The 575,443-nt window shown below is 45.9% G+C and overlaps 12 protein-coding genes and 2 long non-coding RNA genes across 41 annotated transcripts in view; 5 read left to right on the top strand and 9 right to left on the bottom strand.

The window, feature by feature from the left end:
* Positions 1–158,981: 158,981 nt before the first annotated feature.
* Positions 158,982–173,256, bottom strand: MRM1 (mitochondrial rRNA methyltransferase 1). 2 transcript variants are annotated; one of them, XM_080983159.1, is made up of 6 exons: positions 173,196–173,256; positions 170,561–171,354; positions 170,037–170,130; positions 165,800–165,920; positions 160,453–160,572; positions 158,982–160,316 (listed from the first exon to the last, which is right to left on the bottom strand). In XM_080983159.1, exons 2-6 carry the CDS (start codon positions 171,322–171,324, stop codon positions 160,270–160,272), a joined length of 1,146 nt encoding a protein of 381 aa, XP_080839285.1. In that variant the 5' UTR covers positions 171,325–171,354; positions 173,196–173,256; the 3' UTR covers positions 158,982–160,269. The 2 variants fall into 2 exon arrangements, with proteins under 2 accessions (XP_080839285.1, XP_080839284.1); XM_080983158.1 differs by lacking the exons at positions 158,982–160,316; positions 160,453–160,572 and adding an exon at positions 163,522–164,019.
* A 330-nt stretch (positions 173,257–173,586) lies between these two features.
* On the bottom strand, positions 173,587–195,485 carry DHRS11 (dehydrogenase/reductase 11). Its single transcript, XM_080983230.1, has 7 exons — positions 195,334–195,485; positions 182,147–182,356; positions 180,819–180,913; positions 179,984–180,113; positions 178,162–178,254; positions 177,217–177,282; positions 173,587–176,025 (listed from the first exon to the last, which is right to left on the bottom strand). Exons 1-7 carry the CDS (start codon positions 195,463–195,465, stop codon positions 175,984–175,986), a joined length of 768 nt encoding a protein of 255 aa, XP_080839356.1. The 5' UTR covers positions 195,466–195,485; the 3' UTR covers positions 173,587–175,983.
* A 4,917-nt stretch (positions 195,486–200,402) lies between these two features.
* Positions 200,403–232,525, bottom strand: GGNBP2 (gametogenetin binding protein 2). 6 transcript variants are annotated; one of them, XM_080982933.1, is made up of 15 exons: positions 232,343–232,525; positions 228,937–229,074; positions 218,128–218,208; positions 216,493–216,746; positions 215,520–215,618; positions 213,738–213,863; positions 213,502–213,615; positions 210,040–210,249; positions 206,365–206,539; positions 205,912–206,106; positions 204,996–205,140; positions 203,299–203,424; positions 202,505–202,650; positions 201,531–201,773; positions 200,403–200,639 (listed from the first exon to the last, which is right to left on the bottom strand). In XM_080982933.1, the coding sequence occupies exons 1-15, from the start codon at positions 232,391–232,393 to the stop codon at positions 200,436–200,438; spliced, it is 2,307 nt and encodes a 768-aa protein (XP_080839059.1). In that variant the 5' UTR covers positions 232,394–232,525; the 3' UTR covers positions 200,403–200,435. The 6 variants fall into 6 exon arrangements, with proteins under 6 accessions (XP_080839059.1, XP_080839061.1, XP_080839060.1 ...); XM_080982935.1 differs by having other exon boundaries at positions 210,046–210,249; XM_080982934.1 differs by lacking the exon at positions 232,343–232,525 and adding an exon at positions 232,162–232,278.
* MYO19 (myosin XIX) lies at positions 228,982–278,340 on the top strand. Of its 9 annotated transcripts, none has more exons than XM_080982860.1 (28): positions 228,982–229,095; positions 233,742–236,572; positions 243,619–243,687; positions 250,068–250,212; positions 250,837–250,981; positions 251,499–251,647; positions 252,165–252,278; positions 255,029–255,161; positions 255,974–256,043; positions 256,264–256,366; positions 257,457–257,553; positions 257,964–258,040; positions 258,384–258,474; positions 258,822–258,993; positions 260,506–260,579; positions 261,535–261,656; positions 261,779–261,892; positions 263,064–263,240; positions 264,144–264,302; positions 265,225–265,332; positions 265,528–265,598; positions 266,146–266,255; positions 267,359–267,534; positions 268,597–268,726; positions 269,738–269,823; positions 269,985–270,293; positions 270,796–272,168; positions 278,268–278,340. In XM_080982860.1, exons 4-27 carry the CDS (start codon positions 250,150–250,152, stop codon positions 270,922–270,924), a joined length of 2,979 nt encoding a protein of 992 aa, XP_080838986.1. In that variant the 5' UTR covers positions 228,982–229,095; positions 233,742–236,572; positions 243,619–243,687; positions 250,068–250,149; the 3' UTR covers positions 270,925–272,168; positions 278,268–278,340. The 9 variants fall into 9 exon arrangements, with proteins under 9 accessions (XP_080838986.1, XP_080838985.1, XP_080838992.1 ...); XM_080982859.1 differs by lacking the exon at positions 228,982–229,095 and adding an exon at positions 232,120–232,230; XM_080982863.1 differs by lacking the exon at positions 228,982–229,095 and having other exon boundaries at positions 233,529–233,997; positions 236,466–236,572.
* Positions 236,730–244,475, bottom strand: PIGW (phosphatidylinositol glycan anchor biosynthesis class W). 2 transcript variants are annotated; one of them, XM_080983107.1, is made up of 3 exons: positions 244,236–244,475; positions 242,966–243,155; positions 236,730–239,548 (listed from the first exon to the last, which is right to left on the bottom strand). In XM_080983107.1, the coding sequence occupies exon 3, from the start codon at positions 239,525–239,527 to the stop codon at positions 238,016–238,018; it is 1,512 nt and encodes a 503-aa protein (XP_080839233.1). In that variant the 5' UTR covers positions 239,528–239,548; positions 242,966–243,155; positions 244,236–244,475; the 3' UTR covers positions 236,730–238,015. The 2 variants fall into 2 exon arrangements, with proteins under 2 accessions (XP_080839233.1, XP_080839232.1); XM_080983106.1 differs by having other exon boundaries at positions 242,966–243,152.
* ZNHIT3 (zinc finger HIT-type containing 3) lies at positions 268,847–341,181 on the bottom strand. Of its 7 annotated transcripts, none has more exons than XM_080983277.1 (10): positions 340,705–340,798; positions 339,719–339,848; positions 339,017–339,112; positions 338,452–338,537; positions 291,087–291,221; positions 281,472–281,503; positions 280,500–280,583; positions 280,167–280,247; positions 278,804–279,014; positions 268,847–269,807 (listed from the first exon to the last, which is right to left on the bottom strand). In XM_080983277.1, exons 5-9 carry the CDS (start codon positions 291,152–291,154, stop codon positions 278,824–278,826), a joined length of 456 nt encoding a protein of 151 aa, XP_080839403.1. In that variant the 5' UTR covers positions 291,155–291,221; positions 338,452–338,537; positions 339,017–339,112; positions 339,719–339,848; positions 340,705–340,798; the 3' UTR covers positions 268,847–269,807; positions 278,804–278,823. The 7 variants fall into 7 exon arrangements, with proteins under 7 accessions (XP_080839403.1, XP_080839405.1, XP_080839406.1 ...); XM_080983279.1 differs by having other exon boundaries at positions 339,071–339,112; XM_080983280.1 differs by having other exon boundaries at positions 339,739–339,848.
* Positions 286,549–291,077, bottom strand: LOC308464064 (lysophosphatidic acid receptor 1-like). The gene has a single exon (XM_080983195.1). The coding sequence runs from the start codon at positions 288,741–288,743 to the stop codon at positions 287,778–287,780; it is 966 nt and encodes a 321-aa protein (XP_080839321.1). The 5' UTR covers positions 288,744–291,077; the 3' UTR covers positions 286,549–287,777.
* On the top strand, positions 305,108–333,723 carry CA4 (carbonic anhydrase 4). The gene is made up of 8 exons (XM_080983197.1): positions 305,108–305,548; positions 324,589–324,642; positions 325,486–325,656; positions 327,500–327,663; positions 328,683–328,772; positions 329,062–329,125; positions 330,699–330,862; positions 331,766–333,723. Exons 1-8 carry the CDS (start codon positions 305,488–305,490, stop codon positions 331,955–331,957), a joined length of 960 nt encoding a protein of 319 aa, XP_080839323.1. The 5' UTR covers positions 305,108–305,487; the 3' UTR covers positions 331,958–333,723.
* Positions 340,856–344,130, top strand: LOC308464183. Its single transcript, XR_013979928.1, has 2 exons — positions 340,856–340,916; positions 343,204–344,130. It is a non-coding gene; the product is annotated as an uncharacterized lncRNA (long non-coding RNA).
* Positions 343,701–461,564, bottom strand: USP32 (ubiquitin specific peptidase 32). Of its 5 annotated transcripts, none has more exons than XM_080982755.1 (34): positions 461,251–461,564; positions 427,064–427,191; positions 411,487–411,592; positions 410,412–410,530; positions 402,223–402,382; positions 385,314–385,445; positions 384,212–384,319; positions 381,484–381,599; positions 381,010–381,072; positions 379,479–379,562; positions 375,712–375,773; positions 375,449–375,551; positions 374,345–374,534; positions 373,138–373,313; positions 371,634–371,774; positions 369,529–369,784; positions 366,532–366,686; positions 365,807–365,888; positions 364,583–364,657; positions 363,559–363,697; positions 363,109–363,214; positions 362,590–362,763; positions 360,818–360,992; positions 359,128–359,279; positions 358,140–358,254; positions 357,846–358,057; positions 356,878–357,062; positions 355,780–355,866; positions 354,878–354,998; positions 351,252–351,443; positions 350,368–350,662; positions 349,115–349,533; positions 348,351–348,443; positions 343,701–347,496 (listed from the first exon to the last, which is right to left on the bottom strand). In XM_080982755.1, the coding sequence occupies exons 1-34, from the start codon at positions 461,306–461,308 to the stop codon at positions 347,323–347,325; spliced, it is 4,953 nt and encodes a 1,650-aa protein (XP_080838881.1). In that variant the 5' UTR covers positions 461,309–461,564; the 3' UTR covers positions 343,701–347,322. The 5 variants fall into 5 exon arrangements, with proteins under 5 accessions (XP_080838881.1, XP_080838884.1, XP_080838882.1 ...); XM_080982758.1 differs by having other exon boundaries at positions 374,489–374,534; XM_080982756.1 differs by having other exon boundaries at positions 369,625–369,784; positions 461,251–461,563.
* An 8,825-nt stretch (positions 461,565–470,389) lies between these two features.
* On the top strand, positions 470,390–488,768 carry CHCT1 (CHD1 helical C-terminal domain containing 1). Of its 2 annotated transcripts, none has more exons than XM_080983216.1 (6): positions 470,390–470,602; positions 471,741–471,872; positions 473,145–473,320; positions 476,297–476,396; positions 479,154–479,332; positions 483,298–488,768. In XM_080983216.1, the coding sequence occupies exons 1-6, from the start codon at positions 470,540–470,542 to the stop codon at positions 483,323–483,325; spliced, it is 678 nt and encodes a 225-aa protein (XP_080839342.1). In that variant the 5' UTR covers positions 470,390–470,539; the 3' UTR covers positions 483,326–488,768. The 2 variants fall into 2 exon arrangements, with proteins under 2 accessions (XP_080839342.1, XP_080839341.1); XM_080983215.1 differs by lacking the exon at positions 483,298–488,768 and adding an exon at positions 479,935–480,239.
* Positions 488,769–490,376: 1,608 nt separating this feature from the next.
* APPBP2 (amyloid beta precursor protein binding protein 2) lies at positions 490,377–534,615 on the bottom strand. The gene is made up of 13 exons (XM_080982998.1): positions 534,254–534,615; positions 506,886–506,974; positions 504,772–504,923; positions 503,998–504,121; positions 500,076–500,244; positions 497,596–497,685; positions 497,185–497,252; positions 497,000–497,105; positions 495,580–495,704; positions 494,162–494,247; positions 493,592–493,782; positions 493,297–493,462; positions 490,377–491,119 (listed from the first exon to the last, which is right to left on the bottom strand). Exons 1-13 carry the CDS (start codon positions 534,392–534,394, stop codon positions 490,866–490,868), a joined length of 1,761 nt encoding a protein of 586 aa, XP_080839124.1. The 5' UTR covers positions 534,395–534,615; the 3' UTR covers positions 490,377–490,865.
* Positions 534,616–542,674: 8,059 nt separating this feature from the next.
* Positions 542,675–575,443, top strand: part of PPM1D (protein phosphatase, Mg2+/Mn2+ dependent 1D) — a 37,483-nt gene continuing 4,714 nt past the window's right edge. Inside the window, exons 1-5 of one of the 2 annotated variants that reach the window (XM_080983026.1) lie at positions 542,675–543,899; positions 551,082–551,310; positions 559,060–559,184; positions 568,346–568,536; positions 569,035–569,277. In XM_080983026.1, coding sequence (XP_080839152.1) covers positions 543,524–543,899; positions 551,082–551,310; positions 559,060–559,184; positions 568,346–568,536; positions 569,035–569,277 — 1,164 coding nt within the window. In that variant the 5' untranslated portion in view covers positions 542,675–543,523. The remainder of the gene's footprint in view (positions 543,900–551,081; positions 551,311–559,059; positions 559,185–568,345; positions 568,537–569,034; positions 569,278–575,443) is intronic. The other variant, XM_080983025.1, reaches the window with a different exon arrangement.
* Positions 569,812–571,836, bottom strand: LOC308464182. The gene is made up of 2 exons (XR_013979927.1): positions 570,411–571,836; positions 569,812–570,371 (listed from the first exon to the last, which is right to left on the bottom strand). It is a non-coding gene; the product is annotated as an uncharacterized lncRNA (long non-coding RNA).

Below are 575,443 nucleotides of genomic sequence, written 5' to 3'. Positions count from 1 at the left end.
GGGGCTATTGGGTTGTTGTTTTAATTTTTATTAGGCCTTTTGTGGTTTTATATCCTGATTTTATTATGTGAACCACCCTGAGACCCCCCGGGTATAGGACGGTATATTATTATTATTATTATTATTAATAATAATAATAATACGCTCCAAACAAGTATTCTGGGCAGAACCTGAGTGATCTGGATCAAAATTTCCCAGGAGACAATCTTCGCAAGGCCAAGCTGCGCAAATCCCTCGCAGAGCAACAGAACGAAAACCAGCATATGGTTAACACAAGCGACTGAGTGACTGTGTGACTTTCAAACAACGCCAACGCTTTCAGCCACCTAGGATGACTTTGGAGCTGCCGGTGTCAGCTTGCTGTTGCCGTCTTGTGTGCCGAGGGGGAAAGGGGAGTGGAGGGGGGAGAAGACCCCTCTCCTCCGTTCCACCCCGATATATTAGTTCACCTTTAAAGGCGTATGGTAACTCTCTCTTGTGGCCAGCATCCGATGAGCTTCCTATAATTACAATTTGAACTGGTCCGCGGGCAGCCGGCTGCCGATAGCGGATCAGTGATTAGAGCTGAAATCACAGGGTAAGTACTTCTCTGACACCAGGAGACACACGACAATCATCAGAAAAGACTCGGCTCTCTGGTGTCTGATGAAGTGGAGATAGCGTGGCGACTCAAGTACAGGGACCAAGGGTGTGTGGGTGTAGGCGCTTAAGCATGGCTGCTCAGGAGAGAAGAAGGGAGAGAGAGAGAGAGAGAGAGAGAGAGAGAGAGAGGATCAAGTTCTTGAGAAAGACACTCAGCGGTGTGGGCTATTGACTCACCCCCAAGCAAATCTTTAACCCGGTGTCTCAGGGAGCACATGACGGCGCATCTCATTGTGTCAGACCCACCTGACAATGGCAGGTGTGTGCAATGAAAGCGTTTTTCTTTCCTTTTTTGCATGTGTCATTCAGCAAGGCTGGGCAATGGTGAGAGGCAGAGACAGTCCCAGGTGTTTTTGGACCCAGGTTGGGGAACCAGTGGCATAGCGTGTTGGGCACAGGGGCGGTTGCCCGGGACGCAAAATTTGTTAGGGGCGCAAAATTTCACCACCCAGTGCTGCCTCAATACTTCTGTGCGCTTCTGTAACTGGGGTGTGTTGAAAACAGCTTCTCCATGCGAACCAGGAAGTGACCTCTCCTTCCTGACTCTTCTTTTCTTGTCTCTGCAGCTGTGATCTTCTGTGTGACACAGACGTCCTTAGGCAGTAGAATGTGCATGTGTCTGTTTTGCTCCCGCCCACCACCCCCTTCACACAGTCCCGGGCACTGGCAACCCACACTATGCCACTGTGCGAAATATAAAGGCTCTCCAGGCACTGTTGGACCACAAATCCCATCAGCTGCAACCAGCAAGACCAAGGGTCATGGAGGGTGGGAGTGGGAGCCCTATGGCATTTGGAGGGAACAGCTACCCCTATGTTAGGCAACAGGCTGTACAAGAGGCAGTGGTGTTTGCCTGTGAAAAGAGTCTCTGTCGCCTTTGCGCTCTTTTTACAATTTACACATTGTCTAAAGATGTACTGTATTTTTTGCTCTATAAGACTCACTTTTTCCCTCCTAAAAAGTAAGGGGAAATGTGTGTGCGTCTTATGGGGCGATTGCAAACTGCGCAGCTATCCCAGAAGCCAGAACAGCAAGAGGGATTGCTGCTTTCACTGCGCAGCGATCCCTCTTGCTGTTCTGGCTTCTGAGATTCAGAATATTTTTTTTCTTGTTTTCCTCCTCCAAAAACTAGGTGCGTCTTGTGGTCTGGTGCATCTTATAGAGCAAAAAATTCGCTAACTCTGCCTAAGCTAAAACCTTTCTTTCCTATTTGTTTGTTGGTTTGTTGCATTTATAGCCTACCCCTTTTCTCCGAGGAGTTCAAGGTGGCACCCGTGGCTCTCCCCTTCCTCATCTAATCCCCACAACAACCCTGCGAGGCAGGTTAGGCTGAGAGGTAGCAACTGGCCTAGGTCACCCAGTGAGCTTCATGGCTGAGCAGGGATTTGAACCCTGGTCTTCCAGTTCCTGGTCCAACATTCTAACCACTATGCTACACTGGCCACTCTTGGGTGTCCTCTGCCTGCATCTGATTTTACAGGCACAATTTGTAAAAGTTCAAGAACATTGCCTTCCTTCCTTTATTTATTTATTTATTTATTTATTTATTTATTTATTTTTCTGTTTATTTGTTTGTTTTGTTCTGGTTTTAACCTACTTCATATTGTTGCTCAAGGAATCACAGAACTGTAGAGCTGGTAGGGTCCCAAGGCTCAGCTAGCCCAACCGCCTGAAACACAAGAACAATGGGTTGCTGTTGATTGATTGAATGAATCACACCTATTGTATATCCTAGGTAAAGCTAAAGTTAAAGGTATCCCTGACCGTTAGGCCCAGTCGCAGACGACTCTGGGGTTGCAGCGCTCATCTGGCTCTATAGGCCGAGGGAGGCAGCGGTCTCCCGCAATGTCATCTAGCGAACTCCAGGGACAGCCCATGATATCATGTGCTGTATTCACCACCCTCTGTAGGGTGCTGGGTACAACCATCCCATTCTTATCCAGGCTGGGGGATTTAGCACCACCAACATACCGTATTTTTCCATCTATAAGGTGCCCCCGTGTATAAGACGCCCCCTATTTTGGGGAACTCCGACTTAAGAAAGAGGGGAAGAAATCTATCCTTGTATTAAGATGCCCCCAAATTTTGGACATTATTTTTTTTGGGGGGGGAACCTAGTCTTATACAGTGGTACCTTGGGTTAAGTACTTAATTCGTTACGGAGGTCTGTTCTTAACCTGAAACTGTTCTTAACCTGAAGCACCACTTTAGCTAATGCGGCCTCCTGCTGCTGCCGTGCCGCTGGAGCACGATTTCAGTTCTTATCCTGAAGCAAAGTTCTTCACCTGAGGTACTATTTCTGAGTTTGCGGAGTCTGTAACCTGAAGTGTATGTAACCCGAAGTGTATGTAACCTGAAGCGTATGTAGCCCGAGGTACCACTGTATACGGAAAAATACGGTAACTAGTCACCACTGTTGTGTTGTTTTTGCAGGACAGTCAGTGTTTTAGATTTCCTTTGGACTCACATTTTGAACCTACCCACAAACAGGCAGGTTCCAGGACACTAGTCCTCAGTAATGTGGCATGCTTCCTTTGTGACGCCATACTCTAGCCCACACGCTGCAAACATCTCAAGAGCCTGTCCACCTTAACTTGCACGTCCAAAGAAGAAGAAGGTGAAAAACATTATCTTATCCCTGAAAGCAGGCAGGAGCAGAGATTTAACACCGGCCCCTTCATCTCGCTGCTTCAGGGAGATTGTATCATCATCACTGCTGGCTCTGTGCCACAGCCGGGCTGGAGCATTAAGAGGGGACAGTGACAAATAGCCTCCCATATTGGCCCAGCTGCTCCAGCCAAGGCTGTGAAATCTCAGGTCCTCTGCCCATAAAAGGGCAAAGCAGAACCTCAAAATGAGATGGACTTAGTGCAGGGAAGACGAGTTGAAGGTGTTGGGGGATGAATCGTACACACCATTTAACCCCTTTGGGCTTGTAAAAAGGCACTTTATTCCTTAGGTATGGGCGTCAAGAAAAACCCCCAATTCTGTCCTTTTTTAAAAAAAAAAAAGAGGTGGGAAATGATGCCAAACGTTAGTTTTGCTTTTAAATGCAAAACTGGTTATACTTAGGGATGGAAGGATTTCGGTTTTCTCGGCTTCTCGTTTTTCCAATCTTCCATTCTCCACATCTCTGCAGTGATTTGCGAATTAATAAATAAATCCTCCTGAATATTTGCCATCCTTTTAGGGCACATTTCCCCCGATAAACACACCTTTGCATGTAGTTTTGACAAACGTCCACGTTTTTGGGGCCAAACAGTTCCTCATAATATGGTCCTTTTTGCAAATATTGTTTGCAGGATAGAATCGCGGATTTGGGGGAAGTGCAAATCCCAAAGGAAGGCTGTGTTTTGGTTCTTGCATTGTATCAGAAAGGGAGATATCGGTAAGTTTATATTTGAATTAGAGCTGAAAATAAGAACCGTGTAACTAGCGACAGGTCAGCTTGACACTGATATCAAGAAAGTTCCTAGAACAGATAATTCAACAGTCAGTCTGTGAGTGCTTACAAAAGGATGCTGTGATTACTAAGACCCAGCATGGGTTCCTCAAAAACAAGTCATGCCACACAAATCTCATTTCTACTTTTGACAGAGTTACAAGCTTGTTGGATCAGGGGAATGCTGTGGACATAGTGTATCTTGACTTCAGTAAGGCTTTTGGACAAAGTCCCCAATGGTATTCTTGCAAGGAAGCTGGTAAAATGTGAGTTGAATGAGGCAACTCGTAGGTGGATCTGTAACTGGTTTACCTGTTCCATAGAAAGCTCCCTCACTAGAGGCATATATGTAATAATAATTTAATAATACTTTATTATTTATACCCCGCCCATCTGGCTGGGTTTCCCCAGCCGCTCTGGGTGGTTTCCAGCAAAATATTAAAATACAATAATTCATCAGATATTAAAAGCTTCCCTAAACAGGGCTGCCTTCAGATGTCTTCAGATGTAGAAAGCAGAGGCATGCGATTGGCCAGATATATGTATCTTATTAAAAATGGCTCCTGCCTTTCTCTTGCCATATTGCAGCACTCATGAAAATTGATTGATTGATTGATTGATTGATTGATTGATAATTAGATATGTATGGAAGTGAGAGCTGGACCATAAAGAAGGCTGATCGCTGAAGAATTGATGCTTTTGAATTATGGTGCTGGAGGAGACTCTTGAGAGTCCCATGGACTGCAAGAAGAGCAAACCGATCCATTCTTAAGGAAATCAGCCCTGAGTGCTGACTGGAAGGATAGATCCTGAAGCTGAGGCTTCAATATCCACCTCATGAGAAGAGAAGACTCCCTGGAAAAGACCCTGATGTTGGGAAAGATGGAGGGCACAAAGAGAAGGGGACGACAGAGGACGAGATGGTTGGACAGTGTTCTTGAAGCTACCAGCATGAGTTTGACCAAACTGCGGGAGGCAGTGGAAGACAGGAGTGCCTGGTGTGCTCTGGTCCATGGGGTCACAAAGAGTCGGACATGACTAAACGACTAAACAATAACAACATACTGCTCTGCATATGAAAATCACAGGGCGGTTCACAACATAAAAATACAAAATGAGAACCCATAATGCATAACAAACAAAAACAAGCCAATAAACCCCCTCGGACAAACACATTTAAAAGGCCATGGATTGTTCAATCACCCAAAGTCCTGGTTAGAGAGGAATGTTTTCACCTGACACCTAAAGTTATGTAATGAAGGTGCCAGGCGAGCCTTCCTGGGGACAGAATACTGGACTAGATGGCCTTTGGTCTGATCCAGCAAGGTTCTGCTTAGGTTCTTCAGTTCTTGCTGCTTAAATCCGTAACTGTGGGGAAACTGCCAGCAGTTGCTCAGTTAGAAGGAGGTAGTAGGAAAGAACTCTGTACATTCTCAAGCATACTTTTCTTAATTAAGGACTAGGGAAGGACATATTTTCCTTCCATGCCAGTTTCGGATGTGCTCTGTCCCATTTCCTGTGGCTTGCTTCAGAAAGTTGTATGAAAAATTGGGTTGTTTCCAATGTTAATTTAACTCAGAGTAGGCTCATTGAAATCAATGGACCTAAGTCAGCCACATCTATCTATTCCAGTGGGTTCATTCTGAGCAGAACTCAGCTCTACCACTGATCTATCTCTTAAAGAGAGAAAGAAACATGGGATGCTATTCTGACATTTTCTGCTGCAACATCCAAGATGCTGTTTTGGTACTGCTGCCAAAAGGTTCCATCGCCCCCACCCCCAGGCAATGAAGGGTTAAGCCAGCTCAAATGGGGGAGAGCTGCCAAGGCCTTTCCCCAAGGCTGCCAAGAATGAGACTGCTATCATTCTAGAGGTGCCCTTTGCCCCAAGATCATTTATGACTTATTCTTTGCCTCCAATGACCACGGTGACAAGCTCTCCATCTCCTTCCTCTCTCTCTCTCTCTCTCTCTCTCTCTCTCTCTCTCTCTCTCTCTCTCCCTTTTCAGGCCTGGAGCTAAACTGCTCACTCAGTCACTTGCTGGCTCATTTTCCCTTTCTGCAAGACAACCCCCAGTCTCACCACCAGCGCAGGGTGTGTGTTTTTGGTTTTTTTTAAATAAATTGCAGCATTTGCCATCAAAAGATACTGTGGTTGCATGGCAGATTTTGAGCAAAGACCTTTCTTTGCTTCCCATCCCTTCCGTAGTCTGACTCAGTATAAGGCAGAGGCCTAAAGGTGGTGGAGGGGAGGGAAAGCCTCACAGAATCGGCACACATCCAGTCCTTACGTCTCTGTTTACAAGGATTGCACTGTCATAGAAACATAGAAGGCTGCCTTTGGTTCAGCCAGCTCAGTATAGCCTACATGGACTATCAGCAGCTCTCCACAGTTTCAGACGGAGGATGCTCCCAGCCCTATGAAGTCCACCATGCAGCTCCATTGGACGGCCCCATCTTCTATAATATGATGAGACAGGAAGGAAGATCATTCTGTTTAGGCCTGCATTCGCTCTACTGGGGAGAAAAGGTTTTAGCGGATGCCTCTGTTTTATCTTACGCACTTTTTAAATGACCATAAAGAAGGCTGATCGTCAAAGAATTGATGCTTTTGAATTATGGTGCTGGAGGAGACTCTTGAGAGTCCCATGGACTGCAAGAAGATCAAACCGCTCCATTCTTAAGGAAATCAGCCCTGAGTGCTCACTGGAAGGACAGATCCTGAGGCTGAGGCTCCAACACTTTGGCCACCTCATGAGAAGAGAAGACTCCCTGGAAAAGACCCTAATGCTGGGAAAGATGGAGGGCACAAGGAGAAGGGGACGACAGAGGACAAGATGGTTGGACAGTGTTCTCGAAGCTCTCAGCATGAGTTTGACCAAACTGCGGGAGGCAGTGGAAGACAGAAGTGCCTGGTGTGCTCTGGTCCATGGCGTCATGAAGAGTCGGACACGACTAAATGACTAAACAACAACAACAACATTATTATATCATGTCTTCCAACATTCAACTTCAATTGGTGCCATGAGGTCTAGTGTCATGAGAGAGAGAGGAAACCTTTCCCCTATCCACTAAGTCCATGCAATACAATAACCTTTTCGGGTTGAGGAAGCCAGAACTGTGCCCAAACTCCTCGGAGGATCAGGAGAATGATATCTGCACACCTCAAAACCCCAAGGCCTAGAAGATATGTCAGCAGCCTCAGAAAAGGCTCAGCCACTAGCCAGAGGCGACATTCAGGGGGTGCTCCCTCTCATCAATGAATACCTAAGTCCAGATTACAGAGATCTCCCAGTTGCTCCAGGACACTGCTGAGACAACTTGTACGTCCTGCCTCAGCTGCAGGGTAGCTAACCATGGTCCTGGAACCCACGCCTAGGTCCCTCTCCATGGTGCTGAACTTATCTTGCTCCACCTCCATTTTGCCTGGGATCACTGGCCTCCCCCCTTGCTTGAGCCATCATCTATCTGTGAAAAAAGGCATCTCCATGGGATCAGGTCAAAGTTAGGTTTTGACAATACAAGTCTTTGGTATACGCAGCTCATAGTTGAACTGTGGAACTCACTCCCACAGGAGGCAGTGATGGCTTTAAAAGAAGATTGGACAAATTCATGGAGGAGAAGGCTGTCGATGACTACTAGCCACAATGGCCAAGCTCTGCTACCACAGCTGGAGACATCAATGCTTCTGAATACCAGTTGCTGGAAACCAACCGAAGGGAGAGTGCTCTTGTGCTGGAATCCTGCTTGCAGGTTTCCTACTGAAATCTATGGTTGGCCACCATGAGATCAGAATGCTGGACTAGGCAAGCACTTCCTAAGTTCTTAAAAGCACCCCCAAGTCCTCAAAAAGAAATTCTCTTCCAAGTTCAGGACTGTCAAGTAACCTGGCCCAGTCATCTTGATAAGTGAAGGGACAGGGGTGCCAATAATTAAGCTCACAATTATCCCATTGCCGCAGCAGTCCTCTACCTTGCTGGCTTCTCCGCTTCCTCCAGCCCCACATGAATCCCTCCCCCCTGGTTCCAGCATCCTCCTGTTCTCCCCTGATCTATTTTCACCTTCCGCGGAGGGGCATTCGCAAAACCCAATTAGCCAGCTCTTGTTTTTTATAATTAGCTCCCCCTAAAAATAATTTGTCGGAGGTGTTAATAACCCCATTTAAAAATCTATTAAAGCTTTTGGGGTGGGGGGTTGGGGAGAAAGTTGGACCGGTGCCTCTGCGCTGGGTTGCCGGTTCCCTTCAGAGATACGGTTAAGGCTCCCGTTTAATTTTTCTCCTTTCAAATTCGCGGTGCGCTAATTAAAAACAGTAGGACTGCGGCTCGGAATAATATGCAGGTGAGGTTGTCATCTGCAAGGCGATGGGAGCTACCCGCCTGACGCTCGGATACATCTGAGGCCTTAAGAGTTTGCTGGCAGGGTTCATTAAAAGGGTGGGCTGTTTGCGCCTGCCGCGTGGGGCCCTTGGCCTTTGCTAACTCCTTGAACCGCTTCCAGGATGAAAGCGGAGGGAAGAGGTAATTGGCACAAAAAGAGTCTGGTTGCTACCGGCTCTTTGGCAGGGCTGCGTTGCAGGAGGGGTACGTAACCTACAGCCAGCAGGCTGCTGACGGCCTCCTGAATCATTATGCTGCAATCTGCATGAACTCACTACAAGGATTCTGTTTTTTCTTCTGTTCAAGGCCAAGCAAAGAGGTGCAGTGTTTTTAGGGAACACTTGCAGCAATGCCCATGAGTGCTGCCCTGTTCTGGTGATTCCTCCCACCTTGCCCTCACTTCCAGTCCTTCCCCGCCCCCAGCTCGGCATCCGTGATGTCATCGCCCATCGCCAAATCAGATTGGCTGCATGGAGTCCCGCCATCATCCCATTCGCTATGTGATCTCTGATTGGCTGGAATCAGCCGTTTGAGAAGGAAAACCATTTCAGAACATACCAAACAACGGCATGAAGAATAGTGCTGTGCTGAACGTTTTCCCCCTGCATTTTGCACCCATGCTGTTCTCCATGGATGGATGAGAAATTGCATTAGAAAATGGTCAAAGGGGAAGAGATAAGTTCAGCAGAATTCTTACGAGTGGCTGGTTTTTTTGTTGAGTTTACCTTACTTTTGTGGTGGGTTTGCAGCAGAAAGTCTTGGGTTCAATCGCCAGCATCTCCAGGTGGGAATGACCCTGGCCTCAAATCCTGGACAGCCACGATGGGTCCAGATTTTGCAATGTAGCACTCAAGTCAAGTAATGTGTACAAATATGCATATACTAAGTGTGTCCATATAATTGAATATATTAGTGAAATAATATATAAAGTTTGTTGCATTAGGGAAAAGAACTTTGCAAAAAAAAATGTGTCTATATCAGGAGAGGTTTGCACAACAATGCAGATGGGTTTTCATGAGGACTGTTAAAAAAACCTGATGTGGAAATATGGAAGACTGAAGTGGAAGACTGGAGAAAGACTGGAAGAATAAGAAACCGAAACTGATAGTTTCTCCCACCCCAAGCTGGCAGGTACTGGTGGGGCTTCTCAGAACACTGAGTGAACACAACAGTGAAAAGGTCCGCCTCTGTGTTTGCCACAAGCTGATAATCACGCTTGGTTGTTCTTGGGCCAAAAGAGACCTCCTCCATTTCTGCAGACGTGAGCCCAGAATCAAGGCAGCCAATGCTCTCCTGATTGGAAGATCCGTCCCTAACCCTGCTGGCTGTGAAACGATAGGTGGATTTCACTTAAGGAATGTCCTTCCATTACTTCTGCAGGAGACCATCATGCCGTGTTTTTCCTTTTTGTAAATTAAATGATGGCCATTAAGGAAACATCAACTCCCCATAATTAACTTTGCTTTGGGGTGGGGAGCCGGCAAAAGAGAGGATGGCGAGAGGCTGCGAGCAATTAATGTAGCATGAAAGCTTCTCAAGAGGTGCAATATTTCCCTCCATTATCCCGCCACTGCCTTTCCTTCCAGAAGCCGACTCTTTTTCAACTCTCCCATTTTTGCAGCTTCACAAGCTGGGTAAGGGAGCTGGTGGGAGCCTCAGCTAGGGATGGGGGAGCTCTCGTTCACCTGCCCATCCCTCTTGGGGGTGTGGTGTGGCTCAGGATAAGGCCCATCAATGGGAACAATGGGACAGGGGCAATGAGGAGGGAGCCCCACCAATGAAGGGAGTCCACAGAGGGAGAGCAATTTCGTGAAGGACCATAGCCTAGTATTACATCAAATGTAATACGGTGGAGACTGATCCATTCAAGCAAATGGGGTGCTGCCCCACCAACCCCAGCAGTGCTGTCGTGCTCAGATCCTGCTTCCCATAGATATCTGGTTGGCCACTGTGAGACCAACCCCAGCATATGAGCTGTTGGCTGGATCTAGCAAGGCTCTTCTTATTTATAGACACGCATGTGCGTTCTGTCATGTGCAAGACTATGGCGTGGTCACACCCACCGCTGGCATGCGGCCCCCAGAGGAGTCTCAATAGGGTGAGCGTGGCCCCTTTGGAAAAGAGGGCTGAATAAAGTTAGCCACACTTTGAATCGAAACGATCACGTAGAATGAGGAGAAGCCGGCCCTGAACCAGATGGGTGATTGGTCTGGCTGGGTGTGAGGCAGCCTCATGCTCACTCCTACGGGCTGAACCGGCAGAAGAAGCAGGAAGGAAGTAAAGCCTGAAAGGAAGTGATCTACATTACCAACAAGTTGTTAGTAATAGAGAAGGAATCGGTGAGGAGGAAGAACAGGTTGCCTTTCTGTCTATCGCCGCCTCCTACAGGTTGAGGGGATTTATTGCAAGTCTTGTTACTTCGCTCTCAACACTCCCAACAGACCTCAGCCAGAATGGCCAATGGTTGAAGATGATGGGAGCTGTAGCCCCAAACTCAGGCCACCCCCTGTTCCTGTGGACACACCAGCCTTACTGTGGACACACCATCCTGGAGTGATTTTGTTGGATGGGAAGTGTCTGTGAATTATGATTGTGCTTCTTGTTTGCCTGGGTGGCAGATGGAGCATAGCTGTCGTTTCCCTTTTTTTAAGGGAAATTCCCTTATTCCTAATAGGATTCCTCACAAGAAAAGGGAAAAGTTGACAGCTATGAGATGGAGGTGTGTGTGTCTGTGAAGAAAATCCTGACTCTTGTGTGGCTGGAATGTAGCCTACTGAGCAAAGGTCAGAGGTGTATCCGTTGCCCCGCCCACCTTAACCTTTGGTCCTGCCCACCTCTGGCATGGGTTGCCTTCAAGCAAACGCAGCCCACCACAGACGGGTGAGCACCGTAAAAATAAAACAAAGTGCGTTAACTACCGTATTTTTCCGTGTATAAGACGATTTTTTTATTTTAAAAAATGTTTAAAATGGGGGTCATCTTACACAGATAGTACAGAGGGGGGACAGGTGATTGGTGGCGGCCGTGGGCAGGAGGTTGCATGTGATTGGTGGCTGCGACAAGGCCTGCTGGCGATTGGCTGCTGCTGTGGCAATTGGGCGGGTGATTGGTGGCTGTGGCAAGGCCTGCTGGCAATTGGCTGCTGCTTTGGTAATTTGGTTTGCGATTGGCGGCTGCTGGCAGTAAGTGGGTAGACGATTGGTGGCTTCGGCAAGGCATGTGATTGGCAGCGGCGTTCAGGCAGCTGAGTGATTGTCAGCAATCCCCCCCCAAAAAAAGCTCAACAAAAAAAGCTCTGGGCAATCTCCCCCCATATCCTTAATTTGGGGTCATCTTATACACGGGGGCGTGTTATACACGGCAAAAAAACGGTATTTCAGCATGATAACAGGAAACAATAATTTTCTGCTCACTGGTGCAAAGTGATGTGTGCCGTTTAACCGGCGATCGACGGTCTTTTAAATATTTGCATGGATAAGGGATGTGGCGTGGGGGGTGGTGCATTCCCTCCCCCAAACAGCAATACTAATCAATTCATGAATATTTGATTTAATACCCATCCTTCCTCCCCACCCCCACCCCGAGACGAAAAGGAGATGCATTTTATTTAATACCGATTGTGGCACTTACTACCTTCCTAAGCCCACCACACCGCTCCGCATTCCAATTACGGCATCACAGCAGTGGTGCTTTAGTTACGGATGAAAAAGCATTTTCATTATAAAGCTACTTCTCTTCTCTCCCCCTCCCTCCCACTCTTCCCCACCGCTCTATCATTCTCCATGTCTGGACAATGCTGCCCCTGGTGGCGAGCCAGTGTACAGCGTGGAAGGAAGAGGGCTGCATTGACCTCACGCTCTTCATGATGGCTCCGCCCCCAGTGGCCAATTGGTTGCCTTTGGACCTATAAGCACTTCCAGGACGGGCTCTGAGTCCTTTGCTTGGGCAAAGAGCTGGATTCTGGCCCAAATAGAATTAAGCGTATCCTTTCGGACTTCTCTTGCGACGAAATTCTCCTTTAGGATGGTGGTGTTGGGTGGGGAGAGAGATTGCAAGGCAATCTATTTTTCAGGCCATGCCACTTCCTCGACTTTTCACACCTAAGTCCACCCATTTATGCACGAATCCTTAACTTTCCTTCGCCCTCCCCAATCTGCAAAGGCCAAAAATCTCATTTAAATACATATTTATGAATGGATTTTATCACAACCCAACCACATTTTCTCTCAAAGGACTCTTTTAAAAATGCATTTGTGATACCTCTGTTGAGCCTGTATCTGCGTTATAGTGTCCAGGGAAAAAGGGAGCTCCATCATATAGCAAAAGATCAAATGCCTCAAGCATCTCTTCTTAATTTTCTACACATCAAAAGCTAGCAGCTCAGGGCAAGGCCATTTCTACCTGACAGCTAGATTTCTATATGCGGGGAATTATTTTTATTCCCCATTGGTCCGGGAAGTGTGGATCATTTACAGTGGTACCTCGGGTTAAGTACTTAATTTGTTCCGGAGGTCCGTTCTTAACCTGAAACCGTTCTTAACCTGAAGCACCACTTTAGCTAATGGGGCCTCCCGCTGCTCACACACCACCGGAGCACAATTTCTGTTCTCATCCTGAAGCAAAGTTCTTAACCCGAGGTACTATTTCTGGGTTAGCGGAGTCTGTAACCTGAAGTGTATGTAACCTGAAGCGTATGTAACCCGAGGTACCACTGTAGTTTACATCAGAATACGCAAACAAATTCCAAAGCATTCCTTCCTAATTTTCCACACAGAAAAAGCTAGCACCTCAAGGTTAGACCCTTTCTACCTTACAGCGAGATTTCTATAGGCAGCGAATTTTGTTTGTTTTTACCTGGCTTTCCCCTTCCACAAAGGAGTTGCTCAAAGTGGCTTACTGTCAGAAAGGAAGCTGTTCATGAAATCCTAAAGAGAACTTTGAAAGAGCAGCTGGTACTGTTTTGATGTCATCTATTTATTTTGTGGTGGAGGAGGAAAATTAAACAGTAGGTGCCTTGTGTGTGCACACACAGTTGTGGGAACCTGGTTTATACAGACCTTTGGTCCATTTAGCTCAATGTTCATAGAGTTGTAGAGTTGGAAGGGACCCCGGGAGTCATCTAGTCTCAACATGGGGGTTAAATTTAGTGAGTTGCGCCCTGAGCAGGGCTTTATTAAGATATAGCTCAAAAGTGAAAATGTGAAAGTGCGTCCCATGTTGTAGGTTGTGAGTCAGTGGTGGGTCTTTGGTCTGGACCAGTTGAGGACCACTGTGCTAGACACACTCGCAGATGCAGTCTAAGGCTCATTCTCCTGCCTCCCAAACCCTCCCCTCTCGAAAAACCATTTATTCACCTTCCTTTCTCAGTGTATATTCATTAGATAAACACACACCGGATGATGTTGTTTATTGCCGGCTCCGCTCACATCATAACCTGGGGAAGACAAGATGAATTTGACAGCTAATGTAAAAATTACAGCAGTCAATACGTCTTAGATTTGGGTGGAATGCCGGGATGAGGGTTAATCAATAAAGCCCTAACTTGGGCATTGTATGAAATGGCACTTCATTCATTACGAGGGCTTCGGATAAAAGACGACTTACCAGCTTGATGTATCGGCCCTTTCACCTCGGGGAGCTGTGCTCAAATCCAGCCGAATCCAAACTGACTAAAGATTGCTCTTGCTGGAGAGGGGAAGGGAAAGGGAAGAGCTTACAAGCAAGATATCAGGGCTCGGATTTGATGTCATCTCGGCTGAAATACGCAGTTCGAGCGAGCCAGGAAATGTCCTGCCAGAGCCGAAGACTTAAGAGCCTTGCTGTCCGATAAAAGATGGCCTTGAATCTCTTTGAGAATTTTACTTGCCTTGGCATTGGGAAAGGGGGAAGAAATCTCTTCCTTTTTCTCTTTCTCCCAAATCAAATCAACATTTGTCGGTCAATCAGGCTATAGCCAAAAAACAAATAAGGGAACAGATTTTAGCAAGAAACTTAAAGCAGCTTAATAAAACTGCTGTGATAAGCACACATAATACAGAAAATAATTAGGGTTGCCATGTTTCGAAGAGCAAAGAAGAGGGTGCTATGATGGCTCTCATTTTAAATAACCTTACTATATGTAGGCTATAGAAGCTGTGATATAGAAGCTGAGAGGGGCAGAAGAAGAGAAGAGGAAAGCAAGTCTTCAACCACCAGTTATGGCTATGTCTCATCTGGAAAGTATATCCAGAGACATTTTGGCAAATTAAAAAAAAACCCAGCCAGATAGAAATTTTACCCCTGAAAAAGAGGACATGTCCTGGAAAAAAAGGACGCATGGCAACCCTAAATGTAGACTCATAGACTTGCAGAGTTGGAAGGAACCCTGAGGATTATCTAGTCCAACAATGCAATGCAGGACTATGTAGTTGTTCCATTGGGGGATCAAACCTGCAACCTTGGCATTATCAGCACCACAGTCTAACCAAATGTGGTTCATATCTCAGGTCATGAGGCTTTATCTCAATTTCTCATTTTTCCGATTCTTCATTTGCACCATTGTGTGACTTACCCAACCCCAACATGCACATATATGTGCAGCCAACTCCCCATTTATGTGGGAGTTTTACTTTCTGAGGTACTGCACGTGTCAGTGAAATCGCGTATATTTGAAACGCCGTTGGAAAAGCCTGCAAACACCTTCTGGAAACCCGTGAAAAACTCTTTTTAAAAAAACAGCAGCACTGGCAGAAACAGTGGCAAACGCAGCCACAATCGCTCCCTCCAAACCTTTCTCAAACTCCAGACTCTCTCCACTGGCCTCAACAGTCAGTGCAAAGGCTCCTGGGATTGCTAGGTGCTGCTTTGACTTCGTTTTGACCTTTCTGGGGTCTTTTAGGACCTTTTTTTTTTGGCCATTTTAAAAGTCATTTTCTGGGTTTGGCGCGATGTGTACGTGCAGCCGCACATCAATTGGACCCGTGTAAATTGGGAGGAAGATGCAGGAATGGGGCTCCGATATAGAGGCAAGCATTTATAAATTGTGATAGCAACCAATTAGCAGGCATGCCCATCCATGAACTGGGAAGTTGGGGAACGGAATTGAAATCCGTTATTTAAATCAGGCTGAGAGATTTTAAAGTCAATGATTTTAAGCTCCCCGATTTCTAAAAATCAATCCACTCGGATTTCACACTCTCTTTTGGCTCGAGCTAGGGAAGCCCAATATTGAGGCAACCTCATTCCACTAGCCAGTGAGTTTATTATGGGCATTAAAACTGAAGGAATAGCAAGAATGAGTGATTGTGTGATGTGTTCTCTTCTAAAGTACTGGGGAGCCCTGCTGGGTTAGGCATGTTCTACATATGCCACTGAGAAAGATCCCTTGCTTGTTTTTATGAGCTGAAAATTGAACACTTTGGCACACCTACCTGAGAGCAAGTCCCATTAAAATCAGGGGGCCTAACTCCAAACCAAACATTTTAAAGTCCTGGCTATAAATTTAAAAAAATTAACCTATACAAATACACACACACACACACACACACTTAGAGGACAAGAATGATACTTGCTCAAAAATGGAAAGAAGCAGAAGTCCCAGCAAAGGAAGAATGGATACAAAAACCTATGGAATATGCAGAAATGGCGAAACTTTCCGGAAGAATAAGAAATCAAGATAACAAACTTTCTTTAAATAAAAGAATGGAAATTGTTTATTGAATATTTACAGATAAATTGCAAACAGATAAAAAACATTGACAGGATTATTGTAATAACCTGCAGTTTCATAAGAGTATAAATTTAAAGCAGATAATTAAACAAGTAAATTAAATGGATTTGGATATGCAGAAGATATTAAAAAAATGAATTTAAGGAACCGCAAAAAGAGGGGGAAGGAAGTCATACTTTGAAATGTTAAAATGATTGTAAAATTAATGAAATGTATAAACTCAAAAAGTATAAATAAAAACTTTTTTTAAAAAAGCAAATTAAGAGGACATCATATGGAAGTCATATAACCCCCTCCCAAATAATAAAGCAAAAATTATAATGGGAATTCCAGTGTAATGGAGGGCGGGGGCAAAAGGGAAGTGCAACAGATTAACAGGCAGCGTGTATCAGTGGAAATTCAAAAGTCAAAAACATAAATTAACATAAATGGAGCTCTGCTGGGTGAAGCCAACGGCCCATCTTGGCCTGCATGCTGTTCTCAGATGCTTTCTGGAAGCCCACAAGCAGGACCTGAGAACAACAGCATCTCTCCCCTCCTGCAGTTCCCAACACCTGGTTTTATTCAGAGGCAGACTACCTCTGGCAATGTAGGTAAGGTAAAGGTAAAGGGATCCCTGACCATTAGGTCCAGTCGTGGCCGACTCTGGGGTTGCTGCACTCATCTCGCTTTACTGGCCGAGGGAGCCGGCATACAGCTTCCGGGTCATGTGGCCAGCATGACTAAGCCGCTTCTGGCGAACCAGAGCAGCGCACGGAAATGCCATTTACCTTCCCGCCGGAGCGGTACCTATTTATCTACTTGCACTTTGATGTGCTTTCGAACTGCTAGGTTGGCAGGAGCAGGGACCGAGCAACGGGAGCTCACCCCTTCATGGGGATTTGAACCGCCGACCTTCTGATCAGCAAGTCCTAGGCTCTGTGGTTTAACCCACAGTGCCACTCGCATCCCTTGGCAATGGAGGTAGAACTGAAGAATTGTGGGTAGCAACTTCCATGAATTTGTCTCCTCCTCTTAATCAGGGTTTCCCAAACATGGGTCACCAGCTATTTTTGAACCACAGTTCCCATCATCCCTGACCACTGGGGTCCTGCAAGCTAGGGATGATGGGAGTTGTAGTCCAACAAGAGCTGGAGACCCAAGACTGGGAACCCATACTCTGAATTAAAGACACCCAAGATGGTGGGCATCCCTGCCTCTTGTGGGAAAGAATTCCAAAGTTCAATTTTCTACCATGTGCTTCTTTGCAAAATGTGGTGTGATGTTTTGCTGCTCATAATTTTTTTAACATTTGTATGAAAGGAGTCGATAGGAAAAATGGAATCCCTTGCACATCAAAAATTAATACTACAAGGTTTGGACCGATCCTTCACCTTGATGTGCTCAATTTCTACATGCAGGGAATTTCCCCTTCCTTCCGATTCCAGGCCTTGTTCCCTGCATGGCTCCTAGCCCCTAATTTCGCTCTGACAGATGCCTGCATCGCGATACCAATAGCGTGAACCAGACCAGAAATCTAGGAGCCGCATTCAAGAACTGTGGCTTGACGGACAACGTGAATTTTTGGCAGGTCCCTGCTCTGATGTGCCATTTTTTTAATTCGAAGGGTAGCAAGGGTGTTTCGATCTGACAAGTGGAATTATTCACATCTGCCGCATGTCGGTGGGTGGGTCATGCCTGCGCTTCCTTAGACAGAAAGCAAAAAAATGCAGGTCATCTGTCAAGCCAGACTGTAAATTCCACCTGCCTTTGGCTGGGTGTCCCCACCGCTAAATTCTCCCTCGAAATGAATTTTCAAGGCAAATGCATGCTTTAAAAAAAGAGCAACTAGGGGAGGCAAGATGCATCAGAGAAAAGGCACAGGGAAATGTTCCCTGTGCACCTGACAAGATATCTCATGGTTCCTTTAAGCAGCCTGAAAAGAAGGAGCGTCAGAGGATTTTGACAAAAACAGAAACAGACGCGGAAATTACTAGTGTTTGCTTATTCTTCCCAGGTCCAGAACGGAAATCAATCCAGCGAATGTGGTTGTTCTTTGCTGCTGCCGTTGCTTTCAGTCCTCCAACGATACGCAATTGATTACACACACACACAATACACATTTGCATTGAGTTTCCTTTGCGTGGAAATGAACAAGGTGGCGCAATGTAACGAGAGCGTAACTTACGTAAAATATAGGGCGGAACAGAAAACGACGCCTTCTCACATCCCACCTCAAAAGGCATCTCAGAGACAAGGCTTTCCCCCCAAATCTCGCCACCACCACCCACCAGAGAGAGTGTGCCAATTCCGTCATGAAATTGCATTTTGCTCTCTGACGGCAGCCCCAGACTCAGTCCTCCTGCGCCAACGGCCCTCTAATTCTTCACGGCTAAAACCTCGCAGCTCCTGCACCGTTCCACCGCTGCCAACGCACCGACATCTCCCACCCCTTTCCAAACTCAGGCTGTGGATTTAGCTCCTTGTTGTCAAAAGGATAAACGGTTTTATTCCATTTGCTCCCAGGCCAGTATCAAAAGCTCCCCATACATGGGTTAACCAGATGATCCTTTAATGCGCAAAAGAACCCCAAACAGCTTAACCTTCACCCATCCATGTTAAAGAGAAAGAGGAGGGAGATTCTACCAGACTGCTAATGCTGTTCTGAATTGTGTTCTCTGTTATTACATCTGAAATCCGTTAAAATTTCACACAATTTCCTTCACAGCAGTGTATATAATAATGCTTGGAGCCAATATGTTTCTATAATTGGTTCTGGAGTGGGGCAGAGTCCAAAGCAATTAATCCGTCCCCTTTTCCCTTATTTGCGCCCGTATAAAGCTTGACAGGGGTGGTGCATAATTGGAAGCAAGCGGCCTCCATCCCCCGACTTTAAATTAATATTTTCCTGTTCTGATTTAATTTCGCCCGGTAACAGTGACACAAAGACACGACGTGTCAAGCACTAAGTAATCTTCCGCAGCCTGCTTAGGAGGGAACTTTCTATTCATCGGTAATATAGTGACCTGTATATCATCCTTCTCCCGACACACAATATTCCTGTCAAACAGGCAGCTGCATTTAACTTGGTATATAATCAACCCGCAGATGTATGAGGGGAGGAGGGAGGGGAGGGGAGCGGGGGAGGGACCCAAATAGTCTGTGATGGACACATGAATTTGATGAATTATAGCTCTGTGGCCAATATCCTTCCCGTTCTGATTTTTCAGGACCGAAACAGTCATTTCAGGGAGCGAATAGATTTCCTAGAAAACATTCGGCTAAATATTTCCCCCGCTCTTTTCATCACGGTTGTTCTCTCTCGTTGATATCGCTTCTGTGCCGTTCTGCCCTAACCTCTGCCCCCTGTGGGTTGTCAGATCTTAGCCTATCAGCAATCACACAGTCAATGAGATGGCGTCACGTTTTCACACAGCCAATGAGGTTTGGGCTACGTGATGATGTCACCGAGAGCAAATTAGATTATTCGAGGGCTGCTCTTCCTTGTTTTTAGTCCCATAGTTGATCCCAGCCAATCAGGAATGATGTGGTGAGTGTGATGTCATCGCAGTAACGCACAGCTTTGGCTGGGTGAGGAAACTGCTGGGGGTGAATGAAGTTAATTGAGAGTGCGGAAGGATCAGAGGTGTAGAGGTCGAGGGTCACAGGATATGTGTGTGTCAAAGAACCGAGCAGGTCCCTGTCTCCAGCATCCTAGAGCTAACCTGTGAGCATGAAAGGGGAGCTTTTGAGCCACTGAAAAGAAATAGTCTCATACATTGTGTTGATTGGAGTCAATCAGAAGGGAAGGAGGTGAGCCAGACAATGAGGATGAGCTTTTAGGGTCACTCTGGAGAAGGTGCTCTGCTAGAAGAACATCAGTAAGGAATTGTTCCGTGCCCTCCAAAGTTAAGCATTTGGGAATCCTGAAACCACAAGGTGCTTCAACAGAATGATGCACAAGTTCTGTTACACACAATAGACCTTCAAGGAAAACACACATCACTCCACAAGAAGGTATCGGAGTACTTCAAATCAATTGCCCATGCGTGTGAACAGAAAATAGTGGCTCTAGCTGAAAGATGAGATCTACTTTTGCAATGCATTCCTAATTACAGTTGTACCTTGGAAGTTGAACGGAATCTGTTCCGGAAGTCCGTTCGACTTCCAAAACGTTCAGAAACCAAATCACGGCTTCTGATTGGCTGCAGGAAGCTACTGCAGCCAATCGGAAGCCGCAGAAGCCCCGTCGGACGTTCGGGTTCCCAAAACAGTTCGCAAACCAGAGCAGTCACTTCTGAGTTTGTGGCATTCGGGAGCCAAAATGTTTGAGAACTAGGCTGCTTGAAAACCAAGGGACGGCTGTATTATTGTTATTATAGAATTATAATATTACTGTATAATCATTGAAGATTGTATAATCTTAGGAGTGGGTGTATCTGTGGAGATCTGTGGCTGGGACTATCGTGAAAGGAACCTGCACATCTGAATTTGCCACTACACCACAGCGACACATGAGTGATCCCAGCCAATCAGGCACAACACAGCGAACAAAATTATATCACCACACCATTGACAACCCCAACCTATCAGGGATCACACAAACTGCATGGCCAGTCAGGGAGGAGATTATTTATTAGCACTGCAGAAAATATTCATTTTTAATTATTTTTTAAAATTACATTAGTCTGGACTCAGCCTACTACATGTGAGTGGGGGGGGGGGAGAGAATCATAGCGAACGGACTTCCGGAACAACCCTCCCTGCAAGGCATGCTAATTAGGGGAGGGAGCATTTGTGTGTACTCGCAAGAATATATGTGTAAATAAACATAAGAGGGACAGGCGAGGCAGCAAGAGAAGAGAAAGGCATTGCCAGCCTAGGCCATTAAATCAAATCACAGTGGAAAATAATGGCTAAACTCTCCCTCTTACTTGTAGCACTCAATTTATGTAGTCAATATGGCAGTGAATGAATGAGCGAAGGTGCTAAGAGCACAAATCTAAATTCAATATACATATCTTGGAAACAAAACAAAAAATCCCCCTAACACACCAGGCTGATAAAGCATATAAAGCGAGCGTTGACAGCGGAGGAACAGGAGGGGAAGGAGGCAGAAACAAACAAGCGTCATTTAGGGTGACGGTTCCCCCGTCTCCAACTGTCTAAACATAGCTAAGGCGGTAGCCACAAATCCAAGCCTGCAGAGGGTTTTAGGGGAAGATGCAGAAAGCACGGGCAGAAAATAGGGTGGAAGAAGAATCGGAAGACAAGGGCTCTCTTTCCTTGGAAACAAAAAGGTGTGAAGCTAAGAACCTCAGAAGGTGGATCAGGGGAAAGGTGGGTCAACATCCAGCTCTCATAATGTACAGCTAGGAAGTCCACAAGCAGGATCCAAGCACGGCAGCACTCTTCCCGCTAGTGACAGCCAGGAACTGGTATTCAGAGCCTCTGATAGTGGAGGCAAAATAAAGCCATCCATGATGGCTAGGAGTTGTTGATGGCCTCCGTCAATGTCATACCCGCCAACATTTCTCTGATGAAAATAGGGAATTCCTAGTCAACGACGACAACAATTTTATTATTTATACACCGCCCATCTGACTGGCTGCCCCAGCCACTCTGGGCAGCTTCAAGCCTATATGGAAACATAATACAGTGGTACCTCGGTTTTCAGACATCTCTGTTGCCGAACGTTTTGGTTTTTGAAGGCCAAAAACACAGAAGTAAATGCTTCCTTTTTCAAATGCACTTCAGAAGTCAAACGCCTTCCACTGTGTGTATCTGTTGTTTTTCACAATTTTCTCTGCTGAATTGGCAGGCCGCCCTTTGCGCCTCGGTTTTCAAACGTTTTGGAAGTCATTCTAAATGTTGTATATTTACTTATCTCCTTGGCTCAGACATCGCATAACTCCATACCCTCCAACATTTCTCTGGTGAAAATAGGGACGTCTAAGGGAAAGTGAGACATTCCGGGATCAAATCAGAAACCAGGACAGCTTCTGTAAATCTGGGGCTGTCCCTTGAAAATAGGGACACGGAGGGTCTGGAATGTGCCCAAGCCTCTTTCGAAGTCATCCAAGTTAGTGGTCATTGCTAAATCCTACAGAAGTGAATGTCATAATATATCCACTTGAAGAAGTGCTACATCTGGGAAGCTGTGGTTCTCCAGATATGGTTGGACAGCAATGTCCATCATCTCTGACTGTTTTGCCCATGGTGGCTGGGAAAAACTGGACACCAACAAAATCTGGATGACCCCATGGACCAGAGCACGCCAGGCACTCCTGTCTTCCACTGCCTCCTGCAGTTTGGTCAAACTCATGTTGGTAGCTTCGAGAAGAAGAAGATGAAGACAAAGATGAAGACGAAGAAGAAGAAGAAGAGGAGGAGGAGGAGGAGGAAGAGTTTGGATTTGATATCCTGCTTTATCACTACCCTAAGGAGTCTCAAAGCGGCTAACATTCTCCTTTCCCTTCCTCCCCCACAACAAACACTCTGTGAGGTGAATGGAGCTGAGAGACTTCAAGAAGTGTGACTGGCCCAAGGTCACCCAGCAGCTGCATGTGGAGGAGCAGGGAATCGAACCCGGTTCACCAGATTACGAGTCCACCGCTCTTAACCACTACACCACACTGGCTGTATAGCACCATCCAAAGCAGAATGTGAACCCAAAGGGGTTCAAATTGCAAGAAAAGTTTGTGGCTAAGCATTAGGAAGGAAGTTTTAATGGTTCGATCTGTTCTAACATTGAATCGGGCTGCCTCGTTAGATGTTAGGAAAAGGTTGGATTCGCCTATCAGGGATGTTGTGGCAGCATCAGAGGCTGCTTGCTGGTTCCCCACAAGCATTTGGTCAGCCTCTGTGAGAGCAGGGTACTGGACTTGATGGGCCATGGGCCTGATCCTGCAGGGCTCTGCTTAGGTTCTTACATGGAGGAAGGGGAGGAAAATGCATGCTAGGACATGGGTGAGTTTTCATAAGAATTATTTAAAGGAGTGAATCACAAGCTGGTGTGTCATAGCCAGGAGACCAAATGCAACTATTGGGCCACTTAGCAATCCAGAGGAGGGTCAGATGACAAGCCCAGAAATCCTACAGCTAGAATTAGCTTTGGCCTTCCAGAAACTCCCTCCCCCTCCCCAAACACACACACACACCATGGACTTCGATTCCGATGTACAGTTTGAAACAAATCAATAGCGGTATAATAATACTGAGCACGCTGTGTAATTTTTATATCATTAGTTTTCATTTTCCGCTCCCTATGCATCAAAAAAAGAAAAAGAAAACCAACCAACCCCCCACACCTTACAACAGTCTCGTAAAGTTTATTTAGTATTCCATGAATTCCTAATCAGTTTCATTTCATAATGATTCAGAGAGGCCGTTGCTGGGGCCCCGGTGTCAAAAAATCGATAAAACCAACACAGTTTTTCCTGATGGCGGCTGCGAAAGGATCTATTGTGGGGGAATTATGATTTATGCCCCAGTCTGCCACAAGGCAGCGGCTAGCAGCAGCAGGGTCCAAAAGCTGAGATGTTCGCCAATAATGATTTATATGCATAGTTCCGATCACTCGCAAGCCCAAGTGCACCCCTTCTCAGCCGGGCCAGCCTGCTGCCTCCTGTCCCCAAATACCACATGTTACTCCTGTACCAGCGTGGATCTGCAAGGCCATATTCTCTTTTTCCACCCTAGGCTTTTCAAGTTGGGAAGGCATCGTGGCCATCTTTGCAGGAAAGATGTGTGTGTGAGAGTGTCTGCATTGTCCCAGAAGTCTTCTCCCTGACACGTTCTCTCCCTCAAGTTCCTTTGCCATTTGGTACATGTCATCATGGTCATTTTTTTCATCTATATTTCACTAGATGAGCAAACTACTTCTCTCTCTCTCTCTCTCTCTCTCTCTCTCTCTGCTTCTGAAGACCAGTTGCTGGAAACCACAGAAAAGGAGAAGGCTCTTGGGCTAAGGTCCTGCTTGCCACAGGCAGCTGGTCACAGACCCCCCAAGTGTCCCTATTTTCCAGGGACAGCCCCGGATTTACAGAAGCCATCCTGGTTTCTGATCTGATTCCAGAATGTCCCACTTTCCCTTAGGACGTCCCTATTTTCATCAGAGAAATGTTGGAAGGTTTGGAGTTATGTGACGCACACACCCCAAACTAAGGAGATAAGTAACTATACAACCTTTAGAAGAAATCTGAAGGCACCTGTACAATGGTACCTCGGGTTAAGTACTTAATTCGTTCCGGAGGTCCATTCTTAACCTGAAACTGTTCTTAACCTGAAGCACCACTTTAGCTAATGGGGCCTCCTGCTGCCGCCGCGCCGCCAGAACACGATTTCTGTTCTCATCCTGAAGCAAAGTTCTTAACCTGAGGTACTATTTCTGGGTTAGCGGAGTCTGTAACCTGAAGCGTATGTAACCCGAGGTACCACTGTATAAGGAAGTTTTTTTAAATGTTTAATGTTTTATTGTGTTTTTATATATGTTGGAAGCTGCCCAGAGTTGCTGGGGCAACCCAGTCAGATGGGTGGGGTACAACAACAACAAGGAAAAGGTAAAGGAACCCTGGACGGTTAAGTCAAGTCAACGGCAACTATGGGGTGCGGCGCTCATCTTGCATCAGGCCAAGGAAGCCAGCATTTGTCCACAGACAGCTTTCTGCATGACTAAACCGCCTCTAGCACAAAGGGACACCATGATGTAAACAAGAATGCACAGAAATGCCATTTACCTTCCCGCCACAGTGGTACCTATTTATCTACTTGGACTGGTATGCTTTTGAACTGCTAGGTTGGCAGGAGCTGGGACAGAGCAACGGGAGCTCACCCTGTTGCAGCGATTCGAACCGCCGACCTTCCAATCGGCAAGCTCAAGAGGCTCAGTGGTTTAGACCACAGCGCCACAACAGAATAGGACATCCCTCTTTTATTGGAGAAATGTTTGAGGGCGTGCGGTCAACCACTGTGAGAGCAGGATGCCGGACTAGATGGGCCTGACCCAGCAGGCTCCTCTTTTGTAATGAAATAGTATTTCTCTACGTATTTATTTATTGTATTTAAATTCCACTTTTTTTCTCCAAGCAGCTCGAAATGGCCTGCAGGGTTCTGTCCCTCCTCATTTCAACTCCACATCAATGTAATGGAGTATGCGGGGGAACAGAAGCGCTTCAATTCCCACCATCCTTGACCATTGGGCATCCCTCATGGGAGTTGCTCAGCCACGGCATACCTGCCCTCTCTCTTTCTTTCAACCTCATTGGATGTCTACAAGTTCTGGCATTATCTGGAGAACCAGACATCTTCCCCCATCCCTGTTTTAGTAGAGTTACTGAAAAGGGATACCTTTCTTATTTCACAAATAGATGCCAGCTGGTCCATCTTATTCTACAAAGAAGGAAGTTGTAGAGTTGGAAGATGTCCTCAAGAGTCACCTAGTCCATCTACCTATCAATGGACTCAGGGTAATCATTGAATCCTAGAACTGTAAAGTTGGAAAGGGAACCCCAAGGATCATCTAGTCCAACCCTCTGCAATGTAGGAATCCCAGCTAAAGAATCCGTGACAGATGGCCACCCAACCCTGTTTAAAAGCTTCCAAGGAAGGAGAGCACACCAGCTTCCGAGGGAGTCCATTCCATTGTTGAACAGCTCTTACAATCAGAAAGTTCTTCCTAAGGTTTAGTCAGAAGCTCCTTTTTTTGTAGCTTGAAGCCATTGGTTTGAGTCCTACCTTCCAGATCAGGAGAAACCAAGTTTGTTCCCTCTTCTATGTCACAGCCCTTGAGATATTTGAAGGCAGCTATCATTCCAACTCTTCAATTCTATGATTCTATATCTCCACTCGGTCTCCTCTTTTCCAGGCTAAACATACCCAACTCCTTCAACCGTTCCTCATCAGGCTTGGTTTTTAATAATAATAATAATAATAATTTATTATTTGTACCCTGCCCATCTGGCTGGGTTTCCCCAGCCACTCTGGCCGGCTTCCAACAAAGATTAAAGATACATTAAAATGTCACACATTAAAAACTTCCCTGAACAGGGCTACCTTCAGATGTCTTCTAAATGTCAGGTAGTTGTTTATCTCGTTGACATCTGATGGGAGGGCGTTCTACAGGGCGGGCGCCACTACTGAGAAGGCCCTCTGCCTGGTTCCCTGTAGCTTTGCTTCTCTCAGTGAGGGAACCACCAGAAGGCCTGTGAGCAAGCCGGATTGACGTAATCCATAGATGGATTTGTGCAATCTCCACACAACACCCTGCCTTAAGTTCTCAAACCCCGGAGGAGGAATCATGTACAGCTCCTCCTGGAGATCTGAGTTAAGGTAGGCAACAAGGCCCTCGGCGCTGGACCTCAGCGTCCGGGCAGAAAGATGGCGGTGGAGATGCTCCTTCGGGTATACTGGACCGAGGCCGTTTAGGGCTTTAAAGGTCAGCACCAACACTTTGAATTGTGCTTGGAAACGTACTGGGAGCCAATGTAGGTCTTTCAAGAGTGGTGTTATGTGGTCTTGGCAGCTGCCCCCAGTCACCAGTCTAGCTGCCGCATTCTGGATTAATTGTAGTTTCTGGGTCACCTTCAAAGGTAGCCCCATGTAGAGCGCATTGCAGTAGTCCAAGCGGGACTAAACCCTTGATCATCTTGCTTGCCCTCATCTACACGCCTCCCAGCTTGTCAACATCCTTCTTAAACTGTGATGCCCAGAACTGGACGCCGGCCGGACTCCAGGTGGGCTCTGACCAAGGCAGAATAGAGCAGCCCTCTTCCTTCCCTTGATCTGATCATCTGTTGATGCAGCCTACAATTGCATTTGGAATTGGATAGCGGTAGCATTATTACGAGGAGGAAGAAAGTGACTTAAGCGTTACGATTGAAAAGGGGGGGGGAGAGGGTTGAGATATCATAACGGCCCGTTTATGTTGCAGGTCCCCCCCCCCACCTCCAGCAGCACCTCCAACTCCCCGAATCTCCTCCGCATATTTCTCCATATCATTGGAAGAGCCGATGGGCGTTTGCCAGAATGGATGGTCCATCATTTCTATAGCGGGGCCGTGTGACATTCATTAAGCGGAGATACAGAGGGAGAGGGTTAACCAGCGTGCCCCTTTTCCTCTGATTTGGTCATACATCAGTAAGCGCTGCAGGTTAAATGCCCACAGTACCGCCGCAGATGAATAGGTAGAAGGGGAACGGGCGATACTTCACCCTGCACTACTTAACCCAAGAAAATGAGTCTCAAAGCCGGTGTCACGGTAAAATATGGATGCTCACTTAGATAATGTGTGCTTGGAAATTCTACACTCCACCCCCACCCCCCCTTTCAGCCTTTACAACTGACTGCACTTTAAGATACTGAGTCGTCGTGCCCATCTCCCCCCACAACCCCTTCTCCATTTCTCCCACAAACAGCCTGCTTAGATTCTGCCAAAGGTAGCTATTCGGATGTGCGATTTATCCTTTATGGCCCTATCCTGGAAGGATTTGCGCAGTTTGACGGAAGCTCCAAGCTCCTTGGGCCTTTGAACGGCAATGTTCCCCACAGGCCTGGCGTTCGGCGAGGACGCTCCAGCCCCAAAGGCGACGCGTATCCACCATTAGTGCCTCCAATGGTTATAGAGATACTTTGATTTTGATGTTGAGCCGAAGATGCGTTGCCTGTTCTGTGTCTACCCCACCCCCAAAAAATTTAATTTTAAACTTCTAAGTAGAACTGAGGATATAAACAGTTGGCTAATTTACAGTGGTACCTCGGTTTTCGAAAGTCTCCGTTTTCGAACATTTCGGTTTTTGAATGGCTCTGTTTGCCCTTAATATAAAGAAATAATCATTTTAAAATGCAGTGCTTATTTGTGAGGGCAGCAGCAAAACAAATAAACAACGGCATTTATTTATTTATTTATTTATTTATTAAAAGCAGTTGCTGGCATCTGTCTGTCTCTGGAGACAATGGAAGATTGCGCCTTTGCGGGTGAGGTCAAACTGTTGGAAGGTTACAGCACCTGCCTGTAGAGACCAATATGGGAGAGACATGTTTTGTTACAGCTGGGGCAGATGAAGGCATCTGGTTGTGTTGCTGCAGATGCACCAGGGTGTTTCTGCACTCCTCCCAGCGGTCATTCCTCCTCTGTCACTGCTATGGATACACGACCTGACTGCCCGTCTCCAGGTCTGGGACAGGTGGGGATGCTCTTGTGAGATCTCACAGGAAGTATTGTCCCTCCAGCTCTCACAAGAGCATCCCTACCATTCCCAGAGCTGCTGTAGTGCTGGCCAAAGGCACCCCATGTCCTGGGCACATCAAGAGAGACTTCCCTGAGGAGAAAAGCCAAGGGCTTAAATGCTCATTTTGCACCAGGTCCGCTTGGGGTTTCCATCTTCTTCCCTCTGATCCTTGCTGTCTGCAAGATGCTGGAGACCAAAGCTTCTGCATGCACAGCAGACGTTCTACCACTGAGCTATGGTCCATCATCCTCGCTGGCTTATCTCCTGCATTAGTCATCAAGTACACTCATTGGGTGGTAGTCAACAAAGCAGTGGCATGCAGTCAATGGACTAGTGCAGGCATGTCCAAAGTCTGTTTTGGAGGCCTAATTTGGCCCTCCGGCCTGTTCAATCCGGCCCCTGTGACAGTTTATTTCTTGGGGTGAAATCCTAAAAAAAAAATAAGCTCAACAACTTAAATCTGGCCCTCTCAGAAAAAGGTTTGGGCACCCCTGAACTAGGGGAACTAGGCTAGTCCCTTAAAAGTTCCCAGTAAATTAGAGCATAGGTAAAGGTAAAGGGACCCCTGACCATTAGATCCAGTCACTGACGACTCTGGGGTTGCGGCGCTCATCTTGCTTTATTGGCCAAGGGAGCCGGCGTACAGCTTCTGGGTCATGTGGCCAGCATGACTAAGCCACTTCTGGCGAACCAGAGCAGCGCAAGGAAACTCCGGAGTGGTACCTATTTATCTACTTGCACTTGACGTGCTTTTGAACTGCTAGGTTGGCAGGAGCAGGGACTGAGCAACGGGAGCCCACCCCATCACGGGGATTCGAACCGCTGACCTTCTGATTGGCAAGTCCTAGGCTCTGTGGTTTAACCCATAGCACCACCCGCGTCCCCAATTAGAGCATAGCTGTCAACTTTTCCCTTTTCTTGCAAGGAATCCTATTCAGAATAAGGGAATTTCCCTTTAAAAAAGGGGAAAGTTGACAGCTATGAATTAGAGTATGAAAGTATGAGTGCATGGTGCCTCCTTCCCTCACCCAGGAAGCTTCTGCCATCTTAGGAAGGGAGGTGCAATGCTCACACACGCGACATTGAGATGCCAGGATATCAGGTGTACAACATTTCCATCACCCTTGCAAGCTGGCACCTCTGGCCCTAACCGTTCCCCTGCGAAAAATTTCACTGCACCCCACTGCAACAAAGTTTTACTCATAGCAGACCTGCCCAAGTTAGCATGGCTGAGTTAGGCACATTGATCTCAACAGGTTCTGGGCTGCATCAATAGGAGTATAGCATCTAGATCAAGGGAAGTAATAGTGCCACTATATTCTGCTCTGGTCAGACCTCACCTGGAGTACTGTGTCCAGTTCTGGGCACCACAGTTCAAGAAGGACACTGACAAACTGGAACGTGTCCAGAGGAGGGCAACCAAAATGGTCAAAGGCCTGGAAACGATGCCTTATGAGGAACGGCTAAGGGAGCTGGGCATGTTTAGCCTGGAGAAGAGGAGGATAAGGGGTGATATGATAGCCATGTTCAAATATGTAAAAGGATGTCACATAGAGGAGGGAGAAAGGTTGTTTTCTGCTGCTCCAGAGAAGCGGACACGGAGCAATGGATCCAAACTACAAGAAAGAAGATTCCACCTAAACATTAGGAAGAACTTCCTGACAGTAAGAGCTGTTCGACAGTGGAATTTGCTGCCAAGGAGTGTGGTGGAGTCTCCTTCTTTGGAGGTCTTTAAGCAGAGGCTTGACAACCATATGTCAGGAGTGCTCTGATGGTGTTTCCTGCTTGGCAGGGGGTTGGACTCGATGGCCCTTGTGGTCTCTTCCAACTCTATGATTCTATGATTCTATGATTCTATGATTCTATGATTCTATGATTCTAGGTCTACCCTGAGTAAAAGTGAGTTGAATATCTCCTGTTGAAATTAATGGATATGGCTAACCTAGATCCTTCCCTTCAACAGTTCCCTTTCAATGGCATCAGGTTGAAATCAGGCATGTTAAATGTGCATGAGACCACTATACATGCGCGGGGCCACTATACTATCAAATACAGAAGGATCTTTGTGTGTAGGCTATCAAAACTTTCATCTTTCATCCGATAGTCATCTTACTTCAACGAAAACCAAAGGAATTAAGAGGCATGTCTAGTTGAGCCCATTCATTCCAGTGGACCTACTTTGAGTGTAAGTAAAGGTAAAGGGACCCCTGACCATTAGGTCCAGTCGTGACCGACTCTGGGGTTGCTGCGCTCATCTCACTTTATTGGCCGAGGGAGCCGGCATACAGCTTCCAGGTCATGTGGCCAGCATGACTAAGCCGCTTCTGGCGAACCACAGCAGCGCATGGAAACGCCGTTTACCTTCCCACCGGAGCGGTACCTATTTATCTACTTGCACTTTGACGTGCTTTCAAACTGCTAGGTTGGCAGGAGCAGGGACCGAGCAACAGGAGCTCACCCCGTTGCAGGGATTTGAACCGCCGACCTTCTGATCGGCAAGGCCTAGGCTCTGTGGTTTAACCCACAGCGCCACCCACGTCCCTTACTCTGGAGTGTAATTTGACACAAATGCTGGAATAAAAACAGGTGTAGATTTTGGTGGACAGGAACCGAATCATTCGGCAGATAGTCAGCTGATGCTCAGAGATTATTTGACCTTAACATTCAATAATTTGGGGGCAGGATCTGCCCTAATCTGCCTCCTTCATCACTGGAAAATGTGTGTGTGTGTGTGTGTGTGTGTGTGTGTGTGTTTAAGGCAGCAAATTAACACAATGCAAATGAGAAAGAAAGGCAATGCTTTGTATTTCACTCACTCCCAACGCCACCTCTTCCTCCCTCCCCCCAAAAAACCAGCCAACTGATGTGACGAACTACAGAAATAAATTATTGACATTGTCACTTTCCCCCCTCCTTTCCCCTTTAATAAGCATCATGGGGGAAGGAGAGAGGGGAAAATCCAAGAGTCCTGTAAATGATTATTGTGGCTTTTTTTTAAAATATCACAGAAATAATTGCTAATCAAAGCATCATGCAGAGAGGCCGGCAGGGATCACCTTGACGTCTTCGCCGCCAAATTTTCATGCGAGGCAAAGGAGTGGGAAGGAGGCAGGACATCTAATTTCCACCTTGCGATGCAGCTTCGCCTGACAAAAAAAGATTACCCAGCGGTCAAAAAGGAAAAAAATCAAAGTCGCGCCATCCTGCAGAGTGCCGTAACAGTGACATGTCCTAGCACGTCAAGAGAACAAGCATGGAAGCAAGTGAAAATTTGGTCTCTGGTAGGTGACAAAAGTCAATGCTTATCTCTTTTTTCTCTTCCCTCTTTTTTCTAAGTTATTTTAACAACTTGGGGTACATGTCGTGTTATTATTTTTTTCATTCCTCCCCCCCCCTTTCATTCTCGCCATGCCATTCTCTTCACCAATCTGCCACACAGTAGAGGGTCTTCTAGTTTATTAACCTTTGCCATTCTCAAGCGTCATATCTTTATTAGTCATGATTATGGCTGGTTATTATTGTTATTAGAGCTTCCCCCCCAAAAAAACTTTCTGCCTTCTGAGAAACAGGCCGGGTATGCAATTTCCTCCCCGGCCCTCATCCGCTACAGAACCATTGTCTGTTGCAAAGGATTCTGGGACATTGTCAAGGAGGAAGGCCTGGTTCGTGCCATAGATTGCTCAGGTGCATTAAACAATTCAGGATGGGGGCAGAAATTCGATTCCGTTTACATTTAAAGGCAAAACCACTTAATTCATACTTCCTGAGACTATATAGTGGACAAAATGCAGCAAACCTTTGAAATTCACATTCCCCTGAATTTTTCAAAGTGGTTCCACAGCCAAGTATTTAAAAAAGTGTTTACTAGGGTAATGCACATATTAGCAAGAAGAACATTAAGGAAAATGGGCTTGCAGATATCTGTACATTGAGAACTAGAGTGGTGTAATGGTTAGAGTGTCGGGGGTTCAAATCCTCACTCATCCATGAGCCCCACTGGGCGACCTTGCGTCAGTCACTCACTCTCAGCCTAACCAACCTCACAAGGTTGTTGTGAAGATGAAATTGGGGAGGAGAAAACCATAAACACCACCTTCAACTCCTTCGAGGAAAAGGCGGGATAGAAATGCAATACATAAGTAAACGGGACGCAGGTGGTGCTGTGGGTTGAACCACAGAGCCTAGGTTGGTGGTTTGAATCCCTGTGATGGGGTGAGCTCCCGTTGCTCGGTCCCTACTCCTGCCAACCTAGCAGTTCAAAAGCATGTCAAAATGCAAGTAGATAAATAGGTACCACTCCAGCGGGAAGGGAAACGGTGTTTCCATGTGCTGTTCTGGTTCGCCAGAAGCGGCTTAGTCATGCTGGCCACATGACCCGGAAGCTGTACACCGGCTCCCTCGGCCAATAAAGCGAGATGAGTGCCGCAACCCCAGAGTTTACGACTGGACCTAATGGTCAGGGGTCCCTTTACCTTTACCATTACATAAGTAAACAGGCAAAGTTGTGTTTGGTTTTTAACTTGTTTCTAACCCTTTTTATCCCTTTACTGTTGTTATTGCTGTAAACCACTTTGATACACCTTTTTTTTAAGGATACAGCAGCATACAAGTATTTTTTTCAATAAAGAAATGGAATGAAATGGGAAAGGGAAAGGGAAAGATTTTCTGGCTGTTTTGATTTTGCCAAATCTCCCTCCCTTTCACTCTCTCATCCTTGCAGAAATCTATTTTGTGCTTTAAAGAGGGGGGGGGAGGCAAATAAAAGATCGAAGGGTGTCCTGCGTTCACAAACTGGGCACGGTTCCTCTTTGCCCGCCCCCACAGCCCAGCAATATATAGAGAGAAAACTCTCAACTTCTGCTTCCACACGGGGAACATGCACTTATCAGAGGATAGAGGGGGGTGTTTGGGGGGAGTGTTATGGCCTGCTGTGGACATCTGTATTGGCAGACCCTAATCAAGGCTCGCCCATAGGGCTGTGCCAAATGCGTTTGAAGATCCTGACAAGAATACAACGTTCCTGTTGGGATAACTACCTTCCCGTAGAGACGCAGATGGGTTGTCTGGATAGGCTGTGAATCTGAGTGACAGGTTTCGTTTGGTGGGTATTTCCCCCCTCCCCCATTTTCCCGAACAGATGCCTTCCCCCGACCTCCCCCCCCCCATGAACAAGTTCATCGCTTTCCCAGGAAGTTATTAGAAATAGGTTTGTTCCCTTTGGCTCCCAAGTAGCTGCCTGATTCGAAACCGTTTGGGAAAACGCAAGCAGGAACTGAATCAAAAACGAAACAGGTGGGTTAGGAGACCTGGGTTCGAGTCCCCACTCAGCCACGAATCTCACTAGGTGACCTTGGGATAGTCACTTGTTGTTGTTGTTTATTCGTTTAGTCGTGTCCGACTCTTCGTGACCCCATGGACCAGAGCACGCCAGGCACTCCTGTCTTCCACTGCCTCCCGCAGTTTGGTCAAACTCATGCTGGTAGCTTCGAGGACACTGTCCCACCATCTCGTCCTCTGCTGTCCCCTTCTCCTTGTGCCCTCCATCTTTCCCAACATCAGGGTCTTTTCCAGGGAGTCTTCTCTTCTCATGAGGTGGCCAAAGTATTTGAGTCTCAGCTTCACGATCTGTCCTTCCAGTGAGCACTCAGGGCTGATTTCCTTCAGAATGGAGAGGTTTTATCTTCTTGCAGTCCATGGGACTCTCAAGAGTCTCCTCCAGCACCATAATTCAAAAGCATCAATCACTTACTCTTGGCCTAACCTACCTCACAGGGTTGTTGTAAGGATAGAACAGGGAGGAGAGGAAAGGTGGGGTACAAATGTAATTATTATGGACCATCATTCTCAGCACCGTCATCAGCATCTCTGTAACGGAAATCAGTCCTGTGACTATGATTGGCACAAACGAATCATCATTGATTACGGTTCCGTTCCTCGCTACATCACTGCCCCCACCCAAGTTGCTGTGTGTTTTCTTCGCATGGGGTGGGATAATATAATGATAATGTGCCTGAGGCTAATTACATAATCATGTAGTTTTGGCACAGTGGAAAGTGAGGCAAATAACAAAGGGGTTTTTTGGTGGAAGGCGGGCTGCAGCAGAAAGGAAACAGTGCTGCATGCGGAAGAATGCATTGGGGAATGAAGAGTGATGCCTTCTTACATTCCTAGCTGCCAGCCATTGCCTGGAAGTTCAATCCAGGAATGCCACAATGAGGATTTTGCAGGCTTCACTCCATCCCCAGGAAGGGAGCTTTCCAGCTTTCAGCGGCGGCTACCAAAGCAGCTAGGACCCAAGTGTGCATGAAAGGGTTGGGGGCAAATAGGCAAGAAATGTTTTTGGTGCGAAAGGCACTGGGCAGAAGAACCAGGAACCAGAAGACTCAGGAGTGTCTCCCGTTTCCATCCGCAGAATTGTCCAATTGAGGGCTCGCTGGGGTGATACCAGCCTGTTAATGGGGCTCAGACATAAGCGGCCTTCTGGAGTTTTCTTGGCTGCCAAGTTGATATCAGCATCATGAGGAGAGCCGACGGGGAAATGAGAAATGGTGTAAGAAATCTCCGCTGAGCCCAGTTTTCTTACCTACCGTCCTCTTTTGGCAAAGTCCCAGCACAAGAAAAAAGCTCGAGGCTGAAATAAGGAGCCATGCAGTTTGGGAGAAATCTCTCTGTCACGTGATTAGATGCAAGAAGCATCCTGGACAGGAGGGCAATATAGACATCAATGCTCATGTAAGACAGTGGCATTCGTAGAAGATGTAATGTAGGAAGGTACTACAAGGGTCATCTAGTCCAACCCCTTGCAATGTGGGAAAATTCATACCTCTTTTATTTGTATTTTTAATGTATGGCTTATGCAGGGCAAGGGTGTGAAGGCCCTGGGGGCAAATGCAGTCCTCCAGGTCTCTCTATTGGGCCCTTGGGACTCACCTTAGGCCACCCCGAGGGGTCCTTAGGCCATGCCCATGCTAGTCTGGCTTGGTCCTCTCCTTGGGTGTGTTTGTGCGGCTGGAACATGTCCCTGAACTCTGAGAATGCTTCTTGCTTGCTCAGCTATACCCCTCTCTATTCTCCCACCAGGCAAGCGATGGGAATTATCAGAGTTTGGGGCACATTCCAGTCAGGCAAAAACGGCCAGGGGGTGTCGTAGGGGCAGTGCGAGGTATGGCCTGGGGGCCAGGGGAGAGAGGACTGGAGACCGCATTTGGCCCCCAGGTGTCTGGTTCCCCATCCTTGGTCTAGTCACTTCACCACATTGGGGAACTCCACAAAATACTCGATACCAAACCCAAGGCAAGAATGTTGGAAGGCTCAGGACAAACAAAAGAAAGTATTCCTTCTTCGCACAGTTGAACTATGGAACTCACTCCCACAAGAGGCCACGAGGGCCACCAACTCAGATGGCTTTAATAATAATAATAATAATAATAATAATAATAATAAAATAAAAATTTATGTATACCCCACCCTCCCCGGCCAGAGCCGGGCTCAGGGCGGCTAACACCAGTAAAATTACAGTAAAAACATAATGGGGGGGGGGGACCAATTTAAGATACAGGTTAAAATTCAATTTAAAATGCAGCCTCATTTTAAAAGTAGCCCATAGATCAAAATCATAAGGGGAGGGAAACATAAGGGTCAGACTGAGTCCAAACCAAAGGCCAGGCGGAACAGCTCTGTCTTGCAGGCCCTACGGAAAGATGTCAAGTCCCACATGGCCCTAGTCTCTTGTGACAGAGCGTTCCACCAAGTCGGGGCCAGTACTGAAAAGGCCCTGGCCCTAGTTGAGACCAATCTAACCACCTTGCGACCTGGGACCTCCAAAATGTTGTCATTTGTGGACCTTAAGGTCCTCCACGGACCTTAAAAGAAGAGAAGGCAAATTCGTGGAGGATGCTATTGATGGTTATGTGGTTATGTTCTACCCCCACTGTCAGAGACAGGATGTGCCCATTGCTTGGAACCACAAGTGAGGAAGGTTGCTGCTGTGCTCTGGTTCTGTTTGTGGGGCCACTGGCCTAATCCAGCAGGCCTCTTCTTATGTCCTTAAGAATACCTAACAGGCAAATATTTGGCAGGGTAACCTTGACATTCCTCCACCGCCAAACCCTGACAACTTTATCCACGGCCTTAAGCGGCCTCTTGTACATCCTGGAATTTTTTCACTCCTTTTCTCCAAGCACACAAAGGGAGAAAGGCCAGAATGGAATGAGCAAATAGGAAAGAGGACTAAAAAAGAAAAAGTAGGCTTGTTTCTGTCTACCAGAACTAATTCCTAGGCCCCAACAATGAGAGCTAGGAAGCAATAAAAGCTGGAAAGGGGAATTATTTTCACCGCCATTCTGATGGAAATGAAGCTTCACCCTTCCCAATTCCCCGCCACCCACCTGGAGCCACGCGGCACCGTCCTTTATAGATCTTGGGATCGATAGCACATCATAGCAACAAAACCGAGGCGGGTGGAGAGAGGAGGGGGAGGGCCGCAGAGCGAACGAGTGTAAATTTTAACTAAATTAGTTCTTTCAGAGTTCTCCTTCCCTGCCTCATCTTTTCTTTTTTTTTTAGGAGGGTATGGAAAAGTCAGGCGATCAATGCAGAGAGAAAAGGAAGGAAACATCTGTCTCCCTCTGAAAGGAAAGGGGGAAAAGGTGGATATTGAAGGCCAGGACGTGTTTCCCCTTTGATCCCCACCACACACATCTTTACGCTGTTTTTTTATTTTATTTCTTCCCCTCTTGTTTATGTGTTGAGAGAGAGAGAGAGAGATGAACCCCTCATATTATTTCTTAACAATCCACCAAATTGCTAACAGTCACGATGGGAAGAAAAGCTTAAATTGGTGCGCGGCTGGAACACCACTGGAATCCCATTCCATCTAAGAAGATAAGCGTCTCCGGAGGTTAAAAAGGAGCATCAGGGTCCGGCACGGCAAAGTAAGGGGTTCTGTACACGGAGGAATGTTCCGCTTGCCCCATGTGGGGATGCTAAGCCGTTCTCTCACCTGCCAAACTGCACCACCTTGAGCGCCAGGCCTACAATTTAGAAGATAATCTCCTCCCCTCCTGCCTCTGCTCTTAATCTCCCCCTAACCTGACGCCCCAGATCTTGTTCTCTCTGCCCTTCCAGCTGCCACTCTCATTTTCTCGGCCAAGCACAGCACTCTGACTATAATAAGTTACTTCATTCTGAGGTGCCCAGCATCCTGGCGCAGCCTTGCGCTTTAAAAAGATGGCCGCTGCCTGTAAGCAAAAATGGCGGCCCCCCTACAGACCAAAGACAGAAGCCATTTTGTAGCGTCTCTCCCGAAGCAATGGTCTTGTTGTTATTGGGGTGTCTCCAAGCGAGTATTACTCACTGAAATTAAGGGAACCAAGTTCGTAATGGTGTCCATTATTTTCAGTTTGTTTACTCTGGGCTAGGATTAGATAATCCTGTTGTTCTTGCTGCTGTTATGTTTGGATCCAAACAGTGCTTTTTTCTGGGGGGTACACAGGGGTACACATACCCCTAAATGTTTTGCGAATCTTTGTACTTTTGTCCATTTACTATATTTATTTTTCCCGATTCGAACTATAAAACGGTGAGTCAAAATGAGAGTACAGTCATACCTCGTGTCACAGATGCTTCAGGTTGCGTTTTTTCTGGTTATGGACATGCCGCAAGCCGGAAATACCGGAATGGGTTACTTCCGGGTTTCGGAGGTCACGCATGCACAGAAGCACTAAATCACGCTTTGTGGATGCGCAGAAGCCCTGAATCGCAACCCAAGCGTGCACACACGCAGTGCTGCAGGTTGCGAACGCTGCGGGTTGCGAACGTGCTTCCCGCACGGATCACGTTCGCAACCTGAGCGTCCACTGTACCCCTAAACATTTTTTTTAGGGGGGGAAAGCACTGAATCCAAATATTAGCCCACATGGCCTGGATCAGGTCCTTTCTTATCAGAAATCCCAAAGACCAAATCTGGCTAGTTTCCTAACCAGTAGTCTCTGACTTATTTCTGGTGTTTGTTTTCCCCAGCCTTACAAGTGTGTGTGTGTGTGTGTGTGTGTGTGTTTTCTCTCCTGCTTTCCTCATCTCATTGAGAGGAAAGGGTGGGCAACCACACGTGGCCAGTTTGCCCCTTGATAGAGTTGCCATTGCTAATGACTTAATCCCTTGTCCCGTTGCCTGCTCTTCTAATTAACTGCCACCCCATAAGAGTTGGCCAGGATGAAAGTCATCCGCTAGATAAGATCTTGCCTGCTTCTCCGTGAGCTCAATTCCGCTGCCGCCCCCACCCCGCTATCCCCTCCACGGCCTCCTCCCGTCAATTAAAGCTGCCAGCTTTAATTTGCCAATCGACGTCGCATCAGATTAACAAAACGGGCACGCGCGAAAAGCAGGCTGAGTTAATACGACGCCGCGCCAGAGGACAACAGGCTGCGAGGGGGTTTTAAAGTACGTAAACATAAGATTGAGCGCAGCCAGAGTCTCCTTGTTTGCACAGAAACCGGAGTAATTGCGTAATAATTCTGTCAAAGCCGGACGGTCCTCGTTTCCAGTCTCCCTGGCACTCGTTCCATGGGAAACAACAATGCAAAATGCCATAGAAAGCACCAGAGCTGCCCCCAAAACAAGGACCTTTCTGAACCCTTGTCATTAGCATAGAATCATAGAATTGTAGAGTTGGGAGGGATCCTGAGGATCATCTAGTCCAGCCCTCTGCAATGCAGGAATATGTAGCTGTCCCATATGGGGATCAAACCTGCAACCTTGGCATTATCAGCAGCGCACCAACTGCTGAGCTATCCAGAAGACAATATACATTGGTACCTCTGGTTAAGAACTTAATTCGTTTTGGAGGTCCGTTCTTAACCTGAAACGGTTCTTAACCTGAAGCACCACTTTAGCTAATGGGGCCTCCTGCTGCTGCCGCACAATTTCTGTTCTCATCCTGAAGCAAAGTTCTTAACCCGAGGTACTATTTCTTGGTTAGCAGAGTCTGTAACCTGAAGCATCTGTAACCCAAGTGTCAGGGAACTGCCATCGGAAGGAAGGGAAGTGAAAGGGCTCACACAGGTTGGGAGAGACTCAGCAGCTGAAGAGGGAACCAGTAGGGGGAGAGGAGCTGAGCTGAGGGAAAGGGAGCTGGAGGGATGGCTCAGAGACACTTCCAGCGAAAACAGTGGGGAGGTTTCAGGACCTCCTGTAGGGACACCCACTCCTCGCCGGAAACTGTCACGCAGAGAGTCCAGAAGACGTGTTTCCGTTAAGGAGCTTTTATGTTGGAAGCGATTCCGAAAGCAACCACTGTCGGAATCTGCCAGCGACTGACGGAGCCATGTTTAAGGGGCTCCGTTACAGACAGAGGTTTGCAAACTTGACCAAACTCTGAGGGACTAGGATTTTACACACAAGCAGCTCATCGTCCCATCACAGCATTCCGACAGTCTTCGTGAGCAGCTTGTGCAGGAGAAGGCATCATGAGCAACCCAGCCGGAACCGGAGAAGCAGGAGCTGGAGCGGGTCCAAGCCTGGAAGAAAGGTACCGGGTGTTGGAGGTCCAGCTAGCGCTGCAGACGGCGAGGCTTGAGGAGAGGAGGGCTCAGGATGCAGACAAAAAGGGGAAAGACACCCAGCTCGTCAGAAAGGTACCAGGATTGGTGCAGAAGTTTGGGGGGGAGCCCAAAGACTATCATGGCTTTCGGACAGAGATGCAATATGCCCTCAATCTGCAGTTTGATGAATTCCCTGACGAGGAATCACGAGTGGCTTTCGTGATTGGGCATCTTGAAAAGGGGGCGAGAGACTGGGTTAGATCCCTGATGGCAGCGAATAGTGACGTCCTAAAGGACACGATGAAGTTCTTTCGCGCCATGGATCTGATGTTTTCCAGCGATATTGAACAGGGAGTGGTCCGCAGACAGTTAATGGCTTGCAAACAGGGGAGCCGATCTGTCCGTGAGTACTGGACTGAGTTCACCATGTTGATCCATAAATTGGGGTGGGATCTATCGGCGGAACCCATTCAAATGCTCTTTGAAGAAGGGCTTTCTTCGGCTGTGAAAGACGAACTTTCCCGGGCGCCCAGGGCGGAGTCTATGGACCAGCTGACCAAATCAGCGCTGACCATAGGAGCGCGCCAGGAGGCGAGAGCATTGGAGAGGCGGGAAGGGAAGGGGGAACGTTGGAAGGAGTTCCGCATTCCAGACATTCCAGAGCCAACTTTCCCGCCGGCAGAGCCGATGGAAATCGGAACAGCGCGCGCGCGCGCAGTTTCAAAGCCCAGTGAGGGGGGAAAGAAGGAGGGAAAAGGCGCCTGGAAATGCTATCTCTGCCAACAGCCAGGTCACTTTGCCAGAGTCTGCCCCCAGAGGAAGGAATGGCAAGGGATGGTAGGAGCTGTGGAGGGAAGAGAGGAAGAAATACCGAAGCAAGTAAAAGCCAACGCCTGGCTGCCACCGTCGGGGCACAGCAGCCAGGCCAAAGAGCAGTGAAAGTGCCCACGCCAGAACCTCCTAAACCCGCCCTAGTGATAGAAGTGGCGCTAGAGCTGCCAAACGGACACCCTCTAAAGATAAAGGCGCTGTTGGACTCAGGCAGCTCCTGCAATTTCATGAGCAAAGAGTTTGCAGCTGAACACCAGATACAGACGATCCCTTTAAGCAACCCCCTGCAGGTGACCACGATCGATGGCAGGGAGCTGTTGGGAGGAGAAGTCAGCTTGCAGACCGTCCCAATGATAATGAAGGTGGCAAGGCACACCGAACTGATAGCGTTTAATGTGGCCACCTTGGGAGGAGCTCCCATTATATTGGGGATGAGCTGGCTAGCGTTACATGATCCGCTGGTGGGCTGGCATCAGAGAGTGGTTTCTTTTGGTTCAGCACATTGCTTAGAACACTGCAAAGAGGGAAAGGGTTTGGCAGGGGCCCAAGCCACCCTAGCAGGGACTGAAGTAACGGAGAACGTGAAGGTACCACGACAATACGCAGATCTCCGCGACGTCTTCAGCGAAAGGGAAGCTGACCAACTACCCCCGCATAGACCCTTTGACTGTCAAATCAATTTACTCCCTGGGGCACAGCTCCCTGTAGGCAAGCTGTACGCCATGTCAGACAGAGAGATGCAGGAGCTAAGAGAGTTCATTGACAAGAACCTGAAGAGAGGGTTCATCAGAGAGTCCAGGGCGGTGGGGGGCAGCCCAGTGTTTTTTGTGGATAAAAAAAACACGAACAAGCCGAGGCTTGTGTGTGACTTCAGGGCCTTAAATGCAGTGTCAGAACCAGTGGCTTTCCCTATGCCCAGGATTGACGACATTTTGACAAGGGTCAGGAAGGGAAAGATTTTTACTAAACTGGACCTAAGGGGGGCGTACAACCTGATACGAATAAGGAAGGGGGATGAATGGAAAACCACCATGTTCACCCCTTTGGGGGCATTTGAATATTTAGTTATGCCCTTCGGCCTACAAGGAGGCTCCGCGTGCTTTCAATCGTTTATGAACCACGTCCTGGGGCCTTTGCTTTACAAGAATTGTGTGGCCTTCTTAGACGACGTGTTGGTGTATTCTGAGAATGAGGAGCAGCATGTGAGAGACGTCAGAGAAGTGTTGAGCAGGCTGCAAGCCAACCAGCTGTGGGTGAAACTGGAGAAGTGTCAGTTTCATACCAAGGAGATGGAATTCCTGGGGTATCGCCTGTCAGACAAGGGATTGGCCATGGATCCCGGCAAGGTCCAGGCGGTGCTGGAATGGAAAAAACCCAAAACAAGGAAGGATGTGCAGAGGTTCCTAGGATTTGGGAACTTCTATCGTAAGTTCATCCGAAACTTTGCCCACCTGACGGCGCCCATTACGGACTGTCTCAGCAGTAAGAAGAAGTTCGTTTGGACTGAGGAGGCGGAGCGAGCATTTGAGGAACTAAAAAGGGCCTTCGCCTCGGAACAACAACTCCTGCATGTGGATTTACAAAAACCGATGAGAGTGGAAACTGACGCATCAGACAGAGCGATTGGGGCGGTGCTTCTGCAGCCAGGGAAGGAGGAGTCAGAGTGGAGACCGTGTGCCTTTTTTTCGCGAAAGCTGAACAAATCCGAGAGGAACTACACGGTGTATGACCGAGAACTACTAGCCATTCATGAGGCGTTCCGGAGATGGAGGCACCTGCTAATTGGCGCACAACATAAGGTGCAAGTGTGCACTGACCACAAGAACCTAGAGTATTGGAGGACGGCACGAGTGCTCAACCAACGGCAAGTGAGATGGGCCCAGGAGTTCTCCAAATTTAACTTTGAGATTTGTTACGTGCCAGGCCCAGAGAACATTAGGGCGGACGCTCTCTCACGCAAACCTGAATATTTGGAGGGGGAGGGAGCACCCGAAGAGAGACATGTCATTCCAGAGGACCGCTGGGTGTGTGGGGCGGCATTGGTGGGACAAAGAGAACTGGTAGAGGAAACAGAGAATGATGAATACGCCCAGAATAAGCTCAGAGGTCTTAGGGGTGAGGGAGAGGAACCAGGGGGTTTCGAGGAAAGAAATGGAGCTTTGTATTACAAAGGGGCACTGTATATCCCTGAAGGAGACTTAAGGGGGAGGGTACTCAAGCAGTTGCACGACAGCCCCACGGCGGGGCATTTTGGACAACACAAAACCATGTGGTTGGTCACCAGGGAATTTTGGTGGCCTAAGGTGAGGGAAGATGTACGGGAGTATGTAAGAGGGTGTGAGCAATGCCAGCGAGCCAAAGGGGAGAGGCGGGCACCGGCGGGGCTATTAGAACCCTTACCAACCCCAGAACGACCTTGGGAGGCAGTGTCGATAGATTTTATGACTGATCTGCCGAAGTCCAAGGGGAAAACAGCCATCATGGTGGTGGTAGACCTACTAACAAAGATGTGCCACTTTGTAGCCTGCTCGCATGCAGTCACGGCGGAAGAGACAGCGAAGTTATTTGTAGAACACATTTTTAGGTTGCACGGGGTGCCATTGAGGGTGGTCTCAGACCGAGGAAAACAATTTACTTCCAGGTTCTGGAGGAAGCTCATGAGCTTACTGCAGGTGGAGGTCAACTTTTCGACTGCCCGGCACCCTGAAACCAACGGGCAGGCGGAAAGAGCAAACGGGGTCCTCCAGCAATACCTGAGGTGTTATGTCAATGACAGAGAGAATGACTGGGTAGAAAAGTTGGCGCTGGCGGAATTTGCCTACAACAATGCCGAGAATGTGTCCACAGGGATGAGCCCCTTCTTGGCTAATTATGGGTGTCATCCCAGGGCTTTCCCAGGGGGAGAAGGGGAGAGATGGGGTGTCCCGGCAGCCGAGCATTTTGTAGAAGAAATGGAAGCAATCCATCGTCAGCTCCAACTCAACTTAGAAAGGGCGAAGGAAGAATACAAGAGGCAGGCAGACAAGAACCGAAGGGAAGGTGAAACCATAAGGGTGGGAGATAGGGTGTGGCTGTCAACCCAAGGGTTGCCGTTCAAAGGAGGTTGTAAGAAATTAAGACCCAGGAGATTGGGTCCCTTTGAGGTCATTCAACAGGTCAACCCAGTGGCTTTCAGGCTCCGGTTACCCAACCACATGAAACTGCACCCAGTATTTCACAGGTCGTTACTGTCACCGTATGAGGGGGGACGAGAAGGGATGGCCACTCGGGGACCGGTCATAGAAGAAAGGGAATGCAGCAGCCATGTGGCAGAAATCCTCGACGCCAGATGGAAGGGGGATCAGGTGGAGTATTTGGTAGCGTGGGAAGGAGAACCGGAGTCAGAAAACACTTGGGTAATGGCAGAAGATATCAATGACGAGGTATTGATAGAAACGTTCCATCAAAGGTTCCCAAGGAAACCTCAGCCTGTGGAGAGGTTCCGGAGGGAATACTTTGGGACCACCGATGAGGAGGAGGAGTTGGAAGGATTCTCGGAATCGGAAGGGGAAGGGGAGATGGACTCTGAGGAGGAGGAGTACTTCGAGACCAGGAACCGCAACAGGTGGAGAGAAGTGTTCGGGACATCGGAAGATGAAGGAAGTTCATTCCGGGGTTTTGCCTCCTCACCGCCCGTAGAGGAGGGGGCGAGAGGGGATGAAGGGGGCCCTGGAGGGGAGGTGGATGTCAGGGAACTGCCATCGGAAGGAAGGGAAGTGAAAGGGCTCACACAGGTTGGGAGAGACTCAGCAGCTGAAGAGGGAACCAGTAGGGGGAGAGGAGCTGAGCTGAGGGAAAGGGAGCTGGAGGGATGGCTCAGAGACACTTCCAGCGAAAACAGTGGGGAGGTTTCAGGACCTCCTGTAGGGACACCCACTCCTCGCCGGAAACTGTCACGCAGAGAGTCCAGAAGACGTGTTTCCGTTAAGGAGCTTTTATGTTGGAAGCGATTCCGAAAGCAACCACTGTCGGAATCTGCCAGCGACTGACGGAGCCATGTTTAAGGGGCTCCGTTACAGACAGAGGTTTGCAAACTTGACCAAACTCTGAGGGACTAGGATTTTACACACAAGCAGCTCATCGTCCCATCACACCAAGGTACCACCGTACTGTTATTTTTCTTTCTCACCCACCTAGAAATACAGTGGTACCTCGGGTTAAGTACTTAATTCGTTCCGGAGGCCTGTTCTTAACCTGAAACGGTTCTTAACCTGAAGCACCACTTTAGCTAATGGGGCGTCCCGCTGCTGCCGCACCGCCGGAGCACTATTTCTGTTCCCAACCTGAAGCAAAGTTCTTAACCTGAGGTACTATTTCTGTGTCAGAGGAGTCTGTAACCTGAAGCGTATGTAACCTGAAACGTATGTAAACCTGAGGTACCACTGTATGCTTTGCCCTTTCTATGCTCCCACCACAACTTGAATTATTTTTTTCTGGTGCAACCACTGTGAAAACCCAAAATAGAGAATTGTCTGTTGTTTGTTTCCTCCCCTCCTCCTCCAAGGAGATCCAGGTGGCATACATGATTCTCCCCCTCTCCTCATTTAATCCCAATAACAAGTCTGTGAGGCAGGTTAGGCTGAGAGGGAGAATGTCTGGCCCAAGGTCACCCAAAGAGTGTTTCATGGCCGAGTGGGGATTAGGACCCTGGTCTCCCAAATTTCTAGTCTGGCATGTGAATTATTCTACTGCCCTGTCTCTGTAGAAAGTCTATTTCCCCCTAAGCCCATCCCCAGATGCCTGCCCTATATCACTCATTTCCTGTCTACTACCCCCCACATCTGATGCTTTACAGCACATTGTTTTCATTCTATGGAGAGATCTTAGCAAGCAGTCGATAGTATGCCCTACTGGAAGGAACCCTGTCAGCAGGATTGGTAGGGCAAACTGTCTACATTTTGTAAGGTTGTAGAATAGAGAATCCACAACAGGAGGACAGAGGCTTCAGTTTTGATTTTACACAAATCCCAAGCATTTTGCAAGGTATTTTCCGGGAGTTTGGTATGAGATCTAAACATTCAACTTCCCTCTTCTCTTCCATGTGCCAAAGAGAATGCTTCATTGGAACTCTTGAACCTTCCACAAATCATCCAATGAACCAACTTCTACATGTGAGGAGAATGTGCACAGTTTTGGATCGAAATTGTGCCAGTCCCCCCCCCCCAAAAAAAAACATTCCATTGCTTTCCACACAGTGGGGAGCCTGCTGCCCTCCAGATGTTAGAATCATAGAATTATAGAGTTGTAGATGATGTAGGAATCCAGTTCCTTGTGATGTAGGTAAAAAAGCCCAAGGATCCCTGACAAACGACTATCCAACCTCTGCTTAAAATGGAGAGTCCACCACCTTCGGAGGTTGTCCATTCCACTGTTGAATAGCTCTTACCATCAGAAAGCTCTTCCTAATGTTTAGCTAAACGGCCTCGGCCCAGTATACCTGAAGGAGCGTCTCCACCCCCATCGTTCTGCCCGGACGCTGAGGTCCAGCGCCTAGGGGCTTCTGGCGGTTCCCTCGCTGCGAGAAGCAAAGCTACAGGGAACCAGGCAGAGGGCCTTCTTGGTGGTGGCACCCACCCTGTGGAACGCCCTCCCATCAGATGTCAAAGAGATATAGAATGACAAATGTCAAAGACATTTAGAAGACATCTGAAGGCAGCCCTGTTTAGGGAAGTTTTTAATGTGTGACATTTTAATGTATTTTTAATCTTTGTTGGAAGCCGCCCAGAGTGCCTGAGGAGACCCAGCCAGATGGGTGGGGTACAAATAATGAATTATTATTATTATTATTATTATTATTATTATTATTAGAAACCAAGCCTGATGAGGAACGGTTGAAGGAGTTGGATATGTTTAGCCTGGAAAAGAGGAGACCGAGTGGAGATATAGAACCATAGAATTGAAGAGTTGGAATGATAGCCGCCTTCAAATATCTCAAGGGCTGTCACACAGAAGAGGGAACAAACTTGGTTTCTCCGGATCTGGAAGGTAGGACTCGAACCAATGGCTTCAAGTTACAAAAAAAGGAGCTTCTGACTAAACCTTAGGAAGAACATCATCATCATCATCATCATCATCATTATTATTATTATTATTATGGCTGCAATCTCCCTTCTTGTCATCTGAATCTGTTGGTTCGGATCCTCCCCTCTGGAGCAGCGTAAAACGAGCTCGCTCCATTCTTCCTTGTGCAGCACTTTAGATATTTGAACTTGTCTATCATATCACCTCTTGGTGGTCTTCTCTTCTCCTGGCTAAGCATATCCAGCTCCCATCAGCCCCAGCCAATGTGGCCTCCAGTCAGGGGTGATGGGAGTCCAGCAACATCTGGAGGGCCAAAGGTCCCCTATGCCCGATAGTCCTTTAAAACCTGTTTGCGGTGATGGGGAGAAGGGAATAGAATCTCAGAGGGGTCCGGAATAAAATTGAAGTGTCCTTGTAGAAATGAGTGAGGTTTCACCCAGCAATGATGCTGTGAGGGGGGTAGGGGGGGGGACATTCAGCGAGGAATTAATGAGATCACAGAGAACAAAGGCAAGTAAGAGAAGGAGGGCGAGGAGATTTTGAAAATCCCTGCTGACCACGGAAATAATAGATTGAGAAAGAAATAGAGTAGATCCCTGTGGTAAAAACTATTAGAGGCGGCGAATTATAAAACTATTAACCAGAATGTAACTCCCAATTAAAAGATGATTTAACACTGGAATCTGATGGATGAATTTTGATTAAATGGAGGGACTATTAGGAGCCCTGGGAGATGGACTTCTCCTCACCACTTTGGAAAGTTAAAAGGCAGTTTGATATAAAAATTTATAAATTAAGGTTAATTACTTTAAATAACATGGCTGGAAGCAATCAGACGGAATTCGCCGTATTCTCTGGAGTTTGGGGAGGGGTGGTGGGGTGGAACACGGATATTCCCACCTTTTAATGGGATATATATATATAATTAGTCATCTCAAGAACAGGTCAGGAAGGACAAAGGTGAAAAAAGGAAGATGATGGTGATGGAGAACAGACGTTGCAGCCTCACAGTAGGTCAAATCCTTTGCCCACCTCGTCCACGATTGTCTTGTCCTGGTTTTCCCAGATGTCATTGGACTCCCATCAGCCCCAGCCAGCATGGCCAGTAATCAGGAATGATGGGAGCTGGAGTCCAGTGATCAGGACTGGCCCACCCATGAGGCAAGGTGAGGCGACTGCCTCAGGTAGCAGGATTCATAGGGGCAGCAGATTCGGCCTCCAAGGAGCTCATGGCCTGCTACTGCCGCAAGGGCAGCAACAGTGGCTGCGGTGGAGCCCTTGGAGACTGTCTCTGCTGCCTCCTCGGCACCCTCCCAGCCCCAGAGAGGAACTGCAGGAGGTCGCCCTCCTGAGTGCAACTTTCTCCCAATATACACAGTGTCACATGCAATTTTGCCTGATACACACATTTTCTGCCAAGCAGCTGTCCCTACTGTAATGCAATTTTGCATGTTATTTTCACTCGTTTGCTGCATTTGGACGCACGCTTTGCCCTAATATAATGCATCTTTGTACACATTGCTTGGCTGGGGAACTGGGTTGCAAAATTCAGAGGAGGGTGAATTTCAAAGGGTGGCCGCATTTCGGTTAAGGGTTCAGTTTCAGAAAGGGCGAATACGGTTCGCCATTAAATGTGAACTGCATCCAGCTCCATCGCTTACAGTGGTACCTTGGGTTACATACGCTTCAAGTTACAGACTCCGCTAACCCAGAAATATTACCTCGGGTTAAGAACTTTGCTTCTGGATGAGAACAGAAATCGTGCTGGCGGCATGGTGGCAGCAGGAGGCCCCATTAGCTAAAGTGGTGCTTCAGGTTAAGAACAGTTTCAGGTTAAGAACGGACCTCCAGAACGAATTAAGTACTTAACCCGAGGTACCACTGTATAAAGGTTACTCCATGCCAGCGTTGCACCAAGTCAAGGGAAAGAGCACAGAGTGTGCCATTGATCCCATTTGTTAAAGCAGGGATGGATAGAAGGTAAATGTGGATCTATCGGTGAAGATCTTGATGGTGGGAAGGAGATCTGCATTGGTTTTTGACTCCCAGCTGCTTAATAATGGCAAGTAATAAATACCCCCCACACCCGCAAATGACACACACACACACACACACACACACACACACACACATTCTAAGCAGATTATAAATGCTCCTAAGTAAATAAAAAAGATACCCAAAAGTGGGTTTTTGTGTGGAAGGATTGTGACCTCAGTTAAGTTCTGCTTCTCAAGCCACATCCCAAGGAAGGTGCAGAAGTCTTTTCTTCCTGGGGGATGTAGGTCTTGGGTTTTCTAGTGAAAAAGAAAACAAAGGAGGCGCCCAGAATCCTGAAGGCAGCCCACCCCTGCTTTTAATTTACTTATTCCATGAATTTTATAATTCACTTGGTTGTAAAACAACAACAACAACAACCTCAAAACTGTTTACAAAAAAAGATAAAGCAATAAAATTATCACTAAAAACAATTAACAACAATAATATAAACCATTTTTTAAAAAAATTAAAAAGCAATGACAACAGCAACAGAAATAAAACATGGATCGGCATTCTAAATATCAGGGTAGGGCTGTCTAAACAAAAATGTTTTTAGCAGGTAGTGGAAAGGGTACAGTGAAGGCGGCCACTGACGAATTTCAAATGGCAGGGAGTTCCAAAGTGGAGATGCTGCCACACTAAAAGTTTGCAGCTTATTCCTGATCTTAATCTTTTCCCAAATATTTTAAATACTTGTTTTTAACCATTTTTACACTGAACATTTTTCTGCTTTATTCTCTTTGCAAACAGCTCTGAGCTTATATTTCTTACAGTCAAGCGGTCCCTAAATTTCAGAAGATCAACACGAAAGGTTTTGCAAAGCGGACACCCCCTCCTCCTTTCAGCTCCCCATTTCTCATTTCATCCCCCAACATTTACATTCCACTCAATTGCATTGAAACCTCAACATCCTTGACAAAAAATGAGCAGCAAAACAATCAATATATGTTTTTAGTTTAGAAATTATTTATTGTAACTGCTGATTGGATTTCTGTTTAACTTTTATATGTTGTTGTTGTTGTCATTATTATTATTTAATACTATTCTAATGATTGTTGAATGTTCCTTTTTTGATATAGGTTACCTATTTTAAAGTTATGTTTTATTATCACATTTTTGTACTGCGTTAGATTGTTATAAGATGTACATTTTTTTGTTACTTCAGCTTGTAAACAGCCTTGAATATTGTAAGATAGAAAGACAATATACAAATTTAAAACGGCGATGATGATTTTAAAAACGCAATGTAAAATACTTAGAATATTCCAAAGATAATAAAAATCAATGCTAAGATATAAAATAAAAATAAGAATCCCAGATCATAACACGTGTCAACATTCTCCATCTCTAGATAGGCTTGCCTAAACAAAAATGCTTTTAGCAAGTGCTGGGAAAAGTCCAGTGAGACTATTGTCACAGCGTAGCTATTGATCGTTTCCTCAAACCTCTGCAACATCCATTTTTTAAAAAATAAATATGGGAATATGCCTGACCAGATCTTGCATATACCACTTTAAGCATGACCACGGGGTGGACTGATAGCTTGACGATTCCGGCTGTGTTGATCCCACCCTGGACCTCCTTTGTCTCCTTCCCATCGGAGCTCCCAGCATAACTGAACCCCCTGGATTCTGCTAAACACACACACACACCCTTTCTGGTGCCGGGAAGCGATAGCTCTCAGCCTTCTCCCTCTGCCCCCCCCATATCAGACATGTCACGGTGAAGAATTTCCAACCTTGACTCCTAGAGATGCCCTAATTACAGGACATATTTTTGGCACTGCGCCTTTATCCCTCTCCGCGCCGGCCCCCTGACCCGGGCGCTTCCTCTGCCGTGCCTGTGCTAACAAGGTTGTCCTCTCCCCAGCTTCCTCTCTCTGATTTGTAACTCAGAATTACCATATCTGGCTCTCACTTGCTGACAACCGTCACTTTAAATAGACCTTTTAAAGTTAATACGATGGCCATTTGAAAGGGCCGTATTACTTTCCAGTGATGTCAAATGAGCTATTTGAGGAGCCAGAGAGAGAGAGCCCTCGAATTGTCCCTTACACACACACAAACCCATGCCCACCCGGAAAAGGTGGGGGAAAATAATTTTATCTCCCGCTTAATTGATGAACAAGAATCGCCCTGAACAAATCTGTCATGAGAAAAGAAGAACCAGATTTTCTTGTGTCTTTTTTAATGAACACATTTGTCAGGCCCCCCCCCCAAAAAAAAACCGCTTGCGGGGGCATTTTTCAGCACTCACTGAAAAGAAAAGTTTGCTTGTTTGTTGATGGCCCTGTCCCCACTAAATATTTAAACCAGTATCATACCACTTTGTGCAGTCATGGTTTCCCACCAAAAAACATGGGGATGGTATAGTTTATTGTTTGGTGTTGAGAGATGTCAGGAAATCCTTATTTCCCTCACAGAAGTGCAATTTTCAGGGTGGTTTAACACTCCATTCCGCCTCTCAGGAACTTGGGGAAGTGTAGTTTTTTTCAGGGGAATCGAGGCCTCCAAACAATTTTCAGCACCCTTAACAAAACTACACTTCCCACGATGCTCTGGGGGCAGCCATGACTGCTTAAAGTGGTATGATAAATCTACTGTAAATCTATAGTGCAGCTGGGCCCCAAAATGGCCTACTAGTGACATCATCACGCAGCCCAACCTGATCACTACCATGACATCATTTCATTTACTACAAGATACCTGATTGGTTGGGATGATGCGACTGATCCTGAAAGGAGGGAGCAGCAGGAGTCGGAGGAAGATTACAAGGAAAGAAACAACAGCCAGGGATAGCAATGGTTCTGAAAAACGGGTGTGGGGAGAAGGTGAATGTAATGGTATCAGGGGGTTGCTCGAGAGCAATGAGGCAAATTCCTCCCTGGTCGGCTGTAAAGCCTTGTTATTGGTGCAAAAAAAACCTTCACCATACAGAGCACCACTCTTCCGTGGCTCGCTCATTCACTGGCAGAATCTGAGAGTGGGCGGTCCTTAAATCTTCCCCAGCAGAGTAGTTTCTTGACACCCAGTCTGCGCTTCCTCTCTCTGCGTGGAAGCCTACTGCACAAGGAGGGCGTGGGTAACGGAGGACCTCTCTCCTCCCCGCTTTGCTCCGGCAAGATGTCCTGGCACCGCCTCGCCTCCCCAGAGCCCTGCAGCTCCTCTCCTCTGGAGGCATGGTTACTCTCCTCCAATGAGGAGGTGCTGCTTCCCACGATCTTTGGGGGCTCTCTGTAATCCATCCGGCTTTTCCCCTCTCGTCCCTGAGCCAATGGCAGTTCCCTGACAGTGTATATTCACAGCTTGGCTTTCTCAAGCTGAGTTTATGGACCAACCAAATGGTCCAAAAAGCTTCCTCCTGCTTGCTTGTTCTCTGCCCTCTCCTTCTGCATGAGGCAGCCATGAAACCTCCTCTCTGCATGTAGACTTAGAATCCAAAGCCATCCTTGTGAATATGAAGCAACTGTAATTAGATGTGTGAATGAGACGGAACCAGTGGTGGGACTGGGTAACTCCAGGCAGCTTCACCTTCCAAACTTTTCACTCTGATACACACACACACACACACACACACACACACACACACAGAAAGTATAATCCAACCAATTTTATTTAGTTGTTTAAAAACCTATCACGGCCTTCACTTATCCCCATAGACCCTTCAGCACACACAAAATATATAATGCGTTATCAAGAGCAGGCATTACCCTGCCTAGTGAGAATTATGGAGACCCTAACCTTCCAAGCTGAATTATAAGGGGATGATTTTCCATCCCAACAACTTCTCGTGTATCTCTTTGCCTCCCATAAATTATAAGCCGCGCACATATTTCTCCAGCGATACATACTCATGCGCATTCATGCAGATTTAACCATCTCTCTCCATCACCTCCTCCAAATCCAACAGTCCCGGTCCAGCTCTTCACCTCAAATCCAAGGTTCTCCTAGATGTTTCTTCAACTAAGCACAAGAACCACAGTTCCAAAAAAAATTACCGGGGGGAGTGGCTTTTTAATTTGTGGCACAATAACCTTCACTGGGGACACAGGTGGCGCTGTGGGTTAAACCACAGAGCCTAGGACTTGCCGATCAGAAGGTCAGAGGTTCGAATCCCCGCGACAAGGTGAGCTCCTGTTGCTCGGTCCCTGCTCCTGCCAACCTAGCAGGTCAAAAGCACGCCAAAGTGCAAGTAGATAAATAGGTACCGCTCCTGCGGGAAGGTAAACGGCGTTTCCGTGCGCTGCTCTGGTTCACCAGAAGCGGCTTAGTCATGCTGGCCACATGACCCGGAAGCTGTACGCTGGCTCCCTTGGCCAATAAAGCAAGATGAGCGCCACAACCCCAGAGTCGGCCACGACTGGACCTAATGGTCAGGGGTCCCCTTTACCTTTACCTAACCTTCATTGAGAGGTGGGGAGATGAAAGTTTGTTTTCACAAAAGGAAGGTTTTTCTGGGAGTCCCACAGAGATCTCTTCCCCCCAAAAAAGGAAGCAAGGAGGTTTACACAGAGGTGGCAGTGCCCTTTGGGACTGGTAGGGTGGCAAGCAGAAGGAGGCCAACTGTAGGTGGCTCCAGAGCCAATGACAATTGGTGCCAACTCATTCTAGGTTTGTCCCTCCTTCCTGCTAAGTTCTACAAGTGTCAACACTGAGACCAAGCAGAAGGAGGCTGAGAGGGAGTGTCATGGCGCCATGCCCTGGACTCATTGTAGGTAGAAAGGTAGGCAGTTGTGGGCTGACCTAGAGCAGACTGAGGTCGCTGGGGCCAGATCCTGTTTGCTGGTTTCCCACAGACATCTGGTTGGCCCCTGTGAGAACAGGATGCTGGACCAGATAGGCCATGGACCTGATCCAGCAGAAGGCTCTGCCATGTTCTCTCCAGTCTATGGGAGACTCTGTCCTGCAAGTTCCAAAGATCTCAGAAGCCCCTTCCACAGTAACTCAGAGCAGGGCCTTTAGTGTGGCTGCCCCATATTGTAGAACAGCATTCCTGTTGAGATAAGATAGGCTGCCACTTACCTGCATTTTCTGAGAACAGTCGGATACTAGGACTAGGTGATATCTGGTTTTCAGTACTGTGATATATCAGCAGCTAAACATGATATACTGATATATCACAATGTCTGAAATAAGGATGGAGCTATGTAGAGGCATTGGCTGGCTTCACAGTTTTTCCTGCATTGTGATTTTTGCATAGCACATACACACACACATCATGATTCGATTGCCAGGTCATAAATTATGAAAACGATGTCATGATATAGACTTCAAACCAGTTTTGAACTATCGTCCAATATGTCGGGTAATCAATATATTGCCCAGCCCTATCGGATACATTTTTGTTGCATCATATTTTCCCAGCTGAATAAATGGGTCTTTCTCACGAGCATCTATTTCAGAGCTTTCTGAACTGTGTGTCATGACACATTAGTGTGTCGGCTGTAGTGTGTAGGTGTGTCGCACAAACACTCCCACGTTCCTCCTGGGGCTGGAAAGGGGCTAGTTTAACCTCTGGTTTGCTAGTAAAACTGAATTGCTGTGCCACAAAATGATGCAAAATGAATTGCAGTCTCACGAAATGATGCATGTCCAAAAAGCATGTCACCAGCTTGAAAAGTCTGGAAAGCTCTGATCTATTTGTTAAGAGTTTAAAGTTTTGTTTTAAATGTATCTGTTGTCTTTGTGTTGGTGTCTGCAAGCATGCCATGAAGTCTGGCAACATTAACCCTGCTACATCGGTATCCCTTGAGCCTGGAGATAGTCAGGTCCTCTATTCAGAGCAATGAACAGAGGAGGAATGGCCATTGGGAGGAGTGCAGAAAGGAAAAAATGTGGTGCATCTGCAGCAACACAACCGGATGCCTTCATCTGCAGGGGCAGAGGAAGGGGGGTGCGGTGGGCGTGGGCCACCCTGGGTGTCACCACTGAGGGAGGTGACAAAATGCCAGGCGGCACTCACTGCGGGGCCTGCAACACGCCCGAGCTACATGTCTCTCCTGGGAGGGTTGCAGTGGCCTGGGCATGCGCAGGCTCCGCGCTGCCCAAATGGTCCGCCTGCTGCCTCCTCCCCAGCTGTAGGGCAGCTGAGTGGGAGGAGGTAGACAGACTCCGGAGGCCCCGCAGTGCACCCCGCCCCTATGGCCTCCTCGTGCCACCCCTGGGCGCACCACCCCAGGTGCCCGAGCGGCTTCCTCCGCCATTGTTCATCTGCCCCAGCTGCAACAAAACATGTATTTCCTATATTGGTCTCTACAGCCACAGCAGGCGCTGTAACTCTCCGACGGCTTGACTTCACCCCCAAAGGCGCAGCCATCCATTGTCTCCAGAGGCAGGCAAATGCCAACGATGACAACAAAAACTGGCTTTAATTATGTGATGCGCACAACGCCTTGAGACGTTTTGTTGTTGTTGTTTAGTCGTTTAGTCGTGTCCGACTCTTCGTGACCCCATGGACCAGAGCACGCCAGGCACTCCTGTCTTCCACTGCCCCCCGCAGTTTGGTCAAACTCATGCTGGCAGCTTCGAGAACACTATCCAACCATCTCGTCCTCTGTCATCCCCTTCTCCTTGTGCCCTCCATCTTTCCCAACATCAGGGTCTTGAGATGTTTTAGAAGGCACTTAAAAGGCCAACCATAACAATACCACTTATAATAAATATGAAAGGATTTTTCAACCATCCAACCCCCCCCCCCCACTTTCCAAAGAATAAGCCTGTGGCCTATAGAATATACAATCACAACCCAACAATCCTGTGTGATTTCCCCTCACTGAGGAGCAGGTGCTCTGTATGATATCAATGTACGAAATAAAGCAGGGGGCAGAACTGTGAGGCCAAAGGAGCGCGAAACAGACTGGCTTGTTTCCACCACACAACTTGTGCCCCCATCCCCAAACCACAACACAGCACATCTCACCCCCATATCACAGCCTTCTTTTTTCCTGATGGATGCAAATGGTTCCTGGGTCTGAAAATGACAAGATGTAACGTGGTGTGTGTGTGTGTGTGTCCTGAAACATGGGGGGGGGAGAGAGAAAGAGAGCGAGAGAGGCAGGGCCAGCCATTCAGTTACATGATCTAAATTCTAATCAAACATCATTTAAAGCATGTTTTATTTCTGCCTCTGGAGAGAGAGTTCCTCCAGAGCCCTCGCCATGGCAACCGGTGTCTCATTTCAGAAGTGTCATGGCACATTATCGTCCTGGTGGCTCAGGCGGGCCCCGGCTGACAAGTCCTCTCCCTGCCCCTCGTGACGAGGAACATTCCGGGCTTCTGCTGTTTATTTTCGGTGTCAGGCGGGCCAGCGGCAGATTGAAAGGGAACCCTCGTGCCCCCCTCGAACGACAAGCCTCGCTCTCTCCCTCGTACACGCACGCACACGTACGCACACCCCTGTTGGGCGATAAGAGATAATTGGAGGAGATATTTGCCTACACGCGCATACGCAATTTGCTAGGTGATGAGGCCTCTGCTTCGGAAAAGGGCCAGACATTCTCCACAACAGGAAAACACAATCCTTGTTTTGTTTTGTTTTTTTAAAAAGAAAGAACAAGGTTTCTCGTTTTTCAACATGGGCTCTAACCAACTCAGTTCTCCAGAAAAAAATAAAAATAAAATTATGTGGGGTGAGCCCAGAAGGGGCAAAGCATAGTTTTAGATGGGTGAATTGCGTTTCCCCCATGTTAAGATCTCCAAAAGAAAATTAATGGTATGTATGTTAATGACAAGAGTCCAACAATGGGGCAGGGCAAGACCCTAGTTTGCGGAAGGTGCTTGCTACCCCTGCTCTCCCTCAGGCACTGCCCATGAAGCTTTGCTCAGAGCAAACCCATTGAAGTGACTGGACCTACGTTCCTCATGTCTGTTCATTGCAGTTGGGTAGGATTCAACCCAACGCTAAGGGGATCATACCCTTGGCCAGGAGTGTTTCCATTCCTTGACTGTAAGCTTCTCCACTCTCCTCACACCACTGCGCCATTCTGAGGAGATCTCCTGACGCTCCAGAATGGCTTTGGGGGAGCCATGGGAGGGCCTGGGGGGAAGCCCCTTTGCACTAGTGGGAGTCCTTACCCTGCCTTCCACTAGCGGAAGGCGGGTACTTGAATGTGGTACTCTAAATAGGAATAATGTTGGCTGCAACCCCTGTTAATGGATAGCCAATGTGATGCCTTCCAGGTGGGGGCCTCACCAAGAATGGATTGTTTGTTTGTTTGTTTGTTTGTTTGTTTGTTTGTTTGTTTTACAACCCGCCCTTCCCAGTTCAGAAAACCGGGCTCAGGGCAGCTAACAACAAATTTAAAACACTTAATTGTAATACAACATAGAAGCAGTATAAAATACAGTATAAAAGCATGAATAACAATAAGATTCAAAGTTCAAAAATCAATTTGGGGGAAATCCATCCAATAAACATTAGATGGTCACCCGGGCTAGCTGGCTGAATTGGTCCTACTCGGGCCAGTGAGGAGGCCAGGGGAGAATTAGCTCTGGGGTCTCAGAGCGGGTAATCTTCATAAAAGGGAAGGGGGAGGGAAGAGAAGGGAAATAAAAGATCAGGATGAATTCAAATTAAAGGCCAGGTGGAATAGCTCTGTCTTACAGGCCCAACGGAAAGAGGTTAAATCCTGAAGGGTCCTAGTCTTATGGGCATTCCACCAGGTCGGAGCCATCACTGAAAAGGCCCAGGCCCTGGAGTAGGATAGTCTGACTTCCTTAGGGCCCAGGACCTCTAAACTATGGTTATTCATGGACCTTAAGGTCCTCTGCAGACCTTAGTGTTAGCAATAGACTTTCCTCTCTTTTTTGACCTCATGTCAGCAGTAATAAGTTTTAAGTCTCTTTATTCTTTCAAACTGCAGTCTTAAGAGACAAATTTATTTCTCCATTCCCCTGCAAAATACACACACACACACACACCCCAAACTCCACCACTAGGAACACAGCAGTGCACACCGATTCATGGTCAAGTGGGGGTGCGCAACAGACAGATCTCTGCTCTCAAAGACATTACAGTTTCAAACTGACAGGGAAGTGTGAAAGGATGGGGAGAGACAGGCAATAATGAACAGAAGCGAGGGAATGGAGTCGCAGGCACTAAATCTTAGTTGCAGTCAGAGACGTGGGTTATGGGGTTAAGCCAAAGGCCTCACAGAATATGCAGAATTTGGGGAGGGAATTAAGGGAAACACCAGGTCTGCACTCAAGGTGGGACCTCGAAGTACAGGAATAGCAAGCGAAAGACCTTTAGATCCTTCAACCAGGGAAGTGAGGTCAGTGGCGTATTAGAGCAGAGCTTTTGTTTAAGAGCCGAAGATCATGGGGAGAACATCTGCACTGCATGCAGGATGTCCCTGGTTCAGTTCCCAATGGCCTCTCCAGGTAAGTTGGGAGATATCCCCAGTCCAGTACCCTGGAGAGCCACTGCCAGTCAATTCTGAGCTTGATGGACCAGTGGTTTGGCTCAGTGAGAGACCGTCTCCTATGACCTTTTGCAATGGTGGCTTCAAATATCTGGTCTAAGTTCTCAGAGGCAGCGTTTTCAATGGAGGTGCATTTTGGGAAACGATGCAAGGCGCATCTGTTTAAACCTACACGTGATCTTCTAATACAACAGTCTTGACTGCCTTGTTGCATTTATTTATTTTGCTCTACTTTGGACCATTGGTTTCTTGTAGGCAGGGGAGAGGTCATTGCAGAGTCAGTGTCAGCACCCAGAATATTAGGGCAACTGCTGGTGTTCCACTCATCCAGCAAGGCCATCTGCTGGATCCCTTGAACCAAGTGGCTGATTCTGGCAGCTACTCGCCATTGGTTAAGGTGGAGGTGCTGCTGTTAATTACCCATCCCTTAATCTAAGGTCCCAGGGCAGGGTACAACAAGGAAAACAAAATGTTACCAACAGTTTCAAACTATGCTCCAAAGCAACCTTCACCAAGCTGTTGCCAGCTCCTGATGTTATTGGACTACATCTATTTATTTATTTTGTAAAAACATTACACACCACTTGACTGTAAAAACAACAACAATAACCCTCAAAAGTTAGTAAAATCAAGAAAAATTTACAGCCCTATTTTAAACACACACAGGAGTTAGAATACTAAAACAGATTAAGATTAACTCAACTTTCTAAGCATCTGGGTAAAGCTAAAGGGACCCCAGACTGTTAGGTCCAGTTGTGACTGACTCTGGGGTTGCGGAGCTCATCTCGCTTTATTGGCCGAGGGAGCCGGCGTACAGCTTCCAGGTCATGTGGCCAGCATGACTAAGCCGCTTCTGGCGTACCAGAGCAGCGCACGGAAACGCCATTTACCTTCCCACCGCAGCGGTACCAATTTATCTAATTGCACTTTGATGTGCTTTCAAACTGCTAGGTTGGCAGGAGCGGGGACTGAGCAATGGGAGCTCACCCCATCGCAGGGATTCGAATCGGCAATGTTTTTAGCAGGCGCCAAAAAGAGTACAGTGAAGCCACCTGCCTGATCTCAATAGGCAGGGAGTTCCAAAGTGTATACGCTGCTGCACTAAACAATTGAGTTCTTACAAATATGGAGCAGGTATTATGTAGCACCTGCAGTAGTGTCAATTCCGACTGGAGCAGTTGAGTGGGCACATGTGGAGTAAGGCGATCTTGCAGGTAAATTGGTCCCAAATTGTCAAGGGCTTTATATGCTAATCGTAACACCATGAACAATCAGCAGCAAGTGCTGATCAATGAGCGCAGATGTTGTATGCTGACAAGACAATATTCCCGTCAGCAATTGTGCTGCAGCATTCTGCACTTCCAAATAAAGCACAAGGGAAGCCCCACATAGAGCACATTGCAGTAATATTGTGCCACTATGTAACTGTTGGCCTATTATTATTATTATTATTATTATTATTATTATTATTATTATTTCTATACTGCTTGATGTACAAAATCTCTAAGTGGTTTACATAAAACACCAGAAGAGCATTAAAAGAAAAAGAAAAAATATTTATAAAACAGTATTAGAATACAAAGAAAGCAGTAAAAAACAAAACAAAAAAACCAGAGTATCAGTCAATAAAACATTCAATTAAACATCAATCAATAATAAAACATTGTGATGTTATCTTGTCCACTGTGTGATCTATTTGTGGACTGATTGCATGGGTGATTCTTTGGGATGGCGCATGCAATCCATCCACAATGGAGGAAGAGGCAGTTTTGAGAGAAGCTGTGGAAGCTACCAGAGCAGGACTACCTAGGGGCAACGATGGATCAATAAAAGGAGAATCTATGTAATTTTGCTGGGGAACTGTCTACCCCACCCAAATTGCTAGTTCCTGCTAACTGGCGGGCGGTTTCTAAAATGTGTTGCCGTTTTAGGCTGCATTCAGACAGCGCTTTCTTCCTGAGTGCCCTAGGAGCCCATCCTCAGTGGCCAACTCTGGTTGTTCTTGTTGTTGTTGTAGTAGTATTTACATCGCACCACAGGGGTGCAGGTGGAGCTGTGGTCTAAACCACTGAGCCTCTTGGGCTTGCCAATCAGAAGGTGGGCAGTTCGAATCCCCGTCACAGAGAGAGCTCCCGTTGCTCTGTCCCAACTCCTGCCAGCCTAGCAGTTCGAAAGCACGCCAGTGCAAGTAGATAAATAGGTACCACCGTGGTGGGAAGGTAAATGGCATTTCCATGTGCTCTGGTTTCTGTCACGGTGTTCTGTTGCACCAGAAGTGGTTTAGTCCTGCTGGCCACAGGACCTGGAAAGCTATCTGTGGGCGAACGCCGGCTCCCTTGGCCTGAAAGCGAGATGATGGCCGCAACCCCATAGTCGTCTTTGACTGGACTTGACCATCCAGGGGTCCTTTACCTTATATCCCACCATTTTCCCTGACAGAGACTCAAGGCAGCTTACAGCTAAAATAGAAACAGCTAAACATGCTGGAGGGGGGAGCATCATTAAAAAACAATTAAACATTTTTATTTATTACTTTAATAACCTTTATCTTCCAAGGAGCTCAAGGTGGTTTAACTGGAAATGCCAGCGATTGAACTTAGGAGAACCTCAACATGCAAATGTGTGCTCTACCAGTGAGCAATGCCTTCTACATTTCCCCATGAATGCCATCACTGCCTACTTGCTTCTAGGAGGAAACAGCAATCTTCTGTCCCATGCTGCTTTGAGCGTCTCTGATGTTGGAAAGTAATGGCACCTGGAAGAATCATGTGACACTTTCCATTTAACACACACACACACACTCTGACCCCAGTAGTCTTTTGGAAACATTTCAGAGAAGAGGCTCCTTTAAAATAAAATAAAAAGTCTAATAACTCATTTGACTTAAACCTATGTGATATTCTTGCAGCCACGCTAAGTCCGTTTATGGGAGTCCATTTATTCTAGCCATTTTCCAGTAACTGCCCTGCTGGAAGGGATGAGATGGATGAGTTGGAGGCACTTGAGAGCCCTTCTGCATTCCTTCCAAGATGCAGTAATTCATCAGATAAGGAAGATCAGCATTCTGGAGGTGATGGGACCAGGAAGCATCGGAAGTCGAAACAGGTAACTCAAGTCCTGTGCCTGTCCTTGGCATCCCTAGGCCTGGGCAGGGCTCCTCAGTGCTGATTCCTTCCCCAACGCAGAGACTGAACACTTTCCACGTAAGACTCGAACATCTCTGTTACGTTAGTCACTGTTGCGTTAGTCACTGTGACGAGGAGACAGATATCGTTACAATGGATTGCACTCCAAACTTAAAATAGACCCATTGGAACCTGTGCTTTCCAGTAAGACGTGGGCATGGATTTCAATGGGTCTTCTCAAGTTTCAGTCGACCCAGAACAGGGGTAGTCCATTTGATGCCTTCCGTGAGGTTACAATTCCCATGATCCCTTGCAAGGATAGCCTATGAACCAAGGAATCATGGGAGCTGTGGTCCAGCAATATCTAGAGGGTGCCTGACTGGCTACTCTTGGCAGGATCTGCCATTTACCATATTTCCCACCCTCTGTACCATTCACTTAGTGGAATATTTTGAGCGGTTGGACTGGCGACATGCCAGCTGGTTGGTCATGAATAGGTCCTTTCCCTACGCAGAGAGAAAATAAAACAGCTCCTTAAATGGAGGCTTCCTGCTCGCGTGGGCCATGCAAACAAGCTCTCCTCTCCTTTTTATATCATCTCGCATATACAACAAGCACCATTGTTCCCTTTGGTGCTTTAAAGCAAAAAGTATATAAAACCAGTAAACGGCATAACTGCCAGCCGTCCTCCTCTGAAATGTCTGATATAAAATAGACAACTGTGTATCGCTGCTCTCCTCTCCCGGGGCCGTACATCCTTGAAGTTAAGCATGTCGTTTAGGGAGCGGGGCTGCTGAATCCGGCCCGAGACCTCAGCGCCAGGGAGGATTATTCCCTGCTTATGGAGAGAGCCACCTTCACACATTCGGAGTCTGCCAGAGTTTTCTTTGCTTGGAATGAGCAAAGCTTTCCCTAGAAAGGAGATAAACAGAAGAAAGGTTTTACAAAGCACCCAGCTGGGTCAGACCAACGTCCTTCCTTCCCACAGAGGCCCATCAGACAGAATAATAAAATTGTAGAGTTGGAATCGACCCCAAGGGTCATCTAGTCCAACCCCCTGCAATGCAGGAATCTTTTGCCCAACATGGAGCTCGAACCCACAACCGTGAGATTAAGAGTCTCCTGTTCTGTTAATGGAGCTATCCAGCTCTGAGATGCCTCAGAGTAGTTCACAAACGGGGCATGAAACCAAGAGCCCCCCCCCCCCTTCTGTTGTTGCACTCCACTAACTGATAATATTTATTTATTTATTTATTTATTTATTTATTTATTTATGCCCCGCCCATCTGGCTGAGTTTCCCCAGCCACTCTGGGCGGCTCCCAATTGAATCTTAAAAACAATACAGCATTAAATATTAAAAACTTCCCTAAACAGGGCTGCCTTCAGATGTCTTTTAAAGATAAGATAGCTGCTTATTTCCTTCACACCTGAAGGGAGGGCATTCCACGGGGCGGGCGCCACCACCGAGAAGGCCCTCTGCCTGGTTCCCTGTAACTCACTTCTCACAATGAGGGAACCGCCAGAAGGCCCTCGGTGCTGGATCTCAGTGTCTGGGCTGAATGATGGGGGTGGAGAAGCTCCTTCAGGTATATAGGACTGAGGCCGTTTAGGGCTTTAAAGGTCAACACCAACACTTTGAATTGTGCTTGGAAATGTACTGGGAGCCAATGCAGATCTCTCAGGACCGGTGTTATGTGGTCCCGGCAACCACTCCCAGTCACCAGTCCAGCTGCCGCATTCTGGATTAATTGCAGTTTCTGGGTCACCTTCAAAGGTAGCCCCACGTAGAGTGGGAGATAACTAGAGCATGCACCACTCTGGCAAGACAGTCCGCGGACAGGTAGGCTCTTAGCCTGCGTACCAGGTGGAGCTGGTATACAGCCACCCTGGACACAGAATTAACCTGCACCTCCATGGACAGCTGTGAGTCCAAAATGACTCCCAGGCTGCGTACCTGGTCCTTCAGGGGCACAGTTACCCCATTCAGGACCAGGGAGTCCCCCACACCCGCCCGCCCCCTGTCCCCCAAAAGCAGTACTTCTGTCTTGTCAGGATTCAACCTCAATCTGTTAGCCGCCATCCATCCTCCAGCCGCCTCCAGGCACTCACACAGGACCTTCACCGCCTTCAATGGTTCTGATTTAAAGGAGAGGTAGAGCCCAAACCCCCTGATGATCTCTCCCAACGGCTTCATATAGATATTAAAAAGCATGGGGGAGAGGGTGGAACCCTGAGGTACCCCACAAGTGAGAGTCCAGGGGTCTGAACACTCATCCCCCATCACCACTTTCTGGACACGGCCCAGGAGGAAGGAGCAGAACCGCCGTATAACAATATAAGAAGAGCCCACCGGATCAGGCCAATGGCCTACCTAGTCCGGCATCCTGTTCTCTCATTGGTCAACAAGGTGCCCCAATGAGAAGTTCATAAGCAGGTTTAGAACGCAAGGGCCCCCTCCAGCACCTGGTATTCAGAAGCACTGCAGCCTCTGTGAAGGCAGAGAATGGTCACCATTCATGAATTTGTCCAGTCCCCTTTCAAAGCTATCAAGGTTGGTGGTCTTCACTGCTACCAACCTGCGGCAGCAAGTTCCCTGGGTTAACTCTGCACTGTGCAAAGAGCAAGTGTGGTGTAGTGGTTAAGAGCGGTAGATTCGTAATCTGGGGAACCGGGTTCGCTTTCCCGCTCCTCCACATGCAGCTGCTGGGTGACCTGGGGCCAGTCACACTTCTCTGAAGTCTCTCAGCCTCACTCACCTCACAGAGTGTTTGTTGTGGGGGAGGAAGGGGAAGGAGAATGTTAGCCGCTTTGAGACTCCTTCGGGTAGTGATAAAGCGGGATATCAAATCCAAAGTCGTCGTCTTCTTCTTCTTCTTCTTCTTCTTCTTCTTCTTCTTCTTCTTCTTCTTCTTCTTCTTCTTCCTTTCTTTCCTCTGTCCCGACTCTTCCAAAAGCAGGGGCTCTGTGACTGAGCCACAGCCCTTCCCCAGCTGAAGGGAAGGATGCTCTGCGAACAGTCTGTGCTCCTCCGTCTCCACCTCTGCCTGCGACTTGTCGCTGCTCAGCCAGCCAGGTGGAAATTGATTGCATCTCACCTTTCGCGAAAACAGAGGCAAGCCGTGCCAACAGCCGCCTGTCTCGAGCTGCTCCTTGCGGTGTAGGCAGCTCTGACGTCTATCAATATGTGTTGGGGCCTCCTTCGCCTGTTGTGCTAGGAAAGGGCCCAGCTTGTCACGAAAGCTCGGACGAACTGCGAGCTGCAGTTTTGCACAAAGTAATGTGCAACTTCGTTCAGGCGTCTTGTTTGCCATCTTCCACCTGACATGCATTGAGCCCTGTGACCAGGAGGCAACATCCTACGAGGTTGATATGGGCAGCTACAGAACATGCTGGCAGTTTCATGGACTTCCTGGGCCTGTCATTAAGCCTCTGCATCCTCAGATAAACAACTACCTGACATTTAGAAGACATCTGAAGGCAGCCCTGTTCAGGGAAGTTTTTAATGTGTGACATTTTAATGTATTTTTAATCTTTGTTGGAAGCCTCACAGAGTGGCTGGGGAAACCCAGCCAGATGGGCGGGGTACAAATAATAAATTATTATTAATATTAATATTAATATTATTATTAGTCTTTGTGGCTTCCTTCAGGTCGAGTCTGGCTGGTAGGCCTGGTCCACTGATGATGCACAGTCCCTGCTGGCTGCTTCCAAGATTGGAGGAGGGGAGTTGGTCCCTCTCCTATGTCTCCCCTATGTTGCTTCCCTGAGCCCTAGTGATTTTGTTGGTGATGGGTGCAAGGAACCAGCAGCAGTGGGTGCCCCCACGAGTGCTGGCACGGAGTCATCACTGTAATTCCCTACAATGCATACTGTCAGGAGGGCTGCACTGAGGAAGAATGGTGGTCCTGAATCTTCCCAGGAGCAGGAGGACAGTATAGATTTGGAACAGAGGTTGGCAGAGGGGCCTAGTTCAGAAGGCAGAAGCTGGGAAACACTGGATGGGGAACAGCTAGCAGAAGAAACACTAGAAGAGAGAGAGTTAACAGATTCACAGTCTCTGGACAGCATCCACCCACCTTCTCCAAAGACACGGAGAGCTCCGAAAGTGTCAAAACAGAAAGCACAGAGGCTACAAACTCAGATAGGGACGCGGGGGGTTTACCTTAATTGGGAGCACCGCCATTCTGGTTAGATGCTTTCTTTTGTCCTTTGCTGTGTTTATTAAAGAAACTGACTGGTAAGAATTCCCTTTTGTTTGATCTGCTCATTTATGGCCACGGGGGAGGATGCTGAATCCCCGAAGCCTGACACATACCCTCCAAGTGCCCCGATTTTCCAGGGACTGTCCCAGAATTATCAAAGCCATCCCAGCTTCTGATTTGATCCTGGAATGTCCCTATTTCCTCTACCAGTCCCGCTGCTGCCAAGCTTGGGGAGAAGGGTAAGCCGGCACCTGTCCTGAGCGATGGTGGTGGCTGCGACCGTGACTGCAGGGGAGCATCCCGCTCCCTCTCCATGACCACTGCTTGCGGCCTCCTCCCTTGGGCAGCTTGTAGCAGCTGCTGGAGAGTGGGCAAGAAAGAGGAGGTGCTGCTGTCGCCACAGCCCAGACCCATGTAACATGCCAGCTCTGGGAGGCAGGCAGAGGGCAGGGCCTCCCTGGGCGAGAAGAAAGGGGGAGCAGAGCAGAGTGCAAGGGATCTTATTTGCTTTTTTTTAATTAAAAATTGCCTTGTGAGTCCCCATATAATTTTGCCCCTTTCTAACATTTATTTACTGGTGTGTGTGTTTCTTTTTGTAAATCTACCAAAGTATAAAGTAAAATAAAATTGGAATTAAGGGCACTCGCCCTCCTTCTGATAGGAATGTTCTGTGGGGTGCAGGTGAGAGAAAAATTGGGGCGAGGGTTGAGGAGGGTCAGTTGAATGGGGGTGAGAAATGTCTCTGTTTTTATCTGAGGTATGTTGTCACGATTTCTGTTCTCATTTTGAAGCAAAGTTCTTAACCTGAGGTACTATTTCTGGGTTAGCGGAGTCTGTAACCTGAAGCATCTGTAATCTGAAGCATCTGTAACCTGACGTGTATGTAACCTGAAGAGTATGTAACCCGAGGTACCACTGTATTGATAAAAAACAACAATTTAAAACATTCAAACAAATCTTAATCAGCAATGACCCCCCCCCAAAAAAAGCCGGATTAAAACACACATCAATGTTCTATATGTCTTGGTTGGCTTGTAGGAGCAAAAATGTTTTTAGCAGGGCACCAAAGAGTACCTTGAAGCCACCTGCCTGGTGTTGAGAGGCAGGGCGTCCCACTGTGCAGATGTTAATAACATTCTGCACTTACTTCTGGCATGTAGAAGGTCCCAGGTTTGTTCCCCGGTGTCTCCAGGTAGGGGCAAATGATGGGGAAGACCTCACCTTGAGGCCCTGCAGAGCCACTGTGAGTCAGAGTGGACACGGCTGGGCTAGCTAAACCAATAGTCTGACCTGTCAGAAGGTCAATTTAGGAGCAGAGGGAGCTCCCTTATACAGAGTCAGACCACTGACCCATCTAGCTCAGTACCGCCTACCCCAACTGGCAGCAGCGTTTCAGACAGAGGACATTCCCAGGCACACCTGGAGATGCCAGGATTGGACCGGGGACCTTCTGCACTGAAAGCAGACCTCCCTACACACACACACCAGCTCTTCCCCTAAGGATAAAACAAGATTGCATCCTCATGGTCCTGAATCAAGGGCTGATTTAACTGAAAGAGGGGGAGCAGCCTTATACGGTGTCTGACCACAGGTCCATCTAGGTCAGTATTGGCTACACTGACTGGCAGCAGCTCTCCAGGGTTTCAGACAGAGAGTGTTTCCAGCACGACTTGGAGATGCTGGGAATTGAACCGCAGGCAAACCAGAGGCTCTAACCACTGAGCTCCAGCCCCTTCCCCCAAGGGCTTCATACAAAGGTTTGAACACACACACACACACACACACACACACACACCGCAGCCCTCAGAGCCAGTGTCTGCTCTCAGCGCCTTTATTAATTGGCCAGTTTGTTTATTTGTTTCATTTAATGAGGTTTATAGCAGCCCCTAGTGGCAGACAGAAGGAAACCCTGATGTTAGGTTGGAAACTTTTTTATATATGTAAAAGATTAATTTTCTGTACTTCCGGACATTCCAAATGGAAGCTATTTTAACATACACGTGTCCCCTTTCCAGCAAGGCTTGCCTCTATGTCTCTCAGTATCTTCGACCCACTCTGGACCATGCTTACTCAAGAGTAAGAGCCACAGAGCACAGCAAGAGCGGACCTCCGAGGCCTCTGCAGAGGCTTTGCACTGCAAGACGGTAATCTTTAAAGGATGCCCTTGATTTAAAACCGTGGTCCCTTATTTCAAAACAAAACCCCATCAAGCCTGCCAGGTGGGATGAGATGAAATAGAACACATTTTTCAAGGGTGATGATTTAAAAAAGAAAGAAAAATAGAGAGGGGGGTGTGAGACATTACGGAGGTTGTGATTTGCCCTTCTGTTTCCGATGTTCAGGGCTGAGTGCTGATAACTTATTTAGCCAAAATTGCACTGCCACCGCCATGCATAAGAGGGAGGTATCAGCAGCCTAGAGGGGACTCTGAAATTTGCCTAAGGGGGCAGGAGATCCCTCAGAAAATACAGTGGTTCCTCAGGTTACATACACTTCAGGTTACATACGCTTCATGTTACATATGCCGCTAACCCAGAAATAGTGCTTCAGGTTAAGAACTTTGCTTCAGGATGAGAACAGAAATCGTGTTCCAGTGCCGCGGTGGCAGCGGGAGGCCCCATTAGCTAAAGTGGTGCTTCAGGTTAAGAACAGACCTCTGGAACGAATTAAGTACTTAACCCGAGGTACCACTGTATAGCCTAAAGATGGAGTCAAAAGCAGCCCAATAAGGGTTGGGCTGGACCCTCAGGATCCAGTTCTACAGTTCTATGATTCTATAAGGATTTAGCATGCTCAGAAGCTACAGAATGCTGACTGGCTGTTGGAGAAGGGAAATGGAAAACCAGGTGGGAGAGGAAGCAAATGGAATCTAGAGAGCTTCCACCCATGCCCTCTTCTGCTCCAGTCCTGGTTTTCCAACCCGCCATACCCCTAATAGTCTGTCCTCACCTTCATTATTTTTCTTACAATCCACCCACCCCTACTTTTGCAAAAGTTCCTCCAAGCCTTCTGTCCACGTGTGGCCACCTAAGGACCTAGTCCTGGAGAACTGAGTTCGTTTTTGGTATATGTGACTGAGCGAGCAATGTTCTGGACATCCTTCCAGGGTCATATTCCAGGGTGGGCGGGGCCAGTGGCAGATGTGGGTGGAGCAATGGTTGCAAATTTCCCCTTTGCACAGACAATTCATTTCTACTCTCCATCCTCCATCCAGACCGGGGAAGAGGCATTATCAGGGTCCAAGGACACAGTCCAGCCAGGCAAAAACAGGGCCAGTGAGGGGTGTGGCTTAAGGAGGGTTCTGAGGGGCCAACAGAGAGGTCTGGAGGGCCACAACTGGCTCCTTGTCTGAAGCTCCTCACCTCGGCTTTATTGCATGCAATATACGTTCCCCGTTTCAGAGAAAGGGTAGCAGCGTTCATTCACATAAATTATATCTTTTGGCCAGCTCCCCCAGTCTTCTTTTTCCTATTTCAGCAGTCTCCTCACAGCTTTCTTCTGTCTGATTTCGTCTCCCTTTCTTGGCATGGCCATTCCTGTATCATTCCCTCCCACCCCTCTCTTAATTAAAACCATAACTTTTTAATTATTTTCTTGCTATAAGAATGATTCACAAGCCCCCATGTCTTCCAAGGCACAGAAATCTCTTTTACACTAAAATGTCCTTTTTTTCAGATGTATGTGTGTGTGTTCACCCCTTCCTCCCATGACCTCTGGCTATGCAATTTTCCCGTTGACTTTCATCTCTCATTTTTAAGGCGATTCCTTCCTTCCTTCCTTCCTCCCTTCCTTCCTTCCTTCCTTCCCTCCTTCCCTCCTTCCTTCCTTCCCTCCTTCCCTTATTTTGCAAGCATTTGCTAGACTAGACGCTCCATTTTCTGGCTCCAAACCCAATAAATGGAGGGCATACAACTTTTTTCCTCACTGACTCCAGCAGGAGGGTCTGCACATCAGCTTATTCAGAAATCCCATTTTTAAGACCCGGGGTTCAAAGCCCTTATGCTCACACATAGGCCTGCACAGGGGTGTGCTAAGTGTGCCCAGGCATATCCTCATATACTTTTTAACTGGGAATTGTGGCAAGGAGGAGAGACTACGGTGCAGCAATCAGATTCCCTCTGGTGCCACAACCCACAGAGAAGTGCAGTGTGGAGACAAAGGCAGAAGGGGTGAGGAAGGGAGCAGAAAGGGAGACACAGACAGAAGAAAAAGGCTGGAGCGGAACTGGAATAGACCGGCAACTTCTGTCTGTATCTGGAAGTGGCACTGGGGTGATTGGCTCTTCCTTTATTGCCACCACTGGAGCCAGTCACTCCACCCCACTTCCAGAGACAGATACAGGCAGAAGCTGCAGATCTATTCCAGCCTTTTTCTTCTGCCTACATCTGTCTCTGCCTTGTGGCTCATTCTCCATCTGAGCTTCGCTCACCACCTTTGTTGCAAAAAGACCGGTGGGGTGAGGGGCTGTTTTTGTCATCCTGCCCTTAGCCCCCCAGATCCGGCCTGCCTCTGGTCAGCTTGGCACAGGTCTTTTTCTCTGCAGGGAAAAATCTCCTGTTTTGGCTTCACAGCCACGCTTGTGGTTGTTTTGTGAGTGTTTGGCCTCTTTACCTCTTCCTTGTCCTTATATATTTATTTTTGTCTTCTTGTTCCCTGCCCCTTCCCTTCTTCTGTTGTTAATTAATGAATTAAATTCCCTGGGTACACACCCTAATGAAACATGCTGCACACATCTGTATACACATAGGTTATCATAGGGTGCCCAGTGCAAGCCATAAACAATAAGGCCAACTTACTTACACACACACACACACACCAAAAAAAAAAAAAAAACCTCACCTGACTACTCTGGTCTTACACTAGCCATGCTGTTTCTTAAAACCATGAATGCAACCTGTACAGATGACCAAGGGTCAAACAGAGAGGGCTGGAGAGGCACATTCAGCCCCTAGGCCAAAGATTCACCATCCTTGATTTAAGGGCTTTAATGCTTAAGAAGAAGAAGAAGAAGAGTTTGGATTTGATATCCCGCCTTTTACTCCCTTTAAGGAGTCTCAAAGCGGCTAACATTCTCCTTTCCCTTCCTCCCCCACAACAAACACTCTGTGAGGTGAGTGGGGCTGAGAGACTTCAAAGAAGTGTGACTGGCCCAAGGTCACCCAGCAGCTGCATGTGGAGGAGCGGAGACGCGAACCCGGTTCCCCAGATTACGAGTCTACCGCTCTTAACCACTACACCACACTGGCTCTAACACTTTGAACTGAGCCTGGAAATGCACTGGTAAACAGCTCAAGTGTTGCAGAATTGGTGCTACGTGCCAGGATCGTCAGCCCCCATCGGCATTTAGGCAGGTGCATTTTGAACCCCTGACAAAGTTCCACTACAAAAGGCATTATGGGGAATTCTGGGGACACGAGTGGTGCTGCGGTCTAAACCACTGAGCCTCTTGGGCTTGCCAATCAGAAGGTCGGCGGTTCGAATCCCCGCGACGGGGTGAGCTCCCGTTGCTCTGTCCCAGCTCCTGGCAACCTAGCAGTTCAAAAGCACGCCAGTGCAAGTAGATAAATAGGTACCACTGCAGCGGGAAGGCAAACGGAGTTTCCGTGGGCTCTGGCTTCCGTCACGGTGTTCCGTTGCACCAGATGCGGCTTAGCCATGCTGGCCACATGACCCAGAAAGCTGTCTGAGGACAAACACCGGCTCCCTCGGCCTGGAAGCGAGATGAAACATGGATGAAACATCGGCTCTGGATCCATTCCAGTCCGGCTTCCGCGCTGGTCATGGGACCAAGACGGCTCTGGTCGCCCTAACAGATGATCTCCGCAGGCAGCTGGATTGAGGCAGGTCGGGGCTGCTGATTCTTCTAGACCTGTCAGCAGCCTTCGACATGGTCGATCACGAACTCCTGGACCACCGCCTTGCCGATGTGGGGATCCAGGGCACAGTCCTTTAATGGCTGCACTCATTTCTCTCTGGTCGGGGACAGAGGGTGGCGCTTGGGGGGGGGATTGTCATCGCGCCACTCCTTGGTGTGTGGAGTGCCTCAGGGTGCGATATTCTCCCCGATGCTTTTTAACATCTTTATGCGCCCCCTCGCCCAGCTTGTCCGGAGTTTTGGGTTGGGTTGCCATCAGTATGCCGATGATACCCAACTCTATCTGTTGATGCATGGCCATCCTGACTCGGCCCCAGACACACTGACCAGATGTCTGGAAGCTGTGGCTGGATGGTTACGTGGGAGCCGGTTGAAGTTAAATCCTTCGAAGACAGAGGTCCTCTGGCTGGGACAGGATGATATGGGATTGAGGGGGCAACTCCCATCTCTTGCGGGGGTGCAATTAGTGCCAGCACCGTCCGTTAAGAGTTTGGGTGTAATCTTCGATACCTCCCTCTCTATGGAGGTGCAGATTACAGCTATAACAAAGGCGGCATTTTTTCATCTCCGCCAAGCTAAGCAGTTGGCCCCTTATCTCTCTCGCCCTGACCTAGCCACTGTGATCCACGCGACGGTCACCTCCAGACTGGATTATTGTAACTCGCTCTACGTGGGGCTGCCCTTGAGACTGACCCAGAAACTCCAGCGGGTGCAGAATGCCGCGGCGAGACTCCTTATGGGGTCTTCGCTTCGAGATCACATTCATCCGGTACTATACCAGCTGCACTGGCTCCCTGTGGAGTACAGGATCAGGTTTAAGGTGCTGGTTTTAACCTTTAAAGCCCTATACGGCCTAGGACCCTCGTACCTACGGGACCGCCTCTCCTGGTATGTCCCACAGAGGAACCTACGGTCTGCAAATAAAAACATCCTGAAGGTCCCAGGCCTCAGAGAAGTTAGGCTGGCCTCAACTAGAGCCAGGGCTTTCTCGGCTGCGGCTCCAATCTGGTGGAACGCTCTGTCACAAGAGACTAGGGCCCTGCGGGACCTGACATCTTTCCGCAGGGCCTGCAAGACAGAGCTGTTCCACCAGGCCTTTGGTCAGGGCGCAGCCTGACTCCCTCCTCTGGCAATCTGCACAGAATTTTGCTTAACTGTTGCCATCAATTTGATTTTAATTAATTTTTATAATGAAATGTTTTTAGAATGTTGGATTATTTGATTGTTGTTAGCTGCCCTGAGCCCGGCTTCGGCTGGGGAGGGCGGGATATAAATACAATTTATTATTATTATTATGAGCGCGCTGCAACCCCATAGTCGCCTTTGACTGGACTTAACAGTCCAGGGGTCCTTTACCTATGGGGAATTCCAAATTACACATGGCAGTCATGAGCAACAAGGAGCTCAGGGGAACACTGGCAAGTTCCTCCACCCAATCCTTGTAGTTCATCTCCCTGAAACGCAAAAGACACCCGCTCCTTATTTTGCAGTGGCCTCCTCCCCATTCAGGCCGAACATTCGACAGTTCAGCCCAGCACCGCCTTATAGCAGACCAACCGAACAGCCTTCCTGCAGTCCAGAATGGGGTCTTCCAAAAGGCAACTACCGTTTCTCTTTGCCTGCCCTGCTTGCCTTTCAAATACGGCCGCACCTCCAGCCCTTCCAATACCATCTCTGCCAGGCCTACTTAAAAGGTGCTGACCCCACCCATGAAAAAGTGTGTTTTGAAAAACTGCGGTCAAGCAGAGTCAAAGCCGGGACGCCGGCTAGATTGGAAAGGGAAGTGATTTAACTGGCGGACGCATCTCTCTATGGTCTGCCCCCACTACTGTTATCAATCAACATTCCTCGTTGGCCCTCCTCATAGATTTTCTTCAGTCCGGCACATTAGAACCCAGTTTTCAGGGGCTCAGCAGGATGCAGGAACGCCTTTTAAAAAATTAAGGGGAGGCATGGAAATGACCATTTTTTAAAGGGGCAGATAAAATATCATCCTGCGAAAATGGATTTGCTGGCACTCGTCACCAAAACTGAGCACCTATTAAATTACAGAGGCCATTATACCTCTTCTGCGGGGTGGGGGGGGAGAAGATATAGATATATATTCTGAAACTCTCCCCCCCCCCCCATAATAAGACAGATCTTATTATTTTAAGTGGATCTTAACACATACTTTTCTTCTTTATGACCAGACTCATCAAAAGACAGTGCTCAGGAACTCAACACTGTGCATTAAGCAAAGTCTGTAAAGTTCAACCAGAACAGCTTGTGGAACAGCTGCCTTGACTAGGCAGGAGCCAGGTTCAACTCCTGCTCATGCACCACGTGCACTGGGTGTCCCTGGAGCAAGCACTCTATGCAAAGCCAAGGAAGGAAAGACAACTTGGAGGGCAAAAGAACTCGAGATAAGGCATCGGCTAAAACAGCTCCTTGAGGGTATCCAGTGTGAGGGTGGGAATACCAGAATGCTGGAGGCTGTAAACTGGGCCACTCTAAAGCCTCTGCAAACAGCACCCGGTGGAAGATCAGTGTTTACATTCAAATGCAAACTGTGTCAAATTTCCCTGCTATCCTTTGCCCCAACCCATCCAAAATTCAGGCTGAGCTTTCAGAAGTTTGCTAGTATGGCCCAAGGCTGCTGAAAAGCAATTGCAGGGGAAGGGTGGAAATTAAGAATATCATCATCACCATCCACATTATCCCACCTTTTCCCCAGACTAGGACTCAAGGCGGCTTACACGAATTAAAACGAAGTGGATAAAATGCAGAAACTTATTAAAACATATTTAAAATATTAGTTAACAAGTAATTAAACGACAACATAATTAAAAGAATATAGAAACAAATCTATTGAAATGCAGATAGCAAAAATAGCACAGAGCTTAAAATAACAGCCCGTCCCTAAAATCCTGTCAGAAAAAAACATTCTTCGCCAGTGGCTGGAAAGCCAAGAAAAAGAAACCAACCCTGGTTCTCTAGGAAGGGAATTCCAAAGTCTGGGAGCAGACACCTGGCACCCTGCATTGCAGGGGGTTGGACTAGATGACCCTCAGGGTCCCTTCGAACCCTACGATTCTATGAGTTGATGATCCAGTGCTAGTCCTATTCAGAGTGGACCTATTGAGGACAAGGGGCATGTCTAACTTGGGGCCGTTCATTTCAGTGCCCTGCAGAAAACATAAAAGGCAAAATCGATATCGCCAGGATTTTTCTCTTCTATCCACCGGCCATTTTGCATTAAAGCACGTGGTGGAAACACCTGCCCACTTTCCCCTTCCGATCACACGGGAAAAGCCTCGGATCCGCCTCCCGCCTTCCTCCCTGCCCCCCTCCACCCCACACTTTTAGCATTAGGAAGCTGCAAAGCACTTGCGGTGGGAAACAAAAGGTTAATTAAAAAGCGTCCCAGTCTCTAAGATGATTGCTGGGACCCCTGCCAACCAGGGAGGTTAAAAACCTTGAGTCTGGCATAGGCTGCCGGGGGGGGGGGGTTGAAAATTTACAGCCAGTTCCTTGGAAAGTCACAGTTCAGCTGTTCTCCTGGAGCAGGTGCTCATGGGAACGGGCCTGTCCCTTACAAAAGCAGAAGATTGATGGAGCCTTCGCTCTCCCCAACTGTAAATATACAACCCGCCTAGTCAGAACAGGTCTGGAACATCACTGGCTGACAGCGCGGGGAGCTGTGTGGGTTCACACACACACACCCAACCATCTAAACACATAGGCACACACACAGAGAGACAGAGAGAAAGACAGACAGATGTTCCTCCAAAAACTGACCAAAATAGATGCTGGAACACTCGAACTGATGAGCACTCAAGGTGATGAAAACTCATGCATGGAACTTACATTGAGCCAGATCCACTCGTCCATCTCACTCAGTACAGTGGTACCTCGGGTTACAGACACTTCAGGTTACAGAAGCTTCAGGTTACAGACTCTGCTAACCCGGAAGTAGTACCTCAGGTTAAGAACTTTGCTTCAGGATGAGAACAGAAATTGCACAGTGGCAGCAGCAGGAGGCCCCATTAGCTAAAGTGGCACCTCAGGTTAAGAACAGTTTCAGGTTAAGAACGGACCTCCGGAATGAATTACGTTCTTAACCCGAGGTACCACTGTATTTCAGTGGTTTTCAACCAGTGTGCCCTGGCCCCCTGAGGTGCCTTGAATGATGGTCAGGGCTGCTGTGGGCAACACTGGCCTCTGTCCCTCTTTCCTTCCTTCCCTCCTCTGATGCCCTCTCGCGCCTCTGCCTCCCAAAGACTTGTGCGGCTGTTTGTTACAAGCTCCCCAGGTGAATGGTGCCTCTGGGGCTGGCCAGGGGAGACCAAAGTTTAGGAAACCCTGATCTACACTGACCAGCAGTGGCTCTCCAGGGTTTCACACTGGGGGCATTTCCAGCCCGACCTGGAGATGCTGGGGATTGAACTGGTGACCTTCTGCATGCAAGTCAGATGCTCTACCAATGAGCTACAGTTGTCCCATTAAGGAAGCTGCCTTATGAGTTCAAAGTATTACTATAGTCGTACTTTGGAAGTTCCGGAAGTCTGTTCAACTTCCAAAATGTTCGGAAACCAAAGTGTGGCTTCTGATTGGCCGCAGGAAGCTCCTGCAGCCAATCGGAAGCCGTGGAAGCCCTGTTGGACTTTCAGCTTCCAAAAATAGTTCACAAACTGGGACACTCACTTCCGGGTTTGCGGTGTTCGGGAGCCAAAACGTTCGAGAACTAAGCAGTTCGAAAACCAAGGTACGACTGTATTGGTATCTAAAGCCCTTAACAGCTTGGGACCAGCTCACCTCAGAGATCACCTTATCCTCAATGTGCTGACTCCATCATTTCAAACCACAGAACTTGCACTTCTACAGAGCCAGTGTGGTGTTAATGGTTGGACTTCAAGCTGGGAGACCAGGGTTCAAATCTCCACTTGGCCATGAAGCTCTCATTCAGTGACCTTGGGCCAGTCACTGCCTCTCAGACTAACCCACCTCACAGGGCTGTTGTGAGAATTAAGTGAGGCAAGGAAGTACATTGTATACCACCTTGAGTTCCTTGGAGAAAAAGATGGGCTATAAATGCTTCTTTTTCTTTGGCAATCACTCATAGTCAAGTAAGATTGTCTTCCATGACAGTCTTCTTAATAGTGAGTCCGTAAGTGACTGTGGAGACCAATTCTGGATCCACACATCCTTTCACAGTGAGGACATGGGTTTCTGGGCGGGAATTGATCATGGTGAGGGTTTGCCAAACGTGCCTTCCTCTTAGCTCGTTTATCCTTTTCACCCTGAGTTTGTGCTTCTTCAAAATCCATGACACCTTTGGTAAAGGCTGTTCTCCAATTGGAGCGCTTGCAGTATTTCCCAATAGTTGGTGTTTATACTACTTTTTTTTAGATTTGCCTTGGGAGACTCTTTGAACCTCTTCTGTTGACCACCAACTTTACGCTTTCCATTTTTAAGTTTAGAATAGAGTAGTTGCTTTGGAAGACGATAATCAGGCATCTACACAACATGACCAGTCCAACGAAGTTGATGTTGAAGAATCATTGCTTCAACACTGGCGATCTTTGCTTCTTCCAGTACACTGGCATTAGTTCACCTGTCTTCCCAAGTTATGTGTACAATTTTTCAGAGACATTGTTGATGGAATCTTTCGAAGAGTTGGAGATGGCATTTATAAGTGGTCCATGTTTCACAAGCATACAGTAAGGTTGGTAGTACAACAGCTTTGTAAACAAGCATTTTGTTTTCCCTGCGAATGTCCTGGTCCTCAAACACTCTGCACTTCAATCAGGAGAAAGCTGCACTTGCAGAGCTCAGGTGATGCTGGATTTCGGCATCAATGTCAGCCCTTGTGGATAGATAACTGCCCAGGTAGGAGAAGTGATCAACATTTTCCAATGTTACATTGTTAAGTTGGATTTGTGGCACTGCAGAGGGGTTGTTTTGTGCTTGTTGGTGCAGCACTTTGATTTTTTGAATGTTGAGCAATAGGCCATGCTTTTCGTAAGTTTCTGCGAAGATATTTAGGATGGTTTGGAGGTCATCCTCTGAGTATGCACACACTATGTTGTCATCAGCATACTGAAGCTCTATGACAGAAGTTACGGTAACGTTACTCTTTGCTTTCAGCCTACTCAGATTAAAGAGCTTTCCATCTGTTCGATATATGATTTCTACTCCGGTGGGGAGTTTCGCTTTGACAAAGTGTAGGATCATGGCGCTGAAAATAATAAATAGAGTTGGAGCGATAACACAACCCTGTTTAACACCTGATCCCACTGTGAATGGTTCACTTTGAGAGCCATTGTTATCTGCGATTGTTGCTGTCATATTATCATGGAGGAGTCGAAGGAAGTTCACAAATTTATCTGGGCAGCCAATTTTCAGAAGGACAGTCCACAGGGCATTACGATTTACAGTGTTGAAGGCCTTAGTCAGGTCAATAAACGCCATATAAAGGAGTTGGTTTTGCTCGCTGCATTTTTCTTGAAGCTGTCGAGTGGTGAGCATCATGTCCACTGTCCCCCTAGAAGGTCAAAAACCATTTTGAGATTCAGGAAAGGTAGCCTCAGATATTGTTAGGAGACGGTTTGCTAAGATCCTTGCAGGAATTTTGCCAGCCGCAGCTAATAAAGAGATGCCTCGATAGTTTCCGCAATTCATTCTATCACCTTTTTTTAAAAGAGATTGGTAATTTTGGCATCCCTAAAATCTGCTGGGATCTCCTCTCTCTCCCAGATTTTTTTGATGAGCTTGTGAAGTTGTTGTGTAAGTTCAATTCCACCCACTTTGAAGACTTTGGCAGGTATCCCATCAGATCCGCTGGCTTTGTTGTTTTTAATTTGGTTAATAGCTGTACACAACTCACCCAGGTTTGGTGATACTGCAAGCTCATCTCTAATTTGTTTTTGCGGAATTTGTGAGAGGACCTCAGCAGCTACGGGGGAATTGTGCTTAAGGAGATGCCGGTAATGTTCTTTCCAGTGCAGTACAATAGCTTCTTTATCTTTTAGAAGTGTGGTACCATCTGTTGAGCATAGGGGGCTTTGAAGAAATTCTGTGCATCGCGAGTGTCAGCTAAGTGCTGGATCTCTTGAGCTTTTTTTTTATCCACCAGGTGTTCTTCAATTCTCTGGCTCTTTAGTTCTCTTAGTTCTCAGCCTTAGCATTGGCATAGGTTTTTTCTTAGTAGCTCAGTTTCTATCTCTTTGCCAGATCTGAAAGGCCTTCCTTTTCTTGTCAATAATGTGTTCAGTCTCACTGTCATTCTCATCAAACCAGTCCTGGTGTTTCTTGGTTTGGTATCCAATAGTTTGTTCACAGGCTGCAATAATGGATGTTTTTAACTTGTTCCTCAGAAAGCAGGTGGCCCTTAAGAGTCTATTGGAAGCAATCCCACTTAATAGGATCTTGAAGGGCTTGAGTGTTCATTTTACGCCTTGGTTTCCTTCCCTGAAGCCAGTGTTGTGGTATAATCCTGATAGCCATCGTGGAACGCATTAATCGGTGATCTGTCCAGCAGTCATCGGCACTCGTCATAGCTCTGCTAAGGAGCACATCACGGCGATCTTCAGCTCGGAGAATTACGTAGTGTAAGAGGTGCCAGTGGTTCGACCGAGGGTGCCTCCATGATGTTTTTAATTTATTTATTTATTTGTCAAAAGAGTGTGTTGGTAATAACAAGGTTGTACACTGCACATATAGTCAAAGAGCCAGTGTGGTGCAGTGGTTAAGAGCGATAGACTCGTAATCTGGGGAACCGGGTTCGCGTCTCCGCTCCTCCACATGCAGCTGCTGGGTGACCTTGGGCTAGTCACACTTCTTTGAAGTCTCTCAGCCCCACTCACCTCACAGAGTGTTTGTTGTGGGGGAGGAAGGGAAAGGAGAATGTTAGCCACTTTGAGACTCTTTCGGGTAGTGATAAAGTGGGATATCAAATCCAAACTCTTCTTCTTCTTCAAAGGTAAGATTCCGTTCTGGTTGCTTTTGCCAATTCTTTATTTCCCAATAGTCCCAGGCCACAAATCGAAATCTCACCTAGCTGTAGCTTTAAAATCACCCAGGAGGATAATTTTATCCTCCTTAGGCATATCTGATAGGAGCTATAAATGCAATGGCTGAATAGATGACTGAATAGGTGGTGTGCAATGTTAATTCTGCGTTCATCAAGAGTCATGTTTCCACTTTGGAACTCCTTGCCTAGTGACATTTGGCAGCACCATCATTCTTTTAGACACTGGCTGAAAACATTTCAGTTTCTGCAGGCCTCTTCAAGCACATGACTGGTGACATGTTTGATTGAGTTTTGCTCTTTTCCAATGCTTCTACCGTATTTGATACATTACATTTTTGCTTCTATGAAATTTGGTTCTCTTCTATCCAATGCCACACACACACACACACCCCACAATATCAAAGCGTTCCCCTCAAAATTTTCACCCAGGGACAATCTGATTTGCGACGTGAGACTTCTTTATCCAATTGCTTGGGATTTTTACAAGCTGTCCTCGTCGCGCTTCCTCGCACCCCCTTTGGAGCAAATCCATTCCAGAGATACACAATTTGGGGTTTCCGTTCATTTGCTCCAAACTGCATACCTTGCAAGAGCTCTTAAGCTGTGTTTTTAATTGAAGACACAGCTCGTAAAAGGTAGAGCTGTGCAGGAACGGCAAGGAAGTTTGTTTATCAAGGGTATTTTTTTAAAAAAAGTAAAAAGTTAGCAGAGCTTTAGATGGGCAGCGATGCCAACTCTTCCCACTTGTCAGGGACTGGACTGAGGGAGATGAGACTGAGGAGCAATGGTGGAGATAGCTGCCCCTCTCCTCCTGAACTTCCCAGAGAAGAGGAAGGCAGTGTGGAATTACAGCAATGATCTGAGGAAGGTCACAGCTCAGAGGCAGGTGAACAGAAAGCGTTGGTGTGCTGGTCCTGGGGGGTTACCGTGCGGCGTGGTCCGAGTCCAGTCTGAGGTCGAGGGTATGGTATGGAGGCTGTCCCTCAAGACTGAAGTGGGGTCCAAGGCAAGGAGTCGGGTGTGGTCAGGAACTCTGGCAGAAGAGCAGGACAGGGTGCCGGCAGGAACAGGTTACCAACAATATTGCTCCCGCCACCTGGGACTGGGCTGGCTGGCTTTTATCTCCTCTGAGGCATAGGGCGGCCGCGGTCCACAGGTGACTCGCCTCTCCTGGCCTGGAGTCAAGCACTCCTCCTGCGAGAACTTAGTCCCCTCCACCTCTCTGCCCTGAGCCTCTGCAGCTCAGGAGAGGCTGGAGGGTTACCGGACCCAGAGGCAACCTCACCTTCCCCTGATGGGGCTGAGAGTGGAGCACCTGCAGGCAATGGGTCCTCGATCACCTCCGGAGCCAGAGCAGATTCAGCTGGTGTCTGCTCTGAGGATCCGGCACAGGTGAGGGCCCTTCAGGTTCAAGCCCCAGCCCCGGCTCAGCTGGTCCTGGAGGCGGGGACTCCTGTGCAGGCTGGGATTCCTCAGGTTCAGCCTCTGAATCCAATTCCCAGGCCATCACAGTTGGGAGGTATTGGGAGAAGAGAAGGGGGAGACAAAGACAGAGACAGAGCAGCCAGCTGACACGTTATCACTGGAGAGCATTTCTAACCCCTCTTCTCCCAGAACTCAGCGTGTGTTGAAAGTGGAAGAGCAAAGGATTCAGAGACAATTGGCCCCTGGCAGCCACCGTAAGGGGAGGATGCTGTTGCTAGGAAGGGAGCGGAGACGATCTCAGCTGGACCAACTCCATTTTTAGGAAGGCTGCATTCCTTCGTTGTTCTCTGTGAATTATTGAATAAATTGCTTGGTAAGATTCTGGGCTGCCCTGTGGGAGGGAGCTGGTTCCCCGAGGCCTAACACCACTTCACATTGAAAAGAAATTATAACCAGAAACAGACTGAACTCCCGTCATCCAATAACATCTGACAAGGACGATGTAAAGAAAGAGGGTTGTACCCAATGCTAGACCTGATGTTTATGGCCCTGACTAACTTAGATTCCTTATATATTCAGCAGGTCTGCTCTGAGGAAGACTAATAATAATAATAATGATTTTTTATTTATACCCCGCCCTTCCCGCTTCAGAAAACCAGGCTCAGAGCGGCTAACAACAAATTAAAAAAAACTTAATTGATGTAACAAAAAACAGCATAAAATACAGTATAAAACGTGAACAACAATAAATTCAGAATTCAAAAATCAATTTAGGGGGGAAATCCATCCAATAAACATTAGATGATCACCAGGGCTAGCTGGCTAAATTAGTCCTATTTGGACCAGTGAAGAGATCAGGGGAGAATTAGCTGTGGGATCCCAGAGCGGGCAATCTTCGTAAAAAGGGAAAGGGGAGGGAAAGAAGGGGAATAAAAGATCAGGCTAAGTTCAAATTGAAAGCCAGGTGGAATAGCTCTGTCTTACAGGCCCTGCGGAAGGAGGTTAAATCCTGCAGAGCCCTGGTCTCATGGGACAGAGCATTCTACCAGGTCAGAGCCATCCCTGGCCCTAACACACGCAATTTCCTTGAGGCATCCGAAAGTGATTTATAACATGATATATAACATGATATAACAAGTGATTTAGAACATATTGGGGACGCGGGTGGCGCTGTGCGTAAAAGCCTCAGCGCCTAGGACTTGCCGATCGAAAGGTCGGCGGTTCGAATCCCCGCGGCGGGGTGAGCTCCCGTCGCTTGGTCCCAGCGCCTGCCAACCTAGCAGTTGGAAAGCACCCTCGGGTGCAAGTAGATAAATAGGGACCGCTTACTAGCGGGAAGGTAAACGGCGTTCCGTGTGCTGCGCTGGCTCGCCAGATGCAGCTTGTCACGCTGGCCACGTGACCCGGAAGTGTCTGCGGACAGCGCTGGCTCCCGGCCTCTAGAGTGAGATGAGCGCACAACCCTAGAGTCTGTCAAGACTGGCCCGTACGGGCAGGGGTACCTTTACCTTTACCTTATTATACATATAATCCTAAAAACTTGAGATGAATGTGCTGGATGAGGCCAGTGTCTCATAATGGCCAATCAGATGCCTCGTTTGGGAAGCCGACCAGTAAAACCCAAGCACAAGAGCACCTGTGATTTCTGGCAGCCGGTCATCAGAGGCAACATGCTGGCTTTATGATGGAGGTGGAACTTAGCCATCATGGCTGGTAGCTGTTTGTAGCCTTCTCTTCCATGAATTTGTCTAATCCTCTTTTAAAAGACATCCACATCCTCTTTTAAAAGACATCCATTGCTGCCTCTTGTGGGAGGCAGTTCCAGAGTTACACACACACACACACACAGAGTTTAACAACAAAACATAGTTTGAGATCAGCCTGTGTTCCTGCTCAGCGGGAACCTCCAGTGATGAAACCTCTTGTGAAAAATTGCAAGCTGATACTCAAAGTCTGCAAGGAGACCGAGCAGAAAGGGGGCACTGAAGAAATGAAGTGATCTTGTACATCTGAAGCTGTTGGCTTTCCTTTTAATGGCTAGAATTCAGAATTTTGAGCATTGGGGAGGGGAGGGAGGGAGGAATCTGCATATTCCCCAATGGGAGCATGCAACCACAACCCCTCATAACAGGGCCTTTTAATTAAGACGTAACAGAGAAGTTATTGTATGTTAAATAAATACTAATTGATTATTTTAAATATATGTGCCAAGAGTTTAACGGCTAAGCAATGAACCTCTCGCCATTAATGGGGCTGTTAAACGTCAATTATTATGGTTTTATAATCAATTGATAGTTAAGAGGCTTTAATTTTCTCCGCTTAGGTTCAACGGGTCAGCATTTGAATGTTAGCCAATACAAATTGTTGGGTGGGTGGGGAGAGGAAGGAAGGAAGCAAAAGGAAAGATTCCGTCTCAAGAGTTCCATGTATATGTCATATACTCAAACTTTTGCAACTGTCCCTGCATCAGCATTCCTGGGTTTCCGGAAGTGGAGTGCAGAGAGGGCCTTGTCCCTGCAAGCAAGACAGAGAGCTTAAAAGCTCATTTTGCACTGGGTTTTCCCTCCCTGGTTCCTTGCTAAGGCAAGGCAACTTCTTTCTTCCCTTCCTACCTTGTCTATACTTCTTCCCTCTTCCTGAGTACAGTGGTACCTTGGTTCTCGAATGGCTTAGTTGTCGAACAAATCAGCTCCCGAACACCGCAAACCTGGAAGTAAGTAGCCGTGTTGGTCTGACACAGTCAAAATAAATAATTTTTTTAAAAAATTGTCCAGTAGCACCTTAGAGACCAAGTAAGTTTGTTCTGGGTATAAGCTTTCGTGTGCATACACACGAAAGCTTATACAGTGGCAGCTCAGGTTAAATACGCTTCAGGTTACATACGCTTCAGGTTACAGACTCTGCTAACCCAGAAATAGTGCTTCAGGTTAAGAACTTTGCTTCAGGATGAGAACAGAAATCATGCTCCGGTAGCACAGCGGCAGCGGGAGGCCCCATTAGCTAAAGTGGTGCTTCAGGTTAAGAACAGTTTCAGTATACCTTCCTGAAGAAACCAGAGGCCTTTCTCCTGGGCATGGTCGGCCAGTTGGTGTCAAAGAAGGATAGAACTTTTTTTATGTATGCAACTACAGCAGCAAGAATACTCATCGCGAAGTATTGGAAGACACAAGATTTACCCACCCGGGAAGAATGGCAGATGAAGTTGATGGACTATATGGAATTGGCGGAAATGACTGGCAGAATCCGAGACCAGGGAGAAGAGTCGGTGGAAGAAGACTGGAAAAAATTTAAAGACTATTTACAGAAATACTGCAAAATTAATGAATGTTAGAAAAATGTTGGAATAAAGTTATATGGCTTTAGTAGAAATGTTATAAGGAATTAAGTATAAATAGATTAATAGAGAATTAAAGGGGAAAAATAAGGTTAAAATGTGTTAAGATAATTATAGGATAGAAAACAGAGGAAGATGGAAAGGAATTGCTGAAACAAGTAACAGAAGTGGAATACAAAAAGGGAGGTGTGAGGAGGTCACTGAAATAAGTGAATGAAAGATAAGATATTGAAACTGTTTGATGGGTTTTAAATTGTTTTTGTTTTGTTTTGTTAGCTTAATGTGTTAGTGTTATGTATTGTTTTTGTATGGTATTGTATTGTTTATTCTTTTTTGTAATGTTTAAATTGTTGGAAAAGTAATAAATATTATTTTTTTAAAAAAAGAACAGTTTCAGGTTAAGTACGGACCTCTGGAACGAATTAAGTACTTAACCCGAGGTACCACTGTAATTTATTATTTATACCCCGCCCTTCTGGCTGAGTTTCCCCAGCCACTCTGGGCGGCTCCCAATCAAGTGTTAAAAACAATACAGCATTAAATATTAAAAACTTCCCTGAACAGGACTGCCTTCAGATGTCTTCTGGATGTCAGGTAGTTGTTTATCTCTTTGACATCTGATGGGAGGGCGTTCCACAGGGCAGGTGCCACCACCGAGAAGGCCCTCTGCCTGGTTCCCTGTAACCTCACGTCTCGCAGGGAGGGAACCGCCAGAAGGCCCTCAGCGCTGGATCTCAGTGTCTGGGCTGAACGATGGGGGTGGAGACGCTCCTTCAGTCCTCTCCCCTCTGGTGACTTCCAGCAACTGGTATTCAGAAGCATTGCTGCTTCCAACCATGGAGGCAGAGTCTAGACAACATGACTGGTAGTCCTAGATAGGCTTGCCCTCCATGATGTTGCCTAAACCTGTTTTAAAGCCATCCAAGTTGGTGGCGATCACTGCCCCCTGTGGGAGGGAGTTCCATAGTTCAACTGTGAACTGTGTGACGAACTACTTCCTGAATCTCCCAACTTTCAACTTCATCAGAGGACCCAAAGTTCTGGAATCATATGAACGGGAGGGCAAACTTCTCCCTGCACATTTTCTCTGCACCATGCATAATGCAGAAGAAAGGAAGTATCACTGCGGTATCGTTTTGGGAATGGGAATTGCACGATGTGCAAAAAAAAAAAAATTACCATATTTTTTGCTCTATAAGACTCACTTTTTCCCTCCTAAAAAGTAAGGGGAAATGTGTGTGCATCTTATGGAGCGAATGCAGGCTGTGCAGCTATCCCAGAAGCCAGAACAGCAAGAGGGATTGCTGCTTTCACTGCGTAGCGATCCCTCTTGCTGTTCTGGCTTCTGAGATTCAGAATATTTTTTTTCTTGTTTTCCTCCTCCAAAAATAGGTGCGTCTTGTGGTCTGGTGCGTCTTATAGAGCAAAAAATACGGTATATGTTTTCAACAAAAGGGACCTTTGATTCCTGAGTATGCTAAATCTATCCAATATCAGAAGCACTGGGGAAGGCAGCAGTATTTAATTTTATTTTTTAATCATAGGTTTTTATGAGCATTTTTTTCCCTGCACATTGTTTTCCTCCCCCTTCATATTCTTGCTCGGAAATCCACATCTGCTGGAAGGCGCCCAAAGAAGCAAAAAAAATGGAGCCACCAACCCAGGAACTAAATCCCGGTACCCAAAAGAAGCCAAAATGGAGCCACTCATCCAGGAATGAAAGCCCCGCATCCTCCATCACGCCCGCTTCAAGCCCAGAGAGCACATGCTGAAGTGTAATGGTTACTAAAAGCATCTTCGCACACAAAAGGAAGAGCCTTTTCTTTCCCTCCACCCACAAGATTGAGGTGGGGGGGAGGAAGAAAGGGTGGAATTGGCTGGTGATTATCGCTGAAAGCCTAGGAGCCACCGGCTAACCTTATAACAATGAAATATGAGAATTTGTCTTCATGGTTCAGTGCTTGCTATTCAGCTGTCTACCGGGGGTCTAAATCAATGGTTCCGCACCCTCCAGTCAAGGTTTCTCTTTCAAACACTGCGGGGACGACCTGAGGGTTCACCCTCCGAATGAAGCGCTTGGCATTTAATTTCATTAACCTAAGATCTCCCATAAAAATGGCAAGAGGGCACCCCTATACCTGCCCAAGTGATTCTGCGAGTATCTGTATCCATCCGAAATCCCATGCATATCAATAAGGGCGTATGGGCAGTTTATTAAAAGGGGGGTGTGCTTTGTCAGACACAGACCTGTTTATCGCTAGTGTTGCAGTGTCCCTTAGCTGAAAAACATGGCCACCGAAATCTTTATCTTACATCTTAAGCGTGAAGTGGGTGGGGGAGCTCTATCCCGTGGCAAAAACAACATAAACCATATCCCAAAGAAGACCAGGTCTATTCTGGATAATTTCAACTGTAAGCAGCTTGAGACAGAGAATTGGTTTTTCCCCCTTCCTTCTGTGAAATGGCATGTGCTTTGACAACATTATATAAAGTCTCTGCCAGCCACACACTTAGAGCACATGGCTCCCCCAAAAAAAATAATAATCCTGAGAGCTGACATTTGTTAAGGGTGAGTTGGAGTTCTTTGAAAGGTAAACTAAAATCCCCAGATTTCTTTGAGAGAACTCATCTACAGTGGTACCTTGGGTTACATACGCTTCAGGTTACATACGCTTCAGGTTACAGACTCCGCTAACCCAGAAATAGTACCTCAGGTTAAGAACTTTGCTTCAGGATGAGAACAGAAATTGTGCTCCAGCGGCACGGCAGCAGCAGGAGGCCCCATTAGCTAAAGTGGTGCTTCAGGTTAAGAACAGTTTCAGGTTAAGAACGGACCTCCAGAACGAATTAAGTACTTAACCCGAGGTACCACTGTGCTTTAGATGTGAGGTGTAGCTGTGACCTCTGTAAGACTGTTTGAGGGGCCTTACCAAAATGCGAGGCTGCCAAACTCCTGCCTACCGCTCCCAGTCGCTTGGTCAATGCAATAGTCTAGGGGACTATTGTATTTGGAGAAAAACATGACTAGCAATGGATGGACTGGTCAATTTCCACTTTGTGTCAATTTTGCACTTCTTCATCCCCAAGCCCCAATGTCCTCGTTCATCTGTGTGTGCTTAAAAAAAGAAAGTATATGACAATATTGTTTAAATGTTGTTTGTTTGCTTGTTTGCTTAATGTTATTTGTTGTTATTTGTATGTACATACTTTTACCTGCTTTTCACTGAAAGGGCAGGTTACACCAATGTTTCTTTTTTAAAAAAAATAGTAATACAATATTGAATTTAATGTTAAAATTCCGATTAGAATAATAGGGTGGTTTCTAAATACAGTGGTACCTCGGGTTAAGTACTTAATTCGTTCCGGAGGTCCGTTCTTAACCTGAAACTGTTCTTAACCAGAAGCACCACTTTAGCTAGTGGGGCCTCCTGCTGCTGCCGCGCGATTTCTGTTCTCATCCTGAAGCAAAGTTCTTAACCCAAGGTACTATTTCTGGGTTAGCGGAGTCTGTAACCTGAAGCGTATGTAACCCGAGGTACCACTGTATATATGGATCTCAGGTGTCAAACAACATTCAAGGTAAAGAGGGGTACCTTCAGCGTATGGTGAAAGTTATACAATAACAGGTTCCAGGTACCCCTCTGCTGGGAGGGAAAACCAGCAGCTTTAGGGGCTGTGGCAAGGAATACCCTCTCCTGGGCCACAGTCATGCCAAGCTTCTGCTGAGCTTCACACCTGTGAGCGTCTGCAAGGAAGAACATGCATTGTATCACAAAACACACACACATAAACCCACATGCACAATTCTAAATCTATTTTATGCTAAATTTAATGCATCTTGGTATTTTATTTTATTTTTTGAGTCAAGGGGCTGTACTACAAGATTCAGAGGGATCTGAGATCCCAGGCTGTGTAATCCAGGAGGCGCAAATTTGGTGAGGTCACTTAAAAATATGGATTGAATGAAATCCTCCATAGTTCATGTCAGCTGCCTTCTTTTCTCTCTCTCTGCTCCTTCCCCCAACCCCCCAATGCACATGCACAGCCGCAAGGAAAAGGACCATCAGCGGCCAGCTGCCCATTCCTCTTTCTCCACTCCCTCCCTTATTTGCATGCTTGAACATTTTTGAACTGCAACTTTCACAGGTTCGCAATTTGGTGAACGTTTCACTAATAAAGGGACTTTGCATTACCAAGGATGGATACTAGGAAATAGGAACTGTCTCTGGTAAATAGTTACCATTGGAGAGTAGTTGGTTCCTTAATTATTTCACTGAAACTTTTTTTTTTCTGTACAGGACTCTCGGGTGTTATTTATTTCATGCAATTTATACACTGCTTGATAGTTTAAAAAACCAAACAAACTTCACAGAGGTTTAGAAAGAGAATAAAACAATAACAGGGTCAGCAAAAACGGTTAAAAGCAATAATTGAAAACATTCCATAAAAAATCACCAATAAACTAAAAACAGATTAAAATATGCATCTGCATTGTACATGTCTGGGTAGGCTTGTCTGAACAAAAAATTTTTGTTGTTGTTTAGTCGTTTAGTCATGTCCGACTCTTTGTGACCCCGTGGACCAGAGCACGCCAGGCACTTCTGTCTTCCACTGCCTCCCGCAGTTTGGTCAAACTCATGCTGGTAGCTTCAAGAACACTGTCCAACCATCTCGTCCTCTGTTGTCCCCTTCTCCTTGTGCCCTCCATCTTTCCCAACATCTTTTCCAGGGAGTCTTCTCTTCTCATGAGGTGGCCAAAGTATTGGAGCCTCAGCTTCAGGTCCTGTCGTTCCAGTGAGCACTCAGGGCTGATTTCCTTAAGAATGGATGGGTTTGATCTTCTTGCAGTCCATGGGACTCTCAAGAGTCTCCTCCAGCACCATAATTCAAAAAAAATGTTTTTAGCATGCACCAAAAAAGAGTACACTGGAGAGCCCTGCCTAATGTCAATAGGCAGGGAGTTCCAATGTCCAGGTGCTGCCACACTGCAAGGTTGATTTATTGCAAATGTGGAACGTGTATTATGTGGCCCATGTAGTGGTGCCAATTCCACCAACTGAAGCAGTCAAGTGGGCATATCTGGGGTAAGGCGATCTCGTGTGGAAACCAGTCCCCAATTGTTAAGGAATGCTAAAGTGTTGCCAGAAAGATCGAGGGAGTCTTGCTTTACCTCTCTGTTTCTGTTGAAGGTGGGCTTTGTAAGCCAGGCGTGGTCAACTAGCAGACCCTGGAAGCCCAGATTTGGAATGTGAAGCAACCTCATTCACTCGCTGGAGCTCCCTTGACGTAAACCATTCCTTCCAAGCTAGAGAAGAACGTAATGGCAACATGTGAGTTGCATTATTTTGCTGCAGCAGACAGTGAGATGAGCAACATGGTTTGGACAGCGGAAAAGAAACTGCAGCGGAATGGAAACGCTGCTGTGTGGGGCAAAGAGAGGGTGGAATCAGAAATGGTGCCTTCTTCCATCCCTGCTTGGGCTGCAGACTTTCCTCTTTGTGCCACCAATTCATCTCCTGGGTAGTGTAAATGAGCCAGAGCCTAAGGCTGGTTCAGGGATTGTTATCCCAGGGTAACTGATTGCCGAAACAGGTCTGTAGAGGCCTGCGGCTCCGTTTCCTCCACAATCCGTACAGCTGTTGACATTGAGACATCGCCGCAGAGATATCGCCGGTGACAAAAGCCTCCGGAGCTGATATTACTTGATGATTTCAACCTTGTCGCCTTCCTGCGTCCTGCCATTATAAGCAAACAAACTCCAAAGGGGGAGGAGGAGATGGATAAGAAGCATTGAGGTGACTCTGTGCCTGCCGTCGTGGCATAACATTACTCTGGAGAAGCAATTACTGGGAGCCAGAGCGAAGGGACCGGGGACAGGTCACCTAAATGAAGTGAAGTAGGGGGCTGGATGTGCGAAGGGGCGGGGACAACAGCAGGTGGAAGGCACAGAGTACATGGGATAACAAGAAAATGTCTTCATCGCTTTTCGGGCTTCAAATTGGAAAAACAGCGATCAATACAGCAGAACTTCATTTAATGGTGTGAGAAACTATCCAGAACGGAGACCCGCAGGAATCGCTTATTGCAAAACAAACAAGCCAATTAGAAACCGACAAGGAAAGAGCAGAGGCAGCGGTTGGGCGGGGGTAGGACTGTCAAACCCAAGATTCATCCCTTGGCAAACAGGGTTCTCGTGTCGCAGTTGTGTAACAGTTGCCGTAGAGCCACAGTAGCAGGCTCCTGAAATTATCTGAGGTAAGCGGATTGATTGTCTGCCTGTTGGTGAGATAATCCAAATGCCATGTTTGGTCCAAAACGAGTTGGGTGCCTTGTGCTGTCATCTGCTGATGACATCATCACTGTGCGCCAGTGTCCTGTGTAGCTTAAAGTCCTGATGTACTGTCCATAAGGGGACATGGGTGGCGCTGTGGTCTAAACCACTGAGCCTAGGGCTTGCCAATCGGAAGGTCGGCGGTTTGAATCCCCACGATGGGGTGAGCTCCCATTGCTCGGTTCCTGCTCCTGCCAACCTGGCAGTTTGAAAGCACGTCAAAGTACAAGTAGATAAATAGGTACCACTCCAGCGGGAAGGTAAACGGCGTTTCCGTGCGCTGCTCTGGTTCACCAGAATTGGCTTAGTCATGCTGGCCACATGACCCAGAAGCTCTCTGAGTACAAACACCGGCTCCCTCGGCCAGTAAAGCGAGATGAGCACCGCAACCCCAGAGTCGTCCACGACTGGACCCAACGGTCAGGCGTACCTTTACCTTTAAGCACAGGGGCAAAATCAGAGTGACTTGGCTTTGCCTGTTGTTGGCTCTGGTGCCACCTACTGTTTGGGCTCCCTGCATTCCACCACTCCTGTCCCAGTTGGGCACCAGCATACATGCAGACAATGTTTGCACATATCGCAGGGGCTCTTCAGATCCTGGTTGTGTGGTGCCCAAAACAACCCCTGCCATTCCACAGGCTGGCATCCATCTGTACTGGAGCACAGGGAAGTGTGTTGGTTGGTTGTCTGTTTGGTTGGTTGGGAGCAGAGAGAAGCCGTAAGAAGCCACCCCATTCCAAGAACGAGCCAGTCTGTCGTGGCAAGGTTTTACAGCTTCTGTGGCCGTGGGCACGATGGCCGCCTGCAGCATATTAAACAGATTAATTGGATTAACCCAGAGGGAGTATAGAAACTGCCAATCTTTAGCCCCGTAGTCATTTCTGAAATGACAGGCAGAGAGCAGGAAACAGGAGGTCAGGAGACGGCATTTGGCAATGTAACATTGTGCTATTAAAGATAAATTCAACAAGGAGGGAGCAAATTATACATCTTCCCTCTCCACCCCACCCCCCAACACACACACAATGCATGGTGGTTGGGTTCCCATTTTTAGCTGATGCTCAAACTCTGGATTTCCTGCATCCAGCAGGGAGTTGGAGCAAAAGTCATCCCCCTCCTCCTGCAACTTGGCCATGAAACACACTGGGTGACCTGGGCCCAGTCTCTCTCTCTCTCTCTCTCTCTCTCTCTTTCTGCCTGACCTACCTCACAGGGTTGTTGTGAAGAAACCGCAGAGAAGGGGAGAGTCATGCATGTCTCTGTGAGTTCTGTGGAGGGAGGGATGGTGAGCTATAAATGCAATAATAAGCAATAAAGCCCCAACCTGCCTCTACGATGCAATGGTTATAGGACCCAAAAGTCAAAACCACCGTGTCATTTCCAGTGGAGACACGTCAGAGAGACCCAAGCTGTCCTCCTGTGGGTACAAAGACATAAAGTTAGAATTGGGAAGGAATCCGTCGAATAGTTTTTATATCGATAAAATAGGTGGCGATGGCAATCTGGGCTTAATTTTGATGCTGTGCCGTACTTCATAACACCGGCAGTGTCTTAAAAACGTAATGAAAAGGCTTGATAGATTACAGAACTAATCCATTTAGTGCTCCAATAAATAACTAGAGAAATACATCCAGGATTTCAGAAAGAAGGGAGGGGAATTTGGCAAGGCATGTAGGTTTAGCAGAATTATTCCGGATGGCGAAGTCCAAAAAAAGAGAAAGGTTGGAGATCATAGAATCATAGATCTGTAGAGTTGGAAAGGACCACAAGGGTCATCCAGTCCAACCCTCTGCAATACAGGGAAGGTGGTAGCCATGCTGGAAGAGTTGTGCATGGGCTGCCTATTGGCTGAAGAGCCACGTTTAAGGTTTATTGCTCACACATTAAACCATAAACCAGGGGGAGGGAGCCTTCTTCACCCCGAGATCTAAATGGAACCTCAACCAGTCCTCTGTCTGCTGCAATCTGGACCAAGGGAGTTGTCTTCAAGGACAGCCCTACGTAGATTTCATTGCAATGGATAGCCCCAAAGAAAGCAAAGGCACAATGGAGCTTTGTTTAGGCTGCTCAGCCTCCCCGCCTAGCAGCTGACATATGGGGTATCGCAGCAGCTGCTGCTTCCCCACATGCCCTCCAGCCTCCACCCAGCCCCAGAGCGTCAACTCTAGATACTTTGGTCTGGATTGGAGAGAGAGATGGAGAGCAGGGGGAAATAGGCTTTTAGAGGTTTTTTAAAGCGTGCTCCCCACTTACGCATGCAGGAGGATGTAACCCCCACATAAGTGGAGAGACAGGGACACCTGTATAAAGATTTCAGAGCCCAAGCCTGAGACCTGGGATAAGCCCTCTGAGATCCCTCCCACCAATAAGCCCTGGAAATGGAGGTTAATTGGGAGAGGGGAGGAGGAGGAGGACAGACACACCCATGCCTACATATACACATACGCCAAGAGTCCTTGCAATGATTTGCAGCTAGCTCCTGCTGGACTGAAGCTTGAAAGCTTCATGCATAGTCTTGGGGAACCTGGAGACTCAATTTCTCCACCAGACACCTGGAATTAGCTGAGCAAACCTGAAGATTTCAGGTCAGACCTGGAAGTCAGGCAGCCCTATTTCCAGAGACCCCCAAGGATGGTTCTTTAGCTTTGCAAATTTTATAACATATTGGTGGACTAGGGGGGAAACTATTTTTTAAAAAAAATAATGGAATACATAGACCAGGCAAGGGTGATGTAAGACCACCCGTTCATCACAGGCTGGGCGCGAGACCCTCACGCTACCTACCACCCCACTGGCCTCGGCCGTCGCTCAATGAGTTAAAGGCATTCCGCAATCGACAATTAATGTACAGCTCATTCTGCAGATCTCTTACCAGAAAGCACAACAGGGCAATTAACCCACTAATACACTAGGCTATTACATTGCTATGTCTCTTATTTTAGCCCGAGGTGATTTGAAACGCATTGGATTAAAGGATATTACAGGAGATAGCATGAAAAATAGTTTAACGTAATGAGTCGTCCCGTGATGTCTGCTATTAAAGATGATTTGCGGTCAAAAACTACAACATATTGGAGTTCAGCCATTTAGAACCTCAGGAGAAGGGGGGGAGGCTTAACCCTTTCCTTGCTGCTGCCAGCTGAGTAAATCGAAGAGATAGCGGCACAGGCACACACACACCCTTCCCAGTGCTATATTTACTGGGAGTTGGGTGGAGGATAAAGGTTATCGTCGGGTTGCAGATGCCATCATCTGATCTGGAAGCACATCTTCTTAAACCCTCAGCTTCCCCACCGTTACCCAGCAGACGCTTAAGTCAGTTTCTTCCTCCTCGTAATTATTCTACTGCTATCCAATTCCAAATGTAATTCTAGGCTGCACCAACAGATGCGCAGTGTCCAGATCAAGGGGAGGAAGAGTACCTCTCTATTCCGCCTTGATCAGACCCCACCTGGAGTCCAGTGTCCAGTCTGAGCATCACAGATGAAGAATGGTGGTGACACGCTGAAAGGTCTGCAGAGGAGGGCAGCCAAGATGATCAAGGACATGGGTAGGCAAACTGAGGCCCAGGGGTCAAATCCGGCCCAATTGTCTTCTTAATCCAGCCCACAGATGGTCCGGGAATCAGCGTGTTTTTATAATAATAATGTATTATTTATACCCTGCCCATCTGGCTGGGTTTCCCCAGCCACTCTGGGCAGCTTCCAACAGAACACTAAAATACAATAACCTACTAAACATTAAAAGCTTCCCTAAACAGGGCTGCCTTCAGATGTCTTCTAAAAGTTTGGTAGCTATTTTTCTCTTTGAAATCTGGTGGGAGGGCGTTCCACAGGGCGGGTGCCACTACCGAGAAGGCCCTCTGCCTGGTTCCCTGTAACTTGGCTTCTCGTAGTGAGGGAACCGGCAGAAGGCCCTCGGGCTGGACCTCAGTGTCCGGGCAGAACGATGGAGGTGGAGACGCTCCTTCAGGTATACAGGACCGAGGCCGTTTAGGGCTTTCAAGGTCAGCACCAACACTTTGAATTGTGCTCGGAAACATACTGAGAGCCAGTGTAGGTCTTTCAAGACCGGTGTTTTACCTGAGTAGAATGTGTGCTTTTATTTAAAATGCATCTCTGGGTTATTTGTGGGGTATAGGAATTCGTTCATTCCCCCGCAAAATAGATAGATAGATAGATAGATAGATAGATAGATAGATAGACAGATAGATAGATAGATAGATAGATAGTCTGCCCCCCCCCCACACAAGGTCTGAGGGACAGTGGACCGGTCCCCTGCTGAAAAAGTTTGCTGGCCCCTGATCAAGGGTCTGGAAACCAAACCTTATGAGGAATGATTGAAGGAGCTGGGTATGTTTAGCCTGGAACAGAGGTGACTTAGAGGAGATATGATAGCCATCTTAAAACATGCTGTCCCATGGAGGATGGAGCAAGCTTGTTTTCTCCTGCTTCAGAAGGCAGGATTTGGACCAATGGTTTCAAGTTACAAGAGAGGAGATTCCAACTAAACATCAGAAAGAATTTTGTGATAGTAAGAGCTGTTCAACAGTGGAACGGACTCCCTCGGGAGGTGATGGACTCTCCTTCCTTGCAGGTTTTTAAGCAGAGGTTGGGTGGCCATCAGTCATGGATGCTTCAGCTCAGATTCCTGCCTCGCAGGGGGTTGGACTAGATTACTTGGGGTAACTTCCAACTCTGCAATGCTATGATTCTATATTCTGAACAGCAAAGGTGCCTTTGGGCAACGCTCAGGTGATCATAAACTTTACACGCTCTACAGCAATGATGCCTCCAGCCCATGCGATGTTAATTTCACCAAGTGTGTGTCCTCAAGATCTCTTACCACTTCAGGCAAAGCTAATCTGCTGCATTTAATACACCTGAGTTAGCATTCTTGCTTAAGAAATGAAGTTCTTAAAGCCGGATGGCAGGGGGTTCAAGAGTTCAAGAGTCTTCCTGGAAGACCTTTTTGGAATTCCCCAGAGCAGAACCAAGTGGTTTGGTCCATCTGTTATCAGCAGACTTGGGGAAATGCCAGGGTGAAAAATCCTTTGGGGGGGCGGGACCTAAAAGTGAATGGAGAGACTAAAACAGCCCCGGGAAGGGTGTGAGCATGCTCTGTGGCTACAGAACATTGGCTATTGGAGGAGAATTAGGAAACCAAGCGGGGAATACTGGCGGGAATCCTTGACACTACAACACTTGACGCTGCAATACTTTGTTGCAGGTGTGGGTCATTCCATGCAACACTCAGACTCAGCCAAAGGAATTGCTTTTTCCCAGCAAAGAAATATTTAGACTGGGGGATGCAATTTTCTTTTCATGAGAGAGGCACCAACCTTGAGGATAAACACTGAGACTCTGTACCACAAATTAACCCAGCTCCAGTTTGGGGGTGGGTGGGTGGGTGGGTGGGTGTGTGTGTGTGTGTGTTTAAGTGTCGTTTGTGAAGGCTCCTTCTGCCACAAATGTATATATATACACACACATTAATAAACAAATATTCAGTGGGAATGGATGTTAACTGGATTCAATAAGCCAGTGACTCACGCCCCATCCCTTCAGTGCTCTCTTCACGACCCAGGTGTCTCGTAGGACACACCATACATTGAAAGCACACAACCTTCTGCCAAAAGAACCCTGGGAACTGTAGTTTGATAGGAAGGGTTGGGAACTGTTGTTCTTGGGGATAAAAAACAGTCCCCATGATTCTTTCTTTCTTTATTTAAAATATTTAAACACCCGTGTGAAAAAATGAAAAAATCTTGGGACATGATATATAACGAAATGAAAAAACTATTTAAATACACTTTCCCAAAGAAACCAGAAGCATTTTTGCTAGGGATAACAGGAGATGAATTAAAAAAGGAAGATTACAAACTATTCATGTACGCTAGAATCTTAGTGGCTCAGAAATGGAAATCCCAAGAAATCCCAACTTTAATGGAGTGGCAGACAAAAATGTTTGAATACATAGAATTGGCAAAATTGAACCAAAAAGAAGCAAAGTTCGAAAAGGATTGGAGTAAATTTGTTGAATATATACGGAGTAACTGTAAGAATTTAAAAACTGTAGCAGGATTAATGTAAATCTTGTGATGTGGATGGAGTGTAAATAAGAAACTGTAAGAAAAGATTTGAGACATGAAAACCGTTGAAGGGTTGGAAGGAAGTCCGGGCGCGATAAGGCACAGGGTAAATAAGAAGGCATAAAAAAATTTGAATGTAAGAGTATTTATTTTATTTGCTGTTGTTACAAAAAAGCAATAAAAAGTATTTGGAAAAAAAATATTTAAACACCATTATTCCTAAACAAACAAACAAAAAACAATCCAGAGCAGTTTACAACTGTCATACAAACAAGACATTTAAAAAAATATAGTAAAGGTAAAGGGACCCCTGCCCATTAAGTCCAGTCGTGACCGACTCTGGGGTTGCGGCGTTCATCTCACTTTACTGGCCGAGGGAGCCGGCGTAAAGCTTCCGGGTCATGCGGCCAGCAGGACCAAGCCACTACTGGTGAACCAGAGCAGCGCACGGAAACGCCGTTTACCTTCCCGCCAGAGCAGTACCTATTTATCTACTTGCACTTTGACGTGCTTTCAAACTGCTAGGTTGGCAGGAGCAGGGACAGAGCAACGGGAGCTCACCCCGTCATGGGGATTCGAACCGCCGACCTTCTGATCGGCAAGTCCTAGGCTCTGTGGTTTAACCCATCAATAAATAAAATCGGAAATAGCCAACTGTCATGGAGGCTGGGCTGCTAACACTACGGGCTGAGTCTCCTGTTGCTGTCCAATGAGCCACACCAACTCGAGGAATGATCCAGAGCACCCCTGCAGGTGATCAGGCACTCCCCAAAGGCACCCAGGACCTTTGAGGAAAGCCATGGGTTTTAAATGGGTGACGTGTAAGTGGGCAGGCTCATGAATGCATGCCTGTTGCAATTCCACAGGGATATCGGCGGAGGTGGGGGACACACAGAATATGGCACTGGGCACAGTTCCTTAAGAACCTCAACTTCCATGTTTCAAAAGAAAGGGCAGGGCTTCTAGCCTATTTGACCTTGAAGCTGGGCTTCAAAGACTGTGCAGGCCAAAGAGTTTGCATCAATGCTGTGCCTAGCTTCTTGTCCCTTCTCCTCCTCCTTCTCACAAGTAAAACAAGAATCCTGCAAAATTCCGAACGTTTCTTTCAATTTGCATAATGTATACCAGTCACAGAATCCTTCTCAGTGCAGTGTGTGGATTCCTGGTTGCCAGGCAGACAGGGGGACAGATGAGGAGGCAAAGCTAAGCTAGGCCCATTCAACACTCTGGAGGGAGGGAGGGAGAGAGAGAGAGAGAGAGCAAGGTGGCTTTCAGGACCATGGACAGCACCCCTGCAACTGAGACCAAGCATCCAAGTTGTCTCAGCGAGGTGCTGGAGCAAACAGCAGAGCTTCGTAGCAGTAGCCATTGTCTTCTGGCCATGTTAAAGAGGTGCTGCCATTGACTGCTTCATGGCAATGGGGTTCCCAGCTGCAGGGCACTCTCTGCTCAAGGCTCTCTTTACCCTCTTAGGAGTCTGTGGACCAACCACCAGAGCTTTGTGGCACAGGAGTCTTCTTGGGGCTCAAGAGGGCAGCTGAGGGCTCCAGCGCCCGCACAACCACACAGGCAGACCTGGATGTGGGCTCACCTCCTCCTCAGAGCTGCGGTCGCCAGAGAACTCTGGTCTAGGGCCAGAACATCTACCACATTTGGATGTAAGTGAAATACCAAGCATTACCATCTAAAGAAGGAAGACCCTCCCCCACCCAAAAAATATATACAGTGGTACCTCGGGTTAAGTACTTAATTCGTTCCAGAGGTCTGTTCTTAACCTGAAACTGTTCTTAACCTGAAGCACCACTTTAGCTAATGGGGCCTCCTGCTGCCGTTGCGCCGCCACTGCACGATTTCTGTTCTCATCCTGAAGCAAAGTTCTTAACCCGAGGTAATATTTCTGGGTTAGCAGAGTCTGTAACCTGAAGCGTATGAAACCTGAAGCATATGTAACCTGAAGCGTATGTAACCTGAGGTACCACTGTATTAGACCATTAAGACCAGAGTCTAAAATTACCTAACTGTCACTGCTAACTTAACGTGCTCTCATTTTCCAATCCATGATGGACGGAGCAGGGGTAGCAGGAAGAGATCATCTCAAAAGAGCAAGGAGGGAAGGTGCAAACCCCTCCCCTCTAATCAAAGAACTTGTCACTGTCTCTTTGGTGGCAGCATATGCCACTAACAATAACCGCGATCCGAAGGCTTTTGAAATCCATTATTAACGAGTAACATTCGCCGCCATCTCCCCCGCCATTCTAACGAGCTTTCCCTTTTGGATGTCATCCGGGGCCGGCATGGATCCCCAAGCGGCAGGACAAGCTGTCATCTCCGATTTTCTTCCAAGGGGGCGAGTGGTTTCGGAGGAGGAGGAAAGATGACCAGGTCTTCCTGACCTTTTCTCCTTCAATTCCGCTCCTCTCCTTCTTCAGAGAGAGGAAACGGGGGCAGGGAGGGAACCCCAGCAAATCACACTACGCAGAACTGACAAACTCATCACCGTGTCGTGCTGTTACATATACAATAGCCATGTCACTCGGCATCAGGCAGGAAGAGGTCCTGATGGAATTACAGCCCCATCATGGGTCTAATCGGTCAGTAGATTTAACTTTTTTTTTCCTGGCGGCCTGGTGTCAATATAAGTTTTTGTATCTCTCTGGGTCTCGGAGCAGCCCAAAGTGACTTCGGTTACAGCTGAAGCCAAAACGCCCAAGCCACCCATTTATTTGTTATTTCACAAAATTTACATTTCACTTGATTTTAAAAGGAAACATCTGATCAGGTTTTCCAATGCATAAGAACAAAGCACAAGAAACTTAAATGCCTTCCTAATACAGAATGGGTCTAAGGTTATGGATGATGCAGACACTTCCAGGTAACGGAGAGAAGTAAGAAGTATCAGGTTCTTTTTCAGCTCTACACTTCTATGTTTCTAAGTCCATTTATAACGAAGGAGAGGAAGCACTATGCAATCCGGATAAAAATGTACTCATTCTTTTCGTTGGTGAACGGCAGCACAATTTCCAGGCTGGTTTGAACAACCAATCCATCTTCCCAGGGAACTCTGGGAAGTGTAGGGAAATAGGGGCCTCCTAGCAGCTCCCTCAGCACACCTAACAAACTACAGTTCCCAGGATCCCTTGGGGGACGCCATGACAATTAAAGCGGTACGATACTGCATTAAATGTCATGTGTAGGCGGGGCCTGAGATCTTGCATTATCAGAAAGACTGGAGAGATACAAAAGATAAAATAGCCAGGTCAAGGGGCAGCAGCTATAGGGGGCTCTTGGGACCCAAGCACCCACAAAATATTTGTTGTGGGTGCTCAGCACCCACACCACAGGACCCCCAACGCAACTTCCAGTGCCTTGTGAATCACTGGAAGTCACTTGCAAGACCTTGGAGATTTTGTTCGAGGCCTTGCGAGACCTTGGAACCTGACTCCCGTTGCCACTGGGCACCCATAACGTGGGGTCCAAGTCAGCGCCCCACGCCAATGAACAATGAGAATCACCTAATGCAAAGGTGAGCAGGTCATTTATTGCTATTATTAGTACTGGTGGTTTTTTTATAAAAAAAAATTCTTGTCACCATCAGTACTACAGTGATACCTCAGGTTACAGATGCTTCAGGTTACATACGCTTCAGGTTACAGACTCCGCTAACCCCGAAATAGTACCTCGAGTTAAGAACTTTGCTTCAGGATGAGAACAGAAATCGTGTGGCGGTGGCACGGCGGCAGCGGGAGGCCCCATTAGCTAAAGTGGTACCTCAGGTTAAGAACAGTTTCAGGTTAAGAACAGACCTCCAGAACGAATTAAGTTCTTAACCCGAGGCACCACTGTATTTTAGTAATTTAAAGAGCACCAGACATTTACTAAGCACTCAGCAAAGATGAACGGAAAGCAAGACCTCATCACCACAATTATTATTATGAATGATATTTGTTAAGCACCCAAGATTTACTAAGCATTGGACAAAGATGAAGGGAAACTCAGAAAGTGCCTGCCTGCAGGATGACAATCAAACAGACATGAAACAAGAGGGGAAAGGATGGGGGGGGGAGACTGGGGAGAAGCACACCCAGGTACCAATCTTTAAAGTCACGCTGTTGTTGCTTTTATGATGACTGGCTTGAATGGAAACCGCTGAGGGAGGCAGCCCTGTGAAATGTCTGTCAGGCTCCAAAGGCCACACCCTTCACTGGCCTTTCTTCACACCCTCCTTGAGCATTTTTGCCTGGCTGGAATGTGCCCTTGAACTCAGATCATCCCTCTTGATTGCCTGCCTGGAGGACAGAGAGAGATGAGTTCATACAAAGCTGCTGTACAAAGGGGAAAGTTTGTGTTTGCTGCTCCACCCACTTTTGCCTCTGGCTCCACCCACCATTGCTATGTGGGCCCCACCTCCAGAAAGGGATTGTGGCCCTTGGGCTTTTAAAAAAAATGCCCCCCACCTGACACAGGGTTTTAAAAAATGTATGTATTTATTTATAAAACGTATATGTGCGCTGCTGCATAATTTAAAAATATCAAAGCAGTTTGCAGTGGTATCGGTATATCATAAAAAAGTGCACATTTAAAACCAGGGACCATCAACTAACTATTGAGGAAAGACAGTTTAGTTCAAACCACTCAAAACAATTCACTCTCTCTGGTACAACCTCTCTCATTTCTCGGTTCCTTTCTTGAGTCTCTGTCTCTCACACCTTTGTCTCTCTTCCTGACACCCCTTTTTCTCTCTCCCTGCGAATTGGGGTGCCAGGAAAGGGGCAGGTAACTGTTGTCAGAAGCCGGAACAGATCGCTTGAAGAAGACTTCATTTCTCCCTCTCCTCCTCCTTCCATCCGTTTTAGCTCACCGCCCCCCATTCCCTCTCTTCCTATTCTTCCTCCAGGCTTCCCACATGCAGTCGGGCCACGGTTCGCATGTGGCACTTGGACCCATGCAAAAGGAGGTGGCCATTTCTTTCAGACAACTCCACGTGTTTCCCCAAAGGCTGTCCAGCAGCAGAAACAGAATACAGTCAAATCTCAGAGTTGACATGTTCAACAACCAAGGCGCAACTTCCAATTGGTTGCAAGAGCTTCCTGCTCTCAAGCAGAAACTACGTTGGACATTCAGCTTCCGAAAAACATTAAAACATTTTTACTTCCAGGTTTTCGGCATTCGGGAGCCAAAACGTTCCAAAATGGAGCCGTTCGGGAACCAGGGTTTGACTGTACTAGGCTTTCTTTTCAGCCAGAACGTTCTGGCACCTCTCAGGTGGGTGCCATTGCCATCCAAAGAAAACAAGGGAGCATTTCATGATGAGCTCCTCTTTTTCTAGAAAAATAGCACTGACTAGGCCACATAGACTTTTGGTGTGATTCAGTACGAAAACACTTACACTCTGTTTGTTTATTTTAAAAACCTGAGCTTGGTCTTTTTATTCATCGGAGTGGGGAGAGGAAAGGAAAGGAAATTATGGTGAAAATGAGAGGGGGGAGGTTGAGTTGGCTAGAGAGGTATTTAGAGTCCCCACTGCCCTCCCCCAGGAGCTGAAGGACACCACGGGGTGAAATTCAAATAAACAAACTGAGGGGGAAGAGCCCGGGCGGAAAGGGCCCCGTCTGCCGATTATCATCTGAAAAGATTCTGTCGCCGCGTTCTCTCTCGTCCACCCCGGTGATGAAAATGAGATTGTCTGATGTGCTCGCCAGGACTGGATTTACCTTTGCGAGGGTTTGCCCCCAATCAGCAGAGAGGGGTCGTGCCACAAGCATACTCAGAAAGAGAGAGAGAGAGATGTCACCTCTCAGCTTCATCAAACCGATGCCAATTTCAGCAAGGAGATATTATGCATTTCAAAGGGAATAAGACCCCAAAAAGGGGGGGGGAACCTCTCTCTCACCCCACATGTGGCTCTTGTCACTGATCTCTATCGCTGCGTGGTATACATGGAAAATGTGTGTGTGTGTGTTTTGCCTGTATCTCCACTCCAAGCATGAGGGGGGCTTTGTTTGTTACAAGGGATGCTCCTTAAAGATGTACAACTTGTCACACTTCGTTGGCTGGTTTTTTTGCTTTTGCTTTTCAGGATATGAAGGGATGCCTGGGATAAAGGACTCTGTGTGTGTGTGTGTGTGTGTGAGAGAGAGAGAGAGAGAGAGAGAGAGAGAGGGGTGAAAGATTTCTAAACACACTCCCTGGAAAGGAGGGGGAGAACCCTAATAGTCTTCCTCTCCCATGCGGGTTGCTCATTAAAAAAAGAGAGAAAAGAAATCTCCATTTAAATGCAAATTCGAGTTTTAGCTGGGGACTTCCCCCAAAAGTATCTCTGGAAACGGCTGGGGAAATTGACTCGGAAAACTAAAATGGCTGACGGCCGTGGAAAAGCGTTTGCCATCCCAGACGTCTCTCCCATGGCCACGTTGAGCTCCAGGCGAATCCCAGGATGCTGACAGTTGGACGTGGTGTGATGAGGAAGACCACCGCCATGTTTGTTTATAGGCAGGCACTGGATTTATGTATAAAATGGGGGAAGGGTCAAGGGGGTTGCCTGAATAGGGGCACATGGAAGGAAAGAGCTGAACGTTTCCCTCACAACTTAACTTTCATAACAGGTAGTGAGGAGGCTGCCTCGTACCGAGTCACAGCACAGAACCATCTTGCTCAAAATGGCCTCCACTCTGGTGCTGAGAACTGAGTCCTCCCCTTTCAGGATAGTCCTTCTCCTGCCCTTCACCTGCAGATCCTCATCTGTCCAGTCCCATCTTGTTTCTGGATCACAGAATTGTGACTGAAACTGGAGCAGGAATGTTGAGAACTAGCGTGTGTGTTACAGGATTTATTATTATTAACTTTTGAACTGGTCTGAGATCTATGGATGAACGGCGGTACACAAATATAATAAATAAATAAAATAAAGACATTTATTAATTATTAGATTTCTATCCCAATTTTCCTTCAAGGACCTCAAGGTGATGGAATACATGATTCCCTCCTCTCCCTTACCTCCTCACAACAACCCTGTGATGTAGGTTAGGCTAAGAGACAGTGACTGGACCAAGGCCTCCCAATGAGCTTCATGACCGAGTGGGACTTAGACCCTGGTCTCCCAGGTCCTAGTCCAACAGCCTAACCACTACGCCACATTGGTTACCAAATCTCCAGCATTTTGAGGCCCTGGGCCCACCAAGTAGGGGTTGGTGATGTCGTGGAGTGAGACCTTCTGAAGTCAAGGAAATGCCAGCTCCTAAAAGTGAGAACTGTGATTCCTAGGCAGGCCAAATGAGAGGCAGTAGGGTTTCACAGCTAGCAGACCTAGGAGATCAAGGTTCGAATCTCTAGTCTGCTGGGTCACCTTGGGCCAATCATCGTCTCTCAACTGGGGACAGAGCAGAAATTCAATTCAGTTCACATTTAAAAAGAAAATAAAATCTATGGAATTCACACTTTCTGAAACAGTATGTGGCCCAAAACAGAGCTATCCTTCAAAATGCATATGTGTCTGAATTTTGAAATTCAGTTCTCCAGTATTTACAAACATGCATATACCACAAGAAAGCACTGTATAAAACAGTGTGTGTAATAAGATATGTATTTCTGGCGAACCGCATGCCCCACCTTCCTATATCTATGCCTCTAGTGAGGGTCTGTATAGCAGGGACACTCTGTTGACTTTCTGCTCCATCTCTGTGGCTTTCTAGACTTCTCCCAGGATACAAAAATCTCTGGTCTCCAGCAGTTTCTCAGCCTTCCCACTAAGATCAAGTGTAAAAAAAAAGTCGCTGCTTTTCATTTGGGAGTAATGCTAAGGTCTACCACTCTGTGAATTGCCATTTTAAGATGAATAATATGCATCATTAGCATTATTACGGTATAAGTCAGGAGTGGAAATGTGGAAATGGGTGCCATGTTGTGGGTGGTGAATCAGAGGTGGGTCTTGGGTCTGGACCAGTTGAGGTCCTGTACTGCTTTAGACTGCCTCTTGCTTGACCTAATCTTATGGGTTAATTTTTCAGAGAGAGCAATGGGCCAGATCCACCCAACACCATCCTGTCAGCATGAAATTTGAGGATGCTTTCCACCCTCTGGCTCCCATTATGCAGGTGCCATTTTAAAATATTAAGCAGTATATAAATGCTTTAGATAATAAATGAAGTTCCTCCCTATACATGCACGCGCGCGCGCACACACACACACACACACAGGTCCCACTGCTAGTGATAAGTAATCTGACCTCACCACCACCACCACATCATTGGATCACCCAGAAATCCATGGGGGTGCCACAGCCATAGCAGAGGATAATGCTACCAGCTCAAAAGGGTGCTTTTTTAAAAAAAAAAAAAAAAAGGAAGAAAGCACACAGCGAATAAGCAATGTATAGCAAGAGCAAAATGAACTTTAATGCAAATGGCCAACCTGGGGGAAATAGCTTTCCCTGCGGCTCAGGCCGTGACTTGTTAAGTATTTTTTGCTTAAGTGCAAAATCTTTGTGGTATGGGTCATTAGGTTTCTGCACAGCAATGATAATCATAGGGAAAGAGAGCTCAGGGAGAGGAGTTTTGGATGGGGGCGGCGGGGAAGGAAACCAGGCCGGGCTTCCGTTCTTACTTGATCCTGGAGTACATCCAAAATAACCATCCATAAATCCCAATTTTGATCTCTCTCTCTCCCTAGCTCTGCAAGGCATCTCTCATTCATCCAGCTCATGTAAGACTTCCATACTGCTCATTGCTACTGCGTTATATATATAAATATTCCCCCTGGCATAGAGGAGAGAGTTGCAAGAGAGGCGAGACTGTGCCTGAGGCTGAAGCCCTCCCCTGCCTAGCCTGTCCCCTAAAAGGCCAAACCGCCATGTGTCCTCCTTCATGGAGGATGGCTCTCGCAGCCGTTCTCAACCTGTGGGTCCCCAGATGTTGTTGGACTACAACTCCCATCATCCCTGAGCTCTGGCCTTGCTAGCTAGGGGCGATGGGAGTTGTAGTTCAACAACATCTGGGGACCCACAGGTTGAGAAAGGCTAGGCTTGTAGCTGAAAGTGCAGTGGTGCTTGGAGGTCATTGGGGCTGGTGGGGCAGAAGGCAGGGAGCCCAACAGCAGGTGGCGCCAGAGACAATGACAGGCAGAGACAACTCAGTCTAGTTTTGTCCCCATCTTCCTCCTACCTGCTGAGTTCTAGAAGGGCGACGCTGAGACTAAGGAGGAGGGGGGATTTGACAGCCAATGACACCTCCTGGTTGCAAGGAAGAAAGCAGGTGGTGGTGGAGTTGTGATGGACTGGTTGGACGCAGAGGAATGGTGGGAGGAACCAGCTGGGAAACCCCCAAAGGGAAGAAGGCTCAGAGCCTGGGGATTGGTGGTAGGATGATGATGAGTGGTTAGAGGGAGAAGATTGGGAAGAGAAGGTGTTGGAAGCTGAAGAGGTGACAGGCTTTAGTGAGCAGGAAGAGTCTGTGGCAGACAGAAGTCCAGAATCAGAGACAGAAGCTGAGGCAGGAGAGAGGGACAAGGGAGGCCAAGAAGCCGAGATGAGTCAGACTGAGGAAGAGGCACAGGTGTCTCCCCCTCCTGATCCCTTGGTCTCCCAGAACCAGAAGAGGCATGAGATAGGAGGAGCAAAGACAGGCATGCAGGCGCAGTCTATGGTTGCTTAGAAAACACGTAGAGACTTCACTGGCTATGGGGAGGTGGCAACCTTTAGACTCACCAACTGCTTCATGGGGGCAAGATCTGAGTTGCTGTGCTCATTAGGCCTGTGCAGATCCTCTTTTGCTAATAAAGAGTTAACTCTAGCTTTCTCAGTGTGATTTACTGCTGGCTGGCTCCTGTCAGTGGGATAGAAAGGTCCAATTTAATTGTCATTTTGCATGGGACTCCATCCATTACAATCACTATTTTGGTTAAAGACAGACAAAATGTGTTGGTTTCTCTTTTCCCCCCAGCGTTAGGTGTCATTCTCCACATTTCTATATCAGATATGGATATAGCTATATAGATGTGTATCTATAAAAATATAGCCCCATGAAAATTCATCCGCATTTTCCTGCAAATTTCTCCAAATATACACAAGTTTGCTTGCTTGCTTGCTTGCTTGCTTGCTTGCTTGCTTGCTTGCTTGCTTATTAAATTTGTACTTAACTTCTGACATAATAATGCTATTATGCAAATCTGTGGTGCGATCAGAGGCAAATTTAGGGGAGTGTGACCAGTTCAGTTGCCTTGGGCTCAGAGTCTTGAGGTCACAGCCATGGGTGCCACAACTATGTTGTAGAATGGAAAGGGAGAGGCCAAGCGCCAAAATTTAGCATTGCGCAGGGTGCCTCTGAAATTTGAGACCCCCACATCTGCCACTGGTGCAACCACGTTTTGAATACTGAGTACAGTTCTGGTTGCCTCACCTCAAAAGGGATACTGTAGAGTTGGAAAAGGTTCAGAAAGGGGCATTATCTATCTATTTCACCGGCATTATCTATTTAGAGTGGTACCTCTAGTTACGAACTTAATTCGTTCCGGAGGTCCGTTCTTAACCTGAAGTACCACTTTAGCTAATGGGGCCTCATGCTGCTGCTGCGTCGCCGGCACAAGATTTCCGTTCTCATCCTGCGACAAAGTTCTCAACTTGAGGTAACTCTTCCAGGTTAGCAGAGTTTGTAACCTGAAACGTTTGTAACCTGAGGTGTTTGCAACTTGAGGTACCACTGTAATTCATAAGAGTCATCTACTGCTGGACTGTAATAAAACTTCTTAAGTGGTTTACATAAAAAATAAAACATTAAAATGATCACTGGGAAACAGTTAAAAAACAGCCATTTAAAATAGTCCAGAAAGAGAAAAGAACTTGCAATCAACATAAGCTAAAAGCCAGACCAAAGCATATGCCAACATTCTCTGTGACAGAGATTGCGGTGGGTGGCACAGAGGGCAGAAATCGCCCTCCAAGCTGGCAGGGGATAGCGGCAACCTCAATATTTGGGGGGGGGCTCCACCCCTGCTTCAAAATATTTAGGGGGCTGAAGCCCCTTGCGCCTCATACACCCAGTGCTGTGAAATAAGCAATGATCACAATCTGGTTTCAAAACTGGGGTTCTTTCCCATAATAAAATACAGTAAAACACACACACTTTCTTCTTAATTTAATTACCTGTATACCCTCTGCAGTTTGAAAAGGGAAGGGAGGTGGGAGAGGAAGAGCAAGGTGGGTGAATCTTCTTAAACCCGGTCTGTTTAATTTTCTAGTGCATTCACCCATCGTTACCCGTGGCAAATTGGCTGAAATTATTCAGCAGCTATGGGAGTCCTAGTTATAGGTGTTAAACACACACACACACAATTAGCTGTGAAGCCGGCATCGGAAGCCATCTCTTTCAGGAGCAGAAATTGTTAGAAGGAAAGAGACAAGAGGATTGGGGTGTGTGCATGTGTGTGAGAGAGCACACACAGATATCTCTCTCTCTCTCTCTCTCTCTCTCTCTCTCTCTCTCTCTCTCTCTCTCTTTCTCTGCTGAGCAATATGTGCTGCAAAACCAGATTCTGGATTTTAAAAAGAAAGAAAGGAAAGCTTTGTTAATGTTTCGCCAGATCCGTTCATCACCCGCTCTCCACCGATAAAAACTGATAGCCCACATTCAGTTTCGACCATGTGCATTAAATTCCCATAACATGAACAGGGTTCTGTTAAGTCTACCATAGCCTTTCCTCTCTCTCTCTCTCTCTCTCTCTCTCTCTCTCTCTCTCTCTCTCTCTCTCTCTCTTTTCTCCCCCTCTTCTCTTTGGACAGAGATTACATTTCCAACCTAATGACAAGAGCGGTTTGTTCAGACACTGTGGGCCAGAGCAGAACAGCCATTGAACTCTTCCTACAATCCGTCACGGTGGGTGAGTGGGGGGTTGGAGCGACCGAAGGCGCATTGCTCATGGAAAGCCTCGCCGGAAAAGCTGCAGAGGGGCAATGCTTCATGGGAGCCTGGATCTGGCTGACTTTTCCCTCCTGCCTGGTTCCTCCCCACACACCCCCACACACCCTCTCCACTGCCCAAAAAAAGCCCGTCACCAAGGAACTACACATCAAAGCAGAAAGGGGTGGTAGAGGCTGGAGGAGCAGGAAATGGACTGCACCGTTTCAGACCGAAGGGAAATCACATTTTTAGTACTTATGCATTATTATTATTACGTTTCCGAGCACAATTCAAAGTGCTGGTGCTGACCTTTAAAGCCCTAAACAGCCTCGGCCCAGTATACCTGAAGGAGCATCTCCACCCCCATCGTTCTGCCCGGACGCTGAGGTCCAGCACTGAGGGCCTTCTGGCGGTTCCTTCCCTGCGAGAAGCCAAGTTACAGGGAACCAGGCAGAGGGCCTTCTCAGTAGTGGCACCTGCCCTGTGGAACACCCACCCTTCAGATGTCAAAGAGATAAACAACTACCTGACATTTAGAAGACATCTTAAGGCAGCCCTGTTCAGGGAAGCTTTTAATGTTTGGTGTATTACTATATTTCAATATTTGGTTGGAAGCCGCCAAATGGAGAAGCCCAGCCATATGGGCGGGGTATAAATAATAATAATTATTATTATTATTATTATAACACGCAGTGCTATTTTTCTAGAAAAAGAGGAACTCACCATGAACACCTCTCTCTTTCTCATAGAATGGCAATGGCACCCACCTGAGTGGTGCCAGAACTCACTTGAGAGGCGCTAGCACTGAGTTCCCAACCCCCCCAAAAAGCCCCGTCTGCAGATAGGAAAGTGGTGCATGAGGGAAAGGGCTCCGATAGTCTTTCTCCCTGACTGGTTAGCTTCCTACTTGCAGTGATATTTTCCCCTTAAAAAATAAAAAAATTATAATAATCCAAAATTATTCCAAGTCATTAGGTTGCATGTACAGATCCAGCCATGGACAAATGTGTCCAATGTGGTTTAGTGGTTAGAGTGTTGGACCAGGAACAGGGAGGCCTAGATTCAAAAACACACACACACCCCTCACCTATGAAGTTCTCACAGGGTGAGCTTGGGCCAGTCAGCATCTTTCAGCCTAGCCTGCCTCACAGGATTGTTGTGAGGAAAAAATGTCAGCGGCTCCCAGCTAGTTGCCCAGGAAAGTATAAAGACAAGGACAAGTTTCTTACGGTCCTTTTTTATTTTGATCTTTACAAAGAGAGGCCGTAGAACCCAGCCTCTTGGATAATGGCGTTGTCCCAAGTGAATCTCCACCCTCCATTTCTCCCACTTCCTCATTCATCATCACCACCTCCTCTACGGGCGCCACTAAGTGCCCTCTGTCTTTGAGCTCTTTGCTCTCCTACTTTTAAGGCTCACCGGGTTCTGGGAGATGGAGGGTCTGGAGTGCTTTCTAGTGATAACGTGTCAGCTGGCTGCTCCAGCTCTGCCTGCTCCTCCTCTCCCATTATTTCCCTACTTTGCCCCTCATCTGCCTCTGAGTTGTGACTTCCCACAAACCACTGTTGTAAATATGTACTCTCTTCCTCTTCCTCCTCCCTGGAAGGGTCAGGATGGGGAGGTGGGCTCCACCATTCCTCCTCTGCCCGGTCACTGACAAAAAGCAGAGCAGGAAGAACCCTGTATATGTCCTTGAGCTTGTTGGAGGAAAAGTGTGATATAAATGTAGTAATTATCTGCAAGTGGGGCAAGAATTATTTTTAAAAATGGGAAATTGTGGTGAAAGCAAACCTGAAAAGAAGGATTTCCCAAACGTTATTCCTTCCAGGAAACCCATTCCATCTGAACTGCCTTTGAGGGACTTTTGCATTTCTGCTTCAGGATTTCTGCCCATTGCATTTTGGGAAGAAACCAGCCCTGAGGAGGAGGAGGAGGAGGAGGAGAAGAAGAGGAGGAGGAGGAGGGGGGGAGGAGGAGGAGGAGGAGGAGGAGGAGGAGGAGGAGGAGGAGGAGTTTGGATTTGATATCCCGCTTTATCACTACCCTAAGGAGTCTCAAAGCGGCTACCCATCTCCTTTCCCTTCCTCCCCCACAACAAACACTCTGTGAGGTGAGTTAGGCTGAGAGACTTCAGAGAAGTGTTACTGGCCCAAGGTCACCCAGCAGCTGCATGTGAAGGAGCAGGGAATCGAACCTGGTTCACCAGATTGCAACTCCACCACTCTTAACCACTACACCACACTGGCCAATCATCAAGCTTCACCAAGCAATTCTCGTAGGTTATTGAATTATGAGGAAGAGAGAAAAGGTTTCCTTTACTCACACTCCCCAATGCTTATTCTTTGTATTAAAAATACTCCTACCATGTCCCTTAATTAACACAATTTTTTAAAAAACAAAAGAAATGTGAAGTCTCAAAATGCATTGGCTGTTTCTCCCCAGGAAGATGTGCCAGAGTATGTTGGGCAAGCAACCTGTCAGGAAACAAAGAAGAACGTTCTGGAAGAGATGAGGACTGCATTGGAATGGCAGTGTGTGGAGTTCTCTGGCTCAGGGTTTACAGCCAGCGGTCCGTACCCATTTTCAGAATACTCCATTTGGCACATGCCTGCTCTGTCCTCTAACACCTCGCTATTGCTCACTCACCGCTTGCTACCAGGGTTAGGGGGAGAAATTTGATTCAGTTCACATTTAAAGGCAAAACTCACCCGATTTACACTTTTTGAATTTTCAGGCAAGACTGCTGAATGGTATCTGGCCCACCTTTGGGCAGATTTGAACACATTATTAACATAGCTCTTTCAGACTGCCAAGATCTCCACCAGTTAAATTTATCCTGTCCAGCTGCTGTTCTCATACATTACAATTCTTAATCTGATTTTGTTATTTATTTATTTTGCAACTCACTCTGAACTTCCATATTTTAAAGTATCATGCTGTGTATCTTATTTCAGGCATGTTTTAGATATTCCTCATATTTTATATCATTTGCGTATTACAGCTCACTTTTATGTATTTGGCACATCGTGAGGTTTTACTCGTACGGTTGTTGGTTTGGTTTCGTTCAGGTCTGTGACCGTATCATAAAGAATCATCTATATCTGTGCGTATGGCAATGCATAAGGGTGAAGTGTGCATAAGAATGCATATATTTGTGCAAATAATGTACAAAGAAAATGCATACAATGTTAGAGAACTTTGCTTTGCAAAAATGTGTACAGAAGCCAACATCTTGTACAAAATTGTAGGTATTCGGAAAAATTTGCACTAAAATGCTGGTGAATTTTCATGAGACTGGGGGTTTTTTTCCCCCTTCAGAAAAATATTAAAGCTTCACAAACTGATGTAGAAATGTGTAGGACTGAATTTAAGATTGGAAAAAGGAGAAACTGATAGAAATGGAAATTGACAATCTCACCTGTCCCTAGTCCAACCACATCTGGAAGACTCCAAATGTCCCACACCCATTGTATGATAACTAATTGGGCAGCCACTTTTTATATACACCAGGAATGGGAATCTGTGGCCTTCCAGGTGTTTTTGGATTCCACTTCCATCATCCCCAGTCAGCATGCCCAATGGCCAAAGGCAATGGCTGTTGTCTAACCGTATAGCCAGAGTCTAACCATAACTGGTAGCCCAGTCTCTGATAGACACTACCAAGAAACCGAAATTTGCGGAACTCTCCCTGTTACAAGTGTCACTTAACAACTGTCCTGCATTTCTAAGAGAACAATCTTTTAGTGTGGCATTACCTATTTTTGGGCTCTTCCCGCCTATCGACATCAGGCAGGTGCCTTCACCATTCTCTTCTCTTAGCACCTGCTAAAAACACTTTTGTTTAGACAAGCCTACCCAGATATCTAGGCTACCTAGCATGTTGACAAGTGCTTTGATCTGTTTTTCGTTCATTGCTGGTATTAGTAATCGGTATTAGTAATACTGGTAAATCGCAACTGTTCTTTGTTTCTATTGGTGAGTTCATTGTTTCATCCTTTATGTAAACCGCTTTGACATTCTGTTTTGTTTTTAACAATCAAATGGACCTCTGGAACAAATTAAGTACTTAACCCGAGGTACCACTGTATTTATACCCTGCCCATCTGAATGGGGTGCCCAGCAACTCTGGGTGGCTTCCAACATATAGAAAAATACAATAAAACAATAAACAATATTTTAGAAACCTTCCCTATACAGGGCTGCCTTCAGATCCATACCCTCCACCATTCCTCCAGTGAAAATAGGTACGTCCTACGATACCCTCAACATTTCTCCAATGAAAATAATAATAATAATAATAATAATAATAATAATAATAATAATTTATTATTTATACCCCGCCCATCTGGCTGGGCTTCCCCGGCCACTCTGGGCGGCTTCCAAAAGAATATTAAAATACTATAATACATCAAACATTAAAAGCTTCCCGAAACAGGGCTGCCTTCAGATGTCTTCTAAAAGCCTGGTAGTTGTTGTTCTCTTTGACATCTGGTGGGAGGGTGTTCCACAGGGAAGGCGCCACTACCGAGAAGGCCCTCTGCCTGGTTCCCTGTAACTTGGCTTCTCGCAGTGAGGGAACCGCCAGAAGGCCCTCGGTGCTGGACCTCAGTGTCCGGGTAGAACGATGGGGGTGGAGACGCTCCTTCAGATATACTGGACCAAGGCCGTTTAGGGCTTTAAAGGTCAGCCTTTAGGGATGTCCTAAGGAAAAGCCAGCCATTCTGGAATCAAATCAGAAACAGGATGGCTTCTGTAAACCCAGGACTGTCCCTGGAAAATTGGGGCATTTGGAGCATCTGTGATGGCCCCCTCAGCTCCATCAGGATCTGGAATGGTTTGCCAGCCCCAGACAGGGGAGGAGGAAGGGGATGGAAGACTGGAAGGTTGGCACCCAGGGACAGAGGACGGGGGATCTCAGAGACTGGAGGAAGTAGACCTGGTGTCTCTCTCTTCTACCCCTCCATCAGAGGAGTAAGAGAGAACCTTGACTTCAAGGGAGGGTGTGAACAGATAATGATGGTGGAGCTGGATACAGAGGGACAGGACACGATCTTGTCACCAAGAATGAGGCATCAACGTCATGGGTGGCATCAGATGTACCTGCCCAGACAGAGTATGTGTGTGTGTGCAGAGTTGTCTTAAGCATATGTGGCGCTGGGGTGCAAAGATCGGCCTGGTGACCCATCCCAGGTTGCCCAGTCCCAGGTTCACAGGAGAATGGAGCCGACCGGCTGCCTCAGCATCTCACTGGCTCAGTCGCCCCCGAACTTGTGGGACAAAGCCGTCCACACCAGAAGAGCCCACCACAGCGCTCCAGCTGACGGGCAGGCCCTTCCCCGGACTAAACTCTCAGGGCCCGGACTCTCGGCCTGGTGCACCTGAGAGCCCGGCGCCCGGGTGCCCCACACCCCTAGCGCCTATGGGTAAGACGGCCCTGTGTGTGTGTGTGTGTGTGTGTGTGTGTGTGTGTGTGATTGTAGGGCAGGGCTGTCAAGCAAGCGGGCCTCAATGCGTAAGTTCGCTCTCCCTCATCTTAAAAGGTTTGACAGGAGAGGCACGTCAGGACATCTCCGTAACTTGCGCACAGCTGTGACCCTCCTGGCTCGTCTCTTGCATGCTGGAGTCTTGAGTTCTGGAGCTTGCGCTTGCTGCTGAGTCCATACCACAGTTAGCATGAATAAAGATCTCTTCCTCACTCTTAGGCAAGAGTCGACGTTGGGGTGTTTTGAGGACGGGAGCCAGCCAGGCTCGGGGGAACCCCAAGCAAGGGGGAAGAAGGGTAAAACCCACCCTAAAATAATTGGAATTGAGGACGCTCAGTGACCATGCTGGCTAGAGGACGGAATGGAGTAACGTGGAAATGGGCATGGCTGGCTAGCTGGCTGAGCCCTAAAAAGGAGGACTGCGACATCTTGCTGTAAGTCCCAGTTCCCTCTGCTGCTGGTACCTGCAAGAGGGTTTGCTAAAGGCTAGTGCAAAATATGGCAACTATTCTTCTTCTTTTAAAAAGAAAGTCATGTTGTTGATTTTTATTTCAGCACAAAAATGAGCTTGACAGAACCTTGAACCTTGAAAAACGGCGTTTGTCAGGTCTGGAAACACAAAGCAGGCTTTAAAACAGCCGTCTCTCTGGCTCTGAAACTCTGGGAGCCCCTGCTCTCCCCCGGAGGGTGTTTTCAGCGGGGGGTGGGGGGTGGGGAGGGCTCTATGAATTCACAATACCCGCTTGGGATTTCGTAAGTAATTGTGTCTGAAATATCCATTGCGTTGGAGAGATACTTCTCTTTAGAAGCAAAGCAGATCATTTGAATGTATTCCCCAGAGAGAGGGAGGCAGGCGAAGGAAGGAAGGAAAGAAGGAAGGAAGGAAGGGCTGGCGGGGGGGACGAGGGGGGAGAGAGAGACATAGGAAGATTAGTCCTTGTTTTGTAAAGTTTCAAAGCAATTCTGTTGCGGATTCCGCTTTCTGAAAATGTGTTCAAATTGGTTTTTCAGCTGAATTTACAAGCAAAAGTATATACCCCATTCCTCCAGCCGCAGCCGCCGCCACCCCGTGTGTGTGTGTGTGTGTGTGTGTGTGGAGGAGAGTGTGAGAGCGAACCCCCTAATCTCGCCTGCTTCTGTTTATTTACGATCCGTACAGATAACACCCTAGGAATTTTGTCTGCAGGCTTCATTACAGGCTGCCGGTCTCCTGGGCGGCAATGCATTTATAATTTTTATTGTTATATCTTTTAATTTTATTTTGCTTTCCTTGCTGTGCCGGAGAAAAGGGAAGATAGAGGCCTGTATTTATGGCAGAGCAAACGATCTACCCTGGGAGGATTGCTTGTATCAGTTAATTTAATCTTTACCAGTTTTATTTAAACTGGGTTCTGTCGTCCCCCCCCAACCGCCCTAGCCAGCTTCCCTCTTTCCCCTCCGCACCATAAGTACACCCTCTCCTCTTTCTTGTTAGAGGATGATCAGTTTCTGTTAGGTGTGCTTTCTTAAAAAAAAATGCAAGAATATCTAACTATTTTAATGCATATATATATATATATATATATATATATATATGGGTTCTTTTCCCCCTTTTCCCTCGTTGCTACGGAATCACGCTTTTCCTCGCCACTTACTTCTGCCTGTACACCTCCAGTGGTTCCTCGCGCTGATTGACGTTTACAAATTACCCGGCAGAAAGTGTTCAATCTTTGACCCGTGTGTTTCTATTCAGCAATGAGTAAGATTTGCAAGCATTTTGTCATATAATTACTGCAAATCCCTTGAAAATTTCCACAACAACGCTTAGATGAACGGTAATTTGCTCTGACAGCTGCTGATTCTTTTACAATAAGCTGGGATGCAAAACAGTTTCATATATATATATATATATATATATATATATATATATATTCTCTCTATTTCGGATCTAAGATATCTGGAGAGGAAAATATGTACGACATTCTGCATTTTGCACCACGTGTAACGTAACCAGACTCTTTCAAGATTTATATTCATGCATGGCTTGCTTGTATTGTAGCTGCGGTTTTTGTTTTTGTTTTTTTGTATTGATGGTCTGGGTTCTCCTCTGCTCTTTCTCCCCCCCCCCCCCAAACAAATAGCAATTCTACATTTTTATTATGCCCCGGTAATATGCATAGATCACCAGCGTTGTTCTCCGTGAAATTTATTCCACCTTTCAGCATGCTCTTGATGGGACTTATTACATTACCGGTTGAGTGAGGAGATTTGATACGACAAAGCTTCAGAACAAGCCCCTCGTAACGCTCAGATGCCAGCCAAGAGACCCAACATGATAACGCCACCTTGTAATGGGAGCGGTTCTCCCCCTGCCCCGATGTCTTCGCTGACCTTAAGGCTGGCCCTGGTTAATGCTCCAATCCTGTATTGCAGGAGCAGAGGCAGCTGCCTATATGAAGTCAGGCCCATTGGCCTATCTACACTAGTACCACCTACACTGACTGGCAGCAGCTCTCCAGGGTTTCGGGCAGGCCGTCTTTCCCAGCCCTACCTACAGATGTCAGGATTTGAACCTGGGACCTTCTGCTCGCAAGGCAGACACCCTGCGACTGAGCTCGGTCCTGCCCTAAAGAAGTACAAAGGAGTGTCGGGTGGATCATCCTTTAAGCCGGCAAGAACAAATTATTTGGGTGGTACTACAGGCCTTCACCAGTGGTGGGTGGAGCCAGAGGAAGAGGTGGGTGGGGCAATAGATGCAAATTTTGCCCAATAGGCTAGTTTCTACACACACTGCTCTCCATTGTCTAACCAGGCAACCAATATGTGCATTTTTATGCACAGTCCTGCCCTCACATACGCATCTTGGCTGTTTGCAGAACAGCTTGGCGAAACTCAGCGGAGGGCAAATGTCAGCTGAGAGCTGCATTTCAGTTTGTGCAAATTAGGAGTGCAAATTAGGTGGTTTCTCATTAAAAATGGACACAAAGTCAGTACGTTTCCAAGCACAATTCAAAGTGTTGGTGCTGACCTTTAAAGCCCTAAACGGCCTCGGCCTAGTACATCTGAAGGAGCGTCTCCACCCCCATCGTTCTGCTCGGACGCTGAGGTCCAGCGCTGAGGGCCTTCTGGCGGTTCCCTCATTGCGAGAAGCAAAGCTACAGGGAACCAGGCAGAGGGCCTTCTCAGTGGTGGCGCCCGCCCTGTGGAACACCCTCCCATCAGATGTCAAAGAGATAAACAACTACCTGACATTCAGAAGACATTCAGAAGACATTCAGGAAAGTTTTTAATGTGTGACATTTTAGTGTATTTTTTGTCTTTGTTGGAAACTGCCCAGAGTGGCTGGGGAAACCCAGCCAGATGGGTGGGGTACAAATTATAAATTATATTATTATTATTATTATTATTATTATTATTATTATTATTACCTCTTCCCTACCCTGCTAGTGTGTGCTCTCTCTCTCTCTCTCTCTCTCTGTGTGTGTGTGTGTGTGTGTGTGTGTGTTGGGGAGTATTCCCTCCCCCAGTTCAACATTCAGCAGAGCTGGGTTTTGTTGTTGTTGTTTTCCAGACCTTGCCTGGCGCAACAAGTAAGTAAATAAAGAGCGCCCATGTTTTGAAGGCAGTGGTGATGCTATTCAGCAGTGTCAAGTCAGGCTCTTCTTTCAAAGCACCGGGGTCCGTTTTCGCCCTCATTCTCCTAATCTGGCTTCTTGCTCGTGTCTTTAGCTCCACTCCAGAACAAAGGTTAATGAATCGGAGGAGGGAGAGGGGGTGGCGGTGAAAATGATGAAGTGTCATAAAGCCTCAAGCATCATAAAAAGGTACAATGAAAACTGAGATAAGCTATTGAGTTATAAATACAAGCAATGCATGCTGCATCACTCAAAACAGCAGAAAGCCGCCGTAAAATAAGTCATTTTAAGTCTTCTCTGCCCCCCACCCTACAAGTGACTAAAGTCTTTTAATTCTCAAGGCATGCTTTCCTTTACGGGATCCAGTCCTCTTGCCTCCGTCACCAAGTGTGTTAGCGTGCAACTTGGGGGACAGCCATAGAGAAATAAATACATAGCCATACAGCTGAATACAATACAGACAACCCAATTATATGTTTCTACTGTATGTTTTGGGGAGTTGTTCATTGGCTCGCTAGGCATTTGGAAACCTCTTAAGACACTGTAAGATTTTGCCTGGTGGCCCTCAAGATCAAGGACCAGGTTTGGGAGGACATTTTGGGGACCTGTTGGAGGACATTTTGAATCAAGATGGTGGACTGAACATTTTGAAACTACACTGATTTTGCATGATGATTCATGAGATCAAAGAGCAGGTGTTTGCCTGTGTTTGGAATCGAACCTTTTGGGGAAAAAACCTTTTGAAACTGCATTAATTTTAAGGACTGTATTCAAAATTGCATTGGGGGTTTGGGGGGGGGCTCTTGGAACTCCCAAGCAACTCTGGATACAAGAAGGCTGGTTTGTAAATATTCCTTCCCAACCCAGTGCATGCGTCGGCCACTGTGAGAACAGGATGTGGACTAGATGGGACATTGGCCTGATCCAGCAACCAGGTTCCTCTTAGTTCTTATGAGTGCTTTCCAAACTTTTGATAACTTACTTATTTCTGGATTAAAATGGAAGGCACAAGTTTTTATTTTCTCTTCCCCCCCCCCTTTATTACTCACAATTATATCTTTACATCATAGTCTTATATCCTACAAGTATACATATTCTTTGTTTTCAGAGTATATTCATGATTATTATTGTCATCATTCTTAAGTCAACAAATATTACTATACACAAAAATGGAAAAAAGATGTAATTTTAAAATCATAATATTCTTCATAATGAATGACTTCCCGTCTCTTCCATTTTGTACCAATAAATTTATTGCCTATATTTGTCTGTTGTCTTTTTATTTACAATATTGTCCTTTCTGTCAATTTTCCTTTTATATTTGTTGTCTACAGAAACTACGCAAAGGCCGTTACCGTTTTCAGATTGCAGCAGCTACTCTTTAAATATCCCTGAAAACATTCCAATTTGAAACAAATTCCTGTTTAGATTTATCTTTGATTCTTTCTGAAGGGTAGTCTAGCTCCGCATACTCTGTCAGTTTTTGTATCCAATCAAATCTGGTGGGTACATATCCACTTTTCCGATGTGTAGCTATTATAACCCTCACAGCCGTGGTGGCCTACAAAAAGACTTTCCTTGGGGTTTTTTAGGGATATCCAAACCAGAAATACCCAATAAGAATGATTCTGGGTTTTTCAGAATATTCACTTTGGAGGGAAAATTGAGTTCAAAATAAATACCATTCCAAAATGGTTTAATCCCTTTGCATGTCCACCACATATGTAATGTGGTTTTTTGTTTTCTCAGTCTGCTCCCAGAAGGAACACAAGGAAGCTAACCTTACACTGAGATAGATTCTCAGTCCATCTACACATAGGAACTTAAGAACATAAGGAGAGTCTGCTGGATCAGGAAATGTTGCATTTCTATGGTATGATGCATGTCTCATGTACATATTGGGTCCAACATGCTTACCTGATGGGATGACATCAGTGTGCCTCAGCAGAACTTAGAACATAAGAGGAGCATTGATGGGACCAATGACCCATTGGCATCCTGTTCTCACAGTGGCCAACAAGATGCTTGTGGGAAACCCACAAGGAGAATCTGAGCACAAGTGCAGTATTGTCCATGTTTGTTTCAAGATTGTCCACACTGACCGGCAGCAGCTCTCCGAGGTTCTCAGACTGGGGACACTCCGAACCCTACCTGGAGATGTTCAGGGATTGAAGGTGGGACTTTCTGCCTGCAGGTGCTGGACCACTCCAATATGTGACAAATGGCTGTGGACCTTCCAGGATAAATTGAAGACTGCCTCCTCCCACACCCCAATACAAAACATTAATCTGCCTGGCTTAGTATTTACATTGACTGGCTTTCTCCAGCTCTATGTCACTGACTGTTGTTGTTGTTTAGTCGTTTAGTCGTGTCCGACTCTTCGTGACCCCCTGGACCAGAGCACGCCAGGCACTCCTGTCTTCCACTGCCTCCCGCAGTTTGGTCAAACTCATGCTGGTAGCTTCAAGAACACTTTCCAACCATCTCGTCCTCTGTCATCCCCTTCTCCTTGTGCCCTCCATCTTTCCCAACATCAGGGTCTTTTCCAGGGAGTCTTCTCTTCTCATGAGGTGGCCAAAGTATTGGAGCCTCAGCTTCAGGATCTATCACTGACTGTAGTTTTGCCATTTTAGGCACTTTAGCAACTGTGGTCAAATGGTCCTGTTTGTATTTTACCGAGCACCATCCTGGACTTGTGCAGGGGAAAGGGGTGGCATATAAATGCAAAACAAAGGAGGGGGGAGAATGCAACTGAACTGTTTCTGCTCCCTTTGTTTTGAATGTAAGATTGAAGAAAGAGGGGAGAGAGCAAGAGATTATTAAGATAATGACGATTCCCCTTTGAAATATTGGAAACCTGTGATGGATAGCTTGCTGTGATTGTATGGATGACTAGCATACACACACACACACACACACACACACACACACACACACACAGAACTGTGCAGCATTGCTGATAATGAAACATGATCACAAAAACCTTATCCATCCAATAGGTGTTCAGAAACATGTACGTTTTCAGAAGAACGTTGCTGGTGATGCTGAACAGAGGGACATGATTTGGGTTGAGATCCTGTGCATATTTACTTAGGAGTGCACCTTTGAGTGTGTGGTAATTTTCAATTTCACAGAATCCTAGAACTGTAGAATTGGAAGGGATCCCAAGGGCCATGTAGCTAAACCCTTGGGAATGCAGCAGTCACAGCTAAAGAATTCCTGACAGACGGCCATCCAACCTCTGTTTGGAAACCTCCAGTGGAGAATCTGTTCCACTGCCTAATAGCTCTTACTCTCTGTAAGTTCTTCCTAATGTTTAGTCATAATTTGTTGGTTCAGATCCTCCCCTCTGGAGCAGCAGAAAACAAGCTTGCTCCCTACTCCATGTGACAGGCCTTCAGCTATTCGAAGATGGCTATCCTATGACTTCTCAGTCTTCTCTTCTCCAGGCCAAACATACCAAGCTGCCTCAGCTGTTTCTCACAAGGCTTGGTTTCCAGACCGTTTATCATTATTGCCCTACTTGGAGATGTCTGGGATTGAGCCTTGATAGGCAAACCAGAAACTCCAACCCTGATCTGCAGTCCTTGCTTCCCAGCCATAAAGTACCGCTATGTTTAATGGAACTTGATCCCACGTGAGAACGGTGCTTGGAGTGAACTAATTCAGGCTAACTAATTCACCGAATTAATTCAAAAATCCTGTATTGCACCTGAAAGTTGTTTGTGCAATTTCTAGGTGAAAGTGAATTAAATTGGGTGCTTTTCAATTCATTGTGTGTGTGTGTGTGTGTGTGTGTGTGTGTGTGTGTCTACAATGGATCCGCTGGATACGAATGTAATTCGTTCTGGGAGTCCATACGCACCCAAAAAAATCTGTAAGCAGAGGCGCCGCTTCTGCGCCCAAGTGCGGCACAATAGAGCACTTTTGTGCATGCATGAGGCACGCAGAGCGCTTCTGCACGTGCGCACATGGTGAAACCCAGAAGAATACACTTCCAGGTTTGCTGCGTTTGCGAGGGTCCTTTCTCTCTCTCTCTCTCTCTCTCTCTCTGTGTCCTTTTGAAAAATTGCACAAGCACAAACATTTCTAAATAAAGTTTGGTACACGGTTTTGTCTAATATGCACAGTTTTGCAAAGCAACTTCCCCTAATACAACACATTTTATGTTATTTACGCTGTTATATGCATTTTTACCACAAGCTTTATCCTTAAAAAAATGCTCTTTGTTTTTTAACACAGTACTTCACGGTGAAGCTGCGTTGCAAAATTCGCAGAAAAGCAAATTTTGAAAGATGGCTGCGTTTTGGTTCCCATACTATTTCAGAAAGCGCAACTCTGTCACATTTGCCTTTAAAAGTGAACTTGGTTGAATTTCTGCCCCGTCCCTAACTGGCTTCCCAGCTTCTTCCATTCACTGTGTGCTCACTGCATTTCCACCACCGGGTTTTTTTTAATTCACACGCCACCATCCAAAATGCATGCGTATCCTGCACAGAAAACACTACCGCTTAACGCACTGTTTCTCAAACAAGCCTCACACCAGCCGGAGTCCTCAGGCCATTCCTAATCTGTCTTTAGCCAAGGTGGGAACACCTTTGCCTACGGCGAAGACACTCCCTCCCATAACCCCCCCCCGGCATGTACACAAACGCCAACGAATCTGACACTAAGGAAGCTGGGCTGATGTGACACAGCTGGGGGTGGAGCTGCATAATGCAGCAGGACGATGGGGGAATGACTTTGCCACACTCCAAGATGGCAGTGTGATCACGCCCTCTGTCACCTGAGGCCGGAGACCCACTCTGGCTCCTGGTAGAGCCACTCTATAATATTTTTCTTCCACCATTGGGGGGGTAGCCTTTTCCCTTGGAAATAAATAAAGTGGAACACTCTGGGCTTCGCATTTCTCTTTTGCCCATCTCCTCACAGCGGCTGACAGGAGGTATGGGGCACCAAGAGCATTCTGAAATTCATCAGCCTAAATGGCCGCCGTCCTCGAGTGGGCAGTAATCAGGCCTCGCATGTCAGTAATTGGTTGCTACAATCCATCTCCTCAACCCGCCTGTAAACATTCCGCGGCATTAGACAACAGCCGAGTTAATTTCAATACCGCCTCTCGCCATCAAATGAAATTGGCAGGGTAAATAGGGAACGGCGGCTTATTTGATACTTACCTCTGTCTTGTTCAGCTTAAATACGGAGTAAAACGCAAAGGGCCATTAGAGGTCAGGGGGAAATTACAGAGCCCAAACATCTGACTGCAAGTGAAAATGATATTAAAAGGTAGGGAAGGGAAGGGGAGAGAGCAGACACAAAGGGAAGAAAGGAAAGGGGGGGAAACAGGCATGTTACACTTCCATCGCTTTCAGAGAAAAGGGATGGATTCGAAGCCGGACGTTTGAAGAGATAAAAGTAAAGAGCTTCCTTTGTGCAGGACATGGTTAATCTATGGAACTCCCTCCCACATGAGGCGGTGAGGTCCACCAACTTGGAAGAAGACTCAGTAAATGCATAGAGGATAAGGCCATCAACAGCTGCTAGCAATGATGGCTGGGTTTTAGCTCCACTGTCGACACAGCATGCTCCCGAATACCAGTTGCTGCAAACTACAGGAGGGGAGATTGCTGTTGTGTTCGGGTCCTGATTGCAGGCTTTGAGGGATCTGGTGGGCCTGATGCAGGACCAGACGGGCCATTGGCAGGACTCATCTCATGAAGCCATGGGCAAAGATTCGCATGGCAGTTCACAAAGCAGCAACCCAGAGTGTGAAAGAACTTTTAGCATCCCACCAAAAGAAATCAGTGATTATCAGGGATGGGAATCCTGAGGCCCGGCGTCCAAATGAGGCCCTCCAAACCTCTCTGTGTGGCTCTCAGGACTCTCTCCAGGCCACGGCCCTCCATGAGAAACTGAGGTGAGAAACCAAGGGGGAGAAATGCTTTTTAATCACAAAACCTAAGAGTGAACCTTTACAGAATTAAAATCAACATATGGCTCAAATTTTAAGCATTTTTCAGTCACCAGAAGTCTCTGTATTAAAAAAAACACAAAACCCAGATCATAGGGCATTACCTTATACCAGATCAGATTGTTTCCCCACCTACTCTGACCAGCTGGGGCTCTACAGATTCCTTGGGTGTTATTGGACCCATCTTGCAGCATGATCCTTTAACAAAAATAATGGATAAGCTTGGGGTTGAACCCAGGACTTTCTGCATGCAGAGCTGGTTCCCTAATATCTTGGCTGTTCCTTACTGCAGACCCAGGTCATTGAGCCTGAGCTTCCGCAGCCACTGCACATCATGAACCACCATGGGCAAGACTGGCAGCAGCAGATATGTTCTGTTACTGTGATCATATTTTATTCTCTTGCTAAATATGCATTTTATATTTTGACTTCCTTTAGTAACCTTTTCTTTTGAAATGTTTAAGATGATCCTTTTTGTTGTTAACTTAGCTGTGTTAAATGTGGATTCTGTAGTTGCAATGTTTTATTTTGAAATCTTCAAGGTAATATTTTAGTTTCCTGTTAATTCCGTTGCTCGGAATGCATAGTTTATATATTTGCCTTTTTCAGTAATGCTTTATTCTGGATTGTTTTATTTGATGGGTTTTTAAAGGTAAACGTAAAGGGACCCCTGACCATTAGGTCCAGTCATGGGCGACTCTGGGGTTGCTGTGCTCATCTCGCTCTATAGGCCGAGGGAGCCGGCATTTGTCCGCAGACAGCTTCCAGGTCATGTGGCCGGCATAACTAAGCCACTTCTGGTGAAACCAGAGCAGCGCATGGAAACACCGTTTACCTTCCCACTGGAGCGGTATCTATTTATCTACTTGCACTTGACGTGCTTTTGAACTGCTAGGTGGGCAGGAGCTGGGACCGAACAACGAGTGATCATCCCGTCGCGGGGATTCGAACTGCCAACCTTCCGATCGGCAAGCCTTTGAAAATATAAAGCAGTATAAAAATGAAATTGTTGTTGTTGATGATGATGGTGATGATGTTGATGATGATGATATGAGGTTACTTTCCAAGTTTGCTTTGTGACTTCTGTTTATTTTTCTTACACTTTTCCTCCAAGGAGCTCAAGGTGGAAAAATAGGAAACTTGAGAGTTGATGGAGATATGACTTTAAGCCCATTCTTAAAATTCCATACTACAGGACTTTTTCTAAAAGGAAGGAAGGAAGGAAGGAAGGAAGGAAGGAAGGAAGGAAGGAAGGAAGGAAGGAAATAGCCTAGACCTCCCCCACCATTACAATGATCTGGATCAGAACCATAGTGCAGGAGGTTAACCTTTTTATTGCAAAAGAAAAAAAGCTCACAAAACAAATAGCTTCAGGGAAGGAAACTTTTTGTGGGGAACCTAAGAAGATTACAAGAATCCTGCTGGATCAGGCCAATGGCCCATCTAGTCCAACATCCTTCTCCCCACAGTGGCCAACAGGGCAGGATTTACGTTTGATGAGGCCCTAAGCTACTGAAGGTAATGGGGCCCTTTATATGTGATATTTTAGGAAGCAGGTGGGGCCCATTACTTACATCATAGGAACCTACACAACACAAAACACGGTTGCTGTATGTAGGTTTTATTTTATTTGTTTTTTATCTTATATTTTGGAAATGTACATCCAGGTTTTTTTCCCTTCACATTTTTTGGAGGCTCCCAAGAGAGTGGGCCCTAAGCTATATCTTGTTTAGCTTATATGTAAATCTGGCAATGGTGGCCAAGCAGGACCCACAAGCACAAGAACCCTCTCCCCTTCCTGTGGCTTCCAGCAACTGGTATTCAGAAGCATTTACTGCCCCCTTCTGCAAGGCAGAGCATAGCAGCATCGCAGGGACAAGGATGTGTCTCTGGGAGAGCAGCATTAGCAGTCTGCTCAGGGAAAGCCCTGGTGCTGTGCTAAAATTTATCCACCAGTTCGTCAAAAACGCTCTTCCCCTGCAAAAGAGACTTTTATTTCTCTACCTCATTTGTGTGTTGGGGGGGAGCACTTTAGAATATTGGCCACTTACCTTACCTTAGCATTGCATGGTGGCCCTGGGTGGTGTGTCTTGTGTGTTTTTTTTTCTTTCCGGCAAACACTTCCACAGAACTCTACAGCCTCCCTGGCTGCACAATCTGAAAACGTCACATGGGAAGGGGTTGCTCCACGATGTCATCCTCTGGGCTTTGATTGACACATAGGAAGCCAAGGAGGTTGCAGAACGGCAGGCCACTGGCGAGATGGTTTGTGGAAGGAGAGGACACTTGGAGACACCTCAAAATTAAGGGTGTTATCTTATGATGAGAGACGGAGCCCTGCCAAATTCCCCAGAGGAAAGGAAGGTTCCCCTCCTGCTTCATAGATAACAATCCACGCCTTTGTGACACCGGCAGCTAGCTTTACACCAATCCCCATTCTCTTCTGACACCTAGTTGCATGCACAGCAACCAAAGCACTAAGAAAAGGGGCAGAGTATGACACACTGGAAACAAAAGTGTCAAGAATGGATGCCTGTGCTCCCTGATCTGCGGGGCAGGAACCCACACGGGAGTAGTTATTTCATGACGCCTTCCACTGAAGTTTGATTGACGTGTGGGAAGCCAGGAAGGCTGCAGAGAGGCAGGCCAGTGGTGGGGTGATTTGTAGAATGAGAGGTCACTCACAAACACCTCTTGCCCACCTCGAAAGAAAGGTAAGTGCAGCAAAAAAAAAAAACCCTTGCATCTCAACCCATGAGAATTTCACTGCAATTTTCTCTCTCCCACCTCCAACGATGGTTTTCTAATGCAATTTATTTTCTCTTTGAGAATGTGGGCAGGGGGGGTGGTTAAGGAAAAAGTGGGATAACTTTTCAGCTAGAAACTACACACAGAGAGAATTTGAACATTTTGGGTTTGAGTAAATATGCATACAATGGTGCCATTGAAGTCCCATCCAGTTTGGTCCCACAAGTCAGGGGGAGGTAATATAGGCTGGAGAGAAGCAGGGAATCTTCTTATTCTGGGGGGCAGAGCCCTGCAAAATGCCCCAGAGGTAAAGAAGGTCCCCACGCCCCTTTATAGGGTCCACACTTTTGTGACACCAGGAGCTACACCGGTCCCTCACTACATTCATGGCAACCAACACATGAAGATACAGGAAGAAGAATGACAGGCTAAAAGCAAAGTGTTAAGAACGAACATGGACTTGCGGCCCTGAGCAGGTCTATTAACTCAGCACCCGAAGGACATTTTGCTAGCATCGTATACGAATCTACCTTATACCAAATCAGACTACTGGCCCATCTGGCTCAGTGTTGTCTACACTGGCTGGCAGCAGTTCCCTAGGTTTTCAGATGGGTTTTTTTGCTAGCCCTACCCAGAGATTCTGGGGGCTGTGAGCTCCGTCTTCTCCTCTTTGCAAAATGGATGTGAAATATAGCCATTTATTAAGCCCCATCAGCAAAGTGGGTGCAAGTTGCCCCAAACAACTGCAATCTGAAGCTGAGCCCTTGATAGACATGTGTGGAATTAAAAACTGAAATATAAAGGTTTGACTTCTAAGTAAACATGTGGATTACAAAAAAAAAAAATCCTGGTTGCAATTCTTTGCACACTCACCCGAAAGCAACGATGGTTGAATCTGTGTCAATTTCAGTGTCTTGGTTTTCCCCCACTCCTAAGTTCAGGTCTCTGCATTAGTTTTCCTTGCTTTTAAAAATGATTGTAAAAGTCTTCTTTAAAAATTCATCCACATTTTAGTGCAAATGTATGCTAATAGTCACCTGTCTGTAGACAACCTTGCCTAATACGTACATTTTTACAGAGCAATTTTCCCTAATACGATGCATTCCCCAATGTTGTTTTCACTAATATGTGCACTTTACCTGAGTCTATATATTTTTTTGTGCGCATCAAATGGTCGGCGAACAGCACTGCAAAATTCAGAGAAGTGAAAATTTCAAAAGACGGCTGTGTTTTGGTTTCTGTATTGTTTCTGAAAGTTCAAATTAGGTACATGCAAATTGAATCTTACCCTCTACCTGTGAATAAGTCCCATGGAGCATAGCAGGATTTACATCTAAGTAAACTCACGTGGGACTTTGTTAGAAATCAGACAGGATAGAAGGGAAAGACAGGGCACGGAGGTTAAGCACTCTCTCAAATTAATATTGCTCTTATTTTATTTTATTTTTTAAAATGCTGCTAAAATATCAGTAAGCAAGGCAATCAGCAGGTATCTTAATTTTTCTACACCATTCTCTGAACACTTTCAAAAATGAATTTTAACATTCCCCCGCTTCTATCGCAAGAAATAATGAATCACAGCTATGAACAGAAATGTTTGCGATGTTGGGTTGAGCCTACATTAAAGCGGTGAATAATGGCAAAAGAGGGGAGAGAGAAGGGGAAGTCGGGGGTGGAGGAGGAAAGAGACACACAGAGAGAGAAGGTGCTCAGAATTCCCTGCCGAGAAAGCAAAAAGCATATTTGAAATGGTGGGTGTGTTTCCCCCCCCCTTTCCTCCTACCTTCCAAGGCGATTAAACCAAGAGAAGTAAACAGTTTGCTAATGAAATAAAACAATTATTTCTCTGCCTCCCCACAGTGCTCACTGAGAAGGGGCTCTAACTTGTTCCTGCCTTCGTGAAATTGGATGGATAGAGGGATAGAAGGAGAGATAGATAATTGTAATTTTTATTTTATCTTTTTTTTTATGGTGGCTACAGGTTTTTTTGGGGGGGGGGAGATAACCCACTAGTAGTTCTGAAGGCACTTACAACCTATGCATTTTCTTCCTCAAGAGGCGTAAGAAATGACCATAATTATGCTTACCATTTCTACCTCTTCAGAGCAACTTAAATAACTCTATTATACGGAGCACAGCTTCATAATTTTCTATGGAAGGAAGAAGAGTCGAACAAGAAGAAGAAGGAGAAAAAACCTAAACCAATTTACTTGTTTATGTTCATTTTTGGAGCATTTCTGGGGAGAAAACTGTCTGCCCCCACCCCCCAAATTGCCCTCCATTTTGGGGGGGGGGGCTTAATAGAAGTTCAAAACACACACTACGGTGTACACACTACAATATAGACTTTAAATCCTTAAAGTGTAACACCAATTTCTTTTAGGGGGTAATGTGGTGGTTAAACAGATGCACTGATTTTGGGAGAGGAATTCAGACAATCGTTCATCAGTGACAAAAGGAACAACTGATTTGTTTTTAGTACTTTAAAAGCAACAAAAACTCTCATTTATTTCAGCCACCCGTTCCCAAAAATTCTGTGGATGAAGAATCCCACAATCTCCCAAGGATCTTCTCTAAGTGGAAGATCTTGGGAAAGATGAATAAGTTCAGTTTGGGGGGAGTAAGATTTGAGGACGTGAGACAACTTGGTAGAACCACTTTACCTCAGACTCTTTCCCCTTTGTCTCACAAGCAAGATTTTGCACCAAGCTGCGGCGCACGCTGCAAAAATCCTCTAAACTACATTTTTACTTTTAAAGAAGTATCTAGTCCTCATGATGAACGTGACAACTGCTGGCTGTGTCTACAAAATATGATAATGTTTAAGTGCTCGGAATTGCAGTCACCTCTCTCTTTTTATAGAGGATCATGGCCGACGGCTCTCTCTTTCCTCCCCCTGCTAACTATATCTATATCTGTGGAGCCCTCAACGTTGCAACAGCCAAAGTCGACTGAAACATCACTAGCTGAAACATGTACAAAAGAAAACATATTTAAAATAAAACATTTTATTTCACTGTTCCTTCTTCAACATAACTTTGATTCCTCTCTACCAGATCTACACCATAGATTTGAAACATTCTTATTCCGTCAAAGAATCCTGAGAACTGTGGTTTGTCCAGGGCGCTAGGAATTATATCTATGTTATTGGGTCTCCTCTCTGCATCCTTAACAAACTACAGTAACCTGGATTTTTGGGGAGAACCCATGACTTATCAAGGTGCTATAAGAGGGCATTAAATGTTTGGTGTGGGTGTGACCATCGAGGCCATATTGGTGGTTGAAACAGGCACAGGTCAGACATGGTTACTTCATAATAAATTGGGGGTCAGAAACTGGAGGCCGCAGCTGTAAATTTGGCCCCAATCGAGGCTGCACTCGGAAGGCATGCAATGCCACAAGGTTTCCGAAGCTAAGCAGGCCAGTTCTCAGGTGGGGAACTTTGGTTTGTGTCTCTGAGGAAAGCCATGTGCTCTAAATACGCTTTAAATATATGGTGTGAATGTGCCCAACTGTTTCAAAGGAAGCAAAACAAGCATTGCTTAGAGTAGTGGCATGTCTCAAAAAGCTTATATTCACGCACTAGGGATGGAAGGAACTGTCCATTTCGGTTTCTCATTTTTTTTACAGGTTTTAAATGCAGTTCCCCACATTTCTTCTGCAATTTGCAATATCTATCTATCGATAAAAGATCCTCATGGAAATATATCAGCATTTTGGTGCGAATTTCTCCTCATAAGCACATTTCTGTTTGCAGTATGTGCACATATTCCACAAGCCGTTTCCCCTTACATAATGCTGTTTTGTAAACGTGGTTTGGTTGGGGAATTTGGATACATGCAAAGTCCAAAGGCTGGCGGTGTTTTTGGTCCTCACATGACTGTATTTTTCTGTAAATAAGACTAGGGGGGGTTACCAAAAAATTAGGTTTAAAATTGGGGCTCGGGTAATGCTGAGGGGTGTTTTCTTAATTTGGAGTCCCCAAAAACGGGGGGCGTCTTATACACAGAAAAATACGGTACTTCAGAAAGTGTGGATTTGATAAATTCACCTTTAAAGGGGTACTGCGTTGTCCACACGCACACATATTAAATCTGTCAAGTGACCCAGGAATGGGAAACCAGTGAGGGACTGTGTTGTGTACATGGTCTCCAGGCAGCGGAGTCATAGTATCATTGAATTGGAAGGGAGTTCATCTTGCCCAACTTCCTGCTGCTTACCAAGAGGGAAAGGAGAAAGGTGATGGGGAGATCATAATTTTGTGGGTGCAACTCAGGACCCCATCTGTGTGCCTGAACACCATCCACCTCCCCCCGCTCTCTCCCATCAATGACGCAGTAGTGATTCCCCATCCCACAACCAGCCATTCCTGAAGTGACCTTCCCATAACTAGCCCTTATCATTTGTGCAGTTTCCAAATTCTCTCTTAAGCCTTCCCTCTCCTTTATCAGCTTCTTCCCCCCTCAACCTGATTCCCTCAAAATGCTTTGGACTACAAATCCCATCATCCCAGTTTGCTGATGGCTCAGCGTCGTCACAACAAAAAGATCTTCTGAAAAGGCCCACAAGGACCTCTCCAAACTGAGTGAACAGGCAGTAAAATGGCAACATGCAAGTCAGTGTGGAAAAGAGTTAGAGTGGGGCATGTTGGGGCAAAAGGTCTTAATTTTTTTATGAAAAATATGCTCATGGAGGTCTAATTTCTCCGGGACCGAGTTGCAATGGATAGGTTGGTGAAGATGCCGACCGAGCTCACGACAACAGTGGAAAACAGCAAATTCTGAGCAAGTGATTCTTTTAAAAGGAATTGTAAAGAAAACTGCCAATGTCATAATGCCATTATACAAATCTATGGTGCAACCGCATTGGAATAGTGTGTGTTCCGGACACCTCACCTCAAAATGGATACTGTCGAGTTGGAAATGGTTCAGAAAGGGCAACCGAACTGGTCAAGGGGATGGAACAAGTCCCCTGTGAAGAAAGGCTGCACTGTTTGGGACTTTTTAGATAACGGAAAAAGCAAATAAGAGGTGACATAAAGAGGTGGAGGCCAAGTATGAGGTGGCCTTGTTTAAAACTGAAACAATGAGCCATTTTGAACAGGAGCGCCCGTTACAGCTAGAAACCAATATTCAAAAGTTGCCAATATTTCAGAAATTGAGCACAAATGGTTTAACTGGGAATTAAAATGGGGGGGAGAGGGATTCTTCTGGGATATGTGTGAATTTTTACCTCAGAACTCAAGTGCTTTTTCAGGGATTCACATTAAAGCTGGAGCCTAATATTCACAAGTCAGCAACATCTCTAATATTAAACACAAATGGTTTAATGTGGAATTCTTTTTTTAAAAAAAAAAAGAAATAAAATCACATCTGGGAGAAAACAAGAATATTTAACTCCAGATTCAAGTACTTTTTAGGAGCTCAAAGATAAGCTAGAAGCTATTATTCATGAGACACTAACTTCTCAAATATTGAATGCAGGTGCTTTAACTTGGAGCTCTCTTTTTTTGAAAATATTCTGGCCAGGGCGGGATTTTTACCTCAGGATTCAAGTGCTTTAGACTTCTTGGCATTTCTTGACCATTTCCCATTTAGCAAGCATCGGATATATGCCGCCGCATGACCTGTCAAACTGTCAAAATGTTGCACATTGAAACCCAAATATTATCAGACGTGAAATACAGACATTAAGGATGCGGTGAGGGCTTTGAACATGCCAGAGAAAGAAAGAAAGAAGCCGGCGAATATTCACAGAGGAAAATTCTGAGGAGAATTTGGGGGCGCGAGGTTGGGGGGTGGGCGGAAACCAGATTTATTTCGCCACTAGTTTAAGCCCATTTTTTCCACCTCTGTCTCCCGACATACAAAGCAGAACATTCCCTTCTTAACTCATCACACACTTGCTGCGGAAAACAAGCCTTGGCTATTTTTCGGGACGCAAAGGGCATTGTCTAATATAAGAGCACCATCTAGTGCCTCGAACGAAACAGCCGGCCGTGTCGGTGTGGCGAGGCTTCGGACCCCACAGCCCATAAGCCGGCCTGCTAATTTGACAGCGAAGTGGGGAGGTGGGGGCGGCGGAATTAAAACATATTAAAGGTGTTAATAAGTGACTTATTTAAACTGGGTATTGCATATTGAACATTAATCACCACGCCGTTAAAAGTGTAATTAAGGAGTCACTCTGCCTTCTGGGGGAAGGCGCGCTTGGGAGCCGAGAGAAAATGGCCTCTTTATTAATACAAATTATTTTATTTGGCTAAAGCTAATAATTCTAAGTGAGGTCAACGGGACTCCTTGCGCACAGGAAGCAGGCACCCTTGCCCGAGCAGCGTTTCCATGGCAACGGAGCTAAGTTCACCCTCAGCGTGCGCACACACACACGCTTAGAACGGCTCCGCTCGCTTGCCAAGGGGTTGGGTTGTCTCTGAGAGGGGAAATAGAGCATTGCCACAGATGAACACATTCGCCCACCACCAGCAAAAAAATAATAATAATGGGGAGGGTTAAGGTGGGTGGCAGCGGTGCAGGGTAGGAGATTTGAGGCACAGTTTCACCAAAGACCCTTTCCATTTTTTTTAATAAGCCCCCCCCCCCCCTACACAAAACAGCAAATTTTCATTTCGGCACATTATTTCCCTGCACCTATCTGTAATCATTCCAGAACTATAATCAAGTTTCTGAAAGATAGAGAAGGTTAAAAAGAGACACAGGTTGCTTCTAGGCAACTTGTTCGCAGAGCATCCGTCCCAATTTGTTTGCATGAGATCAGCTCACGGTAGGCTGTTCAATGAGCATTCGATTTGCTGGCATTGAGGCGAGACTAGGAGGGTATCCACATTGAAATCATGTTTAACACACGTGTAAAGCACACACACACACCCAAGAACCCTGGGAATTGTAGTTTGTTAAAGGTGCTAGGAGTTGTTGCTCAGCGAGGGGTGAACTATAGTTCCTAGGATTTTGGGAGGGAGTCTTCCAGAGCTACAGTTGTTAGAGTTGTTTAACAATCAATCCCTCTTCAAAGGGAACTCTGGGAAATGTAGCTCTCTGAGGGAAGTAAGGTAAAGGGACCCCTGACCATTAGGTCCAGTTGTGGCCGACTCTGGGGTTGCGGCGCTTGTTATGTACTGAAGTTCTCACCCTGGGCCAGCAGAGGGATACTGTAGATAGTTTTCACTCAGGTCCACGTCAGTTATTTTAGGTGGGAAACCCTGGGTTGTTGCTGCTACAATGTTGACAGCCGGCTGCCTATAAAAGCAGGCCGGCTGAGCTGTTTGCTGTTCTGTTCTGTTCCAGCTCACAAAATAAAGAGCTGCTTTGGAGAAATCGCTGTGTCGTCTGCCATGTCTACCCACTATTCAACAGCGCTCATCTCGCTTTATTGGCCAAGGGAGCCGGCATACAGGTTCCGGGTCATGTGGCCAGCATGTGGCGAACCAGAGCAGCGCAGGGAAACGCCATTTACCTTCCCACCGGAGTGGTACCTATTTATCTACTTGCACTTTGATGTGCTTTCGAACTGCTAGGTTGGCAGGAGCAGGGACCGAGCAACGGGAGCTCACCCCGTCGCAGGGATTCAAACCGCCGACTTTTTGATCAGCAAGTCCTAGGCTCTATGGTTTAACCCACAGCGCCACCCACATCCCGTGAGGGGAGTAGGGGTCTCCTAACAACTCTGAGCACAAACTACAGGTCCCAGGATTCTCTGGGGGAAGCCACAACTGTTTGAAGCAGTATGATACTGCTTTAAATGCATGATATGAATGTGGCTGAGATGGTGCAAGATAGCATCCAAGCTGTCAATACCAGTGACCATCACTAAAAAGATAAGCGTAAACGACCCCAGACAGTTAAGTCCAGTCGCAGACAACTGTGGGGTGCAGCGCTCTTCTTGCTTTACTGGCCGAGGGAGCTGATGTTTGTCCGCAGACAGTTTTTCCGGGTCATGTGGCCAGCATGACCAAGCCTCTTCTGGCAAACCAGAGCAGCGCACGGAAACACTGTTTACCTTCCTGCCGGAGCGGTACCTATTTATCTACTTGCACTTTGATGTGCTTTTGAACTGCTAGGTTGGCAGGAGCAGGGACCAAGCAACGAGAGCTCACCCCGCCGTGGGGATTCAAACCACCGACCTTCTGATCGGCAAGCCCAAGAGGCTCAGTGGTTTAGACCACAGCGCCACCATCGCTAGTGATGGACAAACCTTTCAATTTTGGTTCCTTTCATCTTCTCATTTTCTCAATCTTAAATTCTCTGCATTTCCATGTCAGATTGCAAATGTATGTTTTTTAACCCCAATGGTAATTCATCTATATTCTAATGTGAATTTCTCCCCAGAGGCATATGTTTGTATACAATTTTGCTTAACAGACATATGTATTTGCAATGCATTTTTGTTTTATTTTCACTGATATGTGGTTGTTTTTTTAACAGACCCTTCCACCTAGTATATGCATATATGTGGAACCAGGCAAAGGGCCTTCTCAGTAGTGGCACCTGCCCTGTGGAATGCCCTCCCAGCAGATGTCAAGGCAATAAGCAACTATCTTACTTTTAAAAGACATCTGAAGGCAGCCCTGTTTAGGGAAGTTTTTAATGTTTAATGCTGTATTGTGTTTTTAATATTTGGTTGGGAGCCACTCAGAGTGGCTGGGGAAACCCAGCTAGATAGGCAGGGTATAAATAATAAATTATTATTATATATTACTTGGCCAAAGAACAGCAGTGCAAAATTTGGAGAAGTGCCAGTTTCGAAGGATAACTCTGTTTTGTTCCATATATGATTTTTTGAAAGTCTGGGTTAGGTGGGTTTGCCTTTAAAAGTGAACTGAATTGAATTTATGAGATCATAAGGACATAAAGCTTCCTTGCTTGGGTTGGAAAGCTCTGACTCAGGAGGAGCAAGAAAGAGAGGGAGAGAATGAATGCTGGGAACCTGGATCGGTGGAGGAGAGGGCTCTCTCCTTTTCACCCTGACTCCAAACATTTAGGAAGAGGGAGCAGACTCACCTGCGCCAAGGAAGTTTGCACTTGCAATCTCAATATTCCCACAAGGTGAGCGTCTCTCCAGTAGGTGTGTCACACCTCACCTTTAATAGCTTGGCAGAAGGGTGGGAAAATTTGTTGGGACATATTCATCTATTCCATCCAGTTCTGAACTTCTTGCCCTGCTCCCGAAACTTATGATGCCTGAGCCCTCTGTCTTCAGCTTGAGCCTGTACCACTATTTGCCTGAATAAATGTCTCTTTCTTACTTCCAAATAAGAGTCTCTGTCTATGTGCAGTAAGTGGGAGGCTAGAGAGCTATCTTTCTGCCTCCACCCGCCCAAATCCTACGCAGTTGCTATACTTGTGCATTATCCAACCAATTTACTTTCTGAATTCTGCTGTGATTTATCTACGTCCACGTGTGATGTAATTCGTTTATGTATGGCATTACCCAGAATACGGCATTAACATTTTACTATTAGTCTTACCTTTCAACGGAAAAAGATAAAGGCGTAAATCTCAAGACACAATGGATGTGTCAGCCGAGTTGATCTAGTGTTACAAGTTGGGTTGCGGGTTTTTTGGCATGTCCCTGCACCCTGAACGATGGAGGAAAGCTAAGATCATTTTTCTCCCAGCTGTTGAGCTCGCAATTGCCTTATCGGGGCACCAGATCTAATTTTAATTGACGTTTGGCTTGACTAAGTGGGCACAAGCAAATACTCCGCCGTGCACATGTTTCCAGCATGAAATCGGTTTCTAGCTAATATAAGAACATAGGAGCAGGCAAAATCTTACCCTGGCATCCTGCTCTCCCTGTGGCCAATTGTCAGGGCTGGAGTCAGAAACAGGTCAGCATGAAAGACACAAGGCAATGAAGTTAACAGTGTACAACTTGACAACACTTTCCAGCCAGTCTTGCCCCTATGGAGCAATTGCCAGAACTGAAGGTTCCTGTCTTCCACCCCCATCTAAGGTTCCTCCTCTCCCAGATGTTTCCCATGCAGTCTCAAGCTGCTTCTGTGCAGCTTCTGGTCTCTGTTCTGCCCTCCTCATTATTCTGCATGTTCTTGGAGACCAGGAAGGAGGGGAGCTTTTTGCAGCTGGAGAGGGAGACTCCCTGGATTCTTCACGATCCTCTTGACCAACACCACCCCTCCTTTGCTTCAGCCTCAGAGTCTGAACTGCTCCCTGCCACCGGTGCTTCCTGCTCACCAAACCCTCTCGCCCCTTCAGCATCCAGCCCCTCCTCCCAATCCCCTCTCTCTCTGACCACTCCTGGGTGTCCCACCACCAATCCCTAGGCTCTGAGCCTTCCTCCTATGGGGTTTCCCTTGGAGGTTCCGCAGCTGGTGCCTCTCACCACTTTTCGCCATCCAGACAGTCCCTGATACCAACCAGTTGCCCCGTGGGAAGCCGGGAAGTAGGACCGGAACACAACAGCATTTCTCCCACTCGTGATTTTCCGCAACAGTGCAGCCAGAATAAAGGTAAAGGGACCCCTGACCATTAGGTCCAGTCGTGGCCGACTCTGGGGTTGCGGCGCTCATCTCGCTTTATTGGCCGAGGGAGCCGGCCTAGAGCTTCCAGGTCATGTGGCTAGCATGACTAAGCCGCTTCTGGCGAAACAAAGCAGCGCATGGAAACGCCATTTACCTTCCCACCGGAGCGGTACCTTTTTATCTACTTGCACTTTGACATGCTTTTGAACTGCTAGGTTGGCAGGAGCAGGGACCGAGCAACGGGAGCTCACCCCGTGACGGGGATTCGAACCACCGACCTTCTGATCGGCAAGCCCTGGGCTCTGTGGCTTAACCCACAGCGCCACCCGCGTCCCAAGCAGCCAGAATAATAGCCATTGATTCCTGGGAAGTTTTCTTCCCCTGCAAAAGAGGCTCCCATTTTTGGATGCAGGGGAGCCCTGTCTGCTCTTCAAGTTCTTCAATTTCATCCTCTGAGGGCTCTGTGTCTGGTAGCAGGTCAGGGCTAGGCATGACAGCCTCCCTGCTATGTGGGCCGCTACATCCAGAGTAGTCTGTCTGGCTTAAGGAATTGTTTGTCCCAGAATCCTCCTCGGCTAACATGACACAGCACCTTTTTCAAAAGACCATTTTTTTATTATTATTTTCAAAGGAGCTATCAAATGTCGGCGTGCATTTTTGTGACCACACGTGTTCAGGCCCAGGGAGACCCATCCTTCTACCCACTTGGATGGCCAAGCAAATAGTGTATATTCGCAAGTTACAACCCAGCTCCCATAAGTTATTAACACATAGTCAGGATTAATCAAGCGCAGAAACACTGAAGCAGGCCCCGCTAATTAGTCGACGATGATAACTATATTTGTCATCCCTTCCCAATTAGTCTCCACTACATTTCGGGAGTTTTAATTGCACCTTGTTCTCCACTCGCATGTCACACTCCCACCCCCAACACCCACCCTGTGCATCTCCCCTCCTAATTCTTCTGCAAATTTGACAAAAAGTTGACATTAAATATAGATTATCTTTACATTTTCATAATTAACACAATGGAAGCAGCCTTTGGTCTAAACACTTCCCCTCGGAACGATAAATCCTGGCGTTCCCACGGAGCTGCGTGTTTATTAAATGAGCTGCAGAGAGGGGGCTGGAATCCCAAAGATTGCCTTAGTGTGCGGAATTCTCTCGCCAGTCGCGTGTCCTGGTAGGTGAGGACCAGGGGCTCAGCTCAAAGATGGGGAACTTCTAGACCTTCAGGTGTTGTTGGAAACATAAGGAGAGCCCTGCAGGATCAGGCCCATCTAGTCCAGCATCTTGTTCTCACAGTGGCCAACCAGATACCTGTTAGAAATCCACAAGCAGGACCCGATTTAAAACAAAGAGTCCTAAAAGTTTTGGGAAAGGACACTTTAGCCGATCTGACTTCTTTTGGAAACATTTTGCATGGCACATTTTATTTCGTATGCAAATACTGTCGAATGTAAGATCCAGGGCTCCTCCCCATTATAGACACCCGTGTGTGTGTGTTTTATGTCATAAAATGTCCACTGACAGCGCCCAACCTTTGCTATCTCATGCCGTCCCGTTCTATCTTTAAAAGAAGCTCACACCTCAAACCCTGCTTTAAAAAAACAAACAAACACCCTTATTATTATTATATTTATAGCCTGCATTTCCCCTCACCTTATACAAGGTGGCTTGCAAAAATTAAAACAAGACAGGTGAAATATATTCAAAAAAAAGCATATGAAAGAGAATCATTAAAAAGTAATTAAACTCTAACAGATTAAAACAATCTTTTTTTAAAAAAACAACAACCACAAATCTATTAAAATTCAGATAATAAAAACGACACGGCAGTATTAAAAGCACTTTCATTTTTAAAAGAAGTCAGTTCCCAAAGGCCTGTCAGAATAAAAGAGTTTTCCCTTGCTGGCAGGAGGACAGCAAGGAGGGAGCCAGTCTAGCTTCTCTAGGGAGGGAGTTCCAAAGTCTGGGAGCAGCCACCGAGAAGGCCATCTCTTGTGTCTCCACTAAGCGTGCCTGCGAGGGTGGCAGGACTGAGAGAAAGGGCCAAGGCAGCTTTATATGAGAGAACAGGGTCCTTCTGATAGCCTGGGCCTAAGCTGTAAACTTATTTCCCAAAGAGCCTTATATCATACCCGTCCAGTGCCCCAGAAAAAAACAGGACATCCCATTTTCTCTTACAAGAGTACAGCAGCCAAAATGACTGCTGGGATCTTGTGTGATTTCCAGTTGCACTTTTTTTAGGGCATGGCACCCAAACTGTGTGTTTTGGGGAGCCACGCAAGTTCGCTACTCCCCCCCCCCAAAAAAGCACTTCCAGGGAGGCTGTGGACCCAGAAGAGGTCACCCCAGATTCCAGCCACGTTCTGTGGAAAGGTTATGTTATGTAGGAGATGACTCTAATTCAGAAGGCAACGTTTTCTGCTAACAAAGGATCCGGAAATCAGTGCGTATCGCCTAGCGATGGGGAAAACGGAAATCCTTTGCCACAGTTTCGCGCCGTTGCGTACAGACAGAGCTCCATCTACGGAGATAAAGGTGCTTTTGTGTAAATGTTTAGCTCAATTTGCTTGGGGGGGGGGGTTGAAAGTGGGGAGGAGTATCCAAAGGCAGTGAATGATAAACAGCATTATTTCCAGGCGCAGGAGCAGTTTTTAACACACCCGTAACTTTGCAGTGGGGATAAATAAAGAAATTATGCACGCCAAGATAATTTCACGGAAATGCAAAGTTCTTGTCAGGAGCTATTCAGAAATCAACGCGTACAAGGTTTTCCTTCGCGCTCTGTCGAGGGTCTGGAGCAGAGGCAAATTGTGTACACAGACACACAGGCACCCGTATATAAATCCACCGCAGACATCACCTAGGGCGAGAAACAGAGAGATAACCAGTTCTTAACTCAAGCTATATTTGCAGAACAATTGGAGGCCCTGTTTTCTCTCACTCCAAAAGGTATCGAGCCAATTGCAAGAGGATATCCTCCTTTAAAATGCAGAGATGTTTCTAATCTGGTCAGATTGCTGACCAGAGCTGGTTACAGGGAGAACGAAAACTCCCTTCTTAAAATAGGTCCACTGGCTTCCAGTCCATTTCTGGGCACAATTCAAAGTGGAACAGAAGAACTTTTATTTCATTAGCCCTTAGACTACAGCAGCACTACAGAGCGAGATAACAAAAATTATAAACCAGATAACGCAAATTTACAAAAACTTACATTGGAGGAAAAACAACCCACTACTCACTATTTACAATTTGCAGTTAGTAAAATTAGTCATGGAGGATTGATAAAATAAAAAACATGTTTGTTTCTGTTTTTTTCATAACATTTATACACCGCTCGATTGATTTTTTAAAAAAATCCTCAAAGCTGTTCAGAGAGAGAGGAAAAACAATAAAATTATCAGTAAAAATAATAGAAGCAACTCTGCAAAGCATTCAAAAAATAAAATGAATTTTTAAAAAATTAATAAAAATGAGTATTTTTAAAAAAGAAGATAAAAAGGCAATAAACTAAAAATAGATTTGTTTGTTTGTTAAATTTGTACACTCAGCATAGGTTTCAGGACAGTTCACATTGACATACATCAACATTCTACATGCTTTTATAAACAAAAATGTTTTTAGCAGGCATGGGAAAGAGTAGCGTGAAGGTACCCACCTGATATCAATAGGCAGGGAGTTCCACAGTCTAGATGCTGCCACAATAAAATATCAGTTCCTTACAATGCTGGGCGAGTATTAAGCAGTACCCGTAGGCAGTGCTAGTTCGGCAGATTGAAGCTGCCAAGTGGGCATATTTGGGGTAAGGCGATCTTGCGGGTAAACTGGTCCCAAGTTGTTAACAGCTTTGTATACTAACAGGAAGGAACACCTTGAACCTGGCCTGGTAGCCAATTTTATGTTAAAGCATAAAACACATTCTTAAAATAACACATGTTGTTTATTTAGTGCAAAAGATTATGAACTTACATCAAGGTGCATTTCTCATGTTTTCTCATGTGCATATCTCCTGGGCAATCTGTACCACATACGGAGAAAACCCAGAAACAGTCAAAATGTGGGAATTTTGGCTCTGTGAGGGGACTAGGGGGCCTCCTCCTAATAACTTTGAGCACTGTTAGCAGACTACAGATCCCAGAGCAGCCATGCCTGTTTAAAGTGATATGGAGGTGCTTTAAATGTATGGTGTGAACAAAGCCATAGTTCTCCTTAGAGCAGACTGGTTGAAATTCATGAACCTATGTTGGTCAGCTCCATTCATTTCAATGTGTCTGCTCTGAGCAAGACTAACGTTGACGACAACCCATTACCATGTAAGGGTGGTGGTGGATGTTTGTTTGTTTGTTTGTTTGTTTGTTGCATCCGTATCTCACCTTTTTCACCAAGGTGGTGTACATGGTTCTCCCCCTCCTCATTTAATCCTCACAACAACCCTGTGAGGTAGGCTAGGCTGAGAGGCAGTGACTGTCTCAGGGTCACCCAGTGAGCTTCATAGCCAAGTGAGGATTTGACCCCTGGTCCTAGTCCAACACTCCAACCAATGCACCACACTGGCTCTCGATGGGATGGGTCCTTCACTCCAGCAGCTGGAGAGAGGCTCCCAGCTATCAAGAGACATTCTCACACCCTTTATTAAACTTCTGCTTGCTCATTCACAGCAATCAAGGTGGGCCCACCTAGCACCATTTCTTTCTTTCTCGGATTGTTTTTGTTCCATGTCGAGGTTTCATTTATTGCTCTTGACTCGCAATGCTGTTTAGGCACCCGTGGAAATTGGGTTTCGGATATAAACAGCGAAGAAACAGCAAGCAGCACAGACTTATCTTTCCCGCTCTATCTCTCTTTCTCTTTGGCGATCACTCGTAGCCGAGTAAGATTGTCTTCCATAAATACGGTTTTAACAATGAGTCCGTAAGTGACTGTGGAGGCCAATTCTGGATCCACACATCCTTCCACAGTGGGGACATTGGTTTCCGGGCGGGAGTTGATCATGGTGTGGTTTTGCCAAGCGTGCCTTCCTCTTAGCACGTTTCTCCCTTGCGTCCTGAGTTCAAGTGTCTTCAAAGCCCATGACACTATATCACGGAGTTAAGCTTTGTGCAAATTTATACAAAGTAATCTTCAGGTGTGCAAGTTTATCTCTTTCTTGGTCGGCGGCGGAGCGGTGCATGCAGGAAAGAGTTAACGTCTCCTAGGGGGAGAGATGGGTGGCGCTGTGGGTTAAACCACAGAGCCTAGGACTTGCCGATCAGAAGGTTGGTGGTTCGAATCCCCGTGACGGGGTCAGCTCCTGTTCCTCGGTCCCTGCTTCTGCCAACCTAGCAGTTCAAAAGCACGTCAAAGTGCAAGTAGATAAATAGGTACCACTCTGGCAGGAAGGTAAACAGCATTTCAGTGCGCTGCTCTGGTTCACCAGAAGTGGCTTAGTCATGCTGGCCACATGACCCGGAAGCTGAACGCCGGCTCCCTCGGCCTATAGAGCGAGATGAGCGCCGCAACCCCAGAGTCGGTCACGACTGGACCTAATGGTCAGGGGTCTCTTTACCTTTACCTTACCTAGCGGGAGAGAACCAGTACTTGATTGACATTCTTCCCCACTCCATTTTTATCCTCACAACAATCCTGTGTGGTAGGCTAGGCAGAGAGACGCTTCATGGCCAAGTTGGGATTTGAACCCTGGTCTCCCAGGCCTTAGCCTCCACACACTAACCACTACACCACACTGGCTCCCCGCAGCCTTCTACAGTCTAAAACGACTTAAGCGCATCATTGCAAACCTTCTCCATCCCAGATCAGGAAAGTGAAGATCTCTTGTGCCATCAGGCAGTTAAGACAGACCTCAAGCAAAGCTCTTGTGACCTTTTATTAAAGGGGAAGCAAACAAAATCGCTCTACCCTTTAACCTTGAGGAAAAAAATTAAGCTAAAGTGTTTTGCCTCTGTACACATGAGTTGCTAAAATAAATTGCGTCCTTAATTACGAACACCCTCCGTTCTCCTGCGCTCCGGGCTACGTTGGATCAGTGGATACCTCCCCCTATCTAATGAGTAGTTATTGAACATACTAACGACAATCAGCCCTAATTAAATACTCAGCTGTTGAGGGGGAAGACCACGTTCCTCAAAAATGCAAAAAAAAAAAAAAAAAGGGAAGGGAAGGGAAGGGAGAGCCTCACGCCCCCCCCCCCCATCTTCTGTTTTCAATAATTAGTTAACAATATTCCCCGGGCAGCCTTTGGAAATCGAAGCAAGGTTTTTTTCACATCTGTTTTGACACCCATTCCCCCACCACGAAAACAGAACAAAACACCCCATTTTTAATAAGCCTGTAACCTTTTGTGTACAAATGTGCCAAGCCTCCAGAGTCTCAAAGACATTAGGATGCAGTACATTAGGGAACCCGTGTAGACAAGGGCATGAAATGGGCACAGAAGGCCCTCTGGGGCGTAGCCAATGTTAGCCCTGCTCAAAGTAAGTAAAGGTAAAGGGACCCCTGACCATTAGGTCCAGTCGTGGCCGATTCTGGGGTTGCAGCACTCATCTCGCTTTACTGGCCGAGGGAGCCGGCGTACAGCTTCCAGGTCATGTGGCCAGCATGACTAAGCCACTTCAGGCAAACCAGAGCAGCACACGGAAACGACGTTTACCTTACCGCCGGAGCGGTACCTATTTATCTACTTGCACTGGCGTGCTTTCGAACTGCTAGGTTGGCAGGAGCTGGGACCAAGCAACAGGAGCTCACCCGTCGCGGGGATTCAAACCGCCGACCTTCTGATCGGCAAGTCCTAGGCTCTGTAGTTTAACCCACAGCGCCACCTGCGTCCCCTACTCAAAGTAGACCCATTCAAATTAAATAGGTACGGCTAACGTAGGCCCGCTAGTTTTGATGGGTGTACCTGGAGTGCAACTCCGTTGGATACAGCCCAATATTTCAAAAACATATAGTGAGTCTGACCCTTGGCCCATGTAGTTCAGTATTGCCTGTTAAACTATGGAACTCACTGCTGCAGGAGAATACCAGCCGATGGAAACTGCAGAAGGAGAGAGTGCCCTGGTGTTTGGGTCCTGGTGTTTCCCGCAAGCACCTGGTTGGCCACTGTGAGGCTAGGCTGCAGGACTAGATAGGCCATTGGCCTGATCCAGTGGGCTCTTCTGTGTTCTTTTTATCTTAGCCCCAGGGTGTCAGATAGATAGTCGATCCCAGTCCTACTTAGAGATGCCAGGGATTGAACCTGGGACTCAAGCATCCAAAACAGATGCTTTACCACTGAACTTATGGCCCGTCCCCTTTTTATTAATAAGATAACATTAAATTGGGAGGACGTTTCCCATCTTTTTGGAATAATCAGGCACACTTCCTGGGGAGACTGGCACAGGAGCCATTCTGGAAGAAAAGGTTGCAAGGAGACTCCTCATAAACCAGGCCGTCAAAGACCCATTCAGCACAGGGTTACAAATAATAATAATAATAATAATAATAATAATAATAATTTTTATATATATCCCGCCCTCCCCAGCCGAAGCCGGGCTCAGAGCAGCTAACAACAGTAAAATTGCTGTAGGCCTTTTTTGAACGGTTGAAGTGCAATCCTATACCAAACAGAAGCAAGCCCTGTTAAACTCAGTGGCACTTACTTCTATGTTGACCTGTTAGGTTTGCATGGTTATTATTTGGAATATGCCTAACTCACCTGAGGATCTGCAGCAAGGCAGGCTGGTGGTTTCAGCACCATGGAGAGCTCCCATGGGGCCTCTGGCTCCAACATAGGCCAGAGGTGGATGGAAGCCTTTTAAGTCGCTCTCCACTGGTGCACTTTAGACAAAGCTCTTAGAAAGACAACATCCTGGCCTTCAGACAATCACTTTTGCTTTCCACAGCTCCCCTATGCCACTGGGCAGATGCACCAGAAGCACCAGATTTTTCTGTGGCAGTCATTCTGAGGAGTCCCCGCATGTGGCTGGACTCAAACTCCCATCAGCCCTGGGCAACATGGCCAATGGCTGGGGATGAAGGGAGTTGTAGTCCATCACCACAGTGGCTGCTGCACCTCTGACGAGCAAGGCTCAGGGGATAGAGTCTAAGCCCAGGCCCTCCAAGTCCTGGATTATGAAGTTTGATGGGCTCCAGATCGTCAGCCCTTGAGCTCTGTTGGCTCTGAAACAGCGGCATAAGGACATAAAGATTAGGCAAAAGGATCATCTCCTTCTCTCATAATGCAGCCAGCCCACCGTTTACGCGCGTTCAATATGTGTGTGGCCATGTATTACACCAAACCCGGAAATGTCATAAAGATGTCACTGAAACGTCATTAAAAGGGCAGAACAGGAGTGGAATGTGATGTTTGCCGGCTTTTCCTATGGGTTTCAATTATATGTGGTTTCACCAACGGGCGCTGTGCCTCGGAACGTAACCCCTGCGTAAACGGGGAGCTGCCTGTACTACAACCTGAGACCATCAAATGAAGCTGAATGTTGGGTGATTCGGGATAGGCAAAAAAAGAGGACCTCTTCCCACAGCTAAAACTATGGCATTCACACCCACAAGAGGTAGCAGAGATGGCCACCCACCTGGATTGGACCAATTCAAAGAGGGTGGCTTTGAGCCATGATGGTGACATTCTGCCTCCCCTGTTAGAGGCAATGCGTCTCTGAATACCAGTTGCTGGGAATCGCAAGTGGGGGAAGATGCTGTAGCACTCACATGCTGCTTTTTGAGCTTCCTATTGAGGCATCAAGTTGGCCACTGAGAGACCAGGATGTTGGAGTAGATGCCCCCCCGCTTGGCCTTCTCACTTCCTTCCTGCATCTAGTTCACCATCCTGTTCTTGCAGTGGCCAATCAAATGGCCACAAGCATGACTGGTCTTCCAAGCAACTTGATTCAGAGGCATCCTGCATCAAGGGTCTGATCCAGTACCCCCCATTGGCCACACAGCAGCCCCAGACTTGGTTCACTCCTCCTCCTCCAACTCGGAGCAAAAGGCCACAATGTGTCAACAGAAGAGGGCAAATGGTTGCATCCCAGTCAGAGGCGTTGCAAGGTGAATGCGGCGGGTGTGGTCCGCCCCGGGTGACACCTCCGAGGGGGTTGAAAAAACCTCAACAACTCCCCAAAAAAGCTCCACACACAAAAAAAAGGCTCCACAAAAAAAATAATGAAATAAAGTCAAACCATATTTGCAGGCAAAAAAAAAAAAATTAATGTGGGGTGTGTGACAAGAAATATTCTGCACCGGGTACCACTTGACCTTGCTACGCCACTGATCCCGATGGGTCCCCTGGATATCATTGGGCTGAACCTTCCTGCACCCTCTCTTTCAGAGGGTACCACAGTCCCACTCTGAAGGTTACAACCCACCCCTGCAGACGAACTGAGCCCTGCACATATGGCTTAGTATCTTTTGCCCAGCAAGTGGATACTTCCCATTTCCTTTCCATGATTCTGAACTAGTGGAGAGTTTGTTTATAGTTAAACCACTTGAAAGTAAGTGTGTGTGTGTGTGTGCGCGCGTTCCAAATAGATGGGCGAATGAGCATTTTCTCAGTAGGTATTTCAGCTACTGGCCTCTAAAAAGATTATTATGTAAATCATTCCACCGCCACCCCTTCCTATCTGAAAATCATTATAATATTCAATTTCAGGGAAAGCTCTTGACCAGCTGCTTCTCCTCTAAGAAATGAGCCTGGGAGATTGTTTACTACCAAAAAAATATGGCCGGCATTTAGGATCAATCACAGAGGGAATGCAGGGGATATATATACACAGACACACACACACATCTGGCTGACAGATATCCATAATGCAAAAGCTCAGAGACCTAAGTCCACAACCAGCGGCAATGTGGCACAGACGTGCACTGAGTGGGGTCTATGTACCTGCCAACCTATCACTCTGGGCTGCCATTTTGAAGCAGAAAATGCTCCAGGAGACCAAGGGAAGGCCACAGCTAAGTGGACAAAGCAACTGTTTTGCCCCAGATTCATTCTCTGGCATTTCCTTTGGGAATGTCCCCTATCTGAAACCCTGGAGAGCCACTGGCGGTCAGTGTAGACAATACTGAGCTAGATAGAACAGTGACTACATCAGCTCCCTACTTTCCTATGGGATTCAGCACTGGCATGAGGACTAGAATCTTAACCTGTTTCCAGATGAAGAGATCTCAGGAGGAGAGCACCTGCTCTGCATACAGAAGGCCCCAGGTAGATTCAAACCGCAATGGCATCTCCAGGTTGGGCTGGGAGTATCCCCCTCCCCACTGACACCCCAGAGAGCCTCTGCCGGTCAGTGAAGACAATACTGATGATCTACATGGACTTCCTGAGTTCCTATGTAAGGTCCGGGGTCAAGAAGCCCGAGGATGGAGGTATTAGGTTTGGCAGTTTTGCAATAATCTTTGAAACCGCTCGCTCTCTTCCCGGCCCCAATAGCACCGCTCCTTGGTCCTCACGCAAGCCCCCCATACGGCCCCTCTCGCCTCCCCACCCACCTCGAACTCGATTCCCCATCCAGCAGCCGTCTGCTCCCATAATAGGACCCCGATAGCCAATTCAATCTGTCAATAGTCAGCCCAGTCACTAGGGAGAAGGAGCCTGTTTTGTCGCTCGGAGCATCACTGCCCAGGCTGGGCCGGGGATCAATAGGCAGCTGTGGTTGCTATTGATGACTCCGTCAGTGATTTTCGTTCTAGGGGGGGATTTGCACTGAGAGTGTGGCCAGCAGGCGGCCTGGCCAGCCCCAACTTGTTGACTGAACCAATATTGACACCCCCCCAAAAATAAAATTGTCTGCATTTTGATTCGTGGCCTTAGGTCTGTGTCATTTTTCTCACGTCGCCTCTTCTTTCCGCAAGCCTTCCAAGTGGAATTTATCTGAAATAGTTTCATACATGCAATTGTGTTTTACAGGTGTCGCTGTTCTAATTTTCCATACGCACAACAGTGCGGATCCATCGCTTCGAGGTACTTTACAGGAAGCGGTTCATAAATGAAATTATTAATGTTAAATTAACAACAGTGATGTGTTCACTCATGACTCCTTTCTGTCCCATTTCTTCTCAGATCTGTGGATTTGTCAAAGCCGTGCAAAAACCCACATTTGTAGATGTGTTTGGGGGCTGTTTTCAGTCTCCTTCTCAAAACTTCCAAATACATTTCCTCTCAAAAGGCATTTCCCCCCTCTCATTTTGAATTTTAATAACACTGTTTTCAGCTGAGAATCACATCACAACATTTGCAGAACTGCAAAAAGCAGTGGAAAGGACTTTGGTCTGATCCAGCAGGGCTCTTCTGCTCTGAATGCATTGTATGACTTCAGGATACAAGCGAGAAATATCATTTTGGAATATATTTGGAATATAAATAAAAAGCAAGCGTGGCAGGGAGTGCTCCCTGCTCTGCTAGCTTTTTCCTTGCAGGGATTTATTTATCTTTTACACAGAACCCAAGAGCTGCTGCCGTTGTCCCCCTTCTCTAAGAAGCAGTGAAACAAGAAAATGTTGCATTCATAGAAGGGTTTCCCCACAAGCTTTTACAGCAGTCTTGTAAGGGAGTTCCATTCTTCATTTGGCTCAATTGGGGTCAAAATCTACTGACCCCATTCATCTAGACAGAAGCAGCACATGCGTTTGCAACTTGTATGTTACATAGGTAAAGGTAAAGGGACCCCTGACCATTAGGTCCAGTCGTGTCCGACTCTGGGGTTGCGGCGCTCATCTCGCTTTACTGGCCGAGGGAGCCGGCGTACAGCTTCCGGGTCATGTGGCCAGCAGGACTAAGTCGCTTCTGGCAAACCAGAGCAGCGCACGGAAACGCCGTTTACCTTCCCGCTGGAGCGGTACCTATTTATCTACTTGCACTTTGATGTGCTTTTGAACTGCTAGGTTGGCAGGAGCTGGGACCGAGCAACGGGAGCTGACCCCGTCGCGGGGATTCGAAACGCCAACCTTCTGATCGACAAGTCCTAGACTCTGTGGTTTAACCCACAGCGCCACCCCCGTCCCTGTATGTTGCATACACACACACAAACACACAAACACACCTCTGTGTAATGCAGGGGGTCATCCACATGGCACTCTCAGGCACCAGTTTGCCGAGCAGTAGCTCCTATAGCACCCATGAAATGTCTCATATTTTAAAAATAGCCACCCCACAATGAACAAAGCACTGTTCATTCTTCCTGCTTAGTTCCTGCTTGCATTGGCTCAGTTCCTAAGGCTGCCAGGCATCCACATCCAACCCGAGGCCTCCAGGTGGCAGGTGGGCAAGAGTGCCCTTAATCATAATAAAGAATTATTAAGACCCTGCATGCACTTTGCAAGCTTCAGTCTAGTAGGAGCTGGCTGCAAATTATATCATAGACATGCTGGCAGGTAGGTGTGTGTGTGTTTTCTGCCCTCCTCTGCTCCCCTCTCACAATTAACCTCCATCTTGGGAGCCAGTGTGGTGTAGTGCTTAAGAGCGGTAGTCTCGTAATCTGGGGAACCGGGTTCGCGTCTCCGCTCCTCCACATGCAGCTGCTGGGTGACCTTGGGCCAGTCACACTTCTTTGAAGTCTCTCAGCCTCACTCACCTCACAGAGTGTTTGTTGTGGGGGAGGAAGGGAAAGGAGAATGTTAGCCGCTTTGAGACTCCTTAAAGGGAGTGAAAGGCGGGATATCAAACCCAAACTCTTCTTCTTCCTCTTCTTCCATCTCCAGAGACTTCCTCTGTGACATCACCTGAGGCCTCCTCCTGTGACATCACCAGGGACCACACCTAGGTCTCAGGTTTGGAGCCTGAAATCTCAGGATATGGAATACTCCAGATCTGGCAACTATTGGCCCCTCCTACATCGAACACACACCGCTTAAACACACCCACATTTCATTGGCTGCAAGGATTGGACGTGAGCTCTCCCATCCATTCTGAACAGAGGAGAGGCACAAGGAGCGCCGGTGTTACCAGTGAAAAAGCCCACCTCCGTGTTGCCACAAGCCAATAATCATCAGGGTTCTGTTAGCTGGTTGTGTTGTCCTTGCCAGGCAGTTTTATTATACCCCCACCCCTTAACTATTCTCTTAACTAAAAAGCTCCAAATATTTCTCATAAGAGGGACTTGTTCCAGCCTTGTCCTTTTCAGAACCCCTAGTGATGTTGGATCATGGGCCTTTTCCACAGGATGTTGTGAAATGTCCTTCCTGCTGAAATATGAAAGGCCCCCATCAGTGTTGGCATTCCGCCGGCTTCTGAAGGCAAGAACTTCTGGCTTTATTGTTTTCAACTGTTTTACCCTCAGAATCTTCTGCTTGTGAGATATACATGAGATATACCGTATTTTTCCATGTATAAGACAACCTTTTTTCTGATATTTTTTTCCTGATAAATTGAGGGTCGACATACACGGGTTAATATGCTAAGTAAGCGAGGGCTGGTGCTGTGGCAGTAGCAGGGAAATGTCAGAGAGGAGGCTGCTCACCCACTCTTCCCGGATTAGGAAGAGTACTTGGTGTTGGAAAAACGCTCTTGGGGAGACAGCGACCCCCCAGGACCTCTGAGCATCTCCCGGTAGGCACGTCTCTGGAATGGCATGTCCCTTCATCTCCAGAGTGCCTCTCTGAGACACCTTTCATATGAAAAGTGCACACAAGTCTTTTAGCATCACACAGCAAAAAGAAAGAAAATTCCGTAGATCTAAATTACATTTTATTTAGATTCTATACAGACAATCCATAATCATGTCTGTGTTCTCCAAGCTCTGGCAGAACAACTGTTGCATACAGTGGTACCTTGGGTTATGAACTTAATTCGTTCTGGAGGTCCATTCTTAACCTGAAACTGTTCTTAACCTGAGGTACCACTTTAGCTAATGGGGCCTCCCGCTGCCGCCGCCACGCAATTTCTGTTCTCATCCTGAAGCAAAGTTCTCAACCCAAGGTACTACTTCCAGGTTAGCGGAGTCTGTAACCTGAAGCATCTGTAACCTGAAGCGTCTGTAACCCGAGGTACCACTGTACTGAAAAAGTGAAAGTACAGTTACAATAACACGCTCAGACGGAAGAGATAAGACAGTCTACTGTTCCCACACTCTTCTCAGGCATCTCATCCTAACATTAGGTGAGTACCAGTATGCGGTGTATTATGGCACCAGTTCCGTAATCCAAAGTGGGGGATCGTCGAGTTGGAAGGGACCACGAGGGTCATCTAGTCCAACCCCCTGCAATGCAGGAAACTTTTGCCCAACGTGGGGCTCAAACCCACAATTCTGAGTTTAAGAGTCTCATGCTCTGCCTGCTGAGATAGAGACATAGAGGGATAGATATACCGTATTTTTCGCTCTATAAGATGCACTTTTCCCCTCCTAAAAAGTAAGGGGAAATGTGTGTGTGTCTTATGGAGCGAATGCAGCTTTCGCTGAAGCCAGGAGAGCAAGAGGGATCGGTGCACACCGATCCCTCTTGCTCTCCTGGTTTCGCTTTGCTGGAGAGCTGCTGCACAGCATTCCCTCTCTGCGCAGCGCCCCTTCAGCGAAGCGGGAGGAGAAACGGAGCCCCTTCCATTTCTCCTCCCGCTTTGCTGGAGAGGCGCTGAGCAGAGAGGGAGAGAACATTTTTTTTCTTGTTCTCCTCCTCTAAAAGTAGGTGCGTCTTATGGTCGGGTGCGTCTTATAGATCAAAAAATACGGTACATACACACAGAGAAAGAGAGGTAATATAAAGAACAAAAACCACCCCACTGCTTGCATGGTTTTCTATTTCTACCCTCCACCTAAACACACACACCCCGCTTTATCTTTCAGCTACAAGCCTCATTAAACCCCAACATAACGAACACACACAAACAGTTATTCTTTCTGGAGATGTTATAAAGCAGCCCCAAAGCATTCTGGGTTTATTCCGATCACATAACATTTTCACTCCAGCCCAGTTCTATTCTGTTCATTTTATAATGCAGAATGTTTTGCGCATGCGTGCGCGCGCGCACACACAACGTTAAGATGAGCTGTGTCGAAAATGAGACGACCAAATTTATTTTGTTTTTAAAAGCACACTCCGGAGGATTAAACAAAGTGAAATAACGCTGGGAGAAAAAAGTCAGAACCTCATGGAAATAATTCTGCTCGCAGGAGTATATTTGGCTAGAGGTGTTTGCTCACCTCCCTCTCCAATATTGGTTAGGAAATTTGTCAAAGCCCCCTCCTTCCTCCGTTCAGAACCTTCCATTTAAAAGCAACATTAGAAAGAGGAGCCAGGCAGCCATTTAGAACTGGTGTTTATATTAAAATGTGTATTAGCCGGCAATGCTAATGGAGAGAAAACGCAGCCCCTCCAATGAGCACCTCTTATTCAAGGCAGCCACTAATGAGCCTAGGTGAAGCCGCGAACATATTGACAGAAACAAGCGCCTAATTTATTCTGGTGGGTAATGGGAACCCTGGCGCATCCTATTTGACTCCCCATTAGATTGCCAACATCATCGCACTGTTAAAAGTTGCCAGTGTCAACCAGGCAGGCAGGGAGGGAGGGGTTTTATTTTTCCCAACCCAGGGGCCACATTCCTTTCTGAGCAAGTTTCTGGAGGCCGCACGCTCAGCGGTGGGTGGGCCCAGAGGCAAAAGTGGGCAGGGGGGAGACACGAAAATTTTATCTTTGTGCAGCAGGCTAGTTTCTGTGAGGTGGCATAATAGCTGTGGGTTAAACCACAGAGCCTAGGGCTTGCCGATCAGAAGGTCAGCGGTTCAAATCCCTGCAACGGGGTGAGCTCCCGTTGCTCGGTCCCTGCTCCTGCCCACCTAGCAGTTCGAAAGCACGTCAAAGTGCAAGTAGATAAATAGGTACCGCTCCGGCGGGAAGGTAAACGGCGTTTACGTGCGCTGCTCTGGTTCTCCAGAAGCGGCTTTGTCATGCTGGCCACATGACCCGGAAGCTGTACGCTGGCTCCCTCGGCCAATAAAGCGAAATGAGCACCGCAACCCCAGAGTCGGCCATGACTGGACCTAATGGTCAGGGGTCCCTTTACCTTTACCTTTAGCAGGCTAGTTTCTGTGAGGTGGCATAATAGCCATCTTCAGTCTCTGAAGGGCAAGCTTGTTTTCTGCTGCTCTGGAGGGTCGGACCCGAACTGATGGGCTCAAATGACAAGGAATGAGATTCCGACGACACCTTCTGATGTAACGACCATCTAGGAAACAGGCGGGCTATCCTTCACTGCAGGTTAAACAGAGGTTGGAGGCTTAAACAGAGGTTGGATGGCCACCTCAGGGATTCTGTGATTGCCAGGGTTTGGACCAGATGACCCTTTGAAGCAGGCTTGCTCAAACTCGGCCCTCCAGATGTTTTTGGCCTACAACTCCCATGATCCCTAGCTAACAGGACCAATGGTCAGGGATGATGGGAATTGTAGTCTCAAAACATCTGGAGGGCCGAGTTTGAGGAAGCCTCCTTTGAAGGCTCACCTGTCCAGATTAGATTGTGCTGTTGGTTTCACATAACTTCAGTAACTAACCTCTGACTTTGCATGCTTTTCCTTTGCCCTCCCCATGCCTACTTCCTTTTGTGCCAGCAAGGCCTGACTTATAAACTCTGCACAGCCCTTAGAAAAACATAGGTGCTTTATAAGTGATGGTTGTAACCTGCAAAGCCCTATAAGGCTCTGAACCCCAATATCTAACAAAACACTTCTCTTGAGTTGAGTACATTTGGACCCTGTTTTCATCAGCTGAGGACCTTCTCTGGCTTCCTCTTCTGACAAGGGAGAGGGTCTTTCCAGCAGCGGTCCCCAATTTGTTGAATGTTTTCTCAAGCAAGGTGCTTCCATTAACAGCCTTTGGGTGCCGGGCACCTAATATGAGTCATACTCAGAGTCCATTCCTTGAAATTAATGGACATGCATCACTTAGGACCATTAATTTCAATGAGTTTACAGTCCAAGCAGAACTTTTATTGGTTACAACCCTCTTCACGCAATGAGAAAAAAAACAAATTATTTGTGCAGTCCCTGTTAAAAAACAAACAAACCAACTTTTAGTGTGGCAGCAACTACACTTTGGAACTCCCTGCCACTTGACATTCAGTGTCTGCTTAGAAGATTTTTATTTAGGCAAGCCTCTCTAGACATGTAAAATGCCAACATGTTTTGAGCTTTTTTCCTTGTTAATGTTTTTAAATGCCTGCTTTTAATCAATGCTTATATATAATAAGAATGTTCTACCCTTAAGCTTTTGCAAACCACTTAAAGAGTTTTTTTTTATTACAAGTCAAGTGGTAAACAGATAACATGAAAATATAAATTTATTAATTGTCATCATAAACCTCATAATACCATTTTGCCAGGTCAGTAAGTCTTAGCTGCGATTCCTGCATTGCAGAGGGCTAGATGATCCCTTGCGATGCTAGAATTCTGTGAACATCTCATTACGACTCCACCGTAAAAAATAAAAACAGCAACACCTTGCCAGTTCATTAACACGTCGCTTAACGTCGGGCTTAAAGGCGATTTTCTAAACAAAACTTTTCGAAGCTCACCATATGTCATTCCGCAACCAAGATTTCCTTGCCCCCCCCCTTGCGATTTGCAGTTGGCACCTTGGTTCCTTTGCAATTAGATCCCGTTTAGCAGCGGGTGACCCCTTCCCCACCGGCTCCCAAACCTGTCATTGCTACAGCTGGTTCCGAAGTTTAACAGTGCTTTTAAACGACGAAAATGAAAGTTTTTTTTAAAAAAAGAAATCAAAATGTTCTGCAAATTAACAGCAGGGGCACAGGCTAACTTCCGTCAGGAAAAGTATACCGGCACCTTCCTTTCCTTTAATGGGCAGGCGCCTGCTTGCATTTGCCAAAGGAAATCAGGAGGCGGGTTGGGAAGCTGGGAGGGGGGGTGGGCCTGGAAGGGGGGGGTGCTTCAAAATAAGTGCCAACGTATTTTTTCAACATGTTGTAGCATATTTGTAAACATCGTTAATCACGGATTAGCAGATGGTAATGTTAATTGCACCTGCGCAAGTGACAAGACCTCAAGGTTGATTACATTTACAAACGCCGATTATCGCTTTGGCGCGGCTGGAGGGTTCTGCAAGGCACCCAGAGGTATCGTTGACTCAGGTAGACGCGGCTGAAAAGGAGGGGGCAGGAAACAAGATATAATAATAGGCCGCAGCACTTGTTTATTTTGGGTTGGTGGGGTAGGAGGGAGGGAGGTGGGGAAACAGGCCTTTGACAGAAGTCTCCCAAGGAGGGCGAGGCTGGTGATGGATGCTGGATGGAGCACACCTGGAGCTCTTTAATTGATGGAGGAAAGGGTACCAGTAGCTGGTAGCCACGGTAACTATGCTCTGCCTCCGCGGTTGGAGGTCGTAATGGATCTGAGTCCCAGTCGCTGGAAGCCACAGCTGAAGATAGGGCTCTCGCACCCAGATCCTGCTTGCTGGGTTCCCACGGGCATCTACTGGGCCGCTGTGAGGACAGGATGCAGGACTAGACAGGCCACTGGCCTGATCCTGCAGGTGATAATAATAATAATAATAATAATAATAATAATAATAATAATAATTTATTACTTATACCCCACCCATCTGGCTGGGCTTCCCCAGCCACTCTGGGCGGCTTCCAACAAAATATTAAAATACAGTAATGCCTCAAACATTAAGAGCTTCCCTAAACAGGGCTGCCTTCAGATGTCTTCTAAAAGTCTGGTAGTTGTTCTTCTCTTTGACATCTGGTGGGAGAGTATTCCACAGGGCGGGCGCCACTACCGAGAAGGCCCTCTGCCTGGTTCCCTGCAGCTTTGCTTCTCGCAGTGAGGGAACCGCCAGAGGGCCCTCGGCGTCCAGGATTTTTTATGTTCTGAATCCCGTTGATGTGACGTACACACACAAGGCATGTGTCACGGCGTAGAAATGCAATGATCTCCTTTGCGTTATTGGTTTTCTGGGGTTCCTTGGAGGCATCTTGGACCTCCTTGGGAAGAGCGAGTGGGGGGCAAGCTACAACAGGGGTGGGAAGCCACTTTTTCCCAGCCTGAGGGCCACATTGCACTATGGGCTAGTTTCGGGGAGAGCACATGGGAACACTGATCCCAAGTGAGACCATTGGGTCCCTCTTGCTCAGTATTGTCCACAATGCCTGGCGGAACACGGGTGGCGCTGTGGACTAAACCACTGGGCATCTTCTTGGGCTTGCCGATCAGAAGCTTGGCGGTTCAAATCCCCGTGACGGAGTGACCTCCTGTTGCTCGGTCCCAGCTCCTGCCAACCTAGCAGTTTGAAAGCACACCAGCGCAAGTAGATAAATAGGTACCGCTGCGGTGGGAAGGTAAACAGCGTTTCCGTGCAGTCTGGTTTCCGTCACAGTGTTCCGTTGTGCCAGTAGTGGTTTAGTCCTGTTGGCCACATGACCCAGGAAGCTGTCTATGGACAAACGCCGGCTCCCTCAGCCTGAAAGCAAGATGAGTGCCACAACCCTATAGTCACCTTTGACTGGACTTAACTGTCCAGGGGTCCTTTGCCTTTACCTTTTTACACTGACTGGCAGCGGCTCCCCAGTGTGTCAGCGTCCCAGTCACAGAATTGTAGTTTGGACGGACCACACCAGTCGTCTGGTCCAACCCCCTGAAATGCAGGAATGTTTTGCCCAACGTGGGGCTCGAACCCAAAACCGTGAGATCGAGCCCCTCCTGCTCTACAGACTGAACCTGGAGACGCCAGGGATTGAATCTAGGGCCTTCTGCGTGCAAGGCAGAGCTCTACCAGTGAGCCACGGTCCTTCCCCACATGTAAGGAGGTAGGCGGAGCCAGAGGCAAATGTAGGTGGAACAACTGGTGTCAATTTTACCTTCATGTGGTCAGGCTAGCTCCTGCAAACACCTGCACAGATCCTTCTCCAGGCAAGGAAGAGGTGTTCTCAGAGCAAAAGGACACAGATACAAACACTCAAGGAGGGTGTGGCACAGGGCCAGGGAGGGGTGTGGCCTGGGGTAAGGGGGTGTGACTTGGGAGTGAATCCCGGGGGCCAGATGGAGATGATGAAGGGCTGCACGCTCAGTGCATCACAGGCCTGAGGTTCCCCACCTGTCTTGAAATTTCTTCAGAGAGAGGAAAGCTGATAATTGACCATGAAAACCTCAAAAGCCGAATTACAGATAGGTAGCCGTGTTGGTCTGCCATAGTCAAAATAAAAAAAATCCTTCCAGTAGCACCTTTAAGACCAACTAAGTTAGTTCTTGGTATGAGCTTTCGTGTGCAAGCACACTTCTTCAGATACCAAGTATCTGAAGAAGTGTGCTTGCACACGAAAGCTCATACCAAGAACTAACTTAGTTGGTCTTAAAGGTGCTACTGGAAGGATTTTTTTTATTTTGACTATGGCAGACCAACACGGCTACCTATCTGTAACTGGAACCATGGAAGGCACCACATTGAGCCGCATGAAATGGAAGTCCATCAACGTATCTGAAGAAGTGTGCTTGCACACGAAAGCTCATACCAAGAACTAACTTAGTTGGTCTTAAAGGTGCTACTGGAAGGATTTTTTTTATTTTGACTATGGCAGACCAACACGGCTACCTATCTGTAACTGGAACCATGGAAGGCACCACATTGAGCCGCATGAAATGGAAGTCCATCAACGTATCTGAAGAAGTGTGCTTGCACACGAAAGCTCATACCAAGAACTAACTTAGTTGGTCTTAAAGGTGCTACTGGAAGGATTTTTTTTATTTCAAAAGCCGAAGAATCTCCACTATCGGAAGAGTCCTGTGTTTCCAAATGAAACCGGACATGAAAGATTCCTGAGATCTCTCCATTTATCAGGTGAGTCTGGCAAAAATCTAATACCATATGCAGACAAACATTTTAACAGAGCTCTTATTTTTGGTCTTCAGAGACGCTTTGATTATTGAACCCACATTTCAGTGGTGCAGTTGCCGGGGGGGAAAGCCTCCCACCACCACCACCGATGGCATAAAAATTATTATCTGCTTTCGGGAAAAGACATCCCTGAAACAAATCCCTGACAAGACAACCGGGATGAGAAAAGTCACTTTCAAATTACCATCACAACAATTCTTCCTCCTTCTCCAGGTATCAAAAGATCGGCTGTGTACAAAACCGCAAAAGTAATCAGGGAGCTTGTTTCCGATCGTGCTGATGTGTGCAAAAAGTGACAATTAAAATTCTCCTTTATGATATGGAGCTGGGAGGGTGTTTTTCTTTTTCATTAAAAAAACACACACACACTGGGGTGTGCTTTTCTACAGTTATATCACAAGGACAATTATATTCAGGCTTAAGGCAAAAGAAAGAAAAAGGAAGATTATAAAAAATGACGTTTTTGACATTTAAAAATACCCAGGAAATTAAATGGAGGAGCAGGAGGAGGCAATGATTGCATTTAGAAACATAGGAGATCAGTATGCAAACTTGTACTCGACCATACCGTCAGTCTGTCTAGACACTCACCGGCAGCAGCCCGCCAAGGTTTCAGGCAAGACACCCTGACCTAGTTGGAAATCGGAACCTGGGGCTTTCTGCGTAAAAAGCAAGTTTTCTATCAATCAGTGGAAGCCCTACCCTTTATTATTAAGATTTAAGATTCCAGTCCTCATTGTTCTGAATAGTTTGGGCTGACCCAGTAGGGCTCATCTTCTGTTCTTATGACACGGCAAACTAGAAATTTAACTCTCAGCACCCTTAACAAACTACAGTTCCCAGGATTCTTTGCGGAGAGCCAAGATTGTTTAAAGTAGTACAATCCCACTTTCAAAGTATAGCGCAGTACAGGGCCTAACCTAAGTCCAGTGGTTTCAACTGGTCTGCTTCAAGCATGGCTTAACTCAGATACAACCCAGTCTTGTACAATGAGGTATTTTGTTGCCGCCATCTGTCGTTATTTTCTACCACAGAGTAGGCTTTTTTAAAAAAAAAAAAAAGTTTCAGAGTTTGCTATACTTTCATGTTTATTTCCTACACCACTTTTTTTTTGGGGGGGGGGTTCTTGAAAAGCATTTAGAAATCTCTCAAATAATCATTAGTAATATAAAATCGTTGCCCTCAAAATGACATTCCATTTTTTTTAATAAAAAAATGGTTTCTCATGCAGAGAGATACAAAATACGCACATACACAAATACAGAGAATCAGAGCTCGGTATCAAGGATAAAGAAATGGCTTTTATTCCCATTTCCTTCCAGCAAACAAGAAAGGATGAAATGATATCTTGCTATAAAACTGTTTTCTGCCCATAGTGAAGCAAACCGCAATCTGCATCTTTACCACCACCTAGTGGGAAGAATATACTTCCTCCTTCCTAAGAAACTGAAATTTCAAACCAATTCCCGGGTTTTTATAATGCTGTATTATTACATTTTATTTTATTTTTTGTTTTTTTTAAAAAACCCAGACTTCTGCAGAACAGGGAAAGCAAAGCAAATGAAACATTTCGCTTGCGTTCTTTTAATAGTTTTGCTACAGGCCAAGGTACACAGGACTGAAATGGATCCTCGTTGCCAAGAACGGAATCTATTTTTTCTGATATACCATACATAGGGAAGACTCCAGAGGCAAAGGAAAAGCTGGCCTAGGCAGACCACTAGCCAGACTCAGTAGCTCATCTTCCTATATCTGTAAAGTGTTCTCGCAATTTTTGCACTGCACTCAATGGAGTCTTAACCCCTTGCTCAACCCCAGAACCCCTCCACCTTTGAGATTACAGAGGAGAGGAATCCAAAACCACCTTCGCCAGGCTAAGAGAGGCAGGTTGGATCAGACGGGGTCATTCCTCTGCCCAGCTTGAGCTCACCTACCACTGGCCAACGCACAAACAGATCAAAATACTCCGGAGATTTGGGCAGCCATTGTAACGTGGGGGGTTTTAGAGATACCTGGTCTACCCACTGAGATACATGAGGTGTGTGCGATGCTTGGTCCAGTGGTGTCCAAACTTTTTTCAAATAGGGCCAGATTTGATGAAGTGAAGGGCCGTGAAGTTGTTGACCTTTTTTAGGATTGTACCCCAGGAAATATACTGCTACAGGGGCTGGATTGGGCCCCTGAGACAGACTTTGGACATGCCTGGACTCTACGCACTGAGATGCACTAGAGTTTAAAGTCATCATCAGGACTAAAATTCTTGCAGAGCACATTCTCTCTCTTTCTCTCTCTCTCTCTCTCTCTCTCTCTCTCTCTCTCTCTCTCACACACACACACACACACACACACACAAACCTACACACCTTCTGTCACATAACAGCTGTGGATGCCTTGTGGCCCTGCTGCTCCACCAACCCTGTCTGGTGGAAGAGAGTAGAAGAGAGGACTGTGTTCCAATCCTTTCCTTCTGGCCCAGAAAATTCCCGGACGCAGCTTCCCCTAATCTCAGAACTTCTGGGCGAGTTCCTCAAAGGCACAGTGTTTTTGTTTTGTTTTTCTTATAGAAGCATCACGGGTCTCTCTCTCTTTGGCTGCAGATCGAGTGCAAGAGGATTCCTGCGGAAGAATTTTATCAAAAGAAAAAGAACAAAAAAAGTGTTAGAAGAGTTTCAACAGTCGGCAAGATTTTACTTTCCTGCTCAGGAAGGAAGAAGCTTCAAGGAGAGATGAGTTCAAAGGTAGAATCGCTTACCAGCTGCAACAGACACATTTAAGGACTCGATCCCAGGCGGCAGCTCTCGCCCTGGGAAAATGGTCAACATCCTTTGGCACAAGCTTCTAGTCCCCGGAGAAAGGCCGTAACCTTCATTTCCTGCACACGGGCAAAACACAAGGCAATAAAACGCCAGGATTTTAATTTCATGGTCTTGCCCTAAGTGCTCATGGAGCCTCTGAGGGGCACATACAAAAAACCACACCCTTGGACATAAATAACGTTGTTTCCATCCCTTTAAGAAAACATAGAGCTGGAGAAAGAAGTAGGAAGAGTTCTTTCCCACTTCCTCAAGCTCTGACTTTTACCCAGATCTCTTGGGAAAAGCAGTGTGTGTGTGTGTGTGTGTGTGTGTGTGTGTGTAAGATTCTCTCTTTCAAGGTGGGGGCTGACTCGCAGGAGGGGAAGGGGAGAAATGGACCAGAGGAGGTGGGAGCCCAAAACTCTCGCTCAAAAATCCAAATAAGCCTATGGACTGAAAAAGTTGGCGACTCTTGCATTAAAGCTGCTTTTATTTCATTAGTGCGAGGATATGTTGTCGTTTAGCATTGGTGCCTTTTCTTTTTTAAAATATCTGAAAGCAAATCAGAACCAAAAAGATATTGAAATAAAAGAGAGAGGCACCAATGAAGGGCAGTATATAAACTGAATAAATAAATGTTTGTTCTGTGCCACAGCCCTTCAGATATTTGAAAAAGGGCTATCGTGCAAGCTGTGATTCCTGCATTCCAGGGGGTTGGACTAGATGACCCCTGGGGTTCCTTCCAACTCTACGATTCTGTGTTCTCCAGACGAAATGGATCATGCTTCCCTCATAGGTCCTCTTCCCCTAACATCACCATCTTCATCCCCTGAACCTGATCTCAACATGTTTGATTAACAGGCAATGAGTTTGGTTCAGTTGCCTTTTTCAACTCCCCATGGCTCTTTTTAAAGTAGGGTGTGTTTGTATTTTAGATTATGGATTTTATCAGACAGGGCTTGTGTTTTCTTGTTAAAAAGTCCGCTAACCCCTTGGGGCTGAAAGGCAGGGCAGAAATACCCAGGTAAATAAACTTGGGATGAGGCTGAATTTGTTTCAGGAAGCTGTTGGCGATAATTAAGATCAGGCTCTTTGGTAATTGGAAAACAGCTGACGAGAAACTGCTTCTCTGGGCGCTTGTCCCGAGACAAACGACCAATGGAGTTTGGCCGAAGTGCTGCCAGATCCTTTTAAATGATCTAGGATTGCAGTTCAACATAACTCATGCTCAGAACAGACCCACTGAAATGAATGGACAGCTTCTGGGGCCTAGATCCAGAGAACACAACTTTGCAAAGAATTTATATGAGATCCAAACTTCAACCACCACAGAAGGCAAGGCAGCCGATCTGCAATTCTCTCAAATATTTTTTTCAATTACTTTGTCCTGTTCCCCCCTGCCACAGCCACCCCAGATCACTTTTTCTTCCAATTCATTCATCCCCTAATTAATTCCCCAACAGATCCTCTTCTCCAGATCAGGTCAATTACACTTATTCGTTACGTCCCCCAAATCCTCTCTATTAACATCCATCTTAAATTAATTTATTCTTCCCCCCCGCCAACAATATCCTACACAAGATCACTCCCCTGTCCAATTTAATCTCCCTCAAATTGACCACCCACCCAGAAACACTTGAGATGCTTTTTTTAAAAGATGTTGGGGGGGGCATGATCCATGCCAATGTCCCAGAGCATGAGATAGCAACACCACCTCCATGATAAGGGACCCCTGACGATTAGGTCCAGGCATGGCCGACTCTGGGGTTGCGGCACTCATCTCACTTTATTGGCTGGGGGAGCTGGCATACAGCTTCCAGGTCATGTGGCCAGCATGACTAAGCCGCTTCTGGCGAAACAGAGCAGCGCACGGAAACGCCATTTACCATTCTGTAAATGGTACCTATTTATCTACCTGCACTTTGACGTGCTTTAAAACTGCTAGTTTGGCAGGAGCAGGGACCAAGCAACGGGAGCTCACCCCGTTGCGGGGATTCAAACCACCGACCTTCTGATCGGCAAGTCCTAGGATCTGTGGTTTAACCCACAGCGCCACCCGTGTATACAATTACCCAGGACAGACATTAGGGACTTCTTCACACAGTTCAACTACGGAACTCCCTCCCACAGGAAGCAGGCATGGCCAACAACTTGGAGGACTTTAAAAGAGGGTGGGACAAATTCATGGAGGAAAGGGTTATCGATGGCTACTATCCACAATGGCTATGCACCGCCTCAGAGGCAGTATGTCTCTGAAAAACAGTCAAGGGGAATCCCAAGTAGGGACAGTTGGCTTCTAGTTTGCCTCTGTGAGATCAGTATGCTAGACTAGATCTGATTTCTTTTCGCACGGCCTGTAAGACACAGTTGTTCCGCATGGCCTTTGTCTTGGAATTAACTTGATTCCCTCCCCCTCTTTCTTTTTTCCTTTCTCCTTCTGTGATGGAACTCCAATTTGGGGACTTCCCTGGCTTTTTCCTGGCCCATGTAGGACCAGTCTGGATAGTTAGCCTTGGTGAAGACTTGATGTTTTCATCCCCCAAAAAGTTTTTGATTTGAAATGAGGCTGTATTTTAATGTTTAAATGTTGTATTTTAATCTTGCTTTTAAGTTGTATTTCAATCCATTGTTTTTATATTGGGTGTTAGCCGCCCTGAGCCCGGTCTTGGCTGGGGAGGGCAGGATATAAATAAAATTTATTATTTTTATTATTTTTATTATTACTACATTGGTACCTCGGGTTAAGTACTTAATTCGTTCCGGAGGTCCGTTCTTAACCTGAAACTGTTCTTAACCTGAAGCACCACTTTAGCTAATGGGGCCTCCCGCTGCCACCACACCGCCGGAGCACGATTTCTGTTCTCATCCTGAAGCAAAGTTCTTAACCCGAAGTTCTGGGTTAGTGGAGTCTGTAACCTGAAGCATCTGTAACCTGAAGCGTCTGTAACCCAAGGTACCACTGTAGTATTAGTATTAGTATTAGTATTAGTATTATTTATTAGTTTTCTCTGCCGCCCTTCATCACAAGATCTCAGGGCAGTTAACAGGCAGATGGGCCTCCTCTGTCCCCATCCAACTGCCCCAAATTTTCAGATTCTCCTTTCTCCTCGCACTTCTGCAAACCGCAGGCCCCTTCCTCTCCCCCAAATCTCCCAGGCTCCCTGCCCTGTCCAATTTTCTCTTTTCTGCCAAGCGCTCAACAGAGAGTGGAAATCATCGCCGGCGAGAAGAGGCCGGCCCGCTCTCGGGAGCCCCTCCGCTCCGCCGAAAGAGATTCCGTTCCCTCGCAGGGACGAGCCGAGCCGTCCTTCAAAGTAACAGCCCCCGACTGTCACCGCAGTCCCCGGCTCGTCATCCCGCCACCCGTTGTGGAGATGGATTTCCCCGCAGCTCATCATTCCCGCCCCCGACTTGCCAGTATCTCTTTCCTCCCTGTAATCGAAAAGGTATCCGAGCCCCGGGAGCGACGCCGCGGCGTCCTGTCAGCTCCCCGGCTTCAATCAGCGTTTCGGTTAAAGATGAGCCTGGCAAGGAAAGGAAAGGGGACCATTGGGGCACCGCCGCCTTTCCCGCCGCAGAGAAATAACCCAAAGCATCTCTCATGCTCCCAGCCACGGGCAAACAGCCCCCAGCGCATAACTCAGGAGAGACTCCTTGGCTGTGGAAGGCAAAAAGTGCATTTCTGTACTGTAACACAGGGGAACCGGCGGCCCTCCCTAGGGGTTGAGAGGGACCCTCCATGTTCGGATGCAGACACTCTCTTAAAAACCAGGTGCTGAAGATAAACAACAGCGGGGAAGATATCTTCCCTGTTCTCTTTCAGCTTTCCGAAAATCGATGGGCTGGCAGACGGTTGGTGCACAATACTTTGGTATGGCACAGGTAAAGCCAGGGTGAGGTGGCGCATCTGTGAGACTCTAGAGGTTGTGCAACTACAACTCCCAGCATCCTCTGCCAGACCGGCCAATGGCCAGGGACGCTGAGAGTCTAGAAAGGTCTGGAGGGCTGTCTATGGTACGATATCCCACAATAACCCTTTGGTTGACTAATATTTTACAGACTTTTAAATGGCGTTTGTGGAAAAGGGGGCTATCATATTGTTGTTTTTGTTTCAACTACAGTGGTACCTCAGGTTACAGTTGCTTCAGGTTACAGACTCCGCTAACCCAGAAATAGTACCTCAGGTTAAGAACTTTGCTTCAGGATGAGAACAGAAATTGTGCAGCGGCGGTGTGGCGGCAGCGGGAGGTCCCATTAGCTAAAGTGGTACCTCAGGTTAAGAACAGTTTCAGGTTAAGAACGGACCTCCGGAACAAATTAAGTTCTTAACCCGAGGTACCACTGTACTTATTTGTGCTTTTACTTCGTATTTTATCTTGCGGACGGCCGTGAGATCTTGTGACAAAGGGCGGTTACATCAATCAATCAAACAAATAAAATAAAATAAAAACTGGAGCACACCCCGGACCCAAGTCCTTGCAGTCTCCTAGCTGCCTTCCTTCATTTGTCAGGGGTGTCGCAAGACCTCCAAGCTATGTGGTCTTGGAGGCAATGTGGTATTGTGGTAAATGTGGGGCGGGGGGGGAGGCGAGTTCAAATCCTCTCCCAGCTACTCGGCTAACAGGGGCGGGGGGTGGAATCTTTAACCGCTTTGTTGTTTCTTGGCTTAGCTTACCTCACAAGGCTGTTGCTCAGGGAAATAGCCATAAGACACTAGCGGCCGTAGATTCCATGTTGGCAAACCCTTCCCCATCCCCACACACACATACGGTCTACACTGACCGGCAGCCTCTCTCCAGGGTTTTCTGCCTGGAATCATTCCCAACCCTACTTGGGGATTGAACCTGGCACCTGTTCTATCCCTGAGCTACGGCCAGCTTCTCTGCAAAAGTTTGGCCCTCCAAAACAACAACAACAACAACTTTATTATTTATACCCCACCCATCTGGCTGGGCCGCCCCAGCACCAATAAAAACATAATAAAACATGAAACATAAAAAACTTCCCAATACAGTGGTACCTTGGTACTCAAACGGCTTTGCTCCCGAACAAATCAGCTCCCGAACACCATGAACCTGGAAGTAAGTGTTCCGGTTTGCGAACATTTTTCGGAAGCCAAACCTCTGACGCGGAGGACAAGCGGCTTCCGGTTGGCTCTTCCGATTGCAAGAGCCAATAAGAAGCTGCACTTTGGATATCGACCGTTTCGGAAGTCGAACGTCCTTCAGGAACGGATTATGTTTGACTTCTGAGGTACCACTGCACAGGGCTTCCTGAAAATTTAAGTGCCGCAGTGTTACATACCTAGCAGCAGTATGGCGGGTCCCTTCCAGCGGAAATCTAAGCAACTCACGGTGGGGACAGAATCCAGGTCCTTGGTGTGGGCAGCTGTTCCAAGGACTTCCCATCCTTGCTCTGATTTTGCCTTCCAGAAGAAAAGGGGGGTGAGTTAGGAGCAAGAGAAAAAGGCAAACTTGAGGATTACTTCGTATAAATTCTGACTTCCATGATATGGAAGAAAAAGATACATCTGTGCTGGTTTGCTGTTTGTTCACTGTTTAAATCAGAAACTCAAACTTCATGGGTTCCCAGGAAGCACTACGGGTTAAGAACAATAAATGAAACCTCAACACGGAACCAAAAGCATCTGACAAACTATTCCCTGGTGCGAGGCGGCCCAACCTCCATTGCAGCCAGGAATTCAAACCCAGAGGAAGTCCAAGTATCCCTTGATAGCTGGGAGTCTCTCTCCAGCCGCTGGAGTGGAGGACCCATCAAACTGAGCACCAGTGTGGAGCTGGGGTTAGAGTGCCAGGCAAGGGCCAGGGTTCAAATCCCAGTACGTTTCCGAGCACAATTGAAAGTGTTGGTGCTGACCTTGAAAGCCCTAAACAGCCTCGGTCCTGTAGACCTGAAGGAGCGTCTCCACCCCCATCGTTCAGCCCAGACACTGAGGTCCAGCGCCGGGGGCCTTCTGGCGTTTCCCTCACTGCGAGGTTACGGGGAACCAGGCAGAGGGCCTTCTCGGTAGTGACACCCGCCCTGTGGAACACCCTCACATCAGATGTCAAGGAAATAAACAACAATCTGACTTTTAGAAGACATCTGAAGACAGCCCTGTTTGGGGAAGTTTTTAATGTTTTATTGTGTTTTTAATATTCTGTTGGAAGCTGTCCAGAGACATTATTAATATTAATATTAATTATTATTCTTATCATTTTCAAATCCTCACTCGGCCATGAAGCTTGCAGGGACAGGCAGGACCAGTCACTGCTTCTCAGCCTAACCAACCTCACAGGGTTGTTGTGGGGACTAAGCAAGGAGGGGGAGAGCCACGTACAGTGGTACCTCGGGTTACAGACGCTTCAGGTTACATACGCTTCAGGTTACAGACTCCGCTAACCCAGAAATAGTACCTCGGGTTAAGAACTTTGCTTCAGGATGAGAACAGAAATTGCGCGGCGGCAGCGGGAGGCCCCATTAGCTAAAGTGGTGCTTCAGGTTAAGAACAGTTTCAGGTTAAGAACGGACCTCCAGAACAAATTAAGTTCTTAACCCAAGGTACCACTGTACTCCTCCTTGAGCTCCTTGGAGGGAATTAGGAAAGGTCTTGCCTCTAGCTACTGTGAGAGGGGGGCATAGAAACAGCTTAGCACAAGTGCTTCCGGACTACAACTCCCATCATCTCTAACCACTGGTCCTGCTGGCTGGGGCTGACTGGAGGTGGAATCTAATGACATCAAGAGGGAAGCAGGTCCAGCCCCTCCCAGACAGACTTTGCTCTGATCCAGGAAAACAAGTTGCTATTGCATACATGCTCCCAGCTCATCCTTTCAACACAACCAGCTACAAAATCCTTTTTTTTGGGGGGGGGGGAGAAAAATCTGCCTCGTTTTCTGAAAAAACCTGCCCTTTCCAGGCCGTAACGACGCTGGGATTTATGCCCACTCCGCAGCAAAGGTGAAGTCGGCTAACGTGGACCCAATTAAACAGAACGCCTCAACGGCCCAAATGTTCATAAATTGCACATTTATAGTAGAGGGAAGCAGTCCACACAGATGTTTCAATTAAGTTGCAAAACCTTCTTAATGGCCTCTTTATGGGGTCGTTCCAGAGTGGGGCAGCTGGCAGAGATCGGAGGGGGAGGCTCCCCAGACCCACAGGAAAGGGGCAGAGAAAAGGCGGCTGAAAAATTAGGCCATTTGCCTTTCATTGTCTGAAAGGCCAGCCAGCATTAAATCGTCTCTCAGCCGACTCAATGCCCAACTGGTGGGAAGACGGGTCCTGGGCTTGTGTCATGTGTGTCCTGGCGCCCAGATACACCTGGCAGGTGCTCATCAGGTTAATTCCATCCTTTTCCCAACTTGTTAAGGTTACCAGATTTTTTTCAATGAATCCGGGGACACTTGGACGTTGATGCTGCAGCGATGGCGGTGGCAGAGGGGCAGCAGCCGCCTGACCTCAACCGCCTTCCTCCAAGACTTCTATCTCCTTTCTCCATGAGCCTGGGCAGCCCCTGAGTTGTTGGTTCTTCTGTGGTGGTGGGGAAGCGGTGTGCAGTGGGTCAGGCATGGAAGGCGGAGAAGGAGGGCCAAGAGTGGTGGCGGCAGCGAGGCTCAGGCAGCGTGAGGTCTCCCTTCCCATCGGAGCAGCCCCAATCCCATTCCTACTTGCGTGCAAGCAGGAGGGAGGGGGATCCCTCAGCTGGGAAGAGAGACTTCACACTGCCTTTCGGAGCAGCCCCATTCCAACTCCTACTTGCGTGCAAGCAGGAGGGGGCAGGGATCCCTCAGCTGCAAAGGGAGGCTTCCTTTTGCCTAGCTGAGAGATCCCTGCCCCCCTCCTGCTTGCACACAAGCTCTGATCGGCAGCATGAAGCCTCCCTTCACAGCTTAGTTGCTGGGGTCAGGGAAGGTGGAGGCAGCCCGGAAGCTGCATCTGAGAGCCCCTGCACCACCATCATACGGGGACTTCTGAGCAGCTCCTGAAGCCAGCCAGAGCCAACTGCTCCGGGCTGCTGAGACTGCCGCTGCTGCATTTCCCGGGGACATTAGATGAAATCCGGGGACATTCCGGGGATGGCATTTGTCCGGGGACTTATTCGCAAATCCGGGGACTGCCCCCGGGAAACGGGGACGTCTGGTGACCCTATTGTAAACCCAGCTTTCAATCTTATGTGCACACCCCACTTCGTATGGACCTCAGGCTGGCCACCTAGCAAAATCCAACTTATTTTTAAAAGCTTGTACAATGCTGCCACTGGGTGGCTGAACGGGGCACAGCAGCCATTCCAAGCAAGGCAGAAGAGACGCTGGAATGCATCAGAGCAAAAGGAATAGAGTGGAATAAGAGACCAGCTGTCTGCTACAGAGTCAGGCCATTTGTCTATCCGGGTCAATGCAGTATGCTCTGAACGGCAGCAACCCCCCAGGGATTCAGACAGGGAGCCTTGCTCAGCCCTACCCAGAAACGTCAGGAATTAAATCTGGGATCGTCTGCATGCAAAGCACTGAGCTACGATCATTCTAACTTGGAAACAAAGATTCTAGTCCCCTTGGTTCTGGATGAAAGGGGGTTTAAAATGGGATCGCAGAAAGCTGCCTTAAGCCGAGCCAAGCCATCGGTCCATCTAGCTCAGGGTTGTCAACTCTGACTGGCAGCAGCTCTCCGGGGTTTGAGGCTTTCCCCCAGCCCCATGTGGAATTGAACCCAGCACCTTTGGCATACAAAGCAGACAAGCTAGCGTCCTTCCCAGTGCTTTGCTTGCAAGCAATCTCACCGTGTGAATTTAAGAGGAGTGCTGCTGCTGAATCAGAACAAAGGCGGTCAGAGCAGAGTCAGGGAAGCTGTAGCTCTCTGGAGATCATTGGACACCAACTCCCATTAATGCCCCCCCCAGCACCGCCAATGCTCGGGGATTGTGGGAGCTGGCGTCCAGCAACATCTGGAGCGCTACAGGAGAGTCACTCCTGGGGTCTGAGTGTTGGACCTGAGAGACCAGGCCTCAAAGCCCCACCGATTCATGAAACTCCCCAAGTGACCCTTTCTCTGTCTCTGATCCTACCCTGCCTCACAGGGTTGTTGTGAGAATACATTGGGGAAGGAGAGAGAACGACGTTCACCCCTTTGAGCTCCTTGGAGGAAAGGCGAGATAAAAATGTAGAGGCAACTCCCCATTGACATGGGGGTTACATTCTGAGACACCGTGCATTTAAGCAAAATCACGTATACTGGGAACACCATCGAAAAGGCCTGTAAACACCCTCTGGAAACCCTGGAAAAACCAAAAATCCACCAAACTCCACCACACACGCTTTCTCCAAACTTCCTTGCTTAAAATCCAACTTCCCACAGGCCTCAAATAACAGTGCAAAGGCTCATGGGACTGCCAGACGCTATTTTTGCGCCGTTTTTGCCCCTCCTCACGCCACATCCAGGTTTGCAACAATGAGTGCGGTTGTGCATGCCTTGGGCGTACAGGAAGTTGCCTGTAACCATTCATTTAAAAGAAAAACAGGCAAAAGTTTGTGGGGGGTGTTACCTTAAGAAGGCTCTGAAGATCATCTGTGTTATATACGTCCAGAATTTCCATGGCCCCCGAGCTGGCTTTGCTGACCACAGGTGTCAGGGGACAGCTACAAAGAGAGAAGCCCAGGGTAGAGGCAAAAATTATTAAATGCTTCCCAGCAGATCCCCCCAAGCTGGTTCTGTTAGCAACACCTGTCTCCGCAGGGGCAGAGAGAATGGAAAAACTGCCTCTAACCCACAGCCTGTGCTCAAGTTGGCCTGACGCAGGATTGCTCCAAAGTAAACCCCACCGAGGTCAATGGCACTTGCTCCTAAGGAATTGCAGGCAGGCAGGATGGCGGGGACTGAACCTTCTGCCCCCAAAGCAGATGCTTTATCCCAGAGTTCTGGTTGTTCAGCTAAAAACAAATTAAGATTCTAGTCCTCATGCCAGTGCTGAATCACATAGGCAGGTAAGGATCTGGCTCCCCGCATTCAGATGCTCTGCCCCTGAGCTACAGGCCCATGCCTGAAATAATTCACCTGGTGCTATTTTACCTGTTCCGTTGACTCATCACAATCCTGTCAACACCCAGGAAGTGAGCAGACCGCAAGACGGCTCCTAGGTTCATGGGGTCCTGTATCCCCTCCAAAGCCAGCCAAAGGAGCTGCGACCCCACTCCCTCTGCCTCAGGGGGCGGTGCCTCCTGCCAACCAATGGGGCGGAGGGGCGTGGCTTCCAGACACACGCCCTGATGGACACCGCCCTTGCAGAGGCCATCCAGAACCTTCCTTTGAACCACCTTCACTGGAATCCCCCTGTCCTTGGCGCGCCAGGAGAATTCTTCCAGCGTAGGCGATGGAGTGCCCTTGCCAGCCTTGAGAAAGAGTTGGAAAAAGTTCCTCTTGGATCTGGCCAGAGCCAAGGAGCAGGGAGCAACCCCAAACAAGATCTCTGAGCCTTTGGTCCTTTCGACGGGGAGGGGTTTCTGCGGGGGGCTCCTCTTCCTCTCGGGGAAATCGTCGTTCCTCAAGTTCTTCAGCTCCTCCCTGTCAGACGGCACGGTCTGCGCACGAAATTGCCGCCAGAACTCGTTCCGAAGGGCACGACCCTTCCAGGGTTTATGTGGCTGGGCCTCGCTCTGGTCCATGGCTGTTTCAAGCCCACGATCAGGAATCACTTGGCTGCTCACCCCACCAGGAAGCTCGCGCTCCCCCCCCTGAGGTTTTCTCCGCGTGGAGAGACGTCGGATGGTTCCAAAGGCGCAGGGCAGTCTTGCAGCGTCCCAGAGGCCAGATTTAAAAGACAGGTGAAGTGCCATCTCTGATGTTCAATATGCCTTTCTCTCAACCTTAAAAGGGGGGGGGGGACCAAGATGCTAAATCAACATGGATTATGTGGTCTTTCTGGAAAATCTTGAAACAGAAACTTTTTCCAATATCTCCTGCCCAGAGTTTCCACTTTTAAACGGTGTGCTATATTATCATATATTTGAATCATGGGCATTTACATTTTAACGGCCTGATGACATAGTTTTGTTCTGTATTTTAGCTATTTTGAGAAATGCGCAATTAGTTGGTATGTTTTGTAAGCCCTACCTGAGCATGCATAATAATTATAAAATAACAATTATAATAATAAATCCCCAAATCAACTTTGATCTGATGTGCTCTAGGCTTTTCCACTTGGCCTTGACTCCCCCACCCAGCAGTTCATGCAGGAATTGTTATTTATCACTCATAAATCATCTACAGTTTGCTAAGCAATTTCAGCTGAATTTGGGGGAACCACTTGAAGCATCCGTTGTGTTGAGCTACTTCAATTGCTTTTGTTTTATGTGCTCATTGCAAACAGCTGAAAGTCTGTAAATTTTGATAATAAACCTGATTTGCAATGGGGGTTGAATAATTCCGAAAGCAATGGTAGGAGCATCACTGAGTATTAGTAAAGCAGAGCATCTGCTTCCATGTAGAAGGGCCCAGATTCAGTCCATGGCATCTCTGGGTACCATCTGAAACACCACAGTGAGTCAATGTAGGCAAGGCTGAATTAGACAAGCCATGGGTCTGACTCCGTACACAGCATCTTCCTATATTAAATCAGCCCTTAATTCAGAACCATGAGAACTTGTTTTAGTTAACCAGTGTAGTGTGATGGTTAGAGTGCTAGCCTCTAGAAGACCAGGGTTTGAATCCCCAGTCAGCCACTCAGTGACCTCACTGTCTCTCATCCTAACCTACCTCACAAGGTTGTTGTGAGGATAAAAAGGGGAGCGGAAGAGCAGAGAAAGTCATGCACACACCACCTTGAGGTGGTGGCATAATAAATGGCAATCCATATCCAGCCTAGGTTTGCCTGAGCATCTTTTAAAAGCCACCCACGTCTGAAGGTCATTGCTGCACCCTGGATAACAGCAGCTAAAGCCTCAGCTAGATCCCAGTAGTGATGTATGGAAGTGAGAGCTGGACCATAAAGAAGGCTGATCGCCGAAGAATTGATGCTTTTGAATTATGGTGCTGGAGGAGACTCTTGAGAGTCCCATGGACTGCAAGAAGATCAAACCTCTCCATTCTGAAGGAAATCAGCCCCGAGTGCTCACTAGAAGGACAGATCCTGAAGCTGAGGCTCCAATACTTTGGCCACCTCATGAGAAGAGAAGACTCCCTGGAAAAGACCCTGATGTTGGGAAAGATGGAGGGCACAAGGAGAAGGGGACGACAGAGGACGAGGTGGTTGGACAGTGTTCTCGAAGCTACCAGCATGAGTTTGACCAAACTGCGGGAGGCAGTGGAAGACAGGAGTGCCTGGCGTGCTCTGGTCCATGGGGTCACGAAGAGTCGGACACGACTAAACGACTAAACAACAATGCCACAGGATTAGCACCGCGAGGCCCTTGCAGTTGCCCCCAGGGATGAAGGCTCGACAGGTTGGGTTTGGGTTTGGCAAATTCTGCTCCTCCTTCCCTCCCTGATTTTGCAAATAGAAAAGTTCAAGTTGCTAGTCCCTGTGGTCTGCGGAGCCAGTAAGAAATTCAGCTGGAAACGGGGGGGGGGGGAGAGAGAGAGAGAGAGAGAGAGAGAGAGAGAGAGAGAGAGAGATCTGCAGCCCACCCTCCCTGCCCAAGCTGCTCTCTATCCAAACTGCAGCAACCCCGTCCAGGATTGCATGCCCCCTGGCAGCGCGCAAACCTACCTGGCCACCCACGTGGGCTGCTGCTTTCTCCGCCTGAAGAGGAAGTGGCCTCCAACCATAGAGGCCACGGCGAGAGAACGTCGCGCTTGTCCCGCAGCGCCACCTGCTGGCTAAGCCATTTAGTTGCGTCGAGGAGCGTAGAAAGATGCCTGGCTTGTGTAGAAGCAAGCCGCAGGTGTGTGTCAGCGTTGCCTACACTGACCGGCGGCAGCAGCAGCTTGCTAGGGTTTCAGACAGGGGTCTTTCCCATCCCTACTCGCGAGATGCCAGGGATTGAACCTGGGGCTTTCTGCCTCCCTGGTTCGGAAGGGCGGGCTTGCGATTCCCCATCCATCTTTCATGTTTATCATTAAATTCGTATTTTTCTTTAAAAGAAGTACAGATCAGAAACACAGTTTTCCCCTTTGTTTTTATTTTACAATTCACAGTTAAAGAACATACTGATAGGTTAGAGCGTTTTCTGCATCACTGTCATCAGTCCAGGGATTTTTAAAACACACACACAGAATTCTTCCTTTATTTTTTATTTTTGCCATTGCAGTGCTAGAATCTCAGCTGTTCCATCCAGCTGATGCCAAATGAGCCCACCCTAAGGGAGATTCGAACAGGCAGCAGAAATATAGCCAAGAGTCTGGCTTAGGAAAACCCCTGTTCAGAAAATTTGCACCAAGGCAACTGGCAGCGTGAGGCAGCCCACGTAATAAACAGTACCTCTGCAGAACACATTGGAGTGTTTTGGAGAAAGGGTGGGGTGAAATGATCCTTGTGGTCCCTTCTAACTCTACAATTCTATGGTTCTAAATAAGGTTGGTAATTCAAGGGAGAGAAGTGGTTCTGTGAAATTGAACAAATCAAACAGAATCTGGAGCCTTAACAGCGTTTTTACTCCAAAGGAAGTCCTATTGTGCTCAGCAGGGTTTATTCCCTATTGTGTGCCTTTGGGATTAAAGCATCAGACAGAGGTGGGCAAAATGTAAGAAGAGTCCTGCTAAATCAGATCAAAAGCCTGTCTTGCTGAACGTCCTGTTTCCAACACTGGTCAGCCAGATACTCCAAGTAGAGCCTGAAGGCAACCTCCTTCTCCTGTTGTTTGCCCCACAGCAACTGGCATTAAGAGGTAGACTACCTCTACACCTGGAGGCTCCATGAGTGTAGGTTGATCCTCTGCAAATGTTGCCAAAGTCATCTAAGTTGGTGGCCCCATCAGGCAGCTACCAGCTGCCCATCTCCATCACTGTTCTTTGAGATTGGCTGAATCAGGCAGCTGGAAGTCTCCTCTGTCTCGTTGTACGCTATTCCTCTCCTGGAATGCACAACCAGACAGGGTTGTTGTGTTTTAAAAAGGTGGGTAGTTGCAATGAGGTGCCCTTGCACTACACACAAACATACACACTTCTCTCTATAAAAATGTATTTGCTCCACACACACACACCCCAACATTTTAGGTAAAGGTAAAGGGACCCCTGACCGTTAGGTCCAGTCCCAGATGACTCTGAGGTTGCGGCACTCATCTCGCTTTACTGGTCAAGGGAGCCGGCGTACAGCTTCCGGGTCATGTGGCCAGCATGACTAAGCCTCTTCTGGCGAAACCAGAGCAGTGCACAGAAACGCAGTTTACCTTCCCGCCGGAGCGGTACCTATTTATCTACTTGCACTTAGGGGTGCTTTTGAACTGCTAGGTTGGCAGGAGCAGGGACCGAGCAACGGGAGCTCACCCCGTCGCAGGGATTCGAACCGCCGACCTTCTGATCGGCAAGCCCTAGGCTCTGTGGTTCAACCCAACATTTTACATGAACCAAATACATCATTAACAAATTGTTGTATTACTTTGCTGTTCATAAAATGTGGTGCGGGCACCCATGACTGGCCAGAGCAGCCTTCACAAACCGGGTGCCTTTCCAGCTCCTTTGAATGACAGCTGGGGCTGATGGGAGTTGTAGTCCAAAGCAGCTGAAGGGCACCAGGTTGGCAAAGGCTGGCCTTGAAGGAGGTTTAGCCTCACCACAGACAATTTGGTTTAATAGCTATCCCCCATCTTCCTTAGGAACCCTGGGAAGCGTAGTTTTGTGATCGGGGAATTGTTAAGAGGTCGCTAACAGCACTGTTACCCACTTTCTCCAAACTACACTTCCCAGGATTCTGTTTTGGAAAGGAAGTCGCAACAGCTAAAGCAGTGGTGGGAAACAGAGTCATTCTGCGGCAGAAAATGGCGACTCCTCGCTCAAGGATCTTTCTAGCCAAATGGATATTAAGGCGAATCCTCAGCACCTGCGGTTCCAAAGGGGGAATTGTTGCAGTGCTCATCAGAGACGGATTGGAGAGAGACGCAGAAACCGAGGCTTGATATTTCGAGAGTTTGGGGTGGTAGCAAAGAGAAATGAGGAAAGAATGCTCCACGTAGCATTTACGGGGAAGTGTGACGTTGGCAGCAGTTCAGCAATGGAGGGAAGCTGGTAAGTCATTCATCAAAAGCCAGCTAGGCCGTCTTGGACATCCTAAGCTCCCACACCCCTGAAGTCAGTTGAGGTTGGATTCTGGGATCGGCTTCTTTGTTACTTCTGCATGAAGTAGAGCACGATGGAGAAGACTTCCGCAATCAACTGCGCCTTTCCTTTTTGAGTTTCCGCTCAGCTGACGTCGGCTCAAAACGGGAGAGTAATTGGGGGGGGGGAGGATCAATTCTTCCTATTGCAGCACTTAAAACGTCACAGAAGGAAAACCCTGAGCGGATCAATGGCGCTCCGTACCCCCTGCTGTGCTGCACCAGCAGCGAATCCTCTTCCATTTGCTATGATACCTGCTCAGTAGGCCGCATCTGAATGTCACCAATCTAGAAGAGACAATGGCACATGTCAGCCAAAGTGCTGTGGAACTGAAACAGAACAAAACGCTTTAGGAATTTTAAGGAGGCTTCAAGTGTGTGAGTTCACTGGTACATCTATCTGGGGGTTATGTTGCATTCTCTCTAGACGCCTTCCAGAAATGGCACCACACCACGCTTTCTGTGAAGTGTCTCATAGTCCCAGGAAAATGGATTCTGCCGGAGGATGGAAGGAATTTCCAATGAACCCAAAAATAACCTCTTGCCGGACTATGAACCAGGCAAGAGGACTCTGAATACCACAACCCCTCTCTCTGTTGTGCTAATATCTGAGGCTCATTTGACAGGAACTCAAGAAAGGGCTTTCTCAAGGCCTGCTGCTACGTTCCGGAACCTTCTTTTGCTCCCTTTCTAATGGTCTTCTGTTGACCGATGAAGACCTTTTTACAGATCAGGGGTCGGGAAGCTGCAGCCTTTCAAACATTTTCGTTTCCAATCTCCATCAGCTCCAGCTGATGTTTTTAATGTTGACATGAATTGGTAATCTCATGTTGATATATTTCATGGGTGTTTTGTAAACCGCTTTGGGTTGCATTTACGGTTAAGCGGCATACAAGTTTTTTCACTCAATTAATCCAGGTTCATGGGAACTGGAGCCCAGTGGCATCCAGAGAGCCACAGATCCCCTGGTTCTGACACAGGAAAGAAATCTCAGTTGCCACAATCAGTGTGTGAGTGAGTGAGTGTGTTTTGACACAGTTTTGAGCACTGCCTACCTTAGACCAGATGTAGAGAACCTTTGGCCCTCTGAACCACAGCTCCCTTGATCCCATTCTTGCTGTAGCTCAGCAACATGTGGAGGGCCAAAGTTTTCCTGCACTTGCCTGAGGCCCACACACAAAATCCGCTGGCAAACTGTGGGCAGGATCCCTGCATTGCAGGGGCTGGACTAGATCACCCTCCCTTGCAACTCTACAATTCTATGGTTCTTCCCCATCCCCTGGGCAAAGGAGACAAGGGCTGGTTGTCATGGAGCCAGCCGCCAGCCTGAGGAACACACTGAGCTGAAGGGAAAGATAACCCCTGCAACTCTGTCCTTTCCAGCACAACCAACAGATGCAGAGGCCTAGTCGACGGGAAAGGAGCCTTCCTTTCTTCTTCTCCTTGAATTTAAGGGGTTGTGCTGGTTTTTCGACTGACCTGCACGTGAGGTGGAGCACTGAGCACATATATGACGGCGTTGGCCATATCTTCTGCTTTTAGACACTGGAAGGAGAGAGGAAAAATGAAGAAAGGAGAATTAGTTTGGTTGTGTTTACGGAAAATCTGAGGGCTCCCTTGGACGAAAACTCTATAGGAAATCAGCGCTTCCTTATTTACGGAAGACTATCATCTGACGAGGGGATGCCCCTCTAGAAGGGGCATCACCCAGTTCGGGGAAATGGGAGGTGTGTGTGGTGCTTGTGCGTTACGATGTAATGAAGGGGGGGGGGTCTTCCGGCGACAGTTGCAGCAGGCCTCGGAGTGCGTGCACCCTCAAAGACTTCTTGCTGAGCTCATACACTTCACGGTTTGGGGTCCTCGCTTTCGAAAGACTCCTACCCCGTGTCTCCTGCTTCTTACAGGGTGGCCTGCTTGCCCCTGAGAGCCTTTATCCTTCAGGATGCTGGGCTAGAATCACAGAATCATATAATTGTAGAGTTGGAAGGGACACCAAGGGTCATCTAGTCCAACCCCATGCAATGCAGGAATCAAGATGGACGTTTGGCCTGATCCAGCAGACAGGTCCTTTTTTTTTTGTAACAACAGATAAAGATTGAGGCAGTGTGGTGTAGTGGTTAGTGTGCCAGACTAGCTCTCACTGGGTGAACTTGGACCAGTTGCTCGCTCTCAGCCTAAACTACTTTGCAGGGTTGCTGTGAGGAAATAACAGGGAGGAGGAGGAGGAGAACTACCTTGCGCTCCTTGCACGAAAGGTGGAGTGTAAGTAAATTAATAAATCGCTTCTCCCACCCCCGCCAGAAGTGCTAAGAGGCATCTCAGTGCACAGAAAAGAACAGGCTCTTCACATAGACCGAAATTATTTGAACATGTGCAATTCATCTGCTTCCCCCGCCTGTCGCATCCATGCGCTCAGCCACCTACCCTAATGCTCTCGTACGTCGCTGCTGCTCTCTCGGGGTCATTATCGTGGAGTTTAAAAGCGAATCCAGTTTCTACCAGTCCCGGAGAGATACACTAAGGAAAGAGAAAGGGAAGGAACAAACAAACAAAAACACAGCACCCTAATGGGATTTGCTAACTCCTCTTTTCATGACAGAGCAAAAGATATGGGGGGAAATGATTGGCCGGTTTTGTAGCAGCATTTCCAAGAAGACAGCCCTTAATGATCACTCGAAGTCTAATGGATAGAGCTCCCCCATACACAATCCAAAGGAACAGATCGGATGCACTGATGAGAAAAATAACTGCAGATTAAGTCTGGCTGCCGAACAGCAACGTGGCAGATGCTGAGGCTCTGTAATCTGCTGTAGGTCAAGGAGGAACGGCTCAGTGGTACAGCATCTGCTTTGCATGCAAAAGGTTCCAGATTCAATCTCCAGCATCTGCAGGTAGGGTTGGGAGAGAAAGTGCTGGTCTGAGCCCCTGTCAGTTAGTGTAGGCAACACTGAGCTAGGTGGACCGATGTAGAAGGCAGTTTCCAGGGATATTCTTTAAACAGAACCATGAGGACTGGAAACTTGCTCCATTTTTAGGGGAAGAGCTCAGGGGCAGAGTGTGTGCTTTCCATGCAGAAGGTCTCAGGTTCTACCACAAGCATCTTCAGGTAGGGAATGTCCTCTGCCGGAAGTCCTGGAGAGCTGCTGCCAGTCAGTGTAGACAATACTAAGCAAGATGGACCAGTGGTCTTCCTTGGGATAAAGCATCTTCCTGCTTTCCTGTTTAATTCAGCATGAGGACTAGCATCTTATTTTATTTTTAGAGCTGAGTGGTAGAGGTCCAAAGTTCAATCCCCAGCATCTCCAGGCTGGACACAGAGAGACCTGTCTGAAACCCCAGAGAGCCACTACCAGTCCCTGTAGTCCAAGGATGGGGACCTGTAGGCCTCTCTCCCATTAGCTGCAACCAACATGGCCGCTGGTCAGGGATGATGGGAGTTGTAGTCTAACAAGCTCTGAAGGGGCCAAAGCTTTCCCGTCCACTGGCATGGTCATTACTGAACTGGATGGACCAATGGCAGGCATAGGCAAACTCAGCCCTCCAGATGTTTTGGGACTACAATTCCCATCATCCCTGACCACTGGTCCTGTTAGCTAGGGATGATGGGAGTTGTAGTCCCAAAACAGCTGGAGGGCTGAGTTTGCCTATGCCTGACCAGTGGTCTGACTCAGTATAAAGCATCTTTTTTGTGTTCCTGAGTCAGGAAATGTCCAGCAAGGATTCATCCTGCCTTTGCTGAGCTCTGATATGACCATCTCCTCTCCAGTGACGTTGAGCAGGGAGATGGGGAGCCTGTGGCCTTCAGATGTAGGCCCATTCTCATCAGCCCCAGCCACCGTGGCCAATGGTCAGAGACAAAAGAAGATCTAGAGGGCTACAGGTCAGACCATTGGCTCCATTTAGTGCAGTGTTGCCTTCTCTGATGGGCAGCAGCTCTCCCAAGATCTCAGGCAAAGAGAGCGGCCATTCACACCACTGGAGGGCGTCTTCCCCTCACCATTCATGGGGCCACTGATTCTGGGGAGAAAGGAGTGTGCTTGCACTGTTTTGTGGCCCTTCCCCTGCTCTTTCAGATGCAGCGGCCATTTTGTATTGCGCCCTCCAGCCCAGATGCCATTTTGTGCTATGTCCTCGCCCACAGCAGCCATTTTGTCTCACACTGTTAGCGCCGCTGATGCCCACGGCACCGACTCTGATGCGCCAAGTAAAGGTTGGTGAACCCAGAGCGGGCATAAGCTAAACTCACCGTGGCTCGTATGTGTGTCTTCGCTTCCCTGAGCTCCTGCCTCAGCCCTTCAGTCAGCGCCGTGACGGCGTATTTTGTGGCGCTGTAAAAATGCACAACGGACTGAGGGACCACGCTGTGGCCATTCATGCTGGAAGGGAACCCAGAAAGGGGGAGAAAATAAAATTCCCTGATGCAGAACAACAAAGTCGAACTCCACAGAAAGTTATGACTTTATAAACTGGTGTGCAGAATCTCTGGCTCATTGTGCCTCCCTGTTTGGCAAACTAGCCCTGAACTTGACAGCATTTAGCTTAGCCACTGTAATTCACACATTTATTTATCTTTCCCCCCTACAATTTATATACAGTGGTAACTTGGTTTACAACCATAATCTGTTCCAGAGGTCTGTTTGTAAACCAAAACAGGTTGTAACCCAAGGCGCGCTTTTGCCAATGGGGTCTCCAAAAAAAATTTGTTTGTAATCCAAAAAAAATGGGTTGTAATCCTGAAAAAGTTTGCAAACCGGGACACGCACTTCCGGGTTTGCCGTGTTTATAATCCAAAACATATGCAAGCCAGACTGTTTGCAAAACAAGGTACCACTGTACTGCTTAAGTGTAAAAAGAAAAAAACCCCAAAAAATCAAACACTTGACAAAAAGAAGAAAACAATAAAATTATTGGCAAAAGCAGCTGAAACAACTATTTAATACATTAAAAAAATAAAGCCACCAATAAACTATAAATACACCAGCATCTGGGTAAGCTAGTCTAAACGTCTTCAGACGTCTTGCGTGAAAACTTAGTTCAGGGGCATTGCTATTGCGCCATTCCTTCGCTTTGCTTTCGCCCACCTGTTAATGTTAATAATATGGCCATCATCGATGCTTCGCTCCTTCATGGACTGATAGGCCTCCCGGGTGCAGATGCTCACAGCCATCACGTTCACCTGAAAGGCAGGGGAAGCCCAACGCCATCTAGAAATTAGTCGAGGCTTTTGCATTTTGGTAAGTGTTCTTGAGGCTAGGGAAACACCATGCTATTCCTTTCCATTGCCAGCTTTTATCATTTTAATACTGGGGTGGTTTGTTTTTTTAACATTTGCAAACCTAGGAACTGATAAGGTTTAGCTGTTTTGCTGGAATACCTTAGAGTGAAAACTAGATGTGTAAGTTAATTGAGGGTTGTAGTTGTGAACCAAGGTGTTTTTTTTTCCTTATTGTTTTAAGTAATTGCTTGGGTGGTTGATAAAGATCAGCGCCGGGAGATGCAGGCATGAAGGCTTTTTAACATTCCCTTGGCATATGCCTTGATCCTGATGAAAATTAACTCCCCAAACACGGTTGCCCAAAGGATCTTCTGGGCCTGGTACATCATGTGTGGATTGGGCCCTCCAACCCCTCTCAAAAGATTTGCAGAATTTGCACATGTGCTCTGTGTCGTATATGAATGTGTGCCGTGTCTTTTGCAGGTCACCAAAATAAATCAGTGGTCACCAGCATAATAAAATATCGGACTGAATGTGAACAGGGGAAGTTTCCCCCTATAACGGCATTTCCCTATTAGAAAAGGTATTTCTAAGCTGGTGAATTTCTGCCTGCCACTGAGCCATTAAAGGCACAAGGATCCTGCTTTCTCCCACTGCCAAAGTCTAGGCTACTATTAATTAATTTATTTATTTATTTATACCCCACCTTTTTCCTGGATGGGACTCAAGGTGGGTTACATATTGTACTGTAAGTTAACTGCACAGTGAATCTGAATGACTGCTTGGTCTTTAACTCCTGCATAGCAGGAGATAACACCTCAGCATCTTTGCAAAATTTTCACTTTGCAAAGTTTTCCCCACCATCACGCCCTGCTCCCTTGCGTGTGGCTACCCTTCTCTCCCTTGAAAAGCACATAGAGCTGGTGGAGGAAGTTGGAAGAATGGCACTCTTTCCCCACTTCCTCTTTCAACTCTATGGGCTCTGGAAGGCTCAGGTGAGTTCTGTTGGCATTGACACTCACACAGGTGCCTTGGAAAAGCAATGTGCTTGCACTCTCTATATTTCTGCCTCTCAAGGCGCAGGACGGTGGGTGCGGATCTAGGCCAGGGAGAGAAAAGTGACAACAGGGGTTTCCACCCAACAAACCCACTTAAAAAAAGCAACAACCACAGATTGGATTGGTCTCTACTCACGTCAATCATCGTCCTCCAACCCTCAGTCCTGCCAGAGAGCAAGGGCTCTGGCCGGGCCAAGCCAGCATTGTTGATACAGACATCAACTCCCTGGTGGAGGGTCTTGATGGCGGAGAACATGGAGAGGATCTCTTCTTCAATGGAGAGGTCACACTTGTACGGGATGAGGGTGCCCGGGTAGCCGGCACTCTGACACTCAGCTGCCAATTTCTAGAAGAGACATAGGTGAAGAGTTCAGAATGGAATTGATAAAGGCAGGGGTGGAAGATCAAGGGCCCTCCAGATGTTGATGGACCATGCAAGGTTCCCCAAACTTGAGTCTCCATCTGTTTTTGGACTATGGCTCCCATCATCCCTAGCTAGTAGTACCAGTGGTCAGGGGATGATGGGAATTGTAGTCCAAAAACAGCTGAAGACCCAAGCTTGGGAAACCCTGGACCACAGGTATCATCATGGCTGACCACTACCCATGTCTGCTGCAAGGTCTGATGGGAGCCTAAGAACATCCAGAGGGCCACAGGTTGACTAATGGTGATTGAACAAGGCCATGGCAGCAAGACAAGCAAAGGCAAGAAAAGGAGTTGACAGAAAGAGAGATTCTGGGATGAAAACAATGTATGAAAAAGAGAAGGGCAATTGGCTGACCTTTCCCTCCTCTCTCTCTCTCTCTCTCTCTCTCTCTCTCTCTCTCTCAATTTGCTCAATCACAAGCCAGGCAGCCATCACTGCCTCAGGTGGCAACTCAGAAGACATCAAAGTTTCTCCCAGACAGGCTGCCTTTGACCTTGACTCTCCTCAGTTCCAGGCCGGAGCTGACACAAGGAAGGGAGGAAGTGCCTCATGGATGCCACATGAAAGCTTCCTCTGGGTTAGTGCACCATCTTGGAACACACCCCTGAGCACTAGCTATAGGAAGGCTTCACAACTTAAAATTACAGAAATAAGGTGGCGTCCTAAAAATATACACCTCGTGTCACTGTTATAAAGAGGTGCGTCTTCAGTGTTCGCCGGAAGCTGTGCAATGAAGACGCAACTCTGTGAGGAAGGAGTTCCGCAATTTAGGGGCTGCCACAGAGAAGACCCTGTCCTGGGTCACCACCCCCTGAGCTTGTGAGGGTGGTTGAACAACAAAGAGGGCACCCCCTGCCAGTCTTAGCTCCCAGGAAGGTCTGTAGGGAAGGAGGCAGTCTTTCAGGTATTTGGGGCCTGAGTCATTTAGGGCTTGAAACACTGTGAGCACCTTGTGTTGGCCCCAGAAGCAAACTGGCCACCAGTGCAGCTGTTTTAAAACAGAGCTTTTCTATGAGATCTGAAAGCAGCAATCTGGCTGCTGCGTTTTGAAGCAACTGAAGTTTCCGAGTCGCCTTCAAGGGCAGCCCCACATGGATCACATTGCAGTAGTCCAATCTGGAAGTTACCGGAGCATGGAGTGCAGATGATGGCGATGTCGATGACAAAGTGGACGTCTGTTTTCGTCCCTCTCTCATCGCAGTAATAAGAGTTCAAGGTCATTCAATGAAACCAGCCGGCAAGCGTTTCAGGGCATTATTGCACACATCCTTCCCACATTTCAAAGAAGTCCTTGACCCCAGTTAACAGCAAAACAACCACTGGGTTATTTTTGTTGTTTCGTCAGGAAAGGGGAGGGGATCAGCCCTGAGGTTCTGAGGTCCCACGTTGACCGGATTCTGTGCCTCAGAGCTGGAGGCTGTGGAATCCAGACATCACATGACGTTTCCTCGCTCTCCTGAAGCTTGTCACCGTCTCCCGGGCTGACAGGTCAGAGACGGGGTGTCCCTTCCGGTGAGCATCAAAGCTCTTCAGAAGAGGCGGGGGGAAGCGCAATCCTCAGGCGAGGTAAGGCGAAGGTTTGAGCTCTAACTGACAGAGCCTTTCCTCTCTCTTTTTTCTGAGCATCATTTGAATAAGGAAGATGGATGTCAAAGGGTAGCGATCAAATTGCATTTAAGGAAGGGGAGAATTTAAAATTATTCACACGGTGGTTATACCTTGCATGGGCGGGGGGGAGAGAGAACCCCTCAGCAATGAGAAACTGCTTTGATTGGGAAATGGGCTCTGGTTTTTGACTGCTGGCATGCTAAAAATGAAGAAGCAGATCTAAGCAATTTGTTGTTTTTACTATGCCACTTTGGCGGTCAGGAATCGATGGCACAAAGCAATGTCGGTAGTGGCATTTCGGTGGCATGGAAACCTAGTGGTGGGTCAAACAGCAAAAGGACTGTGGCTCTAAAGGTATGGATGAGACCCCACCTATCTGCCTGCAGACTGTCTTGCCAGAGTGGTGCATGCTTTGGTTATCTCTTGTTTGGACTATAGTGGTACCTCGGGTTACATACACTTCAGGTTACATACGCTTCAGGTTACAGACTCCGCTGACCCAGAAATAGTACCTCAGGTTAAGAACTTTGCTTCAGGATGAGAACAGAAATCGTGCTCCAGCGGCACGGCAGCAGCAGGAGGCCCCATTAGCTAAAGTGGTGCTTCAGGTTAAGAACAGTTTCTGGTTAAGAACGGACCTCCAGAACGAATTAAGTACTTAACCCGAGGTACCACGGTACTGCAATGAACTCAACATGGGTCTACCTTTCAAGGTGACTTGGAAATTACAACAAAATCCAGAACGCGGCTGCCAGACTGGTGACTGGGAGCAGCCGCTGGGACCATGTAACACTGGTCCTAAAGGATCTACATTGGCTCCCAGTACGTTTCTGAGCACAATTCAGTGTGCTGGTGCTGACCTTTAAAGCCCTAAACTGCCTTGGCCCAGTATACCTGAAGGAGCGTCTCCACCCCAATCTGTCAGTCCAGATACTGAGGTCTAGTGCTGAGGGCCTTCTGGTGGTTCCTTCACTGCGAGAATTAAAGTTACAGGGAACCAGGCAGAGGGCCTTCTCGGTAGTGGCACCCGCCCTGTGGCACACCCTCCCAGCAGATGTCAAAGAGTTAAACAACTATATAACTTTTCATAGACATATAAAGGCAGCCCTGTTTCAGGAAGCTTTTAATGTTTGATTTCCCCCCACCTTTCCCTCTGTATTTTGTTGAAGCTGCCCAGAGTGGTTGGGGCAACCCAGTCTGATGGGTGGAGAATAAAAAAAATAAATTATTCTTATTATCAGTGGGTAGTCCATCTGCCTTGCATGCAGAAGGTTCTGGGTTCAATCCCAGCCATCTCCAAGTAAACCATGAAGAGCTCCTGCGAGTCTGTGTATACAATGTTGTTGTTGTTTAGTCGTGTCCGACTCTTCGTGACCCCATGGACCAGAGCACACCAGGCACTCCTGTCTTCCACTGCCTCCCGCAGTTTGGTCAAACTCATGCTGGTAGCTTCGAGAACACTGTCCAACCATCTCGTCCTCTGTCGTCCTCTTCTCCTTGTGCCCTCCATCTTTCCCAACATCAGGGTCTTTTCCAGGGAGTCTTCTCTTCTCATGAGGTGGCCAAAGTCTTGGAGCCTCAGCTTCACGATCTGTCCTTCCAGTGAGCACTCAGGGCTGATTTCCTTCAGAATGGAGAGGTTTGATCTTCTTGCAGTCCATGGGACTCTCAAGAGTCTCCTCCAGCACCATAATTCAAAAGCATCAATTCTTCGGTGATCAGCCTTCTTTATGGTCCAGTTCTCACTTCCATACATCACTAGACAATAGTGTGGACAATAGAGGGCTTAAATGGGCTAATGGGCCAACTAAGGCAGTGGCCCCCTACTTTCCTATTTGATTCCGGACTGGCATGAGGACTAGAATCTTAACTTATTTTTAGGTGAAGGACAAGAGCTCAATGGAAGGGCAACTGCTTTGCATGCAGGAGGTTCAATCCCCAGCATCTCCAGGCAGGGCTAGGAGAGACCCCTCGCTGAAACCCTGGAAAGCTGCTGCCAACCAGTGTAGACAATATATGGAGCTAGATGGGCCAGTGGTCTAACTTGGTATAAAGAGCTTTCCTGTGTCTCATTTTCTACCCAGAACGGTTAAGCACAGTCAAGCCTATCTGTAACGCAAGGTTCCCAATGCCCAGGAGCTGGAGGTTCATCTGAACATCAACAAAAGAAGGACTAGCATGCTCAGCCTCACTGATGATGCATTTCCTTGACATCGAAAATGTAACTCCTGAAGGGGGCATTGAAACCCATTATTAATCCAATTTAATCTTATTGAAGGCGAGATTCCAAACAGCTGCAGATTATTAAATGAGTTTGCTAATCTCTGCAAAGACTGCCTTGGCCAGGTTCTCTGAGGAACGGAAGAAAAAGAGAAGGAAAACATAATCTCAAACTTTAAAAGAGAGTGGTTCCTAGAACTCATTAAGTTAGGAAGATGGGATAAGCTCGCCAATGCAATGCAGGCAGAGTAACCCGTTCATAACCAATGTCGCTGCGAAATGATCAGAGGCGGGGAACTTTTTCAGACTGAGGGCCGCATTCCGTCTAGGCAACTTTCCAGGGGCCGCATGCTGGGGTGGGCGGGGCCAGCCGCAAAAGTGGGTGGAGAGATGAATGCAAATGTCATATTTGCAAAGCAGGCTAGCTTCTGCACACACACCTTCTCCATCTTCCATCCAGGGAAGAAAGAGGCACAATTCTGAGACACAATTCCAAGGACTTTTCCAGCCACACACTTATGGCCAGTGCCAGTGAGGGGCATGGCATGGGGACTGGGGGCATAGCTGTCAACCGTCCCTTATTTGGCGGGAAACTCCCTTGTCCCAGCGCTGTGTCCCGCTGCTGTCCCTTATTGATGATGTCCCTTAAATTTCCTGGGTTTCAAAGGAAGCAGCTCCTCTCCCTTCCGCCCTGCCGGCCAGGGAGGAGGGAGGCTCCAACTGTGTTGCTTGGCTGCCCAGCCCGCCCCCCTCCGGCCTCCTCTCACCAGCCTCGGCCCCCGGGAGCCTCTCCCCACTGGGACTGGCAGGAGCCTCGGGCCCTTCCGCCGCCATCCTCCTCGCGGCCCCCGAACTGAGCGTCTCTGCCTGGGACCTCCCCTCTGCCCATCGCCACCGCTGCCGCTCGGCCATAGTGCGGCTGCGCCACCGAAGGACCCGGATGAGATGGGCAGCCTGGCGTGGCCTATGAATTGCTCAGGAGCCTTGAGAGGAGAGTGAGGACAACCATAGAGAAAGCAGTTCAGAGAGTGGAGGAGGAGGCAGAGGTGCGGGCAGGTGTTCCAAGGGCTAACCATAGAGGGGGAAAGCAGAGGAAGGACGGCAAGCACTTCTCCCATAGATTTGTAGTGGTAGACTAGCATAAATGGTCTGATCTGCGGCTTTACTTCAGGCGCTATTTCCCCCCCCCCCCTTCCTCTCACCCCGCTTGATGGAACTGAGAGCTGCAGATGGACCACAAGAGAAAAGATACAGAACTGCAGCAGCATCTTCGTAGCTTGGACTTTGTTTTGTGCGAAAAGTGGTTGCTGGTTGTAGTTATTTAATTGCAGTGTTTCATCGGCTGGTGTCTTGAGCAGCAACCTCTGGAAACGAAGGGCCAAAAACCGGGACTTCTCTCCAAAATTATCTGGTCCCTTTTAACTTCGTATTTCAGCTGGTTGACTAAAATCCCTTATTTTGGCTGCTGATCCCTTATTTTCGAGGCTGCTGGTCCCTTATTTTCAAATCTGTAAGTTGACAGCTATGACTAGGAGGCGTGTCTACCAGTTGCTGAGGATTGCAAGTGGAGAGAAGCTGTTCTCGCACTCAGGACCTGCTTTGAGTTTTCCCTCCAGGGAAATCTGCTTGGCCACAGTGAGGACAGGATGCTGGGTTAGGGGGGCTCCGCTTTGGCCTGACCCATATGCACGACTCTTCCAAGGTTCTTATGCTCTTTCTCCAGAGCTCAGGTGGCACTCCAACCCTCCCCTCCTCGCCAATCATTTTGGTTGCTTTTTTCCGCACCTTTTCCAGCATTGCATCATCCTTTTTAAAGATTTTTTTCAAGGTGGGGGTGTGGAGAGAGCCGTATACAACATTCCAATTGGGACTGCAAAACAGTTTTCCAGAGAGAAGCGAACACCCCTTTTGAATAAAAGAAAAAGAAAAAGAACACAAATGGGTGACACCCACAGGCAGGTTGATTTATGAGGCTTCCGGCAGAAAAGTGAGGCTTCCTTGCCGCCAGCTATTTCTCATAGCAACCAGATTTGGAAGAAGATGCTGAGGTCAATTATACATTCGGTCTACGCCCAGATCTCTCTCAGTCATGCAGAGAGAGGGCTTCATTTCACTGCAATTCTACAAGGGACAAAACCAGCAGAACATAAGAACATCCCCATTGAACATCAAATAGACACATAGAAGTGTAGCATTGGAAAAGACCTCAAGGGTCATCTAGTCCAACCCGAATATGCAGCTGCCCCACACAGGGATCGAACCTGCAACCTTGGCATTCTCAGCCCCATGCTCTAACCAATTGAGATATCCAGGCTGAGATGCCATTAGTGGTGTCTCCGAAAATTTTTACACATCACCTGGGAAGACAGGCAAACTAATACCAGTGCACTGGAAGAAGCAAAGATCACCAGTGTTGAAGCAATGATTCTTCAACATCAACTTTGTTGGACTGGTCACATTGTTCGGATGCCTGATTATCGTCTTCCAAAGCAACTACTCTATTCCGAACTTAAAAATGGAAAGCGTAATGCTGGTGGTCAACAAAAGAAGTTTAAAGTCTCTCTCAAGACAAATCTTTTAAAATGTAGTATAAACACCAACAATTGGGAAACACTGGCCTGCGAGCGCTCCAGTTGGAGAACAGCCTTTACCAAAGGTGTCGTGGACTTTGAAGATGCTCGAACTCAGGACAAAAGGGAGAAATGAGCTAAGAGGAAGGCACACTTGGCAAGGTTCCTCACCGTGATCAACTCCCACCCGGAAACCTATGTCCCCACTGTGGAAGGACGTGTGGATCCAGAATTGGCCTCCACAGTCACTTACGGACTCATTGTTAAAACCATGTTTATGGAAGACAATCTTACTCGGCTACGAGTGAGCGACGAAGAAGAAGGAAGAAGAGGGAGTACTTGCTTTTCTGATGGTACTGAACCTTCCAACCTTCAAGCCCTGGGTGACACACCAACGCCACGCAGAGACAGTGACTGATAAGCATCGCTCTCTTTGGTGCCTGGCTTTGCAAGATACCTTATCCCCCAAGCCCGGCCCAACCCAGGCTTGATTACCTTGCAAGACAGGATTACAGCACCGGCTGATAACGCCCACGTCTACTTGGGCGTGCACACCGAGAGCTAAATATACACTGGATGCTGACCTCTGAGACAGGAGTGCCCAACGCCAAGTGAAAGATATAGCATTCCTCTGCAATAACATATCTACAAAAGAATATGCAGTGGTACCTTGGGTTAAGTACTTAATTCGTTCCGGAGGTCTGTTCCTAACCTGAAACTGTTCTTAACCTGAAGCACCACTTTAGCTAATGTGGCCTCCCGCTGCTGCCGCACCGCCGCAGCACGATTTCTGTTCTCATTCTGAAGCAAAGTTCTTAACCTGAAGCACTATTTCTGGGTTAGCGGAGTCTGTAACCTGAAGCGTATGTAACCTGAAGCGTATTTAACCCGAGGTACTACTGTATCTGCAAAAGGGAGCCCAGGGCTCGTAGTTTGGATGCAGCCTGGAGGGGCAAAGCCAGGAAACACAGTCAAAGGGACACAATAAATTAGGAATGTTGTCATGGAGCAGGCCAAATCTCAGCTCAAACAGGAAGCCCTTGCTGTCAGTGAAGACCCAGGGCGGGTGAAGTTGATATTTTGCCATCCCTACCCTAGAAAACACTTTCAAACACAGGTGGGGTATCTGAGGCCTGAGGGCCAAATGCCTTTCTGTCTGGCCCTCAGAACCCTTCCCAAGCCAAAGCCCCTCTCAAGCCAAACCTCCTCGCCAGAAACCTCTTTTTGTGTTTTTGCCTTCCTGCAGGGCCGCCCCAAGACATTTTGGCCCCTGAGGCAAACCACAAAATGGTGAAAACCGCACCTTGCTTAGAGAAAGATTTGAAATATTTCCCTTTGTTTTATTCTGGATCGCTTTCTTTGATGCTGAACGTGCTGTAAACCGCTTTGAGATTTTTTCTTTAAAATATAAATGAAATACTAGCAGCAACAACAAATTTCACAGCAAAAAAATGGCGCCTAGACATTGTGCTGTGGTGACCATAAGCTAGTTTTAAGGGGTCGTTTGGAGATTAGCTTATATATCTGAGTTTCAAACGCTGTTCTGGTCATGCTCAGTTGGTAGAGAGTGAGAGTTAATCTCAGTCGTGAGTTCGAGCCCCACGTTAGGCAAGAGAGGGTTGGACTAGATGATCCTTGTGGTCCTTTCCAACTCGACAATTCCATGATTCAATAATTCTATGCCCTTTGCTTGTCCAGATGGAGAATGCAGAAAGGTGGCAGGTTGTAGAAGCTAAAAGGGGAATTTGCCTTGGGGGGATTGTCCAGAATGTAATGCAGCCCTCGGGATGAAAGAGGATCGCCATCCCTTCCTGAAAGCTAAGCCAACTGCAGTGCAGAAACACTTGCAATCTCCTGGGTTGGTTTTGTTTGCTTGCTTGCTTTCCATTGACCATATAATGACAAGGATTTTATTTTGGAGTTGTCTGTTTATTTTGGAGTTGTTTGTTGTAAAGAATGTATATTATGGGAATAAAACAATAAAGGATTTGGATCATTAGAAATGTGTGTGTGTGTGTGTGTGTGTGTGTGTACTGTATTTTTTGCTCTATAAGACTCACTTTTTCCCTCCTAAAAAGTAAGGGGAAATGTGTGTGCGTCTTATGGAGCGAATGCAGGCTGCGCAGCTATCCCAGAAGCCCGAACAGCAAGAGGGATCGCTGCTTTCGCTGCGCAGCGATCCCTCTTGCTGTTCTGGCTTCTGAGATTCTTGTTTTCCTCCTCCAAAAACTAGGTGTGTCTTATGGTCTGGTGTGTCTTATAGAGCGAAAAATACATACATACATACATATATATACACACACACACACACACACACACACACACGGATTGGGGGTGGAGGTGGGGCGTGGAAAGCCCAGAGGCACAGTTCTGCTTCTACTCTGCCTCCCTGCAAGGTAGGTTCAGCTGAAAAACAGTGAATGGGACACCCAATGACTTTTTGCAGTGGTATCAGGATTCAGTTTCAAGTCTCCCCCCCCCCGCCCCACCTCACGACTGCCACTCTAACCACTACACCACACTGCTGCAAGCAGAACACTGGGCTGGTTGAATGAAAGGACCAGTGGGATGTAATGGTTGGGGGCTTTCGACCTGCTCTACCCCACAGGGTTGTTGTGAAGATGAAATGGGGAGGGGCAGAACAACTTTGAGCTCCCTAGAGGAAATGTGGGATATAAGGATACAGAATAATTTTTAAAAATGGACCCATAAGAATGTTGAACACTGGGAAAAGAGGAACAACATATTGGAAATCATTTTGGACACACATTGTTGGTGGCAGGCAACCCATTCACCCACCTGGGTTGGGTTATTAATAAACTGCTGGCAATTTATCGGGAATATCGGCCTGGTTACATTGACACGGATACTGGTGTTTGAGGAGCTTGCCACAACCACCTCATAACAGAGCACCAACTTTATTTCCATATTTCCAAGGGGGCTCCTACACATCTTGTACAGAAGGCGGAAATATATGCATGAATCTTTCCCCTGCATTCTCATCGCACGCAGCCACACACAGCAAAAGGGTGTGCCATTAACTTTATACCAACGAGGATCTGGCATTTTAACCGGCTTGTACATTCACTCCATTTGAGAGGCACTGAAATTATTGTGATTTATTTTTTTTTAACCTTTAAACCTACAACGGATGTAAAGTCTTGTTGTTCTAAGCAGGTAAGGCGAGGCACATTTAGTGAGACATCAGTTTTGTGCCAATACCCTATTTGGAGGGTTTATATTAACATATGTTTAACTTAAGATGTGTGGACTGGTGGTTACTGTATCTGTAGTGTGAAATTATTACCATTATTATTATTACTGAATCATAGACCTGTGGATTTGGAAGGAAACCATGGGGTCATCTAGTCCAACCCCGTGCAATGCAGGAATCCCAGCTGAAGAATCCCTGACAGGTGGCCATCCAGCCTCTACTTAAAAATTTCCAATGAATCAGGGCAGGTGATGACAATAAAGCAGCCTTAAAACAACTTAAGGCAACAAAAACAAGGTGGGTCCTTAAAATATACACCTCAAGTGTCAAAAGCTGGAAGCTGTATAATGAAGGTGTCAGTCAACACCTCTGCAGGGAAGGAGACCCACAATTTCAGGGAGTCCAGCAGGATCAGACTGCCACTGGGGCAGACTGAGTAGGGTGACAAGGCTACAGAGGCTCAGACAGAGAAACCAGTCGCCTAGTTCAGAAGCAATCTAGACATCAACCTTCCCCACTGCCTTCCAGGTGTTGTCAGACTACAGCCCCCATCAGCCCCAGCCAATCTGAACAACGGTAAGGAAAGATGGGAGTTGTAGTCCATAAACATCTGGAGGGCCAGGAGTCCCCCATCCCTGGTTTCAAAACAAAAACCTGTAAACCGACCTTACTTTGGGGACCATCACCACACTTTGTGGCACTGAGTTCCCCAATTTAACTTTTTAGAGCCTCAGTCCCAAAGTATTACACACACAGAGAGAACACTGTGGAAATGCCAATATTTACTCCCTTCTTCCAAACGCAAATAAACCGTGCAATTGCTTGAAACCTGCAACCTTTGAATCTTTTGCACACTTTGCCCTCAGAGATTCTATCTGATTTTTCCAAGAGATTGCAGAACCGCCAGCTAAACAGGGACTCCTCCAGCCTTTTTAAGACACTCTGGGTCTGCCCCACTGAGGATAGGAAGCTGGGGGCTGGGAGTCGTTGGCACACTAGTTTCCACTTTGAGCTGGCTCAAAATAAGTCCTTCTGCTTCCACATAATCTAGGCTAGCGTTCTTCGAACCTCGGGAGCCCCAGGTTGCTGGACTACACCTCCCATGGTCCACAGCCAGCCAACAGCCCAGAAGGAAGGGAGTTGCAGTCCAACAAGGAAACTTGAAGAATACTGTACTGGAACAGGGTTGGGGAACCTGTGGCCCTGCAGAAGATCCTCCTATACTACAATTTCCACCATTAACCATGCCACCTGGGACAGGTGGAATTCCCCATCTCTTACCTACACTGGCTGGCAGCTCTAGGGCTTCAGCCGGGGTCTTTCTCATTTGATATGCCAGGAATTTAACCTGCCACCTTCTGCGTGCAAAGCAGATTCTCTGCCATGGACCTGGCATCCTTAACAAACTACAGTGGCCAGGATTCTTTGAGAGGAAGCCGCGACTGCTTAAAAGTGAGATAACGCTGTTTTAAATGTAAAGTGCTGATGGGGCCTGAAATAAATTCAAAAGCTATCTCTCCGGACAGACAGACAGGCAGGCAGGCAGATAGATAAGATAGATTTAAGGAAATGGCATTGCCTACAAGCTTTCTGCGAAAAGTCAATGCCGTCATTCAACCGAAACTAATTCTTCCAGTGTCGAGATGATCTTTGGAAAAAGTGAAACGGGACTTTATATAGCCCGGCAATATAAAAAGGTGTCTTCATCTTAGAAACCAGGAAAAAAGGTGTGACTGGTAGGACTCAATAGGTACAATCCTTTTGATGAGAAACTCTTCTAACACTGGGAGATTGAATTTTCAATTTAAAGAAAACCACACACAGAGAACACCTTCTTCTGGAAAAGGCTAAAAGTACAGGGGGGGTTGGTTTTTGCACTTTATAACCCATTCACACACACACCAACAAAGGAGAAAGAAGGGCCGCTTTGGGGGCACCCCTTGCAAGCAGAGACGCCTCTGCCTTCCATTCCGCCCCATCTGTTCAGTTAATGGAAAATACGCGCCCCGATCACCCACCCCTTTCTGCTTTTTGCACCCCAACGGCGCCGGCTTGCCCCCCTCCCTTGCTACACGCAGCTCCCCCTCATCCACCAATTCAACACACGCATCTCCCCCCCCCCCCCCGTCCCCGCTCAGTAAACAGATCCAAGCCAGGCAGAATCTCGCCCGCCCTCCACGCCATGTGTTCTGAGCATTGTCTGCGGAATGAATGAATGAATGCGGGAGCAGCGAAGAGAAAGAGGGCGATGGAGAGAAAGGGGGGCGGGGAGAGGTCAGGCAGAGGTTTCCCCACATACTTTAGAGTCTTCTTCCCCTTCTGAGAGAACCAATAAGGAAGACTCCCCGCACCCCCCCAAAAAAATCCCCACCACCCGTAAGCCCCCCTCCCCTCTCTCAGCCTGTCCCTTCTCAACACAATTCCATCCAGTTTATTAAAAGGCCTGGTTAAAATACCTTCCCTTCGCGAAAACTGCACCCATTTCTCCCCACACACCTTCCCCTCTTTCCTTATCTCCGATCCTCTTTCTTCTTTACTCCTTTTCCAAAAGTGTCCTTATCCCTTCTCCCCCCCCCCTTCCATTTCTCCCTCCCCTGGGTTGCCTCTCTTCCCCTAAGCCTCTCCCTCCTCCTATCCCTATTTTCCCCCTTCCCGTTTCCTTCCTCCTTTCATCCATTCTCCTTGCGCCTCCTCCTTCCCTCCTTTCCCTTTCCTCCCCAGTTTCCCTTCCCTTTCCCCCTCTATCTCTCTTTTCTTCCTCTTTCTCCCCATCCCTTTCTCCCCCTCTTTTCCTTCCTTCCTCTCCTACTTCCCATTCCTTCTCTCTCCATTTATTTGCTCTCTTTCCTTCTCTCATTTCCTCTTCTTCCCTTCTTCCTTTCATCCTTTCTTTTTCTCTCCCCTCCCATTTCTCTTTCCTTTTTTCCCTTCCTTCTCTTTCTCCCCTTCCCCTTTTTCCATCCTTCGTTCTTTCTCTCTTTTCCGGTTCTTCCTTTTCTCTCTCTCTCTCTCTCTCTCTCTCTCTCTCTCTCTCTCTCTCTCTTCCTTTCCCCTCTCCCCTTTCCCCCCTTTTCCCATTCCTTCTTCCTTTTCCCCTCTCCTTCCTTCCTTCCTTCCTTCCTTCCTTCCTTCTCCTCTTCCCCTTCCTCTCTCCCTCCCTTTCTCCTCTCCTTTCTCTCTCTCTCCATCCCCCTTTCCTTCCTCCCTTCCTCTCCTCTTCCCCACTCCTCCTCTTGCTCTCTCTCCCCTTCCCCCTTTCCTCCTCTCCTCCCTTCCCGGGCTACCTCGATCTTGTCCACGCTCCGGGCGCAGCCCACCGCCGTCATGCCGTGCTGCACCAGCGCCCGCGCCACCGCCGCGCCGATGCCCACCGAGGCGCCCGTCACCAGCGCCACGCGGCCCTTCCAGCGCTCCATGGCCCGCGCGCCCGCCCGCCCGCCCGCCCGGCTGCTGCCCCGGCTGCCCGTCCGCCGGGGCTCCCCGGTCAGCCTCCGCCTCCTCCTCGGCCGCCGCCTCCTTCCTCTCCGCCAGCCCAGGCGCAAGACCCCGGCGACGATCCCCGCCGAGAGGCGGGACAGACGAGCGTAATTACGCGCCTCTTTCGCCAAAGGCAGCCTCTGCTGGAGACGCAGAGAACCAGAGCGCGCAGCAAAGCCGGGCAGATAGGGCAGAGTTCTTTACACCCGCGCCCAGCCTGGCTCGTAGTCCTTTTTTGGGGGGTGGGGGGCACCAGGTTGGCGAAGGCTGCTCTGATCTAAAGCCACCGCCGGCCCACCCCAGCCAAACAGACGCCCCATGCTGCGCTGTGGCCATCAAACGCCTATCCTTGCTTCATCCTCAAACAGCAAGCTTGCGAGGTAGGTCAGGCTGAGAGAAAGCGCCTAACTGGCCCATTAACTTCATTGAGAAGTGCGGTGAAGGATTTGGAGACTCTACCCACTAGACCACACTGCCTCTCTCAACCCTGCCTTCTGGTTTCCTATAAAAATAGCTTGATCTTCCTTGTAATTTGTTCTCCACAAGTTGTTCGTAGTTTTTTTAATCCTCAATAAAAGAAATATACGTTTACTTTTTTTTTAAATGGCACACAGTGACCATCACTGTAATAAAATACAATGAAATTGCAGCTAAAGACTCCTGCAGTTTTACAGTACAGTCCTTTGCATGGTTCAAGTCCCCTATATTAATTAGCCTTACTCTTTTGCAAGTATGTTTAGGATCAGAACCTAAACCACCAAGTGGGGAGGGGAGGATTTTAAACACTGCCAACATCCCCATGGAAGCAAGTGGGTTTGAGGATTCAATTTCCCTCTACGCCACTGTGGCACGGAAGAAAACCCTGTCTATAATAATAATAATTTATTTGTACCCTGCCCATCTGGCTGGGCTTCCCCAGCCACTCTGGGCGGCTTCCAACAAAGATTAAAAATACATTAAAATGTCACACATTAAAAACTTCCCTGAACAGGGCTGCCTTCAGAAGTCTTCTAAATGTCAGGTAGTTGTTTATCTCTTTGACATCTAGTAGGTGGGCGTTCCACAGGGCGGGCGCCACTACCGAGAAAGCCCTCTGCCTGGTTCCCTGTAGCTTTGCAAATGTTCCAGCGATGGGTAAACTCAGTGTGGTGCAGTGCTTAGAGTGTTGGACTAGGACCGGGTTCAAATCCCCACTCAGCCATGAAGCTCACTGGGTGACTTTGGGCTAGTCGCTGCCTCTCAGCTTTGCCTGCCTCACAGGGTTGTTGTGGGGATTAAATGAGGGAAAGAGCCGTGTGTGCCACCTCGAGCCTCTTAGAGAAAAGATGGAATATTCTGTATACATGCATATCCTGGCACAGTTACAAATTGATACCTCTTTTCTGGAGGTGATTCAGCAGAGGCTGAATTTCTTTCTCAGGTCCAGTGGGCTGGCTGTGGCCCTCAGAATTTCTTTATCTGGCCCTTAGAACTCACACCAAGCCACACCTACTCTGCCTAGCCCCCCCCCCCACCTGCCCCACTCCCCACTTTTTTTGCTCAGCTGAAATGTGAGCTGAATCCCTGATCTCACAGTAGACCCACTTTAATCAGGGCCTCTGAAGTGGATCCTAGGTGCCACAATCAGGGTAGCAGCAGGCCTAACGGGATCCAGGAGTGAGGCCAATTCCATGAAGTGGTGGTGGCAGCGGATGGTGACCACTGGAACTCATAGGGTGGGAAACAAGGAGTCCAACAGTAGATGGCACTATAGCCTATGGCAGGTGGAACCAACTGGTTCTAGGTTTGTCCCCTCATCTACTGGATTCTATAAGGGTAACACTAAGAAGGCAGAAGCTAACAGGCAGTGCCACCCCCTTGACTGGTTGTATTTTTTTTTATAATAAAACAATGAATAGGGTGGTGATACATTGACTACTGCAATTGACACAATATCACCAAGGCAACTAACTGTAAATGAACAATAAACTTCCATAAAAATGGCAAAAGTCGTTTCTTTCCACAATAGGTTTCATCTTAAACAATTCCAAATGCAGTAACAAAGAGTCCACTTGTGATGTACTCAAATGTCGTTCCAGTAATCAGACATTTCGTCGCTAAAGAGGGAAGATCGTATGTAAACGGCTTAAAGCAGGGGTATATCTGTCCCCATCTGCATGTTTCCATCAAGAGGTAGTAGAAAGAGGACGATGTCCTTCAGTTTGTTAAACGGTCCATGGACGCCTTTAAATGGTCCTTAAAGACCTCCCTCTTTAAGGCTGCTTTTAAATGGGTAGCCAGTGGCTGTTACTGGGGTTTTGGTCTATATGGTCATATTAATTCACTCTGCTTTCTTCATAGTGCATTCTGATTTAAACATAATGAAAAGGCTGTTTTTAACCAGGGGTTTTAAATTATACTGCAGTGTGCATTCTTGCTTTTGAGAAGCAGTTTGTTTGAAATGAGGTTTATGCACTTTTTCAATAAAAGTATTTGTGGTAAAAGCTCACATGGAGATTTGCACTTAAAGGAAATGAGACTTGCAACAAATTGTTGCAGTGCATCTGTCCAACAGGAGCAGTCCCCATTAGTTTAACAGCCTGTGGCTCTGGAACATGTGTGCACGCCTTATTAGACATTAGACTGGGGTATGTGTTTCTTGGAGTGGGGAAGGCATAGGTTGCCCTCTTTTAAAAATACAGGGATTGGTAGTTTTTTTCTTTTCTTTTGCAAACAAGGCTCCCTTTCTCTCTTTTGGGGGGGGGGGTTCACCAATCCTGATGAGTTTAGAGGTGCAAGTTTTCTTTTGTGTCTTTTATAACAGGTGTGTCAAAACCTTTTCAGAGGTGGAGAAGGGTGTGTGTAGAAGGGAATTTATTCACCTAAAGACTTCCAACATCCCCAAGTCCTACCATGATAAATCCAATACTGGCTTCATCACCTGCCATTCCAGATGAAGCTGCCCATTTTTCTGCTGAAAGGGCCACTCGACTCACTGCTTACGTGAAATGCAGAGAGCTCTTCATTCGATGTCTTAAGCAAGCCAACTCCATCAGAAAAGCACCCGTTTTGCAACCGTGCAAACATGTTCAGAGTGGTGGTTCAGTTCGTGCCACGGGACGCTGCAAATCACCAGGGGAACGGTCAGGGATTGTGGGAGCCTCACTAGTTCAGAAGATCAATAGCATACCAAGGATAGAAAGAAGTTTCATCAGAGCAGTGGTCTTAGCGAGCTCCACAATGTTCCCACAAACTGGTAAGCGTGATCTTGGACTTTCAATCATGCAGAGTAGATGCTCCACCACTGGGGTACAGTTGGACTGACAATATATTAAAAAGCAGCAAAAAAACCAAAACCCTTAAGTCAAGAGAACTGTCAACCCAAGACACTCTTGTGTACGGCCTGTCCAGAGTTGGTGTTTAAATACATGAGCCAGTTTTGACAGCCACACACCTGGGCCACAGAAATTCCAGCAAGCACGTTATATGATAAGATTTGTTTTCAGTTTACTTCAATTTTTTCTCACCTTTCTTTCCAAGGAGCTCAAGCCATCATACAAGGCTCTCTCCCTCTCCGGTTCCCCTGGTATTCAGAGCCGATACCGGAAGTAGGATGCAGCCATTAGTAGCTTTATCCTCCGTGAATTTGCCTAATCGCCTTCGCTACCCTCTTGTGGAATGAGGGTTTGGTTTGGTAGTGTATTGTCTTGTATCACATCCCATTTGGTATCCAATGGGTTCACAATCTGCTGCCATCTGTGCTCTATATTCAAAGCAGTACCATGCCCCTTTAAGCAAACATAGCTTCCCCCAGAGAATCCTGGGAGCTGTAGTTTGCTAAGGGTTCTGGGAGTTGTTAGGAGAGCTACAATATTCAAGAGTGGTTTAATAGTCAATCCTTCTTCCCAGGGAACTCTGGGAATTGTAGTTCTGCAGGGGAAATAGGGGCCCTAACAACTCTCAGCACCTGCATGAAACTACGGTTCCCAGGATTCTCGGGGGGGGGGGGGGAGCCATGACTGTGTTGTGCAGATGGCTTAGAAATGGAACAGTTGTGAGCTGCTCTAAGAGTGGGATATAAACAAAAAATCAACTACAAATAGTAGTCCCAACGTAGGGGTGATTAACCAGTGGCCCTCCAGATGCTGTTGGACTCCAACTCCCATCAGCCCCAGCCAGCAGAGAGGAATGGTGGGAGTTATAGTCCAGCACCAACTGGTCAGCTACAGATTTCCCAGCCCTCTTCTAACATAGGGAAAACATGCCTGGCTCTGGAGACATTTCAGCACTCTTTCACCGCAAGGAGTAGAAACATGCACACCCTTTTTTGTTTGATTTTACTATGCATATTAATAAATATTCTTTATTTTTAAATTTTGCACATTGCGCTTCAACATATTACATCCAGAACATTTTTTTCCTCTTTTTGCAAATGGATGTCTACTTTGTAAAATCTTTATATTGAGTTCATTGTCATTTCTGTACAGAATTATAAGTACAACATTACTTTTGCCACTAAGTTGCTTTTTTTTTTTGTCTGTTTGTTAAGTGTCACAGTTAAGAGAAACATTGAATGAAAAGACTGAGAGAAAGAGAGAGACAGAGAGACAGAAATGGCTTAAATTATGAAGGTCTAAGGGCTTGCCTCAATCTAGCCAAAACTAAAGATCCAAGCCTGAAACGGGTGCCAGGAGGGGTGGGAAGGGGAAGAAACCCAAAATTAAAAGTTATCACCTCCACCAGCCTCCTGCACAGGAGTGGGGGCATCAGAGAGAAAAAAAGAACGAAAGGAAACAGAAAGCCACATTGATTTTTTAAAGGTAAGATTTTTGTTTAGTTGCTAAAGAAAGTGTTTTGTTTTCGAAGACAGAAAAGGCGCAGTAGTCGTCTCGAAAGATTTCATTGAAAGACAGAGCTAATTTTATTGGGTTTAGTTCGCTCCGGCTGTCGTCAGCCAGCCGCTACAAACCGGCCTCCTGTGATCGTTCAAGCGGCAGTATTTGTTAAATTTCTCCTTCAGGTGCTGGCGGTACTGCTCTCTATTGCTGTAGAAAGACTTGTTGTTCGCCATGAACGACTGGATCTCGTCTTGCGAGATGAAGATTTCCTCGTCAGAAGTGCATTCAGATTCATCCTGCAAATGAGAAGAGGCGGCAGAGGGAAGGTGAAAAAAAGGACACGCAGGGCACCCCGATGCTGATCTCAACCCTACTTTCTGCCTGTTTCTTAAACTTAACAGGTGGCATTCTATGCTAGTCCTATTCAGAGTGGACCTGCTAAAAGTAACAGAAAGGTAGAGTCGGAAGGGATCCCCCCAGGCTAATCTGATCCAATGCAGGAATCGTATCTACAGAATTCTTGACAGATTACCACCTGACCTCTGGTTAGAAACCCCCAGAGAAGGAAAGCCCCACCACCTTCTTCAGGTGAATGTTGGAAGGCTTAGGACAGATAAAGTCATTTTTCAAGCAGCGCATAGTGATAGCCACCAACTTGGGTGGCTTCAAAAGAAGATGGGACAAATTCATGGAGAAGGAGAGGGCTATCGATAGCGACTGGCCATCAGCTTGGCCACTGTGAGGACAGGATGCTAGAACTAGATGGGCCACTGGCCTGAACCGGCAGGCTTGTCGTATGTTCTTATTCAAAATACAGAGCCGATATTTGAGGAGCTGGTGGCTGGGCCTAGGAAACTCGCCACGGTCTAAACCGCTGGTCCATGGGCAATGGGAGTGTGCTTTGCTTCACCAAAGAACAACCAGAAGCTCACTTGGAGCATCATCAGGTAAGGGTGTGGTTCTCGCAAAACAGCCTGGTGGGCCAACTGGGGAGGCCTGACGGGCTGCATTCGGCCCCCGGGCTGGACGTCTCCCACCCCTTGGCATTTTAGTTAGCCCAAGTTGCTTAAGGCTCAACACTTCAGCAGCCAAAGCTTTGAGGACGGCTCGGCAGCTAAGAGGCAAACCAACGCAGCTCTCTCGGCACCACCATCCACCCAGAAAAGGAAGCCTCTCCGGCTACTTACGAGGAGTTCCACCAAGCTCTTGGCACCTTTCCCAGAGTCTGGAGTGGAGGCTGCATCTGGAAGTTCTGCGCACGACAGCGCCGTTTTCCTGTGCTCCAACCACGGCTGCCCGCCCTTCTCTGCACGGCAGCAGGTGTCAGTGTGCGGGTCTTTGGTCTTGTCCCGGTGGAACTCCGTGTGCATGGCATTGCCGGAGCTCTCGTGGCTACTCGGGTCTACGGCGCAGTTGCTCAGCTTTTGGATCTGAAGCCGGAAACCCGTGTCCAGGGAAGGAAGGGAGGGTTACTCATTTATAGGTAAAGGTAAAGGGACCCCTGACCATTAGGTCCAGTCGCGGACAACTCTGGGGTTGTGGCGCTCATCTCGCTTTATTGGCCGAGGGAGCCGGCGTACAGCTTCCGAGTCATGTGGCCAGCATGACTAAGCCGCTTCTGGCGAACCAGAGCAGCGCACGGAAACACCGTTTACCTTCCCGCCAGAGCGGTTTATCTACTTGCACTTTGACGTGCTTTCGAACTGCTAGGTTGGCAGGAGCAGGGACCGAACAACGGGAGCTCACCCCGTTGCAGGGATTTGAACCACCGACCTTCTGACTGGCAAGTCCTAGGCTCTGTGGTTTAACCCACAGCGCCACCCGCGTCCCTTACTCATTTATACCTGCACCCAAATTAGGAGCAACTGGCGATGCGCTTGGAGTCACTCACCAAAATGGGGCAGGAGCAGGGGAGGGGAAGGGCAACCTGGTTATGGCATGAAGCTTGCTGGTGACCTTGGGCAGGTTGCTCATTTTCAGCCTAACCTGCACCTCGCAGGGTTGTGATGGGAATTAAATGGGGTGGGGGAGAAGGACGTATGTCACCTTGAGCTCCTTGGAGGGAAAGCGGGACAAAAATGTGACGAAATGAAAATGCATTCACTGGATTTGGTTTGGCTTCCCCTAGATGACATCGGGCTGCAGAAAACCTCAGACTTACATGTTCGGCCTCGCCCTTCTTGCTTTTCTTTTTCTTTTTCTTGCTCTTGCCTTTCATGTTGTTGTCTTCCGAATTTGCCCAGCACTCCACACAGCTGTCCCCGTCCTCCTCCTTGTCCTCGCAGCGATGGAGGCAGGGGTCATCACCTGCCAGGCAGAAGGTGGTCCACTTTAATGAAAAAGAAACCCTGGGCCAAGCAGAACCCTCCAGATCGCTTTCTCTCTGGCCCACGGGGCTGTTCCTAGAGACACACAGGCCCCACTCTGCACCCTCATTCAATGCTGGCCTGTCCTCTTGGCTTGCCTGGATGGTCGAGAGGGGGGTGTGCATGTGTGTAGAATAATAATAATAAATTTTATTTATACCCCGCCCTCCCCAGCCAAGACCGGGCTCAGGGCGGCTAACACCAAATATAAAACAATTGATTAAAATACAACTTAAAAAACAAGATTAAAATACAACATTAAAATGCAGCCTCATTTCAGCAGAAACTCAGAAACTTTTTTGGGGATGAAAATGTCAAGTCTTCACCAAGGCTAACTATCCAAAGTGGTCCTACGTGGGCCAGAAAAAGCCAGGGAAGTCCCCAAGTAGGAGTTCCATCACAGAAGGAGAAAGGAAAAAAGAAAGAGGGGGAGGGAAGCTACTCTACAAAATTTACATGCATTGCTCTGCTTGCTTTTGCCTCCGGTCCCTGCCCAGCCAGGGCTGATGGGAGTTGGAGTCCCATGGCCTCAGGGGGGCCACAGGTGTATTCTACTCCCCTGCCCTATGCAGTTTTGCAACAGACCTACCGTTTTCGTCATGGTTGCAAATCCCTTCGGTGCAAGCGATGTCCGAGCCCTCCCGCGACCCCGTTTCGCTGCCCTCCATGCTGGAGGAGTAGCCACAATCGCTGCCATTGCAATGTGCAGATAAACCTAGAAGGGAGGAACAGAGAGAGGAAGGAAAAAAAGGGGATTGCTCAGCAGAGCGAAAACACATTGTGTAGCATCAAGGCTGAGAGTATTATGTGGATATTGTTTTATTTTTTTACATCTGTATACCAGTAAGAACAATAGTTCTGAAGAAAAATACTACACTTTTGAAAATATCATGCCCTCCTATATTTTAGTAGAGCTAATCCCTCATACTGCAGACATCTGAAGGCAGCCCTGATTCAGGAAACTTTTGAGTTTTTTGGTGTGTTCCTTTATACACAGTTGGAAGCTGCCTGGAGTGGCTGGGGCAACCCAGCCAGAGGGGTGGGGTACAAGAGAATACTACTACTAATAGTAATCATCATCATTATCATCATCATCTAATCTTAGACAACAGAATTTTGAAATCCTGGTCTAGATCAAAGAATGGATCTGTTGCAAACTTTATAAATGACTATGGTACTTTAAATGAGGTGTTTTAAAGGGCATATGCTGGAGGTAGCATACAACACACAGAGTGTTTTCAGTTCACTTTGTATATACAGTAGTACCTTGGTTCTCGAACTTAATCCATTCCAAGAGCCCGTTCGACTCATGAAACCGTTCGAAAACCAAGGTGCGGCTTCCAATTGGCTGCAAGAGCTTCCTGCACTCAAGCGGAAGCTGCGTTGGGCATTCGGCTTATGAAAAAACATTCACAAACCAGAACACTTATTTCCAGGTTTGTGGCATTCAAGAGCCGATTTGTTCGACAACTAAGCCGTTCGGGAACCAAGGTACCACTGTAGCCTTAGTTCTGTAAGTATCATGTTGTAGTTCTCTGGTCTGCCAGTAGGTGGCCGTGCCAACTGCAGCATGATGACAGAATGGCGGGTGGACAAGGAAGCAAGTGGGGCAGGTGTTGGGACAGACCAGGTGAGCTGCTGAGGAATGACATTTAAAGGAGGGGGGTGGGAGGCGATTCAGAGTGGCTTGCTTGCAAGGGAAGGGGGGGGGTGTGAGCTATGGAGGGAGTGTTGTGAGGGAAGGAGTGGTGGGTTGGCGAGCAGCCCCTAGTAAGCATAAAGGTAAAGTTAAAGGGACCCCTGACCATTAGGTCCAGTTGTGGCCGACTCTGGGGTTGTGGCGCTCATCTTGTTTATTGGCCAAGGGAGCCGGCGTACAGCTTCCAGGTCATGTGGCCAGCATGACTAAGCTGCTTCTGGCCAACCACAGCAGCTCACGAAAACGCCATTTACCTTCCCGCCGGAGTGGTACCTATTTATCTACTTGCACTTTGATGTGCTTTCGAACAGTTAGGTTGGCAGGAGCTGGGACCGAGCAACGGGAGCTCACCCCGTCGCGGGGATTCGAACCGCCGACCTTCTGATCGGCAAGTACTAGGCTCTGTGGTTTAACCCACAGCGTGTTGCAAAACACTAGTTTCCATATTTCAGTGTAGAAGGGTTCCCTAAAGAGCGCAGACCAGCTCAAAATGCATTAGAGCTGAGGATCAAGAGGAACAGTGCTGAAGTTTTACTGCTTGAGGGTCCGTCCCCCCCGACAAATCCCACCAAATTCGAACAACATACCTTTCTTTATTTTGGGTGAACCCAGTAAAGTGCCAGCAGTGGGACAAGTGCAGGAAGTGTTTTCGTTGGTCACAATGACCTCGATGCAGCTGCCTCTCTCTTCTGTGCTGCCGCAGGCTTTGCAACCGCTTTCCAAGAAGTTTTCCTGGAGGGAAAGAGGGACGGAAAGAGGGAAAAGATGGAGGGCAACTGAAGGACAGAGGGCAAGAGACGGGCCTGGACTCAACCAGCGACAAGCCTGTGCAACCAAATTAAAAATGTCATTTGAGGAATTCCTTTTCTCAACGCAGGCAGCCCTGGTGGTTTATTTGTTTATAAGGTATTTATATGCCGCTTGAAATTTAGAGGCAGTCTCTAAGCAGTTTACCAAACGGTGATGAATACAGCAAACAAAGAAACTGAGAATCTAAATTACAAAGCACTGCAATATTAAATGAAAAACTACAGTATAAATCTCAGAACACAAAAATATATTGTAGCAGCACATTTTGAAACATTTTGAGAATTAGAGATCCCTATGTCTGTTAAGACAGATCTGCTGCAACAGCAGTGTTTGCCAACCTGGTGCCCTCTAGATTCCACACTGTTGCTGAAGGCTGAGGTGACCTTGGGGGCTAGGAGTGCCTTTTTCCAGCTATGGCTCGTTCACTAGCTACAGCCCCTGTTGGGCAGAACTGACTTGGCTTCTGTACTCTGTGTTCTGGTAAATTCCAGGCTGGATTACTGCACTGGGCTCTACGTGGGGCTGCCCTTGAAGATGACTCAGAATCTTCAAGGGGTCCAAAATGCAGCAGCCAGGTTTCTAGCTGCGGTGCCCTTCCTATCTCATATAACCCTTCTGAAACAACGGCATGGGTTGCGGGTTCCTTTCCGGACCCAAGGAGTGGACGTACAAAGCTGGAAGGCCAGCACTTACCTTCTCCTGGCTGCTCTCCTTCTCCTCCCCCCCTTGCAAGGGAGCGGGGATCTCGCACGCACACTTATTTTTTCTCCGGTTCTTGCGCTTCTGGCGCTTCTTCTCCTGCTTGAGCTCTCGCACCCGCTCCTCTTCGGAGAACTCCTCGCAGAGCTGCTCCAGCCGGCTGATGCCCTGGACTCTTTCCACGGCCATCTGTGCAGGAAAGAAAGAGAGGAGGAAATTCTCAGTTGCATGAGCCTGGGAGACGAAGGGAGACTTGATTTTCTTTTAAGACTTTCTTTCCCCAAAGCAACTATTATGACATATTCTCAGCCCAAAATGCAGCAACACACACACTCTCTCTCCGCCCCACACATTATACGCTCAACTTTTTAACTCAAGTCTTCTCCAACAGCTCTTAAAGCCTTAGTTGCATGCAAGTGGGGGAAATCCACCCTGTTTTCTCAGTACCTCGAAACTTTTGCGCAAAGCATCAACGCCAAGGTAGAACAGCATCTGCCAAGTCTGCTCCTCCGCCCTCAGCTTCTGCCAGATGCGGTGCAGCCGTTCGTAAAGATGGATCCCCAAGCAAGTCAGGACCTCCTCTTGGGCGATGTCGATTGTCTTTGCATGTCTCTCCCTTCGCCTGGAGGGTTAAAGGGTTAACGAGAGTTGTTAAAGGGGGGGGGGTCCTCCCGATCTGCCAGCCTTGGGCAGATCTCCTGCAACTCAAGTCTGCTTTAGAAGCCATTTTTGGAACAGGGAAAGGACCAGAGGTTTATTTACCAGTGTAAAACCTCAGCACGGCTACCAGGGAGCCACTTATATTTTTCTTGTTGCAAAACGATTTCTAAAAGCTGCTGCTAAATACTTTTAACTCATGGCTACTAGTCGCAATGGCTATGCCCTAGCTCCAGTGTCAAAGGTGGTATGCTTCTGAATACCAGCTCTGGCCTTCAAAGAAACAGCTCTGAGCATGCTCAGAACCAACTTATGATTCTGACATGGTCTAAGACAGGGATGTTCTCAAAGCAGTCCTGATTCCTCTCTTATCTGTTCCAGGAGCTATGCTGGCCTCATAGGTAGAGTTGAAGTGGGAGCCTTCCCAGTGGGGATGAATTTCACAGAGTCCAATCAGTCCCATGGTTTTTTTTCCAACATAAGACACACACGGAAGCGACTTCTTTGCCGCCGCTGTATTTTGGATTAGAACTGGGAGTGATGCAGAGATCTGACTGGTTGGCCACTCTGAGAACAGCAAGCTTTGGGTCTGATCAAGGGCTCTTTTGATGTGCTTACGATCTTTGGTGGTGGAAAAAGCACCAGATTTAGGGGTGTGTAATAGTAATAATATTGAGAACCATTTAAAAAAAGCATCTGTACCAATCGGAATTAAACCTGTAAAGAGCCAAGTATGCAGATAGTGCAGGGTTCTTTGTTACAAGCATCCGATTGAGACCTGGCCCTCCCTTTGCATTCTTGATACAAGCTTTAGAACCAGGGGACAACACCATCCGCTTTGTGTGCCCAGCAGGGCTGTGCCTCAGTTGTCTGCCTCTCAAAACAGCAAGTGGTCCTCCAATGTCACACGGCAGGCTGCTTTTGAAAGACAGGCTGCTTTTGAAAATGACGGAGACTTTAAAACGAAAACAGATTGTGATGTGGCGGTGGTGGACGGCGTCTCCTAAGCACCTTCGGAGAGGGATATGGGATGTGGATTTGTTCCACAGGCCACCTTTGACTCACGCATCTGACACCACAGTGCTGCGCAAGCCTCTACAACCAGGTGGCTGCCGGTGCATGAGGCTTTGACTGAGGGTCCTTACATCTGGCATCATATGGTTTCAGGTGTAGGGCTGGTGGGCCTGGCCTGGCCTAAACAGCCTCACAGACCAAATGGGCAAGGTCTTAAATCCTAAATTCTTATAACGTGTAGATCCAACAGCACTGTGAATTCCAGACAAAGGCTACAACCACAGATGTTTTGTGTCTTTGGGAGTTATGCCCAAGCAAATCAATTGTGGGTACACCTGTTCATCAAGGTGCAATTCAGCACCCATTAAGCAGTCAACCATCCCCCACCCCTACAGGCTACTTTTTGACATGTGGGCAGGTCTGCAGAGTTGTCAATCGCCTGACGTAACGGCTTGCAGAGAGCTGTGTGCAGCATTTTGAAGCCCTGGCAATCTGTGGAGGCTTTGGAAAACTCTGCAAAAGCACCGATGGTCAGCCAACTGCCAGGTCTTGCAAAGAGCCACACAGCTGTGTGGAGATAAACTGGAGCGCGGAAAGGTATTTGAAAAGCATCATCTAGTTATAATGAAGTTTATGCCACATGCAGGTTAAGATGCCAGCACGCGCGCGCACACACGCGCGCACACACACACACACACAAAATGCCATTCATTGCACCATCACCTATGCAGAGGAGAACCCTGCTAGCAAATTGCTTGGCCTAGGTTTCTACACGTCCTCAGAGCACGCACACAAATACTTTGGGTTTCCTGTTCTTGCAACCCAGCATGTGGAGGAAATCACAGCAACCAATTCACAAGCGCAATTGCTGAAGCCACTTTGCAAAGAGAAAACTGCCCAGCAACCAGCTGAGAGAGGCATGCACACTCATTAGCTGACAACTAAAGCTATCCCAACCAAGTGCACCTAAGCTCAAAAAATGTAATTTTAAAACTTCTCTTCTTGCACTCCTAACCTAGTTGCAAGCAAGCATGGAGGGGGGTGGAAATGTGGAATTCACTTGCTCAACTTAATGATCAGAGGAGGATGAAATAATGCCTTATGCTAGATCTATTTCTCTTTTTTGAGGGGGGGGAAGGTGCTGCGGGGACAAAAACAGAAAGGCATCCGACACCATTTTTTAATTTCTTTTTAAAGCAGGGGGTTCTCTGGTACAAATATAACTTGTTTTAATGTAAGGGAACTAGAGGTATGATAGGATATCAATGACATTTTGAGAGAGAGAATCTGTGGTCGTAGACCTATAATATTATTTATTAAATTTCTAGACCGCCCTTCATCCAAAGACCACAGGGCTATTTACAATATAAAAACACAAAAATACGTACCATAACAAATAATAACCCCCCTGGAGCAATATTCCTAAGTAAAACTGGAGGCAGTAGTTCTTTTGAATACCAGTTGCTATAAATCACAGAAAGGGAGCAGACACATGCATTTGGGTCCTGCTTTTGAGATTCCCATTTGGGCACCCGGTTAGCTGCTGTGAAAACAGGCTGCTGGGCTAGATGGGCCACTGGCCTCATCCAGCAAAATCCGATTTCATCAGTCAGCAAGCAGACAACCATTTTAAAAACTATCCAAAGGCACATCTGGGCTCATCGTACACATTTCTTGCACAGGCCTTTAGGGGTGGGGAGATCAGAATATCCTTCCCATTTCAAGTACCTCTATCTATCTATAAGAATACTGGGGTATTGCAGTTTCATTTAGAAACATGTATGTGATGTGCAACAATTGCAATGCAACTAAGAAAAACCATGCAAAAATTAATACCACCAGCTGACTGTTGCGGAAAACATTTTATCCTAGTTGTCCGCAGAAGCCTGGCGGCAATGAACAGTTTCAGTTTTGTGTCCCATGTCAGATGAGCCTTTCCAACTTGGGGGGATGACCAGCAACACTCCTGAAGGTGATCTCCGCGATCAAGCTGGGATATAAGGGTTTGGGCAAGGCAACTCGATTGGGGCTTTGTAAATTAATACAAGGACCTTGATTCCGGCTCAGCCATGGACAGGCAGCCAGGGTGCATGTTGTACTTGTGCTGAGCTGTGTGTATAAGCAGCCCTGGGACCGCAAGGCGAAGGGCTGGTTAAAAATAGATGCAAATAAACAAAGCTAGAGGTTTGCCTGCAAGTCAACACACCAAGTTAGGGCCCAGATGAACTGCAAACACACACACACACACACACACACAACTCGGAAGCAGCGCTTGCAAGAGCAAGGTGAGCTTGTCTCCCCGCAAAAGGGTCAACAACACAGCAGAGAAAGATGGAAGAGAGGCACGCACACCACATGTATATATCTGAAATATACATTCAGTAAAAAGGGGAAAAAATGTTTCAAAAGGAAGCAAAAGTGCTAGATAGCCCACTCTAGCAAATTACATACTCATACCCTCCTGCGAACTCGGGTTCGGCTCGGCCAAGGAGGTGGGCGATGAAGTCGGTCTCGCAGCACACGTGGATGTGGCGCTCGTGGGGACAGCAGCGCAGCCCCTCGTAGAGAGCGGCACAGTAGCCCTTCTCTTTGCTGCAGTCCAGCTCGCCGATAAGGATGGTGTAAGCCCGCAGGACTTTGTTCTTGCAGTCGGTGCAAAACCTGTTTGGAAAGGGGAAAGGGGACATGTCATCTATGTAAAGGCCTATCTCTGGTTGGAGGATGAAGGATTTGCACACAGGGACAGAGGAAGCTGGATTCAGCGTAGTCCAGCCAGCACTGTCAACACTGATTGGCAGCAGCTTTCTTTCTCCAAACCTTTATTAGGCATTACAGATATAGACCATTTTAAAATAAATACAAAGAAATACAAAATACAAAGAAATAGTCAGGCAAGATATATAGCAACAGAAATTTTCATTTCATTGTCTTCCTGCTGTGTCATTTACCACTCCAAGAGATACTATTGACAGATACTTAGCCACCCTTGCAGTTACCTCCGGGTTAATATCAGACAGGGGACGCGGGTGGCGCTGTGGGTTAAACCACAGAGCCTAGGACTTGCCAATCAGAAGGTCGGTGGTTCAAATCCCCGCGATGGGGTGAGCTCCCGATGCTCGGTCCCTGCTCCTGCCAACCTAGCAGTTCAAAAGCACGTCAAAGGGCAAGTAGATAAATAGGTACCGCTCCGGCGGGAAGGTAAACAGCGTTTCCGTGTGCTGCTCTGGTTCGCCAGAAGCGGCTTAGTCCTGCTGGCCACATGACCCGGAAGCTGTACGCTGGCTCTCTTGGCCAATACAGCGAGATGAGCGCCACAACCCCAGAGTCGGTCACGACTGGACCTAATGGTCGGGGTCCCTTTACCTTTACTATCAGACAGGTAGAATCTGATATTTTCATCGCGCCATGATGTTAAACTACCCTAAAAGGGGGTTAACGCGCATTTATGCAGCTGGTTGTACAGTAGAGAGTAGAAAATAATGTGTTCTACAGTGTCCAGCACATTCAAATAACATCCGCAATGTCTATCATTTCTAGGGATGTTTAAATATCTGCCCTTAAAAGCTGAGGGGAAAACATTCAGTCAGGCCAACATAAATGCCCTGCGTTGGGCTGGAATTATTAACTTTGAGATATAAGTGATCCTGTTACCGGGTGTATTTAAACCATAGACCCTGGGGGAGCAGATTTTATTTACAGCTGAATCAATGTTTTGTTTTTCAATATCCCTTAATCTAATTTGGATATTGCGATAAATATATTGCTCACTAGAATTATACAATAATTTCAAGTCAATATCAAAATATCAAATTTTGCTGGGTATGAGTTGGAGCCATCTGGATTTATAGGAGTCCTTAAATAAATTGGAAAGCGGACTCAAAGGCTAGGAATGAAAATGGCAGCACAGCCAGTGTTTTATAGTGCTAGTCCATGCCCAATATTCCAACATGTGTATATCTAATTCTGCACACATCGTCTCATACTTGATTGAATTAGGGAGCCCAAGGATACGTCTCAAGAAACTTGAGTGTATCTTATCTAAATCACTTTTATATGCTTGTATCCATATTGGGATCCCAAAAAGTACCATACCTGAGATGACACTTTAACTTGAAAAATCTGAAAGGCAGCTGGTATAAATTGGTTACCCCCAGTCGTAGAACTGGCAGCAGCCCTCCATGGTTTGGGGCAAGGGTCATTCCCTGCCCTACCAGGAGGTGGGGGTAATTAAACCGAGGGCCTTCCACAGACAAAGCAGGGGCCAGCTGTGACTAAGCCAAATCTCGGCTGGAGAAGCCAAGAAACAAGGGAGTTTTGTGCACCCACATGGAGCCCCCTAGGCTCCTGCTCCACTCCTAGAATGGAAAAACCAGGAAGTGTCCATTAAACCATGGTTTCTCATTACAGCTGAACCAGGAAACTATGGCTGCAGACCAACCAAAATAAGAAAATACAGTGGTGAAAGTTGGCTCCCAGATTCAAAAGCATGATACCAAAATGGATGTCAAAATATTTTAGAAGACGTGATTAAAATCAAATTGTATTGTTTATAGCTAATTGCTAATGCCTATGTTAACTGAACTTTTCGTTTAGTAAGAAAATAAAAAATAGATAGTCCAGTTAAGGCAACAGGGCTGGGCGAACTCTTTGCCCAGAGTTGCTGCCAGTCAGAAGGAACCAGGAGCTCCCTCCTGCACTATTGCACTATGTGGCTGCATCTTGAATTTGGGGTAGAATAGACCGCTCCTCTTCCCGTTCTATAATCCCAAATTTTAATTTGCACCCGCATTAACAGCGCCACTGCATCTTTTTTGATTTTGGTTTTTTGTTCACTGCGACAAACACAACTTATCCATTGCTTTGAAAGAATTTATACAGCACTTAACTGTTCAAAAACCTCCTTTTTGGCAAAAAACAAAACAAAACAAAACTCAAAGCAAAACACACACACAAAAGCTGGGTTGCATTCAACTGAATTAGAGCAAAACCTGTTGGAATTAACAGAGTGAAGCTGCGGCATGTCCATTAATTTTCATAGGTATAATCTGAGCAGGACTAATGTCGGACCCCCTGTGTGTCGTTTTAATGCATCTGGGTCCTACAGGGACCAGCTTCTGCTCATCTTCTTCACCCACCATGCTTTTAAGCAGGGGTCTCATCCAGTCTCAGACTGTGCCGGATGTAAAAGAAGAATTGTTAGGGCACTTCCAGGCAGCAGCTATTGTCAGGCTGGATCCAAACCACATACTGGGAAAAACTGGATTATACAATTAAAGCTGATTTGGAGCTTGTGCATAACTCACTTTTTAAAACATTGCAGACTTTTTTACATTAAGTACAATGACAAGAAGCCGTATTTATTTGTTTATTACATTTAAAGCCCACCTTTCCCCCAGAGAGCTCAAGGCCTATATGCTTCCGCTTCTTCCCCATTTTCTCCTCACAGCAAACCTGTGAGGTAAATTAGGCTGAGAATGAATAGCTAGGCCCGAGGTAACCCAGTGAGCGCTTTGGGGCTGAGCGGGGATTTGAACCCTGGTCTCCCAGGTCTTGGTTTAATGCTCTAACCACTGCACCACATGGTACCACAGGGAAATGCTTGATACAACATGGTATCACCTCAGTGCAAGCTTTGTACAAAAGCTAAATATTCAAGCCGTCTGGGAGCCCCGTTCCCCTCTCTCCCTCAGCAGTGTGCTCCTCCAGGAAGGGCCCCGTAAGCTCCTTAGCTGCTGACGCAAAAATATGTTACATGAACTCTAAGGAGCTTCAGAAACTGGCCGAGATTTCACACATGCATATAAGCCGTTTTTTTAAAAAAACAAAAACCCACCTTTGGAGCAATTTTATCTGGACGGAGAGATAAGAGACTCGAGTGCGACGCTAAGAAAACACACTTTTCCATTTGCTCACCTGTGTTTCCGGAGGTAAGTTTCTAATGTTTCTAACAGACAGCTGGAGTCGATTAAAACTACTTCGTCTCTGCACTCCTGAGACATCAGCTCCCACACGTCCATCCAGCAACCCCTGCAGAGGAGGAGGGGAAAGCGGCGCGGGTTAAAGCAGAACGAAGCCGCCCCAAGTGTGGAGGGCTGGAGGCAACGGGAACACGCCGCGCCCTGAGCCCAGCTGCCACCGGTTCCCTTTACCTGGCTGCTCCTTGGAAAGGTCCATAGTAGAAAGTGATCCTACACCTGCTCTCCTTCCTGTCGTCTTCACTACTTCTTTTATCTGCACCTAACTTCTCTGCACTCAGGGCGCTACTGTTCCCTTCGCTGCAGCACACAGTGTTAAGACAAGAATTTAGCGGCTATGTCAGTGGGCACAACAACTCTCCTGACCCTTAGGAGCCCCATTCAAAGGGCTGCTACGGCTGACCCTGAAAGCCCTAAATGGCTTCACCCCCATCATCCAGCCCGGACACTGAGATCCAACTCCAGGGGCCTTCTACCATTTCCCCTCACTGCAATATGTGTTTTTAACTTGGTATTTTTTACTCTGAGATCTTGTTACGAAGGGCGGTATATAAATCAAATAATAAGAATAACCCCCAGGGAGAGGGCCTTCTCAGTTGGGGTGCCCGTCCTGCAAAATGGCCTCCCAGCAGACATCTGAAGGCAGCCCTGTATAGCGAAGTTTTCAATATTTGATGTTTTTATATCTGTTCAAAACTGCCCCGAGTGGGCTGGGGCAACCCAGCCAGACGGGCAGAGTATAAATAAAATAATAATAATAATAATAGTTGTTGTTGTTGTTATTGTTGTTGTTATTATTATTATTATTAGTTTTCCCCAACTCTTGGGGTCCGGGGGAAAGCAAGGGAACCTCATTCATTTAAAAGCCCCACATCAAATGGAATGATTTCCTTCCAACTCAGGAGCAAACCGTAAGATCTAATGCAGCCTTACACACTTGGTGCCTTGCAGATGTTTTGGAGGACAGCTGCCAATAGCCCCAGCCAGGACAGCAGTGTTTGTGATTGCCAATCTCACCTGTCCCAGCCAGCATCAGTAACTGCAATCTGAGAGCACCAGGTTGTGGGAGGCTGATCTAGCACCATAGAGGTATTGGGGAGGGGAGGGGAACCCCACAACCATTTGAATGAAAGATACTTTTGAAGCGGAGGTGGAACACACACCAAAGGCCCACTTTTCCAGGAGCCTGTTATTCGAGGTCTGCTGCAACAGCCTCGGCGGCTACGTTCTGTCACCACTGTGCGAGGCCATACGCCTCAGAGTACCAGTTACTGGAAATCGCAACCAGGGAGGAGTGAGCGGCTGCACTCCAGTCCTGCTTTGGGCTTCCTGGAAGAGGCATCTGGTTGGCCACTATGGAGACAGGAAGCAGGACCAAATGGGCCCCCAGCAGGACTCTTCCCAAGGCTTTGCTCTGATTCAGCAGAGCTCTTTTTATACTCTTATTTTCGATGACTTGTAAGCAAAACAGCTCAAGTCAGGCTACCAGATTAGGCTTGTCTTTTTAGAGTCACATTTGAGGAGGGGGAGACAGTTTCTACTTAGGTTTATAATGATTAAATTCTACCCCACTCTGCCACCCAAAAGCTGGAAGGTGGGCCGCCTGGTGGGATGATTCATTAAATTTGTATTACTGCCCTCCATCCGTGGAGCGGTTCACAACATAAAGCTACAATATAGTGTGACAGACTGCTTTGCTTTTCATACCCGCACTTTTAGGATGTCCCAGAACTATGCTGGGTACTTTAACAGAGCATCCGTGTATGGGCATGCTTCTTAAATTGTGTGTTAAACCTTGCACATTTCAGCTGCCCTGCTTCTTCCACCCCCTTCCTCGCTGCCCTGCTTCCAGCAGCTTACAAAGCCACTTGACTGGGAAGGTGCTACCCCTCCTGCTCATGGAAGAGCCCCCTTTCTGGTTTCTGCACAGAGGGATGCTGCTTCTGAAGAACTTACCCCAAAGGCTTGGGTTTGTGCGTGTCCAAGGAGTGCAGCTGGCACCTCTTGTTCTTCTTACTTTTCGGAATCGCATCAATCATTTCATTTAACTTGGACCTTTAAAAAAAAAAGAAGCCACAGAGAGGTATAGAAGATATTGCAGAAGCCCGCTGCGCAATTAACTTACGGCTGAGTATTAGCGTTTTACAAGGTGCTGCTGACGAGTTAAAACTTTGTAAGGTTGCAAAGCAAAAGCCTGTAAAAACTTTAGACTGTTGGCGGGTTTTATTTCCTTCCTCCCATGTTTCTTTTAACAAGGTTTGTGGTAATGCGGAGGTGGGCTTTTTCGCTGGCGGCACCAGTGTCCTATAAGGCCCGCCCTGCTGAAATACGAGAGTCCCTGACCCCCATCAATAGTGGCATTCTGCCGGCTTCTGCAGGCGCACCTCTTTAGGAAAGCCCTCTCCGGAACTGAACTTCTGGTTTCATCGCTCTGTTTTGATTGCCGGGCTTTTGAATTGCTTGTTTTGTTGCCTATTTTAATTAAGGGTTTAATTAATGTTTATTGTGTATTTTAATTACAGATCGGATTTACCATTTTAAACTGCTTAGAAGCCATTCTGGCATATAAATTAATAACAAATTAGTAACAGCAACAAATTATTGTTGTTAGTAGTAATAGTAGTTCCTTCCATCTGTGATCTGCTTTTACACCAGGGGTGGAGAATCAACAGCCTTCCAGATCTTGCTGGACTCTATTCCATCATCAGCCCTAGAAAGCAGCTGTTGGGTCAATGACCAGGGATGATAGGAGCTGAACTCCAAGATAAGACTCTTAATCTTAGGGTCACGGGTTCGATCCTCATGTTGGGCAACAGGATTTAGGCACTGCATGGGGTTGGACTAGATGACCCTTGGGGTCCCAATTCTGTGATTCTGCCCTAAGCCAGCACACAAACTAGTGACGGCCACACTGCCCCCTTCGGCGTACCCGTGCACGTAGAACAGCGTGTAGAGCTTCTTCGCATCCCTCATGCAGCTCGGAGTGACAGAGAGGACTCCCTTGGACCCGACGGTGAGGGGTTCGAGGGCAGGGTTCCCCGACTCCACGAGCTGAGAAAAGAGGCGCTCCACGCTCCGGCGGCAGCCAACGCAGGGGACAAGCTGAGAGAGAGCACTCAAGACTTCGCGCGATGTCACCATCATGGCAATATTCAGGTCCTGCTGCTTGAGCATGCTGTGCCGCTAGGGAGAAAGAGAGAAATGAGCTGCTGCTTCTTCTTCTCTCTCTTTTTGTAAAGGCCTGATTAAATTTATTCTGTTTCATTATTGCATTTATATCATCCCACCTTTCCTCCAGGCAGCTCAGGGTGGCGTGCTTCGGTTCCTTCTGCATCTCTTTGACATCCTCACAACAACCCAGTGAGGTAGGACAGGCTGAGAGGGAGTGACTGACCCCAGGTCACCAAGTTGAGCTTCATGGTCAAGAGGGGATTTTGAACCCTGGCCTGCCAGGTCCCTCTGATACTAACCACTACACTGCAATGCAGAACTCTATACACTGAAGCTGCACTCTCTTCCAAAATGTATCTCCTTGGCTCCACAGTAAACAAAAGAGCGCAGGTGTTTTTTGTTGTATCCTGCCTTTATTCAGTATATTGTTCTGCATTTAACTGACCTGTTTGTTTTTATCTTTTACTCCTGCCTCACAAACTGCTTTTTTTTTTGTTCATTTGCATACTAAAAACTCACTGCCATTAGCGAAAGGGTTTTAGAGAAGGGCGATCAGTTGAAACACCTTTTGTAAAGAGACATGGGCCCCATCCACATGATACATTTAAAACAGTATCATCTCACTTTAAACAGCTGTTGCTTCACCCAAAGGATTCTGGGGACTGTAGTTTGTTACAGGCACTGAGAGTTGTTAGGAGACCCCTAATTCCTGTCCTCTCGTGGAGCTACAATTCCTAGAGGGGTTTAACAAGCAATCCCTCTGCTGATGGAACTCTGGAAAATCAGAAAATTACCTCTATGCAGTGACTACATAAATAAGCCATGGCAATCAGCTTTAATGCCAAAATTAATTTATTGTTTAAGATCAAAAGCAGCAGGATATAGATGGAACAAATTTCTGAAAGTATGGCCTTTGCTTATACTGAGCAACTTTCTAATATTCCATATGGTTTTGATATGTTTAATGAGATTAAACTTTTTTTTTTTTTTTTAGTGTTAGAAACACACATGCTGCTAAAGACAATTCAAGGTTAAGTAAGAAAAATAAAGAACGGATAGGGGGTTTTAAAAATATCAGCACAAGCTAAGATTTTTTTTACACCCCCCTGACTGTAACACAGTAAGTTTGCAATTGTAAAAGAAATATTTTTCTTTTCTTAATCTTTGTTTTGGTGTTGTGGTTATAACAATCGTAATCGCGGTAGAAATGTTTTGTGGTTTTTTTCTGCTGCTGCGGTCAAAGCAACTAAACATGCCGTGGCATTTGTCCAATAAAGCAACAAACGAACGAATGCACAATTTAAACAAAAATGAAAAAAAAATCTTAGGAGAGCAATCACATTACTGGGAACATTTTGGTGCTCAGCTTTCGAGGTGCATGGCAGCAACCTACCTGGATGAATTGCTTTAACTGCGCCCCACTGTTCTGATGCCCATCAAGGTTAAGCACGTTATCAGGAAACTCCATCACCATCTGCAAGGAAAAAAGAAGACATGGGAATGAGGCCTCCAGGTGTCACACACCCAGCCAGATGCCACCAGAGGGGTGCAGGGGGGGAAAACCCAGAAAAAGTTGTAAGCAGTGTGAAAATGCCAAAACCTGAGATGAAATGGAATAGTGTATTTAGCAATGATCTTGATTTTAAGCAAAAGTTATTTTCAAAGTCCGACCATATATTGCAGCAGTCTTATCAGACTCAGGATCCACCTTTTAGCCAAACATGCGTTTGGGGACCCATTTCCTAATTATGTTACCATTTATCTGCCTGGTGGTAGTACTCTTCTTGCTACCCACCTTGGATCACGCCATAACCTGTGGTAGGTCCCAACTCACTAACTGAGGTGGTCTACTGCACTTCAAAGCACACCCAGCTTTCTCCTGGGCTGGATCTACACTGACCTTCTAAACATTTTTTTAAAAAAACCACGTTCTATAATGCTTAATAGCAGTTTTCCTTTGCTATTATGTCACATTTTAACAACGCATTTTTAACATTATAAACGACAAGTGTAGATCTGTCCCTGGTTCCCACTTTCTAGAGATCCTTTAGACGCAGCTCCCCTCACTCGTAATCATTTTTACACCATGTCGAGAGACCTGCTGCACTGGACAGCATTTATGCTCCTAGGAAGGTAGGCAGCAGCCTTGCACAGCGTCAGCCCACTGGTCCATCTAGCTCAGGATGTTGTGCTGTCGGACCACAGCTTCCATCATCCCCAGTCATTGGCTACACTGGCTAAGGATGATGGGAGGTGTAGTCCTACCCAAAGAACTCTGGTCTACACTGACTGGAGACAGCTCTCCAGGGTTACAGACTGGGGACATTCTCAGCCTTGTCAATTCTGGGGACAGAAGGTGGGACCTTCTGCATGCAAAGCAGATGCCCTCCGATTGCGCTGCAACTTGTTCCTAACCAGGTTCAGTCCTCACGGTTCAGCATTAAGGACACTGGCATCCGTCTGTCTTGAAAGATAGTGGAGCGTGCCTGTGAGGGTGAAGTCAAACTGCTGGATAATCACAGCAGCTGCTGTGGCTGTGGAGATCCGTCATACTGTGTTTTTGCTGCATTTGTAGCACCAAAGTGACCTCTCTGGGGTGCAAGCCTGGGCACTATGTATGGAGGTCCTGGGCTGCCCAGATGACAAGACCCCCCTCAGCCTTGCAGGTGTGGTCCAAAGGGAAGCAGAGCAAGATATCTGGCACCACTTGGCTGCAGGAGTTGCCGGAAGGAGGCATACAAAGTCCCATCCAACCATCTTAGGGACTCTGCTCTCCATTTGTGGAGGGTTTACTCCTTAGCCTTTTCTTCTCCCAAAGATGTCCCACGAGACAGCGGAGATTTAGGAGCAGAGTTCTTCATCTCCTAGATGGGCTACCTTCCCAGGTGGATGAGCCCCATCTGCCCCCCACTTCCCGCTATAGCATATGCAGAAACTGCCTTCAGTCTTGACTGTTGGACCCACTATTGGTCTCATCCGCTCCATCAGCCAGAACCTATCTTCGCATGCAGGGGAAGTCCCTAACTCACCAAGGGTTTGAGACCCATCGGCTACTCTCATCTGGTTTAGCCAGCCAGTTAAACAGGAACAATGGAAACTGCCTTATACCAAGTCAGACCATTGGTCCATCTAGCTCAGTACTGTCAACACTGACTGGCAGTGGCTCTCCAGGGCTGGAGGCAGGGAGTCTTTTCTTAGCCCTACCTGGAGATGCTGGGAATTGAACCCGGGACCTTTTGCATGCAAAGCAGGTGCTCTAACCCCTAAGCTACAGTCCTTCTGCTTATCAAAGGGCTTGTGCAATTCCTAAGTAGTGAGCAGCCTCCAAACGCCACGCAAGAGTAAGTGATCCAACGGCTTAATTACAGCAACAAAATTACAGAGTGGGAATCACGCACGTGTGACAGCTTAATGGTGGGGGAGAAGCCAATTCTCCCAAAGTGCCAATTTAGGAGCGCATTAATTAAAAACAAGTGACTCCAAGGTACAATGTTTTCTACTCCTGTAGCCCTGCGTGAGGAGGGTGGGGGGTACGGCTGGGAGCAAGGACTACCCTGCAGATTTACACTAATTGGCACAGTGCTTTGTGACACTTCCGGATTTGATTTCTACTTGGTAAATCTACACCCAACAAGGGCTGGCAGGTCTGCCTTGGGAGGCAGGGAAACGGGCATCCCCTGAGAATCTCTCGTTTTTGAGCTCTTGGCAAACACAAGCTGGAAGAGTGGGCAGAAGCATCCTACTCCAGCAGTGAGTGTGTGAAGAAGGCTTCCGCATATCAGAAGTTTGGACTACAGAAGTCCTGAACAAAGAAGGTACAACTGTGGCTCCCTTTTCCAGGGACCCTCCACCCCCTTCTGCCTTAATTTGGATGGTAACACCGTCTGCATTATGGATCTGGCACACTTTCATTTCCCCATCACCTTTCAAAGGAAACCCCCAGGAACTTCTGAACTGGGGTTGGGGGTGGCATTAATGAAAACACACATCCCAAAGCTGGTTCTGCCCAGGTGGCTCTTGAGAACCAGAACTAGAGAACCAGAAAGAATCAAAGTGCTTATTATTAAGGTGCATGTGGGGGTTCTTTTAGGGGGGGGGGAATTTCACCAAGTTAAGATCTAGCTTCAAGCTTGAGCACTTAAAAATAAAAAACCTGCAATTCAGTTAACACCTTTAACATGTTTCTCTTCAGTGGAATGTCTGGTGGCCCCTTTGAGGTGTAACAGGTGAAAGCAAAGCGGCCCGGCTTTTGTTATTTTCATTTTCCAAACAAAAATCATGATAGTCACGTTCAAAAATCTGACAGGCTGTCACATGGATGATGGGGCAAGCTTGTTTCCTGCTGCTCCAGAGGGGAGGACCCAAATGAATGGATTCAGATTGCTACAAAGGAGATTCCAATTCAACCTTAAAGAGAACTTTTGGATGGTAAGAGCTGTTCAAAAGGGGAAGGGACTAACTCAGAAGATGGTGGGCTCCCGTTCACTGGAGGTTTTTAAAGAGAGGTTTGATGGTCACCTGTCAGGGATTAACTAGCTGTGATTCCTGCATTGCAAGGGTTGGACTAGATGACCCTTGGTTCCCTTCCAACTATACAATTCTTTATTCTATGTAACTATAAGTAGCGTTAAACCAGCCTAGCTAAAAATGAGTTCTCTTTCATTTTCTCTTCTCTGTGTACTTTGGCTCGGCAGTTGTTCAAAGAGGTCCAAAAGTTACCCTACGCAGACAGCATTCCATGTGCTTTGCAACTGTGGCATAACTGTGACAACTAGTTGGTGTGCAGGTCTGAGCTCCTGCCCTGTGAAATATTACTTTTAATTACCACCCTGCACGGTTTCATGCCACTACAGCACATGCCCACATCCGAAACAGCCCTGCCTCAATTATGAGCATGCAAAAATATTCTTAGCATTTGTCCTTCTGGATTTCACAGCACCCCAAGTTATTTCGCTCAAAGTTCACACATCACAGTAAGCCGCAAACCATGGTTTACTGAGCATAAGCAAAACTGCGGCCACTTCATCCTCCCCATTCACACTGGGACCCAATTTCCAACTTAGCAACCTGCCTGAACCAAGGGCTGTGGTTTGATCTGCTCTTAACAAACCATGATCTATAAGTAAAGGTTTGTTCTGCAACGTGGTTTCATGGGAGCAAAACCAAACCAATATCCCAGGTCCAAATTAGAAGGAGCAGTAGAGGCCTCTTGGGCACATACGCAGCAAACTGGACTAGAGTCTCCTACTTTCATTACCTTCTCCTCTCTGTGGTGCCACTGTCCTCTGAAGTGCACTGGGTGGTTAACTGGGAGAAGAACCATTTCAGTAGTGGCACCTTGATGTTGGAACAACCTTCCAAAGGAGATCCCCCCCCCCCGCCCCGATGCCTACCTTGAGGGGATGGGAGATAAATTCGACCTGGTTTGAATCTAAATGAGACTCTACCTAATTTGCACCAACTCAGCTATCCATCACAACTTGCCACTTCACCGAATTTTGCAATGCAGTTCCCCAACCAAGTCATATGCACAAAAATGCACATGGTAGGTCAGGTGCACATTTTTAAAAGCACATATTAGTGAAATTGATGTACAAAAATACATTGTATTTGGGGGAGAAACAGCTAGCAAAAATGGGAATATTCAGCAAAGCTGCATACAAAGACATGGGCATTAGAAATTCAGATGCAAACGTTGAAGAATTTTCATAGTCATTTTCATGAACATCTTAAAAAAAAAACAACCTCAAACTGATGTGGAATTCTGGAGAGCTGAATTTAAGACTGGAAGAAGAAGAAACTGAAATGGAGAAATTTGCTTCTCCCTATTTGGTTTCATTTTTCATCACAAAGTCAAAGACCATTTTATGTCCTCAGAGCTTCTCACCTAATCTGGTTTCTTAAAATAAAATAAATATATATATTGCTGTTTTTATACTACTCTCTAGATTCACTGCTTGTGTGTTTATTGTATATCTGGCTTATGTGGAAAGCCACTCAGTGTTTGGAGGACAAGGGGAAGAAATCCCCACAATGAATTTATGGAAGGCGAGGAGCACACCTTACCAATCCCCAACTCCACCCCAGATCTCCCTCTTCGAAGCCAACCACAGAAAACCTTATCTTGCAAGTGGCAGCCTTGATCCTTCAGAAGGTCAGAGGTCACTGAGAAGAGAAGAATGACTCATGCTCCCAGAAGGCAAAGGAGTGAACTTTGATCCAATCCAACATTCCCACTGCCTTATGAGCACAAACACAGACTCCTTTGATTTGCAAGGATCTTTTCTGTCCTTTAAACTTTGAGGTTGGGGAACCTGTTACCACCAGCACCCAGATGTTGTTGGGGGTTCCCAACTCAGCCCCAGCCAATGTGGCTACGGGCCAGGAATGAGGGGAGCTTTTCTAAAATATCTGCTTAACCCTTTCTCTAGCCCTATGCGACGTTCACAGAAGTATTTAAAAGTAGGTGGGGACAGCTCTTCCAAACAGACAGTGTTAGAAACTCAGATATATAAGCTAATTGCCAAATGGCACCTTAAACCTAGGTAACAGTCGCCACGATGGAAGGCCTAGGTGCCTTTTTCCAACAACATTTATTTATTTATTATTATTATTACTATTATTATTATTATTACTATTGATTTCACTTCTATACTAGCTTCCCATGCTATACTAGCATTTCCGTGTGCTGCTCTGGTTCGCCAGAAGAGGCGTAGTCATGCTGGCCACATGACCCGGAAGCTGTCTGTGGACAAACACCGGCTCCCTCGGCCTATAGAGCGAGATGAGCGCCGCAACCCCAGAGTCGTCCACGACTGGACCTAACAGTCAGGGGTACCTTTACCTTTACCCTGCTTTATATTTTAAATAAAAAATCTCAAGCGGTTTAAAGGTAAAGGTAAAGGGACCCCTGACAGTTAAGTCCAGTCGCGAACAACTCTGGGGTTGCGTGCTCATCTCGCTTTACCGGCCGAGGGAGTCGATGTTTGTCCACAGACAGCGGTTTACAACACATCAAATAATACAAATTCAAGCTTCAAGGAAAATATTTCAGATCCTTGTATAAGCGACTTTTGGCTTTCCCCATATTTATTTGCCTACTTAATTTACAGAGCTGACCCATAGCAGAAGTGCTCTAGGAAGCCAGTGTGGTGTAGTGGTCAGTGTCTGACCAGGACACGGAAGATCAGGGTTCAAATCCCCTCAGTCATGAAGCTCATTGAGTGACCTGGGGCCAGTTAGAGCCTCTTAACCTACCTCACAGGGTTGATGCACGAATTAACAGATGAGGAAGCCAAACCATGTACTGCTTGGAGGAAAAGGTGCGGTATAGATGCGATAAATAAGCTCTCCTGTTTACCTGCTTAAGAAAGCTGGAGGGGCCAGTTAGATGGAAATGTTGGCCGCCAACCTGGCATCTAGAGATCTCCATGTGGTTGCTACTGGACCTGCGCCAGTTGCAAAACGCACCTGGCCCCTGGCTAATTTCTAACACTGCATAGAGGGGAGGGGGCTAGCTCTGCACTATAGTAACCCATCACTATATCAAAGTAACTATATCAAAGGAAAGGATATGGGCCTTGACACAGAAACTGAGCAACACTCATGCAAAGGGAAGAGGACACAGCTCAGCAGCAGAGCAGCCCCAAGTTCAAATCCTGGCATATCCAGGTTATCAGGTATTGGGAGAGCCCTCCAGATGTTGCTGTACTACAACTCCCATCATTCCCAGCCAACATGACCTACACCCAGGGATTATGGGAGCTGCAGTCCAAAATACCTGGTGCGCTATGCTTCTGGTCTACATCGACCGGCACCAGCTCTCTCTCCCTCCCTGCCCACAATTCTAGCAGGCTTGCAAGCTGCTGCCCACCTAGGGTATGCGTTGACTGTTGGTACATCCTGGTACGCGTTGACTGTTGACAACTACCAAATATATTTAAGGTAAAGGTAAAGGGACCCCTGACCATTAGGTCCAGTCGTGGCCGACTCTGGGGTTGCGGCGCTCATCTCGCTCTATAGGCCGAGGGAGCCGGCATACAGCTTCCGGGTCATGTGGCCAGCATGACGAAGCAGCTTCTGGCGAACCAGAGCAGCGCACGGAAACACCGTTTACCTTCCAGCTGAAGTGGTACCTATTTATGTACTTGTACTTTGACATACTTTTGAACTGCTAGGTGGGCAGGAGCAGGGACCGAGCAACGGGAACTCACCCCATCGCAGGGATTCGAACCGCTGACCTTCTGATCAGCAAGTCCTAGGCTCTGTGGTTTAACCCTGAGGAAGCATTGCGACTTGCATTCTTCTGCACATAATGGAGTTGCATGCAAAGTGTACAGAGCGTAGCTTGGTCCTCCTCATGGGTTTTTGAGATTTTTTTAAACCCTGCCCTTCTTCTAAGGAACTCAAGGCTGTGCCATATGGTACTTCCTATCCTGCCATGGGCATAGTTGCCCCCCTAGATGAAGTGCAGTTGTACCTTGGAAGTTGAACGAAATGCGTTCCGGAAGTCCGTTCAACTTCCAAAACGTTTGAAAACCAAATCGCAGCTTCTGATCTACTATTTAATGGTCTACTATCATTAAAGGAAAATTGGATGGAGAAGGATGATGGAAGTAAAATGTAGGCCAGACTTTGAGCTCTTGCCAGAGCACCCATGAGCTTCTCAGCCAAGTCCACCACCGCAGGGGCAGGTGATGCAGTGGGACACATGGGTGCCCTGCCAGCCTTGCCATAATAATAATAATAATAATAATAATAATAATAATAATTTATACCCGGGCCACCTGGCTGGGTTTCCCCAGCCACTGTGGGCAGCTCTGGGCTAGGGTTAGGGTTAGGCATACCAATGTTTTGGCAAGATTTGATGTCCTCTATACTCTTCATGGTCTGGTCCAGAAGCTGCTGAACTGCATCCTTCTCCTGCAGCTCCCTATGCCACCCGCGTCCCTATCAAATATATTTGGAAGGTAGCAAATAGTATGGATTTGCACGGCTGCCAATGTCCAAGTCCAGGCAGCTGTGGAAAGGATGCTTTGGTCAGGGAGAAGCTGGAGGCACAGAGGCAGCAGAACAAGAGGGAAGCTTTCACAGCCAGCTTCTGAAGTGACACATTCATCAGGGTGTCCCCAGCTTGGGGCTCTGAGGGGTTTTAGACCAAGCTTTTAAGTCTCAAATGTAAGAGAGTTCTTAGATCAAGAGGAGGCTTTCAGTTCAGCAGGAACCAGGTAAAATAGTTCATCTCATCCAAATCCTTCCACCAAAATGTAACAAGCCTCACCTGAGCTTGGGGCTACAGCAGACACCTAGCCGTAACGCCGAGTCCCCAAATCTAAGGCCTGCAACTGGTAACCACATTGCAGGACACACAGTGACCCATTTCAGCCCCTTTTGAGATGTTCGACATCTCAAAGAGTTATTCAAGTACAGTGAAATCCTAGCCATTTTTTTGCTGGGAAGTTAAATATGCCTCTGTGTCCAATGTTAGAAACTCTGATATATAAGCTAGGTTACGGTCACCACAACGGAATGTTTATTTGCCCGGCGGTGGACTAGAGGACCCCCAGGGGTACCTTACAACGCTACAATTCTATGGTCTCAACTACATTGCTTAACTGTAGCTTGCTCTTACAACAATTCACTTGTCCCAGTATCCAGGATGGAGAAACACATACTGCGGAAATGGAAATGGTGTTAACTATGGACTAAGGCAGAGGTTTTTCAACTATGGTCGCTCAGAAATCTCCACGTAGTGGCAATTGGACCCATGCCAATAGCAAAACACACTTGGCGCCTGGCTAATTTCTAACGCTGACTGTGTCTAATGGGGTCTTATGCCCTAGCCAATTAAGGGTGTTTAGGATTGCAGCTTTGTAAGGCTGTATACAGTGGTACATCTGTTTACGAACGCTTCGGGTTATGAACGCTTCGGGTTACGAACTCCGCTAACCCGGAGGTAGCTGCTCCTGGTTGCAAACTTTGCCCCAGGATGCAAACCGAAATTGTGCGCCAGAGGTGCGTGCGCAGCGGGAGGCTCCATTAGTGAAAGCATGACTCAGGATAAGAATGGTTTCAGCTTAAGAACGGACCTCCGGAACGAATTAAGTTTGTAACCAGAGGTACCACTGTACATGCTATGTCTCTAAAGCCTGTTTGAAGACCGTTCTTTTCCTCAAATAATTAGGGGCACCATAGTTTGTTAAGGGTTGCTGGGCACTGTAACTCGGGGAGGCGAGCACTCGAGTGCCCAGAATTCTTTGAGGGAAAGAATGTTAAAGGTGTAGCGTATACATAGCTTTAATCATCACTCCATTAAGTCTGGCTGCAGCAGGTGGATTAACTACCGGATCCAAACATATTATGACATAATCTGCATACAGGAAGAAGAAGGAAGTTCCCTGTGCAGAATGAGGCCCCCAGTGAGGTCCAGGCTGCGGGCACATCTGCTTCTTATGGGGGGGGAGGGAGGGAGAGAGAGAGATGTGTATGAGGACACAACTACATCTTGCAGCAGTGGTGCAGAAGAGGGAATTTCAGCATGACACGCACAATGGCTTAAGAGGCATAGAAATTTGCTGTTAAAAGGTGCCGTCCAGTTGTCCAGGTTAAACCAGGAAAGAGGACCTGGCTCAGAGAGTGCCAAAGGATAGTGGCATTCATGGAGCAGAAGGCTATTAAGCCACAATGGCTTGGTGCTCTCTCCAGCATGCCAGGTTCAGAATAAAAGCTGCTGGGAATCACAGGTGGGAGAGTACTGTTGTTCCACTCAGGTCCTGCGTGTGGTTATCTGGTTTGAACAGCATGCTGGACAAGACGGGCCATTGGCCTGACTCAGCAGGGCTCCTCCTACATTCTTAAACCACATCACCAGGGACCGCCATGGGATGCTGAGTTGTAATCTTAGAAGCTGCCCAGCAATTTCCTTTTCCTGGGTAACTTCCTCTTGGTGGAGGTTCACCAAAATCAGAGCCTGAGCATCTTTTAGAAGCTTACAATTTTTTGGAAGCTGATTTCAGCTTACTCAAAAATTAAGACTCCCATAATCACAAGTAGTCTGTATTTGGCACTGAGAATATGGTGGGAGAGTTTGGTCTTTCCTAACCAAACCTCCCTCTGACAGTGGATAATCCAAGCGTCAGGCCCCAAGTGCCAGACACACATCCACCTTTGGGATATCAAACCAAAGGCTGCAGAATAAGACAGACATTTCCTCTCTGGAGGTGGGAGCTCTAGTTTTTGCTGTCACAGAATTTGGATCATCTCATACCACTTCCTCTCCCCCAAACTGTCCTGAAATGCATGTCAGGTCACTAAGCTCCTTACATAAATATGAGTAATATATCCAAAATGCTTCTTGCACCATTTCAAGAGCCAGTGCAGTGCAGAGGTTAGGACCTGCGGGGCCAAGGTTCAAATCTCTACTTGGCCATGAAGCTCATTGGACCACCTTGGGTTAGCTAACCCACCTCACAGGGTTGTTGTGGGGGTTAAATGAGGAGAGAGGGAACTGTGCATGCCACCTCGAGCTCTTCGGAGAGGAAGGTGGGATACAAATGCAAAAAATAAGAGCAAGAGTAATGCTAGGAGGAAATCCTTTTCAGCTGCACAGCGCATTGTTGTTTTTTAAAGAACACCACACAATAGCTACACACACAAAACCTCAAGCCACACAACTGCACGGAGCACGGCCACTTGCAACCGAATCCTGGAAAGTTCACGAACTGATTTTGGGACGGAGACGGCCTGAGTGATAAGACAGCTAATAGGTCACGTAAGAAGCACAGAAACCTTCTCGCCTTTCAGGCGTCAGGCAAAACCACCAGAGGCCTCCCGCTTCTTTGCAGACACCTAGGTTCCAAAATGGCTACGACTATCTTCTGGTTAGGCCGTCTGTGTGTATGTGTGTGTGTGTGTGGCTCCCCCCCCCCTGCATGCGCGTGTGTCAGAGACATGGTTAAGGGGGAAAGCGCACTGTGCACAATTGATGCAACAGTGTGTGCAGCAAAGCGCACCAATTACTGTCCTGGGAGAACTCCAAGGCGGGGCTGAGGCCTTTCTAGAGCCCGGGGAGGGCGGTGGAGTGGAGCGGGAGGGGGGTGCGAGAGAGAGAGAGCTCGCCTAGGCATTGCAAAATACTGCCTCGGTATGTTGCAATTCCTCCGTGCACCCAGCGCACAGCCCAACTTGCCCAACCGCCGCTTACCGTCAGGGTGTCATCGATGTAGAGGGGGATCTGTCGCCTCTCGAAGGGGAATTCTTCCTCGCCGTCCCTGCAAACTGCCACCAGCCGCGCCATCTCTGCCGACGCCGCTACTCTTGCTTCTTCCTCCCAGCTCCTAGCCTGAAAACAGCCAAACCCCAGGCAAGTAAATGCAAGCTCTGGTTTCGCCACCGCACTTTCACCACAAGAGGGAAACTCAGCCTGCCTTGCCGCATTGGATGATTCGGCATGGGGAGATCCTCTGAATGAGAGTGCCCCCAATAAAATGCAAAGGCCGCTTGGGGCAGGGGGGCAGGGGGAGGAAGAAGAGGACACTTCACAGAGTTTTACCCTGGATTCCCCCCCCCCCCCAAAAAAGGGCTTCTGCTTTCTATTCTTACAGCCAGTGAACTGTCAGGTCTAGGAATTTCTGGAAAATCTAAGAGCTCATTAATACGTCTAAGCCAGAAAACGACATCAAAAGTGGGATATTGGAGTTTGTGAAAGGGGGGTGGGTCACTGGGGGACAAAAACATTGAAGTGTCGGTCAGAGAAAGAGTAGACGTATTTACTCCCATCTCCTGTTTTTATTAATTTTGGTATGACATAGTTTGTTTATGATAGGGTTGTATCCAGCCACTTTTTACTCAAGAGCACACCCACTGAAATTAATCAACCCAAGTTAGCATTGTCCATTATTTTCAATGGCTCAAAGCCGAGTAGGGCTTGCATTAGAAAAGCCTACAAAGCAGTGAACAGTGTTAATGCTATTACAAAAGAAATATACAGTAAAAATGCAGTATGTACAATTGATCAACTAAAATATTATATATATACACACAGAGTGTATATTTCTGTAAAATCACTGTATACCCCTCAAGATGCTCTGAGGATTAAGCAGTATATAAATAGCTGAAATAAATAAATCTATGTTGAGTCCAACAAAATAAAGCTAGTTAGTCATGTCTATTAAACCTTAAATCTTTGGCAATAGCATTGTGAGGCTTTATTTTGATAGCGGGCAAGGGATGCCCTTCTTCCACAAAGGTCTCAGCACAAGAAAACAGGCACCCATTATTTCAGTAACCTTCATTTTATCACTGGCTTGACTAGGAAAGAGGGAGCTTTGCAGGCTCCCTGATGCTCATCCACATTGCAGATCACCCTTAGTAACAGTAGTAAATAACAAAGTGCTGAAACGCAACACACAGAATGGCACCTTCCAAAAGGCTTGGCTGTTAAAAGCCAGAGCAGTGGACACACCAGGTATGAAGAGGAAGTTTATCAAAGAACAGTTCAGCCTTCGTTTGCAAGGATGTTCCTAAAACTTATTTCCTGCGATGCTTATGGCTCCTAGCAAGGGAGCAGAGACCTCTTCCATCAGCCCAAATTCACTGAGCCAAAGGAGAACGCAGGAAAAACCCTCAAATACTGTAATTTGAGGATTTGTATGACCACTGGCCAGGGATGATGGGAGTTTTAGTCCAACAACAGCTGGGAACCCAAGTTTGAGAAACACTGATTTAGAGACATACTACCTCAAGACCAACGGTTGCATAAAACTCAGTTTTACTGTGAGTAAGACCCATTTAAATTAACAAACCCTAGTTCTGTACGTTATCTGTAATGGGTCTACTCTGAGTAGGACTAGCTTTAGATACAACCCCAAGAATGCATATGCTCCTTAGCTCTATGCCACCTTCAAAAATGATACAGTGAAATACTGTGACCACGACTGCCACAATACAAAAAGTTGCCTTATACAGAGTCAGACTGAGGGCCCATCTAGCCCAGAACTGTACACTAACTAGCAGCAGTTTTCCAGCTAAGAAATATGCAGGTTTAAACTGTTCACCCAATGCACGGAATAATTCCTCTTTACAAATAAATAGCCTGCCTCAGGTACACAGTCAAGCCCTTGTCACACATAGTATTTTAAAACCTACAATTAAAATCTACAATCAAGAGGGTTCAAACCAACACCTAATGAAAACCTGTGCTATGCAAATGCTACATACAGATATGTTAATCAAGGCACCAGGATTGACTGAAGCTCCCACTCAAGCTTGCACAGGCATTTCTGTGATACCAACCAATGCAGGCATGTAAAAAAAAAAGGGGGGTGGAATCAGAAAAAGATGGGTGTTCTTTGGGGTGGGGCAGAATTGCTGCCATTCTACAGTTATCCACAAGCTTCATGCACATATAGATGTATGCACATCTATGCACCCATCCAACGCGCCAAATTTTAAAATGATGTCTCCTTCCCACCATCACATTTGAATAAATCCTCCTTATCTTCACCCTCATCCCGTCAAACCAACTGTGGGGGAGACTTTCCTTAATAAGGGAGAAAGAGTGGGGTTCATCCTATCAGCCAACTCCCTTTTTTGCTTCTCTGTTTCAGCCCCTTCAACCTCCTTAAAGCCACTTTCACCCACTCCCTCTGATGTCTTTTTTTAAAAAAAATCTTTCCAAATGCAAACACCTCGGGGCAAGGACCTGTTGCTCTGCAGCTTGCAAACCGCCATGCACCCTGAAGACGTTAGAAGGAAATAATTAAAGCAACAACAAAAAAAGCCCGCTCAAGGTCTATCCTTCACGATCTTAAGGCTTAACCCCTAAAAGAGATTCGGGAGAACCTTTGGGGGGGGGGGAGTAGAAAGGAAATAAACCTACAGGAAGAATTAATCCTTCCAAGAAGGGGATAAATGAGGAGGGGGCTAACTAAGGTGTAAGGGAGAGAAAAAATCAAATACCCCCTCTCCAAATTTCCTTGTCGGGCTCCACACCTATATGCAAATTTACCATGCCTCCCACCCCCAACCCACTTTTGCTATTGGCTGAGGCTCTGCTGCCCCTGTCGCAGCCGGGACTGGCATGTGCGCACAAACCTCAAAAGGGACAGGCAGTTTTTTGGCCGGTCTCTCTTCCCTTCCTTCCTTCGCCCACCCCTTTCAGGAGCGCTGCTACAGCAGACCTCGGGCCTCCTCGTCCGGCTTTAGCTCCTCCTCCTCTCGCGAGAGGCAGGGAAAAAGGCCGGCCAGCCCTCCCTTCTTCCCCACCCGCCGCCCCCAACCAACCGCTCGGTTTGCCCCGCCCCCTCACTCCCCTAACCCCGCCCACACCCCACCCTTCATCTCCTCAACCCCGCCCACTCCCCCCCTCCGCCACCACCTTCCTCTCAGATTAACTGCTTGGCCGAGCTCCTCCTCCTCCCCTCCCTACTTCAGCGCACGGCCGTTTCGCTCGCCCTTTGGCTCCGCCCACCATGGCTCTCTCTCGGCGTTTTATTATGTACGCTCCGCCCCTTTCCTCTCTCCCCACCCCGTATTTTAAATCCTTCCTCCGCCTCGCGCTCCTCGGCACGCAGCCGAGGGGAGGGGAGAGGACGGCGCGCTTCCCTCACCCCTAGAGAAAGAGAAACAGGGGAGGATCCGTCTGGCGGCTTCTCGCGCATGCGCGAGTAGAAAGAAAGGCGTTATGAGAGAGAGAGAGAGGGAGGGGGGAAGGAGGGAGAAAACATAGATCTATATCAAGAAGCCCATCCCTCTTCCTCCTCCTCCGCTTGTCACAAATAGCCTCCGCTGAGAACGCCGGGAGAAGGAGTGAAAGGCCACGTGATCAATAAACGGCTCCCTCCGCCTGGCGAAATAGTTCGCGCGCGGGGAAAAGGAGAGCCATTTTGCCCTCAGTTCGCCCCCAAAACCTCCAAACGTGACGAGGGCCCAGTTTTTGCTTTTTCCACTCCACAGAAGCCAGTCAGTAAAAACTCACTCTCAAAACCCAATACAGTAAAGGTTTCTGTCATGGTTTTAGTCTGACTCCTCAGGCCAACCACTGTCCCCTCAGCCTCACCTACCTGGCCGGGTTGTTGTGCAAGGAAAAAAATGGTGAAGGGGAGAACCATGTACACCACCGTGGAGAAATAATAATAATAATATAGTGTGGGGAAATAGGACTAGGAAGACCTGGGTTCAAATGGCCACCCTGAGGAGGATGAGTCAGCTTAGACTGCTTTACAGGGTTTTTGGGAGGCCGAAATGGTTCGGCCATTAAGCTCACGGGGTGACGGGTGTTGCCACTCACAATCTCTCTCAGACTGACCTATTGCGCAGGGTTGTGCGAGAGGACAAAAATGGTTTGAAGTCGAACTCGGCAGCGGGAAGCTCTTTGGCTGATGGTGGCCTTGAGCCAGCCGCTCTCAGACCAGCCCGCCTTGCAAGGCTGTGACGATGGAACCCGGACCCAAAGCTCACTGAGGAACCTATTACGCCAGTCTCCCTTGGATTACAGGGTTGTGGAAACGAAAATGGTGTAAATCCCTGCTCAGCCCACAAAGCTATCTGGGCGGCTGCAGCTCTCAGCCTAGCCTCCCTTGCGAGGATGTTGTGAGGGCAAAATGCTTTGAAGCCCCACATAATATAAATCAGGGATGGGGAATCCATGGCCCTCCAGGTTGTGGACTACAACACCCATCATCCCTGACCATTGACTATGCCGTACTTGGTGCCTGCAACTCACAGGGCCTCTTCCACAAACCTCAAAGCAAAGGGTGGCGGAATAATCATCCTGTGGTAATAATAATAATAATAATAATAATAATATTTATTCCCCGCCCATCTGGTTGGGTTTCCCAGCATTTAAAAAAGGGATGAAACTTTTTCTCTTTCAAAACCTGTAGCATAATAAGCTTTTGTGCATGGGAAGCAGAGAACACTAAGGAGCTGATCAGGCTCGCATGAGAGAAAGAGGGGTGTTTAAAGAGCAATCATGTCAACTAACCAGATAATCTCTGCCTTCCACAGAGAACGTGGACAGCAGCGCCAAAGATGCCAAATGGACATTCAACGATGGCCCTCCAGTGTCCTGAGAAAGTATCGTAGCAGCTCAGCGGTATAGTGGTACCTTGGGTTAAGTACTTAATTCGTTCTGGAGGTCCATTCTTAACCTGAAACTCTTCTTAACCTGAAGCACCACTTTAGCTAATGGGGCTTCCTGCTGCCGCTGCATCACCAGAGCACGATTTCTGTTCTCATCCTGAAGCAAAGTTCTTAACCCGAGGTTATATTTCTGGGTTAGCGGAGTCTGTAACCTGAAGCGTATATAACCTGAAGCGTATGTAACCTGAAGCGTATGTAACCCGAGGTACCACTGTACAGCATCTGCTCTGCATGCAAAATGTCCCAGGTTCAATCACCAGGTAGGTATGGGAATGTCCCCACCTCTGAAATACCACAGTAAGGCACAGGATCTACGTGTACATAGAACTGGATTGTCCTGCACATTGCTGCATTTACCTGGCCATTGGCTCATAGGTTCCTGCTATGATAGGAATTTTGAGGTCTTAGATATATGGTAATGTTCATAACCGCATGTACATAGATCAGCACAGGAAGGCCGACCTGAAGCCATTTTGATTCCTAAACTGAGCAAATGTTTTCTCTGCAAGGTCAAAGTGGAAAAGCCTCCCCATTGTCTGTTTCCTCACAAATCCTGTCTTAAGGGCACATTTAAGATATGAATAGGGTGTGAGCCTGTGATATGGCCCAGAAACTAAGTATTTATCATTACAAAGGACTGGCCAGGCTCCCCAGGCAATCCAATCAAGTTACCTGCCAGACAGGAGATAAACAAGGACAGGAGAAAAACAATATTGAATTTTTTGTTTTAAGGCCGCCTTTTCTGTGATGTAGGTGTGATGTATCTGAGGGGTGGTCTTAGGTTACACCCCTTCTGTGATGTATGCATGATGTTTCTGGGGGTGGTCTTGATCTACAGGGTAGCAATTTCAAAAGTCTTTATAAGGCCTTGCACGCCAATTTTCTGGGTCCCTCCTCCTCTCCTGTGGGTGAGGGGAGCACCCCGTTGCAGCAGATCAGTAAAGATCAAGCTTACCAGCTGCTTTGCTTCTCAATATTCTCTGGTTGGCCTCTGTTATTCTCTCCTAACAATAGGGAACCTATGTAAGGACTCTATATGGGCTCTTAGATACCCCATAAGGGAAAAGGGCAGATTTTTGTTTACAACACTGCCACATTTGACAGCTCATCTGGCCCATATGTGAGCTGTTGCCCATATGTGGATCTCAACATACAACTTCTTACACATTCTGCTTAGGAATTTTGCCACTGCAACAGGAACTACCAGTATGTGCCAGCAAATCACCCTCTTCATTTAGGCAACCATTTGATGGACAGGCAAGAGCTTCATAAGTGGCTTAGGTTGCAATCCCATAATTGCCTGGGAATCACCATCCATAAGATTACAGTGATAGAGCACACACAATCCAAAAATCTAACGAACACTCAGAGCTATCGTGCGCTAATAGCTCAGCGGCAGAGCACCTGCTTTGCATGCAGACGGTCTCTGGTTCAGTCCCCAGTATCTCCAGGTCCTGTCAGAAACCCTGAAGAGCAGCTGCTAGTCAGTGTAATCAGCACTGAGCTAGATAGGCCAATGTGTCTAAGTCTGCATATGGCAGCTTCCTGTATCAAATCAGCCCTTCATTCAGAACCATTGAGGACTCCAGTCTCCATTTTTTTCAGGGAAGAGCAGTAGGGTGTTTCTGCTTTGAATACAGGCTTCAGGTTCAGTCCTCAATATCTCCAGGTAGGGCAGGCAGAGACTGCTGCCTGAAGCCCTGGAAAGCTGCTGCCAGTCAATGTAGACAATATTGAGATAGATGGACCAATGGTTTGACTCTTCATATGGCAGCTTCCTATGTGCAGTGATTTGGTCACAAAATTGTTAAGAATTGCTTCAAAAAAGGGATCAGAGAAGAACTACGGTACATACTGTACCTCACAAACATACAGTGTACTAACAAGTTTATGGCCACTATCTCCCCTGGCCAGGAACAGTTATGTGTTTAATTATGGACAATATAGCCAGTTAATTGTCACTCATTCAGCATAGAATGGCTTACTTTATTGCAATGGAAAATGACTGTCTATCCCATAATTATTGTTGCTGGCGATGGTTCCACTGTGAATTGCTCATTGTTGAGCCTGTGACATCAGAAATGAGAGCCAGTAAGTTTTATTTATTTGCATGCCAGAGATTTACTGGCTGAAAATTGTTTCCCTCTAGCCAATGGCAAACTCTAATCCAGTTTATGATGGCCAATGGGCAGTTCCCAGAATCCCAAAATAGAATCAACATGGCAGTCTTCAATTCTGTTGCACCAGGCTGGGAATAATGGCTTGATGTACTGGCCTGTGATGGATGACATCCAATATTTCAAAGGGTGTCCAGTTTTTTGTTATCAATGGATAAATCTGTCAAGTTTGGTTTCTTTCAGTTTTCCAAATTTAAGTTCAGCTCTCCACATAAGTTTGTGATTATTTTTAAGCCTCATGAAATATCAGGCTTTTAATTAAAATTCCTCTATACTATAAAAATATTGTATGCAATTTTGCCTCTTGTGCTTTTTGCAAAGTAGCTTCCCCTAATATAATGCATTTTTCTATTCTATCTTCATACATGCATTTTTAGACACACTTGACCCTAATATATTTCCTTTTCTACAGATTACCGGTACTTTGCTGGAGAACTGCATTGCAAAATTCAGAGAAGTGCAAATTTCAAAAGATCGCTGTGTTTTGCTTTGTGTATTGTTTTGGAACATGTGAATTAGGTAGGTTTGCCTTTAAATGTGAACTGAATCAAATATTCCTCCTTTTCTTTGTTAGGTCATTCAATATTTCTTGAAGGCTCAGGTAAACAGTTTCTTGTGAACAAGTAGTATAATTCAAATGTCTGACAGTAAAGCAATAACACATTACAATATCATCTTAAATATAGATATTTTATTTGCTTGGAGGCTTTGATGCATTTTATTTGCAAATTATAATCACCTTTGTGTTGACTCAATCCAACATACACCTCCGATTATTTTAAGCTCTTTCAGTTCTCTCTCACACACAGCCTCCAGTTAAATTCATTTGTCTTTTTTATGAGAAATGATTCCGACACTCCTCATTGTAAGTTTTAGGTTTTTTGGAAAATATATTTGATTGAATTGCCCATTGCATTTGAACATAAACACATTTTAAATTAACATAGGTGAATGCAGCTGTGTGGAAGGACTTATAGTCCATCTAGGCATCCTTTTATCATGCATTTATGAATTGCATTCCTGATTTGTGGTCATTATGTTATTGGAGCAGTTCTACATGATCTCACTTTCAATTCTTTTTGCACTTAAATGGCAGACATACTGCTTTATTTCCAATTGGTGCATGTCCCCATAGCTTCCTGCTGAAAGATTGCTACTTTTAATGCCACAAATATTTTGGGGGGTTTTTTTAGTTCTGATTTTATTGCACAATAGTGCCCCTCCAGGTGACAATAACGCAGCAACACTGATTGGGGAAGCATCTCAGAACAACTAGTAAAGCGGAATGATGTCTGGACAGTCCAGTATAAATCCACCATGAATGCACTATTATTGTGTCAAAGACATATTGCAGAATACATCTGCAAAAATACCAGTCTGGAGGGATCCATTCACATGCTGTAAACCTTCATCAAGCACAAAGTGCCCTCTGCCTCAGTACCACTTCTTAGCATGTTAGGCATTCAGTGTGTGCAGACCCACTGCAGGAGAGAAGGGTACCCTGCACAGGAATCCCAATGTGACAAAGGGACAAATAAGCTTAATGTCTGGTCTGCAAAAGTGACCAACCTCAGTTTTCCCTCAAACAGCCCCCACCTGCCCTGCCTTCCTTCTTACAACTAGCCCAGGGGATGGCCCTGGCTGTAAGCTTCCTGCCTCTCCTTAGTCTCATTGTTGCCCCTTATAGAACACAGTAGGGAGGAGGAGGACAAGAATGAGGTGGCTCTGCCTGCCATTGGCTCTGGCTCCAGCTTGAGCTTTGGTCCCGATGCTACAGACGTATGGAAATGTATTAGTTCATTCGATGAAAGTGACCATGAGTTTAAAACAACTATAGTCCACATTCCTTCCTTTAGATAATCCAGTATACCAGCATGCATGCAAAAGTCTTATAAAATCCAGTGCAATCCCAGCAGGCAAAATCTTTTCTTTTTGGTTACAACTTTATATATATTTATAAAATTACCACCACTTTAAGATTATATTTCTTGCTTGCAATAAATACATAACCAAACAGTTTGTAAACATATATAGATGCAGGACAAACATAGCCCAGAATGCATTGCTGTGAATCGTGTCAACCACCATATTCACGAAGCCAGTCAAGACATTCGCTAGTAAGAAATACAGGAGCTGATTCTTATTCACAGCGCTGATCATGCACACACTCCGAGGCACTGTTTTCCTATCCTGGGGCTCCAGGTCGTGCTTTTTACTTGCCGCTGCTGGCTGCATGAAATTCCAGCTGCAAGGAATGCTAGCCCCAGCCACCATAAACTTTCCAAACACCAGCACAAGATCAGCCACCAAAAAGCAACTAAAGAGTAACAGGCCGTGAGCGATGACCCACACACAAAAGGAGAGGTTTGCCATCCGTCGGGATACGGCGTCTATGTGAGTTTGCGTTACATGAAGGCAGATAAAGAGGAGGAAAACTGCAATCAGGAAAGAGCCGATCACGCCAAGCCAATCTCTCACCAAGCTCCTCTTCTTTAACAAATATAAGCCTACTTGCACGCTAGCCATGTAAACAGCTAGGTAGCCGATGACAGAAAATATGCCCTCTCTGTTGGCATTGAAAAACCCATCCCGTGAATCTTGGCCATCGCTCCCATGCAAGATGAACATCTTCAAAGGTGAGAAGCTGAGGAAGCCTTCATAGACTACAGCAAGTGTTGCTGCAATTAACCATGCTCTGCGCACGGGGAAGACAGCCAAAAGCAATGACGCAGCCATCCGTACAACAGCTAAAGTGAAGAAAAAGTTCCAGTGCACACCGTATTCCGAGACATGTTCGTAATAGTCAATGGCCTTGATGCTCATCACCCGCCCAAAGCCAAGAAGCAGCAAAGGCCACACAGCAAAGAACTGCCTGGCAAGATAAGAGACTTTGTGCTGTGCCGTGCCAGGCTTCAGTCGGACTTCTGGACAAACCACAGCGTTCCCAAAAACAAATGATCCCACTCCAAAATCCATTACCCCTGTTCCATAGGTCTCTGTTTTGGCATACCTCCGAGGGTACTGTGGAAAATCTACAGCCAGAATGCTGATGGATGTCAAGACATTGACAAAGACTCGGAACACTGTTATCGAAGGTATGTACTCTGGTTCCAAGCTTGTCCTCAAGAAATCGCTTATGATTTGCTTAGGTGGCACTCTCACATAATTGGTTCTCCGACTGTATATGATCAAAACCAAGCTGACACAGAATAAGGTGATGGAGAGCATTACCCAAGGTAGGACAGGGGCCAAAATTGTACAAGAGAGCACTGGCGGGACAACTAAGATGGTGAAGTCTAGAAGGAAATGGCCAACCATTGACTGTAGTGGTTTTCCATAGCAGAGAAAATAAAAGATCAGCAGAAGCCCTCTGGAAAGGAGGCATAATGACGCTAGGGGTAAGCCAATGGAGATCTCCAGCAAGGTAGTTCCATTCAAATTACTTATAAATTCTTCTTTTTGCTTTTGCGACATTTTTTCTGCTATTGTAAGTCACTAAAAAAAAGAAAGAAGAAATCAAGTTAGCAGCAAGCAAACTGAACAAAAATCAAGAGTGGGTAACTGCATCCACCCCAAGGTAAATCCTCACCTTGGTGAATCAAGTTGGTCCAGTAGACTTTTTAAACCAGTGGGCAGGATAGAAATAAAAAAAATTCTGTGCTGAAGTCACTTTCTCTGTGCATGACTACAAGTTTTCAGGCAGCAAGCAGCCCACATTATTTTTTAACTGCTACTTTTACAAGCAGTTGCAAAACACACTTGCAATCAATTAAAAGAGCTTTCCTAGGAACCACATACCATAGGAACCCAACATGCACTAGCTCTTATTCAGACTTCCAAGGCAAACACCTGAAGAGGATATTTTATTTCTTTTTAACAAGTCAGAGCCAACATTCTTAGCAACTGCCACTAGTAAAATTATTGCAGTGAAATTATTCACATAAATTTACACAGCACCCTCAGTTTCAGGTTTACAGGGAATTGTAAGACACAAGGGCCCCTCCAGGTGTCCTTCTTGAGCATTCATGGTAATTTATGCTCATGATGCTATCAGGGTGGTTATACGCAGTCCCGCTTTCAATACTGTCTACACTTGTTAAAGTTTCAGGGCAGACATGTTGCTTCATTTCTAGTCGGTGTGAATAACATGTTGCAAAATACCTCTGGAAAAAAAACAACCAATGCCATTAGTCTGGAGGGCCCCAAATCTTTTATATTCTCAAATTTCAGTTGTAGGAGAGAGAGGAGGTAAGGGCAAGAAGATTGAAACACTCTAAGGTTGTCATCCTATCTTTTAGATTGCTACACTTTTTTGGTCCGAGAGTCACACTGAATCAGTCAACCCTGCAACGACCACATGTCAAAGTGTGTGGGGCCTTTTTGCTATATAATAAAACTGTGAGGGTGTCATCACACTGCAGTTTGCTTGGCTGCCAACAGCCAGCCACAGGAACTCCAGCATGACAACAGCCTTACAATAGGAGTAGCCAGATGTGTGGCAGACACCCTGCTATACACCCTCTACTTGACAGCAAGCACAGCTGAACTCAATGGGGCTTACTCACATACATGTTCATGGAGGCTACTAGCCACAACGGCTATGTTCTCACTCCACTGTGGGAGGCAGTATGCCTCTGAATACCAGTTGCTAAGGAATCACAAGTAGGAAGAGTTGTTACGCTCATGTCCTGCTAGTGAGATTCCCATAGGGGCATCTGGTTGACCACTGTGCAAACAGGATGCTGGACTAGGTGGTTCACTGGCCTGATCCAGCAGAGCTGTTCTTTCTTATGTTCTTACTCCCACGTAGTATTCTTCCACTAGTGAATGCCTCTCGCCAAATTCTGTCTAATCACCTTTGCTCCTCTTCTTTTTCTTGAGGCCCCCTACAATCGACTGCCACCTTCATTTTTTCCCTAGAAACATTTTTGCAATACACATCTTTGGATGAGACAAGCTGCGGCTTGTCAGGGAAAGGCATCTCTGAAGAGGGAGCTTAAAAGGCAAGAGCTCACCACACCCTCGCCTCTTAGCCCTGCAAGAAGGCAAATTTGTCTTTCAGCACTGCAATAGTCTGCAACGACTAGCTTAATTACAGCTCAGGATTGCCCTTGATAAAAAGCTGTAAGCCAGCAAACCTTACTGACTGGCCATTTCGAGGCTCTTTGCTCACCTTCTCCTGGAGATGGCAAGCCTTCAGGACAAGGCGGGTTAAGAAAGTAAGAAGAGCACTGTAGTTAGATCAGGCCAAAGGCTCATCTAGTCCGATATTCTGTTCTCACAGCAGCCAACAAGATGTCCCTCTGGGGAAGCCTGCAAGGAGGACTTGAATGTAACAGGGCTCTCCCCATTTGTGTGATCCCTCAGCAACTGGTATTCAAAAGTATGCCACTTCTAACCATGGAAGTAGAACATAGCCTTCAGACATTTAGTTAGTTTTTTCCTTCCTTGTTTTAACATGGATTTTATCCACAGAAGCACACAACTTAAAAACATAAATCAAATTCTGAACAGAGCTTAAAAGAACATAAATGAAATTTAGTTCCAGAGACATAACATTCTTTGCAATTTTAACATACCATATTTTTCGCTCTATAGGACGCACTTTTTCCCCTTCAAAAATGAAGGGGAAATGTGTGTGCGTCCTATGGAGCGAAGACGCCATAGCCCCGCGACCCTCTCCCGGCTGGAGAGGTGACGTGCAGCTATGGCAGGAGCCTCTATAGCCGCGCGTCACCTCTCCAGCCGGGAGAGCGCGTGCAGGGCTATGGCGTCTTCGCTCCATAGGACGCACACACATTTCCCCTTCATTTTTGAAGGGGAAAAAGTGCGTCCTATAGAGTGAAAAATACGGTATGTTAAAATTGCAAAGAATGTTACGTCGGTGTGCACCGACCCCTCTCGCTCTCCAGGATTTCAAGGTAGCCGCCTGAACGCACCTTAAACAGCACCTTGTTTTAGAGCGGGAAAACAAGAGGGGGAAATTCTCCCTCTCTCTGCGCAGCGCCTCCTGCCGCTTCGCTGAAGGGGCGCTGGGCAGAGAGGGGGAGAATTTTTTTTTCTTGTTCTCCCCCCTCTAAAACAAGGTGCGTCCTATTGTCCGGTGCGTCCTATGGTGCGAAAAATACGGTACTTATAGACAGGAATTTCAAAATGAATCACTATTATTTATTTGCTGCATTTATATCTCACCTTTTTTCCTCCAAGGAGCTCAAGTTAGCGCACATAGTTCTCTCCCACTTCATTTAATCCCCTGTGAGGCAGGTTAGGCTGAGAGGCAGTGACTGGTCCCAAAATCACCTTTATGGGTGAGCAGGGATTTGAACCCTGGTCTCGCAGGTCTTAATCCGACACTATACCACAGTAATGCTAAATAATGGTTTGTGAGAATGTTTCTTGGCTGCACTTTCCACCATCACAGAAACATAGGAAGCTGCCTCACACCCTTTCTGGCTCCTTTAACTATTTTAAAAAGCATGTTAGTTTTGGGAAGCAGAGGCCTGTCTCTCGCCTCTCATGCTGTTAGTGTCTTGGGGCAGAGACCCTCTCTCTCTCTTGCTCCTTTAGCTGATTCAAGTACCAGCTGCAGCCACACCTGCTATTTTAACAAGGCTTGCCCATTTCCTTCTTTCCTCCCCATTCCTTTTAGCACCACATGATGTATCAGACTGCAGCCGTTATTTAAAACTGTAAGCTGCCTTGAATGCATTGGAGAAACAGGCAGTATATATAATTGCAGTTAGCAAATAATCACATCCATACAAACATTAATAATGGGTAATTCATCCAAACCCTACACAGTGCAGGACAAAACATCTGCCCTATGAAGGTTTCAGCCACTAGTCAAAAACCCTACAAATAATAGCTATAAGAACTGGACAATATGCAGCAAAAATGTTTTGAAAAAATTACCTGCATTATTATGGAGGTTAAGTTTCAGCGAAGAAAGACAGCAGGATTTGTTTGGCTAACTGAAAACATTCTCATCATAAAGGCTGGGTCAGAGACAGGTCTTTGCTGTTTCTCTGAGAATTAAAACTGCATTTAAAATACAGGTGTAGTTTCTCTTTAGCTCTGCACGGCTCCTCGCTTATACTTCCTGCTGCAAAAAAGGTAAATCAGGGATCTGTTTCCTGATGACATTTTCATCAGAACAAGTAGCCTGCTAAACGAGATTGCCTGATTCATCAGACTGCTCAGCCATGGCCAAGTTTAATATAAAGGTTACTAATGGCATATTAAAAGGCATTAAAAGAAAAGGCGGGGTGAGGTGGGAGAATTGCATCCTGATCCTACACCTGTGATAACAGGCTGCCTTGAAAGGCACACAATCAGTGCCATCTCTGTCATGGCAATTCCTGATGATCACGTTCATTTACTCACCACAGATTTGCCTAGCACAGCATCAGAGATTTGTAGTGGAGAGGTGGTGTATTTTACAATTTTATGATGTTCTGATTATTTGATTGTACAACCCCGTGGTTCTTTTAGTTAGCGGTTTATATTTTTAAAAACAAATAAAATATAATAATTTGCATTGCTTGTTTGCCCACCACCGATTGTAGGTTTGGTCGACACAGACTGGAGTGGACCACTTCGCATTTCAGCTGAAGAAGGATGCCTCCCCCCACCCAGTAAGTTTTCACCTCCAGTAAAAAAACTCCCTACAAGTTTTTTTAAAACTAGCACTTCTCCTTACTGTGCTAGCTTTCTGCTTGCGGGGGTGGGGGACAACCTGCAAGGAAGTGTTCACTCTTTTGATCCCACTCTCCATGATACTAGGGAGTGTTACTCCCCAGGTGCTCCGCGTGTAGAACAAGCAGTGAATTTCCTTGTCTCCACGTGGGTCCGATCTGGTAAGAGCTCGTTTCCTTTCCCCACCTCCTCGAGCCGAATATTATTGTTATTTACTTATTTAGCACTACCCGCCTTTCGTCCTAAGGTCCAGGGGCGGGTCACAACAATTAAAACACAACATGTACAATTTTAAAACAACTATTTTAGGCTGTGGTTCAACACACGCTTTCTGGGTGCAGCGGAGCCTGCGTTGTTGCTCCGGGAAGCATGCTTTGCTTCCGATGAGACACGGATCCCGGCTGCTAAACTGCAACTCACCCACCCCGCACATTTTCTTGGGAAATCCCACTAATTTCCGCGTAAAGCATGCAGCGACCCTGCGCACCCTTTTCTTAGGAGTAAACCTCAATCTTGAACTCGGTGGAGCTCCCTTCCGAGGAAAACTTGCGGCACGGTTGTCTGAATGTGAACGGCAGTCAGCGCTGTCTGCTTCCTTCAGAGGAAACAGGCACAGGATGAGGCCGGCGGGATGCAAACCCCACGCATCCCTACTGGGTAGTGAGCCCCATTGGATTTCAATGGGATTGTGCGCGAGTTAAGCGCTCACAGGCTGGCGCTGCAAAGCTGCGGAATCCGAAATCGGGCTCCGCATCCCAGAGGCGGGGCGTCAAATCCGGATCTTCCAGGGAGTCTGGAAGCCCTTCCGATTCAAACCCAGCAGCCTCCGCCTCCAGCTCCGCCTTTGCCCGGGACTGGCTGAGCCGTCCTTCGCCTGCCTCCGGAGGACGTTGCTTTTCGCCGGTCGCTCTCGATCCTCTCCTCCTCCATATATACATGGAACGGGTGAGTCCATTTAGCCTCAAATCTCTTTCTCTCTGCTTTCTTTGCATCTGCTCCTTATAAATGTAGTTATTTCTCTCTCCAGAAATGCTGATCTCTTAGTTTAAGCCCCACAACTTATTCCCTCCCCCCCACTCCACATGCTGCTTCAGAATGAAGCAAGAGTTCCCTTAAGCGTGTGCAGAGTTCTTTTCCCACTCATTGAAGAGCAAAGGAAGGATCCCAGTGGGAAAGGACCATAGTTCAGTGGTAGAACATTTGCTTGGCATGCAGAAGGTCCCAGGTTCAATCCCCCGCATCTTCGGGTGGGGCTGGGAGTGGCCTCTGCCTGAAAACCTGAAGAGCTGCTGCCAGTCAGTGTAGACAGCAATGAGCTAGATAGACCAGTAGTCTGACTCTGTATATGACACCTCCTCCTATGTTTCTATGAAAGGGGAAGGGGGTTTGATTTTCAAATCCCTCAGTACCCCCCTCTCATAACAATATATAAATCACTTCCTTTAGTTTGTAGTTTGTTATGTTTTAAGAGTTTTTCATCTATTTTGATTTTATTTGTTATCTGTTTTTCATCAGTCACCCTTAGGCTAACCCTTAGGCATTGGCTTGAAGAGTGGGATAGAGAAACTTGCATAAATAATAATAATAGTAATAGTAATAGTAATAATAAGCGTTGCTGATCCCTGGCTTTAAGCTTCTTCTACATCTTCTGATGTGTTCCTGTCCAACGTTGTATGTTTATACCTTTTTGGGGTTTCTTTTATTTGGCTTTTCAATGACGACCCCACCCCCGCCCCTTTTCAATTTTAGCTCTACAAATGCTAGGCTGCCATGATTCTATAATGTCAACACGCTTACCTGGGAGTAAGCCCACTGAACATAGCAGTACTGTCTTCTGAGTAAACATGTATAGGATGCCTAGGTCCTCCAAATTTTGCTGAATTGCAACTCCCATCAGCCCCAGCAAACATAACCAATTGTCAGAGATGATGGGAATTGTAGTTCAACAACATCTGGAGGGCCAAAGGTTCCCTGCACCTGGGTTAGCACATTGAACTGGGAGTAGGGAGAATCAGTCTTACCTCCCTCATAAGGCTGTTGTGATATTTAGTTATATACGGGGGGGGGGGGGGATCAATTTTATACCCTCTGGCTGTGGAGGCTCAGAGTGGATAGGTCAGATCCTTTATTAATCTGAACTGTGCATGTTTCAAAACATGTCCCACTTGGAGCAGAGGCTTGCTTGAAATTGGAGTGTGTGTCTAGGCAAGCTTGGCTAAAAACTGGGTGAATCTTTTGGGGCCTTTGGACTTTTCTTTGTTGACAAAAAAATCGTATGCAAGGCACACTGGGTAAAGCTAATTCGAAATACAGCATTTTCCGTCATTGTAACAACAATGTGTCACAGCATGTGACTTTAAAAAAAAAAAAGTGCAGTGACCTTGCCTGATCAAACCCAAAGTTCAGGACATCCGTTGCCAATGATGACTATCCAGGGGTCTCCGGAAATCCACAAGTGGAACAAGAAGGTGTCTGCTCTTCCATCCTCCTGTGGGACCCCAGTATTCAGGTAGACTGTCCCTCTACTTGGAGGCTCAAAGTTTGCTCTCTTAGCTGATCTCCATAGATGGGGGATGGGGAAGCTGTGCCCCCCCCCCCGATGATGCTGAACTATATCTCCCATAATCCTTGACCATTTGCCATGTTGTCTGGGGCTGATGGGAGTTTGAGTCCAGCAGCGTCTGAAGGGGACCAGTTTGCTTACCACTTAGTTTGGGCCTTGAAGGGCTGATCTCTCCCTCTCCCTCTCCCTTTCCTTTCCCTCCACTCTGAATTTCCTTTATTGTTTCTGGCCTTTTTTGTTTCTAAGCCTGATGCCAGGGCCTGTCTCTCTCTTATTTCTAACGTAACTTGATCTGAGAGATTATCGTCGTCTGGAAAACAGAATAAAAAAATTATAAATAAATAAAACTTTGGAAGGCCTTGAATACACTGAAGTAGAAAGACAGTATTATTATTATTATTATTATTATTATTATTATTATTACTTCTATTCTGCCCTTTATCTGAGGATCAGAGGGCAGTTTGCAATAAAAAAATACAAAAATACTTACCATAGGATAGTAACCTACATACACACAGTTTAAAAGACCATAGGTTGTTTAATTAGCAAAAGGTCTGGGAGAAGAGGAATGTTTTTGCCTGGTGCCTAAACAGATGTAACAGAGTATGCAGTTTTCAGGAAGAAATGAAATATACACATCTGTAAACCAGAGATCACTTCTTAGGAACATAGAAAGCTGTCTGATACCGAGTCAGACCATTGGTCCATCTAGCGCAATGTTGTCTACACTGACTGGCAGCAGCTCTGCAGGGCTTTAGATGACCGTTTTCCTACCTGGAGATGCCGGGGATTGAACCTGCAACCTTGTGCATGCAAAATATGTCTGCCACTGACCTAAGCTCATTCCACACATTTAAGTGCCATTTTGCATAGACTCCAGATGTTTATTTATAGTAAACAATAACAACAACCCAGATTTCTAGCCCTTAAGTGTATACAGACATTCATGAAAGTATTTGAAACACAGGAAGTTGCAGCTGGATTATCGGTAATTCAGTATCATCCACACCGACTGACAGTGGCTCTCCGGGATTTCAGACAAGACCTCCCATCCCCACCTGGAAACTGAGCCTGGTACCTTCAGCCTGCAGAGTAGATGCTGTACCACTGAGCTGTTGCCCGTCTTTCCTCATTTTCTCTGCTTCTGGCGAGAGAAGTGCAAACTTAAGTTGATCAGAGCAGTGTGGTTGCAGCATGGAGCTCAATCAGCTATTGTGCTGTTTTATATTGTGATACATGGGCTGGATCACTTTAGGTCATTGGCCAACAATTATGTACTGGGGGGCTGTTGTAAGGATGGAGGGGTGGGAGCCCAGCCACCCCCTGGCCAAGGATCTGTTAGTGTCTCCTATTGCACTAAGGCCCTTCCTTCCTCTCCTCTGCTCTTCTGCCTTCATACTGACATCTCAGGTCCCAGGGTCCAGTGGCCGAACTCTTGATTGCAAGGCCTTATAATGATCCAAGCTTATTGAGTCACTTCTCGAATGCTCAGTTGTCGCACAGAAGCGGCTGTCCTCCCTCATGCTGCTTTTACATTCTCCCCCTCCCATACTTAAAACACAACATGTCTTAAGTACTTGACAACCAATCAGGGGTGTTTAAATTCCCATCATGTCCTGTTTGGGAGCTTCCCAGAAGCATCACAACTGTCTTCTGTTGGAGACAGGGCAATGGACGGATTTTTGGTCTGGTCTGCCAAGGGGATTTTAAGGCTCTTGAATCCTGAATGTGGTATCACACATTGCTGTTACCGCAAATAGAGGCTCAGTGAGAATTAGGAGACCCACCTGCCTTGGCACCCAGCTGAAGAGTGGGTTTGTGTGTGGAAATCTGTTCTAATAATCCTTTATAAGCAGGACAGGTTGTTTAAAGGGTAACTGTAATCCACAAAGAGGCCAACAATGGATCTTCAGAGTTAAGGAAAGAATAGCTTTATTGTTCCTGATGTGGGTTTCCCCCCCAATGTTATTGACTTCAGACAGTCAGCATTCCATGCTCACTAAGCATGTTCAGTGTTCACTTGAGTTGTTTTTGGAGCCCTGTCTCTTCTTTGCGCCCCACTCCTTTAAAAAAAATGATTAATATTTTTTGTACTGCCTTGGCTTACTAGCCAGCCACGATTTGTGATTGCCACCAGTCCCCTCTTCTGCATACTCTGGCATGGACTGAAGACTTGGGTCAGGGTCTTCTCTCATTAGTACAGGGAGTATAGAGAAGCAAGAAGAATGGGTGTAACTCTGAGCATGGCTGATGTTGGATATCACCCAACATAAGGGAGCAGAGGTAAAACCAGCCTCCTGCAGATAACTTGGGGGGGGGGTGTAACTGGGAATGGAAAAACCAGGCTTGCAGGAAGCCTGAATGGGCACATTCCATGCTGCAACATTTTACTGCAAATCCCACAAATAGTAGCTGTCAGTGAATAGTATGGGACTATCTCTTAAGCATAATTATTTTTGATGGGGGGGGGGGGAGAATCCTAACCAGTGGAATGATCACAGGGGAAGTTAATAAAAACAACATCCCATAGCTTAAATCTGCTGGTTGGATTTGCTGCTGCTGGATAGAACCAGCAGTCTGGGTTGCTGGATGGTTTTTTGTTTTTTGTTTCCCTGGCGTGTAACTTTCCACTGGTCACGCCCGTGCAAAAATGTTCTGTTGTCGTTTTTCCCCACAGGCCTTCTTTTCCCTCCTCCCACAAATCTGTTTATAACAGCCGGGAAACCTTACATTTAAGGAAGGGGAAGAATCCACTTTGCTATCCTTAATCCAAAAGGACGCCAGAGTGCAAACAGATATTTCTCTAAACTGTTTTTTTCAGTTAGGGATTTGTGATGTTGCCCCTTCCCATTCAATTTTGCATAATCGACCCTGGGGATAGTCCCCAGGCCCCACTTTGCCTCACTAGACCCAGACGCTTGCTGTTGCTCAGAGCGCTGGAATATAGAAAGCGGCGTTCTCAGCCGTACCTGGAGATGCTGGGGATACAACACAGGACCAAGCTACAGCTCTTCCCTCACAAGATAAAACAAGTTTCCAGTCCTCATGGTGTTGTACTAAGGGCCAATTTAAATAGGAACAGAAGAAGCTGCCTTGTACTGTGTCAGACCATTGCTCCATCGAGCTCGTTATTTTCTATCCTGAAGGTGGGGAACCTTAGAGTAGATCCCCAGGTCAAATGCATACCCGCCATGTGTCCTGGGGAAAAAAGGGGGAACATCCCATATCTCAATGTGAAATTGCGGCGGGTATTTTGGGTGCTGTGATCTCACACCCTGAAAAAAGCATTTGTGGGGGGAGATAGCAGCGCAGGTCACATGCCTCACCTGGGAGCATGTCCTGGAAAACACGCAACCCTGTTTTTAATCTAAAAAAGTTGGACTGGATGCATATGCAGCCGTCTAGGCCACACCTTCTTCTCTGTTTTGCTTTGCACCTTCCTTGAGTGTTGGTGTCTGGCTGTAAGGTGCCCTTGGTTCTGATAAGGCCCCTTGTTTGCCTGGATGGAGGAGAGAAAGCAGTGTGTGTGAGTATATGGAGAAATTAGCCTCAGTAAAACACACCTTTCTTGCTCCATCTACTTTTGCCCCTGGCATGTGGCCTAGAAGGGAGTGTGACCCTTAGGCTGAAAAAAAGGTTCCCCACCCCATGATTTATCTATCACGCGGCCCATTGAAGCCTTCCCTGTCACACTCAGTAGCATATTGCAGGTTGCCAAAACCGCTTCAAGTAAACAACCTTCTTCATTCTATTCAGGGCTCCTCATTTCTCTTGCTTGAGATTTCCTGCAACCTGAAGTCCGCCACCGTTGAGATTTTGCCAAGCTGGTAGTACTCCAATGCATTCTCCAACACGAACTTCAAAGCCTCCCAAAATGAGAAGAGAAAAAATGCCCAAGCAGGTAATGTCAGGGAAAGCTAAGATGGTAATATGGAAAGGCTTCCAGTAGTGCCAGGAAGCCATCCAGGGAGCAGATCATATGGCTGCCTGTCCAGAAGCTAAGAAGCTGCCTGATACTGAGTCTGGCCATGGGGTCCGTCTAGCTCAGTGCTATCTGCACTGGCTGGCAGCAACTCTTCAGGGTTTCAGGCAGGGAGTGTCTCCTAGCTGCTGGGGACTGAGCCTGAGACCTTCTCCAAACAGAACAGGGCCTCTACTGCTGAGCTACAGCTCTTCCCTAAAATTAAAGCAAGAATCTAGTCTTCATGGTTCTGAATTTAAAGGCCAGCTTTGATAGGAACATAGGAATCTGCCTTAAACTAAGGCTGGCCTTTGATCAATCTAGCTCAGTATTGCGTACACTGATGGACAGAGGCTCCAGAATTTCAAAGGAATTTGTGCCTGGAGGTGCCAAGGATTGAACCCGGGACTTCCGACTGGTGGCGGCTCTCCAGGGTTTCACACAGGAGCGGATCCCAGCCTTACCTGCCTGTAAACTTATTTTCAGGGCAGCTTTTTATATGACAAAATCACCATCCTGGTGTTTTGGTCACTTAGTGGCATCTCCTTCTGCCTCTTCCTTCAGGTGAATGGCGCAAAGAGTCACCCGGCCCCCAGTTGTGATGAAGAGAATGGTCTCGGGGAAGATGTCAAATCCTTCTTGGGTGACGAACGGCAGCTCCATTGCTTTGATGACCTTACCAAAGTGAATCCTGTGACCACCACAACTGGTAGGGTTTAAAAACAAACACGCCGCTGTGCATTCACATGTCACTAGAAGACCGGGGTGGTGAACCTGTGGCCCTTGGTTCACCTTGGTCCAATTTCATGCAGCCCTCAGCATCACCCGGCACCCCAGGCTGTGGGCCTACCCTTCTGTTCTGCCCCGGTCTCCGTTTTTTGGTCGCAGCAAGATGTGACTGGATTATTCTCCCACATGCAAAGAACAAACTCATTTCCCCTAGTGCAATTATTCCATTATGCCCCTCCCCCCCAAAAATAAACCCGCCTCACCTTGGTTCTTGGGATTGGGGCTGAACTAAAAAGATCCCGGTCCCTCAGCTGTCTATAATTTATACCAGCAGTGAGGGAAGCTGTATCTCTCTAGATATTGCTGGGCTACAGCTCCAACATTTGGAGTCTTACAGCTTCCCCACTTCTGCCTTGTGTGGGGAAAAAGGGAGGTTGAATTCGGAAACATGTAATAGCACATTTCTTGCCATTGATGAAACCTTCCGCCATTCTCAGTCCTGAAGTGCCTGCAAGCGAGATACGCCATCAACGTGTTTTACACCAATGCCGGCAGCAGCCTGGTGGCAGTCAACCCCTTTCGGCCGATTCCGCCTCTCTACTCGCTCGAGCTCATGAGGGACTACCACACTGCCCCCCGCCTTCAGGTGAGTGAGGGGTGGAGGGAGAACTGCACCAGCTTAGCCCTGCCAAATGAGATCTTTCCCAGGAGATGCCTGGAAAATAACTTAACCGTTGGTGGCTTTTAAGAGGGAAGCTGTAAAGGCTGCACTTTTGGCACAGAAGGCATGATGAGTTAGGGAAGGTTGCAGGCTTCCCATCTGCCCTGCATCCATCATCGCCCTTAAGTTCCCACTAAGCCATTAACCCGGGGTGGGGAACAGATGCAACCCTCCACTGCCTTTTGGACTCCAATTCCCATCAGCCCCAGTCAGCCTGGCCCAATGGTTAGGGGTGAGGAGAGCTGGTGTGCAGATCTAGGGATCCAAGGGACTACAGTTCCCATCATCCCTGGCCAGGGTGGCCCATGGTCACAGATGATGGGGGCTGAAGTCTGCAAGATCCAGAGGCCACAGGTTTCCCTCCCCTGCATTTAGTGAGCTGCACCTGACAGTAGCTTTACCCTTCCAAAAACACAACTGTGTTCACTCTTTTGCTTCTTAGGAACTCAAACCTCATGTTTTCGTGGTAGCAGAGGAGACCTACAGGAATGTCCAGAGCCAGATCCCACCTGTAAACCAGTCCATCATTGTGAGCGGCGAAAGCGGAGCTGGGAAGGTAAGGGAAATACTTCCTTCAAGCATCTCTCTGTGATCGGCTGCCTGCTCACCCATCTCTGGGGGAAGACCATGTTGCTGGCTTGTGTAGGTGAATAGCAAACATAACTTTTTCTTTCATGCATTACCTCAAAGTACAAGGCTTTTCCTGATCTGTGCAAAGTTCCCTGCATGTGGACAGCTACCATATCTGAGAAAGGTGCGATGTAGCCCTGATGTCATTGTTTGCCACATGCAGGGAGCTTTCTCCAAGTGTCCTTTTGAGCCATCCACTTTTGGTTTTGATAACACACTGCAGTTTCCTATTGAATCCAAGCTTGGGAAACCATCACTTATTATGACCCAGGAGTGGGGAACTTTTTTTGACCCAAGGGCCGCATTTCCTCAACCGATGCCGGTGCTGTCATTTTGGCCCCAGGCTAAGACTTTATTTATATGCTCAGGCATTTTAAAATTGTGTAAGCTGTTTATTTATTATATATCTCTTTTTTAAAAAAAAAATATTTATTGGGGTTTACAATAAAAATAAATATAATGAACAGTATAACAAATATCTTAACATAATTTCACATTTTCTTTGGACTTCCTCACACCTCCCGCTCCCACTTTCATCATTATAACTTTTTACCAGCAATTTATTATCTTATTTGCATTCTTATATCCCATCTATGTGTTTATAATCTTATAATTCTCAAAAAGGTTTATATTTTCTCAATCTCACTTATTATCTTAAATCATCAAAGTTAATGGTGCTCAATTATTTATGATCTAGCATCCTGCTTAACATTCACTCAAATTACAATGTTTTTGTAAATAATTCTTAAATTTCTTCCAGTCCTCCTCCATCTTCTCTTCTCCCAGGTCACGAATTCTGCCGGTCATCTCGGCCAGTTCCATATAGTCTATCAGTTGCATCTGCCATTCTTCCAGTGTGGGTAGATCTTGAGTTTTCCAGTGCTTTGCGAGAAGTATCCTTGCTGCTGTTGTTGCATACATAAAAAATGTCCAGTCCTTCTTTACCACCCCTTGGCCGACAATACCCAAAAGAAAGGCCTCTGGTTTCTTTGTGAAGGTATACTTAAATACCTTTTTCAGTTCATTATAAATCATTTCCCAGAACGCCTTCACTTTAGGGCAGGTCCACCAGAGGTGGAAGAATGTTCCTTCACTCTCTTTACATTTCCAACACTTATTATCAGACAGGTGGTATATTTTTGCAAGTTTGACTGGGGTCATATACCATCTATATATCATTTTCATTACATTTTCTTTCAAAGCATTACATGCAGTAAAATTCAGCCCAGTACTCCACAACCTTTCCCAGTCCTCAAACATGATATTATACCCAATGTCCTGCGCCCACCTTATCATAGCCGATTTAACCATTTCATCTTGTGTATTCCATTTTAGCAGCAAGTTATACATCCTTGAAAGTACCTTAGACTTTGGTTCTAACAGTTCTGTTTCTAGTTTCGATTTCTCCACCTGGAACCCTAATTTCTTATCATTTTTAAAGACTTCTTTAATCTGAGCGTAATGTAACCAGTCTCGCACTTTATCCTTCATTTTCTCCAAACTCTGCAATTTCCAGTTATCTCCATCTTTTTCTAGTATTTCCCAATATTTTGGCCATTTAGCCTCCATATTGGGTCTTTTTCGGGCCTTAGCTTCCAAAGGTGAAAGCCACCTTGGAGTTTTGTTTTCCAACAAGTCTTTATATTTTGTCCAGACATTAAACAGTGATTTTCTGACAATATGGTTCTTAAAGGCCTTATTTGCTTTAACCTTGTCGTACCATAAGTATGCATGCCATCCAAAAGTATTGTTAAACCCTTCCAAGTCCAACACGTCAGTGTCTTCAAGAAGTAGCCAGTCTTTTAGCCAGCAGAACGCTGCGGCCTCATAATACAATTTTAGATCTGGCAGGGCAAAGCCCCCTCTTTCTTTCGCATCAGTTAATATCTTAAACTTAATTCTATTTATTATATATCTCACCAGGGCCACAAACATATCATGAAAACAAGACCATTAGAAACATTCAAAAACAGTGTAAAAGCAATCACATTCCCTCAGCCCATGATTTCAGGGTTGTCAGGATCAGTATCTTTCAGCTATCAATCACTTGGGTAAACATGAATGTCTTTCAAATCATCCTGAAAAGTCAGTATTGAGGGAGACAGATGCACCTCCCCAGGGAGGGTATTCCACAAACTGGGAGCCACCACTGGAAAAGGCCATGCTGCAGGTCGGCGCCAGCTAGCCCCCCATGGCAGCACCAACACCTCACCTGCTGATCGCAGGGTTGGAGGTGGTGGATTGTTTTACTTGCTCTGTAGTTTTTTGCAGCTTTATTTGTTCTGAACATTTTAGTATGTGTTTGGTATGTTTAAGACTTGGTTGGCTGGCATTTATTTTCTGTACCCTGTCCCGGTATTGGCATTGATGGCAGGTGGGGCAATATTTTTTTTACTATACTGATAAATGGGGAAGGAGAAGGAAGGTTGGAGCATATGAGTCCAAGTTGCCCACAGTCATTGGCCATTCTGTTTAGCACATAGGTGAGCTGAGCAGTGCCTGTTCATGCATTCAACAGCAAGTTCTGTGCACGTGGGAACAGTCTCAAAATACTAGCTCTTCATTTGTGGCCTCGTTGAAGCGGCTCTCCCTCTTTTCCTCCCTGTAAACACCTTTCTGATTCAATTACATCTGTCAAAAGCAGCCCACAGCTCACATTCATGACCATCTTTCCAGACATGGACCTCCCGTTGCCTGATGAAATTTTACGCCACAGTTGCCTCGTCCTCCACCGTCCCCAAAGGCAGCGTGGCAGTGGAAAGGATAGAGAAGAGGGTGTTGGACTCCAACCCAGTAATGGAAGCCTTTGGTAAATATGACTTTTGAATAGATATATTCCTGCAAGTGTAGCAGCACAGATCAAACTGCCAAGCCACAGATTGTGTGAACTGTGGTTTGGGTTCTGTGGACAGCAGGTGAACCATGACTTGAAAGCTTCCTGAGTGGAAAGAATCCCAGCTGGACTTTCATTTCAAATTGAATTTTAAAAAGCCACCAAATAGAAAACTGCCTTCAAAGTACTAATCGTTATACTTTAAGGCTCCCAGTTGTTGATCCGCAGCCATTTCTTAATATTCTGCACACCTGATACCACATATGACATCAGGTGGTACAGATGTGTGCGGCTTCAGGGAAATGGTCTAGCAGGCCAGGAGTTTCGCATGTCTGTTCTACAGTAAGGTTACCATATTTCAAAAAGTAAGAATCCAGACAAAGGTGGGTTTTTTGCCAAAGTTGTTGAGCAATTTTTAGTTTTGCCCAAAGTTGTTGAGCTTTTTTGGAGCTATTTTAAAGGAAAATTGCCAGAAACGACACTGCCGACATGGGTTGCCATACCTCTGGATTTTACCAGACATTTTTGAGATTTCAGCTGGACACTGCTTCCGACTGCAGTATTCTGGCTATGTACGGGGAATTCCAGCCATATGGCAACCCTCTTCTACAGTAACAGGGATTTCCCATTGTCTCCATATGAATGGTGAATTGTCTATTCTCAGAGTCCGTCAATCCGCTACATTTCCTTCCTTAATAGGGAGAATTGCCTTGACTGGTGTGTTGTTTTTGTTTTTTGATCATTAATCTGCCTCTTCTCTCGTTCTCCACTTGGGCTGGACTTCGCAGGAAACGCATGTACCCTTCGGAACAGCAACAGCAGCCGTTTTGGCAAATACATCCAGCTTCAGTTAAACAGGTAAGAATTAAAAAAAAAACCCAGAGATATATACATACAGCTCGACAGCACTGAAGTTGGCTGACATTGCCACTGATTCCTAACTGCAATTTTTGTGCTGTCTTTATTGCCATGAGAACATGTGCTGAACTTGGCATGCATCCTTGGGATTGATGGGATTCACAAACTTCCAGATATTTAGAAATATAAAGAAAAATAATTTCTGAGTGTTTTTCTCCAGGTCTCAGCATCTAACAAGTGCTTCCATCCAGACTTTCCTGCTGGAGAAAACAAGGGTTGCCTACCAAGCCCCCTGTGAAAGGAACTTTCATATCTTCTACCAGGTTTGTGCCCTCTGTGTTTTTTGTTGTTATTATTTCAAATACATGACCTTACCTTTTTGTATGTTTACATGTGGGGGAATGCACAGTCAGTATCTAGCTTCTCCTTTGAGGGTCCCAAAATCGGTAACTTAAACTTAATAAGTATTACGAAATTAACTGAACACAAAGAGCAAATCCCCTGAAATAATTTGATGTCAGTTAATTAACACAGGAAGCAGCCTTCATACCAGATCAGATCATTGGTTCATCTAGCTCAGTACTGTCTACACTGGGTGGCAGCAGCACTCCAGGGTTTCATGCAGGGATCTCTCCCTGCCCTGTCTGCCGATTCTAGGGATGGATTCTGTGTAGTCGCTCGTGTTTATTCCAAGGTGTGGGTTTTGTGAAAGTAAGTTTAGGCAGGCATATATTATTTATATTTCTGTATATTACTAGTAATTGGGGAGTAAAGAAAACAATGATGTTAACTCCTCATTCCTTCATTTTTTTAAATTGGCAAATCTGTATGCAAGTTCCTTAGTTTAGGAAAATGCCTCTTTGCATGGAAAATATTGTAATTGTTTTGTCTTCAGCTAGATTTTATGTTACATATGATTGTAATACTTTTTGTTACTTTCTTTTGTTTGTATGAAAACTTTTCCCTCTCTTAATATAAGCTACAAATTTTAAAATATGAAAGCAGAAATGCTGCTCAAAATCCATTGTTTGGCTGTTGTGCGCTTTGGAAACCATGGGTTGTATCTGACTTCTACTCGGAGTAAACCCATTGAAACTAATGGGCATGACTAACTTAAGTCCATTCATTTCAACAGGTCTATTCTGAGTAGAATGGGCTTGGCTACAACCACCACGGTTTCGGCTCCAAACCGTGGTTTTGGCATGATGTCATACTGTGCCATTGCTTTTAAATCTAATGTGAAAGAGAAATCTAATGGAGAATCTAATGTGAAAGAAAAGAGTGATTCCCTTTTCTTGCCTCATTTTACTCTTCTCTACATTTCTCTACACGCACATGTATATAATTTGCTGGTTATGCTACCATTGCTTGCTTTGAGGAGAATTGCCTGAACTGTTTACTCCTCCTTTCCAGATTGCAAAAGGTGCCAGTCACGAAGAACGACTGCAGTGGGACATCCCTGAAGGGGCAAAATTCTGCTGGCTTCCGAATCCTGAAAAGACTCTAGAAGGTGTTGCTTTGGGACCATATATTGTAAAAGGAACCTCAGCTGCTTTAGGGGAAACAGTGGGGAAGTTTAAGAATAAGCTTAAATAAATGTAGGCTCTCTATTAAGGAAAGTTTGGATGGTTATCTGTCAGGGGGGTTGCAACTGCTGCTGCTTTGAGGACTAGAAACTTGTGGTCCTCGAGATGTTGTTACTATTACCACATTCTTGCCTGGATGGAGGCTAAAGAGGGGTGTGTGTGAATGTGTGTAGAAACCATCCTTCTATACAAAGAGAAATTTTGCAGTCATTGCTCCACCCAGTCATTGCTCCACCAGCGGCACCATTTCACAAGTTTCTTCCCAATGGGGATAATACTCTTAAGAGACACACCATCTCCTTCTCTAACTTGAGGGTCTCTTTCTCTTCCACAGAGGACTCCTTTGAGGTGACACGAGAGGCGATGTCGCATCTGGGCATTGACTGCTACACGCAGAATAATGTTTTCAAGGTTGGTTGAAACACAGATCTGTACCCCTGCTAGTGGCTTTACTATGATAATGCCTCTTCCTAATGCCTGGAAGGAGGATGGAGAGTGGCATGTCTCTGGCCACATTCCCCAGTGGTATGTGGCCCTCAGAAAGTTGCCCACAAGGGAATACAGACCTTGAGGTGAAAAAGGTTCCCTACCTCTGGCTTAAATCGTTGGCAGGGTGAACATTGATGACTTCCTACCCAGATTCTGCAGGGACATTTGGAGTGCTGGCTCCTAGCTAACCTGAATGGTCTACAGTATGTGCCCCAAAGTGTTCTCCCACTCCTGAAGCATCTCATCTCTCCCCCCCCCCCCCCAGATATTAGCAGGTCTTCTCCACCTGGGAAACATCCAATTCTCTGAGGCTGAGGACGAGTCGCAGCCTTGCGAACTGGACAACAGCTCCACAGGTGAGTCGCTATGATCCCTCCGATCCCTGACCAAATCGGTTTTATTATTCATTATATTTTTAGAACAGCTTTCAACCCAAGTTCCCAGGATGGTAGGCAAGAATTACAGTAGCCTCCTTCACACTAATATACTTCCAAACCATGGCTTAGACAGAGAGCATCATGCGGGTATTTAGAGGGCAAATCACTAAAGTGTGGTTTGGCTTAACGTTGTGTGTGAACTTTTGAGGTGTCGTGCTCCCAGAAAAGAATGAGTGGTAAACCAAGGACAAACTGTGAGATTAAGTGGGAATCTTTTTTTAAAATAGCCACAGAACCTTAAAAAAAAAAAAATCTTCCTAACCCAGGATTTGCAAAGACTGCTTCCAGATTATTAAAGGTGCCCGTAGAGCAGTTGCTGGAAACGCTGCGGATCCGGACGATAACGGCTGGGAAGCAACGGCAGGTATTCAAGAAGGCTTGCCCCAAGGTTGAATGTGGAACGAGAAGGGACTGTCTTGCCAAGGTCGTCTATGCCAAGTAAGTGCTCTGGACCTTGTTTCAGGAGCTGCTTCTGTGTCACCCTCTCCCTTTGTCTTTCCTTGCCTTTTGTTCTCCCCCAAAAGAAAAGGAGCAGCCTAATTCTGTCCTGGTAACACCCCTGTAAGGTAGGCAAGCCTGTGGAGGAGAATATAACCTGTGCGGCAGATCTGGGTCTGGTTTGGTTTTCACATTCCAAGCCCAGTGCTTTATTCGCTGCATTGCACTAGTCTCCAGGTGGTTTTAACTGCAAGACAATGATAATGATTCTGTTTACTTGATTCAGGAGTGGGGAACCTCAGGCCTGGGAGCCAATTGCAACCTCCAGGACACTTTCTGTGGCCCTCAGAGCTCTCTGTGGGCCACTCCTCCTTCCCAGCCACACCCCTCACCAGCTTCATACCCCCCCTTTAAATGATTGGCATGGCTGGGATGTGTCCCTGAACCTTGATGGTGCCTCTTTGCTTGTCTGGAGGGGGGATAGAGGAGTGTGTGTAGAAACTAGCCTAACGTTCAGATGGAACATTTTCTTTCCATTCATGTTTGCTCTGGTCCTGCGCACCACTGGCATGTGGCCTGTGGGAGGTCGCCCACCCGGAACTGCCGCCTCTGGCTGAAGGAGGATTTCCCACCTCTGACGCAATAGACCTAGTCCCCTTTCTTCTATGGAGACCCTGTGCAAAGCAACCATCAAGCAAATCTGAAACATATATTTAAAACCTTTTAAATCAGACTTATTTTTTTTAAAAATCAAGAAAGCACCCACGTCTCCCTCTAATACTGATGTTGGGTGGTATGTGCCAACAGGATTGTAGCAGAGTGGGGCCACTGAGAAACAAGAGGGAGCTATTGGAGTGCTCATGAGCATGCTCAATAGTCAGGAATGTTGACTGTGAATTGGGGGGAAATAGAAAGCCGTGAGTTACGGGTGGAGAATGGAATGGAATGGAGTGTCTGGAAAAGGGGAAGGCTGATTGGCTGGAACCCTGCAACGCAGATATGCCACAACTCAGTCGGAGCAACTCTCACTCATAATGAAAATCAGCTTGGCCAAGTTTGTGTTTAGACCTTTTCAGGTTCACAGTTTTTTAGGTCACTGATGTGGAACCTGTGGCCTTCCAGATGTTTTGGACTCCCGACTCCCACCAGCCTCCAACCAGCAAATAGCCAATGATGAGGGATGATGGGAGTTGTCTGATCAGACAACCTTTGCAGGGCCATTGCTTTAAATGTTGGTTTGAGTCCATCTTTGCAATTCCTCAAGTTAACTCTGCACAAAGCATATGTGCTTTTGGGGAGGCAAGGTGGGGAAAGGATCATTCTTTCACTTGTGCTAAGACTCAGTCTCAATACTGAAACAGATTTTAGGCTAGAAGATTAAGCCCTGCACAAGATCTGTGTCACAAACATTTATACTTCTCTGTGTCTGCCTCCTCCCTTTGTAGCTGCTTCAAACAGGGTGTCCATCTCTCCAGCCAATTGGGATGGCACAGTAGTGTTTTTCTATTGCAGGGTATTTGACTGGCTGGTGGCCGTAATCAATGGAAGCATCAATGCAGATCCTTCTGTCTGGAGCAACTTCATAGGTAACATTTTTCAATCCCTCCTGAGTGTGGGGTATCTACAGGGTTGTTTGGACTGTATACACACACAAACATATGAATCTTGCACCCAGGAAATCCAGACTCTGTGCTTTTAAAAAGCTGGATTCTGCAGCCTGGATATAAATCATTCAGACCCAGGGCGGGGTAGGGTTGGAGGTGGGGAATACTTTCAATTTGCAAATAACTTTATTTCTAGACTGGTCACATGAATCCCACTACACCTTTGCTTGCGGGTGAAGGCTGACAATGTGGGGTTTTGGTCCATGGGGCATATTTTGAATTTTGAGGAAGTATTGTGGGCACCAGTCATGAGATTGCTGCCATGGGACATGCACCATGACACAAAATGCCTGCCACATCTAAGAGAGCAGGAGAGATAGGACCACAAAATGATGTCAACATGCCCTGCTTCCCACCCCAAAAAATTCAGCTATCCCCATCAGTGGTGGAAAAGGCACTTCAATCAGCAACCTCCATGCTTGCTTATAGAGAGAAGCTGTATGCTCCTCTGCTCTGTTCAGAATGGGTGGGCGGGTAGTGTCCAATCCTGGCAACTAGTGGGAAGGGCCCCAAAGCTCAGTGGCTGAGTATCTGCTGTCCCAGGCTCATTCCTCAGCATATCCAAGTAAGACTAGGAGAGACTTCTTGCCTGAAACCCTGGCAAGCTGCTGTCAGTCGGTGTAGATAGTACTGAGCTATATAGACCAATCGTCTTGCTTGATATGAGACAGCTTCCTACAGCCCAGTGCAGACAGGAGTTGAGCAGGAAGAGCAAACAGCCTCTCTTGTATGCTGTGGAGTTTGGAGGGGATTTTTCTAGAGACTTTTCACGGGCACCACATAGGCGGCCCTGGAGTGGGGGAGGGCAGGACATTGTCTTAATCGAAGCACCCCAGATTGCTGGATCAGCCACCTTGTCTCCCACCCCAACTTCCAGGTCTGTTGGATGTTTACGGCTTTGAATCTTTTCCGGACAACCACCTGGAGCAGCTGTGCATCAACTATGCCAACGAGAAACTGCAGCAGCATTTTGTAGGCCATTTTCTCAAAGCCCAGCAGGTAATGCTCATGTTCGGGTTCTCCCACGAGGCTGTTTTGCAACACCCAGTTCCAACATCGGGGCGGGGACTTGGCCAACATGCTGTGAGTGGCCCCACCTCCTCGTCCTTCTGTTTCCCCAGGAAGAGTATGCTGCAGAAGGCCTGGAGTGGTCTTTCATCAGCTACCAGGACAACCAGTGCTGCCTGGACGTAATCGAAGGCAGCCCAGTCAGCATCTTCTCTCTGCTGAACGAGGTGGGTCCAGAGCGCTCAGGTTTCCAATGATTTGGGCCTGCTTTGAAACCACTAGTCATTCCTGGCTTTCTGAGAGTGCTGACATCCATGGATTAGGCCTTTGGATATATATAGCCAAGACTGTGTGGTATAGTGGTTAGAATGTTTGTTGGACTAGGATTAGGGAGAAGCAAATTTATTTATTTATTGTGCTTCTGCCAACCTCCTGCTTCCCTAGCCCAAGCCTGCAGGCTTCATTCATTCAGTCATTTACTAACTCACTCACTCACTCACTCACTAACTAAACTTTCTATACTGCCCTTCATCCTATGATCGCAGGGCAGTTTACAATATAAAAACACAAAAATGCATACCATAGTAACAAAGAAAAACAGTAACCTTCCATCTTGTGCATGGATAGTAATATTTCAGCTCCCCATTGGCTGATAAGCATTAGCACTCACACCCTGAACACCTGTAACTTTTTCACAAAGGCAGCACAGCCTCCTATTTACAGAGGAGTAAGAGATTTTGTCTTGAACATGGGTGGTTAGCCTTTTTCAGACCAAGGACCACGTTGACCGATGGTTGACCCTCCGGGGACCAAAGTGTAAAAGGTGGGTTTTGCGAAACAAGAAATGTTAATGCTTTAAGGGACACAATTTGGGTGGAATGGGTCACAAAAAAACATTTGACATCACAGCAGGAAGATGATCAGTTAAAAACAACAACATTGAAAATCATCCAGTGAACTTCATGGCTGAGTGGAGATTTGAACCTTTATCTGTATTTTAATAGATTAGTTTTTATTATTATTATAATCACTTGGTGACAATTATCTTTTACATGTTTCCAGCTTTTGTGTTTTATCTCTGCATTTTAATTTGTGTAAGCCACCTTGAGTCCTGGTCTGGGGAAAAGATGGGATAAAAATAATAATAATAATAATAATAATTAATAATAACAACTGAACCCTGGTCTCCCAGGTCTTAGTCCAACACTCAGATCTAAGACTCAAGAGAGGTAATACCTTTGTAGTTGGAGGTTTGATTTACCCACAATGGCAAACACTTACTTTACTGATAGAGCTACTCTCCATAGTGTCAATTAAAATTCACTTGGCATCCCCTCCCCACTTCTGTCAGTCCAACTTTCCCCATTCTTGCCATCTCTCTCTCTTTCTCTCTCTTAGGAATGCCGCCTCAACAGACCCTCCAACACCAGCCAGCTTCAAACCCGGATTGACGTGGCTTTGTCTGATAACCGGTGTGTTAGCAGGGACCGGTTTAGTAAGGAGCCCAACTTCATTGTTTCCCATTACGCTGGGGATGTCCGCTATCAGGTGGAAGGAATGGTGGAAAAGAACAAGGTACACTCAGTAGTGCAATATCAGCAGCAGCAGCAGCAGCAGCAACAATTTATTATTTATACCCCATCCATCTGGCTGGGTTTCCCCAGTGGCCAATTCAGATGCGCAGGGTCCCTTTGTGATAGTCACAGCCATGCCCCCTTTTGCATTTTTTTTAAAAATCCTTGTAAGATTATGCACTAAACTTATTATACAACAATAATAATTAGGGATGCATTGCAATGATCACTGCAGATCTCCATGTGTTGCCTTTCAGCTATTTGGACAGCTTTCTGCACACAAACATGGGCAAATGATTTGGAGTGCTCCAATACCTTCTTTTGGAGTGCCTTAAAGTGTGTGTTCCTTGACGTTCCATTGTACATAACAGAACTTGCACGCTGTTCTCTTGAAACTGAGGCACCTTGTGTTTCTAGTGTTCCTAAATGTTTAGCTTTGGAGCATATAGAACAGCTGCTCCTTGATGTTCTTCTGCGTAGGAGCTCGCCCTCAGTGGCCGACTCCCCACCTTTCACTCTGATAGGCTCCAATCAGCCCAGGTGTGAGAAGACTTATTCTCAGGACCAATAAAGCCTCTTTCAGGCTGTTCGGGTGGCTCTAAGGCATTGGGGACAGGGACCCTGCTGCAGAAATAACAAAACCTTTGGGTTTTGCGCAAGAGCTCTTTGGGTGTGGTGCCAAATCGCCTCCCAGTTATTGCCTCCTGGTCCAGGATATTCCCTTAAGTCACAGTATTTTGTTAAGTTGGAAGTATTCTCCATCCAATTTCTCCCAAGTTGTTTGCAAATATGTTGTCCTAACTATAATGTTTCCTCCTGCTCCTTGTAAATGTTTTACAGTTTTCCCTCAGAAAATAATAACAATTGCATGCTCCTTGTCTTCTCTTCCCTGCTCTCAAAAAAGGACCCCGTCCCCCCAGAACTGGTTCTGTTGCTACAGCTCTCCCAGGATTCTTTGCTTCAGAAATTGTTTCCTGTGGAAACCACAAGCCAAAAAACAAGCACAAATGACATCAGGACTCAGATGAAACCTGTGGTGGTTACAGTAGTCTCCAAATTCAAGGTTTGCCCTATATTTATACCTTTTTTTCAGCTAAGTACCTTCAAAGCTGTTGTTTGTTTTTCTTCTTCCACACTTCTCTGTACAACAGTGAGGGCTAGAAGCTAGTGTTTGTTAAATAGACTAAAACCTGGGATTCTCAGAACAAATGGTCATTCTGTACACAGAACAATCGTCTGTAATGTTAGATTAGATGTTTCCAAAATGCCCAGCGGCTGGGAACCAGTTTCCCACAGGGCCTTGTTTCCCAAGCATCCTGTCATAGAGCTGTGTCTTGCTGAGGATTCTAGGCAGTTTGCTAGGTTGCAAGCTCAGGCCATGCAGGATCAGACTCACTGTTCCTCTGCACGAATTGGGTATGTGTTTGTGTGTGCCCAGAGTGCCAACAACACTCACCATGTCAGGGAATTAGAAACATAAAAGGCTGAGTTACGCTGAGTAAGACCCACTAGTCCAGCTAGCTCAGTATTGGCTCCATTGGCTAGCAGTGGCCCTTTAGGAATTCGGACAAGATTCTCTTGTTTTTTCAAATCTTAAATTCAGCTCTCTGCATTTCCGCATCAGTTTGCAATATATACTTATCTTTTTAAATGCCATCGGTGTCATGGTGCGACTTTCTCTTAATGGACACATTTTTGCTATGCCATTTCCCCTAAACAATGCATTTGTCTGTATTTTTATGCACACTCCACCCTAACATAAGAACGTTTGGCTGGAAAACTCCAGAGCAAAATTCAGAGGCATGTGCATTTCAAAGCATGGTTGTGTTTCACTCCACACAGAAAGTGCGAACTAGCTGAATTGGCCTTTAAGCACGAACTGAAATGAATTTCTCCCCCGTCCCTACTCATCAGCGCTCACAGCCTGAGCGTCGGAAATAGAGGGAATGATGAGCACAACGCGCTGTCCTGTGTTTGTCCCATAGGGGTCACTTGAGAAGCTGATGGAGATCCTGCACAGCACCACCCCACACTACATCCGCTGCATCAAGCCCAACGCAGATTGCCAGGCAGCTCTTTTCCGAAAGGACGAGGTAATGCACTCAGAATTGAACTTCCAAAGCCAGCTGGGGGGGGGGAGCTCAGTGCCAAGGCCACATAAGTACCTGTGCCGCAGGTGACATTTGAATCAGGGACATCTTAATTCATAGCTCTGGCCTTTAATTTAAAGTCACTAGAATGGGCACCAGCTCTCAGCCCTGCCTTTAAAAATCATCCTATTTTGTCAGGTTCTGCAGCAGCTGGAGGCGTGTGGCATCGTGGAAGCTGTCAACATCAGCGCTGCAGGCTTTCCAATTCGGTAAGGCTGTCCAGAGTTGCATTTGCCCCTTGTTGTTATATTTCGGGGGACACTGATTTGCCCATGTTCATCTGGATTCCTTCTCCCTTTAGGGTGGGGGGAGTAGATTGTACAAATTCAGGCTGATTGCTGGCAACAACCACACTACACTGTCCCCCCACCATAAAACAAGTAGGTTGCAAGTAGATATCTAATCACAACAGGGAGGTCAGTCTAGGATGCAACCTTGTGCTACCACATCTAAAATTAAAGTAGAAAAAGAGAGGGGATCACAAAAGCGGGTGTACATGCCCCCCACCCCATCATTGCGTGGAAAGGCCACTACCACTCTTGCTCAGACAGAAATTCTTAGCACTTCTCTCCTGTTCAGAATAGATGGGGAGGTGGAGCGTTCAGTCCTGGCATCCAGTGAAATGTGGGCACGTTTAGTGTAGGAGAGGCCGAGCAGGGGGAGTTGCGTTCAGGATGCCCCGGACTCCACTTGTTTAATCAACAATGCTTTGGACTGATTTTTTTCTCTCTCCCTCCCTTCCCTTTGACCTGGCAGGATTTCCTTTGAAAGCTTCATGGAGCGTTATAAAGTGCTGAGGAGATCACCAAAGCAAAAGTCAAACACCACGCATCAGGAGAATGGCTTCTCCCACATTATGGGGAACGGTGTGTTTCTTTAATCAAGTCACTTCCCTTAGTAACTTGAAATATGTCTGAAATTTACTGATCTTTCCCAGCTTGGTGCACTGAAAAGCCATCTAAGAGTCTCTGTCAATTCCCCCCCCCCCCTTTAAATCTCTCTTTCTTTTCAGACTTTCTGGTGCTATTTCTGGGAGCCAGCTAAAAACGAAGAGCACAATGCTTAGGTGCAGGGTCAAGTTTCCTGCACATGTCCCATTTTGAGTGTGGATAAGCAACCTTGGAATCTTTATTTCAGATTCTTTAAAAATTGTATTTATGTCTAGCTCTTGTGTTGGGTGGTGATGCACATTTTTATCACCCCTCACTGGCAACGATGCAACTGTATTCTCCCTCCCATCAGAGGCAGCGTGCCCCTATAGACCGGTTGCTGGGAATCACAAGTTGGGAAGAGCACTCTTGCACCCAGGTTCCCTGTAGGCATCTGGTTGACCTTTCGCCTGGTCCAGCAGGCTCTTCTTATGATCTTATACAAGCCAAAATTTTATACAAGTGGCAGAATGGAATTTTTCTTGATGTCAAAGTGGCATTGTCGGAAACCTGCTTTTATGTAAGGAGTACTGCTACTTTATTTTCTTCTGTGCATGAATCCAATACCTTTCCAACTACACTTTTTCATCTCTCCAGCTCCACCCTGGATTCTTCTGCTGCTCTTGCAAAAACCTGCTTTTCTCTCTACGGGGCTGTTTCTCCTTTCAAGCAACGAACCGCATCTCTCTTTCTCTGTTTGCTTTAGCAGACCAGGCCAGCCAGTGGAGGTAAGCACAGGGTCAGGTCTCTCATGAGGTTAGGTCAAGCTGTATGTGGCAAGTCAACCATGTCTTAAGTGGTCGGCCATGTTTTTGTCTTTATTTTTATTTCTACAAGATGTGTTTGCCAGTTCATCTTGAAACCTCTTAGCGGTTTACATGAAATATTAAAACATGTATTAAAATTACCAATAAAAATCAGATATTTAAAAGCTAAAGTCAGCCTCATTCCCTCCCTCAAAATAAAACCAATAATACAATTTCTGTGATTCTTGCAGTAAAATAATACATTATAAAATACTCCCCTTTCTTTTCTAACAGGTTTGATGACGGCGTCTTCTGCAAAGGACAAAAGCAATGCTTTACGCTTTGCAGTCCAGGAGATCCTTCAGCAAATGTGCCCCCCTGATGCCCCTCCCCTCAAGCCTACAGAGAACCAACCCCGTATTGTGCCAGTATATTGTGGGAAAACCAAAGTATTTATGACGAACTCCACGGTAAGGGGGACACTTTCAGTGGGTTCTTTGGCATGGAGTCACCCTTACTCTCATCAGAAACAGAATTCCATTTCCTGCAAATCACACCATGTCAATGATTCTAAAGTGCTATGATGCCACTTTAAGCAGGCATGGTTCCTCCCAAAGAATTCTGGGAGCTGCCATTAGTTAGGGGTGCTGAGAGTTGTCAAGATATACCCCATTCCCTTTGCAGAGCTGCAGTGCCAGTGTGGTTTAACAATCAGTTCATCCTCCCAGGGAACGCTGGAGACTGTAGCTAAGGGAGGGGAATGGGGTCTCGTAACCACCCTTAGCACCCTTAACAAACCACCGCTCCCAGAATTCCTTGAGGGAGCCATGGCTATGTCATGTTAAATGTATTGTGTGAATGTAGCCTTGGTTTTCATTTAAAAACAGGAATAAGCCAATGTTTGGTTTAGTTTTCTTGTGTTTTCCCAAGGAGGTTGGATAGGAATGTACCAAATACATTTTTTAAAAATGAAATAAATCCTAATCCAACACTTTCAACCAAGGTTCACTCACCTGCAGGCTGTACTCTTCCCCACCCCAGGCCATCCTCAAAATGTGTTTTTAAATAGTTAAATTCAGTGACTCCTCCCATATGTCCGCTGTTATGGTGCCAAAATGTTGTTCAGTAATATATAAAAATTATTTTAAATAGTGTAGAATAGCTGGTAAGAAAGTGTTTTGGAAGTTAGCACTGAGAACTGCTGTTCTTATCATGCCTACCTTGGCATGTGGCCTCCAAAGGGTCTGCCTGGAAAAGGCTAGCTGCCTCTGCCCTAACCATTACACCACACTGCATCTCCACTCAGGTAGGTTTGCTTACTTGTACTTTAGAACAGGGCATCTGCCCACAATGAAAAATTTAAGTTATCTTCTTCCTCCGCTGGACTCTGAAACTCTTCTCACCTCAGAGGTTAAATCAGTCTCTCTAAAAATAAAATAAAATCCTTTGGGGGCAGTCCAAAGGCCAGATATGCCTGAAGCCTGATTGCATGTGGCTCCAACTAACGGACTTATTATTTTTCTCTTCTGTAGCTGGAGCTCCTTGAAGTGGGGCGAGCCAGAGTTTTAGCTGACAAAGCTTTCTGCATCCAGTGCTGTTGGCGAAGGTTTAAGAGGAGGAAGCTGGCTCAAGAGAGAGCGTCGGCCACAGTCATCCAGTCAGGTGAGGGGAAAGTAGGAGCAGGCGGGTTTACCTGGGTTAGCTTTTTCAGGCCAAGGGGTTACATTCCCTTCTTAGGGCCACATGCCCTCAGCAATAAAGGCAAATTTTACTATGGCACTGTGCTATTTCATAATTTTTTTAATATTCATTTACAGATGTTCATAAAAAGCACAAAAGAATGGTTTACAACAATTATACACTAAATCAAAGATCAGCTAACTATTGTGCAGAGATGTCTTCTTAACTGCCTGCATAAGCCTGGCGAAACAAAAGTTTTCAGCAGGCGTTTAAAAGCTGGCCCAGAAGGTGTTTGGCTGAATCTCTGCTGGCAGAGTGTTCCACAGGGCTGGGCCAATGACACTAAAAACTTGGTTTCTTGATGTTGTCAAATGTTGTGAAATGAGGGAAGTGACCAACTAAGCTCCTGCAGATTATCTCAATGATCGAGCTGGGACAGAAAGGTTCAGGAGGTCTCTAAGGTGCCCCTGGACCTACCTTGTTCTGGGCTTTGTGAATGCTTACACTTCTAACACACACTCCTCTCTCTATCCTCCAGCCAGACGAGCAAAAGCGGTATGGTCAGGTTTCAAGGACACATCCCAGCCAGGCAAAAAGCCTTAAGGAGGAGCCAGGCAAGTAGCCTGGTAGGGAGAGAATGTGTGACCTGAGGAGAGAAGAGAGACCTGGAGGGCTATATTCAGACCCCAGGCCCACAGTTCTCCACCCCTAGGTTAGATAGGTGGACAAACAGTCTGACTGGGTAGAAGGCTTTCTATGTACATTTTAGAGAGGGGACTCAGCTCAGTGGGAGAGCACTTGCTTTGCATGCAGAAGGCTGCAGGTTCAGTCTCCATTTGGAAGGATCAGGTAGCAAGGGATGAGATGGAGCCTTCTCTCTGCCCAAAACCCCGGACAGTCAGAGCAGACAATACTAGGCTGCATGGAGACTTGGTATCAGGTCCTTTCCTGCTGTTCCTTATACTCCCTTAATGCAGTGTCTTTCTTTCTCAGCTGTTCGCTCGTGGTTGGCCAGGAAACATTTCCAGAGGCTACGGAAAGCTGTCAGGGTTATAAAACGGACCTGGAAAAAATGGAAGGTAAGAGATCAAAGTCTTCCCAGCAACTTGTTGGAAAGCTGGAAATGAGGCTGCAGTTACACAACGGAAAAAATAGCACCAACAAAGATTTCTGCTTTCTGATAATCTCTGCTCTCCCCCCCCCCCCAAAAAAGTTTTAAATACTTTCTGTCTTTCCGTAGGCCAAGATGGATGTCCTGGCCGCAGAGGAGTTGGATGACTTAGAAGGAAGCCCCCTCTCCTCCAGCCTTAGGGCAACGGTTTCATTGAGCGAGACCCATAGCAAGTTGGAAAAACCATGCCCCCTAAATGCAGCAATCCAGTTCTGGCCTCTTGGGCTGGTCCTTTCAAGCGGCCCAATGACACTGGGTGCTTTTCAGAGAGACCTCGGCCTCCTAGCCTGCCTCCAAGCGCTGCAGCAGAACAACCATCACAAGGCAGAGACCAAGCAACGCACGCAAGGGGTCACCTCCATCAGAGCCCTCCCACAGGTAAGGACCATGCAACTAACACCCTCCTCCCCCCAAAAAACTGGTTGGTTACTGTCTCCCATGTTGCATAGTTGCTTTAAGTGAAAGGGAGGTGGACAGAACGCTTTCAGAGTCAGTGCCAGTTAGAAAACCCCAAAACATATGTAAAAATAAAAAAGCACAACTCTGAAGCCTGATGCCAAACTCTGCCCTGAAACATCCAAGGCTCATCCTGTTCTATAAAGAAGGCAGGGGGGTGGGGAACCTGTGTCCCTCCCGATAGAATTGTAGAGTTGGGTGGAACCCTGAGAATCTAGTCTTAGCCCCCTGCAAGGTATATGTCGCTGGAATATGTATCACATCATCTCTAACCACTGGCCATGCTGCCCACGGCTGATGGAAGTTGGGAGTCCAACCATATAGAAAGTTGCCTTATTCCAAGTCAGACAATTGGTCCGCCTCGTTCAGTGTTGCGCATGCTGCCTGGACATGGCTCACCAGGGTAACCCATTTCTCCTCCTAGGGCTCGATCAAGTTCCACTGCAGGAAATCTCCGCTGCTTTACGCAGACACCAGGCCGCACACCCACAACTGCACCATGACCGGCTTCAACCAGATTCTCCTCGACAACTACAAGCTCCTTTCAGCTTGAAAACTGACTTCTACGTGCTTTTATGTACTATTTACTGCACTTTTTATGCTTTCTCACTCAACAAGAACCTTCATCAAGCTGCATCTCTTCCACAGCATTTAGGATACCGTTTCCTCAAAAATGGTTCAGACTGTCATGTGCCATCTCTTGGTGGAAGGTCACAGGGCCATTCTCTGGGGAAGGCACACCTCCCCATTACTGCAAGCACTATACCCACACGATGTCAGGGGGAGATCCTATCACCGAATTTCTCTGTGACATACATGTTCTATCCATCCTTTCAAAATACAAGAGGACAGGCTGTACCTCATACACACACTTCTCTGGGGACCAAGGGGGCCTTGTGTCCATGCACAAAAGCTGAGCAGCTTATGCCAACACCTGCCAGAGAGAGAGACTCCACTTCACCCAGCCTTGCATTTAACAACTTGCCTGGTCACCATAGGTGATCTGGAATTCCATGCAGGCCAACCCTCAGGGCCGTTCTAGCCACAGAGGAAATGAAGCAGTTTCCTCAGCAGACTTGAGGTGGAATGCACCTCCCTGATCCTACCACAAGCCTGCTTAAGCAAAAGCTTTAATTTTTTTATTTTTTACTAGGCAGTATTTCCTCCCCCGCAGCTGTGTAGGCTACTAGCTTCCTATCCAGCAAAAATAAAATTAAAATGGCAGGTGAGCAACTTATTCACCAGATTGGTTTAAACTTCAGTTCTCTTACTCCAATTTATATAATCAGGAGTTGGAAGCAAAATCTCTAAACCAACTGGGGTTTAGAATTCAAGTCCACACCTCAGGAAAATCACATTGTGAACTACTGCCTTGAGTTATAAACCAAAGGTAACTTTTTTAAAGTATTGTGAAAAGGTCTGTTTTAAACAAAGTTTTTAAACTTTCTTTATTGTAATAAAGAGTGGTTGTTCTCTCAGGGAGAGGGAAGCAAACCTACTGTTGCTTTGGGACTTTTTTAAAAAAATAATCGTCGCCTTTGCCAACTGGGTTCTCTCCAACTATATTGGACCACAGCTCCCATTCACCCCAGCTGGCATGTAGCTATGCTGGCTAGGGCAGATGGGCTTTTGCAATCCAAAACATCTGGTGGACACCAGGTGGGCAAATCTACTCTGGGGCAAGACAAAGTTTGTGGGCTCAGTCATTTCAAAATTTCAGTAAGCAGAATTCCAAACAGTGCTCAGATAGGAAGATAAGATTCAGTGTATAAGTACACTCCTTAGGATTAGACACAGGCACTTCCGGAGGCGGCGCGATCGGCAATGGCTGCCCGATCCTTGTAAGGAGAGGGTAGCTCCGCTGAAAACGGGTCGTCCGCTGCGGCGAAGCGGAGACCCATTAAGGAAAACTACAGGCGGCAGCAGCCTGTAGTCTTGGGACCCGGCGGGCGCCAGAAGCAGCCCCCAAAACGTTGAAGGGACCCCGTAAGGGGCTCCGGATCGCGGAGGGGGTAGCGGCGCTGTGGGTCGTTGCGCAATCAACGGAGCGAAGCCGCGTTGCTGTTGCCGGTCAGCGCTGACCTTTCTTCCTGCAATCTTCAAATTCAGAAAAGCTGCAACTCGTGAGTAATTTGGACTTTAAGTAATTTGGACTCTAATTTGGACTCGTGAGTAATTTGGACTTTAAGAATTTTTGGAGACCTTTAAAATCTTGAATTTGGCTGAAAGCGGAGTGACGATAAACAGGAAGCCCGTCTTCCGCTAACACTGAACTTGAAAGCAAAGAACAGGAGGAGTGGAGACTAAAAGCGATGCTTTAATCAATTGCTGGCACCTATTTAAAATAGCTAAGGGCAAAGAGATTTTAAGCTGTTTGCTTTTGGACTTATTTGGGAACAAGGATATCTTTCTTCTGTTGAACCAGTGGATTACAAATTAAATAAGAATCCCAGGTGCTGGAGCTGCCTGAGTAATTGAGCATCAGTCTGCAACATTGGATACTTTGAATTTAGACTTTGAAACATTCTGAGCTGGAACTTGTTATTTTGAAACATCTGCAGTCTAAGCACTGTCTGAAATACTGTTTTGCCTTACATATACTCTGTAAAAATTTAACTTTGTGGAGGTCGTTGGATGTTGAATTAGAGCTATAAATTTGAATTGGACTTGACTTTCTCCCTTAAGACATTTTAAGCTCCCTCTAGAGGATTTTGGACTTACAGCAGTGACTGTGTTTTACTTTCCTTTTCCCGGCCTTCTGTTTGACTGTTGCATCTGCGCTTCTACATTCTCATGGGAACAACTCAGTTTGACCTTGGCCTTTAGATAACTTTGGAATGAGTGGAACAAGGAAAAGGGGAAGAACCAAACAAACAACTTTAACTTTATCTGCAGCCTCACAGCGTAGATCATCTGTGCCTGCTTTGCTTTCCACTTTGCCTCCTGAGACAGAGGCGGCCTCCCTGTCACAGGCAGGGGAGGGAGAAACGGAAGAATTACAATTGGAAGATATGGCCTCAGGAGGGAGTGCTTCTGTTTTAGATAAAATTTTTGAAAAATTGGAGGCTTTGGATAGAAAGGCTGATTTGCAAACGGCTAAAATTGACCAGAATACAGAAAGTCTGAATAGATTAACTGGACAAGTTGCACAGAATGTCCAATCCATTGGAGAGTTGAAGGAGGCTGTAGGTGAAAACCGGAAATTGGCTGAGGATACTAGTCAAAGACTGGGAGAATTGGAGAAAGAAGTTAGACCACTCAGCAAACAAGTTGGAGAACATCAGATTCACTTTTTGATGACAGAGCTGCGGAACAGGGAGGCCAACTTGAGGATACGGTCAATACCAGAAGTAGAAGAAGACAATTTAACTGAGTTTTTGACCAAAGAACTTTCCAAGTTTTGGAAGTTAGAGGAAAAAGATTTTAAAATAGTATCTGCTTTCAGGCTTGGAAGATTTAGGAGGAAAGAGAAGCCCAGAGATTGTTTGATTATATTGAGATCCAAGGAGGAAAGGGATAAGATTTTGGGCCTGCACTACGGGAAGTCACTGGACATCTTGGACAAGAGAATTGAAATTTACAAGGATATCCCTAAACAACTGTTGGACCTTAGATCTGACTACACGGAACTAGCAAGATTGTTGAGGAGCAACTCAATTATCTTCAGGTGGGAGTTTCCTCAAGGATTATCTTTTACTTTCAGAGGGAAAAAGATCAAAATTAGAACATTGGAGGATAGAGACAAGTTTCTGGGAGCCCACGGAGAAGATCTTCACAAAGGACTTGGAGTACCAGGGCCCGAACCTTCAGGGGAGCCTGCGCCCTCGGATCTTCAGGGACAGGAGAACAAGGTACCACCCCAGCAAGAATAACCAGATTTATTCAGGATGTCTCTGCAGCTTCTGAGCTGGAATATAAATGGCTGCAACAGTCCGGAGAAAAGGAGAAAAATCTTTCACATTTTAAAAAAAGAACAATTGGATATTATTTGTTTACAAGAAACACATGTGATTAGGCTCCACAGAAAAGTGTTAATAAATAAAAGACTCGGTCAGGAATTTATATCTTCTGACATAGTCAAAAAGAGAGGCGTAGTGATTTATGCAAAAGAGAGCCTTTCACCTAAATTTCTGTTTAAAGATGAAAATGGAAGAATTTTGGCAATAGAAATACAACATCAAGGAGAAAAAATTCTAATATTAGGAATTTATGCCCCAAATGAAGGAAAATCGGATTTTTATAAGAAGTTGCATGAGACTATGCTGGATTATCTGGATTACAACAACATCATCATGATGGGAGACATGAATGGAGTCGTATCAACCAATATGGATAAGTCACAGAATCAAAATGTTACTAAAGAGGGAAGACTGCCAAAGACCTTTTTTGAAATGACTGACAATATGGACTGGATTGATATTTGGAGAGTGAGAAACCCCCTGGGAAGAGAAGGAACATTCTTCTCTGAAGCCCAACTGACTTGGACAAGAATCGACCAAATATGGATAACTAGAAGTCTGGCACCCAAGATTAGAAAGGTGGAAATCTGCCCAAAGACATGCTCCGACCACAACGCACTGAGAATGGATATGACACTGATCCCAACCGGCTCCTTTAGATGGAAGATGAATGATGGCCTGTTTAGAGACCAAGAGATTGTAAAGAAGGCCCAAAAAACTCTAAAGGACTATTTTGAGGTTAATATGAACACCAGGGTGGAAAAAAGAACCATATGGGACGCAAGTAAAGCTGTGATGAGAGGGTTCCTGATACAACAGAACACCATAAAGAAAAGATCACAGAATGAAAGGAAGGACAAAATTTTGGAAAAAATTAAAGAGCTAGAGAAGAAGTTAAGATCTAACCCAAAGTCTCAGCCGATTCTACGAGAAATTAAACTTTATCAAGCACAATATTCTAAATTGATAAACCAGGAAATAGAATGGAAGATTAAAATAATGAAGCAAAAAACTTTTGAATCGGCTAACAAATGTGGAAAACTGCTAGCTTGGCAGTTGAAGAAGAGACAAAAACTAAATACGGTAACAAACCTAGAGATTGAAGGAAGAAGCATTCAGAACCCTGGAGAGATCAGAAAGTGTTTTCAGAAATATTTTAAAAAGTTATATACTCAAGGGCCACAAGATGAAATTGAGATTAAACAAATTTTGGAGAAAAATGGATTAGCAAAGCTGTCAGAAGAAAACAAAACAATTTTGAATGGTAAAATAACACGACAAGAGATTGAGCAGGCCATCCAGAACATGAAACAGGGCAAATCGCCAGGGCCAGATGGGCTGACCTCCATCTACTATAAGACATTGAAAGACTACCTGATACAACCATTGTTGGAGGTCAGCAATGAAATTATGGAGGGGAAGAAGGCGCCGGAATCATGGAAAGAAGCTTTTATCACATTGATACCAAAATCGGAAAGTGAAAAGACACAATTAAAGAACTACCGTCCCATTTCCCTTTTAAATGTGGATTACAAAATATTTGCAGATGTTTTGGCACGTAGATTTAAGAAAGTTCTAAATGAAGTAATTCATAAAGACCAGGCAGGCTTTCTCCCAGGTAGACAAATGTATGCTAATACAAGGAACATCATAGATATATTGGAACTTTTGCAAACAAACATAAATACTAAAGCAGTTTTAATCTTTATAGATGCGGAGAAGGCCTTTGACAACATATCCTGGAAATTCATGAAAGGGAATTTAAAAGAAATGGGAGTGGGACGGGGGTTTGAGAATGGGATTGAGGCAATATACTCAGAACAAAAGGCTAAACTGATAGTTAACAATGTGGTTACAGAAGAGTTCAAAATTGAAAAAGGTACACGACAAGGCTGTCCGATTTCCCCACTATTATTTATCTCGGTTCTGGAAGTGCTCCTGAATATGATTAGAGGGGACCGGCTGGTGGAAGGGATCCAGGTCGGAGCGAAACAATATAAACTTAAAGCGTTTGCAGATGACCTAGTTTTGACATTACAGGAGCCGGAATCTAGTACGAAAAGAGTATTACAACTGATTCAAAACTTTGGTCGAGTGGCGGGATTTAAATTAAATAAACAAAAAACCAAGGTATTGGGGAAAAATTTGACAGATACTGAGTCGGAACGGTTTCAGAGGGAGACAGAGTTAACGGTGGTCAAGAAAGTGAAATACCTAGGGGTAAACATAACAGCAAGAAATCTGAGTTTATTTAAAGATAACTATGAAAAATGTTGGTTAGAAATTAAGAGAGACTTGGATAGTTGGTCAAGATTAAAACTTTCTTTGTTAGGCCGAATAGCTGCCATCAAGATGAATGTATTGCCAAAAATGTTATTTTTGTTTCAGACACTACAGATTGTAGACAAGACAGAGTGTTTCCGGAAGTGGCAGAAAGATATTTCTAAGTTTGTCTGGCAGGGCAAAAAGCCCAGAATTAAGTTTAAGATATTAACGGATGCAAAAGAAAGAGGGGGCTTTGCCCTGCCAGACCTAAAGCTGTATTACGAAGCGGCAGCTTTCTGCTGGCTAAAAGATTGGCTACTTCTTGAAGATACGGATGTATTAGATTTAGAAGGTTTTAATAATGCATTTGGATGGCATGCATATTTATGGTATGACAAGGTTAAGACAAACAAGGCCTTTAAGAACCATATTGTCAGGAAAGCAGTATTTAATGTCTGGATAAGATACAAAGACTTATTGGAGAATAAAACTCCGAGGTGGCTGTCACCCCTAGAGGCTAAGGCCCGAAAAAGAGCCAATATGGAGGCCAACTGGCCAAAATATTGGGAGATATTAGAAAGAGATGGTAACAATTGGAAATTGCAGAGTTTAGAGAAAATGAAAGATAAAGTGCGGGACTGGTTACACTACGCTCAGATTAAAGAAGTATTTAAAAATGACAAAAAGTTAGGATTCCAGGTGGAGAAGTCAAAGCTGGAAACTGAACTGTTAGAACCTAAGACTAAAGTACTTTCAAAGATGTATAATTTGTTGCTGAAATGGAACACACAAGACGAAATGGTCAAATCGGTTATGATAAAATGGGCACAGGATATTGGGCATAATATTATGTTTGAAGACTGGGAAAGGTTATGGACCTCTGGGCTGAACTTCACTGCATGTAATGCTTTGAAGGAAAATGTAATGAAAATGATATATAGATGGTACATGACCCCAGTTAAATTGGCCAAAATATACCATTCGTCTGATAATAAATGTTGGAAATGTAAGGAAAATGAAGGAACCTTTTTTCACCTCTGGTGGACTTGCCCGAGAGTGAAGGCCTTTTGGGAGATGATATATAATGAGTTAAAAAAGGTGTTTAGGTACACCTTTACTAAGAAACCGGAGGCCTTCCTCTTGGGCATTGTCGGCCAGAGTGTGTTAAAGAAGGACAGAACATTTTTCATGTATGCAACAACAGCAGCAAGGATACTGATTGCTAAGAACTGGAAAACTCAAAATCTACCTACGTTGGAAGAATGGCAGATGCAGCTGATGGACTATATGCAACTAGCCGAGATGACCGGCAGAATTCGAGACTTGGGAGAAGAGAGGATGGAAGAAGACTGGAAGAAATTCAAGATTTATCTGCAAAAGTATTGTAATTTGGCCGAATGTTGATTAGGATGTCAGAGTAGAAGTAATTGTCTACCACTAAATAAGATTTAAGTTTAAACTATATGTTAATGATCAAATCCAAGATTACGAACAAAATGATAATTTGTTTGGAAACAATTCTTTAACGATGCAAGTGTGTGCGGGAGGCGTGGGGGAGTCCAAAGTAATGATGAAAAGATGTCAAATAATTAATGTTATTTGTTTAAATATGTTTATGTATTGAAAAACTTGAATAAATATATATTAAAAAAAAAAAAAGGATTAGACACAGGGATCAGTTTCGTACTTACAGGCCATTTTCTACAAATCAAGACTCAATAAAAACGTCCATGATTATGAAAGAAGTTACTGTGTTTGTTTCTCCAGCCCGCTGCTGTCAATGGCTCCAGAACTAATGGGAGCAAAACCAGGGTTCACCCCAAGGAAGTCTCACTGAAATCAATAGGGCAAAGTAACTTTAGATGCAATTGCATTTGATTCCCATCCAATGTAAGATCAAGATGCTATTGCAGGGGCAGTGGGAAACTTGGCTCTTGCTCCTGTTCCAAACCTGAACTCTTTACAGCCTGAAGCTAATCAAAGGTGGTTGGAGAGGCTACTTTTGGAACACAGAAAAGGCAGCGTGTGTAAACACTTAATTTCCCCCCAAATCTAGGGCCCATGGTTACCAGGGGAATGCCGTGCCCTCCCTAGGAAAGAGGGCTATGAATTATAGCTTATGGTGCTCCAGGGGTTAGCCACAAGAGAAGCCCTTCCTCCAGCCTTGCAAATAACAAGCTTCCCCATCCAGAGAGGGGCATCGTTTACCTGCTCCGCACACACAAAAATCACTCTGGGCGTGCGTTCTCCTTCTCGGGAGGCTCGACAATCCTCAGGCAACAGTCTGCAAACTCCACAAAGAGGGGCTCCTGCATGTATGTCTTCAGGATGGCACTCTTGTCTTTGGCCTGGTCGACAGTGAGAAGCAGCTGGCCGAGGTGGGGGTTGAGCAGGAGGCCTTTGAGTTCTTCAGATTCCCCTGTTTCAGAAAAAGAGGGAGATGACTCCAAGAAGGAGGGTGGGAAGATCATTGGTGACTGTCGCCCATGCTTTGGAGAAGGACTGGAGCTCAGGGGGTAGAGTACTGGCTTTGCATCCAGAAAGCCCCAAGTTCAGTCTCCGGCATCTCCAGTTGAAATAACACAGGGCCTGAGAACCCATCCTGTTGTTCTTAGGCCTCCCATCAGCCACAGCCAGCAAGGGCCAATGGTCAGCCACTTCTGGAGGGCCGTAGGTTCCCTATCCCTAAGGCAAAAGATGATGGGGGAGACCACTTTCTGTCCCAAGACCCCAAAGAGCCATTGTCAGGAGCAGACAATATTGTCTTATTTGGCCCAGAGAGCGAAGACACTACAGTACTTAAACCTCTCACCCTGCCCCCCCCCCCATATGTGGAATTTGGCTATTGCAGAGGAAACGACGTGCAAATTACTAATCCCCAAGGGTAAGATACAGAACATTTCTATGCTGTTTGGTGGGGTTTCATTTCTAATTTGTCAAATTCAGATATACAAACTCTTCCCCCAACAAACTGCACCATTTAGTTTTCATGACGTGCCTTGTTGCTTTCATTTTTCTACATTATCTGCCCTCTGTTTATTTAAAAAATACACCTTTTGTGCTGCTCCTAAGCCTTGTAATTTTGATTGTTTTTTAATCTGTACTTTCAATGTATTATTTTATTTTAGCAGAAAATACTGGACAAAGTCTTATGGGGGGGAGCTGTGGTCCCAAGTCACATCAGTCCCACCCACTCACAGTCAAGGACAGAAAGACAACAACATCTGGGAGGGTCCCATGCTCCCCATGCCTGCTATTCAGGAATGTTGGGCATGAAATCAGACAATGGATTCTTAAAGCAGTGATGTCCCCCTACCCATAAAATAACAGTCTCAGGGTTATCTGCTCACGTAAGAACCAATTGCTTCAAGTCACACATAGGAATTTCTTTATAGTAGGAATAACCAACCAGTCAGCCTCCAGATGGCTACTGGGACTGCCGCTCCCATCAGCCACAGCAAGCAGGTGATTCAATGATGGGTGTTGTAGTCCAAAAGTAGCAAGAGGGCCACAACTTTCCCACCCCTGTTTTACAGGAAAAGTTAACAATATTTCCCACTGGAAAACTTACCCAAGAGCCGAAGTTTCTGCAGGGGAACCTTATCGTCCTCATCATCTTCTGTCAAAATGTCATCCACTGACCAAGAACGTCCTGAGAAAAAAGCAGGAATAAAGTAGTGCCAGCAAAAGTACCAGGGCTGGTACCCAAACAGCCTTTGTCACCTGCCACTCAGCCACAGTGGGAAAACGGGATACCGTCCTAAAAGAAACTTTAGTCTGACCCAGAAGGGTCCTTATGATGCTCTGACTCAACTGTTTCTCTTCCCTCAGTATGACCCCCAACTATCAATGCCAATTAAAAGCCTGCTTGTTTTCGCAAGCGAGCTGGAAAGGGTGCAAATACCTTCATTGTTCATGGACGCCGTCCTCTGGGAAGTTTCTTGACTTGTAGGCTGCAGACGCGGCTCTGCTTTGGGTGCACACTGTTCTGTTCAAACGCCAAACACATCTCGTTACATCCAAGCCAAGGGAAGCGAGGGGTTGAGGCCCTTCTTTTTGGTTAAGATTGCCCCCACCATATATTTTTCCTGCCCCACCATTTTATAATATATATAAAACAGAGAGAACAATTATAACAACAGACAAAAATTTAAATATGGAAAACAATAGAATGAGTACAGTTGCACATGGGTTAAAATAACAAATGTCATCAGATTATCAAGTATAATTCCAGATTTGCCAGCAATTAGAGGCAATATTGACCTCTCTTCTGGCCGCACCTTCAAATTCCCTAGGCTCTAACTATTTCATCATCACCACCCAAACTAAGGTTTTGGAATATTATTGTTATTTCTGAAAACCTCAGGCTTTTTAGTCCACCACCACTTTTCTTGTGCACAGGGCAGGCCATTTTGGCTAAAAATGCAACGGCACTCGCAGTCTGAACGTTACAATTAGAAGGAATTCTAAAACTCCTCGCAGCCCTTTGTCCCCAGGCTGATTGTTGTGACCAAAAAAAGTAGCCATCTGTCAAGAAGTATGGTACATCACAAAAGTGAACTATAAACGCACCCTTGCAGAGCAAATTACGGTGGTACCTCTAGTTACGAACTTAATTTGTTCCAGAGATCCGTTCTTAACCTAAAACTGTTCTTAACTAGAGACATGTTTTCGCTAATGGGGCCTCCTGCTGCTGCTGCGCCACTGGTACACGATTTCCGTCCTCATCCTGGGGCAAAGTTCTCAACTCGAGGTGACTCTTCCAGGTTAGCGTAGTTTGTAACCTGTAGCGTTTGTAACCTAAGGCATTTGTAACTCGAGGTACCACTGTACTCAAGCATGCCTAATCTTTATTAATATATATATATAATCCTACCTTTATGTTTCTTGCAGCAGGACACTGAACAACTGCAACAACAAAGAGAAGTTTTTTTAAGTGGAGACATTTATTTCTATCCCAAGGAGTTCAAGGCCAGGCTATATGGTGTTTCTCTCCCCTCCCACCATTTTATCCTCACCTGTGAGATAGATCAGGATAAAAAAAGTGTGACCTGCCCAAAGTCACCCAGTGAGCTTCATGGCTGAGGGGGGATTTCAACCCAGGTCTCCCAAGTCTTAAGATGGACACCATTATCACACCACAAAGGCTCCTTATATTATCGCTGCACAAAACACGACTCATTAGTTATATAGATTGCCCTTTCTCAAAAATTGGTTTATGCTACATAAAATAGTACGATATGCAGGAGTGGCCAACTTGGTGCCTTCTGGATATTTTGCATTCCCATGGCAAAACAGGGATGATGGGAGTTGAAGTCTGCAACATCTGGAGTGCACCGCGTTGGCTACTCCTGAAAATTTTGCAACATCAACAATAGTAAGATAACAGTGTTAAAAGCAAACATTTGCAACTCCTTCATGGTATAGCAGCAGCTCAGTGCATAATGGGCAATGAGCAGGACCACAAAAACGGACTCCTCCTTTATATATAAACCACTTCTCAGCTGTATAATTGCATAATGACAGAAACGGTTTCAGTGGCTTTAGTTTGTCATCATTGATATTTTATGTTTATTTTATTGTACTGTACATCACTTTGGTAACTTTCCATTGCCATGAATAGCCTCATCCTCTGTGAATTTGTTCAATCCTCTTTCAAAGCCATCCAAGTTGATGGCCATCGCGGGAGTGACTTCTACTTGCTGTGCAAAGAAGTCCTATCTTTTATCTGCCCTGACTCTTCCAACATTCAGCTACCCTGACCATCCACAAGCTCTAGTGTTATTAAAGGGGGGTGGATTTCTCCAGCCACTTTCTCCATAACATGCACACTTTTATAAATGACTATTGTGTCACCTCTTACTTGCCTTTTTTACCACCTAAAAAGTGCCAAATACTGTAACTTTTGCTCCTAGGGGAGTGTCTCCATCCCCTTGATCGTTTTGGTTGCCCTTTTCTGAACTTTCCCCAACCTTTTTTTTTAATTATTTTTTTACGTGAGGGGGCCAGAAGTGTACACGGAATTCCACTTCTTTAATTATGGAACAGGTATTTCTCACCTTTGCTATTCACTTACTTTTTATTTGCCTTAGGGATTGATTCTAAGTAAGAACCGCACATTAGCTCAATCAACAATGAGCTAGTAATTCTTGCGGGTCGGATGGGGGAGTCATGCGCTTTAAAATTGTGGATGTGATCCCAAAGGAGTCTCATTGCTAAGTGAGGATTTGAAGCCTGGGCTCCCAGGGCCTCGTCCAACACTTTAAACCACCACTGGGGGGGGGGGCTAACTGCCCACACACCCAAGAGAACACAGGATCTCTTTCACCCTCGGGGCTGTAACCCCATACAGTACACACTTTCGCGAGAAAAACTGAGCTCCCCACCCTCGAGCCGCGCCTCTGAGCATAGACACAGTCCCGCAGAGCCACCTCTGAGCACACACAGAGTGCCTTCCGTCCCTAAATAACCGGAGCCCACCAAAGGGCTCCCGGGGGGAGGCTGCTTGCACCGGCCCGCTCCTTACTATCTCTCCCGGCAGCCCGGGCAGCGGTACTTGGCGCCGCCCCGCCCGCCTTCTCCGCACACGACGCACACGCGGGAGCAATCAAGCCTTTGCATGGCGGACGCTGCTGCTCGATCTCGGCTGGGGAAAAGCTCTCACGTGCGTCTCCTTCCTGGCCGGCGGGGATCTGGGGCCAGGTCGGGCCAGCAGAGCGGCCGAGCCCATCGATAGGCCGCGCCTCCTGCTCCTGCATCCATTCCGAAACAGGATCGCGCTCAATTGCAATGGCTGAACAGTCCTGTGTTGCACGCACTGATTAAGCCCCAGTGCAGGCGAGAGAGAGAATGATTTCCTCTCTCTCTTGCATTGTTTTTAAGCTGTTCTTTGGGGGATTTTGCTGCCTTTCAGTTTGTAACCCCCATCCTCTGTGTGTGCGTGCTGTGGATTGGTGCGGTGGTTGCTGTAAATCGTAGTAGTGGTAGAAGTAATAAATAATAATCATATACCGTTGTTGTTAAATCTTAGTAATGGTAGCAAGTAGCTGTAATAATAGGACTAACGGTACTGGCATAGCTGCCAACCTTCCCTTTTTTTGCGGGAAATTCCCTTATTCCAGCGCCATTTCCCGCTGCTATCCCGGATTGTTAGATATCCCGTAGACAAGTGAGGCAGCTGATCCCTTATTTTCGAGGCTGCTGATCCCTTATTTTCAAATCTGAAAGTTGACAGCTATGGGTATTGGGCTGTATGGGGTGTTAGGGGAGAAGCAGTACCTCTGATGGGGGACACGTCAGTGCTTCTCCTGGGGTCGTCTGTGCATCTTTGGTCCCCACCCTGTACTTGGCTCTCATGTGTGGCTCCTAGAAGCTGTGGGCATGTGACAGCAGACACACCCTGGCCAGCTAAACCAGGTGAGGGGAGCCGATGGGTTTCAACCCCTCGGGGAGTTAGGGACTTCTCCTGCTTGCGAAGAGGAGCTCCGGCGGATTGAGTGGACACTAGACCAAGAGTGGGAAGGTCTTGTAGAAGGGGGAAAAATGCTGATCCTGTACCTCCACTGCTTTGCAGAATTTCTTCAAGAGAAGAGAAAGGCTAAGGGGCAAATCCCACACACCTTTGGGATGGAGTCACTAAGAAGGTTGGCTGGCACTGTGAATGCCTCCTCCTGGCAACTCCTTGCAGCCAAGCTGGTGCCAAACATACGCAGAAATTCTCTAATTCAATTGAGCAGGTAATTGATCTTCTGGACCACCACCTCGCAGACGTGGGAATAGAGGGCATAGCCCGTAACTGGTTGTGCTCTTTTATCTCTGGTTGGGGACAGAGGGTGGCACTAGGGAGGGAAATGTTGTCACGCCATTCCTTGGTGTGTGGAGTGCCGCAGGGCGCAATTCTCTCCCCGATGCTTTTTAACATCTTTATGCGCCCCCTTGCCCAGGTTATCCGGAGCTTTGGGCTGGGCTGTCACCAATATGCTGATGACACTCAGCTCTATCTGCTGATGGATGGCCACACCGACTCGGCCCCGAACACACTGACCAGATGCTTGGAAGCTGTGGCTGGATGGTTTCGTGGGAGCCGATTGAAACTAAATCCTTCGAGGACAGAGGTCCTATGGCTGGGTCGGGATGGCATGGGGATGAGGGACCAACTCCCTTCTCTTGCAGGGCCCAATTAGTGCCATTGCCTTCCGTTAAGAGTTTGGGTGTAATCCTTGACGCCTCCCTTTCTATGGAGGCACAAGTTACAGCAACAGCCAAGGCGACATTTTTCCACCTTCGCCGCATCAAGCAGTTGGTCCCTTACCTTTCCCGCCCCGACCTGGTCACAGTGATCCATGCAACGGTCATCTCCAGGCTTGACTACTGTAATTCGCTCTACGCGGCGCTGCCCTTGAAGCTGACCCAGAAACTCCTGAGGGTGCAGAATGCTGCAGCGAGACTCCTCATGGGGTCTCTGCCATGGGAGCATATTCACCCAATGCTTTTCAAACTGCACTGGCTCCCGGTAGAGTACAGGGTCAGATTTAGGGTGCTGCTTTTGACCTTTAAAGCCCTTCACAGCCTAGGACCCTCGTACCTACGGGACCGCCTCTCCCGGTATGCCCCACGAAGAGCCTCAAGGTCCATAAATAGCAACACCCTAGTGGTCCTGGGCCCTAAGGAAGTTAGATTGGCTTCAACCAGAGCCAGGGCCTTTTCAACTCTGGTGGAACGCTCTGCCTCATGAGACCAGGGCCCTGCAGGATCTGATTTCTTTCCGCAGGGCCTGTAAGACAGAGTTGTTCCGCCTGGCCTTTGTCTTGGAGCCAATTTGATTCCCTCCCTCTCTTTCTTTTTTCCTTTCCTTCTCCTCCTGCGATGAAGCTACATTTTAATATTTTAATGTTTCAGTATTTTAATGTTGTATTTTAATTTTGTTTTTAAGTTGTAATCATTCAACTTGTTTTTATTATTGCTTGTAAGCCACTCTGAGCCCGGCCTTGGCTGGGGAGGGCGGGGTATAAATAATAATAATAATAATAATAATAATAATAATTATTATTATTATTATTATTATTAGTTGATGGGGAAAGGCTTCTCTCTGAACTCTTGGGAGAGTTGCTGCCAGTCAGAGTAGACAATACTGGACTAGATGAACCAAGAGTAACAGCAGGGTATAATTACAGACAATATTGTTTTATTATTCAGGGGCACAAACTATTATCCGACAGAATGTCTGGTTTTAATAATTTGTTTAACTGTGTTATGTATTTTAATAATAATAATAATAATTTTATTATTTATACCCAGCCCATCTGGCTGGGCTTCCCCAGCCACTCTGGGCGGCTTCCAAAAAAATATTAAAATACTGTAGTACATCAAACATTAAAAGCTTCCATAAACAGGGCTGCCTTCAGATGTCTTCTAAAAGTCTGGTAGTTGTTGTTCTCTTCGACATCTGGTGGGAGGGTGTTCCACAGGGAGGGCGCCAATAGGATTTTATTCTATTTTATATATTTGATCTTTTGTAATGGTTTTGGCTAGACAAAGTAAGTAAGTAAATAAATAAATAATAGTAGTATTGCTACTGCTACTATTACATCATCATCATAAGATGTAAACTGATTGTGCATTTTGGAATCTTTGATGTTTTAATGATTTTGTAGTCATGTTGCAAAGTCTTACGTAAACTGCATAAGTTTATGACAAAGGAAAGGCAGAATATAATTTTTTAATTATTTTTCTTAATCTGTTTTAGTCTTGTTATTCAAAAAAATTAATGTCTTAAATTATTGTTAATTTTTCTTAGTGATAATGTTATTGTTATTTCTTTGTTATAAACTACTTTGCAGTTTTTCACAACCAAGTGATGTAAATTTTATGAAATAAACAAGTTGCAGTCAGAAAAATAACTGGGTGACCAATGTGTTCAAAACCAGGATATATGTGTTCATGTGTGTGTATTCTTTGAGGTTGCCTTTGAGGCCAGATGATGGAGCTAAGCCACATAAAAATGCTAATGTTTGCCCTCTGTAAACATTGTGAAACATCACTATCTCCTGTGCATTGATGTACCAGTGAATTAAATTAAATGTGGTGAGCTTGGCTTTGCTCAGAGAAAGGTTAACGATACTAAAAGGAAGGATTGCATTTTATTAATGTCATGCCAAAGCAAACACTGCAAAGCCTTCCCAGTTGGCTCTGATGTTACATTGGGTTTATACACACACAAAATCCTTCTAAAGCTGCTCTGCTTGAGAGTAAATCCCATTGAACCCAATGGGGTCTGCTTTTTAGTAGATTAATTGCTGCATGAGATTTTCCAGTTCTGCTACATATATTGGTTGAGGTTTCTCAGCTGAGTTTTATTCATGCTGAAGCCTTTGCCAACCTGGTATCTTCCAGATGTTTTGGACTTAAAACTTCCATCAGCCCTGCTGATTGAGGCCAATGGGAGTTGTAGTCCAAAATATCTGGAGGCTACCAGGTTGCCAAAGGCTGCCCCAGATTGTTCCATAAGAAAGCGCATTATCCAAAGTCACCATGCGTCACATACAATTTGATGTAGCATTTATTTTTCATCCTATCTTAATATGTTTTTTCAATCAACAACAAAATTTTAGTCAGTCCAAATATATATGTATATATAATTACATTAAGCTGGTGTTTCCCAGACTCCTGTTACACCTGCCCAACTCTCTGTACTGCATGAAGTTTGGAATGTTGCTGTTAATTCTAATCAAAAGGAGGGTGGTGTGAACCTTTTAAACCACAAATCGAAATTCTACTGTCTAATAACTCACTCTGAAGTTAGTTCACAGTAGATAATTTCAACCCAACACGATCCTGTTCATGAATGCTACCAAAGTGTAGGTAGCACAATTCTATTGTCGATAGGAGAGAGCCGATGAATTAAATCCCCCTCTCCCTTGTACTTGAGAACTGTCCAGTGCTGAAGCTGGCTCGCTTTGGTGAGCTGAAACATTAATTCAGATCTCTGCAACTGCCAACTACCCATAGCCCCTATAAAGAGATTTAAGCAGCAATCCTAAACACATGTCCTTGGGGAATGCATCCCACTGAACTTCTGAGTAGACATGCAAAGGACTGAACTCTCAGTGATTGCTCACTGCGGACATTTAAAGATGTTTGGGTGAAAACGTACAAGACTGGATTCACTTTGGTCCGAGCAGGGTCACATTTTCCCAATGGCCTGCACTTCTATGCGGTTGCTGGAAAGGCACTTCAAAAACCTGAGTCTGTGCCACAAAGTTTTCACTTTCAGGGTGTAGATGATGGGGTTCCCCAATGAATTCATGGTGATCATGATGGCGGTAAGGTTTCGGAAGACGTAGACATCCATGGAGAAATTGTTGGGGCACTGCTGAGTGGTTATATCCAGGACAACGCCAGCAAAGAAGGGTGTGTAAGACAGCAGAGACAGCAGCCAGATGAAGATGCTTGTCCGGGCTACTTGGATCTCGGCCAGCCTGTAGGTGGCATGGGCTTGCCCCAAAGCACCCATTGCCATCTTGTGTTTCCTCAAAAACCCAATGATGTTGCAGTAGGTGAAGAAAGGGAGGACCAAAACCACTGCACAGTGAGGGATAGTGATGAAAATAAGGTAGTCGATACACAGAGGGCTGTAAAGGGCAGAGGCATTGTCTCTATCCAAGCAATTCCAGCCCATCAGGGGCAGGAAGCCCAAAAAGAAGCTAAGCCCCCAGACACCCAGCACCATGCCTAGGATCTGGTTCCTGCCAAGACGCCATCTTCTCCTCAGGCATTCCGCCACAGCCAGGTAACGCTCAATCCCAATGAGGACTAAGTTGTAGATGGTGGCCAGGATTGACATGGTGTAGAAGGCATATGCTGTGAGGAGTTCCTTGGACCCACTGATGGTACTTTGAGGGTTGGTGATGAACAACAGGGCGATCCAGAAGCCTGTAGAGCTAGTGAAGAGGTCGGAGAAGGCCATGTTGCAGAAAAGAATGAAGATGGGCTTGCGCAGTTCTTTGGAGTACACCACGGCAAAGATGACGGCAGAATTGAAGAGCACAGAGATTAAGGAGATGGTCAGCTGAGGAGCACCCAAGGAAAGCACCAGGTCACTGGTCCAAACATGAGTAGTCTGATTGAGGCAGCTCTGGTGCTTAATCATGGTGAGGGTCAGGCTAAATCAATCAGGAAGCGATCAGAGGGGAGCAGGCAAGGCAAAGCCAAGAGTCGAAGGCAGGAGTCAGAGCTAGGAAGTTAGTTGTTGCTCTGGCAAAATCTCAGTCTAAACACAAAGACCTGTACCGCTGTTTCTGCCTAGGAGGGGCTAACGGCAACCTGGGTGCTGGGAGGTCCAGCCCAGAGTCTGAGGATTCTTATGCTGCCTTAGAAAATATTGCAAGGTATGGTCACTCACCACATCAGGCAGCTGCTCCCAGAGCTCTTTGAGACCTGGTTCTAGCTCCAGTGACTCCCAATGACAACAGGTCAAGCTTTTAAATGATCACTCTTTTTCTTCCCATAGCCTATGGTCCTAAGCTGGATGGAAAGTTGGGTGACCTCCTGCTTTGCGGCTCCAAGGGGTGGGGATGGGGGTTGAACACAACAGGTTTCTGCTTTCCAGAATACTACCCAAGCTGTGGGTTAAACGTTAACTCCTGTGCGTCAAAACATTTTGGTTATTGGTTCAGGGTGATGGCTCTCAACCCTGAGGTTGCTAGGATGGTCCTAGGTAGCAAATGCATCTAATAAGCTCTCTGTAATCTCTCTGTGTGGTTTTCTCCATCTGGAATCTCATCTTGGACGCCTACACTGGAATTGTGTTAATTAACTGCCAAACATTAAGCCTCTTGAAGCAAAAACAGTCTCTTCAGAGAGAGAGAGATGGGGAGAGAGATGGATGGATGCTTGGATGTCTAGCTAGATAAGAGAGAAATGCCAAGAGCAGATAGCTAGACGGGGATAGATAAAGAGAGAATAGGACTGTAAAGTTGGAAGTCGCCAAAAAGGTTATTTACTCCAATCCCAGGAAATCTGCCTTTCAACCTTTGCTGAGAAAGCTCCAACAAGGGAGAGTTCACCACCCACTGACACAGTTTGTTCCAGTTTGTTGAACAGCTCATACCATCGGGAATTTCTTCATAATGTTTCACCAGAATCCCCTCTTTTTGTTGTTTGGACCGATTGGTTCAGATACTGCCATCTGCAGCAATGAATTTTCTCCATTGTCTGCACAGCAGCCCTCCACATATTTGAAGACAGCTGTCCTATTGCCTCTTTATAATCTCGTCTCCAAAATAAATATGCTCAGCTCCCTCAACCTTTCTCCAAAGGACTTGGTATCCAGGCCTCTCACTATCTTTTATCTCCTTCCTAGAGAAATGTCCCTGCTTGTCAATATCCTTAAACTGCCCATCAGCAGCCAGGGTCAGGAGGTCAGCAGTAAAAAGCACTGGTGTCAGTGAAGTTAACTCTTTATTCAAAGAAACCAAAACAGTGCAGGCTTAGCGATCGCAGCAAGTCTTCCCAGTAGGACTTGTCCCCATGAGGCAGTTGTGGGGACAGAATGTGCCTGCCTTCCCACTGCTCTCTAAGGCCTCTCCCAGTTCCTGTTCCTGCAGCCTAAGGCTCCATCTTCATTTCTCTGTGTCCAGCCAGTCCATGACATTGCCCCAAAACTGGCCACAGTATTCCAGGTGAGATGGACAGATGTGTGTATATGTTAGGGACAATGTAAGTTGATGTGCATGATGCCAAGCGGTTAATGCGCTTAACCACCAGGCATTGCACACATTCTCCAGGGGTGATGGCGAATGTGCTCATAATATCTCCATGAAGGAGGAATTGTGCACATTTTTCCAGTCAATCTACATTTCGGGAGCACTTTAGAATGCTGAAATGGACAGGAGTATTTTGGCACTATTAAGTGCCAAGAAATCCATTGTGGTTGCTGCTTTTGTGGCTTACAGTCCACTTTTGTCATAATCAATGCTTTAAGCCAGGGATGAGGAAGCTGTCACCCTGCAGATGTTGCTAGGCTTCAATTCCTATCAACTCCAACTAGTATTTCCGATGATTAAGGATGATGGGCTTTGTAGTCCAACAAGATCTGGAGGGCATGCAGTAAGAATCTTAACTATGTGAACTACGTAAGGATGAAGGCATCTGTCAATTTGGGTTTCTCTCAGTTTCTCATTTTTCCACATCTAATTTCAGTTCTCCACATTTCCATTACAGGTTTTTTAAAGCCTTTATGAAAATTCATTAGCATTTTAATGCAAATTTCTCTGAGTGCACCAATTTTTGAATGCAATTTCTCTGTGCACATTTTCCCCTGATAGTCAACATTCTGTGATAACTGAGCATGCTCACTGAGTTATTACTGAGGTGGGGAATTCCCCCTTAGGATTGCTTTTCCCCCAAAAAAGTTTTGTGATACGCTCTAATACCTCCCCATTCTTGAGTGTGGCTGATGCTGTTTTGACCAAATAATTATAATAGCACACACCTTTGTGCATCAGAAGTAGATGGAATGATACCATGCCAATGTCCAGAATTCTTAGTTGCAAAGCACATCTTCCAGGCTCTTGAGAAATCCAAAATTTCCAAACATGAGCTTCACTTTGATTGCATCAAAATCCACCTAGAATAAGAAAAGAGGATGGGTTTGCACATACCGCACTAGGACAGGAGAGGGCACTGTTTCAAATGGAAGCACTCAACCATCTCTTCTAATTGCAAACATATGTCTCCTTTTTAAAATGATGCCTAGGTGGTCACTCTAATGTCTGTTCTCAGAAGTAAGACCCATTGAGTTCAGTGATACTTATTCCCAGGGAATTTGTATAGGATTGCAGTTGCAGCCCTACTGCAGGATTCTGTTTGATTTTTAGTTGCACTAATGCATTATTCTCTATTTACATTTTGTTTATCAGTGTTTACTTCTTTGTTTCATTTTCCCAGCTCCTCACACTGGCAAGAAAAAACCCAAACATGGATCTTCGTTATGTGAACCTGGGTGGAGACCCTCTAGGACTCCCGTTCCCATCAGCTCTGACCATCAGCCAAGTTGGCTGGGGCAGATGGGAGTTGGGACTCCAGCAATATCTGAAGGGCCACAGGTCCCCCACCTCTGAAAACACAAAGGAAGCATAATATCAGAACAAATATTTTGACATAAATTTTATTTACTTTATCTACACTCAGCACCCCACAGCTGTATTTGCTGGCTGAAGAGTTGTGGAACTGGCCACCTGAGGTCATTAAGCCCAGAGCCTGACCCAAATCAGCTGCCTTTCAAGGGCTCACCTAGGGTTGACCGTAAGGACAGGAGTGTGGGAGACGCTTAAAGGCCTACGTGCATAGAAGCAATTTGCCAAGAACACCTCTCTGTTTCTTATCTCGACTTCACATCCACAAACTTTGTTCCTCTGAAATGATCCATTGGATATACAGTAATTTCCCCCCAACCTCCCACTTCCTTTTCAATTGCAGTTTATTGCCAGGGATGTCACTGGATCCTTCTCCAGACTTATCTCCATCTCTCTTGATAAGCAAAAGGACAGTCTGCCCAGACCATAAAACATTTTGTTTTACAGCTGGGAGAGGTGAGCCTTGAGATAAGGATTGTGGTCACTTCTTTGTTGAGGGGGACATGCAGAGATAAATGCCACTACCTTTCCATGTAGATACAAAGGCCACAGCAGAATGCACAGGTAATTCTGTCAAAGGGCATGCAGAATGGGGGGTCAGGGACTGGTATTCCTCTGATTCAAACATATGCATATTTTACAGTACACATGCATTTTTGTCCACATTACTTGGCTACTTTAGAGCTTGCACTTGTGTTAACCTCCAGCCCCCTACTGGAATGCGGCCCCCAACAGCTTTCCAATGGAGTAATGTGGCCCTTAAATCAGATTATCTGAATGCAGTATTTTCTATTTTTGCAAGGAATCCAGGTGCCCTTCTCTCTGCTGAATACGTAGTCATTACATTCCCAATCCTATTTCAGACGTAGCACCAAGCCACAGTTCAATGTTACAATAATGTTGCTCCAAGCTTCACGCTCATGCTCCACCTTTGTATACGAAGGGAGGCAACCAAAAATTCCACTTTTGTTTTGGAACAATCTAATTTCCTGTTCAGTTAACAGGAGTTGGTCAATGGGCCAGCATCTGAAAGTCTGTTAGAAATATTTCTCTTGTGGTCAGAAGTATATCAACAGGCTCAGTGGGGGTAGGAACCTTAGCTCAGTTGTCAAGCATTCGCTTAGCATGCAAATGTTCCCATGTTCAATTCCCGGCATTTCCAGTTAAAAACATAAAGTAGCAAGCAATGGGACAGTCCCGCTCTCCACCTGAAACCCTGGAGAGCTGCTGCCAGTCAGAGCTGCCAGTACTGGGCAAGCTGAACAAACGGTCTGGCCCACAATAAGGCATTTTCCTAGGATCCTCAGACAATTCTGTCAGCTCTCTGGGACAGGGCAAAGGGCTGGCAACAAGTTTTTTTAGAAACACAACTTGGATACCAGAACTGAGTCATCTTCTTGAGCCTCCGACTCCCTCCTCCCTGTCAACGGTCAATGACAGCGAAGGTGCTGCTGCTGACATGTCCTATTCCAAGGGGTGTGTGTTTCAGTTCTGGGCTGCCTTGATCCATGCAGGACTTAAACTGGCTTTCCTCACACCAGCCCATGAGGCAAATGTAAGCCTAGAGGATTGATGGGAACTCTTTGTTTGACAGGCGTTGCCCAGTCTCAGTTTCAGTCAGGATCCAGTCCTTCTACCCCCATGATGGCGAATTCGGACTGTCAGATCTGACGGTGCTTGTGATCTGCTTGGCAGGCACAGGCGAGTGGGCAGAGTGAGATACTGCCCTGAGCTGTGATAAATGATCCATGCATATATGAGGGGCAGCCACTAGCCACGGAAATGCCAGTCCCTAGTGGGGAGATGACTGTGTGACTGTTCATGGCCAGCCCGAGACGTTTTGCCAGCTGAAGCAGCGAAGGATGATGAGAGGGGAAGGGCCCGTAAGCTCAGTGGTAGAGAATCCGCTTTGCATGCAGAGGATCCCAGATTAAATCCCTGGCTGCATCTCCAGGTAGGGCTGGGAAAGAGACTCCCGTCTGAAATGGTGGAGAGCCACTGCCACTCAGTGTAGGCAATATTGAGCTGGATGGACCAACAATCTGGTCAGTATGAGGCTGCTTTTTACGTTCCTATGGTGGCATCCCTCGTGGCATGTGAGGGGAATCTTATTTCAACATTGGCAATGGGACAGCATCCTTGATTGTATCAGAAGTCAGCAGGCTAGCTTGGAGGGTGCAGGCAAGGAAGGCTGGATCTTCAGGGCAAGTGGGGGCAGTGTGTCCCCCACTCACAACCAGCCCAGAGTGTGTCACTGGCTTTTGGCTTCCTCCCCCTTAGTCTCAGTATTGCCCAGCAGGGAGGAAGATGGGGACAAAACCAGAGTCAGTTCCACTTGTCATTGGCTCTGGCTCCACCTATTGTTGGGCTCCCTGTCTGCCACCCTACCAGTCCCAATGGGCACCAGTTGCAGGACAGGCTCTATGGGGCATCCACAGTTCTCTTAATCCAACCATTTGCCACCACTATCCCCCAGCCCCACCTGACATCTTGCTTTGCCTAATGGTAGGGCCGGCCTTGATCATAGAACAATGTGGTTACCCTTGCTGCTTCTATGGCTGTTGCCTTTTGGTTCCTCCTGTCCCAGATCTGCCTCCGTCAGCTGCCATTCTACCGGGTGGCAGCAGGGGGAGAGCTGGGACAACAAGGCCCACTCCATCAGCCTGGTTGGGACTTGGGAGAAGGGAGAGATTTAATTCTACTTCCATAAAAGCTGAACTTACCTAATTTGTACTTTCCAAAATAAGATGGGAATGGAAACTCCTTCAAAAGGCACACTTCCTCTGAATTTTGAAGTGCACTTCTCCACAGCTTTTGGTAAAGTGTGCATACGAATGTATGTGTGTGTGTGTGTGTGTGTGTATATCTATATCTATAGATAGATAGATAGATAGATATAGATAGATATACGTACATACACACACACACACACACACACACACACGACGAATGTATATATTCACATAAATATCATTTTTAAAAATTGCACTATCTTGGGCAGGCATAGGCAAACTCGGCCCTCCAGATGTTTTGAGACTACAATTCCCATCATCTCTGACCACTGGTCCTGTTAGCTAGGGATGATGGGAGTTGTAGTCCCAAAACAACTGGAGGGCTGAGTTTGCTTATGCCTGATCTTGAGGGAAATTGCTTTGCAAAAATGTGTATATAAGGCAAAACTGCGAGCAGGAAGGCAAAGATACACATGAGAGTGTATGGAACATAGAAAACTACCTTATGCTGAATCAGACAACTGGTGGTCCATCTAGTCTAGTGTATACTGACTGGAAGCAGCTCTCCAGGGTTTCAGACAGGGGCAGTCCGAACCTTACCTGGAGCTGCCGGGGATTAAACCTGTGACCTTCTGCATGTGAAGCTGATGCTCTACCAGTGAGCTACGGCTCCTTCACTCTGCACCATATCAACAACAGATGTTGAATGTGGGTGGAGGAAAGTTGAATGCTTCTTCCTTTGGGTGTAGTTCTAATGACATAGATAACTCGGCACTACTTTTTAAGCATGAATCAGCCTGTCTTGCATGTCCGGGTCTTGCCTGATCCAGCTCGCAGCCAGACCTCTTCCTAGGAAGAAGCCTGGCACACTGCAGAGAACCTCTGTCCAACTGAGAAGAATCACAGGACAAAATGAAGTGCCCCCTATCATGGATGTCTTTTAGTTAATCTTTTATTGTGGCAGCACCTGCACCTTGGAAATCCTACTGGCATCAGGTGGGCTTGGCGCCTTGTAATCATGGGCAGATCAAGACCTTTAGAGGCCCTTAAAAGATTTTGGTGTTCAAAATATAAACAATAAAAAACCGTAAAACATTGCCTTCTACAATTATTTTATAAAGTTCAGCATGACTGAGGAACAAGAGCTTTGTGAATTAGAATCTACTTCATTGGTTGCATGAAACCGCACATTTGACTCTCATGGTCTAGGCCTCAACCCACATTAAAGGTTTTATTATGCCACTACAGTGTTTCCGTGCGCTGCTCTGGTTCGCCAGAAGCGGCTTAGTCATGCTGGCCACATGACCCGGAAGCTGTACGCCAGCTACCTCGGCCAATAAAGCGAGATGAGCGCCGCAACCCCAGAGTCGGTCATGACTGGACCTAATGGTCAGGGGTCCCTTTACCTTTACCTTTACAGTGGTACCTCAGCTTAAGTACCGTACTTAATTCATTCCGGAGGTCAGTTCTTAACCTGAAACTGTTCTTAACCTGATGCACCACTTTAGCTAATGAGGTCTCCTGCTGCCGCCGCGCCACCGGAGCACGATTTCTGTTCTCATCCTGAAGCAAAGTTCTTAACCTGAAGCACTATTTCTGGGTTAGCGGAGTCTGTAAGCCAAAGCGTATGTAACCTGAAGCGTATGTAACTTGAGGTACCACTGTACAGGATTTCAATTACCCTAGCATATTGTTGTTTCTTTCAGTAATTAGGATTAGGATAAGGGATGAAAGGCCGTAAAAAGCAAGAGGTACCATCTCTGACATTCCTCTGCCTATGAGAAGCCCACAGAGGACCTGAATGCAACATTCCTCTCCCCACCTGTGATTCCTGGAAACTGAAATTCCAAGGCCTACTGTCTCCTACAGAGGGAGTGGGGTACAGCCCATTGTGCCAGTAGCCGCTGAAAGACTTCTCCTCCTTGATTTTGTCTAATCCTCTTTCAAAGCCACTTAAATTGGCTTAATTAAATAATTTATGCACTGTGTGACATTTCTTTTGTCTATCCTGAACCTTTAGATCATGAGTAGGCAAACTAAGGCCTGGGGGCCAGATCTGGCCCAATCGCCTTCTAAATCCGCTCTGCGGACGGTCCGGGAATCAGCGTGTTTTTACATGAGTAGAATGTGTCCTTTTATTTTAAATGCATCTCTGGGTTATTTGTGGGGCAAAGGAATTCATTCTCTCCCCCCCCCTTCAAAATATAATCCGGCCCCCCACAAGATCTGAGGGACAGTGGACTGACCCCTGCTTTAGATGCTCCTGAGGCCTAGCATTATGAGAGAGAATGCTCATCCACACTTCCGCTTGTCTCAGGCTTTTTGTTTGCCCTGCCACCTTCCATGGAGAAACCCGCTGTTTGCTGCTGAGTGGTAACAAATGTCAGTCGGGTTTTCTGCAGAATAAAATATGGCACGAGCGGAAATGTGAACAAGCCCAGAGAAAGAAAAGCCTCTCTCTTTCTTCACACCATGAACAATTCTGCAAACCTCTATGACATCCCCACCCATTGCTCATCTTTTCTTCTGAACTAAAAAGCACCAAACTCGATGACCTCGCCTCAGAGAGTTGCTCCAGCCATTTGATCACATCACAGCCCTTTTCTGAAACTTTTCTAGCTCTGAAATATCCTTTTATAAACACTTGTCTTTTTTATTGTTTTAAAAAGGGAAATTGTTGCCCAGTTCATTGGACAGATCTTAGCTGATCAAGAGATTAAGAAGATCAGAAGATCCCTGCTGGATCAGACCAAATGCCTGACCAGTTCGGCATCCTGTTTCCCCCAGAGGCTTGCGATCCATAGCAACTGGTATTCAGAGACATCATATATATCAGATGCAGGGAGCATTTTTCCATCTGAGGGCTGCATTCCCTCATTGCCAACCTCCACAGGGGCCATGTGCCAATAGCTAGTTAAGTGGGCCAAAGTGGACAGAGCAGAACATTACCTTTTTTTTTGTACAGTGGGCTATATTCCTGCCACACAGAAGTCAGGGATTTCTACACAAACACCCCACATCTGTCCGTCCTCCCTCCGGGGAAGCAAGAGACGTTATCACAGTTCAAGGACCCATTCCAGCCAGGCAAAAGCACTCAAAGAGGGTGTGGTGGAGCAGTGGGGTGGGGAGAGTTTCCAAGGGCCAGAGAAAAGGGTCTGGAGGGCCACAGCACCCTCAGTATATATAGAGCCAACATGGCTAGTAACTATCAAAAGCAGCATATCCCTGATATTAACAGAGGGAGGTTGCCTTATACTGAATCAGACGATTGGGTCCACCTAGCTTAGTACTGTCTACACTGACTGGCAGCAGCTCTCCAAGGTTTCAGACAGGGAACCTTCCCAAGCCTACCTGGAGATGGAGGGGGTTGAACTGGAAATCTTCTGAGAGCAAAGCAGATATTTTGCCACTGAGCTTCCCCCTACAGCACATTTAGAAAGTCCAGGCAAATGAAATGCTCCTGTTATCTAGTTTTGTGTTAAAATGGATTAAAGCTTTCCTCTTTAGCTACGAAGGGAAGAGGAGGCCTTGTGATCCCTTTCCAGTTTTCCACCAGGACTTTTTTGTCGCCGTCCTGTATCAGAAGAATTCCTGTATCCCTACAGATTTCAACTTCAACATGTCCATGTGTAACCTTCCCCCAAGAATCTGAATGTCGCGCATTTCCCACACTTTGGGAGTGGGAGGGGGTGACTCACATTGGTGGAGGCTACAACAAGACCAGGAAGGGACCCATTCAGACCATCCAGAGCACAACATGGACCAAAGACTCTGTAGGTGGTGACAGCTGGCCGGGATTGGGGGGGGGAGCAAAAGTTCTGTGGGATTCGAAACAAGCAGCCAACAAACATGCTGTGTTTATGTACTCCATGCATATTTCTTCTCATGCTTGTTTATTTTATTTTTATAACCCCCCCCAAAAAAAAGTATAAAATAAAAAAAATACAATCCTTGCCCCTCTCCCAAATAGATAAAAACATACATATAAAATTATATTATTAGAAAATGACTTGGTATTAGAAAGTTACCTCAGATGTCATCCATTCTGACCTCTAAGCTCAAGGCAGGTTTCACCCTGACAGATGGAGACAGCAAAAGAGAGCTGGACACCTCTCGAAGCAGCCTTCACCACTATCAAATATCTCTAAAAAATTTTCATAATGTATTGGTGAAATCTTCCATTTCCATTCATTGATTCTGGTCTCACCAGCAAATATTTGAAGGCAGCTATCGTATCTTTCTTAATCCTTATTTTCTCCTTTTCTAACCGAAACTCAGCTCTTCCAAAAATATTCATCACAGGATGTGAACTGTGCAAGCAGCATACTTTTAAAGTACAGGACCACCTTAAAAAAAAAAAAAAAGAGTTATGAGAATTGTAGCCCCCCCCCCACTACAGTGCTACAATTCCCAGCACCCTTCAAAAACTACAGACCCTTCACCATCCTGGTCACTCTCCTCTGAACATGCTCCAGCCACCATGGCAAATAGTCATTCTAGCTTATTTTAAAACATTTTACCATCACACAGCCTTCAAGGCAGCTGACAAGCAACTATAACTCCCATCCCAGTTGACATGGAAATTCAGGTGCTTGATGAATACCTATTTTTTATTTCAGCAGGCATTTGAAGGCTGTTTTTTCTGATTTCATGGTTCACTTCAAGCTGTGTTTACAATTAACTTGAACTTACTTTTTAAAATCTCTAGTGAATTTTTTCCCCAAATTGCAGTGCAATGTCAGATAAAGCCCACATAAATCAACACACACCAGTCTAAGAACCAGCAAACTATGCAGGTAGCTAATGGCAAGCATATGATGTTGTGAGCCCCCAGAAGCGGGAGATAATTATACACTTGGTAGCGGAATAATTTATTTGGGTGCCAAATGAGCTTTTCTGGAGAGGACATTCCATAATGTACTTAACCGGGGGCAGTGGAGGGAATGTGATAGAGGAAACGGCGCCAACAGGACAGGACTCGAAGGCAGAAGAATAGTGTCTCTCTCAGAAGAATGAATGAGCAAACATAGCAGGTCAGATTAGCCACATTTTGAAGAGCTCTCTGTCTGGCCCTAAGACTCTCCCCAGGTGACTTTGCTCTGCACTTTTCCTTGAGTGCTTTTGCCTGGCAGGAATGCATCCTTGCACCTAGGCCCCTTGCTTTCCTGGATGGAGGATAGAGAGGGGTGTGGGAGTGAGGGTGAAGAAACTAGCCTACCTAGTGTAGAAAAAGAGGCTCCTCATGAGGCTGGTGGAACATTGCCCGGCTGTGGGTCGTGAAAACCGCTCCCTGCAAGGAGCTTTCCACCTGGCCTAGGGGGCGAGGCCCACACTCACCCAGCCCTATAAAAGAGGCTCCTCATTAGGCTGGAGGAACATCACGTGGCTGTGGGTCATGAAAACCGCTCCCTGCAAGGCGCTTTCCACCTGGCCTAGGGGGCGAGGCCCACACTCACCCAGCCCTATAAAAGAGGCAGCTCATGAGGCCAGAGGAATATCACCTGGCTAATGTTTTATTGGTATAAATTGTTGGCTAATGTTTTATTGGGATAAATTATTGGCTAATGTTTTATTGGGATGCGGGTGGTGCTGTGGGTTAAACCACAGAGCCTAGGCCTTGCCGATCAGAAGGTCGGCGGTTCAAATCCCCGCGAGAGGGTGAGCTCCTGTTGCTCGGTTCCAGCTCCTGCCAACCTAGCAGTTCAAAAGCACGTCAAAGTGCAAGTAGATAAATAGGTACCGCTCCGGCGGGAAGGAAAACGGCGTTTCCGTGCACTGCTCTGGTTCGCCAGAAGCGGCTTACTCATGCGGCCACATGACCTGGAAGCTGTACGCCGGCTCCCTCGGCCAATAAAGCGAGATGAGTGCCACAACCCCAGAGTCGGCCACGACTGGACCTAACAGTCAGAGTTCCCTTTACCCTTTACCTTTAATGTTTTATTATTTAATATGCTGTAAACCTGCCGCTGGCCCTCCCCAGTCCAGCAAGTGGCCCCCCAGAAATTACCCAGGTGGGAATGTGGTTCTGGGGGGGGGGGAAGGTTCCTTTGCCTGTGTTATTAGTCTCTTGATCACATTTGAGAAAATGCTTGCTTTGAAAGGTGAAAAAACCTATCTGAAACAATAATAAAAGAAAGGGTGGAGGCGGTCCTTTTATCGCAGTCGTCCATCCCACTGGCAAGATTTTCATGCCAAGCCTTTTCACCTCTGCCTTCCTTCCTGTCAAGCGACAAGCAAGAGTTTTATAATAATAATAAAAATAAAATTTTATTCATATCCCGCCCTCCCCAGCCGAAGTCGGGCTTATCTAGAGATGCTGACTGAACCTCTGGTTTCCTGGGGATTTTTCTGCAGAAAACAGGACTGATGCATCGGAGGAGGAGCTGTCCTGGGGCCCAAGCCAAGAGCATTGTTATAATCCCTTGCTTTTTCCATCCTTCATAAATTCCTTGCTGCAGTACATCTGCCTAGGAACTGTGATGGATTGTCCTTTAGGAGGGAAATTTTTCCCCAAGAATCCAAAATATTAAGTAATCTAAACTCCAAGAGAGGCTATCAAAGGGTGATGACAGGCAGCAGGAGCAAGAAGGCTGCTACAAAGACATGTACGGTTAGATCCAGTCTTTATTAAAAATGAGGTGCTGGTACTAATATCCTGAGAAACGTATTGCAAATGCCAGCACAAAATACCTGCTATGGGCGGCAGAAGAAGAGGTCATGGTTCAAAAACTGTACTGGTGTGTACCATAACACACACAAAAGCAAAATTGAGTTGGATGCTGCCCATCATAATCTTTTAGGAGAGTGTAACTCCAGCTTGGCATTCAGTCACATGATAAACGTTTTGCAGAGGAACATAAACAAATTCTGGTACATTTAAAAAGGACTATTAGGATGTTGGGGGATGGGGGGACAACACATTGATTTTGTTTGAGATAAATAAATGAGAAAGAGTTTTTCATTAACTGCGAGTTTAAGGGGTCAGGTTCCATGTGCCAGCAGGTTTTTACCTGGAGTTACCGCTCGAAAGCATCATCTTCCGTGTGGCCATTTGTGCCTACTGAATGGTAGAATCATAGAATTGTAGAATTGGAAAGGACCCCAAGGGTCATCTAGTCCAACCCCCTGCAATGCAGGAATGAGTATCCGCCCACCTCATAAAAACCTCCAAGGAAGGTGATTCTACCACCTCCCAAGGGAGTCAGTTCAACCATCAAACAACTATTAGACCCTCCAAGTGTCCCTATTTTCCAGGGACGTCCCTATTTTCATCAGAGAAATGTTAGAGGGTATGGAGTTATCCAGTCCCTGAGCCGCCTGAAGGCAATGAAGGCTTTTGTTTTTTTTAAAAAATGTTTAATGTTTTTATATATGTTGGAAGTTGCCCAGAGTGGCTGGGGCAATCCTGTAAGATGTGTGGGGTATAAATGGTAAAATTGTCATTATGGAATGGGATGTCCCTATTTTCAGAAAGTTCTTCCTGATGTTTAATTGGAATCTCCTTTCTTATAACCTGGACCCATTGGTTCGGGTCCTAGCCTCCAGAGCAGGAGAAAACATGCTTTATCCGTGTGAAAACCCTTTAGATAATTGAAGATTATACATTAAATCTGACAGGCTTTGGGGACCCCCAAAGTAATGAATGGGTACCATTTAATATCATTCCCTACATGCAATGCTGGCAATGTAGTGTACATTATCCAATGGCCAAGTTAAGAAGTTTTACACAGGGGAAACAGCTGAGATGCTAAGAAGAACAGTGCTAAGAGAACATCTTTGCAACATCAAGAATAAGAAGGCAAGCAGCCCCATTGGTTAGTCACTCTTAATGGCTTCCCCCAAAGAATTCTGGGAAAACCTGGATGTATGGCAGCCCTATTTAAATGGATGGTATGGATGTGACCTCAGAGCCAACCTAGGTTAATATGCAGGTTGTTTGCTTTTTCAGTGCAAATTGCATCAGCTGAAGGGTGGGGAGCTGATGATTAAAGGGATCAGAGCATGTTCCGTGAGTGCCAGGATCCAAAAGCTTATCTGCTGTGCTTTTTGTCCCGAGTACTGGATAACCAGAAACAAAACACAAAAGAGAGCCATCAACCTTGCATCTCTCTATCTTTGTGTGAGAGATTCTCAGGGGCCTCAGGATGGCTCCTGCTAGAAATATAACATTGGATCACATGCATTGCTTCTCAGATGTCTGATAGAGGAAGAGTGTGTTGCAACCCAGAATCTGAACCAAATAGATGTGTTGGGGGTCCTCCAGATGGGCTGCTTATTGAGCATTCATCCTGATCTGCTTGCATTAAGCTGATGCAGTCAGGCGACATCCAGTCTGGATTGGAGCATGTGTTCTGATTTGTTTGCGGGAGGGTTATCTGACAACGAGCACCTGATCCCATTTTGCTGGTGTGGAGTTTATACATTTTCCCATTAACCATTCATCCATCCCACACTTTTCGGTACATTTCGCTGTCACTTTCCTAACAGAATCAGAGAATCATAGAGTTGGAAGGGACCACAAGGGTCATCTTGTCCAACCCCCTGCAATGCAGGAATCTGCAAACAGTCTGATTTTATTTATTTACTGAAGTGGATTTGTTGCGCCACAGCTCACAGAGCCCTTTAACCCACTTTAATTGCACAAAGCTAAATTTCTGACATGTGTTCGAATCGCTCCTGCAAAATACTGGCCATTAATATGTAGGTTGCTGGTTTGCATTTTTAAATTCTCTTCCCAGGGAGGCATGTCTGGTACTATCTTTATCCAGTTTCAGCCTGCAGCCAAAGATTTTTCTCCTTCTCCAGGCTTTCAGCCCTTGATTTGAAAGGTGGTCTCTTTTAGTGGAGAGGGACTCCTGCCTTTTATCTCTGTAAGGGTATTTTTAGTTTTTAGTTTTTGGTTCTTAATCGTTTTTAATGTAAGTCACTTTGGGTCTCGCTGTGAGAAAAGTGACTGACAAATATTATTATCTGGTCCATTAGGGCAAATGGGACACTGCCTCCACCCTATCTCAGTCTACCCCCTCAAGCAACCCCCACCTGTCTGTCTTCTTTCTTAACAGCCAGTCCAGTGGGGGGGCGGGCTTTCTGTCAACTTCCTCCTGTTCAGTCTCTGTGTTGCCCTTGCAGAACTCAGCAGGGAGGAAGATGGAGACAAAACTAGAAAGAGTTGACTTGCTGTCATGGGCTCTGGCTCCACCTAACTGTGAGCTCCCTGCTCTCTCTTCCACTGGTCCTAATGGGCACAAGCTACCACTGCCACACATTTCTAGACAAATTGCTTTTCTGAGCACACCTCCTGATTGGGGCATGGGCAGCAGTCCAGGGTGAGTCGAGGGCCATGGCAGAAGTCAGTGAGGAGTCAGAATGAAGTGTTGGATCAGAGAACCACAGGGCAAAGCAGGTGGTATGATCAAGGAGCAAGCCTGTGACCCAAAGAATGACAAAAGACGAAGGGACACACCAGGGCTAAGAAAGACCTTGCTTCAGCAAGGCTGAGCTAGGACAGGAAGCCCCTTTTATGTTCCTTCCTGTCCAAGAGGGACTCAATAGCTAGCCGGGGTGAGCTGGAGTCAGTCCAGGGCCTGAAGGACTTTCACTGAGAAGGCCTGCACCTGCAGCTCAAAGGTTCACCACATAGGGGCACTGCACAGAGATTTGGCAGTTCCTGAGCAGAGCAAGTGGCTCACACAGAGACACAATGGGCAGACTCCTCTGAGTGGGTGAGGAGGATAATTCTGCTGCCTCCGTGACTTAGATGTGGCTGGATTGTCCAATCATACCAACTGCAAAGATATAGGAGAACTGCCAGGCTGCTCTCAGCAGAAACAAACTGAGAAGAGCCTAAGGCAGCACACCATGGAGAGACACAACAGGCAGCCTCCTATGAAGAGGTTCTGCTGTGCCTCCATGTGTTGGGAAGGATCAAATGGACCAAGTATAGCGAAAGTAAAGAGGCAGCAGAATGACTAAGAGTTGGCAGAGGATGAGAAGAAGGCTGCAAAACTAGAACAGTAACTCATGCAGAGATGCAATGGGGAAGTTTTTCTGTGAATGAGTGCCCTGGACTCAGAGAACTGGATATTGATTGAACTAACTTATTTACAGTGGTGCACTAGAAGGCCTGTCCTGGTACACAGGCATGATAAAGCCTGGTAAACTCTTTATTATTGTTGTTTTTGTTTAAAATAACAATATCCATGCTCGTGGGGGGGGGGGGGATGGTAGAAAGAAAAAAATGAAAGAACGAGTCATTCCTGCCATCTTTAGCTCTGGCCCCTGACAAATTACTCCCATTTGAATGTGGCACTTGACACCCTGGCTCTAACCAGTGTACTGTGCTGCTGCAGAAAGTGGATAGCCCAAACAACCTGATGCCAAACTCACTTAGATATTTGAATTCTCTCAAACCAACACAGCTGACTTGCTGAGCATTATATGCACAAGAATCCATCAGCACCAGAGAGGATATATTTGTTATTATCCCTGCATCAATATCATATTTCTCATGCTAGTTCAGTTGATTATGATCCACAGTGTTTCACTGGATGGGGTGGGGAGGGGGTGAGGGAGGAAGAGAAGCAATATCACAGCCATAAAAGAAACACTGAATTATCTGCCTTATCTGCCAATATTCCTGAGCCAAGGCGCAATAATGAGAAATAGAAATGTGGGGTGAGGGGTAAAAGAAAAGTTTGACTTAACTAATAAGTTACTAGTCATCTGGCTAAGTTCATTTCACAGGCAGCACTTCAGGGCCAGAGGAGAATCTTGCTCCTTTGACAGCAGCCGCTGAAGGGGTGTGGAGGAAATGAAGAAGTTTCAAAGGAGACGGGATCGTTATTACAGTTTATAGCTGGAGGAATTAAAAAGGGGAGGTGTCTCTCACCATCCTCCTGTTTATGTCCAGGAAAGGTGATCAGGGCTGCCTGCCCTCCTCCTGTATAAAAACCCCAGGACAGGTCTGGGATCATGTATACAGGGATCTACGCTGGTACATCTTTCCAGCCCATCTGGAAGAGAGATCATGGGATTCCTGAATTTCCTAGTTCTGCTCTCACTGTATTTTGCTGCAGCCGCTTCAGAGGGTGAGTCCTTTATCCATTTTCCTCAAGGATGCTAAGTACAGCTTCTTTTTCAGCTTACTAATCTGATTTTTGGAAGACCCCGGCAATCTGACAGTATCATTGGCTGCTGGCTATATTTTATTTTTAATCTACTATGCTATATGTTTATCTGTCTGTCTGTCATCTCTACATGCTCTTAATTCTCCTAAGGATGTGAAACAGTTTCTAATAGGGTTGATTTGTTCTTAAACAACGGGGCTCCAGGGATATTATTTTGCAAAGATGCAATCGGAAGAGTGTGGCTCGACTTCATTTCACTCGCCCATCTGATACATGTCCATACGTGTAGTTGATTTATGTTTCCTGTCATTGAATTTGTGCCGTGAAACTATGTGTTCTATCAGATCAAGAAGAGAAAGACTTTATTTATGCTTTTGATTCCTTTTTCCCCAACCCCACAAATGGCAAACTGATGTCTTCAGTTTATAAAAGATTAAAAGTCTGCATTGGTGAGCCTTTTCAGCTGCAGATGACCTGCTTTACATGCAGATGTTCCCAGGTTCAATCCCTGACATATCCTATTAAAAAGGAAGCAGGTGATGGGACTGATTCCCCCGTCCAGGACCCCTGAGAGGGATGCTGCCAAGCCAGAGCAGATGATTCTGGGCAAGACAGACAAAGTCTGATGGTGCCTCTCCAGACTGTCACTGTTTTGTGGAAGGGATTCAAACAAATAATCATAAATTTTAGGAGAATCTATTATTTTCTTTCCTAAACATCTTAGCCATTTTCACTGGTGTAATATACCATCTATACATCATTTTCATGTAATTTTCTCTTAATAATATGCAATCTGTAAATTTTAGATCAACTTTCCACAGTTTCCACCAACTTTCAAATTGCATGTTGTGTCCCACATCCTGGCCCCATTTAATCATAACTGATTTAACTTCTTCATCTTTAGTTTCCCATTCTAATAAAATACTATATGCTTTTTTAAGCAACTTAAAATTCTCTTCCACTATTTCTTTTTTAAATCTGGAAACTATATAACCAACCCCCTTTTTATTATCTTGCTTAAAAATCTTGTTTAGTTGCCTATGGTGTAACCAACTTTGTAAATAATCTTTCAACTCATCGTACTCCTTTGAGTTTACCTTCATCCTCTGTTAATAACACTCTGTATGTCAACCAACTTACTTTTTGGTCAACTTAAGTGAAAATGCTTCAGTAGGTGACAGCCACCATGGTGTTTTCCATTCTAACAAGTCTTTATATTTTCCCCACACTCTTATTAGTGACTTTCTTATTATATGGTTTGAAAAGTGAATCTTATTATATGGTTTGAAAAGCAAATCAGGATGAATTCAGGATAAATGCATGCTGTTGTAAATGAATTCGAATAAATGGTTGATAGTGACTAGATGTGTTCTAACATGTGAGCTTTGTGCAAGGAAATCAGGATAAATGCTCAGTAAACCAGGTTTCTCAGAAAAGCCCTGAGTTGGTGTAGAGTCAGCTAACTTCCTGTGTTCCTAAGAATCTAGTCAGCTTTTATATTCTCTCACAGAGCTGCTTGATGTTCAAGAATGCGGGTGTGCATTTTATCACGTCTGCAGGCCTCCCTTGTGGGTGCTAACTTTTTCACAATCAAATTGTATCCTATTCATTTCCTTAATGAATCATCAGCTATAACTAGGGTTAAAAAACAACAACCCCTTAATATCAAGGGGAAATTAAAAGTGGGATAAAGTAGCTAGAATAAAATGAACAAATATTCAGATAACCCGAGAAAGAAGACAAGAAGATAATAAGATAATTGCAATATGGAGCAATTTTTTTATAACAGTGGGAGAGGAAAATACAATATTTCATGTGTTTTTAGGCAGAATTGGGCTATACGTGTATAGGATCCCTTGATTTGGTGGTTTGCCTCCAGAGGCAATTTCTGACTCGTTTTCACTCCCATCTCCCCTTTCTCTCCTGTTTCCCCTTATAAAGTTTTACTGGGTTGTTTCTTGGCATTAGATATATTCATAGAAGATCCTCTGAAATTAATGAGCAACTAACTCAGCTCTATTCATTTCAGCGGGTCTACAAATTTGTGTATGACTGAATTTTGAAAAAAAGAAAGAAAGCACTTACTTTTGTATTCTATTATTTTGCAGAAACGTAATGATTGATGCCAAATCTTCAAAAACAAAACTGAGGCTGTAACTGTAATTTGAGGCAGTGACAGAGCTTACAGCATAACAATATTATGTAGAAAATGCTCAGAGAGTTTTAATGCTAAAGGGTGATATCCAACACTACTCAGAGTAGATTAATTGAAATCAATGGATTGAATGCCACCCAAAGTGAGGACTTCCCTACCCCATCTCATGCAACCTCAAAACGCCCCCGGACTCTAAATTTCACTTACCAGTGAAACAGCTGGCAAACTTTTCAGAACATAAGTTAAAATTTGTCTTATTGCACAGAAGACTTGACAAAATGGCCATGTCTGAACTATGTCACAGTGTGATCCTGTGCATGTCTACTCAGAAGTAAGCCCCACTGAATTCAACGGTACTTACTCCCAGGTAAATCTGTAGAAATCTGAAAAACCGAGCTTCATACCACAATCTTATGCACGTTTACTTGTGTGTATGCTTCGGGGGGGGGTATTGTTTGTTTTAATTTCTTATCTTGAAATAACAGTATTGTTCAGAAAAATGCAAACATTTTTGGGGATGGGTTTTTTGGCTACGGAAAAATAGCTCCCGCGTAAATATCCTATCTTGTTGTCAATATTAGCTTGGCAGAGATACAAAAAAAAGTCTCCCAAGAAATATTAAACAAAAGCTGCAGGAAGACATGGAATGCTGGTGTGATCCAGAAAATAGCTTGGGGGGGGCACAGAATCAGAGGGGCATGGGTTCAAATTTCACTGTTGCCTTGCATCAACAGATGCAAATTTCCATGCAAAATGTTCTTGTCTGTGGGAAAGCAACAGTGCTAAATTTATTTATTGATTTTAATCATGCACACGCTTTTTAAAATAAACATATCCCCCCAAAGCAGTACTCAAAATCTCAAGTATGATGATGTTAAGAATAATAATCACTCACTTAAAAAAGGAAAATCAATCACATCTCAAAAAGTAAAAGCATATCAGGATAACTATCAAGTAAGACAGCATGAAAAGCACAGATATAAATCAAGCACGGCAGTTACATTAGCCTCCCTGGTACAGAGGTAGATGCATTCAGAAGCAGCAACCTGCCAGTCCTCAAAAATATCCCCAAACTTCAGAAATATCTATTTTGCCCCAAACATCCAGATAAGAACTTAAGATGATCCTCCTGGATCAGGCCATTGGCCCATCTATTCCAGCATCCTGCAGTGTCTACATCATACATATTCATCTTTTTTCCTCTATCCATGCAAGTGTTGCTTTTCAATTGATCTTAAGAACGAGCAACATTTATAGCAAAAGCTAAAGATTCCCACTTTCACATCAGGAAATAGCTTGTGCTGAGTGCACCACAAACGTCTCTAAAACTCTATGAAGCCTCCACATCAAAGCAAGGGAATGGGGGGGGTGCAGGAAAGAAGAGAACAGTGACATTTCCCCCTTTGTTTTTTAATGCTTCCATCTTTGGCAAAGGCCGTAAAAAAATAATAAAAAAATAAACCCTTGATGGATGAACCTTGTCATTCAACCATCAGAAATATAAGCAAACATTAACTAGCAAACATTTAAAAAAGGTTGTAGAAAGCCACTGACAGCCTGGGGTGAGCTGAGAGAACAGAGATTCTGTGCTCACCTCTAGAACACACAACTTACAGTAGGGAGATTGCGGTTTGGCATGGGTTGGATACCTGCAAAAATTTAAAGCACATGGCTTCCCCCAAGGAATCCTGGGAATCGTAGTTTGTGAAGGGTGCTGGGAATTGCAGGTATGTGGGGGGTAAACTACAGTTACCAGCATTCTTTGGGGGAAATTCATATGCTTTAAATGTATGGTGGTGCAGATATGACCAGGTTATATTTTCCGCACCTCCAGGTAAAAAGGATCTGAGATATTTGGTAAGATGGACATGTGCCATGCACAGTATCAGCCTGTCTGAGGAAAGCCAAAGGCTTGCAGGAGCTCAAAAGGGGGACAATTCCAAATCATGAGGCAAACGGAAGGTGTGATGTAAAGGCAGGAAGTCTAATTTTAATTGCAGGCAGCACAAAAGGTCAACATCCCAGAGGCTGTCAGACTCCAGCTCCCATCAGACCCAGTGAGCAGGACAGTTAAGTCCAGTCAAAGGCGACTATGGGGTTGTGGTGCTCATCTCGCTTTCAAGCTGAGGGAGCTGCCGTTTGTCGACAGACAGCTTTCCGGGTCATGTGGCCAGCATGACTAAACCACTTCTGGCACAGAGACCATGACAGAAACCAGAGCGCACGGAAATGCTGTTTACCTTCCTGGCACAGCTGTACCTACTTATCTACATGCACTGGCATGCTTTCGAACTGCTAGGTTGGCAGCAGCTGGGACAGAGCAATAGCAGCTCACTCCATTGTGGGGATTCGAACCGTCAACCTTCCGATTGGCAAGCCCAAGAGGCTCAGTGGTTTAGACCACAGTGCCACCCCAATAGTCAAGGCTAAAGGGAGCCAGAGTCCAACAATATCTGTGGGAGGGGGCACAGATTATAGGCTCAGATTAGGTCTAAAGAGACCCTCACCCATGAAGTTCACTGGGCAGTGTCTCTCCCAGTCAGGGTCACTTCTTACTGACTCGCTGATTCTCAGACGAACCTACCTCACAGGGTTGTCATGAGGATTGTGCATGTCAGGGGTAAGGGAAGCCATTATGGATGTTGTCAGACTACATCTCCCATCATCCCTAGCCATTGGCCACACATCAGGAGGGACACAGGGTTACCCAGCCCTGCTGCAAATCATATCACTGATCTGGGAGGAGCACATATCCATAAGGACATCAGAAGGACTTCCCTTTTGTCTGTCCTGAATCTCTTGCCAGTCAAGATGCACTGGAGGACCCTGAGTTCTAAACGCCTCCCCATGAGGAGGAAGGGCAGCTTAGAAAAGCAATCAATCAATCAATCAATCAATCAATCAATCCAATAAATAAATATTACACACTCTCTCTCTCTCCGCCTCCTCTCTCTTGCACCACATTAAATAATCTTAACATATTTCCTCAAAATATACAGGATTTTGTTTGTTTGTGTTTGTTTGTTTGTTTGTTTGTTTGTTTGTTTGTTTGTTTGCAGTTTAATCTTGATCACTCTGCTTGACCTTTCTTGCAGGGTTGTTATAAGGATAAAACGGAGGGGACAAAAACTATGCCACTTCTTTGGGATATTATTATTATTATTATTATTATTATTATTATTCAGTGTATTCATAAACAGGTCTGACTTCAATTGATCCACACTGGCTCCAGTTCACTCCAAAAATACGGTGACGGAGTGGGAATTTTATCCCAGTAGGGCAATCATATCCTATTCAAGTAAGTGGAACTGAGGTGCTGATAAACTCTCTCATCTTCCGCCTGGACACTCTGTCCATGCTCAGAAATGCATGCCCCAAGCTCCACCACCCAGTGATGAAACGAGATTGCAGCCAGCAGGATTCAACTCTGTCCACATCTGTCCACAACAAAAAGCACTGAATCAGGAAGGTGAGCCTCTTGAACTAACAAAGCATGTTAAAAGAGAAAGAGAGAGAGAAGATAATAATCCATAGCCCTGTCACGTCCACAAGGCACTGTCAGTTTAAAGTCCGCCCAGTATTCTCCCCTATTGAGTTTTTGTTTTGTTTCTTTTAAGTATAGTTAATGAGTGAGCAAGGTTTCCTCTGCCCTCTCACCATCCCGTACCAAGCACAGGCCTGACCTTATTTTGTTCTCTTCATGTTAACAAGCAGGAGTTTTTCAAAGAAAGAAGTGCTGAGTTGGGACTCAAGGGCTGATTGCTTTGCATTCACTTACTCTGACACATACGTTTTCCAACTGTCCCTGTTTATCAGGGACAGGCCCTCCTTTCCCATTCCTGCCCCCTGGTAAACTGCTGTCCCCATTTCTTTGGGCCTGTCAGGAATGCCTTCTTCAAATGTGCTTCCTCGGATTTTGCTAGAGCTGTCATTCTTCAAGGCTCAGCTCCTTCCCCCCAGGCGATGTTAAATCTCAAGAGTGGGCAATGGATTCATCTTGCCCCTAAAGGAGATATACATACCCACATTGCACCATCAGAATGGGACTCTTGGGGCAGAAGTCAAGTGCCCCACACAGCAGGAGGGGCCCAAAATGCAATTCCGGTGCCGTCCGGGTAGGTCTTTAGGGCAGAAGTCAAGGGCCCTTCTCTGCAAAACAAACAGCAGTGTCGGAAGCTGCCTTATACTGATTCAGATCACTGGCCCATCTAGTTCAATATTGTCTTCACTGACTGGCAGCAGCTCTCCAGAGTTTCAGGCAGGCACTCTCTCCCAGTCCTACCTAGAGATGCTGGGGATTGAACCTGAGACCTTCTACATGCAAAGCAGATGCTCTACCACTGAGCTATGGGCAGGCTGTCTACATTTTGAAGAATCTGATGTAGTACTTGACTGACAGAGGAATAGAGAGATAAGGATCTGGCCCAGTGGCTGGATCCAAACTCCCTCCCCACCCCTACTTTATTTTCCCTGTCTTCAATCCAGTGTTTGCTTATCAGTTTCCTTGGCTAATCCCGGAAGGCTCTGAATATGATTCCATCAATCATTTCCAGAAGCTCCCACCATCTGTTCTTAGCCTTAAGGAAGGTGTTGCAACCACTCCCATGCTGAACATTTTGCTTGCCCATTTCGGTCCCCTTTACCACAGTCAGACCAAGGGAGAAGAAATGGGGGAGTCTTCATTAAGACCAAAGCAAGGACAGGAAAAGAGTTAGGGTTGATCTGACAAGGCAGGAGAAAATGGATGAGTCAACAGGAGACCAACAGAGAAGGAAGGTTGTTGGTCCTGCTGCATGCCCACAAATGTCCATGCCAACCTTTATTTATTTATTTATTTATTTAGGCTACCTTCATTTAGAGAAAAACCATACAATATAGAGAAGCTAGTCAATATTTTAAAGCTGTGGCAAGATACCACTGGTCCATGGATGCAATTAAGCCCACTAGGCAGTTTTGGATGAACCATGCCCACATTTCCCTTGCCTAAAGCCACATGACATCAGCTGTGCATAGCCTGAAGGGCTAAGAAGTCAAATGAGGACAGAAGAAGCTGCCTTAACGCAGCAGCAGGGCTGTTGAGTGGGGCACCCTATTTGACAGTGCAGCATAACACCTGCACTGAAATATGGCATGTTTCACTGGCTGCTTACATATGGCATTATAAAGCCATGAACAACTTGGGACCAGGGCACCTCCCAGAATGCCTTGCCTTGTATATTCCTGCCCAGTCACTTCACTCCTTAGGAGGGACAATCTTAGTTGTGTTGGCTGCTCCTAGGATTTGCCTCATGTCCACTAAGATCAGGGCTTTTAGTGTGGTGGCACCTGCCCTTTGGAATGTGCTCCCAATGAACACCAGGCAAGTACCAACATTGTTGGCATTTAGGCATCTCCAAAAAAACTTTAATTTGTTCACCTAGGCTGCCCCCCTGAGATTGATGTAGCTATGTTGATGAATTAATTAATTAATCAATCAAACAAACAAACATATATTACTGTCAGTCAAGCATGAAAGTAACTACAAGAATACACACACACATGCATGTGCACACACACACACACACACACACATGATCACAGCCTCCAAAGAACAAAGGTGAAAGGTTAGGAGCTCACCACCATAACAGCAGGTCTAAGAGTTATGGCAACATTCAGATATATTCCCACCTGTTTGGTAATGTATTTATTAGACCCCCCCTCCCTTCAAGGAAGGTACTCAAAAGCATATGCAGGGATCTACTATGAAATTGCCTCATAGGGGGATGAATTAAGTGGCTCTGTGATATATTTCATATTTCTTCCAAGGATTATTTGTTGATTTTATGCTCCTCATCACCAATAAATAAATCAGACCGTTTGTACTGGCTCCCCAGGGCTTAAGGAAGGCATTTTCCTCATTGGCTGCTATGTGACCCTTTTACCTGGAGATTCTGGGGATTGAACTTGGGCCGTTCTGTGTGCTCTGTACCACTGTGCTATGGGCACAAGAGGAATGGATGCAGAGCCAGGTGGGATCGAGGGGAAGTTTCAGGGCCATTGGAGGGAGGGTCCCCTTTTTCCAGATTCAAGCTATTGCCTTTCCCATTTAGTGAGGTATAAACTGGGGGATTTTTTGTTTTGTTCTCATGATAAAAGAACTCCGGGTAAGGTTGGAGTGAGTGACATGTCAACCAGTGGATTTAATTTGCGGCCAGTTCAAGATTGACAAAAATAAAAACTCCTTCCCATATAACACTCCATTCGCTTGTAGAACTCCCAGCCACAAGATGCAGTGTTCTTGCTTGGACAGCTTTCGAATGAAGTGTCTAGCCAGTTGGCAGAGGAACCATCTATCAGTAGTTACTCGCCATGGTACCCAAAGCAAACTTCCCTGATTAGAGACAATCAACCCCTAAGGACCAGATGCTGGGAACAACCATTGCTGGCGGGAGGTGACGCTTTCATGAGCTTCAGGGAATTCCACGCTGCCTGCTTTTGTGATAGTTAAGGTACAGCCTTCTCCCTTTTTCTCCCATGGATTTTTTTTAAAGAAAAGAAATGCATGCAACTACAAAAATAGATTTTCCATCAATTTACATGACATAGTGCAGTATGACAGGCCCCTTCCCTGAAGACCTTACAATCTAAAATGGAAAGAAAGCACTAGATAGATCTTTATCTGATGCAGGAAGGCACATTGGAGGTTTTCGTAACCATTCCTTACGGAATCCCTCCATAGGCACGGAAACTTTAATCATCAACTTTAACATCATCAAGTCAATTGCCAAAAAGCGCCATCTCCCGTGATGACTTCTCTGTGTGATGCAAGGGAGGCTCCTGCTGACTTTGTTTAAGCACCCACAGGAAAGAATGCCATAGGACCAGTTGCCTTTGCCACAGTTTGGGAGAAGATGCCCTCTTCAACCTAAGAGCAAACTGTCCCCCAGGGAGGAACTCACCTTTTGCCTGAATTTGTTTATTGTTTCATTTAAAGTTAGCTTGGCTTCCTCCTTCAAACAGGAGCTTACTGTGCCAGAGGCATCCTATTGATTAGAGAATGTCAAGAGGTAACGCTTTGCACAAATGGAAGGGATGTGATCTCTCTCACACACTCGCTGCCTATAGCATGCACATGCTAACGGTGTAGTATTTTATTTGCTGTGCATACGGCAGCACTGTTCAGGTAGGCAGAAAGACATCTAAAGGGGGAAAAGAGAGAGTGCTTATAAACACAGATAACAACTCTAAATCCCTAGATTAAGATGATTGTCAGTGCTTTGCACTGGGCTTTCCAAGCATGGCCAGCCAGCTGGTTCTCTGCTCCAAGTCTGCTTTAAAGATCCCAGGAGCGGTGGGTGATGAAGGATGGTGCCTCACACTGGATTGGCTCTGCCAATGTGCCTGTACAGTACCGACCTCCCTGCAGGCAAAAGTGCAGTTAGGCCAAAAGTGGGGTTGCAGATATTGCTGCTCTGACAGGTGATGGCCACCGCCTGCAAAGTGCTGTACATTCTTCCTGAATGATGTGATTTCAAATTGTGGGGAAGGGTGAAACAGGTCACCTGATGATGTCATTGAGACATCATGTGGCTGACAGGTGGGTGGTCCTGCCCACCCATCAAACGTCAATTCCTGTCCATCCAAACTAGCATGACCAATGGTGAGGAAAGATAGGCGTTGGCTTTGCTGGCTAGAGTTGATGGAAGATTAAGCCTGCATTCTCCACATCCTTGCCTGACAAGTCTCCAGGATCAAGATGGGGACAGCCACCTGTCATACAAACTTGTGGGGACAGGATGCTGGACTAGATGGGCCGTTGGCCTGACCCAGCAGGCTCTTCTTTTGTTCCCAAGAGCGCTACTTTGGGCGTGGGAAAGATGCGACAATTCTTTACCACTGAAGCATTAACAAAATTAAGTTCCGTCTTGTTAAATGGATATAGGTGTGTCCTTTGCCAATGAGCAATTTGTAGGTAGGAGGAATTTAAAGTGCCACATTGAAAGGATAGAAGCACAACAAGCTTTGTAGTTTAAAAAAGTTATTATTTGTGGGGTTGTGTTTGATGAGACCAATATGCCTGGGAACATAACTGCCCTTAAAATGAACTCCACCATTTGAAGCTCTCAAAAGGATCCAGAGTGTCACTACTGCAACCCAACAGTGTTTCCATACTTCAGAAGCTGCAAGGCCGAACATTTTAGAGTAGGATGGGAGAAAGACCCCTGCCTTAAACCCCAGGGAGATGCTGCCAATCAGAATTAGATGGAATGTTAGCCACTTAAATAACACAGGTGGGAACCCAGAAAGAATAGTCCTGATAACACTTTATTGAGCTAGCTTAACAAAAACAGTGTATAATTTGAACAGAATGCTACAGAGATGCCTTGTCTTTCTTAGCTCAGGCCTTCTACATAACAGGAAAACTTTTAACCAAACATATGAAGGAAAAACTCTCTCAGAACCGCACAGCCAATCAAAGCATGTGCTACCTCAGTGAAGATCATGCCTGGTTGCTAAGCAACATCTCTAACTACCCCCTTCTTGGCTAGTTCCCATAATAAAATGCATTTTGTATGGCATTGTATATGCATTTTTATGCACATTTCCCCCTAATATATGCCTTTTTGTACATATCGTTTGGCTGAAGAACTGCATTGCAAAATTCAGAGAAGAGTGAATTTTGTAGGATGGCTGTGTTTTGATTCTTATATTGTTTAGGAAAATGTGAATTCAGTACATTCACCTTTAAAGGTGAACTGAATCAACTTTGTCCCCCATCCCCAAGCACACATTAGAGATTGACACACATACAAACAGAGAAAGAGGTGCCGGTATCTAGTGGTTATGGCTTTCCTGTCTTGTGAATTCATAGAATTATAGAATCATAGAATTGTAGAGTTGGAAGGGACACTGAGGGTCATCTAGTCCAACCCCCTGCAATGCAGGAATCTTTTGCCCATCATGGGGCTCGAACCCCAAACCCTAAGATTAAGAGTCACATTCTCTACCAACTGAGCTATTCCCTGAAACATATTATTCCTTGAACCTTAATCAATGCGAAGGGCTGCAGTCACTCAGACATTTGTCCCTCGGTGGTAGGATACTTGTCTTGCATGCAGAAGGTCCCAGGTTCAATCCCCTGCAGGCAGGACTGGGAGAGAACCCTGCATAAAATCCAGGAGAGCCTCTGCTAGTCAGTGCATACAATACTGAGCTAGATGGACCAATGGCCTGACTCAGCATAGGGCAGCTTCCTCTGTCCTTGCAATGGGCATGGTGCTTTGAATGGCACGCCCCTGCCCCAAATAGTTTACAACTGGCGGCTTGCCAACAGAGCAGCTGGGGAGAAGAGCCTCAATATGATTGGACAAGTATGAGCGGACTTTGTTTTGTCCAGCAGAATGATTTTTGCTACAGCAGCCACGCAGCAGGGATCGAGTTTGGCCTGAGCCGGACAATGGAGCTGATAAGCACAGGAACCACTGTGCTAAGGGGAGTCAGAGCGGAAAGGGATGTCCGCAGATGGGCCAAGACACGTCCCCATCTGTTCCTCCCTATTTGTAATGGGGACACTGTCCAAAAGGAAACAGTGGCAGAGAGAAGCCACAGGGAGTCGTTCCAAGGCGTCGGTTCTGTAGCTGCAGCTGCAATGCCTAAGCAGGCTCACATACCTAGGGACCTCAGCTGGGAGGAAAGTGCTGAGGGAAGGTTATAGGGAGGTATGGATAACCCCACCTCCAAATGCCCTTTTAGCTCTGAAACCCCGCAAACATGCTAATCTTTCCTTGGAAGGAAGGTGCTCCGCAATTCTGATAAAGTTGTTTTTTTGTCTTGACCTTCCCCTTGCCCAAAGCTCTGGGATCTCTTGAGAAACAAAGCGACTGTATGCAGCACATAAAATCTGCCCCCGAATAACCCCTCTGTCTAAATGTATCTGGGGGTGGGGAATAATTCCCCCACCCCAATGAATCCTAATCTCCAGATTCCCAGAGGGTAAATATATATCTAGCTTTTGTGGAACCTGGAATATACAGACACTATGCTTCTCATTTTTACTTTCTGAGAAACTAGCTTGCTCTCCCTGCCCCCCGCCCTCTGATCACCTGTCTACTCTCCCCCACAAAGAAAATTCAATAATAATAATAATAATATATTACTTATTTCCTGCCCATCTGGCCGGGCCTCCCCAGCCACTCTGGGCGGCTTCCAACGGGGTATTAAAAACACAATAAAACATCAAACATTAAAAACTTCCCTAAACAGGGCTGCCTTCAGATGTCTTCTAAAAGTCAGATAGTTGTATCATTTCATTGGCATCTGGTGGGAGGGCATTCCACAGGGCAGGTGCCACTACAAGAAGGCCCTCTGCCTATGTCTCTTATGATTTTATTGTGGTATTTCCTCAATAACTGAAACTTTGACACGCAGAGGGAAAGGCTGTTGCTCACTCAGTGACTAGAAAACTGAACTCTGCATGTGCTCAGAAATACTCCTTCTCTAGGGTGGTGGCTTGGTACTGAAACAGGGCTGTGAACCACAGTAAGCCACAGAAGAGCCGTAGCTCAAGGTTAGAATGTCTGCTTTGCACACAGGTGGTCCCAGGTTCAGTCCCAAGCATCTCCAGGAAGGGCTGAGATTATTCTCCCTCTGAAACCCTGGGAAGCTGCTGCCAGTCAGTGTAGTGACAATACTGATCTATTATAAAGCAGCTTCTGATGTACCTATGATCTTATGCTGTTGTTAACAGCAACTTGCTGAGGTTGGGAAGCAACATACAGATTTTTATTTTTATCTTGTTGGACAGAGTTGTACAAGTTCTCCCCCAACTCCTGGCCAAGTCTCCGCTGATAACCTAAACACATGCTCATAGCTACAATTTAAAGAACACACATATTTGCGTGTTATTGTTATACAGGAACCAAACGGGGGGGGGGGGGTTAAAGCTAGGAAATGGGAAATACAGGTTACTAAAGTCGGATCATCTGCTCAAGTAGAAAGCAAGCAAGCAAGCAAGCAAGCAAGCAAGCTGGCCCTAAAGTCCCCATGAGAATGGAAAGAGCCAGAGATTTCTATGGGGTTACACAATAGTTTGTGGGGACACCTTTAGCTGAAGGGACTAATATGCAACACTATTTATTGATTTAGTCATTGCCTTCCTCAAATCTCAAGGCAATTAAAAGCAGTTAAAAACAACACAGAAAATAACATCAGATAAATTTGAAAACAGCACCAAGGAGGCACCTATGGCTGAGGCCCTGTCTGAGAAAGCTTGTCAGAACAAAAATGTCTTCAATTTTTTTCTGGAAAGTGTAGATATTTGTTCCCTGAAGTATCTCAACAAAATAGGGGCTGGGAAGGGGCTAGGCAAGGCTCCCAAATTCACACTTCCCAAAGCAACAAGCAAAACAAAACAAAACAAAACAAAACATATCTGTCCTTCAAAATAGGTGCTTCTTCAAATTCTGGAACGGTTCTCCAACCAAAAACTGCACAAAAATGCATATAGTTGTGGAAATGATGGTGTAAAAAAAAAACCAACCCTACATTTTATTGGGGGAAATATTGCTTGAAAACATGCAGAATTGCGTATTTGAAGACATGGCTTCCAAATTTTCATGCGTTTTAGTTTGGAGTTTTTTAAACAATCTGCAGATTGACTTGGAAATGGGGTGAAGTGAACTTCATGGTGGGGGGGAATGAAGAAAAAATGAATTGGCCAGATTCACCCATCCTTAACAAGGACAAAGGATACAAATCCATGTGCATATGCAAATCTACAGATCTATCACTGCCAGGCGCACACAGGATATTGTACAGTTCTGGTCCCTCCATCTAAAAACAGGCAGGCAGGCATCAAACTGTGCTTCTTGCAAGCTGCGAAGCCAACAAATCCCACAATGTTAGCAAAAGAAGGGGAAGTACATGGTGGACACATTAACGCTGCATGGCCTAAACCTGAACGATGGCCGCAGTATTGCTTAGCTTCAGGAAATGAAGCCCTTCTGAGCAAAACACCATTAACAGCCACTTTGGAAACAGCATCGTTTAATTTGTATCAGAGCAGCTGATGAAGGCAGAAGCTGAAACAGTTTTGCTACATAAATTAAAAACACTTTGCTTTGTAAATGCACACATACACACACTTTACAGTTGGGGAGGGAGGTGCAGAAAAAGGCAAGCAATGCCAGGCAACGTTCAAAGCCCTTTTAGTATAGCAAAAACAGGACGGGTTATAAAATTATGCATGAGGTGAGGAAACTGGATAGAGAGAAGTTTTTTCTCCCTTTCTTGTAATACTATTTTTACTTAACTTGGAGTCTTTATATAGGCCACTTAATGACATTCTTCTCTGGGCAGCTCAGAACACAAAAGAAGGGTCTCGTTAGTGATTTCAGGAGAGACGGAAACTCCTCCTGTCTACAAATTGCTCTCTGGTGCAGGACACATCTCTATACAACTAAGAGGGCAATTTTAATTTCTTTATGATGTTTCAGTGGTAAATAATTATTGCAGCTTTCCCACACCCGGAGTGGCACTCTTTGTCTTGGGTTCCTCTTTAGATTCTGCTGCTGCTGCTGGGGAAGGGCCATAGCTCAGTGGTAGAACCAGGGCCGTCATTAGCAGATGCGGCGCCGGGGTGCAAATATCCACCCAGCGGCCCCAAATTACCACGGATAGTGTTGGAGTAGCTGTAGCTGTGCACTGCCAGCCATCTGGGGTGCAACTCTCCCCCATGCCACTGCAGGAGAGCAATCAATCAATCAATCAATCAATCCTTTATTAGGCATAGCAAACCACACATTATAAATCAAACACCGTATACAGATTGTAGAAAATATGAATTCAGCATAACAATTTGCATAAATAAAACAGTATAACACTACCACATCACTGACCATTCAAGAACGCAGGAGAGCAATCCCTGCAGAGGCTTGGGAGTGAAGTTGCGCCCCTCCCAAGCCTCCGCGGAGGAGAGAGCAGCTTCCCTCCCAAGTCTCCTCAGGAGGAGAGCGATCCCTGCAGAGGCTTGGGAGGGAAGCTGCACGCCCGCCAGCCTTATGGTTGAAGGGGCGCAGCTGGCGGGCATGCAGGGAAAGGGGAGGCCGCTGGCAAAGCCGCACAGCTCCCCCACTTGCTGGGGCACCCCTGAGAGGCCGGCGCCCTGGTGCAACGCACCACTAAGCCCTATGGGAAAGACGGCTCTGGGTAAAGCATCTGCCTTGCATGCAGAAGGTGCCGGGTTTGATCCTTAGCATCTCCAGGTGGAGTATAGAAAATATGGAGCAAGATGGACTAGGGATCTGGCACACTATAAGGCAGATTCCTATGTAGCTAATAAAACAGAATTTTAAAACACAGGAATGTGAAAGCACAGTAATGTGATCAGCAGGAGATTTGGGCTGACGAAAAGAAGCATGGTGTGCCAAAAGTAAGCTATGGAACTCAGTGCCACAATATGTGCTGATGTACATCACAAGTTGTGTGCATGCTCTTGTTTACTCTGCATCCAGTGTGCTCCCATCACTGGTTTAGGAAGCTGTGTACACATGATCATGCCACAATCCATGTCTATACTGTCATTTCCTATGAAATGCTACATTTGAGGTATTTCCCCCCCTAAAACCGGATTTGATCCAAATTGAGAAAAAGAACGACCTGGCTGTGTTTTAAGCACATAATGTGCATTTTAAGCTAGTAATAAAAGGCATGATGTCTATAAGCAGCAGCAAGCAACTAGTTTCCAGTTTGGCCAAGCAGAGGAGCTCTGAAAAGGCCATAAGAAGGGCCAGGAAGGTAACAGACCTTTTTTCTATTGCAGCTCCCTAGCAAGAAGTACTCAGGTAGGCTGCTCCTGAACTTGGAGTTTCCATCATGGCTTGTTCCCCACTGACAACCTTCATGAATTGCTCTAATCCCTCTTTAGAGGCTGTTAAGCCACACCCCAAAAGCATCTGAGGTTCTGCATTGGAAGTTCCTCTCCCCTGGCCCCAACTTGTCCTTCCAAGGCATGCAGAGGTCTCAAGGCTCCACTTGACAGCCCATTGTTCAAGGCTGAGCTGTTTGGCAGAGATACACACCTGGGGAGGCAATGCTGTTTCCTCACATTGTCCCGAGGAAAACAGACAGAGCAAAATTGGAAAAACAGAGTGACTCCCACCAGGAACAAGACTGGAAAAGGGGCAGATTTGTAGAATGGGGATTTGTAACCTTTTCCTTTGGTCTTTCAGCTACGTGATTTGAATGGCTTGGAGTACTTGCCCTTGGAAGCCTCCATATTCCCCCCCCCCCCCACTGCTCTCTACAACCACAGTAGACCATGATTTAAACAAAACAAGCAAATAAAAAAACCCCAGACATTAGCTCTGAAATTTGAGAAAGAGGATAAAACTTATCAGATACTGATTAGAAGGATCAGAGTCACACGAACCCTAATCCGCTTAATAATATTTGTAGAAATGGACTTTTATTTGCTTTGGCCAAAGGTTTTATCTTTACTTCTAGTTTTTCCCGATCAAATTAGCATCACTCAGCACTCAGGCTCTGTGTTGGCCCTTAATTAACAAGGTGGAGAAAGACCTCTGTAAAAAGATAATAGATTGGGGAGTGAGAGGGAATAACAAAGGCATGGATTTTTGCTGTGGAAAGACTGAGTTCATTTCAGCTCAGATACTCAAACAAGGTCCTGGGCTCTGAGCATGGGTGTTATATGCTGACAAGGCCTCATTCCTGTCAGCAATCGTGCTGCAGCATTCTGCACTAACTGCAACCTCTGGACGAAGCATTAGGGAAACCCCACACAAAGTGCATTGCGGTAATCCAGTCTTGAAGCAGCCGATGCATGAATTAGAAGAACAGCTTTGCCAAAAAATGTGAGTTTTAAGCAAAATCATGTACAAAAGTGTTTATATTAGAGTGTCAGACTAGGACCTGGGAGAGCAGGGTTCAAATAACCACCCAAGCCATGGAATTGTAGTTCTAGACAGCTGGGGGGCATTAGTTTGGCAAAGACTGCTCTAGATGCTTAGAGATGTAGAAAAAGCTAAGCACTGGGACAAAGGGAGAACAGAGAGAGGGTTGCACTCAGAAAACACACACACACAAACAAGAAAGAACCCTGTTGCCCTCCAGAATGCTGGCACTTGCATTAACCACTTAGACCCCGCAGTTTTAAACAGAATCTCTTTTCCATCCCCTTCGATTTCAGGCTAACTCAAATGCTGACATTGCAAGAAACAAGACGCCCTGGGAGAGCTCATCTCACTGAATTATTGAGTGAGATCAAAATTCTGCTGACTGGGGAAATGTTATTTTGCTGCTTCGGTGACGACCTTTAAAGGACCTCTCCTTTGCAAAGGAGGCACATTGGGACAATATTGGGATGGTGCACAGCCAGGGTTCAAGGTTCAAGGGGGAACCACAGCACAGACCAATTCCAGTTTAAAAAAAACCTGATTTTTGGAATATTTATAATGACTTTTGCGGAGTTGGAAAAGGTTCAGAAAAGGGCAACCCAAATGATCAAGAGGGTGGAAGAACTCCCCCATGAGGAAAACTTGCAGCGTTTAGAACTTTTTAGATTAGAGAAAAGTCAAGCAAGAGGTGACATGATAGAAGTTTATAAAATTATGCACAGCAGGGAGAAAGTGGACAGAGAAAAGTTTCGTAACACCAGAATTTAGGGATGTCCAATGAAGCTGAATGTTGGAGGATTCAGCAAAGATTTTAAAAAGTACTTCTACTTGAGGCTATGAAGCTCGCTCCCCCTGGAGGCAGTGATGGACACCAACTTGGATGGCCTCAAAAGAAGATTGGACAAATTCATGGAGGAAGCAGGGGAGAGTTATCTTGTGCTCAGGTCCTGGTTGTGGATTTCCCACAGGCTTCTGGGAAAGAGATGGACCAATGGCCTGATCCAACAGGGCTCTTCTGATGTTCTTAACTTAGGTCCATTTATGACATTTGCATCACACTTTTCCCCTGAGGAACTCAAGGCAACATATATGGTTCTCTTTGCTATTTTCATCCTCACCAGCTTGCAGGAGAGGTTAGATGCAGACAGAATGGCTCCCTATTTCCAATACTCAGGATATGGGTACCATTGCTTAGGGAACCTAGGGCCGCCATACGTCCGGACATCGCCGGGATTCGTCCCTTGAAAATGGTGTCCAGGAGGAATTTTTGAATTTTTGAAAAGCCAGCTAAAATGTCCTGGAACATCCAGGCATATGGCAGCCCATTTCCTAAAGCATAGGTAAAAAAAACAGCAACCTTCTGATCTTTCAAAAAAAAAAAATCTCCACAAGTTTTGCAGAAGTTCACAAGATCTTTGGGAGAAAGGCACTGAAAAACAGCCTAATGAGGTTCTGAGCATGCTCAGTGGCTGTGGAATGCGGGCTGATTGTTGTCAGGGGGAAGGATAGAAAACGAGCTTGGGGAGATGAAATGGAGTATTCAGGAGGAAAGCATCACTAACTGAGTGGAACCGTGAACTCCAGCACCCTATACAACATCTATTAGTTTAAATATTTGTTTAAAAACAACTTCTATATTTCGGATGCTAAACTATCACAGAGCCACTTGGGGCTTGGCAATACGGGTTCTAGAAAGATACTGTCAGTTATCAGGAAACTGCAGCTGTTTCTGTTTGTGGCCCCCACTTTTGCACTATTACAGAAGATACTGACTGAGAAATTATCTGTTTTTCAAAGGTGCAAAGTTTCTGTTCTCATTTTAATTACAATTCTTCTCCTTTGTTTCTACTCATATGTGTCATGACTGTTATAAATATTTTTAAAAAAAATAAAAAAAATTGACTCCCCACCCCAAAGAGTTAATTGTCTAAAGGCTGTTATGATCTCTCTTACAGGAGAAAGCCACTGGTGCTATCTGTCACAGCGGTGTCAAAGCAAACACTGTCTAGGTAATTCATAGCAGATTTTTAAAAGAAAACACAAACCTCTCAATCGTCTTGTAAGTGTGCTTAAGTTAGTGCTGGGTAGGGGTCAGGGTGGTGAGCCCATTCTTGGCAGCAGGCCAAGATTGCTCATCCGTGTACCAAAAAGAAGACAGAGATCAATATTGCAAGGAAAGTGGCTGGAAGTAGGAACCCAAAGTGTAACAGGGGTGCTTGCATGGAGGGAAGCAGTCCTGGGGAACACTTAGAGTGGCCACCACTTTGATACCATTGTAAGAGATGCACATTCACATAAAACTCTTTTGCTCTATACTTTAATTTCCCATGTACATCATTTATAAAGTCTGTAGTAGCATGGCTATCCAGCCCCTCTGCTACATAAATGGGTCTCCAAACAACAAACTATGGTTCCCAGGATTCTTTGTTGGAAGCCATGGCTGTTTATAAAGTGGTATGGTACTGCTTTAAATGTCTAGTGCAGATGGGGCCACAGATAAGTCAGCAAAACAATTGTGCTTAGGCTTTTTGAAGCAGCCAGGTTTTTAACCAGCCACCTTAGACAATACAGTGATGACATGTACTAGCCTTCCCAAGCTGGTTATTCTAGACATCATTGGACTAAGACTCCTATCAGCCCTGGCCAGCATGGCTGATGGTCAGGATGATGGTAAATGTAGTCCAACTATTCCGGAGAGCACAAGGCTGGCATCTGCATTCCTAAGCCTGGCTAATATTTCAAAAAGCCTGGCCTGATTTGCAGAGAGCCTGGTTCATTCAGTGGCACAACTTTCTCCAACTTTTTTTTCCACTGAAACAATCTTCCCCTCCTGCCCACGACACCTTCGACAGAACCCCGCCACTGGGTACAGGAATTCGAGGAGTGTGGAAAAAGTCAACAGTCTCCTATCAACATCCTCACCAACGATGTGAAATACGACTGGGACCTCAAGCCATTCAAGTTTGAAAAATACAACGCCAAGCCAGAAAAACCCTGGACAGTAGTAAATAATGGCCATACAGGTGAGAGGTGAAAATGTTATAAGATATAACCTATTGTATTGCAAGAGTAACCGGTGTGGTGTCCTTAAAGTGTTCCCGTGGGACTGCACCTCCCATCAGTTAAAGACAGGATCAGGACCGACCTACCTATGCGGCCAGGTGAGGCAACTGCCTCAGGTGGCAGGATCCACAGGGGCAACAGATTGGGATGCAGATCATTCTTCCCCATCGCCCTTGTGCTCGATGTAGATCTTCACTCACCCCTTCTTCATTGGAGGGGAGGGGAGCACCATTCTGAAGGTTACCTCAGGTGCAAAGATGTCTTGGGCTGGCCCTGGCCAATATGGCCCATGACCAGGGAAGATGGGAACATCTGGAGGGCCACAGGTTGACCACTTCTCTTTTAGGAGATGCAGGTGGCCATGGCAGCCATCCTCTCTCAGGAGTCATTTCCTCCTATGGAGGAATGGGGGTACCTGCCAATTTTGGCTTCTCTCCGTTTCAAGCTTAAGCTTGGTTCTCCACATATCCCCATCAGTTGGAGGTTGTTGTTGTTTTTTAAAAAAGTCCCCCTGGAATTTCACCAACATTTTAATGTGAGTTTCTCCTGATATGCACATATTCCTCCTAATACATCCGAACACTCTTTCAGAAAGTGCAGATATGGTAAGTTCATCCCACCCTATTCCTGTGAGTGTGGTTTCTTTTAAATGTTTTCATTCTGGATTTTAAATTGATGTAACCTGCCCTGAGACCCACTGCTGCTGGTAGTAGTAGTAGTAGTAGTAGTAGTAGTAGTAGTAGTAATAGCAGCAAATAACAAGAATTATTAATTGTAACAAGAATATTACAATAAACTGAACTGAATTTATCCCCCATCACTACTCTTATATGAAAGAGAAGAGTTGTTGCCACTGGCACTTTTTAGGAGTCTCTGTATTAAAAAGAACTTCACACTTTCTAAAAACATTGTGCTAATTGAAACACAGCTGTCCTTTCAAATTCACACGTATCCATCTGTAGAGCACGAGACTCATCCAAATTTTATGATGCAGTTCTTCAACCAATGTTGACACAAACACATTTATTTAATGTGCAAAGTGAATATCTTCATGAAAAAAACATACAAACATGCATTAGGGAAAGTTAGAAAAAAAAACTATGTATGCCAGTGAAAACTGCAAGCACTAAAATGTTGATTAATTTTTGTGAGGATTTTGTTTAAAACCCCAAATTGCTGCAGAAATTGGGACAACTGAATTTAATATTAGAAAAATGAGCTGCAAGATTGACTGCTGCAATATTTTGGAAAGACCCCATTGCTAATGCGTTTGAAACTTGGTACTAACAGCTATGGTTTGTCGCTTTGATGGAAAGACTTCACGAAGGAAGGCATGTAGTAATATTACTAAAACTGATAACTTTGATGTGGTATAGCATTGTAAAGTATGCTTCAGCGAAGTAACATAGTTACCAACTACTTGCTCCACACAGGTCACTCTGGAAAGATACTCTGGGTTAACAAAAATTTTATATAATTGGTATATTCACATTGAAAACAAAGAAGTCATGACTGAGTGGGATGTGAGTGTCATTTGTTCATTGTCACCAGTGTATTTGTTTTATATGAAACCAATAAAAGACACATTTCTTTTAAAAAAAGAAAATATTAGAAAACAGAGAAAATATGAGAAACAGAGACCTCTGGTGTGTGGCATCTGGGCATGGCTTGGCTAAAATGGCCTAGTGGGGGCAAAGGAGGTCTGTGGGGTGGAGGTTCCCCCGCAACCCCCGGTTTATAATGATAACATGTTTTTGAAATAATGAATGACCTGAAAGGGCACTTCTTTTGTGCTTCCCTCAGTCCAAGTGCAGCTTGATGGGACAGCAAAGATCGAGTCAGGTGGCCTCCAGGGGAAATACAAGGCGGTGCAGTTCCACTTCCACTGGGGAGACAGCGAGGGGAAGAAAAGCAGGGTGAGCCCTGGATCGGAGCACAGCATTGACGGGGAGAGATATGCCATGGAGGTAAAAACAAAAAAGGCGTGCAGGGATTTGCAACATGTCCAGTAAACTCTTGGCCCAGGGCCCCAATTCCACAGCTCTGCTGACACCCACAAAGAAAGCCTTCCCCACTCACTTCCACCGTAGGGATTGTTCTGGACAAATGTGCCAAGTGTGCACTTGAGGCAGCTTGCATGGAGCATTCACACATACAACAAAATTTTTTAGCATCCTTGCTATGCATTGGAGAAGCTTAAATACTGAATTTGAAAACTGAATTAATGTTGCACTGGTATGGGAACTGGGCAAACTTGCAAACTTATATAAGAATGGAATGGGAGAAACAGACCAACCAACCAACCAACCAACCAACAAAACCAGAATAGTTTTATTAGTCATTGATCTCCTTGTTTAAAGTTTTGTAATCTTAGGGTGATATCTAAGTATGGCTAATGTCAGATTAGACCAGATGAAATTAACGGTCATGTCAAACACAGGTCCATGAATTTCAGTGTATCTACTCTTAAGATGCATGCAACCTTCTTCTTCTTCCTATTAATATTAATATTATTATTAGTAGTAGTAGTATCTCACCTTTTCTCCAAGGAGCTCAAGGCAGTGTAAACACTTCGCCCCTTCCTTGTTTTATCCTCACGACAACCCTGTGAGGTATGTCAGGCTAAGAGAGAGTGACTGTACCAAGGTGACAATCCAATGGGCTTCATGGCTGCATGGGGATTTGAATTCTGGTCTCCCAGGTCCTAGTCTGACACCCTACCTGCATTGCCTATCAATGGGTCTACTCAGAGTCTCTTGCTTCCAGATCTGAAAGTTTGTTTCAGATAATATACAAGTAACCTCACTTATATTGTATATGGCTTATGTGCAAAATATATGTACCGATATATTTTCCTTTGTGTAAGGTTTTATCCTTATCAATGTTCATTCTTAGTTTTCTTGTTTCTTCTTTAAAAGTTTAACATTTGTAAGCACAGTACTGTAGAAAAAGGTCTCAGTCTCTCTCCACCTGCCTCCCCCCATAGCTTCATATCGTCCACATCAAGGAAAACTTTCAAACTATACAGGAAGCGCTCTCCAAAAACGGCGTAGCAGTGCTGGGCTTCTTTATAAAGGTATGGAAGGGATTTGGGTTCACTTTAAAACTGGCAAAGCAACTAGAATTGGCTTGGGCTGTAAGAATCATGGGGGCCATTTCACACTTTCTGGTATGTTTGCAAGATAAATTTCTACTATCCATGGGGGAAATGCTGACATGTGGCTCTTGGGAGATTGCCCAGAAGGGAAAGTGGTCATTGGGCAGAAAAACGGTCCCCCTTCCCGCAATCCATGCTCTAGAAAATAGTACAGAGTTAAAAGGGGGCATTAAAATTGTACCTTTTTTAAAAAAATGTCTTATTTCAGGATGGCAACGAAAATGAGTTCTACGAACCTTTCATTTCAAAGTTAAAAGACATTCCTTTCAACGGTAAGACTTAATGGAAACTTTCTCTTTAAAACAGCAGCAGAAACACTCAACTCTTTGATCCATAAACAAGGTCAGAAAACTTCATGTTTACTCTATACTTGACTTTAGTCTGCCTTTTAGTTCCTGAGGGATATGTTTTCTAGGATTCACCTTATTTTTCTGATTGTAAGTTGTTATAAACTGTTTTTAACATTGTTTTCGTTGTTGCAAGCTGCCCCGGGACCTTACAGTGAAATAAAATAAAATATAATAATAATAGCATCACAGGGAGATGTAAATACATAAGGACACTTCCCTCCACACGTTCTGATCATTGATGCATTGAGCCCAGTGCTATTTACTCTATAGAAGACTTGCCGCTCACTGGCCTTGATTCAAACCAAAAATGCTTTTGCCTGGCTGGAGTGTGTTCTTTGAACTCTAATGATGTTGGGGTTTTGTTTTGTTTGTCTGGATGGAGAATGCAGAAGGCTGTAAAAGGGTATGCAGAAAGTAGCCTATTGTGCACATAATAAAATTGTACTTTAATTGCCCTACCCATTTTGCACTGCATGCTCTGGCAGAAAGTTTCCCAGAAGGAAATGAAAAAAAGTTCCTCGATCCATGGTCTGCAGACGATACTGAATGAACTAGATAGACCAATGGCAGCTTACTGGGTCCTCCAGAATCTCAGGCAAAGGTCATTCCTATCATGTTCACTTCAGTTATCTTTTTAAAAAACAAACTGGAGATAGCAGGGATTGAACCTGGGACCTGTTGCATGCAAAGCAGGTGTTTTACCACTGAACTAGTCTCTCTCCAGCTTCATCATGGCCTTAAGCACCTTCTCATGTGCATGGCTGATTACGGATGGATGGTTCTGTCCATTTCAGTTACTGTATTCTCAGTGTTTCATTTTGCCAATCTTAAATACAGTTCTTCGCATTTTCTATAGCAAGATGCAGATATACAGGATACATGCAAAGTTCGGCTAAGAAATACATTTTTGTATGCAGTTTTGGCTAACGTACACTATTCTGCAAGCATTTTATCTTAATGCAGAGCACTTTTGTATGCTATCTTAACTAGCATACTCATTTTTATGTACTTTTCTATGTATTTTTGTTGAGTCAGAGAACTGCGTCACAAAATTTGGATTACTGCGAATTCCGAAGGATGGCTGTGTTTCAGTTCTTGTATTGCTTCAGAATAGGGCAAATGTGATCGCTTCAGCTTAAAATGCGAAATAAATCAAATTTCTCCCCCATCCGTTACTGCTCATGCATCTCAAGAGATCCTCAGAAATACCACTCCTAACAAGGAAAAGATACAGTAATCATTTGAATTCCAGTTGCTGGGGGAAAGAGCAGACAGTGGGGGCTAGGGCCCTTGAGTCTACCTTGTGGGTTTCCTAAGAGGCATGTAGTCTGCCACCCACAGGGCTTATCTCACAGGGCTTTTCTTACAGTCTTCCTTAAACTGCTTTTGAAAGACATCAGCATCAATAAACTTACAGAACTGAAGGCAATTGCCAGAGTGACGATCAGAAAGATGTGCCTTGCACGAAACAATAACTCCTCTCTGATCTCTCTAGGCAACGAAACTGAAATGGGGGCTTTGTGCCTGGAAGCCCTCATTCCTAAAAAGTCAGCCCTTGACAGCTTTTATCGGTACACCGGCTCACTGACCACACCTGGATGCAATGAGGGAGTCACCTGGACTTTGTTTGAGACACCTATTGAACTTAGTCTCCGGCAGGTGAGACAAAACACAAGAGACGGGGCGTTATAAAAGGCATATTCAACCCTAACATGCTTAAGCCTCATCAATCAGTTCACTTAATCACTTCTTCAGAATTACTGTTTCTTTAATTATTTTGGGGCAATTTAACAGAGCCATTGTGCTAGTAGGCAACAGCTGTGCAGGATGCACTTCAATGCAGTTTAATGCTGTCCACTTAATCCTAATGCCCTCTCTTGGGCTCTCTCTTTCAGAATTTTGGCTATAGAAATGAATAGTCCCGCAAGGTGGCACTGGGTTTCATCCCAGGGCGAGTACTTCTTTTTATTCAGGAAAAGGGAAAGAAAAGTTGAGGAAGTTGAGGAAGGCTTTTGCTATGAATGCTGGGATCAATGCAGGCTGGATTAGGATGGCACCCCTTTATCCCAATTTACCAGCCAAAATGAGACAGGCACATGGCATGATGATGTTTAGGCACCTACTAAATATGTTGCTATTTCAGAAGCTTTCCGCAGAGGTGTAACCCAGACATTTATAGAAGATCAGTTTTGAAGTTGATGGAGTGTTTTCATTGGTTTTAGAGTTTATTTGAATGGTTTTATTGCTTTAGTTTATTGAACTCATTCTTCTTTTCTCAGAATTTGTGTTCCTGTGTTTCATTCTGCTTTTACCCTGGTACACCGTTTCATGGGCTTTATAACATGAAACAGCTATTATTATTATTATTATTATTATTATTATTATTATTACTACTACTACTACTATTATTAATTCAAACATAACCATATCTATTCAGAAGGAAATCCTATTGAATTCAGTGGTGCTTTCTCCTGGGTAAGTGGGGTTAGGATTGTAATGCTAGTTCCATTGTTTTGTTTTTCATTTTTCTAATAATGTTTCATTTTTCTGGTTACTCCACAGATCCAAGAATTCTGGATGAAGCTCTATTTTGACACAGACAAAGAGTGGCCAATGGTGGATAACTTTCGACCCACGCAGCCTGTTGGTGAACGAATTGTCTACAAGTCAGACTCAAATGCACTTCTCGCTCCAGGAAAAATATTGCTGCTAATACCAACAGCAACATACTTCGCTCTCACTCTCATTCAGTGAAGGGTTGGGCAGTTTTTAAAGGGGTTCTTAATTGCAAAGCCCCCAATCTTAAAACATGCTTGGTTCATGTGCAGCTGATCCTCACCCACCAACGGGGGATTCTGCTGATCAGAAGAGCCTGCCACCTCACTGGCTTCCATCAAGCAGGAGCAATAGCCACCTATCATAAGGCTAAAAACTAATTTGAGACCACTTCTTTGAATTGATTGAAAGATTCCTAACTGATTAATCCAACTGATTATGTGACTAAGCACGGCAGGCATGTTGGAGACTGATTTGTAAAGCGCCTAAATAATCTGTATTATTGCCTTGCAACAGTAGCTAGTGTACAAGAACTGGCATTTTACTGAATCTTTAACAATCATATGGAACAGTCACTTTGTGATATGAAAATTTCTGATGACCTTTGGTTAACACAAAGAAACTAAGCTTGACCTTGCTTCAATGCAATGTGACATTGGCCATGTATGAATGTCTCATTAAACCATAGTTTAGTGTGACAAGAAAGAGCAGCAGCAAGGAGGAGTTTGGAAGTTTCTGCTTCTGTTATCCAGACCAGTAGTTAACTCTTGTTTGTTTGAAACCATAAGTTTGAAACTATAGGTTATGAAGCTGGCATGTTTAACATTAACATAGTTAACGTTAACATCTTAAACTGTGGTAAATAAAAACCAGAAGCAAAAACTTCTAATCTGCTCCCCATGACCATGAGGGAGGAAAAGAGGGGAGTGTAGAAACATGATGCAGCTCATTCTTGTCATGAAAACAATAGTTTAGCCCAGCCCCCAACCTTTGGTCACCATGTTGTTGGACCAAAACTCCCATCATCCCTCAACCGTTGGATAGTTCTGGCTGGGGCTGATGGGAACTGGAGTCCAGCGGCATCTGGAGACTCAAGGGTGGGGTAAGGAGGGTTTAGCATAATATCTGAATGTGACCATCAGCAATCACCACTGACCCTTTCCAGGGCTTTGTATACCAGGAACGCCAAGTCATGCTTTGACTTTGAGGTAAAGGGTGGTGCTGCAACACACCTGTTTTGTAGTCACTATCTTCTTAAATGCCAAGGCACTGGAGCTTCACCGCAGCTTTACAAGCAGACAAATGGTTTTCTTACTTGTACTTTACCCACTTAATTGTCAAAAGCTTTAATAAAGGCCAAGAAAAGTGTATGAGATAGAGATAAATAATAATATGGAAATATTTATATATTCAAAGTCAACACACAGTACTGTGGGTTGTAGCCAACTAAGTGCTACTTGGAGTAGACGCACTGAATATAATGGACTTAAGTTACAGTGGTGCCTCGCAAGATGAAATTAATTCGTTCTGCGATTTTTTTCGTCTTGCGAAGCACGGTTTCCCAAAGTCTTCAAAATCACCAAAGTCTTCAAAAACCTCAAAAAAGGCTACCACACCGCATGCTATGAGTTGCTCCTTGAAGTCACCCTGGGTATTAACGGTTTTAAGAAAAAGGAAACAAACTTGCAAGACGTTTTCGTTTTTTTTCGTTTTTCATCTTGCGAAGCAAGCCCATAGGGAAATCCGTCTTGCGAAGCAACTCAAAAAACGAAAAACTCTTTCGTCTTGCGAGTTTTTCGTCTTCCGAGGCATTTGTCTTGTGAGGTACCACTGTAATTGTGTGCATTAATTTCAGTGAGTTTCCTCTGAGTATGTATATAGCCCTATATATGTGTTCTTATATTATTTAAGGAGATTTTGTTCGGGTTGAGGAATAAAACAAATAAAAGTCTGACACTGAACAAGGCTGCCTGATTTCCTCCCTTTACATTCCTGTTCACCCATAGGTGTCCCGTGGAGCTTTTCCTGCCATAACATAGCGGCTGTTCTTTCAGGAGAGCCAGCGGTGAGACTTGGAAGTCCCACCTTCCTTTCCTATGGCCTGTGGAATGACTGCTGTGGGCAACAACAGGGGGGGACAGGTGAATGTGTGGTGACAGCAAGAAGGAGAAGTAGCATCGTGGGGTTCCAGGTTGGTCGTGGGTCTCCAGCAATGCCAATCTTTGACACCAGCCTCATTGCACCTCCAGACTCATCAAATGAAAATCCATTGTGTATACTGACCAATGGCCTCCACAATCCATCCTTAAAGACCTCTCCCTGTATCCTAAGATCAGGGATGGGGAACCTCAGGCCCAGGCCCCTCTATCTGGCCCTGGGGACTCTCTTCAGCCACACCTTCTGTTGCCAAGCCATACCAAGGCTCACTGGCCTTGCTCCACATCCTCCTTGAGTGCTTTAGCCTGCCTGAACTCTCTGATCATGCCTGTCACTTGTCTGGATGGAGAATAGAAAAGGGTATGTGAGTGTAGCCTGCTTTACAAAGGCAACATTAACATTCATGGCTCTACTCACTTTTGTCTCTGGCCTTGCCCATCACTGGAAGGTTGCCCAGATGGGGATGCAGCTTTTGGCCTAAAAAAGGTTCCCCATCTCTCTGGGGCAGCCGGGAGTGAGAAGAATTCCAGATTGCCTTCAGCTGAACAACCAACCCGAACAAAACCGCGCAGAAGAGGCTGGGTGTTCAAGAAGCTGTTTGTTGCATTCCAGCTGCCATTTCTTATTGCTCTAATTATAGGATTCTTCACCACAGCTACGTGGTAAATCAAAGCTACAGCGATGGGTGTTGGACTGTCATCAATGTCTCCTTCCCCCTTTACACATGCACACACAAGAAACAATTCAAGCGAGAGCTTTTGTTTTCCTCTCCTTTTGCAAAGCAGTTATGACAGAATAATTTGCTGCTATGTAATGCGTTTTGGAGGCCGACTCCAGGGAGGTGCACTGATGAACGTAGCTATTTGTCATCTGGAGTGCCTCCATTTCTCCCATTAAATTAGCAACCCAAGCCATGCACACGGAAAAGGGGAGGTTGTACTATTTCATGGAGACTCTTGTCAAGCCAAGGAGTCACAATGGAAGGCAGCAACCTGCTTAACACAATACAATTTCAGAAATTTTCTTCTTCGGTCATACTAAAGGCCTGCTTCCCTGAGTAGCCAACCAGACACCTCTTAGGGGTAGAATTTTGTGTCCAAATGTGTCCAGCTTATCTAGTAATTCTTATCACCTTAAAGCAGGCACCATCAATGTGACAACCATGGGTGCTGGCATGCCACCCAGTACCTAGTACCTGTGAAATGTCAGTAAATATCATTTCAAAGATCCACAACGTGCAAGACTCTTTGCTCTTTCTGCTCACATATGGGGAAGGAAATTGTTATAGCAAGGAATGAGAGTGAGGTCCAGCAACACCCTCCTTTTAATGCCCCAGCATAAGGCCTAGAAGGTCAGGACCTAGCATTGCTTCATTATTATCCTCTTGCAATCTGTCCTTGCAGGAATTAATATAACCACAACTGAAAAGGCCCTGTTACGGGACAGTGCCAAGTGGGCAGCTCTCATTGGCAGCCCCACCAATAAGGAGATAATAATATAACTGCATTTACTTGCTTTGTTCTTTGTTTGCCTCACTCTATGAATAAAACCTGATAAAGAGCAACTTTATTGACTATCTGAATCCATAAAAGAACCACTGGCTTTGGCAGAGCAAATCATTCGTCAAAACATTCAATTACTGTTTGCACTGGCTCGGCCTGTCCTACAATGAACACATCCCTTGAAACATGCCTACATTTCATTGGATGCCCTCCCTCCCATTCTGGACAAAGAAGAGGGGCAAACAGTGTCTCTTGGTGAGCAAACTGGAACAAACCAAGAGCCCCAGCCAGCATAGCCAAGGCAGGGTCAGAGATGATGGGTGCTTTTGGTTGACACCTCTGGCATAAATGGTGTCATTTATGTTCACAGGAAGGGGTGAAAAGCAATGCAAGGAGTTGAAAGGCTATGTCTTCTCCATCACATCCCAGATTCTGCAATTGCACTTGGCTATGCTGGCTGGGGCTGATGGAGTTGTGGTTCTACAACATCTGGTGGGCAACATCCTCATACCTGTTGTAAGAGATGGTCTTAGGAACATAGGAAGTTGCCTTTACACAAATCAGGCCACTGGTCCCATCCAACTCAGTACTGTTAACACTGACTGGCAGAAGTTCTTCAGGTTCACAGGCAGTGCTGGATTTGGGCATGGACCACATAAGCTACAGTTTAGGGCCTCAGGTGCCTCTAAACACATTTTTTCAAGTTTTGCATAAATTGTGTGGGGGTTTTTTCAAAGGGAAACAGGGGACACAGACCCTAAAATAGACATTATCATTCTGCTGTGACAAGATGATACTTAATAACTACACAATTATTTGTCAGATTGCATTTATGAATCTGTGCAGAAATAACCATAATTTAGATCAAATTTTCATTAGGTCAGGTGTCCATAAGCTGTCAAACAATATATGCTTGAAACCTTTCCTATGAGGAAGGTTTGTCACCTTTGGGACTCTTTAGTTTAGTGAAAAGAGAGTAAGAGCTGGAATGACAGAAGTTTATAAAATTAGGCACAGCATGCAGAGAGTGGATAAATAATAAAATTGTTGTTGTTGTTGTTGTTGTTGACATCCACTGAAGCTGAGTGTTGGGCGTTAGGAAGTCCTCCTTCACACGGCACATAGTTAAACTATGGAACTCACCCCCACGGGAGGCAGTGATGCCTACCAACTTGGATGGCTTTAAAAGAGGACTGGACAAATTCATGGAAGATAATAGCAGTTGTTAGAAAGCGCAGCAAAGTGGGGAGCGCTCTTGAGCTGAGATCCCGCTTGCAGGTTTCCCTTGGGCATCTCACTGACCATTGTGAGAACAGGATGCTGGACTAGATGGGCCATTGGCCTGATTCAGCAGGACCCTTCTTATGTTCTTAAGCAGCCCTGGTGACAGGTGAGGTCCAGCATTTACAGAGTTATTTGGCTATTCAACAGGGCCTCTTAAACTTAACAAAGCTTTCAGGCCTCACTCAGCATGTCTAAATGTCTTATGACTGCAAGTTGTTTTTTTAAAAATACAATTTTAAGTCACTGAGACATTTTATACAGAAGGCAACAAATAAATGCTAATGCTAATCATCATCATTATCATTATTTTAAAAACCTAGCCCAGCCTGCACTGTGGAGATTTCATAGCTCAGTGGCAGAGCATTTGCCTTGCAAGAAGACGGTCCTTGGTTCAATCCCTGGACTGGGAGGGACCCTTGCCTGAAGCCCCGGAGAGCTACTGCCAGTCAGTGTGGACATTACTAAGCTAGATGAACCATTGGTCTGGCTAGGTATACGGCAGTTTCCTCTGTTCCCACCAATGTGATAGATAAATAAATAAATAAATAAATAAATAATGCAGATTAAGTACAGTGTAAAATAGGCCCAATAATCAGAATTGAATCTACCCATTGTAGTAGTTGTTGGGGGGGGGGGGGAGAGAATTCTTGACCTTTGAATGGGATTTTCTTAAGGACATATAAACCAACAAGGGGCAATGCAGCAGAGGAGGCCTGGCGAATGCCTAGGCAAATAATGAACGGCTGTTGTTGATGTTGGACTTGTGCCTTTCTCCCAAGTAGGCGACAGACACATGTGGAGCCATTCCGCAGAAAAGTATGTTTAGACTTCAACCAACAGACCGGGGAGCCCAGCTTTAAGGGTTCAGGGCTGGTCGTTTATTTTATCAGAAATAAACTTCCTCTCCTTGGCCATTGAAATGGCGCCAATTTGGGCCTTCCCAGTTTAGGTTGGCGTGCGTGTGTCAGCCCTTGCTTCCTGTAGGTGTTTCCCCGGAGGACTTCCACATTAATATACAAACATAACACAAAAGGAAGACAAATTTACATATTTATATTCACAGGGAAGGCAACTTTTCAAGATGGGCAGGGGTGAATAAACTCTCCCTAACCGATGAATGAAAAATAAGACAGACTTAAGAAGATGACTTATACCGCATTAGCCTATTCCTTCACCTAGGCCAGAGTCAATGGCTAACTGTTGGAGGCAGCTTGACTCTGAATGCAGTTGCTGTTGCACTCAAGTCCTGCTATAGGCACCTGATTGGCCACTTTGAGTACAGGATGTTCTCCCAGTGGGAGAGTGAAATAGCAAGCCAAGAAGCATTTCTTAAAATTCATTATAAGATGGAGCAAGTTAGCACGGAAGACAATAGCCCTTATAGTTACCACTCCATTCTTTTTTCCAGAGCAGACAATCCAAACACAATACAGGAGAAATTGTTGACATCTCTGGCTCACTGGTTCAAGGGACAAATAAATGATGATACTCTGGCTCAGCCCACAAGCCAGAGTTTCCATAGCTCAGTTGCTTTGCATGCAAAAGGTCCATGGTTTAATCCCAGTAGGGATGGGAGGGAATCCCTCGCTGAAACCATGGAGAGTTGCTGACCACTCAGGGTAGACAATACTGGGCTAGATGGACCAATGGTCTGACACAGTATAAGGCAGGTTCCTATGAAGCCTCAAATGGCTAGTTCTCATTAAATGTCTCTCAGCAAGTAACCATTTTGCAAAGCATAGTCCCTACCTTAGGAAGCGGCTGCTACTCAGAATGGGTCCAAGCGAAGGTCTGTTTGCCAGGTCTTTCTCTTTGGCAGAAAATGGGGTAGTGAGCTGCAACAGAATGTACACAAAAATTAGGGTAGATTTTAGGAAATCATATCCTGATCTACAACCACTTTGCAGGGTAGTTTATAAAGAATTAAAATTATAATAAAAGCAATTGAACAAAGCAAAACAAAATCACATATTTATTTCCTGCTAAATATAGTCTTTAAGTGGTTTACAAAATATCTATCTATTGATCTATCAATCATCTATCTATTGTATTTTAATTTTTTTGAAGATAATCTTTATTGATTTTATGATTACATACTATACATATACACATTGCCTTACATTTACATTTACTCCTAAGAGTTGACTTCCCTCCTTCCTTCTTCTGGCTTTTTTATGTCATCTCTAAGTTTTTCGCATTGTCTATCATCTATCTATTGTAGTGGTTAGAGTGTAGACCAGGGTTCGAATCCTCTCTTGGCCATGATGCTTACTGGATGACCTTGGGCCAGTCACTGCCTCTTAGCCTAACCTACTTCACAGGGTTGTTCTGGGGATTAAGTGAGGAAGGGAAGAACCATGAATCCTACCATGAGCTTCTTGTTATATTTTTCTCCAGTGAAACTGAGAAACTGCAATACAAAACAATGCAATAAAACATCAATACGCTCTCCCCCCAAAAAGAACATAGTTGCACATTTGAAACACCTTCATAGTCAAGGATTTTTCTCCTCAGCCTCCCTCTCACCAAGGCATATCCCACCTCAGAAAGACACCACTCGCCATAGGCATCACATCCAAATTTGGCCTTATGTCTACACAAATCAAACCACGCCTGCTACTCATGCAATTCACTCATCCCATTCTGCCACCAGTACACCCAAACACAGCACCATTTGCTCCATTATCTCCCAGTCAGCCACCAGCAACCACTCAACAACAAAAAATGCACTGTAGGAACGCCCCAAGGGTGTCCTGCCAAAACATTCGCCGACAGAACTGTGTACATGACAAGGCAAATTGCTACCCATCAGTCACACGAAAGTACTGTTCCCAACAGCAGTCTGGGTTTTACCCCAAGACGCCGTCTCCCACCCAAGACTAGTCTCAACCCAACAACGGGTGGAACTGAGCACACACCCCTCTCCCTGGTGCTCCTTCCCTCTCGCCAAGGAGTGCCCTCAGGAAATTCCAGCCACCTAAGAGGCATGCCAAAAAATAAAACCCCACAAAAGTACCCTCGCCGTGGCTGCCAGACCTCTTTGCCTCCGTGGTGCTGGTTTCGTAGTTCTCCAGAATGGATGGGAATAATGAGTCAGAGACAACTGGGGTCCCAGAGCTATGTCCCACTTGAGGCCTGCCAAGCCTCTGTAACATGGGAGACAATGACAACTATTTTTGCAAAAAATTGCAAAAAAATACAATAAATAAACAAACTGTTTTTACTACTGTGTCTTAATGCTGCAACCTGCCTTGGATAGAAAATGGGCAATCTATAGGGAATTGCTGTACTTTACAGGGGAGCGGGGACCCAAACTGAAATCAATTGAAAATGTAAGGAGCCATGTTATGGATTGGTTACAATACCATCAGTAACACGAAATGCTTAAATTAGATAGGAAAAAATGGTTTTCTGGACCAAAGCTCACAATTCGAAAAAGAACTTTTGTCCAAAATGTATAATATGTTACTAGGGTGGGAAACAAAAGATGAGCTTGTCAAAGCCTCAGTGACACACTGGGCAATAGATATGTCACAATACAGATATTAACCTTTGGGGGAAAACTCTGGAAAAGTGATTTGAAGTTCACAGCATGTTAGTTCTTTGAAGGAGAACTATTTGAAAATGATTTACAGGTGGTATTAAAGGGCTGGAGATGCAAAGAGTTTGAAGGAACGTTCTTTCATATGTGGCGGACTTGTAAAAGTTGTAAAAAAAAAGAGTATTGGGAAATGATCCATAATGAATTGAAAAAAAATGTTTTAAAGTACTCCCCCCCAAAAAAACAACAACCAGAGTCTTTCTGTTGGGGATAATTCAAACTGAAATTCCCAGGTGTCAAAAATGGTTATTTACGTATCCCACTACTGAGGCCCGTGTTTAGTTAGCCCAAAAATGGAAAACAACCGAGGCCCAATTTAAGAAGAATGGTAACTTAAATTGACAGAATATGTGCAGCCTGCAGATTTTACAAATTAGAATAAGAGGACAAGAAGAGCATACGTTTAGAGAAGGTTGGAAAATGTGGATAATGGCTCTCATGAGAGTGTGGAACAACCCATCATATCATAAGAAGAGCCCTGCTGCACCAGGCCATTAGCCCATCTAGTCCAGTGAGTGGTGGCATAACACAAAATGGCTGCCGTGAGGCGTGGCAGGACTCAAAATGGCTGCTGCATCTTAAAGAGCAGGAAAGGAGGGAGGACCACAAAATGGTGTGAACAGCCCCTGTCCCGCCCAAATTAATGAGGAAAAGGCACTTACTTCAGTCACTGCTCCCTCACAGGGAGCAGCTTTTTCTCCCCTCTTCTCTGTTCATAAATGTATTAAGCAGGCATGTTCAAGTCAGAGAAGGCCAAGCTGGTATAAACATGAATGGAGCAGGAAGAGCAAACAGTCTCTTTTACCATGAAGGTTCTCGAGGGGATATTTACTGAGGCAAATTTACTGGCAGGCACCCTGGCACACACTCTCATGGGCACCTGTATGAATCCCAACAGGAAACCTTTTTTTTAAAAAAAAAATTAAGCTAATGCTACAGCACAAAAATGGAATTCAGCGTTGTAAAGGAACGAACAAGTGATAGATTTCCCCAAGTACAAAAAAAGTTGAATGGTATTGACACTCTAGCCTTCTTTTTTGCTTTCATGATGGATGCCACATAACGGAAGTTACGACTGGGTTTTCCAGTCCTACATTGGAAGTTGTGCTGATGCAGGAATTGACCAGGGGGCTGAGAGCTGTGAGGAGTCCGTTAATTCTCCTCACAGAATAATATGATCCTCAGAATGTTTTAGCCGTCAATCCCTCTTCCCAGGGAACTCTGGGAACTGGAGCAGTGTGAGGGATACCCCTAAGAAACTACATTTCCCAATCTGTAAATTTATTTCTATTCCACTTTTCCTCCACTGATGTTCAAGGTAGTGTACATGGAATAATCTCCTCCTTTATTTCATCTTCGAAGCTCAGGCTTAGAGGCCTTGTCTTGTCCCAAAATCACCCAGCAAACCTCATGGCTTGGGTGGAGTTTTGAACACAGATCTCCCAGGTCCTAGTTGCAACACTCACTATTAGTCTGAGAGGTCATTTCCAAGAGGATTTCACAAAGATCAAAGTCCTTAAGAATTTCTACCTAATATTCATACATTTGCATTATAAATCCATTGTTTATGGGCAGAGAGAGAAAACAGAGAAAGGTTCTTGTCCGGTAGCTTTATCCATCACCATAAAAATAATCATGGCATAATTATCTATGACTGGGAAAAGAGGAAGTCACAAATAATCTGCAATTAATGTAGGCAGGACAGCAATGCAATCCTTTGCAAAATTACTTGGAAATCAGCTCCACTGTGTTGAAAGAGGCTTGATCTCAGGTAAGCATAGGATTGCAGCCCAAATTACCCATTACTGTACATGCTAATGTAAGAAAATCCTGATGGTCATTTGGAGAGTGACTAATCTGTAGGAGAGAAACACCCACCCTCTACATTTCAGAGTTTTCTATTCTTCAGTTCTTCACACTTATTCAGATCAGTTTGCAAATACAGTGGTACCTCGCAAGACGAATGCCTCTCAAGACAAAAAACTTGCAAGACGAAAGAGTTTTTCGTTTTTTGAGTTGCTTCGCGAGACGAATTTCCCAATGGGCTTGCTTCGCAAGACGGAAACGTCTTGCAAGTTTGTTTCCTTTTTCTTAAAACCGTTACAGTAATACAGGGTGCATTGCTTGAAGAGGTGCAGTTGCGACTTGACTTTGGGGAGCAACTCATAGCACGCGGTGTGGTAGCCTTTTTTGAGGTTTTTGAGGATTTTTTTGAAAAAATTGAAACCGTGCTTCGCAAAACGAAAAAACTCGCAAGACGAAAAAACTCGCAGAACGAATTAATTTCGTCTTGCGAGGCACCACTGTATTACTTTTAAAACTCCTGATAAAAATTCACCAGTGTTTTAACTCTGAATTTCTCCTAATGCAACACATTTTTGCATTTAGTTTTGCCTAACACACCCTTTATCAAAGCAAAGTCCTGATATAATGCATATTCATATATTTTCACCATTTTTATGCACACCTTACTGTAGCTAGCCTATGCATTCTTGCACATAAATATTACTTGGCCGGAGAATTGGAATTGCATTGTGAAAGCTTAAGAGCAAATTTCAAAGGATGACCATTTCAGTTCGTGGATTGGTTTGGAAAACTTGAAGCCTGTAAGTTCTCCTTGAAATGTGAACAGAATCAAATTTGTCTCCCATCCGTGTGTATCTAATTTTCTTCACATGGTCAATTTGCAAAGAGCAGCAGGAACCTTGGGAGAACTTCAGAAGCAGATGCTGCCACCAGCTGGTCTTGATGCTGGTTACATCACCACCCTTTGCAAAGAACTTGGTGGCGAAATATTTTTCTGACAAACCTCAACCTATTCCCCCCTTCCTACAGAATAGTTACCACTTAGCAGAAAAGGTGGTTTCAACAGATTTAACTTTTGTGTTCTGTGTTGCAAGGAAGCCCATGGACAACTGCAGATGATCTTGCTGCTTCATGGGTGGAGGAAACTGCCCTGTACCAAGTCAATTAGCCAAACTTATCATGTTATTGCCGAACCCGCCTGGCAGAGTGATGGAGGTTTTTCCTGCCATTTGCTACCAAATCTTTTTTTAACTGGCAATACCAGGGATGGAGCATGGGACCTCCTGTACCACAAAGGGACTATTTGGTTTGCAAGGTAGGTTCAGTGTTTCATCCATTTTTAGGCACTTTATGTAATAATTATATACTATGTCCCTAACCTTATTTTGCAGCTGAAACAGGCACTGCCCATATGGCAAATTCATGTTTTCACCACACGGAAAGGAGCAACATCTTTTTGCTGGTCAAATTCCACCCAAATGTATATTTATTTAAATATGGATGGGGAGAATAAAACGGATCATAAGTCAACTCACTCATTTTTTTATAGCAACTTCTAGAAAAGAAAAGGGAAAGGAATTGAGGCAGCAGATTGCATCCACAGTATTTAATTTGTTTGAATAATATAGTTACAGATAAACAAGTTCACTCCATATACAGTTACTTGGACTTTTTTTTATACAGTTCATATTCCAATACATTAATACTTTTTTATTATTTACACAGTACTTATGTACATGGTCTTTCTAAATTCAGTGCATTGTCAATAAGTTTTTATACAATAATTTACAAAGTGAATGTGGTTAAGAGTTAACTTAATAAATTTCCCTGTTAAATTTAGGAATTAATTTAATTTTTGTTTCTCCTTAAAAATAATAATTAAGAATCGATGTAACAAAGCATGGCAGATTTTAAAAATGGCATTAGTAGATCGTTTCAGTGACAAGAGAAGTTCTGAAAGGAAAGTTAATCTGAAGACGAGTTTGGAGGAGTTTGTAAAAGGAAAAACAGATCGGGGTGTCTCAAAATAGTCTTGAATCCAGAAACTCCGCCGGTTTAGAAGGCTTGGTTTTCTCCAAACTCACTGCCCTGCGGAAAATAAATTTAGGAGCAATACCCTGTGAACATTACCAGCAGGGGCAGCACCTACCCAAGCCATCTTGAAGTGTTATTACCGGGTGCTCAATAATCGCCCCACCCCACCTTTGTCAAAGCTTCAACCTAATTGTTAGAAATTACTGGACTGAGGAATGGTGTCCATCAAAAAGATCAATGCCTGAACAAGGGCCAAAGTTAGCTTCTAAAGAAATGGACTTTCCAAAGAGTCAAGTCAGATACTCGCCCACTGCCAGAGCTCCTAAGGTGGAGGATGTCCTTGACTCTATGCAGAGGTTGTAGCCATGAGTCATGGATTCATGCTATCTCCCCTGATCCTGATTGGCAGAGGTATCAAGGCATCCCACAAACATGTCAGTGTGTAGGACAGGCCCCTATGTGAAATGCCAGACCACCACATGACTTGACATGGGATATTGACATGGGGTGGGGAACCGATGGCCCTTCCAGGTGTTTCCGGACCCCGACCCCCATCAGCTAGCATGGCCAATGTTCGGGGCTGATACGGAGCTGAGGGCCACAGGTTCCCTACTCCTGGTCTAAAGATTTCAGACGGTCTCAGAACATCCACCCCCCCCCCCCCAGCAAGTGCATGCAGGGACGCAGCTAGCAGCCCCTCACTGAATCTGTCGGAAAGTTGCACGGGCTCAAGAAAAGCAACTTCAAAAAAAAAAAGTTTGTAAACCCTGAAAGCTCAATCAAAGAGGAGACAGGGAAGCAAAAGCTGTGCCTTGATAGTGATTAAGCTAAATGATTCTGTTTCATGGCAGGAGTGGCAGGTAGAAAAGCATATTGCAAATAAATAATGCGACTTTTGGCCAAGTTCCCACTGAATTGTGCCTAGGCTGCTCAGATGACTGAATATAACTCGATGGAAAAATAAAATTAAAAAATCCTCTACTTAGAAATCTAGCTTTTCAGCGACGAGTGTGTTTGTTTAGCTTTCTCCCTGACCTGCAACTTTTCCAAGTGCGTTTGTTTTGTCCACAGGAGCCATTCAGTCATCAGAGTCCCTGCTTGAAATTTGAAGTGGTACAGGCCAAACACAAGTTCAGCAGTTCAGCAAAAGCTAGGCTTTTTTGTTGTTGTTCCAGTTTATAAATTAACACTCAAACCCTGACACTGCCTGCTTATTCCGACAAATTAAGGAGTTACAACCCTGTTTTAAGTTCACGAGTTATCTTATTCAACAATGTCCTTTAGAGGGGTGCTTCGGAAGAGCAAGAGAATTCAGATGAAGATAATGGCAGAGTCACTTGGGCTCCCAGACTAGGGGACCAATTACTAAAGGTCTTACTTCTGAGCTAGTGGATTTTCAAAGAAGACTGTTGGGCCCAAGTCTGCAGGGATTCAAGCACCTTTCTTCACAGATATTTCTGGACAAAAAGGCATTCTGATGCAGATCTCTTTTTTTGCAACTCTTCCTACAAATGAACTCTATTGGTGGGACAACAGACTTGGCTTTCAAAAGTTGTAAATTAATGCCAACCTTATTACAGGAAGAAATGGGGCACTATTTTTCTTTCCAGGTCATGAGATGGGGCAGGGAAGCATGCCTAGGTTTGCTCGCAGATTGGATAAACTTCATTGTTAAAACCGTAAAAGCTACCAAAGCAGGATTTCTTGCTCTTTAAGCGAAAGAGGTGCCCTCATCCTTCACTCCAAAAACACTTGGCAGTAATAAAATTAACTTATGTCTGTGTTTTAATTATCCTTTCCTTTCATTTAAAGTGCAATTTAATTAAAAACACAACACACACACAACTATTTCACACCGCTCACGAACTTGAATCTGGGGGGCAATTTTCTAGGGTCTAAAGGCCAGAGCAGAAGAAATGCCTATGAACTCTTAACCATGGTGGAAAGGTTGGAAGACAGGGGCAGAGCAACCTCTCATTCCCCTCTCCACTCACCCCTTGCCCAACATAAATTCCACGAGCACATGAGTAAACATTGCAGCATTCCCATCTCAACCAAGATTTAGAGATTTGTTAGTTTAGCATCCCATGTTCCCCTCCTGGAATCTCAACCATAGTTACTAGTTTACTAGTGTTATGTCTGCACCAGGCCTGAGATCTTAGGAGCAAACTTCTGTGTGATGTAGATTCTAAGATGGGGCACTAGTGGGCCCATATGCATGTTCAAACTTTCACATAAGGCAGGAGGGCAGCTCACATACTGATGCCAGGAAAAGCTCAGGGCCCCCTGACTTCAGATTGGGGATGAATGCCAAATAATCCCCCTGTTCTCTCCCCACTCTCCTCGTGAGTAGGATGGCATAATACCAGCCACAAAATCACAGAGGGGACAGGAGAAATTCCCCTCCAAGCCATTCTGAAAGCACACGGCTCATCCAAGAGGGTGGAACTGACACAGCCAAAAGCCAAGAAACAAACCAAACTGAGACCAGTGGGGTTAAGAACGGAAAAGGCAGGAAATTCCCTAAGCCATGATGTTTGCTCCTCTGTGCAGGTCGCCTATCCTGGGCTTTCCTTATCTTGCCACTAAAAAAATGGAATAAAACTTCAGAAAAAGGAGGTAGCAAATTCATGTTGTCTACAGACAACACTACAAGTTCAATCATCTTAAATCTGAAGAGAGCATCCAAAAAGGTTGGTTTTCTTCTTCTTCTTCCTATGGGTAATTTGTTTTTGTTTTAAAAAAAGGGGGGAGGGAAGCAAGCACCTTTCTATTACTCTGGGCCAGCTTTTATTTGGGCTACTTACAACTTAAGCTTTCTTGGTCCTAGTTTGCTTATATCAAACCAGTTTAAAAGCCAAAGGTAAAAAAAAGAAATCCAACCAATGGGTGCTATTCCCCCCCACTCCCCGCCCAATGTGTATGGAGAGATCTGAACAAAAACACAAAAAAACCCAAAGCTATCTCAACCTGTGAGCTGCTATGTAATTAGGGGTTCTTTCTTTCTCTTTTCTTCTAGTTGTGCTTTCAGATCATGAGAGGAAAATAAAAAAATAAAAACTACGTTTAGCTCTTCCGCTCTGCTAAAAACCACTTTTTTTTCTTTTTTTGCCAAACGGGAGGCGACTTTTCAAGGGCGCTCCCTCGCAGCAGTCTGCGGCACCTCCCCTGGCTTGCGCTCACTGCAGCACGCAGTACTTCTTGTAGTCGGACTCAAAATCTTCGTCCATGCTGCTCGTGTCTGCCATGTTCTTGCCGTCTATCTTTGGCAGAAATTGTGCATAGTCCACTCCTTGCTGCTCGTAGAAAAGGATGTAGGCGGAGTCTGTGTCGATTTCGTCAGGATGCAATTCCTGGAAGAGGAAAAGGAGGAGGGGATGCTCATTTTGTTCCAACAAAGAACCCCGTGTGTGTTTTTTTAAGTGCTCTTCTAAAAATTAAGCTGGGCACACCACAAGTTTGGAAACTGCAGAATCTCAACCATCCCTGCCCCCGGGGCTAGTGTCATGGACTGGCTGGATGCCAAGGAGGCACCAGCTGGGGACCCCCCAAGAGAACCCCCAGGGGAAGACTGCTCAGAGCCAGGGGATTGGTGGTGGGACGATGATGAGTGGTCAGAGGGAGGACAGTGAAGAGGTAACAAGTGAAGAGGTGTTTTTATGTTGTGAACCACCCTATGATCTACAGGTCTAGTGCGGTATACAAATTTAATAAGTATCAGGGTTTAGTGAGCAGGAAGAAGCTGTGGCAGAGGACAATCCAGAATCAGAAGGCTGGAGAGGAGGCAGAATGAAGAAGCCAGGGTGTCTCCCCCTCCTGCTGCGACTTGCTCCCCTTGAAGAAGTATGAAGAGGGCATAGCAAAGAGACAAGACGAAGAAGCCTCAGGTTGCTGAGGAAAGACCCAGAGGAGGAGTCTTAGAGAGCAGCGGGAAGGCAGGGACCTTCAGTCCTCACAACTACCTCATTGTGGAAATACCTACTGGGAAGAGTTGCTTTGGCCACTAGGCTTGCACTGTTAAAGTTTCTTTGAATAAAGAGTTAACATCTCTGACACCAGGTGTTTTATTTATCTGAATCATCCAAACTACGGGAAAATGAGCTCCCTCTACATACAGTCGCACATGGGTCAGAGCAGCCGCCTCTTATGCTTGGCCATCATCACGACTGCCCTCACATTCTCTCTTAAGGAAGGCAAAGGAGATTACCTTACAGCTGCTGTCATTGTAACAGTACCACTTGCTGTTCGGGTTTTTGGCGTAAGTGACGTAATGACCTCCTCCCATAATTCCTGAATGGCACTGGAAGGGGAGGAAAAAGCAGTTTTGTATTGCTGGCCCAATCAACAAGGTTGTAGCAGTAGTCGGTGTTGTTCTATATTTATTTACACCCCCCCCCTTTGCCCCTGACAAGTTACCCCAATGCTGGTGGTCCTCCATATGTTGTGGGACACCCAACTCCCATCAGCCCCAGCCAGCATGGCCAATGGTCAGGGACAATCAGAGCTGAAGTCCAGCAACACCTGAAAGGCGTCAGGTTCCCCAACCCTGGCACAGACAATAAGTGTTCCTCAACTTCCATTAGCTCACACCATCTGATGAATTTTGCATAATTTCATAAAGGCTCTGAGGGTACAAGCTACTGAATTGTACCTTGTTGATTCTATGCCCGCCAAGAGTCCTGCAGCACCCACATTCTACTTGACGTGCTGAAGAGAGACCTCAAAATCCCACCCCAAGCCAAGCCAAATCCTACAAGTCATGTGAATTTTGGCAAATCACGCACATTTAGCACCAATTTATTATTCCTGCCTCATGGCGATGCCTTTCTGACGCCTTCATCCCAGCCCTTTCCTTACCCACCTCTGCCTTTTGGGCACCCTGCAAAATGACAGACTTGCCACCTGCCCTTCTACAAAATCCAAGCTTTTAAGAAACCAGTGCAGTCTCCCACCCAAGAGTGAGTCACCTACCGAAATTGCATATAGGCTGTAGATGGGGTTAACACAGATCTCTCCTCTTTGGTCAACCACCATCTCCTCCTCCCCATTGATGCTGCCGTTGCTGTGGGAGTTTTGCTTGCACAGGTATCCATTGGCTAAAGTCACCTCGCTGCTGTCCTGAGCCGCAAAGAGCTCGCCCTGGCTACCCCCCAAAGCATGCCCTCGGCTGAAGCCGTCTCCTTGGTCGGGGGTGACCTTAGGGTCCGGGTCTGTACCGTTCTCTCGGGTCATGTCCAAGTTCTCTTTGCTGCTGGACAGTTTGTTTTTACACAGCTGGGGGAGCCGGAGCCGCCCCTTGCTTCTTCCCAAAGTCCTGGGGCTACCAGTTGGACTAACGTTTTTACTCGATGGACAGCCAGTTGCACACTTCCGCCCGGGAGATGGAGACGCTGGAAGAAGTGAATGAGCAAGTGTGCGAGTGAGAGAAAGGGAGAGGGTGGCAAAAAGCTGAACAGACAAGACTAAACTGCCCACTTTTAATCCCAAAACAAAGCAGTGCATGATTATTAAAATTTGCTATTAACAACTTTTACATCAATGGGTTAGGTAGAGCAGCCGGCTGCATCACACAGAGACTTCTAGGTCTTAACTTGCAAAGTTCATTAGCTCTAGCAACAGGGGTTTGCTCACCACTGTGTCTTGGTCTACAACCCAGTAGCGATTATCAACCTGCTAGGTATTTAGCAACATAACATACTCCTAGATCCAGGAAAGCATTTTCAGTGGTTAACTTCACCATTTATGGAAGGCCCATTTGCCAGACTATTTGAGAATTCATTCCTGCAAAAGCAGCTCAGTCAAAATGTGAGCCCATGTACCTCTACACCGTGTATGTGTCCCAGAGGCCCAAACCAGTGACTCACACAGAGACACAGCCTGCAGCCTCTTCTAAGGGCAAGCAATTCTGCAGCATATGTCTACTTCAGGTGTGATGGAAATGACCTAATTTCACTCAGTACAGAGATGCAGCGGGATTATCTGCTCCCACCAAAGGCAGATTGGATTGGCAAGCCCAGTCCAGTGACTCATGCAGGAAAACAACAGCCAGTTCTGAGGGCAGGTAATTTTGTGGGTTCCTGAAGTAGTCAAACACAGTGGCATGTGGAGATGGAGCAGAATCACCTGCCCCCAGCAGAGGCTGGTTGGACACATCTATGGCAGTATTAACCAGTCCTCCATTTTACTCCATCCAGCCCAATGCAGAGATCCCTCCTCTCCCCTACCTTTGATATTATTTAAGACGCCAGAAGTGTTGAGGGAAGAGGGGCTCCTGGTCAGCACATCGCCCTCCCCGGCCACCGGGACGCTCTGCACCTCCATCCTCAGACACTCGTCTTGCGGAATCTGGGTCTCAGAGGGATCGTCAACCTGGGGAGTCAGCGGCTTCTGCAGCCAGCAGTTTGGATCTCTTGGCACCAGGAAGGCACTCGGGTTGAAGCTCTCTCGGGGAAACTTGACAATCTTTTGGGATTTTATCCAGCGGCCATTGACAAACTGGAAACGCTTCAAGTGGATTATCTAGAACAAGAGATGTTGGAGGCAGGATCAGGTCAACGCTTCAACTATTAGCATGTCTTGTCTTTTTTTAGTTTGCAGGCCTCATGGCATGCCTTCTCGCCTCTCTCTTAATGTGAGTCACCTCCAGCGGCAATTGGTGCTCATTAGGGCTGGCAAGGCAGAAGACCTACAGCATGTGGGGCCAGAGCCAATGGCAGGCAAAGCCAATTAGCTCTAGTCTTGCCCCCATTCTCCTCCACGCCAAGTTCTACAAGGACAACATGGGACTGAGGAGGAGGAAACTGACAGGCTCCACTGCCAGAAGGGATGTGAGTAAGAAGGCAGGGAAGTGGGGGCTGGCTGAGGGCAGAATGAGGTTGGTGGGACGCTGCCCCATTTGTGCTAATGAACCAGCCTTCACTGTCGGCTCTGGGAGACAGTAATCGCCCAGAAGTAGGAACTAAACACTAAATAAAATAAAGATGGAACTCAAGTGGCCTGACCCATGAGAAGGCCGCTTCATAGGGTCAATTAAAAACAAAGAACTGTAAGAAGCCGTGTACAGCCTGGCTGTAAAAATGGAAAGGAAAAGGAGAGCCTTGAATCATACCAGGATAGGGGGAAGCCTCCACAGGTCCAGCTTCTTGGTAGCCAAGCAGTGAGTTTTGCACTTGGAACAGTAGTACATCTCATCTTCGCCTAGTTCCTCCTCGCTGGTGAAGGCCCGGAGGCAACTGTCCAGGTTGATTGGCTCAGCCTGAGCGCGCCGGCTTTGCTCCACGCTCCTGTGCTCCTCGGCCATCTGAATGGGTGACAAGGCAAACACTTGAGGAATTCTGATGGCTTGTTCCTACTTAAAAACATGCCATCTCCTCTGACCCTGCTAGAAAAAATGCAACCTGTGCCGTTAATAAAGATAGTGCAACTCGTACAGCACGTTGGCGACAAATGTTCACACAGTTGTTCAAAAATAATTTTGCACCATTACTTACAAAGTGCCATGAAAACTTACAAACTACCTAAAATAAAGTGAACTTGCAATATCAGATTTTATTAGGTTCTTACAAATTCTTGACTTAGTTTTTCTTGTTTTTTAAGTAAGTTCAAGAAGATTCAGGAAAAGGGCAAGTTCAACGTTGTTCCCGGTAGCTGTGAGGTGCTGATGAAGTAATCTCCTCTGACCCTAGCTTAGATTCCTTGTCTCCTTCCAGAGAAAGATCTCTTAACAATGTACACCGCTTTACTTCACAGCCTGCATTAGCCTTTTAAAAATTAAGAAGAAGAAGAAGAAGAAGAAGAAGAAGAAGAAGAAGAAGAAGAAGATGGAGTGAGTTTTGTGGAAGGAGAACCTCATGGCACAGAAGCACCACCTTCATTTTCAGAAGGAGAACCTATAGACGGGGACAGTAGCTCAGTAGCTCAGTGGCAAAGTGAATGCATGGCTCGCAGGAAGTGCCAAGTTCAATGCCCAGCATCTCTAGGCAGGGCAGTGAAATCTTGTCATTAAACCTGGGCAGCTGCTGCCAGTCAGTGCAGTCAATACCAAAATACTTGGATTAATGGTCTGGCCCAGTACAGAGCAGCTTCCCAAGCAGTAACACACTTTCTTTGGGGAGGGGTGAAGTGCACTGTAGGCAGAAGTGCTACCAAGTGAATTTTATCAATTTTTAGCTTTAAAGATTGTTTGATTTTAACGTTTTTCTGTTCCCCACTTTGGGACCTCTGGGTGAAGGCCGGTTCATAAATGTCAGAAATAAAATGAATTAAAACTCCTTGACCACATGCCATTTCAGACTGCAGGTGAAGCAATGCTCCTTTCATATTGGAAGAACAAGGGGTCCCTAACCACAGAAACACAGGTGTCAGAGTGAAGGGTATTTGACTTACTTTCCCCAGTCTTAATTTTCTAAGCATGTGGAGTTATGGTTTCCCCTAGAATGGGGGGGGGGGGGACATGTTCAATCTGGCGAATGCCCATTGCTAACTGAAGTGATACCAACTAGAACAGTTTTGATAATGCGATCAACTTGTTTCTGTAGACTGGTGGCTCCCAAGACCTACTAGCCTAAGGCTATCCAAGCGAATTCAGTGTGACCATGGAGATTTGAACCCGAGTCAAGCCCTGTCTGCCGAAGTGCCCTGGCCCTTGGGCCATGCAGACTCCAATTTGCTGCTCTCTCCTTTCCGTTTTCAGTCTGCTGCGATTCTGAGCCTCAAGTTATTCAGTCATCCCTCCACCCACTCCAGAAATCTCTGAGCAAGCAGTGAGATGAAAGAACCTTCAGAAGCAATTTCAGGCCATTGCAGAGGCAGAAGGGGTGGCCTCATGCAACGTGACAGCCAATAAAGCCTTTTGGCTAATTTAAAAATAAAAAAATAAAAAATCCCAGACAATGAGAGTGGCTCGCGGCCAAGGAGGCTGCAGAAGCTCCATGCTGTCAGACAAATGCAAAAGCAGGAGCACCAAATTGATCTAATAAAACAGACACTGCTGTAAGAGAACCTCTGGAGGAAGCTGCCTTGTGCGAAGATCACTGGCCCCACTAGCTCAATATTGCCAGTACTGACTGGCAGCAGTTCTCCAGTGCTTCTGATGGGGGTCTCTCCCAGACCTACCTGGAGTTGGCAGGGACTGAGCCTGCCTGCACCTTATGTGGTCCGCCACTGAGCCACAGCCCTGCCAAACCAGTCAAGACTTCACAAAGCACTCATAAGGAACTTGTGGCCTTTCAGCTGCTGCTGGACCACAGCTCCCATCATGCCTGATCACCGGCTATGCTGGCTGGGGCTGATGGGAGATGGAGTCCAGGTTCCCCAGCCCTGTTATAGAGGACCAGTGTCAGCACGGCCAGAAGTTTTGTACTTGTGTGGCCTATTTCAACCCAACATAGGAAACTCTCTGATGCCACCACTGAGTTCCATCATGAAGAAGGACACAGAGTCGGTGGTAGAGCATCTGTTCTGCATACAGAAGGCCCCTGGTTCAACCCATAGCATTGGGTTGGGAAAAGGAGCTTGTATGGAAACCTGGAGAGCCACTGCAGACAATACTGACCTAGGTGGACCAATAGTTTGGCTCGGTGTAAGGCAGCTTCCTGCGTTCACATGCTTTCAAATATATTGTACCACCCATAAGGGCTAGGAACTTGGTTTTCACGTGAAAAGAAAATCTGGAACCGATGCTGATTGGTGACTGCAGATGTGAGAAGGGCATTGCCTGCTATACGGTACAAACTTTACAGGCTGAAGGTCCCAGGTCCAATCTTTGGCACCTCCAGGTTGAGGAAAGAGCTCTGCCTGGGACACTGGATATTTGCTGCCAGCCAGTGTTGGCAATACTGGAGTTAGGTGGATCAGTGGTTTGATTCGGTGCAAGGCAGTTTCCTACGTTTCTAAGGAAAGTAGGAATATCCAAGCAATGCATCTTAAACTGAATTTCCTCCCACCCTTGTGGTATGTTTTTAATGCATGGAATTTTAAGTAGGATTTTATTTTCTTTTATTGTGTTTATGTGTTTCAGCTGTTTCATTATCATTTATTGCTGCTTCAGTTTTTGAAAGTTGTTTTCATTTATTTATTGTATTGCATAACTTATTTAATGTGTAATCATGCCACTGCTTTTTACAGATGCAATTGCTTTATTATATTGTGAAATGGCTTTGAGATGCTTCATAGGAAGATGAATAACAGCAACAGCAATGTTAGTGCTCACTGGGGGGAAATAACCTCATTTTTGATGCTGTTAGCTATCCTGGTGGGGATTTGGAATGTGGGGTATACATCCTAAAAACAAAAACTCACCAAAAAACAACAGCACACAAACACACAAGCAAAGAATCACACAGCAAAACAAGCAAACGGGTGTACAAAGACACAACACATCTGGGCACTAAACCAGCTAGAAGGATAAGATACTAGAACTCTGCTACCTGACCACCGAGATGACCTCAGAGGATGATCTAAGCACCTGAGCAGGTTGGTATGGGGAAGGAAGCACTAAATACACAATTCTGTGGGCTGGAGCAGAGCAGCATTTCCACTTTCAGCAGCAAAAACATCCAGAACTCACTTGTTTATTTAAAAAGACAGCCACATGCATTGTCAGAAAGAACACATATACATATATCTGCTTAGGGTTATTTTGCACTTATATAGGGTTATTTTGCAATTTTATATATATATATATATATATATATATATATATATATATATATATATATATATATATTTACTTACCCGTTCCTGTGACGTCTGGTAGCGGAGATGAAGTGCCGTGGGATCCCAGTCAACAGCGATGTTGGCATTCCCCATGTGAGCTCTCTCTTCAGTGCAGTCGATTTTACAGCCATGGCAAAACCTAGATTGGGGGTGGGGAAGAAGGAGGAGGCAGTGAGAAGAGGGGGTGGGAAACTCTCCCTAAAGCTGACAAGGGCTGAAAATGCAAAAGATGGGCAGTTAATCTGGACAGGACAGGTGTCGGCTGCTTTAGGTTAAGATCCATCAGTGGCAGAGCCACCTGTCAGGCATGGAAAAAGTCCCTGGTTCAATCCCTGGCATCTCCAAGCAGGGCAGGGGGAGACCCTTATCTGAAACTCTGGAAAGCCATTTCCAATGTAAATTCTGAGCTACATAAACCTACAGTTCTGGTTCTGTATAAGGCAGCTTTCTAAGCTCCTAAAACACCATGAGGACTAGAATCTTACTTTAGGCTCAGCGTCCGATCGTGTGCTCTGATTGCATAAAGTCCCAGGTTCAAGTTCTGGCATCTCCAGGCAGGCCTGAAGCCCTGGAGAGCTGTCACCAGTGCGGACAATACTGAGCTAGATGGAGCAGTGATTTGACTTTCTAAATTCCTAATCCAGCACAATGCAAACAGATTTGGGACATGGTGTAAACACAGCAGTTCAGTACACAGATATTGTGAAGGTGATTAACATGGCCAGGTTGGTCTTCACAGATCTGCCCGTTTTTAGAGATACAAGGGGCCACCCTAACAAAGGCGGTAAAGGGAAGGCAGAGTGTGAGGCTGACGGAGGGGAGGGACTCTCTCTTCAGCCAAAGAACAACACAGATTTCTAATCGGACCTGATGAAGCACCCACTTTTTTTTTACTTGCCAAGTGGTCACCCTATGCTTACCTGTACCAGGGGCACCAAGCACACGAATTGCCGTCCTTCTGGACCACTCGTAGGGTGAAAGGGTATTGGTATCCCATGCTGTCATCACTTTAAATAAATGAACACACAAACACGATTATTTGTAACATAGTAGTGTTTTTTATGATAGTCTTTTCCTGGTTTTATCTTCTAAGCCTGTCATACCCCCCAGATATTTTGGGCACCAGCTCCTGCCAGCAGGGTCAATGGTCGAGGGTAATGGGAGCTATAGTCTGAAACACTGGAGGGTACCAGGTTGGATTCTAAGCCACTCCAATGCCCATCTTCAGTATTTGAAGATCAAATACAGCTCTCTTCCCCCACCTCCTGCATTTTTTCCTTCTCAACCATTCTGAGGTGGACTGGACTAAAGTGTGTGACTGGTTCAAAGTAATCTACTGAGCTACCAGACTGAGGTTGTGCCAAGTAGTTGAGGTTGTCATCTGTCCCAAAATAAGGCAAAACCTTTGCAACTAATTCATTTTAATAATCTTTTCCCCAGCATTTTTGGGAGGAGGATTTAATGGCATTCCTTATGAAAATTACATCTGCCTATGTGATAGAGTGTTAGGAACCAGTAGAAGTGCTATTCCTGTGTAACATTTCTAGAAATAAAAGAACCAGACTGGTTCACCCATTCCTTGTGCTCCCTTCCCAGCACGATCTTCAGAGTTTTAAGGTCTTCCTGGCTAACAGATGATACACAATCTCACAGAATCGAAACAGTTGCAAAGTTTGCATTTCCAAGCTACAAAGACTCGTAAGCAATTTTTCACAGAATTGTTAAGGGGCACTCATTTCAATTTGGTCTTAACAATGTTCAATATTTTTAAAAAGGAAAAATATACAGTTGGCAGGCCCCCTGGTATTTTAAAGCTTTCTTTTGCATTCTGGAACCTGAAGGTCTGTGGACTTTATTAATAAACTTGAACTGAGCAAGGATTTGGGTCTGGGTTTTCCCAGTCCAAGACCCAAAGTCTCACTGCACCAAAGACTGGCATGCTGGCTTAAGACGTCAAGAGACATTTTGGTGGCTAGATCACCCCCTCCTCCTTTGAGACATGCTGGCATTTAACTCACCAGTCCTGTGCATGGTTACTGGCTTCTTGGGGAGGGAGGGGACTTGCCAGCCGGGACACCTGGATCCAGACTGCATCATACAAGTCTTTCTTCCTCGTATGAACGGTGCACGGAACTATCAGTGGCATTCCAAAGAGGCTCGGCCGGTTCTTCTGAGATGAAAGGAAGTACTTGTCCATCCTCATCTGCATTGATCATTAAAAGGGTTTAAAAAAAGAAGAAGAAGATGATGCATTTTAATAATACAATATGGTTTTTTCACTTTTCAGAAGGGCCACTATCATAGCAGGGAACTACTGCATTTTTCCATGTATAACATGCCCCCATGTTTTTTGGGGGGAAATTGTCCAAAACTGTTGAGCTTTTTTTTTTTGCACAGAGTTGTTGAGCTTTTGGGGGGGGCGGGGTCTACACCGCCAATCGTTTGCATGCTCACCGCCAAAACCCATCACACTCAACGCCAACCAAAGCTGATTGCACGCACAACAAAATGACTTTTCCCACCTAAATGAGCTTGCCACACTACCCAGGAGGGAACTTGTGTTTGGAAGGATCATGAGCTCAGTTCATTTCAGGTACTGAAAACAAATTCCAGATCAGAATGTGCTCAGAGACACTGTGGTTCTTTAATTCTAATCGTACGTCTGCTGCACCTGGCTCTGGTTTGTAGAGAGCTTGGGATTCTAATAAAAAGCCAGGTAGATACAACAAACCCTAATTGTATTCCTTTTGTGGCTGGATCTGAGAGGTGGGATCTTGGGAGTTGTAGTAGATCTGACAAGCTTGCCCACCCCTGGTCTACACCACTGGGTCACAGTTCTCTAAGGTTTCAGACAAGTTTTTCCCAGCCCTCCTTTGGAGTTCCCAGGGATTGAATCTGTGACCTTCTGCAGACATCTACCATATTGGAAAATGGCAGATGCATGAACACCAGTTAAGCGTCTTAGCTGCATTCATTCCCCACTAACCATTTTCCTGTGGACAGCAATGATGTAGCCTATGAAGGGGCTGTCGGAGGGAGAGGTCACATGGCCGTTCACCATCCCATTGGAGAAGCCGTTTTCCATCCTGCATGGCACCACTGTGTTTGGCATCCCATTCGGGATCAGGGTTGGCCGGGGAAGATCGCCATTCATCAGCACATTGATCATCCCGTTGGCTGACGGCACGCTGCAGAACTCTGAACCCAAGGGCAAAGGTGTTGGTTACGGGTTTCCACTGACTGCGATTATACTTATAAAATCCATGCAGGGACATTTTACCTGTTTGCACAGGGCTTGGAGTAGCTGACGTGGGGGATCCAGGGATCGGCACCTCAAATGCACACAGGGATGCGCTTGCCGAGAGACGGACTTTCTGGTTGTCTTGAGGAAAGTTCTTTCGAAAGCAAGAGAAAGCGACAGAGAGAGAGACTCCCAATGAGGCTAATAAAAAACCCACACTTTTAATGGGATTGCTTAACCATAATTATTCTGTTTTTTAAACAAAGTTTGCTGTTGGTCTTAATGTTCTGTAAATCTCTTAGAAGCCATCTGGGCATTAAATGGCATAAAAATTAAATAATGGGTTGTAGTCAGTGCTCGTTCTACTCAAGCAGACCTACTGGAAATGATGGACATCACTAGCTTGGGCCCATTGATTTCAATAGGTCTTTTCTGAGTAAAACTTAGTTGGATACAAAGATGGGGAACTTGTGAAGTGTAACTCCTATCATCTCTGTGTTCTCTGGGGCTGGTGGGAGTTGGAGTCTGACATAATCCTTTTATAGCCATGTTCAAATATATAAAAGGATGTCACACAGAGGAGGGAGAAAGGTTGTTTTCTGCTGCTCCAGAGAAGCGGACACGGAGCAATGGATCCAAACTACAAGAAAGAAGATTCCACCTAAACATTAGGAAGAACTTCCTGACAGTAAGAGCTGTTCAACAGTGGAATTTGCTGCCAAGGAGTGTGGTGGAGTCTCCTTCTTTGGAGGTCTTTAAGCAGAGGCTTGACAACCGTATGTCAGGAGTGCTCTGATGGTGCTTCCTGCTTGGCAGGGGGTTGGACTCGATGGCCCTTGTGGTCTCTTCCAGCTCTATGATTCTATGATTCTATGATAATCTATGATTGGAGTGGAGGGTGCAGGCGGAAATAATCCCTGGTTTAAGAAAGATCGAGTCACTGTTCTGAGGCTGGTTTCATCTTGTGTGGGGAGGGGAATTAAAAAGTGCATTTTTTTAAAGCCCTGAGCAGCAAAAGCATCCTGACCTTTATGTTGGAGCTGTGCACTTCCGCAAGGAGGATCTGCTCTGGCTTCATGGCACAAAGTTCGCTGAGATGCTTTTTCAGGCCAGTGTATTTCTCGTCCATGTTCAGCCTCAGTCCGTATCGAATGGGAGTTGTCCCATCTAGCTTAGTTACTGGGAGAGCAAAATAAAAAAGGGGGGTGAGTGGGAGAAAGAAAAGGCAACAGATTTGAAAAAAGCCAGTTTAACCAGCCCAGTACTGTTTAACTGGTTGTTCGTTTTTTTAAAAAGGTGCTATTTCTGCTAGAGAACCAGGTAAGTGCTCCTTGATTTTTAGATTGCAACTTTTGACTAATATCCAAGGCTGAGCATACTCAGTGCATCAGCTGCACACTGATTCTTGGGTATCCTGAGAAACCCAGATTTCATCCAGGGCGGTGGTGAAGGCATCAAAAAACCCTTCTAACTTATGTAACCTGGTAGAAAGCATTAAAAACCCACAGAGAAGCAGAATTTTTAAAGATCTGTCCTCCCAACCCACTCAAGGTCAGCTTCTCCAGCTGCTTGAAGTTTGCTCTGTTGACCTCGGTTCCCTGTACATGTTCAAGGAATGAAAGTCACCGTGAAGAATACCTGGAAGGGTTCCTTTCTAAGACTCTATAGGGAGAGTTCTGTATGATTCAAAGTAGACCAGAGTATCTAACAGGTCATATTTTTCTTCTTTTTCTAAGACAGTACTGCACATTTCCTTTTTCGGATACTCAAACCATTAAAAACAAAAATCCAACCTGTACAAATTTGTTAGTTTCTGTTAGCCAGTTTCAAAGTCCCAGGATGACAATACAAGCAACACTACATGTATCTATAAACACACATATTGTCTGATTAAAGTGATAAAATCATGTTACTCAGGCAGTAATCCTATACTCATGTATGTGGAAGAAAGCTGAATTTAACTTAATTGAGTATGCATGTGAAGGATGGCATTGTCAGGCTTGCAAAGGTTGATTAACATATGAATAATCTGTTTTCTTTACGTTTAACCTGTGATACATTCCACAGCTTTTGGCAGTCTCCACCCCTTTTGAGTTTTAGGAATACTCTTTCTCTTCCCCCACCCCCAATATATGTATTTTGTATAAGCTCAAGTATTAAACGTTTACATTGTAGTTTTCTGCTAGAAATATCAAAATGTAGGAAAATTGGGATTTGGACTGGGAAGATGCCCATTTTAAATTTCAAAGGAACTTTAACACAACATTGAAGGAACAATGAACTTAATGGCGATTACTTCCGAATGCATAGGTTCAAGTACTACAACTCTTGGGCTTGGATTCTAAATTAGCTGCACTTAAGTCCAACTGATTTCAGTAGGGAGCAAGCCATGGCTATCTTTCTCCAGTTGATTTAAAAAGAAGGTAATCAAAATTGTCTTAGTCTGGATCCAGCCCAATGAGCTCCCCCCCACCCCCAAAAGGGATCTTTTTTTCAACCAGCCACTGCAGAGTGATGATATCTGGGGTCCCAAGCTGTATAGAACTTAGTACAACAGAACCAACAACTTGCAGCCAGTGCAATTCTTTCAGCAGCGGTGGAACATGGTATTGAGAATCGGTCCCAATGAACAGTCAAACCACTGCACTTTAGGTTGTAAGTCCCTCTAGGGCTCATACCTGCCCATAAAGCACAGTGTACATAGAATCTTCACCCACCTATGATTTCAACATGCATGTAGCTGTCCATTGGGAGGGGCAAAGATAAAAAATTGAAAGGGTCAAAGCGGACGCTGATGTGCCCACAGGTCTTGCACTTCACTTGGGACCTCAGCTGCCCATGGAACAAGTCCACCACTATTGAGCGGTTCCTCCTCAGGTGGTTCTCCCAGGCCTGAAACAAAAGGGGGAAATAAAACCTGTGCAGAGAAGTCGGTAGAACAAGGAGATATATGCCCAATACCTGAGGGCATCCAGTGAGGGGTGGACTCCAACTTCGATTGTCCCCAACCTGTGGCCAATGCTGGCTGGGGCCGATGGACACTGGAGGGCACTGGGCTGCCCATGGCTGCTCTTGGTGAAAATACGACACGAGGGAGATTTTGGTGCTCCCAGGTTTGCTGTAACATGCTAATCTGCCCGCTTAGCGGTGAGGCAGTCCTCACACTGGTGTCAGCCTCTCATTGGGGTGTATCACACCAGTCTGCAGGTACAGGTGCATGGAAGGAATGCTGCTTGGGTCAATAAATGAACAAATTCTTGCACATATAAATCTAGATGTGGGTGAGAAAGTTCTATTTTTTCTAAATGCAGGGTTTTAAAAAGAAAAAAAGATATATATTGGTTACAAAGAAGCATTTCTTCATGTGAAATTGCTCTGCAGATTGAAGCTGTACAGCCCACTGGCCAACCACCTGATGGAGGACTAAGCTGGTATGAAGTTCAGAAGAACTACAGCACCTCCTCTGCAGGGAGGGCACCCATGCAAATGCCCAATTTGATCAAAATCCCCCAAGGAGTTGTATGTCAGAGCATGAGGCCCCCAAGCCCTAAAACTCTTCATACTATTTACTGCATAACAACAACAACAACAACAACAACAACAACAACAACAACAACCCCACTGCAGCCTGTGCTGGTGGCTAAGACCTATTAAAGGACTCCATCCACCAGGGGCTTTCCTTCTGCTCACCAGCTGCCCCACCACGCAATAATACATCTGAGAGTATTCACTGCTTTGTTTCAGCACGTGTGTGCACGCACAAACCCACATCACTCTGCCGTATCTTCACATCCCTCCACAAATCAATTAAGGGGGCCTGCTGAAGTAGGTTGAGGATCCACACCAAGGGCAGCTGGTCCTATTTAGCCCTGCTGGCCCATTCCAACACCTCAATTCTTCTTAATGCTTTTAAGGAACGCTCCAAGAGGAACCACAGCAGCAACAGCAGAGGGAGGCCCTCATCTCGGTTCCACCATCCTCACAGGCATGCTTTGGCAGAGATGTAAGAGGGCCTTTTGGGTGACTGCCCCCCTCCTCGCTTTCCTTCTGCCAGCAGGTGAAGACTTTCTCGTTGCAACAGGAAACTGACTGCTTTTAATGAAAGGGCTGTTGCCATGCTGTTTCTATTGTAATTATGTATATGGTTTTCATAGATTTTATATATTCTTTTGGAAGCCGCCCAGAGTGGCTGGGGAAACCCAGCCAGATGGGCGGGGTATAAATAATAAATTATTATTATTATTATTATTATTATTATTATTAATGAGTTCTATCAATGTTTAATTGTTTTTTAACTGTTGCTTTTTCTATGTTTTTAGTGGTTCTTATTTTTATCTGTAAGCTGCCTTGAATCCTGTCATGGGAAAAGGCAGGGCATAAATAAATACTACAACAATAATAATTACAATTCCTCAAAACAAAACAGGAAAAGGCCATGGATTGGTGGAGAGGAGGAAGAACCACAAGCAAAGGCCCAGCACACACTCACCTCTGCTGCCACCTCCCAATCTGGCCGGCCGTCACTGTCTTTCAGTTCAACGTACGGCTTATCGTGCACTCGGTTCAGATCCTCATGGAGACCATCCAGAAGAAAAGCCAAGAGCTCCTGAGAATCTTGTTGCTGGAAGCCATTAAATCTGGGAGCGTATTTAGCTATCGTCCACTGAAAGAAAACAAAACATGCAAGTCACTGGCCTTGACTGCAGCCCCTTTCTGGCTACTAATCCACAGATTCTCAGCAATACAATCAGTGATAAAGGCAAGGGCCATGCACCACTTTAAACTAGGCTGGAACAGCTAAAAGCCCGGGAGCTTAAAAGGCTGTTTAGTGGAAGCAGCCAGAGAAAAATAAAGGCAGCCACTTGGTGGCAGCAGTGATGTCAGGGAGGAGGCAGGGGTTGGTTTGCCTGGGTTGCTTGCCCCCACGGACCCTCTCATGGTGCAGGCTGCGGCCCCACCTTACAATTAGTTTGCAGATGAATATACGACAACACTTGTCAGTTCTCACCCGTAACTTTAAAGGAGCAATGTTCTTTTGTGTCCCGCTCCACAGCTCTTGAATCAAGTCCCCGTAGCATTTGGCCATATGTCCCTTCATTCCTATTGGATTTGTCCTGGAATGCATAATGATGTATTGAGTCAATTAGCCAGTTGTTGCATTGGAAAAAAAAAAGAAAGGAAAAGCAGGCTGAGAGGCACTCCACACACTGCACAAAATGAGAGGGTGGAATCCTGGAGTGTGCCACAGCAGACGAACAGAAGGGGTAACGCTTTTAAGGCACTGCTGTAAGCTTCCAGCATGGCAAGAGAGGGACTAGTGGGGGGGACCAATGTGGCAGCCCGACAGATGTTGCTGGACTACAATTCCCATCATCCCCAGCAACCAGCATAATGGGAGTTGTAATGTAACATCTGGAAGACACCACGCTGGCTTTTCCATGTGATATACAGAAGTTACCTGTTGAGCTCGTAGAGATGTCTGCCAGAGATGAAATACTGGGTGAGAGGCTGTGTGTTGCTGACGCACTGGATGCTGGAGTTCATGAAACAGGTGTTCCCCAGGTTGCTCAAGCCAGTAGCCCCCTTTTCCGTTGGAACTGGAAAGGATGAAGGGTTGCAAAGATGATTGTACTCCTTGCTACCTGACGTAAATGTTTACACACACACACACACACACACACACACACAATTTAAATTCCCCACAATGCTCTGGAGGGATGCTACACTGGAAGCTTTGTGGAAATAAAAATGGCTGACCAGTGGTGGGAAAGTATTTTGTTTGTGGGTTGTAGGCATCACAAGTCAGCCCTGATGGGACCCAAGGCTGTCTGGTATTGATGCCCCCTCCCTTGGCTTACACTGGAAGCATGCTTGTTTTCTCTGGTTCACTTTAAACAACTTTCCTACTTTGGGTGGGACATATAGGTCACAGTCACCCGAATGTGCTCTATAGTCAGATGACAAACTGATATCAATTACAAACTTGTTTTATGTTGGGAAGAAAGGTACACTAGCCTGCATATAAGTGATTTAAGGCTACGCATGCACACACCTATGCAGTAATATTTTTAAACAAATAAACTCTAGGGGAGAAAGGCGAAAGAAGAGCTGCTGTGTCCAAAACTGTGTTGTGCGGAAACAGATTCCTGCTGTTTATATCTAGCCTCTTTTTACTAAAACAGCTGTAAGCCCTGCAATGTTGGACAGGGATGGGTGTCGCTTCTGAACTTCCTGCATTTTTTGTTTAAAAGAACAAGGCACAGAAGGGATCAGTCTAGGCTACAATTCCCAAATCTGCTAGTTTTCTACCTGCAGGCTGCCTTTCCTTTAAAATAAATGTAGCATCTAGAAATATGAATCACCATCTGAGGCGATTCAGCCCAGTCTATAACCTCAGGGCTCCAATCACCTCGTTTCAATGCATGTGTCAACCAGCTGCTGATATTTTTTGTTTCTTTGGACAGGGGGAAGCACACACTTACCCTTATGCCTGTCTATTTTACTGCTGTTTGCTATAAAGGACATCTCCTCTGGCCAGCTCATGTCTTTGTTTCGAACTGAAAAACACAGAACAAAGCTTAGTGGGATAAATGCTCCCCTCAGATTCATGATGCAGCCAATCCAGTTATAGGCAGCTGCTAACATTTACAGCAAGAGTTGGGAGCCTCTCTGAAGGTTCTCCTATACAAGAGCTGTGCAGGGGTAGCCAACGTGCAGCCCCATCACATGTTGTTGGACTACAAGTCCCATTGGCCACAAGTAGCACGGCCAATGCTCAGGGATGAGGCGAATTGTAGCTGCAGCTGGAGGGCACCAGGTTAGCTATACCTGCTATAAAGGCCATGAGAAATCTTTAAACTTCCATGGTGGAAGAATGTTTATTAACCCTGGTTTCAATAACAGTCCATTGGATTTGGCTCTCTAGAAAGGTTACAGTGCCACCGAAAGTAAGTAAGTAAATGCTTGTTTGTTTGATTAAAATTTGTACACAGCCCTTCATCCGAAGATTACAGAGCGGTTTGCAACATAAAACTACAAAATGAGAACACAAAATATGTCATAAAAACAAGAACAAACCAACAGCCCCCCTCCCACATTAGCACAGAATGATTTGGTGGGGGGAGCAACCACTTTCCTTGGTGAGTGAGCCCATGGCAAGCCTCTATTAAGCCCAAGCCTGGCAAGATGAAATCTGCAAGTGAATCCCAACTCAACAGCTTCATGCTGGAGTCTCCCTTGGAAATGTTTTTGCTGAAGGATGACAACCCACGGAGCAAAGCTGTGGGGCTCTCTCCTGGATTCCTGAGCCTTCTGGCCTCCCATTTCTACTTACAGCCATCTCTACCTTTTGCCTGTAGCCAAGTTATCTGACAAATGAGGATAAATATCACTGTGCCTGGCCAAGTGCGCTCTGGCTCATAAGAGCTTATGCCAAAAGAAATTATTTAGGCTTCAAGGTGGCATTTAAATCAAGAGATTTTGCTAAGTACAAAGCATACAGACTTCTGAAAGACACAAGACACGAAGCATAGGGGGGATTATGTACAGTATATATTAATATGGCTTATTGAAAGGGAGGCAGTAGAACAGAAAGCCTGCGAAAAGTATAGTAGTTGGCATAAACAAGGAAGTATTTGGTTAACAGGTGCCTGAAAACACTTTGTGCCACAGAAACTGGCTCCAGGCTGCTTCCCCATTTCTTATACCTTCTATTATTAAGTGCTGCTCATCTTGGATGCTCAGGTATTCCAACGTGTGGTCTTCATCGTCCAGAAGAGTAAGGTAGTTCTGCAAAGACAGGGGAAAGGGAACAGCAGCCTTTCAGTTCTTGGTTTAGAGCAGGTGTGGAGAACCTGTGGCCCTCCAGGATCCAGAAAGGCCACAGTTTTCTCACCCCTGATTTCCTCCGCAGCGGTTGATATCCTGGGAACGAGATGCTGGAATAAAAAACCCCACAGAGGATTCTGCATGCACTCGGCTAATCCCAGTGGCTGCCTGCAACCGTGGATGCTTGGACATTAGGAGGGTCACAGATTCAGTCAGAGGCATACCTAGAGGGGACCTTGCACGCTCAGGTGCAGCTAAAATTGAAAGCCCAAAACCATGGCGCTTGAAGTGGGGGAGAGGCAAGTACAGCATGCAAAGGGTGCCTTATATACAGAGTGTGGTCCTTTCCCTGCCAATTTAGACATTACGCCAAACCACAGCTGAGCTTTCGTAACTGTGGGCAGCCTCCCTGAATTGAGCCACTGTCTGTGGGCAAAGCACTGGTCTGACCCAGGATAGCAATTATCACAAATAAACACCTTGTTACCAATAACCTGCGCGCGCGCGCACACACACACACACACACACACACCACCCCGACTTTCCAACCAGGTTATCTTCCAGTCTTTGAATGTAAAACTTGGTGCGATTTTCTGGGCCTTACCTCGCTGTTGTAGAGCCACAAGCGCATGTCCTCCTCTTTTATCCGTAGCCTCTGCGACAGATACTCGTGGATCTCCTTAATCGTCTGCATGCGGCTAAAGCAGCCGGTGTAGGCCAGGACCCTCTTTAAGGGAGCGCTGGGAGATGGGACATTCCCTGCATTCACAAGACGACAAATGGTTTATACATATGGGCAGCAAAAACAGAGAATGAGGCCTTAAACTGAGTGCCCCAGGGATGGGGAACCTGTGTGACTCCAGACACGGTTGGGCTCCAGCTCTCAACGCTCCTGGCCATTGGCTGCACTGGCTGGGCTGATGGGAGTCCAACAACATCTGCAGGGCCACAAGCTCCCCAGTTCCTGGTGTACAAAAGGTGTTTCCTTAGGCTTGTTTGAGTTTGCTGGCATATTAGGACTGGTTCAGAGAGCCGCCTTCTCTACTTACATCACCAAGGCTTAAGTAGGAGAGGAGGCAGAATACACACAGAGACAGAATGGTCAGGTGAGCCCTTGTAGTGTGTAAGGTCTGCAACCATCCTCCGTTGACACAGGGTTCAAGCCACCCACAAGTGACCACCTATGACAGGTGTGGGGAACCTTCTGCCCTCCAGAGGGTTCTGGGTGGGAGGTGTAGCTCAGCCACATCTGGAGGGCCAAAGGCCCCAGATACCCGATGCCTGGGATGCCTCCACACATACAAATTGGATGTTCTTAATTTGGAATTAAAGTTCTTTGTGCTGCAAGTCGCTTTCGGTTTCTCTGTGAGAAGAGCGACAAATATAACAATTAAGATAAAATTTTATCTGCCTGTACCCCTGGTTAGTCATCCTACTTCCAATGGCACCAATTGCAGTTAATGCTAACAGGGGTTCACCTTGAAATCGGATTGAGAGCCAAGCCAGGTTTGCGCTAACCATAGTTGGTCCTGGTGCAGCAACTAACCTTGAATAAAAGCCAGAGAGGATTCACAGGCAAGAGAAGAGACATCACAAGACTGTGGTGATCCCTTAAAGGATCCCTTACCTAGACAATTCTGTCTCTGTGTTTTCCCCTCAAATTATCTTTGCAGGAGCAATAGATCCCACCCAGGGGAAAATATATGTTTGCACTTACAAATCATCATACTTTTAGACTGATCAGCCTTCTCTAACCCGATGCCCTAAAAATATTTTGGGCTACAACTTCCATGAGTCCCATAGCTGCATTGCCAACAGTCAGGGGTGATGGGATTTGTAGTCCAGCAGCATCTCGAGAGCTGTTTCAGATGGTGGACCACCTTAGACAATTCCTCTTTGATATAACTAAGAGCCAGACACTGAACGTTTTTGCATGCAGTTGTGCCCAAAAAGCAAAATTTAAACAGCAATTTCTTTTTACGTCAGCAAACCATCTATTTTCTCTCCACACACCGAGCAAAGGATTATATTTCTCCATTAACATACATACAAACAAAGCATTTTTTCCGGCAATTTAAAAAAAGGTGAGAGGATTAGGAGTAAGATTACAGCAAGAAAGCATATTGGGGTGGGGGGGCACTGGAGATTAATAGTTGATTTTAACAGTTAGTACAGAGCAAAACCAAATTCCAAATCATGATCAGATACAGCAAATTTGAAGAGGCCACAAATCTGAATCAGGGAATTTGATGTGTTCAAGGCAAAGCAGTTCCCACCACAGAATGACAAGTAAGAATTTGATGGTCAACTGGCTGACTTTTCAGCACAGCTGGTTAAAGAAATCAGCCCAGTTTATAAAAGATTTTGGGGCTCATAGCAGACCCTTTCCCTTTTAGAGAGTGGAAGAGCAAGCATTAAGATTTAGAATGAGAATTCAAGCAAACTCTTATTAAAGGCTTACTTATCATTAGAACTTTCCCTTCCGTGGCCTGCCAATCTAATGCCAGCAATGGTCCCAGGAATTCAGCATGTGTATCGTGCCAGGACAGGGTATCTGTGGCCCTCTGGATGTTGTTGGACTACAACTCCCATCATCCTTGACCATCTGCCACACTAGCTGGGGATAATGGGAATCATAGTTCCAAAACATCCGGGGAGCTGGGTCACAGGTTCCACACTCCTGATCTAGTACTAACATATGGGCTAGACATAGAGGGCTAATGAGGATTAAGCACATTTCTCCCGCTGTGGAGGTTTGTGTGTGAAAAATGAGAATCCACACTGACAAATGCCTCTTTGAAAATGGTGCCTGCTGCAAGCTCCACACCTCCTACCCACAGCATCCTTTAAAAGGGGGTGGGTGGGTTGAATAAAATGCAACCTGGACTCTACAAATGTGAACTAGGATGTTCCTGAATGCAGATTGACTTTTGGCTCCCTGCACCCAATGGCAATAACTGCTCACAAGTGGAGGGGGGGAGCAGGCTGCAAAAGGGTACTGAAACATTTCATGTCCTTTGATAAAAATGGTAAAATGCCCAGTGAGTTCCAGTGAAAACGTTCCTCAAAAATTCAACCTATTGTATATTACTAGTAAAGACAACAATTATCAGTGTTCTAACAAGATTCTTAAATGTATGCTTCCTTCCAACTCTTCAGTGTATTTGCATTGAAGCTGATGAGTGTTTTAACTATACTTTCCACAGAAGAACTGCTGGCCCTTCAGCTGCTGTTGGACTACAACTCCCATCATCCCTGACCACTGGCCATGCTGGGTTGGGGCTGATGGGAGTTGGAGCGCCACCATGTCTCAAGGGCCACAGTGTTACCCAGACCTTATTTCTTCAAAAGCTCAAAATCCATACAACTGATCAGTTAGGGTGCCTTTAAACCAGGTCAACAGCTTATTTACTATACATTTTCACCTGTACAGATTGTTTTCATCTGTACCTCATCATTTAGAGAGGGAAAGAAATGGCTTCTAATGTCTCATGACCTTTGATAAGAGTTTTTTTGTTTTGTTTTAAACCATCCCTTTGGAAGCGGGAAGGAGTTTCCGTCACCAGCCCCGCTTTGGAAGATTTCATTTAAGATCATTTACAAGCAGTGCGGCAGCAAAGCCGTTGAAGTCTGGGCGGTGGGGCCGGCCTCCCTTCGGACACTACGCAGCTGGCTTCTTGCTGTATTCTTACGTTACCTCTCGGCAAATGTTGAGGAAACATCCTCAGGCTCATCATACCCATGTTCACCCAGATGTTGGACTGCTGCGTCCGGGTGGCGGGCTGCTGCCTCAGGAAGAGCAGGTATCGCGGGAAGAGCTCCAACTCAGGCAGGTTGGTGTCGTTGTTTCTGATCACCTGGGGAGGGGAGGAAGAGCGTTCCCAGTTGAGAGGTTGGCAAGATTACCTTCTATGCAATCTATGTGGGGCTGCCCTTGAAAATGACTCAGAAACTTCAACTGGTCCAAGTTACTGCAGCAGCCAGATTACAGTCGTACCTTGGAAGTCAAACGGAATCCGTTCCAGAAATCCATTCGACTTCCAAAACGTTTGGAAACCAAAGCGCAGCTTTTGACTGGCGGCAGGAAGCTCCTGCAGCCAATCGGAAGCTGTGGAAGCCCCGTCTGATGTTCAGGTTCCAAAGAACGTTTGCAAACTGGAACACTCACTTCTGGGTTTGCAGCGTTTGGGAGCCAAAACGTCCAAGTACCAAGGCGTTTGGTATCCAAGGTATGACAGTACTGGCTGGTGATCTGTTTAGATTTCATATAGCCCTGGGTTGAACCAGCTGCACTGATTCCCAGTTAATTTCTGGGGCCAACCCAAGAAGCTCATGTCAGTATTTAAAACCTCGAACAACTCAGGCTACAAATACCTGAAAGACGACCTCTTTCCCTACAGACCTTCCTGGGTGCTAAATTGACAGAATAACCCTCTCGGTTATTCCACTGCCCTCAGAAGCTCAGGGGATGGCGGCTGAGTAGCACAGCGCTACTCTTGATTCCGGATGCCAACTCCTCTCAGCCTTGCCCAAAATACTGAGGAACCTGGAACTTTCTACACACAGAAACTGTGCTCTTCCCGGTGCACTATTCCCCCTTTCACTTATTTGTGGCATTGGCATACTGCCCAATTAACCTTGTCCTCTGGACAGTTAACCAAGAGAGCACTGGCTAAATGCACTCCTGAAGCTTGCCTGGCACACACAAAATCTGGCCTGTTTCAGGTCATGAAAGACGCTCGTTTCCATGGAGAATGTGTGGGAGATGTTTAGTGTTGAATCTGGGCTTTGTCAAGCTTTGGAGTTAACAGCCAGCAGACAGAAGCTTGAGCAGGCTGGCTGCATCCATCTCTTCATAATCAGCGAAACCATTTGTCCAGCTCTATGTAATACCCACCTCCTCGCCAAAAAAAACCCCAACAGAAGCAATATAAAAACCTGTTTAGGAAACCATTGCTCCCTGATTTAAAACCGGCACACATCAAAATAACCCATAAACCAGGGGTAAGGAACAGGACCCAGTTGATGGACGAGGTCCTGAGCATCCTCACTCCAACCGCAGTGGGCTAATTTGACCAACCTGTCAATCACCTGGTATCAGGGAACCCAACTTCAATGGAAAGAATCGGGAGCCAGGTCTAGGCCAGGCTGAAAAGGACGCCAGTAAAGGAGTTCCCAAGTGGAACCAATCGCAGTAGGGCTTGCAACTGGCTGCAAATTTAGAAGTTTATACTTGCCATCAGGAGTTGTTAAGACTCTCAATTGTCCTGTCTTCACTTGTCACACCTGGCATCGTATATGACGGTGGACATGTATCAAAAGGGGGAAAACCTCATAGAGATAAAATTAGGACCTCTGGTTGACATGTGAGGGTGTCATCACAAACTCCAGATACAGTTTGACCCTTGTGCTATAAATCCCCTAAACAATAAACCACCTAAGAGATTTTTAAAACGCTTATTCCCCACTTCACACAAATTAAGCTGAAGTGAGCCAAAGTATACTGATTGAACTTCACAGCTGTGACTGAATTGGAAACTATATGAATAGTAAAATGCTATTTTCCCCACCCCAGCCTTTAAAAACATCCTGCAAAAGTTTCATCAATGGTCAGAGACACTGAGAACAGGGTGGCACGAATGAATGTGAGCAGCTGGGCCAGGCTAATTGGAGAACTCGAGGACACTGGCCCTTTTCAGTACTTACTGGTCTCGGCAAAGACAGGTTTGCGCCGTACCAATGGTAAAGAGCCCTCCATACTGGTTCTGGGACCATTTCATAACTCTTCCCTTGAATTAACTGAGGAGACTGCTTTAAACGACCACCTTCCAGAGTCAATGATGGAGCCTTCAAAAAAAGAGCGGGGGGGGGGCAATGTCAGATCTTGAGCACTTCAAAACTGCCAAATCTAAAAGGGTGTAAAGCTTGGACGAAATGAAGCAAATGATTGCTGGAACACTTGCTAACAGGTGAGCTACCTTTTGCGAGAGTATCCCATTTCACATAACCATCATCATCAGTGCTTCTGTGTATTTGCTCATCATAGCAAATCTTCCCCTGAGCTGCAATGAGCAACCATTCTCTCTCCTAACCTTATTAATTTTGCTAAAATATTTTTTACCATGCTCTGCAGCCAAAAAAAGGCTTCCCAGAGCAGCCTGCATTGATCAGTAATGAAACAACCCCTGTTCCAGCTGACAACTGAAAAGGCGTGGCATGAAAGGAAAAGTGAAAGGGAAGGAGGAGGAAAATAACAAACTCGGGCATTAGCTGCTAACTTACAAAGCCATACTCTTTCTTGCAAGGAGCGGCAAAGCTTCCAGCAATTGTTCCTTCCTTGCCCAATGGATGGAGCCAGGATGGTCTCTTTCTACCCTCACCCCCAAACCTTAATGTTCTCTCTGGGAGGCAGGGAGAGCAGCCTCCCAGTGTATGCTAGTCCCGGCTGGTGGCAGAGTGTATCAGTTCTGGACCTGCAGAAGTGGACAGGGATCATTGCAGCAGTTATATGGAGATCCCCAATGCTCTCCCCAAGGTTAAAAGGCAGGTTGGCTGCTGCATTGCCAAGGCATGCAGAGCACCCAAAGCAGCAATCCCCTTGCTTCCCATTGCTGTAGCACCTGGAATGCTTCAATTTCCCAGGGCCAACTCAAACCTGGCAACCACAGTTTGGGGCTTCACTAGCAAGACCAGCTAAGGGTTGTAGACCCACGTGAGTGCCAATCATCTCAAAGCACGTCACTCCAGCTGGTTTATCAGCTAAAGCCATTCTTGGACTATGAGAGTTTGGCTTCAGTGATCCATGCGCTGATAATCTCCTGGACTGGTTACTGCAAGGTGCTCTACACGGGGCTGCTCTTGAAAACGGCTACAACTGGGACAGCAGCCTGGTTGTTCAGTAGGACAGTCAAAGCAGGGCCCATCATTCCATTCCTGATAGTGCTGCTATTTCAAAACTGTCATTTTTAAATTATAGTTTTTAGATATGGTCTGATCAGATTTTGTGTTGTTAGCTGCTCTGGGCATCCTTTGGGAAGGGAGGATGAGACAGAAATGTAATAAAGTGGGCTTTGAAAAACACTTACATAAATAAAAACCCTAAATATGCCAACACAACGCACAAAGATGCGCAGATTAAACTAGAATTTGTGATGAAGGAAGGTGTATGGGAAGTCACTCAGCTATTTCCTAACCCCGCCAACGCCATTACCTTTGTTGGGTCTTGCGTTACGAGGGGCTGGTTATCAATCGCTCCAGGCCGCTGTGGATTGAGCTGCAGCAAAATGTTCCCATTGGATCCAAGCAGGCACTGATTGTTGTTGTCTGAAGAGTTTAGCTGACGGGAAAAGCATATCTCGGCACTAGGAGGCAGGGTGTAAAGGAAATCTGGAAGGGGAGACACAAAGAGAGGACAGAAACAATCCTTTTTGCGGAGTTATAGGTAGAACACCGGTCAACCAGCATGCCCAGTTAAAGAGAGGCAGGTGAGATTCAAAGTAAAACAACTCATTTGGAATAAGGAATGGGAACTCCCAATTGGATTAAGGCCTTTAAAATACCTGACTCTATTTTTGACCCCCAAATTATTCAAAGCTACGCCTGCAAAATGACAGCTTGAATCTTTTATGTTGTCCAACCTTGATCACCACACAAATTTATATGTTGTTAGACTTCTTGGGGTAGGGACCTGTCCTCTTGTGCTTTGTACAGTGCCAGGCACATTGGGCATTATCTAGCCAGACAGATCATACTCCCGCTATGTTACCTGGTGATGCTCTGCTCCCAACTCCCATCAGCTCCAGTTTCTATGGCCAATAAGGAAGGATGAGGGGTGAGTCTAGCAGCATATGGAGGGCCACAGGTTCCCCACTCCTGCTCTAAATGCCCGGCCTTTATTTGTTGAAATTACTTTGTGGTTCTCCAATGTTAGCTACTGTGGCTCTGCTGTGCTGGCTGTAGCATATGAAAATAAGTAGGGCCTGCTAGATTAGTCCAAAGCCCCATCCAAGCCAGCCAGATGCTCACAGGAATGAGATGCGCCATACCAAAGTAGCTATCAAGCCTGGTCAGACAGGAATTGACAGTCTGGGAATCAACTCAGTTTGCTTTTGAACAATGAATGGTTCATATTGAGGAAGCCAGGCTGGAGTAAGCAGCTTCATAGGATGAGGCACAACTCTACTGGTCCACTGGAACAAGGACGAGGAACCTTTCTGATCCTCCAGATGTGGCCTGACTACAACTTGCATTACCCCAGTCATAAGGCCATGCTGGCTGGGGCTGATGGGAGTTGGAGTCCAGAAACAGCTGGAGGGCTGCAGGCTTCACATCCCTGACTTACTGCTTCAAATATGCTGCTGACGCATCTAAATTCAAACCACTTTTAAAACATTTTTTAAAATTAAGTTAATGCTTACTGCTAGCAGTCTCTGAGGCTTCTGATGCGGTAGAAATGCTATCTGAAAACTTTTCTTCTGTGGCACTGAAGTAATTTAAACGGCCTGTTTTGTCTTCTCCCTGCTCTGGCGCATGGGCTGCAGCACCCGGGAGCGAGTTCTTACCTCTGCTTAAGACAGACGAAGGTTCGATCACAACAGGACTAGCATCCTAAAATTAGAAAAGGGAAATGGAATTGAATCGCAGGGTGAGGCTCTAGTAGATACAAAGCACATTTAACTGGGGATCCTAAGGCTTAAAGAGATGTAACTGAAAAACATTTTGCACAACTGACCATTTAGCTACCCAACGTATCAATCAAATTCAATTCAGTTTTCTTTGGGGGGGGGGGTGATTTTCAAGTTGCTAGCCCCTCATAATAATGGAGAATGGCTTAACAAGGTAAAGGCCACATCAACTGAAGGATGTGCCAATGGAAGATCCTAAAGTAGGCTGTAGGAAGGCAGAGAAGCATTTGTGAACAAGGCAACCCTGCTGGAATGGACCAAAGGCTCATCTAGTCCAATACAAACCATCATGTAAAGTGTTCATTGACAGCATTATCCTCATAAATTTGTGCAACCCACTTTTAAAGCAGCCCAGATGAGGGGTCATCACTATGCCTTGTGGCAGCGTAGACAATACGAAACTAGACTGACCAATGGCCTGACTTAGTATAAGGGTCTTACTGGAAATGTTGGGGATTGGACCTGCAGTCTAAACATAGAAGGGCATGATCTCTATTTCTTAGCTACATTCACGAGGACCAGAAGCTGAACATCTTAAAAATGGAGACTGCAAACAGAAGCAAAAAGCCGTTGAGAACTGGCAGAATGCTTTCACCCAAAGATTGACAAACAGGGCAGAAAAAGAAGAGTCTGAAATGAGTCTGAAAGCTTATTGGGACTTCAGAGCAAAAATCTGGGAGAACGCACTGGTGGTTTTGGAAAGCAAATGGCTCTCTAATGGAGCTGGGGGGGCACTTTAATTGCCATCTCCCCTGCACACATAATGTTTACTAATTAGTTGACTGATTAAATACAATCTCTTCCACTCCCCCACTCCAAAACAAATGTTTCACTCACGTAGTTGACATATTCTTTCCACTGCTGCCACCAAGGCATCGCAATAAGAAACCAGTTGTGTCCTTGCTGAAGGCCATATCTACTTTCTCGTTCTAACCAGCCCCTAGGTCAAGAAAAACAAACCAAAACAGATCAGAATAATATGCAATAATAAATATGGCGCTTTCATGTGTTCAAGTAAGGTAGGAGGTGACTATTATCCCCATACTGCAAATGAGGGGACTGAGGCTGAGAGAGAGAGTGTGGGTAGCAGGGAGGAATACCTGATGATTTGTCCTTCCTCTTCTGGAGTGGCAGGCCTTAGACCTAAGACTATATGGCACACCTGGGGACAAAAAGGAAGAAGAAGACAACAGGCCAATTTAAAGCAAGAATAGCAAGTCTGGAGCAGAGGAATGACTAGCAGAGGTATAGCTAACACCTGCCCTGCATATGCTTGAATACGTATTATGTATTGGCAGAAGGGGAAGACTCATGGATGCTGACCGCTGCTTCCAATAGTTCCTTGTTTCTTTGATAGCTTCCCACTCATGAATCTTGTGGTCTTTTCTCTTCTCTTTACTGCTGAAATTTAGCACTGGATCCTGCTCTCCAGTCCATTTCTAGTTTGGGAAACGTCACTGCTGAGTAAGGACTTCCTTTCCCCATGTTGATCATTTTTCTGGAGTTTGGGGCTAACTCCCCCCACGCCCCAGTTTGATTTTCCCCCTCTTCACTCCTGAACTGAGAAGGGCCATGACACTGGGAGGGCATACGTAAATGGGGCATATGTGATCCAACTTTTTTACCTCATGTCATCCAATTTTCTTAATATTTTGTATACTTGTTGAACAATCAAAACTATGTTTAAATCTAAAATTAATTTTTTATCTCATCCCGTTTGTGAATTATGAGGGTTTGAAATGTCAAAAAAATGACAATTTTGGCCTTGCCGGACTACACAAAAACCTTCAGAGCTCAGCCCAGAAGTGAGGTACGTCAAAATGCCAATCTCTTCAGAACTTCCTGGACTTTAATATGATGTTTAATATGATGGACTCACTTTAAATTTTAAAAAGTGATTAAAAAAATTAATATGATTAACCCCCCCCCAAAAAATGTATTGATTATTTAACATTTCTAAGAGCTACCTGCAAAATTTCATCTTCGGATCTCAATGGGATCATATTAAAAAACAACAACAACATTTTGTACATACATGCCAGCCTTATTGGGTTCAATTTAGGATAAATGGGTCTTCTTGGAGTAAAATATAACAGAATAAGCAAGACTTCAAACTGTAATATCAGTTACTTCAAGAATGTCTTTAGAAAGTTATTCAATTAAAACGTAACTGAAAAGGTAGTTTTCTTTTAATAATGTGTTCCAAAGCCAAGTGATAACTTGCTGTTGCGTGGCTTCTAATTTCCCATCATTTAAATCAAAGGGGTGTAAGTTCAGTTGTGGAGCACAAGGCCTGGGGTACAGTCTCTATGACCTTCAGTTTAAAAAGCATTTCAGCTGTGCACCCTGGAAAGCCACTGGACGGCGGAACAAACAATGCTCAGGCGGATGGACCAAAAGTCTGACAGAGTGAGCAGCTTCCTATTTCCTAAGAGAGCTGCCCTTGATAAGCAGATGGCTTCACTGGTGGCAGAAACATCTGGCTAAAGCGTCCAAAGCTGCGAATGACTTGATTCAGAAGTCATGCCAAACCATGGTTTGCACTGGTTTCAGAGCTGCTTCTCTTTCCCATCCTCTGACCGTTCATAAATTGACTCCTGCCTCCACACTGCAGCAGTCTCTGAAAGCAGAGCAACGCCAGCAACTATGATTTCTGTGATGCGGATGCCAAGCCCAGCTACAGTTAGCACAGTTAGCTACAATTAACACTAAATTTACCAGCTGATTGCAAAGCACGGTTTGTGCCAATTCAGGCACCACGACAAAGTACAGTTAAGATTCCTTAGCCATGCTTTAGTGCGTTGTCGGAAGTCGGCCAGTGACTTCCCAACAGAGCGGGCAAAAAACGCAGACTTTAATTCACCCACCATGAGAAAGGAGGGCAAGACAACCAAGAAGCAGACTTGAATGGCATAGTGATATGCATGGAAGAGTCAGAGCCATTTACCGAGAGCTGCATTTTAAGATACCAACATTGTATTCCACCCCTTTAGCTGGGTGATCATCAGAAGATTTACACTGTCTTCTTTATGCAGTTCTCGAGGCCACCAATTTGAATCCCAGCAGGAAACCTTTTTGGGATTTAAGTTGATACTACAGTGCAAAAATTGCATTCTGCTTTATGAATAAACAACAACAAGAGAATCATTAGCCGGCAGGAAGCGATATAGATTTCCCTAAGCACAAAACAGCTGGCATTTTTTATGCTGGCCTTTCTTTCAAAATCATTATAAACCACACGGCTGTAGTTGCAGCTGAGTTTGCCGTGATTATTTTACAAGACGTACTGGTGGGGGTGGGGGAGTGACTTCTACTAGGAAGGAAGAATTCTTAAAATTACAGCAAGGGCAGATGGGGAGGGCTGGGTCACCTTTTCCTCCACCTCATCTGTTCCGCTAGGATGAAAATTTGCTCAAGCTGCACAGGGGCAAAACTAAAACTAAAAAATGACCCTCAAAGAGGAGTAACAGAAATATTTTAAACACTCTGGACTACAAAATAAGGCTTGAGAAACTCAAACTGGAAAAAGATTGTTATGTTTCCGTACAAAGATGCTTGTGTGTTAAGAACTTCTGGTGATATTCTGCTTTGCATGCTCCCGTCTTCAGAGGTGCATGGGGCGGGGGCTAGGAAGATATTGGCCCACTCTGCACAACACTGATCTGGGACCATGTAAATGTATGGGCTCCAGAGAGAAGCTCACTCCAATTTTGTTCCTCCAATTGGCTCCCCCCCCCCCCAGCTAAGCCAAGGTTTGGGTTCAGTGTATCATCTAAGCTGGAACATAGTTAAGCTTTCTCCTCACTAACCATGTGCTGTGTTGGCCAAGGTTTGCAGGGTGGGGAGGGGAGAACAGCGGCTCAGAGCTCCTCTCAGGAAGCACACAAAATCACATGATGTCAGGAAGCTGTTGCTTGGGCTTGCTAGGCCACGGGGCTGTTTTCTACACTGGTATCTTGACTTTGGAAGACCAGCTCCAGGCCGGTAGGGTGTTATATTTTAGGTGCTAGTGAGCAATTGTTTTATAAATGAATAAATATCCAAACTTTGGGGGCAGCTCTGAAATTGGTAATTCATGCTGGCCTTAATGCTGGCCGCATCTGCTCTTAGATGCCTTTTAAAACTGAGATTAAGAAAATTAATAAACTACAGACCTATCAATGGCTATTCGTCATAAGAAGCCTCTGTTTTCAGAGGCAGTATACCAACATGTGGCTCGCAGTAGATTTCCCCTCCCTGCACTATTCCATTCTCATGCTCCATTGTATTCAATTTGCTTTACTGCAATGGATTGTTTTGTTTACGAGAGAGTGGGGAGCTATTTTGTTGTGTGTTGCCTCGAGGACCAATTATTACTGAAAAGGTAGGATATAAATGTCTTAGAATAATGACTCTTTAATTGAGTGGCGATGGGACGGGGAGCCTGTAACACGTAGTTCTGCATGTGCTGGTGTGACACGCACTCACGCTTTGATTTGCAACACATTTGCAGACCGGCCAGCCAGGATTTAGAAGATTGAACCCACTTAATACAAAATGCAAGAGCTGTTATATCACTGAACACTTCTGCATTCCTGTGTGAGTCTCACTGAATTTTTCACTTTTTTAAAAATAAAAAAAAACCCAACAGATTGTACGCATTCTGGCATCTTGGGATGCCTTCAAGCACAAACTAAACTCGGCATCAGTCAGGCAAGGAGAAGCATCTCCGTGAAGCTCACACTACAGAATAAAAAAAGAGACAGGCAGGAACGTTCAGCACAACAGCTGACGCAGCAATCGGCATCCCACGACCGCAAAAAAGCAGGCAGGCAAAGCTACTTTTAATTGCTGTACAGTTGGGGTTTGCAGCCTGAGTGGAACTCACCTGGAAAAGGAGATTCAGAAATTCGTTGGCAAGAGCACTCTTCACACTCCAGATTTGGTAGTCTTCCAGAGTAAGGTGGCCGAGCTAAAGTAAAGAAAGAGGCAGCAAAGAGAATCTTTGAGCATTTCTCCAAGCATCTGCCCAATATTTACACACACACAAATAAATAATGGACATTGTAAAGCATGGGTAGAGACCCTTCAGCCCTCCAACCTATTAAAGCCCACCAGGGGTCCCGATTTTGTGTACAAAGCAGTTTTCGCTCAAACCCTGCCCATAGATACAGCTGCAAAGGAACCATCAGGAGAGAGGCAGTGCACGCCTGATTGTTTGTCTGCAAGCTGGGTTTACACTCAGTGCCTTTTAAATTTGATGCAAAATACAAGCCTTGTTGGAGCTAATTTCACTCAGGAGCTCCCAGAGTGCAAGCAACACTTGCTTTTGGCATTTAATTCAATACCAAAGGCAAGCCCCGCTTCTGACAGGCAAAGTGGGATAAGAGTTGTCTTTTACAGTCACAGCTTTAGGTTTGACAAGTGGGCTGGAAAGGAAGAAATGAAGAATGTGGAGTGCCCTCTTGCTACTTCCTTTGAAGTGTGATCACTTGACATCTCATGCTATCAGGTGTCAAAAATAGCCCAGGAGTGGTACTGTTCCCCAGCAAGATCCAGTTCCCCACTCCCTTTCTTAAAAGTGACACAATATGCAGTTTCATATCAAGGAAAGCTACTGGTGACAATACTTTCAAATGGATCTGAAAACCAAAGGGAGCAGCAATTTTTCACATTTACATAGGCCTGAAACTGACTATGGTTTCCTCCAAAGAAACCTGGGAACTACAGATCCTCAAGACCTTATTCCAGCCATCCGTATTAAAAATAGTCTCTTCCATAACAACACATAACTCCTAACCCCAAAGGTACACAGGCCCTGCATTGTGCACCTCAAAACTTGCATCCTGAGCAGAGACACAGTTGGAGCCTCCTCTCAGTCTGAACAGCAAGAGAGGTTTAAGCTTGGTGGTAGAACAGCTCCTTTGCAAGCATACAGCTCCAACATACAGCTCCTCTTTTAAAACATTGTTTTAAATGGAACATACTAGTCCATACTTGTATATAACACATACGACTAGCACATCCATTCTTTCATCTGATTTATGCATCTCAAAAAAGCAAGAATTCCCAAGGAATGGGGGACCCACTAAGACTGCATTCTAAAATTTATTCCAGTCACTGTTAATAACCCCTTGTTATATAACATCCCCTTCATTCTAGGTATCTAATCCATTTGTGCAAAAACAAACTTCTCCTATCCATAACCATCAACTATACTTGGCTACTCCACTTACAGGCCATTTCCATTCTTGCAACCTACCATTGGGCTGAATTAACAGCACACACACTTATCAACTCACTATGACCCACTGTTACAGCGGCAATTGTCCATGCTTGCCAGGGCTGGTAGAAGTTGTAGTTCAGCAATATCTACACCTGACAGAATGGAATGGAAAAACAGACCAGCAGGCTCTTACCTTGGTAGTGTCATGTGCCTTCAAAACAGCTTCTACTATGTCCGGCAGATTCATGTGCAGCTCCTTGGGAGGGAAGAGGAAAAAGAATGACCCTAATGGACAGCTGAGAAACAAGATGTTCCAAGAGTCATTCAGCCTTCCATAGAAAAGCTGAGAAGCAAAAAATAATAATATTCTATCCTCCCATTTTATGCAATCGCTGGATGATCTGCCAGTTTACAAACCTAAAAAATCAGTTTCTAGTTAGCACAACAATAAGGCATCTCTCTTAAAAACAGATCTGCTTATGTTAAACCACTAAAATACTGGCACTCATCAAGTTTGCTGCTCTCCTTGATCCAGAGAATGAAGGAAAAAGAAGCATTTTAATATGCAAGCTGCAGTTCTTTTTTAAAGCCTTCACTTTTTTTGCTTTGCATGCATGCAGGCAGGACATTTTAAAAGACAAAGCGACTTTTGAGTGCAAAAACTTACAGGAATGTCATCTGTACGGTTATCTTTCCAGACTTCCAAAAGGGCAACCACCATGTCTTCAAGTTCAACGCGAGACAAAATCCCGTCTCGGTCAATGTCAAAAACCTTGAAGCAAACTAAGGAAAGAGAAGAGAGATTGTTCTAACCAACAGCTATGCAGTCAATTAGGATACAGTTAAGGTTCAGAGGAGGAACAGGGTTCAATGGCACAGCAACAAAGCTCAACTTGATGGAAACTTCATTCCAATTGTGAACAGGAGGGGTACCATGAGGGCAAAGGTTTAAAGGCCCCTCCCCACATTGTCCAGATATAGCTTATCCCCCACGCAATACACTGGGCCAGCATGTGTGGAAGACCAAGGTTTGTAAGCTTTGTGGAAGAGTTTTGCATGCAGAAGATCCCAGGTTAAATCCCCTGCATTTCCAGGGAGCAGTGGGAAGGTCCCCTGCCTGAAAACCTGGAGAGCAGCTGCCGGTCAGTGTTGACAGTACTAAGCTGGATGGGCCAATAGTGACACTTGGTTTAAGACTGCTACCCATGTTCCTATAAAGTAAAGGAGCAGTGGAAGCAGATGGGGGGGCCTTCAGGCCTTCAGGCCAGATGGAGCCCTCTTGCGCCTTTCAGGACCTGCCCAGGTCACCCCCCTCACTGACCCTACTCTGCACCCTCCTGTAGTGATTCAACTTTGCTGCAATGCATCCCTGAACTGTGGAAATGCCTCTTGCTTGTCTGGATGGAGTGGCATGGGTCTCTGGCTACACCCACCACTGGGAGGTATCCACCACCACCCCACCCCCCCAAAAAAGTTGCCTACCTGAGAACATGGGCTTCTGGCTGAAAAGGGTTCCCCACCCCTAAAGCAGAACAAAGCTAGAACAATTCAGGACAGACACTTTTTAAGAGTTGTTTCTGTGGAGGACTTTGGAAGGAGGAGGAAGAGGAACTGAGCTATTTAATGAACTGAGGAGAGACTAGAGAATGGCTTCATTTGCACAACACAGTAAGCCATAAACTATGGCTTACTGTGAACAAGCATTATGCTAGTGTGCACTGTCCTATCATTCCTCTTAGGCTCCTCCCTTAGAACAAAAGGAAGCAAACACTGCAAACCTTGTTTTACATAAGCACCCAAATCAGGGTCAAGGTTTGCTTCTCGCTAAACAAACATTGGTTTCTGAAACCACAATACTGGGTTCCAGCAACACAATAAGCAACACCAGGAGAGGAGCAAAGTGGAAGCAATTGGGCAGCATGCTGTTCCTCCACATTGAGCCATAGTTTATGGCTTACCATGATGTGCAAACAGAGGCATGTAGTAGACAGAATATTCAGTTCACTCTCCATTTTTCTAAAAATCATATATTGGTATTTCCAGGACAAAGTAACATCATGCGCTATACATACATGGGCGTAGGCTTCTGTGCCACAAAGAGCGCAAACTGTTTGTGCTTATGAATATTTTATTGAAGAGAAATTAAAATCCACTGAAAATAAGGTTATTGCCAACCAGCAAACAAGACAGCCTCTTCTAGAGAATTGATTATAATTGGCATAAAATGAGAGAGTAACTCACAATAATATATTGGATTAATAGAGCCAGGAGACAAACATGAATTAGCATTTAAAAGCCCTCATTTTTAAGGCTGTTACATGAGATTAAAAAGAAGAAATCTTTAGCAAGGAAGCTTGGCACTGTTTCACACATTATTAGGGTGAGCAAAGCTAGGTTTGACCACTCAATGGGGAACTACAGCCGCTATTAACTTTTCAAAGACTGCATCATCCATACTTTTAGCTGTTATTTCTCTCATTTAAGCCCTGCATCTCCTGTGCTTGAGTCAGCTTACAAGATCAATCACAGAAACAGCAACCACTGCATTAAAGCCCAGGAACAAATCAGACTCAGCAGACAACAAACGCTTCCCAAAGGGGGATCTTGCACCCTCTTGTGAAATGCTGTTAAGAGATGGGCTCTGGCAAACCTCTGAGAGGTCACTCCCAAGCTTCAGGGCCAGTGCTGCGAAGGCCAGACCACACACAATGAGAGTTCAAATAGAGGCCTTAGAACAGTGGCACCCCATTGGCTAAGTACCGCAGGCCCCTTGGTCTTCAAAAACCAAGCCATGGACCTCCTACTTTTGAAAATGTTGCTGTCTTTGTGATAGTTTTTGTTATGTGAATGGTGCCACCATATTCTCCAACATGCCCCAGCGCAAAACCAGGAGACGCCTCTTCAAGACTGCACTCCCGCATGAGTCACATGACCCATGAGAGAGCGTGCTGCCCAAAATAGTGTGCTTTGGGGGTGCCAAGATCTCATGAGAGACACATGTCCAGCTGTGATCTCATGCGTTTTTGGGCATTGTGTTCTCATGCGAGAATATGGCCCCCAAAGGATGTCCCAGACAGTTGATGAATATGTGCCACAGATCCCCTTGGGTGGATTACGTAGACCACCATTGGGAACTACTGCCCTAGAAGATCTTAATTGTTGACAGGGAATATCAGCAAAAGGCAGTCCTGTAAGGACTAAGAGCCCAGCATCCCAGAGCTCACCGCAATCCAGCATCCTGTTCTCACAACACCCAATTTGATGCCTATGGGAAGCTTGTAAGCAGGACCAGAGTCTCTGGAATATGTAGGTCCCAGGGTTATAAAGGGCTATGAAGGTTGAACAAGTTAGGGGGCACACTTAAAAATGCAGGAAGTTCTATTTTGCATACTCACATTTCTGCCTTTCAGCCAGCGGTCCCCTGCAGCAGGCTGAGAGTCCGCAGGAGATTTCTTTGAAGTCAATGTGATTGTCACGATTTTCATCAAAGGCATTAAAAAGACCTGCCAAGTGGACAGAAGCAAAAGCAAAAGGTCAGGTTCCAACCAGCATAGAGATTAGCCTATCCGAGATAACCATATCTTGGTTTAAGAAGCCAAGATATGCACAAGCCTATTGCCCAAGCGTGCAGCTCCTTCACAGTGTGTCTTAACAAGCCAGGAAGTCTCTCAATCAGTTTCCTGTTTCAGCTGAACTAGGAAACTTCAGTTGCCAGGCTTCAAGTTGGTTTGAGATCCTGACTTGTTCAGAATCTGCTGGCCATAGTTTCCTGATATGGCTGAAACAGTAAACTATGGCTAAATAAGAAACTTCTTTGGATTATCAAGGCATGTTGTGAAGGGAGGAGCAAAGAGGCTGCATGCGTGAACAACAGGCTTGTGCATCTCTTACTTTAATAAGCCAAAACAGAATTCTCTTGTTCCATTCCTACCTCCAACATTTCAACCAAGTGTCAAATTATTCAGAGTTGCCAGGTTGCAGCTCTGACATCCCAACTTCAAAACAGTAACAGAAAACTAGGGCAAATGAACTGCAGTGTCTTTTAAGAGCTGCCACCTGCTGAGCATCTACCTTTCCATCCCATCCCTTTCCCTAATACTTACCCTCACCATTTGTATGGAGCAAACTGCTCTCATCTCTCGGAGAGCAGGAAAACGACAACTCAGGAGTGGGGATGAACAAATGTGTGGACAAGAATGGTCTCAGAGAAGGGGGGGCGAGTCTACAGCACCCCCCCTTGAGATCCACTTAAACCAATGTTTTAATGAATGGTGCCCATTCCACCCTCAGCAAGCTTATTCCTCCTTCAGCAGAGGTTCTTTATGCTGCAGTGTGACACATTTATAATACTGTCTTAATATACTTTCAAGTCCTTTTAGATTGGCTAACCTGTTAAACGCCCACCCAGAGCTTTTGAGATGGGGCAGGTTGTAAGACTGGCACTGTAGACTTGTAAAAATAAAATAAAAATATAGATAACCCATGAATGTTCCATACCTTCACCCAGAGATGGATGAATGGGAGGGGAAACCAAAGGGCCAAATGTTTCCAGATCAAAACGTCCTGTCCTTGATTGAGCTTTCAGAAGCCAATACCGTTTTTCAAGATCAATGATATCGGATTCTTCCACTGTGTAAAAAAAAGATGATCAAAGTCAGTCAACTGAAGATGCGGTTTTAAAGCAGAGTGTTTCATGTTAGGGCAGGAGAGGCAGACACTTTACGCAGGTAGCAAGATAAATGGAGCCAATCCAGATGTCCAGGAGACTTTAATTCTGGGGTGGGGGTGGGGGGATGGTTGTGCTTGCAAAGCTGGCACATCAAACCTGACACTTAGTGTGGTGTGAGCTTTTGCAGGCAACAGGCAACATCAGCGGCACTGTGGACTGGAAACATGGCAGATACAGGTCCCAGCAGTCCCAAGGATCCAGTATGAAGATAAACCACATCAAGTGAGTGAGGATGAAAAGATTGCACTCACTATGTAATGTGCACACTGGGTGGGGGCGGAGTGCTATAAAAACTGAATACAATATACAAGCTTTCAAAATCTTTGCTGGAGGATCTTATACGAACATCAAAAAGAAATGCAGGACTCCACGTGGATGCCACAAAAACGGTATACAAATTAATTAAATAACAATAAGAGTTTTCCTGGAATAATATTGCCCAAGTAGAATGAACTCAAACTGCTCTGCCAAAACTGAGATAGGAATTCTTTACGCACACCTCAAAAAACACTGGCAGCAGACATCCAAAACCATCACAGAATTCAACCCTCCTGCCTCTGTCCTCTATGGGAGAAGTTAGGATGCAGTGGACAAACAACTACTGAAAAATGGTATGTGGGAGTCATCAAAGAGCTTATGTCACACTTACTCTCCTGCCCCCAGGATTACCCCTTTCCTATTAAACTCTTATATTATGGATAGGGTAACCTATGGTCTTCCAGATTGCTGCAGAACTACAGCTCCAGTCATCCCAGACTATTGGCCATGGTGCCTGAGGCTGATGGGGAGCTGGAGTCCAATAAAACGTGGATGCCCATTGGTTCCCTATCCCTGCCCTATATGAACAGGTGAGTGTTGCTCCATCTACTAAAACATTTCTGCCCCATTTCCCTTCTAGAGCAAAATACTGGGTGAATCGCTCCTTGTTCTAATGCCAACCCTAAAACAGCTAACTCAGGGGGGATAGCAACCTTTTTTCCTGCTGAGGGCCACGTGCTGATGGTGGGCAAAGAGCCATTCTAAGGTTGGAGCTGATCTGTTTGGTGGAGCATTGAATTGCCATTGTATAGTTCCTTTTCAGGCCAACCAGAAGAAGATTCATGAAACAGAGATTGAAATCTAAGCATCTCATCGTCGGAGTTCCGTTGGGATTGCACCAGCGCAAGTAGACGCACAGAGTTTCTCTCATAGACTTATTTCAGAAATATCCGGCTTGGCTTTGAGATACTGAGTTGCACAAGTCATCATTTTTTTGGCACTGTATATATTATTTAAGATTTTTATGTGGTAGAAGGTGTTGAAATGCTGTACATTATTGTTAATGAGTTTTTGTAAACTACATACAGAGTTGTTTAGTTAAGGAGTTGTAGTGCAGCAATATCCAGAGGGCCACAGATTCCCTACCCTCTGGGATACAACAATGCAAAATACAAGGAAAGTAAGTTAGAGGACAAGATCAGGACAGCTTCAAAGGTTTTTCAGCGCCATATTTTTCACTGTCAAACATTTGGGAAAGTTACAGCAGCACCTAAGACTTGCGTACACGAAGCGCTTTGAATATCTAGTAACAAAGCTGTCTATATTAAGCATTGCCATGCGTGATCTCATTCCCAGATGGTCCTGAGCCCTTAAACCCATGCCAGCTTTATAATAGGATTAAACTTCAGCTCTTTGGACCAGTTACCACAAAGGAACAAAAAACAAAACAAAAACCTACACACGCTTGCAATGGACCACACAGAGAAGCAAGCAGCAAGGCCATTGTACGCTATGAGTTTCCTCTTTCTCCAGTGGACTAGAAACCCAGAAAGGGCAAGCAGGATTGCAGACAAACATGAGTTTTCCTCACCCAACAAGGCCGTCATAGATTTGGTAAAATTCAAATGGGCAAGAGCCTTGCACAGAATCTGTTCATCTCTATGGTCAGTTTCTAGGGATGCAAGGGATCCACCTAACTTGCGTCTCACATTCTAGGAGGACAGTGAAATAGGAAAACGAACAAATAGGGGAGAAGCTGCACCTGATCTACCAGGCTCCACTCCCTTGTCTGCCTCCAGGCCAATACAGCAACTGTTGCTGCTGTCTCCTGCTCTCCATTTGTGGTACCCTGCTCTTCAGATGATGAGCCAGGGTGGTGTAGCAGTCTTAACCCAACCCTCCCAATTAGGTTGGACTCCAACTCCCATCAGCTCCAGCGGGCATGACCCATGATCAGTCTAACATCTTTAGGTCAGGAAAGGCTGGATTGGAAGAACACTGGACTAGCAAGACCCAGGGTTCAATCCCTGCTCATCTGCGGAGATCCCTGGATGGCCTGGAGTCATTCACTACCCCTCAGCCTAACCTACTTCACAGGATTGTTGTGAAGACAAAAGGGGGGTAACTACGTATGCTGCCTCAAATTCCTTAGAAGAAATATGCCACACACACCCCAGAAAATAGAGCCTCCCAGCTCCCACTTGGGTGCTTTTCCTTTTTGCAGCCAATGAGATCTTCCCTTCCAGCATCCATCTGCCTCTTTCATGTGGTTGCTACTCTAATGGTGTCCCAGAAGGGAAAACACCAAAGGGGTAAACTGGTGTCTCCCAGTGGTATTAGCCCATCACTGTGCAGCCTGCTGGACTTGGGCGCCTCTCTGGGCAAAGTCTCTAGCAGGTTTTGTTCTATTTCACTGGCTTCTCAAGTTTAAGAGCTAGCATACCATTTTAAAAAAACAACACACAATTGTTCTGACAGCTGACATTTAGAAAGTAATAAGCACCTTTACTTCACTCTCATTGATCAAACACAACAAAATTCAACAGTCTATAAAAGGAGCAGGGCAGGTCTAGGCTGAGTTGGGAGGAAGAGTGTTTTTTAAAAAAATAAAATAAAATACTGTAATAGAACAGGAAAACAGTAATTATAAAAATGGCCACAGCAACTAGCTTAAGTATCCTAAAACATTTCAAGATCTAAAAACGTAAAGACAGACTGTGTTCTTTAGTGGGTTATATTTTGCTCAGTGTTGCATGAAATGGTTTCCTCAGTGTTATCTTAATTCCTTATGCCAATATAATCTCTCTCTCTTTTTTGGGGGGGGGTAGTATTTTATCTGCATTTCTTTCAAGGAGAGATTGTTGGAAAATCAAGGTGAAAGAAATGAAGTGTGTTTTCTAAGCAGTCATCTTTAGAAAAATGGCTAACAAGGATGAGAATGCAGAACTGCTACGTTCACGGAATGGCAGACAAATAGGTCCACTGTATTATTGACCGGACTCAAATCGCCTAGAAAGAGATTAGCTGTTTTCTGCAAGGCAAAAGCTGCAACTAAGTGGGAAAAGAACATTTACCATGTGGCTCAAAATCATACATCAATTATTTTCTTATTCAAGCTATTGATTATGTATTTAGCAAAACAGTCAATTGCAACAGCAGAATTGGTGACTAGGCTAAATTCACAGATAGTGCGTCAGTCCAGGCTTTCAAATAATGCACTCAATGCTGTGTATGGTGTATCCACTGCACACTTAGTAAAAAATCTCTGCTCTAGCTGTCATCGGGTCTAGAAACTTGATTCTTAAATAAATGAAGTCAAAGCAGAAGGAAACTGAATTCCTGCCCCTAAACATGGCATATTAACAACCCAGGAAGTACTGTGCACTTTCATATAACATCCTACCAGTTACATATTATTCATGTCTCAACAGTCCTCAAAACAATGGTATAACACTGCTTACAAAAGCGTGTCCATCATTCGCAGAGCTGCCCTCTCCAGATTAGCCTTCTTCCATTATCTATTTAAAAAGCTGTGGTATTCCTCACTGATGAACATGTAACTCCAAGATGCCCTGCCTTATTTCAAAAAATAAGCCACAGCTGTTGTGCATATTTATTTATTATGCTTATCTGTATGCAGGAAAGACCTTTTTGGTGTTTCGGTCACTCTCGGAGGTTGGGAGACAGAGGCACCTGAGAGGGCCTTTTCTGTGGCAGCCCCCAAACTTTGGAACTCCACTACTTCCTGATGTACACCTGGCCCTAACATTGGGTAACAATCAGGAAACACGCAAAGGAATATCTTTTTACACAGGCTTTAAGGAATGCCCTACTTTATATTTTCTTTTATACTTTCTATAGATCAGCTGATAGTAGTTTTGTTTGTTATCATTTAGCTTTTATTGCTTTTATCCTGCTGTAACCTGTCCAGGGACCTTCGGTGAAGGGTGGATAATAAATACACCAAATAAATAAAGAGCACTGCTTCTCACAGGAAAATACCAAAGCAGTGGACAGCATTGAAATACAATAAGCATACGATACAAAATTCAGAATACTCAAGCCACACTGAGCAATGACCACACATCAGAAAGAGTCAGTATGAACAAAGCAGGCTTCCATGACACAGCTGCCGCTCTAACCAACCTCCCAGCTGCCAGGGCCTCTCCAAATGCCATTGGACTACAACTCCCATCAGCCCCAGGCAGCATGGCCAATGGTTGGAGATGATGGGAGCTGTAGCCCAGCTACATGCAGAAGGCCACAGGTTCCCCATCTCTACTTCAAGCAGCTGCCTAGATCTTCTTTCCTCACAAACAGCTGATTTGGTGCTCTCCTGCATATGAGAATCTGCACCACATACTCTATGCATCCTTCATCAAAGTGGATGGGAGGCCTTTTGGGTGTGCACGCCTTGGTTTTTAATTGTAGTTTTGTATTATCTTTGGTGGCTTCCTTGTGCACCTTCTACCCTACCTTGTGAGAAGTTGCCTCCTAAAAAACAGGATATAAATTCAATTTAAACATATACCCAGCAAAAGGAGGTTGGAAAATTCTTGGCTGTGTCCAGGCATTCACCTGAGCAGGTAATGTTTAAAAGCAGGGGCGCATGTGTAAGCTCTGACTCAAGGCTGTATGAACATCAGCCCTGACCGTGATGCACTGAGTGGGTAAATATTCGCTTGAATGCAACTAGAAGCATCCATGCAGTTGGAGATCCTGATAAAGCCTTCTTGGAATGCTAAAGATAAGTCATCATTTTCCTTTGCAGAAGCAATATACAGTAACACCCAAACAAGGGTGGGGGAGAAGCAATCTGAAGGACTGTCATCCATCAGCTGTTGATCTGCTCAGCAAGAGAAGCAAAAGGGATTTGAACTTGTCTTTTCCATTCCAGGATGTGGTTTCTATGTAGGATTTGTGTAAAAAAAAATCAGATTAGAGATGTTATTAAACAAGACCAAGTCTGCTTAATATTTTATACTTTCCTCCCTTGAAAATCAGTTTATGGCAGCATTAAAGGATGAAGTCCCAGCTCCAACAAGCCTCTGGTTAAGTCAACAACCTGTATCTCAGTAGGAGCACCTAAAAATTCTAAACTGAATGTCGTTAAAAAAAAAAGACACTTAAACATCTCTGCCGATCTGAACTTTTATCTATGCGTATCTGAGCAGACTACAGTCAATGAAGGTGTATGTAACAAAAGCCAAAATGAAAAACACAGCATCTTGAAGCCTCTCAAGTCATTTCTTTCAACACCATTAACTCCTACAACCTCTGCTCCCTTGTCCCAGTCTAGAGCTCTTAGGAACACAGTGGTAGACATTGCCTTTGTATGCAGAAGTTCCCTGGTTCAATTCCCAGCATTTCCAAGTAGAGATAGGAGAGACCCTATATGAATCCTGAGGAGTTGCGGCATAAGGAGGCAATTTCCTGTTTTCTACAAAACGGTAGACTCCCTTCTACCCCCAACTTACAAGCATTCTGACTATGAAGCACCCTTCCACACACCCCACACACTATTTTGGTTCTCAGACCCCAAAGAGTCTCCCGCAGCCGTCCAATCCCCACTCAGATGTTTTTACCCACCTAATGGGACAATTCTCCTTGGTTCACAACAGGCGCAGCATACCATATTCCCATCATTTCAGCCGTCCCCTTGCCTACATCAACGACTCTCGCGGTGAGAGTTCCCGGCCAACTCCGGCCTGACACCCAGAGGAACCGCTCCATGTCGCCAAACAAGCCGCCTTTCGGCCAAGAGGCAATCCTGGGGACGCATTTCGAAGAAACCCTGCCATTTGCCACTTTCCAGCAGACAACTCGTTAACTGATCCGAGGCAACAAGATCTAGTTAAGGTGACAGGCAATGACCCAGCAGCTAAGAGGATCAGAAGGTGGAGAGATGGGAGATTATGTCACACTAGGAGGGTTTTGCCTTGGGGCCAGAAGCCTGCCCAGGCACTTTCATCTCTCCCTTCCCTTATGTTATCAAGCAAAAACACATACATGAAGGTGCCTGCTGCTTGTTTGGAGTCACCTATGGTCTTTTAACCTGGTCATTTAAGAGAAAGGGTATCCCAATATATTGTAAGTTATGGGGCCCCACAAAAAGCTTATTAGTCTACTTATGTCTATTATCAGTAATATTTAGTACACCAAAGAGCTAAGAAGAAAAAGGACTCTCTTCCAGTATATGAGCTTCTTTGCCTGATCACCTGAAAAAGATTGTTACTCATCACAGGTGACCAGACAAATGGCTGTTAATAATAGATTTGTCTTGTAATCCTACAGTGCATTTTAGAGGGCTTTAGGAAAAGCATACCTGCTCCTGCTTGCCTTCTCCTTCAAGGATTTATTTATTTATTTATTTATTTATTTATTTATTTTCTCACCTCTCTGCTGACGGACGGGGTATGATTAGTTACTTTGCGTTCTATTAGCATGTGTTAATTTCTGGCAGTATTAAGATGTACTTCAGTAATCTATTGCAAAAGCTGCCTGGAGAGAAATTGCTCGATAGCAGCCTACGAAATCTTTCCAATAAATAAATAATTTGAGAATTCTGGTGGAAAGTCAAAACACCTTTGGATCATGTGCAGTGATCAATCACTGTGCTTGGTGCTCCTGCTGCCTCTTGTGGTTACTTTATGTTATTACTTTATTTGTGGCTGTATTAAGGAACTACATGTGAGCCAATGCACATGATTTCTCTCCAAACAAACCACAAATGGCAGCCAAGTTTTGCTCTTGATGTACTGATGGTTTGAAGAGAAACCATCCATGAGCATTGGATTGTGAGGCTCATCGCTTATTGCTCTCAAATCCATGTAGGGCGGAGGCAAAACAGGATTCGTTCAGCAGCCTGCTTTCACATACTGCTCTTTTACAGTAAGTCATGGCTTACAATGATGTGTGAACAAAGGGACGTAAGACGCTGGCTTATACTGGTCCATCTAGCTCAGCGTTGTCTACACTGACTGGCAGCAGCTCTCCAGGGTTTCATGCAAGAGGCCTTTCCCAGCCTTACCAGGATATGCCAGGGATTGAACCTGGGACCTTTTGCATTGTGCTCTGTAGATGAACTATAAAGAGTTTAGTGCTATGCCTGGTGTTACCTAAAACCTTCATGGTTAAAGCAACAGTTGAACTAAGCAATTCCCAGCATTACCGTCAACTAAGTGTGCCAGGTGACAAGACAGAAATGGCAGACAAGCCAACTATTCCAAACTGTACTGAAAGAGGCCTAAAGCCTGTATGGAAATGTGGACTAGGACTGAGGACATCAGGGCTAAAAGTCCCATTCAACCACCAAGGTCACTAGGTGACCCTGTGCCACTCAATCTCAATGATAAAATGATGGAAGAACAAGAGAGAAGAAACCCTATTCCTGCCTTCCCCAACTTGGTGAATTTGCTGGGGCTGATGGGAGTTGGAATTCCAAAGCATCTGGAGAAGGCTACTCTAAACTCTGGACTCCGCTACATTGGCAAAGAAAAGGCACTTTCTATGCATTGTATTACAACACTGTGACACCAGATGGCGCTGTGGAGTTCCATTCTTGCCAACCCAGTTTTTCATACAAAGTTTACAACACATTTAACTGAAACGATTCTCTGATGTGCTTAGATCCAGCCTCTGCGAAGGAAAGGGCAAGGCAGAAATACGGTAAGAAATGAAGTAAGACATTGCCCACTGCTGTTGAAGAAAGATACCGTCATTTAAAAAAACGCTCCAGACAAATGCTTCAAGGCAAAAGGGATTACAGCTAACAAGTTTCTTTCTAGCCAGGCACCACCAGCCAAGCAAAATTGAGTTTTCTGTGAATCGTAACAGGATGCCTGAAATTATTTAAGGATACCCTAGTGAGTTCCACTGTGGTCTTTGATGCTGAACCACCGACCGACACCCCACTCCCTGAATGCACAAATGAATTCCCAGTTCCAAAAATTTACATCTATCCCAACCTACCAGTTTTGAACAGCCAAGGTACACATCCATGGCAGGTATCTCCAGAGGCTAAGCTTTGCTGTGTTATTTAAGCGCCGCGGCATGAGACACCACACAAGCATTTTGCAGTGATTAATGACTCAGAATGGCTTGAAGGAGGCTATGGTTGCCCTCCCAGAGAGCATTTGACGGAAACAAACTCTTTATTTCTCCCAGTTTAAGCCCAACAGTGAGACGTCTTGCTCTGCTGTTTTTGTTTTAGTTGAGATTTACAGCCCTTCTCGACCCGCTGGCTCGGAGCAGGTAACGGCATCATATAATACTAAGAGAGATGGTCTGCTGTCAAAAGCCTTGTGGGATAATTCAGACAAAGAAAGTGGTAAGACAATTGGTTGGGGTGGGGGATGAACAGAAGGATGAACAAGGACAATGTGAAGCAAATCTACCCTCTCCTCAACACAGTCCTCCAGATCTTCGGGTCAATAATTTCAGGGCTTGGACTTCATAAGTCTGCAGGGCACACCTACCCCTGGGAGCTTCTGACAGAGGTGCCCGTTCAGGGTCAAAATAAAGTCTCTCCTCTGCCCAGAAAAGCACAACCGCTTTTGACTGATTGGGGAAAGGGTAAGGTGGAATGCTAGGAAAGAACATGAGCCAAGCTATTCTGCAGCTGCAAGAAAGATGCATGGGCAGGAGAAAAATCTTGCCCACACTATCAAAATTACGCAATACATATTGCAACTTTCCTCTGAATTACACAACTTAAAACTTGGCTCTTTGATTATATAATCGGACCAATGAAATCTGTACTAATCTTGGCATGAACTCGTATTGCAGTGTTTTATTTTGTCTTTTTTATTTGTTCTTATTGCAATGAAAGAAAAACTTTTTTTTAAAAAAACCCACTTTGGAGCGAAACATTGGGAAAAAATTAAATCTTCACTCCCCTGTAAGTCTCACTCATAACACTGGGAGAGTCATCCCCCCTGCTGCACAGATCTCTTCCAAGCAGCAGGCGATACGTAAGATCCCTCTTGGCCCATGACCCTGGGCAGCCACTGCCGGTCAGAGCAGACAGCATTGAGCTATAGGGACCAGTGACCTGCGCAGAGGTGGAGAGGCTGCTGGGCCCCACAGGGAGCACATAACAATGTAGCCTCTTAGGAGGAAGATGGAGCCCCTGACTCTGCAGACAGAAGCTCCTAGATTCAATCTGTGGTATCCCCAGTAAAAAAAAAAGATCAGATAGCAGGCCATAAGGGGGCGACGAACCCCCTTTGCCTAAAACCCCAGAGAGCTGCTGTCAGTCAGAGTAGACAGTGTTGGGCCTGATGGACAAATGGTGCCATGTTCCCACAATGGGATAACCCCACAAATTCTGCCCAGAGTTATAGTGACTTCTGGATCAAATCCTCACAGCAAACCATACAAAATGAAGTTCTCTTTTACTGAGGCAAATCACTGAGTCCTTTGAGCTTGACGCTCTCTGCTCCGATCACCATCAGCTCTCCAGGGTGTCATGCAGAAGGTCTCTCTCAGCACAGCCGTTTGAGATATCTTCATCAGAAATGCCAGGAATTGAGCCAAAGGTTTTTAGAAGCACGCACCAGCCATGTGCTCCCCCCGTCCGAGAAGTGATCAGACAGCTTTTTTAGAAGCCAAGCTTACAACACAGTGAGGAATACGTGAATCAGGGCTTGGCTTAAATATTTATTGGTTTGTTGTTCAGAAATTCATTACAATGTGTATGTGTTTCATCTTCTCTCTCTCTCTCTCTCTCTCTCTCTCTCACACACACACACACACACACACACGTGTTTTAGAGCTGCAACTTTCAATCTCTTTGAATCGAATAAAAGTATCCTCAAATTAATCAGCCAGCAGGTCTTTTAATTAAGTTTATTTTTAAAAAATACAAGTACTTATAAAAACTGCAGGGGGGAAATGCTACCTTAGAAAAATGAGTCTCACCTGTTTTGGACATAAGGGAAAGATGTCTCCTGAAGTGACATCAACCTAAAACCAAAGGAAGTGTGCTTTTCTCTTTAGACTTTTCTCTCTCCTAGGGTGCAATTTCATGCAGACCTCAGTTGTAATGCTGCAAGCGATTACATGGGTGTAAGTCCCACTGGACTCAGTAGGAGCCTTTTGACTCAGAATGCAGCCTCTTGGATCCTTGCTTTAACACTGACAAACCTGGGATCATCACTTCCTGTTATGTCCAAACCAGGAAACTATGGTTTGAGTGGCTGTTATTTTATTTGTTTTGTTTTCTGATCTGTTAGTATTAGATTTTTAAATGTTTTATTTATATGTGATTTTAGTGATGGTATTTTGATGATGCCGTACTGTCACCATATCTTTATTCATTACCTTTTAATTTTGAACCGCTTTAAGAAGCCCTTTGGTTTTGAACAGCAGCATATGTTGAAATATAATATGGTGAATAGCTTCAGAAGAAGACAAGGCAGGAAGCCATGGTTTGAAGCTGGCTTCATATCCTGGCTTGTTCTAAAGACATTGTTTTCCGGTTCAGATAATAACCAAACTCTGGTTAATAGAAGACAATCTGTTTAGTTTGCTCTTGCTGCAAAGGGATATGTACACACCCGGAAGGCTTGTTCATATCTCAGTGTATTAAGCCAAGATATGATTGCCTGAACCAGTCTGTACACACAGAGACACACAATATCATTATAGGCTAGGCACTGCGGTTGATTTATTTTTGACCATGTTTTACTGTAAGCCACTCTGATCTTATTAGGGAGGAACAGTAAGACAGAAAAAATTAAAATGAATGTAGATTTGTCCCTACCTGGAGGCTTATCATCTAGAATTAAATTAATGTGCATCACATCAGTTGTGAAAAACGAAAAGGTTCATGGTATTAACCTTCCATTTTTTATTTTTTAAAAAAACATTTCTAGTCTTTCTAATCTATACTCTGAATGCATATGAACAGATAAGCTCAGAGCGGTGAGTGAATAAATTTTCCTGCTACTGGAAGGAAAGACTTCAGTATCCTGAATCCCTTCCCTACTAATGATTAAGCAAAATCAATCAGTACAAGACACTTGACACAAATCTGATTTGCACAGTATATTACCAGTTGAAGAAATCACCTTTGATTGCAAAATTTTGTTTTTAGTGCATTATGCTGAGAACCCTGTAAATATCCCAATTAAAGATAACTTCCCTTTCCCTTGGCTAAAACGTTTAACAGTTAACACATAGGGAAGTGTGCCAAAAGTTAATTTACTATCTCACAAAAATCAAAGCCATAAAAACAAGCCCAAGCTGCAAAAACTGCTACACTAACTTTCAACTTCAGCAGCTACCCTGGAAGAATATTTATGGTTTAAATGAAATGGAACAGAATTTGATTAAAAATGGCAAGTGTGTGCAACTTGGTGTGACACTTCAAAATTCCCTTTGTAATTCTAGGCCAGGGAGAAACATAATTAAAGTCATCTGCCTTCCAACATGAACGTTATTTACTGGGGGGGGGGTTAATATATATTTTTGGTTAGTGTTTCCTCGATATCTTGGCTCATTAAGTTAATTTAAATGGAGCCACTGGAGCTTCACAGTAAACGCTTGCTGTCTACTCCCTTGAATCAAAGTTAATAACATTTGCCTATTTTTAACCAGGGCTATTTTTCATGGCTTTGCCAAATAGTTTTGACAGAAAAACCAGCAAGAGATAGTTCCTGACTTGATTTAAATCAGGGATGAGGAACCTGTGGTCCTCCAGATATTGCTGAACTCCAACTCCCATCAGTGCTAGCCAACACAGCCAATGATCAGGAATAATGGGAACTATAGTCCAGACACTACTGAAAGACCACAGGTTTCCTCATCCTTGATTTACATCATGCCATGAACTAACTTGTGCCAGTGACCTCTGGCATTTTCACTAAAATGGTAAAAAGAAGCCACAGCAGATCTTGATTCCCAAAGTTTCCTAAAATTCAGCCAGAAACAACTGATCCAGACCTCCCCTAACCCATTTTGACAGGTAGGTATAGCTTCCCACCTGATACCACCATGGTGAAGCGTTTTCTTTTATCTGAAGGTTTCAAATCAAACCACATGAGCAAATGAAGCCTTTCTTTGTGGGTCTTGCTACAAGTGCCAATCAGCTGACCAATGCTTACTAGAGGCCCTGCTTTGGGCAGAGACTGGCTACGCTATAGAGTTCCCGGAAACTCTGCAATGCAGCTGATCCATACAGGGGCTTGTTGTATGTGACGCCGGCCACAGTGCAGACCAATGAGAACTGACAGCGAGCCTCACTTGCCAAGGAGCAAAGCTTTTAATGCTCCCAACTTTTCCTTTGCAACCAAATTTTTGGCCGCAACACACCTGGCATCAAATACGACCTTCCACCTTATACCACCACCTTTGACCCGGCATCACAAGTCAGTGTACAAATACAGAAAACGGATTAAATTATCCAATCTTAATAAGAATCTCCAGCCATGAAAGTCATAATGCAGAAATGACCCACACAATGTTTCACCATTACAGTGATTTATGGAAGCGACTATCTGCAAGGGCTCAGGGTACATGGAGACCATCTTAAAGAGGCACCAAAATATCTCTCCTAATGGTGATGATGCTTGTGCTCATGTATATATACACCCACATTTTATACAAAATTTACAGATTTTTATTCTTCCAGGCAGAAGACAACCTAGCAAACACTGTGAACCAATCCTCTTGCAGTAGGGGAAGAAAGACCCATGTCCAGAAGGATCCATGCTCTCTCTTGCCATCCAGGTGCCTACTAACTGGAAGGCTGAGAGCTCAACCAGCTTGGCTCCAAGCCTTGCTACTGCTCTCTAGGAGAAGCCTTTTTATGTTAACACTCAAGCCATCCACTGCCTTTGGGCCAATGTTCTGTCCATACCCCCCACGCTATAATCTCGAGGCATCCCAGCTTGTTTTGGTTTTCTGTCACTGCTCAATTTGCCTTGTGCCTCTTGTAATGTGACGTTTTTTAATGACCTTCACAACCACAAGGGAAATCAGCGGAGGTATAATAGATAAGCAAAGCAAGGATGGGGGGAGACTCTGCCTCGTCACTCCTCTTTGCAGCCTTAAGCCCCTCGTGACCTTAGATAAGAAACTCTCGCAGCAGCTTTGGGGGGGGGGGGGACTAGCAGCAGTTGCTTAGCAACTAGCTTATGCCATTCACAAAACAGGCCATGATAAATATCTGGGGGTCATTTTTTAGCTCTTCCCCAGTTTTTGCTTTAAAGAAGGACACCAGACCAAGGGCAGTCAACTTCTGCATTTTCAGGGGTCGTTCTGTTCCCCAGGTAATGACTTGGAGAGAGCGACAGGATATATTGTCACAGAAGCTGAGCACCCTGCCAACAGATGAGGTATATCATGAAGCTGGAACCACATCATTGTCAGACCATTGGCCAGATTTGGCCAGCATGGTAGTCAAACTGGTGTCCTCAGATCATCTCCATCACAGCCAGCATGGACAATGGTCAGGGATGATGGGAGTTGTAGTCTAACAAGAGCTGGAGGGCACTTCATTGGCTACCCTAACTGGCAACAGCTCTCCAGTGTTTCAGAGTGGGAGCCTTCCCCAGTTCCGCCTGGAGATACCATCTCAGTACTGTCATGAGACAGTAATCTAATGAAAGGTTGATGAACTAAGGATACTTGAAGAATATCTTCATGAATTGTGATACATAATGACTTCATCTGCCCTAACCAGTGCTGCTCAGAGTCATCTGTCGATTGAAACCTGGTTAGCCACTCCTAGAATGTTCTTTATTAGACATTCCATTTCTTGCTTACCTTTCACCACAAGGTCCCAGGGCAGGTAACAGCAATTTAAAGAACACAATATCAAAGTCATTGTACAGCTCAAAACGCAGATCAAAATACAGTGAAAGACGTCAACCGAAAATATATTCCTAAATGCATATTCTGAGGGAATATGCATTTAAATATGAACTTTCATGAAAATCCTTAAGAAAATTTGCAGATTAATGCAAAAATGTGATGGAATGGCTTTCTGGTAAACTCGTGGAAAGGTGGCACAGAGTTGTATACAACATTAGTCTTGTTCAGAGTAGACCCCTGAAATTAATGGGTATGTCTAACACTAGTCCACTGAATTCACCAGGTCCACTCTAAATAGAAATTACATCAAATAGGTGGGGTTGGCCAGCCTGCTGTGAAAGACACAATCAATGGTACTGAAGATGAGAGTAAACGTTTTAGGCATTCTTGATGCAAACTCGAATAGGCTCATATAGAGGTCAAACAGCTATTTCAAGGGGTTGAGAGCCTGTCCTTCATTTGCTCATCTCTCACATCGGCAAACTGCAAAAACTAAACTGATTCTAAATTAAAAACAGATCAATTCCCAAAAAATGGGCATAGAAAAGATGAGAACCTAAGAATGTGAGCCAGCCACCTAGGAATTATTTGTTTCCTCATTTCCTTGGCCTCATAAATTCCAAAACAAATCGCTCTGTTTCACAGCACTTACAATTCTTGCTGAAACAGCCAGCACAGACTGTAAATCCCACGGCAAATACAGATATTTCAGAAAGCTATAAAAGTGCTCCTGGCTTTTACCAGCAGTGCCTCCAAAAGTGCCTCCAACAGCGCAAACCCAAAATAATCAGTTTTCCAATGTTCCCTTCTAAAATAAAAATGGAAGGCTCTTGCCTTCTTCTAACAAGACAATTAAGCATCAAAATTGTGGGCCTGGGAAGCTAAAAATGTCAGCATGTGTGAACAAGAAAACTTGGAAGTCTCAAGTGACTGTATTAAAATTAAGGGATGGGGTAGAAGAATCATAATTGGATTTATTTAGTATCTACTAGTATCTACCAAGAAGCTCCACAGGATGATGCATTGCTTGCTTGCCCTGTGTATCTTCAGGAGAAGAAAAGGCTAAGGAGTAAACCCTACATAAATCCTGAGTGGAGACCCTAAGACACCTTGGATGGCGCCTTGTACACCTCTTTCCAGCAACTCCTGCAGCCAAGCTGGTGCCAAATGTCTTGCTCCGACTTCCTTTGAACCCCACCAGCAAGGCCAAAAGGGGGGTCTTGTTGTCTGAGAAGCCCAGAACCTCCATACACACTGCCTCGTCTTGCGCCCTGAGGAGGTCACTTTGGTGCAGCTAACGCAGTGGTTTGACTTCACCCTCAGAGGCACATTCCATTGTCTCTCGAGACAGACAGATGCCAACAATGTATATGCCCTGTGTGAAGGAGATCTATGAAGCCCAGTGTTTTGGTCAAGCTGAACATATCTACTGGAGGGAGGGAGATCTACACATGATGACTCCTCTTTAATGAAGCACCATACTAAGAGGAAGTGTAGAAGCAAGAGGAAAAAAACCATAAAGATGCTCAGCTACTCCAAATATTGTTTTCTTCTTCAGTCACTGGACTGGCAACAATCAGCCAGTGGGAAGTTAGGAATTTCCCCTTCCAAAATACCAAGACATCTGCCAATCATTATGATGAGCCTATGTGGTGTAGCAGAAGTTAGAACATCAGACTAGAACTAGGGAGGCCCAAGTTCAAATCACCCACTCAGCCATGAAACTTGCTGGGAGATCCTGAGCCAGTTACACACACTCTCTCTCTCTCTCTCTCTCTCTCTCTTTCTCTCTCTCTTTCTCTCGCCTCCCTCACAGTGTTGTTGCGAGAATACCAAGGGGGTGAAGAGTCAGGTACACTTCCTTGAACTCCTTGGTGGAAAGGCAGGATATAAATAAATAATATAAATGAAATGACAATATGTGCCAGTATGAAAGCAAGCTGCCTCAATTCTTCCTACATTCTTGGATGTCATATGACAGGGGTAGGGAACCTGCGGGCTTCCAGATGTTGTTGGACTACAACTCCCATCACCACTGGCCATGCTGGCTGCAGCTGATGGGAACCAGAGTTCCAATGACATCCAGAGGGCTGCCAATTCCCCATCCCTATCCCAGGGCAACACATGACACCCCATTAAGTCAACACAGAAGTTATCAACCCAAACCAGGGGTCGTAGGCTTGGGAACCCATTTCCTACAAGGATTGACTGGACGCCTCTGAGAAATCGATTTCCCCAACGCAACTGAACATACCATTTTGAGAATTAGCAAAATATAACAAGCCTATGATGGGGAACCTGTGGCCCTTTAGATGCTGTTGGACTATAGCTCCCAGCAATCATAGTCAGCATGGCCAATGACTAAGTAGGATGGGAGCTGGAGTCCAGCAGCCTCTGTAAGGCTACAGGTTTCCACTCAACTGGTCCAGGCAACTGTAGAAGGCTGCCACAGTAACTAAGCTGATGTGCAAGAAAAAAGGATGTGTTTCTTGAACAATCCCCAAGGAGAAGCTGCAGAGGCACAATGTCAGTAAAATCAGGGCGGAGTCTACAAAAGATAACAGGAAGTAAGGCAATTCCTTGAGAACAAGTGTTACTTACAGTGTGTGACTCCAGCAAGGGTCTGATAAAAAGTCGGGGTGTCGCTGTCATCCGTAAGTGTGACATACACTCCCCCTGAGAGCAGCCAGCGGGAAAACGTGAAGGCCTCTTTATTTTGCCACAGCCAGGTTTTGAATTTCTCAAAGTTTACCTTTTCACCCTGTAAAAAATAAAAAAGCAGAGGGGAGGAGGATGAGTTGAGCAAAGCAGTTTGTATTTGCTAATGAACTCAGTTGTTTGCTGCTGTTGGTACACTGTAGTACAGCCTACAGGGAAAGAATCCCTTAGTTCAGACCCAACAGATGGCCATAAGCAACTCTTTCTCAGCCGCAACCTACCTTGCAGGGCTGTTGCAGTGAGAACTGAGATATAAGTTAGGTGAAGGCACCTGCATACTCAAGAGTGTTACACACAGGAAGTGAGTTGCTGGGAAAGTCAGGTGGCTGTCTGCTTAAGGCCAAACTGCGTGTTGTGTTCATACTTTTAAGAAAGTGCTTAGAATTGACCACTTTTAAAGAAAAAAATGGATGTCGAGTCCCGATCCTGACTGTACCCCCAATCTGAACCAGGACACCAGGACAGTTTCCTACTGAACCATGAGCCCAAATTCCAAAAAAATATTAAGTTGGCCCTTAGCTTGCTTCCTGGAAGCACAGCAGCAGCAAGGGAGGAGCAAAACAATTTCCACAACATGCACTAGCACACTGGATGTTCACCTTTAAACCGTAGTTTATTTCAGCTATGATTTAAAGTGATGTATGAACCGGGTTATTTTCTTCTTTCAAAATAATTTAGTGGTAGACAACTGCAAACACAGAATCACCCACACATGCAGCAAACACCCATTTTTCTTTGGTAAAAGGTACCAAAATATTGGGACGCGGGTGGCGCTGTGGGTAAAACCTCAGCGCCCAGGACTTGCCGTTCGTCAGGTCGGTGGTTCGAATCCCCGCGGCGGGGTGCGCTCGGTCCCAGCGCCTGCCAACCTAGCAGTTCGAAAGCACCCCCGGGTGCAAGTAGATAAATAGGGACCGCTTACTAGCGGGAAGGTAAACGGCGTTTCCGTGTGCTGCGCTGGCTCGCCAGATGCAGCTTGTCACGCTGGCCACATGACCCGGAAGTGTCTTCGGACAGCACTGGCCCCCGACCTCTTAAGCGAGATGGGCGCGCAACCCCAGAGTCGGACACGACTGGCCCGTACGGGCAGGGGTACCTTTACCTTTACCTTACCAAAATATCACAACCAATCTGCACTGAATGGATGCCATTCAAAAGCCCACCGAATTCTGTTATAAACAAAGAGGGGTTAAATTTACCAAATGGCCCAAGGATTCAGATCATTTCCAGTTTTCCCCACTCTCAGCTACCTAGTCCCACAGGCTGCCCCAGCGCCCATGACATCAGAGCAGCTAAGCCAATGGCAACTAGAGAGGTGTTAAGGAGGCAACTGCAAGCCAGAAGACGAGGAAGATGATGTGAGGGAAATGAAAGGCAACAAACCCGCTATACTAACTACCAGGCCCTTCAGCTACTTGTATTATAATATTAAAAATAATTTTCTCAAGCACTCTGCTTGGTGTGTGGAGTGGGAGAAATCCGCCAGGGCCTCTCTCATTAATATAGAGAGCAGCTTTGGCGGCTGTTCTCCTCCCTCCCCACCAGTTCATTATAATGTATGTGTGGCAGCAAACTGCCTGATTCAAAAAACAGGATAAAAAAAAAAACCCTCACAGCTACTTCTCCAACACATCAGGTAGCTTGCTTTTCAAACACAAGGCCTGCTACTACATTCAAAGCAACAAAAAGATCAGAGATTACAGTTAAGAAGGGCTGCGTTTTGTTTTGTTTTAACCCTTTGCCACAAAAAGGTCAGATACTGCCTCAAACATGCTTATCAGTAGCACACAGCTTGGTAAGAAGCAATATAGCCCACACGTGGCTCTCTCTAATGTGATTATCATGACAAAGTCTTTCGGGCACTTTTCTGCAGAAATAATTTTACTATTAAGAAGTATGCTTTTTTTCCCCGGGGGTGGGGGAGAGGAGGGGATGCATATTGATTGAGGAAATATTTCATTTCACAGATGCTGGACGGATCTTAATAAGTTATCCTCCCAACTTAATGGAATGGCAGGTTCAGCAAGCAGGTTTTATGTTGCTTGGGCGGGGGGTGTCCCACACTGGGAGCCCCTAACCTGAAAGAGGCAATGCATGCAAATTGAGGATTCTCTTAGACAGCATCTGATCTTATTGAATAGTCCTTGTTGAGTGGAAATGATAGCGCCGCCAGGGGTACTGGATGGTCCCTTTTACTGGTCTTTGCAAAAGCGGGACCTTGACACCCCTGATTTCAGAAACCACCTGTCACTTCCCTAGAAGGGAAATTTCAGCCTGGTACAAGCATTAAGCATACCGGGGGGCTTCCAAGTCACCATTATCAGAGCATCTCAGTGGCCCAAGCCTGGTTAGTTATTGTGTGCGAAGTGGGTGCACTAAGACGTGACTGCCCTCTTCAGGAGCAGAAGGGAACAGCTATGTGCAAGAAAGAACTTAGCCCTGCAATAGGCAAGCGGTATGAAGCCTCTGGATTGGGCAGGCTTGGTATCAATACCCAATGCCAAGCCTTTTGTCCTTGCCTGGCTGACAGGTTCCCAGTTCCAGCACCCCAAGTCAAACACCATGCCAACTCCAGGCCTAGAGCCAATCACGGCCTGGCCCCATCAGCCACATGTCGGACGCAGTCCTAAGCACTGGGGAGGGCCTCCAAGGACCCAGAATGTTTTATACACATTTCCTGGCTACAGTTCTTACAACAAGGTAGCTAGCCTTTTTTTGCCATTACCTCCTAGCTAACCTCCAGAGGCCACTCCAGCAAGCGTGGACAAATAAGTGTGGCCACTCACATTCCTGCACATCAGATGCAGCACACACCGCACCACGGGAGAAAAAGAAAGCTGATTTTGGCTCTCCATCACCTCCTCCCTGCTAGAGCAGAGAGGACTTCACCAAATCAGGCTGGGCTGGACCATAGTCATTTGAACACAAGTATCTCTGCATCACCCTTTTCTTTCCATGTATCACCATCTACTAATCAGCATGGAATGGACCACTTCACATGTAACTCCAAGGAGAATTCTCAGCCTAGCTGGGAGAAAGGAACGAACAAACAGCCCCTCACACTTGCTCAACCACATGCTGCAAAAAAAAGATTATTTTTAAAGATTTTTTTTAAAAATCTGCCATCACACATGACATCATTTGAGAAAAGGAGGAAAAATATAAATATTTGCCATAGGTGGCTCTGGGCTGGGCTGGAAAGAGAAACAAACCTCTTTTTTTGCAGGAAATAATAATCACACCCCCTCAAGCAGCCTTGAAGATACAACCATGTCTGTTCCCATTTGAAGAAACAAACCCCAACTGCAAGAGCAATAAAATGTCGAAGCCCTCCAGTGTGTGGCAGGTTGCATGTCCTCCTGAGATTAACTGGCTACCAAAATCCAGCAGAGAAGGTTACTGCCGTCTATTTTCATTTCAAAAGGAAGATTCACAGAGGACATTGCTGTAGGACAGAAGACAAGCCTGCATATTTTAAGAGAGACCCCTTTGCCTTGTGCACAATCTTCACAGAAGCTCAAAACGTTGAGCCTCCATTTCACTGAACAGGGGCTGCTACCGATTCTGTACTGAAGCAACCCAAATTCCTCTACATTTAATCAGGCAGCCAAAATTATGCAAAGTTGCACTGTTTGCCCATAGCACAGTTGAGATCTGGTACGGAGGGGAAGACTGGCAGGCACAGGCGAGATCTGGTGGTCAGCAACTGATTACAGGTAGGGCGTTAACATGTTTGCTATACAAAAGCTGGATTCCCATTCTTATTTTTGCAGGCAATTGTAAACTAATTTGGAGGGTGTAGTGTGTTTACAGTCTCATCTTTTGCTCATCTTTTGTAGTGGGATGGGGGTTGAGTTGGATCTGCCCCTTTATACATTTTAGGAGTGACTGTTTTAGATATTTTTTTTAAATCATTTTTGAAACTTGTTTCTAAATGTTTGCTTCTGTAAGTCACTCTAAGTCACTTTTGCGAAAAAAGTGGTGACTACAATTAATAATATTAATACCACCATGTAAGAGGAGTTTGCTGGATCAGGCCAAAGGGTGCTATTTTGGACAGCATGGCCTTGTATGCTAACAGAATTCCTCTTGGACTGGGCTCACTTGATAGGTTTCCACCCAGGATGGGTGGAAAACTTTCCCCTGCAGGCTTTGGCTTGGTCACACTTGGACTTTTTGGAGTTTGCTCCTTCCTCTGCAAAGCAGGGCCAGCAGGGTTCTAACCCACAGAATGAGAATTTACTTTTAAACTTATCAAGCACAGGAGATGAGAAGTCTCCTGTATAGCCTCCACTCCTCTGCAGTTCCAACAAAGTCTGCTTACTACCCACAAAACAAAAGGAAGAAGCAGCCACACCTGAATTTAAAAGGTACAGGGCTCATTCTCTGGGCTGCTACCACGCAACCCAGCCAGCAGCCATCTCATGTACAGTGTGCCAGCTCACTTTGCTTTCAGCATAATGACCTAGACCAGGGGTCGGCAAGGTTTACCTCGCCTGGGCCGCGGAGATTGCTCCGTGGGCCGGATCGCATCTGTGCATGTGCAGATGCGATTTCCAGTGCCGCAGAAGCAAGTCCCCGCTCCACGCTGTGCCAGTTTAGCGCAGTGCGCGGGAACTCGCCAAGCAGGTGGCTCAGTTCGGGGGAGTCTCGTGGGCCGTTTAAACGAACCCTGTGGGCCACTTGTGGCCCATGGACCACAGGTTGCCGACCCCTGACCTAGACAGCTAAGACTGACCTGTTGGGGACTTGCTGTTGGGGTATTGATAAACCTGCCCAATGTGCAAGACTGCCAAAGATCAATGGAAGGAAAACACTGGGTGGAGGCCAGGGCACCGAAGCCACCTATGGTGCATTAGATCAATAGTAGAGCATCTGCTTCACATGCAGAAGGTTTCAGGTTCAATCCCTGGCTTCTCCAAGTAGTACTAGGAATGTCCCCCAGGAGAGCTGCTTCCAGCCCAGAGTTGACAATACTGAGCTAGCTAGGCCCATGGTCTGACTCAGTATAAGGCAGCTTCCTAGAGTTTTCGTAATTATTTCCAAGCTTTTCACCACACACACACACACACACACACACACAAACATGAAAGCTAGCTGCTGAATCCCAAGCTAGGGAGTGGACCCCAAGCTTCACAAGCTTGCTTAAGAGTTTGCCATTTGTTATCAGAAACCTGCCTGCATGAATTGAGTAGCTTGTGAACTCTTGATGGGCTTGCAAACCTACCAGCCATGCACACCAAACCTTTGGTAAATAAGTGCTCTCTGACTGAACTTTGAATTAATGGAGCTTGGACATTACCCTTTATTGACTTGCTTAACAGTACTATTTTCAAAGGTATTTCTTTGCTGAACAGTTAACCTCTCAGCAGGGCTGAAGTTCAAATATTCCCATCTTTGCTTTGTCAGAAATTAATCTGCCTTGCCTATGCGTTATGTGGTGAACTCTTGCCAGCCCTTTGCAAGAGGAAAGGCTGATGCAAAAGACAACTGGCTTTTTTCTAGCTTCGTCAACATGGCTGGCGGAAGTCCTGGGGAATGCACAGAACAGGCGTATTGGGTGCAGAGTGAGATTCTCAGCTTTGTTATTCTTAGTAGCCATAGTACTGTCAGAGTATCTAGCTCTCAAGATTACAAAGTCATGCTTGAAAACAATTATTGTTATTTATTTGATTTGATTTCTTTCCTGCCCTTTTCCATAAGGTCCCAGGGTGGGTTACAACAATGTAAAATTCAATACTAAAATAGCTTAAAACAAATTAGAATCATAAGACTAGGGTGGGTCCTGAAAATGCATGTCTTGGGTGTCAGGGGCCGTGGTAAAGAGGTGTGCCTGCAGCATAGGAGGGAAACTATATAATGAAGGTGCCAGACACACCTCTGTGGGGAGGGAATTCTACAACCTAGCAACTGCTACAGAGGATGCCCCCCCAAGGGCACCACCACCCAAACTTCCAAGGGCGGTGGAACTGCCAAAGGTGGACCCTCTCCTTATCTTAACACCTGATAGGGTCTGAAGAGCAATTCTTTGTAAAGACTCAGAACTCAGACAAAGTGCTGTACAGTTGTACCTTGGGAGTTGAACAGAATCCATGGCTTCTGATTGGCTGCAAGAGCTTCCAATCGGAAGCCCCGTCAGACGTTTGGCTTCCAAAAATAGTTCGCAAGCCGAAACAGTCACTTCCGGGTTTGTGGTGTTTGGGAGCCAAAACATTCAAGAACTAAGCTGTTCAAAAACTAAGGTACGACTGTATAAGATTTCCATTGGATGGAGTGGGAATCGGTTTTTTCATGCTGCCCCTTGGCGTCCAGGGGAATCAATGCACAAATGACAATCACAGCTTGAATGGGGCAGTCGTGTTAGTCTGCCATCTGCAATACATTGAGCTGTAAGTGTAAGCGTTCCTCTCCAAACGCCTGCTCATTTCAGTGGCTAAGGCAAACAAGGATACAAAAATAAATAAATCCAACCCTACCCAGCCAGCAGGGTGGCATTAAATGCTCCTCAAAACGCATCTCCCAACAGCTTATCAGTCTGTTGTTTTGCTTTCCAAGGGAAAGCACCGCTGATCAACTTTGAAACGAGGCATCTGATTAGATTTATGCTACCCAGGACACAACGGGCAGGTATATGACATTCTCATTCTCATTTACACAAACGCTTGCAGCAGACTCTCTCCTACTGCTTCTAGTGGAAAGAATTTTAATGAGCTGTAGCCCTTATGCCTGAGGACAGGCATCAGAAGTGTGAAAGACAACACTGGAAAGGAGTTGGGGTTTTTTAATGCTGTTTTGGAGAGGTGCTTCTGAGTCCTTCGTGCTCCCATCAAGGAAGACTAGGAGTCTGGGGAGGGGTGGATCTCTCCCCCTCGAAGGATGATGGGCGCTTTCCACATTTTGAGAGAAAGAGAACAAGAGATGGGACTTTGGGAGGTGGGATACAAATGATACAGTGCAGAAGACCCAGCCTTGGCCACATTCACACCCTGCATTTCTTAAGGCTCCTGAGAGTTGTGAGAAGTCCCCAATGCCCCTCATTTATGCTAAATAGAACCCAATAAGGCAGACATGTATGTACCAAAAAAAAAAAAAAATCCCACTGAGATCCCAAGATGAAATTTTGCAGGTAGCTCTTAGAAATGTTTAACAATCAATACTTTTTTTGAATGTTTAAATCATACTATTTTTAATCACTTTTAAAATTTTTGTAATTTAAATTTAAAATTTAAAGTAAGTCCATCATGTGACGTGTCATATTAAAGCCAGTGAAGTTCTGAAGAGATTGGTGGTGTTGTTAGTTTTGAAGTATCTAACTTCTGGGCTGAGCTGTTAAGGTTTTTGTGTAGTCCAGCAAGGCCAAAATTGTAAATTTCAAACCCTCATAACTCACAAACAGGATGAGATAAAAAATTAACATTTTAGATTTAAACTTAGTTTTGATCATTCAACAAGTGTACAAAATATTAAGAAAATTGGATGATGTGAGATAAAAAGGTTGGATCACTTGATATGGAATGACACAGTTTATGAGGTCACTGAAGCAGGAGAAAAGGCAATGCTTGAAAGCAGGAATAGGGAATTGTTGACACTCTGGATGACGTTGGACTCCAACTCCCATCAGCCCCAGCTAGCATGGCCAGTGATCCGGGGTGATGGGGACTGTTGTCCAGCAACACCTTGAAGGCCACAAGTTCCCCACTCCTGGGTTTAAAGCAGCAACCTGGTGCCCTGCAGATGGTTGGACTACAACTCCCAGAACCCCTCCAGCCAGCAAAGAGATGGCTGGCTTGAAGAACCAGACGCATGACTGCCTCCCTGCAATAGCCAGGGCTAGCTTATTCATTTCAGCAACCTCAGGTGCAACCTGACACCTGCATAGCACCTTGCAGAGATTAATCCTATCAAGTCTGCAATCTCCTACTACAAGGGTGTGGAACTGGATCTGGTCAGTAGACCTGATCCTGATTCTGCAAATCACTGCAGGCTACTTCCAACAGGAGGTCAGGGCTCCACACTTTCACCCTTATCCTCAGGTTATCCAGTAAAAGGAGATAAGGAACTGCAGGAAATACCTCCGAGAAGCATTTCTTGAGGCTTTCCGGGACTTTCCCATCGACCACATGAAGCATCCTTTCCATCTCTTCACGGACGACATAGCTCCCGGATTCATTTGAAAACAGGCTGAAAATGTCTAAGCAAAAAACCAACAACAGAATAATTAAACATTCAAGTCACACCAGTGCAACAGAGCTGGCAATACCAATTAACTTGCACAGCTTTCTGAACAGGGCTGATTTTTTACTTTTCTACACTCATAAAAAGGGCTTTGCTAATCAGTTATGTTATTGGGATCAACAAGGATGCCAGTTTAAATTGGAGCTGATAATATTTATATACAAAACATGAAATTACATCTGGAGGAACAGTACCTGGAGCCTATAATGATTCTAATATTTTAATTTGTTACTGTTACTTACCTTTGTATTTTTATACTAAAGGTTTTATACCTCTACACACACACACACACACACACACACCCCATTTACAGCTGAATGCAAATATAATATTCCAACTGAAATATTTTGATTCTTCTGCAGAGAGTGGGAGATGCTAAGTGGAAAGTCTCAAGTTTCTTTCATAGAATGCCTCCGCCTCACTCTAATGGTCTAACCATCCTGACTGAACATTAGATTCCCATTTAAAGTGAATGGAGGGAAATGCAATCTGATACAGTGGAACCTCTACTTATGATCATAATCCATTCCGGAGGCCCGTCCGCTGGGCGAAACTGGACGCTAGTAGAGGCGCCGTTGTGCACGTGCGCATTCGGCGGCAGAGCACTTCTGCGCATGCACAGACGGCAGCAGCCGCTTGTGCGCACACGCAGATGGCAGAAGCTTCTGCGCATGCACAAATTGCGGCAAACCTGGTGTTTACTTCCGGGTTTGCCACAGTCGCAACTTGGAACGTCCACAAGAAAGGGCAGGTGTAAGTCGAGGTTCCACTGTATGTCCAAGGTTATGGATTGTGGGGGAAGGTGTCTGATTCACACCCCCACCCCAAATATTAGGTTTTTATCCTGCCTTTCTTGCAAGGAGTTCAAGTGCACAGTGAACCCAAAAAAAATCAGACACTGCCACTACTTACATTTTGCTTTCTCTTCATCTCTGCCCCTCGTTAGCAGGACTAAGCCTACTATCAGATTGTTGAAATGTAGTCCTTTGGAGGTGCCACCGAAAGAGCAATATATGACCTGAAAGTTACAAAAAGTAAGTGAGAAAACTTTACTCTTTATGCTTTCATGCACACAAGATTCTAATCCTTTCGCTTGGCCACCATAGCACAAAACTCCCAAACTAAATGCTTTCCTGAATCTGTCTATCTAGACTGGAATCTTGTTTCCATCTGTAGTCAGCCAGAAGTTCTTAGTTGCTCACAAGCAGGACCTGGAAGCAATTGCCTCTCCATTTCAACCCAGAGTCTGGAATGAAGGAATATTTATTCATTTAGAATATGTTATACCATGCAACCCCACCTAAAGTCTTCAGACAATAAAACTAAAAACAAAACAATAAAAAGTAATTCAACTGCAAACAACAGTCTTTCATAAAAACAGCAGCAGTGCAAACATTGGGACCAAAAAGTAATGAACATCTCCAAAGAGGTAATAGGTGTGTTAAAAGCCTGGACATGTAAGGCGATCTCGACCTGGCATCACAGGCTTTAAACCTATTAACACTTACCTGGGCGTAAAAGTAGACAAAGATTGCAGTGTGAAACTCAAACCTGCCTCTATACAAAGTGGTCCCATAGACAAACATGCACGACTAAACCCAACTAACAAAAATCAAAAGCCTTTGCAATAAGGGAATCTCCAAGTCACCCACACCCCATACATTATCCTGGGCTTCTAGCCACTGCCAGAAGTCAACATTTACACCAAGCCCCATCAACAGAGCTGACCGGCACAACCATCAGCCCCTAGCCCAAAGCCAAACGACACATGGTTTCAATAGATGGTTTAGAGCCCCACATATATTATTCTCCCAACTGTGTATCTTAGGTTGAGTAGCAACAGGACTTTAATATGCGGATGGTTGGCAGGACTATGACACAGAAAGAACTCTCCAGTGGCTGCTAGTTAACATTTCCCACTGTAAGTGACTGGATTGCAAGTGATTTAAGTCCCTGGTATGAACACTGCATCTGATATGAACTCACATATCAGCCTTTGGCTGCCTCCTTAGCCTCCTTCCCTCCCTCCCCTCATCTGTAATGTGGGTGGCAGAGCTACTGACTGCCAAGGCAGGTAAAGTGGTTCTGAGTACTTTAAAGCAATGTTAAGCACTATTATTACGAGTGAAAACTTCCCATCCACTCTAAAAACAAGTGTTAAAGCCTTGCTTATCTATTTATAGCCAGCGCAGGGAACCTTTGCCCCTCCAGATGTTGCTGAGCTACAACTCCCTTCAGCTCCAGCAAGCATGGCTGCATTATCAGCACTGAAGTGACCTCCCCAGGGCACAGGCCCAGGCAGCGTGTATGGAGGTCCTGGGCTGCCCAGACAATGTCCCCGCTCTCGGCCTCGCTGATGTGTTCCAAAGGAAAGCAGAGCCATACACTGGGCACCTGCTTAGTTGCAGGAGTTGCTGGAAGGAGGCGTTTAAGGCACCACCCAGCCATCTTAGGGACTCCACTCCAAATTTGTGTAAAGTTTACTCCTTAGACTTTTCTTCTCCCAAATATGTCTTGCAAGCAGTGGAGGTTTAGGATCAGTGTTTTCTATTTCCCAGGCTGATGGGCCCCATCTGCCCCTCACTTCCCTATATAGTGGTACCTCGGGTTACAAATGCTTCAGGTTACAGATGCTTCAGATTACAGACTCTGCTAATCCAGAAACAGTACCTCAGGTTAAGAACTTTGCTTCAGGATGAGAACAGAAATCACGTGGCAGCAGCGGGAGGCCCCATTAGCTAAAGTGGTATCTCAGGTTAAGAACCGTTTCAGGTTAAGACCAGACCTCCAAAACGAATTAAGTTCTTAACCCGAGGTACCATGTGCAGAAACCGCCTTCTTAACTGTTGGACCCAGTATTGTTCTCATCCACTCAATCCACCAGAGCCAGTCTTCACATACAGGGGAAGTCCCTAACTCACTGAGGGTTTGAGACTTATTGGCTCCCCTCACCTAGTTTAGTCGGCCAACCAAAGCTGTTCCCAGGATGTGGCTGTTGTCACATGCTGACAGCTTCTAGGAGCCACGAGTGAGAGCTAAGCGCAGGATGGGGAACAAACTACCCCAGAAGGAGCACAATGTGTCCCTCAGAAGAGAGGGCCAAAGGTTCCCCACCACTAATTGATAGGAAACACAAGGAAGCTGGCCAGTTTCTATTTTCTGGGGTGGGGAACCCTGTGGTCCTCCAGATGTTGGTGGACTACAACTCCCATCATCCCTGACCATTGGCTATGCTGGCTAAGGCTGCTGTGAGTTTTGAGTTCAACGACATCAGGAGGACCACAGCTGACCTACACCAAGCCTGTAACTGCGTCAGCTACTCTGGGAGGGAATGAACATTCATACTTAAGTCACCAGTGGCATGGCCATTCTGTCACCTCCCTCTCAAGCCTCACGGGCCTACAAACCTGTTCCAACACATTTGTCCTCAGACACGCACAGTATATCATATTACTTATTAGCTACCCTTCAGGTTGCAGCACTAGGTGATTATTTATAGGTCCGATAGTCATGCGAGAAGTCATCATAGGACAAATCTCCCCCTGCTTCTAAAATAACTCAGCCTGTCTTGCTTCTCCAAGAACCAGAGGTGGAGCATTTTCAAGGTGCATAAATATCAGGCACTCCTAGTGCCTGGGGTTTTATTTACAACTGATTTTAAAAGGCTTCTCCCCTAAAGAATTGATGCCAGCTCTCCTAAAGTTTGGACACTGGTACATAGAAAGCCACAACCTCTCGTTCTAGCCCAGGCAATCATATCACAAGCACTCTCCTCCAGTTTTCTAGATGTAAACTGGAGGTGACTAGGCAGAGCAGGTTTAATAAACTGAAAGGGAGTGGGGCTCTCCTCCTCCTGTTAGGTTGTCTGTCTGTCACTAATCATCAACGCTGGCATGCTTGGGCACATGCACTATTAACAGGCTAATAATGTTCACTGACTTTATTTGCAAGATAAAAAAAAAATCCTTCCAGTAGCACCTTTAAGACCAACTAAGGTGCTACTGGAAGGATTTTTTTTATTTTGACTATGGCAGACCAACACGGCTACCTATCTTTATTTGCAAGGCCAACTTAAAGACTTCAGTACCATTCCAAAGGAATCACATGTACAGAAGCCTCCCCATACCTGTAGTGGCTACTGGTTCCAAACAAGCACTACAGGAACCTGGAGGCAGTTTCAGTTTTTCAGTTTTTGCCCTGCTCTAGGCTCCCAAGCAAGGAGAATTCCATGGAAACCAGCATGCACATACCCTTCCAAGCAGGGTCCTTTTTTACTACCAGAGACAAAGGCCATAATTGCTACTCCTATTAGTTCCCTATCTTGTTCCTGTTGACAACAACTAAATTCCTGTGCTCTGTGCCCTCCAGCTTGCAAGCCCCAGCTAGTGGCAGGCATTATGAGGTCTCTGGATTGCTCAGGTTTGGTGTAAATCAGGGCTGGAGAATCTGGGACCCTCCAGATCTTGCTGGGACTCGAACCTCCTTTAGCTCCAGCCAGCATGGCCAATAAACAGGGACCATGTTTAACCCAGAACCTTAAGAGACATTGGATCAAAGAGATTACTATTCTGGGCATATCTCTTCTGAAGGCAGGTAACTCTACAAAATTGGGAATGAATAAATGAGCCAAGTTTGTTGCCATCCAGATTCTCATCGCTGGTGTTTCTTTTCTGAAGTTTCCATTCCGAGAAGGCTGAAAGTCTTAAAAAATGTTCAGCCCCCGAGTATGCTGGAAATTTCATCCGTGGAAGATAAGAAACAAAAACACAGCAGGTTGCAGCCATTTTATCCACTCACATTACCTGGCTATTAAACAAGGTTGACTTTCTGAAAACACAGCAGGGCCTCAAATGGAAGAAAGGGCCTGTTTTGAGAAAGGAAGCTCAGCCCTGAGAGTGTATTTCAGGTCCTTTTATTGTAAAGCAGCACCTGGTTCTCAGAAAACACTGCAAGGAGCCAAGGGACTGTTTTCCTGGGCTTGGTAAATGCTCAGCTTCAAAACAGCTTCTGCCACCTTCAGAGAGAGGCCCACTGCACAGCTTTAAGCAGATATGATTCAAGTCCATTAATGGCTTCATGTGCCAGCTCCTTAGATTCCAGTTCTGTTAAAAATCACATTTTTGCACGCTTCAAATATGCTAAAGTTGTTTAAACCCACTAACACATTACACACCTCTAGTAGACAGACATCTCCAATTTCTAGTGCAGTGGTTAAACTGCTGGACAGTGTTTGAGGGAAACTCAGGTTGAAATCCCCACTCAGCTGCAAAGCACACAGAGTGGCCTTATGCCATCCTTAATCTAACCTCCCTCATAGAGCTGTTGTGAAGATAAAACTAGGTTTGGGGTGGGAAGGAGCCACTGATGCGCTTCTCAGAGAAATTAATATGCATGTAATAGTATTAAACTGCTTTGTGCAGAGCCAGGTTATCTAACTCAAGACAGTCTGCTTCCAACTGCAAAAGTCTATCCAAGTTATCCCTCCAACAATGCTAACTCAAGGATTTTCTAGGAATCTGTCCCATGTAAAAAAAACTTGGGAGATCATTTCTCACAAGTAAAGCAACTGTACCCGCCCCATGAGACAAACCAGGAACACAGGAATAATGATGAACAAGCAGCTTTGGCAACAACGACAAAACAAAAGTTAACTTAAGGGCAAACTTACCTGAAGAGTGGCAACAACACAGTGGACATAGGAATAGGACAGCAACATAAAATGTATGGGACGTTTCAGGCTACCACATTGACTCACAACGACCACACAAACATTCAAGGGATAATCAGGTGCCAGAAATGTATTTCTCCTTAGTGCCAGTTGTGGCGAGATACCCTCACTCCCTGCTGCTCTACAAGGACTGAGATGCAAGAGATTTCCACGAGTTTCAAGACAAAACACCAGCAGGGACAGATGCTTTCATTCAGTAACCAGGCAGCATAGAGCTTCAGCTTTGATTGCCCTCTCCACTTCTTGCCATAGGCCAGTCCCACTTTTTCAAAAACAAGACCATTCAACAGTTGTCAAGTGGCCTCCTTACCTCTCCACTGTGCAGGTTCTCAGGGACACCAAAGAGTCTCCATAAACTATTTCCACACAACAGCAACATAATGCACTTTACACATTTCAAGACATGTCCCTCTTCCCAAAACCTCTGCATGGGTGCAAAGCGGGGAGCAAGTCCCAGGCTTGCAGCATTCTCCCCTAGTCTTGTCATGATCCGTGATGAGGGAGAAATACAGGCTGCCCACTTCCCCATGGACCCTCCTGACTTGAGGATGTAGCTTTACCATCTTCCTCAGAGCACAAGCTCCTGCTAACACCCCCTCCACTACAGAGCACAGAAGTCAGTGCCTACAGAATCAAAAAGGGCTCCCAAAGTCAACACAGCCATCTTCTCAAGGAGCAGTGTTTGAAACTCCCATTGTTCTAGGCGCGTTTTGTGACAGGGAATTTCATCAGCGTGAGCAGTTTCTGAGCTCTGGGCGAAGTACTGCGCCAAAGATTTCTGATTAAAACTGCAGAGTGGAAGAAAAGAAGGACCTTTTTCTGCCTCCCCACTTCCCGCTACTCTCTGAAGACTACAGAAGAGACCCTCTTAAGGATATCAGAGGGGTGGGGCAGGGGAAGAACTAGGGCACGTGAAAAATGAGTATTTTAGCTGCAGTTCATTCATTTTCAGCTTTGTATTGTTGTTATAAAAAGTGTGCCTAGACATTCCATTGTTGAGCCCATAACCTAGGTTTAAGGTGCCATTTAGCTACTAGCGCTCATATTTCAGTTTCTAACACTGTCAAGGAGGTAGAGCCAACTCCCTTGCTCAGCATACATAAGCGCTCATGTGATACCAGCTCTCTACTGAGACAACATCTTTTATAGCTCAGCCAACTGGGAGCTGTCCGGGGTCCTGAATTGCTCAGAGAGGCCTGCTTTGCCTTAAATTTGCCTGTCTGGAAGGGGCTTTGTGGTTCTTCCACTTTCCCTGCAAGCTGTAGCAGAACAGTAGAGTTCTCCTCCCTCCCACTGCTCAAAACACAGAATGTAAAGCATGAACTGTCAGTTGTTGACATGCTGTCAGTTTCAACCAGAACCCTGACACATCAGGAGGCACTGATCCAGCTTTGTCTTTGTATTAACCATTTGGCTGGCACAAAAAGCAGGGATTGTGTGCAAGTGCTCAAAGTGAGCTGGTGGAGGAGGGATGGAGTGTTTTGTCCTTTCTTTAGTCCAGTCTTTCTCAACCTGTGGGTCCCCAGATGTTGTTGAACTACAACTCCCATCACCCCTAGCTAGCAAGGCCAGAGCTCAGGGATGATGGGAGTTGTAGTCCAACAACATCTGGGGACCCACAGGTTGAGAACCGCTGCTTTAGTCCCAAAAGAGAAACCAAGTAGTCTGCAAGAGGATGGAAGCTTCCCTCCTCTACGCCAGCATTTCTGCCAGTCCACAGTGGTCTAATAAAACTCTGCAGGCTAGTGACCCTTTTGTGCACTAGCTCCCTATTTCTTGTTTCACAAAAGCCTGAATACCAGCAGTGACTCGTGTGGCACAGTACTATTGGTCTGTTGTGGTAAATAGGTTGTGTTTATTTTTCAGTTCTGTCTTATTTTGATGTCAACAAACACAGTTGCTTTTATTCACTGTTCTTTAACTGTTCTATTGTTGGTGCTTACATTTGTAGCTCTATTTTGTAAGCCACCTTAGTGTAGCCAGATGGATGAACACAGACCTCATGATCAGAAGAAGTGGACAGTTCAAGCAGGGACACTAGCAGGACAACCCAGAACCCTTCAGGTCCTGGGAATCACAAGACACTGAATATCCATTTCCGCACCACAGGTGCTATAAGTGACCAGGTGTGCAGCTCTCTTAAAATCACCAAACCATCCTTCAGGTAAGACTACAAGACTGCCCTGCCTTCCCTAAGTAATAGCCAATGTTAAGATTCAAACCAAGTTACACATGATTTACATAAAACGTTAAATTCTCCGGACCCACAGTCCAAATTCTGCTCTCAAAGCTGCAGGCACAAATCTCACCTTTGGATGCAATGATATTTACCTCACAGCCCTTTCTGTTGACAATACACTGAAAATACACTTGCTGTGTGAGGTGTGGAGAGCAGCCTTCTTTCAAGACGAAGAGTGTGGATGTTACACTTCTAAAACTGATGGAGCAGATTACTCTTCAGAATGCCCAGCTCCCTCCATGATATCTATTAAGATTTATCTGTGCCAGAGAAGGGGGGGAAAGGCTGACTCCTTCTAAACAAATCTGCTTGTGCTACAATTAAAAGTGGTTGCCATATTTACGGGAAAGGAGGAAAAGAAGCAACTAACTGTGGAGCCGAAGCACCTCCTCGAGCGGTAATTACCCAGCTGTGTGCCAGGACACCCCTGTGGGCTGCGAGGAGTTAAATTACCGACAGCTTCTGGCAGCCCTAAGTTCCCAGCGGCACAGGAGGCTGTCTGCTACGTCTCCACCCAATGCCCTGATCATCTTCCATCCTTCCGATCAGCTATTCTGACATGTTTCTACATCAATCGTGACTGGATCATTCAATCACTGTCAAGGTGCAGGCCAGGCAGAATGCCCTGCCCTGAAAAGGAGGCTGTCCATTGAATCTCTTTGTGAGTTGCTGTTCTGGCTTGGCCTCTGTCCAACAACCTCCTGCAGGGTTGGAAAAAATCCTCTGCATTAACCCCATCAGGTGCAGGAAAATCATTCAGTCACTCCTGGTGAGGCAGCATGCCTAAGACAGTGACTCACACAAGGTGACAAACTGAAGCACAATCCAGGTAAGACAGAGGCACTGTTAGTGGGTGGGTTCCCTAGAAAGGATGGATGCCTGCTCTTGATGAGGTTACAATACCTCTGAAGGAACAGGTATGAAGCTTGGGCATAGTTCCAGATTCACTACTGTCCCTTGAGGCTCAGGTGGCCTCGGTGGCACAGAGTGCCTTCCATCAGCTTCTGTTGGGCAAACAGCTGTGCCCCTATCTGGACAGGGATAGCCTAACTTCTGTTGCCTATGTTTGGTAACTACTAGGCTAGATTACTGCAAAGCATTATACATGTCTCTAAAGCAGGTTTAGAAAATTCAGGTGGTGCATAATATGGCAGCAAGGTTGCTCACCAGGGCAAGATAGTTTGAGCATATAACCTGGTTTTGACCTATAAAGCCTTAAACAACTCAAGACCGAAATACCTCAAGGACCACCTCTCCCATATGAACTGACCTGGCACCTGCGATCATCATTTGAGGCTCTTCTTCGTATGCCCCCAGTATGAGAGCTCCAGAGAGGGGCAATATGTTAACAGGCCTTTTCTGTGGTGCCAAGATGGGTGCCAACCAAACCCTATCTGTGGAATGCTCTCCTCAGGGAGGCTCACCTGGAGTCTTATTACATACCTTTAGACATCAAGTGAAAACATTCCTCTATAGCCAGGCCCTTCAATGATTAAATAATCTATGGCCTTGTCATTCTTTGCTATTACGTTGTGCATTTCTATGTTTTTATACTGAAAACCGCTGTGATCCTCAAATGAAGGGCTGTTTATCAATTTAATAAATGAATAAGCAAGGTGCTCGTCTGAGGGCAGGTAGTTCTTATTCACCTATACTCTAAAAATAAAAGTATATTTTGGTGCAGAAGTGAAGTATACCTTCTAGCTGAACTCAGAAATAAATAAATGTATTCCTATCAACAGATATTTGGGGAAATGATGTCTTTAAAAGGATGGGGCAAACCAGTGGTGCAGTGGAACAGGGATGAAGAGGAGCTTCTTATTTCATAGCAGGGATGACATCAACATCTCCCAGAGAGCTATCTGACAATTTTCTGCATCCCAAATAAATAAGTTTCTTGGGAGATAAACTCCCAAGAAAGAGGTAGGTTATATTAGCCAAGAGTTAAACCGCCAACTGGAAAGAAAATGCCTTCATTATAACCAACCAACCAAAGCAGAACAAAATAGCAATCAAGCAATTAAGTCCACCAAAACTCTTCATCAGGCTGGATGTTAAGCAAAAAATAAAAAGGGTGGGGTGAAAAAAGTTGGCATTGGTCAAAAATTAATCTGCATTATATAACAGGGATGGGGAACCTGTGGCCCTCCAGATGCTGAATTCCAAACTCCTATTAGCCCTGGCCAGCCTGGGCAGTGGTGAGGGATAATGGGAGTTGAAGTCCAGCAACATTTAAAGGTCAGAGTTTCCACACTCCTCTTGTATAGTGTTAAGAATAGGTGTGGCTATGAGCGTTGTCACAAAGCACACCTAAATTTCAAAGTTTACCACCACACCAGTGGGACAAACTGAAGCCAAGCTTGATTAAGGCTCAGATGAGGCTTGCACATATAAACATGCCACATCTGATGAGATCCACAGGTAAACAATGAACACAATGCTCCCTAATTTAGAGGACTAAAGGCCCCGCTTTGATGTCTCTGTTCTCAGAGGAACGGAAGGGCTGGAGAACCTGTGGCCCTACAGGTGTTGCTGGACTGCACCTCCCATAATTCCCAGTCACTAGGCATGATGGCTGGTGTGAGTTGTGGTTTCACCTGCCTTAGTGCAACAGCCCAAACAACTGGCATGAGCTCTATTCACACACACACAATCCCCTGACTTCCAGCTTTCATTTCAGCATCCCCTGTGTCCACCTGCCTCGTTGATCTCAAGATGAGGCAAGGCAGTGGCAAGTTATGGGGAAATGTGGCTAGTCTTGGGAAACACCGGCATTGGAAAAACTCTGAAATTGGCTCCCAAAAGGGACTAAAAACTGTCACCTTGTAGTCCTTTGTGCCCAGCACTCCTGCTCCCTCTTCCGTTAAATTCCCTCATGTAAAAAACCCACCTTTCCTAGAAAGCCCCTGACTGAACACTCCTGGCCTCCATCCCAAATCCAAAATGAGGCCAAGTATATGCAATGGCATATTACTCAGACCCACTGCTCTTGCCTCTCCCTTCACTAGGTTAAGTCTATGAGAGAGGGACCCATTTTTGCTTGCGTTACTCTATGTAGAGCCATGTATGTACACCAATTGTGCTATTTAGTAATATTTATATCAACAACCTGGGAGCTCGAAAAGTTATTCCATTCTGGGATGAAGCATGCTTCCATACACTGGACTCAAATCAAGACAATATTCTGCATCAACAATCTAATATTCCAGTGATTTTTTCCCCCTAGTATGTAAAAATATTTATATGTTAGCTTTCCAAGCAAGAATATGGCAACATACAGAGTTTGGAGAATCTTGCCTTTTGTGTGTGTGCATTTGGCAGAAGAAAAGGTATGGTAAAGTGAGAAACAGTAAGTGCTACACTTCCTCTCTACTGCAATGAACCTAATCCTATTCTGCCATAACCATGTGTACATTTCCAAACCTCTCCTCCAAATAATGAGGCCTAGAAACTTGATTTGCCTTTCACAAGTCCAAAGTCTGTGCCAACTACCAGACTCAACGTAGAATTGAAGGTTACTTAAAGCCCTGTCCTGTGTTAGAGCTCTGTATCCTTCTGTGGACACTCAGTATTTATTCTCCAAATCCTTATTCTTGTGCACATGTACAACAGCATCTGCAAAAGATGCAGGCAGAGTCTTATCAATAATTGCTTCTCAAGCAACGAAAAAAAAATCATTAGCCCATTTCACCTGATAGAAATAGGTTGCGCCTAGTTCTGACTTCACTTAATGGGAGATGCCTAGATACCTAATCATTCATACCAGAAAAATCAATAGCTGTATATATCACAGATGGCCTCCAGGTTGAAATGGGTTTTAAAATTATATAGAACAAGCTTCTGACATTTTCTGAGCCCTTACTAGATGCTGCCTGCCCCTTCAGGTTTTTCTACCACAGCCACGAGTCCCAGTAACTTGCTTACCATTCAAACCCAGTTGCAGAGATTCTATAAATTTTAAGTTCTCTTCTTGGCCTTGAATAATTTCTGAAAGTTACCCAAATATTGTGGTTGGAGCCCCCAGAAAATTTCCACAGTTGAAAAAAGGCACTTTCGGTGTTTTAATTTGGGAAATTGTTTCACATTGCATGGACTGCATCACATGGTTCTGGTGAAGGTCCTGGTTAACAGCTGGTTATAACAGAGAACCACTTTATCAAGCAGAATGAAGGTGGCAGCATGCGATGCTATGGAGATGGGTCATCCATGCCCCTTTTGCCTCCAAGGTCAGAAGGGGTGTGGGGAAAACCTCCAGATTACTGACCACTTTGCAAAATGCAGAATATGTAAGCACTGACACCACCAGGTACATAAGCACTGGATTGTTATCTAACGTCTCTCCTAAATATAATTTGAGAGAGAGAGAGAAAGGGCCCATGCCCCAAACCTGGAAATTTTATTCCAACACCTCTCCAGATTGAGATATCGGTCATTATGCTTTCATGCATATCTTCTCAGTCATGCAGGCTAGGAAAATACAGCACGGCTTAATACACAGCTGAATTTTTCAAGGCTGAATTTTTTTAGAAGCTGAACAGTGCACACACAACACTGAACTTGTGGTGCTCTTGTGGTACAGTACACACAGCCCTGAAAATGCACCAGCTCCTTCTACCTTATGGTGATTTCACCAGGACACATTACAGACTAGGGACAGTTGGGAATGAAAGTGAGTTGTTGTTATTATTATTTTAAGTTTAAACATTTAAGAATTAATGTTTTATAAACAGAGGAAATCTTTTTGCCATTTTCACTGCTGCTTGCTGCATTTTTTTAGAAACATGCCCAGCTAGCTTTGCTGGGAAAATAATTTTTATGCTGAAATGATTATCTGTTGTCTTCCACAGGTTCAGCAAGGATGGCACAGATCTGTGCTCCAGATATATACTCAGAACACATATAGACTGTGTTCACATGGCACATAAAGCCGGGATATCTGCCTTATGGTTTACTGGGAATGAGCTGCATGAAGTGTGCTGGTGCATGCTGCTTGATCCTTCTAACTCACTGAGTAACACAAACTGGAAAGCTGCAATGGAGCTTGGTTCTGGTGTCCAAAACCAGAACCAGGAGACACACGAAGAGGGCAGAGGAGAAGTTAGCTTCACACAGGTGCAGTCTCAGGTTGCTTGGGGGAAACTATGGAGGCAGCTGTGGGGAGGTGGGGACCTTCGATCTCAGCAACTACTTCACAGGGGCAAGACCTACCAGAGATGAGTGCTTGTTAGCACTCCTGTGCAGGTCCTGATTTGGCTAATACAGAGTTAATAACAATCAGCTCAGTGTATTTTACTGCTGGCTCACTCCTGCCACCGCCCCACTTCACTTATTTTCTCTGGTGGAGTTCCTGTGTACTTAAAGACCTTGTGATAATTAGAAAATCAACGGCTACTGATGAGAAAGACTTCGCCTGCTACATTTCTACCTGTTAAAAGGCACAGGAGTGTCACTTCTAGGCGATCTCGCTCACGGCAGTGTTTTTGAAAGCACTGTATCTGCTCCCCTCAAAAGGAATAGTGTGGATATAGAACAGAAGGAAGGCTGTTCATGCCACTGAACAACTGCAGCACTGATCTGCATCTGATGCTCTTCGTTGAAAGTGCCTGCTTTTATTCACTCCCTCTTGGACTAATCTTATTTCCCCCCCATTAATTTCCTCTTATTCCTCTCCTCATTGTCTGCACTCAAGTCTTTGCTAAGTCTGCCTTCCGCCTTAATGGCCTCCATCACTGCCTCTGGTTTTTGCACTACCTTTCTGTGATAAAACAGCTCCTGCCTGTCAATTACTTCTGATCCATTTTGCCTCTGCATCTTCTGCCACAGTCTTATTGCCTCCTGCTTCAATTATATTTTCTTAGGAACACAAACCATCTAACCAAGCTGGGATCGTTGGTAAAGCATGAGACTCTTAATTTCAGGGTCACAGGTTCAAGCCCCACGTTGGGCAAAAGAGTCCTGTGTTGCAGGAGGTTGGACAAGAGGACCCTCAGGATCCCAACTCTATTCTATGATTCTAAGATTCTAATTCTATGATTACAATTCTATGATTCTAAGTACTGTCAACAGCAGGGATGGAGGAATTTGTTGGCCCTCCTGGTGTTGCTGGACTGCAACTCCCAGCATCCCTATGTGCCGGCTATGTTGGCTGGGGCTGATCAGAATTTGGAGTCTTAACATTGCTTGGTGGGTCAGAGACTCCCCACCCCTGGGCCAACAATCACTGATTGACAGCAGCTCTCCAGGGTTTCAGATAGGAGTGTTTCCCAACCCTCCCTGGAGATGACAAGGACTGAAACCAGAGCCTTTGGTATGCAAAAACTACATCTCTTCCCCAATAATGCTTCCAACTCTTGCTGGTTTACTTGCGTCTCATCTCAGGATTTTTAGATCAGTTTTCTATTCAGGTGCTCAACTTATTTCCTGTTTGCAACTGGAACTATGAGGCTGTTACACCTTTACTATTACCTTTCATGACTGCCTTTTTGTATCCAATTTATAACCTTGCTTATCACTTTCTAAGTAATTCATTATTCAACTCCTCCATGTTGTTCATCTTTACTTTCGCCTTCATGTTTTGGGGATATTTTATTTCAACCACCAATTTCCATGTTCTAAGCCGCTCCCTAGGCCTAGAACTTACTGTCCAACTTTACTCTTTGCCACACAGGACATCTTTAGATGGGGGGTGGGGAGCTAATAACATAGTATTCTATCAGACTCAACGATTCTGGTAATTTCCTTAGAGAAGCTGCAGCAGCTAGCGAGGAAAACTGCCACCACCACCATCTGCGTCAGCTGCTGTTTTCCCAAGTAGGATCAGCCCTGACACCCTTCCCTTTTCACAGCAGGTTATTTATGAACCAAATATACCTTTCCCAAAAGTGTGGGAGGAAAGCCCTAGAGCTGTTTATGATCCCCTCTATTTCTGACATTCAGGCACTGAGTGTCGTCATTTACGCAGCCAAAATGGCACCACCCACGCGCAAGAGGGAAGTTGTCAGCAAGAAGTTTTTTGGTGAGGTTTTTTGGGTGGGGGGACACCCCAAGATTTGCAGAAGGGGGGCAGGAAACCAACAAACAACCCAGTCAAGAATGGGCATGCCCAGTGACCATGGACTGCTGACTGATAGTTGTGGGGAACAGAGAACTATCGCAAGGGGGAAATGGAACAGAGTGGCTGAAATCCTTATCAGCAGAACTCCATCCTGCAACAATTTGCTGCAGGCCCCACTACTATTAATTCAATTTATTAGCTGCCCAATTCTCCTCCTCACTCTCCTTAATTTTTGTTTTAATTGTATATTCGTGGCCACAGAACTAGGAGAGCTTTATTTTGAAAAGAAGGGAGTAACATTAACAAGAAACAATAGCAGAAGGTAGAAATTATTGTGGGCTTTTTGCCCTCTTTTACTACCTCAAGTCATACAAACATCAGGTGTAGATTTGTGAACCCTTTTTGGGTGGGTGGCGGGATGCCAGAGATAGATAAATGATGAAGTTGCTGAAGATAGCCCTGGACATCTGGAGTATAAGGGTAAGAAATGGTTGTTATGACTAGAGACAAAGATGGAGAGACTCCTGTCCAAAACCCTAGAGAGAGCCACTGCCATTCCATGTTGACAATACTGAGCTAGATGAACCAATGGTCTGACTCAGCAGAAGGCAGCTTCCTGTGGGGTCTTGTATACTAGAAGGACCCAGTGGTGGAGTGCAGTACATCTCTACACACTGAGCACAAAGACACATCCCAATTCCTGACTGTGAGTGTCTGGTCACTCAGTGCAAGGATGAAGCACAGATTTTGCCTTCACCGCCACCTTTCTCTCAGCGTAGGGGTATTTCCTCCCACCCAATATTTTGCCACCACAGAAATCTACTGTTCTCCATAGCAGTGAAGGGCATCCACTCACTTATCACTTCTTGAGCAAAGGGTCTGCTGTGGTGGAGGTATAAACCTACTCCCTGGTGACCCCAGCCATTGAGAACCCAACCTTCTCTCCTATCTGCACCATCCCACCCCTTCATCCTGTGACTTGCTGCTTGGTCAGGAAGTGTGACAGAACTGTCCAGCACATAAAAGTTCAGCTTTCCCTAACCTAGTGTGCCCTCCAGATGTTCTGCGCTGCAGCTGTCTTCAGCCTGAAGCAAGCAAAAGCAGGTGTCTATAGTCTTCTCCAACCTGCTACTGATGTTGAGACATTCTGGACTACAATTCCCATCAGCCACAGCTAGAAACAACAGGAGCTCAAAACATATAGATCAAAACATATAAAGAACACCAGGCCAAGGGAAGGCTGATACAGGCCCTAGGATTACAACTGCTAGTTTTCACAAAACAGCAACACACCATGTTATAAAGGCATACATATCAGTGTGACTAAATAGCAGAGACACTATGACTGATATATTAGTTGGTGTGAGGCTATAAAGGACTACATATATTGAGCAACCATTTCCAGAGCAAGTTGAATGCATGCAACTCAACCACAACCCCCCAACACTTCAAGGAAATCAGTAATTACCTCAGCAACTTTTGGAGGAACTCCATCCCCAAGCACTTCCCGAACAAAGCACTGCTGGCTCATGTAATATGAGAGTCCGCAGGTCCTCTTGAAGGCATCTTTCAGCCGCTTCAGTTCTACATCTGTAACTGCATTGGGAGGGAGGAGAGGGAAAGAGTTAGGTACATACTCTGTAATCAAGAAATTTACTCAGAGAAAAGTCAGCCGATTTTTTAAAATGAAATTGTTTGCTAAGATTATTGGAAGAAGATCAGTCTTGCAGAAACAATGCACACCCATCGCCAGCACACAGAATTCCCTGGTCACTCCTGCAGCCCCCGTGTCCCAGAAAGCCCTATGCACTGAAGTCATCTTTCCTCCAAACAATGATACACGGCTCTGGCAGCTGTTGGTCCACTGGCAGCTGCCATTTTGTTTTTCCCATAACACTCATCTGGGGCATTGTAGGAAAAACTAGAAGGCAAAGACCCCAAAATATGGGTGGAGCACTACTCCCTCTTTGTTGCATGTGCCATTTTACTTTCTGTTTAAAGCTCCAGACCAAGCAACACTGTGGGATGCTTCAAGGATGACACTCACAGGAGATTTGCTGCTCCTTACAATTTAAGAGCAGAAAAAGCCCACTCCTCTACCAAGCTGCAAGCTCCACTGCTGCAACAGGAAAGACTCCTGTCACTGCCTGGCATTTCAATAAGCTTTCAAAATTGATTCCGCTCTTGTTAAGAAGGGTTTTCTTAGAAGGGAATAGAGCGGCATTGAAAACACAAACACAAAAATGCCCTAAACATTCCTCTGGTTTGCAGTTGCGATCTGTGACCATGTGACGGCTGCCTGATGACTTCCTCCTGGACCCAAAGTTCCTGTTCCAATATGCCAACAATTACCACACATCCCCACTTGGAGAAGAAACTGCAATTCCATGGTTGCTAGCTCCAAAATGAGTTATGTGACACCCCCTCCCCTGAACTCACTGGGCACAATGCCGGGTTAAATGAAGCACAGCAAATGTTCACAAGTACACAAAACAGTTGATATGTCTGCTGTTGTCATGTTATAGGAGCACTGGAAGATGCCCCATTCCATCTCAGGCCACTGGGCCATCAAGCTCAGGATTGACTAATTGGCAGTGGTTCTCTGTGACTTCAGATGGGGTTTCTCCCTGGCCATACCTGAGCATGCTGCAAATGGAAGCTGGGAACTGTGGTCCCTCCCCCAAATCTGGGGCTAATGGCTGTGGACCACTAAGGATATATAGACAGACTCGCTCATCCCTGCATTAGGGCCTAAGATCTAGTGTCTAGCATCAGAAATATTTAGGAGAATTCTGTGCACACCGCATCCATTTCAACCCCACCCCACCCCAAGTAAATTAGATCAGTTGTAGGTCCCTCCAGCTTGCAGTACATTTGCCAGGCTGACCTTCAACATTGCCCAGCTCTGAGCTGCGTGGTTCTGCACAAGAATGCTTCCCCCATTCCCAGACTGAGGCTCTTACAACAAATTAAAAATTGAAGCTTCATAAATATTGTTAGTGGGGGTAGATTTGGAGTTATTTATCAGGCTCTTCAAATGCTGTGTCAAGAGGAATAGATTCTCTTTTTCCCCTGCCCATCCCTTGGGGGTGAGGAAATGGCAGCGCCAAGCTGCCAGGTTCATGTGTTCTGTATTCAGCTCTCACAAGACTGTCTGCAACCACAATAGAAAGATTTCAAGTCCCGGGGACAAATTCTAATCTGTACACCCAGCTCCCTCATCTGTTGCCAGCCAGAAGATCAAGCCTCCTGACTGAACTTGGTCTGTTTCCAGGAGGCTGGTTCCAATGCTAGCATCTGAATGTCTGCTCCGATATATTTATTTATTTATATATAGAGAGAGAAAGAGTGCGCTATACACAAAAGCAGCAAGAAAAGGTGGGGTGGAGGGTTGTTTTGCAGTCAGGGTGGAATAGCTCCATGAACCTAGGAGTCTGGTGCCAGCAGTTCTGAATTTGAAATGTTTTCTCTTCCTGAGTTTAATGGAAAAGGAAGTAGCTAAACTTTGGTGCTGGCACAAAGGACATTCCTCACCCCCAATCACCCCATTCAAATGTGAACCTCGGAATCTTTCAATAATGCAAGGCTGCAACAGCAGGTATGGGGAGAAGCTCAGCAACACAGTACATTCCTTACACGCAGAAGGTTCAATCTCCAGCATCTCCAGTCACAATGATCAAGTCACAGTTTGTGAGAAAGACCCTTCACAGGCAAATGCCCTGGAAAGCTGTTATCAGTTCAGAGTAGGGGTAAATGCACCATGAATCTGATATAATGCAGCTTCCTATGTTGCAAAGAGCTTGTTTTTTGATTCTACAACATGAAGGAAATGTTCTATTGGAAAGGCAACAATACGCAAACATAAGGAGGTATAGAGTGGCTACTAGATTATCTCCCAAGAGCAATCAAAATGCAGACACACAGAATACAGAATTGCAAATTCACCTGACAGACACGTGCACACGCGCACACACACACACTATATATATATATTACTAGCCCTTATGGTAAATGCAGAGTTAGTGGCTGTTCAAAACAGATGCCCTGTAGCTGGGAATGTGTCTCCTTTTCCTCCCTATAATTAGTGAAGCAGAATTAATTATTCAAATCGGTTTTAAAGGTATTGTGCAGGTTTGGGGATTTGGCTTACCCTACTGCAGTACATGGAGCGCTTGAGATTTCGAAAGGCTTGAGCGTGCCATTTTAGTTTTAAGTGTGGACGCAGCCCTGTCATTCATCCACCAGTTGCTTCTCCTGCAGGGAAATGGATCCCATTGCAAGAAGTGATACAAACGACTCTTGACAATAAAATCATTTCTTTTCCACGGTGCAAGCCTCTTCCCTATTCATCAAGCCAAATGGGCACTCCTACTCAATATTTACCTGCCTTAATAATTAATAGGGCGCATGCTGCTGCAGCCATTCCAACTTGGCATTGCATCCTAGCTAGCTGCAATTAAAAAAAACACACCACACAGACTTTTTCATTCTAAATGCTTTACATATTAGCCACGCAGAAGAAAAGTGGTGGGGTGGAGAGAATCATGCTAAAGAATAGCAGTGAGTTCTGGGGGGAGAGCTCAGCATCCTCCAGTACATACATCATTACGTCCTCATGTACCAACTTGCGGTGCCATCAAGATTTAATTCAAACCGTACAGCACTTTTTGGGGTGGGGGTGGGAAGAGAGAACTTGCAGCTGAAGACTTGATTATACGGAATCAACAAGCAATTCCTCACCTCCTCTGCAGTTCCTGGGCATGTGAACCTTTCGTTCAGCTGAGCCTATTCTTCTCGTTCCTCTGGGCCTTGCACATTCATCCCCTTGCACATTCCTTCCCTAGGCCGCTGCTTCTACTTCGCTCTGCTTTCTATCAGCCTAGCCTTTAGGCAGTTGCAGTGGAACAGCACGTGCAATGCTATATTAAATCTGACCTTAAGATGCCTCCCGCAGCCTGGGCCTAACGAAACCTTCAAGACTGACTTACTGAATGTGTGGCCTATCTTTGTGTTAGGGAAGTGAGATATTTTGCGATTCAACGGAAAGGGCACATTCTGAAGGTTTTACAGCCTATATTTCCACATTTTTCCTTTGCTGCGTGTTGTGCCATTTTAAATCTCTGCTGGGGTTTTCCTCACCAAAGAGTACTTGCCCCAACCTTGGGTCTTGGCTTCCAGGATTTCCAACACTATTCAGTGATACACCCAGGATCGGTACTTTTAAACACCACTGAAGCGGTAGGTCCTGGTCCACAAAACTCATGAACCAGGGTTGACTGTGCTGTCTGGAATTTGGGGCTGAATTGTTCATATTGCAAGCCTGCGGCTGCTCTCTAACTTCTTAAAAACTTGATGACCTTTCTCTGTAGGTTACTTTCAAGCCTGTGGTCTTAGGTTCCAAAAAGTTGCTTCCCTGTTGCAGCAGAAGTACAAAATGCCTGCAATCTGCAAGGCACTGTGCTGGGCTGAGAAGCAATCTGCTTGTCATAAAGACCCCAGCAGGAGATGCTGTCAAGACAGAACAGTGAGGTGCTCACACCACTACCATTGTGAAACAAGCAAAAGCATTCAAACCCCTCAGCTTCTCTTGACTGCTGCCTTAGTGGCTACATTCAGGTGTTAGTTGAGCAATGTCTGAACAATGTCTCAGAACTCTTTGTTCCATTGCGAGAGCTCTCCCTTTCCTTCCAGGAACAGCAGTTAGGGTCTTTAAAGCCAGCACATCTTTGAAGCTCTAGCACAGAGGTGGGCAACCTGCAGCCCATGAAGATTCCTTAATCGGCCCAAGAGCCACTCCTGAACTGAGCCGCCTGCTCGGCGAGTCCCCACGTGCTCTCTTTCGCGGCTCTGGAAATCGCTTTTGCGCATGCCCAGACACCAGAAATCGCTTCTGCACATGTCCGCAGGCACGATTTTCGGCGTCTGGGCATGCTCAAAAGCGATTTCTGGTGCCGCAGACATGCACAGACGTGATTTCCGGTGTAGCGCTGCGCCGGCCCGGCCCATGGAAGATCTCCGCCGGAGTGATCCAGCCCATGCCCGGTAAGCCTTGCCGACCCCTGCTCTAGCACAGCATGAACTGGGTGATGCTACCTCTTAAAGAGTTACCTAGATAGCTAATAGGATGGAGATTTATCATCTGCCAAATGAAAGCTGGATAAGGTTTTGGAACAACCCCCTTGTCCCAATGCCCTGTTGTAATTAAGCCCAGGTATGTATGATTAAAATAACGTTCACATCATCTCCTCCCTTCTTACGCCACTTCTATAACCCTCCCCTTCCTCTCCTGCTCCCTTGTGTCTATTCTTAGACAGAAAGCCCCCTGAGACAGGAATCTGTCCATGTGTAAACAGATGCACTATAGAAATAAAATGTAATTTAGAACAGATCTCTCTCAACTGGGAGCACCACCCATCTAAGCACTATGAGAAGTATGACAGCAACAAAAGAAAGCTGTACTAGGAGTACCCATGGGATTATACCATCCAGGAGGACACAGATGTTATTCAAACATCATGCCAAACTCTGGCTTGACATTCTAGGCATATAACAGCAAATTATAGTGCAGAGCTCCTTTAAACTGCTTCTGTCTGATGGCATCCAAGAACCCACCTTCATCAATTTTTGTTCAACTTTGGCTTTACATTGCCTTTTGCAGAACCTGGATAACTTTTTTGAGACTCTTGGGATATCTGTGATTTGGGTTTTTCAGAAAATTTGGAATGGGAATTTTTTTATGATGCCCTAGAGAATGATTTAATTTAGCATGTTTGTTTTACTTTTGTTTAGTAAACAAAGCTTTAAAAAAACCTTTGAAATTGGAACATAAAAAGTTGCCTGAAACTGAGTCAGACCATTAGTCCATCTAGCCCAGTACTGTCTATGCTTACTGGGAGTGGCCCTCCATGCTTTCAGCCAGGGGAAATTCCCAGTCCTGCTTTGGAGATGTTGGTGATTGGAACCTGGGACTTTCTGCAGCCAACACAGACGCTTTATCACTAAGCTATCTTACCCAATGTTGTATTTGCAACTGGCATTCATCTATTGTTACTAATGAACTTATACAATGGAAAAATTCCAATGGGGGGGGGAGTATTAGAAACGTCCAGTGGAAAGGTTTCCGCCGCACGTAACTGTGGGATGTAAATGTTACACGTATATTCTTATTAGCTAGTCTGAGACACCTGGTGCTTTTGCATTGGCAAAGCTAAGAAGGTGAGGCCTGATCCACATCCGATGACAGACCACGGGGCATTAAAAGAGGCTGCTCTGAGTTTCCAAATTATTGAATAGGATTGAAGTAAAACAAATATTTTGAAAGCTAGCTCTGGTATACTGAGTAAAATGCTGAACTTATCGGGGAAGGGCTCACTTGGGTCAGTGGCAGAGAATCTGCTTTTGTATGCAGAAGGTTCCAGGCTCAATCCTTGACATCTCCAGGTAGGGAGGGAGAGACCACTGCATGAAACTCTGGAGAGTTGCTGCCACTCAATGTAGACAGTACAATGATCTGACTCAGTACATACAATGTAGCTCCCTGTGTTCCTATGTTGTTCCTCTCTCACGTGAGACGGGTGGCAGGGATAGGTCAGTTCTTTCATTTAAGGCAGGGGGGCCTTGTATGTAATAATAATTAAAAAAGAGTCAAGGATGGGAGCCCAAAAGGTATGGCTCAACAGATTTTCTTACCTCGTTCTCGTTTCAACTTAAATTATTCCACCTTTTGAAGTGAAATGCAATCTGGGATGTGCTGCTTTTGACAAAGCAAACAATGCCAGGTCCTAACAGCCTTATGGTTGGCGCAAAGGTGGTTGGCAGCCATGGGCATTCATCTCACTTTTTCTTAAAAAAATTCACTGGCAAATAAAAACACACAGCATAGCAGCTGCTTACTGCAAAACATTTATGCTGTGCACATTGCTCCAACAAAGGGGTTTGTTGAAGCAATTATTCCCCCCTCTGAAGAAAGGGCTGCAGGCTCAGCCACAAAGCACAATCTGAACCTGTAATAGTCTCAGAAGACTCTAGTGGAACGATTCTGCTTGGGTGCCTTTGCTCTAGATTCCTGTTTGCCCACAACTGGCCCAGGGAGCTTCACCATCCAAAACACAAGGTGAGGACCACTGCATACAGAAAATGCCACGTTCAAATCCTGACATCTCTCCAACACCCTGGAAAGCAGTTGCCAGTGGAGTAGCCAGTCCTGACCTATGATCCAACTTGATATGGCTTTGTACGACACTTGATAGACATTTACTTCTAATACACAAAAAAGCAGGACTTGGATGCCATGCCTCAAAATTCCAGAAAGGGTAGCTATGTTGGTGTAGTATACCCATTAGAATATCAGGGCACCTTAAAGACTAATAAAATTATAGTGGCATAAAAATAAACCTGGGGAGGGGCCAGGACGTTTTGCATGCAGAGGCTCCTAGGTTCAATCCCTGCCATTTCCAGTTTTAAAAAGGGATCAGGCAACAGGTGATGAAGAAAACCATTTTCTGCCTGAGACAATGGAAAGCTGCTGCCAGGCAGGGTAGGTGGAGAAACAGATGGTAAAATAGTTTGGCCTCGTATAATAAGGCAGCTTCCTATGCTTCTATGTGTGCTGTTTAAAAAACAACAACAACGCTTTAGTATATTGAAGCAAAATATATTGATTTTGTAGATGCAGTGGAGTCCCTCCCCCCTCCCCCATTAGTCTTTCAGATACCATACACTGCCCTGAGTCAATCAGCTGGAATGGGAGGAAATTCCAAAAAAAGCATATTCTTGCTGTTACAGAGGAAATTACTGAGCAATTTCTGTAGCCTCCCCATTTCAGAAGCCACCCTCTGATTTATATTCATAGGCTGAAGATATATAAAGCCGCTTGATTTGCATCCAACCCCCTTCTGGCATAAATTTCTTCACAGACAGTATTTTAATAGATTCACTGCTTTGTTTACATACTCAAAAATGGTATTGATTTAGTTCGGCACTGCAAAATGTATTTTCACACACGTTTTCATAGGATGATTTAAAGCCCATTTTATGATCTCCCATTCTCTCTATAATCTCCAACCAGCAAAAACGCAGAAGAGAAAGCAAACTGGCTGGCAGGGATTCAGCCAGTATATGACCATGTGAAAGTAGCCCACTCTCGGAAGCTGATGGCTTTGTGCATGGGACCAAGCACCCACAGGGCCTGAGGGACGAGGGAAGACTGTGCAATCTATTTCCAATGTTCAGGCTGCGTATGCCAAAAAACATCACCACCTACACACAAGAAGGAGGTATCGGCAGGCTTGGAGAAGCCTAAGGTTTGCAAACATAACAAAAATATTCTGGGGCTCAGTAGCCACAGAATGGTGATTTGACTATTGGAGGGGTAGGGAAGGAGACTAAAAACTAGGTGGGAATGAATGGGGGAAAAATATAATTTACCTTGGAGACTACTGTAAGCAGTTGAAAAAAATAGCAGGACTGCAATAACACTTGTAATGTATTGAGAGCTATGGACATAATGGAGTTATAAAAAACGTGCATTATTGAAAAAAAATGCAGTAGAAAAGGTTTAACAGAACCCATCGAGGGGAAGGGGGAAGTCCAGAGATTTGGAGGAATCTTCTAATTGTGGATGTGTTGTGGTATAATTTTAAATTTGTAAAACCAAATAAATAATATATTTGGGGGGGGGGGACTAGATGGGAATGGGCAATGTTTTGTTGCAGGTCCACTTCAACTTCTGTGTATATGTGTTGTGTGCATTGCTGGAAAAATTGCAGCAATTTAACAGGCAGCTTAAAGTGAAGACAAGGGCTGAACCACTCCCTTGGCACTCTAGGGAACAGTGGAGCTTGAGCACTCTCAGAGCTTTATTAAGTTTAAGAGAAATTCTGCAACCTCAGTTAAAAATCTAACTGAGAATCACTGTAGTTCTAACAAAGTTCTCGTAAGACCAATGAGAGTTCAAAAAGCTGGAAAATAAGGAACCAAATACATGATTAGAAACATAAACACACAAACACGCATTTTATATAAACATTAGTTGTTGCCACTGCCATTGAGAGTCGACTGTCGCAGCCTGACCTCTCACTAAAATATCTGAGGTTTGCCTGTTGCAGAAGGACACAAAGCAAATGCAAAGTGGTTGGATTCAAACAGTGCCCTTTTCTGGTCTTATCTTTTGATTGTACATGGCCAAGAATACATATACTTTACTTTTACAAAAGAAATCCAAGCAAGCAATGAAATCTGTGGCAAAGATTCCTCAAGTGGTGATGGTGGGGGTCCCATAGGCCTTTACTCAAGGGGTATTTTTCTCCAGGCTCGGATGATGGGACATGCTTCTAGAAGCCTGTGAAGGTCAGGTTTAGCTTTGGTCAATTAGGTCTACTTGAGTAGGACTTGGCTGGAAACAACACTCAGTGCTGAATAAATAAAATAATAATAATAATAATAATAATAATAATAATAACAACAACAACAACAATAATAATTTATTTCTACCCCGCCCATCTGGCTGGGTTTCCCCAGCCACTCTGGGCGGCTTCCAACAGAAGGTTAAAAATACATTAAATATAGAGTACAGGTGTTCGATATAAAACATCCTGCTGATTATCTGCTAGAAGCTTCGCCTGGCTATTCACAAGGTTACCAAGATGAGAAAGCGAAGGTGAGCCTCAGGGGAAAACATGCAGAGGACGGAGCATCCTGGGGAAACCCACAGAATACTGTCCTTGTTCCAGGGAGCCTGGACTGGCCAAACTACAAGGGGAAAGATGGCACCAAATAGTCTGGCAAATAAAACGAGCCTGTATTATTTCAGCACTGTTTGCCAAAGATAAACAAGGGCAAGCAGGCACTGGAAGATTCATCTGCTATAAAAACAAATGTGTGTATATTAAGTGAAAGAAGGCCGACGGTGATGGTGGGATCTACTAGATAGCTTTAGGAGTTGTTGCTCTGCTCTGGGGGTTCAATTACTTCATGCCACAGCTGTATGTTATTCCACACATAACTTTACATGTATGTGCACAACAAGTTGCAGAGATAACCGATTTTCAGTCTTCCATGCTTTGATACTACTCCAACTATTTGGGAATAAAGGGCACTGTTCTGACATTAAGTATTATTTTTTGCATGAACAATAACCACAGTAACCAAATAGCAATTTTTCCTGACCACATTCCCCACTGCAAGAAAGCCCAGGTTTTGTTTTGTTTTGTTTAAAAAAAAAAAAAGTGTGGTCCCCTTCCAGCACATAACATTCATAACGGGCTGGGACCAGTCTGTAATTCCAAGCATGTTCTGTGATCCTCGGATGAAAGGCAGTACAGTGGACCCTTGGGTTATGTTACCTTCAGGTAGCGCAACTTTCGGGTTGCGAACGCAGCAAACCCGGAAGTGTATTCTTCCGGGATTCGCCAAGTGCGCCTGCGCAGAAGCGCTCTATCGGGCTGCAAGCGTGCACAGAAACAGCACCTCTACGTGCAGATTTTTCGGGGTACGTACGGACCCCTGGAATGAATTACATTTGTATCCAGAGGGTCCACTGCATATAAATTTAATTGAAGTGAAGACTAAGCCATCAGAGGGGTGAATGAACAAGATTTCCAGTCCTGAATATTGAACCTACTACACAGCAACAGCAGCAGCAACTGACTGAAGTGCACAAAGTAAATAGTGAAATGCAAGTAATGCTTCACTAACACAACAAATAATCTACAACAAGTGGGGGAAAGGCCACAGGGCAGTGGGAGATCACTTGGCTTTGCATGCAAAAGGTTTTGGGTTCAATCCCCTGCAACTCTTGCTAAAAGGGTTAAGTAGCAGGTTAGAGGAAAAGACCCTTAGTTGGCCAAAACTGTGGAGAGCTGCTGCCAGTCACAAGTAGACAATACTGAGCTAAATGATCAGGAGTCTGCCTCAGGGTAAGAACATCAGAAGAGCCCTTCTGGATCAGGCTAAAGGTCCACCTAGTCCAGCATCCTGTTCTCACAGTGGCCAAAGAGATGCCTAAGGGAAGCCTGCAAGCAGCACCTGACAACAACAGCCCTCCCCATCTCTGATTCCTAGCAAATGACATTCAGAAGCCTACAATGGTGGAAGCAGAATATAGCCATTGTGGCTAGCAGCCATCTATAACTCTTATGCTCCATGAAGGTAAGGTAGCTTCCTTTAATCCCTGAATAGAGATCATAGAGGCCATAGAATCCGGTGTTCCTTTGTGTAGAATTTGGGTTATTCTAGTAAAGTCTAGGTGTAAGGAAATGAACCAACCAGGGTCTCCCATGCCTATCTGGATGCAGGATCTCCAGGTTTACATATTAACTGGGGGTGAGGGTGGCTGAGAGCAGCAGGTGACCAAGCTCAAGACCAGCTGCCAATTTGTCTGCAGAGAGTCACAAAAGTTAAAGGAGAAGGCAAATCTAGAGACCATTCCTTCAGGAGGAACAAAGCCTGGTCCACACCCCCTGCGTTCCTGTCACTGGGTGAAATGGGTGTCTAGAAACAGATCAGCGAGTTGGCAGTCAGCTGATTGTCACCAAGGAAGTGGCAACCAAAATATTATTATTTTTTTAATGCTAGCTTGAGTAAATTACACACATGCTCTCACACACTTACGGGTCCTAATGCAAGCTCCCTTGCTTTACTCAACCAACAGTTTGAACTGGCTGAATGGGGAGAGAGAAAAGGAACTTGGCTCTTATTCTTTATAGGGAGTCACTTTCAACTACTGTATAGTTTAGGGCCCCATGTGCATGCCCACAAGCCCCACTCAAATTGGAACGTCTATCAACACCACTCCTCCACTGAACTCGACTGACGAGTGCCAACAGAAATGGAGCCAAAAAAGATAATTAAGGAACAAGAGGGAAGCATCAGCATGATCAAGAAGACAAGTACAAAAAACATTTTTAGGAAATAAACCTAAAAAGGCAGAAATGTGGATCAAACATGTTCAGTAGCTATGGGGTGTTTTGTCAGTTCACACACAAACACACACTTCTCACTGGCTTTGGAATAGCAGGTCCTTTTTAACCAGAGGAATTAACGTTCCTTTTATTCCAAATTCCTCAACAAATTAGCAACTGAATCCTGTTATTCAAAGAGTAACAGCTCTGCAGGTTCAGTACCAACCTTGCGGGTCATAAATTAATCTCCGGTGACTGAATTATCTTCTCTGTAATCAACGGCTCAGGGTCCGCCCCCCCCCCCAAGGAAATTCTGTCCTACTTATACAAGATAATTGCTACTTTATACAGGACACTATTGAATGGCTGGTGTCTCAGCTTGGGAACTTGTCAAGACCCAAACTGATTTACTGCACATTTCCTTCTCCACCCCCAGAAATCATCAAGGTATAAAATATAAAATAAGTCCGGGGAATGGAGGATAGAGAGAAGATATTACCAAAGCAGGGGGAAACACTTGAAAAAAATTAAATAAAATAAGACTGTTGGGATATATAGACAGATCTTGACTTCAAACTTTGGCAGAGATATATTTATATCGTGCTGTACATTTTCAAGAATGCTCATCGTTCGCATAAGATAATACAGCCTGATTAAGCACCAAAGGTCACATTGGAAATGCAGGAAATGCTAGTGGTGACTGTGGATATATCAGCTGCTTGGAATTTGAATGAATTGCATATCTCTTTAAAGACTATAAGTGCCAAGTAACAGCAGGCGGGAGGGAAGCATTAGGATTGCTTGGCAACATAATCTTTTAATTCCTTTGGTCTGTAAAAAAAGGCAAACTCAACCAAGCAACAATCAAGCTTAACAATTATGCACGTGTATAACAGGGTATTCTTATCTCTGAACATGCCAAATTCTGAACTTCCCCTGCTCCCCTCACCTTCCCAAGACCCAATTTCTTCATTTTATATCATTTGTTTCCCAGCTTTTCTCTGAAGAGCTCAAGGTGTCATACATGACGCTTACCTGCCTCACAACAACCTTGTGAGGTGGGTCAGGCTAAAAGACAATGACTGGCCCAATGTCACCCAGTAAGCTTCATGGCTGTGTGGGGACTTGAACTCTGGTCTCCCAGGTTGTAGTCCAACACTCTTAAGAATTATGATTCCAGGTTAGAACAAACCATGGCTTGCAAAGCGGCTTCAAGTCACGATTCTGCTTACAGGTGATTGCAAACCATAGTTTGCCAAATCTAGACACTGTACCAGGCCTGTGTTCCTTGAGCAGGAAGGGTGTGACATACATTAAACAAACAAAGGCATGTGCAACAGAGAGAGCTCATATGAAAACTGAAAGTTGGGTTTTTCCCCACTTTTGTGAAAAAAGTGAGCATTCCGTTCTGATGCTCAAAACATGTTCTGGGGCTCAGTATGTGCTCAGACACCCAGTTTCTGAATTTTAGATGTATGTGTGGCCTCCCCCAAGCAATTACTTTGAGTCTGGCTCTACTTGACAGGCTTTGGGATACTTAAAGAAAAGGATGGGGGGGAAACATTATTTAAAAAGTATTATCTGAAGGGAGAAAGTTCAACAAGTGATGCCATATCCAATACCAAGAAAATGCAGCCATTTCATTCCACATACAGAGAAGACTGCTTTAGTTCCCTGCTATACAGCCAGGAACATGGCAGCAGGTCATATGTCCTGCTTGGTATGCTTCAGGAATGACATATTTGCTAATTCCTTTACAAGATGACCACACACATCCCAAGATGGGTTTCAACTTTATTATCTGCTGGATTTCATCCTTCTCCTAATGCTGTGACATGGCAGTTTGAAGCATTAAATTTATGTACGCATTGCACATGTTTTTGGAGATTTTTTTTAAAAAATTATTTAATGAGAAAATAGAACAGGAATGTGGATAAAAGCATGCAAGGCTGAGGCAGAGAAGAAACAGAAGAGATTCACGGGTTTTGTTTCATGAAATAAACATTCTCAGCAGCAGCACTAGAGCATTCTCAGGGGATCTCAGGACAGAAGAGACCTCTCTCTACAGCCTCCTTCGCAGAATCCAGCTCTAGTCAATGGAGGAAACAGTTTTTTCTGTCACTTTTCCAACCAACACCCATGTTTCATACAGTCACCCGCACCGCCCAACAGTAATTCAAGATGTGGCAATGCTGAAAGAGAATTCCTTTTACATAACTTGAGACTGTTTTGCCCTGGTGCAAAGAACAAATGCATTAATAACTACTGCGATGCTTGCGGGCGGGGGGGGGGAGGTTTCTGGGTTCACAGACAGGGTGAGGAAAACCCTGGAGAACTTGAATCCCAAGCCAGGAAAAGCAATTCCGTGAATGAACATTAATTCTACCTGCTGAACAGCAACAAGCCTCTATTACAACAGAGTTAATCTGAAAGGATAAATCCACAAGAATGAACAATTGCTTTGCCATATTTTAAGCTTTGCTTCTGTGGCGGAATTTCCCATTCAGGAGATTTCTCTGAATGTCCACAAATATATTCAAGTACTGCAAGGTGGGGGGGGGGGTGTCAGGGGGCGGGGAGAGAGAGAGAGAGAGAGAGCTCCCGCAACCACCCAGCAGCAGTTAACAACACACACTCATGTTTTGTTCACAAGATTGCTGAGGAGTTAAATGCAGCGCACTGTCATTTGCATTGTTTACGGGTGCTCCACCCTAATTTGGAATGCATAAGAATTTGTGAAGGGAGGGGAAGTTCAGGCATGTCCTTGGAAAACTTGTTGTGAAGCCTTTTCAAGCAAACAAGGGGTGCAGTGACAAGAGAAAATTGGATTTCCTCCCCAAATCAGTTATTTTAACCACATGCAGCTTTCAGTCCAGTCCTCCAATCTCCCTGCACTATAAGCTCTAGGTAAGAGGAAGAAAAACTGGATTGCATCCTCCTATCTTGAGTGGGAATAATAGGAAGCAAGAGGAAGGCCACACACCAGTAGGCTACGTTCCAGCCAGGCAAAAGCCAGAGGTTTCTATGCACTCTCCACCTGCCGTACAGGCAAGCAATAGGTGTGATCAGTGTTCAAGAAAACATTCCAACCAGGCAAAAGTACTCAAGGCAGTGGCATAGGAAGGGGGGTGCGGTAGATGCAGGCCGCCCCAGGGGTGTCATCACTGAGGGGGACGACAAAATGGCAAAAATATGTGTTTTTAAAAGAAATTTTAAAAATTGAGATCATGACACTTTAAAAAAAAACAAAAACTCCCGCACCCACTGCACCGCCCTTCCTACGCCACTGGTAGCCAGGTGAGGTGGGGGGCAATGGGCGCCACACCGCGGGGCCTGCAGTGTGCCTGAGCCACGCGTCTCTCCGGAGGGGGAGGCAGCGGACAGACTGCCTGCAAGCTCCACACTGCTTGGGCTTGCGTCTGCCCACTGCCTCAGCCGCCCTACAGCTGAGGGGAAGGCTGCGGAGAGGCTCCATGCAGCGGGCCCTGCATTGGCTCGCCCTGCCCCCATGGACGGCTCGCTCTGCCCCCGGCTGCAGAACGCGTGCACCACACTGGGCACCCGAGCAGCTAGCTACTACAGGCTCAAGGACATGGAATAGGGGTAGTGAGGGGAGGTGGCCTAGGAAGAGACCTGAGAGTCATATGCAGAGCCCGATTGCTACAGGGCTGTCTTGAGAAGCAAGAGCAAGTGTGTTGCACCCCTCTCTTTTCTTGGGGGCAATCATGTGCTAGCAAACACACTCTGCTCACTTCCCCAATCCTTACACCAGATCCACACCCCTTTGGCATGAGAACCATGAGAGCAGCAGGGGGATTAAATCAGATTCGGTGCTGGACTCTGCGTGCCCTACAAGCCCAAGGGCCAATCAGAGTCCCCGTGGGCTTGAGGTAAGCCAGGGGAAGGAGGAGCACAACATCTTTGCCTTCTCAGAGCTTTGGGGAAATACCTCAACCCCCTACAGCCCCCCCCCCCATTGCTGCTTTCTCTGCTTTCATCCCTCTCTAGCTGTGCTGCCAGGACAAGTCTCCCAACACACTTGAAATGGCTGACTTTTGCAAACAGAAGATGCTACAAAAATATCCCACAAAGTTAACATCTTGCGTGTTCAAAGCACTTCGCACCTCAGCAATCCTTGTGACTACCCTGTCAAGCTGATCACTTTAATTACCCCTCATATTTGCAAAACAACAAATAATGGAGATTTCAGACCTGGAAGCTGATCTAATACACTCCCCTGTAGATTAGGACACACAAGCAACATAGTTGTAGAAATGTACTCAATAGTTACATTACAACTGTAGAGCTCTTCCCCTACAAAGCCCAAGCTTGACTTCTTCCTAAAGGAGTTTGATAAAAGGATTAGACAAATCCCTGGAGGATAAGCTATCAGTGGCTACCAGGCAGGATGGCTGTTCAACCTCCACTGTGGGGGGCAGCATGCTTCTGAATACCAGTTGCTGAAAACAGCAGGTGGGGAGAGTGTTGCTGCACTCTGATCCTGCTTGAGGGCTTGGCAGAATAGGCATCTTTGCCCTGATCCAGCAGGGCTACTCTTATGCCTTTAGCTGCAAATTTTCTTCTTCAGGCAGGCACTCAGTGTCCAGAATTTGGTAGGAATTGTGTGCGGGAAGGGACAGAATTTCTACATTATGCTATTATTGTGTACACCTTGTTTTGTTAAGTAAAGCTATTTGGAAGAGGACAGAAACTGAACTGGGCATTTTAGGTCTCACAATACTTTTTTTTGGTGGGGGGAGGTACAGAAAATGGAGTTGGTTAAAAATGCAGCACTACAAGGCTTCTTATCTGGGGCTGGGATTGGATATTGGTAGTGCTGTGCACACTACACTGGCCTTGTCAGACTCCGGGGCACAATTCAAGATGGCAGCGCCTGCTTTAAAAGCCCTGCACAGCTCGGGACTGGGGCACCTGTAGGATCTTCCTAGCTCCACTTCTGCCTGCCTGTCTGTTAAAATCATCTCCGCAGACCCTTTCCAGGAAAGTTTGCTTGACGCTTACTTCTAAATGAGTTTTGCTTGGTGCCAGAAATACACCTCCCAGGTTTTGTGATGGTTTTACTCACAACCAAATTGGTTTTACGCTGCTTTTATATGCTACCATCATCAACATCACTGTTATTATATTATATAGTTATTTATATCCTGCCGTTTTCCTTGATAGGACTTCAAGGAGATTTACAGATAAAAACAAAAACTGCTAAAACAGAAAAATCAGTCATTAAAATACAATTAAACATTTATAGAATTTAAGCTATATACACTTATAACAATAATTGCAATAACCAATTACAAATGCAGCAACCCATTTTTACTGGATGCATGGGTTTTTTTATTATTATTCTGTACTGCCACCATGAAAATGAAACCCAAGTAGATAAGACAGGCAGAGTCTATAGTATACCAACGATCAGGCTGTTGAAAGCCTTGGCATCTTAACTGATCTGCACAAGAACGTCCTGTAACATACTAGAAACATTTCAACCTAAAACAGTTGTAAAAACAAACAACGGTCTTGCATTTCTACACCATATGAACAGCCTGTCACCTTTGTCTCGTCCAAAGATCCTCAAGGCAATGATGCAGGAAGGCTTTATAAACTTTAGTTCTCTCACCTTTTAGGTGACAGATGACTACAATGGTTGGTGTGGGAGGGAATACTAGTAAACATTTTAGTGACCTCTACAAATATATTCTCTAGGCTGTATTATGAATTTGTGAAGGCAAAGGGGGGAAACTGGAGAGCAGCTGCTCTCCTCTCTGTGTGACCCCAGCAGCCCAAAGACTCAGAAGAGAAAAATCTGCAGTGAGCACCCAAAACATTCCCCTTTCAGCTCACTTCCCTCTCAAACCCCCTCAAGTAAGCAAAGGAAGTTAACACTGCCCAGCACAGCTTGTCTCTTGAAAAAAAGGGAAGAACAAAGAGAACACTCTTTTGACACAGCAGGCTAAAGATGGGGAAGGAATCAAGGAAAACAAATGGATGAGGAAAGGCAGGAGAGGAGCCATGTACAAAGTGGGACCTGCCTGCAAGGGAAAGAAAAATGGATGTGATGAGGTGCAGCGGGGCTGCAAAGTTACTCCCTGGAGCAGTAAGGAGTTTCAAATGCTGCCTATATGATGGAGGGTGAGTATCTGTTTGCAAAGAACATCATCAGTATTGGGATTTAGCTTTGCTCAGTCAGAATCCAGACCCCAAACAGAGCTTAGGCTGGAGATGAAATGGAATGTAGTGGAATGGTGTAGTGGAAAAGCCATACATGCCTAAGATCTGCATATCTGCAAAAACATGAACATACATCACCCACAGGCAAGATGGAATGTCATCTCCTAAGATTAGAGTGGCAGTAAGAAAAAGCAGGGCCTTTTCTTCAGCAGCCTCAAAGCTCTGGAACAGGCTTTCAAGGGAGCCGATTCATGCTGTATGCGTTTTAGGAAGGATTGTTAAAGCACATCTTTGTCAGGACATTCGCAGGGATGGCACCCAGGCTTTGAAACGCTTTGCCCTAGAAGACTCACTTGGCCCCTCCTTCTCTGATAGCCTTCAGACACCAGGTCAAGACACTACTTTATCAGCATGCATTTGACCTGAATAATAGGTTAAAAGACTTCTCTCTGGCAATTGCTATGCTACATTTGTCACTCTTCGTTGTTTAAGTGATATACAATTTTTTATTGTTTTATTGTATTACCTATTATTGTTAGCTGCCTTCAGGGTCCCTTGTGTGGGCCGAAAGCTGTGATAGAAATAATAAAGAGAACCTTTTAAAGCAAGCTTTTGAGAATTGATCTGCAGCTGTTTCAGCAGGTTCTGATTTTATTGCTACCACTAAATAAATTTGGGTTTCCAAATGGCCTCACCCCCTTTCTCCAGAGTAACATTTGTTTGGTGTTTTAAAACATGTCATAAACCACCTCGAACAGTGTGAGAAACAGGATTTTAGGGTGTCTGCATTTTAAAAAAAGAAGATCTGATGCACTGTTTTACTTATTTATTTTTACAGCTTTATGACGCAAGGTGCCTCTGGGCTAAATGTTTTGAACAGGTTATGTATGCCTATTATTTGACACATTTATCATTAATTAAAGTCATGATTTAAATAAGGCCAAGGGAGGGCACAAAGGCACATGATTTGGTGAGTTCAGAAAGGTGGAGAGTAGCAGATTCAAGTCATCTTGTGCCTTTATATTGTCTTTGCTTATAAAACTTTCCCACAGACAGTCTAGATAGGTGGAGAACCTGTGGTCCTCTAAATCTACCACTGCCATCACTCCTGTCCACTGGATACATTTCTGGGGTCTGATGGAAATGTGTTGGGAGGGCCAGAGGTTCCCCCATCATAGGACAGACTTATATTGAGCCAGACCTCTGGCCCATCTAGCTCACTATTGTCTATGCTGACTGGCAGAGGCCCTCCAAGGTTTCACACAGGGTTCCTCCCACCCAGCCCCATATGGAGATGCTGGTGGTTGTACCTGGGACCTTCTGCATGCAAAGCCAATGCTCTACCACTTGGTTGGTGCATGTCTTTCCTTGGTCAACACATGTGACTGGACAAACACCGTTGACTGCCTACTGATAACACGCCTCAGATGACGAGGGTCAAATCCCTCCAGGAGAACATTACCTATAAGTGCCACGAATAGCAACTACAAAGACACTTCCTCGCTTCCAATGCCTAACACAATTTGTCATCCATTCGCTTCTACATGCCTGACTCTCACATAGCAAAAGTGACATAAGGAACAAAACTCCTAATCCAAAAGTCAGCAAGCTTTTCTACTAAAATTGACAAGAGTCCTCAAAGCAGAGATGTATCTCCAAGAGAGATGTCTCTTGCAACCTCCTCTGCTGTCATATTGTGCTAGCCTTAATGTTGGGGAGCGGGAGGGTTCTTCTTCAAAGATTTGCGTCATGCCCTATCACAGAAGCAAAGACAAGAAAGAGGTGGGCAGGGGAGCTGAGGATCCTGTGCTCCAGCACATCTTAAGTCACTCAAGGACTTTGCTCTCAAACTACTTGGAAGAATCCAAGACTGTTGTAATACTGCAAGCCCTCCAGGTTTTGACAGCTCCATCAAATATTTAAGTCAGGAAAGATTAATGCTATTGCTAGAGCACTGTTTCTCCACACTGTTTACACGAAACCCTGAGATTACTTGGAAGCTTATTAGGGATTGCTCCATCAAAGAAGCAATAATGGCAGGCATGTTTCCTTGGAAGTAAGATCACTACTGATTTTCACCTCAAGTGAGCAGCCACAGGAGGACATTGAGCATGTTCCAGGTAACACTTGGTTCACAAAGCACTCTGGCCGTCTCAACAGGACTGGCCTAAACAAAACATGAACTGAGTATGCATCTTGGAACGTGCCCCAGAAACATCCACAACCTTCTGGGATTCTTTAATTAATTAATTAATTAATAATGCAAATGTAACAAAAGAAAAAAGGGAGAAGAACCATCTGCTGCCGTTAACAATAATTCATCAATCCATCCAATTTAATTTAAACATGCACATTAATATAAGATATCGAAATGTTAAGAGAGTTTTCCAAACAAGACTGAAAATAGAAAACATACATTCAAAATTTGGTAACACCTTCAGACTACTGAGCAATACCTTATTGGTCCAAATATAAGCCACACTTTTTTTCCAAATTCCGCTCATGCAGACTATAAGTGTGGCTTATATTCATGACCTTACAGCTCCCCCCTCCCCGAGCAGTCCAGGAGCATGGGGCAATGGTGCACTGCACTGTGCTGCTTCATCCCAAACCGCCAAAAAGAAGGGGGAAGGGGAGGAAGCCACCAGCAAAGTGGCAAGGCTCCCTCCAGGAAGCAACCCGGGAGCGCGGGGCCATGGTGACCGTCCCATCCATGGCTCTCAAGCCTCCCCCAAGTCGCCGAGAAGAAGGGGGGAAGACCGCTGGCCTTCTTTTCTTTTCCCCTCTTGAATTTTAAAGGTGTGGCTTATATTCGGGTGCAGCTTATATTCGGGCCAAAACAGTAGATGGTAGGTCTTTGACCTTCCATAAGTCTTGCTGCATGGGACGCAGGTGGCGCTGTAGTCTAAACCACAGAGCCTAGGACTTGCCGATCAGAAGGTCAGCGGTTCGAATCCCCGCAAAAGGGTGAGCTCCCTTTGCTCAGTCCCTGCTCCCGCCAACCTAGCAGTTCGAAAGCACGTCAAAGTACAAGTAGATAAATAGGTACTGCTCCGGCAGGAAGGTAAACGGCGTTTCCATGCACTGCTCTGGTTCGCCAGAAGCGGCTTAGTCATGCTGGCCACATGACCCGGAAGCGGTACGCCAGCTCCTTTGGCAGGGGGGGACAACAAATCCACACCGCCAAATTATTTGCATTATGCATACTGTACACGTAAACATTCATTCCCACCCAAATAGTTTTTAAACAGATGGGGCATTGTTGAGTTCTGCACTTTGTTGGGATGTTTGCTGTCACGAGGACACAGGCAAGCTAAACAGGTCACCCCCAGTTAGCCCACGAAGGTGATGCTCCAGGCATTCTTGGCCAGGCTTTACAGCACAGTGTGGCAGCTAGAGAACAATAAGCAACAAATGAAGCAATGGAGAAAGGCATGTCCATCCAGCGCCACCCCTCCCCACTACTGCTCCAGCTGTTGCCCCATAACATTTGTGCCACTCCCAGCTAGTCCATCAAAGTGATATTCTAAGGCAGGACCGTGTGTGTGTGTGTGTGTGTGTGTGTGTGTCAAGTCAGACGCAGCCCTTTCTATCTCGCCCTTGGGACTTTCCCAGGGATACATTTCCTTGGACACACCCCTCTCTCTACATTGCACACACATCCTTTAGTGTTTTTGTGTCAACTGGAATATGTCCTTGAAATATGATAATGCCTATTGCTTGCCTGGATGGAGGAAAGAGAGGGGTGTGTGAATATGTGTAGAAACTAGTCTACCATACAAAGGGTAAATTTTACATTTGCTGCCCTGCCCACTTTTGCCACTAGCCCTGCTCACCATGTGCCCCACCCCCCCCAAGAAGGTCGCCCAGAAGCAAATGTGGCCATCAGGCAGAAAACACTTTCCTAAGGTTCTGTAAGTCAAGCAAGCAATGAATACCCAGAGAACAAAGTTCACCAGAGATTCAAAATTCCTTGTTAAAAGTTGACAGCTGAATCCAAATGAACATTGACACAGCAAGAAAACACAACAAAATGCAGTAATAAGTCCGCTTATGGAAAATGCCCAACTCAGTTTCTGGTTGTCTGTTTTATATGGAATTTCTAAGGGAGTTTTTGTTCTTTACCACTGAAACTCTGTGACATTTTAAGTTCTGGTTTGAAAACTTCCCCCTTCTCAGGGAAACCAAAGTTATTTCAGGAGGTTACACACATCGAGCACGCAGGACAGTGCTGGCAAAAAATACAACCACCCAAAAATTCTTAAAAACATTAGAAGTAAGTTACAACCTAGTGGTACTGTTTGAAAGTATTAAGAATCAGGTCCAGCAAATGCCACACCAATATTAAACAAGGAGGAGGGGCAACTTATATACACCTTAGCCCTGCTATAGTGACTACTGCATCACTGTCTATTTTATTATGTTTTCTTGTAAGCCACCTTGAGAACCTTATTATTTTATTTTTATTTTTTATTTATTTCAGTAAATTTGTATACCGCCCTTCATCCGTAGATCTCTGGGCAGTTCACAATGTAAGTTTGGTTAGTAGGCAGGGTAAATAGTTCAAGATAAATACTCCGAAATAAATACAGTGGTACCTTGGGTTACAGATGCTTCAGGTTACAGACTCCGCTAACCCAGAAATAGTACCTCAGGTTAAGAACTTTGCTTCAGGATGAGAACAGAAATCGTGCGGCGGTGGCGCAGTGGCAGTGGGAGGCCCCATTAGCTAAAGTGGTACCTCAGGTTAAGAACGGACCTCCAGAACAAATTAAGTTCAGGTTGAGGTTACCACTGTAGTCATTTTTTCTGACAAAAAGAAAGAGAGGATTTATTTGAAGGGCTAACTTCTTTATAGCAAGAGAGACAGAAATAATAATAAAATAAGGCTACAGAAAGGAAGTTGCAGGCTTATAGCCAGTAATTTGCAAGGGGCAAATATCGACTCTTTCTGGGCAAAACATGCCTCCAAGACATCACCACTCCAGATGTGCCAAAAAGATTGTCTGTACTGGTTTGCAAACCTGCCTTAAAGGACAGAGTTCCAAAGAAAATTCACCAACAGGGAAGAACAACACATTCAAAATACAATTCACTTCCAACCTGACCACATCATGATTTACAATAACCTCTGTAGGTAGTTCTCTTCACTTTCTCTTTAGGCTAATCTTGATGGTGAATTCCTCTCTCATCGAGGATTACAAAATAGGGATATTACCCGAATGCCAGCAAATCAAGTCTCTTCTGCCAGATACCAACCAAGAACAAATGTCCAAACGAGTCCAGCAACTGCCCGTGGTATCCCTAGCAACAGGCAATCATTAAATGCAGTTGTTTAAATCTGGTTCCCAGAATTTAATGCAGACAGGCTGCATTATTTTGGAATTAAACATGTAATATGGAAGACACCAAAGCAGCACTATACCTCAAACATCTCTTCTGAAGGTCAAAGGGGGCACATATTTAATGTAAATCCATGATGAAAAATTAACAGGATGATTATCATAAGTACAAGTAGGGATGAAAAAGCTACAGAATCATAAGAAAACAAAATCAAGAAGTATACTCATGAACCTTTAAGACCCAGACAGCCTGCTGTCATTAAGATTACTAGAATATTTTAGTCCACCAGTTAACTTGCCAGAAAGAGCAGCATTTACAGTTGAGCAAATCATTGCTTGTAGAATCCAACATTAGAAGGTTCCCCACTTTCCCTAGCTATAGTTGTTTTCGCCAGAGGAGTCTTTTGTCTCATATAAATGTCCTTTTAATATGAAAATAGGAGTGAGGAACATTAAAGCATCTTTTAAGCACTGCAAATACCACACAGCCATTCAACCACTGAGATAATGTTTACATTAAGATAAAGGAACTACTTTCAAGAAAAGGACAACTTGCTTCAGCAATTACCACACCAGTAAAAAGGGATCTGGTCTCTGAAAAAGGCAAGAAATCTACATATCTTAAGAGGTGTTAACAATAATCTCTAGCATATCCAGTTAAAAGGATCCAGAAGCCTTCACTGAGAAACAGTCTTCTCTGTCTGAGACCCTGGAGAGCTGCAGCCATCCAGAGCAAGATGGATCATCAGTCTGACCAAACGAGAGAGAGCTCCTGTGGTATAAAGAATTATTTCAAGCAGTTTCTTTCAGTCTCATAAAAAATATCTGTTGCCAACACAGCTTCCAAGGAAGCGCTATGCAGAGTGTGACTCTTTCTAGCAATTAGCAATAAAGGGTTGCTGGCCCTTTAAGGCTAGAAGAGAAAAGGGAGACAACAGGCCTATCCACCCTTCCTAACACACATCTCTTAAGAGCACATCACACAGTGGCTGCCCAAACAGGTTATCACGACAGCCAGGGCAATTTACAGCTTGGGTGACTTCCCAGCCCAGAGGCAAATTGCAAAAGCCACTGAACTTGCCCTTTACTCTGAGGTCTGTCTTTATTTATTTTCTCTTCTTGGCCATCACATATCTTCAGCAATCACAAGAGGTGGAGAACTAACAGGATTAATGCAGAGAACTCTGGAAAGGTATGCCGTGTTGCAAATAGGCAGTGGCAGAGCAAAGCCGTGCTTTATTGGCAACTTCAAGGCTGGAACAAGAACCCCAAGGTCCAAGACTGGATCCAACAATTGGAAGGGCACAACAGTTGTGAGCAAAGCAACATCAGTCCCTGAAGCCCCCTGGACTGGCTGAGCCACAGATCAACACTAGGAGCCTGTCACTGCGGGCAACAACCAAATGCCACTCTGCTTGCTAGATTTCAGGGACAAGTTTCAGGCCACTGAGCTTGATGGCTCTGAGTTAGTAGGTCTAGATTTGGGTACAGTTGTTGCTGACCCAGCCTAGCCCCAACAGCTTCTTCCAGTTAACCTCCTGGGTTAACCACCTGCACCCACCCCACAATGAGAAACACAAGATTCATGTCCATCTGGAATTAATGGCAAGCAGGCTTGGCTATGAACGCCAGCTTAAGGTAACAATGGCTGTGTTTGAACACAAGACTAAACTATGGCTTAGCACTACAAAGTCTGCATCCTCTCAGATGAACCTCTCCCCTCCACAGAGCCCAGGGGAAGACTTCAGAAGCTTTTTATCTTCAGTTTTAACAAACCACAGATTCCCATTTTGTCCAAACTGGGGGTTGTGGTTTAACTTTCAGAACAAGTCAAGTTCAAACTGCAGCTTATAAAGCCTGCTTGTTTAAAGTACCATAGTTAGTGTTAAAAGCGATCCTGAGCTCAGACAAAACTGAAAGCCAGGGTTAAGTAAGAGTAAAAGCTTCTGAGTTTCTGGCTGTATGGGGGGGAGGAGATGGATGAATGGACCATGTGAGCTGAGGAAGAGTCTAGGCTTGTGCACTAAAACCCATGCAGTGAAACAACTACACAGCACTGGAAGCATTGTGAGAAACTAACCTTTAGAAAATATGAATATGCTTTAACTGTACAGGCTTTAATTGTGCATATATTAATAAGCCAAGATTTCTTCCATAATAAGCCAAGACTCCAGGACAAATGTGACATTTCTAGAAGACTACAGTGAACTGCTCAGCTAATTTAATTACAGAGTCAGCAATGCACTCATCATAGCTCTCCTCCCAACACAGAAAGCCAGTCTGCATGAATTGAAGCCAGAGACTCACAAACCCAGAATCTATCCTGGACCCATGTCCAGTGGTTTGAAAATGTTAGAACCTGACCACCTCAGAAGTGGCCAGTAGTATGCTCTTTATCAATGGGTTGGAGCCATTAATGACTTCCTGCTAGATTTCCAGAGGTGCCCATGTACTTGCTTATCCCACATCTCATTCACCTCATGAAGAGTTCTGGAGTACCTGAAAGCTTGCACACCACCTAGCATTTGGCCTAATGAAGTATTTGCCCTGATGGTTAGGGTCATTTCTTAATTCTCTCCAGCCTTAAAATAGCGGATCATTCTTGTGTACTCCCACCCTCACCATGTGTCCCTGTTTCTTTGAATTAGTATGACACTAAAGCCTGGCTATGATGTGCTTATTTACCACCAATTTTTTTTTACATTCTCAACAGAGTTGGTTTTTGTGGTAAGAGGTAGCAAGGCATTAGTTAGCTCTCTTTGCCAGGAGTGCGAGACAAGGTGAAGACTGCAAGAGGACTCTGTATCTGAAGGCACCTGTAGCAGTCATTGGTTGCAAGTGTAGGGGGACTTCAATACAAATTGTGTCTACCATTTTTAAAGACTTACTGGAATCAATGAACCTTCAAAGCACATCTGAAAGCCTGAAGTGAAGGGGCATTTTGTAGTTATGCAGGAAGGGAGTTCCGCAACCAAGGAAAATATGATATACATATTTGAGCAAGTCACAGATGAATGCAGCTTATCAATTGCCATGTTTCAGAGTAAGAATGGCCCACTCAATATTTACACATGGAAAAAAGGGAACTGCTGCCACTCACAATTTAAGAATATTAAGATATGCTCTGAGGTGTATCAACTGCCAAATTTGGCACGCACACACACACACACACACACACACACACAAGAAATCAGTCACTTTCTTTCTTTCTCTCTCTCTCTCTCTCTCTCACACACACACACAAACACATATATCCCTCGTGTTTTTCATCACCTGGACAACACAAGACTTTATGAGAAGGCCTTTGGAGTGGCCAGCTGCCAATTAGGAACACAGGAAACTGCCAGACTCCAAGTCCATCTAGCTCACTAATGTCCATATTAACTGGCAGTGGCTCCCATTGATTTCTGACAGGGGACACACTCAGCTCTACCTGGAGATCCTGGAGATTTAACTAGGGACCTTCTGTATCCTTCAGCTGATGCTGCCAAAATGGAGTTCTGCCTACTACTATTGCCACTGTTTTTTTATTTGCTTCTGTATTATTTCTTCCTTAAGTGTCTTTTTAACAGTTTTCACTCACTATCCTGTGCATTCACCCTTTCTTTCCACATTAAATACATTTTCAAAAAATAAATAAAAAACACCCTGACACCAAACTTTCACAAAGCTTTCCTGCTCAGCTGAGGATCCTCACCCCACTGTAGGCAAATGAGAAAATGTGATTTAGGTGCATGCTCTAAAGAACCACAAAAAGTTTTACTTTTGATCAGTAAGAGTGTTGTTATCAAGTTAGGAAGCTGCAAAGGGTAATCCTTCACACAGAAGCAGCTGTCCACAAGTGTACACACAAGTTTTTTTTTTGTGCAGCATAGACTTCCCTGCCGTCTGCTACTGCCTACAGAGTTGTCGCAGGGGTGAGTGCAGCCCAGCAGAGGGAAATGTGTTGTTTGCGGCACTGTTTTTACACACACACACACACACACACACACAAACACAGAATGATTCACTGACTAAGTAAACAGGCAAGTTGTTTAGCCAGCCCTGTACCTGCAAAAAACGCAACCAAACAGAGTTTCTTGAGAAAGACAGAATGAAAGAACACAACTTTAGTTGTAAACACTACTGCTCACAGAGGAGTGAATGCAGAGATCTGACTGACTTGGGATAATTTTATTTATATCCCGCCCTCCCCAGCCAAAGCTGGAGGGCACTAGGTTGAAGGAAAGATGGCTTATCATTACAAGAACGAAACTAATCTTCTTCTGAGTTTATGGGCCCCGCCCTCCCCCAGTCCATGCAGAGTCACGAATCAGGAAGTTTTCATTTCCAATTTCAGTTTACTACAGTGTAGCACAACCTGGTGCCTTCCAGATGTTTTACACTAAAATTCCCATCATCCCCTACACCAGTGATGCTAACTGAAACTGGTGGGAGCTGTAATCCGACCACATCTGGAGGGCACTAGATTGGAGAAGATTGATGTATTGCTTTGACTGAACCCTAAACTGTAGCTATCTTAACAATAGTTTGCTGAAACGCACTAGCTTCACAAACCATGGTTTGAAATTGGCTTGTCATACAAACCACAGTTAACATTAACCACACTCCAATGCATTCAAATAACACAGCAAGCTCTGGATAATCAAAAACAGAAGCAATAGAAGCAAACCCTTCTGAACTCCTCCTCACAGCCACACTAGGAGGGGAAAATACAAGAGTCCAAGAGCAGAAGCAGCTGCGGTTTATTGTGATGGGAACAAGCCTATCAGGACACCCAGATGAAATATTTTTAAAATAAAATGCCAATGTTTCCATCTGAGCAGTCAAAAGATCCAAATTCAACTTCACAAATAAATTGGCATAAATTACCAACCCACAAGATGTTTCATCTATTTGCCCACAAGCCACTATGAGGGTCATTGGTGTCCTAAGAAGGAAACAACAGAGCCAACTTTTGCACCTTTTCCTGCCTGGTTGCATAGAAGCTGTTCTAGCTCCCCGCCACCACAACCCCAGGAGACTGTCTGTTTACATGATTGGCCAAATTAGTATTTTCCCCTCTTTTTTGCCTCCCTCCTGCACAGTCTTCACCTCAAAACCTAAAGAGGGTAACTTTGTGCAGTCTTTGTTCCCCTTTTCAAACTATCAAGAGATAAGCTTCACGATAGAAATGCAACAAGATTTCAACATGTAAAAGGACCCATTTGAAATTCAACCCCATTCCTCCAGCGACGACTTCCTATTACAGAACACTGTGCAAACTGCAAGTCATATTTTCTGTTTGGGAAATGGACCTCTGAGAAAATTACAGTAACAATGGCTTAAAAAGCCACTTGTTACACCAAAACTGCAAGTACAGTATGTTTGAAGTAAAACTGGCATGCATGTATAACCTGTTCTATGAATGGTTTTAGGGAAGCTAGAAAACAATGGAAATACCAGGAATTGACCAATGCTATATTAAACCCTGGCCTTGGACTCTTAGGGCCTTACTTCACATTAGGCAGGAGGAAATGCAACTTTACCACTCAGCAGGAAGCTCCATCCCATCATGACCTCCTGAAAAAAGTTAGCTGTGCGAATGCATATTTTGCATTTTTTCTAGATTTCTTTTTAATGTATGAAGTAGCCTTCCATGTATCCTGTCTAAAGGTATCTAAATGAGTCTCTAACCGAAGTATGGGGAACCTGTGGTCCTTCAGATGTTGCCAGACTAAAACTCCCACTATCCCTGGTTGCTGGCTATGCTGGTTGGGGCTGATGCAAGTCCAGCAACATCTGGAGAACTGCAACTTAACACACAGCCCTGATTCGATCTCACTGCAACAGCCACCAACAGTGCAGTGAGAGCCGAATATTTATTCCCCAAACCTCCGTCCTTTAGTACAAGACCGAGAAAAGGCTAAGAGATGAGTTGTAGCTTATGATGACAGCTGCAGTGGGTGAGGATCCTCAACCGAGCAGTAAAGCTTTTTGGAAGGCAGTGACCAGCAATTAAGACATCCAGGTCTGCACCCATCTCGGCGTCACGGTAATTTTCACCACATGCTTTTGGAAAAGAGCGCAAAGATCACCAGTGTGGCAGGAAAACTATTAACACAGCCGTTGTCCCCAGTCACTGCATCCCTCCAAAGCAGCACGTAGTCAGCACAACCCCAGGCACAGCGGTAAAGTAAATAGCAGGTGTATGATATGTATGCAAGAGAGCAAGGCAGTCATAAGGAAACGACGCAGCTCCTTTCAGGTAAGGAAGCAGGATCTTCTAAAGCTGTTGGAAGGAGGGAAGATGCGACAGACTGATATCATGGGAAACAAGAAAAACCAGTGGCCGAAAGGGCTGCAAAGGAACTGGGGAGTGGGCTTTGTTTTTTGTTTTTTTGCAGTGTCAGCAGCAGTCTACAACCCCCCTCCTCACTTTACAACACAACTGATTTCACCAGTGAAAGTGAAAGGAAAGTGTAAAGGAGGATAAGGGGGGGAAACACAGGTGTTTCAGCAAATGAATGATGCAAACGGCAAGCCCCAAAGGATGCAGTGACCCAGAGATCCGAAGCCAGCTGCTGATTCCCCCCCTCCCCCAGGTGCACTGCCCTCCTGGTACTTCCGAGAAAGCTCAAGGTACAGTCCAAGGCACAAGCGTCATTGCTGTGTCTCAGGTCCTCCATAGCGGTGCCACGAATGCAAAGGCGCTTCGTGCCACTTTGCCCTGACAGACACTGACAGCTCCACAGAGAGAGGGGGAGATGAACACTGCTGGATCCCTCCCTTCCTGCCTTCCCTATGTGCAAAGGGCATTTGCAACACAGACTCCTCTCTCCTCCACCACCCCCCTCTCACCATTCTTCTGGACAGCTCTGAAGGCTATTCCTCCCTCCCCAGACACATTTAAGTACTCCATCTCTCCCTGGCCAATATCACTTTGTCACTTATCTCCTCCCCCCCCCCATACATGCACTCTGAAAAATAACCAGCATCCCTCATCCTACACCAAGCGATGCCCACTCAAGGCACCTTCACTACCACCTCAACCTTAGCCTCATTCCTATGCGGATTAGGCCTCAGTCCCAATTCACCAAAAGTAACACCGTGGCAAGCTGAAACTTCTGTGCCTCTCCATTCTTTGCCACAACTTCCCAACACAGGCTTTCTTCCTGCTACTACTAACCCAGCCATTCATCCTGGGCCTGCAACGATTATGGTTTCCAACTCAACACTCTCACCCAACATTGTCACAGCTCCACAGCTCTGGAGCTCCCTCCCTGCGGTGATCAAGCTATCTCCTACATCAGAGGTTTTCAACCTTTTTTGAGTCCATGGCTCCTTTAACCAACTACGTTCTTTCTGTGGCACCCCTGTTATGTCACCCCTTGCCTGCAGAGCTGACAGCCTCTCACCCTTTTTCGAACACCCTCCCTTGTGGAGTGTTCCCTCAGCCTCCTCTCCCCTCTCCTTGGGAGTCTTCCGGGCAGCTGCTGCAGCCCCTGGTCTCTGAACTGCCCCGCCCCAAAGAGAGGTGCCTCCCAGAGGCACCATTCGCCTGCAGAGCTTATAGCCATGTCTGCTGCAATAAACAGCTGTGCAAGTATTTGGGAGGCGGAGACGTGAGAGGGCATCTGAGGAGGGAGGGAAGGAAGAGAAACGGAAGGCCAGAGGCACTCCTGACCATCATTCAAGGCACCCCAGGGTGCCACAGCACACTGGTTAGAAACCACTGTCCTACGTGAATCTCATTCAGGAGACAACAAATTTTTGCTTGCCTTTGGAACAAAACAGCGGGGCTGTTGGTTTAACAGTATTGCTGACCATGTTATAACTGTAGCGTATTTTATGTTAGTTTGGATTGCAACTTTAATATTGGTTTTAGAAGGCTGCATTTTTGTGATTGTTGCTAGCTGCCCTGGGCTCCTGTGCGAGGAACAAGAAGGTACAAAGAAAACAATATTGTTGTTCTTATAATTATTTCCATGCAACCACTTAACTCTCAAGCCACAACCAGACGTCTTGTCATAGTTCCTAAGCCAGGGATGGGAAACTTGTGGCCCCCTTTTTTTTTTACTCCCAGACAGAGGATACAGATGAAAGCCACTTCAGAACCTGCTCCAGATGAACTTCCCACCATACACTAACATATGCATGCTGACCTACCAACAGCTGCCCTTCGGGAAGGATCCTGATGACTTTTTAATATACTGATGTTGTTTACTGCAGTTCTTTTCGGTGTCATTTAATGTAAACTGCCTTGGAGGATTTGTTGTCCTGAGAGGCAGGTTATTAATAAATGTGATAAAGAAACTCCCATCAGCCTCAGTCAGCATGATCAATGGTGAGGGAAGGCGAGAGTTGGAATCCAACATTTGGAGGGCCACAGGTTTCCCACCCCCTGCTTCAACTTCACTCACAAATCAGTATCTCCACTCAGCCTCATTCTCTGTTCTCACCAATGCTTGCATTTTGGGGAGTGCACAGAATGTAGGGACCTCTTATGAAATCCCCAGATGAGCCCCCCCCCCCAATCTCCTCCTAGCTTTAACCAAATTGCATGACCCTCATAAAAGTGTGGTTACATCAAAAAGAGTGTGGATACAACAAAAAGGAAGAGGACTCTGCCTCCCCTGCCCGTCATCCAGGAATTCAAGTAGTGATCCTCATTCTCTTCCTCCAGAGCCACCTGTGTATCCTAGCTACAACCATCAGTTGTCATAACATCTACCTGACTCTTCATGAAACCTGACCCCCAGCTCACCATCGTAGCAATACTGCACTCTCTGACACCATCCTCTCTTCTGCATCTTTATTGTCATCCCAGTGCCATACGTCTGGGAAATCTGAGCCAAACCCACTCACCCAGCCTCATAAGGCCATTCAATTCTCCTCCTCCGTTCCATGACAAACACTAATAATAATAATTAGTATGCATACAACGCTTCCAAATATCCAAAGAGTTAAACATATATCATCTTAGTAATCCTATGAAAAGCAAATCCCACTCCCCAAAAGTCTTTTGGCAACCTTAACCTGACTTATACCCCCCACCTACATTCAGCATGCACCTCAAATGCACTACCATGCAAGTCTGATCCATATGCTCCATATAGCCTCATAATCCCTGCTGCAAAGAACATGCATGGAAAACTCGCCCAACCCCCAGGAGACATACATTAACTCTAAGACCACCTACATCCAAACCTCACTGCTGCATTCACCCCATAAGTGGGATTTTTTAATTTAAAAAAATGAATGGTGCACTGTGAGCCACCTTGAAAATGGTAGTGGAAAGGCAGGATATAACTACTTTTAACAAATGAAATGTATCTCTCTCCATAGTCTCTGTCCACACTCCTCTTGCCCATCAGCCTTACCCCACAAGGCTTCACTTAACATTAAGAAACTATCCCTAGAGATTCTGAGAACCTAAGCAACTACTGTCCAGTTGCCAACCTCCATTTGGGGGGCAAGGCTATTGAGCAGGTGGTCACTGCCGAGATCCAGGAGCTTTTGGAGGAGATCCATTTCAATCAGGGTTCCAGCCTGGTTTTGGCACAAAAACTGCCCTGGCTGCCTCATATGATGACCCCAGTCAGTGGGAGGGACAGGGGTAATAGATGTTTGTTAATCCTCCTCAACCTCTCAGCGGCTTTTCATACTATCGACCACTGCATCCTCCTGGAGAGGCTATCTAAATTGGGGGTGAGTGGGACTGTTTTACAGTGGTTCTGGCCCTACTTCAATGACTGTTTCCAGAGGGTGATGCTTGGGGGCTGCTTTTTGGCCCCATTAAACCTTCAATGTGGGTTCCTCAGGGTTCAATTTTATCGCCTAGGCTGTTTTAATAGCTAAATGAAACTGCTTTAGTGGGGGTCATATGGAGTTTTGAAGTACGCTGTCAGCAATATGCTGATGACAAACAGCTCTATTTCTCCTTTACCTCTCCAGGTGTGGCAGTGGATGTGCTGGACCAGTGTCTTGCCTCTGTAATGGACTCGAGGAGAGTCAACAAGCTCAATCCAAATAAGACTGAGGCACTGTTAGTGAGTGGTTCCCTAAACCAAATGAACAGGAGACTGCCTGCTCTTAAGGGGATTACACTCCCACTGAAGGCGCAGGTATGCAGCTTGTGGGTGCTCCTGGACCCATTGCTGCTGCTTGAGGCCCTAGTAGCATAGAGTGCCTTCCATCAGCTTTGGCTGGTGGCCCAGCTGCACCCCTTTCTGGACAGGAAGGGGACCTGTTATTACGATTATTTTCTTTGATTGTTTTATGGTCTTTTTATTTTGCTCTGTAAATTATGGTTTTTTAAATGTTGTACACTACTCTGGGATCTTCGGATAAAGGGTAGTATATAAATTGAATAGATAATAAACTGCCCCTGTCACAAGCAGAAAGCATACCATGCTCACCGCTTTCTTTCCTAGTAAGACAAGTCTTAACCCGCAACTTACCACCCCTAAAGCCCCCTCATCCACCACCCTGCAAACTCCTCCTTAGCCACTTCTGTACCCCCATACTCCACATACCCCACATACTCCTCATTCCTCTCTCTTCAAACACCCCACTTGACCCCTGCAACTCTTGACCTAAACCACCCTCCCAAAGGGAGCTTGCCATTTCTCCTAAGCAGGCCTCAGATGTCCACCCTTAACATCGCTCCGCCTTCTTCCACTCAAAAGATACCCTGAAGTCAATCTTCTCCTCTGTTAGCATAGCCCCTCATTACCGTGCCCACCCCCACTGGCACATAATTAGCATGCACCTTACGGCCCACGCCCTCCCACACTCCCACGCCCGCCTACATCTCCATATCATTAGCGCACTCCCTGCCCACCCAATGTCCTCTCACCTCATTACCGTGCCTGCCTACATCTGCATATCGTTAGCGCACCCGACACCCCTTTTCACTGTCATGCCCACTTAACATTGTCACACCGTTATTAGATTTACCTTTCACTGGGAGGTCCCAGGGTGGGTTAGAGCAACATAAAAAAATAAAAATAAAACCACTTGACAACAGAAACAACACGCTCCCACACGCCTCATTTACATGTCATTAACATCCTCTTGGTCAACTTCAAATGTAAAAAAAGCTCACACTCTCTCTCACCCCCCCCCTCAGAGGGAGCCCCGCCATTCCCTGTCAAGCGCCCCCTCCGACCCCAACCCCCCCATTACATTAGCATACCTCCCCCTCATTATCCTAAGATGCCTGCCCCCCCCCCCCCAGCACTCACCCCTCCGCAGGGCCTCGTCGTAGGTGAGGAAGCCGATGCGGGACTCCTTGTTGCCCATCGCGTCTCCCTCAGTCCATGGCGGGCGCTGCCTCCGCCGCACTCACCGGCCGGGGCCTCCCCCGGGGCTTCGTCCTGGCGCCGCCCAGAGGCTGCCCGCTCCCTCCCTCCCCGACCCTCGCGCAGGCTAACGCCAACGCCGCCCTCGCGCTCCCTCCGGCCTCGCGACACTAGCAGCGCCGACGACGACACCGCCGCCGCCGCCGACTCCTCAGGAGGCTGCTCGCCTCAGCTGCTGCCGCCGCCGCCGCCTCCATGCCGAATCACGTGACGTCGCCAATTAACTGACTCCGCCCCCGCCAACCCCCACTCGCCGTTCAAAACATCGCCCCGCCTCCTCCCCCGCGCGTGATGACGAAGGGTGGAAAGGGGCGGGGCGGCGGGCGGCGGGGCGGGGCGCGTCCCTAGAGATCGAGCCAAACAAAAGGGAGCAAAACGGAGGAGAAAAGGGGAACCTGCTGCGCAGCGCTCACTTCCGGTAGCTGTTTGAAGGGGGCGGGTGGAAAACGATTGTAAGGTCGGGTCGGGAGGAGACGAGGAGAGTCACGGAGGATCAGGCCCACCAGAAGGTTCCCCCAGGTGCAAATCCCCAATTGCATCCCCCGGCAGGGCGGGGAGGGAACCTGCGCTGCTGCCAGTCAGTGCAGGCGACACTGAGCTAGGCGGGCCAGTGGGCCTGACTCGGTACAAGGCAGCATCTTGCGCTCCCGGTCCGACACACAAGTTCTCACAGTGGCCGAAAGAGGTTCCCCAAGGGTTGCCATATTTTAAAAGGCACCTACCCATAGCTGTCAACTTTTCCCTTTTCTTGTGAGGAATCCTATTCGGAATAAGGGAATTTCCCTTAAAAAAAGGAAAACGTTGACAGCTATGCACCTACCGCCTCAGAGCGTGGAGGCGGAGCAGGGCCACAGTGGCTGAACCTAGTTTTAACCACTAGTGCGTGCGTGATTTTGTTTCCTATATTCTGCGAGCAACGCCAGGTGCAAGGCACAGAATGCGTGGGTCGTAGTGCATATTGATAAGCGTAAAGGCAGATAAGAACGCAAGGGGCGGACAAGGACCATCTTCTCCAGCATCCTCTCACAGTGGCCGACCAGATGCCCTCTGACAAGACTGACTGGACCCGTAGTCCCAAAAACACCTCGAGGGCGCCAGACTACTTGGGGAAACCCGGCCTATTGCGTGGCACTGAGTGGCACTGAGTTCCCTCCCGCGTTTAATTGGGAACCGAAAGTGTCACTGCACTGCAGCTTCACGCCGTCCACGATTCCCTTTGGGCCCAAGGTTAACTCCGCCCATCTCTGGCGCGTCGCGTGACGGAGGAGGCGGAGCAGGGTCCTGTGTTGTGGTTGGATCCCAGCGGGAGCGCCCATAGATATAGCAAATGTGCAGAGTGACACTAACTGCCATTTGTGTGCGCTTTCCCTCAGTGACGGGGCGGACCTGTTTTCCTCTCACGTTCCAATTCAAAGCTCAGGTTCCACCACAGAGACACCTAGAACGGCACCGCTTTGAAGCCCGTCGCAGCTTGTTGCTATGTTAAACAGGAAGTGTGCATAATGGCGGTCTTACCTTTTTGTCTCTATGGAATGCTTATGCAAACAGCGTATGGCAACTTTAATTAGGGGTGGCGGCCATCTTGGGGCGGGGAAGGAAAGCTGTCAATCTGAGCCACAGAGATACAAAAATTGTAGACGCGCGCGCACTCTTCTCTCAGACGCCTATTGGAATTGGAGATGAGATTTGGCACTGTCAAATGGGCGTAAACCATACACAACCTACGCTGGGTAGTTTTAGATTAGGGCTGGAGACACCAATGTCCAAATCCTCACTCAGCCATGAAGCTGATTTGGTAGCCTTGAGCCAGTCAGTTTTTCACAAACCAAACTACCTTGCAGGCTTGTTGTGTGAATAAAACCGGGATAAATTAAGCTATGGGCCCCAGCTGTGCTCCTTGGAGGAAAGGCAGGCTCTAAATGTAATATGTAAATTCTGTGGGATTTGGGACACGTGTCACACAGCTTCCAGTTGTTGTTTTTCATATAAAAACACAATGCAATCCTTGCTGGATTGAGCCAGGAGCGCATTTAGCCCAGCATCCAAATACTTCATATCGCTTTGAGTTGCCGTGGCAAAAAAGCAGCTAATTAATTTAATGATCATGTCTATGGAACAATGAACCCAAGTAAAAGTAACACTCGCCGTTACAAACTCAGGGTCACACATACTTTTGGCAGAACAAAAAACTGGAGATAGCTGAAAAAAAATTCGACCAACCCAAATTGTAGTTTGTGGGATCGTGAGGCAGACAGATAGCCCCTCATGCCCTTAAAATTATGCTTGTTTTCAAATGGGTATAAAAACCGCAGAGCCCTTTGTTTGTGGTCCAGCCCTTTTCTTGCTAGCTTCCCAGATTGCTATAACTGTACCTCTATACTCAAGTATGGAATAAACTGGAAATTCCTGATCAGGTAACCGTTTACTTTTTCTGTGTCTCACTCCTGGGCTCTGGCCTCACAAAAGGGCCGCAGTTAGTGCTCCAAGCTCTGGTAGGAAATTTCCCACAGCAGTGATATGATCATAATCTGCAGGGGCCTACCAGATGCCTCAATGTTCATTTACAGTGTTTGAACTTCCTTTCCCCTCCTCCCTCCCACTGGCTTTTTCCTTGAGCATCATGTCCTTTTAAACTATAAGCCTGAGGGTAGGGAATAGCTTACGAACAATATGTTAACCCATTCTCATGTGGACAGCTATTGAGATAATCATAAAACAGGTGCCCCCAACACCAGCAGTTCTGGGGGACAGGGGGCAGGCGAGAGAGACCTCCAGACAAAGGGCCACTGGTCAAATTCCACATGATCAGGTTGACCACGGCACTTTCTCATGATTCGCTCTGTAGTGTATGATCTCTGGGGTTGACTCTCTTTGTTTGCTGAGAGCCAGCTTTAGCTTTGCACACTCTGCTGTGAACACGCAGCTGATTTTCTCACACACCAACTTCCTTGACATGGCCGGACCTTTTCTGAAAGACGAACAAGTTGATCGTCGCCTCCTGAGGATCCTCTGCCAATCTGCACACATCTGTGGAAAGTTGTGGTTCGAGATGAAGAAAGGAAAATGCCTGTGTTCCAAAATCTTCACCCAGGAACACACCTTTCCCCTTTGCCCTTTATTTGCATGGTTTGTTTTTGGAACACAGACTCCTTCCCACACAGGGCTCTTGTTCCTTTGTTTTGTTTTCCTCCCAAGGCACGCAATGGAAAGCTGCCTGATAAGATGGAGCTGGGTGCTTCACTTTTGAGCAAACATTTTCACTGCATATGAGATAAGATTAAGGAGTAAAGTGACAAAGGGTACTTCCAGGGAAAACAGTATTTGGAGAAGTTCTCTGTTTTTTTATGCTTCTTCGGTCATTGGGCAACACCATTCTTATTCTGCATTCATTGTGGTTTTCGGGGCAGTTATACATAATCCCACTTTCGATACTGTTTGTGCCTGCAAAAGTTTATTTACTTATCTTACTGCATTTATATCCCAACTTGTCCTCCAAGGAGTTCAAGGTTTTTGTATCTGGTTCCCCCCAGATACACTTTTGTAGTGTTACAGGGCAAGGGTGCCCTTCCAGATAGCAGTCCCACAATAACAGGAAGGAAGCATCGCAGAACAACTAATACAGCGGAATGAGGTGTGGACAGTCCAGTATAAGTCCGCCTTGAATGCACTGTTTACAACAGCACCATTATTGCATCAATGACAGTACAGAATACACCTGCAAAATGAACAAAAAAACAAACAAAAGCAGTCTGGAGGGACCCCGGAGAGCTATTTCACAGCAATTTTGGCTCATTCTGGAGGAAATTTTACATGCAAACCAGCTATAACTAGAGATCATCAAAGACAGGTCACCTGTGGTGGAAGACATCAGGGAGGAACTAAAGATGTAAGTGGCCATATAATGCAGTGAAGGGAAGCAGTATCTTCGGTGCTACACTAGTGATACCACAAAGGGTCGTGGCTCAGTGGTAGAGAACAGTCTTTGCATGCAAAAGGTTCTGGGTTCATTCCTCAGGATGGAGAACCCATGGACCTGTCAATGTTCTTGGACTACCACTCCCATGCAAGGCCATGAAGGTAAGGGGCTGGTGGGAGCTGACCTTCAACAGCATTTGGAGGGCTGCAGGTCCCCCGTTCCTGCTTTAGCTAAAATGATCACTGCTGCTTGTAGATGGTCCAGCAATCAGACCTGCTATTATGCTTGATGGTATTTGTGAAATGTAACTTTCACATCCTCTGTGTTGCTCTGGAAATGCATAACACAATTATATCACTGACCCACTATGGAAGAAAATAGGATGGCAGGCTTAATGAAATATGCAAGTCCCACCTCTTAACTCCCCACTCCCCTCTCAAGTTCAGTCAAATCTACAAATATTATTCCAAGGGGACTAAGCGCCCTCTGCCACCTCTCGCCGTTCGAGCACTGGAGAATTGTGATCAAACTGGCACCGCCACATCAATTTGACATGCAAGAAATTGGCTCTGGGGAAGACTATGTGTTCATAGTAAAATGTGCCAAACTAAAGCAGACTCTCTCCAGGTTCAGAATCTGCCAACAACAACAAAGCTCACTCTGAACTCTCCAGGTCCTTGCAAGCCGTTAACTCTTTCTCCAGTCATGTTCCCAACTCACCCTGTAACTGCAGTGTTAAGTTGTGGGTGAACATATCAGACGACACAGCGATTCTTCAAACAGCTCCTGTTTATTCACAGGCTAGAACTGAACTGAACTGAAGGGTTCAGCGAGCCTGCTTATATAGAGCTCCACTAGAACGCAACAGTAACAATTTTCTGTAACTATCCAGTCACTGAATGTCACTTTCAATCCCTTATTTGCATAATGGACCTGAGTGAAAACTATCTACAGTATCCCCCTGCTGGCCCAGGGTTAGAACTTCAGTACATAACATGCAGCCTCTGATGTTGCAAGTACCAATGTGAAGATGAGGCAAATTTTGAACACACACACACAGAAGAGAGAGAGAGAGAGAGAGAGAAATCCAGCTGGCAACTGGGATCTACTGCAATAAATATCTTATTCTTTAGCGATCACTCATAGCCAAGTAAGATTGTCTTCCAAAACAGGGTTTTAGCAGTGATTCCGTAAGTGACTGTGGATGCCAATTCTGGATCCACAACCCAGTGCTTTTTTCTGGGGAGATGCTGGGGTATGCATACCCCTAAACATTTTGTGGATCTAAGTTTGACCTCATTGAGGGGCAGTATTTCAACATGAGTAGGAAAATTAGAGTAGCCCTAAACATTTTTGTTAGAAAAAAAGCTCTGCACACATCCTTCCACAGTGTGAACATAGGTTTCTGGGAGGGAGTTGATCATGGTGTGGATTTGCCAAGCGTGCCTTCCTCTTAGCACATTTCTCCCTTTCATCTGAGTTTGAGTGTCTTCAAAGCCCATGACACCTTTGGCAAAGGCTGTTCTCCAACTGGAGAGCTCGCAGGCCAGTGCTTCCCAGTTGTTGGTGTTTATACTACATTCCCTGCCCCCAACCTGGGATAGCTCCACTTGAACTTCCATTTTAGTATCTGCTTTCTTTTCCCCGAAAGGGTCCGTCTGCGGTTAAAGGAAGTTCAAAGAGATTTGTCAACCTTTGACTCACCTCTTACTAAGAACAAAGCAACGTCATCTGCTGGGCACAATCTTACATAACGCAGACTCTTGCATAAACAGACACGGAGCTGGGTAGTCGTCAACCCACTTTCGTGGCCAGTGCAATGGCATAACCAGTTTCACTGGTTCATTTCAGCCAAGGCTTTGCATAGGCCGAGTCCCTGAATCCCTATCTGGAATGGATGTCATTTCTGGAAACTTGTGTCTTCTTAGCACAGGGGTGGGCAACTGGCAGCCTGCATGCTTGATCTGGCCGTTGCTTTTTTCCTTTATCAAGGTGTGGCAAAAAGATTGGGCTATATTCCACTAAGTTTTATTCGGAGGAAGGCCACTGGAATTACGGTAATTGTCCAAAGCAAAGGTACCCACACACCCTACATTTAAAGCAGAGAGAGAGAGAGAGAGAGAGAGAGGGAGGGAGGGAGAGGGAGAGAGAGGTCATAGGAATTGCAGTTTACCCCCTCCCAGAGCTGCAATACTCACCACCCTTAACAAACTACAATCCTATATACACACATTCCTCAGGGAGGCTTCAATCAGGGTAGTCAGTAGGCTGGCGCCCCCCAGTGTTGGGCTCCCTGCCTTTCACCCTACCAGTCCCAATGGGCACCTGTCATCACTGCACACATAGGATTGTGGTGTGCGAATGAGAAAACACAGCACAATCCTATAGGTAAGTTGGTCCAGTACTGCAGCCTTGGTATCATTTGAAACATGTCTGTTCAGACCTAAGTCCTGCAGAGTTCAGGCGGACTTAGAAAAGCAACTTTTGCTGGGCATTCACTGGTAGGGAGAGGATTGCTGTGTTCAGATCCTCCTTGTGGGCTTTCCCTGTGATAATAGGTTGCTGGACCAGATGCAGGGCCAGCCCACCCATGAGGCAAGGTGAGGCAACTGCTTCAAGCAGCAGGATTTACTAGGGCAGCAGATCCTGGTGTTGATCTTCCTCCCGCCTCATTGTTACCGATTTAGATCTCCCCTCACCCCTTCTGCCCAAGCAGTTTGGGGAACATCATATTGGGGTCTGACCCAGCTGCCAAAAAAGTATTGGACTGCTCCTGATCCTTAAGTTTTAAACTAATAAATAATGCTTAAAATTTATTATTATGACACTTCTCTTCCATCTTCCCTCCAAAGAGCTCCAATATATCTCTTGCCACCTCTGTCTTATTCTCACAATGTTTTAAGGATTAGGTCAGGCCATGGGCAGGGAATCTGTAGCCCTCCAGTCGTTGTTGGACTCCAACACCCATCAGCCTCAGCCAACATGGCCAACAGTCAGGGATGATGGGTGTTGTAGTCCAGGAACACCTCCATCCCTGTGCTATAGGTTCTGGGGACTAAACCCAGGACCTTCTGGTCAATAGTCATGGGAAAAGGACTCCAGCTGCACCCAGAGATCCACTAGTTCCCCACCCCTGGGTTAAATCAATAGGAAATTACTGGCCCAAAGCTACCCACTGAGCTTCATGACCGAGTGGGGGATTTGAATGCTGATCTCCCTAGTCCAGCATGCCAACCTCTTTTCAGTGCTGCAACAAAATCTCCAAATTGGACCATCGTCTGGCCCCTCGCGTTCTACCAAGGGCAGTAGACAGGAGAGGATCTCAAGACAGCTACATGGAAGTTCTCTTCTTCATTCTCATGCAAAGGAGCATTTTCAGACATAAATAAAGACACTCGACAGATTCCACTGTGGCCAAGTTGGTAATGAGTCACCAGTAAATTAAAAGGGCAAAGTTCCGTCCACTGGTGAATTGAGCAGAGCTGATCAGAACAAAGGAGCTGGCTTCCAGAGGCCTTAAGTAATTTGTATTGTTGGCATCTGTTACACACATCTCCTCGTTGGGGGCTTAATTTGCATTTCCCAAACATCTGACGCAGGAGAGAGGCACTGCTTGCTTCATTCCCAAATTCAGCATCAGAGGCGCTATTATAGCCAGAAAGGTCACAGACCTCCTTGTGTTTTGTGATATTCCAAGAGACTTATTCTGAGGTTTTCAGCTTCAGCAGAGCCGGCCCTGCTATTAGGCCAGGGGTGCATTCCCTTCTGGGAGCCCACAGGCCAGTGGTGGATGAGGCCAGAGGCAAAAATGGGCAGAACAACAAAGGCAGCTTTCTGCATTCCCATTTAAAACACTTTTTGCCCACAACCAAGAGGACTAGAACCTTGGTTTTGTAGGGGGAAAGCAAAATTCAGCTGTCTTGGATTGGCTGGATGCAGAGGAGGTGGGAGGCAGCTGGGGAACCCCCAAGGCAAGAAGGCTCAGAGCCAGGGCACTGATGGTGGGACAAGCTCCTTTTCCCTCTGGTCCCCCAGAACCTGAAGAGGGATGAAGAGAGCAGAGCAAAGACACACAAGACAAAGCAGCCTCAGATTACTTGGGAACAGTTAGCTCCACTGGCATGCTCCCAACACCTGCCCTGATGTTAGTAGCAGATAATCTGCTTTGCATGTAGAAGGTCCCAGGTTTAATCCCTGGCGTCTCTAGAAGGGACGAGGGCAAGATCCCCGTCTGAAACCCTGCTGAGCTGCTGCCTGTCAGTGTAGGAAATGCTGAGCTAGATGGACCAGCCTAACAGTATAAGGCAGTTTTCTGTGTTCCCTTACAGCACAAAGATTAGGGCCTCAGCAGAGACATACGGGGGCTATCGAGGGGCGAGAATAAAATGTTTTCAACTGCGTGAGAGAGATGGAAATATATCAGAGGAGCACTAAGGAGAGTGGCCTAGAGGCAGAAGGAGGGCATCTCCCCCTTTGAAATCAGAGGCTTCTTAGAAGCTTGAAATGGAAGAAAAGAGGCCGACAGAGAGAACTGTTAGGAAGAAAATTGTGCAAAAGGGCACAGTGACCTTCCGGAGAATAAAGCGTACAGGGAGTTGGAAATTTCTTGATATAATTATTCTTATTATTCCTTTCAAAAAGTAAATCTGAGACAGATTCCAATGCTTGTCTGGGATATCACTTTACAGAAAGTTTAACGCCCGCAGGATAAATTTAACAAACCTGTATTTAAAGGGGAAATCTCTTGATTTAATTTGGACCAATGCTTACTAGACCTGCCAACAACTTTCATTGACTAGGTCTCTCCTGCAGGAGGAATGAGAGAATAAAGAAAGAGTGCATCTGAGGCAGTGCAGAAGGGGTTTTTTGTTGTTGTTGTCGTCGTTCACATCACCACAGAACAACCAAAATTCCTCGAAAAGAGACCATGATTCCTTCAGACATCTGAGGAGGCATTCAAATGATGGGGGCCATCAAGAGATGAGACTTAAGCCCCCCCCCCCACAACCAAACATTTCCCCTGTTTCTTATCAGGGAAGCAATCCCTCTTCCTTCGCTTGTCATAAGAATTTGGAACCAATTCGCCTCAGAGGTGAGGTCACAAAAGCCGGCTTAGATTCAAACACACCCACACAGGCCGGACTGTGGCTCACGACACCCAGCTCATCTTTGGGTCCCTTGGCCCCCAAAGAGAGTCCCTAGGGAGCAGAGAAGGAGAAGGGAAGAGGCAGGATTTGGCTAACGGAGAAGTCGGCCATGGGAGAAGCAACTGCCGGAAGAATGGCAGGCCTAGAAGAGTGGAGGGACAAGGTTTGCCAGGTCTGTGTAATGGGTACATTTTTGTAGTTGTTCGAGAAGAAACCTATTCCTTTGACTATGCATTTGGAAAGTTACCAAGTGGTTTACCAATGCTTTCCAGTTTGCAAAATAGGGGGGAGGGCGAGGGACATGGCAGAGGTGTATAAACTTATGCACAATATGGATCTGCTGGGGTCATCCAGTGAAGCCAGCTATTGGGAGACGCAGGAGAGAAACTCATTCACACAGCACATAGTTAGCCTATGGAATTGGCTCCCACAGGAGCTGGCAATAACCACCAACTTGTCCACCTTCAAAAATGGATTGGACAAATTTATGGAGGGTAAGGCTGTCCATGGGACATGGGTGGCACTGTGGGTTAAACCACTGAGCCTAGGGCTTGCCAATCAGAAGGTCGGCGGTTCGAATCCCCACAACGGGGTGAGATCCCGTTGGTCAGTCCCAGCTCCTGCCAACCTAGCAGTTCGAAAGCACGTAAAGTGCAAGTAGATAAATAGGGACCGCTCCAGCGGGAAGGTAAATGGCGTTTCCGTGCGCTGCTCTGGTTCTCCAGAAGCAGCTTAGTCATGCTGGCAACATGATCCAGAAGCTGTACGCCGGCTCCCTCGGCCAGTAAAGTGAAATGAGCACCGCAACCCCAGAGTCTTCTGCAACTGGACCTAACGGTCAGGGGGTCCCTTTACCTTTAAGGCTGTCCATGACTACTAGCTGCAATGGCTGTGATCTGTCTCCACTGTTGGACGCAGTATGCCTCTGAATACCAATCCTTAGGAACTGCACTTATAGAAAGTGCTCTTGGGATCAGGTCCCGCTTTCAGCCTTCCCACTGTGGCATCTGGTTGGTGGCTGTGAGAACAGGACGCTGGACTAGATGGGTCTCTGACCTGACCCCACAGCCAGGCTCTTTTTATGTTCACACTGAGGGCTGCTGCTGCCCCCCAAAGTCTGTCACCTGAGGCGGTTGCCTCATTTTGCCTAAGGATAGAGCTGGCTCTGTATGTCCACACTATTATCATTGTCTCAGCTGATTCTTCTGCCACTTTCCTTGATGGCTTCTTGCTTAGAGATTGCAGTTTTGCTTACTTTTTACCTGTGGGGACCCAAGAAAGTGACTTCTCGGGTGTGCAAATGTTTGCAGGCGACTGAGCTCAAGCTTCCAACCTGCCGAGACCGTGAGACGTCACACAGAGAGACCCTCATGAGGGTTGCGCCGTCAGGAGATGCGCTTGTCCACTACGCAGATGGACTGACACAGGACACCTTCAAAATAGTGAGAAAGAAAGCCATTTCTACCCATAGGACATGGTTCCTTAAACCATAGGCCATTAAACTGTTGGGCATTGCTCCTGGAATACTAAGAACACATACACACACTCTCAAGGGATGGAGGAGAAATCAGATTCAGTTCACGTATAAAGGAGAACGCTGCAGTTTCCAAAACAATACACAAAGCGAAACAGCTATCCTTTGAAATGTGCAGGTCTCTGAACTTTGCAGTGAGGTTCCCCGGCAAAGTACAGTATACAAAAATGCATAGAATAGTAAAGTGTGCATAAGCATGCATATATTAGTGAATAAAGCCAGCGTGTGGTAATGCTTTGGTGATCACTTGTAGCCAAGTAAGATTGTCTTCCATAAACAGTTTTAACAGTGAATCCGTAAGTGACTGTGGAGGCCAAGTCTGGATCCACACGTCCTTCCACAGTGGGGACATTGGTTTCCAGGCGGGATTTGATCACGGTGTGGGTTTGCCAAACGTGCCTTCCTCTTACCTCATTTCTCTCTTGCATCCTGAGTTCGAGTGTCTTCAAAGCCCATGACACCTTTGGTAAAGGCTGTTCTCCAACTAGAGCGCTCACAGGCCAGTGTTTCCCAGTTGTCAGTGTTTATACTACATTTTTTAAAGATTTGCCTTGAGAGAGTCTTTAAATCTTATTTTGACCACCAGCATTACGCTTTCAATTTTTAAGTTCAGAATAGAGTAGTTGCTTTGGAAGACGATAATCAGGCATCCAAACAACATGACCAGTCCAACGAAGTTGATGGTGAAGAATCATTGCTTCGACACAGGTGATATTTGCTTCTTCCAGTACACTGACATTAGTTTGCCTGTGTGGAAATGGTCAGAGTGTCGGACTAAGACCTGAGAGACCAGGGTTTGAATCCCCACTCTGTCCCCAGTCACTGTCCTTAGCTTAACCTTCCTCACAGGGTTGCTGTGAGGATTAAATGAGGAGGAGGTGAACTGTATACACTGCTTTGAGCACCCTAGGGAAAAAAGGTGGGATATAAACGCAACCAACCCACCAATCAGTAACATACAAAATGCATTATAACCGGAAAGATCGCTTTGCAAAAATCTGCATATTAGGCAGAATTGCATTACATACCGAAATGCAAAAAGTTCACATGCGTTTGCTTTTAAACCACAAAATAACTTGCGAATGTTGGGGAATTGAACTTAAGCCTGGAAAAAACTAAAGCTGACGAATCTGCCTATCGCTACAGCCCCCACACCACTTTCTTCTCTCTCCCTCCCCAGTGCAAGGAGTTCCTGAGACCCTTCAAGAAATGCCTGCGGAAGCTGAATTTGCCGAAAGATTTCCCGAAGGAGAAGAGGCTGAGCTGCACCCGGAAGAACCTGACCATCCTGGGGGACCATATCAACATGTTCCTTCAGCACTACTGCAAGACCTGGGAGCTGAAGCACTGGAAGAAGTAAGGGGGCCCTTCCACAGAATGAGGCTGCACAACAGCATCCCAAAGCTCAATGCCCAGAACCTTCCCTGAAGAGCAGCACTCCTTTAAGGGACAGAGGGTATATAGTGGTACCTCAGGTTACAGACGCTTCAGGTTACAGACACTTCAGGTTACAGACTCTGCTAACCCAGAAATAGTACCTCGGGTTAAGAACTTTGCTTCAGGATGAGAACAGAAATCGTGCTCTGGCGGCGCAGCAGCAGCAGGAGGCCCCATTAGCTAAAGTGGCACCTCAGGTTAAGAACAGTTTCAGGTTAAGAACGGACCTCCGGAACGAATTAAGTTATTAACCCGAGGTACCACTGTATTGCAACAATTCCCTCTGGTATACAGTGGTGCCCCGCAAGACGAATGCCTCGCAAGACGGAAAACCCGCTAGACGAATTTCCTATGTGCTTGCTTCGCAAGACGAAAATGTCTTGCGAGTTCCTGCGGGGTTTTTTTCCTCCCCCCCCTTTTTCCCAAGCTGCTAAACCGCTTATCAGCTGATGGCTAAGCCGCTTATCAGCTGATCGTTAAGCCGCTTATCAGCTGATCTTTAAGCCGCTTAACAGCTGATCGCTAAGCCGCTTATCAGCTGATCCGCTAAGCCCGCTAAGCCGCTAATACTGTAGCGCTAATCCGCTAAACCGCTAATGGGCTTGCTTCGCAAGACGAAAAAACCCGCAAGACGAAGAGACTCGCGGAACGGATTCTTTTCGTCTTGCGAGGCACCACTGTATATTATTACCAAAGACATTCCTTTGCTTGGAAGTAGCTTCTGTACAGAGCCTGTGTTCTTTGTGATGAAATAGAGTTAACAAAAAATGTCATGGCGCCTCCATAACCTGCGTTTATTTGCAACATACCAGCAGACTCCTAAGGCAGGTAGCATTACTGCTAGTCCTGAATCAATTCCCCAAGGAACAACTGTACCCAGTGCTTTTTTTCTTAAAAAAATGTTTAGGGGTACTCTAATTTTCCCACTCATATTGAAATACTGCCCCTCAATGAGGCCAAACTTAGATTCACAAAATGTTTAGGGGTATGCGTACCCCTGTGTGCCCCCAGAAAAAAGCACTGACTGTACCCCTCTGCTACTGGAGGGGACCCTTTCCCTGCTTTTTGCCCCCTATCAAAACTGCTTCCTTCTGTATCTTTTGTATTTAAAGTACAGACTTATTGAGGTCATATGGAAATATACTTTAATTTATTTTGCATATGACCAAATCCTCAGTTGTTCTGAACTACTGAAGGATGGGGGAGGGGGGGGCTTTACGAGTTAATAAATAAAAGCTATAATTCATTGTGAGGAGGGAAGCAATTATTTATTTCATGTTTGCCTCACCCATTACAATTTAAACACCAGCACCATGATAGCTTTTTTTTTTTTTTTTTTTAAAGATCTTAGCTCTCAGCTTCATTGATTAAAATTGTCCCTCAGTGATTAAAATTTGGCTCCCCTCGCTGGGGCTCTTTTAAATCTGTTTGTTTACAAACATCCAGGCTGATTAGGTGGGAAGCAAGCAGGGACATGGGTAAGTAATACAAGACTTAACAAGGTACACTAATCCTATAGGCATCTGCTGAGATGTAAACCCTATAGCATTAATGGTGCAAGATTAATGAAATTAGCCCGTTAGGTCTCGGGTCATCCCCTCCACCTTAGAAAAAGTTGCATGCTTTACAGGTTTGTCAGGCAGAGTCCAAAGCAAAATTCTAGCAAGAATCTCTCTAGTTATCTGTATAGGAGCCAAGAGCAAATGTTTATTTTTCGTTACCGGAATACTTAAGGACCCAAGAGGGTTGAAAGAATTCCAATTGCCCAGCTCTCTGCAAGCAGATAATAAGATAATCTATTTTTCTTTCTTTCTTCTAAAGCTGTTTACCGTACTTTCCAAATAGGGCTGTGAAAGGGCAGAAGTGGGTGATTTACAAGGACAATGGCAGAATGCTATGGCAGTGCAAAAACCCATTTGGTTCAATCCTGGCAGTAGTTCAATATCTTGTTAAGCAGGGAAGGGCTGTTAAGTATCATTGAAGTCTGTCAAGACATACCATACTGCCCATGAAAAGTAGCTAATCAAAGGCCGATTTCAATAATTGATTTGGTTTAATCAATTGGGCCACCAGGAGGCCAAAGGCTCCTGTATCTATCAACTCTCTTTAATACTTCTGTAAGACAAGCAACCAGGGATGGGGGGAGAAAATTGATTAAGGTCACTTTTTAAAGGCGAACCTTTATAAATCCGTACTTCCCAGAACACTGCAAGAACCAAAGCTGCCATCGTTTGAAATTTGCACTTCTCCAAATTTTGTAGCACACTTTTCGAGCCATGTAACATGTACAAAATTGCATACGCTAGGGCAAAACGTTTACAAAAAAATGCATATTTTAGTAAAACAAATAACGAAAGAAATCTATAATGTTATTTCAGAGCTAGCCGCTGTTCACACCATACCTTTAAAGCACTATGATACCACTTTAAGGGGCCATCGCTTCCCCCAAAGAATTCTGGGAGCTGTAGTTTGATAAAGGTGCTGAGAGATGCCCTCTCCCGGCCTACAAGTCCCAGAGTTCCCTTTGAAGAGGGACAGATTGTTAAACCTCTCTGGGAACTGCAGCTCTTTCCGTATGAACACAGAAAGCTGACTTATACAGAGTCAGACTGTTTGTCCACCTAGTTCATTGTTGTCTACACTGACTGGCAGCAGCTCTCTGGGGTTGCAGACAGGGGACTCTCCCAGCCCTTCCAGGAGACGCCATTGCAGATTGAACCCGGGGTCTTCTGCATGCAAGGCAGGTGCTCTGCCCCTGAGCCATGTCCCCTGGCCTTTGGCCTTTAGCTGTCTTTGCAACCGTCTCGCTTTCTGGCACCATTCTCTGTCCCATGTTCCACGCAACAGTGACGTGTTTAAGTTCCCTCTCTCCTCCCACTTTGCCGCCTGCTCTAGGATGCTTTGGAGGTTTGTCTCCCTCTTCTCAGCACTCGACGAGAAGCAGCTGTGCAGATTGTACCGCTACAGCAAGACCGACCAAATGGCCAAGTTCCTGGTAAGAGCGATGCTTCCTTTGACATGGCAGAGAAAGCAGTGGAGGGTGGCAATAGGCAGCTGGGTAGCAGGGCAACATCCAGACTACCATGGAGGCGCAGGTCAATTTTGTGTCCAGGGCAGCTGTTTACCAGCTCCATCTGGTACGCAGGCTGAGACGCTACCTGCCCGCGGACTGTCTGGCCAGAGTGGCACATGCTCTAGTTATCTCCCGCTTGGACTACTGCAATGCACTCTAAGTGGGGCTACCTTTGAAGGTGACCTGGAAACTACAACTAATCCAGAATGTGGCAGATAGACTGGTGACTGGGAGCGGCCGCCAAGACCACATAACACCGGTCTTGAAAGAGGTACATTGGCTCCCAGTACGTTTCCAAGCACAATTCAAATTGTTGGTGCTGATCTTTAAAGCCCTAAACGGCCTCAGCCCAGTATACCTGAAGGAACGTCTCCACCCCCATCGTTCTGCCTGGACACTGAGGTCCAGCTCCGAGGAGGGCCTTCTGGCGGTTTCCTCACTGCAAGAAGTGACATTGCAGGGAACCAGGCAGAGGGCCTTCTTGGTAGTGGCACCTGCCCTGTGGAACACCCTCCCACCAGATGTCAAAGAGAACAACAACTACCAGACTTTTAGAAGACATCTGAAGGCAGCCCTGTTTAGGGTTTAGGGTTTAATTGTTTAACAGACCACTGTATTTTAATATTTTGTTGGAAGCCGCCCAGAGTGGCTGGGGAAACCCAGCTAGATGGGCGGGATATAAATAATAAATTATTATAATATTATTACTATGTTTTCCCACCCTGCCTCAAACAAAATTTGAATCTCTCACTGAAAGTAGATTTCTTCTCTAGCCAGAGCATTGGCAGATCATAGAATCATAGACTTGGAAAGGACCCTGAGGATCACCTAGCCCAAAGCAGGAGCATGCAGCTGCCCCATATGGGTATCGAACCTGCAACCTTGGCCTTATCAGTACCACGCTCTAACCAACAGAGCTATCCCGGCTGAAGTGGTCCAGAGAGAGGCGGGGACAGGAAGCAAGAGGCCATATCAGCACCACACATTTAAAGTTTTCATATGCCACTGTAACAGCCGTGGCTTCCTCCAAAGAAGAACCAAAATCTTATCAAGGGCACTAGGAGTTGTTAGGTATCGCAGCCATCACTGGCCAAGCTTGCTAGGCTGATAGAAGCTGTAGTTCAGCAGTGCCTGGCAGGCCAAAGGTCCCCAGTGCCTCCTGCAGTTGAGCCCTACATTGCAGATCCTGCATTGAGTAGGGGTTGAACCAGATTACCTGCAGGATCCTACCATCTCTCTCTCTCTCTCTCTCTCTCTCTCTCTCTCTCTCTCTCTCTCTCTCCACACTCATCCACTTTTATTATTATAAGCTCCTTTGGGGGCAATAAAGAGGCAATAGGACTGTTCAGAGGCAGTCTCTCTCATGCACCAGGTGCTGTGGCCAAGGGCTGTTGCCGTCCTACAGTGCTTGCCCCTGCTGGAAGCAGAATACTGGGCCCAGATGGGCCTTTAGGTTGACCTAGCAAGGCAACGTGTTCAATAACACCTCTCTCAGAGGTGTAGGGGCTATCGGATAGCACCAAAGAGATCCTTGGCAAATGCCCCAGTGTTGCCAGTATATTAACTCGATCTTTTTATGAGTTTTTATTAAGGCTGGGAGATGAGCGGGACAGACTGAGTCATCACTGCTTTGTTGAAATCCCTGCTATGATCGATGGTGTTCTGTGCTGCTCAGGGCTTGCTAATGTGTGATTTCCCAGCCCCATGAAAAAAGAGAGTTAGCAGAGGAGGTTTTCTTCTGGAAAATTAAAGACGTCACAAGGATCTAAATCAAGCAGAAATGCTACTGAATAACAGGCTGCATTTAAATAACTTTAATGGTGCTCAAAGCATGTTTTTTCCTAGTGGACAGTCTGCTTGTGCCAGCTGTTGGGGCAGTGAGCATGGCTGCCTTTGGGTCAAGCCAGGAATGTTGCAGAGTCAGACTATCGGTCCACCTAGCTCAGTAATGTCTACACTGACTGGCAGCAGCTCTCCAGGGTTACCAGGCAAGAGCTTACCCCAGCCCTGCCTGGAGATGCTGGAGACCTTCTGCATGCAAAGCAGATGATCTGTCCACTGAGCTACAACCTTTCTCCTATTCCTGCTGCTAACCTAGTTAGGGCTGAACTGTCAACAGTTGTAAAGTTTAGCTGAACTTTCTGGGCTGGGTAAAAAGTGCAAAACCACGTCCTCATGAATCTTTGGGGAGGGGGGTAATTTGAGGTGGGGGTGAGGCATTCACTGGAGCTTTGCACAGCTGCAAACATCCACCTGACAAAGGGCCTCGTAGGCTTTGCATTTAAATTGCAGCTTTTCCATAATGATTCACTGAGAAAGCCATAGTGGCACCCAGTGGTTGTCCCACTTTATAAAGAAGTTGGCCATGCCTGAACGCTTCCAGCTTTGTCCTGTATTCTACTATTTCTGCACCGTTATTTAACAATGGAGATGTATATCTGGGTGCTATACAATGGGAGCAGTCGATCGTGTGAGAGCTCTTTTTGAGCGTTGAAAGACGACACTTGTCCTCCGTTCCAGCGCTGCATTTTTGAAGTGCTGCAAGCCACCGAACGGGACATTCTCAAGTGTGTGGTTTAATGCTTCACAGCTTAATTTAGGCCAGGAATCCTCACGTAGTAGAGTCAGAGGCGATCAGTCCTGTGTTGGTTTTGTGCATGTCTTCGTATTTCATTCCAGAAAGCTTATTGCCGGTTGGAAAGTCCCGATATGGTTGTTCTGCCTGACTGTGGCAAGCTGATGAAGCTGCGTGATACCTGGGGCCTCCAAGGCGGTGCAAAGATGCAGGGGAAATTAAAACAGGTGTGCTCACTGTCACGAGACTCTGACCTGCCTCCGGGAAGTACGTCAAAGAAGAGGTGAGTGAGGAGCATCAACTGTGCTCAGATTGGTAGGGGTGCGCAGGGGGCGTCTAATGAAATCCATAATTCTCACCACTGACTAGAGATGGATGGATCTGTCATTTTCAGCTGCGTTTCTCGTTTTCAGTTCTCTACATCCCTGCAGCAGTTTGAGAATTGAAAAGAATAATCCTGATGTTTATCTGCATTTCAGTGCAAATTTCTCCTAACAGGGCGAGGGAAGGATTGCAGAAGGGCTGTAACTCAGTGCTAGAGCACAGGCTTTTGCAGTCAAGTGGCCCCAGGGTTGATTCCTGGTATTTTCAGGAAGGAGTAAGAATGTCTATCCAAAACCCTGGAGAGCCCCTGCCAGTCAGTGTTGACAATATTGAGCCTCATGGAGCAATGATCTCAGTATTAGGCAGCTTCTTACATTCCTTTACTGGGCACTTACAAGAAGGATGGGGATCTGTGGCCTTCCAGATGTTGCTGGACTCCCGATTCCAGCAGGGCCAACGATCGGGGATGTTGTGCATCCTTGCTGGATAGTTCAGCAACATCCATTGGAAAATGGGTTCCCCAGTGCTCTCTTAGGGAGTTTTTCCACCCTGTCTCTTCAGGCTACACAAGAGGCCCTCAAAGGCAAGAAGGAAGAAAGGTGTCGATATTAGTCACCCCACGTACATGGCTACCATCTCACCTACCTCTACCAGCAATGAAGCAGCGAAGCTTTCTCCAGCGGCTGAAGAAACTCCTTTAAAGACTGGCCGTTAGCATGTGCGGCATTTACCAAGAAGACAACACACACATCCAATGTACCCAACGGAGAATTTGTAGAAAGAGTTTAGCTTTCTGCAAGACGCCTTTTGAGTTAGGCCTCTGCAGAGACTCGATGTCAGCTTATATAAAGACCCGCTTCCTGAGAGCATCTTTCCTGGAGTTTATGATTCAATCTGCCTCCCAAGAGTGGTTTGGGAGCAACATGAGGGTCAAAGACAAGTGCACAGGGAGGTCTGTGAAGTGGAGAGGTGGAATGGGCTGTTGAGAACTGGAGTCCAAAACACAGCCATTCAAATTGGGATCATGTCCAGAACACATGGGGCTGGGGCACGATGAGGAAGGCAGAGCTCCCTTGCTTTGGTGATAGCTTTGTGAGGTTTTAAAGGAAGTGAGGATTTGATGAAAAACCATTCAAATCAAACCTCTTGCAGGAGAGGGCAGAAGGGAAACCCCTTCCCAGTTTGTGGTAGCAAATTAGCACTTAATATTTCTCTCCATGGGACGCGGGTGGCGCTGTGGGTTAAACCACAGAGCCTAGAACTTGCCGATCAGAAGGTCGGCGGTTCGAATCCCCGCGACGGCGTGAGCTCCCGTTGCTCAGTCCCTGCTCCTGCCAACCTAGCAGCTCGAAAGCACGTCAAAGGGCAAGTAGATAAATAGGTCCCGCTCCGGCAGGAAGGTAAACAGCGTTTCCATGTGCTGCTCTGATTCGCCAGAAGTGGCTTAGTCATGCTGGCCACATGACCCGGAAGCTGTACGCTGGCTCCCTCGGCCAATAAAGCGAGATGAGCGCCGCAACCCCAGTCAGTCACGACTGGACCTAATGGTCAGGGGTCCCCTTTACCTTTATTTCTCTCCATATAATGTTTAAATCCTCTAAAGTGGGATGGGGAACCCCAGACCTGAGGGCAGAATGCAGCTCTCTGAGCCCTTCCACAGGGCCCTTGAGACTGTCCCCAGGTGAAAGAAGCAAAGTTAACTTTTCCTAGAAAGTCACTTCCTTAGCAACTACTGTAGTCTTTTCATCCTGAACTATAATGAAGCAGCAGTGCCACCTAGTGGCCACATGCCTCCTAGTGTATACCACACAAGGCCTAAGTATAGTGCAAGGGCCTTCATCCTTTGTAGGCCCAGGATGCCCCCTTTGTAATCCCAAGCTAACTATGGGGCCGGCTCTACTGTTAACCAAAGTTCTATGTGATTCCCCATGGGAGTGGTCACAGGCCACATCTGCACCATCCATTTTAAAGCACAATGATACCACTTTGTACAGTCAATGGCTTCCCCCCATGAATTCTGGGAGCTGCTATTAAGGATACTCAAGAGTTGTTAGGAGACTTGTTCCTGGAGCTACAATTATCTAGAGTAGTTGAAGAGTCTCTTCACAGGGAACTCTGGCAGCTGCAGCTCAGTGAGGGGAATAAAGGGATTCTTAAAAAAACAACACCCACAGCTCCCAAAATTCTTTGGAGAAAGCCACGAGTGTTGTAATGGTGCTTTAAATGTGTGGTGTGAACGTGGCCGTAATTAAGATTTGGCACTAGATAAGCGCGGGTGGCGCTGTGGTATAAACCACAGAGCCTCGGGTTTGCTGATAAAAAGGTTGGCGGTTCGAATCCCCGCGACGGGGTGAGCTCCCGTTGCTCAGTCCCAGCTCCTGCCAACCTAGCAGTTCGAAAGCACGTCAAAGTTCAAGTAGATAAATAGGTACCACTCCAGCGGAAAGGTAAACGGCATTTCCATGCACTGCTCTGGTTCACCAGAAGCGGGTTAGTCATGCTGGCCACATGACCCGGAAGCTGTATGCCGGCTCCCTCGGCCAGTAAAGCGAGATGAGTGCCACAACCCCAGAGTTGTTCTCAACTGGACTTAACTGTCAGGGGCCCTTTATCTTTTTTTAAGGCTCCTAACAATCAGCTAACTATGGGCTATAGTCAGTGGTAGTCATGGTCGTGTTGATTAGTTTCTGTGAATTTACTCTTGCGTAGAACGTAGAGACAACCTGTTCTTTTGTACCTGATCACCCTGCAGAGGAGATAAGAACAATGGGCTCAAAAAGTTAAAGGAGGGCAGGAGTTGTGGTCTGCTGCCCACAGGCGGTTTAGGATGGTGTGGGCCATTCCCCTACACAGGGTACTGAACTGAGGGGGCGCAAAGTAATAATAGAGCCTGTCAAAGGGACAGAAAGGGAAGAAAATGTGTGTGAGACAGAATGAGAGCCAAATCCTTTGAGGATGAGGGAGACTGGAAGCACGATTCATGTCACTGGTTTGTGATGTCAGGCAAACAGAAGGGCTCAGTAGCAGAGAGCCCCCCCCCCCCCAAATTAGCTCCAGAGCTTCCCTCCATGTTGCTGTTCCCGGCTGTGTATTGAGCATAGCTGTCAACGTTTCCCTTTTTTTAAAGGGAAATTCCCTTATTCCGAATAGGATTCCTCACAAGAAAAGGGAAAAGTTGACAGCTATGGTATTGAGGGCTCTCCCTGCTCCTCTACCTCTGTCCCAGCCATTTAATTATTATTACTAGTATTATTAATCTATCCTTCACCTCAAAGTCTTAGGGTGGGCCGTAACAAGTAAAGCATAATGTTAAGAACCGTTAAAAACAGCTCGCAACCCCAGAAATAAGGTGGATCCTAAACCATCGAAAAGCCAGGATAAAGAGGTGCTTCTTTCCTGCACTCGATGAAAAACGGGATAGTGAAGGTGCCAGACGCAACTCTGCGAGGAGTCCTACGGCTTGGGGGTTTGCCACAGGGAATGCCCCACAACCCCAAGGGTGGTAAAACAACCAATAGGGCCCCCTTGGGCATTATTTCACCCAGCTGAGCATTGCCCCCACCCCAAAAGAAAATTCATTCCCTACAGGAAGACTGAAATCACTCGGCTCAGGGTGATCACTCACCCTCATCCGTCCCCCCCAGTTCACCCCAAGGCTTGCCATTCCCCACAACCCCCTTTAAAGGGAGGGGGCGCTTCACAGAGTGGCTTTCTGAACTGTTGTGTGAAGCCTCAGTGTAGGGGGAACAGCTTACCTGGGTCAGCCTGCTGTTCCTCGTGCTGCAGTTGGCATGGCTGCCTATCAGTGGCCACATGAGCTGCAGAACATGACGACACCTTACATATTATATATATATAGGAAGATATAAAAACACTAAAGTAAAATATCTCCCCTGACGCTGCCCTTTCCCCCCCCCCCCACAGGGAGTTTTCCAAAGAGTGTGCCAAATGATAGCCGAAACAGAAGCTCGCTCGTTTTTTTGTTTAGTCTTTTCCAAAAGAGCACAGAAGCCTTCTGCGTCCCGAACAAAGCACGTCTGCACAAACGCAGGAACACTATATTTATTAGGTCAATTATCCATTTTTTAGCAATACAATTACAGAATTATCACAATGTTGGTTACAAACATACTCAGTATGGGTTTTGATGGTTACAAAGAATAAAAGTCGGGCACTGCAGTCTTGGTGCGAATGTTGGAATACAAAAAAGAAAAGGGGGGGGGGACATGGGAAAGGGTGGCACAAGAGTGGAGGAGGATGAGCGTCCGAAAGTGATCAAGATGCTTTCATATAAATAACCGTGGCACAAAAAGAGAGAGAGGAAAGAGGGGTTCAGATTCAGAGCCGCCGGGAGGTGCGCTTGCTCCAATTTTAGTAGCTTTTGTTTCCAATGTACAGTGATATATGTATACATATATATATGTATATACATGTATTTTTAATCCCTTGTTAAGTTCCACTGAATCAGTAAAAAAAAATCCACAACACATATATTAGTACTGAACTCGGTAATAGTCAAGGGGAAAAAATGTAAAAGTTTGTTCACCTCCGAGGAGTTAACTCTAAAAAAATTATCTCTCTCTTTTCTGTTTAAATATTATTATTTTTTAAAAAAAATCATGGCAACATAGCTTCCTATAAAGGAATATACACAGAAAGGAAAGCAGATGGAAGATTTAAGAGTTACACGTATGGTACCTGTGACAGTTAAAAGTGATCCAACACTGAAAAAAACCTGTGTGCCAAACACCAAGTTTCTAGATATCTCTATATATTTATATAGTATATATATTTTCCCCATCTTTATTTTTTTATTTTAGAGTTTTTGAAACAAAACAAAATATGCACTTGGAAAAACAACTTCCTAAGGCCTCTCCAAGGTATAAGTTGCTTAGGATTGCAATGAAAGTATTTGCTAATGAGAACTTGGAAACCAAACGGCGATATATTTCTCACAGGACAGGGAAGAAGCCGGTTTCACTGCCTAAAACATACCTGAGTTTGGGGAAGGGGGGGTGGGCAAACACCGCCAGAGCTCTGCCGAAAAGGAATTGCGCAAGCGTTCTCTTGCTACATGGAAATTTTTTCTTCCTTCCTTCCCTCCCCACCTTCTCAACACAACATTATCAACAACAAAAAAAGACACCTAGCAAAGGAATTTCCCCCCAAAAGGCCAAAAGGTGAAAATGTGCAACAGGCTAAACCTGTGTCAAAGACACAAAAAAGCAACTGAATTAAGAAGAAAAATAAATCCCAAAGGAGGACAGATATTTCAAATCGCAGTAATAGCACTTTGATCCAGCAAGGGTTAGGTGGTGAAGGAACATTATCGGGTTCCTCCAAACCCAACCTGATGGTAGATTCCAGAACAAAATGGCACCATGTGGATCCAGTGAGGAGCTGTACTGAGAAATGAGTTTTCCACCACGCATGTGGCCAAGTGGCTCCACTGGGGGGGGGGGGTGCTGCGTCTTTAATCCTATTTTTGGGCAGTTTTGCCTTTCCTTACAACCGTAAGAACAAACCTTTTTCTATCAATATTGTTATCTTTCTTAAAGGTGGTAGGTGGGATGGAGGGGAGGGGAGAAGGAAGGCCCTCATTACGAAACGTAAAGTTATTAATATCGTAAAACATCTGCAGAGGCAACCAGATAGATGAACTTCCAAAGAGCAACTGTTGCTATCAAGCAATCCAAGCTGGTCATCGGTTAACTTTAGCCAACATCTTTATAAGTGGGTTTTAGGCTCGACACATAACTAAAAGGATGGAGAGAAACAGACCCTCTTCCCCCACCTCCTTCTCCTGCACTGCTACAAGCAACAATGCAACACCAACTTCATTAAGCCAGCATCAGAGAGCAGCATCTCACCACGTTACGGGATTACAGAAGGCGGCGAAGGTTCGGCCCATTTCACAAGTCCCTGTAATTTCAGCGGGAAAAACTAAAGCAGGCACCCCCAACCTTCGGCCCTCCAGATGTTTTGGCCTACAACTCCCATGATCCCTAGCTAACAGGACCAGTGGTCAGGGATGATGGGAATTGTAGTCCAAAACATCTGGAGGGCCGAAGGTTGGGGATGCCTGGACTAAAGCAAGTATTCAGCGTTCTTGTAGAAAACTGATGGGACTTAAAAACATGGGCTTGTCATCTCTCCCACCTAAATCTCAATGGGACTTGGGAGCATGTAGCTTTTGAGTGGATTGTGTCTGATGCTTATAGGCCAGTGACAGCTTCCCAAGCCTCAAATAACTGGCCTCTCTACAAGCAAGACCAGCTTCAGTTGCCTCCAAGCGACGCAAACGGCACTTGCTCTGCCGTTAAGCGGCTGGAGAATCCTACGAGACAGATAAGTCAATGGTTAGCAAGATTTGCTGCCTTGTGTTGAAGTGGACCAAGGGAGCTGGGAGGGGAGTGTCCTTCCATGACAACTTGATTATTGGGCTGGGTGGGCAAGTCCATATAAAAAAGCCTCTGCTATTCCTTTCATCCTAACCACTCCAATCTGATTTTAAAATGAAATCAGAATTTGCAAAGGTAGGGGAAAGACACAAATTTTAAAAAAACTGGAAGAGGATGGAAACTGTGAGGATTCTCACAAGACTCATTCATTCTTTTAAAACGGCTTTGTTTCGAGGGCTTTCTGGAACAGTAACAACAAAATAAGAATCCATTTCTTAAATGCTGAAGTACACTCCCGTGGAGAAAGTTGCTCAAGAGGCAAGGAGGAGGCAGATTTATAATATTGAAATGTCAGGTTTGTTCTGCGGTGTGATTGTTTGGGGAGAGAAAAGAAGACTCAATCTGTTTCGAGTGAGTTTATTATCTACTATGGTGGGGGAAAACAGAGTTTCTCATGCACAGGAGTGGGATCCCCTACAGTGCTGTACATGAAAAATGTGGCCTAGTATATAATGTGAGCACTATTACTAAAATAGAATACTCTTTCAGAAATCAACACCTTGCTTTTAAAATGCCAGCCCCCCCCCCCAGCCCCAGAAAATCAGCAGGAGCTTCAAAGGAAGGGAAACCTCAATATAAATCTAGAGAGGCACATGGTAGCCTTTGCACATGAACCTGGCGCAGGAAATTAAACCCATTTCAAAGGAAATTGTTAAAAAAACAACAACAAAAAACCCCACACAGACACTTCCAATTCTATCTCCCCTTTTTAGCAGGCTAGAGGATCTGGCTTTGTAAATGCTATATATTTAAAGCATGTGGCTTTCTCCAAAAAATCATGGGGACTGTAGTCTACCTCTCAAAGAGCTACAAGTTCCAGAGCGCTTAAGAAACTACAGTTCCCATGATTTTTGTGCGTGCGCAATCTTTAAATTAGTACCTATCATGTGGTTCTTTTTACCTCTGACTCCCAAAGGTTTTTCTTCAAAAGGTCTCTGCTCAAGAGCAGAAACCTCAAGAGAATTCCAGATTTCCCAAGGTTTTAGTTCCATTCTTATTTTTAAAAAAGAACCTTCTAAAAATTCAAGGAGCAGAAATTGAAAATATCTTCCAGGTTTGTCCAGACATCAACCTTGGTTACACTTACACAACCAACTGAGGGCCACTGTTAACATTCGCTCATTAAAAGTTAGCATATTCCCAGTGGAAAGGGGGTATTCCTAAGGTACCATTTTTGTTGGCTTCCAAGGTCCTAAGAATTGCAAATAGCAGAGATGTGGAAGCATGGCTCACATGCAACACAGTCAAGCCCTGTGGGCTAAGGAAATTGGGCAGCAACAACCAGCTCAGAGACCATCCTGACAGGCAGAAGCGATCTAGATTCTTCTAAAAGATTTGAGGCAAAAACTTCCCATTGTCTTCACTTGGGAAAGAAAGGGGGGAAAAAGAGCATTTCAACTAAACCTTTCGTTGTGCGAACTTGGAAAGACCTGGCAAGTCTAAACAACCCTCAGTCACAAATACACACACAAATAAAAGCAACTCGCTTCTTTCCAACATGCAATTAATTGGGCATCTCCCAGAATGCAGCCAACATGATTTAGACTGGATTGAGGGTGAGGAGAGGGGGAAGAGGAAAGAAGACTAATTTTTTTTAACAAAATCAATAACCCATCCATGGTGGTACCGGGCCTAAAGCATGGGAGGCGGAATAAATGGGAGGTTGAAATGCTCAGGAACAGCAGCTGTTGATAAAAGATAGTGATGTCAAATTGGCAGAAGGGGTTCGACACAGGAGGAGCCTTTTCCTCCCTCTGCAAGATCATTTGCAAGCAAGAACCAAGGAGGAACATGCAGGAGAAAATGAGCCAAAAGAACTCTGGCCTCAACTGCTTCAGGACCGCACTTGGGAGTTGCCATTTTTCAAAGCTCCCGTTTGTTATAATCTTGAAATACAAGCGCCCACCCCCACCGATTAAGCAGCAAGTATACTAGGTATCGAGGTTCTAGCTCAGCCTACACTGGAGTAATCCCACAGAAGATAATGAGGCTATGTCAGTACTTGCAAGAGAGGAATTCCCTTGAAACCTTGTCTTGAACAAGGTTTAAGGGCTCGTTTTAATACCAAAGGTGGCCCGTAATTATTATTTAAGTCAGCAAGCTTTGCTGGTTTGTACGGTAGTTACAGCAATCAAATTTATTTATTCGGTTTTGCTCTGTGAGGCAATATAATTGGCATTGTTGTATTAATGGTAGTGTTTTGCAACTTTGGGCTTTTCTTTTTTTACTTTCGTCTAGAATGGCAACAGATGTGCTGCGACTTTAGCAACTGGATTAAAGCCTTTGACTCCCAACAACCAATCTATTCTGATGTTTGGTTTACAGCAGCTAAACTGTGGCCGTTTAGATTGGCAACTGCCAACCTGGTGCCTCGCCAAATGTCTTGGACTCCAACTCCCATCAGGCTTGTGAAGGCTGAAGGAAGTTACTAATCTGGGAGCGCATGGAGGGGTTCACGTTAGCCCACCCCGACACTCAAGCTGTCAGTCAAAAGCAACTTTTAATGGCCACTTCCTGGGAAGCCAGCCTGCTGAAGATCTGACATCTCCAGCACTGGGTATCTATGGGGATTACAGCTGCAAAGTTTTATTCTGAGGGACACTTCTGCTAGAAAAAAGTTTTTTACATGGTGGGTGGGTGGGGAAATGGCATTTTTATTTCAGAATACTTGTCCAGCTCATGGAGACTTGTGGTTCAGAAATACACCCAGAAAGCACCTCGCAGGGAGGCTGATTCTGGGCCTGCAGCAATAATCCAGGAAGATCTTCCTACCCTGTGTGGTTCTGGTGTCCGGCAATTCCCTTAATAACAACAAGAGATGCTAAAGCCACAGCTCCAAAAATCAACACCTTTTGTTTCAAGAAGGGTGTTGACGAGATACCCCACCCACCACGCACAGGGAAGGAAGTATCTTTTAAAAAGGCACTATTATTTTTTAAAAACAACCAAAAACTATCAGCCTGCAATATTCCAGGTTAAAAGCCAAACACTATTGCTATTAAATGAGGAACTCTCAGTAACTTCCAAAGCCACCGACCGCTAACTGTTGATGCTCTCTTTTGACGACAGATTGCCCCCACTTGCCTTCCATCCCCCACCCAAAGATCTCACAAATTAAAGGGGGGAAATGAATGAAACTCATTCCAAACACTAGAGAGGCTTTTTCTCTCTCTCCTGCTTTCCCTGGGCAACTTATAAACCCCCTGAAAATAGAGGTGAACACCTGACAAAACCCTTAACCACAGAGATGCTGCCTGCATCTCTGCATTAAGAAGTGAGGTAAATAGGAACTCTCCCCCTCCTTCCTTTCCAGCCTAGCTCACTATATGCTACATAGGTCTTTCAAAGTTCATTTACTACCTCGGTGTTTAAAAGATGGTACAATTAAAAGAAAAACCCACAAACCACACATATACCCCAAAATTAAGACAAGCTAGTGAGACAGGCATAGTTATTTTTTTGTTTTGCTTTTTAAAAAACATATTATGACAGACATTAAAAATATATATATAAAAAGAATTGAGTTCTGGCTGTTTTTGTTTAACGTTAAAAAAAATATGATGAAGCTGAGAGAGAAAGGAAGAAAGACAGACCTGTTGTGCTTATTCTTTTTTTTTTTTTTTTTTGGCATTATCCATTGATCCCTGCAAGCTGTACAATAAAAAAAAAGATCATCTGCAGATATTAAAACAAAACCAGATTTTTTTCCCTTAATGACGACGACCAATCTAATTAGCACAAGCAAGTTATAGCCTTTAGAGAGAGCCCGTTTCAAAGAGAGGGGAAAGGGAAAGGAATAGCATTTCTTATGCTTTGCTTACGGTGCTAAACATCTAGTTTACCTGTGTAAACTTAGTATTTTAAAAAGACATGCCTTTGAAACCGCCGAAGAACGTTGAAGCTCCTAGCTTTGTTATCTAGTACATGTATGTATATAAAGTCTCCATTCATCACTTGAAAATACACCCCTTCGTGAAATAATCCTACCGAGTTTAAAAAAGCAAATGCGAAAGGGCAGAAATTGTGACTTGAAAGCCATTGGTCCGAGACTCTTTTCCTAAGGACGGGATGGTCCGCTTGAAATCTCCCGGTCCTATTACAGAAAATTCTTTTGCCCTGTACGGAAAACAAAAACAAAATAAAATAAACCAAGAAAGCTGAGAGACTAAAATATTCTGCCAGTGGTTACCACTTTCAGGTGAACACTGGTCCGTTTTGGGTGCTCTTTGAAAGTGCAAACGGTGGTTCAGACGGAGGCAGAGCAACCAAGCATCACTTCCCAGGAGGAAATTCTTCGCCATGTCTCTTCGTAAGGCAGCAGAAGGCAAGAAGCGAAGATTTCCCCCACCCCTTTTCTTTTTTTTCCTGTGTGTATGAATATCTGTGGTTACTTTTTTCAACAATCCGTATCGAATAAGTTTTTCCTTGTTTTTACACTGTATAACAAGAATAATCATATGGTTGTATAGGACTTCAGACTTGTCACAAGCACTGGTCAGTGGGCACCCTCCTTATCCACCAATTAATAATGCAACTCTCAGAATGGTTTAATGGCTTTATTGCTCTCTTTCCATTCTCGCGGAGATTTCGTGTAAAGTAGCTTCGCTTGGACAAAAAATAAAAAATAAGAGAACATCGTTAGGGGTGTTTATGGGGGTTTTCTTTCTTCCTTTATATATATATTTATATATATGTATATGTATCTCTTTCTCTCTCTCTCTCAAGTTGAAAACGTGAGCCAAAACAAAACATGCCGTACTCATGCTGGTAAGAATTTTAGCACACATTCGTCTGTTGTGGTCACTCCATTCAAAGCTGAGATTCCTCCCCTCCCCGAGAAAACAGGGGATTTCTAATGGACTGGACCAGTGTTTCAATGCAATTGCAGCCCCCTCAGAGAGAGAGAGAAAAACACACACAAAAAACTACATGGTTTCAAATTTCACAGTATGACTTTTCCCATGTAAATTTGGGGAGGAGGGAACAGAAGAAGGGGGGGAAAATAGTTGTTGGTAAAATTGACCAAGGTCCTTAGCAAATCTGTCCTTCGGCGGTCTGAGACATCAGGAAAGACTGGACAACTTCTTCAGTGGATTGCAGGCTGGTGCTCACGTCCTCGAGGGCGTCTGTCACTGAAAACTGCCGATCCCGCAACCGGTTCCAGTTGGCCAAAATGTTGTGGTACTCAAATACCTTCTCGTAATTGCCAATGGAATTGTACAGTTTAATGAGGCCCCTGTAGTCATATTCTAGTCCACTGTAACCTTCCCCAAAAAGCTTCTTCCCTAAAAATAAACAAAATGTGAAGGAGAATTAATGCTGTACTTTTTTCAGTGTTGCCTAACAGAGAAGCCTGCTCTTTATTTTATTTTATTAAGTAAAAATCTGATACCTTTCAGCTGGAGTATATTTTACCATGTTCTCCGATCTGGGGCGGGGAAACTGTGTCTTCCCCTCCTCTCCAGATGTTGCCTCCCACCCTCCCTGACCACTAGGCATGCTAGCCGGGGCTGATGGCAGGCAACGTCCAGCAGCATATCAAGAGCTACAGGTTCCCCACCCCCGGCCTAAAGGAACAGAGAAGACATTGCTATTTATATTGGTTCCCGCATGCCCTCAAAAAAAAAAAAATATTGGGTGTGTGCTATCCCCACCACCTCAAATAGACCTGGAAGAAGGATCTACAGTCATACCTCATGTTGCGTCCGCTTCAGGTTATGTCTTTTCAAGTTGCGTCCCATGGCAACCCGGAAGTACCAGAATGGTTACTTCCGGGTTTTGCCGCTTGCACAGAAGTGCTAGATCACGCTTGCGCAGAAGCGCTAAATCGTGCCTCGCGCATGCACAGCACTTCTGGATGCAAACGCTTCAAGTTGCAGACGTGCCTCCGGGACAGATTATGTCCGCAACTCAATATATGATTAAACCAACCAATACTGGTAGAGAAGGGACAACATTTGCTCCCTTCAAACATCTTTCCCCCAAACCATGTCCAGCGTGTTGGACGTCATCACCAGCTAAAACGAAGCACAATTATTTGCTCACAGGCCTCTGCTATTGCCCTAGGTCCTTTACTTTGGGATGGATCCAAATGCTGTGTGTACAGAAAGCCACCTGTCTTTCCTGCCTCCTCTGCAAGAAGCTTCTCTGGAAGTCTGGGGGGACACACCTGAAAAGCACTGGTTAGGCAGTAGGGGGCTCTGGTGGGAGGGCATCCTTGTTTTGTAGGCAGGCTATTATAGTACTTTTATCGGTGGATAGTTCCCACAATGCTTGGCTTGTTGTTACTCTCTTTGCTTTATCAAGTTCTTGCTAGCCACCCCTGGGTTTTCTATTAGAAGAAAAGGGTTCTTGAATGAATGGATGGGTGAGGAATTGTCTTGAAATGGTTGGAGGAACCTTGTGGCAGTGGGATGCTCATGGCAACAACACCCTGTCAAAAAACAAACCCGCAAAGGGAATATCCCTCCCCTGAAAACAGAACAAACCCAGGCAACAACACAGCACATCTATCCTCTTCTGTGGCCACACCCCAAAATAACACAACCACAACAATGAAATAGGCAACGCTCCCCACCATTCTCCCAGCGCCGATCCCAATTCTTACCATGCAACAGAGAATCCTCTTCCCTCCCCCTCTAGCTCAAACCTCTTTTGTTTAATCAAAGCTTGACTGGGCAGGAGGGAGAAGAAATCAACAGCTACAGCTGCCCTCTACTTTTTCCCTTCTAGGAATGATTGTGAGGCCCAGAGGCATTCTGGGAAGATGAAACAAAGATGGCTGGAAACAAGAATTTGCCTCCCAATGACTAATTTTCTTTTAATAATAATAAAAAAGAAACTTGAACAATTGTGAGGGGCTGGAGGGTGCCAAGGGAGTGTTGGGGAACCCACAGACACCTTGCTGGCAATCCCAGTGGTAAGCCAGAAACCATAGCATGGTTATCTGTTCCTGGCTCACGCTGGATGATAACAAACCAGACTCATGGTCTGGCCATAATCCTAAACTAAGGATTGTGATTTGTGTAAGCAGGATGGAGACAAACAGCTCAGGAAGACATGTCTGTTGCAAACAGTTAACTATGGTTTTGCTGTAACACAGAAACTGAGGCAGCGTGTGTTGTTAGGCTAGGCTGAGACATGGTGCCTGATCTAAGGTCATTCAGTGAGCTTCATGGGAGAGCAGGAATTTGAAGCCTGCCCCAAATCCAAGCCAGGTGTGGGGAACTTTTGGCCTTCCAGATGTTGTTGGATGCCAGCTCATAGCAGGCATGGCCAAGGATGATGGGAGCTGTAGTTCAGGAACTTCTGGAGGGCCTATGGTTCCCCACCTCCTAATCATCCTTCCTTTTTTACCTAATCTTCTTCAAGGGGAAAGAGAACCTCACCTACCCCCCCCTCCCGCCCCCGGAGAGACAACATCGCTATATATGCAAGCTTAGGCTCAAAAGTGTTTACACACCAATTGCTATGGATCTCAAATAAAGCTTTTCGGCGTTTTCGTACTGATTCATGTCGTAGTTGTAGAGCGAGGCAAGGTGTCCCACGGAAAGAGCAACTTCGTAATCTTCTTGGCCGAGAAGCTGTTCCTTGATCTGGATCGCTTTGATGTGCATCTCTTCCGCTTCCTGGAACACGCCCACAAAATTAAGACAATGGTGAATTGCTGGTCTAGTAAGATGATTGTCAAGAGAGCCAGAGATACAGTTCAAGGAAGACATGTCAATAATATTTGCTGCCCCCCCCCAAATAATTACCTTAAATTTCCTCATGGACTGGTAAAGCCTGCCAAGGTTACCATAGTGTTTTGCTGTCTGCACGTTGAACTCCCCAAAGGCTTTCTTGGCAAGCTGGAGCGAAGACAGGTGTAAGTCGTGGGCTTCCTGGAGTAGCCTTTGTTCTGTCTCCTTATTGTGACAGTCAATGGCAATCTCCTCCAAGATCAGTGCTTGCACAGGAAAGGGGGGAGGAAAGAGACACATTAGAAGACCCAACACCATTAAAGGCATCAGCTAGGACCCCGAGGAAGTGAATGCAGACTTCTGCACTATCTGAAAAGTCTTTCAGCTCAACCCTAACCCTTTCCCAACTCCAATTATTGGGCCGCTTTGAAGGTGTACGCAAAGCTCAAACACATCAGCCACTTAGAGCTGACCCTGCCTTTAGGAAGAGTGAGGCGTGAGCCTCAGGTGGAAGATGCTGGACACGGTGGAGGGAGGCACTGTTTTCCCACACATTTCCTTCCCTGCCTGTCCTTGACATTTGCTACAGTACCAGCAGTTATTTCTGCTCCCTAAGCGCCGCAGCCAAAAGCAGCATGGAGGTACCTTTAACTCTTTTGGAGGAGGCAAGGAGAAGGTGGTCTTCTGGGAGAATGTGGGTTATGATGCCAATCGCACGCTCCGCATGGAATCTAAGGTCAAGAGCAAACAGGCACACATGAGGGGGAAATCTCTTGGAAAGTTACTGAGTAGTCAACACAGAAACAGCAAGTTCCCAGAAGGGCCATCTAAATCATGCACAGAGGGCTTTGTGGGAATTGCATTAGCATACTGTGGGTTTTTGTAGACACTGGGCAGCTGTTTAGCACATGCTAAGAACACGGGGGGAGGAACAGGATGAAAAAGACTTATGTGAGAGATTCTGGTATGTTTGCAAGACATCTTGGGAAAAGGCACAACTTTCACCTTAGAAACAAAGACTGCCTTTGTCTGCCTGGTGGTAAGGAGATGGGAGGAAATTCTCCTCCTGACAAGGAAATATTTTTTTCCTCTCCATCTCCCATACTCTCTTCCAGATCATCCAACAAACCTAACTGGCAAGTTTAGGGTGGGGGGCAAAGTCTTCTTTGCACAACATGTTAACTCGCAACTCAGCTCATATTTAAGAACTACATTGGTTACCAGAGGTCACTAGGAATTCTACGTAAGCAAGAGAGAGGGCTCCTGGCAGCATATTTTTTACTAGCTTGCTAATAGACTAGCAGCTTCCATGTCCAAGTTAGTAGTTTATTTACAAGGCTGTCATGACCACATTTTTAAAGCTATCTGTAAGGGGGGGGGGGGGGACAGTGGTACCTGCAACAAAATGTTGCAGTATCAAGTGCTTCTGTTCAGATTGTTCTGGTTCCCACCCAAAACCAATAAAACCAACTCTTTTGTAAGTAAATAAATGCATATTTATTACTGCAGAGTATCAATACCAACTCAGCATCATGGAAAGAGTAGAATACAGTCCAGACACCCTTAACAAGGCCAAGGGGGAGGAACAGTAAGAAGCACAGGATCAGGTGCTCAAGATGCAGTAATGATGGCCTCCCACTTCAACGGCATTAAAAGAGGGATTAGACAAATTCACAGAGCATAGGGCAACCAATGGCTGCTAGTCATGATGGCCATCTACTATCTCCAGTATCAGAACACTGATTTTTTTTTTAAAAAAATTACATTCATATACCATTTAACTGTAAATAAAACATCAAAGTGTTTTACAGAGAATATAAAACACACATTGACATTCCCAGCCCAGCAGCCCAGGTGGCTCCAAAAGTTCTCCAAACAACAACAGCAACCACAAAAAGCTTTGCCAGCAACAAAGGGAAGGGACTTGACTTGCAATCTCTCCCACGTGAGGGAGCCCCAGCAAGACTATACCACATGCTTTTTAACATTTGAATATATATATATATTTACATTACGCAAGAAGAAAACCTTTGGGTCCAAAAAAGTGTAAACAGAGTACTCACAGCGCATTGTCAAACTTCCCAGAACTGTACTGGTGAACGTAGGAAGAGTAAGCCAGGTCTTCGTGAGCTGTTGCAACATGGATGTTTTTGCCCCCAAATACTGACTGTCTGATGTCTAGTGCGGTCTGAAACAATTTGAGTGAGAGACAATATTCAAGTCAGCTAAATTAGCTAGGATCTGGAAGCTGCCATAGACATTTTTAAAAGGATGGCTTGTGTGGGACAGAAGAAGCATTATTTGAAGTAGTATCTCACACAGCTGTCGACACAAGTCACCAGTGGGTAAAATCTAATTGGAAACATAATGATGATTTGTTAAACTTCTATACCACCCTTCATCTGAGGACCACCAGGCTTTTGCAAATGAGGCTGGGCTCACAGGGAGCCTGAGCTACTGCATCCTTCTTGGGCAACCTGCAGCTGGAGGGCGGCTGAGAAGGACGGGGTGGCTCACATCACCCTGTACACCCCCCCCCCCACTGTGCCTGAGCAATGGCCCTCTCTAGTAGCATATAAGTAGTAAACTTATTCTTTTTGTTATAAAGATCATCTGTCTGCCTAGACATACTTTCACAAAGCCCACACCTTGGAATAAACCAGAGGGACCGTATGGCCATGGGCTTCTTTGTTTGTAAATAAAATAATGCTGTGCCATATTACAAAAGAATGGTTTCCTGCAGTATGTCCTCCAAGCACTTTCAACTCATGGAAAATTGTTTCTAGAAGAGCAATTTGCCAGACTTTTTGCATACCAGCAATCTAAGTTGTCTAAATCAAATGTCTTCTAGAATTGTGCTAGTTGCTCTTGCTGCTGTTAATAGGTATCAAATGAGTTCTTTATTTCTTTTTTAGATCTCTATCCACATCTATATATAGATCAAAAAGAGCCAGGTAGGGGGAGGGAGTGATGCTCGGTCTTGTTATTAAAGAAATCTCCCTAAAGATCCCCCGCCAAGAAATCTCAATTTTAGGGCACTCCCAGCAATGTCAGTAATAAAACTTGTGCCCAAAAACCACTGGGAGGGAAGCAAATCCCTTTTAGTTCTCCACCCACAACACTCTTGACCTCTTTTTTGGGTTTCTTACCAAGGGATACTGCTATTTTTTTCTTCTACTATTTTAATAAAAATTGCCCATAAAACACTAGAGGAGATTAAGTGAATCTTCTTTTAACCGCCCCAAACTGCAAAGGTTGTTCTTCCAGGAAAATCACTACAGCTTTCATTCTGAAGTCTGGTAGGATTAATCCGCTACCATGGGGCTACCATGCCTGCAAATTTTATCTACTTTGGCGAGAAAAGTAAGTACGGTAACAAAACTTCACCTGCAGTAAAGAATTCTGAGCAGAAACAAACACACACATGCACAAAACCACTTAATAGAATCCTGAAGGCTGCACAGACACAGCAAAGGACCTTACCTGATAAATTGCAACCGACTGGCATATATTGTCTACGTTGAGTAAGTAAAACCCATAGTCTAGTAGTGTGTCTGAATATTTTGGGTGTTTGGCTCCAAAGTGCTCCCTGGAAGATAGGAACACAACTTAGAACCACAAACAAGATGCAGCAGGCAATAACATTTGGAAATGGGGCATATACTCACCGTGCAAGATACACCGCATGTTTTATTAACTGTTCGGCTTTCTTAAATTCACGTTTTACAACACAAGCCTAAGCCAAGAGGAAGAGAAAGCAGGCATGAGAGACCATGAATATGCAAAGGCATTCTTGCCTGCCTATGGGAAGCCACTGTTCAAGAATGGCCATCGACTGCTAAACTGAGTAGAAAGCCTGCCCCATTAAAAAGGGGGAAGACAGAGCAATGAATTGTCAGGAAAAGCATAAAGGTCAACACGTCTGAAATGCTGCTTTTGGAATTCATTTGTTGATTTTCTCCTTTAGGGCTGATTCTTAACAGTACTAGATGCTGCCCACTTCCCTCTGCAAGAAACATGGAATAGGTTCCATCCCTGCTCAATTGCATGCAGGCTATTTGTAGAAGAGTTAGATTTACCTTAGAAGCTTGCCGTAAAACGTCCACAACTACTTTTACTGGCAATCCAACTGAGATCTCCTTCATGGCTTCTATGCACCATTTGTAAGCCTGTGGAGCACCCAAGGATATTGTCAGGATTATTTAAGATTTTATTAAAAGCCTCAAATTTTCTATGTGCTGTGCAGAATTATTTATTTTTTTTCCAAATGCAAAAGCAGCTCTTGTTGGCAGGTTTACAATCTGATAGCCAAAGGAAAAAAGGAAACAGGGAGGGATGATGAAACCAAGCAAATTCAGGTTCCAGTAGGGTCACTGTCAATGGTCAATGTGCCTGGGCATTTGCCAAGAACCCTCAATGCAGCAGGGGATCCATTCAGAAGAGCCTCTTAGACCTGTCCCTTCATTGGAAACCTGCTGGTTCACCCTGCCTCTCAATAACAGAAGTAGCAAGCAAGAGGAGGAGCTGCCACTGCCTTCATCCTCACTGGCTCTGTCTGGCACCAATGAGGAAGCAGAAGCAGCAGTGGCAACAATGGCAGAGAGAAGACACACTCAGTGAGGGAAGCGGAGGGTGGAATTGAGGGCGTCAAGCCCAAGGGCTGTCCATCAAAACTGGTACTGGGTTCCAATATCACAATACACACAAATACATGACTTTATTCACTGAAGTACCACTCTGTCTTTTCAACTAAACCTCTATGGAGATGAGAGTGTACTCTCTAATGGAAATCAGAGAGAAGGCTGGGAGTGGGGAGGCAGGTGCAGAACCCCCAATGGGGCTTGCAGATCCCTTCTCCTGTCCTGACTTCCAAGCCTGGCCGTTCAAATAAAGTTTAGGAGCAGTTGCTTAGCAGGAGCCTCGCTGCCCCACCACTTATCTTTCGACCTTTGGCCTCCTGGCCAAAGGGAGATCTCCAGTCCTTAATCCAGCACTTAAGATGTTCACAGAAATCTAAACAGAGGCTCCCAAGAACTTGGCTTTCAAACTCTGAACTGCGAGAATCTGCTGTTCTAGCAAGACTATCAGCTGTTGCGATGGCGTGTCTGGGTGTCTGTCAAGATGTAAAGCTGAAGTCAAGAGCAGAGGAACAGGCAGTCCTAGGGAAAGGCACTCTGGCAAACAGCATGGAGGCAAGAGTCCTGCAAGAGATCTTGGAGCCACCAATCTCCAGGGTGATGGAAGAGCCGTAGCCCAGTGGTAGAGCATCTGCTATGCATGCAGAAGGTCCCTGCTTCAAACCCTGGCATTTCCAGGTAGAGCCAGGGCAGATTCCCTATCTGAAACGCTGGAGAGCCGCTGCCAGTCAGCGTAGAGAATACTTAGCTAGATGGCCTAACTTAATATAGGGCAGCTTCCTATGTTCCTAAATTGTTTGTTCCCAGCTGAGGATTTAAACACTATCCCAACAAAGGCTGGGAAAACACTTCGGTTCCTGCAAACTCTGGCACTTGAACCTGAGCCAAATGCTAGCTTTAGCCAAATGCTAATTTTATTTGGCACCACCTTACCAGCTGGAATTCTGTCACCAAACCTCAGTGAAACCTGCTTTTGTCTGCCCACGCGCTGCTGCTGAGTGAACCCACAGAACACTTTGTGCTGGAAAGAATAGCTGGCCTGTTCTGACTACATAGGAAGCTGCCTTGTACCAAGTCACTGGTCCGCCTAGTTCAGCACTGTCTACACAGAAGGCTTTCAGGTGGAGGCCTCTCCTAGTTTGGCCAGAGATGCCATCGGGGATTATTATTAAATATATTCATACCCTGTCTGTCTCCCAAGTTGGGATTCAAAACAGCTTCCATTTTAAAAACATAATTGTAAGACACAAATTAATAAAGGCAAGCTAGTTAAAAACAACAGTTAAAATACGGCAAAACACATTTCGAACTGGCATTAAAATACTGATTGCCCCAACAGTGGTCAACATGGTCTGCACCTGGTTTTCAAAGGCCTATCTGAATAGGAAGGCCTTCGCCTGCTATCGGAAAGACAGCAATGAAGGAGCCAGTCTAGCCTCTCTTGGGAGGGAATTCCACAATATGGGAGTAGCCACAGAAAAGGCTCTCTCATGTCACCACCGACCATGCTTCTGGTGTTCATGGGAGTGAGGGAAGGTGCTTGACTGAAGAAGAAGAGGAGTTTGGATTTGATATCCCGCCTTTCACTCCCTTTAAGGAGTCTCAAAGCGGCTAACAATCTCCTTTCCCTTCCTCCCCCACAACAAACACTCTGTGAGGTGAGTGGGGCTGAGAGACTTCAAAGAAGTGTGACTGGCCCAAGGTCACCCAGCAGCTGCATGTGGAGGAGCGGAGACACGAACCCGGTTCCCCAGATTACAAGACTACCGCTCTTAACCACTACACTACACCATACTGGCTCTCACACTGACTGAGGATCTTAGCACCCAACTGAAGCTTCTGCATACAAAAGACATGCTCTGGCCACTGAGCTACTTCCCATGCGGAGATGTTCTAGGCTGGATTCTGCGAAAGACGCTCACCTCATCATAATGGCTCTTTGCAAAGAGCAGGGCACACAGCTCCCCATATAGAGCAGCTTTGTTGGCTTGCTGGCCGTGCTTTGCTAGCTTGTCCATGTAAGACTGCGCTAATTTGAACGTTTCTTCTCCCAGGTGGTATTTACAGTTGCCATTCCGGACATGCAGCAACCTAGGGCAAGACACAAAAGGATCTTGAAACCTTGAGCAGGAAAGTTGCTGAGCGATTCAGACTATTAAAAGGCGATTACTGGCTTTGTGATTGTGCATCCTCAAATGAAACAAGGAAGCTTCTCATCACCGTTAAATAATATTTTAACATCCTAAGTAATTTCTTTAATGCATGCCGCCAAACCACAGGCAGGAAGACATGTTCAGAGGCAGCAGCCTGGTTCAGATGCAAGAGTGTTGGTTCGACAAACCATTGTTTACTGGGTCAAGAAGTAGTATTTTGCCCATGTGTTCCTCTTCCCCTCTCCTGGATGACGCAATGCAAGACCTCCGCGGTTTGTTAAACCAGCTTCCAGTGACTGGGTTGGCCTTTGACTACAGACCTAGATAGGAAACCAATTCTAGTTTGTAGTCAGGGATTAAACCACAGTTGTCCAGTTCAGATGGAACAGGAAACTCTGGTTTAACAAACCAAAATGTTTTGCATTGTGGTGCACAAGAAAAGTGTAATGAGCTTATTGTTGAGCCAGTATATCACAGAATACCAGATGCATTTTAAAAGCATGCATTAAAAACACAGGATTGAAAAATAAAATAAAACTCATTCTTATTGGAAAAGAGATACTGCCCCCGACCTCAATTACAGATTAAAAATATGGCATACTGCAGATGTGTCTGAGGTATTTTGCTTTCTGAAGAAAAGGGAGGATAATAACACCAAAGTAGATTTTGCTTGTGGCATCGTAGAACAACGAATTACAAGAGGTTACACAGCTCTGTGTGTGTTTTATTTATTGTGAATTGCTATGATTAATGAGTGGTTAATGAATTTTGTATTAATCATATGAGTTGTACATTTTGTAATATATATTTTTTAAAGCACATTCCTTTCCCACCTTTTATCTGAATACACCAAAGGATTGTACTTTGGACACATGTCTCTGGTAATCTGACCATTTAATTCAGTGAGTGTGTGACACCAATAAACTGGCCAGAGATTAAGGGTTATCTTACAAGGCACTACAGCTCCATACACATCACACATTTAAAGCACATTCCCTCCCACCAGCAAAAGAATCTTGGGAACAGCAGTTCACCCCTCACAGAACAACTCCAAGCACCCTTAATAAACTACAGTTCCCAGGATTCTTTGGAGTGAGGAATGTGCTTTAAATGACTTTCCAGTGTTTGCTGAAGACTTCTCCTTGCTGTCAGGCTTATGCAGACAAGAAAAATATGTTTCATAGTATGTCAGCTGGTGGTCTTTTTTTTGGTATTGTTCTTAATGTATTTTTAATTGTTGTAAACTTCTTTGATTTTTTCAAATGTAATTTCAGTATAGAAATGTTTTTTATAAAACAATAAAGAGATAAAACATACGGTGTGTACACAGCCTGCAAGTGACTGAAAGCACTGGAAGGAGTGCCTCCACTCTCACAACCACCCTCCTGTTCTAATAGCCTCCCCTCACCCACTTTAAGATGCCTCCCAGGAGGGGGGGGGGGCCTCTTGGCTTTTAAACAACCAGGACATGTCTGCTCCTGAGCAACCAAAGAAACTTCTTCTCATGACAGAGCAGAAAAAAGGCAAAACTCTTTTTTTGGGGGGGGGGGGCGTGGTAAGATATCTGAAAGTTCATTCCCACCATAGATCTCAATTCCTAGACAAGTGAAAGTTACTCTGTTTAATCCACCTTAAGTAGTAATTTATTAAAGGGAAAGGGACCCCTGACCATTAGGTCCCGTCGTGGCTGATTCTGGTGTTGTGGCGCTCATCTTGCTTTATTGGCCAAGGGAGCCGGCGTACAGCTTCTGGGTCATGTGGCCAGCATGACTAAGCCGCTTTTGGCAAATCAGAGCAGCGCACGGAAACGCTGTTTACCTTCCCGCCAGAGCGGTACCTATTTATCTACTTGCACTTTGACGTGCTTTCGAACTGCTAGGTTGGCAGGACAGTAATTTATTAGGGAAAGCCTAAAAGTGGATATAAAGCATTCAACGAAGCCCTGAGCAGGTGAGTGTGTTCTTGCAAGGACGACTAGGAATAATTCCCAACAGCCATCTTGTACTGGAATGCTATTAATGTATTGAGTTGCACATATTAATAAAACAGAAATAGGGCCTGTCTCCTCTTCCAGCCTTCTTTTTTTTTAAACGACAAAGTCCTCTGCCAGTTCTGCAGTACAAGGATCTGCAGGAAATCACAGCTAAGCATTAAGTCAGCACAACCCCCTAAGAGTCAATAACAAGCAGGCGGAGGACAAGGGAGGCGTGGGGGGGGGGGGAGGACAGCAGTGACCTGGCTCTCCAGGCAGGAAATGTCACCTTGTTTGCACATCAGCAGCACACAGCAAGATTGATTGAGACCATGGCCCTGAACATGCAGTCCGTACTTCCCAGGCCTCGGATTTATTTGTTTTTTATACAAGTGCAGACTAGGTAACAAAGAGGTCCTTGGGACACTGGAGGAAGAACAGGTTCCTTACCTGCAAGTGTGGTTCTCTGAATGGGGAATCATGGGGTGCAGTCACACCCACAGGGCTACCTGAAGGAGCGTCTCCACCTCCATCGTTCTGCCAGGACACTGAGGTCCAGCACCGAGGGCCTTCTGGCGGTTCCCTTGCTGCGAGTTACAGGGAAGTTACAGGGAACCAGGCAGAGGGCCTTCTCGGTAGTGGCACCCGCCCTGTGGAACGCCCTCCCACCAGATGTCAAAGAGAAAAATAACTACCAAACTTTTAGAAGACATCTGAAGGCAGCCCTGTTTAGGGAAGCTTTTAATGTTTAATATGTTATTGTATTTTAGGGTTTCGTTGGAAGCCGCCCAGAGTGGCTGGGGAAACCCAGCCAGATGGGCAGGGTATAAATAATAAATTATTATTACTATTATTATTATTATTATTATTATTATTATTATTATTATTAACCCCAAAGAACCATCACCACAAGCTTTGTATCTGTAAGGCTTCCAGCTACAGATAGTCTCACTTGTCCCTTGTCAGCCACTAGTTTTATGGAAGGGCAACCGTACACACTCACAGATGCACGTCATCTCCCAAGATTGCTTGCCGATGAATCCCATTCCAGCAGCCATTGCGCAGGACTGGCTGGAAACCCTGGGGAGGTCCAATTTGGGCATATGGATCTCCGGAGGGTAATTCCAGAAGAATGTAAGGAGAGCTCTGCTGGCTCAGACGAGTGGCCCACCTGGTCCAATGCTTTTTCCTTACACTGGCCAAGCAGGTGCCCATGGGAAGCCTGCAGGCAGGACCTGAGTTCAGCAGCACTCTCCCTCCTTGCGATTCCCAGCAACTCGTATCCACAGGCATACTTCCTCCGACTGTAGGAAGTAGAACATAGCCATCGCTGCAGGAGTCACTGACCGCCCTGGAATTTGTTTGGCCCCTTTTAAAGCCATCTAAGCCATGGAGTGGAAATGTGTGTGCTTTAAAGCGCAGGATCAAGCAGAAACACAGACCATGGCAACCAAAGGGAAGGGCAGGAAGCAAAAGGTGTGCTAAACCTGCCTGACACCTGACCCCCGCATTAGCTGTTTTCTGTCCCGTGAGAGTCACAGTCGCTGGGGACGGATGGGCACTAGGAAAGGCCTCCACAATTTACACAGGTGGCCTCGATGAACAGCAGCCCATTAACTAGTCATCATGGCCACTTCATAATTTACTCGCGTTAAGCACAGACACACCCTGCAGCACGAGCATCTCACCCCCTTGCTAAAAAATGGGGACAGGGCTTACCTCACACAACACTCCACCGCACGAAACCAGTGGAGCATCTCGTCGTGAAGTGTACATAACTGAAGGCAGGAGAGGAAGACCTTCTCAGCATCGCTGTACCAGCCGGCGTCCGAGAGGAAGCCTCCTACAAAGGCAATGGACATGGACAAGGTGTTGTGCAACCAGGGCGCCATTACCATAGAGAAGGGTCCTACACTTCCCCATTTTATTTATTTACTATTGTTAGCGGTTGGGCAATTCTCTGGATCCAAGCCACACAGTATTGACTTCCTTTTGAAGAAAGGAATTGAGCTATTTCTTTACTTTCTCTCCCCTCCCCCCAGCAGTTTTTTTTCCTTTCAAACTTGGGTCCCCAGCTGTTGTTGGACTACAACTCCCATCATCACTAGTGCTGTTAGCTAGGGGTGATGGGAGTTGTAGTCCAACAACAGCTGGGGACCCAAGTTTGAGAAACAGTGTTCTATAGGCTGCTCCCCTTCTCGCTTCACTCGCCAACACTGCCTACTCCTTACCCCTCTGAACCTCCACTCACTGGCCTAGGCCAGGTGCCCGTTTGCCTCCATCTCTGGTTCCCTCTTCCTTGCCCAGTTTATGGTCATGCTGTACTTCACAGTACCGCCTTTCAGCAGCCATGCGAACTGCAGCATGACGACATCCTTAGTAAAATATGTAATAGGGGAGAAAGAAAATCTTATTTCAGTTTCTTCTTCGTGTGCCTCTTACAAAGTTCCAAGCAAGCAAGATAGACTAATATCCTATTTCACCCACAGTTACCTAAGACAAATCCAATCTGGATAGCTTTTTCTTTTACAGTAGCATCTGATTCTGCTATGTAGGAACACCTCCTGCTGAACGAATAGGCCAACACGGATGCCACCTTTACTCCATGGTCCATCAATGCCTGAAAACAGTGATGAAGTAGATGTCTGCAAGGGAAACAGAAGGAAGAGGGAGAAGACAAAAACGTTTTACCTCCTTCCAACAAACACTTTGTGCATGCAGTCCAAAGGTATACTTACCGGGGATAAGCTCCAATGAGTTTAAGGGGCTTACCCCTTGGGAACTTCACTGTGAGTTTCTGTTTTAAGTAACAGGCACTGAACTATCAAGCCATTTACTAAAGCAGTGGTTTTCAACCAGTGTGTTGGAGCACCCTGGGGTGCCATGAATGATGGTCAGGGGTGCTGCGGGCAACACAGGCCTCTGACCCTCTTTCCTTCCCTCCTTCCTCTGATGCCCTCGCATCTCTGCCTCCCAAAGGCTTGCACAGCTGTTTGATGGGGCAGTTCAGAGGCCAGGGACAGCAGTAGTAGCTGCCCGGAGTACTCCTAAGCAGGGGGGAGAGGTGAAGAAGCTGAGGGAACACTCCATAAAGGAGGGTGTTTGAAAAAGGGTGAGAGACTGCCAGCTCTGCAGGCAAGGGGTGACATAACTGGGCTCCTGAGCCCCACAGGGGTGCCTCAGAAAGAATGTAGTTGGTTAAGGGAGCCGTGGACTCAAAAAGGTTGAAAAACTCTGTACTAAAAAATAAAGAGACCACAAATTACAATCTGGTTAAGCCCTTTGGAACAGATGCATTCCCTGCCCTCCCTGTATCCATGGGTGGTATCCAATGCTAGTCCTACTCAGAGCAGACCCACCAAAGTTAATAGGTATGACTACCTTATAGTCATTTCAATGGTAGGGCTTAGTTGGATACAACACCATCTCTCTCTGCCATAATACAGGAACTCAGAAAAGCTTAACATTCGTCTACGACTAGCACATACACACTCAAACACAAACAGCTGCCGCATTTTACAGCACAGAACAGATTTATGCTGTGTCCTTGAGATGGGGTGGGGTAGAAGACACCCACCCACCCCCAAACCCTGCAATTTTCACACAAAAATCCAAAATGCCACCTCCAGCCCAGATTTGCAAAAACAGGAAGCAATCCATCACCCGGAATTCCTGCTACAGCCAATATCAGCCACATGAATTATGCGAGCACCACAAGGCTGGGAGCTCTTAATCAATCAAACTTCCACCACCCCGACACAAAAGCAGCTGCCAGAGCCTGTTAACAGGGCTGTTAAGCAAAAGAACAAAACATACTTTGGGGAGAATTTTGCTTTTCTTCCCCCCACCCCCACAAACCTTTCCTTGCCCACAGTAGCAGAGGATACCGAATCCAGTGAGAGCCTGTTGTCTGAGAAAGCTTCTTTAGTTTGGTTTATCTGTGGTTGCCTGTGATTCCCTTCCTCTCTCCTATGTTCTCTTACATACATAGAGAACTTGGGAGAGTTGTGTCTGTGTCTTCTTTTGTGTTTAAATTTTGTTCTGGACTCAAGACACGAAAGCTCAAAAGAGAACGCACATAGAAGAGGAAAGGCTCACTAGTAGATTCTGACCATTGTCTTCCTAGGACCTGGGAGGCCTTGCCCCCTCTGTCTTAAACTAAGCTTTAAAGAAAGCTTCTACTGTAGATACACTTACCTATGGGTTATGCTAAACCCAATGGTGCTTACATTTATTAGGTTTACACTGCAGGGCATATTTGTGATACACCTCCAGGTTAAAATCTTTACAAAGCTATGTCTTTTAAGTCAGAACATGACTACCGTATTTACATGCTGGTAGCCAAGCTAACCAACAGGAAGTCATGGCTGAAAGCAGCTGCAAAACACAAATTTATTGGGCAAGGCACTTTACGCAAAAGGGTGGGTGCTATCCAGTCACATTCTAAGCACAGAGCACCCACTGATTCCAACCAGAGTTAAGCACTGAAACTGGTGGGGCTCAAAAATGCTCAGTGGTGATTGGACTGCATCCAGTTATATTTTACAGGGGGAAATGTTCATCTTGCAAAGTGAGAGGAGCTGCCATTTTTGTAAGCACTGACTTACCGTTTATCTAAAGCTCGAAGCACCTTTGCAAAAACTTCCAGTTCGCAGAATTCACTACCCAGCTGGCATAGTCGGCCTTGTTGGTAAAGCTGCAGGAAGAGGGAGAAAAGAGTTTTATGAGTTGTACTGAGTGACATAAATATCAAGCCAGGAGTGTGGCACACTGTTTGTTCTAGCTCAGGGCATGGCTGCTCTCTGCTGACAAACAGGGTCACAAAACATTGCTCATTACACAAAATCAGGCTACTTGGTACACCTAATGACCAGTGGTGTATTTTTAAGGTGTCTGCCACCCCTGGGCAGAAGTGGTACCGGTATATCCTCCCAGGAACTTGTTCATGTGCAACCTCAACAGAGCACACAAGCACCAAATTCCTTCCTCTTTGCATGTGTGTTGGGGATACCTTGACTCAACTTCAGAGTGCAAGTCCCAAAGGCCTCACAATCCCATGTGGTAGTGTGCTCTTTCTCTCCATCCGCTGCCTGCCTCCCTGCTCAGGTGTGGTTTTGGCAGCACTAGTGGTGGCAGCAGCAGGGCAAAGCCTCTCCTGTCAAAGAACTAGGCATGCAACCCGCCTTGCACCCTGGGGTGGTCACTGCAGGTGGTGTGCACATGGCAACACCTTCTCAGCTTTGCCGCCCTGGGCAACTATCCCATTTGCCCTCCCGTAAACACGTCTCTGCTCATGGTTTAAGCTTAACCTAGCAAGTTATCTGTCTGGTCCCATCCACTTTGCCAGCTGTGATGGTATCGCTGCGCCAGAAGGGGCAAAGTTATATGGCAAGGGCAGTGAGTTGCATAGCTTTGCTTGCCAGAATTAATCACAAGGAGGAGAGGAAGGAACCTACAAGATAAAAAAAGCTTTCTGGATTGTAGAGTATTTGTTCTTTGTAACACTCATGTGAGCCATCAGGCTCTGACAGCTTTTTTCGCTTCGCTTTGCCAAGTAAAATGCATTACTTCCACACACACACCCCTCAGTACACAGAGGATAAGCCAGCAAAATTTTGTTTACTACGTTGCATGTTTTTCTGAAGTCCAGCAGTCTGCCCCATTCTCTGGGGACTGAAGCTACTAGAAACAGCACTGTTGTAAAAAATGTCTACATCAGGAAAATATTGTTTAAGGGTTTTCTTTTTTTAAAGGACTGCGTTTTATTAGTACAGTGGTACCTCGGGTTAAGTACTTAATTCGTTCCAGAGGTCCGTTCTTAACCTGAAACTGTTCTTAACCTGAAGCACCACTTTAGCTAATGGGGCCTCCCGCTGCCGCCGCGCCGCTGGAGCACGATTTCTGTTCTCATCCTGAAGCAAAGTTCTTAACCCAAGGTACTATTTCTGGGTTAGCGGAGTCTGTAACCTGAAGCGTATGTAACACAAGGTACCACTGTATAAGTGCAGCTTGCTAACTCAGAGCATGGGTTCACTGAACTCTTGTATTGCCTACATTGACCCGAAGAAGCATATCAGATTTTCAGACGGAATCTTTTGACAGCCTTACGTAGAGGTTCTGGAGATTGAACCTGGAAACTTCTGAATGCAAAGCAGATGCTCTACCACTCAGCTATGGTCTCTCCCCTGTGGATATAGGAAGCTGGCTTATACTAGCTCAGACTACTGGTCCATCCAGCCCAGTGCTGTCTACTTTGACTGGCAGCAATTCTTCCAAGATCTCTGGTTGGGAAGGGTCTCTGTTATCAGCTGCTACTGGACCCGTATATAAACAGAGACAACCAAGGATTGAACCTGGGACCTTCTGCATGCAAAGCATTTGCTCTACCATCCCGTCCCAGGAAGTCAGGCTTGTAAATAGTCCAGTATGGACTCGCCCATGGCGAAAAAGAACTGCTTCCAGGCAATAGGGAAAGAAAGCTTGTTCAGGCATCGAGCCAAATCATGCTTTGTGCTAACAAGGGTTTAAACATCTGCCCTTCTATAGTGATAGCCTGACAATTCAGACATCACACCAAAGTGACCAAACCATGGCTTTCAAACTACAGTTTCAGATTCTGGTTTGCCAGCCAATTGCAAATGGTGGTTTGTCACTTCACAGAGACAGCAGAAAGCCACAGTTAGGCTTCCTTAACCATGATATGGCTCAATTTATTATAAACTGAACCCTGAGAGGTTTCTTTCCCCCACTTCCTTTCTGTGTTGTCATGCCACAAATGACTTACATCGACCATGTCTTTAGGGTACTTTAAAACAACAATATCAGTGTACGAGCCAGTAGCTTTTAAGAGACATTGGCAAGACTGTTTCACTATGCTTCTATGTCAGGGGTCACCAGCAAAACTGGAGAAACTTGCCGAAGGCATGATACACACACTCAGCAACCAAGCATTCAGAACAAACTATTTCACAGGCAACAAGAAAAACTTTTAAGCTTACTTTCTGCAGGGGGAAGAATCCTGGGGACGCCAGGGAAGACCCTTGGGGGCATGTGGGCACCACACTGGCAACCCCATGCTCTGACAGGGGTCGGCAACGTGTGGCCCATGGGCTGGATGCGGCCCATGAAGACTGTTTTACCGGCCCATGAGCCGCCCCTGAACCGAGCCGCCCACTTGGAAAGTCCCCCACACGCTGCACTAAACCGGCATAGGGACGTGCTGAGCGGAAATTGCGTCTGCACACATGCAGACACTAGAAACTGCATCTGCGCATGTCCAGACTCAGAAAATCGCTTCTGTGGAGGCGCGATTTTCGGCGTCTGGGCATGCGCAGAAGCAATTTCCGGTGCCACGGACATGCGCAGACGTGATATCCGGCGTCACGCTGCGCCAGTCCGGCCCACAGACAATCTCCATGGGAGTGATCTGGCCCATGGTCTGTAAACCTTGCCAACCCCTGCTCTATGACATCCTCTTCTCAGGCCCCTGTGGGGGCAGTGTGATGAGGCACCTCTCTTTGGGGCGGGGGGGGGGGAGAGAGACCAGGGGCGGTAGCTGCGGCTGCCCTGAGGGCTCCCAAGGAGAGGGGAGAGGAGAGGAGGCTGAGGGAATACTCCACAAGGGAGGGTGTTCGAAAAAGGGTGAGAGGCTGCCAGCTCTGCAGGCAAGGGGTGACATAACTGAGCTTCTGAGCCCCACGGGGGTGCCGCAGAAAGAATATAGTTGGCCAAGGGAGCACTGGACTCAAAAAAGTGAAAACCTCTGCTCTTTGTAGTAGTCATACCTCGGGTTACAGATGCTTTAGGTTGCGTTTTTTCGGGTTGCGGGCCACCGAAACCCTTAAGTACCGAACGGGTTACAGTGGTACCTCGCAAGACGAATGCCTCGCAAGACAAAAAACTCGCTAGACAAAAGGGTTTTTTGTTTTTTGAGCTGCTTCGCAAGACGATTTTCCCTATGGGCTTGCTTCACAAGACGGAAACGTCTTGCAAGTTTGTTTCCTTTTTCTTAACACCGTTAATACAGTTGCAACTTGACTTCGATGAGCAACTCATAGAATGCGGTGTGGTAGCCTTTTTTGAGGTTTTTAAAGACTTTGGTGATTTTTGAAGCTTTTCCAAAACTTTCCCGACACCGTGCTTCGCAAGACGAAAAAAATCGCAAGACGACAAAACTTGCGGAACGAATTAATTTCGTCTTGCGAGGCAGCACTGTACTTACGGGTTTCGGCAGTCGCGCATCCTGCACGGATCACGATTGCAACCCAAGCGTCCACTGTAATCCTCAGGGTATTCAATTTTACTTTACAGAAATTGTGTTGCAAATACTCCAGCATGTGCACTTTCTATGTACAACAACCTTGGGGGAAATGAGATTTCCAAGCATCTTTACTGCTAGTGTAAATAGCTAGAAGCTGTGCTTGATTATTCAGTGACCATGCATGACAAGTGCTTAAAAGAGCCTATCACCTATTAAAGCTCACCAAGTAGTGGCAACCTTTGATCCAGACTGCCAACCTAACTGGTTGACTGCCAAACATTTATATGGAAGGGAATTCCCACAAAGGCTGTTGAACTTTAGGAAGTTTTGAGAGCTTGTTTACATAGATCCACAGCAGTTAATTTTTTTAGAAAACAAAACTCTTCTTCTGGCCCGCAAAGGATGGGAGAAAACATAATGAGGATGCAACACAGCTAAAGCTTAAAATGTCTGCAGTTCTTAGGAGTATAGGTCAAAGCAAAGTATGTTCAAGGATGCAGTTTTATGAAAGATTCTATACTGGCAATTTACTTTAAAAATTAATAATAATATGAAAGCATAATAAATCAATAAAGTAATTCTCATATACTGCATAAGTAGAACAATTACCTCATTAGCCACTAAAATCCTAGTGAAATATGTTTTTTAAAAAACAAAAAAGAGATGCCTGAAACAATACTAAGTTGGGGCGAGACACATCTCAGCAGTGAGGTCATACCACAGATGTGGAGCCACCACTGAAAAGGATCTTCCAAGGGCACCTGAACCACACAACTCAGTTAACCTAGGAACCACCAGGACTGCCTCTTCCATTGATCATAATGTGCAGGCAGATAGATAAGGAGATTCTATACACATTTACTTGAGAGAAAATCCCATTGTTCTCAACAGCCCAATGTAACCGTGTTTCCAATCTCCTAAAATCAGGCATATACAGTGGCTTTTATAGACACTTTCCCAAGGCTTCCTTTAGCATAGGGTAGTGTTGTGGGCATGCTGGCACTAATCACAGTTAATGCTACCCAGAATTGCTTCCTAACTATGGCTTGCAAAGCTACCTCAAAGCATGGTCTCACATAGGGTTAAAAAGAATACCATAAACCTGTTGGGAAAAAACCTTGGTTAGCACCAATATATGAATGATTCTACACTAGGGTTAATACAAACTATGGGGGAAGGGAACTTTTGCATGAGGAGTCCACATCTATATTCCTGATCCCCTAGCTTCTTTGGACTAACTGGATGTATCACACCAAAGAATATGAGTGAACTTGATGAAACACATTGAGCAATCACAATGGCTTTAATACACTAGATACCTGTCAGCAACTATGATATATATGTATAAGCTGTAACACAGTACAAAACTCCGGGTTGCTTGTTTACTAGGTCTAAAGACTCCTCTTTCCCCCCACCAAAGAGGAAGCAGAAAGGCTTCTCGACTCATAATTTGCCAGTTTCACCCACAAGGATTAAGCTGTTTGGGAAGGCTGCCTTGGTCTTTATTAACCTTATCAGAAATTCTGACAGCTTGGCATATCACTGCTAATCTCTTTCCTTAAATACCAACAAACATGTTTAAACGGAATATATCTGTGGCAGGATTTCAATGATATATACCCAAATGGTGTGAAAAATCGAGTGATTTGATGTGGTGGGGGGGAGGAGGGTATTTGAAAGTTAACGCAAAGATGTAATTGAATGATCTGTTTCCTTTGAAAAGCTCCGTTCCAGCTGTGTTCTGGGGAATCCTCAGGTTCCTTAGGAAGTAATTTTGGGCCTCCTCAAATATGAAAGTGGCAAACAAATGTCTCTGAAAAGATAAGCTTCCCCATCACCTCTGAACTTCTTAAATATGAAATTGTTCTGGGACACACAGATATTCTCTTAAGTCCTAGAGGACTAAGTTACTACTTTTTCCTGAATAAACACCTGCCTGGATGCTGAGATCTTCTTCTTCAGGGAGCTGTTCTCCTTCTCCCTCCTTATCTTTACCATTCAATGCTGAATTAGATAAGGACCAGCAACAGGGATCCCTATCCTTGTGCCCCCTGCCCTGACTCTAGAAAACCCTTGGCGCTAACTTTCCAGCGGTAGGCAAAGATCTGCAACTTTTAGATGCACAGTTTTGTGTATTGTTTTAAATAGGATACAGATGACTCCCCACTTACATGGGGGTTACATTCCAGGGGACCGCGCACATAAGTGAAATCGTGTAAAATGGGAAGCGCCCTCTAATTACCCTTTCTGCCCCACTTTCTTCAATACATACTGTATCCCAAAATATCCACAACTAGAATGGAAGCTCTGGGGCTGGCAGGAAGCTATAGGACGCACGGGAAAGTAGCTGCTGTTGCGCTACCCCACACACCAGTTGTTAGGCAGGGAGGCTGAGCATCCCAAACAAAGCCCCACTGCACCTCCACCCTCTTCTTCACTGACATCATCTTTGGGATCCACAGAGGGTCTCCTTGTGAGCTACAAGGACTTTCCAGCTCTCTCCCGCCATTTCTGGATATGAATTGAATTATTTCCTGGTGCTGTGTGTACGGGTTGTGCACAAGACGAGCAAGTGTAAGTGTGGAGTTGCCCATATTATGACTTTCCTAATGATGTTATCTGTATTTATTGCTGCTTTACCTTTTAAAATGTATGCTGGTGGTTCCATTGCTGGAGATGGAGCACTGGGCTTGATCAGTCCTCCCCAACCAGGTGCCCCTCTCCATATTTTGGAGTCAAACTTGATCATTGGTCCTGCTGGCAGGGGAAGATTAAGCTGGGACTGGGCTAAAGTCACCCAGTGAGAGCTTCATACCAGATTTGAAAATGGGTCTCCTTAGTCCCCATTTAGACATTCTAACACCACAACACTGTGATTGTCCATTAACTTGGACCCATTTTAGTGTTCCACATAGCAGCAACAATGTAGGCTCACTTTCATTTCCAGCTGCCTGCCAAAATCCAGGCCAGCCCATAGCTAGATAATTAGCCTTTTAAAATATATAAATCCTGTGGAAGTAGGTCAGGCCTTTGAGAATTTTTTCGCCCCCAAGATGAAAAAAGTCAAATATAATATCCGGACCATAATCATTCATGAGTTCGCTAAACTAACAAGTGTACAATGATTGTTGCACTGTCGAATCCTGGTTCAGGCTTGCAAATAGTAATGTTCAACATTTTTACAGCGTATTTGAAAAATGCTTCATTTCTCAGCAATCCTGCAAGTGTGCTGCAAGGCAGAATAGTGCAGTCATCTACCTACTGCAGATTTATTTACTGAATTTGTTTCAGCTCTTGCTCCATGGTTTTTTTTATGCTTTTGTTTGCAATTTCATTTTGAGATTCTAGCATTCAGTACAGCAATGCTAGCTTAACATTACAACTCTTCTTCCCATCTAGGCAAGTGTACCCAGAAAGAAGAAACCTGCCCTATCATGTGCCATTAGATACGTGCCAAGGTCAAGATATGTCACCTTGCCAAAAATCTGCCCGGTAGTTCGTGGCGTAGAAAAGATTTGAGCAGCTCACAGTCTACTTTGTGATGGTTCCAGGAGTAATTCCAGTCAGTATACATGTTCACCTGCTATGTGCGTGTTTTTAAAAACTCCATTCTGTTTCTGAGTCACTCTATGCTCTCTACCCGCTTTGATCTTTGCGCTTTGGGTTCCAAGCCACTCTGTATAAAACAGAAAACCTCATGAATTCCCATATTGGGGAATCTAAAAGTGGGTATCAATCTTTCCCCATTTTTGGCCAATGTGGATGGAATCTAAAGGTAAATGTTCAGAAGAACTCTTGAGTTGTTGTTTTCATTAAAGCAGTCCAATATAGCTTCTTATTCTCAAGGAGCCATGCCCTTGTTCCACATCCCATTCTGCTTTTACACAAAATTTCTACTCAACTATTCTGGGCGAGATTATCACTATGTATTGGAATAACACTGTGGGCTTGCCTTTAAGCAGCTATTCTCAAACTTCACAGTTTTGTAAACAACTTATTGAACTTTTATCTTCCATTCCAGGATTATCACAAAAAGCAGCCCCATATTGTGAAAATCACAGACCCAGGACTAGCCCAGACTGCTGTCCCTTTAACTGGTAGCTTTTAAGGGACAGATTAGCAGTCTGCATCGGTCTATATCATGAAAATCAATGGGTTCTATTCAGAGTAGACTTAGTGACACTAAAGGGCACAACTAAATATGACTAATTTAATTTAACTGGGTCTACTCTGAGTAAATATGGTTGGTCCCTTAATCAATCTTATTAGCTGGTTTGGTAACTCCAGCCCTGTTCAAAACAGCCTCCATCTCAGTCATCAGGAAAAAAACATAATTCAGTATACAGTTCCAGGTATTTTTGAATGTCTCACAATCGTTCTGCAGAGCTGCATGGAGCTTGCAGGCCACAATTAGAAATCTTCTGCCTTTATGGTTCTTTATAGTCTCTTTATGGTTCTGTAGGTGTTAACCAACTCAGCACTGCCAAGTTGACAGTTTTATCACCTATCACTGCAGTAATATAGGGTGACTGTGCTTACTTTGCATGCGCACTGGCACTAACTGAGTTGTCACTATCTGCACAATTTGCTTTGCATTTCCCTCTGATCTCACTACTTTATAGTCCTCCACCACACCTGTACTTGGGGATTATTCTTCATGCATATTGTGAGGTGGACTCTGACCCACAAAGTATTATACCAAAATCTGGTAAATCTTTAAGGTGCCACAAGGTTCTTTGCTGTTTTTGCTGCAACAGAGGTAACATGGCTACTTCTGTGTTTTTTAATCTGTCTGGGAGCTAATTGTTAGAAGATGGTTCCTTAGAAAAGAGATTTCCCTGGAATGTGCAGAATGAAAACACCATCAGAAGAACATCAGAAGAGCCCAGCTGAATCAGACCAAAGGCCCATCTAGTCCAGCATTCTGTCCTCACAGTGGCCAACCAGGTGCCCCCAAGGGAAGACCACAAGCAGGACCTGAGTCCAACAGCAACTCTCTCCACCTGTGATTCCCAGCAACTGACATTCAAAGCCACGCTGCCTCTGCCTTCAAGGCTGGTGGTCATTAATAGCTTTATCTATGATAAAAGTGTTTGGAGATGATGACATCCCTGGCTAAGGAGAAGGGTGTGAGTTGGTGTGGGTGAGAAAGAGAACAAGGACACAAGCCACACACACACACACACACACAGAGAGAGAGAGAGAGAGAGAGAGAGAGCACACAAAAAGGGCAGTTAATGGAACAGATAGGAGCTAAAAGTGAGAAGCAGTTTGGTGTGCAAAGGGTCCCTTGGTGGATATCAGATGGAAGGTATGGGATCTGCTGCCCAGAAGGAGAGCATATGCTACCTGCCTTTTGTAAATAAACCACACACTTTCCCCCCCTCCCAATGCCATTAAGCCTTCGGTGCCCTGTCCTCACCTCCAAAAGAAACCAAACCTAAGCCATGCAGCCCCTGGAACTTCCCACCACTTGAAGTAAGGAGCACATACCATATGAGTAAATTGAAGGCTATTTAAATTTTACTATTATTATTACATTTACATCCGACCTCTCCTCCAAGCTTGAGATGGAATACATTGATGGTTTTCCTTTTCCCCTGCTCTATCCTCACAACATCCCCATGAGGTAGGGTAGGCCAGGAGACTGAGAATGGCACCCAAGGTAACCCAGCAAGAGGTTCAGGACCCAGTGGGGATTTGAAACCTGGTTTCCCTAGATCCTAGTAGTCCAACCCTCTTCACCACTACACCACAGGCAACATGTGAACAAGGCAAGGGCACGTACATGCGGAAAGTGAACTCAAAAGTTCTTGGGGGGAGGGGAAGGATCCAGTGGCAGGAGAAATCTTCACCCCTTCACCAGACAAGCAAAACATGGATGGACTAATGACCCTCTACTAAAGAGTCATGATGTAGCTGCATTTATACCATGCCCAGTAGCTAAAAGGCTTTTCAGAGCAGCTTACAAAATCAGTTCTGATGTAGGGATCCGCAATGGATTTGTAGGGATGCGACAGGTTCCCTCCTAAGCCCATTACCCCAATCTTATTTTCGGAAGAAATGCTGCTGCTTTTTAATGGTGTGTCTTTGGCAACTCCTCCTAATGGTATGCAAAGGTCTTCATTTCCCTTTTCTAATGCCAATGTTGGATCAGTGACCCAGCCCAGAAGCCTTGCATACATAGGAGCACATGGGATGATTTACTTATTACTCTCAGCTGCGAAATACATGGTTGGTGCGCTATAGGCAGTAGGGCTGGGCGATATCAGCTTTTCAACATCGCGGTGTATCACCACGGTTTGGCGATATACCACAATGTTGAAAAAAGAAACTGCACTGGCCTCTGCATGCTGGGCACCGGGTGAAACTGCCCCAGCTCACACAGCAGGAGCTGAGGTGGTTTCACCCAGGTACTCAGAGACTGGGACAATGCAGCTTGTTTGAACAGCTCAGCTGAGGATAGGGAAGGTTCCCCCCCCCCCACTAAGACAGTCCCCCCCCCCCGCAAGCAAGCAGCAGGAGCATTGGGGCTGCTTTGCTCAGCTCAGTTGGGGGGAGCCGTGCTGGGCTGGGGGCACCTTTAACTGCTTGGCTGAAGCAAGGGCAGCTGCACACTCCTCAGTTGAGCAGTTTAAAGAGGAGGAACAAGGGCAGAGTGGGATGGCGGTTTCACTCAGGGGTATATCACTGCTGAAACCGCTACCTCTCCCAAGTTCCTCTGCTAGCAGTGCCCACTGGAGGAAGGGACTATTGTCTCTCTCCAGAAGATGCTGCTAGCAGAGGAACTCAGGAGCAGTGGCGGTTTTACCAGCAATATACCGCTGACTGAAGCCAACATCTGGGTCTCCTCCTCATACCAGTCCTGGGCAATATATTATCCAGGCCTAATAGGCAGGTGGGACATGAATATGTAGGGAGTCTGGCCAGCATCTATTCAGGAGACCACCTGGACACACCCCCACACCCCCAAAACTGGAATGAGATGCTCTTAGGAGAAAGAGGAAGAAACAAAACTACTAAAGAAAAATTCCTTCAGTGTGCAATATTAGTGTTTCACTGGAGCTCCTTGTTCCAAATGAAACTCTCAGTAATAAAGGTCTTACTGACTTCACGACAGGATTAAAGACCTTAAATTGTAACTCCATCTTGTTATCCCAGAGAAAAAGAACGACATGAAATCCTCTCACGGATTGTTTTTGCTTCTCCTTCCCTAATATAGTGTTGCCTTTTCAGATAATTTGTATGCAGCACTGTAATCCTGCCAGAATATATTTTTTTAAAAAACACACCATATAATTCCTTTGCGATGTCCTAATCATATTTTGAAAATGTTTTTCCCCCTCTGTTTCTTGCTGGAGAAACAAAGATAACATGTACAAAAGGAAATCCATTTAGCTGCCTGCAGAAGAGGCTCAGTGAAATGGCCGGTCCAAATATGCCTCGCTAAGAACTGGGTCAGAATGAAAGTCCACCTCACTGAATAACCCATTTCCAAGAAAGGACAGGCAGCTGCTTGTGGATAAGAACATAAGGAACAGCCTGCTGGATCAGGTCAGTAGCCCATCTGGTCCAGCATCCTGGTCTCACAGTGGCCACCCAGATGCCAACCATGGAGAATAAAGCTATCTGTGATTACTAACCCCCATGACTATGTTCCTGTTGGAAGCAAGGGTGCTTCTGAATGCCAGTTGCTGGAAACCGCAGGAAGGGAGAGGGGGCTGTTACACTCAGGGTCTGCTTGTGGGCTTCCCCTAGAGCAGTGGTTCTCAACCTGTGGGTCCCCAGATGTTGTTGGACTACAACTCCCATCATCCCTGAGCTCTGGCCTTGCTAGCTAGGGGTGATGGGAGTTGTAGTTCAACAACATCTGGGGACCCGCAGGTTGAGAAAGGCTGCCCTTGAGGCATATATGTGGCCCACCAGATGTTGTCAGAGTCCCAACAGCCTCAGCCAACACGGCCAATAGTGAAGGATGATCGCAGACATAATCCCGAGAACATCTCGAGGGCCACAGCTTCCACATCCCTTCTCTACAGCTACATAAACTGGTCATGAATCCGAAGAATTGGGACTGATGTCTACGAAAGAAATGGTTGCAGGGGAAAATAAATGCTGTTGGGGGGGTGTAGGCTGAAGTGATGCCCTTTATTTTGCGTACTTTCGGTAAATCATGCCCCCACATTCTATGGCCTCTTGATGCCACTGTTTTCCAAATTTCCCCTTGACGCCCGTGTACATGCCAAATGCAGGTAACAATCCATGCATCTGCTAAACAGTCGACTAAAAGATATGCCAAAATAAAATGTTTATAGAGCTGTGGAACTCTTAGCTATCACATGGTATTGGTTCCCATAAATTTAAACTACCTGCTGCAATTTTGGCAAAACAGGTAATTCCACTAATTTTCACATGACAATAAGATATGTGGCTATATATTTCCCCCATGTGGGCACCAGGCATATCCAAAACATATGAAGAACATGGAAGAAGCATAACCAAAACAACAAACTATTTTCAAGCCATCTAATTGCGTTTGGACATGTATCCAAGGCTAGCCCTACTCAGAGCCAACTCATTGAAATTAAGGGGCATGCATTGTTACAAACTCAGATATATAAGGTAGGCACCAAATGGCTCCTTAAACCAAGGTTGCAGTCACCAAAACGGAAAGTCTCGCTGCCATTCTTGGGCAACTGAAATGGACTTCAGGAAGCAAAATGTTTTTTCTGTGCAACCTGAGCAGAAGCAGTGAACAATGTTATAGTTAATTGTTGTAGCTTGTCTTCATTTAGCCCACCACCCTGCTCATAGTTGTGAAGAAAATTCTTAAGTTATGAATGGTCTGTGTCACCATTAAGGAAAAGGGATAGGAACAGGCCAATATGTGGAGTGTCCCTTATATTTTATCCTACCTCTTTTTCCTCACAACTGTGAGTAAGGTGGTGGGGTAAGTGAAGACAAGCTACAAATAACTATAACATTCTTCCCTGTTCCTGCTCAGGCTGCATAGAAAAAGCATTCTGCTTCCTGAAATTCATTCCAATTGCGCAGATAAAATGTGACTGATACAATTCTTCAGGATGTTGTATTAGTGTGTGAAAAAAGTCAAGATCCAATGATGCCTAGGCATGCACCTCCAGAAGATGGAAATGTCAGGTGCCATCCTGGCACCCAGGCATCTTCACTTGGTCGCAAGTGGCCGATACCCAGGTGCAAAATGCACCTGGCTAATTTTGAACACTGGTGGGGATGACTAATTTAGGGTCATTAATTTCAATCGATCTGGCCTGAGTAAAACTTTATTGTATACAGCACTTGATCTGGAAAAATATACCAAACAATAATTTAAGGAAAGGTGCCACAAGCTAAGACTGTGTGTTTTCACAATTTGAGATGCGGCATCTTTGCCTAGAATAATTACACAGGGGGGGAAATCAATGCGGGAGTTGGATTAAGGAACAGTATGTTATGAAGAGCATATGCTCACATGTTATCTTGAGAAGCACCTAGTCTCACGTGAGGACTACAGAAGCATACGCTTTAGTAATTCTTTGCTGGGTCTGCTCATTTAACTTTTACACACACTTTGTAAAATGGAGTGAAAGATCAAGATTCTGTAGACAGAAAAGCTAGCCAGCAAACTGAATAGTGAGTGTTCCATTTTTGAAGATACCAAAAATTCACTTATTTATTCATTTGTAATTCAACTTTGCATCCCATCCTTCCTTTCAGAAGAATAAGGAGGTGTACAGTACAGTTCCTCTCATTCAAACCTACCTGCATGGTATAGATAAGGCTGAGAACAGATAAGGCATTTGGACGAGAATAAACTCTGTGGTGTGCGTGTTTGTTAACTGTAGTATTTTTAATCCACACTTTCATAAAGTATGGCAAGGTTCTACACATATACAAAATTATAATGCCTCATCATTCAGTATCAAGGCAACATTCAGCATATCTGATGGGAACAGAGACACAGCCCTTCACCCAGTTCCTGACCTCTGACTCTGAACGCGCTGAGCCCCTTTCCCAGGATCAGAGCCCCTCAGCTCCTTGAGCACCTCCCATTCCTCATGCAGCCAGTCCCACCGTCACTTCCTCAGGGCTCATTACAGCTTAATATCCAGATTGGTAAGAAATTCCATATTTGTATAAACCAGTGAATGGAATCTTTTAACTGCACCCACAAATAGAGGGCAACAGAGACGGAGAGCCCCACACGGCTCTGTTCAGATGTCTAGCCACAGTGGCCGCATTCAGATTATCCTTCAAACTGTGATCAGGATCCTTCCTCCCTCCCTAATCTCTGAATGTGAGAGTTTCAAAGCTCCCACTTCTAGTTGCTGCTGCTTCAGATGCAGCAAACTAGGGTTTGCTCAAATTGCAGTCTGGCCTCAAACCAGGACCAAGCCAAAGTTTGGCATTCTTGTCTGCATCCATATGATGCATTTGCATGCAGTAGCAAACTATATTTTGCAACTGGATAGCACTGGAAGCCATTGCTCCTTTCTGAACCTCCAAACTTTGGATTCTGAAGGTCTTAAGAAATCACCCAGTGGCTCAAATGAGACATTCCACCAAACCAGGGTGGATAAAAATCAATGTTTTGTTTTCGTTTTTTAAAAAAATGATAATCAGATTTTTTAAATTTAAATCGGATTTTTTAAATTTAAATCGGATTTTTAAAATAAAATGCTTTTGGAGGAAAAATCTTTCTAAAGATCCCCCCCCTCCAAAGTTTAACCACATCAGTTAACAAACATGGATACATATGTGTCAGGGAACTGCCATCGGAAGGAAGGGAAGTGAAAGGGCTCACACAGGTTGGGAGAGACTCAGCAGCTGAAGAGGGAACCAGTAGGGGGAGAGGAGCTGGGCTGAGGGAAAGGGAGCTGGAGGGATGGCTCAGAGACACTTCCAGCGAAAACAGTGGGGAGGTTTCAGGACCTCCTGTAGGGACACCCACTCCTCGCCGGAAACTGTCACGCAGAGAGTCCAGAAGACGTGTTTCCGTTAAGGAGCTTTTATGTTGGAAGCGATTCCGAAAGCAACCACTGTCGGAATCTGCCAGCGACTGACGGAGCCATGTTTAAGGGGCTCCGTTACAGACAGAGGTTTGCAAACTTGACCAAACTCTGAGGGACTAGGATTTTACACACAAGCAGCTCATCGTCCCATCACAGCATTCCGACAGTCTTCGTGAGCAGCTTGTGCAGGAGAAGGCATCATGAGCAACCCAGCCGGAACCGGAGAAGCAGGAGCTGGAGCGGGTCCAAGCCTGGAAGAAAGGTACCGGGTGTTGGAGGTCCAGCTAGCGCTGCAGACGGCGAGGCTTGAGGAGAGGAGGGCTCAGGATGCAGACAAAAAGGGGAAAGACACCCAGCTCGTCAGAAAGGTACCAGGATTGGTGCAGAAGTTTGGGGGGGAGCCCAAAGACTATCATGGCTTTCGGACAGAGATGCAATATGCCCTCAATCTGCAGTTTGATGAATTCCCTGACGAGGAATCAAGAGTGGCTTTCGTGATTGGGCATCTTGAAAAGGGGGCGAGAGACTGGGTTAGACCCCTGATGGCAGCGAATAGTGACGTCCTAAAGGACACGATGAAGTTCTTTCGCGCCATGGATCTGATGTTTTCCAGCGATATTGAACAGGGAGTGGTCCGCAGACAGTTAATGGCTTGCAAACAGGGGAGCCGATCTGTCCGTGAGTACTGGACTGAATTCACCATGTTGATCCATAAATTGGGGTGGGATCTATCGGCGGAACCCATTCAAATGCTTTTTGAAGAAGGGCTTTCTTCGGCTGTGAAAGACGAACTTTCCCGGGCGCCCAGGGCGGAGTCTATGGACCAGCTGACCAAATCAGCGCTGACCATAGGAGCGCGCCAGGAGGCGAGAGCATTGGAGAGGCGGGAAGGGAAGGGGGAACGTTGGAAGGAGTTCCGCATTCCAGACATTCCAGAGCCAACTTTCCCGCCGGCAGAGCCGATGGAAATCGGAACAGCGCGCGCGCGCGCAGTTTCAAAGCCCAGTGAGGGGGGAAAGAAGGAGGGAAAAGGCGCCCGGAAATGCTATCTCTGCCAACAGCCAGGTCACTTTGCCAGAGTCTGCCCCCAGAGGAAGGAATGGCAAGGGATGGTAGGAGCTGTGGAGGGAAGAGAGGAAGAAATACCGAAGCAAGTAAAAGCCAACGCCTGGCTGCCACCGTCGGGGCACAGCAGTCAGGCCAAAGAGCAGTGAAAGTGCCCACGCCAGAACCTCCTAAACCCGCCCTAGTGATAGAAGTGGCGCTAGAGCTGCCAAACGGACACCCTCTAAAGATAAAGGCGCTGTTGGACTCAGGCAGCTCCTGCAATTTCATGAGCAAAGAGTTTGCAGCTGAACACCAGATACAGACGATCCCTTTAAGCAACCCCCTGCAGGTGACCACGATCGATGGCAGGGAGCTGTTGGGAGGAGAAGTCAGCTTGCAGACCGTCCCAATGATAATGAAGGTGGCAAGGCACACCGAACTGATAGCGTTTAATGTGGCCACCTTGGGAGGAGCTCCCATTATATTGGGGATGAGCTGGCTAGCGTTACATGATCCGCTGGTGGGCTGGCATCAGAGAGTGGTTTCTTTTGGTTCAGCACATTGCTTAGAACACTGCAAAGAGGGAAAGGGTTTGGCAGGGGCCCAAGCCACCCTAGCAGGGACTGAAGTAACGGAGAACGTGAAGGTACCACGACAATACGCAGATCTCCGCGACGTCTTCAGCGAAAGGGAAGCTGACCAATTACCCCCGCATAGACCCTTTGACTGTCAAATCAATTTACTCCCTGGGGCACAGCTCCCTGTAGGCAAGCTGTACGCCATGTCAGACAGAGAGATGCAGGAGCTAAGAGAGTTCATTGACAAGAACCTGAAGAGAGGGTTCATCAGAGAGTCCAGGGCGGTGGGGGGCAGCCCAGTGTTTTTTGTGGATAAAAAAAACACGAACAAGCCGAGGCTTGTGTGTGACTTCAGGGCCTTAAATGCAGTGTCAGAACCAGTGGCTTTCCCTATGCCCAGGATTGACGACATTTTGACAAGGGTCAGGAAGGGAAAGATTTTTACTAAACTGGACCTAAGGGGGGCGTACAACCTGATACGAATAAGGAAGGGGGATGAATGGAAAACCACCATGTTCACCCCTTTGGGGGCATTTGAATATTTAGTTATGCCCTTCGGCCTACAAGGAGGCTCCGCGTGCTTTCAATCGTTTATGAACCACGTCCTGGGGCCTTTGCTTTACAAGAATTGTGTGGCCTTCTTAGACGACGTGTTGGTGTATTCTGAGAATGAGGAGCAGCATGTGAGAGACGTCAGAGAAGTGTTGAGCAGGCTGCAAGCCAACCAGCTGTGGGTGAAACTGGAGAAGTGTCAGTTTCATACCAAGGAGGTGGAATTCCTGGGGTATCGCCTGTCAGACAAGGGATTGGCCATGGATCCCGGCAAGGTCCAGGCGGTGCTGGAATGGAAAACACCCAAAACAAGGAAGGATGTGCAGAGGTTCCTAGGATTTGGGAACTTCTATCGTAAGTTCATCCGAAACTTTGCCCACCTGACGGCGCCCATTACGGACTGTCTCAGCAGTAAGAAGAAGTTCGTTTGGACTGGGGAGGCGGAGCGAGCATTTGAGGAACTAAAAAGGGCCTTCGCCTCGGAACAACAACTCCTGCATGTGGATTTACAAAAACCGATGAGAGTGGAAACTGACGCATCAGACAGAGCGATTGGGGCGGTGCTTCTGCAGCCAGGGAAGGAGGAGTCAGAGTGGAGACCGTGTGCCTTTTTTTCGCGAAAGCTGAACAAATCCGAGAGGAACTACACGGTGTATGACCGAGAACTACTAGCCATTCATGAGGCGTTCCGGAGATGGAGGCACCTGCTAATTGGCGCACAACATAAGGTGCAAGTGTGCACTGATCACAAGAACCTAGAGTATTGGAGGACGGCACGAGTGCTCAACCAACGGCAAGTGAGATGGGCCCAGGAGTTCTCCAAATTTAACTTTGAGATTTGTTACGTGCCAGGCCCAGAGAACATTAGGGCGGACGCTCTCTCACGCAAACCTGAATATTTGGAGGAGGAGGGAGCACCCGAAGAGAGACATGTCATTCCAGAGGACCGCTGGGTGTGTGGGGCGGCATTGGTGGGACAAAGAGAACTGGTAGAGGAAACAGAGAATGATGAATACGCCCAGAATAAGCTCAGAGGTCTTAGGGGTGAGGGAGAGGAACCAGGGGGTTTCGAGGAAAGAAATGGAGCTTTGTATTACAAAGGGGCACTGTATATCCCTGAAGGAGACTTAAGGGGGAGGGTACTCAAGCAGTTGCACGACAGCCCCACGGCGGGGCATTTTGGACAACACAAAACCATGTGGTTGGTCACCAGGGAATTTTGGTGGCCTAAGGTGAGGGAAGATGTACGGGAGTATGTAAGAGGGTGTGAGCAATGCCAGCGAGCCAAAGGGGAGAGGCGGGCACCGGCGGGGCTATTAGAACCCTTACCAACCCCAGAACGACCTTGGGAGGCAGTGTCGATAGATTTTATGACTGATCTGCCGAAGTCCAAGGGGAAAACAGCCATCATGGTGGTGGTAGACCTACTAACAAAGATGTGCCACTTTGTAGCCTGCTCGCATGCAGTCACGGCGGAAGAGACAGCGAAGTTATTTGTAGAACACATTTTTAGGTTGCACGGGGTGCCATTGAGGGTGGTCTCAGACCGAGGAAAACAATTTACTTCCAGGTTCTGGAGGAAGCTCATGAGCTTACTGCAGGTGGAGGTCAACTTTTCGACTGCCCGGCACCCTGAAACCAACGGGCAGGCGGAAAGAGCAAACGGGGTCCTCCAGCAATACCTGAGGTGTTATGTCAATGACAGAGAGAATGACTGGGTAGAAAAGTTGGCGCTGGCGGAATTTGCCTACAACAATGCCGAGAATGTGTCCACAGGGATGAGCCCCTTCTTGGCTAATTATGGGTGTCATCCCAGGGCTTTCCCAGGGGGAGAAGGGGAGAGATGGGGTGTCCCGGCAGCCGAGCATTTTGTAGAAGAAATGGAAGCAATCCATCGTCAGCTCCAACTCAACTTAGAAAGGGCGAAGGAAGAATACAAGAGGCAGGCAGACAAGAACCGAAGGGAAGGTGAAACCATAAGGGTGGGAGATAGGGTGTGGCTGTCAACCCAAGGGTTGCCGTTCAAAGGAGGTTGTAAGAAATTAAGACCCAGGAGATTGGGTCCCTTTGAGGTCATTCAACAGGTCAACCCAGTGGCTTTCAGGCTCCGGTTACCCAACCACATGAAACTGCACCCAGTATTTCACAGGTCGTTACTGTCACCGTATGAGGGGGGACGAGAAGGGATGGCCACTCGGGGACCGGTCATAGAAGAAAGGGAATGCAGCAGCCATGTGGCAGAAATCCTCGACGCCAGATGGAAGGGGGATCAGGTGGAGTATTTGGTAGCGTGGGAAGGAGAACCGGAGTCAGAAAACACTTGGGTAATGGCAGAAGATATCAATGACGAGGTATTGATAGAAACGTTCCATCAAAGGTTCCCAAGGAAACCTCAGCCTGTGGAGAGGTTCCGGAGGGAATACTTTGGGACCACCGATGAGGAGGAGGAGTTGGAAGGATTCTCGGAATCGGAAGGGGAAGGGGAGATGGACTCTGAGGAGGAGGAGTACTTCGAGACCAGGAACCGCAACAGGTGGAGAGAAGTGTTCGGGACATCGGAAGATGAAGGAAGTTCATTCCGGGGTTTTGCCTCCTCACCGCCCGTAGAGGAGGGGGCGAGAGGGGATGAAGGGGGCCCTGGAGGGGAGGTGGATGTCAGGGAACTGCCATCGGAAGGAAGGGAAGTGAAAGGGCTCACACAGGTTGGGAGAGACTCAGCAGCTGAAGAGGGAACCAGTAGGGGGAGAGGAGCTGGGCTGAGGGAAAGGGAGCTGGAGGGATGGCTCAGAGACACTTCCAGCGAAAACAGTGGGGAGGTTTCAGGACCTCCTGTAGGGACACCCACTCCTCGCCGGAAACTGTCACGCAGAGAGTCCAGAAGACGTGTTTCCGTTAAGGAGCTTTTATGTTGGAAGCGATTCCGAAAGCAACCACTGTCGGAATCTGCCAGCGACTGACGGAGCCATGTTTAAGGGGCTCCGTTACAGACAGAGGTTTGCAAACTTGACCAAACTCTGAGGGACTAGGATTTTACACACAAGCAGCTCATCGTCCCATCACAATATGCTATAATGTTATTGCTTTAGTTAAATAAATTGTTTAAATTGTTATTAAGGAAATGATTATTTTTCTCCTTCCAATAAAGTACAGCAGAAAAGTTGTCCAAATATTAAAAGTTAACTTATTGAACCTCACAATAATTTCATAATTATCTGTCTATGTTTTTCTAATGGTATAACCAACTCAGTATTTTTTTACATAACTGTAAGAACTACTCTGAAAATTTATTATTCCAAAAATGAAACCTTCATCTGGTTGTAAATATTAAGATTATACCAGCAAGAATGAGTCTTTCTGTAAAAAAAATAAAATGATTTAAATCAAGTCTTACTGACTAGTGATTTAAATCACGATTTAAATCGATTTGACTTAAATAAAATCAATCCTGCACCAAACCACATCTTGTGGTATGATTTTCTAAGTCATCTTTCCCAACCTGCTGCCTTCCAGATCTTCTGAACTACAGCTTTCATCAGCTCCAGCCAGTGTGGCCTTTGCTCAGGGATAATGGGAGTTGGAGCTCAAACCATCAGGAGGGCTCCGCATTATTACCCCTGCTCTCCTACCTGATGCTGTTTGTATTATGGAAAGAAATACAAGGCCTTGTAGAGAGTTTGCACTGCAGCACATTAAAGAGGCAATCCAGCCAGCACACCATGAGAGCTTACTCAGTAAGTTTCAGCAAAGCTCAGAAAGGCCAACAACACATGGGGAACTAAAACCTATGCCATGGGCCAAGTAACACGTAAGGCTGTTCACTTTTTAAAATAAAAATAAAAAAGTCCTTAGACTAGTCACTTTAAATTTTGAAGAAAAAGCTCCTGTAGGGACTCTGTTTGGAGGCAGCCTCCTTATCTAGCCTCCTCACCTGTAAATACAATAGGCAATAAGTGTTTTTCAACTGACGATGCAGGCTGCAAATACACCATGCATGAAGAGCACATGACTCCCCAGAAATAAGAATACTGGGAATTGTGATTAACCCCTGAAAGGTAAAGGTACCCCTGACTATTTGGTCCAGTTGCGGACAACTCTGGGGTTGCGGTGCTCATCTCGCTCTATAGACCGAGGGAGCCAGCATTTGTCCGCAGACAGTCGCTTCTGGCAAACCAGAGCAGCGCACGGAAATGCCGTTTACCTTCCCGCCAGAGCAGTACCTATTTATCTACTTGCACTTCAACGTGCTTTTGAACTGCTAGGTTGGCAGAAGCTGGGACCGAGCAATGGGAGCTCACCCCATCGCAGGGATTCAAACCACCGACCTTCCAACCGGCAAGCCCTAGGCTCAGTGGTTTAAACCACAGCGCCAGCCGCAAGCTACAAAACCCTTTACAAACTGCAGTTCTCAGGATTATTTGGGAATGGTAATGTGCTTTAAATGTATGGTGTGTACATAGCCTTAGCTCAGTAAGAAGTGGAATCAAACACAGTGATCTAAGAGTGCAAGTTATACTATTATGTTTTTTCAGAGTCTGCCGCCACCGCAAGGCCTCACAGGCTGCCACTACTGCTACTGCCACGGCCTTACAGGCTGCCACTACTGCCACGACAAGGCCTTGCAGGCTGCCAACACTTTTGCAACTGCTACAAAGCCTTGCAGGCCACCACTACTGCCACCACAACAAGGCCTCACAGGCTGTGCCATGGTGAGGCTTCTGCTGCCTAGCAGGCCTGCTGGCAGTCTCAGATTATTTGTATTCTCTATGACTCATCACCGTACTCTGGGGTGTCCTCAATGCCACCATTTGGTAGCCAAGCCCAAAACCAAAAGTCTCATTTGGATGCATTTTGGCTTGCCTGCAGCTGAAAGTGACCATGAGGTGATTGATAATATCAGCATTTATCAGTTTTAGACCCATAAGTAGTAGCAGTTGCCAGGACATTGTCCTGTTTGCCTGTGTATAGTACCTTCCTTATTTCAGATATCGTGATACAGTATATTGATATATTGTGATATTTAGCTGGTGATATATTACTATACTGAAAACCAGTTGTCACCCAGCCCTAACCACCACCTTGCCTCTGTTTCAAAAACACCAAATCGTTACATAAAGGGATAAATGCAATACTAGTTGCACTGGACAATTGCAAAGTTGCATATTAACATTGCTCCCAGATGACTTATCCCCAGTGACTACTCACTGCGGTTAAATTAGTATGTTAAGAGTTTTCAGTTCCTTCATTTGTTTCCTTAAAATATAAACATTACAGGGGAATATAGGCTATTAAGGCTATTAAACAAACAGGCATTTGTTTAATAAATTTAAGGAGTGTTTAATATATAAAACTTTCTTTTTTAAAAAATGAAATAGCTTTTAGTACTTATTAAGATTATGATGAAACCTTTAGGACACAAGAGAAACCACCAGTGATTTGGGGAAACTTGTCCATAAATTTGATTAAACAAGGATTCAGAATCCATACCACTTGCTGTATCCCAGATGACCTAAGTTAATGCACAAACATTACATATATCAGACTAGAAGTAGGGGAAGGGATGTCTAAATGCCTAATGGAGAGATGAGTATGATAGCTTTACAGTAGACTGCTATTCCTCAAAATATTCCCTGGGTGGAGGCAATCTCTTAAATGGGTTATAAAGTAAAAACCATAAAATCAAAAGGCTAGAATATAAACAAAATGCAAATATGTACTATCCATAAGAATCATAGGAGAATAGACAGCTGCTTTATAAGGAGTCAGACCCTTGGTACATCTAGTCCAGTACTGTCTACACTGACTGGCAGCAGCTCTGCAGGGTTTCAAACTGGGGACATTCTCAGGACTACCTGGAGATGCCAGGCTGGAACCTTTTGCATGCAAACCAGATGCTCTTCAGCAGAGTTATGTTGGGAAGGGATCGAGACACTAACGCAAAATGCTAAAGGGTAAAACAAATACTGAGGTGTGCCATCTAAAAATGGTCAGGAAATGCTCAAGTACGTTTTCAGTAGGTGCCCAAAACACATCAATGTCAATGCCTTTCAAATTGTATGGCGGGGGTTGGTGCCACTTCAAGAAGTTTGCTTTCCACGCTGTCACTTGATCTGCTAGCCATGACATGGCCAATAGGACCTCTTCCAATGACCGTAATGATCAACTGGGTACGTTCAGGGGAATATGGTGTCCTAGGTGTTTTGGTCTGAAGTTCTTCATGATTTTGGATGTTAATAACAGAATCCTGTACATGGCTCAGTAGCTAATGAGCAGCCTGTGATGTTCTTGTAAACACATGCGTTAGGTATGTATTCTGCACAGCACCCTAGATGTGACATTGTGAACCAGCTTCATTTTCAAATCAGGCTCAAGGATTTGTGCTTATGGCTGAAAAAAGCACTTGCGCCTTATTTCTGAGTAGACATGTAAAGAATAGCCAGTGCCCTAAAATGCTGGATTTATGTGAACTACAGCACAGGCTGGGTAACAGCAGTGAGTCTTGCAGACATCTTGGAATCTGCATTTGTCATTTTATGAATATATGCAGCCAGAAGACTGTGGAAGCAATGCATGTATTCTGAAATTCTTACTTTTAAAGTGCAGAAAAAGAATTATCCATGGAAAAACAATCCGGACACTAATATGGAAATGATGAGAGTGGTAGAAAATACACATTTTTAAAATCAGGCCTATAAATAGTCATTTGGTGAGTCAGAATAATCACCAGGGATTAAAGCAAACAAACTTTTGTAAGTGAGAAGGAAGATGATTTTTCTCTCCCACCCCCCTTCCAGAGCTGTGAGTTCTATTAACATTATTTTGTGGGCCAGTAACTTCTGTAATATGGTTTGGAAAGTTCCTCTGAAATGTCCTTCAGATCACAAGCAGAGATGTGACAAAACACCTTGCTCAAGGCCATCATTATGAGAAGAACTAGGAATCTGAACTGTGGCATACTTTCTGCTAGGTGACAGCGTCATTCACAAATACAGATAAAAATGTACATCACTCATGAGTAACTATCAGGAGATACAGATCAAATGGAATGGGGCTGGAAGGGCATCTGGTCTGACTTCCCTTGCTCAGAGACAAGTTCCTCTATCCACTGTCCCACCCCAATTCATGGCTTAGAAACTGGACCACTGCCTGCCACAAGAGAATAGCAAATGAATTACTTGGCTATCCCAGCTGTATGATTATAAATTAATCTAAAACTAGGGTTGGGAACCTTTGGCCCTCCAGATGTTGCTGAACTGCAACTCCCATCACCCTAGGTTGCTGGCCACACTTGCTGGGACTGATGGGAGTTGCAGTTCAGCAACACCTGGAGAACCAAAGGTTTCCCATGTACAGTGGTGCCTCGCAAGACGAAATTAATCTGTTCCGCGAGTCTCTTCGTCTAGCGGCTTTTTCGTCTTGCAAAGCAACCCTATTAGCAGTTTAGCGGATTAGCGCTATTAGCGGTTTAGCGGCTATTAAAGGCTTAGCGACTTAGCGGCTAAAAGGCTACTAGCGGCTTAGCGGCTTAGAAAAAGGGGGGGGCGCGAAAAAAATCTCAAGACTCGCAAGACATTTTCGTCTTGCGAAGCAAGCCCATAGGGAAATTCGCCCTGCGAAGCGCATCGAAAAAGGGAAAACCCTTTCGTCTAGCGGGTTTTTCATCTTGCGAGGCATTCGTCTTGCGGGGCACCACTGTACATGAAAGCAATGAAACCTGCTGAAATGCCCACTTAGCATTCACAGCTTTCCTCATCTGGGATACCTCAGTCAGTACAGAATAAAAATCTTAATCTTAGGGCCATGAGTTTGAGCCCTGTGTTGGGCAAAAGATTCCTGCATTGCAGGGAGTTGAACAAAATGATCCTTATGGTCCCTTCCAAGTCTACAGTTCAATGATTCTATGACATAAATGGGGATATGATATATGAACTCCAGCCAACATATACGTTTGCAGATTTCCCTGCCTTTGACAAGGCTCATCCTTGCATTTCCAAATGCAGCAGCTCTATCCTATCAAGGGACAGCTTTAATCTCCATTTCATTCTATGTTTGATTGATTTTTCTATGTTTTAGCAGTTCTTATTTTTATCTATAAGATGCCTTGAGTCTCATCAAGGAAAAAGGCAGCGTACAAATAAATATATACTACTTTCTTTCGAAGGGGTGCCTTTTGCAGAAACTAAGATTCTCTTGTGTTGGAAATGGTGAGTGAAAAGCCTCCCTTGAACCAAAAGCTCTGTCCATTCAGTGGCTAAAATGTGAATATTTAAATGGCTCCCCCCCCCCAATATCTAAGGTAGAGGGTATCTGGAAGTGACTTAAATGGATCCCATTACAGTGCTGTTCCTGTTTGATTGTCCTTCTAGACTAGGTCAATGATGAAAGTGGGGGGTGCCTTTTATCGAGACACCTTTTTAAAAGCTCACATACAGAAGGACTGGAAAACAATTCTCATATGCTAAGGCTTGGGAAGGTGGGGATGGAATCAATTATTATTCTTTCTGCCTTCTTAAGAAGCAGGGGCACACGCTAGTATACCCACCACCCCAAAACGTGTAGGTAGAAGTTGAACCTATTTTTCCACTATCAAGAATAGACCCATAATGAGTATTACTTTTCTTTGTCTTTTAAAGAACACTGGATAAACACCACAGAGCAATTTGCTCTATAACAAACAATAAGATTAACATCGAAGAATGATGGAAGCGGAGACTCTACACGCAACCCAGAGCAGCTTATAGAATACAAACTCTAGGAAAATACCAGGCATCCTTCGACTTGCCCTTGATCTATAAAGTTGACATTTTCAAAGGACCACTTTGAATATTTAACTGGATGGCAAAACAAATAGCAATAAAACTAACCTGAGATGGCGATTTTAGGAAAAATGAAAAGCATGCAGTCTTTATGTTAAAAGGGTACTTCTGATTAAGAATTCCAGCTGTCATGAGAAACTTGAGAGAGAATAAATCCTTATTTTCTTCAGCACCCCAGTTCTACAAACAGAAGTGAGGTGAGGGACACAAATCTCTCTCTATTGCTCCCAACAGAGTCTAGGCAAGACAGCGTAATCCAACATCATTGTATTACAAAGCATTCTACACTCTCAAGAAAAACACCAACGCTGGAAACACACAGCCACAGCAGTGCTGATTATGACACCCCACTCCAACAAAACAGTACTCAGTCTAGTTAATCCTCTGCAGTCGAGGGTTAGAAAGAGAGATATCAATTACACATTTATGGTGCAATCCTCCTAACCATATCTACTCAGAAGCAAGTCCTGCTGAATTAAACAGGATTTGCCCCCAGATAAGTGGAGTCAGGATTGCAAGCTTAGGCTCCTATGCAGACTTAACTGCTACCATCACCCTGCCCCAACAGGCCTGGTTGGAAAGTGCCCCCCAAATCTGAGACATAAATCTGTTCCAAGTTCTGGAGGAAAGGGGTGTGGGGCAAAAAGTGATACTAGTTTTTTCTAGGGGACAAATTCTAGAATGGGTGCTTACATACAGGGTAAGAAGAGCACATAAAAGAAAGGATCAAGGAATTTTTTGGGGGGGTGTCAGGGCACTTGCCTAGGATGGGTGTGCAAAACTGGAATGGGAGGCAGTCAGTTTTTGAGAAGGAAAATTCTGGAAAAGGCAGCAAAGAAGGGGGTTGGTTTTTTGGGGGGGTTGCAAGGGGCAAAATAAAAAAGAGATCACAGTGAGAGGTACTATAATGATGGTGAGTATTGTTCCAAGAAATGGTGAAAATACTCCTGGTAGGGTCTAAAAAGCGATTCTACACGGGGCAAGCTCTGCAGTGAAGGGGAGAAAAAGCCAAATAACGGGGAGTGGGGTAAATAAGCAACATACATTCTCTGAGGGTCCACATTCTACAGTGAGGGAGCGCAAGCAAAGAGGATGGTGGTTGTTGTTTTTTACATGAGCAAATCCAATTCTGAAATACTGGTCATTCAGAAGGGGGTGCAAACCCCATTTGAAGGAGCAGGAGGAGGCGATGGGTAAAAACAAGATTCCTGGGGCATGGGTTGCAAATAAAATGCGAGTAGCAAACAGAGCCCCCTTCTGAAACGTACAGAGGGGGGCAAAGAAACTGTTGGGACGCTTCCTGAGCAAAACAAATAAGGATGGGGGTTCCAAATCTGACAGCGGGAGGGGGCGCAAGTAATAGCTTTAGGAGCAAGGGGGGAGGCATGGCTTTCGGGGGGGGGGAGTCCACTCGGACGGCAGAAGGAAAAGCTCCCTTTTGGGGAAATGGGTGGCTGGATGCAGAAGGAAGGCCGAGGCGAAAATGGGCTGGGCTGCAGCCATCTTCCTCCCCCCCCCCCCCCAAATTGGGAAAGCGGTACAGGGCGGGGGTGGGAGAAAGAGAGGCGCTCCTCAGTGCCGCCCTTGCGCGGACCCCCCCAAATACAATCAAGGGGGTGCCCCCTTCCCTTCCTCCCCTCAGCCCTATGGCGGGGTCCGTCCCCCCCGGCCCGGCCCGGCGCCGGCCTTGCCCACCTTGTAATAGACGTCGAACTGGATGTTCTCGGGCAAAGAGCGGATGTCCCTGCGGCGCGCCCGGCCGTAGCTGTCGACCACGGCCGAGATGGCGGTGTTGTAGAGCGTCTCGGGCACCCACTCCAGCTCCACGGCCGCCATCTTGCCTGTGCCGAGCGAGGGACGGGCGGGCGGAAGAGGGGTGGATGGAGGGAGAGAGAGAGGGAGGCCGGCGGCGGCGGCGGCGACGCCTGCCTCTTCGCCCGCCTCCCGCCGGCGCTGCTCCCGGGCTCGGGCCGGCCTGCTGCTTCGCTCGGGGCCTCCTGCTCGCTCCGCCTCCCAGCGACGGGGGATTCAGCGCCTTCTCTGCTGATGAGGCGGCGGCGGCTGCTTCGCCTCAGGCCGCGGCGGCGGGGCGAGGCCTGCTCGGGAGGGAGCCGCTGGGGGCGCCGTCGCCGCTGCTGCTGCTGCCGCTTTGGAGGGAGGGAAGGAAGGAACGAAGGAAGGAAGGAAGGAGGGAGGGAAAAGGAGGAAGGGAGCGCGAGGAAGGGGGGAAGGAGGTCTGAGGGGAAAGGCCGAGGCCGCGGGTCTCGCGCTGCTTCTCTCTCCTCTGGCGTGTGACCCGGTGGCTGCGGTCTTTTCACTGCTGCTGCTTCTAATGAAATAACAACAACAACAACAACAACAACAACAACAATAATAATAATAATAATAATAATAATAATAATAATAATAATAATATGGTTGGTATCCGTCTGTCTCGGGAGTTAGTGGAAGAGTGCGCCTGCAGGAACAACAAGAAGAAGAAGAACAACGAGAATAAAAATACTTAATGAGAATATTTTCAATTTTAGTAAAATAAAATAGCAAAGTGACTTCTTTTATTCCTCCCCCGCCCATAACATTAAAAATAATAATGCATCTTTAACTTTTGAAAACGAAACAAAACCCTGGTTTTTTTCTTAATAAAGTAAAATAGCAATTGTTTTATTTTTCACAATAGAAATGAAAGAACAGAATTGTTCTGTTTTTCTTAATAGAAACAAAACAGCAATGTTAACTCTTAAAAAAATGAAAACGAAATTCTTCTGTATAGTTTGGAAGCACATTGGAACAAAAAAAGGAGTTATCCTCATCCCTTTTAGTCCAGATTTTAAAATCAAAAGGGGGGGTGGGAGAAAAAATATTATAAGACGGTCCACAGGGTTGTCAGTTTAAAGGTTGTCAGCTTTAATATTAGTAACGATATGTACTGCTAAGTTATTATTTGTTACTATTATTACTAATAAATTCCTGTTGTTAATAGGTTGCAGCACATTCCATAGGGTTGCAGATTTAAAGATTGTAGTTTGTTTGCTTTTCTAAAAGAAAGGGTTGCAGTACAATCAAAGAGGTCTCCAAGCTTATATTTTGAAGATGGTAAAGTTAAAAGCATCAACAAAGGAAAAATAAGTTTCTTAAGGGTACAGAGGAAAAACTGTTCCTAAACTTGTGCCTTTCCTCAAAGCGAAAACAAATCTTTTTCAAAAAGGACCTCTGTACATAGTTCCCCCAGGCATGTGTAGAGTGCACCCTTAAGAAAAACATCTCCAAGATCCTCAAATATGTGCTGTGCCTTCTCATTACAAACTACAAGTGGAATTTTTCCTCACCTTTCTGAAGAGCTGTCCAGGTGTGTGGTAGATCTGATGTCCTATTAGGAGAAGGGCCATAGCTCAGTGATAGATGGACTGCTTTGCATACAGACAGTTCAATCCCCAGCATTCCTAGATAAGACTGCGACAGAACCCTGTCTGAAATCTTGGAGAGCTACTGTCTGTCAGCATAAACATTACTGAGCTGGATGGACCAATGGTCTGTCTCAGCTTTCAGTCAGTCCTTTATTCAGAACCATGTGGACTGGAAACTTAATTTATAGGGGAGAGCTGTAGCTTTGTGGCAGATATATTCTTTGCTTGCAGAAAGTCTTGGGTTCAATCCCTGGCATCTTCAGTAGGTTGGGACTGGTACGTGGAGAGCTGCTGCTAGCCAGTGCAGACATCATTCAGCTAGATCAGGGGTAGGCAGCCTAAGGTCCGTGGGCCGAATGCGGCCCAATCGCCTTCTCAATCCGGCCCGCGGATGGTCTGGGAATCAGCTTGTTTTTACATGAGTAGAATGTGTCCTTTTATTTAAAATGCATCTCTAAGTTATTTGTGGGGCAAATTCGTTCATTTTTTTTTTCAAAATATGGTCCGGCCCACCACATGGTCTGAGGGACAGTGGACTGGCCCACAGCTGAAAAAGGTTGCTGACCCCTGAGCTAGATAGACCAGTGGTTTGGCTCAGTATAAGGCAGCTTCTCATGTTCCTTTGTAGTGGTGTGACAACATCTGGGAACGTCAACGTGTATTTAAACGCACCCTTTGTACATGATGCCAGCCACCTTATTCCTAAGATGACTTTGATGCTTGGGAGTATCTTCCCAAACCCCTTTTTGTCACCATCTTTCTTACTACAGAAGGGACGCGGGTGGCGCTATGGGTTAAACCACAGAGCCTAGGACTTGTCGATCAGAAGGTCGGCGGTTCAAATCTCCGTGACGGGGTGAGCTCCTGTTGCTCGGTCCCTGCTCCTACCAACCTGGCAGTTCAAAAGCACGTCAAAGTGCAAGTAGATAAATAGGTACCGCTCCAGCGGGAAGGTAAACGGCATTTCCGTGCGCTGCTCTGGCTCGCCAGAAGTGGCTTAGTCATGCTGGCCACATGACCCGGAAGCTATACGCCGGCTCCCTTGGCCAATAAAGCGAGATGAGCACCGCAACCCCAGAGTCAGCCACGACTGGACCTAATGGTCAGGGGTCCCTTTACCTTTACCTTCTTACTACTACCAAAGCTTACTTTTCAGAAAAGCCTTTGGCTCAACCTGCTGGTTACAATGCTGTACTTCAAGGTGAGGCAACCTGTGAGCCTTCAGATGTTATTGGACTACAACATCCATCATCCCCAACCAGCAACAGCCAGTGGTCCGGGTTGAAGGGACTTGTAGTCCAACATCTGGAGAACCACAGGCTCCCCTTCCTTGCTGTATTTGAATTAAGCCTGTAAGAAAATCTTAAGTGTCACAGATTATTCCTTTTATCTTTCACTGCCTCTTATTTCCCATGCTTGCAAGCTCTTGGGGCAGAGACAGTCTTGCATCAGAAGAGTGTCAGGCACATCAATAACCTGTAATATATTAATAACATTCACAACAACAAGACCACAATCTTTATATTCAGAGATGGAGCTGAGTATGGTGACACAGTGTGAACATTTAAAGCATGTTTAAAACTTCCCTCAAAGTATCCTGGGAATTGTAGTTTGTTAAGGGTGCTGGAGATTCTAGTTCTCTGAGGAGGTAAACTGCTGTTCTAAGGATTCTTTGGGGAACTTATTATTTAAATGTATGGTGTGCACACAGTTCATGGAAATGTACATGAACTGTGCTGCAAAAGTTGCTGACTACCACAGTGCAACATTTTAGTTAGTGTACTGGTAGTAACACATGACATGTGCATTGAACTGGTTTAGGTTGTAGGATTGGGAAGCTTCTTGGAAAGCAGAGGTAGAACTAAGCTAAGCAGCCAAAGTGACAAGCTGTCCTGGGCTTGATTTGAGTCGTGACTTGTCTCCCACTGTTTGCAAAAATATTGCTTAGCCCTGGAGATAGATCTATCGATCTGGTGGGGTATTCAACTAAGCTCTACTCAGAGTAGCCCCATTTAAATTAAAGGGCCTAAGGTATGGCCTACTCTGAGTAGGACTAACATTGGATTCAACCTTTGGTTTCTGAACATGTACAAAGTTCATTTTGGGTCTTTTTCAGCTGCTGTTCCTTCAATATAACAATTCTTGACCGTGGAAGATAATCAACACCTGGATAGCTCAGTCAGTAGAGCATGATAACTCTCAGTCTCAGGGTTGTGGGTTTGAGCCCCATGTTGGGCAAAAAGATTCCTGCTTTACATGGGGGTTGGACTAGATGATCCTTGTGGTCCCTTCAAAGTCTATAATTCTGTGATTCAGTGAACAGAGGGTTTCAGGTAGAGGGCACTCTCAGCCCAGCTGGGGATGCCAAGGATTGAACCTGGACCTTTTGCATGAAAAACAGATGCTCTACCACTGAACTACAACCATTAAATACAGTATATGGAAATCAGAGCCTCTGAGCAAGGGGCAGAGTTGTCTCAGCCAATCTCTAGCCTTTGGTTTTCTTCCAGAATCAGGCCACTGCTTTATTGCATTCTGAGCAGACACGCTCCCTGCTTCAATTTTAAGAAATGTCCTGCCTATCCCCAAGTTAGAGCAAAGGTATGTGCTGTTAGGCAAATAATACCTTATTTCGGGCCCGTGCAGAGCTTGTCTGAGGCACGAGGCGGGAGTCTTATCCATGAGATGTGCCAGCACGACACTGCCATCTAAGTTGATCTGATGCTGCATGTTAAAACATGGTAACACAGGTCCAGATGTTTCTATTGAAGACTTGCAGTGCATACAGACAGGCATGGGCATTTCACCACAGGCTGTTTCGCCCATTAACTCTCTGGTCAGCTGAGAGAAATGGGGCATTCTTGGCATGACAGCATAAGTATGGCAGGCCCCTTGTGGAGCTCCTCTGCCAGCTTAGCCCTCTGAGGCCTGGGGCAAGTGTACCCAGATGCCCCCCCCCTTCCCTGCTACACATGCCTGCCCTATTTGTTTCCCATCTGGCAAATCCAAGAATTATGATCATGACATAAAGAGAATCACATACTTGAGAGCTAGTGCTTTGGCATCGAAGGTATACAACAAGTCAATATATGTGATTACTTACTATTTATTAAAAAAACTCCTTACTGCATGTTTTAAATCTTGCAATTTTTGCAACATTGTGGTGACCTTTGCTCCAATTTTAGTCTGGAGAACTGAGACTGCATTATTGTCACATGCCCAAGACTACACAGTGGGTCTTTAACAGAGGCCTGATTGCCACGGCCCACATATTTTGCCAGTGAAACACAATGACTTGCTGGTGATGCATACTCACTAGTAACCCTTTATGCTTAGCACTTTACCATCCTACTGTGCCCAAAATTAAGGCAGCCGAAAGGTTGCTTTTCTCCATCCTGTCAACTGTGCGTATACAGGTGTTGGTTGTCATGTGTGATTTCAAGCGCTTGGATACTTTACAATCTTTATTGAAAGAGCACAGAAAATGTTGCTGTAACCTGTACAACAGGCGCTGTAACTCTCCGCAACGGATGTCAAACTAGGATTTCAGAGTCCAAGACTCAAAGCCTAGTTTAATCCTGAAGCTCTCCCTGGGCCAGTCATTATACCTCTCACCCTATTTTACCTCACAGGGTTGCTGTGAAGAGAAAAAAAAAAAAAAACAAATCAAGGAGAGGTTGGAATTGGGTAGCCATCTTGTGCTCCTTGGAGGAAAAGCAGGATATAAATACCGTATACTGAATTTCAAAAAGTCCTTCGGCAACAGACAATAGCCTTATCTATCATATACGTAGGCAGAAGGAAGCATATTCTGAAGACATCTGAAGGCAGACCTGTTTAGGGAAGTTTTTAATGACTGATGTTTTAATGTATTTTTAATCTCTTGTTGGAAGCCGTCCAGAGTGGCTGGGGTATAAGTAATTGATGATGATGATGATTATTACATCCTAATATATAGCTATAGTTTTAGGTATTTCTCGATATCGTATTTATCGCTCGCTACTTATACCTATGGCAAACTATCACCACTTAAATATCTATAAAAAGGTAAAGGACCCCTGACAGTTAAGTCCAGTCGCGAACGACTCTGGAGTTGCGGGGCTCATCTCGCTTTAGTTCTATATTATTCCTTTTTCCTCTCTCATTTCCTGTTCTAGACATCTGAGTTCGATTGCTTGCGCCTCGTTGCCTTAGGAACAGCTTAGCCGGCTCCCGCACAAACTGGCCGCCCAAACATTCTTTAACGTATCGGGGCGCGCTCAAGTCCTCATCCGTCTCACGCAGGCGCGCACGGAACTATTCTTTCACCTCGCCCGCCTTCCCTCACTTCTGATTGGTCGGCGTATTTTGTACGTTTTAGTCTTCTCCGCCGGGGCTCTCGCGGAATGCTGGGAAGAGTGGCGGAAAAGAGGTTGAAAGGTTTGCTTCCTTGCAAGCAATGGACCTTCCTGCTTAGCCCTCCTGGGCTCAGAGAACGATCCATTTTGTCTGGCGGATATATTTCCAAAAAGCGCTAGCCTTATGTTTGTTATAAGCAGGAGTTGAGGGCAGTAGCCCGCCCCTGTTGTCTGTCCCTAGCAGCTGCTATTCGGAGGTAGACTGCCTCTGAAGGTGTAGGGTCCATCCCAAAATATTATAACTAATAAAAACATAATTGCGAAGGACCATTCAGTCCAGCATCTGATTCCCCTCATTGGCTGAACAGAAGTCCTAGAAAAATGTCTGCAAGATAAGAAAATCCCTGCTGGATCAGGATCTGTTGAGTGCAGTATCCTGTTATCACAGGGAGAACATAGCCATTGTGGTCAGCCACATTCTCCATGAATTTGTCTTGCCCCTTTTTAATTCTTTGTAAAATACACAATTGTAATACATATACCAACAGCTAGTTTCTCACAGAACTGACTAAGAAGAGTGCTGGTACATTTTGCATCATATCTCAGGATGTACAAAACCTAGAGACTATAAACTTATTTTAAAACAATGAGTGAATACTTCTCATAAAATAATGTTTGTTATTTAGTTTTTAGGATTGCGTTTATTAAGACTAACTTATTTAAACAACAATCTGCTGTCCGATTAATTAAGGGCACCTTCTGAGTCAGTTAAGCTTTTTTCCTCCTCATTGCCCCGTCGCAAAAATCACCAACCTAACTGATTAAACATTACAGCCCTATTATTACCAGGCAGGCACCTTTTTTTCTTAGTTTTTTGACACCTACTTAAAATTTTTGATTTAGGTAAGCCTGCTCATACGTGAAACCTTGTTATGTTCAATTGTTTTTAAAAATCATTGATTTTATCTATATTTTGTTAACTGCATTATGTCACCAGTTTTTAAGTCTGTTTTTATTGCTATTTTTTAATAAACAATCTGAATCATTTAATGTTAAACCACTTAGGATATATATTTTTTTATTAAGCGGCATATACATTTTAATAAGTAAATTAAAAGGGTATCTAGCACTTTTGAGATATTCAGGTCGCTTTTCAACACACCTTGTTGCAAGTTTCTGGTTGTGACAAAGCCAGGTAAGATGCCAAGTTACAAACCTTCCTGTGTTTTGTCTAGTTTCTGATTGCAAGCCCTGTTGGACAGAGAGACCTGTCAAACCTGTTATTTGCAGAGCCTCAGGTAAAAAGATAAAGAAACAGTGTTTTGTAACACCTTAACGACTGAGGCTGAAGTCATATACCTAATGACCCTGGGAAGGGAGTCCCACTGAGCTCAATGGGAATGACATATTATTATGGCATAATAGGCTTTCGTGAAATAGTGTCCACATCATCAGCTGCATGGAGTGTATTATCCATGCCCAATTATAAACACACACACAAAGTAGTAAAAAATGCAAGCAGTTTGGTCAGAGGGAAATTAAACGCAAGCAGGGCAGACTGTTGTCAACTATATCAAAGGTTAATTATCATAATTTTAACTGGAAGGTAGGGCCCTGTGTCACAGGCACATAAAACATATTGCAGCTCCTCACCGTCCATCATTCTAACCACTGTGTATGTAACAAGGCCAAGACAGTCATAAGACTAACAATTTCTGGAGCCTGTTGTAGTCTAATTAGTGTGTGAGAGTGTCGGGGTGTTATCATGAGTATGTGTACTTTAAATATGGCTAAGTATAGATCCTACCCCATTGTTTTGATTACAATTTTTAAAAATTCAAATTTCTAAATATTTCTGTTATATGTTGTTACCATAGCACAAGTAAGAGGTTAAAGGCAGAGACCCTGCCAAGAAAGCTTCATGAATATGAATTCATTATGCCATTAAAATAATTTTTAAAAATCAAAGACAAACACCTTTTAACCTGAATCAAACAATTTTTTGTTAAAAAAAATAAGTCAAAGAAAACTTTATTGAATAAAACAATATATACATGGTTTCGAACAACTTGGGATAACGTTTTCCAAAAAGGCCACTTCTTGCACAATGCATGCATGAATTATAACAACAAATATTGACTAAAGAAGAAAAATAATAACACGAATTAAAGCATGCTTTAATAATGATACCTCAATCCATCATAACAAATATTAATTACAGAAAAATAATAATATGAATTAAAAGATACTCTTTAACAATGGAATGTTAATGTTTTGTTTATGAATTCAATAACTTGCACTCCTGAGTCCTGTAAAAACGGATCAAGGCGGAGTACAACGATAAAATAAAAAAAAAATCAACGCCAGACAAAAGCTTTCTTCTATGACAAGGGTCCTCGGTTATCCTTTATCTGTAGGGCTTTTGAGAAGTGTGCGGGGTGTTTGGAACGCATATCTTCCTCCCCTAAGTTTTAGTATGGGGTTATTTTTGCTTCGCTTTCCGCTGCCTTTGGAGTAAGGTAAAGCGACTAACAAATCCAACGATCAAATAAATATTAATTTAAAAATACTAACAACACTGTAACCGCCAACCCATTCCATCTTCTGCCTAGATTACAAGGAGGTCCTTAAAACACAACATGAAAAGATTTGAGTGTCAGCGCGTGGGAGGAAGGAGCAACAGGGAGAACTGGCAAATCTGTCCTTTGCGCGCGCCTCCCTCGTTTTCCCTTTTCGGCGGGGGAGGCGGAGGCTAGTGCACGCGAGGCGCGCCCCCCGCTCCTCCCTTGGAACGTCGAACCTCCCCGGCGTTCTATCGGAAGCGGCGATTGTTCCGCCTTTTGCTACATCGCGCTCCGAGCCGCCCGCGCGGAGGGTTAGAGACGGGGAGAGGGAGAACCAGAACAGGGCATGCCTGGACAGCGCCTGCCAGCGCCGCCGCCGTCGCCGCGGCTCCTCCTCTTCCTCCGACGGTCATAAACAATAAAGTCACCGCCGGCCGGGAGAGAGAGAAAGAGAGAGATTGATTGATTTGGGGGGGGGGGAGAGGAGGGGGCATCAAAAGAAAGAAGCCGAGCGCGGATCATCTCTAGGCTTTTCAGGGGAGCAGGGAAGGAGGAGAAGAAGAAGGGATAAAGCGGAGGAAGGAGGTGGGGGGGCGGCCGCGGCGGCCGCAGCCTGGTTCCCGTCGGGAGGAGGCAGAGGGGGCGGCCCGATCTCCCCGCATGGAGGGTCCCTGCTCTCTGGGGGTGAGCCTCTTCTCGGACCAAGGCGGCAGGAAATACATGGAGGACGTCACCCGCATCTTGGTCGAGCCGGAGCCAGAGGCGGCGTCGGGGATGGGCGCAGCGAGCGGCGGCGGCGGCGGCGGCGGCGGCAGAGCATTAGGCGGGGATGATGGCGGCGGCGGCGACCGCTCGGTGGCCTTCTTCGCCGTCTGCGATGGGCACGGCGGGCGCGAGGCGGCCCATTTCGCCCGGGAGAACCTCTGGCCTTTTATCAAGAAGCAGAAGGGCTTCCGATCCCACAAGCCGGCCGCCGTCTGCGCCGCCCTCCGCAAGGGCTTCCTCGCCTGCCACCGGGCCATGTGGAAGAAGCTGCGTGAGTTACTGCTGCCCTTCGCTGCTTGTAAACCCCACATCGCCTTGTTTGTTTGTTTGTTTACCCCCCCTTCCCCACGTTTGTTTGTTTGTTTACCTTCCCCCCCCCCCATCGCAGCTTCCCCCTATATAGTCAGCGGGACTTGCTTTGCAGCCAAGTAAATGGGTGCACGATGACAGCAGGACTGTGCGCCGGAGTTTCCTCGGGAGTAAGGGCGCAATCCTAACGATACTTGTTCAGAAGTAAGGCCTACTGAATTCACTGGGGCTTGCCCCCTCTCCTCCCGTAAGTGAGGTTCGGATTGCCTACTATACAACGCAGTCCTAACCCTGCCATGCTTGAGTTCAGTGGGGCTTGCTCCCGGGTAAGTAGGGTTCGGATTGCAACTGCTGCTCCGGATAGATGCAGGTTTACTCAGGAGGAAGGCGTTTGTCTTCTATGAATTGGGCTTGCTCCCAGGTAAATGAGCAAAAGCCTCGCACCCCTATGGGCAGCGTCTCAGAATTAACTCCTATGGAGTTGTCTAAGGATGTATCCAACTAAATTCTTTTCCCCATTGAAAGACATAGACCTGATTTAGTCGTGCCCCTTTGATTTCAGTGGCTAGACTCTAAGTAGAACACTAGATGCAACCGGCTGTCATCTTCCTGGTGGAATCCAGTGGGATTTCCAGAATGGCAGCACGTTTTCTTGCAAGCCTGTGCAGGTCTCCTTGGAAGTAAGTCGTACAGGATTCAGAGAGATACTGGATGTTGTGCCACACAGTGTTATAGTGCCAGCTTCAAAGTCCTCCCCTGTTCACGCCTACTTCAGAGGTAGCTCTCACTGAGTTACTCATTCTGTTATTTAATTGTTTTGCTTTCAATGAAGCTTACTCCCTCAAATGGATTTACAATGGCAGAGGGGCTCCCTGCATTGTGTGTGTCTGTGTTTTGGGGAGCATCTTCCATGACACCTCCTTTCCTGGAATTAAAGTAGCTCCAGGTTTTTACTTCCTTTCTGTAGCATTCACATAAGGGAAGAGAGATCCTGATTAAATCTGACTCGGGCTAAATTGGATAGTATTATTTTGGGCTGCTGTTACAAGCGATGCATTTGGATTAATTTTTTTTATGCATCATGCATTGGATAGGATTGTGGGGGGGGGGTTAGTTAAAAAAATAGTATTATTGATAATAGATTGTCTGAATTTCTGACCTGCCAATAAAAAAAAGTTGTGACTTGCATATTCAAACATGTAGCCGTATCCTGTGTGTGTTGCCTAGGAAATGTGTCCTACTGCATTGAGTGGGAATACAGGAATTCAGGTGCTGCCTTAAGCTGAGTTAGACCATTGGGGTCCACCAGTGTTTGAAATTAGTCAGGCACCAGGCACATTTTGCTAATGGCACAGGTCCATGGAGATCTCTGGATGCTAGGTTGGCAATTGACATCTCCATCTGGCTGGCCTCTCCAGCTTTCTTAAGCAAGTAAGCAGAAGAGCTTATTTACTGCATTCATATCCCACCTTTCCCCCCAGAGAGTACATGGCTCACCCACCCCCTCCTCAGTTAATCCCTACAACAACCTTGTGAGGTAGGTTAAGAGGCTGTGCTTGACTCCCAAGGTCACCCAGTGAGTGAGCTTCATGGCTTGAGTGGGGATTTGAACCCTGATTTCCCAGGTCCTAGTCCAACACTTTAACACTGGCTTCCCAGAGTCCTCCTGCTGTGGAGCAGCTATATAAATTAAGTAGGTAAATAAACATGGGGAAAGCAAAATGTCAATTAGAGAAGGATCTGAAATATTTTCCTTGAAGCTTGGCTTTGTTTTATTCTGGATTGTTTTATTTGATATTTTAATGTGTTGTAAACCACTTTGAGTTTTTTTGTTTAAACTATAAAGCAGTATAGAAATGAAACTAATAACAATAATAAATCTCACTGCCCCCCCATGGTGCCTAGACATTTAATTGTGTTGACCATAACCCAGGTTTAAGGTGATTTTACCTGTTTCTAACACTGGCACCTAGCTCAGTATTGTCGGCATCACTCCAGGATTTCAGACAGGAATATTTCAGACAGGAATATTTACCAGCCCTACTAGCTGGAGATGCTGGGGATCCAACCTGAGACCTTTGCATGCAGAGCAAATGTTCAACCACTGAGTTATAGCCCCTTTCCCAAGGGGAGCCTAACCCCAGTGGGGCTTATTCCAAAATTAATCACCTGCAGAATTGTTCAGTTTTATGAACACTCAAGTAGGGAGGAGTATGTCCAAATGGGGAGTAGATGTTGACTTGGGCCTTAGTTCTGTTCCTGCTTGCTTGGTGCCAAATCCTGTGGATCTCTGGGGTGAATACATGAATGGAACCGGACTTCAGAGCTGGGACTTTGTGTGTAGAGGAAGCGTTGACTGGGTCTCGCTTACAAAGTAATTGCACACATCTGCGAATAGGCAGAATCTCATCTTCACATGGAACTGTTGACCCGTGGTTTCATATAACTTTCAGCCAGGGGTGGGCAACCTGTGGCTGTCCAGATGTTTTTGGACTCCAGCTCCCATCATCCTTAAATGTGTTGGCTGGGGCTGATGGCATTAAGCCCATCAACATCCAGAGAGCTGTATGATTGCTTAGAAAGCCAATGGTTTCCTCCTGCCTGACTGGTCAATGAATGCAGAGGCACTAGGGCGGTTGACAAGAGTCTATTCAAGTTACCGTATTTTTCCGTGTATAAGACACTCCCATGTATGAGATGACCCATATTTTTTGAGCCCCAAATTAAGAAATAATTAATTGCAACATTGCATGTATAAAACGACCCCCAATTTTAAACTTTAAAAATTTGGGAGAAAATATAGTCTTATACACGGAAAAATACAGTAACTCTTCAGTTAATTTCCAATATTTCGGATTGCTTGTGCTTTTAGTCCATAGCTCCATTCACCTGTAATCACACTCTAGAGGTGCTCTTCTAAGGCACTTGCAAGTTTCTTGTAGTCGTTAGAGTAGGACCCATGGGTCCTGGGTTCAAATCCCTACTCAGCCAGAAAGTTTTTACTGGGTGACTTTGGGCCACTTGGCATCTCTCAGTCTAACCTACCTGGGGGAGTGGGGGAATCACATATGCTGTCTTGAGCTCTTTGGAAGAAAGGTGAGATATAAAAATAAAATCCTGCTTATTTCAGTGGGACTTACTCCTGGTTAAATGTGTGTAACGTTGTCACCTTGTACACCCCACCGCAATTAACCCCCCCTCCCCTTTGCAGGCTTAATTCTTCATTACAACTGTTTCACTGCTCATTCTGCCTTCTCACTTCTTTTCCCCCTTTTAAAAAATGTACATTATTTGAAATTCGTGGTCATTTATCCCCTTCCTTGATCCTGAAATGTGATGGGGTTAGCAGCGTGAAAGCTGGGTAGTGTTCCTGAACTTGGATATGTGTGCAAATGAAGAAAAAATTAAGACAAAACTCAGAATATCCTAATAGCCCCGTTTTGTCAGTGTATATCACAAAAGGAAACATTTGTGCATTTTAAGCACTTTGCAGAACTCTGGGCTCCTATCCATTAATAAGATTGTACCCTTTTCTCCTTACTTCGCTTGGGCTGCAATCCTTCCATGTGCTACTTAGAAGTAAGCCCTGTTGAATTCAGTGGGGCTTCCAGGTAAAGTGGGGTTAGCATTTCAGCCTTTGTCTCTCCCTTCCTCTATCCCCAACCCCCTGTAAGCTCTTTGTTAAAACAGGGTATGGCCAAAATTGGTTACAGCTTGTTGTAGCCAGGAAACAGGCCTGGACTGAATTAGTGACAACAAGGGGAATGTCCGAAATATAAATTGCAAATGCCCGGTTCTCATAAAGAATGGAGCGTGGCTGTCAAATTTCAGATTTCCTTCCTTAATTGTTTTGCAGAGCAGAACCGGAGTGTGTTTGTGTGTGCCATTTTAGGGTCTGTTTCTCTTACCCATTTTCCTGGTTTTTCAGGGCTATATAAGATAGCATCAGGGCCGTATCAGGTTGCTTTCTGTAGCCCCCCCCCATGTTATTCTCCCCTCCCCTTCACCTGGCTGCAAGTTTATCCAGAGGCAGCCTCTCCAGGTGCCATTTTAAATTCCCCACAATGCCATGGGGCGCGCTCAGTGTAGTGTCACACCAGGGAGCCCTGGGAAAGTAAAATGGCAGCCTTCAGCGGCCAATGGCATAGCAAGGTCTTGGAGCACTGCGATCAGGTCACAGAAGAAAGATGGGATATAAATGAACTGGGTGGGAGGGAACACTGTGTGTTGGGAAGACTGCAGTCATGCTAAGATTTGCAAGGTGTAGCTGATGAATCGATCAAAATGTTTTCAGCTGACTAAAAAGGAGCTCCTGATTAATAGGACAGGAAGCTTTTCTTTTTTAAAAAAAAAATAAAACATTTTTAATGCAGGTCATATTAGGAAAGAGGTGTAGCCTCTTGTGTGTGATGGGGTTCAGTCCCCAACATCTTGGGATACAGTTGGGAAAGACTTCCTGTTTAAAATCTTGAAGAGCTGCTGCCAGTCCGTGTAGACAATAGTGGGCCAATGGTCTAAAAAGTACTATAAGGCATCCATTTGGCCACTGTGATCCTGGGGCTTTGGTCAGATCCACCAGGGCTCTTCTTAGGTTCTTATGACCCTAAATTAACTGCACTGTACAGTACAGTGCCTGTCATTCTTGCCCAAACCCTGATTTTTTTATTTGCAGGTATTCTATTTATTGGCATTTCCTTAGCTGTTCGTTTCCATATTGCATTTGAGCTTTCACATGATGCCAAAAGCCACTTCCGAATCTATAGTGCAAGTTTCGTACCCATTTCCATATTACTTACAAATGGATTTTTCTTTTCCTGGAAAGAAATAACACTGAAATTAGCCCTGAACTTGCACTATATTCCACTAAAAGTTCAAGAAGTAGCTTTTACGTTGTTTGAAAGCTCAAATATAATGCTGAACTGAATAAGGGAAACGGAATAAGCTTCCATGTGAATGCCGCCTTAGAGTTGGATCTGGAAGAGCTGGACTCAAATCTCTGCTTTAACCGTGAACTCACGGGGTGGACTTGGGTGCAGTCAAGCTCTCCTTAAATGGACATCTGCCTTGCATGGTTATTGAGGATCTTGCCTTCAGCTTTGTTACTCAGAAGGAAAAGTGGGATTCAGATAATAGCTAAATAAATAAAATGCTTGCAGCAACAACAATAATAATCATCAGGGTTTAGGCAGGACTGACAGGGTCTGTACATTCCTGTTAATTCCGGATCATAAGAAGCTAAGAAAAGAGCCCTTGGTTGATCGGACCGAAAGCCCACCAAGTCCAGCATCTCAATGGTCACCCAGTTGCCTGGGCGAAGTCCGCAAGCAGGTCAAGAACACAACAGCGAATCTGCCCACTTGCGATTCCCAGCAGCTGGGCATTCAGAGCAGAAGAACGAGCTGCAAGAAGGAGCGAGGGGCTTAAAATCAGTGTCAAGACCCAGGGTTGCTCCTAGCAGCTGGGCTTCCGAATCCTGGCTGGCAATTGGCACGTGCTGCAGCCAGTTGATGCACTCTTGGCTCTGTTCCCTGGCCAATGGCTCAGGGGGGTAGGGGAGGGACCTGCCTTTGTTCCTCTGAGCGCATTTGGTTCGCAAGGGGGAGGGAGAGAGAGAGAAGGGGCTGCAAAAATCTGTCCAGTGTTTGTGTGTGTGTGTGTGCAGAGGTGAGGAGAGGTGCCTCAAAAAGTCTTGATTGGATCTCTGAGTTTAAGCATGCCTTCTGTGTATGCGTGGGCTCAAACAAAAAACGGATTTGACCATGTGCTGACTGGTTGTACACAGTTCGTTGTGCTGCTGTTTCTTTAATCCCCGTGGTGCAGTGATATTTGTGGTGTATATGTTGTGTTCGCCCCCGCCCCCCCAAAGGCATCCTCAGTGTCTCAGAAGAGTTGGGAAATGTAGGAAGTGGCCTTATATCAAGTCAGAACATTGGTCCATATAGCTCAATATTGTCCACACTGACTGGCAGCAGCTCTCTAGGGTTTCAGGCGGGGTGGGGTCTCACCCGACCCATGGGCCTTCCTCACGTGGAGCAGATGCTGTACCATTGAAAAGCGACCCCTTCCTGAGAGCTGTGAGGAGACCCCCCCCCCCCGTTCCCTTCCTGGAGCCACAGTGTGGTTTAACAAGCCTTATTCTTGGAATTGAAGCTCTGTGAGGGGGACAGGCGTCTCCGAGCAACTCTCAGCACCCCTAACAAATGGCCTTTCCCAGAATTATTTAGGGGTGGCAGAAGCCATGGCTTTTTAGAGTCACATGCTAGTGCTTTAAGTTGATGGTGCGCATGTGGCCTTTGGGTTTGGGAACTGGCCCACTGGATACGGGGAATAGTCACTTCCATGGTTTCGCTTGCTTTTGACTCTGGCCCTGCCCACTGCTGGAATGCAGCTTCTGGAAATAAGGGAATGTGGGCCTTATGCTGAGAAACTTTCCCCATTATTATTATTAGTAGTAGTAGTACTAGTAGTAGTACTAGTAGGAGTAGGAGTAGGAGTCGTATAGTGCACTTCAAAGGCCTCAAAGCAGTTCACAGCATTAAAATATAAGATAAAACAAAATAAATAATAAAAACCAGAACAAAACATACCAATTCTGCCCCCCCTCAAAAAAACACATTTAAAAGGATATATGTTAATCGGCCCAAGGCCTGATTGAAGAGGAACGTTTCCGCCTGGCACCTAAACATATATAAGGAAGGCAGTCCTCGAGCCATTTAAGGCTTTATAGGTCAAAACCAGCCTTTTGAATCGGGCCAGGAAGCTAATGGGATGCCAGTGCAGTGGGATTAGGATCGGCTCAAACCGTCTTGTCTCAGTGAGCAACCCGGTCACCAAATTCTGCATTGGCTGATGTTTCTGGACTGTCTTCAGAGGCAGCCCCATGTATAAACACGTTGAGGTAATCGAACTGAGAGGTTCCCAGAGCCTAGGTGACAGAAGTGAGGCTATCCCTGTCCAGATTGGGGTGCAGCTGGGCCACCAGCCGAAGCTGATGGAAGGCACTCTGGGCCACCGAGGCCACCTGACCCCTTTGGGGAATGAGTATTTGTGGGCCTGGTTTATGCCTGTACTTTTTGTTCAGGATGTTGTGCCTAAGTTAAAATCCATTTTCTCCTCTCTCTCTCTCCCCGCCCCCGCTTTGCAGCAGAGTGGCCGAAGACCATGACCGGCCTGCCAAGCACGTCCGGGACGACCGCCAGCGTGGTCATCATCCGGGGCTCAAAGATGTACGTGGCTCACGTCGGCGACTCGGGTGTGGTGCTCGGAGTCCAAGACGACCCCAAGGACGACTTCATCCGGGCTGTGGAGGTGACGCAGGATCACAAGCCTGAGCTCCCGAAGGAGAGACAGCGGATCGAAGGCCTCGGGGGCAGGTAGCCATCTTGTCTTATCTTCTTGTGCTGTGTGACGAAAAAGTTGGTTCTCCTGGACAAGTTGGATCAGGGGTCAGCAAACTTTTCCAGCAGGGGGCCGGTCCACTGTCCCTCAGACCTTGTGGGGGGCCAGACTATATTTTTTTGGGGGGGGGGGAAATGAACGAATTCCTATGCCCCACAAATAACCTAGACATGCATTTTAAATATAAGCACACATTTTCCTTGTAAAAACACCAGGCAGGCCCCACAAATAACCCAGAGATGCATTTTAAATAAAAGGACATATTCTACTCATGTAAAACATGCTGATTCCCGGACCATCCACAGGCCGGATTTAGAAGGCGATTGGGCCAGATGCAGCCCCCAGGCCGTAGTTTGCCTACCCATGAGTTGGATCAACAAGCGTTTTTTTTCTTCTTCTGTTTTTACCTGCCAGCAAATGGTTAACGAACGGCAGTCTCTGATTGGCCGTGGTTCCAGGAGGGAGAGTTTAAAAGGAGAGGATTTAAAGAGAGACAATTAGTTAAGAGGGTGGTTGAGGGGGGTTGGAGTTGAGGTTGGTAGATAGGTAGGGAGACGGGTTGAGGTAAAAAGAGTTAATGGGAAAAAGAGTTGGTTCTGGAAAAAAGCAGCTTCTGCTCTGAGCGTATTGTGAAGGACAGAGTGTGGTGTTGCACAGTTTTTTTAGCTCCCCCCCCCCCCGTAACTTTTTGTACACAATAAGGATCCCGCGATCTACCAGGATCAGCTGGGGATCTACTGGTAGATCGCGATCTACTGGTTGGACATCCCTGGTCTATTACTTAAAGTACCTCAGGAGCAGGATTGTTAAAGGGGGTGGATAACTGAAAGAAAGTATCACCGCATAAAGGAACCAAACCTATAACGCTAAAACAACTGAGGACGAATTTAAGCGAAATCACACTGTATTCCTGAAGTAGCCTAGGTTTAACCCATTTGTGTTATATACTATGTTGCTTTAAATAAATCTTTACTGTTTATTTAAAGAAAACCTGTCTGAGACTCCAACTTACTAGTTATCCCCTCACAAAGGTCCCCCCGCAGGATACACTGGGGTAGAATTTTAAGAGGAAAATAAAAGAAACCTTCGGGTAAAGGGTTGTTCAGTGAGGTGGGGGCAATTTATCTAAGAGAGAGCGGGCCCAACGGCATGAGAGGAAAAAGTGCTGTCGCGCCCGTCCCATGCTGCTTCCAAGAGGAGGCGTTTTCACAAGGCTCCCTGGTCATCCATCCCTGGGGTTGGCAGCTGGATCTGGCGAACAGGTCAGATCCTGACTCCCTCCACCCCCTGTGGACCATTTTGACCGGTGTGGGCTGTCAATCATATAACACCACATGATGCTTTTCTGCCAATCTTGGCTCCCAAGGGGATTTGTAGTGAAGAAGACAGCATTTCAGATATTCAGGGCCTGAGTCATTTAGGACTTTGAACATTAATGTGACTTGGGCCTGGAAATGAACAGGCAGACAATTTATGGGGTGGGGGGGGGGGAGAGAGCCTTGTTGTCAGTTGCCTCCCACTGGATTCCCCCCTTTTTTAACTGAGGTGCCAATGGTTATAAATGTTTCCTGATTTTAAATGATGGTAAACTTGGCTAAGATCGTATAATACAGCAGTCTCTGAAAATGTCTCCCCAAATGATAAATTCGATATCAACCTGCCCCTGCACTGAGATGTGCGTATCTTACCTTGCTGCCATCAATGCCCAAAATAAGGGGAGGCTTCACTATCATTTCAGCACTAAGTGAAAAATTCTCCATTTCCCTCAGCTTCTAAACACTGCTAGCTTTTCAGGGTTTCAAATCATTTTAAGCCTTTTAAAATTGTTTTATCTGGCTTTTTTTAAAATGTGTTTTATTTGTGTGAGAGGAAGATGCTGGTTGGCTGTTGAAATGGACAAACAAATGGAATATTTAAAATGTATATATGAATGTGTGACTTTATTAGCTGGATCAGAGCAAAGTGTCTGTCTAGTCCCATTTCCAGCAGCAGGCTGCCAGATGCTTCTGGGAAATTTGCAAAGAAAGTCATGAAAGCAAATGGCTCCCTTTGGTTGCCAGACCCCGGCATCTGGCGCTGAGCTCTGGCGCAGAAAAAGCTCTGGCTCCCTGTGAGTCGTAGTCCATAAATCATGAGCCAGCCCTCGGGAGCTCCCCTTTTCATTTTGCTCTCCTGCTGGGGTTGGATGTCATTTTGGCATGGATGCCAACCAATCAGGATGCCAGCTATGGGCAAGAGGCCAACAAAGCAGGGTTCCCATCCCAACCAGAGGCGGAGTAGATTTGCAAGGTTGGTCAAGCTGGCGCTAACCTTCCTTTCACCCTGCTGTCTGCAGACACAGTCTAGAGCGGGGTAGCCTACGTGGTGTCTTATAGCTCTAGTCTTCCCAAGCTATTGCCCATGCCAGCTGGGGTTGATGGGAGTTGTAGTCCACATATGGAGGACACCCCATTGGCTATTGCTGATCTAGTGTCACCCTGGCTGACATCAGCCGTGGTTGGAATCCCTGGCAATCATGGTTTCCATTGCAGCCCGAGTGTGAGGTGCAGTTGCAGACCAGCCAGACTTCAAAGTGCAGTTGCAAACCTTGGTCAGGCCTAACATCAACTTTCCTCCCTGGCATGTTGGTTTTTCTGTGTGTGGTGATTTATTATTTGTACGGGGGAGCATTTAATCATGTCAGCCCTCCTGCATTCTGAAGCAGTGCAGCACAGGCAAAGAATGTACCATTCTTGACCTCAGTACTCCATACAACAAGATAGGCCGGTATTAATATTATTTTTATTATTATCCATATCATAGATATGGCAGTGGGGACTTGGTCTGAGATAAGAGGCCTCTTATTGAAAGTTTTGCTAAGGTGAGATTTGAAATTGGATTTCTTTTTAATGTGTAGCTGTGTAGCTGTGCAGGGTGATCCTAAGAATGTAAGAACAGCCTGCTGGATCAGGCCAGTGATCCACCCAGTCCACCATCTTGTTCTCACAGGGGCTACCCAAATGCTTTTGGGGGAAACCCACATCCAGGACCCGAGTGCAAGACTCTCTTCCCTCCTGTGGTTTCCAGCAAATGATATTCAGAAGAGTTCTTGCCTCTGACTGTGGAGGCAAAGCATAGCCATGTAACCATCAATAGCCATCTCCTCCATGAATTTGATCAGTCCTCTTTTAAAGCTATCCAGGTTGGTCACCATCGCTGCCTCCTGTGGCAGCGAGTTCCGCAGTTTAACTACGTGCTGCACGAAGAAGCGCTTTCTTTCCCCTATCAATCCAAGGATTGTTAGTCACGAGGGATGTACAGTGGTACCTCGCAAGACGAATGCCTCGCAAGACGGAAAACTTGCAAAACGAAAGGGTTTTTGGTTTTTTGAGTTGCTTCGCAAGACGATTTTCCCTATGGGCTTGCTTCGCAAGACGGAAACGTCTTGCAAGTTTGTTTCCTTTTTCTTAAAACCGTTAATACAGTTGCGACTTGACTTCGAGGAGCAACTCATAGCACGCGGTGTGGTAGCCTTTTTTGAGGTTTTTGAAGACTTTGGTGATTTTTGAAGCTTTTCCAAAACTTTTCCGACACCGTGCTTCGCAAGACGAAAAAAAACGCAAGACGAAAAAACTCGCGGAACGAATTAATTTCGTCTTGCGAGGCACCACTGTATTCTACAGGGCCAAAGGCAGCATTGCCTCTGAAAACGTGTGGCTGGGCGACATCAGCTAGAGAAGACTGTTGCCTTCTTATGGGGTTCCCAAGATGCATCTGTTTGTCTCCTGTGGGGCACAGGACACTGGAGGACTAGACTGACCTCCGTTCCGAACCACCAGGGCTCTTCTTCCCATCCTGTGATCACGCTGCAGTGTGACCCAAAAGCCCGGAACGTCCTGTGTGTGCCCTCCACCCTCAATCTTTCAGTCCACAGTTGTTGCTGGTGCTGCTTAATGATTTTTCCAGCCATTGTAGGATTTGGGGAGGGGGGGGATCTTGAGAGCAGGCGAGTGTGTGTGTAGCAGGGGGTCCGTCAGCTGCCGTGCCGCTGTTGCAAAACAAAACCTCTGGGGCTTGGAAGTTGGCAGCACTTCATAGGAGCGTTGCCCTAAGCGCTGCAGCATATGGATGGGCACCGTTCCCTCTCCACCCTCCTCTCTCTTTTCAAGTCTCTCTGAAACAGAGATAACCCGAAGGTTTTTTCTCGCTGACATCACCAGCACTGCATCTCTGTGGGGCTTGTTAAACTCCGGTTATTTGAGCACAGAGCAGGTGGAGAGGCACATCGGGTTTTTCCGCTAGGGGATGGCACATGTTGCAGGATGAGAATCCCCTCCTGTTTCAGGCTTGCTCTGTTGTTGTTGTTTTGTTTTATATGCCACCTATCTGACTGGGTTGCCCCAGCCACTCTGGGCAGCCCCCAACAAAAACAATATATTAAAAACACAAACACTAAAACCTTCCCTGAACAGGGCGGCCTTCAGATGTCTTTAAAAAATCACATAGCTCTTTATCTGTTTGACATCTGCTGGGAGGGCATTCCACAGGGCGGGTGCCACTACCGAGAAGGCCCTCTGCCTAGTTCCCTGCAATGTCACTTCTCAGAATGAGGGAGCCACCAGAAGGCCCTTGGAGGTGGACCTCAGTGTCTGGGGCTGGAGGATGGGGGTGGAGAGGCTCCTTCAGGTAGACAGGGCCAAGGCTGTTTAGGGCTTTAAAGGTCAACACCAACACTTCGAATGGAACTCGGAAACGTATTGGGAGCCAATGGAGTTACTTTAGGACCGGTGTTATATGGTCCCGGCAGCTGCTCACAGTCACCAGACTAGCTCCATGGGGCATAGTTATTGCTCTAAGCTCTTGACCTCTGTTAAAAAGCGGAGAAATGTATTAGCCACAACAGAGCAGCCAACTTACCACAACACTCCTCCTTTACAACGTCTGTGCTACTGATTCTCAGACTTTGGGATTGTTGACTTGCATACCACAAAAAGTTAAATCAATTTGAGTCGTACTAGACCCAAAATTTTTAAGCAATTTGACCTAAAGTCACTTATGGGTCACTTATTAGTTTCATAGTAGCTTCTCTGGTTTCTCTTTTCCCTCCCATGTAAAAGAAGTGTTCCTGTTCAGAATTTAAGTTAGCCAGCCATGTTTTCCTCTAGAATGCTTGAAGCTGTAACAAGCTCAACTGAGACTTTCCCTGTGTTTGCTTTTCATTGTTCTTTTTTGACTTGCACTAGGCATTTTGTGCGCTGGAGAGCATTGGCCATACTTGAGCTTGGTGTTTTTTTTACTTTTGGGTGGGTGGGGGAAGAATTGCCCCCTCTTAGATTTGTTTTGTACGCTTCCTGGAAACCTTGGGGTTATCTGAGCACACTGATAACACCCCTCTTTTGGTTGGCCATGTTTTGGCTACAGCCCTGTCTGCCCTCATCTAACTGCGTTCTCATTTAGAAGGAGTGATGTTGGAAGTACAAAACCAGAGGTCATTCCACAGGTGGCTTAGCGGTTAATTCTGTCCTCGGTGTTAGTCAGCTACCCAAGAGGGGGTGTCGCTTAGCAACCGGTCAGAGCGACCTGAGGTAGCAGGTGGTCTGATCTGATCAGCTGTGTAGTTCTTGCAGGAGTTTTTCCTCTATATGTTTGGTTTGAATGTCTCCCTGCTAAATACAAGGCCCGAAAGAAGACAGCCAAAACCTCTCTGTTCATTTCTCCTCAAATTATACACTGTTTTTTTGTTTAGGTTCCTCAGTAAAGTGCCATCAGTATTCCTTTTCTCTCTGGACTCTGTCTGCTTTATTTAACTCAGTTTGCTAACACATTTTGGGGGTGGTATTCCATATTATCTGTGACCTTATAGGTGGCCCCCATATTGCTGCTTGTAGTTTCGTTGATCCGCATCTCAGCAGTTCTGTGTCCCCATTGGGCATACAGATCCTTTCTGCTACTCTGAAGGATTAATAGCTAACTGACACCTGCTTCTTGGCATCTGTGGTTTGCTTTTTGGCTCCCAAACTGGTCCTGCTAGTTAAGCGCTGGAGAGCAGGTGCTAAAAATTTCAAGGTGCAGCTCTTGTCCCTGACAAACCCTTTGCCAGAGGGTTGGTGACGTCTGCTTCTCCCTTCCTTTCTTCTTACTGTTGCTGGGGAAAATCCTGAGATACTTGGGTAGTTTTACATATTTCAGTTTTGTTTTTTTTAAAAAAAGGCTAATGCGAACAGTCTTTGCTCCTCCTTTTGGTGAGGGGCCAAGGCAAGTGTCTAAATAAATGCCTTTATTATACAGCTTTTGGAGATTGCTGAAGATGCACCTCTGTACCCTGGTTTCTGGCACTTGAGGTGCATGTTTTTGGGTCCCATCTTATTTTTATGGTTGCAAGCTTTCTTAAAAAATGGTTTTAAAATGGTTTTTGATATGGAACCTCAGGTTGAAGGGCAGGCAGTAAATAATAATAATTAATAACAATTAATAAATAAAATAAAAAAATAGATTTCGAACATCAGCAATTTGGTCGTGGCAGGAGGTAGCATCTCTGGGCAACAGACTTGTCTGGTGCTGCCTTTGTGTCTATTTCCCCTACCCCAGAGGTGGGGAAAGAAACACATTGGAAGGAGCAGCACAAGGACCACCCCTAGGCTGCCAGTGATGCGCTTTCATTGCCTGTTTCAAGGGATCCGGAAGCTTTTATAGGGAGTCTGGCCTTGCCACGTGATCAGCTGCAGCCTATCGGTGTTAAGAGGTTTCCTCATTGGCCTGATTGGCTTCTTTGTTGTTCCCTCTTTTTCATTTGGCCGTACAGCCCCTCAGCTTCTAGGCTTCAGATAGATCTGAGTCCAAGTTTTGCAGTTGAGAACACTATTTTGTCATTTCTTGAAATTGGACGCATTAGGGGGTTCAGAATGAGTCTTCTGTTTTTCCTCTGCTGCTGTTGGTTTTCCAGTGGCAAGGAGTTCTCTCTACAGCTTTTGTCTTCCACTTTATTTATTTATTTATTTGTATTTATTTGTATTTGTATTTATTTATTTATTTATTTATTTATTTATTTATATTTAATCATTTGTTTCTCAGCTCAGAACATACTGGGTTGTATCCAATGACAGTCTTATTCAAGGTAGACCCACTGAAATTGAAGAGTAAAACTTAGCTTACATCTGCACCAGACATTTAAAGCAGTATTATAACTCCTTGAGCAGTCATGCTTCCCCCAAAGAACCTTGGGAACTATAGTCTGTTGAGGATGCTGAGAATTCTTCGGAAAACCCTATCCCCCTCCAGAGCTACAGTTTCCAGAGTTCCCTGGGAAGAGGAATTGATCGATAAATGAGAATTTTAGCTCTGTGAGGGGAATTAAGTTCTCCTAATAATGGACAGTATTGAACCAGATGGGCCAATAGTCTCACTCAATACAAGGTACCTTGCCATATACGCTTTTAAGGGTGAAATGTCCTAAGTAGGGAGAAAACCCCCAAAGCAGCTCTACGAAGTCTTTGTTGCAAAATACTGAGTGACAGTTAGAGGAAAAATTGTGAGTAGGGGATGGAATAGGGTGCTTAGCTGGCTAGACCCCTGAGCAGCACAGCTCTGCACTGCAACATTTTATTGCAGCTCCTACTTATAAAAACAACGATATCATTCACACTTCGACAGTTTTACAGCTTCGTAACTGACTTGCCTTCTCTTTCTTCTTCTCTGTTCCCTCCTTCTGGATTCCTCTCCCTGCCACCCCACCCTGACTCTTTTAGTGTGATCAATAAATCCGGCGTGAATCGGGTCGTGTGGAAGAGGCCTCGCCTGACCCACAATGGCCCTGTGCGGCGAAGCACAGTGATTGACCAGATTCCGTTCCTGGCGGTGGCTCGGGCTCTAGGTAAGCAAGCGATTGGCCAGGCCAAGGAGATGATGGGGGCGGAGGAGATCTAACTTGACTGCCAATGCTATGGATATCCTTTGGGGCAATGGGGTGCAGCTTGCAGCTTCCAGTCCAATGCAGGCACTTTTTCCCCATAGGAGGGAAAGGAAACTATTCACTTAACATGCAGTGGAGGAATAAAATTGGCCTCCCAGATTTCCAGGACTGGAAACCACAGTTTCATTTCAGGTTCATTTATATCCCACCTACCTTCCAAGGAGTTCAAGTTGGCATATATCGTTCTCTGCATTTTATCCTCTCAGCAACCCTTCAAGGTAGGTTAGGCTGAGGGTGAGCGATTGGCCCAAGGTCACTTCTGAGCGGGGATTTGAACTCTGGTCTCCCAGGCCCTTCTCTTAACACTACAATCATTAAACCACAGTGGCTTTTGTGGTTGTAAGTGGATTTTGTATCCTGGTTCTGAGAGGGCCAGCATTCATCGTAACTTTGCTAGTGCAGGCCTCATGAGAGACGGTGGATTGTGCTAGTCTGTGAATGGATTGCCTTCGTATATTTTTGCCTCTGGTGTGGGAGCTCCTATGGCACAGGGGCACTTTCTTCGCTGCCTTGTGTATCTCGGTGGCTTCCAGACTTCTCTCGGGATGGAAAAATCGCTCCTTTTCAATGGCTTCTTTCGGGTAAGAGCAAGTATAAAAATAACTGCATTTCATTTAGTAATGCAAAGGTATAGTGCTCTGTGAGCCGCCATTTTAGGATTAATAATGGGCACTGTTAGCACTGCTGAAGTATAAATCAAATGTGAAATCAGGTCCCACTTTGTGGGTCAGAGGTGGGTCTTGGGTCTGGACCAGCTGAAAACCACCACTTTAGAGGCTCTAAGCACTGAAAATATCGTCCCCCAATATGTAATACAACAAAAACCATACTAAACCATAAAATAAAAAAGTAATTATTAGAAAACCCCCATAGATTGATTGTAATACATAATAGGATCTGATTTCCTCGCATTATTTTGAACTATGTTCAAAATATGTTCAATATTTTGAACTATGTATCCCTGGTTTTATGTGGGGTTAAGAGAACAAAAAAAGTAGGGCAAGTGTGTGTAGAGGAATGTAATGAAGTCTATCAAAGTCCTGATGGACTACTTGGATGCTTTAAAAAAAATAAATCTCAAATGCCAAATCATTTTATTTTTAAAAATCTCATTTTTCTTTTGGGTGCCCCTGCCTTTCTGGTGCCCTAAGCATGTGCTTAATCTGCCTCTTGGGTAATCTAGCACAGCCGCATGTGGGGGGGGCTCCAGCTGCTCATTCCCTGCCCCCCTTGCAGCCAAGCTTGTTGGCTCAGGTGGCAAACAGGCTCTCGCAGCTTTGGGAAAATGCTGCATGCTCCATTTGAGGGTGGAAAGCTGCCCTGTGTGTCTCTATCCACTATCCTCAAAACTGTTAGGTTGTCAATAATGCTCCAGGCTCTTGGCTGGCGCCCAGTGCTGGCTGCCCTCGTAGATGCACCTACCTCAGTAGCTCCTGGAGCAAGGAAGCGTGCTCTGACCTCAAATAACTCCTCTGATCCAGACACAGTCTCACTTTTCCAATAGTTGGCTCGTTCTGCCAAGTTCCTCCTCCAATCACTTTGACTGCTGTGAAGGCACACGATAGGATTTACAGTATTTCAAAGTTAAGGCTTGTGCCCCAGGGAGGTTGCTCCAGTGCTGCTAATGTCACAGTTTGGCTTCACCCCTGGAGGCACACTCCATTGCCTCTCGAGACAGACGGATGCCGACAACAGCCAACAAAACAAAAAAAGCTCACGATAAACCAAAAGCAATTTGTTGCATGGATCGTGGTATTTACTGTTCCAGTACATCAAGGAAAACACACCCTTTCCCATATAAACTCGTTAGGTTTGTTTACTTGTATCCTTCTGTAATAAGATTCCCCACACCCCCAGCCCTGCCAGGAGATGACAGGGATTCACCCTGGGACCTTCTGCATGCAAAGCAGGTGCTCCACCCACTGAGCCACACAGCCCTTCCCCCTTCCCGCTCCATCTCCATTTCTGTACACCACAGAGACATGCCTTGGCAACCCAGCAGTAAATGTTCACAGGGGCGCTTCCAGTTACACCATTGGGGATGTTGTTTTGATTCCATATACCAGCCTCACAAAGTGGTTGCTAGCCTGTTTTGTCCACACAGCAACCCTGTGAGGTAGATTAGGCTGAGCGGATGAAGGACACCCAGTGAGCTTCAGGGTTGAGTGGGGATTTGAAGCCGACTGTCCCCACTTCTAATCTGGCACGGCACCTGCTATCCTACATACACCGTTACAAAAGGGGTGGGGAAACTCAGGCCTAGGGGCCGGATATGGTCCTTCAGGTGCCTCTGTCTGGCCCTCAGGACTTTCCCCGGGCTGCATTCCCTCCCCAGCCCGTCCCTTCACCCTCCTTGGGTGCTTTTCCTGGCAGAAATGTGTCTTTGGCGTGCATTAATGCCTCTCATTTCCCTGATGGAGAGATTGGTGGTGGCGGCGGATGACTTTTGCATGGCAAGCGATGGAAACCTCTGACGTTTGCATAACTGGAATGTAGCTTGCTGTGGTAAGAGCCATATCTTTATCACGAAATTGAGATACAGTTTGTGGGAAGAGATTTCAAAGAAATGGAATAAATTAAATAAATATCTGTTGCTGCAGACTTTTTTTTTTGCCTCCCGGCCAGACCAGCAATAGTATGTGGCCCCTCCAATGTTCCCCCACAAGAGAATGTGGCCCTCGGCCTGGACGCTGGATTGCCATACTCTCCTTGGGCTGCTGCTGTTGTGCAAATGCGAGGCCTAGTCGGTGCTGTGAATTTTCAAAGTGGAGGAGGAGAAGCCTCGGGATACGCTTGATTTCCCATCCCCGCCGCCCTCCGCCCTTCCCTCACAATAGGTTTTGTAGATTATCTTCCTCCTGGGGTTCTCAGAGTAATATGGCAGGCTTGTGTTCTTGCCCACAGGAGATTATTTTAATGGAGGACTGTGAGTGTCTGTGTGCGTGGAGAAGCTTGAAAGGCGAGGCGAGGCCTCGACTCCGCATGGCCTAGGAACTTCAGAAGTGCGCTCAGCAAATTAAAAAAAAAGCCCCTCCCCCTTTTTGTGTGCCAGTTGTAAGGAAATGAAAGCCAGATGGACCTTAGCAGATGGTTAATGTTTTAATTACACACTTCGTCGAGTTAAGTTAACCCCTTCTATCCCCTCTGCTTTGCTGTCACAGTTGGGGGATCCACCACACCAGCCCTGTGGATTCTCACTGCAGCTTCTGGTTCCCAGTCTCTCTCTGGGAATTTCACTGATATCTTTGCTTCTTGAGAAACCAGCCTTTACTGTGTGTGTATTCGCCCCATCGGGGAACGTGACAGAGGTGTTTAAGATTACGAATTGGGTGGAGAAAGTCCCTGGGGAGCAGAGGTTTGTGTCATGGGGCCATCCAGTGAAGGCTGGGCGACTCAAGCAGCCAAGTCCTTCTTCACATAGTTACACTATGGAACTCACTTCCACAAGAGGCAGTGGTGGCTCCCGGCTTGGATGACTCTAAAAAGGAATTGGGCAAATACACAGAGAATAAGGCTTTTAGCCACAATGGCAGTGTTCTACTGTCGGACGCAATGTGCTTCTGAATAGCAGTTTTGAATACCAATACCAGCTTCTGGGAATAGCAAGTGGGATGCTGTTGTGCTCAGTCCTGCTTGCAGCCTTCCCTTTGGGGCATCTGTTTGGCACTGAGAGAGCAGGATGTAGATTTAGATGGGCTTTTGGCCTGACCCATCTGGGATCCATCTTAGATTTAGCGAGGCCTTGACCACAACTGCCTGCCTGACATCCACCTTAGCGAGACCCTACTACAACCAGGCTTCATGAACAAACGGGATTTTCTGTCTTCCCCACTATCCATATTGATCGCCCTCCCCACCTCCCACTACCCCTGGCGCAAACCTGCAATTTCTTTCCCTCTCACTGGAAGCAAATGTGCTGCAAAGTGTACACAATAACGTAATCGAAAACAGGATGAGTGGCGGCTGTTTCCCTGTGCGGGGATTGGGCCTGCGCTGCTGAATTTACATTGCTGGCTCTCGGGCACATGTGGATCTGTTTACCTTGCCGGAAATATTTCTCTTCTCTCTCTCTCCCTGCAACCCCCCCACCCGCTGTTCCAGCCTCTGCACCCCCAAGCAGGGGCCTCTTGGGTTGGGTGTGTGTAACTTCTGCACCTGAATAGATTTCTTCCTCTCTTTCCTGGCCTTTTACAACAAGAAAGAAGAGCCGCCCAGCCTGCTGGGTCTGCTTCTCCTGAGCTGCGGCATTCAGCACTGGCTTCCCATCGCTTAGGGACATTGGAAGCTGCCCTATGTTGAGTCACTTAGTTCAGGGTTGTCTACACTGACTAATGCTGCCCCTCCCCAGGTAAGGCAGGGTGCGTTCCCAGCCTTACCTGGGGGTGCTGGGGATTGAATCTGAGACCCCCTGTCTGCAAATATATATTTGCCAAAATACATTCTTCTCCAAAGAATAAAGATTCCAGTGGCGCATGGCTCTGAATTAAGGTCTGATTGCAAACATCCTCTGAACTTCTGGAAACCCTTGGAAAACTCAGCAGCACTCCTGGGATTGTATTTGCAAAGGCTCAGGAGATTGCTAGACACTTGTTTTTGCACCATTTTTGCACTTTTGGGGGGCTGTTATTGCCGCTTTAAGTGCCACTTCCGGGTTTGCAGCAATGCGTGTATGCTTGTGGTTGTGCTTGACTCGAACGTGCATCAGTGGAAAGTTGCCTGCACTATGAAAAGCCTTTAAAAGGCTGTGGAGTGGTAGAGTATCTGTCATATGCACAGAAAGTCCCAGGTTCGATCCCCCGCATCTCCAGGTAGAGCTGGGAGTTAACCCACGAGAGCTGCTGCCAGTCAGTGCAGACAGTACTGAGCTAGATGGACCAATGGTCTGACACAGTATAAGGCAGCTTTCAGGGTCTATTTAAATCAGTCCTTCATTGAGTCATGAGGACTGGGATCTTGTTTCATTTTTTGAAGAAGTGCTGTAGCTTAGCAGTAGCTCAGCATTCCATTTATGTATTAAGGTGTTAGAATAGAAAGAACTTCCTCCCCGCTCCCCCAGTCTTTTTGCCTTAGTGAGACTCAAGCGTTTCCAAACCTCCCACTGAAGGCAATTAATCCGACAGTCTCTTGGCTGCCTCCCAGCCATTTTTCCAGATGAGCTCCTTTGCCAGTAAATGGCAGGTGGAGGCTTAATTGCAGGTGAATATGCTTATGAGTCTTCCAGTCGTGCCCCAAAAAACCACTCCTCGACTGGATTGTGTAAACCTGTTATATATTGCTGCCTCTAATAGCGAAGTTGGGTGGCAGAGTGCCAACGGCTGTGCAGCGCTGCTGAAAAAATCAAGAGGGAAGTTCTGAGCATGCTTGAAGGAAATCCTGCATTTTGCAGATGCGCAGAAAAAATAAATACTAATTAAAACTAAGAGGGCAACTTCCACCTCCCCTCCCTCAAAAAACAGCCCAATGAGGACTGAGCATGCTCAATAGCCACTGAGTGACGAGTAACCAATTTAACATGTCAGGACTAGCTGCCTCGTTGGCACTACCTCTCTGCGTGGAAACGTTGGTGTAAAGGTTTAGCCCTGCCCAGACTTGCAATGTGGGGCGTCCTTAGAGGATGCCCCCCCAGATCTCTGCACAGTCTGTAGCCCTGAGGAGTCTTTGATCCAGATATACCCCCTTTAGGATTTATTTCACACACCCCAGAAGCAGAAGAGACAGAGAGCTCATATGGTTAGAGTGTTGGACAGCAACCTGGGAGACCAGGGTTCAAATCCCTGCTTAGCCATGAAGCTCACTGGGTGACCTTGGGCCAGTCACTGCCTCTCAGCTTTGCCTGCCTCACAGGGTTGTTGTGGGGATTAGATGAGTGGAGAGAACCATTTATGCCACCTTGAGCTCCTTGGAGAAAAGGGAAGGGTGGAGGACATAAATGCAATAAATAAATAAGAGGCAGAAAACCATACTGGAGCTTAGGAGCTGCTGGCAAAGTGTCTGCCTAGGTCCACGTGTGAATACTCAGGAGGAGCAGGAGCCACACAAAAGCCCAAGCCCGGATCAGGGCCTCACTGAGAGCCAGGAGCAGGTGGGGGGAATCAGTAGCCCTTTGGATGTTGTCAGGCTTGGGTTCTGCTTGTGGACTCCTGATAGACTTCTAGCTGGCTGCTGAGCTCGATGAGCCTTTTGGTCACATTCACACCATGCATTTAAAGCATTATGATACCACTTGAAACAAGCATGGCTTCCCCCAAAGGATTCTGGGAACTGTTGTTTGTTAGGGGTGCTGGGAGTTCTCCTCTCAGAATTCTCTGATTCTCAGAATGGTTTCTGTCAATCTCTCTTCACAGGGAACTCTGGGAATTGTTGCTTTGTGAGGCAAATGGGGGTGTCTCCTAACAACTCTCAGCACCAGTTCCCAGAATCCTTTGGGGGGAAGCCATGCCTGTTCCGAGTGGTATCATAATGCTTTAAATGTATGATGTAACTATGACCTTCGTCTGATCCAGCAGGGCTTTTTCTTCTATTTTTATAAAGAATTAGCAAACTAGTAGAAGAAAATAAGGCTGTCTGAGGCTATGAGGCACGATGGCTATTCTCTACCTGTGCTGTCAGTTGCTGGGAATCCCAAGTGAGAAAAGTGCTGTTTGTAGGCCTCCCATTCAGGCATCTGTGAGGACACGATGCTGACTAGATGGGCCATTGGCCTGATCCAGTAGTCTCTTTTTATATTCTTAGGCCGTAACAGGGCCTGATTCCATGCAGTTCATCTTCATCCCCCACCATTTTAATATAAGCTGATTCAACCTCTTTGTGCTAACTGGTGGGCGGAGGAGATAGCCTCCCCTACGATCAGGGATGCTGTGTGTGTGTGTGTTTTCCCCTAATTAGCCTTGTTAATGGGAGAACAAGTTCTTCCCTTTCCCTCTTATCTCTGCTTTAGCAGAGGCAGAAATTAGCTCTCGAATGAGGACCGGTTCAGGTTGTGCTTGGCTGTAGTAAATAGGAGTAATTGATTCGAATGGCTCCTTGTTGAGCGTCTGAAAACGCTGTCAGCTGGATGGCGCGCGGCGCTAATGGCGAAATGAGCATTGTACTTCAGGAAACAAAAGAGCTTGGGTTCCTTATTTCCTAAAGCGGCTTGCCGCTTTCTGAAGTGCCTGTGTGGGCGGAAAAAGAAGCCTTGCGAGGAGCGGAGCTCACAAAAAAATGGCTGCCTTTACTGGGGCCTCAGCACTTTAGGGTTTTGAGCTTTCTGATGACAAAAAACACACACTTAAAAATACAAAATGCTGTTATTCAGTTGCTAGGGGTTGTAGCTGTTGTAGCTGTGCTATCCAGAGCAGATCCTTTGAGATTAAAGGACTGACAAACTCAGGTCCATGAAGTCCAGTGGGTCTACTCTTGAGTAGAACTGTTTTTGGCTTACGGCCCTAGGTCCTTTTCTTGTCAAGTGGTAACAGTTTGTTTTTCAGGCGTACCTGTACTGTAACACACCAAAATATGTTACAGCCCTCATTAAGGGGCTGTGTAACATGAGGAAAAATTGAGTCAGAAAATCTTTTCCTTCAGGCTGCTTATGCGAAGGGATGCTTGCCTGTTTAAGATCCACTGTGCTGCAGTGGCTAGAGTGTCACACTGGGACCTGGGAGACCTGTGTTCGAATCACCACTCTGCTATGAAGCTCACTGGGTGAACTTGGGCCCATCACCGCCTCTCAGTAGAACCTACCTCACAGGCAGTAGGAGAAGCCAATATAAGTTGCAATTCCAGCTGAATTTGGGAAACCGCTTGAGCGATTTCAATTGCTTTTGTGCTGCTCATTGCAAACAGCTGAAATGATAACAAACCTGATTTGCAATGGGGGTTGAATAATTTTGATTGCAACTGTATATATTGACTTGGGGTGTTTTTTATACAGGATGCAAGCCGTGTAAAAATATATTCAGTACAAAACAAACTGAAAGTAACAGTCTGTAACAACCAGGCATGACGTGGCAGCTACTGTAAAGAGCCTCATAAACTTACAGAGCAATACATCTCTCCTTTTCCCTTTCTCCTATCACAGGAACACCTCCATTCCAAAATAGGGCAATAAGTCAGTCAACCTTTATTACAACAATCCCAGATAAAACCACTAAATTGCAACCAAACAAATGCAGTTTTACAGTTATGGGCCAAGCAAAGGACTGATCGAAATTAACAGCAAAGGGCTAGGATGTGTATAGAGCACTGAAATCCAGTAGGATCTCAATCCCAGATGAGATAGATAGGTTAAACCGAAAGGTGAGTTCCATTTTCAGAAGAAGTAATGGTGAATGTCAAGTTCCATAGCTGAAAACCAGCACTGTGTGTGTCCAGTTGTGCTGTCTTATATTTGACTACATAATAAAATCAAGCCATTCCCCAATGAAGTCATTGCTTTTTTGTTTGTACCCTCAACACTCTTAACTCTTGGGTTACATTGGAAATTGCCTTACACAAGTCAGACCACTGGTCCATCTAGCTCAGTTTTGTCTACACTGACTGGCAGTGTCTCTCCAGGGTTTCAGGCAGGGTTTCTTGCTTGGCTGCCTGACCTAGTGCTTGCTGCCTCTGCCAAGAGCTGTAACCATTTGCTTCTGACTGGTAACAGGATCTTGTTCAAACTGGTGCTGATGGATGCATAACCTTAATATAACCTTAAAACCAGAAATTGTAAGTAAGGGGATGTTCTATGGATATATACTGCATTGCCATACCTTGAGATGCTGTGGATTGAACCGGGTATACGGATGTACAGCTCTCCCCTAGTATAGTCCCCCTGGCTAGTAGCTAATGAGAGCCTAATCCCCCATAGTCCAATAGTAGCTTGCTGTGACAGCCCTGCAGGGAGAAAGCTAGTCTGAACTCTTTTCTAAAGTCCTGGCAGTTTTGTTTTCTAAGCACAGGGAGTTTGATTTTCAGATTCCATCCTGAACTGTTGCATTTGATAGCAGAGGCTCTCTACCCCGCCCACCCCAGTTAAATGAATTAAAACTTATAAAACTCTTTTTTGTGTTTTATCTCTTGTACCCTTCCCAATCCAGGTGATCTGTGGAGCTACGACTTCTACAGCGGCGAGTTTGTTGTATCTCCCGAACCGGACACAAGTGTGCACACATTAGATCCTCAAAAGCACAAATATATCATCCTGGGTAGTGATGGGCTGTGGAACATGATCCCACCGCAGGAAGCCATTTCTATGTGCCAGGACCATGAAGAGAAAAAGTATTTTACGGTAAGCATGAGCTTAATCTGAAACCATACCAATAGCCACCAATTTCCCCACCTCCAGCCAAAACCATGATAGAAAAATAAATGTGGAGTACCTGTGGTTGGGTAGTGAATTGAGAATATTCTCTCTCAGTCTCTCATGAACAGGTTTCTTAAACTTATCACTGTGAGGGAAAAAGAGGACAGGAACCTTCTAGGATTGGGTGGGAAACCTGTGTAGCAAAGTCTTTTCTCTCTGGTTATTTTTTTGTATATTTTGAGCTATATGTGTTTTGCGTAAGCTACCTTGAGTCTCGGTCTGGTGGAAAAGGAGGGATATAAATGAATATGTTATCAGATCTCAGGAAGCCATCGTGCAGAATTTGATCACATCATCTATCTAAAGGCCGTCTGAAGGCATAGCTGATAAATGAAACTTCCCCAAATACATGTCGTAGTTATGGGATGGTGACTTTCCTCTTCTCTCCTTCCGCATCTCCTTGCCCACCTTTGGAACCGAAAGGGAGGGCGCCAGCAGTCTCTGGCCAAAATGCTGGTGAACCGCGCACTGGGACGTTGGAGGCAGCGCATGCTGCGGGCAGACAACACCAGTGCCATCGTCATCAGCCTCTCTTCGGTGCGCAGCGACCAGAGCAGTTTGGAAGGGGAGGAGGAGCTCTATTTCAACCTGGCTGAAGGCCCGTCCTACAGCAGCCCTGAGATGTGGGCAATGACTCCTTCACGCTGCTCCACTCCTCCAGTCAAGGTAAGAAAAGAGGGGTGGAATCCCGAGTCATGATGTCGAGAGGTCATGGCAGGGGACTCACCCATGCAGCTGCAAATAAAACGTTTTAAGTGCAATATACAATGTGGCACTAGATGGCGATGGCGGGCCTTATGGAAAATTCAGTGTATTTTTAAAAACACTTCAAAGAAAAACATTTTTGGAACTGTTTTTATACGTGTGTAGATTCCACCAGGGTAGAACTTATCACCTGTGGCGCCAGGCAAAAACTTTCCTCTCTAACCAGGCCTTTGGTTCGCAGTTGTGCCTGCCCTGTGGAACGCCCTCCCATCAGATGTCAATGAAATAAACATCTGGCTGACTTTTAGAAGACACCTGAAGGCAGCTTTGTACGGGGAGGTTTTTAATGTTCTGAGTTTTTTAAAATGTGTTTTAATACTTTGTTGGAAGCTGCCCAGAGTGGCTGGGGTAATAATAATAATCAATGGCGTTACAGAAGCAAGTGGAATGGGTTTTTTATGCTTTCTCAGTCCTCCTGGTTTTAATGCAACTTTGTGGGGTTTATTGTCTGATTGTTTGGTTGTAATTTGCTTTGGGTTGCCTCTGGGCCAGAGAAAGCAACTTACACCTTTACTAAATAAAATAAATTAATAAGCCTTCAGATATTGATGGACTACAAGTCCCATCATCCCTGGCCCTTGGCGATGTTGGTCTGGTCACATACCTCTCCACTTAGCCACTTGATTTGCCATGATTCAAATAGAAGATCCTTGGAGTGCAGTATATGTTTCCGTGGCTGCCCACCCCTTGTTGGAGTTTTGGCTGCTGCTGTTCTCTCTGTCGCCACTGCCTTCTGGAAGCCCTTTGTACAGCAGTCCTTGTCTTGTCAGAGGCGAGGGGAGTCATGCTCAGCTGGGGTGTTTTGAAGCAACCGACAATTACCGCCACTGGGCTCAGAATAGCTCTGGCTGCTTTGATGTTCCCCTGAGTCTTTGAATAGCTCTCCTTTGGCAAAGCAAAATGGAAAAAAACCACAAAAGTTTGGATGAGCTACTCAGGGGTCTCTATACAGGCGCAGCTAGTAAAAAAAGGTGGGATTTCTTTTTTTCTTTCTTCTGCTTGCCTTTCTTTCTTTCTTTCTTTCTTTCTTTCACTTTTTCTTTCTTCCTCTCTCCTCCCTCCATCCTGTTCTTTCACTTTCTCTCTCTGACTCCCTCTTTTCCTATTTTCTCCATTCTCCTCCTCCTCCCCTCCTTCCCTTACCTCCCGCATTCTGTTATTTCATTTTTTCATTTTCTTTATCCTACTCGCCTCTTTTGCGCGCACTCTCTCGCTCTCTCTCCTCTTCCAGAAAATCAAGGCAGTCTACAATATACAAAATTAAACCAGCAGTGATAAAACACCAGTAGAAGTGTCAGTAGAAGCAGCCATAAAATCTGGTTTGGGAAAAGAGTTACATATTTCAAAGGCCTGTCTGAACAAAGCAGTTTTCAAAAGAAGTCTGAAAGCAGGCAGGGACCATTCCTGCCGAGTTCTACTGGCAGGGAGTTCCACGGGGCAGGACCTGCCACATTAAAGGCTCGGTCCCCTAGTAAAGTCTGACTGAACCTCAGGGCTTAATTCTCCCCTCTATCTCTCTACCTTCTTCATGCCGGAACTAGATGGGCCATTGGCCTGATCCAGGGGGCACTTCTGATGTTCCCCTTCTTAAGGAGTGAAACAGGGCTTATAGGAGGAGTCCATCTGGCAAATCCCAGCAGGGAGCCCAGGGCCTGCCTTCCTCCCCTCCTTCCCTTTTAATAATGAAAACATCCAGTTTATATTATTATTTGAAGAAGTCAAAATGCTCATCGTTCCATCACACTCTGTTGTGATCAAGGCACAAAGTTTAGCATGTGGTTATGCAAAGGTGCGGGACGCGGGTGGTGCTGTGGGTTAAACCACAGAGCCTAGGACTTGCCAATCAGAAGGTCGGTGGTTCGAATCCCCACGACGGGGTGAGCTCCCGTTGCTCGGTCCCTGCTCCTGCCAACCTAGCAGTTCGAAAGCACGTCAAAGTGCAAGTAGATAAGTAGGTACCGCTCCGGCGGGAAGGTAAACGGCATTTCCGTTCGCTGCTCTGGTTCACCAGAAGCGGCTTAGTCATGCTGGCCACATGACCCGGAAGCTGTACGCCGGCTCCCTCGGCCAGTAAAGCGAGATGAGCGCCGCAACCCCAGAGTCGGTCATGACTGGACCTAATAGTCAGGGGTCCCTTTACCTTTAGGCAAAGGTGCAGGCAGAATTATGGCAGGGAGGTGGCAGCCCTGATTCTCACCAGCAAGGGACCACGGGGCAGCTTTAGGCTCTGCCCCTACGATGTCCCAGCATGCAGCCCTTCATTTTCTCTGGCAAGAGGTAACTGGGGTAGTATCTAGGTTGGCACTGGCTCAGGGAATCTTTTGACAGCCCCCCCCCTCCAATAGTGCTTGTGGGGTCCACAGCTCACACCTTCCACCTTAAAAAAAACACAACTTCTCATATGGTGTCCTGAGCAGTGCTGGTGCCAGGATCTTTAAATTTCCCATAATGCCCCGGAGTGGTGCCTGTTGGAATTCTGCCTGGGTCAGAGGAATGTGCCACAGCGTAGCCACCGGCAGATATTCCTGTCGACCTCCCCGCGTCTCCCAACCTCTGCTGATAAGCAGGCGAGGTCCGGCGATTCTTCTCAGATGTATGAGAGGAACACACCGTTCTTCCTCTCTCCCCTTTGGTGTCCCCAGGGAGGGGAAAGAAGCAGACAGAAAACTATTTACATCATTTATTTCTGCCTCTTACATCAGTACAGAGAATCATGTCTGCACTCAACAACAGCAAGAAGAAAAAAACTCCTCCCAAGTACATCCAGTACGGGTCATATGACACACACACACACTGAGCTAACATCCGGTGCTCAGTACAGAATGGACTGCCCCTTTGTTCCCATGGCAACAGTCACAAACATCCTGTCTGGCTTTCCAGCCACAAGCAGCTGGCTGAGCTGCTGGAGCCTTTGCTTGCTGCAGCATTGGTGCTTTATGGTAACATACTCCCCTAAAGTATCAATGTGTGCCGCGAGCAAAGCGTCATCCAGAGAAGAAAACAAACAGTTGTTATATTTATAACATTCCCCTGTTGTTTCAGTTCCACCCTTGGAACTACCCGCCACTGGTTTAACCAATGTACCTCTCTGGTTGTGTGACTTCGCATTACCTCGGTTAACAACTCTCTGTTGTGCCTTTGTCTCTGACTCAGACACAGCTTCAATCTGTCCTTGGTCGTTTACAATAGCAACATATGCAAGGTTAGCAAACTCCTTTGAATACCTCTTGGGTGGTACACCCTTCGTTGCTCTCTCAGACCTACGTAAAAGTTGCTGCTCTTCTCTGCTTTCTGGTTCAGCCTCTGAACTCTCTGGAGAACCAGTACTAAGCTTAATCAATGGTTCATCCTCCTCTTCTGAGGGTCTAGTCATTATGTGAGATTTCCTCTCAATGACTGTGACAACTGAGCTGTCTGAGCTATCGCTGTCATCATCAGTACTACTGAACTCGATAAGATCAAACTCACCATCATCATCTGAATCGTCACCTGTGGGAAATGTCTGTACTACCCGCTCTTGCTCTGGAGCACTCTCTAGGGACTTTGTGAGAATCACCTGACCAGATTCAGACAAAATTACTCTGTAGAGACCTTTTTCATAACCCACAAAAATGCCTCTGGCATTCTTTACTCCACCTGGAGCTTCTGTTCTCACATGAGACCCGAAAACCTTAAAGTAGGCAACAGAAGGTTTTCTATTGAACAGCTTCTCAAAAGGAGAAATTCCCAAGTCTTTTGAGACCTTTCTCAACCACACATGAAGATAGGACGCTAGCGATTCGGCCCAATATTCATGTGGCAAATGTGAACTCAGCAATTGCGCATTCATCCCCTTTTGCAATTCTTTGTTCACTCTAACACAGACCCCCCTGTTCCACGCTTCTTGCGAAACTGCCACTTTGTGGTCTATCCCTTTTCCATCCAGGAACTTCTGAAACTTCTGTAACAGAAAAACTTGTTTGTCATCTGTGAAAAGACAATCAATGTTAGCATCATGCATACTTTTAACCTTGTCACAAAACTCCTGAAACTTTTCTAAAGTTTCTTGTGGTTTCTCCATCATATAAACCCAAGAATAATTTGTGAAACAATCCACACACACAAGGTAAAATCGTGCACCGCCTCTAGATGGTTCTAGAGGACCAATCACATCAGCATACACCCGCTGAAATGCTCTGTTGACCTTCTTCGTCACCTTCCTGGTGCTCACACTGGTCACACCTGTAAGAGAGATTTCGTTAGAAACATCAGAATTACATTTCATGTAATCACTTTGATCAAAAGTCAACAAATACAGTCCATCTTTCTCTTTGGCAGTAAGAAACAGTTCTCCATCTTTGTAGATCTTGCAGCTTTTAGCATCATAGGACAGTTTCAGTCCTTTCTTTGCAATCTGCGACACGCTCAGCAGATTAAATCTCAGTTCTGGAACCAGGAAAACATTGCTTATAGTCAAGTTCAGACTCTCAAGATACACAGTCCCAATTCCAGTCGCTTCCAACTCCTGACCGTTGGCCTGTTTCACAGTGAAGCTTTGCTTCTTCAACGTTGAAAATAGTCCTCTGTGCGGGCACAAATGTTTTGTACAGCCCGTGTCGATTATGAATGCGTTCCCAACATCTGGCGTGGTTCCTTTCGCCATCATAGCCTTTGCAGGTTTCACCTGGCACTTGGTACGGCTTTTGCCTGACGCCTCAGGCTTCGTAGAGCTGCTCTTTGCTCCTCTTGACTGGCGCGGCTTCTTACAGTTTCGCTGTAGATGCCCAGTCTGTCCACAATTGTAGCATCGGACAGCACTCAATGCTACTCCATGCTTCCCAGTAGCATCAGCAGTGGGGGAATTAGAACTCTGTTCTTCCCTCCCCCTGTCTTTTTCTTCCAGTGCAGCAAGTCTGTCGTGTTCATTCAGGACCACAGCACAAACTCTCTCCGCGGTCAGCTGCGCGGCCGGTAGGGAACCAAGCTGACTGGCAACAACCTTGTAGGTGCGGCTAAGGCTGTTTATCATCATGAAGCAAAACACTTCCTCCTGAAGACGAAAATTGCGTTCCACCATCTGTTGACGCAGAAACTTCATTTCTGTCAGGTGCGCTTGAACATCTCCATCAGGCGCAAGTCTCAGATTGGTCAATTTCTCAAAATACAGCAACGCTGAAGAACCAGCATCTCTCTGATGCGTTGTACGCAGCGTGTCCCATACCTCTTTCGCATTTTCTAAATGCTGAACATGCACCAACTGATCATCTGAGACACACAGAATTATAGCAGTCCTGGCCCTTACATTCCGTGATTCCCAACCTCCGGTTGGTGCTGCAGGGATGGGGTTTTCAATTACATCAAAAAGCCTCTGATTCTGCAGCAGGGCCTTCATCTTTACAGACCAAGATGAATAATTGTCATTGGTTAAGGGATGTGGGCAAGGCAAAGCTCCTTTCTTGGCATCCATCTTGAAGCCAAGCCTCTTCAGCTTTCCAGCCCACACTCTCAAACAAACTGTAAAATCCAACAGTTGTTTTTTCCTTTCTCACGCAGCAAAAACTGCAAGTTGTTTGTGCTTTTTGCACCTGGCAGCTAAACTCAGGCTGCTATTGAAAAGTCCCTTCCAAGAGCTCGTAAACCTTGTAGCCAAAACATTCTCTGGTTTTGTTTCGCTTTCCCAGGCTTACACTCAGAGTCCAGCCCCTTTGCCAGTAACTTTCCAGGACCGTTACCTAGCAACAATGCATTTCAATAAGACTTCTTATCTACCACAAAAATTTGTGGAATGCAGGCCTCTTCTACCGGAGCTTTTGTTTTCTTTGAAACGCAGCTCCGTGAACCAGGGAATTAATCTTCCTGCGTTCACACTTTTAGCCCGAAATGCAGCATACCTTGAACTTTGTTGCTCTGGAAAACACCTCTTCTTTCCACCAGCTGTCTGTGGAGCCTCTGGCATTTCTCAGACGCTTTTCTTCCTCCTTGGAGCAGAGGAGGACAATCCACCAGCCTCTCATGCAGATGTTCGATGAATCGCAACCATCCGAAGGCTGCCACTGTTGGAATTCTGCCTGGGTCAGAGGAATGTGCC

Source organism: Podarcis pityusensis, assembly GCF_964106645.2.
Source record: "Podarcis pityusensis genome assembly, chromosome: 15".
NCBI lineage: Eukaryota > Metazoa > Chordata > Lepidosauria > Squamata > Lacertidae > Podarcis > Podarcis pityusensis.
The sequence above is the reverse complement of the archived record's forward strand: the minus strand, read 5'-3'. Positions and strand labels throughout refer to the sequence as shown.

What these genes read in the sequence shown, in the direction of transcription:
- APPBP2 (XM_080982998.1), bottom strand. Translation starts at nt 534,394, where the DNA reads ATGGCGGCCGTGGAGCTGGAGTGGGTGCCCGAGACGCTCTACAACACC. An exon ending in CAAAGAGCCATTATGATGAG is followed by an intron (nt 497,686 to 500,075) that starts GTGAGCGTCTTT and finishes GGTGCTCCACAG; the next exon opens with GCTTACAAATGGTGCATAGA. An exon ending in AGTCGGTTGCAATTTATCAG is followed by an intron (nt 495,705 to 496,999) that starts GTAAGGTCCTTT and finishes AAATTGTTTCAG; the next exon opens with ACCGCACTAGACATCAGACA.
- ZNHIT3 (XM_080983275.1), bottom strand. Translation starts at nt 282,808, where the DNA reads ATGAGACTCCTTTGGGATCACATCCACAATTTTAAAGCGCATGACTCC. An exon ending in GGCGTCCATGAACAATGAAG is followed by an intron (nt 280,248 to 280,499) that starts GTATTTGCACCC and finishes CTTTTTTCTCAG; the next exon opens with GACGTTCTTGGTCAGTGGAT. An exon ending in GCAGAAACTTCGGCTCTTGG is followed by an intron (nt 279,015 to 280,166) that starts GTAAGTTTTCCA and finishes TTTCTGAAACAG; the next exon opens with GGGAATCTGAAGAACTCAAA.
- USP32 (XM_080982755.1), bottom strand. Translation starts at nt 461,308, where the DNA reads ATGGGCAACAAGGAGTCCCGCATCGGCTTCCTCACCTACGACGAGGCC. An exon ending in TCCAAGCCCTGTGCAAACAG is followed by an intron (nt 358,058 to 358,139) that starts GTAAAATGTCCC and finishes CCTTGGGTTCAG; the next exon opens with AGTTCTGCAGCGTGCCGTCA. An exon ending in ACCAGACGTCACAGGAACGG is followed by an intron (nt 351,444 to 354,877) that starts GTAAGTAAATAT and finishes TCACCCATTCAG; the next exon opens with ATGGCCGAGGAGCACAGGAG.
- CHCT1 (XM_080983215.1), top strand. Translation starts at nt 470,540, where the DNA reads ATGGGAGAAGCAACTGCCGGAAGAATGGCAGGCCTAGAAGAGTGGAGG. An exon ending in GGAGGGACAAGGTTTGCCAG is followed by an intron (nt 470,603 to 471,740) that starts GTCTGTGTAATG and finishes AAATGTTTGCAG; the next exon opens with GCGACTGAGCTCAAGCTTCC. An exon ending in CACAGGACACCTTCAAAATA is followed by an intron (nt 471,873 to 473,144) that starts GTGAGAAAGAAA and finishes CTCCCTCCCCAG; the next exon opens with TGCAAGGAGTTCCTGAGACC.
- GGNBP2 (XM_080982933.1), bottom strand. Translation starts at nt 232,393, where the DNA reads ATGCGCGAGAAGCCGCCAGACGGATCCTCCCCTGTTTCTCTTTCTCTA. An exon ending in ACATCGATGACACCCTGACG is followed by an intron (nt 218,209 to 228,936) that starts GTAAGCGGCGGT and finishes TTTTCCTTGCAG; the next exon opens with ATGGTGATGGAGTTTCCTGA. An exon ending in AGGAGAGCAGCCAGGAGAAG is followed by an intron (nt 205,141 to 205,911) that starts GTAAGTGCTGGC and finishes CTTTCCCTCCAG; the next exon opens with GAAAACTTCTTGGAAAGCGG.
- MYO19 (XM_080982860.1), top strand. Translation starts at nt 250,150, where the DNA reads ATGCATTCTCCAACACGAACTTCAAAGCCTCCCAAAATGAGAAGAGAA. An exon ending in ACTGGACAACAGCTCCACAG is followed by an intron (nt 258,475 to 258,821) that starts GTGAGTCGCTAT and finishes TTCCTAACCCAG; the next exon opens with GATTTGCAAAGACTGCTTCC. An exon ending in ATTTTCTCAAAGCCCAGCAG is followed by an intron (nt 261,657 to 261,778) that starts GTAATGCTCATG and finishes CTGTTTCCCCAG; the next exon opens with GAAGAGTATGCTGCAGAAGG.
- DHRS11 (XM_080983230.1), bottom strand. Translation starts at nt 195,465, where the DNA reads ATGGAGCGCTGGAAGGGCCGCGTGGCGCTGGTGACGGGCGCCTCGGTG. An exon ending in GGAGCGTGGACAAGATCGAG is followed by an intron (nt 182,357 to 195,333) that starts GTAGCCCGGGAA and finishes TGTCTCTTCTAG; the next exon opens with AAATTGGCAGCTGAGTGTCA. An exon ending in CGACGTACGAGAGCATTAGG is followed by an intron (nt 177,283 to 178,161) that starts GTAGGTGGCTGA and finishes CTCTCCTTCCAG; the next exon opens with TGTCTAAAAGCAGAAGATAT.
- LOC308464064 (XM_080983195.1), bottom strand. Translation starts at nt 288,743, where the DNA reads ATGATTAAGCACCAGAGCTGCCTCAATCAGACTACTCATGTTTGGACC.
- PIGW (XM_080983107.1), bottom strand. Translation starts at nt 239,527, where the DNA reads ATGTCGCAAAAGCAAAAAGAAGAATTTATAAGTAATTTGAATGGAACT.
- CA4 (XM_080983197.1), top strand. Translation starts at nt 305,488, where the DNA reads ATGGGATTCCTGAATTTCCTAGTTCTGCTCTCACTGTATTTTGCTGCA. An exon ending in GGGAGAGATATGCCATGGAG is followed by an intron (nt 327,664 to 328,682) that starts GTAAAAACAAAA and finishes CTCCCCCCATAG; the next exon opens with CTTCATATCGTCCACATCAA. An exon ending in AAAAGACATTCCTTTCAACG is followed by an intron (nt 329,126 to 330,698) that starts GTAAGACTTAAT and finishes TGATCTCTCTAG; the next exon opens with GCAACGAAACTGAAATGGGG.
- MRM1 (XM_080983158.1), bottom strand. Translation starts at nt 171,324, where the DNA reads ATGGCACTTCACCTGTCTTTTAAATCTGGCCTCTGGGACGCTGCAAGA. An exon ending in GTGATGAGTCAACGGAACAG is followed by an intron (nt 170,131 to 170,560) that starts GTAAAATAGCAC and finishes CTCTCTTTGTAG; the next exon opens with CTGTCCCCTGACACCTGTGG. An exon ending in ATCTTCAGAGCCTTCTTAAG is followed by an intron (nt 165,921 to 170,036) that starts GTAACACCCCCC and finishes TTCTTCTGGAAG; the next exon opens with GCAAAATCAGAGCAAGGATG.